Raw genomic sequence first — 576,716 nt, 5'->3', positions numbered from 1 at the left:
ACATGAGTTGGACATGGGTGGGGGCCTGCTGGCAGGTGCCCCACAGTGCTGGGGGTTAGGGGGTGGGAGACATGGGTGGGGGCCTGGTGGAGGGTGCCCCTGCACTGCTGGGGGTGGGGGTGGTGGGAGACATGGGCCGGGGCCTGGTGGAGGGTGACCCTGCACTGCTGGGGTGTGGGGGTGGTGGGAGACATGGGTGGGGGCCTGGTGGAGGCTGCCCCTGGTGGCTGGGGGGTGGGGTGCTGGGAGACATGGGTGGGGGCCTGGTGGAGGGTGCCCCTGCACTGCTGGGGGGTGCGGGTGGTGGGAGACATGGGTGGGGGCCTGGTGGAGGGTGCCCCTGCACTGCTGGGGGGTGGGGGTGGTGTGAGACATGGGTGGGGGCCTGGTGGAGGGTGCCCCTGCACTGCTGGGGGGTGCGGGTGGTGGGAGACATGGGTGGGGGCCTGGTGGAGGGTGCCCCTGCACTGCTGGGGGGTGGGGGTGGTGTGAGACATGGGTGGGGGCCTGGTGGAGGGTGCCCCTGCACTTCTGGGGGGTGGGGGTGGTGGGAGACATGGGTGGGGGCCTGGTGGAGGCTGCCCCTGGTGGCTGGGGGGTGGGGATGCTGGGAGACATGGGTGGGGGCCTGGTGGTGGGTGCCCCTGCACTGCTGGGGGGTGGTGGTGGTGGGAGACATGGGTGGGGGCCTGGTGGAGGGTGACCTGCACTGCTGGGGGGTGGGGGTGGTGGGATACATGAGTTGGACATGGGTGGTGGCCTGCTGGCAGGTGCCCCACAGTGCTGGGGGAGGGGGTTGGGAGACATGGGTGGGGGCCTGGTGGAGGGTGCCCCTGGTGGCTGGGGGGTGGGGGTGGTGGGAGACATGAGTTGGACATGGGTGGGGGCCTGCTGGCAGGTGCCCCACAGTGCTGCGGGTTGGGGGGGTGGGAAACATGGGTGAGGGCCTGGTGGAGGGTGACCCTGCACTGCTGGGGCGTGGGGGTGGTGGGAGACATGGGTGGGGGCCTGGTGGAGGGTGACCCTGCACTGCTGGGGGGTGGGGGTGGTGGGAGACATGGGTGGGGGCCTGGTGGAGGCTGCCCCTGGTGGCTGGGGGTGGGGATGCTGGGAGACATGGGTGGGGGCCTGGTGGAGGCTGCCCCTGGTGGCTGGGGGGTGGGGGTGCTGGGAGACATGGGTGGGGGCCTGGTGGTGGGTGCCCCTGCACTGCTGGGGGGTGGGGGTGGTGGGAGACATGGGTGGGGGCCTGGTGGAAGCTGCCCCTGGTGGCTGGGGGGTGATGGGAGACATGGGTGGGGGCCTGGTGGAGGCAGCCCCTGGTGGCTGGGGGGCGGGGGTGGTGGGAGACATGAGTTGGACATGGGTGGGGGCCTGCTGGCAGGTGCCCCACAGTGCTGGGGATTGGGGGGGTGGGAGACATGGGTGGGGGCCTGGTGGAGGGCGCCCCTGCACTGCTGGGGGTGGGGGTGGTGGGAGACATGGGTGGGTGCCTGGTGGAGGCTGCCCCTGGTGGCTGGGGGATGGGGGTCCTGGGAGACATGGGTGGGGGCCTGGTGGAGGGTGCCCCTGCACTGCTGGGGGGTGGTGGGAGACATGGGTGGGGGCCTGGTGGAGGCTGCCCCTGGTGGCTGGGGGGTGGGGGTGGTGGGAGACATGAGTTGGACATGGGTGGGGGCCTGCTGGCAGGTGCCCCACAGTGCTGGGGGTTGGGGGGGTGGGAGACATGGGTGGGGGCCTTGTGGAGGGTGACCCTGCACTGCTGGGGTGTGGGGGTGGTAGGAGACATGGGTGGGGGCCTGGTGGAGGGTGACCCTGCACTGCTGGGAGGTGGGGTTGGTGGGAGGCATGGGTGGGGGCCTGGTGGAGGCTGCCCCTGGTGGCTGGGGGTTGGGGGTGCTGGGAGACATGGGTGGGGGCCTGGTGGAGGCTGCCCCTGGTGGCTGGGGGGTGCGGGTGCTGGGAGACATGGGTGGGGGCCTGGTGGTGGGTGCCCCTGCACTGCTGGGGGGTGGGGGTGGTGGGAGACATGGGTGGGGGCCTGGTGGAGGCTGCCCCTGGTGGCTGGGGGGTGATGGGAGACATGGGTGGGGGCCTGGTGGAGGCAGCCCCTGGTGGCTGGGGGGCGGGGGTGGTGGGAGACATGAGTTGGACATGGGTGGGGGCCTGCTGGCAGGTGCCCCACAGTGCTGGGGATTGGGGGGGTGGGAGACATGGGTGAGGGCCTGGTGGAGGGCGCCCCTGCACTGCTGGGGGTGGGGGTGGTGGGAGACATGGGCGGGTGCCTGGTAGAGGCTGCCCCTGGTGGCTGGGGGATGGGGGTCCTGGGAGACATGGTGGAGGCTGCCCCTGGTGGAGGGTGCCCCTGCACTGCTGGGGGGTGGTGGGAGACATGGGTGGGGGCCTGGTGGAGGCTGCCCCTGGTGGCTGGGGGGTGGGGTTGGTGGGAGACATGAGTTGGACATCGGTTGGGGCCTGCTGGCAGGTGCCCCACAGTGCTGGGGTTGGGGGGGTGGGAGACATGGGTGGGGGCCTTGTGGAGGGTGACCCTGCACTGCTGGGGTGTGGGGGTGGTAGGAGACATGGGTGGGGGCCTGGTGGAGGGTGACCCTGCACTGCTGGGAGGTGGGGTTGGTGGGAGACATGGGTGGGGGCCTGGTGGAGGCTGCCCCTGGTGGCTGGGGGGTGGGGGTGCTGGGAGACATGGGTGGGGGCCTGGTGGAGGCTGCCCGTGGTGGCTGGGGGGTGGGGGTGCTGGGAGACATGGGTGGGGGCCTGGTGGTGGGTGCCCCTGCACTGCTGGGGTTGGGGGTGGTGGGAGACATGGGTGGGGGCCTGGTGGAGGTTGCCCCTGGTGGCTGGGGGGTGGTGGGAGACATGGGTGGGGGCCTGGTGGAGGCTGCCCCTGGTGGCTGGGGGGTGGGGGTGGTGGGAGACATGAGTTGGACATGGGTGGGGGCCTGCTGCAGGTGCCCCACAGTGCTGGGGGTTAGGGGGTGGGAGACATGGGTGGGGGCCTGGTGGAGGGTGCCCCTGCACTGCTGGAGGTGGGGGTGGTGGGAGACATGGGTGGGGGCCTGGTGGAGGGTGACCCTGCACTGCTGGGGTGTGGGGGTGGTGGGAGACATGGGTGGGGGCCTGGTGGAGGCTGCCCCTGGTGGCTGGGGGGTGGGGTGCTGGGAGACATGGGTGGGGGCCTGGTGGTGGGTGCCCCTGCACTGCTGGGGGGTGGGGGTGGTGGGAGACATGGGTGGGGGCCTGGTGGAGGCTGCCCCTGGTGGCTGGGGGGTGGTGGGAGACATGGGTGGGGGCCTGGTGGAGGCTGCCCCTGGTGGCTGGTGGGTGGGGGTGGTGGGAGACATGAGTTGGACAAGGGTGGGGGCCTGCTGGCAGGTGCCCCACAGTGCTGGGGGTTGGGGGGGGAGACATGGGTGGGGGCCTGGTGGAGGGTGACCCTGCACTGCTGGGGTGTGGGGGTGGTGGGAGACATGGGTGGGGGCCTGGTGGAGGGTGACCCTGCACTGCTGGGGGGTGGGGGTGGTGGGAGACATGGGTGGGGGCCTGTTGGAGGCTGCCCCTGGTGGCTGGGGGGTGGGGGTGCTGGGAGACATGGGTCGGGGCCTGGTGGAGGCTGCCCCTGGTGGCTGGGGGTGGGGGTGCTGGGAGACATGGGTGGGGGCCTGGTGGTGGGTGCCCCTGCACTGCTGGGGGGTGGGGGTGGTGGGAGACATGGGTGGGGGCCTGGTGGAGGCTGCCCCTGGTGGCTGGGGGGTGGTGGGAGACATGGGTGGGGGCCTGGTGGAGGCTGCCCCTGGTGGCTGGGGGGTGGGGGTGGTGGGAGACATGAGTTGGACATGGGTGGGGGCCTGGTGGCCGGTGCCCCACAGTGCTGGGTGTTGGGGTGTGGGAGACATGGGTGGGGGCCTGGTGGAGGGTGCCCCTGCACTGCTGGGGAGTGGAGTGGGAGACATGGGTGGGGGCCTGGTGGAGGCTGCCCCTGGTGGCTGGGGGGTGGGTGTGCTGGGAGACATGGGTGGGGGCCTGGTGGAGGCTGCCCCTGGTGGCTGGGGGGTGGGGGTGCTGGGAGACATGGGTGGGGGCCTGGTGGTGGGTGCCCCTGCACTGCTGGGGGTTGGGGGTGGTAGGAGACATGGGTGGGGGCCTGGTGGAGGCTGCCCCTGGTGGCTGGGGGGTGGTGGGAGACATGGGTGGGGGCCTGGTGGAGGCTGCCCCTGGTGGCTGGGGGGTGGGGGTGGTGGGAGACATGAGTTGGACATGTGTGGGGGCCTGCTGGCAGGTGCCCCACAGTGCTGGGGGTTAGGGGGTGGGAGACATGGGTGGGGGCCTGGTGGAGGGTGCCCCTGCACTGCTGGGGGTGGGGGTGGTGGGAGACATGGGTGGGGGCCTGGTGGAGGGTGACCCTGCACTGCTGGGGTGTGGGGGTGGTGGGAGACATGGGTGGGGGCCTGGTGGAGGCTGCCCCTGGTGGCTGGGGGGTGGGGTGCTGGGAGACATGGGTGGGGGCCTGGTGGTGGGTGCCCCTGCACTGCTGGGGGGTGGGGGTGGTGGGAGACATGGGTGGGGGCCTGGTGGAGGGTGCCCCTGCACTGCTGGGGGGTGGGGGTGGTGGGAGACATGGGTGGGGGCCTGGTGGAGGCTGCCCCTGGTGGCTGGGGGGTGGGGGTGGTGGGAGACATGAGTTGGACATGGGTGGGGGCCTGCTGGCAGGTGCCCCACAGTGCTGGGGGTTGGGGGGGGAGACATGGGTGGGGGCCTGGTGGAGGGTGACCCTGCACTGCTGGGGTGTGGGGGTGGTGGGAGACATGGGTGGGGGCCTGGTGGAGGGTGACCCTGCACTGCTGGGGGGTGGGGGTGGTGGGAGACATGGGTGGGGGCCTGTTGGAGGCTGCCCCTGGTGGCTGGGGGGTGGGGGTGCTGGGAGACATGGGTGGGGGCCTGGTGGAGGCTGCCCCTGGTGGCTGGGGGTGGGGGTGCTGGGAGACATGGGTGGGGGCCTGGTGGTGGGTGCCCCTGCACTGCTGGGGGGTAGGGGTGGTGGGAGACATGGGTGGGGGCCTGGTGGAGGCTGCCCCTGGTGGCTGGGGGGTGGTGGGAGACATGGGTGGGGGCCTGGTGGAGGCTGCCCCTGGTGGCTGGGGGGTGGGGGTGGTGGGAGACATGAGTTGGACATGGGTGGGGGCCTGGTGGCCGGTGCCCCACAGTGCTGGGTGTTGGGATGTGGGAGACATGGGTGGGGGCCTGGTGGAGGGTGCCCCTGCACTGCTGGGGGGTGGGGGTGGTGGGAGACATGGGTGGGTGCCTGGTGGAGGCTGCCCCTGGTGGCTGGGGGATGGGGGTCCTTCGAGACATGGGTGGGGGCCTGGTGGAGGGTGCCCCTGCACTGCTGGGGGGTGGGGGTGGTGGGAGACATGGGTGGGGGCCTGGTGGAGGCTGCCCCTGGTGGCTGGGGGGTGGGGGTGGTGGGAGACATGAGTTGGACATGGGTGGGGGCCTGCTGGCAGGTGCCCCACAGTGCTGGGGGGTGGGGGTGCAGGGGTACATGAGTTGGACATGAGTGGGGGCCTGCTGGCAGGTGCCCCACAGTGCTGGGGGGTGGGGGGGTGGGGAACATGAGTTGGACATGGGTGGGGGCCTGCTGGCAGGTGCCCCACAGTGCCGGGGGGTGGGGGTGGTGGGAGACATGGGTGGGGGCCTGGTGGAGGGTGACCCTGCACTGCTGGGGGGTGGGGGTGGTGGGAGACATGGGTGGGGGCCTGATGGAGGGTGACCCTGCACTGCTGGGGGGTGGGGGTGGTGGGAGACATGGGTGGGGGCCTGGTGGAGGCTGCCCCTGGTGGCTGGGGGATGGGGGTGCTGGGAGACATGGGTGGGGGCCTGGTGGAGGGTGCCCCTGCACTGCTGGGGGGTGGGGGTGGTGGGAGACATGGGTGGGGGCCTGGTGGAGGCTGCCCCTGGTGGCTGGGGGGTGGGGGTGGTGGGAGACATGAGTTGGACATGGGTGGGGGCCTGCTGGCAGGTGCCCCACAGTGCTGGGGGTGGGGGGGTGGGGAACATGAGTTGGCCATGGGTGGGGGCCTGGTGGAGGGTGCCCCTGCACTGCTGGGGGGTGGGGGTGGTGGGAGACATGGGTGGGGGCCTGGTGGAGGCTGTCCCTGGTGGCTGGGGGGTGGGGGTGGTGGGAGACATGAGTTGGACATGGGTGGGGGCCTGCTGGCAGGTGCCCCACAGTGCTGGGGGTGGGGGTGCAGGGGTACATGAGTTGGACATGAGTGGGGGCCTGCTGGCAGGTGCCCCACAGTGCTGGGGGGTGGGGGGGGTGGGGAACATGAGTTGGACATGGGTGGGGGCCTGCTGGCAGGTGCCCCACAGTGCTGGGGGTTGGGGGTGGTGGGAGACATGGGTGGGGGCCTGGTGGAGGGTGACCCTGCACTGCTGGGGGGTGGGGGTGGTGGGAGACATGGGTGGGGGCCTGGTGGAGGGTGACCCTGCACTGCTGGGGGGTGGGGGTGGTGGGAGACATGGGTGGGGCCTGGTGGAGGCTGCCCCTGGTGGCTGGGGGGTGGGGGTGCTGGGAGACATGGGTGGGGGCCTGGCGGTGGGTGCCCCTGCACTGCTGGGGGGTGGGGGGGTGGTGAACATGAGTTGGACATGGGTGGGGGCCTGGTGGAGGGTGCCCCTGCACTGCTGGGGGGTGGTGGGAGACATGGGTGGGGGCCTGGTGGAGGGTGCCCCTGGTGGCTGGGGGTGCAGGGGGACATGCGTTGGTGGGCAGTAGTGCAAGTTGACATGTGGGTTGGCTGGGGGGCATCGCCAGGTGGATGGGGTGCCTGCAGGACATGTGCAGGGTAGGCCCCTGTGGTGTGAGCCACCTGCAGGGGCCGTGGAGGGTGTAGAGGGAACACCTGGGAGGACCCACACGTGCAATTCACGTGTGGTGCTCCCCGCGCACCCTTGTAATACACGTACCCTGATGAGATCGCGTGTGGAACTTCCCGCGCACCCCTGTAATACACGTACCCTGATGGAATTGCGTGTGGAACTTCCCGCGCACCCCCGGAATACACGTACCCCGCTCAATCGCGTGTGTAACTTCCCGTGCACCCCCGAAATACACGTACCCCGCTCAATCGCGTGTGTAACTTCCCGCGCACCTCCGAAATACACATACCCCGCTCAATCGCGTGTGTAACTTCCCGCGCACCCCCGAAATACACGTACCCCGCTCAATCGCGTGTGTAACTTCCCACGCACCCCCGAAATACACGTACCCCGCTCAATCGCGTGTGTAACTTCCCGCGCACCCCCAAAATACACGTACCCCGCTCAATCGCGTGTGTAACTTCCCGCGCACCCCCGAAATACACGTGCCCCACTCAATCACATGTGTAACTTCCCGCGCACCCCCGAAATACACGTGCCCCGCTCGCACAGGCCCAATTGCTGTATGTTGCCACTTTTGTAATGCGCAGGGACTCTACCGCCTGCCTTCGTGTGGCGGACGTGTTTCGGCTTGTGCGTGTCTTTGGCTGTGCGTGGCTTTGCCCTATTCGATTCCATGAATACTTGTGGTTCGAGTGCGTGTGGGCGTTCCGTCTGCTTCCCTGCAGTACATCCCCAGTTACGCCCTTATTTTTGCGCGTTGTTCCCCATTCCGCGTGTTACGCCCCGTGTCCCGCCCACTTTCTGGTGTATGCGCCGAGGTTGTGCGCTTTCACTGTGCGCGTCACGCACGCCTTTCGGGATGTTGCAGTGACTTGTGCGCCATGCACGGGTTTGGCGCACATCCCGAGGTAAACACGCACAGGGACTTCCATGAATCGCACGCACACTGTTTTTTTGCGCTTGCGTCTGCTTGCGCCAAGATTTTCGGCGCACGTTTGTTCCATGAATCGGTCCCTTAATTGCGGAATTAAATCAGTTGTAAGGGTTGTAGTCTCAAAATTAGAATGTATTGTCTTAGAAGGCGTTACTACAACGGGTACTGGAGCCTCATGAAATGTGTTTGCCGCTTCTAAGGAGCCAAACTTTCGCAAAGTTAACACTTGCATCTTGAAATCTTCTCTTTGGGATCATATTAGCAACAAAATGTTGCCTGGATAGGAACCACAAATCATACAATGGTTATTGAAATTTGACAGACGTATCCACTCTACATCGTCGGAAATCAATGTCCTTAACTGGGGACTACATTTGAACGTGCAGAATAGGAACGAGCGATTAATTCTTTTTTGCCCCATCTTGCAAGCCAGCCTAGGATATTGGGCATTTCTAAGGGAAAGTTGCCGTCTTGTGTGTGACCCTTAGATGGTGCCTTTGAATGCTGCCCCAATGGATTTGAGTCAGAACTTTCACATCGCAAGTTGTGAGGAGAATTGTGTGGAACAGAATCGTTAGATCCATTGCCAGCAGACATACGTTTTTTAGTGTTAGACATTACTGCTGGAATTTGATTCAAAGAGGGACAAACATCTATTGAGGAGGCTTGTTCCCCCTGTTGTGAAGAGGAAGTGGGCAAATATGGCTCAAATGCTACATTATTGCATGGCAAGATCTTTTTTCCAGAACTGATATTTTTTGTACATGTGATTGGAAAAAGCTGTGATAGTTGAACTTTGGATTGTATTTGCTATAGCAATCAGGTTTTGACTCAAAGCGCCTCCAGAGCACTGCACATTAGATGCAGATGGTTCATTGATTAATGAACTAAGCGCTGTAGACTGTAAGATCGAAATTGCCTTGACATTCTCCGAAACTGGCTGAATATTAATTTTAAAAAAAGTAAAAATTGTCTGTCATTGAGAGTCATGTTTGCCCACATTGAGTAAAAATGTTGATTTTTCATTCATTTGTTCTAGGTCAATATTTAACTCAACATTAACAGAAGCAGGCAGCGTATTGGATAGAATTTGATTTTCACATGAGCTTAAATCATGCAAGTTTTTTTTTTTTTTTTTTTTGGTTGAGTTTTTTTTTAGAGGCAATTTTATTGCATTGAGCAAGTTTGTTGCGTTTTGTGCTTTAGCATGAGCTCGCCTCAGTTTCTGTGAAAAAAGCCTCAAGTCAGGTTCAGAAACCACAATTTCAGAGGAAATCACATATGGAATTTGTTCGGAAACATGTTTATCAAGCTCCTCCATGGCTTCAAGTAGCCGTTAGGGGCTGTCAAGTTCAGGCATAGAATCTGACATATTTTTTGGATCAGATAAAGAATACAAGTTAGTATCTTTTTTTTACAATGAGTGTCAGCATTTCTTTCAGCAATTAGAAATCTGCAAACATCATTGAGCTTCAATGCATTAAGTTTGACTGGGTCAATTAAAGACGAATCAGCAGCCGGCCTTTGAGAACCTTCCACCATCGATCCTATAGACACAACATGGGCATATGTTCCTAATGTCATGTTGTCGAGAGTTTGGGTGGAGATAGGAACAGTTTGTAAAGTAGGCGGAGCTTGCACTTTTGTTATTAGAGAATCTAATGTAAGTAGTTTCTCTGCTTGAAAATTCGCATGAGCCAACAAGTAACCTTCCACTTTGATAATTTTTGCTGATAACTCCCCCACTACATGCTTGATATAATCTAGATCCCCATGGGTCTTTTCATGACCTTTATCTAGTAAATTGAGTATCCGAGACATAACTGGGTACTCTGAAAAGAGGTCTGGATTGACTTGACCGCCAATTTGACTAGACTGTCCCTCACAAGGATTGCTTTACTCAAGGTTAGAAAACTTGTAGAATGGTGTTGCAATACTTGTACATTGCTATTCTTCTGAGTGGAACTATTGACATCTAGATTTAATTGTTGAGACCTTATACAACTGAACCTCATCAACATCTGAAGGAAGAAACATCTGAGTCGAAGCGTGTCCCAAAGAAAGTCGGCAGCACTTGCTCCATTCAGCCTGTACAGTCAGTGACAAAATAGATATATCAGAGATACAGTTACCATCTAAATGTCCACCTTGTGACTGAAATTGCTCTTTGATTGTTGGTACCATAAACATAGCAGGAAGAGTTTGAACCATAGGCGTATTAAGACCTATATTATCAGTGCAGATAGCCTCTTAATCCTCTTTGTATGGAATCTTAACTGGCAGCAAGTGTTGCAGGTTATCATTGGGTTCCACTGCCAAAGATTAGACGCTATAAGGCGCAGTGTCAGAATCCATAGCCCGCTCACCATGGATAGAGTAATCATGCTGCGTGGGGTGGATTGCATCAGCATCATCCCTCTCATATGAAGCGTGAAACTGAATTGGGGCTGTCATGTTTAAACTAACATTCAAGCGTCACTCACTGAGACACTTACCGCTACGGAGTCTTCCAACCATATTGCAGGAATATATCTTGATTGTAATTGTGCAATTATAGGTGTATAGAAGTTAGTCATAAAGCGAAAAATTGTGGATTACACGTTCCTATATCAGCTCAACAAAAGCACAATGTGTACGTCCACGGCACACTTACAAAGGGCACAATGCCCGCTGTGTCTACAGCGCAACAAAACACCAGGATCAAAGAATAAAGTTCGAACATAGCCCGATTGTATTAATCAAGTGAAACACTACACGGGACTTGAGCTGAGTTTATAATTCAGCACAAGTACTGGAGAGAGCATTAATCAGCTACCGTATTTGAGCGGTACTTCGACGGGCACTTTACTCAAATACTCACGTCAAACTCCTGAATAAAGAGCTGAATACGCACTTACTTGTCAATAGCAAGCAGTGTGAGACAGCGAGAGACAGCATGCAATAAAAGTGAACCAAATAACATAAGAGTTAGGTATAAGGAACCCACCTCCCCACCTCACCCCCGAACAGCCAAACAGTAAACAGACTTCCTACACACTTTGATGCGTGCCCCAAATGCGCGTAACCCCTACACTGAGTAGGGTTGCTGGGAGTGGGAGGGCGGGTCTAATGCCCGCACGGGATCTGAAAGGAGAAGAAAATAACAGCCGTAAAAATCATGCCCACATGAACAAAACTACGTGCACGTCAAGACACTCCCAACACCAACCCAACCCACTCCCAATGCACCTCGACCCATACAGCTCCACCATAGAGCACACGGCTCACACAGCCTGCGTCGTGGCTGCAAATCGTAAAAGTTCAAATGGCAATCACCTTGGATAATGAAGTCCACAAGTCCGGAGGCGTTTCGCCTCAATATCAGTGGCTGATCTTCCTCTCCTGCATATATCGTTCCAAATACGCAGCAGGGCAAAGTAAAAAGGCGACGAGCACCGTGTCCAGCCAAACAATAGACAGACTTCCTACGCACTTCAATGCGTGTGCCAAATGTGCGTAACCCCTACACTAAGTGGGGTTGCTGGCAGGGCTGTCAGAAGATGTGGTGAGGCCCGGGGCAAAACATTTGGTGAGGCCCCCTTACAGTTTTTTGCACTCGGCCAGCGGCGGCATATCCGCACACAGGAGACTTGAGAAATCTACCCTTCAGTTTGTGTGCAGGATCCCAAATATGGTTTATTACTACTTTCTCTACTGAAGAAAGGTTCATGCCAGACTAACTTTTTTATCATATGAATAAATATATATAAGATGGCATGAGCTCTCTACTGCGCCACCTCCAATTCTCTGAGGGTCAATCACTTTTCCAAGCAAAGATTTGAGGGCAGATCTCTTTCTTCGGCTGGGGCCTCCCTCTGGAAACAGCCTCCCTGCCTCGCTAAAAACGAGGAGCACCATCTCCGGTTCCGGAAGCACCTCAAGACCTGTTTATTTGCTTCTGCCTTCTTTCTTCCTCTCCCTTGCTGATCACCTGCCTGATCCATGCACTGGTCACCTGGTCAAGCTCTGAATTCGGGCCCAGGTCCCTGCCTGTACGTCCTATTGCAATCCCGCACTGCCTCTTGGCTCCCCTGCACTTGTGGTCTGTATCTGTAACCCTACAGTCCCCGAACTTGCTCGTATTGTCCACCCGTTGGCTACACTTATGAGTACTCACACTTGCCACCAGTTGGCTGCACTCTTGTTTCTACTTTGTTCCTGCACTTCTGCATCCTACCCCACCCTCGGCACTTCTCCCCTCCCCATTCCCTGCTCTTGTACGATCTGAATGACACAAGGCCTAGTAAGATCTGTGTTTTGTCCTACTCTTTTGTTTCTCCCTCCTTGCCTTGTCGCGCCTAGAAACACTTGCGTACAGGCACGTTATAAATGCCATATCATATAATTAAGGAGCACCCTGCCCCTGTTTGCGCATTAAAACACACATCATACACAGTGACAAATGATGTACAGTGGAGGCTGGTACATTTCTGAACTTAAGAGGCTTAAATGTTTGTTCCAATTAGTCAGGATCAACAGAGCACAGTGAGGGAGCCCAAACCAAAGGGTGGCTTGGGGGGGGGTTCTCACTCCCAAGAAAATGTTTGAAACATTGGGTTAAAAGTATGCATTTTATAGCACTTTCTTTGCAAAATTGGGTAGAAATCCACACAGTTTGCAATTGGTTTTGTATGGAAGCACATGGAAATTCCCAATAGTTGCAAATCACAAATTGTGCATAGGAACATTTTCCAATACATTTCATGCCGCCTTTCCACACGGGATATGCTAGTATAAACATATATTCATGCTGGTTGTTCTAATTATGTTGAAGCAGGCTGCATCAATATTTGCCATTATTACCATGTACGGATTCCCAACCAGTAAAAATGCCATGCCACAGAAAGTATATCCAGGCTGACTGTGTACCATAAGTGTTATTACTGGCTAGATTGGCCTACATTCAAAGTGGGCCAATTTAGCCAAGTAGTATGTTTGCTTTAACCTTGATGCATAGTCCTGTGCATCAAGGGTAAAGCAAAAAGAGCACTGGCAATGCTAACAGTTTGGGCATTTGTGTAGGCATGGCAAAGGCACTTCTGTATTGGTATTAGCTGGCCATTGATAGTGCCAGTGCAAAATGGTTTGAGTACCTGAGCAGCTAATAGCAGTGCCTCGTAAATGCCTAATACTTATACATAAGCCAAAACTGTTGGCTTTGCCAATGCTTATTTTTAAAAGAATTTCAGCGAAAGACATGCAGGGTGTTTTTAAATTGAGTGGCCAAAGGCAGACCTGATTAAGACATTTTTATTACACCAGTTACGTGTTTACAACTCCAATGAAGTCATGAACTCTTAGAAGACTCCTTTGAGGAAACACTTACAGGCACATTGAGGGCAAAGTTTGATGGCTAGCCATGTTTAAAGCTAGCCCAAAGAGTTCCAGTGAGGAGTTGTTTTGGGTGGGGAGGACAGGGACTGGGTGAGAATGCCATAGGGATAAGCATGGCCATGAGAAGTCATTTCACTGTTAGCACCTGCATTCATATCCATACACTTTTAGGTAATTGAAATCGTGATGTGGGGTTAGCACTTGCATGCTAGGGGAGTGATTAGAAGGGAAGTGGTGACATGAGACATCTCATTCTCACAGCAGTCCTTAAGTGTGATGTTTCAGAAATGAAGGCAAGAGGTAGCTGCTTGTAACATTGAAGCTTCACCAGAATAGTCTCATTCGAAAAGTGGAAAGATTTTAGGTGCCCCCACACAAGGAAGTTTGCCCCTTCCTCACAGCTACTGACGTTAGCACCTCTCCCAACATTTGAAGTATTAGTCCCCTTTCCCCCCTGACATTTTAGCCTAGGTGCACCTCTGATGCCATGAGCCCACCCCTTAATGAAGTGGCCCCCAGGGTGGCTACATTTAGGGGTGGTGCTGAACACACACTCACAAAAAACACTTTCACCCATGCATTCAACCGCCAGTTACACAACTTCATACATGCATGTATACATAAAACCAAACACAGCATTGACACAAACATCAACATGCACGCATGCATTCATACATACATACACATATACATACTAATTTAATTTAAATACACATACACACTTAATTTAAAATAAAAAAACACTTACCTTACCTCCATGCACCCTTAAAAAGCATCCACGCAGCCGACACGTAGACATGCTGCCTGACAAGAGAGAACTCCTCTCCCATCAGTCAGCGGGGTCACGCTGAGCAATGTGAACACACTGACTGACAATAGAGAACTCCTCTCCCATCAGGCAGCGTGGTCACGCTGAGCAACGTGGACACACTGACTGACAAGAGAGAACTCCTCTCCCATCAGTCAGCGTGGTCACGCTGAGCAACGTGAACACACTGATTGACAAGCGAGGAGTCCTCTCTAATCAAGATGAACACACTGACTGACAGGAGAACTCTCCTGTCAGTCAGCGTGGTCATGCTGAGCAACGTGAACACACTGACTGACAAGAGAGAACTCCTCTCCCATCAGTCAGTGTGGTCACACTGACAACATAACACACTGACTGACAAGAGAGAACTCCTCTCCTGTCAGTCAGCATGGTCATGCTGAGCAACGTGAACACTGACTGACGAGAGAGAACTCCTCTCCCATCAGTCAGCGTGGTCACACTGACAACATGAACACACTGACTGACAAGAGAAAACTCCTCTCCTGTCAGTCAGCGTGGTCATGCTGAGCAACTTGAACACACTGACTGACAAGAGAGAACTCCTCTCCTGTCAGTCAGCATGATCACGCTGACATGAACATACTGACTGACAGGAGAGGAGTCCTCTCCCATCAGTCAGTGTGGTCACACGGACAACATGAACACACTGACTGACAAGAGAGAACTCCTCTCCCATCAGTCAGCGTGGTCACACTGACAACATGAACATACTGACTGACAAGAGAGAACTCCTCTCCTGTCAGTCAGCATGATCACGCTGACATGAACATACTGACTGACAGGAGAGGAGTCCTCTCCCATCAGTCAGTGTGGTCACACTGACAACATGAACACACTGACTGACAAGAGAGAACTCCTCTCCCATCAGTCAGCGTGGTCACACTGACAACATGAACACACTGACTGACCAGAGAGAATTCCTCTCCTGTCAGTCAGTGTGGTCACGCTAAGCAACGTGAACACACTGACTGGCAGGAGAGGAGTCCTCTCTTGTCAGTCAGCGTGTCCACGTTTTCAGCTGAATGACGGGAGGCAGCAGAGCTCACTTCTGAGCCCTGCTGTCTCCCATTATTTTGCTGTTTGTTGCGGAGCCAAACGGCTTCACAAGAAACAGCAAAATCATTGCAGGAGCAGCACAGTCCCCCGTGTGAATAAAGGACACGGGAGACTGTGCTGCCTTCCACTTAGGAGAGGGGGCCGCGAGGCCCCCAGCAAGCGCGAGGCCCGGGGCAGTTTGCCCCCCCTGGACCCCCCTCGTGACGGCCCTGGTTGCTGGGAGTGGGAGGGCGGGTCTGATGCCCGCACAGGATCTTGCATAATGAAGTCCACAAGTCCGGAGTCGTTTCGCCTCAATAGCAGTGTCTGATCTTCCTCTCCTGCATACAAGGTTCCAAATACGCAGCAGGACAAGGTGAAAAGGCATCGAGCAGCGTGTCCAGCCGAACAGTAAACACACTTCCTACGCACTTCAATGCGCCGTTGTCATCAAAGATTGCACATCATAGCTTGCCCCATTCATCTCATTATTCATTAATACCTCCTTCTCCTGCGATATTGTGTCGGCCAATCTAAAATATGCTTGGGTCCTACCCATCCTCAAGAAGCCTATCCTAGATCCAAACATTCCTACTAACTACCGCCCTATCATGACTGTCCCATTCGTACTTAAAATACTGGACAGAGCAGCTTACTTACAGATCCAAAAGGATCTGGAATGTAACTACCTTCTCGGCCTGCGCCAACCTGGGTTCCGTCCACATCACAGCATGGAAACCACACTCCTAGATTTAAAAATCCGAATGGAAGAGATCAAAGACAATGGCAAACTTTCTCTCTTCCTCTTGCTCGACCTCTCCGCTGCCTTGGATTTGGTGGATCAGACAATTTATTTGCCAACAGCTCTCATCGGAAAGCCATTTCTCCCCTAAAGCAATTGCATGAATATCATTTTTTCTATGAAATATAACCCTGAGGGCTTTCTGCCCTTCTTCATCGGCCCTTACAGCCCCAGTCACCGGCAGAGTCCCTCAAGGATCTTGTGTCTCTCCCATTTTATACAATCTCTTCAGAAAAGCTCTCTTCGACCTCCTTGATGCATTGGGTATCTCCTACACCAACTATGCCGACGATACCCAAATACTCCCATCTATCTTAGGCACCTATTACACTGACTCTGACGCACTGACTGAAGTCTATCAAACTATTCAGGCCCAGATGGCCCTACATTCTTTATTCCTAAATGACAACAAGACCGAGCTGCTCCTTATCAGATCACAGCCACGACTAAACAAACTTGACGGAGCATACAAGTCTTTCATCATCTACGGTATTACCATCCCAGTCTCCAAAGAGGTCAAAACCTTGTGGGTCTACCTGGACACTTCTCTGTCTCTAACTAGACATGTAAATGGAGTTGTTTAGTTTGTGCCCTACACCACTAGACTTATTAACGCCTGCAGACCATTCCTTTCCACGGACAGCTGCGTCACAATTGCAATAGCCCTCATTGTCTCCAGATTAGAGTATAGTAACGCCCTCTTCACAGGATCTACTACGAGTAACATCAAGAAGTTATAGATCATACAAAACAATGCGCTAAGAGCAGCCTTGAATATTCCAAAAAAAAAACACATTTCACCTGCAAGATGAAATTCTCACTGGTTGCCCATTCGCGAGTGCATTCTGTTAACAACCCTCACCATAACTCACAAATGCCTTTCAAATACAGCACCAAGAAACTTGTCTAGAAAATGTACTAAATCGCAATCCATCAGACCTACCCGGGCCACCCACTCGCACCTCCTCACCACCCCAGATTCAGACTGCAAAGAGCAAGGTGTTGCAGCTTCCTGGTTGTGGCTGCAAAACATTGGAATGCCCTATCACTACCATTCGGATCGGAACCGTCGTTTTGGACCTTCTGCAAATGCCTCAAAACCTGGGTCTTCTCACAAGACTTATAACCTAATATTAGCCTGATTCACTCGATGGTGACTCAGAAAGTGTCTTAACACTGTAATTACCCTTCTCACTAATTGGATATCTGCACTATCTGTATCTGTTTCACACAAAGCTGCACTCTCTGTAACCAGCGCCTGGATGCCTTCGGATTTGGTGCGCTTAACAAATGACAAAATAAAGAAATAATGATAAGGTTAATAGCCGCCAATTATCACCGGACTGCAAGACAGCAGGGTGCTGAACTGAAGGGCCACTGATCAGCTATGAATCTTTCATTGTAAGCAAGTGGCTGACATGGAGGACCAGTGTTGAAAGGCAATGAGGTGATAACACTTCTGTTTTCCCCAATGGAAGTAACGGCTGAACGGGCTCCAGCAAATGCAGCTTGTAAGGCCAGTCCTGCAAAGGAATATACTGCTGACTGGACATATGAGGGCAGTTGCTGAGGGCCCCCTGAGGCTCGAGGCCCTTTTCATTTGAAATGATTGAAATACCCTGGCACCGTCCCTGCCCCTGCCAATCACCAGGGAAATACTTTTGCCAACCGTCAGAGGAGATAGAGCCTCGAATTGGTGGTGTAGAGTGGACAGAGGGAACAACGAAGGAAAAGTGAATATCCCCGCCTAGAGCATGCATGCACGGTGTCCCGATGAGTCCGTGTGCACCAGTGCAAGATGTGGGTGAAGTAATGTGAGCTGCATGGGGGAAGCTATCACGTTGATATGAGACGGACCCTTAGTATATTTGTAATTCAGTGGGCCCACCACCTCCGAATGGGTTAACTTAACTGAAGTAGTGAGAGATTAGTGTGTACCAGAACATGTTGAGTTCTAAGAAATACACGTATGTAAGTCAGTAGTGAGCATACCACTGGGAAAGCGGAACTGTTTGGATTGGACTTCTGTGGCTATCCCTTCACAAATACCCTTCTCAGTTTGTAGGGTGTGAGGAGTCAGATAGCTCAGCGAGTTACGAGTTTTCTGCTGAGAACTGTGTGTGGGACACAGGTTTGGTTCCCAGCAGAATGTATCCCGCCACGCTTCATACATTAAGAACTATTCAGTGTGTAATTAGTACAACCCGTTTTTAAGAGAACTAGAAAGGGGCATACAATTATTCTTATCAAGGTGCTGGGTGCACTCATGCTTTCCCACTTTTAGAAATCTGTGCAATGTTGCATTATCGACTGCGCTAAACAAATCTTTGCAATTTGTCACAATATGCTGGAAACTGTGTTGTAAAATGCACTTCCTCGACCCATAACATCCCCTCCCCCGAAACCAATACTGAGGGTGATGGGGCGCGCTTACTAAACTCGCCCTATGCCATGTGGCGCTGACATGACACAGTGTTCCCTGGCACCATTGTTTCTCGCCCACTTCCCGGGCAGCATCTTAGGGGTCGACGTGTGCAGTAACTGGGGACACGGCGAGACAGCGCTGTACTTGTAACGGGGGACATGCCCACAGAGGCCCGGCTCTGCGGTTTGTGTCATGCGAGGCCTCGCTTTGCACAGTCCAGGTTTAACAGCAGAGAGGAGCACACGCGCTAGGCTGTGCATGGGGGAGCATGATCCGGCCTCTGCACGGAGCAGGACAGAGGACTGGAAGAAAAACTAGATTTTACATGAGACATGCAGGCCCTGCTGTAGGTGTAGGTCTAAAGATTGATGGATGGACAATCTTTGAATTAATCATCACTCGTGGCAGTGGCAGCGGAGTTGGACTGGGACATAACTTTTGTCTCGGGCCTCAATGAAAACGTGCCCACAGTTTCAAATGATAAATCATTCCTTTTGTGACAGACTGAATAGTACCCACGGGAAGGTTTTTTGGTAAAATGTGATGCAAATTGCAAATTTTAAAGAATATTTATTTATCAACACTGGTCAAAACTACTATCCACATAGTGAAGTAACTCATCAAACTGGCCCACATTGGTATAAAAAAAAGTGGACCTCTTATGACCCCAAAAAAACACCCACGTTCGGATTTGAGAGCAGTGCCTAAACTAACCTCCTCCCCAGTAACTAAACTAACCTAAACTAACATCCTCCCTAGTAGCCTAACATGGCAGGGGTGCGGGGGGCGGGGGGCTGTACAGTATAAAGAAGAGGGGCACATCAGCTTCCAGCTTGGGCTGGTGGAAAAAGAAAAGCATAAGGGCACTCCCTGCAGCCTATCAGCGGTGGCTGCCAATGTTTTTCGCCCAGACCCACAGGCTTGGGGAGGGGTGGCCTAAGTATGCTGGAAAGGGGGAGCAAAGGAATGTGTAAACAAGAAGGTGCTGCCCATCGTCTGGGGATTGTAATAATGTATTCTACATGTTTTTGTCTGGTTTGCAGTGACAGTGTGAACTGTGTGATAATAATACTGCGGCCCTGTTATGCCACATATGGAGAAGTTGGTCTGGCCTCAGTTATTTAGACAAAGTGGGCTTCAACTAGATGGTAGGTAGCTCACTGGTTGGGAGGGGGGATGAGCGGTACCCGACTGCCCAGGTTAAGAGTAACGTGCACGTTTTCCCCCGTTCCGTAATGGCACAGACAAACTAAGCTCTGGAACTCAGTACTTTTGTCACTTGGGGACACTGAGATCCACTTGACGTCTCTTAAAAACTCATGTCTTGTAGTAGGCGGCTCCCTTCTTCTGGCTGGTTGCTTCTTGTTATGTCTTCTAGCGCCAAGATGCCTTTTGGTGGATGCACGCTTTACAAATGCTGATAACATAACACACTGAAAGGAAATCGCAGGGATGTTGCAGAGAGCAATCATTCCATGATTTTCATCCATCCATATCGTGTGTCTGTTTTGAGATTCCCTAAGTGGGACGGTGTCTGGCCAGACCTGGGTCTCTTGCTTGCCCTTCCTACGGGATAAAGCGGCCCCTCACTAATGCGGCCCAACTTTGCCAAGATATGTCTGTGGTTGCTTGCATTCTTGCACAGAGAGGATGCACCCAGCAGTTTGGACTTGACTGACCACATATGTGTTAGTTACAAGGATTTGTTTATGGCTTGTCCCCTTCAATAATGGCACAGACTGACTACAAACAATGCTTCGGAGCTCCTCGGAGAGAGACACACACACAAAGAGGTCATTCTCTGTCGACACCGTAACAGGACAGGGAGCCTGAGAGGCCAGGCGCTCCAGCGAATGGAACAGAGGAGAAGGTTTGTGAGGTCAGGGTCTGTGGCCACTATAGATGGGGGCGGGGGGATGGAGTGGGCAAAGAGGTCAGGCTATGCAGCTAGTGATACAGTGTAGATACACACACAGGCCAGGTGTGCAGCCACAGTGACAGGCGAGAGAGAAAGAAATGTCAGGCTCGGCAGCCAATGCCACAGGGAGAGGGAGACATGCAGGTTTATTCCTACGGTCAATGAAACAGAGCAGCCAGAAAGGCCAGGCTCTGCAGCAACAGTGACAGGGGAGAGAGAGAAAGGCCAGGCTCTGCAGCAACAGTGACAGGGGAGAGAGAGAAAGGCCAGGCTCTGCAGCAACATTGACAGGGGAGAGAGAGAAAGGTCAGGCTTAGTAGCCATTGTAACACGAGAGAGACAGGCCGGCCAGCTGCTCCCGCCAGTGTAACAGGGGAGATCGAGGGACATGTATGTTAGGCCCCGCAGCCACTTTAAAAGGACCGAGAAGCAGAGATGCCAGACTATAGTAAACAGGTTTTGCCAATTATAAAAGATCTCGCAAAGGTGCCCCTTTTAAACGGAATCATGATGCACTGGCAACATGTACCCTTCCTTCTGCAAACGAAAATTACTGTGTGTGATTTCTCGATTAAAACTGTAAGAGGCCAAATTATGAGCTAAGACCTTCAAACAAACATCATTAAACGAAGGGCTCGCTAAAGAAAAAACCTAGCGCCCTGGGGCCGTTCTTGAAATCAGTACTGCTTACCAATTGGTTCGTTGGATTTGCTCGGCACTTTAGGACCCTAATTCAATGTGTGACACATGTTAAGGGTTCAGGCTTACATCATATGGTTATTAAACTTACCCATCTAGTGCTCCACGGACAGCGATGATTGCAGGGAGTCATTGCCTGCGTGTAGCCCGTGCTTATATAACGGTGCAGTGGTACCTTGGCGGTAAACTCCGTCGACACGAGGTGTGTCAGGATTCCCAGATGTGCGCTGCAGAGCACTACTCTGATAGTGAACTGGGGCTGTGCCCGATGAGGCCCTCCTGGGAGATGATGCTCTGGGCCGAGCTGAAAGGAATTAGAGTGAAACGCCAAGATATGGCGCATGCTGTGTTCGCACAGAGGGCGAACTCGGCGACACTGTGCAATCCTGAGTGCGCTGCTGGCAACCACGGATATCGCTACATAAGATACAAGCTTAGATTGGGAAATTATTCCGGGCAACGGAGCTGAATAGAAGCATGGCACACATAGGGGAATACTGGCAAAACGTAACCTAAAAGAACAAGAAAGAGATCATTATTATTTAATAAAAGGCTTAACGGGCCTTGGCACCTTTAAATTGTGAAATTCATAAGTCAGGCAACACGTTGATCCCATGTGGGCAGTTTTTATGTATTTTACATTCTTAGGTCAAATGCTGTCAAATAGCTGCGCACCTAATGAAGCGCAACATCGCACAAAAATGAGGAGTGCCGGAGCTCCCGACAATGGAACAGTGGGTAATGGACATGGACACATGCGCTATGATTGAACGTCGGATATATAACGCCAGAGGCTGTCCAACCAAAGCCTCTAAAATATGAGGGAGATGGGAAGAGGGTGGGCCTTAATGGACACGGACAATGGTGATGATAACATGAATAGATATACAGAAGGTCAAGGGAAATGATCTTGGTTCTGGTGTTACTAATATTAATGCTAATTTATGATTGGAAATGCTGGTCCTCGAATGCTTTTCTTTTTTCTTTTTACTTTTTCGTTTTGTGGTTGTCTTGACAATGTTATGAAAAACAATAAAAAATGTTTTATCCAAAAAAAAGTGGGCTTTTTTGTAGGAGTGGCAAAAGGCACTTGTCAGGCACAGCTATAGTGGTATTAACTATCCATTGTTGGTAGCAGGTGTACATTGGTGTGAGTACCTAGTCATCTAGTAGCAGTGCCTGGCAAAAGCTTTAAAAGTATGCACAAGCCAACATGTTAGCTTTGCCAATACTTGTTTTAAACAGGACTTCAGTGGCTTTGCCAATGCTCGATTTTATCAGGACTTCAGTGAAGGACATGCAGAGTGCTTAACGCAGTCTGGGCAGACATTTGTATTTACGCCATTAACTCTTTGAGCAAACACTGACAGGCATTTCTAGTGCACATTTTGATGGTAAGTCTTGATTAAAGCAAGCTCAGAGTTCCCATGAGGAGGTGTTTTGGGTGGGGAGGGGCAGGAACTTTGTGGGATTGGCCATAGGGATTAACGGCGTCATGGGCAGGCAATGGGTGGGAAAATAACTAACAATACCTACAAGCTTTGCGTTCCTCCTCATATGCCATTTCCCCCTATCTGTACTCCAATGCACTTGGTTTATAGGTGTCACAAGTGACACCTAATAGCCCAAACTAGAAATGGTGTACTGTCTACTTGCATATGGTTTTTGGGGGACTGTGTCAGTGATGTATGTGAGAAACCAAACAGTGTCTCACCCACTAGTACACAGGGATCTGTCATCCAGGTGGGTAGGACACGGCCATCACTTTTGGATCCAGTTCCTGGGAGTGGCACCATTCCGGGAGGATCACCTGGGTGAGGAGTCTGCGGGGAGTGGGAATGGGACACCGAATGGTGAGGCGCAATATCCCCTTCCCTATAACACCTTTACCCCATCCCACCAAGTAGGATATCTAGGAACTCCAACACCCCTGCTCCCTTTTATAACATGAACACTTTCTCACGGACAGTATGCTATGAGAGAAAATGGGCTAACACCCGAGCCGTATATCTGACGTTTCCTAATCCAATGGTCGGGCGAGGTCAGGCAATTACTGACCATCACACACACCTGACTTCCATTAAACTTCCCCACAGGGATAAAAGGCAGAGCACGAGAGCACACTCTGAGCGAGGCGGAGCACATGAGGAAACAGCAGTTCCAAGATGGCAGTTTAACAAGAGCAGAAAGACGGCGAAACAAAAGGGGATTGACAGGAGGGAAGTTCCCTTGACTTTTTTCGACAAGGAGCCCTCGAGATTGGATAGCGTAGGGACAAGCGAAACAGGCTGAAGAATCCTGCATTGTGTGTTGGAAATACCTGGGCCCTCCCTGTAAAGACTGGAGGGGGTATCTGTACTCCTGCTCTCTATACTGCAGAGTCGAAGCACAGAGCACCTCAGCCAAGATTCTCTATTTGGTAACGTGGATGAGCAATCAAGGCTTAAGCTCTCAGGAGGTGATGCAGGCTGGTTCTTAAGTACAGTGTAGTCCCCCAAGCACCCCCAAAGGAATGTCCACACACTATGTTAGTGATAACACAGCTCTTTATATAATGTTTCAATTATATACACAATCAGAATAACACACTTTGTGCTCAGGCAATTCTAAAATGGTAAATATATACAGTCTCAATGTGGTACCACAATTACTCTTGATTCCATTAAAATGCACCAACTGCTGACAATTTCAAATGGCATACAAATCAAAATAGCAACAGGTATCAACCATAGACTTAGGAGGAAAACAAGTGATTAGACAATTGGCAGAATGATGTGTCCTGTTTATCGAGATACAGTTCTCTGTGAGTTTCCCCCCACCTGGACAACCTGTAAAATAAGATATAACAGAATCCCAGTCCATATATTGTCTATTTAGAGTCTTATCTCCTTCTACAAAGGTCCTACCACCCCAATGTACCTGGTTTAGCAGTGTTCGACGTCGGGTCGTCGACAGATCCTTCTTGCGTGACCCCCATTTACGGCAAGTGCCACGGATCGTCGAGATCCCACAAAGAAAAGGGTGAACAACGGTGGTGAGGCAGCAGCTCCGGTCCTGGCGGTACTCATCGACAATAGGTCGTGGACGTCCTGCGAAGATGAGGCATGCAGTGCACCTCAGTGATAGTAGTTTGTTGCTGTAAAGAGCCAATGAAGAACTTTGACCCAGCAAGGGCGTTGGGTTGTCAGCGTCTTTGTGGTCTTTGGGTGGCGGGAAACCCACCAGCGGATTCTCCTCGGTCGTTGGCAGCCTTGACTATCTCTGGCGGGACAAAGCAGTCGTCGGTGGTGAGCAAGGGAGTCCTTGATTCAAATATCTTAGGCAATGGAGAGTTGCAGCTCCGGTCGACGATGATCGTCGTCGACTGTGATGGACTTCAATATCCGGGCACTTCGTTTCGTGATTCCGTGGCGGTCCCCGTCTCCGGTCGGCAGCCTTTCGAGGACTGACTTCCAGGGAGCCTTGGCGAAGGTCAGCTGGTGCACGATGATCCCTCGCAGCTCGGGAAGAGGTCTCCTATCCAGGTCCTCTCTTGGATCAGTTTCTTGAAGGTACATCAGCTCTCAGATTGCGTTGAAGTGAAACATCGGTTCATCTTCTTCTTCCAGCTCGGCTTCGAGAGTAAGCATCAAGTATCAACTTCAGCTTCTGAATGATTTACATCAGTGAGAGGCCCCCAGATGTACTATTTGGTCTCTCATTCACTCTGCTGGGTCACACTCAGGCAACCAATCATTAAGAAGGGCATTCATGCAGTCAGGCAGCCAATCAGGCTCAGAGTGCATTCAGGCCATTCTTCTCCATCCAGACACTCACAACACAGGTGCCCTCATTACGAGATGGGCGCAAATGGATACCGGGCAGCGGTGAGGACACTGGTGCCGGTAATCCCTTTGCGCCCTATTCCGAGTTCCTTTAGCGGGTCCCTTCCTTAATGCCTGGTTATATCAGGCGTTAAGTACGGAACCCGTTAAGGGACTTTAGAGCTAATAACGGTACCGCAATTTGCAGTAGCGTTATTAGCGCCTTCCCATTGAGCCCTGTGGGGGCTCAAATGGGAATGGGGAATGGCTTTTTCAATGGGGACGTACCGGTCCCGCAAAGGTCGGAATAGACCGGTAAGTCCCCATTGAACGAGGGCGGACTCGGTACCGGTCTTGGAGGTAGTCATGGCGCTAATAGCACCATGACTACCTCCAACCTCGTAATGAGGCCCAGAATGTATATTGGGACAAGTACCCAGCCATTCAGCACTCCACACTGCATTCATACCACTTTCGGGCAGGGCTGTCTCAGTCTTTGTGTCACATACCACAAACCAGACACCCATAACATAAAAGGCATGTTGGTCACACACTCCATTCACCCAGGTCCCACCCCACGGGCATACACACAACATACAGTCATTGGGAAGGCTCCAGCCAATCTGGCCTGGACGTCTCCACACCACCATATATGGAACTTCCACCCAACAGCCAGTCAGGGGAAGCGACAGAGTCAGGGCATACCGAGTCTTCGGTAAAACAAGGTAACAGGCGATAGAAAGCATGAGGCCACACAGGCCATTTTGTCTTCTATCAGGAATCAACTTATTCCAATGGCAGGACCTGGGTATGCCAAAATGCAGGATACTCAGAGCACCTGTCAAATTCAACATGGAGCTGCCACCAGCCCATACCCTGCTCTGTGGGCCACACACAGGTGCCCAAAAACATACACTAAGGGTACAGGGTTGTACTCACACCCAATGGTGCCATAAGGGTATCCCAAGGGTCTGTACACCAAACCAAGAAGAGGAAGAGGAAGAGCTGCACTGCCAGGAGTCCCACATGGACTCCTGTGCAGAAAATAACAGAACACACATGATAAAGGCATAACCTTAAACAGGTAGAGGCCTGCTGGATTGGAAAATGCAGTTTTCTCCTTGGCATGGTCTGTCAGGGCTATCTGCCAGTAGCCTGAGGTTAGATCAAATGTACTGAGGTACTTGGCTGAACAAAGTCTATCCACCAGTTTATCTGTCCTTGGCAAAGGATGGGCATCAGTCTTAGTGACTGCATTTAGATTTCTATAGTCCACACAGAATCTCAACTCCTTGGATTCTACCTTTGGTACTAGAACAACTAGACTCAACCATGGACTTTTAGATGGCTCTATAACCCCGAGATCAAGCATCTTGTTGACCTCTCCTGTGATGTGGGATCTCACATGTTCTGACATTCTGTAACCTCTGCTTTTCACAGGTAAACAGTCACCAGTGAAAATATCATGCTGGCTCCAAGGGGTCAAGCATGGTGATAGTGGAAACAGAGAGGCAAACTGATTCAACAGAACTTTGCACTCCTCCTGTTGTTCAGAAGTCAGCTGAGAAGAGAGATTAACTCCTTCTATCTTTTCATCTAAAGGTTGGCCTCTGAGGAGGTCAGGTAGAGGTTCACTCTCCTCTTCTTCTTGAGCTGAAGCTATAAGCAAAGCTCCCACTTCTGGTCTCGAGACATAAGCCTTTAAACGGTTAGTGTGAAAGACTCTTGGAGCCTCCTTAGGTCTGTCTAAGTCCACCAAATAGTTCACCTCTCCAAGTTTGCCCACAACCTTGAAGGGTCCTATCCATTTGTCCTGCAAGGCCCTCTGTCTTGTTGGTACCTTAACTAATACAAGCTGGTCTTGAGTAAACTCAACCATGCTGGCCTTCTGGTCATGCCAATGTTTGACCAGAGCCGGACTTGCTTTCAAGTTATCACTTGCCTCTGCCATCATGTGTGACATTCTCCTCCGGAGACCTATCACATAGTCAGTCACTCTGACTGGCTTGGGGGAAGGAGCACTCTCCAATCCCTCCTTAATCAGGGCCAAGGGATCTCTGACTGGATGGCCATAGAGAGGTTCAAAGGGACTGTAACCAACTCCCTCCTGAGGGACTTCCCTATATGCAAAAAGAAGGCATGGCAGTAGAAGCTCCCTCCTTTTCTTAAGGGGTTCTTCTAAAGCACCAATCATGCTCTTCATAGTACGATTAAACCTCTCTACCAGTCCATTTGTCTGTGGGTGGTAGGCTGTAGAGAACCTGTAAGTGACACCACAGTTTTTCCACATGGCTTGCATGTCGTGGGACATAAAATTGGATCCCCTGTCGGATATCACTTCCTTAGGAAACCCTACTCTGGTAAAAATACTAAGTACAGCATTAGCCACAGCCTGAGCCGTAACAGTTCTCATAGGTATGGCTTCTGGGTATCTTGTAGCATGGTCTACTATAACCAGGATAAACCTGTTCCCTGAAGATGTGGGAGGGTCAAGGGGACCGACAATGTCAATGCCCACCCTCTCAAAAGGAACTCCCACCACTGGGAGAGGCACCAGGGGTGCCACATTCTTGGCTCCACTATTGCCGGCAAGTGTGACAGCTCCTACAGAATTTGTCAACTTCTGAACCCATTTTAGGCCAGTAGAAGTAGAGGGAGAGCCTTTCCTTAGTCTTCTTGAAACTCAAGTGACCAGCTGTTAGGGAAAATTCTCTTCTAAGGCTAATTTCCCTTACCTATAGAGTCCCCCAGCAGCTTTGCTGGATTTGAAGGGTTTATTTTTTTTCTCCTGCTAAGAGTGAGACTCTTTTCCCACTCTTAGACAGATGGCTGATGTGTGTTTTAGGCTATTTTATGTGCTTATGGTCTATGGGGTTTTTCTCACCCTCATGGGTATCATCTTTTTACATGTGTGTTACACAGCACCCTCGGTGCAGTGACACAGGGGTGTCTTAGAGACCCCCAAACATAGACTCCATACACTGGGACTGACTACTGTCACCCAAGGCATGTAAAGATACCATTGACTTCACTAGTCAATAGTTATAAACAAAACCAGTACAACCCATCTTACTATGGAAGTACTGGGAAGGGTTAATAGTTTTTCCCTGGTGTTCATTTTTGAGGGGCTACCGTCCAGTCCCTCTCTCCAAAGTTTCTGGCTGGTGGCAGTGGTTACTACCGTAAATATTCAACCACAAATATTTTCCTATGGGATTTTCCCATTGTTCGAGGCTACCACTTTTACTGACAGCCTCTTACATACCGCCGGTTTATTTTAATATTAACTTTACTCCGGTAGGTTTTCTATTGCCAGATCTTTGATAATATTTCTTTGTCGTGTCTTTCCCTGAAATCCTAACCCAAGTCGGGGATCCTTTGTTCGTCCTTTTGGCAGGCTTCTGCACAGAAGCCCTCCTTTCAGCGCCACTGATTCTGGGGTAGACAGGATGTGTGGGAGGGGGAATAGGCACCCTGGACAGGGTTACCTAGGCAACCCAAGTCACACTCTGCCCTGATAGGTCGGGGGGTTTCCCACCAGGATAGCCACTCCACTGTGTGACTGACAGCTAGGCTGTATGAATGGGGCTCTTTCTGCATAAAAGCAGGGTCCTGAGGACTGGAGGACAAGACGTCGCCACTGGAACTAAGAAGCCGAAGAGGAGAGAAGCCAAAGACATCTGCAATGTCTGAACCACCGGTGAAGCCCTGCTGCAGATCCTCACCACTTTTCTCCAATGACTCGAGAAGATCTTCACCTGCAAGAGTCTTCTTCCCTTGAGCTGGTGGGGCCAACCAGTTTGCCAATCACCTTCCAGGACCTGCCTTGGTCGAATCGCCAGTGCCAAGCACAAGGAGACCAGATAGCCAGGCACCCGTCCACCACGACCGCGATTTAAAGGAGCATAACTTTTATTCTGTTTTGGCAGCACTGCGGCTGGTTTCATCCCTGGGCAGTGCAGTAACTCGAACCTTCCTCCACGACGAGAGCCTCTCTTCCTCTGCTGGATCTCCCAAACTGCAGGAACTACCACCACCGCAGGAGCATCTTCCACTTTCAAGGGTCATTGTTCCGCCAGGCCTCCCGTTTCGTTGGGTATTGCTAAAGGTGTTTTAAATCCTTTACTTACCTTCTGGGTTGGCCGTCTAACATTGTCTTTTTACCTGCTGCACCCTCCTTTTCAGCCGTTAAACAAAGACTTGACTGCAGCTACTAGAATAGCTAGGCACTTTGCCTTGTACCACTGACTCTGGCACAGGCCTATTGACTCTTGATAATTCTGTTACAACTGCATTCTCTAGATTGCTTCTCATCAAGGAATGTGTTGGTGCATCTAAAAATCTTATAACACCTTTTCTTCCCTTTTCTATATTGTTGAAGTGCCATTTTGCTAGGTTTTCACCTAAGTATTGTTGATGCTAAAGTACTGCCTTGCCTAACTTGTTCACAATCCGATTGTGAAGTGTTGCTGGTGTGTTTAGGAAGCTAACCCTGTATACCTTGATCTTTTCTCCCTCTGAAGAAATTGCTAGAGTGCCATTTCTGTTTGGTTTACACTGTTCTGTTTTGCTCAGTTTTCACTCTTGCTCAAACGTGTCTATAATTTAATTGGGGAGTTGTGTATACTTTTCTTGACCAAAGTGGATTTATTGCATATACATGTAGTCCTAATCTTCTGTAGTGCTTGCTAAGGGAACTGCATAGGATTCTGGCTAACACCAGCCAAAGGTATCTCATGGGCTAACTGTAGGAACTGGGGTCTGTTGGCAAGCAGCACTACAATTCTTTTGCAGTCCCTAGGGATAGACTCAGTTGGTTCACTGTAGAAGAGGCCATCTTCCCAGCTTAACCTGTGCTTTCCAACTTCGTGCCCATCAAGTTGTTTAGCAGCTTGTTGTCGAAGACCTTCAAGAGTAGGACACTCTCTCTGTCCTTTGCTGAAGCCTGCCCTGTTGGGTCTACCTTCTGCCAGTAAAGACTGCAGCTCAGGATGGTCAACAGGGTCAAGATCTCCAACTAAGAGAGTGTCTTCTTCCAGACCTGATTCTTCAGAAACTGGCTCAACCACACAAGGTTGCACCTCACACTCTGCCTCAGCAGGTGGAGGAGTCACAGGTGTGATTGTGGATAATCTTGGGGATGTCCTTGTTGGTAGCACAGGGGTGCTGTCTGATTTTTTCCTTGAGCTCTTGGGTTTCCCCTTTGCCTCTGTTTTCCTGGAAATAGCAGTGAGCAACTCCTGTGGCGTGGGAGTGATAGTTTCCTCTATCATCTCCTCTGGAGAGCCTCTCAAGGTTATCTCCCTTGCAGACCTAGTGAGCTCCTGTCTCCTCTTACTGGGAGGCGTGGGGGTGCTTGACACAACTCCAAGAGTTTTCAGGTCAGTACCCAACAGGGTTCTCTCAGGTACTTCACTCTGCACACTAACAGGTATTTTGACAGTCATATCATTACACTAGATGAGAGCTGGTAACTGGGGAAGCATTTGCACAGGGCCTCCAGTTAACTTGGTGAGGCGTTTGGGTGCCTTAGCAACATCCTCCACCTTGAAAAATTATTCATCCACCACAGTTATGATGGCTCCAGTGTCTCTGATGGCAGGGGTATCCTGACCATTCACAAGAACACTATCTTTATAATACTCTTTAGTATTATCTGGGATAGAACACAAAACAAAAATCACTTTGAAAATGTAAGACTTCAATCTAAGTCAAATGAAACAATTTACATCAGCAGCATTATGACAATATAACAACTTTCATAACAAGAGGACAAATACCAAAACTCTAAGCACAACTCAAATTTACTCTCTCTTTTTTTTTTATCAACAATGAATGCCACTAAACTGTGCACCACTTAGATACTTATATATTTGTCCTAAACTTAAATTATGAGTTTGTCAAAGGTTTTTCAAAACACAATGTCTGATTGCCTTTCTTTTTCCTTCAGAATATTAATGAAATTCTAAATGCAGCAGGCACATAAATTGCATGTTAGTCTTATTCTGTCATGATTTCTGCCCCTCATGTCCCCAGCCCTCCAAGATGTCAGGCTAGAGCCAGGACACGATCACCTACATGGCCCTCAAGGGCCTCTCCATCCCTCCACAGACCCACTTGGAGTCAGACTTTTGGCGCTTGTGGCACCAGACTCACTCACTCCCATAGGATAACATTGGGGATTGGACTTGTAGTGCATTGATGGGGACCAAATGGATGCCCCCACATATTTTGGTTCCCAGAACTGCATGTGCAGTCTGGTCTTTTGGGTGTGGTTCAGCCCAGAGACACCTGGGATACCCAGAGACTATTTAAGCCACGCCCAGGCTGAGAAACATGCTTTGTGTTTTCTGCACCTGCAGTGTGACACTCACCGTGTTCGGATTGGTCTCCAGTAGGCCTGCATCTTTCTTCTGCGCTCAGCTCCTGCAAGAACAAGAACACCGTTAGGAACAGCCTTACCTTGCAGCGCTTCTGCCCATCATTCATCGCTTCTTCTGTTCTGCGGGCATCTTCGGCGGGGTCATTCCCATCCCGGCACGCCGCTTCCTAAGGAAAAGGGAAAAGAACAGAAAAAAGGCATTAGTAAGCATTAGGCAAATCTTTGCTTATTTTTAAAGACTACGAGCTTCAAACGCCTACCTGAATCCCAGCCGCTCTGGGGGAACTCTGTCTCCGGAACTTCTCATCCATCTGCAAGAGGGAAAAGACACTCCAGGTTAGCGTGGAAACAGCTATAGGAGCCGCATATCGCGCTTACTCAATGCATTTCTTCTTCATAACCGGCATCCACACTGAAAACGTTGCAGCACCTAAAAGACACAGAAAAAACCTCAGTTCAATACAAATACAAAAGGGTCGCATTGCGCATCGGGCTCTCACTCACCTTCAGCGCTACTCATCTCAGCAGCACGTCGCCATCCCCGGACGCCGGCCATCATCTAAGGAAGGAAAGGAACGAAGTTAGAGAACTGTTCAAAAGACTCATTATACTTACCTGTCGGACTCTTGCCAGTGAAGTAACTAGGCAGCAACGAGCCCGCATCAATCAACGTGCCCCTGCGCTGAAAGCAGGACGGAGAGCACACTTTCCAAGAAAACAAGGTGAGCTGTGGATCAAAGGGAAGGGTTGGACCCCGGGGAAGAAGGGGTTCAAGCGTACATGGACAATAGCGAGTTAAACTCTACCAATCCTGTGTTTCAGGCCCAGTCTCCAGTCGAGTAGACTCCAGGGAAGGGTTTGAGGTAGTAAGAGGTCAGAACAGGCTGAGTGACGTCCCCGTGGATGCAAGGTGAGCATTACATATTCTTAAACATCAGATGGATATTTTGGGATAATACTAAAACTGAAAGATTGATAAAATAATTATCTTTTTCTTGTTCACTATTCCATTTTTTCAGCACAAAAGGTGTTTATACAAATGTATCTTCCCTCCTGATGAACCACTAGTTGTAAAGTGGGGGAGGGCATCAATGCAAGTCTCAAGAATTTAAGAAATGCAATTAAGCTGTGAAGATAACAGTTACTGCTAAGTAAATGTATGTTTGGAGCGCCTGGCAACAGTGTTTGTATCCTTCATTTGAGTTATCTGGGATGAAATTATAGACACCTAAATTCTGTTGTTCCCACAAGCCCAGGGACACTAAAGAAACACTAGCTGAGACTCTCATGGGTTCATCAGCCAGTAGGTGAATGTTTCCACTTGCCATAGGTACTTCTTCCTCTTGGGAGAAGGCTAAGGAGGCAGTGTGGACCCCTGAAGGTTTACCCTTGCATCTGGGATCCCCTTTCACACGGTCAGTTGACCCACAAACATAACATTTCCCAAATGTCTTGATGAATGGGGGTTTGGGTCCAGATGGTGCACTAGCCTGATTTGGTTTACCTTGTGGTTTACCCTTATGTTGTTGTTTGTGGCCGTCTTTTGGATGGGAGGTATTAGAATTCTCCTTCATATCTTTCTTTGGCTGTTTTCCGTCATCCTTCTTCTGAGTAGACCCAGAATCCTTGTGAGTAGCCCTGTTGGAAAACCACAAGTCAGCAGCCTTAGCTAGTTTCTTTGGATCTATCTCCTTAGAATCAGCCAAGTGCTGTCTGAGCTCAGGAGAGCAGAGATCAAAAATAGACTCCAACATAACAAGATTTCGAAGGGATTGTGTCCTCTGACGTATTCCTTATCTTTGATGTTACCCATTCCAGCTTGCTGGCCTCGGAACATTTTTTCAGTAGAGGGCGCTGCGCATCGACATCCCTCGAGTCGGTGTCCCTCGACATCCTCCGTATCGGCGCCAACGTCATTGTGTGTATAAATAGACTTGCGCAGCGTCCGTCATTCAGTTCCGTTTTTCCGGGCTTTGTGGGCCTCGGAAACGTGACGCTCAGTTCCTTTCTTCAGGAGGAGTCTTCTTATTCGTCAAAGATATTTTCTTAATACGATGGCTTCTTCATCCGAACCATCAACTCCACGGTCCGGCTTCAAAAAATGTCATGACTGTGGGAAGAAAATGTCGTTAACGGATCCTCACAGAATCTGTTTGTGATGCCTGGGATCGGAGCATCATTGTTTGGAATGCGAGGACTGTATGTCCATGATGGCGAAAGCCTTGAAGGAGCATAAGGGGAAGTTAGAAAGAGGTAAGAGCTTTAAAACTTCTACTCCCTCGAAAGTTTCTTCGGCCGAGTCAAGACATTCGTCTCCTCGTCGACATAAGAAACATTCCCGTACAAGATCTCGAAGTGGTTCTCACCAATCTTCGAGATCAAAAGACTCTAAGAAGAGGCGTCGTAGATCTCCCTCTTCTTCTTCTTCCTCTACCTCCCCAGAAAGGGTCACCTGCCCCACGAAACACATCTCTCCATATAAGTGGGAGGAATTCCGTAAGAAAATGCTTAGCGTCTTCGAGAAAGCGGCCTCAACCCCCTCGGAGACGTCTAAAGGTGATATCCTGGGTGAAAGACCCGAAAAATCAAAAGGCCATGAGTCGTTGAACCCGGTGAGAGAAACCACTCGAGAGCGTCATGAACCTTCGAGTAAAGGCTGTAAGACCGCGTCATCGACGCCATTGTCGAAGGTTCCTTCGACTCACAAATCTGCGTCATCGACGCCTGTGTCGAAGGGTCCTTTGCATAAATCGGTTGCATTGACGTCGTCTCCGACGTCAATGTCGACTCCGATAAAAGACAGACCTACAACTGTCACTATGTCTCATACAATAGAGGTGTTGAAGACTTTGAGCATGACGTCGAGGATGTCATCGACAATCTCGATGACGCCGAGTAGGATTCCGATCCTCTCGAGTACATCGAGGTCTCTTCAAACTTTCTCTACGCCTTTTCCATGATTGTCGAAGCCTTTGACTTCCACGTCGACAACCTAGACGTTTTCTCAACCAGTGACAACCAATTTGGATCCTCTGCACTAGAAATGGGTTTTAAACCATATCCTAGGTCTGACTACTTTAGGGCCTTGTCCCCTGTATATGAGGAAGGGAGGATTCTGACCATGAGAGACCCTTTGGTTTACAAAGGACTACAATACCCATGCCAGAGGAATTAATCTCTGAAGAGAACAGGTTAAAAGACCTTCAAGACTCTCTTCATGAAGCAAGTGGTTTTGTCACGACCCGTGACCCAGAACCCCACTGGCATGGTCACATGCCAAGTAGGGTTAGTACTCGGGGTTCATTTGGGGCCCCAAGGGCCTTACATTATCACCAGGGACTCTCCTGGAGTCAGTTCTGGCGCCTTTGGTGCCAGGCTCATATTTGGAATGGGACTTGAGTGGACTACTTGTGTGGAAACCTGAAGCCAACATGGAGACACCCACACAGTCTAGTCCCTAAGAACCAGACTGTGCGGTGCAGTGTTTTAGGATGTGGTAGACCGGACTACTTTACCTGGACTACTTTACAGGGGTAGGCTATATAAACCACACCTAAGCTAAAGAACGTGCTTCGCGTTATTCTGCAGTCAGCAGCGTGACACTCATCGTGTTCAGAGACCAGCACCCGGCGTTCCTGGAATCGCAGACCTGCAGAGGAGACAAAAGAACATCATTAGCAGTCCCAGTTTACCTGCAGCTTTCCATCCTTTGATCCCGGCTGCTCGCGGTCTTCCATCCCGTTGGCAGCATCTTCAGGACAACCTGCATGCACCGGAACGAAGCACCTGGGGGGGAGAGAGAAAAAGGGACAACGTTAAACAGGTTACTCACGGCAATCACAGCAGTAACCATAACCACCTCACCTGGCTGGGCATATCTTGGCCGGTTCCGCTCCGGAAATCACTGCATGCCCAGAAAGACGGTCGCGACCTGAAAAGGAATAAAGAATACAGGTTAGCCCAAAAAGACATTAGCGCGCTGCACTTCGCGCTGGACCTACCTTTCTTCATATGCTCCGCGTCCATAAATCCCAGCAGGAGTCTGACCCAAGCAGCGCACCCAGCGAACCTCCGCACACCTTAGGGGGAAACAATCAGGGAAAGACATTAATAGCACGAAAGAAAAGCAAAGGCCTTCAGAGGCTGCTATAACCGAACTTACCTCCTTAAAGACACTTGAATGGGTTGGCACCAGTGAAGTTAACTCGGTCGCTTCAACCCGCAGAAAACTACCGCCCCTGCGCAGAAAGCAGGACGGAGAGCATGCCAGACATCATAACAAGGTGAGGAGGGGGCCATCAGGTCGAGTCCAAGGGGCTGGTGAGAGGAAACGAAATCTGTGCCTTAGTCCAGTACTCCTGTATTTTCAGGCCCACCTGCCATAGAAGACATCATCCCGAATTGAGCACACCCAGGGGGAATCCGGCAACCAGGGAATACGGGCGTCCCCGTGGATACCAGGTGAGCATAACAGGTTTAGATACTTCTCCAGAAGTTGAGTTTGCTTAACCAGACCCCGGAGAGCATAATGAGAACCCATATAGGATTCTGATGGCCAGAACAATTGAATTCATGGGGTGGTCTACACCTACACCTTCTTTTCAGCAGGATGACCTTACTGATATTTTAGATAAAGGTCCACAGGAGGATCCTGTTGTTCCTTTTCATACTGCTTTGCAAAGAAAAGATTCTGCAAATTGGAAACTCCTGATGTTATCCCTGCAGTAAATAAAAAACGTGTTGCTAAATACAGGGTACCTGCGTCAGATCCTGAATATCTGAGGAAGCATCCAACTCCAGAGAGTTTAGTTGTACAGGCAGCAACTTCATCTAACAGTAGGTCGGCATACCCTACTATTCCACAGGACAGGGATGATAAAAGATTTGATGCCATGTCAAAAAAAGTCTTTTCTGCATGTAGCATGGCGCTTAAATCTATCAACGCCACTTGCACGCTAGCAAGATTCAGCCACACACTTTGGGAGTGTGCTTCATCTGCGGCTGACTGTCTCCCAGAAGGAGAAGAAAGGGAAGCATTCTTAAACATCATCAGGGGTGGAAAGGATGCAATGTGCGCGTCCCTTCAAACAGGCATTGATTCTGCTGACAGCATCAGCAGGGCCATGGCGGCAAGTACCACAATCCGCAGATTTGCATGGTTGCGGAAGTCTGGTTTTGCTCCAGATGTACAAGCCAGACTCCTGAACATGCCCTTTGATGGCACTTGTTTATTTGGTAAGAAGGCTGATGACAGCCTGGAGAGATTACAAGCATCCAAGGCAGCAGCAAAATCTCTTGGGGCTGCAATCCGGCAGACTCCAAATCGTCCCTCAGGAGCCTCCTGGAGGGGTAGGTCCTTTCGTTTTTACTCCGCATTCGGAAAAGGCAGAGGACAGCCAACTCAAATGGGCCAGAAATGGTTCACCAGTGGTGGATGGGGAAAAGGTACAAAACCCGCAGCAGCAGGTACTGCTTTACCCTCAGCATATGCGTCTGCCGCCTCTAGACCCCTCTGAGGTCTTCCCTCACAAGACACCAGTAGGGAGCAGGTTAACTCAACATCTGGCAGAATGGCAGGCTATTAAGTCAGATGCTTGGGCATTGGAGACAGTTGCCTAAGGTTACTGCCTGCCTTTCCTACACACCCCTCAGAGTCATCCACCGGGGAACAACTCTTTGAAGTTTCCAGACCCACTCCTTATGCAGGAGATTGTAGACCTGCGAGAGAAGGGTGCCATAAAACCGGTACCTGTAGCGGAGAGGAACAAGGGTTGGTATTCTCCCTACTTCCTAGTACCAAAGAAGGACGGAGGACTGAGACACATCTTGGACTTGCAAGAATTGAACAAATTCCTCAGGAAAGATAAGTTCAAGATTGTAACCCTTTCTCAGATCCTTCAGGTCCTCCAGCTTCAGGACTGGTTGGTATCTCTAGACCCTCAGGATGCTTATTTCCATGTGCCAATCCATCTCAAGCACAGGAAATACCTGAGGTTCGCAATTGGCAACTCTCACTATCAATTTCGAGTTCTTCCATATGGGCTGACCTCCGCCCCGAGGGTCTTTACCAAGGTAATGTCAGTAGTGGCTGCAAGTCTAAGGAGGGAAGGGATCCACGTCTACCCCTACCTGGACGATTGGTTGATCAGAGCAGTATCTTCGGAACAAGCTCAGAGCAGTATCTTCGGAACAAGCTCAGATCCAGCTAGATTATGTCTGCCACTTCCTTCACAAGCTGGGCTTCTCCCTCAACTTAAAGAAGTCACAGATGATACCATCACAGAGACTCCAGTTCATTGGAGCAGTCCTGGACACATCCCTGGGGAAAGCCTTGCCACGATATTCTACAGATGGTCACCAAGTTTCAAAATGCCCAACGTCTACCAGCCTTCGACTTTTTGAGGTTGCTAGGCCTCATGGCATCCTGCATCTTCCTAGTGCCAGAGGCTCGCCTGAGAATGAGATCCCTCCAGTGGGCACTAAGAACCCAATGGTCACAATTCTCAGGAAAAATGTCAGATCTCCTTCAAGTCCCGGACAGAGTAGCTCCAGACCTTCAGTGGTGGGCCTGTCGGGAGAACATCTTGAAAGGAGAACAGTTTTGGCAACCATGGCCGGAGATAACCGTAGTCACGGACGCCTCACTCACGGGGTGGGGAGCCCATGCCAATGACTTGACCATTAGCGGTCGTTGGTCTCCATCGGAGTCCAGACTACACATCAACCTGTTGGAGTTGAGAGCAATCAGACTAGCGCTGAAAGCTTTTCTGCCATCAGTACAGGGAAAAAATGTCCTGACAACACAATGGCCATGCACTACCTCAACAAAAGAGGAGGCGTCGGGTCACTGCCACTGTGCAGAGAGGCAATGCAGCTCTGGTTTTGGGCAATTCAAGAAGGAATCTCTCTATCGGCAGTTCACCTAGCTGGAAAGAAGAACTTGATGGTGGACGCTCTGAGCAGGCAGAGCACAGTTTCCCACGAGTGGGAACTAGCGCAGGAAGTCCTTCAAGAGATCTTCACCCTTTGCGGAACCCCTCAGGTGGATCTGTTTGCCACCAGCATCAACAGGAAGTGCGATCAGTTTTGTTCAAGGGAATTTCCCCCGAGAGGAGCTCTAGGAAACGCGTTCGTAGTGGACTGGGAGTTTCCACTCCTGTACACGTTTCCTCCAGTCCCTGTCATTCCTTAAATGATCAGGAGGTTTAGAAGATTCTGGAAAGCCATGATCCTAATTGCCCCAGATTGGACAGGAGAATGTGGCACCCGGAGCTTCTGGACATGTCCATCTGCCCTCCGATTCGTCTTACGCAAAGAGACAACCTTCTCTCGCAGAAGGGAGGTCAGGTTCTCCATCCAGACATCAGAACCCTCAACCTTGGTTTCTGAAAGGTTGAGATACAAGGATTGGGATCTCCCGGATGACGTCATGGAGGTGTTGCTTTATACTTTATACTGCTGCCGTTGGAACACATTTTGCAGCTGGTGTAGAGAAAAGAATATTGAACCATTTTCATGCAATACATCAATGGTGTTATCGTTCTTGCTTTACTTGGCGAATTCAGGTCTTCAAATTGGTACAATCAAGGGCTATCTCGCAGCAATGTCAATCTTTAAGCGTACTGCTGAGGAGCCTTCATATTTCAAATTACCCTCGGTAATCCAATTTCTGAAATGTTTAACTAATGTTTATCCTCCAAAGCCTTTTCAAGTTCCATTGTGGGACCTAAATCTAGTCTTAACATTTCTAATGGGTACTCCTTTTGAACCACTCCATTCCTGTTCATTAAGATTTCTCACTCTTACAACAGTCTTTCTAGTGGCTCTAACATCTGCCAGAAGAGTGAGCGAATTACAAGCTCTATCTTGAAAACCTCCTCATACAATCTTTCATAAAGACAAGGTTGTTTTATAAGTGAAGCCTAATTTTCTCCCAAAGGTGGTCTCTGAATTCCACATTACTCAGAAAATAACTTTACCTTCGTTCTATCCTCCTCCCCACCCAGAGAAAGAGGAAGAAAGGTTACATAGGCTGGATCCAAGGCGTGCCTTGAGTTTTTATATCAGCAGACTTGCTAGGATAAGGCAAGCAGACCAACTGTTTGTAGGATATGTAGGACACAAATTAGGATTGCCAATCACGAAACAGACCATTTCAAGATAGATTATTTTAACCATTCTAGAATGCTACAAATTGGCAGGGAAAGAACCCCCTCAACATCTTAGGGCTCATTCAACCAGGGGTATCGCAGCCTCTTCATCTCTCCAAAGAGGGGTTCCAATTCGAGATATATGTGCAGCTGCCACATGGTCGTCCGCACATACATTTACAACATTTTACAGCCTGGAATCCTCCTCTAGCCAGGAGACAAGATTTGGGAACGCTGTGTTGCATTCTGTAAATTCTTAAAGGGAAATATTCCAATTTTACTCCCACCTCCTCTTTATACCACTGCTATGGGAGTCTATCAAAGATAAGGAATACGTCAGAGGACACAATCCCTTCGAAGAACAAGTTACTTTCTTACCTGTAACGTTCTTTCGATGGGGTGTTCCTCCGACGTATTCCTTATCGCCCCTCCCATCCATCCCGCAGTAAAACTTCCCTTGTAGTTGCAGTTTACGCTCCTTCAAGGTCAATAACCAATTCGTGCAAAACAAATTTAAGCTTCAAAACGGAACTGAGCAACGGATGCTGCGCGAGTCTATTTATACGCACAATGACGTTGGCGCCGATACGGAAGCTGTCGAGGGACACCGACTCGAGGGACGTCGGCGCGCGGCGCCCTCTACTGAAATTTTTTTTCAAGGCCAGCAAGCTGGAATGGGTAACATCAGAGATAAGGAATACGTCGGAGGAACATCCCATCGAAAGAACGTTACAAGGTAAGAAAGTAACTTGTTCTTCTCATTCCTTCATAAGGGTTTACTCTGTAACCCTTAATCCAACCATCTAAGTTTTTCAAATAGTCACATACCCAGGTAGCCCAAGCGGTACCATCATGCTTTTTGAGGGTCCTAAACCTCTTAAGGTACTGGGACGGGGTCTTCCCAAATATTGCAATTAAAGCTAGCTTCACACCCTCATAATCCATCATATCCACCTCCCCCACTCCATCACAACATCAGATGCAACAGAGTTTAGCCTAGAGAAGAGCCGGCGAAGCAATTGATTCCCTGTAAAACCTTGAATACCATGGTTATATTCAAACATTGCCAACCAATCCAAAATGTCAAGCTTAACCTCATACATACCCACAATTTCCTTAGGCATACGGGGTCTCTTAGGAGTGGAAGACCTAGAAGACTCTAGGAGAGAAGCATATTGTCTTTTCATTTCTAGTTCATGATTCAACTCCATTTCTCTGAGCTTAAGTTCTTGCTGTTTGTGTTTAGTTTGATCATTTAAACGTTTGAATTCCAGTTCAAGCCTCATTTTCTCTAGAGCAATGAATTCAGGACTGAGTGTAGGACCGGTGGGGGTCCCAGGGGACAAGGGTTGAGGTTGCTGAGCAGGCAAGGGAGCAGAGAGGCCTACATTGAGGGACACATCTGCCTCTTCCAACTCATCATTACAGACATATTATCCTCCTCAATACTTTCCACATTTGCCAGAGAGTCAGGTAGTTCAGACCCACTCTCCAGACTTTGGTTCTTTAACAACTTTTCAAACAAGCACCCACATGGCGCCGGACCACGCTGTATCTGGTACCTATCTTGCTTTAACAAAGTTCAATTGTATTTAAGTTCTCTTCCTTCACACAGTGTTGTCCCGCTTTCAACCGTGAGCATAACACCGTCCGGTCGGCTATCAGTTTTTCCAACTCAACGGCTGTGCTGAACTCGCTTGCGTTGCTTTGCTGTCGGAGTCAAGGACAATACCACAGTGTCAATTGCTTCTCCCCGCCTTCACTATCAATGCTGGAGGGCCCTGTGTACCGTTGAAACACGCTACACCATTCATCAGCTGCAATTCCTGGTTTTATGTTCCTTTTACTTGAGGCTTCTTGAAAGTCACAGTTCTGTGTGGAAAAGAGCCAGGACATTTCCCTCCTTGTCGTCCTCTCTGATCTCGCTGCCTTTCTCCTCGATTTGAACTGCCAATCCCAAATTGCTGCTTCCTCGGGCGTTTTGCCTTGCTCAGAGTGTGTTTTCGTGCTCCACCTTTTATCTACGTGGGGAAGTGTGATGGAAGTCAGGTGTGTGTAATTAGAAGACACAGCCTCACTCTGCCTGACCCTTGTGTTGGGACATGTCCGGAATACAGCTCTGATGTTAGTCCGTTGTCGCTCACGATTAACTAACTGTGAGAAAGTGTTTGTTTCGGAAAGGGGAGGGATTTAGGTTCCTAGGTATCCTACCTGGTCGGATGGGGAAAGGGTGTTATGAGGAAGGGAATACTGTGTCTCCCCCTTCGGTGTCACACTCCACGAAAACCCTTCATCCAGATGATCCTCCCGCACTGGTCCATCCCCAGGAACTGGATCCAGTAGCGATGGGTGTGCCCTGGCCACCGAGATTACACATCTGTGGGGACTAGCGGGTGAGACACCTTCAGGTTTCTCACAGTAAGGAGACATGGGAAAAAAGGAAATACAAACCAGAATGTTCGAAGGATATGTTCTTGAGTTGCAAAAGGGGATTCATGTGGCCTAGCCATTCTCTAGGGCCCAAAATGGAACAAACGGGCAGTTATCAGGCAATACTACCTTTTGAAGTGCCTTGGTGGTATGATAATGGTGAACAGGCTTCTCAGCACTATTCGATAGATTATTATGATTAATATTATTTTTAATTATTGTTATTAGGGAATTTATTGAGTGTGGACCTAGCTTCAAGAAGCAATGGAGAGCTTGACAATCATAGGGGGAGAACACAGCGCAGAGAGCAGAGGAAAAAGGAGTGGGGTGCTAACAGGGGTAGGTGAGGGTAGGCAATTGGCAGCATGGGGGAAGACAGTGAGGAGCATATCACAGTCTCAGGTAGGGTGGGGAATGCAAGATGTTTGGCCCTAGGTGTTAAGGAGGAGCCATTCCTTAAAGAGGAAGGTCTTGAGCTCTTTCACGAAGTGTAGAAGTGATGGAGAAAGTCTGATGTTGACAGGGAGGAGGATCCAGAGTCTTGGACCGTAGACAGAGAAGGCCTGTCTCCTGGTTCTTTCCTACCTGTACTGTCGTAATCCAAATCTGCACATGTCTTACTTCTGATGGATTACAAGCCTCTGGAGATGCTGTGTTTCTCAGTGAGGTAGCTTGGGGACTACAGGATGATAGCCTTGTAGATAATGCATCAGGATTTGAGGATGATACCGGCTTGCAGTGGGAGACAGTGCAGTACGGTGAGGGTCGGGAATGATTTGATTGAATTTGCGGAGTCCATTCATTATTATCACTGCAGCATGCAGGACCCATTTCAGGGGTCCCAGAGTAGTCGCCAAAAGGCCTTCCAAAAGGGCATTGCCACCATCCAAGTGGGAGAGTACACAGGCCTGTACAGCGGATCTGAAGTTGTTTTCTGTGATGAAGGGCTTGATTTTCTGCAGGAGAGAAAGTTGGTACCAGCCTGTTTGTGTCTTCCTTGCTATGTGATGTTTGAAGGTGAGGTTTATGTCAATGTTGAAACCAAGGCACTAGGCAGAAGGGGCCAGCTGGGGTGTTCTTGGTCAGCAGTAGGAATTCAGTCTCTGAGGGGTTGAGCTTCAGGTAAGCAGCTGTGAAAGGTAAGCACTGCACATCCAGGACTGGATCTATTTGAGGAAGGCCTTTAGCTTGTGGATGTCTTCGATGGAGGATATCTTGAGGTACATCCGCATGTCATCTGTTTATTGGTGAATATGAATGTTTTGTGGAGAAAGGAGGGTTCTGAGCGGTTCCATGTAAAGATTTAAGATCATGGGGGACATGATGGATCCTTGTGGGACTCCACAGGTGATGTTTAGAGTTGGTGATCTGGAAGAATCCATTTGTACAAACCTTTGGTGGTTCGCAATTTAGGATTTGAAACAGCTGGGGATGATCTCACTGATTCTCCATGCAGCGATGTAGATTGTCAATGAGTGTCTGGTGGTCTACTGTGTCAAATACTGCGAAGAGGTCAAGGAGAACTAGGAGGCAAGGATGGCCATCGTCAAGGATTTTAAGGGCATCATCGATCCTCTTGATGGTAGCCGTTTCTATGGTTTATCTGGGTCTGAAGCCAGATTGGTAGGACTGAAGGAGGTTATTATCTTCGATGTGTTGAACGAGCTGTGAGGCTAATGCTTTCTCAAGGATCTTACCTAGACAGAGAAGATGGGTAATAGTGCAGTTTGAGTCAGTTTGAGTCAGTTTGAGATGGAGCATTTGCAGTCATCCACCAGCGAGCGTGTTGAAGCATGTTGAACTGGAAGAAAGCTGCAATGTGAAGTAGACTTCACTTCTCTGTTCAACCCGAGACAATGATACACTTTAACTGGCATGGTGCGGCAGTGAACTTGCTTCAATGGGTATACTTCAGTTTAAAAGGTGATGAGTGTGACAGGCAGCTCGGAGGCTCCAGGTAGTGCAACTCCAGGTAGTCGAACAGGTAGGCTCCTTGTAGTTGAACATGTTTGAATCATGGCTTGAAGTGGTTCAACAGCAAAATGGCAAGAATCCTGGCTTTCATGGTTTTCAGGACCTCTGGGTCCCACTCCAAGTTCACATGGTCAGGATGCACCCATTTCAAGGGCTCCCAAACGTGGGGCAGGCTAGCATACACCTTCCAGGGGTTCTTCACCAGTGGGTCTGGCAGAGATGAAGGTCTTGTTTCAGCAGCAGGGACACCCTGATGGTTCCTAGGAATGGTTAAGGTACAGCTTGTGCCTTGGAACACCTGTCTTCACCTCATAACTGGAGGACTTTGGAAAGGACTGCTTTCTCAACATGGTCCAATAAAATCTTCTTCAAGGGTTGAAGTCCAGAAGATGACTCAAAGAAGAGGTTAGAATCTCGATCTTTTAAAGACAAATGCCCTCAGGTGATTGGTCTAAAGCTAGCCTTCTTTAGGGGTCCAATCCCTGTTCTTGGAACAAGTAGTGTTTGCCTTCTAGTTTCACACCTAAAGTGCTTTGTGCTAAAGGAAGAGGATGGGACAGGAAAGAACGATAGAGGTAGAGAGAAACAATATAGTGGAACCTTGCCATCTGGCCATGGTGTAGGATCCCTGGCTCTTTTGATTTTTATTAAATAATAAAATGATGATTCCATCTCTGAAACAGAAATTTGCTAATCAGATCTCCCTTTCATAAGCTTCAGGCCAAAAGCATATTTTTCACCTGTGCCCTGATGCTTCAGCAACTTTGTCTGCGGGACGTACTCTATCAGTGGCACAGATCATGGCTGATCCTTCTTGCCTGGCTAACTATCGCCCAATTTCCATTACTCCTTTTCTGGGCAAACCCCTGGAAAAGCTAGCCATCTCTCATCTTAAACTCCCCTCTGATTCTGTTGGCTGTCTCCACGACCATCGGTCTGGCTTTAGAGTTGCAAGAAGCATGGAAACTGCTCTGTTGAACATACGTGAAGATTTTCTCTCCAACCTTGACTCTAACATTCCCTCTGTCCTCATCCTACTAGATCTCTCTTCTGCCTTTGACACGGTGAACCATACCATCCTGCTCAATCGTCTCTGTGACAACCTGGGCCTCACATATCAGGCTCTGGCCTGGCTGACCTCTTTCCTATCTAATCGACCCTCCCAGGTCCAACTTGGGTCCTTCCTTTCCTCCATCTCCCTCTCTACCTGCGGTGTTCCCCAGGGGTCTAACCTCTCAGCCTGGCTCTTTAACCAATACCTGGCTACTCTAGCCCACCGTATTGCCATTTTCTGCTCAGATTTCCAGTGCTATGCTGACAACACTCAACTCATTTTCAGGCTTCCCTCAGCCACCTCTTCTCCTTCTCACATCTCCGACTGCCTATCTGCCATTCAGGATTGTTGTGCTGCCAACGATCTCTGCCTGAATGCCAGCAAGACAGAGATCCTCCTCATCGGCACACCTTCACCCACCTTTCCTCTCACTCTCTGGCCAGCCTCCCTTTGCCCTCCCCTATCCCCACCTGCGAGGCCAAGAACCTCGGGGTAATCTTTGACTCCAGGCTCTCCTTCTCTGCCCACATCTCTGATGTCTCAAACAAGACAAACTTCCTATTGCACCTCCTCAGAGGTATTCTGCCTTGTGTCTCCTTCCCCCAGACGCTCACTGTATCTCGAGCCCTGGTTAACTCAAGGTTGGACTATTGCAACAGCCACTTTCTGAATCTACATGCTTCTACTCTCTGCCCTTTGCAACTTATCCAGACCAGGACTGCAAGACTTGTCCTTGGCCTCATGCCCTGGGATCGTATCTCTCCAGCCCTGAAATCTCTTCACTGGCTCCCAGTGGATCCAAGGATTAAATTCAAGACCCTTTGCATTGTCAACAAGTCTTGCCTCTGTAAATACCCTCCCTCCCGAGCCCTGCACTCCTCCACCTCTTACTCCCTCGGGGTCAGTCGTTTTTCTAAGAAACAAGCTGGGGGTAGATCTGTCTTCGGTTGGGGCCTTCCTCTGGAACAGCCTCCCTGCCACTCTGAAATTTGAGGAGAACCATCTCCGGTTCCAGAAGCACCTCAAGACCTTCCTCTTTGCTTCTGCCTTCTCTCCTGCTCCCCCCTGTTGATCTTTTCTGCCTCTGCATCGTGCACCTGGTCTCCCGCTGTTTTAGGGGCCCAGGTACCTGCTCACCCTTCCACCCACCCACACTGACTACGGGCAATCTTTTGCATTGGGGTCTGTATCTGTAACCCAACAGCCCCCCTCCCTTTTCTTTTTCTGCATCAGACATACCCTGTCTGTTGCCTTATTCCTAGGACTTTCCACTTGCTGGCTGCACTACCACCGTTTGTTGCTTTTTGTTTTTTATTTATTTATTCATGTTTTTTTTTACTTATTTTTATTTTTTGCTTTTGCACTTTCCACCTCTCCCCCCCCTGCACTTACCCCTCTTCCTCTCCCATGCACTTGTGCATTCTAAATGTCACTGGGCCTAGTAAAATCGTTGTTTTTGTTCTCCCTTGTTCTCCCTTGCCTCGTCACGTTCTGAAACACTTGTGTACGAACGCGATACAAATAAAATATCATATCATACCATATCATATCCGCAAATAGAAGTCATTTCTAAACCTTAAGAAATTATTTTTCAACACCAGATTTTAACAGTGTTAGCAAGAAAACATTAACAACACCAATATCCTCTTGTTGCAGCAGAAACCATTACATAGCGATCAAACCTTCATTGTGAGGAATAGATGTATATAAACTGGTAAAATCACATGTGAACAATAACAAATTGGAGTCATTCAGAGTTAAAGAATGTACTGGTCTTAAAAAATCTCCTGTGTCTTTTAAGAAGGTCGGAGTGGCCATTATGAGAGGTTTTACAATCGTGTCAATGTAAATTGCCAGTGGTTCTAATATACTTTGTGTTGCTGTCACAATGGGCCTCCCTGGTGGATTAATAAGGGATTTGTGTATTTTTAGTAAGATGTTAAAAATTGCCGTTTGTGGCTACAGATGTGTGGGGAACATCTCAGTCTTTTTCCAGAGGAGTGCCTCATGCTCTGCTTTGTAGAGAACATTTTGATCAATGCCTGTACAGATGGAGTTGGATCAAACTCAAGCTTCATGTAGGTGTTTTCATGAGCAAGTTGCCTCTCACATTCTCCAATATAGTCACCCGTGTTAAGAATAACTAGAGCCCCACCTTTATCAACTGGTTTAAATGTTATGTCTGTATTAGTTGCTAGTTGCTTCAACACGCTTTTTTTGGTTCAGGCTTAAGTTACCTCGGGTTTTGGGTCTAAAGTTAATTATCTTTAAATCTTCAAGAACAGAGTGTACAAATACCTCCAATGCATTATTGGGCACAGATGGATGAACAAAGCTTTTTGGGTTTGAATTCTAGAAATTCTGGATCATTCTGGATGGCAATTCCTCACACCACCTGCATGCTTTTTGCATGCTCCTGAGGGGTTGAACGAATATCTATCTTCACCCCTTCTCTGAAAGGTTGTGCCGCTGCAGTTACTGCCTTCACTCAACTAATATCTGGTTGCGCAGCTGCCATTCAAAAAGAAGGATACAGATCATCTTTGCATTGGTATTTGTAGATGATTGAATATTTCTTAGAGATAAAAGACACTTCATTCTTTACGTTTATTCCCACGTTTGTAACGCAAACTTCTAAGTATTAATAATAAATATAATTTTAGATGTCTGTTTCCTTCAGTTACTCAATGAGAACATTCTCCCTTACTCTTCAGCTTAGAGCCCTTTGATAGGCTCAAAATAGTTTTAATTGAAAAGAGGACAATATGTGTTTCTTTGGATGCCAAGGCACTAATATACCATGTTTCTCTCCTTAGGGTTAACATAAAATCTCCTACCATTTTGGAAAATACTCCTCAAAAGTTCGTGGTCTGACAGTGAGAAACTGAGCAGGTGAAAGTGAGCTGCACCAGAATAAACATAAATAACTCAGTACAGAGGAGAAATGGAAAGAAACATGTTTTGTTGATTCAATCTATAGGCCCAGAGAGAGATGCTGGAGCAGCAAAACAGTGCAGAACACTTCTGTTGACCTAGGGCCAGGTTACAGGATCTTTGCACCAGTGCAAGTGTAATGTTGCACCATATTAGCACTAGGGTAACATTTTCCCTAGTGCAAAAAACCTTGGAGTTATACTAAAAAAGCATTTGCGCCATGACAGGTCCAGGTTTTTTATGCCATACAAACAGGGTCAAAAATTGCTGTAGTGCAAAAAAACCTGCACTTTCAATGCACTTTTGCACCACGGCAAAGTTACCCTAGTGCTAATATTAAACCTTTGGCCTAGTGCTAATACGGTGCAACTTTGCAAAGTTTCAGTGATCTGGCCCCTAGCGTGTTTGAGGAAGGGACTAGTGGATGACAGAACAGTGGTAGATTGGAGAAGGCCTACCAGCGAGGGGAATCTCTCAGTGTTCCTTAACCCTCCTTTACTCGGATGTCTTGGTAAAAGTAAGATTCAATTAAAAGGTGGCTCTTTCAGATAATATCTTTAAGATAAATGATCTAAAATGGTGGAGTTCATAAACATCAATTATGTCTAATCTTACATTCACACCATTGCATAAAACCCCAGGTATTTTAAAAAGATTAGATGTTTTCCCGCCACGACTGCATCAAACTGGCAATGTTGTAATGTATTCTTACACAATCCTAATCTCAGTTGTATAGCAAATAAGCCATTCATTGATCGTTCAAGGTAGAAAGAAAAAATATATATTTATTTTAAGGGAAAAGACGCTTTTTGTTGGAATCTACATCGGTGCAATATTTTTAGAAAGCACGTCCCTATCAGTTCATGGCAGAATAGGAACACAAAAAGGGTGATTGCAAATTTGGCGGTATAACCTGCCCTGCCAAATGGAATTGCCATTACCGCATGCGCTAAACGTTCAGTGGCATGAGTGGCCCCGGGATTTTAAGGCATGCGCACCCTTCAGCTGTTCCTCATTTGGAAGTCCCATAGGAACCGATGGCTAAATGCCATACGTGGTACTGCTTTAGCGTGGAAGAAAGATCCTTCACACAAAAGCAAATATGAATAAAGAGATTGGTAACGAAGCACGTAGGATGGTAGAGCTGTAAACCATGCCGTATTTTTACCGCCAGACTTGTAATCACCCCCCACAAGGGTCGTATTCTGAAGGGCATATGGAATATGGCACTAGAGTATGATGTACTGCAGAAACATTCACATGAACGCGATTGCATTTCATAGTGGGTGAAACATGCTTACCGTTGCTGGGGTGTATTGACTGCAACATGTGAATCATCCGAAAATAAGCAAGAACCACCAAATCAGTGACTAGCACCTTGTTGCAAAATACCTACAGTCGTAAAATATTTCACGGGTAATGCAACATTGGTGGTCACACTATTAGCAATCTGAAATATATCCACTAGATGGCAGCGTTACATTGCGTATCCAACTCACTTCGCAGTTGATTTCATGTTGCATTTATTCGATTACTAAAACGTCTTTTAGCAGGCTTGTGCTATGAGGTTATGTTTATGGTATTAACTCGACAGTTCATGTTTTCCTCAAATTGAAACATGAATGGACCTAGACGAGCTCAAAGCTCTCTTCCAATTATTGATCAGCGTACCGTTCACAAGATCGAATACTGTTCGGACAGACTAAAACCTTCATGCATTCTAGGTTGTTGAAATGAACGACACTAATTAATATAGCGCTTTGAAGTATGGGGAATTTAGTAGTGAGCACAGTACAACACAATTATAATATTTATTTTTTTATTTTATTTTATTTTTTATTAATGTGATACAGTTTTCTACATACGTAAAAAACTTTACCCATATCTACATAAAAATAATAAAAGAAAAAAAACACATAATTAGACATTCAGTATGTACAGATCATCAACTATAACGGAGATTAGAACAAACTATTACTTGTTGTGAGAATAAAAAAAGGCAAAAGGTAAAAAAAGGAAAGAAAAAGAAAAGAAAAAAGGGGAATAATGACCCCACACTTACAGCATCATTGACAGGTTCAAAAAGGGCTTTCAGTGACCAGTACTATATATACAACTACACAGGTTAATACCAGATGGTTATGAGAGGCTCACATATATATCACTCATTCTCATGATTACATGCTAAGAGGGGCGTCCGATTACATGACCAACCCTGATACACATAATCATACGAATAGAAGCCTCGCGCTACACCTGGAAAAGTGCCATGTGTAATTCTGGGTTAAGGGTGTTAATACATTGATGCCAGAACTCTATCTGCTCGATATAGTCCGGATTGTGTACAGAGTCCCCAAGATGTTTAACATGGCTTACTCTCATCACAGGGCAGATTGTTAGTACATGGCAAGCGGTTTCAAGCTCTGATGGCAGTGCACACATTGTACAACACCTTTCTGTTGCAGCAAGTCCCATCTCAGGGCCTCTGGTAGCTAAAGTGGGAAGATGATGGAGACGCAGCAGCAGAACAAAACTTATCGGGCCTCATTACACGGTAGGCGGTAAGGGTTTACCGGTACCAGTATTTTACTGGTACCGGTAAATCTTTACCGCCTTACTACGAGGTCCCTTTGCAGGTTGGGGAATTTAATGCCTGCTTTTTGCAGACGTTAAAAATCCAACCCGCAAAGGGACCAGGGTGCTAATTACGGTACCGCAATTTGCAGTACCGTAATTAGCACCTTCCCCATTTCCATTATGCCCTATGGGGCAAAAATGGGAATGGGGAAGGGCAATGGAGGAAGGAGGAATTACCGCCTTCCCAACCTTGGAATAGGGCGGTAATTCCCCTTTCCTCCAAGGCGGTACAGGTAAATTACCAGCTTGAACCATGGCGCTAAGAGCACCATGGTTTACCGCCTACCGTGTAATGAGGCCCATCAACTGGTCTGAAGGGCAGAGATTCAAGTATGGCTGGGCCTTCTTAAAAGTAAACAATACAAGGGAGATGTAAGTAAAACTTTTCAGACTTTCCAAATGTATAAAATTGCTCTGCCAGTCCCATAGGTCTAAACGCTTCTGCATACTGAGAAACAGGCGTTCATTTTCCCGTCCACACTCAGGTGGCCAGCTGATTTCTTCTAGCAATGTATTCATTTGGGCTTAATAAGAGGATCTAGGCCGTACGTAACCATAGGCACTAGGCACTGTAGATATAGTTGACGTGCTGCCCAGATCGAGAAACCACACCTGTCCCATGTAAATTTGTAAATTAGTGCTGTGAGTTGTGCAGCCTTAATTCTGCGGGTCTGAATACATGAGATATAATTTCCCCTATGTTCAAACTCGACACCAAGATATTTATATGAGTGGGTTAAGTTGATTTCAATTATACCCACCATCATACGCGGCCACGCCACCCTCCCTGCTGTGTATAATAGCAGGTTTGTTTTGTTATGGTTAATGGCGAGTTCATTGTCTTCAGCATAACGCCATAGCTGTTTAGCTGATCTTAGAATCCCACCGAAAGTGTGGTCTAGGATCACAAGGTCATCCGCATAAGCCAGTATCGTACAATGGCAAGAACCAACCTTGGGAGGGCAGTTGTTGATCCCCCGTAGGCATTCAGGTGCATTGGAAACAAAAAGATTATATTGAGTGGGGGCCGTGACGCAGCCCTGCTTTACACCTCTCCTCTGTAGGATAGGTCTGGTCACTGCGCCTTGGTTATGGAGTCTTAATTGCACCAATGTATTCATATGAAGGAGCTCAAGATAATAAAGAAGAGATTCGGGGCATGCCAGAGTCTTCAGTTTCCTCCACAAAAGGGAACGGTTAACCGAGTCAAAGGCAGCCCTGCAATCTACATATAAAGCGTATAGTGGGGGATTTGCAGGTGCTAGCGCCTTACTTCTCAGAGAATTCATAATAGACAAATTATGAGTAGTGGAGTTCCCAGTTCTAAACCCGCTTTGGAATTGGTCTAGTATCCCCGCGGCCTCCATCCAATTTTGAAGTTCCTTAAGAATTAATGCTGCAAACATCTTTCCGGTGGAGTCCAGCATAGATAGTAACCGGTAATTACCAGGTTCAGTTATATTACCTTTTTGGAACACTGGTATGAGGATCGCTGTCTGCCAGGTTGCTGGAATCTTTCCCTCGGCTAAGATTTTCTCGAATAGAATTTTGAGCAGGCCAGCCCAAAAAGGAGGGTTGTATTTCAAAACCACATTAGATAAACCATTGGGTCCGGGGGTCCGGGGGCCCGGGATGAATTCAACTGCTCTGACCAAACAGGCGTCTTTCCTGAGCTTCCGTTTCCTGTCTCTAATAGTCCGGTCATAGGAGGCATCCTTCGATCCTTTCACCAGCCTTGTCCGTGCTTTACAGGAAGCATGTTGGTCAGAGAGGGCGTCTATCCAGCTCTCAATTTGCTCAGGGGACACTAGATTAAAGCTGTTGGCCTGATTAATGCCCCACTCACCCGAGGCCTTAGTGGCCCTTAACACATTCGACACAGACCATGAGATACGATTAAATGTATGGTTAGCTACCAGATCACCCAGATTTGCACACCCCAACACCGGGGAGGAGATCCCCATACTCATGATTAGAGGGTCATGGTCACTCCATTCAATCTCCTTCACCCCCATGTCCATAACAACAGAAGCAATCTCAGCACTGGTGAAAATATAGTCAAGGGTGCTTCCCATCTTCCCATTTCTCCAGGTGTTCTTGCCGGGTCTATCGCCCATAGTACGGCCATTGATTATCTCCAAGTCCCAGCAGTTGAAGAAACCAGACCAATCATCACCCTCAGTGTCAGAAGCAGTGTGTCTCCAAAGGCTATGATTACTCAGATGCGGTTTGTTGCCCGTACCTCCCCCATCATTTATACGGCAATTGAGATCCCCGGCCACAATCACAAGATATTTCTCATTGCTTATTCTACATTTGCCCAGAAGCTCATACAGGATTTCATAGATGTATTCTCTATGTCTTGTCCCTGGGGGATTATAAGTGTTTATTAGAAGTATTCTTTCCAATGCTGCTTTTATCAAAAGAGATACTTCCACAGCACAGATAGAGGTATCATCCCCAGTCAGAATATTTGTGCTGGGGATCTCATTAGAGATCTCAATAATAAGTCCCCATATGAGCATCCGCGTACTACTTTCAACGCAGGGGTGTGATACAGTGTATAGCCATCAATAGCTATCGGGGACGTCAACCACGATTCTTGAAGCAAAAAGAAGGAATGTTTATAGAGGAGTGGGAGGGAGCCCTTGCTTGTTAAGAAATGCTGATGGCCATATGTATTCCAGCTCAATAAGGAGCAGTCTCATGGTTTTTGTAATACCATAGGTAGAGAGTCCGCAAGCCATTTCAGAGTATTCTGAATATCACACATCTGAACCTTCTCTGCTGATGGTTGGGCCGGCCTGCCGCCGTTGTTCTTAGAACAAAACCTATCAACTGGTCTGAAGGGCAGAGATTCAAGTACGGCTGTGCCTTCTTAAAAGTAAACAATACATGGGAGATGTAATTATATCTTTTCAGACTTTCCAAATGTATAAAATTGCTCTGCCAGTCCCATAGGTCTAAACGCTTCTGCATACTGAGAAACAGGCGTTCATTTTCCCGTGCCCACTCAGGTGGCCAGCTGATTTCTTTGAGCAATGTATTCATTTGGGCTTCTAGCACATGTTGTCTACCAGCCTGTATTTCCTCTTTAATAGCAATAAAGAGCCTCTTAACAGGCTTGTTGTTAAATTTGATGTAGAATTCCAATCGATTTCTTAGTACCGTGGCTTTGAGGGAGATGATTCCTAGCTCTAATCTAATTGCGGCCATAGGGATGCATTGGGGAAGGCCAAGAATCTTCCTCCAAAACTTACCCTCAACCAGCTGCAGCCACCCCAAATTCATGTTAATAAGAGGATCTAGGCCATACGTAACCATAGGCACTAGGCACTGTAGATACAGTTGACGTACTGCCCAGATCGAGAAACCACACCTGTCCCGTGTAAATTTGTAAATTAGTGCTGTGAGTTGTGCAGCCTTAATTCTGCGGGTCTGAATACATGAGATATAATTTCCCCTATGATCGAACTCAACACCAAGATATTTATATGAGTGGGTATAATTGATTTCAATTATACCCACCATCATACGAGGCCTCGCCACCCTCCCTGCTGTGTATAATAACAGGTTTGTTTTGCACCAATGTATTCATATGAAGGAGCTCAAGATAATAAAGAAGAGATTCGGGGCATGCCAGCTTCCTCAGTTTCCTCCACAAAAGGGAACGGTTAACCGAGTCAAAGGCAGCCCTGAAATCTACATATAAAGCGTATAGTGGGGGATTTGCAGGTGCTAGCGCCTTACTTCTCAGAGAATTCATAATAGCCAAATTATGAGTAGTGGAGTTCCCAGTTCTAAACCCGCTTTGGAATTGGTCTAGTATCCCCGCGGCCTCCACCCACTTTTGAAGTTCCTTAAGAATTAATGCCGCAAACATCTTTCCGGTGCAGTCCAGCATAGATAGTAACCGGTAATTACCAGGTTCAGTTCTATTACCTTTTTGGAACACTGGTATGAGGATCGCTGTCTGCCAGGTTGCTGGAATCTTTCCCTCGGCTAAGATTTGCTCGAATAGAATTTTGAGCAGGCCAGCCCAAAAAGGAGGGTTGTATTTCATCACCACATTAGATAAATCATTGGGTCCTGGGGCCCGGGATGAATTCAACTGCTCTGACCAAACAGGCGTCTTTCCTGAGCTTCCGTTTCCTGTCTCTAATAGTCCGGTCATAGGAGGCATCCTTCGATCCTTTCACCACCTTTGTCCGTGCTTTACAGGAAGCATGTTGGTCAGGGAAGGCGTCTATCCAGCTCTCAATTTGCTCAGGGGACATTAGATTAAAGCTGTTGGCCTGATTAATGCCCCACTCACCCGAGGCATTAGTGGCCCTTAACACATTCGACACAGACCAGGAGATACGATTAAGTGTATGGTTAGCTAGCAGATCACCCAGATTTGCATGCCCCAACACCGGGGAGGAAATCCCCATACTCATGATTAGAGGGTCATGGTCACTCCATTCAATCTCCTTCACCCCCATGTCCATAACAACAGAAGCAATCTCAGCACTGGTGAAAATATAGTCAAGGGTGCTTCCCATCTTCCCATTTCTCCAGGTCTTCTTGCCGGGTCTATCGCCCATAGTACGGCCATTGATTATCTCCAAGTCCCAGCAGTTGAAGAAACCAGACCAATCATCACCCTCAGTGTCAGAAGCAGTGTGTCTCCAAAGGCTATGATTACTCAGATGCAGGTTGTTGCCCGTACCTCCCCCATCATTTATACGGCAATTGAGATCCCCGGCCACAATCACAAGATATTTCTCATTGCTTATTCTCCATTTGCCCAGAAGCTCATGCAGGATTTCATGGATGTATTCTCTATGTCTTGCCCCTGGGGGATTATAAATGTTAATTAGAAGTATTCTTTCCCATGCTGCTTTTGTCAAAAGAGATACTTCCACAGCACAGATAGAGTTATCATCCCCAGTCAGAATATTTGTGCTGGGGATCTCATTAGAGATCCCAATGATAAGTCCCCATATGAGCATCCGCGTACTACTTTCAACGCAGGGGTGTGATACAGTGTATAGCATCAATAGCTATCAGGGACGTCAACCACGATTCTTGAAGCAAAAAGAAGGAATGTTTATAGAGGAGTGGGAGGGAGCCCTTGCTTGTTAAGAAGTGCTGATGGCCACGTGTATTCCAGCTCAATAAGGAGCAGTCTCATGGTTTTTGTAATACCATAGGTAGAGAGTCTGCAAGCCATTTCAGAGTATTCTGAATATCATACATCTTAACCTTCTATGCTGATGGTTGGGCCGGCCTGCCGCCCTTGTTCTTAGATGCTGTATGTCCCTCGCTCGGAAGGGAGGGGTCTTCTTTTTCCTTACTTGCATCAACCTTGATCCCAACCTGCATGAGGCTTTTCCTGTGTGTTCGTATCAGTTGTGCCGATGCCAAAACCCTACAATGGAGGGCAGAGACTTTAGGGTTACAGACCTTGAGTGGTTCCACAAAGGAAAAGTCTTCAGAGCATATGACACACAGTTGCGAGATGAGATGTAATTTAGTCAAAACCTCCGATCTTGTCAACCACCTTTCCCTTTTCTTCTGGTTCAGATTTTTAATAATGCATATTTTGCTTGCTTTGGGATCCTCCACGTTCTTAGCCAAAGGCAGATCTTGAAGATCCTCCTCCCCATGTTTCTCTTTCCTGTAAGGAGTGGAGAACATTGTGGAGTCACCAAGTGTACTAACCGAAAAATCGGTTTCTGCTTCATCTGTTTCTATATTTGCTGAGTCCTGAATAATATCTGGAGTAACCCAGCTAGTTAGGGTCCCCACCCCTTTTCTTGTACGCTTTCTTGTACGCTTCTTTGTTTTCCAGCCCTTCTTCTTTGCTTTTTTGGATTTAACTGCTTGGGCATTGGTGTTAGGAATGGGGGACGCAATCTCCACTACCGCATTTCTTGCAGCTTCCCTCTTCTGTAACCGGCTGTCATGATGCCTACCCCCGGGGACCCAGACCAAGTCCAGCAACCCCGGAAGCAGGCATCAGGTTACCCCAAGCAAACCCAACAACCCCCCGCTAGGGGCTATTTGGGTGCATTCCTGGCACCTATGGCGCCAGGCTCATATGGAGAGTCATTCCTGGCGCCATAGGCACCAGGCTCATAGATTAAAACTTACCTGATGCAGACCATGCTGCAAACTTACCTGATGCAGACCATGCTGCAAGAGCTCCAAGCCAAACGAGGCTTGGAAGGGACTATTTTACCTAGGGACTATGTTTTTACTCGGGTGGGGCTGGGGAGGAATACTTACCTGGGACTACTTTGGAGGCTATTTAAACCACGCCCGAAGAGCAGCACATGCTTCGCGTTATTCTGCATCCAGCAGCGTAACGCTCACCGTGCCTGCAAGTCTGCATCCAGTCTTCTGCCACGCCCGCCTCGAGTTTGGAGCTCCTAGAAAAAGGGAGAAAGAAGGAGAAAAGTTTAGAACAAGAGCAATACCTTTGATCCTTACCTGAATTCCCGATCCATCGCGCCATCGAGCTGGAAGAAAGAAGTTATTTTATACGCATCGCCTCGCCTGTTGCAGCGCCGCACTGAACTCACCGGCCTTCGCAGCATCTTCACATTTCACCGCATCCTCCTGCATGTTACCGCCGCACTCCGGCACCTAAGGAGAAGACAAGAACAGCAAGGTGAGCTAAGGGAATACACAGAGGAATACCCCCCATAGACTTACCTGATTTTACCACTGGGGGTACTATTCTTCTTCACGGGTCGGCGCAGCTTCCACTGCATCCTAGCTGAACCCCAGCCCCTAAGGGGAAACAAAAGGACAGCAAGGTGAAACAAGGGACTAACAAGGGGAACCCTCCTCACCACAAAAGGCTTACCTAATTTTACAGCCGGAGGCATTATTCCCCGAGACTTCTCTCTCAGCGCCTGAATAAGCGAGAAAGCAACAGGTTACATATAGACATTATTTTATGGAACTGTGTTGGATAATACAAATCCTTACCAGAACATTACCGGTTGCCACGAGGAACTCTTCAGTAGGGTCAAGCTGCAACCTGCAAGGAATCGGACAAGAGTGAAAGTCAGGCATTTGAACTCTTACGAACTACATACTTACGGCGTCTTGCCGGGAATATCAGAGTCAATATTGTACTGGAACTCACCAAATCCTTCGAGCCAGCGAAGCAACTGGTTATCTACGTGCCCCTGCACTCAATGCAGGATGGAGAGCTCATCTTTTCAAATCATCAGGTGAGACTATAAGAGGGAACATCCAAGGTGATCAGTGGGGAGAACAGCGGGGTGGGGGGATTTACGCTCAACTCCACGGGTGGTTAATTCCCTTTCTCCACTTGCAGAAGAATATTCCTACGGGCCAAGCGAAGGAAGCTAGGTGGGCCAGTCCAGTCCGTCATCTCGGCCCTACGCGTCACATTGGTGGAGACTGCAGCAGTCCAGTCCAGATCGACGCCTCTGTGGGAGCCAGGTGAGCGTAACACCGTTGTTGCTTTTTTGTCAGAGGTGGTATCAAGCAATCGGTGACAAGATCAACAGGGTTACCAATATCCATAGGTGCCACAGTTCCCTGGGTCCCAGTTGGGGATATCGATTTTCTGGGCTCCGGATCTGAGTCCCCCTTTGCAGTGGGCAGCCCCAGCTGAATGATAGAGTTGGTGTGTATCCTCCTACATAATTTAAACAAGATTTTTAGTGCAAATTGCACTGAAGCCATGGACGCGTGCAGCTCAATTATGGCTGTGTTGTTAAGGGGCTCTACTACCCCACTCCCTTCTCCCTCGGCATCCTCCAGATCCTCCATGTTGATATATAGATGTGGGGAAGCCGACAGGCGTCCCATGGTTGGTACCACAGGTGAAATCGGGGAGGGGTGGATGGGGTGAATTCCTGACAAGTTAGATGTAGAATTACTAGTTTGTTTAGGACTTGGAATCTCCGTTACAACTTGGGATTCCTTATGAGCAGCCTTCAAGACCTGCGCCTCCACTACCATTGTGTTTTTCTTGGCAGGCGAGGCTGGTCTATCATTGACTGCCATAGATTTTTGTACAGAGAGGCACAGGGCAAGGAGGGAGTTATTATCAATATCATTGTAGTTTGTGATCTCTAAAGTTCCACTGCTATTATGTAGAGGGGAGGAGGCTCCTTCTTCCGTTGTACTTTTATCTTCTGGTGTGGGTGCTATGGGGAGGATTTTAGAGAACATAGCAGGAATGGTCCCTTTATCCATCTCACTTCCCGCCACATGGTCTACCCTGTTCTTGGGAGACTTAGACGGCTGTTTTGCCGTTTTTTCCATATTCCCTTTGCGCAGGTTATATCCAGATTTCACAGCTTTAGCTTTGGTCATATTAATAACAAGCTTGTGATCCCTCTTGCCAGAGAACAGTTATCTGTGTTTGACCAGAGAAACACCTGCGAATAGCTGTTATACTTCCACCCGTATGAGGAGGGAGCACGGGGGGGCTGAGAGCAGATACCCCATGAAAAATGGAGCAACGTACCAACAGGATCAAAGAGGGTAATCAGCCCTCCGCAGTCTCCTGGCTCTAAATAAACAGAACAACGATGGGTTTACTTTTTCCTGCCGTTCCGCTGTTCTAATGTTCTCTACACGCTTACTTGGCGGCGGGGAGCAGGCCCTAGGGGCTGGACGTGGCCTTACCCTGAATTTCTCTTCAGGGGGCGCGATCCACGGCCCCCGCTCCGAGCACCACACTCCTTTCCTGTTGCCTGGAGCCCGACCCTACGGACTGCTGGACTAGCATAGGGTGAGGTGGGCTTTCATGTCAGCCTCGGGGCTTCTGTGTACTGCACTGCGCTGCACTGTCTCTCGTTCACGTGAATGCGAAAAGCGAAGAGAAAGGTTAGAGGAAAGAACCTGAACAACGTGGGACTGCGTGAGCATGGGGGAATCAAGCCGCACCTCTCTCGTCTCTCTCACAGAGTGCGCTTCCGAAACACTGAGTAATAATTATATTATGTGAAAACAGGCACTATTATAAAAAAAAAAAAAAAACCTGCTTTGTAAAAATGCATCCAATCTCAAATGGGACTCTTTCCAAGTTTGGCGGTGTGGGAATTAACTGGCGGTATTTCCGTGACCAGCACTTTCTTTGGCAGTAACGGAAATACCAGTATGTGCCACACTGCTGGACTTCAAGTTTGGCCTTAAAGTGGAGGATTTAGCTCCACAACATGCTAGACGGTAAATCTGCCACTCTAAGGCCTAATATTGGCAGACGCTCACAGTGAATTCTGCTGAAGTCCCCATGGAGTCCAATGGAGTGCAAAAATGAGGGTTTACATCACCGTTCCCCTATTTATAATCCCATGGAAAACCCACGGGACCACGTGGTGGTAATGTTAACCGAGTTTGGCAGTCATTTAGCAAATCTACTTCCAAATTACTACCAAACTCATAATGCTGCCCAATGTTTCCAGACAATGTGATTATGCAACATACATTACCCGATGTGGTAATTGCCTCATGCAGTAATTACAACCATTAAGTCTCAAGAAATCCCAACATTTACTGGAGGGTCTTCATGACTCTGAATCATGCCATTACCTCCTGTTACCACATGCACACCCCATGCAGTAACCGTACAAGAGTTTGGCTGTAAAAGCGGCAGACTCGTAATGAGACTCACAGTGGCAGGAAATCGTATGTGTCATGCATAAGTACTTCACCATCATAAAAGGAATATAAAAATCAGATGGTCGCGATTATCAATAATGGCTAAATCTGTGTGGATCTGGGTTACAAGCACAGCTCCCAGTGTCGCCCAGTTATGTGATCTGTTACCTCCAAACAAGTCAGTTATTTACCCATCAAAATTGTGAGTACTTTGAAGCTGGCTGAAGGCCAATGTTTAGGACCTCATCATGAGCATGGCTGTCATGGTAAAACAAGTGCTATTTCCAAACACTGGGCCTCATTCTGACTCTGCCACTCTGGGAAAAAAGTGCTGTTATTTCCAAATACCAGCACTTTTCCTGACCGGCAGCGTACAGGTTTACCGGTGGGGGTTTACTGGTATACCCCCAGTCAAGAGTTGCAGGTAAATGGGGCCCCACTGACAAAAAACAGCCGGTATTAATGGCACTGATATTACCGGTGCCGGTAATACCAGCAATCCCCTCCATGGAGTCCTCATCGAATGGGGAAGGATAGCGGTTGCCGCCACCTGAATATCCCAGTAATAACAGGATATCAGGTGCCGATAACGGTAGGTCCGTTTGCCGGTATCCTTGTAGATTTAAAGCCAAGATACCAGCAAACTTGGGATGACCCCCACTGCCTGCTTTACAATGTCACATGATACTGGGTTTTGCAGCTGCCATTTAATAAGAAGGATACAGATCGTCTTTGCATTGATATTTGTAGATGTTTGAATATTTCTTAGAGTTAAAAGACTCTTCATTTATTCCCAAGTTTGTAATGCAAAGTTCTAAGCATTAAAAATAAAGATCATTTTGGATCTCCATTTCCTTCAGTTACTCAATGAGAACATTCTCCCTTACTGTTCACTTTAGAGCCCTTTGATAGACTCAAAATAGTTCTAATCGAAAAGAGGACAATATTTTTTTCTTTGGATGCCAAGGCACTAATATACCATAATTCTCTCCGTAGAGTCAATATAAAATCTCCTACCATTTTGGAAAATACTCCTCAAAAGTTAGTGGTCTGACAGTGAGAAACTGAGCAGGTGAAAGTGAGCTGCACCGGAATAAACATAAATAACTCAGTACAGAGGAGAAATGTAAAGAAATATGTTTTGTTGATTCAATCTACAGGCCCAGAGGAGGATGCTGTAGCAGCGAAAAAGTGTAGAACACTTCTGTTGATCTAGGGCCAGATTACCAAATCTTTGCACCAGTGCAAGTGTAATGTTGCACCATATTAAAACTAGGATAAAGTTTTCCCTAGTGCAAAAAATATTGGCGTTATATTGGAAAACGTTTGCACCATGACAATTGCAACCTTTCATGCCATAAGCACTGGGTCAAACATTGCCGTAGTGCAAAAAACAGATACTTTCAATGCACTTTTGCACCAGGGCAAAGTTTTCCCTAGTGCTAATACTACACCTTTGGCCTAGTGCTAATACGGTGCAACTTTGCAAAGTTTCGGTACTCTGTACCATGATGTGTTTGAGGAAGGGAGGAGTTGATGATAGAACAATGGTAGATTGGAGAAGACCTCCCAGCGAGGGGAATCCCTCGGTGTTCCTTAACCCTCCCAACAGAACTTTACTCGGATGGCTTGGTAAAAGTAAGATTAAATTAAAAGGTGACACTTTCAGATAATGGGCCTCATCACAAGTTGTATGGAGCAGCAAAATGTGGCAGTAACACTATTAACGCTGCATTTACTGCTTCACTTAATCACGAGTTGGGCGGAAAATGGAGTTTTACCTCCAGCTTTTTGCGGGAGGTAAAAATCACCATTTCCCACCCTCTTTTGGCGCTATTAGTGCACCGCTAATTGCGCCGGCCCTAGTAGTGCCAAGAAACCCCTATTGGGTCCAAATTGTGGTTTATCTGCCACCCGCAACTCAGGATCTGGCGCAGGTTGTGCCGGACCGCATAGCGGTAATGCTGATTGCGTTGGGCGATATCCGGGCACAATTAGTGCCAGGATACCACCCAACTGATGATGAGGACCTCCGACACTGCAGTTCTTACCTGTGACTGGAATGAGACATTCTGCATATTCCACTCGCTTAAAGAACACCTGCTATGTGTCACATGACCGATACCTCGTTAATGGATATTCAGACACACCAGACCACCAATACCTGTTCTCTTCAGTGTGAAGGTATTCATTGTCTTCAGTTTGTCCACAATGGCATTATTTTTCTAATGCCTTTAATATTTGGCAAGCATTCCCTAAAGTGGCCTTACAGATTGGACAACTACAGCTTATCCAGCTCCCCAATTACCATGCACACAGTTGATGAAACATTGAAGGAAAGCAAACTACCTCTGCTCCTGGTAGCTAGCAAGTAGACCAAACTAAATCCCATACATCTCTCAGCTCAAATGGCACTACAACCAACATAAGTAAGGAGGGCACTTACAAAATATATTGTCGAGGTTACTACTAGCACCTGTTCCATAGAAGCCCTATACAAACTCCATTAACTGAATAAGGGGAACAATAATGTTGTCGAGTGCCTAGACATTTTTTTACTTCTTTTTTCAACCCCCTCCTTTTCAAACTTTGATCCATGTAAGGTGCTGCAAGACACTCTGGTTAGGGCCATTGCTAAACAAAAAAAGGTGGCACTATGCAGTTCCCAAGAGAGTCACTTGACTTCGAATCATGTGTGCTCTGAATCATGTGGACCCTTCCTATTATCACATGCTTACTACATGAGGTAAAGGTACATGAGAATGCTGGTATTACCATCACTCTTTGAATGGGGCCCTAACATTGCCTTATATAATGCCGCAATATTATGCCTCTGTTCTATGATGTGGCAAGGAGTGTGTGTATTCTGTATTTGCTCAGCAAATTGGTTCCTTCCTTCGTTTTGGACCCAAGTGTAACTTGCCATTGGCACCTGGTGTGTATATATAACTATGTTTCTGAGGCTTGTGGAATCTGCTTAGATCAAATGCTGTGCATAGGCCGACATCTAGTGGAAGCTGCGGAGTATTACAGTTTGTTTTACGAAACTCGAAAATGGGCGTCGACACAGGGCGCGCCAGTAATACTATCCCTAGTGTGACGTCCACTGTACCCATGATCCCTCCCGCGTGTAGGACCCTCAGATTGTTTTTTTCCACCATACTTGTCGGAAGCATCTCGCGGAGTTCCCTGGCTTTAGCCATAATTTGCTAAATAATATACATTTCCCCATTTTCTTCAATACCCACATTGAGTCATCAGAATCCGACGCTCGACGCCAGACCAGAGAAGAAAGCTGCCGTCGAACTACACAACAGACTTTGGGCCTCGGAAGGCCTCTGGCCTCGGCCCGGGCCTCGGAAAGCCTCTGGCCTCGGCCCTGTACAAGTAGGGAGAGTGGGGGTGGTACATACTCTTCACTCACATATATTTTCATATATATATATTCCTACACACTAACCCGCTGCCACAGGGTGCGTATGGAGGATACCCCTTTCCAATTTTGCCCAAATGCAACCGCAAGTACCCTTGGGTTGACAGACACGCCACCTGTAACCTCTGCCTGCCGAGGGACAACCCCGAGGCGAATTGCAGAGCCTGTAGCCGGTTCAAGGCTAAAACTTTAAAAGATCATTCGATCCAATGTTGGGCCCTCCACGCCAGGCAACGAGAGGCCATGGAAGCGGAGGGCGCCTTCAATGATGGCAGCGACGCGTACTATCGGACGGCGAGGGCAACGTGGCATCGAACGACAGCCAAGCACAAGTCCCCGACCTCGGAAGGTTGACCGGCAGGGCGGCTATGGGGAAAACACCCGACGACAGGAGCGCACGTCGAGTTCTCGGAAAGAGGCACACAGAGAACGGTCCACAGAATCGGTGTCCTCTGGGCATTCTCGATCAAGATCGCCGCATGACACCAGGCAACCATCCATTTTTTCCAAGAGTGCCTGTCATGATTTCTGCCCCTCATGTCCCCATCCCTCCAAGATGTCAGGCTGGATCCAGGCCACGATTACCTACATGGCCCTCAAGGACCTCTCCATCCCTCCAAAGACCCACTTGGAGTCAGACTTGGCGCTTGTGGCACCAGACTCACTCACTCCCATAGGAAAACATTGAGGATTGGACTTGTAGTGCATTGATGGACACAAGATGGATGCCCCCACATATTTCGGTTCCCAGTACTGCATGTGCAGTCTAGTCTTTTGGGTGGGGTTCAGCCCAGAGATACCTGGGATACCCAGAGACCATTTAAGCCACACCCAGGCTGAGAAACATGCTTTGTGTTTTCTGCACCTGCAGCGTGACACTCACCGTGTTCGGATCGGTCTCCAGTAGGTCTGCATCTTTCTTCTGCGCTCAGCTCCTGCAAGAACAAGAACACCGTTAGGAACAGCCTTACCTTGCGGCGCTTCTGCCCATCATTCATTGCTCCTCTGTTCTGCGGGCATCTTCGGCGGTGTCATTCCCATCCCGGCACGCCGCTTCCTAAGGAAAAGGGAAAAGAACAGAAAAAAGGCATTAGTAAGCATTCTGCAAATCTTCGCTTATTTTTAAATACTGTACAAGCTTCAAATGCTTAGCTGAATCCCAGCCGCTCTGGGGGAACTCTGTCTCCGGAACTTCTCATCCATCTGTAAGAGGGAAAAGACACTCCAGGTTAGCGTGGAAACATCTAGGGGCGCCGCATAGCGCGCTTACTCACCGCATTTGTTCTTCATAACCACATCCAAGCAGAAAACATTGCAGCACCTAAAAGACACAGGAAAAGAACTCACTTCAATAAAAATACAAAAGGGGTGCATCGCGCATTGTGCTCTCACTCACCTTCAGCGTTACTCATCTCAGCAGCATGCCGCCATCCCCGGACGCCAGCCATCATCTAAGGAAGGAAAGGAACGAAGTTAGATAACTGTTCAAAAGACTCATTATACTTGCCTGTCAGACTCTTGCCAGTGAAGTAACTAGGCAGAAACGAGCCGGCATCAATCAATGCGCCCCTGCGCTGAAAGCAGGACGGAGAGCACACTATCCAAGAAAACAAGGTGAGCTGTGGATCAAAGGGAAGGGTTGGACCCCGGGGAAGAAGGGGTTCAAGCACACAGAGACAATAGGGAGTTAAACTCTACCAATCCTGTGTTTCAGGCCCAGTCTCCAGTTGAATAGCCTCCAGGGAAGGGTTCGAGGTTGTAAGAGGTCAGAACAGGCTGAGTGACGTCCCCGTGGATACCAGGTGAGCGTTACAGTGCCCCACTTACTAAAGTAATGGCGGTTCGATCGTCCAAAGACGACCTCCATCCGCAGGCCGCACTCCAGGAGTCGGCGTCAGCAGACCGCTCGACGCCGACGCCTGTGTCCCGACGTACTCAATCTACGGAAAGGGACACTACTCCTGAAGCTTGGAAAAGGTGAAAACCCCAGGGAAACACTCTTCCACTCACGGGGAGGGGGGAAAACAGCAGAAGAAGCCTTCTCAACCTTCTTCTACACCACAGATACCTAAGGACAGCTCCAAGTCCTCTGTTAAACATTCTAAGACCCCTGCACATGCCCATAGGTCTAGTCAGGAGATTGCAGGGAAACACCCCCAAGAGAGGGTAATTCCCAGCTCAAAACAATGGTCCAGTGAGGACATAGACAGAGTTATGTCCAGAATGTCATCCCTAGCAGACTTATATGCCAAGAATCCAGAGCACTTCCTCTCGTATACCCCGGACGGGGCTACTCCCTCAGAGTCTAGGGACCCGCAACCCCCTGGTAAAAAATCTCGAGTTGAGGCACCAGCACAAGGTCGGTCTTCTGACCCTTTTTATGTACAGCCATACTCTCAGTATAATGAGGATCCACTACAGGATGAGGATCCAGAATTGGCAGCGTTGGATGACCAAACTGGGGCGGACTACTATGGGGATGACGAGTACGAAGACGAGGACGAAGATAACACAGATGTCTACAGAGTAGACTCCCCAGTAGACAAGGAACCTCCGGTTACCGACTCTCCAGTCGACAACCAACCTCTACTAAATGAGGTTTTATCCAAAGCGGCAGAACACTTCCGCATAGATACTCATGGAGCTCAAGAGGAAAGGGACTTCGCCGAGGAATTAGTGGGAGAAAAGAGACCCATTGCCCAGGCCATCCCTATTCTCAAATCTATACAAAGGAGGATTGATCCTTCCCTTCTAAATCCCAACCTCACCAGTGCATTGAACCCCAGGATCGAAAAGTTGTTCAGGACAGCCCAGTCAGACCCGCTGTAAACCGGACTCCCTGGTAGTCACTAATACTCAAAAGAGGGCGGGAACGCCCCTATCATCGTCTGAGGCTCCCCCCGACAAGGATAACAGAAAGATCTACGGGTTGGGAAGGAAGGTAGCCTCCACTTCCGCCTACCAGGCAAGGATTGCCAACTCCACCACTCTGCTGGCTAGTTACAACTGCCACCAGTGGGAACAAGTGGCTGCACTCATCGTCTCCGCACTGGAACCTTTAAAGAGCCAATTGGCACAGGTTGCAACAGAGGGGAGGGTTGTTTCTGGTTGCATCCTTAACGCAACCTTTGATGCCACGGATAACGCCCGCAGGCTAATAGCAGAGAGAACTGCTATTAAAAGGCATGCTAGGCAGTAGAGGACACTTTAAAAAATGCCAAAGATGAGTATGAGACTCTAAAGTCCCTGGGACAGTTGACCAACAAACCCCCTAATCAAAGAGGGAATGGCAATTTTCGTCGCCCACGCATCCAAAATTCTCAAAGGGGCTCCAACTATTCTCAGGGGCAGGGCACACCCTGGGGTAATAACCAGCAGTCTACCCAGAGTTACAACAGGGATAACAAAATGGGTTGTGGTAAGGGTAGAGGCAGCCTCAGCAGAGGCAGCACGCCTCCTGCAAAGCAGTGACGCCAAGATCAGGGTCCCTTCTGCAGTAGGGGGACACATTACCAACTTCACCCAAGCTTGGCAAGGGATCACATCAGACAGATGGGTTCTGTCCACAGTGTCCGCAGGATACTGCATAGAACTGCTCAAGCGTCCCTAAAACCACCCTCCGTGACAAACGGTACATTCCCTAGACCACCAGAAGATCCTCCTCAAGCAGATTGTCAATCTTCTAGAAAAGGACGCGATCAAACTCGTCCCAGGCAAACAGGTAAACAAGGGTATTTATTCAACTTACTTCCTTGTGCCATAGAGGGCGCTAGAGGGCCATCCAAGATGACCGCTTAAGTCTCAGCTCCTGTGTAGCCCCGCATCAATCCTGCCTGATCCTGCGGTTCCTGGCGTTGCTGTGTCCCAGAACCCCTGTCCCTGAAGTGCTGGCCTCCTTAACAACACTCTCCCAAAATTTGTAAGAAAATCGGCGCTCCCTGCCCGAAAATCGGCCCAAGCGGCCCGACTGCCGAACAGCACAGGGCCGGCCCACTCGACTCCACGCTCCTAGGGCCGGCCACTCTAACTACAAGACATCGAGCACCTTCTGTGCTGTCTACGGAGAGTGTGCCCAGAGTGAGGGAGAAAGATCTGCAGCGGTCCAAAGAACGCGCCCGGGCCGGTGACGAACCATTGGGTGATCCTGACTCCCCTCTCTCCCCCCCGTGAAGCGGAGACAGCAGTCGGTGGATTGGGCTGCTTCACCGACCCTTCTCCCCCCCCCGCGGCCTGCATCCGCCCCCATCGGCTCCGGCAGCCAGCTTCCCAGCCGTGGGCTGTGGAGCGCTGTCTCACCCCCTGCTCCCCCTCCCCCCGCGGAGGCAGTGAAGAACCAGAGGGAGCAGCAGCGACGCGAGGAGCTGGCATGAGGATGCGCCTCCAGCGGCCTCTTCATCTGAGCCCGGCCTCCTCCACCGAGCCCGTCCGGCGATCGGAGCCCGATCAGGAGAAGCATTAGGAGAGTGTACCCTGTGCGAATCGAGCACAGTTGGTGGCGTCCCAGGGCTGCCGGGAGGTAAGGAGCGGTGGAGAGACTGCGACTCTCCCCAGGAGCTGCCCCGAGGGGTGGGGACCCACTCCCCCAGCAAAGCTCACACACCAGCCCCGCCAGTCAAGGATTGTTGAGACATCCGCGTGCGCGGAGCACTTGAGGAACCCTTCGAAGCTGGGGCAACCTGCACCACCAGTGGCTGGGGGGGATCCAGCCACACCTTGTTGTGCAACCACCTTTCTGCGGGAGACCTCTCTTCCCTGTACTACTACACAGGTGTAAGGACATTAGACTATCCCTCCTCCTCCTCCTGCTTTAGATTTACCCGAAAGGCCCAATGTTACACATCCCGAACATCTATCAAAGGCGCACCATTACAGTCGGCTCCTCATTCTAAGAAGCCCATAGGGTGGGTAGCCCTCGTCACACATCAGTCCTGCAACGAAACTTACCATGGAATCTGCGCTATCTGAGGAGGGCTCCATATACGATGAGAACCGACCCCCCCCACCCTACTCCTGTACTGCCGCTAAATCTCCTATTACGGCGGGCTACGCTTAACCTAGCCCGAAGGTGGACCCAAGAGTAGTGAAAGGGCACAGCAAGACCTCCCGCATCCCAAATTTAAGCTGTTTCGATCCCACAGCCACGATGGGGAAAAACGATAAATCTCAGAGGAATCTGAACTTCGAAAGTGGCATGACCCCCAGGGCTCTGCCCCACCAGGAAGACCAAGCTTCTTTGTCTGTCCGCCCCCAGCAGGAAGCAGTCGCGGAGAACCCCTTTGAAATAAAAGAAATCCTTCTGGACCTGAAAGCAGGCATTGGCAGTTTGAGTAACAAAATGGAGTCCAAGGTCGATCTCCTACAACATCGCATGGATTCCCATGCCGAACGCATGAACGAGATGGAGCAAAGGGTGTCGGGTCTCGATGATAGTTCGACAACCCTAACCAACAGAGTCTCTCAGCTGGAAACACAGATGAAACTATCCACTGCCAAGTGTGAGGACTTAGAGGGTCGATCGAGGCGGAACAACTTGCGGATAGTCGGAGTGAGAGAACAGCAAACGCAGGAGAAAATGGAAGACTTTGTGGAATCTCTATGCACCAATCTATTTGGCCGTGAGGCCTTGTCCCACCTATTCATAACTGAGAGAGCCCACAGGATTCCTGCGACGAGACCAGCACCAGGCGCCCCTCCCAGGCCAATAATAGTGAGGTTGCTGAATTACAGAGATCGCGACTCCCTGCTCTGTCTCGCCAGGGAAAAGGGCGAGCTAAGCCACGACGGGGACATAATCCACCTCTATCCCGACTTTTCTCCAGCAGTACAGTTGCAAAGGAAAACATTTGCTAGTGTCAAACAGAGACTCCGTAACAACCAACTGCCGTATTCAATGCTCTATCCAGCACGCTTAAGAATCCAGCACGAGGGGAGGGTCCAGTTCTTCCAAACCCCAGATGAAGCAAATCTGTTCCTGGATCGCCCAGGTCTCCCAGATCAGAACCAGGCTCACCCCAGACCTCAAAGAGACAGGAACCCCAGGAATCCTCCTTAAAAGGCACTTCAAGCTACGGCCAAAATGTGGCACAGCAGCGCAAAGTAAACCAGTTCATTTACAGCAGTACGAGTCAGGGCATGGTCACTTGGGAGGCCCCAGGTGCCCCAGCACAGCTACTGTTCAGTTACTGTTTGCCTACGTTGAGTCGGTACATTCGAGGTGTGATCTAACGCCTCGGCATGGCGACTCCATGGGCCTTCTTGGTTATGTGTTGGGTAATTCAGAAACTCCCGGCGGGCCAGTTTGGGGTTGCCCGCCCAGGGGAGAGTTACGTCTCGGGCCTGTCGAGGTTAGCCCGTAGTTCGAGCCCCTCGAAGTTAAGGGGAAATTTAAGCGCCACCGGGTCACGACTGTCCTGCTCCTCGCCAGCTCCCTACCCGCTGCCGAACCCGTCACCGCACCGGGGCTCACAGCCCGTGAGCGAAGACCCCGGCGTAAGCTTAAATACAACCAGACCACCGCAACCCATGAAACCAGAAACACGGCTCGATATAAAATTTAAGTCGCCCCATTCAATGGTCTAACGTGGAATATAAGAGGCAGCAACATTCCGGCTAAATCTAGGAAAATTCTGCAATACCTAAGACGACACGAAGTGGACGTTGCATTGATTCAAGAGTCTCATTTTACTCAAGGGAAGGACCACCAGTGGGCCAAAAGCTGGGGCTGCCACAGATACTTTTCATCTTACTCCACATACTCGAGAGGAGTCGCCATCCTCATACACAGGCGGCTCAGTTTCCGGCTACTACACATGGCAAAAGACGATGAAGGCAGAGCACTATTGGTGAGCGGCATCATCGCAGGTCAGAAAGTGACCTTTGTTAATTCTTATGCTCCGAATATAGATGGCCCCGACAACTTTGGCTGGGTGTTAACACAGCTCTCTTCACTCAATCCGGCAACAATTGTCTGGGGCGGAGACATGAACACGGCGATGGATCCTGTAAGAGACAGATCGACGACCGCACAATATCCACCCTCCAAGGCCAGTCTCCAGATAAAAGAAATTTGTAGAGCGTTTGATTTACAAGACACGTGGAGAGTCTCCAATGGGGAACAGCGTGAATACACCTTTCATTCAACGGTCCACAATACAAGCTCCAGGATTGAATACTTCTTCACCTCAACAAATGCCTCCCTGTCATGCGGCCGTTGCTGCATCCACCCGAGAACACTCTCAGACCACTCACCAATCCTCCTTAAACTCAAACCAGCCAACCCCGCTCCGCCACTACAGTGTTGGCGCTTTAAACAGGGATCACTTCCGGACAAGGTCTTTGCATCCGAACTAAGAGAGGAGATCGACGTGTTCCTGGAGGCCAACCTGGGGTCGGTCCCCTCAGCAGGTACAATCCGGGAATCCTTAAAATGCTTCATCAGAGGAGTCTGCCTCGCCAAAGAAAATGGCATTCTCAAGCTTATTAGGAGCGAGCTTACAACCAGGGAAAAGAAATTGAAGCAAATCGAGATCCAGGATCCGAACAAAACCAACCCGCAGTCTGCAGTTGCTTTAAAAACGGAACTACAGAAATTGAACGCAGCAGCGGAGCGCAAGGTTAAGTTTCTATACCGCACAAGCCAAGTCCGTCAATATGGTGAGGGCCAGAAACCAGGTGCTCTACTGGCAAATCTAATCAGAGCCGACAACAAGCAGTCCCAAATTGAAAGGATCAGAACCAGGCAAGGAGAGGAAGTCCACACGGATGAAAAGATAGCAGAAGAATTTAGGCTTTTTTACCAAGATCTCTACAGTTCCAGGCTCCCGAAAGACTCGAACCTCCCTCTGAAATACTTAGAAGACACTGAACTCTATTGGGTCGAGCATCAGTTACGCGAACCTCTGAACGAACTGATTTCACAGGAAGAGATCAGAGCAGCTATAAAAACCCTACCATCTTCCAAGGCACCAGGCCCTGACGGCCTAACGGGTGAATTTTACAAAGCCTTTGCAGAAACCCTGGCTCCCCTGTTGGCAGCAGTATATGAGGAAGCGTTGGAGCGTGGGTCTCTTCCTCACTCCTCCCGCGAAGCCAATGTCATTCTATTACACAAATCAGGAAAACCACCGGAAGAATGCGCCTCATATCGCCCGATCTCTTTGCTTAACCTGGACAATAAAATTCTTGCCAAGATCCTAGCGAATAGATTGATGCCCCTGATGCCTGCCCTGGTGCTAGCTGACCAAGCAGGCTTTATACTAGGCCGCAATACGACCTTCGGCATTCGAAGAATGTTTGGAATCATTGAGGCTCTGGACCCAGCAGACCAAGCAATTGCAGTCCTGTTAGATGCAGAAAAGGCGTTTGATTCAGTGGAGTGGCCGTTTATGTTCCTGGTTCTCACCAGGATGGGGTTGGGGGCCCGCTTCATCAAGCTCGTCTCCCTCCTATACACCAATCCACAAGCTAATATTGTAGTGGGCACGGCAAAATCATCCTCAATAAACCTACAGCGTGGTACGAGACAAGGGTGCCCTCTTTTGGCACTAATATTCGCTCTGGTGATGGAGCCACTAGCCTCCAATCTGTGGGAACTCTGTCAACAGAGGGGTCTCATCATCGGCCCACACAAGCTCATAGTATCCTTATACGCCGATGACGTGGCCCTATATATACGTGACCCGGAGGTTAATCTGAACCCGGTCATGCGAGAAGTCATCAAATTTGGGGCGGCCTCCGGATTGAAAATCAATCATTCAAAATCAGTCGTCTTCCCACTGACCCGAGACACAAAACAGTTTGCCGATGACTTCGGACTCACGTGGAGAACCGCCGGGGTTCGATATCTGGGGATCCAGCGGTCACTAGACCATCAAGTAGTGTTCCGGGATAACTATGAAGAGGTGCTCAAGTCCCTGCACGACAAGGTTTCTCGCTGGAAGACGCTCCCACTGACACTTTGGGGCAGAACCTCCTTAGTCAAAATGGTAGTGTTACCAAAATTACTGTACCTCTTCAACAATATACCGCTGTTACTACCACAATCCTTCTTGAAAAGGCTGAAAAGCTTGGTCCTTGAGTTACTCTGGGCTGGCAAACCAGCTAGAGTGGCATATACAATTCTGACACTCCCCGTGTCCAGCGGGGACTGGCCCTCCCTGACTTTGAAAAATATTTCTGGGCAGCCCAAGCACAGTACCTCAGCCACTGGTATGCAACGCAAACAATCCGTCCTCATGTACAGGTGAAACGAGCCCTGGCGACTCCCAACTTCCTGACTGCAGTGGTTTTCGCCCAGCTCCCCATTCCCAATCGCACGATGAACGTGATGCTCACGACATACAAGGTCTGGAGGACTGTGGCAAAGAAGCTGGGGGTGCACACAAGGTACTCTCCCCTCTTGCCAGTCAAATTTATTCCTGGAATCCCTCTTACATCAGAGAAAGTGTTTCACCAGTGGGTTGATAAGCTGCACATACAATCCCTAGGGGATCTATTCACAGAAGAGGGTTTCATGACACCAGACCAAGCCAAACAGAAAGGGGGCAACACTGCGCTAGACGTGTTCCTCTACTTCCGAACTCGCTACACCCTGCAGACCCATCTGCCAGACTTCCCGCGTCAACCACCTACGTGGCAATTGCTGCACGATGTCATTCAAGCACAAGGAGACGGCAGGTTGGTGTCGCAAATATAAAAAACTCTAACCGCTGGAACACCCCCGTCAACACTGGGGCGAAAACCAGATGGGAAAAAGCGCTAAATACAAATATAACAGACGCAGATTGGAGCTACATATTGAATCAGACTCAGAAAATTGCACTTAATTCCCGGCTCAAACTTATTCTTTTCAATTTCCTCCACCAAACATACCACACAGCGGAAAAAAGCTATCAAACATCATCCCGACATCCAGGCAGAGTGCAAGAGATGCAGAACCATATCCGCGAGCTTTATACACTTGGCATGGGAATGCCATGAGGTAGCCCCCTTCTGGAACAGGGTGCTAGATACGTCAACGGCTATCCCTGCTGGGGATGACTAGACTGCTATCCGCTCCTTCGAGGAAACTGGCCGGAGTCCTACTAACACTGGCCCGCAGGAGAGTCGCCCTGTCATGGGGCCGCGGCCCCCTCCTTCCTACACTGCCTGGCGAAAGGACCTACTCTACTACCAAGATGTAGAGGCAGACTTCATTAAACTTCTCCCTCAGCACGTGCGCCTGCCTGACATCTGGGGCCCGCTGATAACTTTCCTGATAAATGAAGAAGAAACCTCCTCAACGGGCACTTCGGAGTCCGGCAACGCACCCTGATACAGTCTCAAGACAGGCCAATAACCCCTGGTACGAGGAATCAGTGGGGCGAACTGTTGCCCACCAGCATATCTGCCTTGTGGCGGCGGGGGGCGGGCAGAGAGCATGGGGAGGGGGATGGAAAGGGTCCAAGTTGACGGCGCAAGTTAATAATCCACCCTAATGTGGGTGTGTATTTGTTCGGTGTGTTAAATACCAAAAATAAAGGTTTTTTAAAAAAAACGTACTTCCTTGTGCCAAAAAAAGATCTAACAATGCGCCCAGTCTTAGACTTATGCCCTGCAAACAAGTATGTCAAGCCCCAAAAATGTTGCATGACATGTAATCCCCCTCCTAAAAAAAGGGGGATTACATGGCAACACTGGACATGAAAGATGCCTATTTTCATATTCCCATGTTCCCAGCACACATAAGATTCTTGCACTTCAAGGTGGACATCCAGCACTACCAGTTCAAGGTGCTGCTCTTCGGTATAGCCCCGGCACCAAGGGTATTCACCAAGGTTCTGACGGTGGTGGCGGCACACCTACGCAGGGAGGCAATCCCAGTGTACCCTTACCTGGACGACTGGCTCATCACAGGGGAGACCCCAGCAATTTGCAGTTCAAAAATTCAAAGAATGATCGACCTCCTCTCCGAATTGGGCTTCTCAACAAACGAGAAAAAATCAAGCCTGGTGCCAAGCACCTCCAAACAGTTCCTAGGAGCTGTACTAAGCACTCAAGATGGGTGGCCTTTCCATCAGAGGAAAGAATTCGGAACATACTACTGCAGGTTCCTCAATATCAGTCCGGTCGCCAGATAACAGTACACAAGCGATACATTTGTTAGGCATGATGGCGTCATGTATTTACCTGGAACCCACGCGCGCCTACGCATGCGTCCCATGCAAGAATGGTTGGCGAAACAGTGGTCTCAGGCAAGTGGTCAGTGGGACGATCTAGTGGTCATTTCGCCAACACTAGTACAAAGTCTTCACTGGTGGACAATAGAGAACCTGTCAAAGGGGAAAGCCTTTGACGATCCAGAGGTTCAAGCTGTAGTCACTACAGATGCATCCCTATCAGGGTGGGGAGCACACCTCCTTCACTACACAGCGCAGGGTCTCTGGTCTCACTCAGTGGCCAAAAATCATATCAATCTGCTAGAGCTTCTAGCAGTATTCAGAGTGCTTCAAGCGGTCGAGCCCCACCTGTTAAACCTGTCAGTGCAGATCCTAACGGACAGCATAACTGCGATGTTCTACCTAAACATGCAGGAAGAGACTCGTTTGCCAAATCTGACCAAGCTTGCCCAGAAAATTTGGATATGGGCACTCAGACGGAACATTTACCTGTCATCGCAACATGTTCCAGGGGATCTCAATTCTCTAGCAGACGCCTTGAGCAGAGATCCTCTCCCACAAGAACACGAGTGGTCGCTAAACAGAGAAGTCGTAGAAGACATCTTCTCACGGTGGGGTTTCCCCACTACAGACCTATTCGCCACAAGCGAAAACAAACAATGTCCAGGATTCGCATCCAGGTTCCCACAGCCACACTCCATGGGGAACGCCCTATGGATGGATTGGTCAGGGATGTTTTCCTACGCTTTTCCACCAACCCCCCTTATGAGGAAGGTGGTCAACAAGATGCATAGGGAATCGACGACGCTCATCCTAGTTGCTCCCATGTGGGCAAAGCAACTGTGGTTCCCACACCTACGCATACTAGCCATGTGTGAAATCATCAGACTCCCGTGCTGGCACAACCTACTGTCCCAGCACCAACAACAAACAGTACACCCACAACCCAACTCAATGAACCTGGCAGCATGGCCCCTGAGGTCATGGAGTTTGGACATCTCAATTTACCACAGCGATTTATGGATATCCTAAAGGAATCTAGGAAACCAAACACAAGGTACTGTTACTTTGATAAATGGAAAAGATTCGTTGTCTGGTGCCAGAATAAGCAATTCAACCCAGTTGATTGTACTCCTTCCAATATTGTCACCTACATGCTCCACCTGCTGGACGAAGGCCTTATATTCAACGCACTCAATGTTCATCTGGCAGCGATATCTGCCTACACCACTTCCCACAGCAAGATTTTGTGGTGGAAAGTACCAGTGGTGAAGGCCTTCATGGAAGGGGTAAAGAGACTCCACCCTCCAATCTCTAACCCACCACCGGGTTGGGACCTTAATATCGTGCTTGCTAAGCTCATGGGCCCACCATTTGAACCCATGCATAAAGCCAGTCTCAAACACCTGACCTATAAAACTGCCTTCTTACCATTACACCCATAAGAAGGGTCAGTGAAATTCAGGCTCTGTCAGTGCATGATCCTTTCTTTACTGTTCATAAGGATAAACTGGTTCTACGTACACACCCTAGGTTCTCGCCTAAGTTTATTTCAAAATTCCACGTGAACCAGTCCATTGAGCTCCCGGCTTTCTTCCAAGAACCCAAAAGCTCTGCTGAGGTGAAACTACACACTCTAGATGTGCGAAGAGCGGTCCTCTACTATGTAAACAAGACCAGACCGCTAAGAAAAACAGATCAACTGTTTGTCATCTCTAAGTGGATTGTAAATTGTATCCAACTGTGTTACTCCCTTTCTGAAAGAACTTTGCCTTTTACGCCTAGAGCCCACTCTACAAGAGGCATTGGGGCCACTGTAGCTTTCATTGCAAATGTACCCCTTGACACCATTTGCAAAGCAGCTACTTGTAGCTCTATTCACACTTTTACTCAGCACTACTGCCTTGACACTCATTCCAAGACAGATATCCAAGTGGGACAAGCGGTTCTAAGACCTCTGTTTACTCAGGACCCTTCTCACATCCCACCTCCTTCTTCTAATACTGCTGGCTAATCTATGCACAGCATGTGATCTAAGCAGATTCCACAAGCCTCAGAAGAGATACATTACTCACCATAATCGTATTCTGATGCTTGCATCTGCTTAGATTCACATGCGACCCACCCTTCCTTCCCTCTGAGAGTGTGGAATCAGAAAAACACAATATTAAGGCTTTTACACCATGCAAAAGGAAAATACACCGACACGGGCTTGAAAAGATTCCCAGAATCTTTATTACAAAACTGAACAGTTACAAAACAAAGTACACAAATAGCTATTTGGCCGTCAATACATCACAGAGACCACCAGTAGTTCAATGTGAGCAGTGAGCAGGATTTGCTAGCTGAACATCGGCATATTTATACATTTTCGTTGTAACGATGTCCAGCCTCTTTCAAGTTAATCATGTACTGGGTTAGGGTCACGCCAAGTTTGTTCCTAATTTACATATCTTGTGCATGCGGTTTACTTTTTAATACATTTACTAATAAACATTATTATTCTCTAAGTTTAACGTTACACTCTTTACACATTGCTTTAATACAGATCAAACAAATGTTTCGTATGTCGTATTTGGATAGCGTTATTGTTCTTGTATACTTGTAGGTTAACATCGCTGATTCAAGTAATCCCCTGATCCCGAGGTCAACAAAGGACAAGGTCTACGTGACCCTAACATGTAGCCTGAAGGCAGGTTGGACATTAACTCTCCTCCAGAGGTTGAAGAGGTTAAAGCAAGAACAAGTGCACAGGAGACGGTCATTTTAGGCCACAGGGTGACTTTGTACAATAAACTAAAATGGCGGCTCTAACCTAAAATGGAGGCTTGATTCACTTAAGGTCACGACCTTGTAATACGAATTTCCTCGCAGAACGACTGGGCATAGGCCAACATATACAATGAGGACGAAACAATATTATATCAGTTCTAACAAGAGAAGGCGTATGGATGCTTGTAGTCTTATCTTCCTTCTATCTGCTTGAATAATCTGTACTCACGCTACTCCTCATGCTACCTCTTGTCAGAAAAAATACAATCTGAGGGACCTACACGCGTGAGGGATCACGGGTACAGTGGATGTCACACTAGGGATAGTATTACTGGCACGCCCTGTGTCGACACCCATTTTCGAGTTTCGAAAAACAAACTGTAATACTCTGCAGCTTCCACTAGATGTCGGCCTATGCACAGCATGTGAATCTAAGCAGATACAAGCATCAGAAATACGATTACGGTGAGTAATGTATCTCTTACAAAGGATGTAAAACTTAAAACATCCTTGTTCACTTTTGAACACTTGCCCTAGGCAACTAGACTATATATACTGTGTTTACAAAGGATGGACAACCTAAAACATCCTTGCTTACTTTTGAACACAAGTGTAACTTGCCATAGGCACGTAGGCTATACATAGAGTGACTACTCACTGCCCTTACTCTGATTTATTGTAGTCAATTGTTGACGATTTACAGACCTTGATGAGTAGTTGGCACCAGGCGATATTCATCAGTGTCACCAGAATTTGTTGGTACATTTTGATTATTCTTTATACAATGTTTTAATTGTTTTCAAATGACATAACATATTTAAACACTAAAAAAAAGTCAAATGTGCGTCTCAGACAACAGTGTGCCGATTACTCCCAATCGCTCACAAACTCTGATGACCAATGAGATAAAACATTTTATAAAACACCTCGACGACTACGTGGTCTAACCGACATATGCAGCCTTTCTGACAGAGTATTCACACGTACATAGTGAGAGGGATGGAATCTGCATTGCTGCAGATGACATTTACATTGTGCAAGCTGGTCTATCTTTCATCCAAAAAGGTGGCAATCCTTGTTTACTGATAAGTTCATTTTCAAATCTACCAGTGTGTGTACATTTGGGAGAGGGAGAAATAGATTGTGTGTGTGTGTGTGTGTGTGTGAGAGAGATCTGATAGATCACAGACAGTGGTGTGCCCCTTTTGAGGCAGCCCTTAAAGCAGTGTCGTGTGAGGTCCCCCGGGTTCCCTGAGACTGCTTGCACCTCTCATTAGGTCAGTGGGGGTCAGGTTCTATATTTATGCAGAAGACACACAGATGATATTTCAAGTTGGTCAGGAAGCTGATCACTTTGGTGGTAGAGTGAAATTGTGTCTAGAATAGGTCAGCTGGTGGATGCATTAAAATAAACTCAAGTTCAACGGCCAAAAAACCAAGATATTGGGGGTCATTACGACCCTGGAGGTAGCCATGCCACTCTTTGTGGCATGGCTACCCCCATTCCGGGTACTGGGTCTGGGTTCCTGGAATGGAGAAATACACGGCCATTCCAACCTTGGAGGGCCCGGTATTTCCCCATTCCAGGAACCCAGACCCTGTACATCCCCATTCCCATTGAGCCCCTATAGGGGTCAAAGGGAATGGGGAGGATGCAAACAACGGGGCCGTTAATGACAGGCCCGCCATTTGCATCCTGGTCTGCTCATGGGACCCGCTAAGGACGCTTAGCGGGTCCCGTGAGTAGACCTCTAATGAGGTGGTAGGGGGTTAATGGGGCCGGCAGCTCTACCGGCCCCATTAACCCCCTACCCCCAGGGTCATAATGACCCCCATTGTTTTGCCCTGCACTGGTAGCCAGCCCAGGGGCTAGCAGCTACTTGAATCAGTAGGCTGTGGCATGGATGACTTATTTTGGGGCTCCTCTCTTATCGCTCCTGAAATTTAAGAACCTGGGGGTCTGGCTCGATTCATCCTTGTCTCTCGAGAGCCACATTTCGAATGGATTGTGTCCCCCCACATATTCCTCATCTTAGATATATTCTTACCTTCAGCTTGCTGCTTCGGAAAAATGTTTCTTCTTCTGTCCACCAGAGGGTGCTCCTCTCGAGGCCGCAGCATCGATGTCCCTCGGCGGCATCCGTCGAGCACCAACGTCATCCACTGTTTAAGAGCCTCGAGCATGCCCATTGCCTTCAGATCCGTCTTTCCGTTAGCTTAGCTTTGGATCGTTTCAAACGCTGCTTCAGTCTTTCTTAAAAGAAAAACAATGTTGTCTTCATCGAACCCTTCCACACCGAAGATGGGATTTAAAAAATGTCTAAAATGTGGAAAGAAAATGTCTTTGACTGATCCACACAAGAATTGTCTCTGGTGCCTCGGTTCCGACCATCGAATTGAAGACTGTGGTTCGTGCCAGTTGATGATCCATAAGGCCTTAAAAGAATGCAGAGGTAAACTGGGGATGGGGGAGGGTTCATCGAAGTCTACTTCGAATGGGAAAGACTCGGCCGAGTCTTCTAAAAAACATCATAAAAATATAGGTCAAGGAGTAGATCGGGAAAGTCTTCTTCGTCATCCAAAAAGACAAAGAAAAGACGACATCGATCTCCCTCTTCTTCCTCGACGTCTTCGGAGGAGGTGATAGCATGCCCTTTGAAGCATGTCTCACCGAGTAAATGGGAAGCCTTTCATGTTTCCATGCTTAAGATTTTTGAGAACGCGGCTCAGACCCCCTCAAAAAAAGTCTAAAGAAGACCATGCCCCTAATCACGAAAAACATGACAGAGGAAGGTCCAAAACAAGAAAATACGACAAAAAGTTGTTGAGGGTGTCATCTAGGGACTCTTCCCGATCACCTAATGAAAAAGACCTTCCGGTGCATGAATCGGAGGTAGAGGGAAACAAAATGGTGTCAAAACATCATACGCCATCGAAGTCGACATCGACACCATCGAAGACTTTAAAGGCTCTCGAGTACAAGGCGTCACAACTCATTCGAAGGACGTTATGTCGAGTACGCGATTGACAACTTCGAAGACTCCTTCGACAGTGTCGAAGGTTTCCACAATTCCCTCAACGATTACCTCGAGGTCATCGAAGGTTCCTTCGACAACATCGAAGGTTGTGGTAACGGCATCGACGCCATCGATGCTTTCATCGACGCCCAAGCCTTTAATAAGGGAAAAACCTACATTACCAGAAAAGGTTTTTCAACCTGAGAGTAGACATGATTTCTTTAGGACCATGTCATATATCTATGAGGGAGATTCATCAGCAGATGAAGAAATCACCTCTGCTGGTGTTAAATTTGGCACAAGACCTATTCCAGAGGAATTAAATGATCCTCAGTCAAAAATTCAGGATTTGCAAGAATGCCTGCAAAAAGCAAGTGGCCTGGACACCTCTCCAGAGTATGAATTTGATAAGGCAGACCCATCAGAGCATGCTGATGCGGGCTACAGGAAACTTATGAATAGAGTTACAGATTTCATGGGATGGGGTAGAAATTCACCAGTCTATCAGGATGTTGATATGACTGATATTCTATCAGAAACAGCTCAACAAGACCCCATCCTTCCATTTCACATTGCCTTGCAAAGAATGGTTAATTCTGCATGGGAACACCCTGAAGCCATCCCGGCAGTAAATAAAACGTTTGTGTCTAAATATAGGCCCTGCAATTCTGATCCAGAATACCTGAGCAAACACCCATCTCCAGAAAGTCTGGTTGTACAAGCAGCCACATCCACATGAAATGCTGCATACTCTACAATCCCTCCAGATAGGGACGATAAAAAGGTGGATGCATGGTCTAGGAAGATTTTTACATCAGGGAGTATGGCTTTGAAGTCTACTAATGTAACCTGTACTTTGGCAAGGTTCACATATACCCTGTGGGACTGCATGTCAGCTGCAGCTGAACACATCCCAGAAGGTGAAGAACGTGATGGCTTTCTAGCCATTGTAAGGGATGGAAAGAGGCTTTGGGAGAATGCCTTCAATCAGGTTTGGACACAGCTGACAGTATCAGTAGGTCCATGGCAACTAGCACGGTGCTACGTAGATTTGTGTGGCTAAGAAAGTCTGGTTTTGCACCAGATGTGCAATCCAGGCTTCTTAATATGCCTTTTGATGGCTCGAGGTTGTTAGGCAGCAAGGCAGATGAAAGTTTGGAGAAGCTGCAGACCTCCAAAGCGGCGGCGAAATCTCTCAGTGCCACTATAAAACAACCTCAACAACACCCCTACACAGGCTCATCTTCCTGGAGAGGTTGTCCCTTTCGTTATTATTCCTCAATTGGAAAAGGAAGAGGACAGGCCAATCAGAGAGGTCAATGAAAATTTCCTCGGGTCGAGGAAAAGGTGCTAGATCTGCCCCAGCAGCAGCATCTGTCCCTTCAGCCGCTGCTGCAGCTGCCTCAAAACCACTCTGAGGTTTTGACCAACAAGACCCCAGTGGGAGGCAGGATCTCACAGCATCTAGAGGAATGGTGGGGTATTACTTCAGATGCTTGGGCACTGGAAACAGTATCCCAAGGTTACTGCCTTCCTTTCCTAAAGAAACCTCAGAATCACCCTCCGGGATACGACTCAGTCAAACATCCGGATCCGCTCCTGTTGCAGGAAGTCCTAACCCTGCTACAGAAAGGTGCAATAGAACATGTACCTGTAGCGGAGAGGAACAAGGGTTGGTATTCCCCATATTTCCTCATCCCAAAGAAAGACAGAGGACTGAGACCCATCTTGGACTTGAGAAACTTGAACAAGTTCCTAAGGAAGGACAAGTTCAAGATGGTCACACTTTCTCGGATCCTTCAGGCTCTCCAAATCCAGGATTGGTTGGTATCATTGGACCCTCAGGATGCTTACTTTCATGTGCCAATCCATCTCAAGCACAGAAATTACCTGAGGTTTGCGATTGTCAATTCTCACTATCAATTTCGAGTTCTGCCATTCGGGTTAACCTCTGCCCAAAGAGTTTTCACCAAGTTGATGGCGGTAGTGGCAGCGAGTCTCAGGAGAGGGGGGATCCATGTCTACCCCTATCTGGACGATTGGATGATCAGGGCGCATTCTCCAGAACAAGCCCAGGATCATCTGTCCAGGACTTGTCACTTCCTTTACAGACTGGGTTTTTCTCTGAATTTAAAAAAGTCAAACATGATACCAGAACAGAAACTCCAGTTTATCGGAGCAGTTCTGGATACTTGCTTGGGCAAAGCCTCGCCTCCCGAAGAGAGAGTTTACCACATTCTGCAGATGGTAACAAAATTCCAAAATGCCCAGTATCTTTCGGCCTTCGGTTTTCTCAGGTTGCTCGGCCTGATGGCATCCTGCATTTTTCTAGTGCCAGTAGCCAGATTGAGAATGAGATCCCTTCAATGGGCTCTCAGGACTCAAAGGTCCCAATTCTCAGGGGAAAGGTCAGATCTGTTTCAGGTTCCAGCCAAAGTAGCACAGGATCTACAATGGTGGGCTTGCAGCAGACATCATATCCTCAGAGGAGAATCTTTTTGGCAACTATGGCCGGAGATAACGGTCATAACGGACGCCTTACTCACGGGGTGGGGAGCCCATACCAACGATCTGACAATCAGCGGTCGTTGGTCTCCATCGAAGTCCAAACTACACATCAACCTTTTGAAGTTGAGGGCAATCAGACTAGCGCTGAAGGCCTTCCTGCCCTCTGTATGGGGAAAGAATGTCCTGATAATGATGGACAACACAGTGGCCATGTACTAACTCAACAGGAGAGGAGGAGTGGGGTCACTACCACTGTGCAGAAAGGCGATGCAATTCTGGTTCTTGGCAATACAAGAAGGGATCTCTCTGTCGGCAATTCATCTAGCTGGAGAGAGAAACACAGCAGCGGACACTCTGAGCAGGCAGAGCACAGTCACCCACGAGTGGGAGATAGCTCAGGAAGTCATTCAAGAGATATTTGCCCTTTGGGGAACCCCTCAAGTGGATTTGTTCGCGACCGGAACCAACTGGAAGTACGAACTGTACTGCTCAAGGATATTTCCCCCGAGAGGCGCACTAGGGGACGCGTTTGTGGTGGACTGGGAGTTTCCACTCCTGTGTGCATTCCCTCCAGTTCCTGTGATCCCTCAAGTAATCAGGAGGTTGAGAAAGTTCAGGAAGACCATGATCCTAATTGCCCCGGATTGGGCCAGGAGAACATGGTATCCGGACTTTCTGGATATGTCCATCTGCCCTCCAATACGTCTTCCAAGAAGAGAGGATCTTCTCTCGCGAGAGGAAGGTCATATTCTAAATCCGGAGGTCAACAAACTCAACCTTCACGCGTGGCTTCTGAGAGGTTGAGATATAAGGATTGGGATCTTCCGGATGATGTGATGGAGATTTTGCTTTCGGCCGGAAGGCCAGCAACCAAATCTCTGTGTCGGTGTCGTTGGACCAAATTCAGTAACTGGTGCAGAGAAAAGAATGTGGACCCATTTCAATGTAATATTCCCACAGTTTTACCTTTTCTATTACATTTAATCTGGGGCTCCAGTTTGGTACGATAAAGGGATACTTAGCAGCGCTATCCATTTTCAAGCGCTCTTCAGTGGAAGAATCTTACTTCAAGATACCTTTAATAATTCAATTCTTAAAAGGTTTAAATAACTTATTTCCACCAATACCTTTTCAGGTTCCAGTGTGGGATTTGAACTTAGTTTTGAAATTTCTCACATGCATTCCATTTGAGCCTTTACACTCTTGTCCGCTAAGGCTCCTTACTAATTGTAGCATTGACATCAGCCCACAGGGTAAGTGAGTTACAGGCACTTTCTAGCGGTCGTCCTCACACCATCTTCTATAAGGACAAGGTAGTTCTTACAGTTGAACCATCTTTTTTGCTAAAAATTGTTTCGGATTTTCATCTGTCACAGAGAATAACTTTAGCTACTTTTTACCCTCCTCCTCATGCAAGCAAAGAAGAGAAGTGACTACAAAATACGTCAGTGTGATCAACTTTTTGTGGGGTACACTGGCTGCAAATTGGGACTTGCTGTAACTAAACAAACATTATCTAGATGGATAATTTTGGCTATAGATTGGCTGGGAAAGAACCACCGGATGGACTGAGAGCTCATTCAACCACGGGCATGGCAACTTCAACAGCACTAAAAAGGGATGTCCCTGTACAAGATATTTGTGCAGCAGCCACATGGTCATCCATGCATACCTTAATAAAACATTATGCGCTGGACTCGACTTCTTCTCAAGGAAGTCTGTTTGCTAAATCTGTACTCTATTCTGTACACGATTAGAAACATTTCTGTACTCCCACCTCCGAGACAAAACTGCTTTGGGAGTCTATCTAAGATGAGGAATATGTGGGAGGACACAATCCATTCGAAGGACAAGTTACTTACCAACTGTAACGTTGTGTTGATTGGATGTTCCTCCCACGTATTCCTCATCAACCCTCCCAACCAACCCCACAGTACAATTTACGTGAATTACACTCTAAATTCTTTTAAGGCTTGGGTCAAGAAAGGCACGCCATTAATTACAATCCATAGGCTACAATATACGAAAAAACAGAACTGAAGCCAACGGGCGCGCTCTAGGCTCTTATACAGTGGATGATGTTGGTGCTCGACGGATACCGCTGAGGGACATCAATGCCACGGCCTCGAGAGGAGCGGCCTCTGGTGGAGATAAGAAGAAAATAATTTCCGAAGCAACAAGCTGAAGGTAAGGATACATCTAAGATGAGGAATACATGGGAGGAACATCCAATCGAAAGAACGTTACAGTTGATAAGTAACTTGTTCTTCTCAAGTCTCCCGCCCTTGTTTTTTTCCAGTTTAGGACATTGAAACATCTTCTGGACTTTTTTGCTTTTGGTCACCAAATCCAGATTGTGAATTCTCTCAAATAGACTTGATTTCTGCAATGCTCTATATCTTGTCCTGCCTAAAAGGGAGTTGGACAGACTGTAAAGAATTCAGGATGCTGCAGCATGGGTCCTTGTAAAAGCAGGATGGAGAAAGCATATGTCCCCGGTTTTTGCGAGCACTACATTGGCTGCCTCATGCTCTGCATTGTAGAGAACTTTTTGATCAGTGCCTGTACAGATGGAGTTGGATCACAATCAAGCTTCATGTAGGTGTTTTCATGAGCGAGTTGCGTCTCACATACTCCATTATAGTCACCCGTGTTAAGAATCACTAGAGCCCCTCCTTTATCAACTGGTTTAAATGTGATGTCTGTATTAGTTGCTAGTTGCTTCCACACGCTTTTTTTGGTTCAGGCTTAAGTTACCTCTGGTTTTGGGTCTAAAGTTAATTCTCTTTAAATCTTCAAGAACAGAGTGTAAAAATACCTCCAATGCATTATTGGGCACAGATGGATGAACAAAGCTTTTGGGTTTGAATTCTAGAAATTCTGGATCATTCTGGATGGCAATTCCTCACACCACCTGCATGCTTTTTGCATGCAGCTGAGGGGTTGAACGAATATCTATCTTCACCCCTTCTCTGAAAGGTTGTGCCGCTGCAGTTACTGCCTTCACTCAACTAATAGCTGGTTGCGCAGCTGCCATTCAAAAAGAAGGACACGGATCATCTTTGCATTGGTATTTGTAGATGATTGAATATTTCTTAGAGATAAAAGACACTTCATTCTTTACGTTTATTCCCACGTTTGTAACGCAAACTTCTAAGTATTAATAATAAAGATCATTTTAGATCTCTGTTTCCATCAGTTACTCAATGAGAACATTCTCCCTTACTCTTCAGCTTAGAGCCCTTTGATAGGCTCAAAATAGTTTTAATGGAAAAGAGGACAATATTTGTTTCTTTGGATGCCAAGGCACTAATATACCATAATTCTCTCCTTAGGGTTAACATAAAATCTCCTACCCTTTTGGAAAATACTCCTCAAACGTTAGTGGTCTGACAGTGAGAAACTGAGCAGGTGAAAGTGAGCTGCACCAGAATAAACATAAATAACTCAGAGGAGAAATGGAAAGAAACATGTTTTGTTGATTCAATCTATAGGCCCAGAGAGAGATGCTGGAGCAGCAAAACAGTGCAAACACTTGTGATGACCTAGGGCCAGGTTACAGGATCTTTGCACCAGTGCAGGTGTTATGTTGCACCATATTAGCACTAGCGTAATGTTGTCCCTAGTGCAAAAAACATTGGAGTTATATTTAAAAAATATTTGCGCCATGACAGGTGCAGGTTTTTCATGCCATACGAACAGGGTCAAACATTGCTGTAGTGCAAAAAAACCGGCACTTTCAATGCACTTTTGCACCAGGGCAAAGTTACCCTAGTGCTAATATTAAACCTTTGGCCTAGTGCTAATACGGTGCAACTTTGCAAAGTTTCGGTGATCTGGCCCCTAGCGTGTTTGAGGAAGGGACTAGTGGATGACAGAACAGTGGTAGATTGGAGAAGGCCTACCAGCGAGGGGAATCTCTCAGTGTTCCTTAACCCTCCTTTACTCGGATGTCTTGGTAAAAGTAAGATTCAATTAAAAGGTGGCTCTTTCAGATAATATCTTTAAGATAAATGATCTAAATTGGTGGAGTTCATAAACATCAATTATGTCTAATCTAACATTCACACCATTCCATAAAACCCCAGGTATTTTAAAAGGATTAGATGTTTTCCCGCGACGACTGCATGAAACTGGTAATGTTGTGATTTATTCTGATGACCCGCTCTTGTACTGTGCCAAACTAAATAACGGTTTACAGCAGACATTACACAATCCTAATCTCAGTTGTATAGCAAATAAGCCATTGATCGTTCAAGCTAGAAAGAAAAAATATATATTTATTTTAAGGGAAAAGACGCTTTTTGTTGGATTCTACATCGGTGCAATATTTTTAGAAAGCACGTCCCTATCAGTTCATGGCAGTATAGGAACACAAAAAGGGTGATTGCAAATTTGGCGGTTTAACCTGCCCTGCCAAATGGAATTGCCATTACCGCATGCGCTAAACGTTCAGTGGCATGAATGGCCCCGGGATGTTCAGGCAGGCGCACCCTTCAGCTGTTCCTCATTTTGAAGTCCCATAGGAACCGATGGCAAAATGCCATGCGTGGTACTGCTTTAGCGTGGAAGAAAGATCCTTCACACAAAAGCAAATATGAATAAAGAGGTTGGTAACGAAACACGTAGGATGGTAGAGCTGTAAAACATGCCGTATTTTTACCGCCAGACTTGTAATCACCCCCTACAAGGGTCGTATTCTTAAGGGCATATGGAATATGGCACTAGAGTATGATGTACTGCAGAAACATTCACATGAACGCGATTGCATTTCATAGTGGGTGAAGCATGCTTACCGTTGCTGGGGTGTATTGACTGCAACATGTGAATCATCCGAAAATAAGCAAGAACCACCAAATCAGTGACTAGCACCTTGTTGCAAAATACCTGCAGTCGTAAAATATTTCACTGGCAATGCAACATTGGTGGTCACACTATTAGCAATCTGAAATATATCCACTAGATGGCAGCGTTACATTGCGAATCCAACTCACTTCTCCGTTGATTTCATGTTCTATTTATTCGATTACTAAAACGTCTTTTAGCAGGCTTGTAGTGGAGTAACTTTGCTGAAAATGTTGGCAGGGGACATGACATCTGCAGAAAGGGTGCCCGAGTCAAATGAATGGGGACAAAATGGTGTGCCATGAAAGTTGGGGGGACAAACACCCCTGTTCCCCCCTAGAATTACGCCCATGCAGGCATGTGGTATGAGGTCATGTTTATGTTATTCCTCTACACTGACAGGCCGATTCATGGAATAATTAGCGCGGCGCAAGTGGGCAAAAACGTGCGAATCGCAGTGGAATAGCGAAAATCGCAGTGCAATTGCGAAAATCGCACGAAAAGCAGCGCACGTCGATTCATGGAAGGCCGTGCGCGAGAAAACCAGCGTATGTGCGATAAAAAAGTGCGCGGCGCACGTTGGAGCACAGGCCATCTAACAGCGTGCGCCAGGTCACAGCAAAAATCGCACAGGCCACAGCGAAATTCGCACATAGCGCGGCGCACGCAACAAAAGTAGGCGGAACACGGGCGTAACACTCGGAATGGGGAACAACTTGCCAAAACGTGGGCGTCACGGGGGAAGTACAGGGCACAAGTGCGCGGAACGCCCACACGCTCGCCTACAACACGTATTCATGGAATAGAATAGGGCAAAAAAGCGCACGCTCAAACCAGCGCACAGGCACAAACACGACTGGCCACAAGAAAGCAGGCGGTAGCGTCTCTGCGGCTGTAAGAAATGTGCGCCAAAAGGTGCGCCAACAAATAGCACCTATATACTGCCATGATGAATGTCCCATACTGTGGCCCTCCAGGAAAAATGACGTGCAAAGGGGTACCCACAAACACGGACACCCGCTGACAAAAAATACGTGTGCGTGTATACCGGGGTGCGCGGGAAGTCTAACACGCGATTTCAGCAGGGTACGTGCATCACAGGGGTTCGCGTGAAGTTATTCACGCGATCGGGCCTGGGGGAGCGGGCTACGTGTATTTCAGGGGTTCGCGTGAAGTTACTCACACGATCGGGCCTGGGAGAGCGTGCTACGTGTATTTCAGGGGTTCGCGTGAAGTTTCACACGCGATCGGGTCTGGGGGAGCGGGCTACGTGTATTACAGGGGTTTGCGTGAAGTCCCTCACACGATCGGGCCTGGGGGAGCGTGCTACGTGTATTTCAGGGGTTCGCGTGAAGTTTCACACGCGATCGGGCCTGGGGGAGCGGGCTACGTGTATTACAGGGGTTCGCGTGAAGTTCCTCACGCGATCGGGCCTGGGGTAGCGGGCTACGTGTATTACAGGGGTTCGCGTGAAGTTCCTCACGCGATCGGGCCTGGGGGAGTGGGCTACGTGTATTCCAGGGGTGCGCGGGAAGTTCCACACGCGAATAGCCTGGGCGCGTGTATTTCAGGGGTGCGCGGGAAGTTCCACACGCGAATAGCCTGGGTGCGCGTGTATTTCAGGGGTGCGCGGGGAGTACCACACTTGAATAGCCTGGGTGCGTGTATTTCAGGGGTGCGCGGGAAGTTCCACACGCGAATAGCCTGGGCGCGTGTATTTCAGGGGTGCGCGGGAAGTTCCACACGCGAATAGCCTGGGCGCGTGTATTACAGGGGTGCGCGGGAAGTTCCACACGCGAATAGCCTGGGTGCGCGTGTATTTCAGGGGTGTGCGGGGAGTTCTACACGCGAATAGCCTGGGTGCGTGTATTTCAGGGGTGCGCGGGAAGTTCCACACGCGAATAGCCTGGGCGCGTGTATTTCAGGGGTGCGCGGGAAGTTCCACACGCGAATAGCCTGGGTGCGCGTGTATTTCAGGGGTGCGCGGGGAGTTCCACACGCGAATAGCCTGGGTGCGTGTATTTCAGGGGTGAGCGGGAAGTTCCACACGCGAATAGCCTGGGCGCGTGTATATCAGGGGTGCGCGGGAAGTTCCACACGCGAATAGCCTGGGCGCGTGTATTTCAGGGGTGCGCGGGAAGTTCCACATGTGATTTGACAGTGTGGGTCCTCCCAGGTGTACCCTGTACACCCTCCACGGCCCCTGCAGGCAGCCCACACCACAGGGGACTACCCTGCATCCCTGGTCATGTCCCGCAGGCAGCCCACCCAACATGGGCATGCCCCCCAGCAAAGGCACATGTCTCCTTGAACTAATGAACACCAACTCATGTCCCCTTGCACCCCCACCCCCCAGCACTGTGGGGCACCCGCCAGCAGGCCCCCACCCATGTCCAACTCATGTCTCCCACCACCCCCACACCCCAGCCACCAGGGGCACCCTCCACCAGGCCCCCACTCATGTCACCCACCACCCCCACCCCCCAGCCACCAGGGGCACCCTCCACCAGGCCCCCACTCATGTCTCCCACCACCCCCACACCCCAGCAGTGCAGGGTCACCGTCCACCAGGCCCCCACTCATGTCACCCACCACCCCCACACCCCAGCACTGTGGGGCACCTGCCAGCAGGCCCCCACCCATGTCCAACTCATGTCTCCCACCACCCCCACACCCCAGCGACCAGGGGCACCCTCCACCAGGCCCCCACTCATGTCTCCCACCACCCCCACACCCCAGCAGTGCAGGGGCAACCTCCACCAGGCCCCCACTCATGTCACCCACCACCCCCACACCCCAGCAGTGCAGGGTCACCCTCCACCAGGCCCCCACTCATGTCTCCCACCACCCCCACACCCCAGCAGTGCAGGGGCAGCCTCCACCAGGCCCCCACTCATGTCACCCACCACCCCCACCCCCCAGCCACCAGGGGCACCCTCCACCAGGCCCCCACTCATGTCTCCCACCACCCCCACACCCCAGCCACCAGGGGCACCCTCCACCAGGCCCCCACTCATGTCTCCCACCACCCCCACCCCCCAGCCACCAGGGGCACCCTCCACCAGGCCCCCATTCATGTCTCCCACCACCCCCACACCCCAGCAGTGCAGGGGCAGCCTCCACCAGGCCCCCACTCATGTCACCCACCACCCCCACACCCCAGCACTGTGGGGCACCTGCCAGCAGGCCCCCACCCATGTCCAACTCATGTCTCCCACCACCCCCACCCCCCAGCCACCAGGGGCACCCTCCACCAGGCCCCCACTCATGTCTCCCACCACCCCCACACCCCAGCAGTGCAGGGTCACCCTCCACCAGGCCCCCACTCATGTCTCCCACCACCCCCACACCCCAGCCACCAGGGGCACCCTCCACCAGGCCCCCACTCATGTCTCCCACCACCCCCACACCACAGCAGTGCAGGGTCACCCTCCACCAGGCCCCCACTCATGTCTCCCACCACCCCCACCCCCCAGCCACCAGGGGCACCCTCCACCAGGCCCCCACTCATGTCACCCACCACCCCCACACCCCAGCAGTGCAGGGTCACCCTCCACCAGGCCCCCACTCATGTCTCCCAGCACCCCCACACCCCAGCCACCAGGGGCACCCTCCACCAGGCCCCCACTCATGTCTCCCACCACCCCCACACCCCAGCAGTGCAGGGTCACCCTCCACCAGGCCCCCACTCATGTCTCCCACCACCCCCACACCCCAGCCACCAGGGGCACCCTCCACCAGGCCCCCACTCATGTCTCCCACCACCCCCACACCCCAGCAGTGCAGGGTCACCCTCCACCAGGCCCCCACTCATGTCTCCCACCACCCCCACACCCCAGCCACCAGGGGCACCCTCCACCAGGCCCCCACTCATGTCTCCCACCACCCCCACACCCCAGCAGTGCAGGGTCACCCTCCACCAGGCCCCCACTCATGTCTCCCACCACCCCCACACCCCAGCAGTGCAGGGGCAGCCTCCACCAGGCCCCCACTCATGTCACCCACCACCCCCACCCCCCAGCCACCAGGGGCACCCTCCACCAGGCCCCCACTCATGTCTCCCACCACCCCCACACCCCAGCCACCAAGGGCACCCTCCACCAGGCCCCCACTCATGTCTCCCACCACCCCCACACCCCAGCCACCAGGGGCAGCCTCCACCAGGCCCCCACTCATGTCTCCCACCACCCCCCAGCAGTGCAGGGTCACCCTCCACCAGGCCCCCACCCATGTCCCCCTGCCCCCAGGTCCTGACGATACACAATCATGGCAGTAATGGGCAGCATACCCAGCACAAACACCCAGGCAAGGAATGCATCCACCCACATAGTGAATGCAATTACATGACACAACCCCAATGGCAAGTATGTAAATGAACACATGTCCGTCACACACACATACACAATGGCTGCAAGTGAATGTCAAAACCCATATCATGACATGTATGAAACCAAAGACAAAATAAGACAAGTGGAAGTAAAAATAAAAAATGTATTAAAGATTAAAAATAAGTAAACAAATCAAACATACAACTATGTGGATAACAAAATAAATGGTCCATGTTGGAGAACAAAAGTAAAAATCAAAAAACGAAAAAGGAATAAAAAAACAAATGTTGACCAAAGCAATATCAAGTAGAAGCAAAAGAATGAAAAACCATTTCCACATGGTGAACACAATAATGAAAAAAAGAAAATTTCCCTTCAAAAAACAAACTAAATACAGGAATGTACCAGGGTCCATGAGCCCAACACCATAAAGGAAACCTACTACTACCTAATGAAAAAAATATATACAAAAAAGTGGCCATTGTCCGAGCGGTCCAAAATAATAAAAACAAATAAAGGAAACCTAACACTAACTAACTATATAACTATATACAAAGGCAGTGGGCAAGTCCTGCGGCTCACTTGTTGATGTTGCTGGCCAGGGCATCATCGAACTCCATGTCGATGTCCTGGAGGCGGGACTCTGTCCTGGCCCCGAGGTCTCGCAGGGATAACCCCATGTTCAGCTCAAACTCCCTGCGAGCTTCCTCGAGGCACTCAGCCCGCCTCAACGCCCGACGCATGGAGAACTCCGCCCTGACCATGGCGAGCCGCTCCTCTTCCGCCCGCTGCCGCTCCGCACCTATCTGCTGGACCAACTGCTCCCACACGGAAGACACCACCATCCCAGGGTTGCCCTGCCCTCCAACCAATGCCTGCCCCTCTGATCTTGATGGCCCCGAGCCATGATGCCTCCCACGTCGAGCCCGCTGCTGCCTCCGACGCCACTGCCTCTGCCAGCACGACGGCATCCAGGCTGATGGAAACCACCGACGCCGTCGTGCACGTGCCCTGCCTGATGATGCTGTCACATCTTCCATCTGCTGGGGTCCAGTTGCTGTGTTGTCCACCCCTGCTGGACCTCCGACTCCCAACTGTGGCAGGGATGGGATCCCCACCGAGCTGGCTGCATTGGTCGGGGCAGGTCCACAGGGGGCCCTGGTGGCATCTGGGCTGGAAGACGGCAAGGAGAACGACTGGCGGATAGCCTGCACAGAGGAGGAGAGGGCCGCCACATTGGCCAACACATGCAGGAAACCCCCGAACATGGCCGATCCCAATTGGGCCACGTCGGCACGGTGCACTTCGTGATGACGTGCGTGCTCCTCCCGGGAAGCACGCACGGCATCACGAATCACAGCCGTGCGCATCGCGACCCCAATCAGGACCTTCTCCGCACGGCCAGGGGTTCCCACGTCCGCAGGTGGAGGGGAGTCAGGTGACATGGACATCCCCTCTACCTGCGGACAGGCCTGGGACGGGGCATCCCTGCTGGTGCATGGTGGTGCACTCACAGGGTCAGAGACAGCGACATGCACAGGCCCCTCCACGGTGACCTGTGCTGCCTCCTGCCCCTGGCCCTGGACTGCACCACTTGCACAAGCAGGGATGCCCCCACCAGGCACCATGTGTGCCCCAGTGGCGGCCTCCTCCTCCTCTGTGCAAACCACCAACCTGGATGGCTCCTCACCTTCTCCCACCGTAGCAGGCCCCTGTGGGGGCTCACCCACCCCTTCCGCTGCAGCCGTGGGGGCATCCCCGCCGCCTTGCTCCACAGCGCCGTCTCCGCCCTCTTCTTCACTAGCCGCTGCGTAGAGGGAGACAAAGAACACAAGCATCAGGGCACTGTACAATGGTCCCCTAGACAGGAAGCAATAGCAGATGAGCACCACTGTCAAAGTACACTTCCATCATGTCCCTCCACAACACATGGGTCAGTCCAGGCAAAACACACACAGTAACAGGCATGGTGCATGCCATGGACATTTCCATGCATGTCCAATGGACTCTTGAAACATTCAATGATATGTAACTCACATGCATCATGGCTCATGCCTATCACATGCACACACTTCACCTCAGTCACATCCATCTGGCCCCAAACACACCAAACACAGCGGATACAAGGGTAATTTGCCTGCTTCACTGAATCTGTGCATTGTCACACACATGTGTCATGCATCCATGGCATGCACAAGTCACAGACACGCAGGTCAGGCACACAGACATGGCTACCATATATGTACCTGGCATCAGCACCCATCCCTCACCCCCACCCATGTCCAGGTACAGAGACTGGCATGCTCTCATGTTCAAAATCTGCATAGGGCTCCCCATGCGGCATTTCAACACATGCAACAACCATGTGGATCACACATCACTGGTCGCACATGCATTACCATGATGTCCCTGCACACATACATGCATACATGGCCTATGGCACACATACAGGCAAGTATCATAGAACCAGCACACCGCCACATGCCCTGTCTCACACAGTAATGCTTGGACACTTACCGCTCAACTCCAGACGGGCCTCCGTCTCAAGGATCTGGGCGTGGAGCGCTGGGCGTACGCGTTCGAGGACCCTCATCTGGATGGAACTCATGCGGCCCCGGCCCCCCTCCACGAGGCGCCGGGCCTTCACAAGGGTCCTGGACCTCAAGTCCTCCCAGCGCTTCTTGATCTTCAGGACGTCGCGGGTTGCCACCCCCTCCGCGTTGATGGCTACCACACAGTCGGCCCAGATCCTCTGCCGTCCTTCCTTGCTGGCGCGGGACGATCCAAAGAGGGCATCATACTGCCCCAGGACATGCTCCACCAGGACACCAACTTCGGTGACAGTGAAGCTGGTGCCCCTCTGCCCCTCTGGCCTGGGGTTGCCACTGGTGCCAGATGTGGAAGTGCCCGACATGGCAACCCCAGAGGCAGGTGTGGGTGGGCAACTGGGTCCTGGGGCTGGGCTGTGGAGCGATGTAATCCCAGTCGGGAGTCTTCAGTTCCAGCAGGGGTGGACACAGCAACTGGACCCCTGCAGATGGCTGATGTGCAGGCACCAAATGGCAGGGCACGGTGGCAGCAGGCAGGCAGGCAGCAGCAGATGGCACGTGGGAGGCTTCTCGGGGCACTGGGGGGCAGTAACTCGGCCTTCTGGGCAGGAGCGTGGTCTTCCGTGTGTTTTCGCGTGGCCAGCTTGATACGGAGTGATTTGGCACGTGAAAATCCTGCACGTCAGCGTGAAATCCGAGGAAAGGCCCTTAGCGCGTAAGCTCGTCAGCACGCATACGCGATTCTATTGGACCAGAGTCCCTCAGCGCGTAAGCGCGTCTGTGACGTGACCCGCACGGGTGTTCCCCACTCAGCACGTGATGACGGGGCACACGTGGAAATACTGCACGTCAGAGTGTCATCGCGTGTAATTGGACAAAAGTGCGCGTACACGCGATTGGCCTATGTACGTGTATTTAATGGGTGCGCGGGCACTTACACACGCAAGTACGTCAGCGAACCTGTATCCCGTGGTGCGTGTGAATTTCCACACGCTATTGGACTGGGAACTGGATTCCAGGGGTGCGCGGGTCACACGCTCGCCTAGAACACGCGCAAAGCATAAATTTGCGGACTTTAACAATAACAAGCTCAGACGCCAGGATGAACATACCGTTCTTAGCAGCAGTGGCAGTGGGCTACCAAAGGAGGAGGAGGAGGATAGTCAGGGCCAGAATATTCACACCCAGAACCAGCCTTTTCGGGATGCCTGATGACCAGGTGTATGGGAGGTACAGGTTTCCACCACACATTATACTGGACCTGGTGAGTGAGTGGGAGGATGACCTCACATCACCCACCCTGTGCTCCCAAGCACTCAGCCCCCTGGAGAAGGTCCTCAATGTACTGCACTTCTTAGCCACTGGATCATTTCAGCGGACAAGTGCCATAGTGGGTGGGGTGTCACAGGCCACCCAGTCATGCTGCCTACACCAGGTCTTGAACACCATCACTGCACGCCCATCAGTCCGCAGGCACATATACCTGCCCAGAACACCTGCAGAAAGGCATGCTGCCGCCCTGGATTTTTACGCTGTGGCACGATTCCCCAAAGTGCTAGGTGCCATCGACTGCACCCATGTGGCTCTACGTCCCCCCAGGGCATCTGAGCACATCTATAGGAACCGCAAGCACTGGCATTCCATCAACGTGCAGGTAGCATGTAATGCCAAGGGAATCATCACCTCAGTATATGCCAACTATCCCGGCTCCACCCACGACAGCTTCATTTACCGAATGTCCACCCTAAGCTGGGACCTAGAAGCTGGGCGGCATGGCGATACATGGCTGCTTGGTGAGTATGTATGCCACTGCACATGCATGCATGTTGGATACTGAGCAAGGTCACAACCCCACCAATGATACCAATCACCACCTCCACAGGGGACAGTGCCTACCCTCTCAGCCCACACATGATGACGCCAATTCGGAACCCCACCACGCCACCCCAGGTAAGATATAACACAGCCCACATTACAACCAGGGGCATAGTGGAGCGCACATTCGGAGTGCTAAAGTCACGCTTTCGCTCCCTTGACCGTTCTGGCGGGCAGCTGTTATACGCTCCCCCAGTAGTGTGCAGGATCATAGTGGCAGCATGTGTCCTGCACAATGTTGCAACACGCCGGGGCCTGGCCGTGGACATGGTGGTGCCCCCCCATCCCCAACCACATGCACAGCCGCTGCGCATGGGAGGGGAAAGGGCACGGGGGGAGGCAGCCCGTACACAGCTAGTGGCTAATTACTTCACATAGAAATCACACCCCTGTGGAGTGCACACTGCCCTGGCACATTCCATCTGACAATCAATGATGACTCAACCTGACACTGATCCTGAATGTCTGGAGAATGAACCGGGAATACCATGTCAGCCTGAGATTGTTCACCTGGAAGTGCCACAATGTGTGCATCCCTACCCACACAGACACCACCAATGCAGTTTAGTGAAGTTACACATTGAAGCAGCTAAAATGAATACCCACTTGCAAAATGCAACAAGAGGACAGTGCCATGTCAGCCAACCCAACCCCAGCACCGCCACACGACACACCGTGCCATGTCATGCTAATTGCAGGTAAACAAAGTAATCCCCACAACATGACATCAGTCTCACTATGTACAGTGGCACTATTAGAAACCTGCAACACCTGAAATGCTCACAGCAATGCCGGACCAACAACATACTTGAGCACGTACTACCATTAACATGACATCACAAATGTTACATATTAGTAGTCTCACCACCTGGAAATGCCTGCACTCCCACCACTACCAACTGTGCAGTGTTGTCGCCATGTAGAGTTGTAGGTGCACTGCTGCCAACATGGACCCCATCTCCAGACTAGAGGTCCTTGTGTGGACATGAGGAAGGGACCTGCACATTGGGAGGTAGACACAGAAGAAGAGTTACACATCAATGCAACATGCAGTGTACAACACAACAGCAATATGCACTAGGAATGTATACACAGTATTGACTACAGACTGCCCACACAGCTCATGGGAGTCCAACGTCACTGTGTAATTCACTGTCACTTGGGCACACCCTTTGCAAGCCCATGGAAACGGGAAGCAGGAGGGGTGTGTGTGACTCAAACCCAAGCATCTGAACAAAATACATTACAAGCCTGCATGTGCCCAGCCACAATGCAGCGTATGCCCACAGGAACCACGGAAGCCAACAGATCGTCCCAAAAAAATTGGGAATAAAAGAAATAAAAATAAGAAACAATCAAAAATGGCCATTGATGGGCCCGGGGGGGTTGGGGAGGCCACCCAGGAGGTCCGAGGACAGGATGCACACCAGAACCCAAATGCGTGGATCCTGGGAAGATAAAACACCTCCATGGGCTCATGGCCCACACGGCTACCCTATTGTGGGAGTATCACTGCTGTCGCTATTATCACCCTGTGCAGCTGCATCCGGAGGTGGTTGCACTATGGGAGGCAGCCCACGCAAGGCCCTAGTCTGCTCCTCCATGGCTGCAAGCATGCGGGTGTGGTAGGTCTGGTTCTGGAGGATGAGTGTGCGGAGGTCCCCATGCAACAACTCACGGGATGCCCGGACCTCCGCCCTCGTTGCCTGCATCTCAGCTGAGAGCGTACGGGTGAGACGCTCCAGCTGCTGTTCTGTCCTTTGGTGTGTTGAAGCCTCAAGCTCAACAAGAGTCGTCCTGAGGTGAAGGAGCTCCTGCCTCAGGGCTTCCCTGTGGCCCTTGGACTCAATGGAGATGGCCTCCTGCAGAGTCGCCAGTGCCGCCCGCCTGTCCCTGTTGGACCCCAACATGTCCTCCCTGTGTGACTGGCAGATGGAGTCGGTTGCCTGCTCTAGTCGCTCCATCAGCCTTTCTGGGGGGACAATGGAAGTGGCCACCCTATCCATGGCCTGAGCCATCATCTCGGATGATGCAGCCTGTTGGGTTGCCATACCGTAAATGGATTGCTCCCATGCGGTATTGCCGGGTGGCGTACGGCCACCACGTCGGCGGGCACCACACCTGTCTGGGGCAAGGCGAACTGCGCCTTGCTGTGCCGGCACTGCCTGAGGCTGCAGGACTGCATTCCCCCTCTGATCTGCTGGCCCAGGAACAGGATCAGATGTCGCGGAGTGTGACCCTGCATCCGTAACCACCGAAGGCGTAGCTGCCAACACTGACATCCCCATGGAGGGTTCTGACCCTGGTGCAGGTGGGTGAGACAGAACAGAATCCCTCCCTGGAACACTCACCTGCGACGGCACGTAGGTCTCATCCGAATCAACACCTCAGTACAGCTCGGGGGAGGTGCAGCCAGAGACACCCCTTGAGAGCACGACCTGCAGCACTTGTGGGTTCTCCCCCACCACCACACCACGTCCCTCACTGGTGGTTGGTCGGCCCTCGGACCCCTCCTGGGTCTGCACCATCTCCACAACCCCAGCAGTATCAGGTGCGTCTTCCCCTGCAAAGACATGAAAACAAAGAAATGGAAACAGGCATTAGCACCATGGCACACAATGAGGGCTGAGAAGCAAGAGAACCAGTACTTGATTGACACATGTCCCACATGACTAAAACCCTCCCATGCATGCACCCTCACTGCGTATGAAGTGCAGGCAAATGGCACACACTGATGACACCAAGATGGAAGATGAACACATTTTCTGCATGCTGCCTGGCAGTGGCATCACACATTGGCCTGTGATTGCCAGGTGAAACACACATGCCATCACACAGATGGCATGTACCATTGCTATTGAGTGAAGATGGAGAGGAGGGCAGCACCTATTCATTCAGTCCAGTTCCCGCATGTAATTGCTTTTCTAATTCTAACAGGTCAGATTTTTCACCTGGAGCTGCCAGTCTGAAATGGTCCAATTGCACAGGGACATGTGTGTACAAATGATATCCAGGTAACAAAGTCACTCCACTTTACCATACCCATGTCAGACATGTGACTAGTGGACAGCGACATGCCTAGTGAAAGTGGTGGAATGCAAACAAACTGACTGAATGAACAGTGAAAAATAAGCAAATATGTTGTGGCAAGGTGACACTTCAAGGGCAACTGGCGTGCAGTTGGGCTAGATGTCTACTGTTGGCAGAAGGGATACTGCTATGGCCAAATGCAGCTGCGCAGGAAGTATTGCATGAAGCACATGGCTGACCCATACGACTCAGGCGCACACACTCTCACCTGGCACACAAACAGAAGCCCTCACACACACACCATGCACATGGATGACACACACATGCATGTGCACTCACCGGACAATGCCTCGTAATCAGCCAGATCTCCCACGCCTTGGATCTGTTCCTCCGTGACGTAGGTCCCAGCGACTGACTCATGTGGAGTGAGTTCCATGTCTACTACTGGAGACCCACCTCCAGTCACTAGAGTTGCGGCATGACTTGAGGCCAGCTTACTCTTTGCCCTGCGCTTTAGGTCATTCCAGCGCTTATAGCAATCATTGGCTGTGCGCCTCACGATTCCAAGGGCACTTACGATGTCCGCAACGGTCTGCCAGTGTGCCTGGCGTTGTGCAGGTGTGGTCTTGGATCCTGCAACAATGACCATCTCGTTGTCATGTCCGGACACATACTCGACAAGTGCATTCAGTTCGTCATCCGTGAAGCTGGGCTTCCTGGACGGGCCGGACTGTGTAGCCGTGTCTGGGGCATCAGCCTGTGCCGGACGAGCACTCTTCCTCTTCCGCTTGGAAGGTGGTGGTGATCCTGAGTGTCCTGCGCCGCTCTGGACACTAGGGGCAGGAGCCCTGGTGGACTCTGTATCAGGAGTGTGGGATTGCACACTCAGCATGGGAGTTGGTGCAGGCATTGGCTCTAGTGTGATGGTGTCAGGGGGAATGTCAGCAGCATGGACTAGGACCGACACTGTCCTGGCTGGGTGTGTGAGGGCTGGGGTGGATGGAGCCGCAGCTGCCCCTGCAGCCTCTCCGCCCTGCCTCCTTGGTGCAGCAGATGACCTTGCTGCCCCAGATCCACGTGGCATGATGGCATCAACGTGCACCAGCGCACGTGTCGTAGCCCTGCTGACCTGGAAGTCAGCCATGGAGTCAGCCAGGTCTGGTGCCACAATGGGCTGGTCCAACAAGGGCTGAGCATGGATGGTGTCAGCCACATCAGCCTCAATGGGAGGGGGGAGGGGGGGATTATGGGTGCCCGTGACTGGTCCTCCACACATGGGGGGACAGGCTCACCCTGCAAGTTACGACCACGTCCCCTACCGGATCCACCACGGCCACCACTTGTGGCTCTTCCACCTTTGCCACCCTTACGGAATCCTCGCCTCCCAGCCATGGCACTGATGTTAATGTGCGTATGAGAGTGGATGTAGACTATTGTCCTGGGCAATTGGGGGTCAAAGGGGTTGGGTACCAGATGGTAATTGTACCCTAGTGCTCTAGCAAGGCTGAATGTAACCCCTGGGGAAATATGACGGGTCACGCAACGCACAGGAGGCCCAAAAAAGGGAGATGACGTGCACGCAACCCCTCCTAGACCACGTGTGCAGAAAGAAAAACCTGCACTACGCTGTGGCACCCAGAAACACAAGAATGAACGTATGCGTGTCACACGCAGCCTAGAATGACCTCTGAAGGGGTAGGCTACATACGGGGCAAGCACAGATGTTAGATACGTGCGTGACTCACCGTCTGCCTGGTAAACGAGCATGTAAAAGGAGCACGTTTGGTTGGCAACACCCAAGCCAAAAGAAGATTTGTACGCTGTCTGAGGAGACAGGACAACAGTAGAAGGGAACACTGTTTGAGGGAACAGGCCCAGGTAAACCAGTAAAAGCGAAAGAAGAGAAAAAGCTGTCAGAGGTAACAGGGAATACGAACTTGAAACGCCGTGAAGTAAATCGCGTGTGAAACGACAAGAAGTACAGAATTCACCCACTCGCTCTCCACGAAAAGCACGTACAAGGAAGTGGTGTTCTACGCGTACCTTTTATACAGGCCCACACGTCCAGCGTCACTTACACGGCGTGTACGCGCTAGGGCCATTTCCACCAATTACACGCTTTGTCACTTCTGCGTGTAGGGACATTTCCTCCAATTACACGCTTTGTCACTTCTGCGTGTAGGGCCATTTCCACCAATTACACGCTTTGTCACTTCTGCGTGTAGGGCCATTTCCACCAATCACACGCGATGAGACTCTGACGTGCAGTCTTTCCACGTGTGCTCTGTCATCACGTGCTGTGTGGGAAACACCCGTGCGGGTCACGTCACAGACGCGCTTACGCGCTGAGGGCCTTTGGTCCAATAGAATCGCGTATGCGTGCTGACGCGCTTACGCGCTAAGGGCCTTTCCTCGATTTTCACGCTGACGTGCAGGATTTTCACGTGCCAAATCACTCCGTACCAAGCTGGCCACGCCTAAGCACACGGAAGACCACGCTCCTGCCCAGAAGGCCGAACTACTGCCCCCCAGAGCCCCGAGCACGCTCCCACCTACCATCTGCTGCTGCCTGACTGCCTGCTTCCCACGTGCACTGCCATTTGCTGCCTGCACATCAGCCAGGGGTGCTGTTGCTGTGACCACCCCTGCTGGTACCGAAGACTCCCGACTGGAATTCCATCGCTCCACAGCCCAGCCCCAGGACCCAGTTGCCCACCCACTCCTGCCTCTGGGGTTGTCATGTCGGGGCAAACACCATCTGTGACCACTGACAACCCCCGGCCAGAGAGGCAGAGGGGCACCAGCTTCAGTGCCACCGAAGTTGGTCTCCTGGGGCAGTATGATGCCCTCTTCGGAAGTTCCCGCGCCGACAAGGAAGGACGGACTCGGATCTGGACTGACATCGTGACTGCCATCAACGCGGAGGGGGTGGCAGTCCGGGACTTACAACATGTCAGGAAGCGCTGGGAGGACTTCAGGTCCAGGACCCTGAACAAGGCCCGGCGCCTCTTGAAGGCAGCGGATGCCAAGGGGCGCCGGGGCCACTTGTCGGAAGAACAGATGGGGGTCCTGAAATGCATATCCCCAGCGCTCCACGTCCAGGTCCTGGAGAAGCAGACCCGTCTGGAGTCGAGCGGTGAGTGTACATGCATCCTGATTGTGAGCAGTGCGTGTGGTGATTATTCGGTATTGTGCAGGTTGCACATCTGTTTGTATGGGGTCGAGTATGGGTGGGGGTGTACATGGCCGTGGGGCTGACACATGCGAGGGCTGTAATGTGTGAGACATGGATGGTGCTTGTGTGTGTAGGCTTGCATGGCAAATGCAGTTGTGCGTGCACACATGTTTGTATGTATGTGTATGTAAGTAGACATGTCCGTGATGTCACGCATGTATGTTGTATTGGGCTGCATGTATGAGCACTGTGTACATGTGCATGTGTGTGTATTTGACAAGGGTGCAACAGTGATGCAACATGGATGCATGTGACTGCGGTATGTGTAAGCCTGATTGGCAGATGTGACATGGATGCCCGTCTGAACAGTGCGACACTTGGCAGAGGTGTACACATGCATGCAAGTGTGGTGGTGTGTGTACATGTGTGGTGCACTTCCTGTGTTGCATGTGATGTCTGGGTCACCTTTGGCTGCTCATGCTGTTGTATGTGTATGGATGGTGGTGGCAGTTGCGATATGGCTGTGGTATGGCTCATGTGTGCGAGTTGCAATGACATGTGTGTTGGGGATTGTGATGACATGTCTGAGGTTTGCCAATGCCACTCATGTGCAACTGTCATGTGTGTATGTGTCCATTGTACAGTGCCCTGATGCCTGTGTTTTGTTTCTCCCTGTCTGCAGCGTCAACTGATGAAGAGGGCGGAGAAGGTGCTGTGGAGCACAGCGGCGGGGATCCGACCGCCAGCCGGAGACGCAAGGCCCGGCTCCCCTCCCGTGTTGTCATCTCGTCGGGGAGTGAGGAGTCCGGTGCCGCGTCCCAGGCCGCAGCTGCCGGGGGGAGGTCCAAGAGGCGGAGGTTGGAGTTGGACTCCTCGGCAGCAGAAGGGGCAGCTGGGACCCCACAGGGCCCAACAGGGGAAGATGGCACGGAGTCATCCAGGTTGGTGGGGGGTCTGGTGGAGGAGGAGGCCGTGCAAGCACCAGAGACGGGGTCTGGAGGTGGGGATCCCACTGGTGCTAGTGGTGCAGTCCAGGACCAGGGACAGGAGGCAGCACAGGCCGCCGCGGAGGTGCCTGTGTGCAATCCTGTCCCCGATCCTGTCCCTGCATCATCTTGCACCAGCAGGGATGCCTACGTCCAGACCCGTTTCCAGGCAGGGGATGAGCTGACGTCAACTGGCCTTCCTCTGCCTGCGGACGTGGCTATCCAGGTCCGGGTTGAGCCTGTCCTGGCTGGTGTGGCGTTGCGTCAACGGGCCATGCGAGGTGACCTGCAGTCTTTTCATGGAGAGACTGCACGTCATCTCGAATGGCTCGTTGACCACGTCAGCCTGCTGGGACAGGTCACCCAGACCGGATTCCTCCGTCTGATGGGGCTTGTTCCGACCCCCTCCTCAACTGGACCCCCTACGCGCCAGTCGTCCTCTGTGCCATCTTCCCACCCATCAGTCACCTGGGTGCCCTGTGGAGCTGCCTCTGACAGTGCGGCCAGGCTGGTGGAGGAGGCATCCCTGCCACAGTCGGGAGTCGGACGTCCAGCAGGGGTGGCCACATCAACAACTGCACCCCAGCCGGCGGAGGATGTGCAGGCAGCAGGAGGCAGTGCACGGGCAGAGGCAGAGCAGCAGCAGCAACATGGTGGGAGCCATGAAGGCTCGGGGCCTTCGACATCGGAGGGGCAGGCATCGGCCGGACGGCAGGAGGACCCAGGACAGAGAGTGTCTTCCGTGTGGCAGCGGTTGGGCCACGCCATAGGTGCGGAGCGGCGGCGGGCGGAAGAGGCGCGGCTCACAATGGTCAGGGCGGAGAACTCCATGCGGAGGGCCCTGAGGCGGGCCGAGTGCCTCGAGGCAATCCGCAGGGGGTTGGAGGAGGACACGGCGTCGTCCCTGCGGACCCTCGGGGCCATGGAACTGGACCGCCTCCGGGACATCGAACAGGAGTTCGATGATGCCCTGGCCCGGAACACCACGGAGTGAGCCGCTGGACTTGCCCGCCGCCTTTGTATATAGTTCTTTAGTTTTAGGTTTCCTTTGTTTTTTCTTATGATTTGGAGTCGACGGACACTGCTCCACTTTTTGTATATAGTTGATATTTAGGTAGGTTTTTTAGGAGGTTTCCTTAGTTCAGTTGTGATGATGGACCCTTGTTATTTTTGTACATAGTTCTTTGTTGCATGGAGAGTTTTTACATTTCACTTTGGACAAAATTTTATGGATTTGATTTTCTACTTTTGTGTTTTTATGCGGACATGCAGCTTATTTTTTCACATTTACATTGTAGTTATTTTTCTTTCTTTACCATTCGTATTTTTGTCCAATACATTTTTTTATCCATTGTTCACTGTGTGGTTTCATCTCATTGGTTTCATGCATGTCATGTTGTGTGTCTTCCCATTCAATTTGAAAATCTGTGTGTGACGGACATGGGTTCATTTGCTTCATGAACATTGGGGGTGTAACATGTGTTTTCATTTCCATGTGGGTGAATGGGTTACTTGGTAGGGATTTTTGGCTGTGGAGGCTGACCATTACGCACATGATTGGGGATTGTGAGGACCTGGTGGGGGCTGCACATGGTGGCAGGGGGGTGGGGGTGGTGGGAGACATGAGTGGGGGCCTGGTGGAGGGTGCCCCTGGTGGCTGGGGTGTGGGGGTGGTGGGAGACATGAGTTGGACATGGGTGGGGGCCTGCTGGCAGGTGCCCCACAGTGCTGGGGTGTGGGGGTGGTGGGTGACATGAGTGGGGGCCTGGTGGAGGCTGCCCCTGCACTGCTGGGGTGTGGGGGTGGTGGGAGACATGAGTGGGGGCCTGGTGGACGGTGCCCCTGCACTGCTGGGGTGTGGGGGTGGTGGGAGACATGAGTGGGGGCCTGGTGGAGGGTGCCCCTGGTGGCTGGGGTGTGGGGGTGGTGGGAGACATGAGTGGGGGCCTGGTGGAGGGTGCCCCTGGTGGCTGGGGGGTGGGGGTGCAGGGGGACATGAGTGGGGGCCTGGTGGTGGTTGACCCTGCACTGCTGGGGGGTGGGAGACATGAGTGGGGGCCTGGTGGAGGGTGCCCCTGCACTGCTGGGGTGTGGGGGTGGTGGGAGACATGAGTGGGGGCCTGGTGGAGGGTGCCCTTGGTGGCTGGGGTGTGGGGGTGGTGGGAGACATGAGTGGGGGCCTGGTGGAGGGTGCCCCTGGTGGCTGGGGTGTGGGGGTGGTGGGAGACATGAGTGGGGGCCTGGTGGAGGGTGCCCCTGGTGGCTGGGGGGTGGGGGTGCAGGGGGACATGAGTGGGGGCCTGGTGGTGGTTGACCCTGCACTGCTGGGGGGTGGGGGTGGTGGGAGACATGAGTGGGGGCCTGGTGGAGGGTGACCCTGCACTGCTGGGGGGTGGGGGTGGTGGGAGACATGAGTGGGGGCCTGGTGGAGGGTGACCCTGCACTGCTGGGGGGTGGGGGTGGTGGGAGACATGAGTGGGGGCCTGGTGGAGGGTGACCCTGCACTGCTGGGGGGTGGGGGTGGTGGGAGACATGAGTGGGGGCCTGGTGGAGGGTGACCCTGCACTGCTGGGAGGTGGGGGTGCAGGGGGACATGAGTGGGGGCCTGGTGGAGGGTGACCCTGCACTGCTGGGGGGTGGGGGTGGTGGGAGACATGAGTGGGGGCCTGGTGGAGGCTGCCCCTGCACTGCTGGGGTGTGGGGGTGGTGGGAGACATGAGTGGGGGCCTGGTGGAGGGTGCCCCTGGTGGCTGGGGTGTGGGGGTGGTGGGACACATGAGTTGGACATGGGTGGGGGCCTGCTGGCAGGTGCCCCACAGTGCTGGGGTGTGGGGGTGGTGGGTGACATGAGTGGGGGCCTGGTGGAGGCTGCCCCTGCACTGCTGGGGTGTGGGGGTGGTGGGAGACATGAGTGGGGGCCTGGTGGAGGGTGCCCCTGCACTGCTGGGGTGTGGGGGTGGTGGGAGACATGAGTGGGGGCCTGGTGGAGGGTGCCCCTGGTGGCTGGGGTGTGGGGGTGGTGGGAGACATGAGTGGGGGCCTGGTGGAGGGTGCCCCTGGTGGCTGAGGTGTGGGGGTGGTGGGAGACATGAGTGGGGGCCTGGTGGAGGGTGCCCCTGGTGGCTGGGGGGTGGGGGTGCAGGGGGACATGAGTGGGGGCCTGGTGGTGGTTGACCCTGCACTGCTGGGGGGTGGGGGTGGTGGGAGACATGAGTGGGGGCCTGGTGGAGGGTGACCCTGCACTGCTGGGAGGTGGGGGTGCAGGGGGACATGAGTGGGGGCCTGGTGGAGGGTGCCCCTGGTGGCTGGGGGGTGGGGGTGCAGGGGGACATGAGTGGGGGCCTGGTGGTGGTTGACCCTGCACTGCTGGGGGGTGGGGGTGGTGGGAGACATGAGTGGGGGCCTGGTGGAGCGTGACCCTGCACTGCTGGGGGGTGGGGGTGGTGGGAGACATGAGTGGGGGCCTGGTGGAGGGTGACCCTGCACTGCTGGGGGGTGGGGGTGCAGGGGGACATGAGTGGGGGCCTGGTGGAGGGTGACCCTGCACTGCTGGGGGGTGGGGGTGGTGGGAGACATGAGTGGGGGCCTGGTGGAGGCTGCCCCTGCACTGCTGGGGTGTGGGGGTGGTGGGAGACATGAGTGGGGGCCTGGTGGAGGGTGCCCCTGGTGGCTGGGGTGTGGGGGTGGTGGGAGACATGAGTTGGACATGGGTGGGGGCCTGCTGGCAGGTGCCCCACAGTGCTGGGGTGTGGGGGTGGTGGGTGACATGAGTGGGGGCCTGGTGGAGGCTGACCCTGCACTGCTGGGGGGTGGGGGTGGTGGGAGACATGAGTGGGGGCCTGGTGGACGGTGCCCCTGCACTGCTGGGGTGTGGGGGTGGTGGGAGACATGAGTGGGGGCCTGGTGGAGGGTGCCCCTGGTGGCTGGGGTGTGGGGGTGGTGGGAGACATGAGTGGGGGCCTGGTGGAGGGTGCCCCTGCACTGCTGGGGGGTGGGGGTGCAGGGGGACATGAGTGGGGGCCTGGTGGAGGGTGACCCTGCACTGCTGGGGGGTGGGGGTGGTGGGAGACATGAGTGGGGGCCTGGTGGAGGGTGACCCTGCACTGCTGGGGGGTGGGGGTGCAGGGGGACATGAGTGGGGGCCTGGTGGAGGGTGACCCTGCACTGCTGGGGGGTGGGGGTGGTGGGAGACATGAGTGGGGGCCTGGTGGAGGGTGACCCTGCACTGCTGGGGGGTGGGGGTGGTGGGAGACATGAGTGGGGGCCTGGTGGAGGGTGACCCTGCACTGCTGGGGGTGCAGGGGGACATGAGCAGGTGTGCAGGGTAGTCCCCTGTTTTGTGGGCTGCCTGCTGGGGCCGTGGAGGGTGTACAGGGAACACCTGTGAGGACCCACCCAGCCTAATTGCGTGTGATAATTCCCGCACACCCCTGTAATACACGTACCTGGCCAAATCGCATGTGAGAATTCCCGCGCACCCCTGTAATACACGTACCCAGCCGAATCGCGTGTAGAACTTCCCGTGTACCCCTGTAATACACATACCCAGCCAAATCGCGTGTGATAATTCCCACGTACCCCTGTAATACACGTACCCTGGCCAATCGCGTGTAGAACTTCCCACGCACCCCTGTAATGCACGTACCAAGCCAAATCGCGTCTGATCATTACCAAGCACCCCTGTAATACACGTACCAAGCCAAATCGCGTTTGATCATTCCCGCGCACCCCTGTAATACACGTACCCAGCCGATTCGCGTGTAGAACTTCCCGTGTACCCCTGTAATACACGTACCCAGCCAAATCGCGTGTGATAATTCCCACGTACCCCTGTAATACACGTACCCTGGCTAATCGCGTGTATAACTTCATGCGTACCCCTGTAATACTCGTGCCTTGGCTAATCGCATGTAAGACTTCCCGCGTACCCCTGTAATACACGTTCCCTGGACAATCGCGTGTTGAACTTCCCGCGTACCCCTGTAATACACGTTCCCTGGACAATCGCGCGTTGAACTTCCCGCGTACCCCTGTAATACACGTTCCCTGGACTATCGCGTGTTGAACTTCCCGCGCACCCCTGAAATACACGTACCCTGGCAGCCTGGCTAATCGCGTGTATAACTTCACGCGTACCCCTGATATGCACGTTACCCGCTTTGCGTTCCTTGTTTGGCAGCCCTGTAAACTGGTCCAGGGTTAGCGCAGCCCTTTGCGATGATTTAGCGATTTTGATGGCTTTTCCTTGCGCGAGGGCGTTCTTGGGGGTGTTACTGGCGCTGCTGCAGGGTCGCTGCGATACTCTGCGCCACGGCTGGTTTGGGAGCCTGAAATCCATGAATACGCTGTGCGCGGAAATCGGTTTTAGCGCACGTGCCTGGCGCAGACAATCGCACGCGGACACTCTGCGCCAGCCGCTTGCGACACTTTTCTGCGAAATTCTATGAATTACCCTCTTAATGTTTTCCTCAAATTGAAACATGAAAGGACCCAGACGAGCTCAAAGCTCTCTTCCAATTATTGACCCTACCGTTCACAAGATCGAATCCTGTTCGGGCAGACTAAAACCTTCATGCATTCTCCTCCAGTCTCAAATGGGTCTCTTTCCAAATGTTGGCGGTGTGGGAAATAACTGGCGGTATTTCCGTTACCAGCACTTTCTTTGGCAGTAACGGAAATACCAGTTTGTGCCACACTGCTGAACTACAAATTTGGCCTTAAAGTGGAGGATTTACCTCCACAACATGCTGGAAGGTAAATCTGCCACTCTAAGGCCTAATATTGGCAGACGCTCACAGTGAATTTTGCTGAAGTCCCCATGGAGTCCAATGGAGTGCAAAAATGAGGATTTACATCACCGTTCCCCTATTTATAATCCCATGGAAAACCCACGGGACCAAGTGGTGGTAATGTTAACCGAGTTTGGCAGTAATTTGGAGAATCTACTGCCAAATTACTACCAAACTCATAATGCTGCACAGACAATGTGATTATGCAACATACATTACCTGATGTGGTAATTGCCTCATGCAGTAATTACAACCATTAAGTCTCAAGAAATCCCAACATTTACTGGAGGGTCTTCATGACTCTGAATCATGCCGTTACCTCCTGTTACCACATGCACACCCCATTCAGTAACTGTACAAGAGTTTGGCTGTAAAAGCGGCAGACTCGTAATGAGACTCACAGTGGCAGGAAATCGTGTCATGCGTAAGTACTTCACCATTATAAAAGGAATATACAAATCAGATGGTCGCGATTATCAATAATGGCTAAATCTGTGTGGATCTGGGTTACAAGCACAGCTCCCAGTGTCGCCCAGTTTTGTGATCTGTTACCTCCAAACAAGTCAGTTATTTACCCGTCAAAAGTGTGAGTACTTTGTAGCTGGCTGAATGCCAATGTTTAGGACCTCATCATGCGCATGGCTGTCATGGTAAAACAAGTGCTATTTCCAAACACTGGGCCTCATTCTGACTCTGCCACTCCGGGAAAAAAGGTGCTGTTATTTCCATATACCAGCACTTTTCCTGACCGGCAGCGTACAGGTTTACCGGTGGGGGTTTACTGGTATACCCCCAGTCAAGAGTTGCAGGTAAATGAGGGCCCCACTGACAAAAAACAGCCGGTATTAATGGCACTGATATTACCGGTGCCGGTAATACCAGCAATCCACTCCATCAAATGGGGAAGGATAGCGGTTGCCACCACCTGAATATCCCAGTAATAACAGAATATCAGGTGCCGATAATAGTAGGTCTGTTTGCTGGTATCCTCGCAGATTTAAAGCCAAGATACCAGCAAACCTGGGATGACCCCCACTGCCTGCTTTACAATGTCACATGATACTGGGTTTTGCAGCTGCCATTCAATAAGAAGGATACAGATCATCTTTGTATTGATATATGTAGATGTTTGAATATTTCTTAGAGCTAAAAGACTCTTCATTTATTCCCAAATTTGTAATGCAAAGTTCTAAGCATTAAAAATAAAGATCATGTTGGATCCCCATTTCCTTCAGTTACTCAATGAGAACATTCTCCCTTACTCTTCAGTTTAGAGCCCTTTGATAGACTCAAAATAGTTCTAATAGAAGACTCGTCGAGTGAGAGTACAATCACTCCAGAATGAAAGGTGGAACATAGATATCTCACTGTGTAGTCTACAACGGTCTTGAAGGGAAGAAGGGTGGGAGGGAGGCTAAGAGGGGAAGGGAATGTTTATTTACTTTTATTTGGTTACTTTGGTTATTGGAGGCCATGTTACGGCCCCGTTGACTGCATTGCTACAAAATGTAATAAAATAAATTTAAAAAAAAAAAAAAAAAAAAGAAAAGAGGACATTTTTTTTTTTTTGTTGGATGCCAAGGCACTAATATACCATGTTTCTTTCCTTAGAGTTAACATAAAATCTCCTACCATTTTGGAAAATACTCCTCAAAAGTTAGTGGTCTGACAGTGAGAAACTGACCAGGTGAAAGTGAGCTTCACCAGAATAAACATAAATAACTCAGTACAGAGGAGAAATGGAAAGAAATATGTTTTGTTGATTCAATCTATAGGCCCAGAGGAGGATGCTGTAGCAGCGAAAAAGTGTAGAACACTTCTGTTGATCTAGGGCCGGATTACCAAATCTTTGCACCAGTGCAAGTTTAATGTTGCACTATATTTACACTAGGATGAAGTTTTCCCTAGTGCAAAAAACATTGGAGTTATATTGGAAAACATTTGCACAATGACAAGGACAACCTTTCATGCCATAAGCACTGGGTCAGAGATTGCCCTAGTGCAAAAAACAGATACTTTCAATGCACTTCGGCACCAGGGCAAAGTTTTCCCTAGTGCTAATACTACACCTTTGGCCTAGTGCTAATACGGTGCAACTTTGCAAAGTTTCGGTAATCTGTCCCCTGGTGTGTTTGAGGAAGGGAGGAGTTGATGATAGAACCATGGTAGATTGGAGAAGACCTCCCAGTGAGGGGAATCCCTCAATGTTCCTTAACCCTCCCAACAGAACTTTACTCGGATGGCTTGGTAAAAGTAAGATTAAATTAAAAAGTGACTCTTTCAGATAAATGTGGCAGTAACGCTATTACCGCTGCATTAACTGCTCCACCCACCTAATCACAAATTGGGCGGAAAATGGGAGTTTTACCTCCAGGTTTTTGCGGGAGGTAAAACCATCATTTTCCACACCTTTTTGGCGCAATTAGCTTACCGCTAATTGCGCCGGCCCTAGTAGTGCCAAGAAACCTGGACCCAATGAAAATTGGGGTTTACCGGCGCAGGTTGCGCTGGACCGCATTGCGGTAACGCTAATTGCGTTAAGCGATATCCGGGCGCAATTAGTGCCAGAATACCGCCCAACTGATGATGAGGCCCTCTGATACTGCAGTTCTTACCTGTGACTGGAATGAGACATTCTGCGTATTCCACTCACTTAAAGAACACCTGCTATGTGTTACATGACCGATACCACATTAATGTATATTCAGACATACGAGACCACCAATACCTGTTGTCTTCAGTGTGAAGGTATTCATTGTCTTCAGTTTGTCCACAATGGCATTATTTTTCTAATGCCTTTAATATTTGGCAAGCATTCCCTAAAGTGGCCTTACAGATTGGACAACTACAGCTTATCCAGCTCCCCAATTACCATGCACACAGTTGATGAAACATTGAAGGAAAGCAAACTACCTCTGCTCCTGGTAGCAAGCAAGTAGACGAAACAAAATCCCATACATCTCTCAGCTCAAATGGCACTACAACCAACATAAGTAAGGAGGGCACTTACAAAATATATTGTTGAGGTTACTACTAGCACCTGTTCCATACAAGCCCTATACAAACTCCATTAACTGAACAAAATAATGTTGTAGTGTGTGTATTCTGTATTTGCTCAGCAAATTGGTTCCTTCCTTCGTTTTGGACCCAAGTGTACCTTGCCATTGGCACCTGGTGTGTCTATGTAACTGTGTTTATAAAGGAAGTAAAATCTAAAACATCCTTGTTCACTTCTGAACACTTGCCCTAGGCAACTGGACTATATATACTGTGTTTACAAAGGATGGACAACCTAAAACATCCTTGCTTACTTTTGAACAGAAGTGTAACTTGCCATAGGCACGTAGGCTATATATAGAGTGACACTCACTCGGATTTACTGCAGTCAATTGTTGACGATTTACAGACCTTGATGAGTAGTTGGCACCAGGCGATATTCATCACAGTGTCACCAGAATGTGTTGGTACGTTTTGATTATTCTTTATACAATGTTTTAATTGTTTTCTAATGACATAACATATTTAAACACTAAAAAAAAGTCAAATGTGCGTCTCAGACAACAGTGTATTGCCGATTACTCCCAATCGCTCACAAACTCTGATGACCCAAAGCCAATATTAGCTACATGAGATGAAACATTTTAAAAAAACACCTCGACGACTACATGGTCTAACCAACATATGCAGCTTTTCTGACAGAGTATTCACACGTACAGAGTGAGAGGGATGGAATCTGCATTGCTGCTGATGACATTCACATGGTGCAAGCTGGCCTATCTTTCATCCAAAAGGTATCCAGTGATTCTATCGAATACAACGCAAACGCATCGAATGCAAAAGCCTTGAGGTAACGTTTTTTTTTTATTATAATGGGTTTAAGGAGGACCCCCATTAAACAAATTAAGAAAAAAATGCATTTTTTCGATGCATTTTTTTCGAGGCTTTTGCATTCGATGCTTTTGCATTCGAGGCTATCACTATAAACCATCCAAAAAGGTGGAAATCCTTGTTTACTAATATGTTTATTTTTAAGTCTTCCAGTGTGTGTGTGTGTGTGTGTACATGTGGGAGAGAGAGAGAGAGAGAGAGAGAGTGTGTGTGTATGAGAGAGGGAGAGATCTGATAGATCACAGACAGTGGTGTGCCCCCTTTTGAGGCTGCCCCTAAAACAGTATCGTGTGAGGTCCCCCAGGGTCCCTGAGACAGCTTGCACCTATCATTAGGTCAGTGGGGGTCAGGTTCTATATTTATGCAGAAGACACACAGCTGATATTTCAAGTTGGTCAGGAGGCTGACCTCCTTGGTGGGAGAGTGAAATCGTGTCTAGAACAGGTCAGCTGATGGATGCTTTAAAATAGACTCAAGTTCAACGTCCAAAAAACCAAGATATTGGTTTTCCCTGCACTGGTAGCCAGCCCAGGGGCTAGCAGCCACTGGAATCAGGAGGCTGTGGCATGGATGACTTATGCTGGGGCCCCTCTCTTAACAGGTGCCCTATATCGCTCCCGAAATTTAAGAACCTGGGGGTCTGGCTCGATTCATCCTTGTCTCTGGAGAGCCACATTTCTCAAGTCTCCCGCCCTTGTTTTTTTCCAGCTTAGGACATTGAAACATCTTCTGGACTTTTTTGCTTTTGGTCACAATATCCAGATTGTGAAGTATCTCAAATAGACTTGATTTCTGCAATGCTCTATATCTTGTCCTGCCTAAAAGGGAGTTGGGCAGACTGTAAAGAATTCACGATGCTGCGGCATGGGTGCTTTTAAAGGCAGGATGGAGAGAGCATATGTCCCCGGTTTCTGTTTACACCTTGCTTAAGAACTGTTGTACGATACCATACCAGAGAGAGGGATAAGAGAGAGAGCGAGAGAGAGAGAGAGAGAGAGCGAGAGCGAGAAAAGGACGTTTGGAGAGAGAGGGAGAGCAGGGTGGGAATTAATGATACCGGGAGAGACTATGACTGTGCGTGTGTGCGCTCGAGGGAGAACGAGAGAGAGTAAGACTGACTATGTATGAGAGCGTTTGAGAGAGATAGCTTGAACGCTGTATCCGTGTGTGAGACAGAGTGAGGGCTGGGGGTGTGGGAAAGACAGTGCGTGTGTGTCAGTGGGTGAGTGAGAATTTGACAGCGAGAGACTGACTGTGTGAGGTTGTGGGGTGTGGGGGTTAAAGAGAGAGAAGGGTCGACTGAGCATGCGTGTGTGTACGTGGCACCACTGTTTAAACACAGTTACCTTTTGCTAAGAAATGTTGGTTTGGCTGAAGTCTTTTTTATTATCATCACACAACAATACAACACACAACAGAAGCACAGATTATCTGCACACCCAGAATCAGTCACCTCCACTCTAGGCTAATCCGTCTGAATTCGGACTCTTCCTAGTCACTTAGAAAAGGTCATGAATGATGTGGATGAAAGTTTAACCTTACAATGACTTCTGTTACAGCAGCACAGGCAGATGCTGCAGGGCCATTTGTGCCTGTTTTCTGTCTGTATAATAATAGTGCCCGCCTTTACTTATAGCTGCTATCAGCAGCAAACTGTTTACATATTAACTCGACTTACTGTATCTGTGCTCTGCTTGGAGTGCTGTGACTGGCATTAGGGCTCTTGTAAAGACCTATATTTAGGCCTAGATTTTAGAGGGCAAGGTCGGTGAAGGTCCCTGCTCTGCCCTGAGACGTCGGATGGAGAAATCCCTGCATTTTGAAAATTAACTAGTCAGACTTCTGAAAACACAAAAGCGAGTTACACGCCTGACCAATAGCTTTTCACAGTAGGTAGGGGTGAGGAATTGAAATCTAACAAATGTGTGATAAAATAATGTGGGTAATTTCATCTCAGAAAAAGTGACCCCTAGCCAGTGCCCCGTCCAAAGCTCCATGCTAAAAGCATAGTGTACACATGAGTCCTGCTGAATCAGTAGCCTGGTCTGTGGTGCCTGCTCTCTAGTGCCACAAGTTCAGAGGTCGCTGGTGCCCTATTGACAGCTGCAGTCTGTATAATAACAGTTCCATTAGCAGCTGTAGTGACAGCAAAAGCCAATACATATAAGCTATACCAGAGATAAGGGTATGGTGCCAGCATATTTCATAATGTATCCACCCACACCAACTTGATTTCACACATGCTAACCAGCCCATGTGAGCCCAGTTCAACTCTGGAAGGGTTATGTGTGTTCTCCTCAGACAGGTTGTCACTGATGCTGCTTACAAGACTGTAGCCTCATGCCAGAGTGACGCATACCAAAAGGGCCTTTTATTCTCTTGAAAAGGGAAGGGGTGGGGTTAGTGTAGAAAGTGTGAGCTCTTCACAGCTAGAGGAAGGTTCCACCACTTTGTTTCTCTCTGCCCCTATCTATCCTTCCTGTTCGCTTCACTTCCTGCAGCAGCACACACTTTGGGTCTTACGTCAGAGGCAAAGTCCACCTGTTCCAACAACAGAAATTGGACCCCTGAATCAGGCTAGCTTTAGTCCAGTGACCTGTGGGCTTTTGCCTTTAGAATAAGGGGTTACCCACCACCTCTCTGAAACATCTCTGGACTTCAGACTTTCAAGATGATCTTGTTGAACCCTGTTGGGAGAGCAGGCCTTTCCAAAGGCCTCCACTTGTGAGGTGAATGCAAGTGTTACAAGACAGGGGCATGCTCTGTCCCCTAACCATCCCTAGGTACCTTTGTGGGTGGGTGTGAACCTGCAGCAGGATCAACAGCTGCAACTCTAGCAGCCACACTGCTGCCCAAGACCTGACCATGCAGAAGGACCCCTGAAGGTGTGTGTCAGCCTCTCCCATGTTTGGGTCACTGAGAAAAGTACTCTTCTTATCCATGAGACCCTGGAGTGGGACTCACAGCTCCTGAAAGTTTTGACATTGAACCACTGCAAGCCGTGATTCGAGCGTGTTCATTCAAGTTTCAGACGACATATTCCAGAGCTGTGTTTGGCCCTCTACAACATTCAAAACCGAAGTTCTGCCCATTTGAACTAGGCTCAAACCGTACCTGAAAAACAGTACTGAAAAACAATCCTGCTGCACTTACATCACCAAAGATCGTATTTACCCTGGTGTTCTGACAAATGACATCCTTCGAACCTCTGCATCGTACCAGCTCGCTTGTGCATCCCATAATTGTCTATTACTAATCAGCTGAATGGTCTATTTCCTAATAACGTTTCTACTATCACAAATAGTGAAAATTTATATTCATCTGAAACTACTCCCAAATTCACTTTTCACAGCTGCACTGAAGAGGAGGTTTTTGGAGATGGTCACCAATATGAAATCCAGATCATGTCTGGGGGACTCCTGTCCCCATGATATACTGAAAGGCTCCTTGGATGTTGTGATCCCTTGGATTACTAAAATGATCAATCTATCTTTCGAATCAGGCACAGTACCTACCGTCCAAAAGGATGTGTGGGTCACTCCCCTGCTGAAAAAGGATACTTAGGATCCTGTAGCTCCTAAGCATTACAGGCCAATCACCAACGTGCCCTATCTATTGTGGACCGAGTAGCGTATCTACAGTTCCAGAAGTTCAGACACCTTTAAAATGAACCACTCCCCACCACTACTATTGCACTGATACCATGATGTCCTGTCTCCTTATGTCCTGTACTTGTCTATCTGTAATGCGTCCTGATGCCCGCAGTCTGTGGCGCTATAGAAACAAGTACATTAAATAAATAAAAATAGAGGAAAACAACCTATTGAACATCCACCAATCCGGTTTCAGATCCCAACATGGAACGGAAACTGTGTTACTGGATCTTAATTCTAACACTGTGGAAATCATTGAAAGAAGTCACCCAGCCCTTCTGTTATTGTTAGATCCTTTGGCAGCTTTTGACATCGGTGATCATAATCTTTTATATAACATGCTGTTAATGGTAGCCAACTGCTGTGAATCTGCTGCCAATTGGCTAGCCTCCTTTCTTGGTCCAAGGACCTCTAGAGTGGCTGTGCCTGATGCTCAGGCAAACTCCATCTCCTTAAAATGCAGCATGCCGCAGGGGTCTTGCCTATCTCCTCTATTGTTTAATATCTACATAAGACCTATTGATCTTCTTGATGATCTGGGTGTCCAATTTGCGAACTACGCAGATGACACCAAGATCTTATTTGAGTTGTCAGGGGATTACTCTAAGGATTCTGACACAGTAAATTTAGCTTACAACAAAATACAGATCTCGGTTGGCGCAAAACTCTCTTTCTCTTAACAATTCTCTTTATGGCCTCTGGTTCTCGCTTGAAAAGGTTTCATACCCAATACACACAGTTTAAAATTGCAGGATCTACTATTGACCCCAGAGACTGGCAAGGTCACATTAATCCCTTTTTGCCACCCAGGAATGTATCCTTTTAATCATAGTTTTTTTGGTTGCCATTGTTCTTTTTACAGGGTTGTGTTTTTGTAGTCTTTTCTATTTAGTTATTATTATTATACATGGTGTGTTTAATTAAAGAATGTATATTTTTCGTAGAACCTTGATTGGACATTATTTTGAACTGTTATACTTCACTGTTTTGATGGCTACTGAACCACATTTACACCACTTGGAGAGGATAGCCTTTCCTCTGCCAATGCTACCACAAAAGGTGAAGGAGGTATATCTCTTAACTTTGCCTGTTTTACCTTTATGACTCTGTTGGGTCTGGGTTTGTAGAGGTGTCAGGGTTGAATATGCGCTTTAGCTATGACTCATCCTTGTACTCCTGCAGGACAGAAGTCAATTGGTCTCAGTAGGCATTGTGGTGCCGTCACACCAGTCAAGCACTCACATCACGTGACAGGGGACCGGGAGCCATGGGAAGGAGAGGGGCGGGAAGTGGGAAGGGAAGTTCAGTTAGAAGTTGGAGGTTGAATAAAAAAGAGGTGTTTGAACATCCCTCCTGTCTCAGCCTCGTGTATGGGCTGAAGCCTGCATGAGGCCGTGTGGGAATTGGTAACAGTCCACGAAGGACTGTACAGGCATGAACGTGTTACGGTTTTTCAAAAACGCATTCAAGATGATACCTTTCTTTTTTCCAAAGTAGATTTTATGCATTTTTATTTAGGCAGAGTTCAATGGAACTTACGTTTGGTAAATAATTTGCAAGACAAATATTTTCTGAACTCTGCAAATCTGGCAAGTCCCGTTTTCCTCAACTCAATCAGGGGCAACTGAAGGACGTTAGCTCTGAGGAGACCCTTGTTTAGCAAGCTTTTATTTTCATTAACTTCCTTCTGCTCAGTGTTTACCACCTTAGCCATGCCCCTTCTGGGGAGGGTCCATATAAAGGCCCTCATTACGACCCAGGCGGTAAGTAATCGAAATTACCGCCATGTTGTAATGAGCGTTAACGCCATGGTCCGATGGCGATAAGAGCGCCATATTACGAGCCATCGCGCACGAGCATTACGCCATGGCGGTAACGTAAACTACGCCATGCCGTAAATAGCCCTTACCGGCCTCATTAACAGCGCAGGGTGACCTACCGCCACCCATCATTGCGCCGACCGTAGTCAGCGGTCACCGTAATTAGCGTGACCGCAATTAGGCGGAACCGGAAATAGCGTAATCGCGGCGGAACGGGAAACAGCACAGCGGCCATCTTAAAAAAACACAATCCATTGCCATCCTACCCAACCACACCACAACCAACCCTCAAACCCTGTCATTCCCATAACCCACCCATTTCCTCACCCAACCATGCCGAAAGTTGTGAAGAAGGCATGTGACAGGCAGCGGCAGGAGCGCTTCAGTCGTGAGGAACTGCAAATGCTTGCAGACACGCTCCAGGAGAAGGCCGATGTTGTCTTCTCCACTGAGATGACCCGGCCAGCCATAGGCCGCAAAAAGGAGGTGTGGGAACTTGTGGCACAACGTGTCAGTGCTGTTGGAACCACCCCACGCACCTCCAAACAGTGCCGCAAGAGGTGGGACGACCTGCGGATCAGGGTCCGGGGCATTATGTCTGCCAACCGTAACCTGGCCCTGGGAACTGGTGGGGGAGCACACTCCCCACTGAAGATGCAGCCACGGGAGGAGACATGTGCCTCTCTGATTGGCATTGAGTGCATCGAAGGTGTCGGCGAGATGGAGAGAGGGGCCCCGACATCTGGAGACACAGGTAGGTGCCTCATATCCAGCCTTGCAAGACACCCTGATACACTTGCACGTGACAATCACAATGTGGCAGACGCAACACATCAGCAGATGAGCCACACCCTGCGCACATGCAGCATGTACACTGTACAGTAGGCAGACACACACCTGCATGCAAAACCGAACCTAAAGGGAGGCAACCTGTATGTCACGGGCTACTAACTCCACCATCTATCCATTACACTCTTCACAATGCCTGCTCAATGTCCGCTGAACCATCAATAACAGTCACCCTCCTCTGCTCCACCACAGGCTCGCAATCGGACACTGGCAGGGACGACAGCACCAGCACCCCAGCCAAGAAGGCCAGGAAAGTGGGAGAAGGGAACCATGCATCCACCTCTGCTGGACCCAGGCCGAAACCACGCCAGGCTGAAGAGGCCAGGGCAGCAAAGTCCCCCGAGGAAGGGGTCGTGACAGCGCCTGCAGCCCAACAACACCCACTGTTGCCCACTGAGGGCAATGTGTCAGCAGGGAGCAGTACTGTTGGGGAGACTGCAGCCATCGCTGCCTGCTCCGATAGTGATGTGGAGGATGACACTGGACTTGACCACAACACGCAACTTCACTCACCACACCTATCCCCAATCAGCCATCATGGAGATGACACCCAGGGCCAATCGCCTGCTAATTCATGGCCAGCAACTCCAAGCCCAGTGGGAGTTGGGGAAGATAGGAGTAGTCCCATTGGTCCCCCATTGGCACCCTCCATTGGGCCAGATTTCCAGCTGTCGCTGGAGCAGATTGCCAACAGGCAGGAAGTACTGGGCACACTCCTCACGCAGCATGTTGCAGAATGTGGAAGTGCCAGTGCAGCCATGGAGAGGAGTGCTGATGGCATCAGGTCTGCCATCCAAACTGCCAGCAGGGACATATGCACCGAACTTGCTGCAGTGCGGCAGATGATGAGCCAGCTCATCCAGACAATTGTGGGCACATGCCGTACTGAGCAGCCCGGTACATCCTCAGCTGCAAGTTCAGCACAAGCCACTCCCGTCTGCAGGTCATCCAGGACCCTGAGGAGCACAGGCAGGGGGGCCCCAGGTTCCGGGAGAGGGGGCAGTCAATAGTGTGCAAAACTATACACACTTCACCACGGGCACTGTCACATGTTTGCAGGGTGTTCAGGAGGGAGGGGGAGGGGGGAATTGGGTGTGTTGGAGTGTTCAGGGGGGAGTTGGAGGGGGGAATTGGGTGTGTTGGAGTGTTCAGGGGGGAGGGGGAGGGGGGAATTGGGTGTGTTGGAGTGTTCAGAGGGGAGGGGAGGGGGGAATTGGGTGTGTTGGAGTGTTCAGGGGGGAGGGGGAGGGGGGAATTGGGTGTGTTGGAGTGTTCAGGGGGGAGGGGGAGGGGGGAATTGGGTGTGTTGGAGTGTTCAGGGGGAGGGGGAGGGGGGAATTGGGTGTGTTGGAGTGTATAGGGGGGAGGGGGAGGGGTTCTGTTATACCTATTCAGAAGAACAATACACTTTTTTATTTTCTCACAAACGAAATGTGTGGACATTGCTCATTGCGTATGTGTGCTTTATTGTTTTACAGTCCACAGTGTTGACATACCAGACACACACAGTGCCCCAAGTGCCATCCATATGTTACACACTCGCTGTGTGTGCTAGAAGTATCGGTCAATGACATTCTGACGCATTATATGCCCCTCCTGTGCATCGCTGCCTCCCTGAGGTGCTGCCCCATCATCATCATCCCCATCATCAGGTGGTTGTGGTTCTGCGTCAGGGGGCAGAGGCACGTTTCGTCTGATGCACATATTGTGTAGCATGACACATGCCATGACGATCTTTGCAACCTTCTCATGGCGGTACAGGAGTGCCCCGCCAGACCTGCTGAGGCAGCGGAAACGTGCCTTCAGTAGGCCAAAAGCCTGCTCTATCACCACACGGGTACGTGCATGGGCACGGTTGTAGTCCTCCTCATGCTGGTTCGATGGGTTCCGCACTGGTGTGAGGAGCCACCTCTTCAGGGGATAGCCCGCATCACCTGTAAAATGTGAGAAATGAATGTGTCAGGAACGAGATTGATTTGTGAACATGATGCACAACCATGCCTTGATTCCGACTGTTACTGTGCACCAATTAGAGTTGTGCTAATGGATTTACACTGTGCAACCAGTATGTGTTCATGGCTCTCATGTACTGTTTTGCATGGAAAAACACAATGCAGGGGGGACGATTGCCTTGTGAATGGCCATCCACTGTGTCTGTTCAGGCCGTCATTCATGTGACCTTGCACGTGTCCTGTGAGCTTGAAGCTCACATGATAGCAACATTGATGTCTGGCTCATTATGACCCCAGTGAGCATTACTGGTGTCAATGGGGACAGTTTGTGGGTCTTGTAGTGGTGCATTGATGTTCCTGTCTGTCATGTGTCTCCTTTGTGCGCAGTTGTGGGGGACAGGCCTTTCAGTAGTTGGTGCATGGTGACGTGCATGTTGGTGGTTTTCTTTAGGGTCAATGCGGTCACAATTTGCACAATGCACTTGCAGATGGTTGTGTCGTTTTTGGGATACACTTTCATTCACATGTTGGGATGATTAGGTCAGGCATAATGTGTACACTACTCTGTTGACGTCAGTGCTGCCACAGGGAATGATCTGGCTACTGCTAGTTGCACCCATGTGACGTATGCATCACCCCCCTGTATCTGCCAGATGAAATATGCATTGGTACGTCATTCAACACCCACTTTGCATTTCCATGCTCATGACATTAGACTCACCGAGTAGGTAGGATCTTGGGCCTGCATGTCGCTCCATGTAGCGTGGTATTGTGGAGTTCCGAAGGACCATTGAATCATGGGTTGATCCGGGGTATCTGGCAGAACAATGTGTGATGATCCTGTTGGAGTCACAGACCATTTGCACGTTGATTGAGTGGAAATGTTTACGGTTGCGGTACGGTACCTCCATGGCATGTGGGACCACCAATTCAACATGGGTGCAGTCAATGGCACCAATGCAACCAGGTATGCCGGCCAGTGCATGGAAACCCACTTTGGTGTTGGCAATCTCCTGGGCAGACCGTGGTAATGAGATGTGGTCATCTGTGTGCTTGAGGAGGGCATCGAGCACTTGCATCAGTGTACGCAAGAATAATGGTTGTGATATGCCATGCAAGTGCCCCACTGTGTGCTGGTAGGTGCCTGTGGCCAGGAAGTGGAGCACGGACACTACCTTCAGTAGGGGGGGTGTCAGTGGGTGTTTCAATCATGCTGACGATGTCGTTGTGTATCATGTCCACAATGGTGGTGATGGTGTCCCGGTCCAGTCAGTACAGGGTGTGGATCTGCTCAGCGGTGAGGTTGAATGGGCTGGCTCTGATGCGTGGGATTGGGGGCTGCCTGCGTGGTGGCACTGGCTGTGCTGGTGGGGCTTGCTGGGCCTGCCTTGCCCTCCTTCTCCTCCTGCGTCTCCTCTGTGCAGCCTGTTGTTGTTGTTGTTGTTGTTGTTGTTGTAGTTGCTGCTGAAGCACTCGCATTGCTATCAGGTCCTCCAGCCCCAACATTGCTAGTCCTATTGGTATCATTGTGGAGTGTGACTGGGTGTGGGAAGGGGTGGGGTGTGCTCTTTTTGTACTTCCTGACTCTGTATTGCCTTCACCTGTGCTGTTTCTGTGCACCTGTGGCAGCTGCATTCACTTTACATGGCCCTTTACGGTTGGTTCGCGATGGCGTAATTAGCACCATGGCGGTAAGGTACTTAACGGGCTGGGTGATGGCGTTAGGGGCATGTCCGCTTGGGTCGGCATTCGCGTACCTTTCCGCCATGGCGCTAAGTACGGTGTGGATGTTCGCGTGCGCGCGCCCTTGGCGCAGTCAGCGGCAGCGTTAGCTACGATGCCGCTAATGACATCGTAGTTTACGGTCACGGGTCGTAATCGGCCCTAGCGGAAGACGATGGCGGTAATCGTTTACCGCCATCGTTTTTCGCTTTGCGCCAGGGTCGTAATGAGGGCCAAAGTGTCACCACTTGCTGTTTTTTGTCTTTCCATAGACCCATTTTGACTACTCCCCTGTAAAGGTGCCCTACGAAGCAGACGCACCTGCTTCTGCTGTAAAATGCTGTTTGGAGTGAGTGAGTGGAGTGGATGCCTTTAGGGTGACTGAAAGGGCTTGTGCTGTCCTGTTACGAGCAAACGAATTATAGTAAGGCCGGCGGCATGAAAGGTGAAAGAACATCAGCCCAGTTGCTTAGCAACCTAAAATTCTTGTGTCTCAGACATCATGAAGAAAGGTAAGTTGTGTTGTGTGCCCAAAGGTTTGATGCTGCTTCATTAAGTATCTTCATGACTGCTTCGCCATAAATGGGACGCTCCAGGGGCCTCATTACGAGTATGGAGGTAGCCATGGTGCTACTAGCACCATGGCTACACCCATACCGCATACCGGGTCCGGGTTTTCGGTATGGGGACTTACCGGGTCATTCCAACCTTGGAGGACCCGGTAAGTCCCCATTCTGAAAACCATTCCCCATTCCCATTCGAGCCCCCATAGGTCTCAATGGGAATGGGGAAGGAGCTAATAAGTTATTAGCTCCCTGGTTCCTTAGCGGCTCCCGCTAAGGGCGGCTGGTAAAACCAACCGGTCTTAGTGGGACCCGCTAAGGGACCTTGGAATGCAGCGGTAGGGGGTTAACAGCACCAGCATCCTTACCGATGCCGTTAACCCCTTACCGCCAGCCTCGTAATGAGGCCCCAGGTCTCCTGATAGACATAAACGTAGGAAGAAATGTACTACCGTCCTTGTGCCTGTGTTCCTATAGGATAGGAATCGTTATTATGATGGAGACCACCTTGGACATGGCCTTGGCAAAGATACACCACGCCCCCCCCCGCTCATCCCATGGTCCTTATCCCAAGAAATAGGTCCAGGAGGAAGAGTTTGAGCCTAATCCGGGCGAACAAGGAGAGGATACTTTAGAGTATGGTAACAAGCACCCCTCTAGAGAAATGTTGGCTTACATTATGGACTGTGTGTGTCATAACCTAGACATCCAGGAAGAGGATCACTCTATGTCTATGGATGTTAAACTGGACTGGACTGCCAGACTAGGCTGGACTGCCAGACCTCCTACAGATACTTGACGTTTCTAACTAGGGGTAAAGGGAGCCAGATAAAAGATGGGTCCCTAGATTAGTTACTAAACTATATAAAAGCTTTTTTAAACAGATTATCTAGATCGAATACAAATTGACTCCTCCCCACCTTTGCTGGTTGTACTGTAGTTGCCTCAGAAGATGCAGCTCTGGCAGATTTTGAAGATAGGAAGGAAGAAACTGCTGTCCAGCAGACATATGCTTCCAGGAGTTGTGCTATGGCAGCTTTGCTTATGCCACCTAAGTTATGCAGAGGCTACTTAGTGTTATCCCAGCGACATGGAAGGCAGCTGAGGATGGTAGGGATTGTTCTGAAAGACTGGCTATGATGGACAAGTATGTCCAGTTGTTATCAGACATTGTCTTGTTGTCAGCTCACACAGTGGGTGCCTAGAGTCAATTTGGGCTGCATTTACTGAAGGTGGATGCAGCACAGAAGGCATCAATGTTAAGAGTACCTATTTTGGGACAGCGGTTGCTTGGGGCTAAACTGGGAGAAATGATAAAATGCAAGTTCAGGATGACAGTAAATTGTCTATTCTGTTCAATATTTTTCCTGGTACTGAAGACTTCTAGGACGCTCCGGCCTGTCCTGGTATAAAAAAAACAGAACTGTTGCATCCAACACACCACATTTTAGATAGAGTAGTTGCAATCGATTTGCAGATTTCAAAGATGCATACTTTCACGTCCCTATTTCTGCTGAACACTGACGGTTTCTCTGGTGCTCTTTGGGCAGTGACTGTCCATCCATAAATCAGTGATTGCTCCTTCAGCATCCCAGTTGGCAGCAGATGTGAGGACTGCGCGCTGCCTCTTGGTCCATAGGTGGGTGATCAATTACAAAGAAATCATTAATCGATCCTTCACAACAACTTGAGTTCATCAGAGTCTTTTACACTTTCAAGAACACGGTTTTCTTTCCTCCTTGTTGAGCTCAGAAGATGAGGGGTGGAGTGTCTGTGCTACTCTCCACTCCTTGCCTGACAGATTGTCAATAGATTCAGGTCCAAGGAGAATTTTCAACATGTGTATCAACATTGCCATGTGCCTAGGTCCACTTCAAGCTCTTGACTTGCCATCTTCTGCATGGGGAGCGTGAAACCATTGGCTGTGATAGGAGGTAGCGGCACAACCTTTCAATTGGTGGCTGAACGACGTCCACAGGATCATCCTACCCCTGAACCCGTTGGCCATGGCAAATTATGCCAGTCTACATGGGTGGGATTCTGCCCTGGCGCCCAAGACCCTGAGAGGTCGATGATCAGTGAGAGAGGCCTTCAACTCCTCCAATTGGAGAAAACTAGCACCAATAGGATATATTTGTCATGGCTTTGCTCCTTATCTTCTCCAACAGAGAGTTCATATTTGTACAGACAAACTAGTGGCAAAGTGCTACATACATTGCCAGTAGGGTATACTGTGGAAATCAGTGGTAAACATAGCCCAATCACTTTGCTCAAGGGCAGAAATCCACCTCAACTCCCAGTCTGCATCCCACTTCCCAGGGGAAGTCAGCCATTAGGCAGGTTTCCTGAGCAGGCGTTTCCCTCATCTCATGAGTTCTTACTGAATCTTCAAGAGTTTCTCCAGATCTGCAGCCATAGCGGGCAGTCTTGGAGGGGCATGATGGCCTCAGTGGCCAATTCATAGTTGCCCTGGTGCTGCTCCATCTTACCAAGTCTGAACTTTGAGGTTGGGATGCACCATTTATCTCCTGGCTGAACAGGTTGTTGTACTCATTTCCTCCCTTTCCCATAATGCCAAGATACAGAAGGAGGGGCCACAGGGTCTCTTGGTGATTCCCATGTGGAAGAGGATAATATGGTGTCTGCTTGTTCTTCGTCTTGCATCCCTTCCCCCGTGGGCCCTCCCAACAATTCCATCTCCACTGAGAGGGCTCAGCCTTCATCTGGGTACACTCCAAAGGTTGCAGCTGTCGGTTTGGAAAATTAATGGGAGGAATTGATTGCAAAGGGAATTTCTCATGAGATAGCGAGTCTCTTTCGGGGGGGGGGGGTCACTAAGCGATGTACCCTTAAGGTTTGTGACAGGAATTGGGCCTCTTTCTCCAAATGGTGCGAGATTTGTCAATTATTTCCTCTTTTTTGTGACCCTTCAAACATTATCTATTTCCTGCAGGATGGGTTTTCCTTGGGGTTGGCTGTGATCTCCTTGAGGGCTGAGCTTGCTATTCTAGTGTGATTAGGGAACCTTGGATTGGTTCAGTGGAAGCCGACGCCTCCAGGCGTTTTCATTCCTTATTGATGGACCATCCACTGGTTCACCCAAGCCTTCCTCCGAGGGATCCTTCTAAAAGTCCCCAATCAAACCTCTGACTAAGGTTCCCCTCAGATCCTCAGATTGTTTACATTAAACGTTGGGTTTCGCCTGCCCATTGGGAGATCTAGGAGTCTTGCCATTTTCTGACCCATATGATAAGTGATCAGATCCGGTGTTTGTCCTTAAGCTTCCTCCCTCTTTTCAACCCAAGGTTGACTCTGTGTTTCATGCTACTCAGAAACAGTTCTTTCCTTCCTTGAATACTGATGGTATCTTGCTTCACCACCTTGATGAAGGGGAGATCAATTAAAATATACCTTCAGAGGTCTGCTAGTTTTCGTTTCTCTGACTCTTTGTTAGTATCCTTTGGGCTGGGCCACAAATGAGAACCCCTCAGCTGCCACCAGAAAATGCTGGTAATTCCAGCACCATTCATTTTTCTGCACTAAAAGAAAGGTTTGCTGGTGGAGGTAGTGATCTACCAACAGGCCTGACCTGCTGGGAGTTCAGGCCCCGCTGAGCAAAAAAATGCTGAAATCACTGGCACCGGTTTTACCAGTGCTGGTAATTCTGACAATCCCAGAATGCCTCTCGGACTCCATGGAATTGCAAATTACCGGCATCTCTGCCGCCCGTAATATCCCATTAATACCGGGATATTGGCCAGCAGAAACAGTAAGCCAGTTTTGCTGGTATCCCGTCAGAATTACCAACGGGAAACCGGCTAAACTGTACTGAGGGACAATGTTTATCTTCCCAGTTACCTTCCCGCCGGCCTCCCTGGGCATTAGGTCTGAATTAACATTTAGCTTGCAATGTTCAGAAAGTGGTGATGGCAGACAGGGATTATATGGTCCCCTGCTGGAAAGGGCGAGGGCAAAATGGCTAACACTGATTAGAAAGATTTATGAAAATATACACTTCAGGTAAGCCCTAAAACAGAAGGGCTGAGTGAAGCTGTTGGGCTGTTTGGCGGCTTTGGCGCTTAGAGCGCCCTTTCTGGCCTGCCGGGGGCCCTGTGTCAGCGACGACAAAGCGACACTCCTTGGAGGGAGAGGGGTAGGGCATAAATACGAGAAGCAAATGTGGCCGAGTACTGTGGTGTGTAGGAGGAAGCACTCCAGAGAGGGGACACGGCACTCTCCAATCAGCAAATGCCTCAAAAAAGATCACGCCACAGAACCATCTCCAATCCCATCTGTGCCCTCACCAGGTTTCTAAAAAGGGGAGGGAGGGAAAAAGTAACTCCATTAAAAGCCCCACCTCCGAAGAAATAACTCGATGGGGGGTGAGTAAAAATTCCTCCTGCAGCATGGTGGTCGATCCCTCAGATCAGGTGGAGAAACAATATATGGCCACGGCCCCCATATCTCCCTGTAACAATACTGATCGTAGTACAAAGCCAATACCACTCACCGGTGACGATGGAGTAGAGGTGGGAATGGCAGAGGCGATGTCGCGGCTACTAATACAGGCTGCGCCCGCGGGAGACAAGGACCCAGCCCTGACTGTCTCGGTTCCTATACATACATACCCGCAAGTGGAGGATCTCGTTTCCCCACCGCCAGGGGCTCACCAGACACCGTGGCCCATGACTGTGGAGGGGGAGCCGGCGGGTCAAGGTGAGGATGGTCCGCCTGAGGTTGCACCGCCCACGCGACCGGGGCCCGCGGGGATGGGAATCGAGTCCCCTCTAAGAGACGGAAATTCCATTGACCCCATGCTGGAAGTGAGCCCGAGGCTGGGCGGAGAGGTGGGAGAGCCCTCCCTCTGGATTGACATCCCGGCCTCCCCAGCAAGTGTGAATGGCACAGCACCCCAAGCTCTCCTACCAACAGTGAATCTGTTGGGAAAGGAGGACCAGAGACCCCTCAAGCACTACCTTACAAGTAAAGTAGTGGCCAGTACATCTATAACGTCGGCCAGAAAAGCATCACGCTCCAAAGCCCCATACAAAAGAACGTGCAAAAAAATAAACAAACTAAGCATCTCCAATCCCTCCAACTCCATGAACACTCTAAAGGAGTATTTTGGCAGGAAAGGACGCCAAGATGGTTCCTTACTCCACGACATTTTGGATGCTGAATTGCTGGCAATTGTAGAAGACACAGCTTTACACCAGTCAGAGATAATTATACCCCCAATTCCGGTGGCCAGAAAGGAACCTACTCACCCACAAAAAAATCTTGAGGAGGTAGGAAACAAAAAGATTGTAGAAGTTGTCTCAGACAAGGGCCGAATAGAGCCACTCATTATATGGGAGGAAAAAGCTAAGTCTACCCAGTCCAGTGCATGTGAGCTAAGTGTACATTCGGTCCCCTTAGCAAAGTCCCCTCCGACCCTTCCAAGCACAGAGAAAGTGATGGTCTACCAGCCCGAGGAATAGTCGACAGAACCTAGAACACCATCACATGAACAAATAGATCCTCCCAAGGGAAAAGAAACAACACATGAGGAATGGGTGCTACAACCTAAAACTACAAATGACCATGGGGAACTCAACAAAGGAAAAGAGACGCCGAAGAGAGACAAAGGGAAAAGCGGTAGCAAAACTCCAACAGAACAACCTTTGGCGAACCAATCAACCCCTAGCCCTTTGCATCCTAATACTGTAGACAAGAAGAAACATGCCGACAAAACAACAACCACAAAAGAGCCAAGGGCGAGGTCGCCAACGTTTAACAGACGGATGAGGGAGGTCGCCAGTAAACAAACGCAAGACTCTCCTCAAAAGAAATTTGACGCGATGACCATTCTATCAACGGTCACAATTGCACTGTCCCCCTTTGGAAAGTTATACGAATCTCTCAATGATGCAATGAAAGACCAAAATACAATGATTGCTATGATGTACTCAAAAATACCCTTCTTAGAGGGCTTCGTGACTGCCAAGGAGAAACATCTAAATTCGGAGGCACAAGAAAGGTCAAGGCAGGGGAATCATAGCAAAGATGATGCAGGGAGAGAAGCAGAGTCACATGTTACAAGATCTTTGCACACTCAAATGGAGCCGTTTGTGGAAGTCACTCCAACCATCGCACCAAATGTAGCTAATGATGATTCGTCCCGTACTCCCATAGTACCGGCAAGACCTCACAAAGTTGATCTGCATTCTATTATCACCCCTGCACCCTTATCGCCACAGGAGGACAGCGACGGCAAAAACACCACAGAACACGGGTAAAAAAGAAGTCAATTAGAGCCAAAACTAACTGCAAATGTAAGCACAAAGACAATCTACTTCGGCAATCTTCACGTTCACGTCTGACCACATCTTCCCTGCATTTGACATTTTCGCGCAGAAAGCCCTACCTCAAAATGAGCCTACAAAAAAATCTGTACTGAAGCAAAGTCGCTTACCCAAGGAGGTCAAGGGCAACTCAGGGCTTGTGAAAGGACCTCTCGCAGCCAAAGCAACAGTTGGCAAAAAACCAACTGCCTCAATCTCTCACAGACCTATTCGAAAAAATCTCACCTTATCACCAAACCAGAGCGAGCTAGTAGAAGAAGATCAGCAAGACGACGAACAGTCATATGACTCAATAGATTTGATGAATTTAAGTTTATATACTGTTGAGGATTCTGACTCTGAAATTCCAGCAGCTCCGCAACAAAAAAAAAGACCAAAAGAGTTGTCATAAATCCTAGACAGACGCAAATGGCAAATAAGAAAGTGCTCTTCAAGGTTTCTAGTCCACCACCACAAGAACCCAGGCCACGTACCAAAAACATCATTAAAAAAATTGCTGAAAGAGTCCCGGAGTCTTTGCAGTTACAATGAAGAAAGCGAAGACATTCAGTGACAGGCCAGGACATACTATATTTCAATCCAATAACCAAGGAAATAATGGTAAAATAGGGGCACGAAAGGAAAAGGCGGAAAAAGTTGAAGTCTCCAAACATCACCCACCGGGGGAGACGAGCCTGCACCATCCCAATCTCCAATCAAAAACACATTACAGGTCAAGGGTCCACGACGTAAGAGAGACTTCCGAGTCACCTAATCGGCAAGAAAATGCTCGGAAAAGCAAACTCTCTCCCGGTGTGCAACCAATCCCGACGTGAACATTTAAGCTTCAAAGACGCCGTGAAGAAAGAGACAACTGGACCCTGAATTACAAAGCGTTATCAAATATTTTTGAGCAAATCAAGCCCTTCAAAGCAGCCTCGCTAAATATTATTGACACCCTGGAACCTAATCCCAATGGAAGGAAGGACAAAAATTACTTTGGAGCTCCAAGGACTAACTAAAACATCTAGGCTTAGAGATTACCCTCGTAATGAACGCAACACTGATTCAAGCAGATAAAACGATGGAAGAGAAAGCGACAAGAAATCCTGGAGGACTAATTAACGGAAGACCCACTAGAGCCTCACAAAATCACAACTCGCCTAGCAGGAGACTCTCCTACACTAGTTTAGCTCAGGCTCCCACAGAGAGAGTAACCAACTCTAGAGACCCGGGGAGGGAAAGAACAGCTAGAAACTTGCAGAGGAGCTACAATCTAACACAGCTGCGAAAACAGACAAAAGACAAATCACCTAATCCACCAGAAAGACATCACGGGAAAGAAGAGCAATGGTACATTTTATCCCCAAAGAATGTTCATCAAAAGAAAAAGATTGACCCATTTACTGACGCCAAACAAGAGTGGAGCCTTGAAGATAAAGCACCCCTTAATTCTAATGAAAACAGTGATTGGTTCAGGAAGCAAGTAAATCGGCTAAGAACAAAGTAGCCACTATATGAGGCCATCTCTGCCCCATCGGGACTTCACCAAGGACCAAACGATACATCCACACTGTCATTTGCTTCTTGGAACACGAGGAGATTTGCCCATTTGACTGTGAGATCAGACGTGCAACTGTCTGAGTTTGACGTACTTTGTCTACAGGAGACATGGCTTATCAGCAAGCCTTGCTTAGACGGCTTTGAGCTTGCACACTCCCCGGCCCAAAAACGCAGACCACGATCGGGTCTAATAACAGCGGTCAAGTCAGGAAGCTCCCTGTCCTTGACCAAGGTCTTGAACAGATTGAAATTCATTCTGGCATCAATAATTTCATGGTCAAACTTGGTCAAAAGCACAAATAAACAGACGCAAGAGAAGATCTTGGTCCTCAACATCTATTGGAACCCCCTAAGAATCTTGAATGAACAATTTATGATGGAAGTGGAACAGACAATCGACTCAGCCCTAATAGAAGACGACGTCAAACACCTAATGATCGCCGGTGATCTGAACATCGATCTACTTACTAATAAGAGAAATCCAAGTGATCCAGTCTCATGAAATCTAGAGACCTGTACAATCTGCACCTGACAAATAGCACAGAAGAAAACTTTACCCCAACATGGGAGAGAGAGGGCAAAGAGGCGGTTATTGACTATATCCATGTGTCCAGAAGCCTGTTAAAATACTTTGCGTCCTTTAAGGTGCGAAGAACTGAAAATAGCGATCATAACTTGCTACTATACCAGTGGCAGACAAGCCTAAAAGAAGAACGAAGAACGACGGTACCTCTGGACTCGGACATGCAGGGTATACGTATTTGTTTATCTGACACTGCAATTGACTTTCTCACGAAAGAATACTCTGAGCGCTCCAGCTCTAGTCACCTTGTCGAGAATATAACAGATTATTCCGCTGTTCTGGCAGTCCACAGAAAGCCGGCAAAAAAGATGTCAAACGGCCAGCAACGATAATCCACGCTTTCAACAAACAACTGGTGGAGAAGAGGAAGCTGGTCAGAAAATTAAAAAGAAGAGCAAATAAGTCAGCCTCGGAATTCGACATAGTAGAATTAGACAAAGCTACAAAAAACTACCAACAGTGGCTCAGAGTAAGCAAACACTAGAGAAACTAAGAGGATGCAGAACTGATGCTGCGTACGATCTGCAGCAAAAAAACAAAGGACTTTTGGTCTCTGATTAATGGGAGAACAAAGGGAGAAAACGATCTGTTAACCAACGCAGTGGGCGAACTGAGCTGGGTGAAACATTTCAAGCAACTCTACAAAGTGCCCCTGAAACTCGCAAAATGGAAAGTGCCAATGGATCAAAAGACAATTTTTAATAAAATCAAAAAACTCAACGGTTCGCGTGCGGCAGGATCAGATGGCATCACCAACTTCGACCTTAAACAAAAGGCCGAAACTTGGTCCAAGTTTGTGGGAGAAGTTTTCAAGAACTGTAACACAGCCTCAACCATTCCCCCTTTTTGGAAGAAGGCGATCGTAGTGCCCATCTTCAAGAAAGACAACCCGAGCAACTACCAGCCTATATCATTACTAGACTTGATAGGCAAACTTTTTGCGGCATTTATCTTGGAAAGCTTCAAAAGTTGGGTAGCCCATGGCAACATGACGGACCCGTTACAAACAGGTTTCGTGAAAAATTCAGGAACGACTGATAACATCTTAGCCCTAAGTACCCTGAAAGCCAAAGTAGTCGAAGGCCACCCCAAAATTAATATGGCCTTCATTGACTAAACAAAGGCATTCGACTGTGTCGACAGAACCCTGCTGTGGGAAAAATGGGAACACAACAACTGCCCACCGGAAATTTTAAATCCCATTAAGGATCTGTACACCGACACGTCAATGTGTGTACGTCTAAATCAACAAGGATTATTATCATCCTGGATAAAAATCGAACGAGGAGTAAAGCAGGGTTTCCCACTAGCACCAGCTCTTTATAACGCATACACCTCGGATTATAAAGAGCAAGAGGCAAAAGTACGATCCTTCCCCCCAAGAATAGGTAAAGAGCAAATATTGAGAATACTGTATGCAGATGACATTATCTTGATGGACTAAACGCCTATAAGCCTCCAAAGCCAATTGATGAACCTGGACTCTTATCTACAGGCAAACCAGCTCCAAATGAATCAAGAAAAAACTAAAATCATGATTCTGGGAAAAGGAGCGAGCAAAAAGGTGAAATTTACATGGAAGGTACGGGAAGAAACACTGGAAACGGTGGAGGACTTCAAATACCTCGGAATTACATTGAGTAAAAGCGTCAAAGAAAACCCGCTGTGTGAAACCATTTTGAAAAAGCTATGCCTGCTAATAACACAGACCAAAATACTGTTACGCTCATCTGACTCCCACGGAGGCGCAGGGCTGGTTTGGGGTGCTGTTGCCTCTTCTATGGTGAAGCGCAGGACTCGGAAGATGGACAGGACCGGGCCCTCAAATCTGGCTTGTCTGACTCGCAGAAATATCCTTCTGTGTGTGAAAAGGGAGTATTAACAATCTGCGGGATAATGTGTAAGCCTCCCACTCCCTTTTCACCCTCCACGAAACCCTTCTGCGATTCCCCGTGAAGTCTCACCTTAGGGTCTGAAAGGACGAGCTCTCCATCCTGCTTCTGATGCAGGGGCGCGTTGTAATCCAGTTACTTCACTGGATCATGGATTGTAGAGAGTTCAAGTTTGCTTGACCTTCCCGGTAAAGTACTGTGAGAATTCTGTTTATAAGTATGAGCCCGAAATAATAATTGTCCGTTGTCTCTATTTCAGGTGCAGAACAAAGATTCCGAGATGAGCAATGGAACCAACGAAGGAAACTCAGGTGAGTTGTTTGATGAGAGGTTCCTTTAGTGTCCTTGCATTAATGCACTAATGCTTGTGTCTTTTTTCCCCATAGGGGCCGGGGTTCGGAAATGCCAGAGATATGGCACCGACCCGAAGTGAAAGGTGCAGTTCCAGTAGATATCAGGTAAGTCTTTAATGAGCGTTCAGGTAATGTCTTAGCATTCGCTCACTAACGCTGATGTCTCTTTTTTCCCCTTAGGGGCCGGGGTCCGGAAATGCCAGGATGCGGCACCGACCCGAAATGAAGTGGGAATGACCCAACAGGTAAGTCTTATGATGGCAAATTAAGGTTTTCTTATTCTCTTCACTAGCTCACCTTTGTTCTTGTCTTTTTCTCCCTAGGCGCTGAAATGTGGCTGCGGATCCAGATGGTCGCTGATGAACATGGAGGCACCTAGTAAAGGTGAGTGGAATGCAACGCTGCAGCGATTGATGCAATGTACTTTTAAAATGAATGTCTTCCTTTTCAGGATCGTCGGCGAAATGTCTCCGGAATGTGGATTTAGCAGGTAAGGACTCTTCTTTCTCCTATTCTCTTCTCTTCTCCCTTTGCAGGTGTTCCAGGATGCTGGCGGGCGTGGCAGAAGTCAGGATGCAGGATCAGACATGGTGAGTGTCCAGCTGCTAGATGCAGAACAACGCGAAGCGTGAGTTGCTGCTTGGGCGTGGCTTAAATAGCCTTCAAAGTAGTTCCAGGTATGTATCCTTCCTCTCAGGTATTTATTCTTCCTCCGGCCACACCTGTGTGGTTAAGTAGTCCCCAAAGATAAAGTAGTCCCATTCAGGCCTCTAGATGGCCCGGATGTTGCAGCATGGTCTGCATCAGGTAAGTTTACACCAAGCACCTTTAAACACAAAGTCATCTTTTATGAGCCTGGCGCCTATGGCGCCAGGACTGTTATCCAATATGAGCCTGGCGCCAAAGGCGCCAGGACTGAGTCCAAAGGGCCCCTACTTGGGGCTGCTGAGACTTCCCTCGGGGACATGATGTCTGCCTCTGGGGTAGCTGGGCCTGGTCTGGCTCCTTGGAGGTAGGCATCATGACAGTACCCCCTCCCAAGGTTGTTTTCTACGGGGGTTTTGGCTTGTTTGGGAATTTTCGGTGGAATTTTTGTATTAATCGCGGCGTGTGTACATGGTCGCTTGGTTCCCAAGATCTCTCCTGAGGTCCATACCCCTTCCAATCAACTAGAAGAGTTTTGACTTTAACACCTTGGAATCCAATATGTCTTTAACTTCAAATTCTAATTTCCCCATCAATCTGAATTGGTTCTGGTGGTTTGATCAGTCTGGTTCTTGGTTGCACCGGTTTCAACAGTGAGGCGTGAAAAACGGGATGAATTTGCATGTTCGCTGGTAGATCGAGTTTAAAGGCCACCGGGTTGATTATAGCTTTGATGGGATAGGGTCCTATGTATCTGGGGTTGAAAGTCTGCGGTCCTTTGAGAGGTAAATGTCTAGTTGCTAGCCACACCTGGTCCCCTATTTGGTACGGAGGTGCTTCACTTCGATGTAAATCAGCATTTTCTTTGTACTTTCTCTTGGCTTGCTGAAGATGAGTCGTAGCTTCTTTGAAAGCTCGGGTTATCGTGGAATGCAAATGATCTACCGCAGGCATTTCCAGGTTTTGAGGAGGGTCCAGGTCTGAGGTTCGCGGATGATGACCATATAAGGTGTAAAAAGGGGTTTGTCCTGTTCCAGAATGTACAGAATTGTTATATGCATATTCTGCAATCCAAAGAATGTCTTTCCAATTGCATTCAGATTGGTGCAACATACACCGAAGATATTGTTCAAGGGTTTGGTTAGTTCTCTCGGTTTGGCCATTGGTTTGTGGATGGTGACTGGTGGATAGTCGTACATCAATTTGCGCCAGTTGACAACATTTCCTCCAAAAATGGGAAATAAACTGGCTTCCTCGATCTGAGACTAATATGGATGGAAAACCATGCATACGAACTATGTTCTCCAGAAATTCCTTGGCCAAGATGGAGGCTGAGGGTAACCATTTTAAAGGGATAAAATGGGCCATTTTGGAGAAGAGATCCACAATCACCAAGATAGTGTTGTATCCATAGCAAGGAGGCAGGTCGGTAATAAAGTCCATCGACAAGGTGTGCCAAGGTGCCGGTGGAATATCCAAAGGTTGTAGAAGACTGGCTGGTCTTTTCTTTTGACCTTTATTTTGGGCGCAAACTCCGCAAGACATCACAAAAGATTTTATGTCTTTTCTCCAGGATGGCCACCAGAATTGTCGTTTGATCTTTTCCTCAGTTTTAGCGATACCAGGATGTCCTTCCATTAATGTATCATGATAATGGGCAATAACGAGTTCTTGCAGTTCTTTGTTAGGCAGAAATAATCGCCCCTGGAAGTACGGTAAATCGTTATTAACGGAAAAGTGTGACCCCTTTTGGCTCCATTCTTGTAAGGCTGTGGAGTCTAATAGTTGTTTAACTCGAGTTTGAACGTCCTCAATAGTTTGTAAAGAGGTCAAACCCAAAATTCTCTGTTCAGGTATAATCGGTACAGGTTCTAAGCTAGAATTTGTTTCTTCCATCCCAATCCGGGATGAAGCGCCCGCTTTGCCATTCTTGCAACCAGAGCGATATGTGATTACAAAATCAAATTCCGCAAAGAATAAAGCCCATCGGAGTTGACGTGATGATTGGGCTTTGGCCGTCTTTAAATATTGCAAATTTCTGTGATCTGTAATCACCGTGATGGTGTGTCTTGCGCCGAGGAGGTAATGACGCCAAGCTTTGAAGGCGGACTTAATAGCTAGTAACTCCTTGTCGGTGATTGCGTAATTAATTTCAGGAGCCGAGAATTTTCTGGACCAAAAGGCTACAGGGTGTAGTTGGTTAGTTGTTGGATCCCTTTGAGACAGGACAGCTCCCATGGCTAAGCTGGATGCGTCGGTTTCAACAATGTAAGGGAGATCTGGGCGTGGATGCTTCAACACAAGTGCGGAGGTGAATTTAGTCTTTAGGTCTTGAAAGGCCTGTTCTGCCTCATGAGTCCATTCGAAGCGTTTATTCTTCCGTAAGAGAGCTGTGATGGGTTGGACCACTCGAGAAAATTCCGGGATGAATCTTCGATAAAAATTGGCAAAACCAAGCATGCTCTGAACCCCCTTCACAGAGCTAGGAGATGGCCATTTGAGGATGGCGTCCACCTTTCGCGAGTCCATTCGGACTCCTTTAGGTGTCAGGATGAATCCGAGAAACTCGACTTCTGTGGTATGAAAAACGCATTTTTCGAGTTTTGCAAACAGTTTGTGCTGGCGCAATTTTTCAAGAACTGCCCTGACATGTTTTCTGTGATCGGATTCCGAAGAGGAGTACACCAGGATGTCGTCGATATATACGATGACACAAACATCGATAAGTTCCCGAAGAACATCATTCATAAAGTATTGAAAGGCGGCAGGTGCGTTGCACAATCCGAAGGGCATCACCTGATATTCAAAGAGCCCATATTTGGTGCGGAATGCAGTATTCCATTCTTCGCCTTCTTTTATACGCACCAGGTGATAAGCTCCCCGGAGATCTAACTTGGTTTACATACAAGCATCTTTTACCTGGTCGAGAAGTTCAGGGATCAGAGGCAGAGGATAACGATTCTTAATCGTTATTTGATTTAGGGCGCGGTAGTCAATACATGTTCTAAGGTCGCCATCTTTTTTCGGCACGAAGAACAGAGCTGAGGAAACAGGAGACTTTGACGGGCGAATAAAACCATTGGCAATGTACTGATCTAAATACTGACGCAAATGAAGGTTCTCAGGTTCAGTAAGAGCATAAATCCTACTACAAGGCGGTTGAGCATTGGGTACCAGATCGATGTGACAATCGTACGACCGGTGGGGAGGTAACGTGTTGGCCTGTTCTTTTTGGAAAACGTCTTGGAATTCTTGGTACTCAGCCGGTAGTTGTATAGTGGCGGAAGTTACTGAGGCCAGGCCCATATTTGGATTTCTTGGATAACAAGTTTGTTCACAATCAGGAAAGGTTATTCTCTTTGCTCGCCAGTCTATTCGAGGATTATGTGTTTCTAACCAAGGAATTCCTAGAATGACTTGAAACTGTGGGGCTTTGATTACGTCAAACACAATAGCTTCCCGATGTCCATCCTGACCCACTAGTGTCACTTCTGTAGTGGAATGAGTTACTGGCCCTGAGGCTATTTCGGTTCCATCAACTGTAGTAATGACATCCTTGTTAGTTTTCGGACGGAGAGGGAGATTAATCCTGGAGGCCAATTCACGATCTACATAGTTTCCAATAGCTCCACTGTCGATGTATGCCTTTATAGCATGCAACCGCCGAGGCTGTTTCGGATCCACGAGGACCATTGGCATGATGAAATGCGAGGTCAAAGAGTTTGTTTTCAAGCTCGGCAAGCGGACCTCTACGCTTGTCGGGCTTGGTCGTTTCCCGAATGAGGTTCTGTTAAATTGTGTCAGTGGCTCCAACCACCTTCTTAGGTGGTTTTACCAGACAATCTCGTAGAAAGTGACCAGAAGCCCCGCAATAGAGACATGATTGCTTTTGCCGTCTTCTCTCCCGTTCCTTCTGCATTAACGGTCCTTTAACTCCACCGATTTGCATAGGTTCTGAAACGTCGGTACTCTTGGGGTTAGCGTGAGTTTTGATCAACACTCTGGTTTCAAACTTGGATCGATCTGCTTTTCTATTCTGAAGTCTGTGATCAAGTTGGACCACAAGGTCTATGTACTCCGCGCAGACTTGGGGTGGATTTACTATTTGGGCTAGCACGTCTTTAAGTTCTCCGCGCAGACCTCGATGAAATAATGTGATCCTTTTATTCTCTGGCCACCCAGTTTCCACAACCAACCTATTAAAGGTGGCGATGTAAGATAAGAGATAAGAGATCCTGGTTACCTTGTCGTAAGGATAGCAGTTCGTTGTCTAGGGCCTGTCCCTGAGAGTGTCGAGTGAATAATCTTTCCATGCTTGCCTGGAAGCCTTGAAAATCCTGGAGAATTGGGTCATCTTGATTTACCAAAGGAACTGACCAATCGGCAGCAAAATCCTGGAGAATTGGGTCATCTTGATTTACCAAAGGAACTGACCAATCGGCAGCACTGCCGCTGAGATAAGATAATACAAAAGCTACCTTGGTCTGGTCATTAGGGAAGGCCCCAGGTCTGCATAGGAAGTGTAAGCGACATTGGTTCATAAAAACGGCATATTTCTTGGGGTCCCCAGCAAAACGTTCAGGCGAGGCCAAAGGCATGTTTCCAGGTAGATTGATTTGTACCGGGTTATTCAAAATCATAGAAGTGGGATTACCCCCGGAACCAGGTAAAGGAGTTTGTCCTGCCTGACCCTGCAACAACCGTTTGGCCAGGTCATCAGTTCTTTCCTTAGATAGGATCAGTTCTCTTTTGAGAGCGTTAGTCTCCTGGCGGGCGGAGTGTACTTCTGCCCGTAATTCCCCCAAAAGCTGGGCCAGCTGGTCTGTCTCAGAAGTTTCCATAGCGCCCGGGTGGGAAATTGTAGGTAGGCTTCGTGTTCTGTTACGCTCACCTGACTCCCACTGAGGCGCAGGGCTGGTTTGGAGTGCTGTTGCCTCTTCTATGGTAAAGCGCAGGACTCAGAAGATGGACAGGACCGGGCCCTCAAATCTGGCTTGTCTGACTCGCAGAAATATCCTTCTGTGTGTGAAAAGGGAGTATTAACAATCTGCGGGATAATGTGTAAGCCTCCCACTCCCTTCTCACCCTCCACGAAACCCTTCTGCGATTCCCCGTGAAGTCTCACCTTAGGGTCTGAAAGGACGAGCTCTCCATCCTGCTTCTGATGCTGGGGCGCGTTGTAATCCAGTTACTTCACTGGATCATGGATTGTAGAGAGTTCAAGTTTGCTTGACCTTCCCGTTAAAGTACTGTGAGAATTCTGTTTATAAGTATGAGCCCAAAATAATAATTGTCCGTTGTCTCTATTTCAGGTGCAGAACAAAGATTCCGAGATGAGCAATGGAACCGACGAAGGAAACTCAGATGAGTTGTTTGATGAGAGGTTCCTTTAGTGTCCTTGCATTAATGCACTAATGCTTGTGTCTTTTTTCCCCATAGGGGCTGGGGTTCGGAAATGCCGGAGATATGGCACCGACCCGAAGTGAAAGGTGCAGTTCCAGTAGATATCAGGTAAGTCTTTAATGAGCGTTCAGGTAATGTCTTAGCATTCGCTCACTAACGCTGATGTCTCTTTTTTCCCCTTAGGGGCCGGGGTCCGGAAATGCCAGGATGCGGCACCGACCCGAAATGAAGTGGGAATGACCCAACAGGTAAGTCTTATGATGGCAAATTAAGGTTTTCTTATTCTATTCCCTAGCTCACCTTTGTTCTTGTCTTTGTCTCCCTAGGCGCTGAAATGTGGCTGCGGATCCAGATGGTCGCTGATGAACATGGAGGCGCCTAGTAAAGGTGAGTGGAATGCGGCGCTGCAGCGATCGATGCGATGTGCTTTTAAAATGAATGTCTTCCTTTTCAGGATCGTCGGCGAAATGTCTCCGGAATGCGGATTTAGCAGGTAAGGACTCTTCTTTCTCCTATTCTCTTCTCTTCTCCCTTTGCAGGTGTTCCAGGATGCTGGCGGGCGTGGCAGAAGTCAGGATGCAGGAGCAGACACAGTGAGCATCCAGCTGCTAGATGCCGAACAACGCGAAGCGTGAGTTGCTGCTTGGGCGTGGCTTAAATAGCCTTCAAAGTAGTTCCAGGAATGTATCCTTCCTCTCAGGTATGTATTCTTCCTCCGGCCACACCTGTGTGGTTAAGTAGTCCCCAAAGATAAAGTAGTCCCATTCAGGCCTCTAGATGGCCCGGATGTTGCAGCATGGTCTGCATCAGGTAAGTTTACACCAAGCACCTTTAAACACAAAGTCATCTTTATTGAGCCTGGCGCCTATGGTGCCAGGACTGTTGTCCAATATGAGCCTGGCACCAAAGGCGCCAGGACTGAGTCCAAAGGGCCCCTACTTGGGGCTGCTGAGACTTCCCTCGGGGACATGATGTCTGCCTCTGGGGTAGCTGGGCCTGGTCTGGCTCCTTGGAGGTAGGCATCATGACAAATACTCTCCAGGAAGTACGACCGATTTACAATCGCCCCATTGCTGACATTTTACAGGATGAAAGTCATCTCCACTTTAACGTATGGGGTGGAAGCCATGCCGTACATGACACCACTTTTTTGGCAAAAAGTGGAAGGCCGCTATTGGTGCAAAGTCCTTAATCTACCACAATCAACTCCTGTGGGAGTCATTAGGAAAGAATTTACTTTGCAGTCACTAAATTCCATCATAGCACGGAATGAATTGATGTTATACTGCAAAATGCTTTTACCTGACTCCTCGTTGATACTTAAGGCAGTGGAACAAGAAATGAGAGCTGTGACGTGCAAGATGCTCCAACAATGGAGTTAGAAAATCAACTCTCGCCTTGATTGGGCAGGCTGCTCTCGCGAGGACCTCATTCATACTCCAGGAAAAGTAAAGAAAATGAGTGATGGAGAAAGACTGCATACAAACTATTGACGAAGTACAACTAGTAAAATCAATGAAGAACTGCCCAAACAATCCAGTAAAAATCAATGAAACAAGAGCTTACCTATTGAAGTGTTCTTCCAAAAAGCTGTGTGAAAACTTTATGCGGGTTCGCCTAAATATCTTATATACAAACAAGATATTAGAGAGGCGAAAACAAGCCAACACCAGCCTCTGGCGATTTTGCTCCCAACCAGATGCAATTGAAACCTTGAAGCACCTACTTCTAACCTGTAGAGGTGTAGACGAAATTCGTTCTAGGCATCTGGGACATCTATTTGGCAAATTTGATTTCACGGACGATGAGGGGAAATGGAACAATTTGATGAGCGGAGAGAACATCAAATGGACCATCGCAGTTGTGGGTTTTTACGAAAATATTGGACTGTTGAATCGCCAGGACCAGGGCACAGTAAATAGTACAACTGGAGGAGTTGGTACTTTGAAGAACAAAAACTTCCACTCCGCCTAATTCCTCTCGACCACCTTCCCCCTCTTCTTATAGCAGAGGCTGGCTGGATCCGGACTTTTTACTTCTTCTTATTTCTAATATCCAGGAACAACCTTGTTAAAATTGTTTTTTTGTTAAAACATTTAAATGAAGTAATTTTAAAATAAAATGTAATAATAATAAACACTTTAGAAACAAGAGGCTGCCTGGGGCCAGCCTCCCTCAATTTTATCTAACTGGGATGAAGAAGATGTGGATTTGGAGTAATAAAGATTACCAGTAATTAATCAGGGAATTACTTAGCAACTGTGCTCCCTCAGCACCTTATTTAATATACAGTGATACCACCTCCATTCAGAAGCTTTTCAAAGATACAACTCGGGATTGTCTCGGGAGGATAGCACAGGGGCAACGTGCTCGCCTTTGTAGCAAGATGACACGGACCAACGCAGGTTCGATCCCCGGGTCCGCGCTTAGAAATCTCTGGGTATTAAGCGCATTATATATAACCAATCATATCATATATCAACATCCTCACTCCGTCTGCTTTACTGTGGCCTGACATAGCCCCTCTTTCACCACAACCCAAAAGACCTTGGCCACCTATATCACATCTTGCATACCCCAGAGAAGGGGTCTGTTGAAAACTCCATAAGGTGATCCCGGAGACCACTTCCGGAAATGGGGATTACCACACATAATCTAGGCATTGCCCAGCAACTGGACAGTCTTGTCACATTATTTCACATATAAGGATATTCGAAGGCCTCCGTCGAGGGTGACGTCATCGGGTATATAAGTAGCACGCGCGGTGCCCGTTGGCCTCAGTTCCGTTTTTCCGCAGTATACGTTGCTTCGGAGATTCGGCGCGCCTCAAGTTCTGTGAAGATAATAAATATAACAAATATGTCCTCATCGTCGATGCCGACCACGACCCCGAGATCGGGTTTCAAAAAGTGCAAGTCGTGCGGTTCAAAAATGTCGATCACGGACCTGCACCGAGAGTGTTTGTGGTGCCTCGGAGAAGGCCACGACATGGAGGCCTGTACGAAGTGTCAGGCGATGACGGGGAAGGCCTTACGAGAAAGGAGAGGAAAACTACAGGTAGGTCGCAAAACCGATCGCAAAGCCTCTAGCGTCGAGGTCCCGTGAGGAGAAATCTCCTCGACGCGAAAGGCATCAATCCAGGTCCCGAAGCGATTCCCATCGCTCGTCGTCTTCGACGAAAAAATCAAAGAAACGACGCCACAGGTCTCACTCCACCTCGTCGTCAGACGAGTCTCCGAAAAGGATGAAATGCCCCACGAAACATTTGTCTCCCCAAGAGTGGGAAGCATTCAGGGCCAAAATGATGGAGGTGTTTGAGAAAGTGAAGCCTCAGTCCGCGCCTTTTTCGGAAGCCAGCCGGGAGCGTCATTGCTCCGACACTCGCACGCCCTCGAGCCCGGGTGATCGAAAAAGGAAGGATAGAGAACCTTCCAGGACACCGAGCGAAAATTGCTCGAGTCGAGTCGACCGTTCGAGGTCATCGATGCCGTCGGAGATCCATCACACCGGAAAATCTTAGAAGAGCGCCTCGACGCCTTCGAAGCAAACCCCATCGACGACCACTATGTCGTCGACGCCGTCGACGCCCTTATCGACGTCGACAGCGAAGCCCTCGGCGCCAAAGGCTCCAGCCAAGCCAGGGCAGCTAGAAAAAGGGAAAGATAAGGTTACAAGACCTGTAATACCCTCAGAGCCCTGTAATACACCTCTTCCTCCTCCTCTCGCAGAGAAGGTTTTCAAGCCTCTCCCCAGGAAGGAGTTTTTCAAGTCCCTGACCTCCATTTTTGAGGAACAGGAGAGATCTGATGAGGGGAATGTACCTTTTGGGCTAGAATATGGCACCCCAAATGTCCCAGAATGCTTGATTTCAGAAGAAAGCAGAATGAGGGACTTGGTGGAATCATTACACAATGCAAGTCGCATTGACACATCGACTGAAATTGTTTTTATCAGACCAGAACCAGGAGATCATGCCAGTCCATCATACCATCAGTTAATGACAAAGGTAGTAGACTACTTAGGATGGGCTACACCATCAGCCCAATTCATCCAGGATGATTTGACAGATATATTGGACCATGGTACCACCGAAAACCCAGTACTACCCTTTCATGTAGCCCTGCAAAATAGGGTGGCCAAGAATTGGGAAACTCCGGATTCTATTCCTCTGGTTAATAAATCCCTCACCTCAAAATACCGCCCGGCCAGTAGCGAACCCGGCTATCTGACCAAACATCCAACTCTCGAGAGTCTGGTCATACAGGCAGCCACAGCTTCTAACAAACTTGCGTACCCTTCTACCCATCCAGACAGGGACGATAAGCGTGTAGATGGCTGGGCACGGAAGGTATTTTCAGCTGGGAGTATGGCTTTAAAATCTGCCAACTCCACATGTGCCTTGGCAAAATTTTTGTACACTCTGTGGGAGTGCATCGCAATGGCGGCGGAGCACATACCAGAAGGGGACTAAAGGGAAGGGTTCCTAGCCATCGTTAGAGATGGAAAGGAAGCCATGCAGGAATCCCTTCAATCTGGATTGGACACTGCGGATAGTGTAAGCAGGTCCATGGGCACTAGCACAGGAATGCGCAGATTTGCGTGGTTACGGAAGTCGGGTTTTGCACTGGGCGTACAGAACTGCCTTCTGAACATGCCTTTTGATGGGTCTCATCTTTTTGACAACAAAGCTGACGAGAGCCTTGAGAGGTTGCAGACCTCAAAAGCAGCTGCCAAATCTTTAGGAGCTGCTATTAGGCAACCTCAGCCTTTTCGTGCGCCAGGACAATCGTGGAGGGGACGATCCTATCGTTACTACTCCTCATATGGAAAGACGAGAGGAATAGCCAGTCAAGGGGCCAGAGAAAGGCCACTCGCAGTGGACGAGCAAAACATGCAAAGCCAGTTCCAGCTGCAGCCTCTTTGTCTTCAGCGGCAGCAACAACCACCACAAAACCACTTTGAGGACTTGCATCACAAAACACCTGTAGGAGGCAGGCTGTCACAGCATCTGCAAGAATGGCGAGCCATTACTTCAGATGTTTGGGCTCTAGAAATAATAGCCCAAGGCTACTGCCTTCCTTTTCTAATGCAACCTCAAAGCAATCCACCAGGGAGACACCCTTTGAAGCTTTCCGACCCGCTCCTACATCAGGAAGTTCTAACCCTGCTGGAGAAAGGTGCTATAGAACCAGTACCTGCAGCGGAGAAGAACAAGGGATGGTATTTTTTGATCCACAAAAAGGACAGAGGACTGAGACCCATCTTGGACTTAAGAAACTCAAGTTCCTCAGGAAGGACAAGTTCAAGATGGTTACCCTTTCTCAGATCCTTCAGGCCCTTCAACTTCAGGACTGGTTGGTGTTATTGGACCTCCAGGATGCTTATTTTCATGTGCTGATTCATCTCAGGCACAGAAAATACCTGAGGTTCGTAGTTGGCGACTCACACTATCAGTTTCGAGTCCTGCCATTCGGATTGACCTCCGCCCCGAGGGTCTTCACCAAGTTAATGGTAGTGGTGGCAGCGCACCTCAGGAGAGGGGGGATTCATGTCTACCCCTACCTGGACGATTGGTTGATCAGGGCACATTCTGCCGAGCAAGCACTGGATCATCTGAAAGTCACCTACCACTTCCTCCATAGACTGGGCTTCTCCCTAAATTTCAAGAAGTCGCAAATGACATCTTCCCAACAGCTTCAGTACACAGGAGCTGTATTAGACACATCCTTGGGAAAGAGCTTGCCTCCCAAGTCGAGGGCTCAAGACATTCTTCAGATGGTTTCCAAATTCCAAAATGCCCAAAATCTCCAGGCTTACGACTTCTTAAGGTTGCTCGGCCTCATGGCATCCTGCATCTTCCTGGTTTCAGAGGCACGCTTGAGGATGAGATCCCTTCAATGGGCTCTAAAGACTCAGTGGTCCCAATTCTTGGGTCAAATGACGGATCTTCTCCAGATTCCGAACAAAGTTCGACAAGATCTTCTATGGTTGACTTGTACAGAGAACATCCTAAAAGGAGAACCTTTTTGTCAACCTTGGCCAGAGATCACAGTAGTGACGGACGCCTCACTCAAGGGTGGGGAGCTCATGCTAATGATCTGACAATCAGCGGTCGTTGGTCTCCATCAGAGTCCAAACTACACATCAACCTTTTAGAGCTGAGGGCAATCAGACTGGCACTGAAGGCTTTCCTGCCATCTGTCAGGGGAAAGAATGTCCTGATAATGACGGACAACACAGTGGCCATGCATTATCTAAACAAAAGAAGAGGTGTGGGGACACTACCTCTGTGCAGAGAGGCGATAAAGCTTTGGTATTGGGCAATTCAGGAGGGAATCTCTTTAACGGCAATTCATCTAGCCGGGGAGGAGAATATGACGGCAGATGCTCTGAGCAGGAAGAGCACAGTGTTCCACGAATGGGAACTGGCTCAGGAAGTCATTCAAGAGATCTTCACCCTTTGGGGAACCCCTCAAGTAGACCTATTTGCAACCGGTATCAACCGAAAGTGCGAAAGGTATTGCTCAAGGGAATTTCCCCCGAGAGGAGCCCTGGGGGACGCATTCGTGGTGGAGTGGAATTTCCCACTATTGTATGCGTTCCCTCCGATTCCCTTCATTCCTCAGGTCATCAGAAGGCTGAGACGCTTCAGGAGCCGCATGATCCTAATTGCCCCAGATTGGGCCAGGAGAACGTGGTATCCGGACCTTCTAGACATGTCTATCTGTCCTCCAGTACGTCTTCCTCAGAGAGAGAACCTTCTCTCTCAAATGGAGGGTCAGGTTCTCCATCCAGAGGTCAAAACGCTCAACCTTCATGCTTGGTATCTGAAAGGCTGAGATACAGGGATTGGAACCTTCCAGATGATGTTATGGAGGTGTTGCTTTCGGCAAGAAGGCCAGCAACAAAGTCTCTATACCGTTGCCGTTGGAAAAGGTTTTGCAGCTGGTGCAGAGAAAAGAATGTCGATCCTTTTCTATGTTCTATTCCGGAAGTACTATCTTTTCTTCTGACCCTAGCACATAGAGGTCTGAATGTTGGAACAATAAAAGGTTACCTTGCGGCGCTTTCCATCTTCATGTGCTCGTCAGAAGAATGCTCCTACTTCAAAATTCCTTTGATAATACAATTTTTAAAAGGACTCACTAATGTGTTTCCGCCTCACCCATTTCAAGTACCGATTTGGGATCTCAATTTGGTCCTAAAATTCTTAATGTGTGCTCCTTCTGAGCCTATGCACACGTGTACATTAACATTACTAACATGGAAAACTGCCTTCTTAGTTGCTTTAACATCTGCAAGAAGAGTGAGCGAATTGCAGGCACTGTCTTCTGGGCCACCCTATACTGGGTTCCCTAAGGACAGAGTTGTGTTGAGGGTTAAACCATTATTTTTACCTAAAGTAGTATCTGATTTTCATTTAAGTCAGAAAATTGTTTTACCCGCATTTTATCCTCCACCCCATCCTACTGAGGAGGAGGAAAGATTACCCAGGTTGGATCCAAAGAGAGCTTTAAGCTTTTACATCTCTAGACTTTCCAGACTTAGAGTGGACAACCAGCTGTTTATAAGTTACACAGGAAGGAAACTGGGTCAATCTGTGACAAAACAGACAATTTCATGCTAGATTGTGATTTGCATATCAGAATGCTACAGATTAGCATAAAAAGACCCACCAGAAGGGTTAAGCGCTCATTCCACCAGAGGCATCGCCTCTTCGACAGCCCTTCAAAGAGGTGTTCCAATAAGGTCCATTTGTGAAGCAGCAACTTGGTCTTCACTACACACCTTTTCACAATTCTATAGTCTGGATGCTTCCCAGTCTAAGGAGCTGCGTTTTGGAAAAGCAGTGCTATATTCCGCCATCTAAGGGCATTGAAAAATCTAACCCCTCCTCCAGAGAAACTATACATACTGCTTTGGGAGTCTATCTAAGATGAGGAATACGTTGGAGGACACAATCCACTCGAAGAACAAATTACTTACCAACTGGTAATGTTCTTTCGATTGGATGTTCCTCCAACGTATTCCTCATCGCCCTCCCAGCCTACCCCTCTGTAGATTTTTCCAGGTTATTGCCAACTCAAATCTCGCAAGGCTGATACCTGTCTGCCGGCACAATCTACACAGTACAAAACCAAAGATAAAAAGGGGAAAAACAGAACTGAGGCCAATGGGCGCCGCGCGTGCTACTTATATACCCGATGACGTCACCCTCGATGGAGGCCTTCGAGGGACCATCGACTCGACATCGACGCACGGCGCCCTCTGCCGAAAAAATTTCCAAAGAGCAGCAAAGCTGGATGGAATACATCTAAGATGAGGAATATGTTGTAGGAACATCCAATCGAAAGAACGTTACCAGTTGGTAAGTAACTTGTTCTTTTGGCTGGCGGGGTCCAGCTACATAACTCAGTGATGCACAGCGAACATAGACAATCAAATATTTTCGTTTCCTTCATTGGTATGCCTTTTTTCATTATGAGCGTTAGATGGCAGTATTGCTTTTCTAAAGAACTTTGCTGTCATTCACCACTGATCCACTGGCATTTTTGTCTACCTCAGTTTCCAAACCTACAATATAACTAAGAATACTTAGGGCCTGATTCATAGAATTTCGGACTGTGCAAAGTGACTTTGCGCCACCAACAAAAACAATTTGCACTCTAAAAACACACGTTGAACTACTCCATGAATCACGGTGGAGCAGTGCAAAGTGTATTGTTGGCAGTGCAAAGTCACTTTGCAACGTGCTAAAAATTTCATAAATTAGGCCCTTAATGTGGTAAGACAACCTGTTTATTTTTTCGTAAAGCACTTTGTATACTGGCACAGCTTTAAATAGGCTAATTATTCATCACCTACAAAAGAAAAATCATTTAATTAGGCAGGTTCCAAAGAACCATAACGCCTTGTCCTCAAGATTATTCATTTATTTATTAGTATTTATAAAGCGCGCATCAGCCCTGAGGCATCGTGGCGCTGTTACAGAGAGGCTTGCTGGTTACACAGGGAACACCAACTTAGTTACAAGATTAACATTGTTAGAGGTCATGAACAAGTACTGAATATGCAAGATAAAGCAGTGTAAAAAGACATAACATACTTATAGGATGAGAAGAGGCGCACGGAGGGTAGCCAGGGGAGCAGAGGGGTTACTTGAATAGTGTCGTTTTTAGGGCTTTGCGGAAGGCTAAGAGAGATGTTTTAGCTCTTAATGCGTTTGGTAAGGCATTCTAGAGTTTGGGAGCTAGATAAGGAAATCTGATGCCTCCAGCGTTAGACCTTTTGATAGGAGGTATGCAGAGTTGGTTGGCGTGATGACTTCTTTTTGGGCGTGTGGAGGTGTCTCTGGAGATGGTGTAAGTAGGGAGGGGCAGAGAGACTGAGCCATTTGTGCGTGTGGGTAAGGAGTCGACCCTCTCTTTAACAGGGAGCCAGTGGGCGGTTCGTCTTGCCTGCGTGACAAGGTCTCTTTTGGGGATGCTGAGGGCTGCTTGAAGTGTGTTGTTTTGTACTATTTGTAGCATGTTAACATTTTTAGCTGAGGTGCCTGCAAGGATAGCATTACAGTAATCCAATTTTGCTCTGATAGTGGCTCGGGCGATGGAGAGGCAGTTTTGGCTGGTTAGAAAGGGTTTTATGGCATTAATGATTTTGGTGGTGTGGGCAGCGGCGGAGGTAATGTCGCTGACCAGACGAGTCATCGAGAGGGTGGAGTCTTGGAACACTCCTAAGGTCTTTTGCAGAGGAGGAGACGGGTATGATGGTGTTGTCAATGGTAAAGTTTTCATTTTCCTGTTGAGTTTGGGCAGTATTTCCTTGGGACTTATGAGGATGATCTCTGTTTTTTCCCCATTTAGGCATAGACCTTTTGCTGCCATCTAAGTTATGTAAAGATCTATGGTTTACACGTTTGTAGATATATCAGGTGAAGATCTGACCAGTTTTAACTGGTCATACCGTAAAATCCCACTAAACTGAAGAGTGCTCAGATCTCCTGTCTTATCTGCTAAGTAGCCACGCATCACGAGTGGCGCTCACGGTCAGTCTTGGTTTTCCAGCAAACAGGAGTTTCTTCTTGACTTCGTGTCTCAGAGGGCATTGTTGCCTGAAAGGCCAAGGTCGGTTAAATGTGTGGAAATGAATTTCTTTGCATGTGGGAGAAGGTATTTCACAGTGGAATATTCCATTTCAGAATACATTCTCTCTGGAGACTTTATTTCAGAATTAAGTTTGGGGGAGACTTTGTTACAGTCAGTTCTTTAAATTGTCCGGTCCTACCTGCCCCTCGGTACTTGTACTTCTTATTTTTGAGCATTTGAGTACCTACACTTCTCAATGACTGAAAGAGAGTACCAGTACTCAACTATGGTGCGCAGCGAAAATGAAAGATTTTCATTTCACTTTATTTCAACTTAAAGCACTAAGCTTCTGCACGTTTGGGAAAGCAGCGTCTTCTTCCTCCTCCTACTCCTCCTCCCTCCACACCCTCCCCCTGAAGTGCCCATACTGTCGCCATCAGGACCTCCCTGCAGAACAAAACCTGGGAGAAAAATGCATCTCCTGTGCTCTCAGCACGCCAGGCACGGAACACTGGCCAAGTGGGCTACACATGTTGCCATTGGTGTCCTTTGATGGAGCAAAGATTGATTTAGGAAGTCAGAGAAACTACATTTTAAAGATATTTCTTTGTTGTTAGCAGTATTCTAATATTTACATGTTTATGTAATTGGAATTGTGATGTAACGTTTTTCGACTGAAAACTTGCCCACAGCTCCAGTTACCTACCGAATGTCTTATTAGGCATAGCTCTCAACTCACACGCTTTTGGCGGGTGTCACCCGCCTTCTAAACAGCTGACTCACCTGCCAAGCCTCCTGCATGCCCATTCATTTCAATGGGCCTCTCACCCGCCAAAAATAAAATCGGGTGTTTTCACCCGCCTTTGTGACACAAATGGTTGAGAGCTATGTATTAGGCAAGGAAAACGATCTCTGATCGTGGGGTCCTACATGGTCCTGGCTCCCCTCACCTTTCCGCCCGAAACACCAGGCAAATGCACCATGGCAGTACTACAATAAGTATACTAAACAGGTGTGATTCCCTATGACCTGAAAAGTCAATAAATGTATTTCAGAAACTGCATATTGAGGACCAGAGATTGTGTGCTTATTAAACATATATCATTTTATTCTATTGTAATTTCATAAAACATGTAAATACATCACTTCTAAACATACAAATAGTGAAAAAACAGTTCATTTCCAACAATTATGTATTTTTGAAAAATGTGTTTGAGCAAAAAGCATTTTTATGTAAAACTCGCATACATATATATACTAACTCACAGTACAACCATTAGTTTTCTCAACCAAATCCAATTTAGTGAAAAAAATCTAAATCACATTTGCAGTAGTCAAGTTCCTAGAACTAAACTAATGGCTGTGTTGTGTGTTACTATATATATGTATGTGAGTGAGTTTTACATAAAAATGCTTTTTACACAAAATGTGTTTTTCAAAAAGACATAATTGTTGGAAATGAACTGTTTTTAAGCCGGCATTGCAGCTGCTGGAGGCAGATTTACACGCGCGTGACGCGTGGTTCACGGAAGTCAGCCCCAACTAGCCAAGCTGTTGTGGCTTAGCATCACGCACGCGATCCGCTAGAGGAAAGGACCTGCACAGCGTGCAGGGGAACTGGAGCGGGGAGTAGGAGGAAGGGCTTGGGTGACGGTTGTCAGTTACCTGTGGAGAAAATAAAGAAGCAGCATGGAAGATACCGCCTCTGCCTTTATTGTGTGAGTGCCACGTAATACACAACACAGGCTGCCCTGCTAAGCTCTATCCCCCGCCCCCTGCGCTGTCTTTCCATCCTGCTAACACTGACTCCAAAGATAATCTGTGTACGCTGCGTCCTGGGGCGGCACTGGCTTGTTAGAATGTCTCTTCCTGCAGTATTTTAACTCCCCACTGGTATGTAGCTGTCCCACGTTATCGTGCAAGCGGCACTGCCCCCTCATGTGCGCTTCCTGCCAGCCCGTTGCCGTTTTGACTGTAATGACTCTATGAGCAACTTCCTTCGCCGATTTGTTAACTTCAGACATTAGAAAAACGCTGCAGCTAGTATACCTCACCGTGATTGCACCACCGCGTGTACTACACTCCTCGAGGGGGTGACCCTCTTCCCTAAGCCTGTCTTTTGCTACAGGCCTGGTAACTGCATCTATCCGTCTCCAAACCCACTGAGCTGCACCTTGTCTTAGTCTTCTAGACTTGTCCCGGAAACTCCACTCTGCTGCTACCTCTCACCTCTGACTTCTCTCATTACATCAATGTCTTCCAGCCATGCAAGCATGGCACCAATGCAACCTGCAATCCATAGTAACTACTATCTGTAACTAGATCCCTACAATATCTCCCGCTCTGCGTTTGACTTTCTGCCCAAATGTACTCCTATGTAATCCCCTGTACCATATGGCGTTCCCAGTCTGTTCCCCCTAACCAAAGTTTGCCTTATGCTTACCTGTATTCATGACTATGTACACACACTGATTTGTCTCTTATGCTTGTTTGAACAGTGAAGTAGCACCCTACCATGAGGTGAGGCTTTCCAAATATACTCCCACTATCTACCATTACGCTGCGACCCACATGCTTTTTTTGCATGTCATGAACTTGTACGATGCACTTTCTATAACTAGCATCTAGATGCCTCTGGGCTTTCATGCGCTCATATAAAAGAATAAATAAATACAACTCACTTTCTAAAGCTTGGTTTACAGCTATGATATCTTCTAGTTTTATATGCAAAAAAGAAACTTTTTTTACACAACGCATAGCAACAAACTGAGAGTTTGTATGAACGGTTCTCAGATACACTGCTTTAGCAAAGTGTGTACTGTTTGGAACATCGTTTAATCTCACTGGGCATTCCCTGCAAACAGGGTGCGCCTAAATGGGACCTGTGCCGAAGGTTCCGCTCTGAACGGCCGACTATAGCGCTGCGCCGGAATTTCAGGCTCAATAGCCTGGTGAGTACCTGCACTTGGGGTTTTTTCCATTTAAAGCACTTGTTACGGCCGAGGGTTTATTTCATGACCCCGGCTCACGCAGGTTGGCGTGATCCTGTACAGATAATGGGCAGATGTGTCATTCCAAAGCAGTCTTGAGTGTCTTTCTCACTAGCTCCTTACTAGTTTTAAGATACCATTCCTGTGATGGCAAAACATAGCCAGACGTTATGGTAACCAATGACCTCTATGCACTACCCTAATGATGGTCCCAACCTAACATGGAGGCCAGGGATATCAAGTGACGCGCGATACACTGCAGCAACTCAGGAAGTACTACCAACTAGCGGGAGAATCCACCTGGACAGCCGATTGTTAAGGCAAGGGGGAAACACAGTTTCCGGTAACAAGTGAAAGGGCTTACAAGCATAAGCAATGGCAGACATTGCACAGTGGTTACTTGGAGTGCCACTAACTTCCAGAATTTGGTCAGGCAGGGCTTGGAATCTAACCTTTGGTCTTGTGGCTGGGCTTCCCATTTTGAAACATTCTACAAACTCCAGGTCACCTGTCCAGGTGGCCCTTATATAGACTGTCCAATATTTCTGATCTGAATGTACCTGTCTAGGTCAATATGTGCCACACTTAGATGAAATTGTGAACACCACCCTGCACCGCATCCGGATAGAACTGTGAATGTTAGCGTCTGCCGCACCGAGATGGAACTTGAATGTTAGCATATGCCACACTTAGAATTTAGAACATTAGCCTGCTAGGCCCAGAAGACCCTTGTGTATGGAAACAAGGCACAATCACCATACATTAAGTGATACGACAGACACGAGGTTTGATTTCCAAGTACTAGAGTTTATTGCAAAGCAAATATTCTCAGTCGTCCGACTGGGTCTAACGTCTTGCAGCGTGTGTCACCCAGACCTCGTGAGACACAAGAGAGCAAACGTTCTCAAACAGCATCATGGGTATAAAAAGACAACCATACAATCTCCTTGTGACACATCAAAGCCGCCCATAATGTATCTTCTTGAGCTAGGGTTTGGTGATTGACAATTATGACACCTTATAACACGTTTCTTACTCAATCTATAATACTCATTTTAGCAACAGTTGCAATTTGCAATAAGCTGACACAGTTCTTTGTTATGAAGAACACAAGGCACTTGTTCAGCGAGGATACTGTGTTCGTAGGAGAGACATTCCAAAGCGTGTTATTTACTGGTTTCTATTCGTGAACTAGGGGTCAGCTTCATCTAAGGAGAGCCCCAAAGGGGGACCGCTAGGAAAGTATAATTCATGCTTTAACGGCCTGTTTCTACAGCTTCAGCGGCCTGTTTCTACAGCTTCAGCGAGACCGGCCAGCACCTGGGCTGCTGATTAAATGCCTTGCTGCTCGCCTTCAAGGACTTGTGAGGGAGAGAAACAATGTATTTCTGTACAGATTGGCATTTCTGTCTGGGCCAGTCTCTAAACGTGTAAACCACGGCCTTGCTCTGTGCATGAGCTTATGGAAAAATATGTTTTGCAAAGCGTTGAACAGAAGGGAAAGGAAAGCAAATGGCAGATATTACAGCACAAAATGGACGCTCTATGGTTATGTTGACGATTCTCCATTGGCGATGTAGGGCTCATGATGCGATTGGCTATCAGCCAACATAATACACTTTCTATGCTTTGGTATGGTAGTTTGTAAACTTACAAACCCTCCTTTTGGCCTTAAGCCAAGAGCATCAGCCATACATCGCATCTTCATCTGACCACATATCTAGCTCTGAGCTATGCATGCTACTGTAATCATCATCAATATTAATTGACATGAACTCTTTCATTGTTTCTATTTCATTGTCTCTATTCATATCCAATTTGGCAGTTCTTTTTTCTAATACCATGTGTACACATTCATTTGTTATCTTGGAGCATAGGATTGGCAGGCAGTGTATTCAACAACATGTCATGAGGATTCCAAGTAATATTACTAGAATTGCAATTAGTTTCCATCCCCATGAGTGCAGTAACTCCCAAAACCATGAACTTATATTCAGCTCCCAACCGCCTGTTGGAGTATGGATGTCAGAACTCAGAATGTGCAGTTTCTTGATTGCCTCAAAAATCGTGGGGGAGGAGTCGCTTACAAATACGCAGCACGCTGACCCCACGATTTTGCAAACACCTCCACAGTCGGCCAAAATTATATCAAGAACCATTCTATTTTGAAGTGTCATTTATCTAACTGCCTTTTCTTCTAGGGTCATATTATACAATATGTCGGCCGTTCAATTTATCGTTTATGGCTTGCCCCCAGAATGGGATAAATGATTTTGCTATGTCTTCCGCAATTAATCCTGTGTCATCCTGCCGGGGCCTAGATCTATATAATTTCGCTATGTCCGACGTTCGGAAAAGTCGTACACCGGGAAAAAGGATTCCTAAGTAACATGTCCCACCCCAATTTCTAGGCAACCAGGGATACGCTTTTTCTCCACATATAAAATAAACGGGATCACCTACATATATTGGTTCTTTTTCTTTCTCAAGTATTGCAATATTCCGTGTCATGTGCCTACTGAATAGGAACCTGTCTTTCGTAAGCAAAACAGGACAGTGCGCGGGTTGTAATTAATGGTATAGGAGGGGGGCACAACGTCCTTGTTTCCTATTGGGTTCATGTGGAAAGTGATTACAGATGATTTATAGGTCACATAAAGTCTATCTACTGGTCTTACCACTGGCTTTATTACTCTTGCTCTGTTAAATATGGAACTACCTACAGGTTCCATTACCAGTCTTTCGAACTCATCTGTTTGTTCCATCTAGTTGATCCGTATCACTCTTATTCCACTTCCCATAAAATAGTGCACTTGGTGATGCGTAACATGCCGTATTAAGGGGTAATGGCTGGAGCAGACCCAGCAATTTGTTCTATTCAGGATAGAGTGAGTCATATTCATGATCAAAAGCAACGTGTTGTTGTCATACCCTCTTCTGTGTCTTTCTTCTAGTGGAGGGAGAGTATAAGAGAGTACATGGATTGAACTGTCTGTGGCAGGTGCATTGGTAGCAGGCAAAAGAGAACTTAATGGATGGACGCTCTCCAGGTACCATAATACTGGGATCAGTGTACTCAGAATGCAAAGCAGTGTTATAATCATTTGCATGAACTTCCTACAGCAAATTCTTCTAGACCTTTTTATAGTCTATATATCTATTACGTCATCAGCATTGGTGAAGGAGGAAACCGAAGTAAGTATAGGCATTGTCTGCAATTCTTCTTCTCAGCAAAGTTTGTCGTGAATAATTTCTTTAGAGCAGCCCTTATTTAATCAGCAAAGTGTCCAAAGAAATCAGCAATGTGTCCAGGCCAATTCTTGTTAGCCTGCTTTATAAAGAGAATAGCAAGCTTATTGTGGCTCTGTACAATGCTCCAAAACGTTGGAGCAAGCATCAGTTGTACCTGTACCATATGCGCCCCGCTTGATCGCACGGGGTGATCAACATAGGCCAGTCATTTCTTTCCAAAGACAGCACCGGGAAGCCGCGTTCCAGAGCTTTCACGCTGATGCAGATTGACGCAGCTTCCACGCTCCACTTCCCTAGGCCTCCGATTCCCAATTCATCCGTGTTGGGAATAGAGGCAAAACAAAACATGTAGATCAGATCACTTCCATTTTTGAGAGTGTAGGTTGTACCTCATTGCTCCAGGTACTGTGTGATCTATGGATAATGCAGATTCACTTTCAGAGGCAGGCTCAGTGTCTGCCTGTGATGCAATAAGTGGTGAAGCAGGCTTAATGTCAGCCCGCGATGATGCAGGTTCAGCTGGGCAAAGTTGGGGTACCTCTAGCCCTTTATCCTCTGTGGCCATCTTTTCAGGCTCTTTCTCAGGCTTAGACAGTATTTGTGGCAGAGAACTGGTGATGGTGTCTTTCGAGTCAAGGGCAGCTGTTTCCTTTCTTGTCATCTGGATCAGGCAGCTCTTTCAACGAGAACGGAATTCTTTTCGTGTGGGTGCATGAATCCATGCCTTTCGACCATCCACTCGGACTGCAGTCTGTGTTGACAGGAGGATCTGGTAGGGGCCCTTCCAACGAGTTGAAGATTTTCTTTCAATGTTTTTTACCAGAATCCACTCTCCTGGCTGCAGACAATGCCCCGTGCCGGTGTATCGGACAGGAAGAGCCTCCTGCACCTGCTGATGAATCAAATGTAGTTTCTGAGTTAACACGTTACAATAAGTGCTGAGCAAAGGATATTCAATTTCTCTCAAGCGCCTAGGCTGAGGGGCGCTACAAACATTCGCGGGTCTCCCCATTACGATTTCGTAAGGGGAGAGCCCAGTCCTTGCCTGCACAGACGTGCACATCCATAACAAAGCTAAGGGCAACACATCAGGCCACTTAAACTGACTCCCTGAACACATTTTGCTAATCTTATTCTTCAAGATGCCGTTTTGGCGCTCAATAAGACCGGCATTCATCGGGTGTCTGGCCAAATGGAATCGTTTATCAATCTGGAGGCCTGCACAGATTTGTAATATCACGGCGGCAACAGAATGCGGACCGTTATCTGACCATATTACACTTGGCATGCCAAATCTGGAAAAGTACTCCTTCAGCATCACTTTTGCTGTGCTCATTGCTGTGCAGTCTTTAAGCGGGTATGCTTCCACCCATTTACTGAATGCACAGACTACTACAAGGACGTACTTCAAATTCTGACATCTTTCCATCTCTATGAAATCAAAATGTACCACTTCAAATGGGGGTGCCAAAACTACCTACTGGGGTAGTTGTTCCTTTTCCAATGTTGTGTTGCAAACATGTCATACAATTCTGAACCAATCTTTCAGCATTTTTTCTAATGCGTGAATTCTGCCATACTGTGTTTAAATGCTGAATCATTTTCCTAGCACATATGTGTGTGGGACTGTGGGCCATAATGACCATCGCGGTCGCATAGGAGTTGGGCAGCATCCATTTTTTACATTCTTTGTCTTCCCAGCAACCCGCTACGTCTAATTCTGCTGGACCCTCAGCCCAAGCTTTTATTTCATCTGCATTTGCTTCTGTTTGCATCTCTTTAACTGTGGCAATCACATTTTCTATCATACAGGGTACTTCTGATTTCTCAATTAACATTTTCGTGTGTGGATCAGTGGCAGTTTGTTTCTCAATTTTGCCTGCAAATGCGTTCCCTTTTCCAACGTTACATGTTACTTTCTTATGCGCTTGGCATTTCATTATTGCTAATCGCTTAGGACGCATCAGTGCAGACAATAATCTTGATATCAAAGGACCATGTTGAATCTTCGCTCCATGTGATGTTAGAAAACCCCTCTCAGCCCAGAGTCGACCAAAATTGTGTACCACCCCAAATGCGTAATCACTGTCAGTATATATGTTTACAATCGGGTTTTCAGAAATTTCACATGCTCTGGTTAACGCTATTATTTCTGCAGCCTGTGTTGAATTGTATGGGATTCTTTTGCTCTCTACAATACTCTTTAGTGTCGTGATGGCATATGCAGCAGTTGATGTACCATCGGGTAATTTGAAACAAGAACCGTCGCAAAACAGTTCTCCATCTGGCTCTTTCTGTGGGGTATCTGTTAGATCAATTCTCCCTTTCGTTTCTTGTTCAGTAACCATTATACAATCATGGGGTGGTGATTCTCTTTCACCCGTTCTTTCATTGGGAGGGGGCATTAATTCTGCAGGATTCAAAGCGCAACATCTCAAAATTTGAATATGCAGTGCAAACAGGACAATTTCATATCTCATCAGTCTAGCTGATGTGAGGTGTTGCGTCTGCGTTCTATTTAAAAGAACGTCTACCGTGTGGGGCACCATTAAGGTTAAGGCATGACCCAAAACCATTCCCTCGGTACTGATGCCGCAGCAACAGCTCGCAAACTGCACGGCACAGTGCATACAACAGGATCCAGCGCGGAAGAAAAATAAACGCATGGTCTATTTCCCCCTCCTTGTTCCTGCGTCAAGACAGCCAAAGCACAGCCATTGTTCTCATGCACAAATAACTTAAAATCCTTTTCATAATTTGGTGTGCCCAAAACTGGAGTTGAGCATAACGCAATTTTGAGCCAATCAAATGCATCCTGACATTCCACATTCCATGGCAAAGGCAATGCAACATCCTTCTTTGTTAATGCCATCGGTTTCACGATCATGGCAAAGTTAGCGATCCACTGCCTACAATATGAAGCCATGCCTATTATAGCTCTGACTTCTTTCGGTTTCTTTGGCATAGGCATACCAGATATGCTCTCTATTCTTTCTAATGTCAGTCTCCTTCCCTCTTTCGAAAGCAGGTAGCCCAAATAGGCCACCTCCTTTCGACAATACTGGAACTTTTTCAATGAAGCTTTATGTCCATGTACTGCCAAATGTGTCAACAATTTAGCAGTACTCTTTTTGCAAATGTCTTCTGTGTCAGCAGCAATCAACAGGTCATCAATGTACTGCAATAGTACACAAACTGTTGGTAGCTCTAGCGTGTCTAGTTCTTTTAACGCTCTGCTATAAATACTTGGGCTCTCATTGTAACCTTGTGGAATTCGTGTGAATGTGAAAGAACGTCCTCCTAATGTAAAAGCAAATAAGTATCTGCTATCTGGATGTACCAGAATGCTGAAACATGCATTGTTCTGATCTATAACACTAAAATACGATGCAGATGCTGGTATCATAGTTAGAATGGTAGTGACATCTGGGACCAATGGGAATTGAGGATCAACTACTTTATTCAATCCTCGCAAATCAATTATGAAACAATATGGTATTTCATTCCCTCCTTTCTTGTAAACTGGAAGAATTGGACTATTGCAAGTACTACCAGTAATCTCTTCAATCAAGTTCCGTTTAATTAAATCAGAAACAATACACTTCAACGCTTTTTCGCCTTCCGCCGAAATTTTATACTGCGGAATACGTGGCAATGTAACTCCCTCCTTCAAAATTATTTTCACTGGCCCTATTTGCAAACAACCAACATCATTGTCATTCATTGCCCATATACAAATTGGCACACTACTTAATTCGGTTGGTAATGGTTTAGACAGAAATTGTGACACTTGTATTTTTTGTTGTGCTATTGTCAAATACACTCCATCAGGGGAACAATGAATTCATGCACTCAATTTTTTTTTACAAATTTAAACCCAATACATTTTCGCCGCTATTTTGTGTCAAAAGAAATGGGCAAGACTCAGTGAATGGACCTAGTGTTATAGGCACTGACAGTGATACTGGGCTAATTACTGGCGTACCTGCAAACCCTACTGAAACATTCTTTTGCCCTGACAGTGGTATTTCTGGACCCAAGTGATGGTCTATTGAGCACTTTTGCGCACCTGTGTCCACTAGAAAAGTATGCTCTCTATTCCCGACCTTCATTTCTACATAGGGCTTTTCTGGTCGACGGGAATAGACACTGGTTCCGACCCCTGTCTTGGGCTGTCCTAGTTGAACAATACATCATCAGATGTAAAGTCGCCAGAGTAGTATGAATTGGATTGAGTGTCAAAAACGTTTCCTTCTCCTGCACCATTCTGCTGTTGCTGAGTTTGTTTCTGATTTGGGCTGATTTGGGTTGTTATTTCCCTGGTGATTCTGATTTTGCGGCATTCTTGAGTTCCTATTTTGTCCTTGTGTTCCCGGGCGACCTCTATTCTTCCTTCTCGGGGCATTTCCATTTCTATTCTGCAAATGTGGGCACTGTGCTTGCCAATGGACCTCAGTGCATGTTGGAAAAATTCCCTCTTCCTTGTGCATTACCTTCGCCCCTGTTATTATTCGTTACCTGCTGCATTAATACTCTCGTTTTTAGATTCACTCTATCCCTCGTTTCTTTCTCTTTCTCTGTATTTACTCTATTCTCATAGTATTGTGCCATGTGTAATACCTCACTCTGTGATTTTCCTTGCCAAGCACTTTCAGATGTCATAATAAAATTTTGAATTTTCGGTAGCAACCCTCTCACATATTTGTCAACAAATAATCTCTTCCCGGATTCAGTGCTCAAATCTTGGCCACTAAAATCTGCAAATACTTCTTCAAATCTATTAAAATAGTCAGTTGCCAGTTCATCTTTACCTTGCACGCATGCCATTAATTTATCCCACACAATTATTCTTTCAGGAACTAGTATTAATTTCTGAACTATGCGCGCTGGTAATGCTAATAAAACCGGTGATGTTTTTTCGCCAGCTTTCCTGTCTGTATCCTCTTTAATCAGATGTTCCCTTGTCCCACCCAAAATATCAATATCATTCACATTTCTAATTTGTTTCCATATGTCTTGTCTATTAGGAGAATTACAGGAAATAATAGGTCAATATCACTCATTGTGAAAATGGACGATTTCAAATAGGACTCAATCTCTTTCTAAAACCCTGCTGGATTTTTTTCTCAAATATGGGATTGTTTGTTTTATATTATTCACCTCTTGTCTGGAAAAAGGGACATGCACAAACGTTGCTGTATAATGGGCTTCTATCACCTGTGCGTCAGTCGTTTCAGTGGCTGCAATCTCTACCTTTGGCACAAAGGTGGGAGGGACTTCTCTCATGGGCAATATCGAACTGGGCGTTTTTTCATTGGTTCGCTTATTAAGCACTATAGCTAAATCGAGGGAGAGGGCAGACTTTCCAGATTCAGGTGAAAACGCTCTCTTGTATATGGTCATTAATTCGGGGGCAACAATACTTCTTTTCAAAACATTAATCTTGTAAATACTCAACCATCACCTGCAATGCCTTCCTCAGCATCTCTACTGTATACTGATCAAACATATCATCCACCTCCATCGGAGAAATGTTAGCATCCGTAATCCATCTAATCGCCTCTCGCGTACATATTTTCATCTCTTCACTAACAGGTTTGGACAGCGGAAAAAATCGCCACTTGACATATGGGATAACCTGTTGTTTCCCTCTTTTCACCTCTACATGCAGTTAATCTAGCTCATTTTTAAACTCAAACAGTCTGTCTGCGTGCTCTTTTATCTCAGCCGCACTTTCCCTCATACGCGAAAAAGCATTTAGATCCCGCAACTTCTGCGGTGCTAACATACCAGTCAATTTCTTCCAGCTATCTATAAGATACTCCCCCATGCATTCCAACAATACCTGTTGTTCACCAAGCTTCCTGTAGTCATACATTGCACTCAGCGCGGATCCCTCGTAATTGCCATCAATATACATTTCTGCCCATTCTTTCAATTCTTCTCTTCTTTCCCTGCTAACCGTACTGTCAATCTGGCGCTTCCTCTTTGGGCATGCCCCTCCTCCCCAGAAATGCCTCCTTCTGCAGCTGCTAATTCCTGCTCTGTCGGTGGAGGGGGAAATGGTGTCACGTGCATAGGGGGAGATGGTGCAGTTGGAACAGGAATGCGGGGTGGCAACTGAGGTGGAGCAATGCATATTGGTGCAATTGTGTCAACATTACTTTGAGGGCGCTCTTTTCTCTGTTCGTTTAGAATTTTATTTATCAGTTTGTCTGATGCATGCAATTCTTGTTGGGGATATAATTTTTGTATGCCTAATTGGATACTCCTATCCTCTCTCCTGATATCCTCAGTCCATTTAAGCTCTTCTAGTTCTAGCGCTTTTTCTGTGTTTGATTTGTGTCTGTGTGCGTGTTTCTCCCTACTTCTTAAACGGAGATTAGCTTCCTTCCTCCAGTCTCTTATGACGTCAAATGTCGCGGGGCATGCTTTCTTGTGCAGCAGTACTGATTCTAAGTGCTCTATACGTGCCATCTCAAAAGTGCCATCTTTCGGCCACTGCAAGTCTTCTACATGCCTGGTCTGCCTATGCCAAATTTCATTAAACATTATCGCCCCTATCCCATATTTTACATACATTTCAAATGCGTGCAACCCTATGGGTGGCACAGCCTGGCCAGTTTCCAAAGATTGTCTACCGCAGTGGAAAAGTCCCACTAGACAATAAGAACATTTCCCAGGCATGTTGATCTTATTCGTACCTTACCCTGGGCATTTGATCTTGCAAGAGCAACTCTCAACCAATACCAGGGCTGTTAAGAATCGGGGCACGACTCACCTGATCAATCAATTCGTCCCTCGAGATGCAATTCGTCCGTATACAGACGCAACCAAGAATCATTGTGACTGCGTATCTGGCTTAATCTGCCTCGTTTCGGGACCCTCGCCTCGATGCTCTCTGGCCGCTGCTCGTCGATCAGGGATCGGCTGTGTACAGATCTGCAAAAGAGTCTCATCACCTTTACAGGGGTGCCCCGAACACCTTTCGATCCCGGCTCAACGGCTTCGTCCTCGATTCTTTTTCGCCACGATGGAGCAAAAGGGGGGGGGGTCCCTATTCGGGCGCCATTCTTTGCTAGGTCCTGAAGACACTCGCATATGGAAACAAGGCACAATCGCCATACATTAAGTGATACGACAGACAAGAGGTTCGATTTCCAAGTATTAGGGTTTATTGCAAAGCAAATATTCTCGGTTGTCCGACTGGGTGTAACATCTCGCAATGTGTGTCACCCAGACCTCGTGAGACGCAAGAGAGCGAACATTCTACAACAGCATCGTATATATAAAAAGACAATCGTACAATCTCCTTGTGACACATCAAAGCTGCCCATAATGTATCTTCTTGAGCTAGGGTTCGGTTATTGACAATTATGACAAATATGACACCGTATGACACCTTTTTTACTCAATCTAATACTCGTTTTAGCAACAGTTGCAATTTGCAATAAGCAGGCATAGTTCTTTGTTATGAAGAACACAAGGCACTTGTTCAGCGAGTATACTGTGTTCGTAGGAGAGACACATTTCAAAGCGTGTTATCTACTGGTTTCTATTCGTGAACTAGGGGTCAGCTTGATCTAAGGAGAGCCCCAAAAGGGGGCCGCTAGGAAAGTATAATTCATGCTTTAACGGCCTGTTTCTACAGCTTCAGCGAGACCAGCCGGCACCTGGGCTGCTGATTAAATGCCTCGCTGCTCGCCTTCAAGGACTTGTGAGGGAGAGAAACAATGCATTTCTGTACTGTTTGGCATTTCTGTCTGGGCCAGTCTCTCAACGTGTAAACCATGGCCTTGCTCTGTGCGTGAGATTATGGAAAAATACATTTTGCAAAGCGTTGAACAGAAGGGAAAGGAAAGCAAATGGCGGATATTACAGCACAAAATGGACGCTCTATGGTTATGTTGACGATTCTCTATTGGCGATGTAGGGCTCATGATGCATGATGCGATTGGCTTTCGGCCAACATTATATACTTTCTTTGGTAGGGTAGTTTCTAAACTTACAAGCCTGTGACAAATCTAGATAGGATTGTGAAGGTTAGCGCCTGCCACACTGAGATGGAACTTGAATGTTAGCATATGCCACACTCAGAATTTAGAACATTAGCTTGTGCGGCATCTAGATAGGATTGTGAAGGTTAGCGTCTGCCGCACCGAGATGGAGCTTGAATGTTAGCATATGCCACACTTAGAATTTAGAACATTGGCCTGCGCCATATCTAGATAGGATTGTGAATGTTAGCGTCTGCCACAACTGCATGGAGCTTGAGTGTTAGCATGTGCCACATCTAGATGGAACCTGAATGTTAGCATCTGCCACACTTAGACGGAATCCGAATGTTAGCATCTGCCACACCTAGATGGAACCTGAATGTTAGCATCTGCCACACTTTGTAATCCATTACAAAGCGCTATGTGTACAGTTTGGTTACTTTGCTACATTCCAATGTGGCGTTACAAGCAAGTCACAGCAACGGACTAGTGGCTACCACTGCGGAAGAGACGTTGCATACGGAGGAAGCCACGCCCACTACGGAAGGAGTCCACAGTATTAATGGATGGAAGACGCACATCACAGCACGTAGCTACTCTTCAGGAGTTTGCAAGACGCTCCGTGAGTTTCGCTTCAGGGTATTCCTATATTGAGCATTTCCTTCTGGCTTCTCCCTTTCTTTTCTAACTCAGATTTCTTTTCTTTGATCCTTAGAAAATAGCACTCGCCCTCGCACGGATTCCAGTTACAGGAACCGTTCGACGGTTCGGCCCATAGCTGTCTTGAGGTCTCCGTCCCTGAACCTGTTAATTGCTTTCCGGTCCTTCTTTGATGGGCAGAGTTTCTCCTTTCTATCTTAACGGCTCGGCTACTCCGTGCTAAGCTCAACCTCTCTGCGTACTTATCTCATTCAGAAAACTCACACAACCATCTCTCGCACAACAAGCTGCACGCACTTCACCACACCGCAACAACACATAAACCGCAACAACACAGAAGCCGCACCAACAGCACACACGGACTGACACCGACCCAATACTCGCACCGAAGCTCAGCACCCAGTGTATACCGAGTTGAAGCTGCCAACAGTACACCACTCCTCTCACTATCCTACTCCCTCTTCACCTTACTAACCCATCCCACCTTCTCGTTTACAGTTCCACCAGAGTGCCTGGAGACCAATAACGTTGGTGATGGTAAGCTATACAAGTACCTATAACATAACATATCAACTGGTTGTAGTGAGGGCCTCCCCCGCCATGGATTTCGGATGCTGGGTGCATCCCGTTGAAGCTGCAGCAGCATAGTGATAGGCTTCGCCAGCCAGTGGATTCGGCTGCACAGGCCTGGAGTGCCACCTGGGAGCCTGTCCGAAGCAGCACAGAGCTAAGAGCCAGGTGCAGGGTTTTCAGGAAGCCCGCCGGCAATGATTTCAGTGCAGCAAGTCTCCATTGCTGTGGGAACGAGTCTAGAGGAACAGACCTCTGGACACGTGTGTGCCTCAGGATCTTTTGGCAAACGCGCAGAATGGTTGGAGTAAAGGACCCATGAGATTTGGGAACGTTTGATTTTTCAGCATGGACATAACGATTGGCATCAGTTCTTCCTCCTCATCCCTGTACAACCGTTAAACTGGGAAACTCATCATCCGTCATTTCTGCCGCAATGTAAATGTCTGGAAAAAGGCACTGGACCATGGCTGGACAGGCTTATAGCGAATTCTGGAGATTTCCTGGTAGGCCTCTGCACCCTGGGCCTCTTCTGTATGGTATTTCCAAATGTTACCATAGGAAAAGGCTGGGCTTGCTAAAAGGGTGCAATTTGGGGCCACTTTGAACATTATTCCCAGGGCCTCTTATGGGTCCCAGTCCACGACTGCATTGGGCACGTGTTTGTGCCACCCACATAAGGTATTTGACCTAATATTTAGGTCCACCAGGGCACACACTTGATGTCTTGATCTCCTCTGACCTCCCCCTCTCCATCCCTCTGACCACTTCTCTCTCCTGGAGCGATCACTCCCTCCTCTCCTATCATCTCTCCCTCTCTTCCCCCAAAGCCAAGCCTACCCCAACACTGCCACCTACCTTCTCAGACATCCGGCCCATGAAGCGTGCATCAGTTGAGGCTGTTGCCGCCACTTTCTCTCCCCCCTCCACCTTTGGCTGTCTCACATCCTGACACAGCCCTGTCTCTGCTCTACTCTTCAATTTCTTATATGCTTGATGCTCTTGCCCCTTTCATGAGGATCCGTTTGAAGTACAAAGCCAAGTGCAATTCTTGGTATGACTCTGACCTAGTTACACTTAAACGTAAGTGTAGGGCAGCTGAAAGGAAATGGAGGACTTCCTGTTCATCCTCTGACAAACTGGCCTGTCGCCTGCTACAAAGGCAATTCTGACACTCTGTCCTCACCAAGAAGAGAGTCCACATTCAAGCTCGTGTCTCTGCGGCATCTAACAACTCAGCAGAACTCTTTAAAATTTGCAAGGAGCTGGCCAACCCTGCTGCAGTCTCTACCCCTCCTGTTGCCTCCCAAGCTCTTGCAATGCCCTTGCCTCTCACTTCATTTAAAAAATCCAGGACATCCCGTCCACCCACACCCCTCCCCTCCCCTCTCCATCTGTGCTTGCTGACCCTCCTTTAGTCACCCTCCCACCCTCCTTCTCGTCCTTTCCTCTTTTCTCCCCTGATGAGGTCGCTAAACAAGTCCGATCTATGAAAGCCTCGTCAAAACAGGTTCATCCCTGTTCCTCTAAAACCATCAAGGACCACATGACACCCTCGCTCGGCCCATGCTGATTTCTGCAACCACTCCTATGCCTCTGGATCCTTCCCCTCCCCTTTGAAGCCTTCCTTTGTGCATCCTCTTCTCAAGAAACCTGCAGCTGATCCTTCTTGTCCAGCTAACTATCGCCCAATTTCCATTACTCCCTTTCTTGGCAAACTCCTGGAAAAGTTGGCCATCTCTCAGCTTAACCTTCATTCCAATTCTGTTGGGTGTCTCCATGACCACCAGTCTGGCTTCAGAGCTGCCAGAAGCACGGAAACTGCTCTCCTGAACATCCGTGAAGATCTGCTCTCCAACCTTGACTCTAACATTCCCTCGGTCCTCATCCTCCTCGATCTCTCTTCTGCCTTCGACACAGTCAACCATACCATCCTGCTTAACCCTCTCCGTGAAAACCTGGGTATCACTGATCAGGCTCTGGCCTGGCTGACCTCTTTCCTCTCAGATCGACCCTCCCAGGTCCATCTTGGGTCCTTCCTTTCATCTATCTTCCTTTCTACCTGTGGTGTTCCCCAGGGGTCTAACCTCTCGCCCTGGCTTTTCAACCAATACCTGGCAACTCTCGACCACTGCATTGCCACTTTCTGCTCAAATTTCCAGTGCTGCGCTGACGACACTCAACTCATTTTCAGGCTGCCCTCTGCCACCTCCTCTCCCTCTCTCATCTCTGACTGCCTAATTGCCATTCAAGATTGGTGTGCTGCCAATGATCTTTGTCTGAATGCCAGCAAGACGAAGATCCTCCACATCGGCACACCTTCACCATCCTTTCCCCTCACTCTCTGGCCGGCCTCCCTTGGCCCTCCTCCTACCCCCACCTGCGAGGCTAAGAACCTCTGGGTCATCTTTGACTCCACCCTTTCCTCTCCGCCCACATCTCTGAGGTCTCTAAAAAAAAATCATATTTCCGACTGCACCTCCTCAGAGGTATTCTGCATTTCCTCTCCTTCCCCCAGAAGCTCATGGTATCCCAAGCTCTGGTTCTCTCTAGCTTGGACTGTTGTAACAGCCTCATTCTAAATCTACCTGCCTCTACTCTCCGCCCTCTGCAACTAATCCAGAACAGGACTGCGAGACTTGTCCTTGACCTCAAGCCCTGGGATCGTATCTCTCCAGCTCTGAAATCTCTCCATTGGCTCCCAGTGGATGCAAGGATTAAATTCAAAATCCTCTGCATTGTCCACAAAGCGTTCTGGAGCCTGGGTCCAAAATACCTTCAGCTATCCCTCCGTAAATACCTCCCCTCTCGAGCTCTTCACTCCTCTACCTCCAACTCCCTCAGGGTCAGTCATTTTTCAAATAAACGAGCTGGGGGTAGATCTCTGTCTTCGGCTGGGGCCTCCCTCTGGAACAGCCTCCCTGCCACTCAAAACTTGACGAGAACCATCTCCGGTTCCGGAAGCACCTCAAGACCTTCCTCTTTTCTTCTGCCTTCGCTCCCCCTCTCCCCTGCTGATCTGTTCTCTCTTGGCACTGTGCACATGGCACCCTCTGTACTTCGGGGCCTGGTACCTGCTCACCCTGCCACCCTCCTGCACTGCCTCCGGGCCACTCCTTGCACTGGGGTCTGTATCTGTACCCATACAGCCCCCCCTTTTTCTTCCTGCACTTATCAGACCTACCCTGTCTGCTGCCTTACACCTCGCACTTGCAAATTGCTGGCTGCACTACCACTGTTTGTTGCCTTTATTATTTATTTATTGTTATTTGTTTCTCTGCTTCACACTTTCCACTTCTCCCCCCTTCCATGCACGTTTCTCCTCCCCCATGCACTTGCGCATTCCCAATGTCACTGGGCCTAGTAAGATTGCTGTTTTGTTCTCCCCTGTTCCCCTCCCTTGCCTTGTTGCACTCTGAAACACTTGTGTACGAGCGCGATAGAAATAAAATATCAATCAATTTAATATGTTTGGTTTTGGAGGGTGAGTTATCTTTTTCTGTGCCACTGTAACTGATGAATATGACCACTTTGCCACCACAGTTTCTGGTGGTCACTCTGGACAGCCTGCAGTCAAATGGGAGTCTGGTAAAGAGGACTTCCAGGACTATGTGCTAGCCATCCATGGGCCATCTTATAGTGTGTAACGATGCAGAGGCCTACATATGCATGGTTTGGGCTTTGAAGGGAGACACATACTGAAGAGTCAACCAGATGCGATGCCATCTTGTACTGGAGCGGGGGAGGGGGAAGAAAAGCTGAATGCCTATGAGCTAATTTTGAGAAAAATAAACAACCACTCTGAGAAGAAAGTCATTGTGATACTTCAACGACATTATTTTGGGACTAGGCACGAGAACAAAGCAGAATCTGTGGTGGAATGTATATCTGCTCTAAGGAAGCTTGCCAGCAGATGCAATTTTGGTGCCACACAAAATGAGACTCGTGATCAGTTTATGCTCAAAGTGCAGGAGAATAAAATTAAAGAAGACATTTGGGGAAAAGGGGACCCCAGCCTGGAAGAATTCCTAGATATCGCAAAGGTTATGGCATGCATTGGGGAGATAGGGAAGAGGGGGTTGAAGGAACGAAGTACAACAAATGCGGTCACAACAATGCCGAAAAAGGGCGACATCTGGATAGTAAGAAATGTGCTGGTAATCCGACGAACTCTGTCAAGCCGCAGGAGAGTTCAGGGTTTGGTGAACGGAAGGGCGCAAAGAGCAGGCCTGGTCAAGGGGACAAAGTGAAGAAATCATTTCACTGTGGGAGCATGTTTTATTTCCCGAATTCGGGTACATGCTCAGACATTGATGCAGTGTGTCTTCGATGTGGAAAGAAGGGACATTAAGCTAGGTGTTGTGCACATTTTTCACATAAAGGTGTTAAAGAAATGACTGCCAAGCAGGAAGGTGATAGCGGTGATAAGATAGTATCTGTTGAGAAAGAAGGAGTACATTGGTCGAAGAGAACCTGGATATACGACCAGAAAGGAGGAAAAACCTCATGCCTCTGGGGTGGTTAACAGGGTGACTGTATGCATGTTGGTAGATTCAGTGCCAGATTACGCCATGATAGGTTATAAAATTTAGCATGACTGTTTCAAGGTCACACAACTTAAATCGCCCAATATTAAAGCAAGTGCTTATGGGCACGTTCAGATTGAGATCATTGGGTATTTTAAAGCTCTGTTACAATGCTTACATAAGACAACAGTGGGGAAAGCTTACGTGGCAAGAAAAGGAGGCAATCTGCTGGGATGGTCTGAACAATGTGAAATGGCCATAGTTATTGATTGCAAAGTCCCTGGACATATTTCCCTAGTTCAACAAAGTCACAATAAACCTGAGGAAGTGTTTAGTGATACCATTGAGTGATTGAAGGGTTTCTGTCAAAGGATTTATCTAAAAAAAAGGGATGGTCCCTGTAGCGGCTAAGAGCAGATGTGTGCCTATAGCTCTAAGGATGGGGGTGGTTGCAGAAATCAAGAGGGATTATTGAAGTTGATGAAACGTCAAGTGGATCTCTCAGGTGGAAGATGTCAGTAAGATCAATGGTAGTTTCAGACTTTGTGTAAATCTTCGTGGCCTTAATAAATGTGTGGTAGTTGACACGTTTCTATTGCCCAACATAGGGGAACTTGTGAGCATGGCAGCCGGGGCACTGTGTTCAGTTCTTTATATTTTGCCTCTTCGTACCATCAAGTAGTACTACACCCGGAGAGTATGGACTACACCACATTCATCACACATGAGGGAACATTCAGGTTCACACACATGCCATTTTGGTTAGTATCAGCAGCAGCTTTTCTTTTTCTTCGAGTGATGCATGTAGTATTAGGACAGATAAAAGGGGTATTATATTTTTAGGATGACATTCTAGTGACAGGTAAGACTGTTGAAGAGCATGATCGTCGGTTGGCTGAGGTACTCGAGGAACTGAGCAGGGTTAGGTTAACACTTCAAAAGAGTAAATGTCACTTCAGAAATGCAGAGAGTGATTATTTGGGACACATGCTAAGTGCTGCTAGGGTATCTTTGTTTGGTCCCAGGAATGTGACAAGGAATTTGAAGAGATAAAAAGGGGCTATTTTCAGAGGGTCCACTTTGAAAGCTTTTGATACAGAGTGTGACACTCATATTATGATGAATGCCAGTAATGCAGTTTTATTTCAAAATTAGAGTGGTTGTCACAGGGTTATTGCTTGTTTCCAGTGTTCTCAAGGGAGCAGAGACACAGTATTCTATCATTGACAAAGAGGCATTGTGTGTGATGTGGGCAATAACAAGTTTCAAGGCATTACTGTGGGGTAGGAAGTTCATATTGTTTATTAGTACCCGGCGAGGGATAATCAAAATGAAATAATCATTCTGATTGGCCCTTGCCGGGGCATTACCCGGCCGGGAATCTCTCGGATTCCACACCTTTGTCCCCGGCGGGGGCGTGGCAGCCCCTCAGCCAATGAGGAGGCTCCAATTTGGGATTCAGGTATATATTTTTTTTGTCCTGCCCACCCTCCCAACCCCACTTACCTTCAGCCTGCTTTGTCACCGGTGGGGGACAATGGCAGCCTCCAGCCGCATGGAGACCCGGAGCTGCTCCGAGCCTCCACATGGCTGGAGGCTTCCATCGTCCCCTGCTGGGGACCCAGGTACGTCCCCCCCCCTCCCTTCTGCCCTCCCAACCCCACCTACCTTCTTCTCTTTATTTTTTCGGGAACGGACGCGCAGGGAACAGAAGTGTTCCCAGCGCATCCGCTCCCAATGGCCTCCGTTTTCCCTTCTCCGGCAGCCATTTTCTCAGTCATTTTTATTTACTATTTTCTGTTGTCTGTCCAGGAATGCTGCAGCGTTTTGGGACAGAAAAACATGCTTTTAGTACCCCGGTCTCGCAGTGTCTTGCGGGCCGGGGTACTAATAGCAATATGCCCCTCGCAGCGGGAGCATTACCGAGTCAGGTAATGCCCCGGGGCCTTCATTAAATCTATGGGCCCCGGGGTATCTGACTCGGTAATGACTCCGCCGCTCAGGGCATATTGCTTAATTAATCATTAACCACTAGTCGGTATTTTTGGATCTAAAGGTCTGGATGGGGTGTCGCACAGAATTGTGAAGTGGGATACAGTGCTCCAACGGCACACATTTGTTGTTAAGGATATTCTGGGGAAAGAGAACATTTTGGCAGATTTTCTTTCCAGGTCACCAACTGATTCGCTGGCATTAGGGGAGGTTGGTTGAAGAAGATGGAGCAGTGTTGAGTAATGCAGTAGGAGGACCTGGTGATTTTTGCCATTTGCAATGGCGCTATACAAGAACAATTTTGGAAGGCTGCAGAGAAGGAGGATGTAGTACTGGCCAACGTGAACAGTTTTGTGTTGGAACACTGGGTGAGCTGGATAAGTGAGGATGGTTTGGGCCCCTTTCATAGGGTGAGAGATGAGTTGAGTGTGGAAGGTAATTGGATATTAAGGTCTGGGCGGATGATACCACCTTTTGGGCTGATGAAGAGACTGCTAGATTTGGGGCAAAAAGGTCACATGGGAACGACCAGGACCAAGGGGCGACTGAGAGCATACTGTTGGTGGCTGGAGTTAGAAGGTGAAGTGGAGGAGTATGTGCCGTTTTGTAAACAAGGTTTTGAAAAATTATGCTCAACCATTGAGGCCTCTGGAATTTCTGAAGTTGCTTGTGAGTTTGTGGCTATGGGCATTTTGGGTCCAATTGTAGGGAGGGCAGGAGTTAAGAAATAGGTTATAGTACTAGTTGATTTTTACTCCTAGTTAGTTTAAGTAGAGACTGTACAGGAGGCGGACTCGAGGGCAGGTGGTGATGATTTTGGATCGGATATTTCAGAGGGGAAGGATTTCCAGAAAAACTGCTCACTGAAAATGATGGCCAATTTACATCCAGGATAATGAGTTTTTTTGGGTATTGGTGTGACACAACACAAGATGGCAGTGTTTCATCCCGAAACCACAGGGGCCATGGAACTATTTAACCGTACGCTGATGCAGAGTATACACATGGCAGTCTATCAAGGGAAAGAATAGGAAGAACAAGTTCACAGAAGGGTGTATAAATACTGGTTTGCTCCACACACAATCACAGGTTTGGTACCTTTCTAGGTGTTATGGCGGAGGAAAATCGACACCACTGTATGTCTAGCGTGGTTTGGTAGAGGACGGTTTGTGGAGAGGGTAAGGAAAAATAATGACATGATGAAGAAGAGGTTTGACAGCAAAATAGGGGCTAGACTTACAAGAGTGACTGAAGGTGAGGCGGTGTTGGTGCGCAAATCAAGGTGTGTGCCCAAGGGACAGAGTAAGTTCAGAGGACCAAAGAGGGTCAAGCCAGTGTTGAGTGATGCAGTAGTTCTGGAGGATGGGAGTGTATGGAACAAAGGAAGGGTTGCTTTGAAGTAACATGAATATTGGTGTACCTTGGTTGTTGTTGAGGGGGAGATATGTTATAGTGTCAGCCTTTTCTCACTTAACTTGCTGCATATCGTGCTCTATAGACATGGATATGCGAATAGAAAATGAAAGATCAATGTGAGAAGCGCTAGGTACTATTAAGCACTAATGCAGAGTTACAGCAGCCAGGAAACCATGTGATAAAACCCTTTTTTAAGCAACCTGCGTGATATACAGGGGATAGCTACACTGCCACTGTAGTGACTTACCCAAATTCTTTCTATAGGTGTTGTTGTCATTCGTGTGGCCCTTGGTAAAATGCAGCCCAAAAGAAAAGCAACATCCTACACCAATAACAGTTGGAAAAACCTCAAAATAATTGATGTAAATATAAACTTAGATTTCTTCAGCCCCACCTGAAATTTAAAGAAAGATTAAATCAACAGGAAAGCAGAGACTCTCCTGCAAATAATACTAATAACACGTGCAGATTTTAATCACCCCAATAAGGGGATCCTTTCTATATTGCATATAAACAAATGCATTATACTTCAACTCGGACCTTTTACATTAACAACAAAGAAATCATGTAACTGCGCAGTGTATTTTTGCAGTGCAAAGTCATTTTTTTCTGCAAAAAGGACTTTGCGCTGACTTTGCACTGCAAAAATACACTTTGCACAGTTCCATGAATCGGGGTTTGTGTCGGCAGTGCAAAGTCACTTTTCAGCAGTGCAAACTCACATTGAACCGTGCAAAAAATTGCTTGAATCGGGCCCACAGCCTTTAGAACCATCACTAATCAGTCAATTCAAAACTGTTATGACTTGATGGTCGTGAAGATTATGGGGCCTCTGTCCACAAGTTCCACTCAGAAAGATACAAATAACTTCCTGAGAAATCCTTGAGGCCACAGGTTGTTTGAGTGCCGAAGAACGCCAGGAACCAGGAATACCGGTGACCCCTCGACCGCTGTAAAGCAAGCAATGGGTCAGTACAAAGGCAAACAATACACTGAATAGCGAGGTAACAAATATCAAGGGGCTTACCAAGGTTCTGGGGACAGGAAGAACAAAGATGAGAATTGAGGTGTTCCGTGTGGCTGCATAGTGTAGCAAGCGGCAGCGGGTAGGCGTAGATTGTTGTAGAAATAGACACTGCAAGACCTGTATGGAAAGGGTACTCCAAAAAGGTAACGGAAGAGGAAATCCGAAAACAGTCCGTTAAGAGTTCCAAGGTCAAAAGCCAGCCAAGTTCGTCGTAACCATGGGGTAACCCAAAGGAATCCAAAAATACAGTTCAAAGGTCCTGAAACAGCAGAGCAAAACAGTATCCAAGGGCTTGACAGAGGAATCCAAGAAGAACAGTCCGTAGTCCAGGTTCAAGATGAGGAGACTCGAAGACGCCGAACAGTGCCTGATTGGCTCCGGTTTTAAAGGGGCCTAGGAGTGTCACATGACCGATGATGTAGCACGTTTCCTTGTCACATGACCCAAGTTTTCAAAACGCTGCCGGGTCTTCCTGAGGGCGTGACGAAGCAAAGGAAAAAGCCGACGTCTCCCTCGACTGTCTCCAAGACGCCAGGGCAGCTGCCAACGTTGCAATGGGTGAATATGACCATAGCGCGTTAGATGCCCTTGTCTGCGCCACTGCCGTGCTGCTTGAGGGAGTGAGGACATGAGGTCAGAAGGGGAAGGCAAAACAGGACCTGAGATGGAGGGCTTAGTGACTGCACGTGTATTCGTGTGCGTAAGGTGACCAGTGGGTGGTGTAACAGAGCCCCCCCCAAAAGGCCCATGACCCCGTGGGCAAGCAGGGAAATCCCGATGAAACTGGGCCACTAAACGAGGGGCATGCACATCCCGGGCAGGAACCCAAGAGCGCTCTTCAGGACCGTAACCCAACCAATCCACGAGATACTGGAACTGCCCCCTGAAGAGACGAGAGCCCAAAATACCCCCAACCTCATAAACATCAGGGTCATCCAGTGACACGGGGGCAGGGCGAGAGACCAGGCGCGTAGGACCAGGGCATGGTTTCAGGAGGAAGTACGAAAAACTGGATGGACCTTCCAGGTCAAAGGAAGGGATAGGCGATAAGCCACAGGACTCAGGACACCAGACGCCCGAAAAGGACCAACAAACTTGGGAAGCAATTTGCGACAGCCAGGCAAATGTAGATAACGGGACGACAGCCAAACTCGGTCCCCCACACGGGAAACAGGAGCAGCAACCCATTTCTTATCGGCTGAAGCTTTCATGGCCAACTGAGCTTCCTGCAGATGGGCAAGAGTCTGGGCATGAACCATGGCCACGTCGCGAACACAAGATGAGGCAGCAGGAGCACAAGAGGATGCATAATCGGGAATGGGCAATGTACGGGGGTGTTGGCCATAAAGGGAGTCGATCGGAGAAAATCCAGTAGAAGAGTGCAAGGAGGAGTTATGGGCGAATTCAGCGAGATGTAGCAGGTGTACCCATGATTTCTGATGTTGTAGTGAAAGACAGCGTAAATATTGTTCCATGGCCTGATTTACCCTTTCTGTCTGGCCGTCGGTTTCCGGGTGGTAAGCAGAGGAAAATCGTGCATCAATACCCAATAATTTAGTGAGCGCACGCCAGAAATGGGACGTGAATTGTGAACCTCTGTCAGAAACCAAGACTGTAGGCAGCCCAAACAAACAAAAAATGGACTTGAAAAACAGATTTGCCAATGTAGGTGCAGAGGGTATACCAGAACAAGGAATAAAGCGAGCCATCTTTGTGTAGGCGTCTACTACAACCCATACTGTATCATAACCCTGTGAACGAGGGAGATCAGTCACAAAATCCATTGTAAGGGTATGCCAGGTTCTGGGGGGAATTGGCAAGGGTTGTAAAAGACCCAAAGGGCGGCCTCTACAGGACTTACACTGGGCACACACTGAGCAGGTGTTGACATAATTCTCGACGTCACGCCGCATCGAAGGCCACCAGCACCAGCGTTTAAGTAGATCCAGAGTACGCTGTTGTCCTGGGTGGCCATAGATGGCAGCATCATGAGACCATTCCATAGCTAGGTTTCGAGTGTCACTAGAGGGTAGGAACAACCTGTTGTGAACAAAAGGTAAACCATCATGATAAACGGGATCCCATTCTGCTAACTGTTGTGGATGTTGGGAAACCCATGTGCGTATGGCTGACAACAGAGGAGGCGAAGGAGTGCATAAGCATACTACATGCCCGTGGTCAAGCACCGTTCCTGGGAAGACCGGAAGTGACACTCCTCCAGGGGAGCGGGATAGAGCGTCTGCTTTACCATGAGACAGACCAGGAAGGTGTTTCACAACAAAGTCATAGGCTGCGAATAATAAGTGCCAACACACCTGACGACTGTTGACGCACTTGAGGGATGCGAGATCCTGCAAATTCCTATGATAGTGAAAACTGTGACTTGGTGTTTGGCCCCCATCAAATGGTGTCTCCATACCTGAAATGCGTCTTTAATCGCCAGGAGTTCTTTTTCGGTAACTGTATAATGGGACTCAGTAGATGTAAACTTGCGTGAATGATACGCTACAGGGTGTAAAGGACCAGAGGTTGGGCAAGTATGTGACAATACCGCTCCCAAAGCAAAGGATGATGCGTCTGCCTCGACAAAGAATGGCAACTCCGGATCCGGGTGTTGTAGGACCAGAGCTGAGGTAAATGCAGATTTCAAGGACTCGAAACAGGCTTGATGTTCGGGGGTCCAGATAAATGGGGCACGTGGACTGGTCAATTTAGTTAATGGTGCCACTATAGTAGAAAAACCAGGGATGAACCGCCTATAAAAATTGGCAAAGCCCAGGAAAGACTAAAGACTTCAAGTTTACCGGGACCGGCCATTCCAAAACGGCTCGTACTTTAGACTGATTCATAGTCAACCCACCTGGTGAAATGTGGAAACCCAGAAATTCTACTTCTTTGGTATGAAACTGGCACTTCTCAGGCTTGGCAAATAGCGCATTCTTGCGCAAACGGGATAGGACTTCTTGGACGTGAAGGATGTGTTTGTTTAAAGAGTAGGAAAAGATCAGAATGTCGTCCAAATAGACCACCACATAATTGTCCAGAATGTCCCCAAAGACCTCATTCATAAACCGCTGGAAGGTGGCAGGGGCGTTGCACAAACCGAAGGGCATTACTAGGTATTCAAATAAACCCTGTCGGGTGCAAAACGCCGTCTTCCACTCATCCCCTTTGCGTACACGTATCAAATTGTATGCTCCCCGAAGATCTAATTTGGTATAGATGGATGCGTGTGTTAGTCTATCCAAGAGTGGAGAGATGAGAGGTATGGGGTATCTATCTTTGATAGTGATGGCGTTCAAACATCTGTAGTCCACACAGGGGCGAAGATCCTCCTCTTTCTTTGGAACAAAGAAAATAGGGCATGCAGCAGGCGAGGAGGAGGGCCAAATGTGGCCTAAACGTAATGCCTCCTGCAAGTATTCTTTCAAGGCTTTATCCTCTACTGGTGATAAAGAATAGATTCGGCCCTTGGGGATCTGAGCGTCAGGGACCAGATCTATAGGGCAATCGTAGGGTCTGTGTGGAGGTAAACTCTCTGCGGTGCCCTTGTCGAAGACTGACAAAAACTTGTGATAAACTGGAGGTATGTTGGAAAAGACAGCACCAACTATATGCGAAGTAGAAGAGTGATGTTCATCAGTCTCGGATAGGGTCAGATGTGCTACTGCACCCAACGCTGCAGCAGGTGTATCGATTACCTCCTCTCTCTCGATAAGACAAAAATGTTGACAGACTTTGGATTCAAAACAGACCTGGCCAGTACCCCAATTGATTAGCGGATTATGTTTTTTTAACCAAGGGATGCCGAGAATGATACCAAACTGAGGGGTGGTTATGAGGTCAAAGGCAAGTGTTTCCCTATGTGTTTCCTGGATGACTACTTCCATGGGAGCAGTCTGTTGTCGAATAGGTCCAGAAGCAAGGGAAGTCCCGTCCACAGCCTGTACAGGCTCAGGAAACTCCTTGGTTACTAGTGGAAGGTTCAAGGCATAAGCCATTTATATGTCGATAAAGCAGCCAGTGGCCCCGGAATCAATGATAATCTGAACGGGGGGCATTGTGTCAGGAGTAGGCTTTAATAAGGCGTGGACTATGACTGGTCTAATAGTCCCAAATGCCGGAGGAGAAGAAGAGGGGGCTGTGGAGAACTCGTCCTGGCCCTCATATTCAGGGACGAGCAGTCGGAAAACCCGGATTCTTTTGCTTTGGGCGGCGTGGACAAGTCTTGACGTAATGTCCATTAATTCCACAATAAAAGCAAGCGTTATCGGTTCTCCGCCTTTCTCGTTCCGTCATAGTTATAGGACTACATATTCCACCTACTTGCATGGGTTCACTGGCTACATCAGGAGAGACTGACAACTGTGTACCTGAGAATCTGACTTCTGCCTTGCGCTCGGTGCGTCGAGCGTCTAACTGGAGTGTTAGATCAACCAGATCAGAGTACTGAGTCGGAAGCGACGGCACCACTGCCAAAGTGTCCTTAATGGAGCCACTTAGACCTATGTAAAACACTACAGCCTTCTTGTTTTCGGGCCAGGATGTTTCTGCCACTAACTGATTGAATCGTGTTATGTATTCTATAAGGGTGCTTTTCCCCTGAGTGAGATCTAGTAATTCCAAATCTCTGGATTGAGCTTTGCGTCTAGTGTCAAAAACCTTAGAAATTTCAGTCACTAGTAGGTCAAAGTCTTAAAGGGCTGGATGATTGTTTTCAAGTAATGAGTTGGCCCATGTGGCGGCAACGCCAGACAAATAGGAAAGCAAAAACGCAGCCTTGGCAGGTGCATCAGGGAACGCTGAAGGTCTACAAAGGAAATGTAGTTTACATTGATTCAAAAATGTATGGAATTTCCTGGGGTCTCCCTGGAATCTCTAAGGGGGTGCTAAAGGAAAAGGAGTGGGAGCAATTACTGGTGTGATGATGGAAGGGGTGGAAGGGGTGGCAGAAGGACCAGGAGTTGGAGGTGTGGGATCCCCAAATTCGGAATCAGAAGGTAGGGGATGGCGAGCACTCTGAAGGGAGTCAAGGCGGTGGTGTAATGCCGTGGTGGCTGCGGCCATATCGGCCCTCAAGGTAGTAACTGCTTGCAGTAGAGCGGCCACGGGGTCCCCAGCCGATGCCTCCATAATCTGAACGACCTGTCGGCTTCACAGTCTGTTATGACTTGATGGTCGTGAAGATTATGGGGCCTCTGTCCACAAGTTCCACTCAGAAAAATACAAATAACTTCCTGAGCAATCCTTGAGGCCACAGGTTGCTTGAGTGCCGAAGAACGCCAGGAACCAGGAACACCGGTGACTCCTCGACCGCTGTAAAGCAAGCAATGGGTCAGTACAATGGCACACAATACACTGAATAGCGAGGTAACAAATATCAAGGGGCTTACCAAGGGTCTGGGGACAGGAAGAACAAAGATGAGAATGGAGGTGTTCCGTGTGGCTTCAGAGTGTAGCAAGCGGCATCGGGTAGGCGTAGATTGTTGTAGAAATAGGCACTGCAAGACCTGTATGGAAAGGGTACTCCAAAAAGGTAACAGAAGAGAAAATCCGAAAACAGTCCATTAAGAGTCCCAAGGTCAAAAGCCAGCCAAGTTCGTCGTAACCAGGGGGTAATCCAAAGGAATCAAAAAATACAGTTCAAAGGTCCTGAAACAGCAGAGCAAAACAGTATCCAAGGGCTTGACAGAGGAATCCAAGAAGAACAGTCCGTAGTCCAGGTTCAAGATGAGGAGACAGGAAGACGCCGAACAGTGCCTGATTGGGTCAGCTGTGAAGCACTGAAGCGTTCCCTCTCCAGTTTTAAAGGGGCCTAGGAGTGTCACATGAGCCATCACGTGACCGATGATGTAGCACGTTTCCTTGTCACATGACCCAAGTTTTCAAAATGCTGTCGGGTCTTCCTGAGGGCGTGACGAAGCAAAGAAAAAAGCCGGCGTATCCGTCGACTGTCTCCAAGACGCCAGGGCAGCTGCCAACATTGCAATGGGTGAATATGACCATAGCGCGTTAGATGCCCTCGTGTGCGCCGCTGCCGTGCTGCTTGAGGGAGTGAGGACATGAGGTCAGAAGGGGAAGGCAAAATAGGACCTGAGATGGAGGGCTTAGTGACTGCACAGGTATTCGTGTGCGTAAGGTGACCAGTGGATGGTGTAACAAAAACATAACGTATTTTCCCACTTGACTTGAAACAAACCTATGGCATCTGCAGTCTGCTGAGGATAAAAAAACAATTTGGGGCCCCAAATAAGATAAATATTATTTTCGTGCTTGCTGGTGTCCTGCCACACATCCCAGTCACTGAATGCTTATTTTGTTGAACACTTTCTTTGCACCCGCTCTGCCGCGGGTGGCTCTGATGAGAGGGCTCCCTCTCATGCCCTCATGAGGTAGGGCAATGAGTAGGAGATGTTGCACTTATTTAAGGTTTCTTTTGAATGTGGACACCCGCTGACTGCAGATGGCTTTGGTAGGGTTTCTCGCAGGCTCTCATGAGGGAGGGCCTACAATCAGGTCTACCTGAGGGGGAGAAGAAGAACAAAGAATTCTAAACATCTGTACTTGGTTAGATACCCATTGCAGTGGTCAGCGATGAGCATCCTGGACTCTCCCTGTGGAGGAGCTGACAAACACATACGGTTTTGCTTTATTTTGAGTAACCAACCGTGGACCACAGATGATTTTGGCCTCCATTTTCTTCTTTTGTCACATTTTTGCTTCCTTGCTTTCTGGGTTCGTCTTCATTTAACATATCCCTGCAAACCGCAGGTGGAATTGGGTCACAAAAGGATTCCTCTGGCTGTTTATGGTCCAGTTTATTTCATCACTTTTGCTGCTGCCTAGGAGGTGCAGCATGAGCCTAGACCAGACCCCTTCTCTTCCTTCTAAGCACACATTGGGTCTCATTACAAGTCCGGCGGTAACCATGCTAGTAGAACTGGCAGGTTGCAGCCGGACTTGTACATTTTACCGGCGCTTGGCTTGCCGGTAACACTGGAAGATTCCAATCCCGCCGGTCCGGGAATTCAGGTGCCAGTAAAATGTTGTTTCCCATTCCCAGGACTCTATGGGAGGGGGGATCACGGAAGCACTGGCACCGTTATTGACGGTGCTTCTGTGACGGTCTGCCTACCATGGCCACTGTGCTCGGCAGGGTCAGTCCTGTCGGGCACATCGGCTCGGGCAAGCAGACTTTGACTTTGCCGATCCGCAAACCACGGTGGTGGTAAGGTTACCGGCACCGTGGTTTCCGGACCGGCAAAGTTGGAAGGAGGCCCATTGTCCTAACGGACACACCAGGGATAATTGACTCAGTCTTTGCTTTATTCATAGCATTTGGGAGATTCTCAACAAATTCTATTTCTCCAGCATTGGATCTTTCATAGATTTAGATGCTTAAATATTCCCCGTCGTCAGACTGGGAATCCACGTTGATAAAATTAATTATTAAAACATTTTTAATATACACACATTGCTACATAGCAATGCATCTACATGGCCCATTATGGCCTATGAGCCATTCTATTGTGTAGTCCCTCCACCTCACTTTGGTCCTTTATGGCCCCAACCAATGAGGTGGCAGGGCTTAAGCTCCACCCCGGCAGCCATCTTCAGATTTTTCACTGCAGTCTAACAGACATAAGAAATCCTCAAGTTCTCTGAGCTCTTCAATTCTTTTTCTACTTTTTGTGTGGAATATATTTTTCAAATATATTCTACTTTGTTCCCCTGCTAAGGGGTTTTGGTCTCAGATATTTCTTGGGACAAATATTTGTTGTTTTTGACCCAAAATCGTTGTGTAAACCTTCTCTTGAGAATGGCTTTATCTCAGGCTGTCAAGAAGCCTTCCCTCTTCAGGGACTGCACGAGGTGCAAGAAGAAGTTAGTTTACATGAAGGACCCCCATGAACATTGCATTTACTGCTTGTATCCACATGAAATTCAGAAATGCGATATTTGCAAGACGTTTTCCAACAAGACCCTTCAGGACAGGCACAGAAGACTTCTTTTACACCTGGAAGCCAGGGATCAATCTTCGGATGAAGAGTCTATCAGAACCGCTCCTGTCCCCTCCAGCATTCCATCTGAGAGGAAAACTTCGAAGAGAAGGTCCTCTTCAGTGGAAAGGAGTTCCTCTCCCATTGCCAAAAGCAAGAAGAAGCTGGAGTTAATACCCTTTCTGCCTCCACTGGACTCCTCTAGCCAGAAGAAGTCACATTTGTCAGCAAAATCTACCTCCAAAGGTAAGGAGGAGTTTGCAAAAAACCAGGGGGGGGGGAGTCGTCGACAGGGAAACCGTCCACGAGCGATGGGAAGGGTAAAGACCCGTAGTCGGCCAGACCATTGACGAAACCCTCATCGACGACGATTACACATAAGACATCCTCTATGGCAAAATCCTCGTCATCGTATTTATCATCCACGAAGCAGTCGTCGACAAAGGAAACACACCATTCGTCCACGAGGCACTTGTCCACGGAGCACTCGTCGACGAAGGTACCATCGGCGACTACATAAATTCCTGCATCTACGGAGGAATTGGAGCCTGAGGCGCCTTCCGCTCACGACAGGGTGACACCTGTCATTGAGGCCAGTTTCCTTGAGGCTGCTGAAGCTGCTGAACCAATGGTACCACAAGTTTCTCCTTTGGGGGACATGGCAGAGCTTCCTGATGTGATTCTCCAGGAGGAATTTTGAGATGCAGAAGTGGTGGAAGAATGACCTTGTCCTTCCCCTAAGCAACACAGTCCCCCCTTGGCAGCCGTCTAAGGAAGAGGCCGACTATCCTCATGACCCGATACTGATGTTGTCCATACAGAGGATCATGGATGAGTTTTACAGGCGTCGAAGGGAGAAGAGCAGGCCAGCTGATCCCTTAGAACCAGAAACCCCATCGGAGAGACACATCTCCAATTCCAGGCATGTCAAGAAGTTCACCTCACAGGAATAGATCTCAAAAGAGAGCATGATTAACTGAGCCTGCTCCAAGGTCTAGGAGCAGCACTCAGTGCTTCACCGACAAGGGTCCCATCACCACCATCATCACATAGACCTCGATCTCCTGATAGGGATCCAACAATGGTGCCGTCCTCCGTTTCAGTCTCAGATTGGCAGGAGGATCCTTTTAGAGAATTCTCTGATCCAGAAGAAGGCGAGATTACACGGGAGCCTGATGCAGCCACTGAGTGGGATGACTACATCGTCGAGAAGCCCAGGAAGAGAGATTCCCCAGGCGATGCTTCACCTCCGGATGATCTGGTTTCTTTCCACACCAGAATAGGCAAGGCTGCAGAATTGTTCAAAACTCAGGTTACATCAGAGGAAAAGAAATTGGTGCTTTATGAACACAGGGACAAACGCAGGAGAACGGTGACCACCATTCCTCTGCTTGACACCATCTCGGAGTCCGGATCCAAGATCCTGTCTACGCCCTTGTCTACTCCGGCTCTGATGTCCAAACAGGAGAAGAAATATAAAGCACCTGAGTCTGCACCGCTTTGTTTGAGAGGTCATACAAAACCGGACTCGGTTATCACAGTTGCAGCTAGGAAGAAGCTTGCCAATCCCGCTTTGCCGCTGTCGGCACCACCGGACAAGGACGGGCGGAAGCTAGAAGCCATGGGCAGGAAGGTATCAGCTTAGCCGTCGCTTACCATCAGAGCGGGTAATGCGCTGGCCATGACTGCGAGGTTTGATCGCGAACTTTGGTTCTGCATGTTCAAATTGACTAAGCAGTTAACACCGGAGCTCCAGGAAGAGGCTAGATCGATAATCGCCAATGGTGAAGCAATCCCGGATCATATGATCATCGCAGCGGTTGATTTGGCCGAATCAGGCTTCAGACAGATGGCACATGGCACAGTAGTCAGAAGACCGGCCTGGATGAAGGCTACTAATTTCAGGCCTGAAGTTCAAGCGCAGATACTGGACATGCCCTATGATGGACAAGATCTCTTCGGAAAGAAAATAGACGACCACCTGAAGGGAATCGAACCAGACAGGGACACAGCCCGAGCCATCAGTTCTTTAAAGGACAAGGATAAGGAGCGTCGATCTTTTCACCGCTTTAGAGGCTCATCTTCTAAGTACAGAGGGTACGGCCGCTCCTCTTATGGTCAGAAGGTGCAAGGTAGCACATACCAAGAGAACAAGTATCAATCCTCTAACAGATACGCCCATAGAGGCAGGCGTGGCTCCGCCTAAGGGAAGTCGCAAAGCAAACAAAACTGACTATCCAATTCTTTCCCCTCAACGTCACACCCCGGTGGGGGAAAGGGTAAGCCAGTTCTTCCAACGCTGGAAGTCAATTACATCGGACAAATGGGTGTTGCAGGTGATCTGAGAGGGTCAAACCTTAGAATTTCTAGACCAACCTCCTTCCCTGCCTCCAACTTCACGCAGGGTGCATATGTTAGGGCAGGTCATGTCCGAAGTGCAAAAACTGCTCCAGAAAGCAGCGGTAGAGCTGGTGCCATACCCCCAGAGGGGAAAGGGTTTCTACTCCCGCTTCTTCCTCATCAAAAAGAAAATCAGTCAATGGAGAGCCATCTGGGACCTGAGGGCACTCAACAAATATATCAAGCGCATAATATTCAAGATGATAGCATTACAAGGAGTGCTTCCTTGGTTAAACAAACACGACTTCTGGGCCACTTTAGATTTGTGGGGCGCATACTTCCATATACCGATCCATCCAGCTCACAGACAGTTCGTCAGGTACACGGTGGGAGAGCTTCATTTTCAGTTTCGAGTGCTCCTGTTCGGGCTGAAATCGGCACCAACAGTTTTCACGAAATGCTTGGCACAGTAGCTGCAAAACTCAGGAGGACAGGAATGGAAGTCTTCCCATACTTGGACGACTGGTTGATAAAAGCAGGTTCCGCCGCAAGGGCTTGCTCGGCAGTTTTAAGGACTATCAACTTCCTAAAAGAGTTAGGTTTCTCTGTAAACAACACAAAGTCCTGCCCGTCCCCAGCAAGACAGCTCTCTTCCTGGGAGCCGAGTTCGATACCAGCATTCCCAGGGTGAGGCCATCGGCAGAAAGGGTAGCAGCGATTCTACGCTCAACCTCGTGTTTCCTGGAGAGAGCGACAACATATGTACGCTCTTACAAATCCCTTCTGGGCATGAAGTCCTCGTGCATATTCCTCATACCAAATTGCAGGCTTCACATGAGACTGGTGCAGGAGGGCCTGGACCAGCAATGGAAACAAGCTCTCAGGTGTTGGGAGGACGTCGTCCAGATTCCAGCGACGTTGCACAAGGCTCTTCGATGGTGGAATGTTCCGCGGAATCTTCTACAAGGGATGCCGTTTCAAGCACTGACATCGACCCTTCTGCTGAGGATGGACGCGTCATTATCAGGCTGGGGCGCTCACCTTGCGGACCTCCAAACCAAGGGCACTTGGTCGGAACAAGTGTCCCAACTCCACATCAATGTGTTAAAGCTCAGGGCCATAACGTGGGCGCTGAAGGCTTTCCTGCCTGTGGTAGCTGGACAGGTACTTACAGTCCAGACAGACAACACAACCTCCATGCACTATACGAACAAGCAGGGAGGCACGAGGTCAGAGATCCTGTCAAAAGAAGTCCAACAGCTATGGGCATGGGCCTTGCACCATGGAGTGCAGATCAAAGGAGAGCATCTTCCGGGAGTGGACAATGTCCTAGCGGACAAACTAAGCAGAGATTACACGTTGTCTCACGAGTGGGAGCTTGACGAAAAGGAAACCCAATGGATTTTGGCCTTATGGGGCCTTCCGCAGATCAACCTTTTTGCCGCCAAGGACAAGAAGAAGTGCTGAAGGTTCGCCTCGAGGTACCCGGAGTATCAATCACTGGGAGACACTTTGTCATTGGCTTGGATGGGAAAGTTCCTCTATGCCTTTCCTCCATTCCCCTCATTGTGAGGGTACTAGCAGACGGAAGGAACAGAATTGTTCAATGATCCTAATTGCGCCGGATTGGACGTGACAAGTCTGGTACTCTACTCTGAAGCATCTGTACCGACGGCCCCCGATTCGCCTCAAGGCGCATCAATATCTGTTGATGCAACAGAACCGCAAGGTCCTCCACCATGACCCGAGGAGCCTATCTCTCAAGGCATGGTTCCTGTGCAGCGTAAAGTGATGAATCTTAAGCTACCAGCAGCATGTTGGAATATCATCAGGGCTGCAAGAGCCCCGTCGACACAAGTCACCTACACCAGGAAGTGGACTCGATTTTCCAAGTGGTACGAGAGATCGGCCATCGATCCTCTCACTGTTTCGGTTGACCACGTTCTACCCTACTGATTGTGCTTAGCTAAGACAGGGCTTTAATTGTCCTCCATCAAGGTCCATCTGTCAGCCATAGCGGCGTACACAACAACTCTGTAGATGCAATCCTTGCTCTCTTTGCCGGCGGTTAAAGTCTTTCTGAAAGGGCGGATGTGTACTTATCCTCCTAAGCCCACCCCAGTCCCGAACTGGAGCCTGAACACCATCTTGACAGCCCTCTTGGAACCCCCCTTCGAACCCATACACAGATGCGAAGTGAAGTTCTTGTCTTGGAAAACAGCATTTTTGATAGCCATCACATCAGCCAGAAGGATCAGTGAGTTACAAGCTTTGTCGTCTGGACCTCCATTTACTTTGTTCCAGAAGGACCGCGTCATCTTAAGACCACATCCTAAGTTCCTTCCCAAGGTACTGTCGGAGAGGACCCTCACTGAGCGCATTTTTTACCAACTTTTTTCCAGAGTCACGCTTCTGAAGCGGAAAGAGCATTACATTCTCTAGATGTTGCGAGAGATTTGAAGAGAACCAAGGAGTTCCGCTTCTCAAACTGACTGTTCATTGCTTTCTCTGGCCGTACCAAGGGACAGCATATCTCTAAACAAAGTCTGGCACACTGGGTGTCGTCCTGCATCACCCACTGCCATCAGATGAAAGGCGACCCTTTAACTAGACCGCCATCAGCGCACTCCACCAGAGGGAGGGCGGCCTCAACAGCATTCCACGCAGGGGTGGCCTTGAAGGACATATGCAGAGCCGCCACGTGGAGCACTCTGCACACGTTTGGGAAACACTACTGCCTGGCTGAAGATACCAACTAAGAAACTGCAGTTGGACAGGCAGTGCTCCGCCATCTCTTTGCATAAGATAGGACCAGCTTCCATTTCCCACCTTTCCCGAAGTATGTAACCGTTGTGTTGCTGCATGGTAAAGGTTTGATCAGAAATATGTTTTTCTGTATTTATGCATATATGTTTATGATGGTGGCATGTTTTAACTGCTTGGTATTCTATTCAAGCATCTGAATCTATGAACGATCCAATGCTGGAGAAGTCTTAGTTACTTACCTGTAACTGTATTTCGAGGGGATTGGGTCCTCTGACGTATTCCATATCTATGACAGTAATCACCACAGCTGTGCTGCTTCAGAAAATCTTTTGGCTCCTGCGTGGATGACGTCGATACGCTGTCCTCGAGGGCCTCTGTCGAGCCAACGTCACCGGATGTTATAAGTAGGACACACGACGCCCATAGCCTCAGTTCTGTTTTTTCTGCGAACATGTTTGCTTCGGAGATCTCAGCGTGCCTCGATTCTACTGAATCTTGTTCTTCGGTTCGCTCACTTTGAAGGCCTTGCAGGAGCGTAAGAAGAAGCTGTCGGTCGGTAAGGTGGCCAAGCCCCAGAAGTCGCGTTCCACTGGTCTTTCGACAGACGATTCGAGGGGCCACTCTCCGCATCGTTGTGAGTCCGGGGGTTCTCGGTCTGGGAGTAGGTCCCTCCATTCCTTTGCCTCGTCGAGGTACTCCAGGAAGCGCTGTCAGAGGTCGCCTTCCCCATCCTCTTCCGAGGGCTCCACCCGTCAGAGGGTTGCTTGTCCCAACAAGCATTCCACTTCTGAGGAATGGGATTCCTTCCGAAAGGAGATGATGGCGATTTTTCAATCGCAGGGCTCCGGTCCGGCCGCGCCGTCTGAGGAAGCCGGTCGTGGCCGTGCTAGAGACACCGCTCGCCTGCCTTTGGGCTCGAGCAGTCGTCGCGACCACCGGGCGCCTTCGAGGTCCCGGTCGGACAAGGATGGTCGCTCTAGGCATGCCCGTTCCAGGTCCCGGTACTCGATGCCATCGAGACCGCAAGACTCTGAAGTCTTCAAAGAAGACATCGACGCCGGTGGCGCTGAGGTTGTCAACGGACTCTCTCGAGGCCCCGCCTCTGAGGAAGCCATCGGTGCCCAGGCTGTCGAGAGACACGCTCGGGGCTCTGCCCTCGAAGCCTGTGTCAACGCCATTGAAGCTGTTGGCGCGGCGCTCGACGTCGATGCCTATTCCCTCTACGCCTTTCGAGGCAGCCCTGTCGGAGGTACCCCGTGGCACAGTGGCACCCCCCAGGAAGGCGATGGCCAGGGCTAAGCATGTCTTTGTGCCTTTTTCAGTGCCCTCTTTCCAGCCAATGAATTACATTTCTGAGGTGGAGGAGGGATCTGAGGAAGGTGAGGTTCCTGCATTGGTTCCTGATGACATTGTTTCTGGTCACAGTCAACTTGAGGACCTGCGTCAGTCGCTGCACGACGCCAGTGGTCTTGACACCTCTCCAGAGGTTGAGTTTGGTAGGCCGGAGCCTGGCACGCATGCTGAGTGCTCATATCGGCAGGATGACCTGACTGATATCTTGGACCAAGGTCCTCCAACTGACCCGGTGCTGCCATTCCATATGGCCTAACAGAGAAGGGTGGCTGCGGCTTGGTCTTCTCCAGAGAGTCTCCCGGCAGTGAGCAAGTCCTTGCCGAAGAAATATAGCCCAGCCTGTGGCGACCCCTGCTACTTGAACACGCACCCTACTTTGGATAGTTTGGTGGTGCAGGTGGCTACGGCCCCAGCAAATCAGGCATCTTACCTACCATCCCTCCTGATGGGGACGACAAGCATTTTGACGGCTGGGCGAAGAAGGTGTTTTCTTCTGGGTGTATGGCGCTTCAGGCTGCAAACTCTGTTTGTGCCTAGTCTCGTTTCACTCACACTCTGTGGAACTGTATTTCCTTAGCGGCTGATCGTATCCCCGAAGTGGAGGAACGGGATGGTTTCCTTGCTATCGTGCAGGATGGCAAGGACGCCATGTGTGAGGCCGTTCAGTCGGGTCTGGACATGGTTGATTGCGTCAGCCGGTCCATGGCGGCGAGCACCGTGATACACAGGTTTGCGTGGTTGCGGAAGTTAGTTTTGCTCCTGATGTGCAAGCCCAGCTCCTCAACATGCCCTTTGATGGTGTACATCTTTTTGGCAACAAGGCTGACGAGAGTCTTGAGAGGTTGCAGACCTCAAAAGCTGCAGCAAAGTCGTTAGGCGCTGCAGTCCGCCAACCTCTGCCTTTTCTTCCTAGGGGACAGCAATGGAGGGGAGGTTCCTTTCGATATTACTTATCCTTTAGTAGATCGAGAGGAGCTGCAAGTCAAAGGGGCAACCGTAGGAGTGCCAGAGGTGGAAAACTTGGTACTCGAGGTGCCAAGGCCACACGAGCAGTTGCCTCTTTGCCCTCAGGCACTGCCACAGCCGCTTCAGCTCAGTCATGAGGCCCATGCTTCGCCGGTTGGGGGAAGGCTGGCGCAGCATCTTGTAGAATGGCGTGCCATTACTTCAGATGTGTGGGCTCTGGAGATCATAGCCCACGGCTACTATCTTCCTTTCCAGCAGAGGCCTCATGACAATCCACCAGGGAATCTCTCTTTGAAGAGTCCGGATCCGCTCCTTGCGCAGGAAATTCAATCCCTGCTGGAGAAGGGCGCCATAGAACTGGTGCCTGTAGCGGAGAGGAACAAGGGATGGTATTCCCCATATTGTTTTTATTTCGAAGAAAGACAGGGGAATTGAGACCCATCATGGACTTGCACAGTTTGAACAAGCTCCCCAGGAAGGACAAGTTCAAGATGGTTACTCTTTCTCAAGTCCTCCAGGCCCTTCAACTTCAGGACTGGTTGGTGTCTCTAGACCTCAAGGACGCTTATTTTCATGTGCCGATTCATCCCAAGCACAAGAAGTACCTGAGGTTTGCGGTTGGCGACTCACATTTTCAGTTTTGGGTCCTGCCGTTCGGATTGACCTCCGCCCGAGGGTCTTCACCAAGGTGGTGGTGGCTGCGTACCTCAGGAAAGGGGGCATTCACGTCTACTCCTACATGGAGGATTGGTTGATCAGGGCACGCTCTCCCGAGCAAGCCCTGGATCATCTGTCCGTCACCTGCCACTCCCTTCACAAGCAGGGCTTCTCCCTCAACTTAAAGAAGTCCCATTTGACGCCAACTCAGCGGCTCCAGTATATCGGAGCAGTGCTCGACACTTCCCTGGGACAGTGTTGTCCTCCCCAGGTGAGGGCTCATCACATTCAGCAGATAGTGCACAAGTTTCAACATGCCCAGAGTCTCTCCGCGTTCGAGTTCTTGAGATTGCTCGGCCTCATGGCATCCTGCATTCTTCTGGTACCCGAGGCCAGGTTACGATTGAGATCTTTGCAATGGGCGCTCAAGCTCCAGTGGTCGCAGTCCTCCGGCAGGATGTCGGACCCCGTTCAGGTGCCGACCTCGGTCACCCAGGACCTTCTGTGGTGGGCCGTCGAAGGCAATCTGATGAAGGGGGCTCCATTTTGGCTACCCTGGTGATGGTCGTGACGGACCCGTCCTTCACGGGATGGGGAGCTCATGCCAACGAGCTGACAGTCAGTGGTCATTGGTCTCCGTCGGAGGCCAGACTTCATATCAGTCTGTTGGAGCTGAGGGCCGTCAGGCTAGCCCTGAAGTCTTTTCTGCCCACTGTGCGAGGAAATAATGTCCTGATTCTAACGGACAACACAGTGGCGATGCACCACCTCAACAAAAAGGGGGGGCAGGGTCACTTCCACTGTGCAGGGAGGCGATGCAGCTCTTGTTCTGGGCCATCCAGCAGGAAATTTTGATCTCGGCAGTTCATCCGGCCGGAGACGAAAACGAGACAGCGGACGCTCTGAGCAGGCAGAGCGCGATCTCTCACGAGTGGGAGTTGGCTCAGGAGATTCTCCTGGAGATCTTCGCCCTTTGGGGGACCCCTCAAGTGGATCTCTTCGCTTCCAGTGTCAACCGGAAGTGCGAAAGGTTCTGCTCGCGGGAATTTCCTCCAAAAGGAGCCTTGGGAGACGTTTTTGTGGTGGAGTGGTCCTTCCCACTGCTGTACGCATTTCCTCCAGTCCCCGTCATCCCGCAAGTACTGCGGAGGTTCGGTTCCCGGCTGATCCTCATTGCTCCGGCATGGGCCAGGAGGACTGGTACCCGGACCTTCTCGACTTGTCCATCTTCCCTCCACGTTGTCTTCCCTACCGAGACGATCTGCTCTCACTGGAGGGGGGTCATGTTCTCCATCCAGAGGTCAGATCCCTCAACCTTCACGCCTGGCTTCTGAAAGGTCGAGGTATAAGGATTGCCTTCTTGAAGACGTGATGGAGGTGTTACTTTCGGCCAGACGGCCGGCAACGAAGTCCCTGTACCGCTGCCGTTGGAGGAAGTTCTGCGACTGGTGCAGGGTTAAAAATGTCTATCCTTTTTCATGTGACATTCCTGTGGTTCTGTCTTTTTTTTGCTTTCTTTGGCCCACAGAGGCCTGCAAGTGGGTACCATTAAAGGTTACCTGGCGGCGCTGTCCATCTTTAAGCGCTCGTCTGAGGAGTGTTCTTATTTTAAAATTCCTTTAATTTCTCATTTTCTGAAAGGGCTCACTAATGTGTTCCCTCCGTCACCTTTCCAGGTGCCCGGTTGGGATTTGAACCTTGCTCTCAAGTTTTTAATGTGTGCTCCGTTTGAGCCTTTACATTCTTGTCTTTTGAGACTGTTAACCCTTAAAACTGTATTTTTAGTTGGGGTCACTTCCGCTCGCAGAGTGAGTGAGTTACAGGCACTTTCAGTTAAGCCACCCTTTACTGGGTCCATAAGGACAGGGTTGTCCTTGGAGTTCGTCCTTCCTTTCACCCGAAGGTGGTGTCGGATATTCATTTGAGCCAGAAAGTTGTTCTTCAGGCATTTTATCCTCCTCCGCATCCTGGTCAGGACGAGGAGAGGCTCCATAGGTTAGATCCTAGGAGAGCTTTGAGTTTCTACGTTTCTCGCATGTCCCGGGTCAGAGTGGACGATCAGCTCTTTATTGGTTACACTGGAAGGCGTTTGGGACAAGCTGTGACTAAGCAGACTTTGTCTAGATGGATTATCTTGGCAATTTCTGAATGTTACCGCCTGGTGGGTAAGGACACTCCTGTTGGCCTACGGGCCCATTCGACTAGGGGTATGGCCGCCTCCACTGCCCTGCCAGGGTTGTTCCTGTTCGTAACATCTGTGATGCAGCCACTTGGGCTTCGGTCCATACTTTTGTACGTCACTACTCCCTAGATTCTATCCATGGGCAGGATCTGGCCTTTGGCAAGGCGGTCTTTACTCTACACTTTAATTGGGCATTCTAAATTTGTATATTCTAAATTCTTTTCCCACCTCCTTACGTTGGTACTGCTTTGGGAGTCTGTCATAGATATGGAATACGGAGGACCCAATCCCCTCGAAGAACAAGTTACTCTCTTTCCTGGTAACGTTCTTTCGATGGGATGGTCCGACGACATATTCCATATCGCTCCCTCCCTGCCTGCCCCGCTACAGAATTTCTTATGCGATTGCAGCTTATGTTTCCGCAACGCTTTCTGTGGTCCTAATGGCACTAGATTGGTGCCACACGTTCTGGGAAAAAACTACAACTGAGGCTACGGGCGTCGTGTGTCCTACTTATAACATCCGGTGACATCGGCTCGACGGAGGCCCTCGAGAACAGCGTATCGACGTCATCGATGCAGACGCCGAAAGATTTTCCGAAGCAGCACAGCTGTGGTGATTATTGTCATAGATATGGAATACGTTGTCGGACCATCCCATCACAAGAACGTTACCAGGTAAGAGAGTAACTTGTTCTTCTCCAGCATTGGTATCTTTCATAGATGCACATGCGCCCGCCCGCCTCCTCATCATACTGTAGTCTCTACGGTTCAAAATCTGAAGATGGCTGCCGGGGGCTGGAGCTTAAACCCTGCCACCTCATTGGTTGGGGGCAATAAAGGACCAAAGTGGGGCGGAGGGACTACACAATAGAATGGCTCATAGGCCATAATGGGCTATGTACATGCATTGCTATATAGTAATGTGTGTATATTAAAGAAAAATTAATAATACATTTTATCACAGAGGATTCCCAGTCTGACAACGGGGAATATTCAAGCATGTGAACCTATGAAAGATACCAATGCTGGAGAAATACAGTTACAGGTAAGTAACTAAGACTCCCATTTCTTCTTGCATTGGCATCTAGTACTTGTTTTTCAGCTCAGAAAGTTCTCTTTCTGAGTTAAATGAAGTTTTTTAAATATTTTCTTCATGCTCTTTCACCTTAGATGAATTATTTTCCTCCTGCAGGGTGCAGGTGGCTCAGGGCTCTGTTTTCTCATTGAAATGGTGTCTTTATAGTCATTGCTTGGTTTTCGTCTTGGCGACAACATGCTATAGTCTTATTTTCCATACTCCTGTCAGCAGCAGGACATTTGCACTTTGATTATGGGCTATTGACCCCACTTCCTCCAAGAAGTTCTGATGGCATGAAGCATTATTCATACATTTGTTTATTTGACCCCCTCTCTGTGTCTGTGCATACTCCTGTAGGGCTGAGGCAGTAACTTTCTCTTAAGGGAGCTCGCTTACTAACTGGAGCGTTTCCCCCAATCGTGGGCATAAACAGCAGCTACTGTTTTCTTGTGGGAAAGACAGAACACATGGGTTCTCTTTTCTCTCCCTAGCCACATAGGATCACGCAGCACGAGAAACGTCGTGGCCCTCTTTTTTTCAAACACCAGTTCACTGCACAGCCGAGAAACGCACATACAGGGTTAGAAAGGGTTAACTTTTGGTGGTTCTCTCTTTGGTGAGGTGCTTGCCTTGTATCGTCCTTGCCCCAAAGCTGGAAGTTTTATTTCTTACTGTCCCCATATATAATCCTCCTCTCACTCACAGAAATACAGGAGCAGCCAATGCTCACCATTTAATCAGGCCTTGTCTGGAGGAGCTATCGCTGTTTTTTCTCAGGATTATACTGCTTGGGGTCTAATGAGAAATAGAGTGCTGTAAGTTTGTATGTTAATGGTTTGCTTCCCCCTTTATTTTAAAAAATATGAGCCCAGATCACAAGCTTCAGCTTTCTACATAAGCAATGAACTCCTCTACATGTTGTTTTCTTAATCTTTTCCTTTCCGTTTTCGTAGCACACACCTGTGGAGGTTAAGTGAGGGGAGGAGGTCACTTAACTCTTTCATTGCCCGAGCTGGCAGCACTGCAAAAAAAGCAGCCTTTAGTTCCTCTCACAATTAACAAAGCACCACTGCTTTAATTCACTGTGACTAATTTATAATTTATGGTCCTCTAAAAAGGGTTTAAACTGCAAAGTGAAAAACAGGAGCCCCAGTGTGGGCTTTTATCAAAGTCACACAAAGGCCTGGGCTTATACAGTAGCTACGCAACATTTCTCTCACCTCCTATCTACACCCAGGAAATTGTTTATCTTCCAGTTTCTTTTTCGCATGGCTCCCATTCAAGTGATGAAGGCACAGAGCTTGGAAGTCAGACTTACAGCCAGCAGTTTTACTTTCTAGCTGACAGGGTCCATCCGGCAGGCTATCAGTCAGCATCTCTCCATGCTTCTGCCTCCTCCTCTCTCCTTCCAAAACACTCCTATGGAAGAGGATGACAGAACCGGACTAGGGCTACAGCACAGGCCCTGGACAGGCCTCAGCGGCCCCAGAGGGGGCCCTGAGGGTTTACAATCCTCTCAGCTCTCTTTGCCTCTCAGGCTGATTGTTTTTTCCTTCCAACAATCCTGGCCAGTTCCACTTTTCCTTGTTGCTAGGGGTGAAGAGCTCTGCCAGGCATGGGTCAAGAGTTCAGGGCACAAATTCCAGTGTCCTGACAGTCCCTGTGCATTGTCTACCATTTTACAATTAAAGCTGAGTGGCATGTATATACAAGATTGTGGCTGTTTGTTTACATAATGTTTTCCACACAGATTAGGTGTTTTTCTAAATAGAAAAGTTCCCTCTCAATAGCTAGCACATCCTGGTAATGGAACATTTAACACTGTAAAACATGTCATGCTCACTTAAATAGACAAAGTGAATTACATTTGACCTTTCACAATATAAATAAAAGGTTGTCACCAACAATTAAGAAAAAACGTGTCTGAGTAGTATTTATGAATAGGATGAGAAAGTGCGACTATGTGCATTTTGTTATGGAGGGAATTAGTCGCCCTGGCAACAGAATGTAGTAATTTGAACCCTGGGTTACATATTTATTATGTGTTATAGTTTGTGTAGAGTGAGGTGCATATTTGTATACGGTACGTAGTTCTATCTTGTGTTTGTTTATTTTCAGGTGCTACTGGTTGGGCACGTGCAGGGCGACCTGCGCCGGCTCCTTGTGTTGTCTTTCGAGTATGGAGACATGTGTGTCCTGCTATATATGTAAGAGCTATGGAACATGGAAGGAGAGAATCTACTGTTTGAGTGCGGTTGTGAGGGAGGCTCTCAACCTCAAACCTCTTAATAAATCACTGTGACCACAAGATTTGCATCCTGGCTCAGACCTCATAAGACCATTATTTCAAAAAATGGCTTGAGGGGTGCAAACCCCCCAAACCGCTTTGTTTGGTTCAGGCTACTTCTCTGTGGTCAGCCGCTGCCACATATTAGGCGCATACATTTACGCCCCTCCAGTTTTAAAATTCATCAGCCACCATTGGTCAGCATATATCCGGAATCCAATTTAGCATGCTACCAGTGTTCCAGCTCTGTGGACGTCCAGACCTCAGTTTAGCATGGTAACTGTCCTGACATTGTATGTCCTGCCTGGAATGCAGTGGACCCTTCAATTCTTATCTGTGGATGTGGGTGAAATAAATATGACCACCACTGTGAACGTTGTATTGTTCTGCTCCTGTTATGATGGTGTAAGAGCAAGGAACATGCTAACATTGCTTAGAAGTACTCTGATCCACACGTGCAGACATTTTGTCCATGTAAAACTAATGAGGTAACCTTTTACTGTGTGTTCACTTGAATTAGTTATTGGCCCTACCAATGCAAACCAGTGATTAAATAATGCATTCTAAGCAATGCTATCTGATAGCTGAAAAAAGTAGACCGAAGCATAGTGAAAAAATAAGACTTCATATTTTTTCTATGAAATGTTATGCATTTTGTGTTTTATTAAACTTGGTGGCAATTATGTATGTTAACTTTTCAAGGTTTCCTTTTGCTTGAGTATCTTTTTATTTTATTTATTGGTAATTTGCAATGCGCCTTTACACAAGTGTTTTGAGGCTCAGCAAGGCTGGATAGGGAGTGTGGGGGGAACAGGTAGAGGAAAAGTAGCAATACTAATAGGCCATGCGACATTCAGATCGTGCAAGTACTGTAATGAGAAGTGCATGGGGGAGGGGAGGTGGTGAACTGCAGAAATTGGGTGGTTGGGCGAAGAATGCCAGAGGAGTGGGTGAGAAGAAGAATGCCAGGGGGGCCCGGTGGGTAGTGCCCGGGGAAGCAGAGAGTGAAGGGGATCCACAAATAAGTGCAAGTTAGGGGATTGGAGATGCTCCAGGGTATGAAATCCAGCCAGCAAGTGTAGGTGAGGGGGCCTGTGAGGGCAAGTGCAGGATGGGGCTGGTGGGGGCGGGGTCACGGTCACAGGAGAAGTGCAGAGGTAGGCTGGGCGGAGTGGGGGGGGTTTGGCTAGTGCCAAGTATGCCTTTTGAAGGAACCAGGTCACCAGTCTCAGGCAGAGGAGACATTAGCAGGGGAGGGACAAAGAAGAAGAAGAGAATAGGAAGGTGTTAAGGAACTTAAGGAGATCCGGCTCAAGTCTGAGAGGGGCAGGGAGGCCATTCCAGAGGAAGGAGCCTGCGGAGGAGAGAGATCTACCCACCAAATCTCTGCATGAAAAAGCGTCTGTTTTGCAGAGAGTTAGAGCTAGACGAGCAAAGGGCTCTAGTAGGGAGGTTTTTAGAGAGAGAGAGAGAAAGCAGAATATAGCAGGGTCCCAGGCTCTAGAAAGGCTTGTGAATGATGCAGAATTTTGATTTGCAGCAAGTGGGATCCAGTGGCCAGATTTAACGGCGGGACAGATTCAGTCACTGGGTTCGAGGCCAAAGATAAGTCTTGCAGTCCTATTCTGGATTAGTTGAAGAGGGCGACGGGAGGAATTAGGCAGATTGAGGTAGAGGTTGTTACAGTAGTCCAGCCTGGAGACCACCAGAGCTCTGGAGACATTGAGTTTCTGGGGGAGGGTGAGGAAGGGGAGAATGCTTCTCAGGAGGTGCAACTGAAAGTGGGCCTTCTTGGCCGGGTCCATGATATGAGGAGAGAAGGAGAGAGAGGAGTCGAACATTGCACCAAGGTTTTTTGCTTCACACAAGGGGTGAGGGGAGGGTGCCCAAGGAGGGTGCGCAAGAGTGTGGGAGGGATAGAGTGACCAGGAGTCCCCATAAGAAGGATCTCTATCTTACCAGCATTAAGGCAGAGATTGTTAGTAGTGCACCAAGCCTGACTAGCAGAAAGGCAGTCAGGAATGAGAGAGGGAGAAGAGGAGGTAAAGGACGGAGAGATCAGATGGGCTAGAGAGGCAAGGTAGAAATAGAAAAGCCAGGGCGAGAGGTTAGATCCCTCAGGGACACCACAGTGGAAAGTGCGATGGTGGAGATGAAAGAATAAAGGGCCCAATTGAACCTGAGAAGGTCAGTCAGAGAGGAAAGAGGTCAATCAGTTCAAGGCCAGGTCTGTGATGTCAAGGGTGTCACAAAGCCGCTTTATCAGGATGGCATTATTGACTGTGTCAAAGGCAGAGGGGAGGTCAGGAAGGATGCGAACAGAAAGAGATGGAATCGAGATTAGTGAGCAAGTCTTCAAGGGTGTTCAGGAGAGCAGTTTCCGTGCCTCTGACAGCTCTAAGGCCAGACTGGTGGTCATGGAGGCAACCAACAGATTTGGCGCGTTGGACAAGCTGGGAGATGGCCAGCTTCTCCAGGAGTTTGCCCAAGAAGGGGGTGGAGGAGATAGGGTGGTAATGTCCTGGACAGGAAGGATCCGCAGAAGGGTTTTTGAGGAAAGGATGCACAAGGGAGTGCTTGAGGAGTGAGGGGAAGGATCCAGTGACAGAGGAGTGATTACAGAAATCGGTCAAGGCGAGAGCAAGCGAGACAATGTTGTCCTTGATGGTTCTGGAGGAGCAGGGGAGCACATGTTTGGAAGAGACTTTCATAGACCGGACTTGTTTAGAACCCTAACCAGGTGTTATAGGAGAAAAAGAGGGGAGTAGAGGGGGAGTGAAGAGGGGCCAAGGGAAGCCTGAGAGAAGGGGAGGAAGAAGGATGTGGAGTAGAGGTGGGTGAGGAGAGGATGTCCTGTGTTTTGGAGATGAAGTGAGAGGCCAAAGAAGTGCAGAGTGCCTGAGAAGGCAGAGGAGAACTGGAGACTGCAGTAGGGGTGGCGAGATCCATGCAGATTTTGAAAAGTTCAGTCATGTTGTTAGTAGCCGTAGTGATGCAGGCTTGGATATACACCTTCTTCTTAGAGCAGGTTGTGTGTCTCTAGTGCCTCTGGAACAGGCAGCAGGCCAGTTTGTCAGAGGATTCGCTAAAGGCCTGCCACTTCTGCTCAGCGACGCTGCACTTACGTTTCAGGGCAGCCAGATCGGAATCATACCAGGAGTTGCATTTGGAGGCAGGTTTCATGCAGATCCCCATGGCAGGGGCAAGGATATCCAGAGAGTTGTTAATGGAGAGTTGAAGGTTAGAGAGGGCAAGTGGTGGCAAAAGGGGGCTGACATTCGTTTTATCGGTCAAACGAAGGAGGAGGCTGGCAGTGCGGGCAGAGGCTCAGCCGGAGGATCATGTAGGTACAAGCGAGTGGACGGGGAGAGCATGATCAGACCAGGCGAGAGGAGTAATGAGAGGATTGGAAATGGGGAGGTCAGAGGAAATTTGAGCATCCAGTCATAGTGCGTTGGACCAGAGGGAAGAATGGAGAGGGAAAGAGTCACAGAGGTTGCGTAAAGAACCTGAGGCCACATCAGGGGAGTCTAGATGAAAATTGAAGTCTCCAAAGAAGAGAAGTTTGGAGGGGAATGTAGGGAGGGAAGAGGTGAGGTCAGCCTATTCAGCGAGGAACTGGGAGACCTGTCCAAGGAGCCTGTAGATGGTGGCCAGAGATAGGCCAGGGGAGACACCAAGCCTGCAGACTTGCATTCGAAAGAGGAATAGGTCTGAGTGGTTATGATAATAGCAGGGACCCACTCTGGGAAGATACGGGCCACTCTGCCCCGGGCCGGTTAAGCCTGGATTAGGAGAAGATATTGGAGCCCTCAGGGACGAGAGGGTTAAAACTCGTAACAGAGCTGTCCGTGAATTATGTTTTGTGAGAGCAAGGACATATAATTTCAGGTCTTCAAGGAGGAGGCAGATGTCAGAGGAGTGTTTGACAGCAGAGCAAGATTTGAGGGTAGTTAAGTGGAGCAGGTTGCCACGTTTGAAGGTCTTCCGAGGAGGAGTACAGGAGTGTGGTGCAACCGTCAGAGATGGTAGAGGAGCCAGAGGAGTGGCACAAGGAGGGGAGGAGGAATTTGGTGAAAGACGGGAGACGCCTATCAAGAAGGAGGAGGTTGGGCTGAGAGCTGTGAGCCATTACAGTGCCATTCTGATAGACATTAATGAGGACCCTGGAGCAAAGGAAGGAGGCCAAGAGTACCTCCCAATGGGTGCCACCATTGATGGAGGAGGAAAAGAAAGGGAAAAGTACATAGGCTATGTAGGGAATCCAAAGGTCTGGAGAGGGAAGGACAAAGAGGATATCAGTGAGGGTCTGCTTGGAAGAAGCATTGGCATAGGTGTCAGTGATGGGCAGGCCGTGATTGGAGACCATGATATCTTTCTTGAACCTTTTCTTTCCGGTTTTTGACAGAGGGGTAGGATAGGTGATGGAGAGGCAGTTAGAGAAGATGGGGGAGGTTGAGAGGACCATTGAGGAGAATGCGAGAGAATGAGGGGGAAGCGAGGGGGGGACAGCAGAGCACAATGGACTAGCCCACAGCAAGGCAACAATCCGGCCAAGAGTGAGGGATGAGACATGGGTAACCACATATAACAGGAGTACGATCATTTGAGGAGGGAACTGGAACGAGAAGAAAGCGAGAGGTATGGGGGTCAGAAGATAAAAACAGCAGCATTAGTATGAACCCACCTCTTTGAATTCACATAGATGAGGAAAAGCATACTTTTTAACACAATCGGCAATTAGCAGATAGGCAGATTTGACTTTCCTATTGGTGAGGAAAAAAACATACTTTTTAACATAAAAACTGCAAAACCATAAAAAGCACAAAAGTATGCTAATGTAATGGTTGATGTGTAACCTTATTTACCTACGTTTATTGTGATTTTATGGCAGTCTTTGTTATCTAGAGTAACTCATTTGTTTTACTTTTGACATAGGCATGCAGAGTGTGATGTGCAGTGAGTAGCCCAGTGCAGGATGACTCCATGACTGGGTTGGCTAGATTTGCAGCACTGCCCAGAATGGAAGGCACACATAACAGGTGAGAGCTCATCCTACCCCTTCCCCAGGCCAATATGTGTCCGGCTGTGACTGCTGCATGGCCAAATGACAATGGAATGAAGACCTTTAGTATGTTTTATGTTTCAGCATGGAGCTGAAATATGGGGCCATACTATCTGTCGGAATTTAGGGGTAGCTAAGACCAAATAAAAAAAAAACTCCTTATATTACCAATACGCTTTCCCAGTGCCCTCTTACTGATGGAGTGCGGCCTAGCACCTATTGCTTCTACATTAGCCTGTAAACCACTACTGTTTTGGGTTAGACTTTGGGTGACCCCAGAGCTAGGGAAGTATCGGGATACCTTCAGAGATTTACTTGATCATCCTGGAGGCCGCTCCCTACATTGGGGTATTCAATTAGGAAACAGTTAAATAACGTGGGATTAGGAGACATGTGGCGGAACCCGCAGAACTCGACTAAATTCTCTAAAATCAAACTAAAATCGATTGCTAAATGCAATATCCAAGAAAATCGTATACATTCCTGCTTGTTTTTGAAGACCGGGCCGGATTATCTTACACTGAAAATTGACCAAGGTCCCGAGAGATATCTGGACATAACTACCCCAGCATATGCGCGATCTTTATTTCTGGAATTTAGGTGTGGTGTTCTTAAGGTCGCCTCTTTCTGAAATCTGCTCAGTGTGGTGTAGGTACCAAGACAGTTGCACACTTTTTACTGCCTTTCACAAGTTTTATTGGTCTGAGAAATTTGTATCTGGTTCAATTTTTTAAGAAAGCCTTTATTTACAATGTAGCAGAAGCTGTGATACTATGTACGTCCACAGAATCTTTTAATTCAATTTTTATAGTAGCAAAATGTGTTAATCGTGCGTGGCTTCATAGGCAATCTCTGGCCTGTAATTGAGTTATTTTTTATGGATGCTTAGTACTTTTCTAAATTGTATTGCTATTTTGTATTGGCCCTGTGTATAAAATTGTTTTTTATAATCGTATTGAATATTGATGTATATGAATTCTCTGTGCTGAAGACAAAAATGTTGAATAGAGTAATGCAACAACAGTATGTTTTAGATGTGTGCAAGCGTGTTTGTGTGGGACAGATTGCCACGTGACAAGGGTGTAGAAGCTTTTTCGATTTATATTAATGAACAAAAAATATCAGGGTAATTCCATCTCAGAAAGGTGATCTGCTAACCAGTTCGCTCTTGCATATGTTCCATGCCAAATGCATAATATACATCTGTGCCCTGTTGAATTAATATCCAGAACTGCAGTGCCTGCTCTTCAGTGACACAGAGCAGGTCCAGAGGACACAGGTGTCCATTTGACAGCTGCTGTGTCAGCCAAGTCAATTCAGCATAGAGGCTACATTAGAGTCTGCACCTCTGTTCCAAAACTACATAATCATGAGGAAATACTATTCTGATGGAAGTTTAAACTCTAAACATATCCTTATACATATGTTTAGCGTATGGTGGATAATAACTCACATAACTATAAGAAAGCACATCAGAGTTTGTGTTTTCTGATCTGAAAACCTGGCCCTACCACCTGCAAATCAGGAAATTTAATGTGTGAGCCTCTCTTGTTGATCCTATGTGAGGTCGGTTAAGACCTCTCCAGCAGGACAGCCTCCCTGCAGGATCTGTCTTGATAAACTTGAGTCAAAGGACAAACACATCACCTATCCCAAAAGGCCCAACTTCACACCAGTGTGCAGCATACCAATGAGGATATTTGAGATTTTTGACAAGGGAAGGAGTTGGAGTAAGTATAGACAGAGGGAGTTCAGCATAGTTGAAGGAAGATTCTGCCATGCTGTTTTACCTTTAATCTCTCATCCTTTGTGTCCCCTCTTCTTGCTTTAACACAAAGTGCTTTGGATATGATGTCAAAGGCCACTTATCTCAATGACAGGGTTTGGATCCTCTAATGCAGGCCTACTTTTAATCACCTACGGGCATTTGCCTATAAAAGAGGGAGTCTCCCACTCCTTTAATTCACTCTTGAACAAAAACCTGAGGAAGAATTCACTGGGCCTCTCTTGGGAGAGGTGCCTTTCCAAAGCCCTGCAAAAGAGGTGAGGACTGAGTGTCTAAGGCAGAGGCAAGATCTGCTCCATACCCATCACCAGGGAACACAGTGGGTGACCTGCTGCTGGAAAAGACCTGCCTCTCTGCCAACCACAATGGTACCCAGCACCCAAATGCGATTACCAAACACTGCAGTTGAATACCAGACTCGCCCATGTTAGAGGCATGGGAACAAATACTAATCTTATCCTAGAGTCCCTGAATTGGGACTCACAGCATCCTGAGCGCCATGGTGGTCGGGATGCATGTTTTTCACTGCCTCAAACTGATCAAAATGCCCTTAGACCCTGTTTGCCCCATTCAAATCACAGGACACTCAACTGAACCCTTCGAACCAGCATGCTTGCAACATTGAACCAGTTTGACACTGCATTGTGACCACTTAGAACATGTCACCAGTGAATCTCAAATCAACTGCTCATCGCCAGACTTGGAGTCAAACTGCTGGAGTGTCACTCACCAACCCTAACTATCAGTTTCACAGTTTCAGAATGTGTAATGATGGGCTGGAAGACCCCAGATTATACAGAAGGTGTGGAGCCAGTAAAACTCAGACTCAATGACGGAAATAGTCAAAGTGAAGGGCAAACCCGCTTTATTAACAATCCAACATAAAGCAGGGACATCATTCAAGCAGTAGAGTCGCAGGTCTTAAAGGTTATCATGCAAAACAAGAGATTTATAAACCTGACTTTCTGTTTACTGGCCCTATATTAAAATCTTGGTTACAAAAACTTACGGGGTGAGGGGATTGGTTAGGAGAATTGGCTATATACATATTATATACAGGTTAGTCTTCTATGGGATATTGCGTTTCTGATGGCTCCCCCTGAGACCGCCCCTCTAAATTGATAATAGTGAATATGTCATCTCTAAAATTCATAATTGGTTGGCACGTTAACATAGATGAAATCAATAATTCCCTGACTACGGGCACGTGCCAAGTGATTCTCGGGGGGAATGTCCTGGGGAAAGGAGCCATTTAGCATAAACAGGCTTCTGGAGTCTACAAAGCTTGTCCACTTAGCGAATTGCTGTATATCTGATTTACAATAAGGGCCCAAACAATGCAGGTTCAAGTCACCTGCCAAAATGACAGAGTCCGACTGCCCATCAAGCATTATAATATCGATAGCTTTGTTCACAGATTCCAGAAACCTGTCATCAGAGATACCCACAGGGTTCCAATAAAGATTAATAGCGGCACATGAAAAATTTAGACCAACAATTCTAGTCATCTGCAAAAAAGGATGCGGAGAAAACCAGGATTCAACCTTTAGGGCGGAAGATTGCTTGACGGCCGTTAAAAGGCCGGAGGTAGGACGCCCAATAGGACCCTTAGCTGCAGGTATCAGGACAACATCATGGTTATCCCATTATGGAATACTGGTAAACCAGGATTCTTGTAAAAGAATAACATCGTGATCTAACAAATGCAAGGCCTGATTGTTCAAAAGATGCCTATATACTGTGCGGCTCAACATTGAGGGCCCTGATTGGTTGGCATTCTCCTGACCAACCTTGGGCAACTGACAGGTCATCAACACATGAACCAGAATGGAAGAGAGGACCACAAACTGCTTTCCTTTCAGTAAAAAAAAGGATACTATCCATTCTCCAGCATGGGGTCTGGCATGGATTCACATGCTCATGAATATTCCCCGTCCTCAGGCTGGGAATCCTCGGTAAAGAAAAAACCAGTATCAGTTTAGTTTCTGATCTGACTTTCGTAGTAATAACCAATCACTGGTCTCTGCGTCATACTGACCACAGCCAATGACTGCCCTCTACCTAAGCCCCACCTCTGGCAGCCATCTTCAGATTTTTACCGCACGTTCATGTGTTGGGATCCTCGTGCTATTGCTCTCGAGCGTTGGTGCTTTTTTTTCACATTTTTTCTCAAAAACTTCGTTTTTTCGGTCAAAAGAGCCTCAAGCTCCACCGACTCTCTATCCGATCAACGGGGACCCGTGTCGGATTCGTCTGCGCCCCTCAAGGGTGAAGATTTTGTCGAGCTACGGTTTTGGAGGACTCCAGAAGCTTCTCAGGCCCGGTCATGGCCCAGGAGAAGGGAAGCTCGACGCCCGGAAAGCTGTTCAGGGTCTGCCCTGGATGCCAGCTGCAGAACGTCTTCAAGGAGGACGAACACTCTTTTTGTCTCTACTGCCTACATGAGGACAAGACGCACGTGGAGAAGGACTGTGCGTTTTGCGGCAACATGTCGGAGCGGACCATGAAGGACCGCCATCAACGTCTCGCCAACTGGCTAGAAGGGAAGAGCCCGTCCGGCGAGAAGAAGAAGAAGAAATCTGAGCGGTCTTCTAAGACCTTTGAGGACGCCCCGGCGACGGGGGTCCAACATAAGGCCAAACACCGCGAGTCCGCTGGCACCGGGAGCGCCGAACGGTCGGGCTCTACGGGCGCCAGGCAGGGCGCCCCCTCCCCGGCACCATCAACCACGAACCAACGCTCTGGGTCGGGTAAGAGGAAGGCCGAGCACCCGGCGAAGCTCCTGGAGAGGCCCCGGTCGAGCTCGAAGGCGAAGGGGGAGCCAGGCGGTGTCCCCCCCTCAAGGATAAGGCGGTGAGCGCACCTAAGGTGGTGAAGGCCTTAATCCATCCGGCCAAGCCCTCTATCGAAACTGTCGCGGCAGCCCTGGCTCAGCCTGTGCAGGCTACACCAGTGGTGGCGACCTCGGGGCTCAGAGTCTCCCTGCCACCTCGGAGGGAGTCCTCTTTTGTGCCCATCGATAGGACCCCCGTGAAATCCCCCGAGGGGAAGAGAAAGGGGGGGCAGGGCGTCGGCGTAGATTCGGCTTCAACCTCGGAGGAGGAACTGGTCGAGGTCTTAAGCCACGGCCTCGGCGTGGAAGAAGACCGGCCCGTCGGATTCCCCTCTGCCAGCACCGCAAGACAACTCGGCGGCCATTTTGTTGGCTATACAGTCCTTATGCTCAGAGATAAGGACGAGACTACCGTTGCCGACGGAGGAACCTCTCCCGTCGGGGGACCCAGAACCGGGACCTTCTGGTGTTCCCCCTACTAAGAAAAGAAGGATCCACCCTCCACCTCCTTTTCAGCCGTCGCGCCCCGTCCAGCCCTCCTCCCCGTCCCCCCGAGGGGATGATACGGGGACTGACACGGCAGCGACGGGTACGGACGACGAGGTATACGACGAGGATGTACCGTCGTCGCCTCCCACCAGGGCTTCTCCGCCCGACGAGATTGGATCGTTCCACTCCATGATCACCAGGGCATCCGAGCTTTTTCAACTCTGCCCTGAGGAGAAGAAGAAGGAAGGTTTCCTTTATCAGCGGCGCGAGGCCAAGAGGAAGACGGTCCTCTCAGTGCCTCTATTGGACGACATTTGGGATGAGGGCCTCACCCTCCTCAAGAACCCTTCCACGACGCCAGCTAGAAGAGACCGGTACGAGAAGAAGTACCGGGTCCCGGACACGGCCCCCCTGTGCCTCCGGGCGCAGCCTACCCCGGACTCCGTCGTCTCCGCGGCGGCCAGGAAGAAAGCGGGGGGGGTGCGGCCTCCACATCGACTTCCCCACCGGACGGTGAGGGAAAGAAATTGGACGCTATGGGACGCAGAGTCATCTCGTCGGCAGCGACGACGATTAAAGCGGCCAACGCCTTGGCTATCGTGGCCCGCTACGACAGGGAGCTCTGGTACAAACTGGCTCCCCTGCTGGACTTCCTGCCGGACGACAAGAGGACAGAGGCCCTGGAGATCCTGCAGGAAGGTGAGGTGGCTTCGGACCACGCCATTACCGTTGCGACGGACATCGCCGACACTGGGTTCCGCCAGTTGGGCAACGGCGTTTGCCTTAGGCGGCGTGGATGGCTCAAGGCTATGGACTTCCGTCAAGACGTTCAGACCAGAGTCCTGGACATGCCCTTCGATGGGAACAACCTGTTTGGTAAAACAGTGGACGATTCCCTTCAGGCCATTAAAGCGGACACTGAGACGGCCCGGGCCCTGGGAGTTCTGCAACAACGACGGACACCCTTTCGGAGCAGCGGAGGCAAGGGCGCCTCCAAAGGTTCCGGCGGCGGTTTCTCCACCTACCGTCAAGCGGCCCGCTCGTCGTCTCAGGAGGCCTACAGAGGACGAGGCAAGTCTGGCGGACCCCGCCGTCATCGCCAAGGAGGTCAAGGCGGCAAAGCCTCGTCGAAGCAGGATTGAACCGGCCGTGGGGTCGGGCCCCCACCGAAGCACCCCGGTGGGAAGCCAGCTGGCGAGCTTCGTCAGCGTGTGGGAGTCCATCTCCACCGACCGTTGGGTGCTGGACGCCTTGGCCCGGGGCCACGCGCTCGAGTTCCAGAGAAGGTGCCCGCGCGTCCCCCCCGTGGCCAGGAAAGAACTTCACGTCCCTCAACTTCTCCTGGAGGTAAAAGCGATGCTCAGGAAGGGCGCCATCAAACGCGTCCCAAAGAGGCTTCGGGGCTCTGGAGTCTACTCGAGATACTTCCTCGTGAAGAAGAAGACGGGGGGATGGCGCCCCATCCTGGACCTGCGACGTCTGAACAAGTTCATCAAGGCGCAGAAGTTCCGGATGGTCACCCTCCAGCACGTCCTGGGTCAGCTGGAGGAAGGAGACTTCCTGTCGTCGTTGGATTTGGAGGATGCCTACTTCCATATTCCCATCCTAAAGGGGCACCGAAAATTCCTCAGGTTTGTGGTCCAAGGGCGTCATTACCAGTTCAAAGCCCTCCCCTTCGGACTACGGTCGGCACCCAGGGTATTCACCAAGTGCCTCGCACCGGTGGCGGCGCAGCTGCGCCGCGAGGGGGTCCACGTCTACCCCTACCTGGACGACTGGCTCATCCGAGCCAAGACGAGGGAGCTCGCCGTGGTTCACACGGCAAGGACCGTCCAACTTCTCACGGACCTGGGATTCTCCGTGAACTACGCCAAATCCCACCTGGTACCCGCGCAAGACGCTCTGTTTCTGGGAGCGAGGCTCAACACAGTGTCCCTTCTGGCCTCCCCATCGGAGGAGAGGACCAGGACCATCCTGGGCAAGGTGCAGCGAATGTTGGTGGCCGACGCGGCCAAGGTGAGGTCCATCAAGTCCCTCCTCGGAATGATGTCTTCCTGCATCTACCTCATTCCCATGTGCAGGCTCCGGATGCGCCCGTTACAGGAGTTCCTGGACGCACGCTGGATCCAAACGACGGGCAGCTTCGAGGAAAGGATCACACTCGACGAGAGTTTCCGACGAGCGATCCGGTGGTGGGGCACCCGCGCGCATCTGACGGCGGGCTTGGACTTCCAGACCCCAGCCCACCAGGAGACAGTGACCACGGATGCCTCCCTGGAAGGGTGGGGAGCGCACACCGAAAATCTGCACGCAAGAGGCCTTTGGCTCCCGACGGAGAAATCCCTGCATATCAACGTCCTGGAGCTCCGTGCAGTGTTTTGGGCGCTCAGGTCCTTCCTTCCGTCCCTCAAGGGCAAGGTGGTGAGGATCTTCACCGACAACACCACCACCATGTTTTACATTAGGAAACAGGGCGGAACCAGGTCCCCAGCACTGTCCAAGGAGGCGCAGGACCTGTGGCATTGGGCCATCGCCCAAAGGATATTTCTGGTGCCGTTTCATCTGGCAGGGATAAAAAACACCATCGCCGACTCACTCAGCAGGGAGCTGCGCTCGTGCCACGAGTGGGAGCTACGGCAGGATCTAGTGGATCGCCTCTTCCGACGGTGGGGCACACCCCAGATCGACCTGTTCGCGACGGCGACGAACTACAAGTGCCGGAGGTTCGCCAGCAGGTTTCCCCAGGCGAGGAGCACGGGCGATGCTTTCTCGTTCCCCTGGGAGGGCCTGTTCCTCTACGCGTTCCCTCCTTTGCCACTGCTAATCCGGCTCGTCAACCAGCTCAAGAGGTCACGGTGCAGGATGATCCTCGTCGCACCTGCGTGGCCGAGGCAGATATGGTTCCCGGACCTTCTGGACTTGTCGGCGTCCCCGCCAATCAAGCTGCCGGTGGACGCAGATCTACTCTCCAGAGAAGGAGGCGCCATCATCCACCATGACCCGAAATCGCTGAACCTGCAGGCCTGGCTCCTGCAGCGCTAGAGTTTGGAGGATACGACATACCGGCCACTGCAGAGAGGTTCTTGCAAAGGCCAGGGCGTCCTCGACTCTTAAATGCTACGGACACAAATGGAAGAGGTTCTCTGTCTGGTGCCACGCACAGAAGATTAACCCTCTACGGATTACGGCCCCCCAAGTACTGCCGTACCTGCTGACGCTGGCCAAAGCTGGACTGGCACACGCGTCCATCAAGATTCATCTTGCTGCGATTTCCCGATACACCAGAACCACGGGGCGGACGTCCTTGTGGTCTCATCGTCTGGTGAAAGAGTTCATGAAGGGACTGTTCAGATCGTTCCCGCCGGTGAAGGCTCCGGCCCCGGCGTGGGAGCTCAACGTGGTGCTGACCAAGCTCATGGGACCTCCGTTCGAGCCTCTGCACTCAGCTCCGTTGAAATTTCTGTCGTGGAAAACAGCGTTTCTTGTGGCCATCACCTCCGCACGACGAGTGGGAGAGATCCAGGCCCTTTCCTGCAAGGCCCCGTACTTGACTTTTCACGACACGAGGGTAGTGCTCAGGACGCACCCCTCCTTCATGCCCAAGGTATCGTCGGACTTCCATCTCAACGAACCCTTGGTGTTGCCTGTGTTCTTCCCGTCGCCTTCGTCGCCGGCTGAGAGGACTTTGCACTCGCTGGATGTGGCTAGAGCGCTGAAGTTCTACGTGGACCGCACGAAGTGTTTTCGGAAGACGTCACAACTCTTTGTGAACTTTGGACCTGTCAATCAGGGGAAGGCTCTCTCGAAGGCTTCCATTTCCAGATGGCTCTCCGGCTGTATCATGTACTGTCACCGGTTGGCAAACCGACCGCTGCCTGGCCGTCCGAGAGCCCATTCCACCAGAGCGATCGCAGGTACCACGGCGTTCCTATCTGGTGTGCCCCTGCTGGACATATGCAGGGCTGCTACGTGGAGGTCGACGCACACCTTCACGAAATTCTACTGCGTCGACCGGGATTCCAGGGAGGAGTCCAGGGTCGGCCAAGCAGTGCTGCGCAACCTGTTCGCCTGAGGTGAGCCTGGTGAGGAGGTAAGATGCTTAATGTTGAGTTTGATGTGATGCTTAATATTGAGCCTTTGCCACCTCCCGTGGTTGTGCATGTGTGTACTGCTATGTATTCTTTATTCATGAGCATGTGAATCCATGCCAGACCCCATGCTGGAGAAGGAACAAGTTACTTACCTGTAACTGTTGTTCTCCAGCATGGGTCTGGCATGGATTCACATGCGAACCCTCCCGCCTACCCCTCTGCGGCTCTTCACTTGGTCATACTGCCACTTCACGTGCTTCCAAATCTGAAGATGGCTGCCAGAGGTGGGGCTTAGGTAGAGGGCAGTCATTGGCTGTGGTCAGTATGACGCAGAGACCAGTGATTGGTTATTACTACGAAAGTCAGATCAGAAACGAAACTGATACTGTTTTTTTCTTTACCGAGGATTCCCAGCCTGACGACGGGGAATATTCATGAGCATGTGAATCCATGCCAGACCCATGCTGGAGAACAACAGTTACAGGTAAGTAACTTGTTCCTTATTCCTAGGTCATGAGCCAGAGCGACTACTTTGTAGTTAACCTTGTAAGGCGCCTCATGTCTTGGAATATGCGTAAGGAGTAAGGCAGGTGTCCTATCTGTGTCCGAGGCTAATGAATAGACATTAGCTTCCAGCTATGAGTCGCATGTGATGAGGCTGGGTTTTAAATGATTTCACCCTGCATTCATTGGGAATGTTTGCTAATATAAATGTGAGTGTCATTACTTAGTCTACCACTAGGGACTTGCTTGGGCCACTCTCTATGAAGTGTTGTGCTTATAATTATCCTGCACCTGGCTTTCAAAGGCTGGTTGTTCTTTAATGAATCTTAGAAAAATATGGCTTATGGCTTGGGAATTATCTTATCTGCACTGGTCTTTATTTCAGTGAATTCAACAGTTTGATTTTTCGTGAAGTCTCAAAGCCTTTCAATCACTCAAATGCAAACTGCAGCTTACATTTTGGAAAAGATGGCTGCCTATTACTGTCGCTTTTCTATGTTAGTGATCTATATACGTGTGTAATTAATGTTGTATCGTTTGTTAATATTCTTCCTGTCTAAATGGATGCAATCGATATTCTTTGTCTATAAATGCATATTTGACCTAGGGCCTCATTACACGGACGGCGGTGGATCAAGGTGCTATTAGCACCTTGGTCCATGCCGGTAAAATACCGGCACTGCCTTGGAGGAAAGGGGAATTACCGCCCTATTCCAAGGTTGGTGGGGCGGTAATTCCCCCTTCCCCCTTCCCCCATTGCCCTTCCCCATTCCCATTTTTGCCCCATAGGGCATAATGGGAATAGGGAAGGTGCTAATTACGGCACCGCAAATTGCGGTACCGTAATTAGCTCCCTGGTCCCTTTGCGGGTTGGTTTTTAAAGCCTGCAAAAAGCAGGGGTTAAAGTCTCCAACCCGCAAAGGGACCTCGTAGTAAGGCGGTAAGGGTTAACGGTCACCGGTACCATTAACGGTGACCGTTAACCCTTACCGCCGTCCGTGTAATGAGGCCCCTAGTGTTCTTGTTTCTTTATGTTGAGTGTATATTTGCTTTGGGCCTATTGCATGCACATGTGTTATTTCACTGTGAGTTTGCTTATTCTCACCAATTTTAGTTAGATTAGGTCAATTTCCTGTTGTGGCCTGCAGCTCACTAAATCTCCCTTTAGGAAAGTCTAACTATCCCTCAGGTTGATTACCTATATATCCCTAGACAGCGCTGACGTACCGCCTATATAGGAAAGGGGATAGAAGAATGGCTGACCCTGATCTAGCTCACTACTTTCCCAATATTGCAGGGATTAAAACCCAAACACTTGGGGGAGTATAATGTGCTTTAATTACTCCCTCTTTAGTGAATTAAAATTGCAGATATTTCTGCGTGTATTAAAAATATAGTGATTTTATATACCCGGGCTCACAATCGATATGAGTGTCCTGGGGTTTAAGGGAATCGGCCTGAACACAATATCGGTCTACCGGTTTCAGCAGACTATGCTCTAGTCTGGCCGCTTTCTTCGGGACCAGAGGGCAGCCTCAAGTCGCACTCTCTAAAAACAGAAGGGCAAAAAGTCTTCTCCTATATGTGGATCGGAAGCTGTATCTTCTTTTATTTCGAGGCCACAGCGCCAATATTGGTGATTTTACTAGGTATATGGGGTTTGTTCCTCCGGATTCTCCCAAGGATCAAGTGGGCCCTTGTAGTCTAAAGGCTTTCACCAGGCTAATTTGTAAAAAGCACTCCCTGTAATGGGAATGGGGGGGGTGGAGGGAGAGACCTGGCTTTGGCAAGACAGCTGTGTCGGCGCCAAGAGTTGAACGTGCACAGATGATTGGCCGGAGACAAGATGAACCTGCGTTCAATAGTATTATGTTCATAAGAGGAAATCGCAGTATTTTTATTTTTTTTAACTTTTATTTACGCTTGACAGTCAGAGTACATAATCATGACAAGGTTACATCAGTAGATCACGACTTCACCATTGATACATAAGATAACAAATGCATACCCCTGGCACAGCATTGTTGGGAAGTAATCTGCATGCACTTGCCCCCTACCTGTTAGGCCATCAGTGTTACTCAATGTCAGGTTCACAATGGAAATCACGAGGATCGTTGGGCCAAATACATTCGGAATTCACCCATATTCTTTGGGTCTTGATGTACTCGGTAACGTTCCTATATAGATTTCCTCGCAGTTCTCGGCCCACATTAGGTCTGTCAACCAATCCCTGCTCTGCAGCTGGGCTTTGTCCTACCACTTCGGCAACGTACACTGTTTGGCTATACAAACTATATTAAGGAAAGCTCTTTGCCATCTCACCGGCATGTCTAGCCACAGCCCAAATAACACACCCATTAACAGGTAAGTGACCTGCGTTTCCTATTTTGCATCTTGGGAATCCGTTGTCTGCGGTTGGGTATATTTTACTAATCTGATCAGGAGTGTAATACAGTCTATTGAGAATCTTGATTCGCATCAGTTTGAAACCTGGAATTTAGCTATACTGTTTTGGTGAGCGTGCACATTCTAATCCATTGCTCATCTGAAAGCTCTGTACCCATATCTTCGGCCCACTCAGGTATTACCTTGGAGTGCAGCATATCCACCTTACTCTTGATCATTCTGTACAGTGTGGCCAACAGCCTACGTCCACCATTTGAGTTGGAGATGTACATGAGAAGTTCATTTTTAGGGGGCTCAAGAGGGTTACCTCCCACCATGTAGTAACTACAATCTCTGCTGCTTTACCCATGTGTTCATGTATCATTTTTGTAGTGTAAAAAATGTCCCTAAAGGGAACAAGTCCCCCAAAGCCGTGAATCCCATTGCCCCCAGTGTACACTAAGTGACCCATCCCTGGTAAGGGAGAGGCAAGGGAACTTTCACAGTGGCAACCACCTATAGAATGGGTGCGCCACCCCCACTTTCGTAAAGATAGCTCGCCTTGCTGTGACTTTAATGGGTACTGGGTCATAGGGGCAGTCATCTTTACATGCTGTGACTAATATCAATGTTCTGGTGTCTGTCGTGCTTGCTGCCAACCTTTCGAATCTAACATGTGGTGGGGCACCTTCACTACCATACTACTGAGAGGCAAATTGTGCCTGAGCCGCCCGAACAAGTCTATTTCGTGGTGTGGTGCCGCACACCCTCCTCTATCATAGGGCAGCATAATTTCTGTCGATTTTTTCTGACCCGTGCCTGCATGCCACTAGAATTGGGACAGGGTCCCATGCATCCTGTCGAAGTATGCTTTGCCCGGCCAGAGAGGGACTTTGGCAAAGGTATATGATAATTTGGGAAGTAGTATCATTTTAACCAGGGCCAATCTACCTGCCAGCGAGATGGGCGCAAGCTTTCACTTATATTTCCCCCAACATATTGTTTCTGGTTACTTTAGTTATCTTGAAGTAGTGAGCTCTTCTCCCTTGATACAGTGACACCCAGGTACTTGCTCCGATCAGGTGCCCATTTTAGGGGGATGTCCCCATTCCGTTTCCATGTGCTGTCCGTTTGCGGGAAGATTTCGGATTTGGTGTAGTTCATTATATGTTAATGTTCTTATAGCAGGCTCAGTGCTCTGCTGCTCTGACGGGGTGGTGATTATATGTTCATATTGTTATAGTGGGCTCAGGGCTCTGCTGCTATATGACAGGGCTGTGATTATATGCTACGGTCCTTATAGCAGGCTCTGTGCTATGTTGTTATATGACAGGGCTTTGATGATATGTTAATGTTCTTATAGCAGGCTCACGGCCTTGCCGCTATATGACTGGGCTGTGATTATACGTTCATGTTCTTATAGCAACCTCAGGGCTCTGCTGCTATATGACAGGGCTGTGATTATATGTTAATGTTCTTATAGCCGGGTCAGGGCTCTGCTGCTGTATGACAGAGCTGTGATTAGAAGTTAATGTTCTTATAACGGGCTCAGTGCTCTGCCACTATTTGACGGGCTGTGATAATATGTTAATGTTCTTATAGCGGGGTCAGGGCTCTGCTGCTTTATGACAGGGCTGTGATTATACATTAATGTTCGTATTGCGGGCTCAGTGCTCTGCCGCTATATGACAGGGATGTGATTATACGTTAATGTTCTTATAGCAGGGTCAGGGCTCTGCTGCTATATGACGGGAATGTGATTATATGTTAATGTTTTTATTGCAGGCTCAGTACTCTGCCGCTATATGACAGGGCTGTGATTATAAGTTAATGTTTTTATATCCGGTTCAGGGCTCTGCTACTATATGACAGGGCAGTGATTATATTTTAATGTTCTTATAGCTTGAGCTGGGCTCTGCTGCAATATGGCCCTGAGTTGTGAAGGAATTAGATTAAGTTATGGCCCGAGTATGGAATGGATCTAAGTATGGTGACACATTGAGGGTGTGAAGGATCTGAAGGTGAAGGGGCTCTTAAGTATAGCTGAGCCCTTAATAAAAACGTGCCCATACATGTGGTGGGGCCTTGAGTATGGAGTGGCTCTGTTCATGTAAGGGGTCCATCTATGGCGGGACCCTAAAGATGTGTAGGATCTGAAGATCACAAGCCTCTTGCGTATGTTTGGGCCCTGAATATAGCAGAGTCATGAATATAGACTGCCCAGATGTATTGTGAGGCCTTGAGTACAGAAGGATCTTGATAGTGGTGGCGTCCTGAGTATGCAAGGGACCTAAGAGTTGAGTGCTCCCCGGATCTGAAGATGGCAAGGCTCTTGGGTGTGTTAGGGCCATGATTGTACCAGTACCCCGATTAAGGCCAGGGCACTGGTGAGGCATTGAAAATGTAGGGGCCCTGAGTTAGAAAGGGACCTAAGTTGGGTGGGACCCTGAGAATGTTAAGTAGCTGAAGATGCCAGGGCTCTTGAGTATGTCGGGACCATGGTTATAGAAGAACCTTTAATATAGATGGGCCCGTGCATATGATGTGGCAGTGAGTATGGAGTGACCCTGCCTATGGAAGGGGCATAAGTGTGGTTGAACCCTGAGGATGTCGGAGATCTGAAGATGGCAGTGCAGTTTATTATGTTAGGTCCCTGAGTATCGCAGATCCCTGAATTTAGACAGACCTTACTCATGGCAGGGTCTTGAGTGTGGAGGGATCTTCATTATGGTGGGGCCCTGATTATAGAAGGGGCCTAAGAATGGTGGGACCCTGAGGATGTCAGGTAACTGAACCTGCTGCGAATCTTGATTCCCTTTATATAGAAGGGTCGTTCTTATGGAGAGGCATTGAGTTGGTAGGGATCTTGATTATGGTTGGGCCCTGGGTAGGGAAGTGGCCTAGGAATGGCAGGACCCTGAGGATGGCAGGTGCCTGAAGATGGCAGGGCTCATGAATATGTCAGGGCCTTGAGTACAGCAGAGCCCTGAATACAGATGGACCCTATGCATAGTAGAGCCTTGAGTATGGAGGGTTCCTGCTTATGGTTGAAACCTGAGTATGGAAGTGGTCTAAGTATGGGGGGGGCTGAGAATGTCCACCATCTGAGGATGGCAGGACTCTTGATCATGTTAGAACTCTGAGTATAGCAGAGCCCTGAATACAGATTGACCCTATGCAGGGTAGAGCCTAGAGTATGGAGGGTTCCTGATTATGTGTTTCCCTTTCACAGTTCAGCCATCCCAGGAGGACTCCAACAGCTGGAAAACGCAGCTGACGGAGTGCTCAGTGTTTCACTGGGCTGGCTCCTCCATAATGGGTGAGGGGGCCACTGGCCTTTAGTGCAATAGGGCAATGCCAGTACCAAAAATGCAAAATGCTAGTTTAGGCCAGTCAATATGGGCCACTTTTATGGGCCAATGTGGGCCAGTTTGATGAGTTGCTTCACTATGCAGCTAGTAGTTTTGACCATTGCTACTGAACAAATGTTCTTTAAATACCACAATTTGCTTGCATTTTAACAGAAAACACCCCCTTGGGTACTATTCAAACAGATTGTGCCGAAAGGAACGAATGTTCATTTGCAACTGCAGGCCACTTTTTCATAGGTGCCTCAGACAGTTTTATGGTCCAGTCTGACCATGTGAGCCACCCCTGCCCATATACTCTAATATAAAAAAAATCTTTTATTTTTAACATTTCATGCTGGGCTCTCGCACCCCCCACCTCCTGTGATGCGGCCGTGCCCCCCTGGGGGGGGGGGCACAGTTTGAAGACCCCTGATTTACAGTATTATGATGAAGATACATGAGTATGTGTGGTTTGTAGTTTGTAGTGCTGCATGTTAAGTTGAACCAATGCTTATAAAATAGTTCCTAATATTTGAGACAGTATGCAGGCATGCTGCGCCGCATATGTAAGGCCGAATGGGATGGTACCAAATCACCCACTGATCTCCTGTGGAGCCCCATCTGGCAACATTCTTACTGCTAAGAGTTGAGAGATTACAAAAATTCCCCTTATGAAATATATATTTTCAATTGAGTGGGTGTTAGGTAGATTTTTCATTTTTATGCCAAAACTCCTTCACCTGTGAGCCCACTAGCACTGTTTGATCATGTTCCTGAGTGAGTGGGAACCTTTTTCCCTACTCACCCATTCTTTTACTTTATCCATAGGAGTCACGATTGTGTCTTTTTATACTTTACTCTTTGAGTCATACTTTCCTCCAACTTTTGAGCATCTGTAATTTACTTTTGCAGCATGCAGCAATTTCTGTGGAGTGTTTCTGGGGATATCCTATCCAAGATGATGCCATTGTGTGAACTCTGTGTGAGGAACCTGCACAAATCCAGACATTATCCATTTCAACTTGGCTTGGAGCAGGCGACTCACCCCGTGTCAGTGTGCGAAGGAACGTGGTGCTGTGAGGAACCGAATTTCGCATTGCGATCCGAGCCGGAAAACCATATGCTCGCCCTCTTCTTCTGGTGGTGCGGCACAGGGAACAAAGGACCCGCTCCTCGGGCACTGTGTGAAGAATGCGGCAGACCCAGGCAGGAAGAATGGGACTGCACTGCTTCCCCCTGCACTGTGGAGACCAGACGCCTTCCTTTCCCGGGATCTCTGCAGAGTAGACGAATGCGGAAGACCCAGGCAGGAAGAACAACACTGCGCTGCTTCCCACTGCATCGTGGAGACCAGAAACCTTCCTTTCCCAGAATCTCTGCAGAGTAGACCCGCTCAGAGGAGAGAAGGTGAAGCCTGAGGAGAGCTCAGCCTGCGCCTGCTGCTCATAATCTAAGCGGGGCCATCTTGGGGCCAGCCACAGTACAAGGGGGGGTCCTGGGAGTCCCTCTGCTGGACATGAGTCCCAGTTACGAGAGCCTTACCCAGATTCATTAGCTTGCTATCTTTCACAGAGGAGAAATGTTCCAAAAATATTTATTTTATTTATTTTATGTGTTATAGTTCACAAAGAACTTTTCACATATAAAGTCAACAACACATTTAAACATCACGAAAGGAAAGAACAGAAAAAGAGCATAACAAGTTCAAGCATAATTAAAAATATATTAGAAAAACGCTTTAACGTCGACATCAGAACACAGCACATTTCAATTTGATCTCACATTACATGCCTGAATAAAACCAAATAAGACCTAATAGCAGCTTATCAAGCTATCAATTCAATTAAGTAGTTAAAACTAGATGATGAACATCCTCTTGATTGATCTCTGATGATGTCATTTCACAATCATAACCCCATACAAGATTATAAAGTGTATAACAGCCAATGGCTATTTAAAGGATTTATCAGTAAAAATACGTTGCCACGCCCAACCTGGGTGTGCCTCTTGCTTACTATTCTTAGACAGGCACAGTGTCATAAATCACCCAAGTATCTGATGAAAAAGGATACAGGTAACCATAAAGGATACAATTGGTAGGGCTTTTCCGGATCTTTGATGATTCACATTGCTTGACAGTAGTGAAGTCAAAAATAGACCTTCCAAATGATACAACTCTCTGACTTATAAAACGGGCAGAGAGAGGGATCGCTGGAAAGGGCGTGGGAACATCATTGGAAGTCAGCCTAGGATACAATAAAGTATAATGATGAAATGTCCAAACTTAAACTCTCACTAATATCACAGCAGTAGCACCTAGTACAACACTATCCTGTATACTTAGAACTGGAGGCTCTGCCAACAAGTCTCTGAAGAAACCCAGGAATTGAAACAACGACAAAAGGAGGGAAGGTTAGTAAGGGAAACTTATCCCAAACGGCACGAGGCTCACGCTAGATACCGCGTTGGTGCACCACTGGATAGCGACCAAAGTACTGTGCACAATCACCTTCAAATAAACAGTTGTCGGCAATACTTTCTTTCCCATGTAGAACAGAAATAAGGAATTGAAGTCCACCTGTTATCCCATCACAGGTGCCAGGGATTAAATCCAAAGCGAAGCACAAATTGCGTGTGGAATTGTACGTTTAAAGAGTTCAGAAAACCGCGTGCAGTTTTACACGCGACCAATTTCCCCGCAGCCAGGACAGCCGCGCTTGAAGAGTTCAGGACACAGCGCATGATTTTACACGTGACAAACTTACATGCAGCCAGGAAAGTAGCACGTGAAGATAGCAGGAACCCGCGTGTTATTACATGCGACTGAAATACACGCACACTGGGCGGCCAGAAAATCAGTCCGTTGGTCTTCTAGTGAACGGCTGCCGAAAGTAGCGTGTAGAAAAATACACGTGAACAGGAAAAACTGCCGTAACTTCTTGAATGCAGCTCCAGGAGTTTGCGTGTGGAAGTAACACGCAGGAGTAAAGCCAAAGATGTAACTGAAGACATACGAGGAGGCAGATCAAGGTTTCAGTTACCAACCGCTATGTTGATTCAATCAGAAGCAGCGAGCGACGTCCCCACGCTGCTTATGAACGTAATGCAGTAACACACGTGACTAACCCTAATCACGTGAAATCAACAACGTGAATAATGCAAACGTTGTTTTCCAGGCAAGATATCAAACAACCTCCAGTTAGAATAGAAAGGCTTAGCAGTTCTATGGGCATAACCCGTTCTGTGTGAAGACAGTGTTCCAGGTCCAGAGGTAATATGTCTGCCAGGCATGACACACAGCTCCACCCTACTGATGCGGTCCAACCAGACTGAAACACATGTCTGGTGTTGCTGTTGGTACTCTTGTTCAGAGGAGAATTTCCTAGCATTTCGGTGCTGGTCTGCCCCAGGGCAGGACAAAGACTGATATGTTTTGGATATTTCTCCTCTGTGAAAGATGGTGAGTTAAAGACTCTGGGTAAGGCTCTCGTAACAGGGACTAATCCCTGGCAGAGGGACTCCCAGGACCCCCTTGTTTTTTTACAGTGCCCCTTCAGCCTGCCTCAGAGTGGAGGAGAAGCTTCGCTAACAAAGCTGAGCAGCAAAAGGAAGTGGCGGCCTTTTGAGCTCTTCTTAGAGCTCCTGTTAGGAAGATAGTTTTCGCCATTCATGGATGCTGCCCAGAGACCAGTGAAGTGCTGGATGGACTCATCTGCAAATACACATCTGGGGGCTTGATTCCTGGGGCGGATTGTTGGCGTGTTGCAGTGTAGTGAACGAGTTGCTCGAGGTGGCAGCCCTGATAAAATGGCACCACAGTGGTGAACAAAATGCATCCTGTGACAAAAGGAAGTTGACCTAAAGGGAGACGCTTTTATCCCGTGGGAGGTATTTACCGGAGTGAAAAGAATTGAAGCTTTGCCGCTTCGGCACTTTAGTTTCAATGGTAGATGGAGTTATGCTTCCTCCTTTATTGGTGATGATGTTTTTTCCCTCGTCCAGCATGGAAGACAACAACCAGCTGGATTTTCATCTGGATTTTCACAACAGCGTTTCCGCTGTGCTTTGCAGACTGGCTGGCTACAGGCACAGTGAAGTGGCTGCAATAACGGAGGGCTCCTGATGGTGCACACCACTTTGGAAAGCCTGGAAGGCACTGCTACCCCAAGCATCTAATAAGGGTAGACTCTCGATAGACCAATCTACCCTCCCTGCTTTCGGTGACTTGGGACGTCTCGTGCATCTGACATGTCCGCAACTTTCTTGCTGCTAGGCTGCCTTGTGCGTTCGTTGTGCAGTTCCTTCATCTCTTTCTCTCCGTCTCTCCATCTCTCTGTCCTCTCTCTCCATGGTGCTCTCCATCTCTCCTATTTAATCAAACTGCTACTCTATCACCTATCCTACCTCTCTCAAAGCCTGGAAGGAAAAAGTTCAAAAAAAGATCTCCTGGTCTCCAATCCAGGCCTCCCCATCGCTGACACCTATGTCAACACTTCTTCTAGGCAGACTGTCACAGGCATCCTCTTTGTCGCTCCCTCTCGGGATCTATGAACTCCCCAAATGGTTTCTGTCCTCTCCCCTTTCTCTTTGTCGCCCATTAATGGTGCCAACAGATGGGAAGTACTCTTGGCATGCTTCTCATCCTCTGGGTGCATCTGGGTGCATCATTAATGTCTATTGATGTCTATTAATGCCATGAATGTCTATTGAAACAGCCTCTTAATCTACCTGCCTCTACTCTCCACCCTTTACAACTTATCCAGGACAGGACTGCGAGACTTGTCCTTGGCCCCAAGCCCTGGGATCATACCTCTCCAGCTCTGAAATCTCTCCATTGGCTCCCAGTGGATGCAAGGATTAAATTCAAGACCCTCTGCATTGTCCACAAGGCTTTCTGGGGCCTGGGTCCAACATACCTTCAGCTATCCCTCCGCAAATACCTCCCATCTCAAGCTCTCTGCTCCTCTACCTCTAACTCATTCAGGGTCAGCCGTTTCTCAAAGAAACAAGCTGGGGGTAGATCTGTCTACGGTTGGGGCCTCCCTCTGGAACAGCCTCCCTGCCACTCTAAAACTTGAGGAACTATCTCTGGTTCCGGAAGCACCTCAAGCCCTCCCTCTTTGCTTCTGCCTTCGCCTCCCCTCTCCCCTGCTGATTCTGTTCTCCCTCAGCACCGTGCACCTGGCCACCCTCTATCCCCCAGGCCCAGGTACCTGCTCAACCTGCCACCCTCACGAAGTGCCTCCAGGCCGCCCCTTGCACTGGTATCTATATCGGTACCCATACAGGCCCCCCCCATTTTCTTCCTGCACTTTTCAGATCTACCCAGCCTGCTGCCTTAAACCCAGCACGTGCCACTTGCTGGCTGCACTACAATTGTTGGATGCCTTTATTAATTTATTATTATTTATCTGTTTTTCTCCTTGTTCCGCATGCACTTCTCCCCCTTCCCTCTCTCATGCACTTGCGCATTCTCAATGTCACTGGGCCTAGTAAGATCGTAGTTTTTGTTCTCACCTGTTCCCCTTCGCCTTGTCGCGCTCTGAAACACCCGTGTATGAGCGCGTTAGAAATAAATATCAAAATCAATATCAGAATGGCACGGTCAGAATCTATATGATCACTGCGCCGCCTGTAACGGCGGCAACGAAAATGTCATCACCAATTATGGCGCGGCACCGTGATCAAATAGATCACTTTACCCACATCCCCCAACCCACATTACCCTACCCGAGCTCCCCCACTTACCTTTACGGCGGCACACCTTCTGTTTCTGCTGCTGACTCCCTGATGTTCCTTAAGTGGGTCAGATCTGACGCTGCAGGGCGCTTTTTTTAACTTTCTTGTCCCCCGCTTACCACAATGGTAAGTGGGGGACACCCCTGCATCCCGTTACTGCCCCCAAAGAGAGCGTGGGACACCCCTGTAACCCCTGCTCTGCTTGGGCACAGTAATCGGAGTCGGTAAATGGAAATGCACCAAAGTCGCCGTAACTGCATAGTCACAGTTACAAGGTCAGCATTTTGGTGCATTTCTGCACTGTCATGGCCCAGGGCTCACAGTCCAGTCTCCTCCTCCTTGATAGGCAACTTCCGTCTCTCATCAACTTCCTCCCTTCTCCTGCCACTCCTTTGTTTGCCTCCCCTCTTGCCCCTTCTGGACTTCTTACGGCCGTACCACATCCCTGTACCCCTCCTCGGAAGACCTTCAAAGGTGGCAACCAGCTTCACTTAGCTACCCCCACTCCCGCTCTGCTTTTAAACACTCCTCTCATATCTGTCTCCTTCTTGAAGACTTGACCTCGATGTTCTCGCTCTCACTGAGACATGGTTCACTGCCAGCTCTGTCACTGCTTTTGACACACTCCTCCCTAAGAGCTAAAAGATCCTCTCTAAACCCAGGCCTAACTGCTGGTCTGGAGGTGGAGTGACTTTGATCTTCCGTGAATGGGTCCCTGCTACTATCAGTCCCTCTCAGACCTACTCTTCCTTCGAATGCCTTATCTGCAGGCCTGCTCTATCTCCAACCCTCTTGTTGACTCTCACCACCATCTACAGGACCCCTGTCCCGGTCTCCCTCTTCCTCTCGGGTGGTCTGACATCACTTCTTCTCTTCTTGACTCCTCCTCCTCAGAGACTTCAATATTCACCTTGACTCTCCTGACTCGACCATTGACTCTTCCGCAGCCTCTGTGACTTTCTTTCCCTCACTAATCATCCCTCTGGTCTGACGCCCTCAGCTGGACATAGCTTGGATGCTCTCACCTCAGCAGGCATCCCCATCTCCAACCCTCTCATTACACCTCTCTCCTGGTCTGACCATGCTCTCCTGTCCTCTTACCTAGATCTCTTAAGTCCCCCGGCTAATGCTTTGCCTGCACTTTCAGTTTCCTTCTCTGTCATTCGACTGATGAAGCGAGTGTTAGTTGCTGCTTTTGCCACCACTTTCATTCCCCATCCCACTCCAGCTATGGACTCCCACACTGACTCTGTCCTAACTAATCTTCACCTCACTATCACCAACATCCTAGACATCCTTGCCCCTGTCATGAGGATCCACATGAAGCCTCCCTCCAATTGCAACACCTGCTATGACTATGACCTACCCGCTCTGAAACGCAAGTGAAGAGGTGCTGAGTGGAGGTGGCAGGCATCGGGCACACCCTCTGACAGACTAGCCTGCCGCCTGCTCCAAAATCAATATAGACTCTCCATCTGCTTGTAGAATGGGGCTCATATACAAGCCCACATCTCTGCGGCCACTAACATCACAGGCAAACTGTTTAAAATCTGCAAGGAACTCCTAAATAATGCAGTCTCCACTTCCCCCCTGCCATCCCTGGCCCTATGTACTTCTCTGGCCTCCCACTTCTTAACCAAAAATCAGGACATGCTTTCCTCACTCTCCTCTACTACACTCCGTCCTTCCTCCCCAGCTCTCAGGACTCCCTTGGCCCCCTTTCCCCCTTGCCTCCAACTCTCCTCTTTCTCGCCCATAGCACCAGATGAGGGCTCTAGACAAGTCCTCTCTATGAAAGTCTCCTTCAAACAGGTGCTCCCCTGCTCCTACAGAACTATCAAGGACAACATTGCCTCCCTTGTGCCAGCCGTGGCCAATTTCTGTAATCACTTGTTAGCCACTGGCTCCTTCCCGCTACCCCTCAAGCACTCCCTTGTGCATCCTCTCCTAAAAAAGCCCTCTGCCGACACCTACTGCCTGGCTAACTACTGCCCTATCTCCATTACCCCCTTCCTGGGAAAACTACTGGAGAAGCTGGTCATCTCCCAACTGATCCAATACACTGAATCTGTTGGTTGTCTCCACGACCACCAGTCTGGCTTCAGAGCAGCCAGAGGCATGGAAACTGCTTTACCGAACACCTGTGAAGACTTGCTCTCAAATCTCAATCCCAACTTTCATCCGTTCTCATCCTTCTGGATCTTTCCTCTGCCTTTAACACCGTCAATCATGCCACCCTGACCACCAGATCTGTGACACCCTTGGCATCATGGGCCTGGAACTGGACTGGTTGACCTCTTTGCTCTCTGACCGACCTTCCCAGGTTCAACTTGGTCCTTTTCTCTCCACTATCCTACTCTCCACTTGTGGCATCACTCAAGGCTCTATCGTCTTGCTGTGGCTCTTCAACATCTACCTTGCTTCTCTGGCCCACCTGATCTCCTCCTTCTCTCCTCACTTCCAATGTAATGCAGATGACACACAGCTCTCCTTCAAGCTTCCTTCTACTTTCTCCTCTTCCTCCTCTCTCATCCCTAACTGATTGACTGCTATTCAGTCATGGTGTGCTGTCAATGATCTCTGCCTTAATGCCAGTGCGGTTGAGATCCTTCTCATTGGAACACCAGCTCCCTCCTTCCCTCCTTCTCTATGGGTCCCCTCCCTTCACCATCTTGTGAGGCAAAAAACATTGGTATCAACTTTGGATCCTCTCTCTCATTCTCTCCTCACATCTCAGAGCTTGCCAAGAAGGCCCACTATCAGCTGCACCTCCCCAGAGACATTCTCCCTTTCCTTACCTTCCCCCTCTCTCCCTCACACTTCCTGTTACTGCACTTGCACAAATCGAATGTCACAAGGCCTAGAAGGAGCATTATTGCTATATTTATCCCTTGCCCCCCCCATTTTTGTCTTGCGACGCCTCAAAACACCATTTGTTGTATAGACGCCTTAAAAATATGAATACTTAAAATAAATAAAAAAATCCACTGCGCTTACCTTTTTATTTTTTTTTATTTTTTTTATTTTGGTTGGCTCAACAAGTTAACTTTTTAAAACAAGTTGATATTTTGATTATTCAGACTCTCTTAGATAGACACAAGCATGTGCCATATTTAACATTCAGAGGGTTACATCAGGAGTCAGGATCTTCTCTAAAAACTGTATTGTTGCTATCCTGATTGTTATTTTGCGAGTAGAAAATATCTCGTGCCAAATATCATCAGTTGTTTTTCGGAGGTGTGTGCCCAACATTAATTTGGACAAGACAGCATAGCATTCAACTATGAGATATTTCAAGGTTTCTTTAATGTTTTTATTTTCACAGAACTGGCAATGTCCTATATTAGAGACAGTTAGGCTTCTTCTAGCCAATACCTCATGAGTAGGACATAGGTTTAGCCGCAGTCTTAGGATTTTAGATTGATGTGATGGGCATTTAACAAGGTAATCTGCCATAGTATGGAATTTTTTGTGGCCAAATAGGTCTCTGTCAAAGTCTGCCAATAATGGGCACTTTTCTTGAGTAAGGTGCCAATCGTAGTACTATAGCTTAAACTTGGCTTTCATTGGATTTTTCAACAATAGTTCTACTGTGATGTTTGCTTCTTCAAGTGCAGTCAGTATACCATTTTTCCATTTTGTCGGAAAGGGATGGGTGGATACCAGCAGGTATCTAACTAAGATAGTTAGTATATTGCCTGTTGTTAATCCCAACAAACAATTTCTCAACAAACAATACATATTCCAAAATAACTTGGACATAGACTGACAGCAGACCAAGTTCAAAGCGTAATAAGGTAGTGGGGTGCATTTTGGTAAAGTTAGGACGTTGTTCCAAAAACGTGTTTCCAATTTGTCCCAGTAAAGGTTTTTTATGTGGGTTCAGGGCTTCAGCCCCATAGGTGATGACAGGAACCACTTTTTGTTGGAAGAAGGTCATGATGTGAGCGCAAGTAAATTTGCCATATTTATATAGCAATATTTTAGCTTGAGATATTAATGTATTCATTTTTGCTTCCTAGGTGAGGTTGTGTAATCTGTCATCACAGTAGTTACTAGACCTTTGGCCCAAGTATTCATATTCAGGAACTACCAAAAGAATCTGGTTTTTATACGGCAGGTAAATTTGTTCGAAGGCTTTTAGTGTGGGTTTCCGAGTTCAATGATTTGTGTTTTCACCAGATTTATAGACAGATTATTTTTCTCGGCATAGTGCTCCAGTTTATTCAATAGGGCCTGCAGCCCAATGGGAGTGTGAGAAAGCAACACCAGATCAGCAGCATAGAGTAACCATGCTATGATCTGATCATCCAGTTTTTGGGGCGTCGTTTATTACATTTATCAAATCAACTCCAAGATCTAAAATGAACAGGTTAAAGAGAGTAGAGGCTAGTGTGCAGCCTTGTTTGAGGCCCCGTTTGGTCACTTCCGAACGTTTGGTCAATTCTGGATGTTTCTTAAGAATAGAATTTGAGAGACCATCTGGGCCTGGGGCTCTTGAAACACTTGCTTTCTTAATAAAGAAGAGAACATATTCTCTATCAAACTCAAAGCAAAAGGCTGTGTGGAAGTCTATGATTCTAATGTTCCTTTACTTTTAGGTAGAGCGTACAGTTGGGAGAAATGATCAACCCACTTCTATTTACTTAATCGGTTTGTTTGAGATGACAATTGGGAATAGGAGATAGCAGTGTTGATGGCTTTCCAAACAAGAGCAGTGTTTTTCCCTTGGATATTTATCATCAAAGCTTTGCTATCCCTTTGGAACATACTAGCTTTAAACCCTCAAACCCAGTTTTTATATTTGGACTTAATTGAACGCATAGCGGCCTCTCTCAGCTCTGGAGATAGTAATTTGGCTTTCCTTTTCTGCTTACGAAATATCATCTTCTTAGTTCTAATAATCTGATTGAATGCATGCGTGGGTGGTCCTCTGCTACCTTGATTTCTTTGTGACTGAGAGTTACCAAACAATTGCTAATTATCAGGATATTCAGTATCGTTATTAATTCCCAATTTTATGGAGTCCTGAAATTCAGCATGTATATAACGGCTGAATGCTGTCCATCTTAATTTGTTCTGTTGATTATTAACTTCATAGGAGCCCAAAACAAAAGTTTGGGAATTAGGCACAACATGTCTATGTACCAGCAACTCAAAATTCAACATGAAATGGTCCCTATTTATGGAGGGAACGATTGCAAAGTTTAAGACATTTTGAAAAAGAGCTCTGTCCACATATACATAGTCTATCGTGGCATTCTGCAATCCTTTCCTCCACGTTTTATTAGGTGGGATATCATTTTACAGTGCACCGTTCAACACGACCAGATTCCATGACTCAACAACATTTTTCCACATCACTACTCGTTCAGAGGACTTGGATGGTTCATTTGCAAAGAGATGTATATTCAAATCACCTGCGATGATAATATGGGCTATATTAGATAAGATGACAATATTTCCCATCGGAGAGCTGAGATCACGAAAAAAAGATGCATTTGTTATACCCATGGGGTTCCAAATATAAGTTTACAACTGCGTACTTGATGGACTACATACATACTATTGTAAATTGCATGAAGGGATTTGGCGATGGCATTGATTCTGAGGTGATATTTGAAGAGATATTTGTCACAGTTAGTAACACAGACATTTGGCTTCCTTTTCACCTCGTTTAGCTGGTTGCAGATGTAACTGGTGATCGTCCTAAGATGGGACCGAGGTCAGCCAAGTTTCCTGTAATAAAATCAAATCAAAATTTCCCAGTTACGCTTTGTGGATTATTAAGTAAGTGTTTATAACCACGAGTATTCCAGCTGAGAATTGTTATTTTTTGTTGCTCTGGGACAAAATCTAGTTATACTTTTTCAGAACAGCTGCATTTCAACACATTGTGATCATTTTGTGATCTTTCAGCTCGAGACAACGTGCATGAGTCTTCTGCAGTGTGACTTCTGTCATTTTGCAACATTTGATGACTTAAAGAACTTTAAACAAAATTTGGTGTTAGCAAAAACCCAAGGTCAAATAATGAGGTCTTTGCCAACCAAATTGTGTTTAGAATAACACGAGATTTTGTCCAGATTCGAGCAACACTCAGATCTTTTCTATCTTGGAATTCAATTAGATCAATATCACAGGAGGCAATATCCTCTAGAGCGGGACTGTCAGAGAATAGAGTCTGAATGCTTCTTCTATTCATGACATATGTTGGAAAAGTATCCACACAACAGCTAATTCAAATGGAGTCCATTCAATTTGCCTTCTTCGCTGTGGTCGTGCCAGATTTAAAATTGGATTTAAGACCTTGGGAGGAAGTTAGATCTGTGATGTGAGTATGTTTATCTTCAGGAGTCTGTTGGTTCGAGGCCTTGGGATTAGGCTTTGACAACGAAGAATCGCCAAGTTTACCAGAATTCCCTCGGATGGCGGAGAGCATGCAGTTCTTAAGACTAATTTTATCAGATGTGAGCTGTGTTAGAGTTTTCCTAATATCAGCAAGAACATCAGCATCTTGTTCTCCTGAGGGAAGTGGTCCAGATAAAACAGCTAAATAGTCATTGTTTGATGACAACCTTGCTCCCAAGCTGATGGAACCTTTCAAAGTTTTGGGGGAAGTGGTAAATGTATCAGGCTTATTGGCAAAGCACGAAACAGAAGGAGCCACCATGGATTGAGTCTGATCAGTGGTTTGTAATTGAATCATGGTCAGCTCCGACCTAAATTGACACATGTATGAGTCAATAGCTTTTCTGATTTCTTGTCTTTCTACAACAACTTCTTGCAGTCAATTATGATCTTGTTGCCTTGGATTAGACAGCGGTTGTTGTAATAATATAGAACGCGAGGGCACAGCCTCAGTCTCACATTGGAGTTCTTCGGCAGCTTTGATTAGCTCATCTAATGGGGAATGTATTATATTTATCACTGTGGAAGTATCTGAGCTTTGTTGCTTTTTTTGTTGAGCTATAATCGAGTATTTTTTAGTAACTGCATGAGATGCCAAGGTAAGACTTTTTTTGTTTTGGTAAATTCGTAATGAATTGTTTAGTTGCTGAGTTGGAGACAGCTGCGTTTGATTTGATATTTTTGGTTTTCTTTCCTGTTGACTTGACCAGTCGAGAAGAGACCTGGCCATTTGCAGAGCCTTCTCTGTTAGAAAATATTGTGTAAGCACTTTTATTGGAAGGCTCAGTGCAGTCTAGGTGCCACAATTTTAGATGCTTTGTCAATAATAGGCAGAACATATAAGGTTTCTTCTCGAATAATGCCACTCACATAGGGCACTTTTGGTAGAAGTACTTCATGAGGTGGCATTAGGGTGGGAGTCGCGTCTAGTAAGAGAGGCAACCATACATTCAGACGAGATTCCAACCTTTGAGGTCTGAACAGCCACAGAGGTAACCCCCACTGATTTCAACTGTTGCTTTTGAACCAGAGTATGCACCACAGAATTTTGCCAAGCACATATTTGTGCGAACTGTTCTGTGTGGTAGTTTAATTTAGAATCAAGTGTTTCAAACAGTTTTGCAAGGGACATTAGAGCTGTATTCATGACCTCCAACGTTATTAAGGTCATTTTATTGGTAGGTGATTTTATTGTGAAAGAGGACATTTAAACTGGAGGGGGTCTTCGCGGGGTAGGGGCAATGAAAGATACAGCTAAAGCAGAATCGCTTCGCCTTGACTGAGGGAACAAATCCAGGGAGTTGATACGGTCTGGTTTCATCTCTGGCCGAGAAGCAGGAGTTGAAAGAATGCAAATCAATAATCGCTTCTTCAAAAACATCATTTGTTACAGACTGTTTATCCAGTGTGGCTATATTTCCTGTGAGAGCGTCCTGTAGGACCAGGCTATCAGAAAGAAAATACTTTGAGCCTCAATGTTCGAAGCTTGTGATATGTCATTAATGGCATTTACATCACAGGGGGAACTCACCAAAGAGGGAGACAAAGTGACAATTGTGGGATTAGATGTTGTAACAGCAGTTTCAGGACAGAATCCTTAATGGACATTGTAAACAGAGTCTGGCAACCTTCGCCAGTTGCTGCTTTGTTAATGGATGATTTTCCAAAGCCAAAATCACGAATATCAGAGGTAGAGGTAACCGCATTTTTCCGTTTTGTAATTGTCAGTTTTTGCTCTTTGGACTCGTACAACAGGAGCCTTACACAAATTAGAAGCACCTCCGATTTTACTTATGTCTTCTATGGAATGTTGATTTTTGGAGACTAATCGAGTATGTGTGGGTGATGGCATATCCGACCGTAGAGAATAGAGCCCTTTTCATCTTTGGATCAAACAGCAAACAGTAATACAATAGTGGCACAGATGCAAAGTAAAATGAGCTGAGATCTGAAAGGGGGTGGCGCCCCTTGCTAAACGCTGCGGCGATGCTCTCAAACAATGTGACTTGAGTCTTTAGAATCACATATGAACACAGTTGGCAGCATATGTCAAGTGCATAACAAACCTCAAGCCCTGAGAGGCAGTTGCATCCGCAATGATGCAATACTTCACCAATGCTTCCCTCGATTTGGGATAATACCAGGGTACTAAGGTCAAAGGCTCACAGCCCACAGTTCCCGGTAACCATAATAATGATAATGACTCGGAGGCCTCCAAATCACTTGGCCATTCGCAGGTTTGTGTACATAATCCTCAACTCTGAGATTTGATTTACTGGGTACTCGGGTCAAAGGCTCAAGGCCCGCAGTCCCCGGTATCTGCGATGTAAATTTGTCTGACGTAACCAAAACACGTGGCCAAATGATGTCTAAAACACAAAGTCTTCGGCAGTCGCTGCGCTGTGAAGTAAGATGGACGCAGAACCGGGTATGTTGTAGACAGGATAAGAGACGTATGCAAACAAATGGGCAGCCGCCAAAGTCAATATGGTAGATGTAGATGTTACAAAGTACACAGGATGGCACAGAAGCTGAAGCCCGCAATCCTTTTTGTTCAAGAATGGCAATAAGGGAATGAGTAGCAAATAGACCCCTCAAGCCAAGTCAACCGATATGGGAAGCGTGAGGGCTATCGTCAATTATGATACTTATAGAGATCTTACCTCAGACATTTTGGGTCAGCACCAGTGCCTCAGCAAAACAGCAAAAAAAGCAGAGAAGTAGCGCGCCTTTGAACACTGCAACGGCGGACTTTTGTTGCAAAAATAGCCCTGCTTCCTGAGTGGGCGTGGTCATTTCCCGCACGTTGATTTAAAGAAACCAAATTCCTTCCTCTGATGTGCCGTGATACTTTCAGTAAACACGGCGGTCACAGCGAGTATCTGACGGTAACTGAAGGTGTCAGGAGCTAGGTGGGAGGCGGAGACAGACCAAACAAAGTCAACAAAGTCACATGCAGCAAAAACAGCAGAGTGCCACCCACATCCCTACCCCCTAGCATTCCCTGGAGTACAGCAACCATCCCACCCCTGCATGGGCCCCCGGGGGGGGCATGCTCCCTGTGCCCCGCGATCCAACAGTTCCGAGTTCGCGTCATCTTTCTCTCCTCTTTTTCATCTAAGGCCTGATATCTGTAGTCCAATTAAGTCAGACCCATCTCTCTCCCCTGTTTCCGGTTTGACTATCTATGGGGACGGGTACACATGGATCTCCCTCCCATTCAGACGACTCTACTTCCCTGCACTTAACTCCAGTCTGGCCTACTCCCCAGTCCTTTTTAGTTTGTTTTCATTACATGGAGTGTGGGTGTTGTTCATTAGTTTTTATTGAAGAGTTGAAGAGCCACATTTTTAGAGGCTTTCAGAATTTTAGATGGTCCTTCATGGTTCGTATTTCTCTGGGTAGGGATTTGCAAAGTTTTACGGCTAAGCAGGAGAATTCTGACCCACCGTGTTTGTTCCTCATCTATGGTTTGGGTTCTAGGCAGATGTTGTCACTGTATCTGCGTATTCTACTCTGCTGATAGATGGTGATTTTCTGTTGTATGAACTCCGCTCCTAGGCTGTGGATAGCTCTGTTTGGTATGCACATTGTTTTGAAGGTGATTTGTTTTTTGACTGGGAGCCAAAATAGCATCTTTAGCACTGGAGTGATGTGGTCCCTTCGTGAGTGTTTGGGGAGAAGTCTTGACAGCTGCATTCTATATACGTTGAAGTTTCTTGAGTAAATAATCCGGAATTCTGAGGTATAAGCTGTTAGTGTAGACTATCCTGGCATGATGAGGGATATGATGGCCAGTGTTTTGTGCGTGAAGGAGAGGAATGGTAGAATCTTTTTGATTATGTGTAGATGGAAGAAGCATTTTTTGATTATCGTTTTTCCTTGCGGTTCTAGGGTTAGCTCATTGTCCTTGAGGATTCCAAGGTTTGTGACAATTTTGGATGGTGTGGGTGCTGTTCCCAGGTCTGTGGGCCATGGGATGTACTGGTTGCTTCCTTGCTTGTGTAATGTAATCATGATTTCGGTCTTGCCAGGGTGGATTTTGAGGTTGCTAGTGTTCATCCATTGGTAGAGTGCTTTGAGACAGTCTATTAGCATTGCGTTCTCCGCCTGTTCAACGACGATTTTGTAGATGATTTGGGTGTCATCTGCCTAGTTGTAGCATGTGAAGCCATGTCTTTTGATGAGGTTGATTACTTGTGCCATATAGATGTTGAAGAGGAACTGCGATAGTGAGGTTCCTTATATTACTCCAAAGGCGGTGTCCGTCGGGTCAGATGTGGATGGTTTTATCCACACTGTTTCTGTTCTTTCAGACAAGAAAGATTGAATCCAGAGCAGTGCCATGTCAATGATCCCTATTTCTTCTAGTCTGATGATGATGTTATGGCTGGCTGTGTCGAATGCTGCAGAAAGGTTGAGTAGTATCCGTGCAGAGTTTGTGTGGAAGTCTGCATTGGTCCTTACTTGTCCCATGTAGAGAATAGTGCATGGTGTATGGTCTGGTTGATTGGTCTACTTTGTATGATCTGATGTATGTCAGTGATTTTATTCTTCAATTGATCTGCGAGATCATTGCATAATTTTTGTGAAGGTACCAGTGTGTTATTGCATCCAGAGGGATTGCTCATCGTGTTTGCGATGCCGAATAATTCTTTGAGTGTTGTTGGCTTTTGTGATCCGATCGTCATAGTATTTCTTTTTGGCTTTAAAAGTTTCATTTTTGTATATTCAGATTTGTTTTTGATAAATTATTCTTTTGGCTTGGTCATAGGTTTTGCCTCCATTATTGTTTTTGTTCCAGTTTCCGGTTTGTGGTGGGGTATAAACCATTTTGCCACTGCTTTCATTCATGATGGGAGGTTTCTGTGATGAATAAGTTGTCAATTCTACTGCCATAGAGTAGATCGTAGATCTCTGTAGCGTGTTTGGACATCAATCTTGCGTTGATTAGATTGCGGTATATATATTTTTTTCTTTAGGCTGTCCTGTTTTGTTTGGGCTTTCATCTTTGTGTGGTCTTGTTGGCGAGTTTCCTCACTATTCTCAGGATGTAGGATGTGTTCTGTTGGGTCTGTTTCATCATTTAGTAAGTTGACTAGGTTTTGTATTGGGTTCATGACTACATCTGACTCTTCTTCTGTATCTTGTTGCTTTTGTTGTAGGTCTCCTTCAGTTTTTGTGCTGTATGGAATTAAGGTGGTGTTTCCCATCTTTCTCCTACTGCATTTTTCTGCCCCTTTCCTGTACGGTCCTGGAATCCTGCCTGTGTGTCTAGCATTTCTGGTGGTCGTATGCTGCTCTGAAGAGTGGTCGGGCAGGAGGTACGGTGTTTCATATGATTTTTGTCTTGTATTAGATTTTGTTATATTTTCTGTCATGCTTATCTGTGTGTGCTCCATTGCTGTCTTGGTATTTGGTGCCGTGGTCGCCTGGTGTGGTTCCATTTTGTTTATCCTTTCTCCTAGTTTTCTCTCACATCGTCCTGTTCTGTGGCGTGGGATATTCTGTTCTCTAAGTATTCTAGTGTTTTGGAGTTTGTGTTATTGTGTTTGGGTCACATGGGCCCTTGCCCAACTCCGACATATTTCTGAGTTTTTGTTAGGCTGTGGTCTTTTTTATTTGTTTAGCTTTAGGGTCCCCTTTTAGTCAGAGTTTTCTTGGTGGTTTCTTTTATTGGTGGGGAAGGGAGGGGCGGGGGGTGTCTGCGACTCAGTCGGGGTCCAATGGCTTGCAGATTGGGTTGAGGGAGGTATCCCAATTGGGCAGGGCTGAAAGGTGGTTCCTGAGTGCGGTGTTTGGTGGCCTTACCCTTTGGCCTGTCTGTGAAGACTACATCTCAGATTATTGGTCCGCTGGCAGTTTATGGCTACCTTTCTACTTTCCGGCTAGCTACCCCCTAGAAACCCCCAGATTCAAAGCACAGTGGAGGCGGTGGGGCACCTAAAATTGGGGCTCCTTACTAATGGAAGACCTAGTTCTGGAGCCCTTTGACTCAGTGCACAGCTGTAATGATAGAGAAAGGCTGGAACCGAACCCAGCAGTGGTGGAGGAGCACCCATATCTGGAACACAGTGCTAGAGGGGAGACACCTACAATGGGAGAAACAGTGATTGGGCCGGACACCCAGAAGTTGAACAGAGCAGCCAAGGGAAGAACACCTAGATTTGAAATACAGTAGCAGTATGGAGAGCCTTAGAACTAGCAGCTAGAGCTTGAGGGGGAAAAAGCACCTACATTTGCGTGCATAGAAACACTTGTGTAGGCGCATTATAAATGCCATATCATATAATATCATACAGCAACAGGTAAAAATACACCTAGATTTGTGACACCTGACAAGTGGAATAAACACCTAAAATATGAGATGCAGCACAGGTAAAAAACACCTACAATTGAGACACCTGGCGAATGGTAAAACAAACGCCAACATTTGAGATACAGCAGCAGGTTAAAAAACACCTCGATTTGAGACACCTGGCAAGTTGGAAAAACGCCTAAATTGGAGACACATCAGTAAATGCAAAACACCTAGATTTTAGATACCTGGCAAGTTGGAAAATATGCCTAAATTGGAGACACAACACTAAATGCAAAACACCTAGATTTGAGATACCTGAACAGAGGGAAAACGCCTAAATTGGAGAAACAGTAAATGCAAAAACACCTAGTTTTGAGTTACCTTGATGGAGAGGGGGGAAAGCTAAATTCGAGACACAACAGTAAAATAAAAACACCCAAACATTGGTGCACAGCAATGATAGGAAAACTAGCTGGCTAACATTGGTGAGTTATGTACGTGTAAAGCATGGTAGGGCTAGTCAAAATCGGAGGGATTGAGAAGAGGGAATGAGTGAAAGTAGAGGCAAGCCCAGAGGAAGAAATGAAAGAGTAAGCAGAGGGGTGTAATATGGAGAGAAAAGAGACATTTTGGGGGATGACAAGATGGTGAAAAAAGGATGGTGACGAGGAAGGTAGAAAGAATAGGTATCAGAGAAAGAAGGGAAAAGATAGATCAGAGTGAACAATGGAGGAACTGGGGTATGAAGGAGGGTGCGCAGAGGTTTCTAATACACAAAGATGTAGTAACAAATGCATTAAAAAATACAAGATAATGTGAGGGAGGCTGTGGCTGCCCTACACCAACTCACATCCTTAGTTACGAACGTGTTTATGATGTGTATGGTTTTCAACCCAACACCCCAGCCCTTCACCCTTACATGATGAAACAACCTAGGCCATGAGCCTTCTGAAGCATACCTCTGACTCACTCCTACCATGACGTAAGCAACATTCTCAAATATCCCGCATTTGGATGTCTTCTTGGCCTCATTTTAACCAACCAAATGCCTCTTATTGACATACATGAAATCACCTTTCACTGTACCCGGATACAGATGTACATGTGTGCTCTCCAAACTTTCATGCAAATATGGTTGTGTCCACTGGGAAGCTTGCCCCACTCTCTCCACTTCCTCTTACCAGTTAGGGGGGATTGACTTCAAAACTATCTTAAACAGGCTTTGCAATAAAAAAAGTTTGAAGACCAGTGCTCTAGGTAGTGGTGCCTTCCACTATGACACCAAGGACTGGTAAGTCTGACTCTTCCTTTGCAAGAATCTTAACTTTGTAGTACTTACCTTAAAAAAGGAGTTGTGCCCCATCACTGAAGACTGAAGACAGTCAGGATCTGGGGAGTGGGCATGATGCAAGGTGTTCTTTCAATTTTGCACTTCTTAATTGGGGAGCGCTGACAAATCCTTCCTTTCCTCCTTTCTGTCCATACAGGAAAGGTGCAGATTGCTATTTGGGATGGGAATGATGTGGCCCCACCACAGGCAGAGAATGTACAAGTGATAAAGTGCTCTTTTCTATGGAGCATTGAACACCTTTTTCATTAAGGCACGTATATACATCCTGCAATTCACTCTCCTCTCAGCCTCAGTTCCTGCTTTGGCATTCTTCACTGCCGCTTTATTTGAGACAGTGACAGAGATTTTAGATGTGCTTGTGTCAGGTCGGCGGGTTGTAGTGCTAGGTGGAGACTCTCAGCTTAAGCTGTTGGCAATCATTCTACTTGCAGGACTATGTGCATTTCTGCTTATGTGCTTATGTTGGTCTTGTTCATTCAGCTTATTCCTGAAATACTCTACCAAGTTTATTACAAAGGGGTTTTTACATACCGTGAATTGCATACTGTCATTCTAGAAGTATTTTACACTGTGGTGTACTTACCAGAAGCATTTCATTGGCTATCTATTTCTGTTTAATGCTAATGTATAGAGCTTACCTTTCAAATGGATTGTCTCCTTCCACGTATTCCTCATCTTAGCTATCTTGTCTCCCAGCTTTGCTGCTTCGGAATTTTTTTTTCACCAGAGGGCGCTGTGTTTGAGGCCACAGAGTCGTAATCCCTCGAGGGCCACCGTCAAGCGTCGACGTCATCCGGTGTATTATGGTCTCGAGCCGCGCACGTTACCTCAGTTCCGTTTTTGCGAGCACTGCTTCGTGTCACAGAACGGCGCATCAGGTTTTTTCTCGACAATATCCTCGTCATCTACTACAACCACACCCAAGACGGTTTTAAAAAAATGTCTGAAGTGTGGTCGGAAAATGTCAATTACCGACCCCAATCGGAATTGCCTTTGGTATCTCAGCCCCGACCATCGGGTTGACGAATGTGGTTCCTGTCGGGCCATGTCCAGTAAGGCTCTTAGGGAATGGAAAGGTAAGCTGGCGGTGGGGGAGGAATCTTATAGGTCTTCGAAAAGACAAAAAGATTCAGGAAAATCTCGACATGGGTCGAGGAAGTCGAGGTACAAGTGTCGCTTGAGGAAATCCTCCTCGACTTCGTCAAAGAAGTCAAAAAAACGACGTCACAGGTCTTCCTCCTCGTCTGAGAGAAAGGTGATTTATCCTTCCAGGCACGATTCCCCTGAAAAATGGGAGGCCTTTAGGGCTTTGATGCTTAAAATCTTTGAGAAAGTTGCCCATGCCCCCCTCGAAAAAGCCACATGGAGATCATGCCCCTGCCCACTCCAAAAGTGACAAAGGGAGATCAAAAACCAGGCACGCTAGATCCGACAAACAGTCGAGGGTGTTATCAGGGGAAAGTTCTCCGACACCTCATCTAAAGGCAAAACCACTGGTGCATAAATCGGGGGTAACAGAGTCGACGTCAAAGTCGAAATCAGACTCGACACTGTCCACAACGTTAACGTTGAAGCCGCCAATGAAAATGGCGTTAATACCTTCGACAGTGTCGAAGCCTACTTTGACGACATCGAAGCCTCCTTCGAAGACGTCAATGTCAACGTCCATAGCATCGACACCTTCGACGCCTTTATCTCAGCATTCCTTAATACAGATGGCAAAGTCGACGCCATTGTCCAAGCCTAAGTCAGTGCCACTCCCTTTACCAGAAAAGGTTTTCCAGCCTTGACCCAGGCAGGAATGTTTCAGATCTACGACATTTATTTTTGAAGAACAATACTCTGAAGAGGATGCAACTTCAGCTGGAGTTAGATTTGGAGCCAGGGAGGTTCCTGAAGAGTTAGTAGACCCGAATACCAAGATGACAGATCTTTGATTGTCTTCCAAATGCCAGTGGCCTAGACACTTCCCCTGAAGTGGAATTTGGGAAACCAGACCCTGCAGATCATGTAGATCCTGGATATAGGAACCTCATGGGAAGGGTCATTGATTTCATGGGTTGGCAAGCAGCTTCCCCAAGTTTCGACCAGGATGATATGACTGATATCCTGACTGAGGGACCTCAAAAAGATCTTGTCCTCACTTTCCATAAGGCACTGCAAAAAAGGGTGATGGCATATTGGGATACCACTGATTCGGGTTGAGCAGTAATTGAAACATTTGTGGCAAAATGCAGACCATCTTCATCAGATCCTGAATATCTATCTAAACATCCCTCTCCTGAAAGTTTAGTGCTACAAGCTGCAACCTCCACTAAGCAGTCTGCTTACCCTTCAATACCACCGGCTAGGGATGATAAAAAATGTGATGCTTGGGCTCGTAAAGTCTTTTCTTCGGGCAGCATGGCCCTTAAATTGACTAATGTAACTTGCACTTTGGCAAGATTTACATACACCCTGTGGGTCTGTATGACATCAGCAGCTGATCACATCCCAGAAGGTGAGGACCGGGATGGTTTCCTGGCGATAGTGAAAGATGGGAAAGAGGCTATGGAGGAATGCCTCCAGTCAGGACTGGACCCTCCTGATAGTGTAAGCAGGTCCATGGCATCTAGCACGGTCCTACGCAGATTTGCATGGCTGAGAAAATCTGGCTTTGCACCTGATGTGCAGTCCAGATTACTCAATATGCCCTTTGACGGCTTGAGGTTGTTTGACAGAAAGGAGGACGAGAGCTTGGAGGAGCTGCAGACCTCGAAAGCGACAGCGAAATCACTCTGCGCCGCTATAAGACAGCCTCAACAACACTCCTACGCAGGGTCATCTTCCTGGAGGAGTTTTCTCTTTTGTTTCTACTCCTCTTTTGGAAGAGGGAGGGGGCAGCCCAGTCAAAGAGGCCAACACAGAAAACCCTTTCATGGTGGAAAGGGGAGAGGTGCTAGATCAGCCCCACCAGCGGCTACTACCTCCTCAGCCACTGCTGCAAAGCCACTTTGAGGTCCTCACCCACAAGACCCCGATGGGAGGCTGAATCACTCAGTATCTGAACGAATGGCAGGGCATTATGTCAGATGCCTGGACGCTTGAGATAGTGACCCATGGTTACTGCCTTCCTTTTCATCAAAGACCTTAAGATCATCCACCGGGAGCCAACTCTACAAAAATTCCAGACCCGCTCCTTGTGCAGGAGATTTCAACCCTGCTAGAGAAAGGTGCAATAGAACATGTACCTGTAGCGGAAAGGAAAAAGGGTTGGTACTCCCCTTATTGAGACCCATCTTGGACTTAAGAAATGTGAACAAATTCCTCAGGAAGGACAAGTTCAATATGGTGACCCTTTCTCAGATCCTTCAGGCTCTTCAGCTTCAGGACTGGCTAGTTTCATTAGACTTTCAGGATGCTAACTTTGAAGGTTTTCACTATCAGTTTCGGGTTCTGCCTTTTGGGCTGACCTCCGCCCGAGGGTTTTCACCAAGCTGATGGTTGTAGTGGCAGCGAGTCTCAGGAGAAGGGGGATTGACGTCTACCCTTACCTGGACGATTGGCTAATCGGGGCAAGTTCACCCAAACAAATCCAGGAACATCTGGCCATGACCTGTCACTTCTTACACAGACTGGGCTTCTCCCTCAATTACAAGAAGTCACAAATGATTCCAAGCCAAAGACTCCAATTAATCGGAGCAGTCCTGGATACTTCCTCAGGAAAAGCCTCGCCTCCCGAGGAGAGCGCTCACCACATTCTGCAGATGGTAACAAAGTTTCAAAATGCCCAACATCTGCCGGCATTTGATTTTCTAAGGTTGGTAGGCCTCATGGCATCCTGCATTTTTCTGGTGCCAGAGGCCAGATTGAGGATGAGATCCCTGCAATGGGCCCTCATGACACAATGGTCCCAATTTTCGGGGGAGATGTCAGATCGTCTGCGAGTCCCGGTCAAAGTGGCTCAAGATCTTCTATGGTGGATTTGCAAGGAAAATATCCTCAAGGGAGAACCTTTTTGGGGCAACCATGGCCAGAGATAACAGTAGTGACGGACGCCTCACTCACGGGGTGGGACCCCACACCAACGATCTGACAATCAGCGGTCGTTGGTCTCCATCGGAGTCCAAACTACACATCAACCTTTTGGAGCCTTTTGGAGCTGAGGGCAATCAGACTAGCCCTCTGTACAGGGAAAGAATGTCCTGATAATGACGGACAACACAGTGGCCATGTACTACCTCAACAAGAGAGGAGGCGTAGGATCACTACCACTTAGCAGAGAGGCAATGCAGCTCTGGTTCTGGGCAATGCAAGAAGGAATCTCTCTATCGGCAGTTCACCTAGCCGGAGAGCAGAACATGGTGGCGGACGCTCTGAGCAGGCAGATTCTCACGAGTGGGAACCAGCTCGGGAAGTCCTTCATGAGATCTTCGCCCTTTGGGGAACCCCCCAAGTGGATCTGTTTGCGACCAGTGTCAACAGGAAGTGCGAACTGTACTGCTCAAGGGAATTTCTTCCAAGAGGAACTCTACGGGACGAGTTCATGGTGGACTGGGTATTTTCATACGCTCCTATATGCGTTTCCTCCAGTCCCTGCAATTCCTCATTTAATCAGGAGGGGCAATTGATCCTAATTGCCCCGTATTGGGCCATGAGGACGTGGTACCTGAGAAGCTGGGATATAGGGATTGGGACCTCCCAGATGACGTAATGGAGATCTTGCTTTTGACCAGACGGCCAGCAACAAAATCCTTGTATCGGTGTCGTTGGAACAAGTTCAGTAACTGGTGCAGGGATAAGAATGTGGATCCATTTTTATGTAATACTCCTACAGTACTTTCTTTCCTCTTACACTTAGCCAATTTGGGGCTCCAACTTGGTACTATAAAAGGATATTTGGCGGCGCTATCTATCTTTAAGCGCTCCTCGGAAGAGGTGTCCTATTTTAAAATGCCCTTGGTCATTCAATTCTTGAAAGGGCTGACAAATGTGTACCGTCCGACACCTTTTCAGGTGCCTATCTGGGATTTGAATTTTGTCTTAAAATGTCTTGTGTGCCCCTTTCGAACCCTTACATTCTTGCCCATTAAGAATTCTCCCTCTAAAAACAATTTTGTTAGTGGCTATAACATCAGCCCGCAGGGTGAGTGAGTTGCAGGTGCTTTCTTGTAAGCCTCTCTGCACCATTTTCCATAGGGACAAAGTTATTCTAAAAGTCAAACCATCCTTCTCTCCTAAGATAGTCTCTGATTTACATCTGTAACAGAAAATCACTTTACCTTCTTTTTACCCTCCTCCACATGCCAGTAAGGAAGAAGAAAGATTGCACAGACTGGACCTAAAAAGGGCTCTGTTTCTATATTTCTGGACTGGCAAATTTTCAACAATGTGACCAACTATTTGTTGGGTATACTGGACACAAATTGGGACTTGGAGTGTCTAAGCAAACTCTATCTAGATGGATAATTCTAGCAATCTCTGAGTGCTACAAATTGCCTAGGAAAGAACCTCCAGAGGGGTTAAGGGTTCATTCACCCAGGGACATGGCAACTTCCACGGCTCTTCAGAGGTGTGTCCCGGTGCAGGATATTTGTGCTGCAGCCACCTGGTCGTCAATGCACACTTTTGTGAAGCATTTCTGCTTGGACTCTACATCATATCAAGGAGGACTCTTTTTAAAAGCTGTCCTTCATTCAATCCATGATTGAAATTTTTGCTACTTACTGCTTCTAAGATGAGGAATACGTAGGAGGACACAATCCATTCGAAGAACAAATTACTTACCAACTGTAACGTTCTTTCGATTAAATGTTCCTCCCACGTATTCCTCATCGACCCTCCCAACCTACTCCTCCGTACAGTTTACGCCAGTTTCATTCGAACTTCCTTAAGAGCCTAAGGACTTAAAAGCCTGATCAACTGATGCAACCGTGAATACCATAAAAACAGAACTGAGGTAACGGGTGCGGCTCCAGCCCTTTATACAGCGGATGACGTCAACGCTCAACGGCGGCCCTCGAGGGACTAGGACTCTGCGACCTCGAACACAGCGCCCTCTGCTGAAAAATGTTTTCCGAAGCATTAAAGCTGTGAGACAAGATATCTAAGATGAGGAATACGTGGGAGGAACATCTGTATGAAAGAACGTTACAGTTGGTAAGTAACTTGTTCTTCTGAAGAATTCTCTTTGCCCATGTGTATATATAAAATAAGCCATTGTTTTATTTATATAACTCCCAGAGTCTATGCATGTTTCTTTGGACCATTTGTATGCTACAAGTCTTTGTAACTTCCTACAGCCCTCTCTCCCTCCTGAGATAAGCCTGGTTGCCCAGCCATAACTACAAAGCATTTGGGTAGTTCAGGCCCAAATCTATGAATTGGAGTCCTGTACACTAAAAGGGGAGTCTTCTACAGTCCTACCAAAGGTGGACTTTAGTAAAACTCCCTAACAGTGGGAAACTTTGACTGCAATCAATAGTTGTTATAGACGGCCTGTGGCAAAACAAACCTGCGCCAAATAGGAAATCATGCACAATATGCCTTTTTATCGGATAAAAAGTGCGCTTAAGTACACATGTTCCTACTGAGCTAGAGCAATGATGCCGTTCTGTGTGAGAATATCTTAGCGAGGGGGGCAGTCAGCTGTGATATGAATCACACATTGTAAATGGGAATGAACGTGGTACTTAAAAGTAGATTCTTCCTTGAAAAGATTAGCAGTAATTCAGTTAGTGTCCTTGTGATGCTGGAAAGGCCCTTTGGAGGGATACAGCCTCCTAGTCCTTGTCCTCCCACTTCCCTGTGTGTGTTTTCTGTATGTTTTCTGCCATGAGGGTTCAGTCTGGTCCGCTGGCAGTGCCGCTCTTAATTTTTTCTTTCTGTGAGCCAGACCCATGTGCTACCCTTAAGGCAACCTTTGGTCGGGGTACAACCTTGCGCCCCTTTTGTGTGTTTTTGGGCACCTGTGTGTTGCCCACAGAGCAGGGTATGGGCTGGTGGCAGCTACATGCTGACATGACAGTGGCTCTGAATATCCCCCATTTTTTGCCCTCAACTAGTCCCTGGTCCAGCTCAGTGGTCCTTGCCCCAATGTGAGTTACCAAGCAGGTACCAAGGACTGGAGGTTCTGTGTGGACTTCGGAGAAGTCAATGCAGTCACTAAGACTGATGCACACCCATTGTCCATCGCCGATAGCAAATAGCCCTGACTGACCAGGCCATGAACAGCTTTCTCACCACCTAATGGGCTTTACCAATTTAGGGTTAGGGCAATTGGGTTGAAGAATGCCCCTGCCACCTTCCAAAGGTTAGTCAGTCATGCCCTCAGTGGACTACAGGCCTTCTGTGTGGTGGCCTACCTGGATGACTTTGCTGTCTACAGTTCCATCTCGGGAGAGCATTTGACACACTTGGATAAGGTACTGCAGGCCATGAAAAGAACATCAGGGCAACTAAGTGCCAGATAGCCCAGGGGAAGGCCACTTACCTTGGTCATGAAGTAGGAGGTGGTCAAATCCAGCCTCTCCCCAGCAAGGTACAATCTGTACAAGACTAGGAGACCCCCACTACTCACACCCAGGTGAGAGCTGTTTTGGGCCTCACTGGGTACCACAGAAAGTTCATGGCAGGCTATGGCACCATAGCTGCCCCTCTGACAATACTGACATCACCCAAGCAACCTAAGAAGGTTCATTGGAGTGAAGACTGTCAGAGGGCCTTTGATGGCTTGATGGAATGTCTGTGCAGGGCACGTGTGTTGTGGTCTCCTGATGACAGCAAACCCTTTATTGTGCAAACTCATGCCAGTGACACAGTATTTGGAGCTGTCTTGTCCCAGTTGGACAACAAAGGGTGAGAACATCCCATAATTTTCATTAGTAGGCAACTGAAACTAAGAAAACGTAGGTGAGCCACTGAGGAAAAGGAATGCGTTAGCATAATCTGGGCACTTAAGCCTTTTAGACCTTACCTTACTGGGTCTGCCTTCAAGGTCCAAACTGACCATACGCCCATTAAAGGGGCTTTTGCAAGTGAAGGATGGAACCCCAAACTGCTCAGGTGGCCCCTTAGTCTGCAAGGGTTAGTATTCACCATTGAGCATAGACTAGGGAAAAGTCATGATAATGCAGTTGTCCTTTGATGAAGGTATGGTGACCATCTCATGGGAGATCAGTCACCCTAACCTCAGTCTGGGTGCGGCGAATGTGCTGCCAGAAATGCCTTTTGATGGGGCAGGGCCTCCTAATCCTTGCCCTACCACTTTCTTGTGTGTGATTTCTGTATGTTTTCTGCCATGAGGGTCCAATCTGGACCCTTGGCAGTGCAGCGCTTCAGTTTTATCGTTTTGGTGAACAACACCCATGTGCTACCCGTATGGCAATCTTGGGTGGGGTACAAACGTGTGCCCCTTGCGTGTGTTTTGGGGCCCCTGTGTATTGCCCACAGAGCAGGGTATGGGCTGGTCACAGCTACATGCTGACTTGATAGTGGCTCTGAGTATCCTCCATTTTGGGATACCCAGGCCCTGCCATTGGAATCAATGGATTTCTGAACCAAGGCAAGATGGCCACTGTAGCCTCTTATTTTCTATTGTCTTTACCCCTTGTTTCCCAAAGTTCTGGGAAGCCCTGACTCTTCCCCCTGAATGGCTGTTGGGTGGAAGGACCATATATGGCTCTGGGGCTACCTCCTGTATGGAGCCTTCCCTGGGGCGGTGTGTTGTGGGTACACCCTTGGGGTGGTACCTGTATCAATGGAGTATGAAGTCAACTCACATTCTGTGTTGTGGGTGTCTGGTTTGGTTGTGTGACACACTGCCTGGGCCAGCCCTGACTGAAACCGGAGTGAACGCAGTGTAGTGCGCTTAAAGGCTGGGTGTTGCCTCCAATCCACATTCTGTGTTATGGGTGTATCGTTTTGGGCGAATGGCCTGAATGCCTGCGAGCCTGTTTGGTTGCCTGGCTTCATGAATGCACTTGTGTGTAATTGGCTGACTGAACCTGGCTCAGCCTGAGTGAATGATATGATGTGGCATTTATAACACGCCTGTACACAAGTGTTTCTAGGCGCGACAAGACAAGGAGGGGGAAATAAAGGAATGACAAAACAACTATCTTACTAGGCCTTGTGTCATTCAGATCGTGCAAATGCAGTGATTGGGAGACGTGCCAGGGGGGAGAGGAAGGGAGAAGTGCAGATAACCCAATAAGTGCAGCCAGTGGGAGGCTCAAAGTGCAGAGAGAAGGGAATGTAGGGTTGTCGATAAAGACCCTTAAGCTGGGGAGCCTGGAGGCAGTGCAAGGGCAACTGGACATGCAGGAGTCTGGGCCCGAGTTCAGAGGGTAACTAGGCGACCAATGCGCGAAGCAGTCAGGTACATCAGCAGGGGAGAGGAAGGGAGAAAGTGGAAGGGAAAAGGAAGATCTTGAGTTGCTTCCGAACCAGAGGTGGTTCTGCTCAAGTTTGAGAGAGGCAAGGAGGCTGTTCCAGAGGGAGACCCCAGCCAAGGAGAGAGACCTTCCCCCAACTCTCTGCTTGGAGAAGCGTCTGACCCTCAGAGAATTGGAGGTGAATGAGCGGAGAGCTCAAGAAGGAAGATGTTTTGGAAGAGAAAGTTGGAGGAAGAGCAGACTCAAGCCCTAGTAAGCCTTGTTGATGATGCAGAGGGTCTTGAACTTGATCCTTGTAGCCACAAGGAGCCTGTGAAGAGATTTCAGAGACTGAGAGATATGATCCCTGGGCTTGAGGCCAAGGACAAGTATCGCAGTCCTATTCTGGGTATGTAAAGGTTGAAGAGTAGAGGCAGGCAGATTTAGAAAGAGGCTGTTGCACTAGTCCAGTCTAGAGAGGACCAGCGCTCTGGAGACAGTGACTTATTTTACTTTACTTTACTTTATAACATTTATAAAGTGCAGCCATGGACCCGAGGGTGTGAGGACGCTACAAGACCAGATCAACACGAAAAACAGATAAAAAGTTGGTGATCAGAGAATCAGTTTCGGGGGGGAAGTGAGAAAAGGAAGAATACCTCTGAGGAGGTTCAGCTGGTAGTTTGACTTCTTAGAGATGTCAGAGATGTGAGGAGAGAAGGAGAGGGTGGAGTTGAAGATGACACCAAGGTTTTAGCTTCACAGCAAGGAGCAGGAACAGGGTCCAGAGTGGGCGACCAGAGAGAGAGAGAGATATGGAGGGAGTGGGTGTCCCAATGAGGAGAATCTCAGTCTCACTGGCATTAAGGAAGAGATCATTGGCGGCACACCATTCCTGAATAGCGGCCAGATAGTCTGGTATGTGAGAAGGAGCAGAGGTGGCAGAGGGGAGTCTAAAAGAGAGCTCGAGGTCATCCCCATAACATTGAAAATTGGAGCAGAATGTAGCGATGCGGTGGGCAAAAGAAGCCAGGTAGTGGTTGAAAAGCCAGGGAGAGAGGTTAGACTTCTGGGGAACACCACAAGTAGAGGGAGCGATAGAAGAGAGGAAGGACTTAGTTGGACCTGTGAGGGTTGGTCGGTGAGAAAGGTGGTCGGCCAGGGCCTGATCAGTGATGCTAAGGTTGTCACAGAGGCGATTGAGCAGGATGGCATGGTTGACCATGTCAAAAGCAGAGGATAGATTTAGGAGAATGAGGACAGAAGGGAGATTAGAATCAAGATTGGAGAGCAAGTCTTCACAGGTGTTCAGGAGAGCAGTTTCTGTGCTTCTGCCAGCTCTGAAGCCAAACTGGAGGTCATGGAGACAACCAACAGATTCAGTATGTAGATTATGCTGGCAGATGGTCAGCTTTTCCATTAGTTTGCCCAGGAAAGGAGTGATGGAGAACAGGTGTTATCTAGCCGCAGCGGCATCGGCAGCGGGCTTCTTTAGAAAGGGGTGCACAAGGGAGTGCTTAAGGGGGGAGGATGGGAAACTAATGTGGGGCCCCTCTAGGGGCCCCTCACTCACCAATTTGTTCTGGAACTGAAGTTCTGAAGCTGAGATCCACTGAAGCTTACATCCTGGGTCCAGATAGAGGAACAAATCTGTAGCTGCAACTCTTCCAGGAATCCGAAGACTACTGAGCTGACCCAGGTACGGAATCAAGAGAGGACCATGAGAGGCCATCTCTTCCCGTATCTACAAGCGACCTTCGTGCAACTGCTGCTCTTCTACCGAAGTACCCTGGAAGCCAGTGGTGTGTGACTGCCATCCAGGGAAGGGGTCTTTGTGGGTCCAGAAGAGGAGTGCCTGAACATCCTGAATCCAAGAAGTCCATCTGTGTCACCCAGGGTCTGGAGGAGTGTTCATGACAACTGGAAGCCAAGTTGTTGCGTAATGCGCAGGAGCGGAGTACACCGGCATAGTGTTGCCCAACACCCGGAGCTGCGAAAGTTCAAAATCTTGGAAGAATCCTTCAAGCAACATCCTTGCCACCACAGCAGACTACTTTTCTCCACCAGAGAAGGTTCTGGGTCATTGCGTTGCTGGTAAATTTTCCATCACCAAAATCTGAAGAAGATGTCCCGAGGGTCCAGACTTGGTGGAGATCTGCAGTGCAATTCAGTGGTTCGGTCCAGTTCCCCAGAAGCCAGCCAGACATCCGTGCCACAGTGGCAGCACCGAAGAATCAGAAATCAGTAGACTGCAAAATCCTGAAACCCAACACCTACTTCTGCCACTGCACCCGTCGCCACTGAAGACCATCCAAGGCCCCAAGGGTCCTATCTTCTTCAGTCAAGCCTTGTTGAGGTCCATAGCATGTTTTACCTTCGTGGGACATCCACAGCCATAGTAACGATGCACCAACGGAGACCACATCGAAGACCGCTGAAAGTGCTGCCTTTCTGAGACTGCGTGGTTTCCTTCTTGTTCTCGACAGTGACATCCCAGCAACTCCTTCTTCCAGGCTGGGATTGGGGGGGTTCATCGTTCCTAGGTCCCGTTGAGGGAAACCAATAAATTGCTCCACTTTGTCTGCCAAGGCACCAAAGGTACTGTGACGAGGAAAAGCATCTTCCAGCCTCAGGATTCATCCTGGGATACCAGATGTGCTGTAGATCCCGTTCTCCTGTGGCTTCTCAGGTACTTTGGGGTGGTGGAACCTCTAGAAAACAAGCAGACTATTAGACATATTTGGACTGTGCGTAATATACAGGATAAAGTACTTTCTTAATCTTTCCCTTACAGGTTTCTCAGGTCGGGGATCCTCACACAGTATTACTTATTTGAGTGTAAACAAAGTGTACTGCCTATATTTGAATCTAATCTGCCATTATCCAGTATTGTATGATTCCAACTGTCAGCAATTAGTTCATTTTAAAGTGAATGTAAAGTATGTTGTGGTTATATTTGCCATTATTAGAATAGTATTGCATTAGCACAAAGTGTGTTATTTCTATGAATATATGTATTTGAACCTGAATTATGTCAAACTTGATAGTAGTAAAAGGACTGTGTTAACAAACATAGTGTGTGGACATTCCTTAGTGGGGGCTTGGGGACTCACTGTACCTAAGAATCAGCCTGCATCACCTCCTCAGAGTCTCAGCCTTGGTTGCTCCTCCATTGCTATTATTGAGAGCCTTGGCTGGGGTGCCTTTGTGCCTCTACCCCAACCATATAGTGGGCAGAAGTACAGATACCCCCATCCTGTCGTTATAGTATCACTGTGTGCTAAGCAATGGAATATGATATGATATGATAGGTTATTTAATACCCAGATGTTTCTAAGCGCAGACCCAGGGATCGAACCTGTGGTGCTCCGTGTCGTGGGATCGAACCTGTGGTGCTCCGTGTCGTTTTGCTTCCAAGGCGAGCACATTGCCCCTGTACTATCCTCCTGAGACAATAAAGCAGGCAATATAGAATAGCAGGCAGTGGCTATGAAGAAAGCAACACGTCCTAATGTGTATTGCTGTGTATCACTGTGTGCACAGCAATGGAATAGCAGTTAGTGGCTATGTAGAAAGCAAAACTTCCTAATGCTTATTGCCATGTATCATTGTGCGCTAAGCAATTGAATCACTGTCGGTGGCTATGAAAAACACAAAACTTGCTAATGTAAATTACTATGTAATTTGAGGTACAACAATGTGCTAAGAAATGGAATAGCTGGCAGCTGCTATGAAGAAAGCAAAGCAAAACTTCCTGGTTTATGCAAGGTACCACTGTGTTTCTAAGCAATAGAGTAGCTGGCAGTGGTAAATATGAAAGCAACACTTCCTAAAGCTTACAGTGAGGTACCACTGTGTGCTTAGCAATTGAATAACTATTAATGGTTATGAAGAAATCAAAATGTCCTAACGTGTATTGCAATGTATTACTGTGTACTAAGCAATGGAATAGATGGCAGTGATTATCAAGAAAGCAAAACTTCCTAAAGTTTACTGCAATGTACCACTGTGTGCTAAGCAATGGAATAGCTGGCAGTGGCAATGTAGAAAGCAAAACTTACTAAAGTTTACTGCGGGGCTCACAGTACGGAGACAGCCATGCTGGATTTGCAAACCCACATGTTGAGCATTACGGACAAGGGCAAAACGGGTCTACTTGTGCTACTTGATCTGAGTGCAGCCTTCAACCTGTTAGATCATAAACAGATCCAATGGGATTTGGAAAACGTGGCCAACTGCTCCCCTGAAGCTACCAGATGGGTTGTCTCTTTTATCTTGGGCAGGAAGTCTAAGATCCACTGGGAGGAAACATTCTCTAGTGAAATACTCATTGACTGTGTTGCTCCACAAGGCTCCTGTCAATCCCCGCTTTTGTTCAACCTCTACCTGAGGTGTCTCTGCATAGTGCTAGATAACATGGGAGCCTATTTCACAAACTATGCAGATGACACCCAGTTGGTGGTGGAACTAAGCGGGTGTTATACCAACGACAGTGCCAAGGTGGAAGCCATATATAACATTATCGAAGCCTGGATGGTGAGGAACTGGATGTGTCTGAATGGGAGGAAGACAGAGATGATTATCTTTGGCTCAATTCAAGCTCGAGCTAAACTTTGCTCAGAATTTAAGTCTTTCACCATTAAAGACTCCTCCATCACTGTAAGTGAGAAAGTAAAAACACTTGGCTTATTTTTAGAAGCCTCAATGGGTGCCGAAGATCAGGTCACTTACTTACACAAAAATTGTCAGTACTATCTCCGTCTCCTCAAGTCCATCCGACTCTACCCAAGCGAGGAGAATTGTGCCATAATTTCTAGAGCAACAATCCTTTCTCAGTTGGACTATGTTTGTTTATTTATTTATTTATATAGCGTGCCTAACCCAGAGGTATTTGGTGCATTTACATGGTTACATATAAGCGAGGAACAGAGATACAGGGGAGACAGATACAAGCGATTATTCACATTACTTTGTTATGATTAACGCAAAAACACTATATATTTACAGGATTACATTACAGATATTTACAAGTATGGTATGGTAATGCAGAATTAAACATCATGAGAGAGGAGCCATGTTTATTTTTTTCTCTAAAACTGTAGAAGGACAGTACTGATATTAAGGCTATGGGCAAGGAGTTCCACACTTGGGCAGCCAGTACAGGGAATCGGCTATCCCCTGTTTTCTTGAGCTTATATCTAGGAACCCTGAGGCAATGAGAGTGTAAGGTTCTGGTAGGTCGTTCCAATGTGTTTTTAGAGAATTTGTCTGCTAAGTATTTGGGGGCTGAGTTGGCGAGGCATTTGTGTGTGATATTTAATGATTTTAAGTTAATTCTATCCTTCATTGATAATTATTTAGTATTCCATCTGACAGCTGAGATGTGCTGCGTTCTGGGAATGTTTAACGCAGTTCTTACTGCATTATTTAGCAATATTTGCAGTTTGTTGACGTTGGGCCTCATTATGAGTCCGACGGTAGCAATGCCGGTAAAACCGGCCCGGCTGCCGCCAGTGTAATTATTCTTTTTTTGGCACCCGGGAATGGGCAATTACCGGGGCATTGCGGACCCATTAATTGCCCATTCCCGGGCGCCAGAAAATATTACTCCCCATTCCCATTTCAGTCCCATTGGACTCAGTGAGAATGGGGAGGTCGGATGCACTCGCACCACTCGTGAATGGAGCCGGTGTATCTGTCGAGGTCTGCTTGCGGGTGCCGGTCCGCCCGCCACGTCTGACTTGGCGGGCGAAAAGGCACCCGCGAGCAGAACTCGTTGTTTGCCGGTCCGGTAACAACGGTACCGGCAAGCATACCGGTACCGTTGTTGCTGGACCGGCAAACTAATAATGAGGCCCATTGTGATTACTCGACCATAGGTATAAGGCGTTACAAGAGTCTATTTTAGACAGAATGAATGCCCTTACCAGGGTAGTACAGCTTGATGTCGCGAGGAATGGTTTTCACGCATTGATTAGCTTGCAAGTGTATGCCGCGGCAGAAGCTGTGGCATTGACTTGTCTTTTCCGGTTTAAGGCTGAGTCAAGATAAAAGCCCAAGGTTTTCACCGCCTTAGATACTTTAATATTGTTAACGTCAATATTGAATGATTTGAATTGGTTACTTAGTTGATTTAGTCTTGCTGTAGAGCCAATGAGAAGGAGCTCTGTCTTTTCATCATTAAGACAGAGGCCATGAATTGCCATGCATGCTTGGATAATGAGGTAGATTTTGTTAAGCAAGGTTGAGTCAGTATCGTTTTCACCAGTGATGGGGATGAGAATCTGGGTGGCATCAGCATAGTTGGTGTAAGTGACTCCCAGATTGTCAAGCTCGTCAAAGAGGCTTGGTAAAAATATTGTACATCATAGGAGACATACAAGACCCCTGCGGTACTCCGCAGGTGATAGGTGCAAGCTCAGCTGATGCAGTTGGTGAGAAGACCCTCGTGGTTCGATTATCCAAGAAGGATTGTATCCAGGCAGTGGCTTCCGCGGAAAAGTGGGCAACTGACTCTAAGTGATTGCATAAAACTTTGTGATCAACTAAATCAAATGCGGCTGAGCGATCCAAGAGTCGAAGGAGGGCAAGCTTTCATTTGTCGTTTATCTCGTCCATTTGGTTTTTCAAGTCTATTAAAGCTGATTCTGTTCCGTGTTTAGGTTTAAAACCTGACTGTCGCAGGCCAAGGAGATTGTTGGATTCAAGGTAAGCCTGTATGTGTAAATAGGTTGCCCTTTCTAGTTTTTTCAAAAGAAATGGAACAGTCGTTATTGGTCTGTAGTTAGTTGGGATGTTGGGGTCGAGGTTTGGTTTTTGTAATAGTGGGAGGACTCATGAATCTTTTAAATTAGTTGGGACATTACAAAGGAAGAGTTTATTAATGTTGCGATGAATGGCGCTAGTTCCCTAGCTGCCTCTTTAATTATTGCTGCCGTGCAGGTGTCCCCTTGTCATCTGGACGGTTAGAGAGAGGCGATTATGTCCTCAACTTCATGAATATAGACTGGGGTGAATTTAAAGCGGTTACCTGGTTTTGTCAGAGCCGTCTGCGGCTCCTGCAAGGGGATGTCCCTAGAGAGACTGTGTTTTTAATGTTCGATTTTCTTTTGTTTTATTAGCAGCTTGAATTTTTGTACACCAAGACTTGTCCTTAGTAAACGCTTCAGTTGGAGGAGTGGGGGACTCTAGTTCTCTTAAAATGATGAAGAGTTCTCTAGTGTTTGAATTGGCTTTGTTAATTCTATCGTTATAAGTATATATTTTGGTTGGAAGGATCTCAGATTTGTATCTAGTGGAGATTTTACAGCGTTTTTCCTTATTCTCCACTGTGGGGTTATTTTTATAAAAAGATTCTGCACTTCTTTTTTCGTTGCTTAGTACTTTAAGATTGGGGGTGAACCAGGAGTTTAGGTGTGCTCGAGGCTTACCTTTGCACAATTTTAAGGGTGCTGTTTTGTCGATGGCTTGTTTGATCGTGTGGTTTTAGAGTTCTACTAGAACTGAGGGCTCTGAACTAGTAGATGTGAGATTGGTAATAGGTTGGCGTAACGGTAACACATTCTCCACTGTTGTATTGCACTTGTTTCTAGTAAATGCCGGAGGAGCCATTGGGATCGCTGGATTAGGTTGTAGACTGTCTTGTAGGGTGAAGGAGATAAGGTGGTGATCAGTCCAGGCACAGGGTTCATTGGATATAATTTTGGTATTGCAATTAAGGTCGGTTAGCCAGTCTAATGTTCTTCCTTTGGTATGTATTGGAGAGTTGATATAGTGGGTGAAGCCTAGTTCGGTGATAGTATTAGCGAGTGCTGAAGCATTTATCAAAGCACCTTTGAAATGTGGAATGTCTATATCAGGTGAGATGGCAGATAGCACATAGTTTTCTGAAACGTTAGGTTGTTGGTAGGAATTTTTGTTTGGTTCTCTTCTTTGGTAAAATTAGGGTATCGGGTCTGTCACTGTCATTAGTTAGCGGTTGATAAGCAAGTTTCAATCTAGATCTGAGTCTATTGTTTGTGAGGTTCGTGGAACAAGGTTGGTTAGGTGTAGGCCTAGTGGCGTATAATTGGATCCATTGAGCTGGTCATAATGGGCAGGTGTGGCAAGTGAGTAATTTGCCATTAGAGGTGAGAATGTCAGCAACTGGTTGAAGGGGTGGTAAGAATTTAGTCAGTATTATGCGATCTGACTGTGGTTCTGGAGTGGTCATAGTAAGAGAGAACCGATGTTTGTACGGCATGACCATTGTTGTATTAGCTGTGACCAAGGTTCTGTGTGTTTGGAAGTTAGCCATAGTGGCTGTAGTATGAGGGGGTAGTGTAAGTACGAAGAGAGAGCTGATCAATGGCAGTATGCATGCAATATTAGTAGTGAGGAGGTACATGACTTGGTAATCAGGTCAGATAAATATATAAGGTGGAAATTCTGTTGGAAAGTAAGGAAAGGCAGAGCATCCGATCATAAAAGGAGGCTGGTAGGTTCAGTATATTGATGTATGGACAGTAGTGTGAAGCAGGTTGTGGGTTAGTACACAACAAAGGTTAAGTGTAATAATGTAACTACGAGTGAACGGTCACAGTACAATACGCGGACTGGGCTGGGTGTCTCCGTAGACATTGGTACAGGTCTGGCTAACAGCATTAGGTGAAGCCAGTATTCAGCAGTTAGACATAAGGTAGTATGCTATGCAATCAGGTACTGACATAGACAAGGCATAGTGCAGACTGGTGCTTGGCGATCTCAATGGCAATGATGTTGCCAGCAAATGGTAAGGTATATGTACGACAATGTAGGCTTTGATTTGTGGGGTAACTGCTATGCTGAGTAAGCAACACGCTAGATCTAGTAAACACCGTGTGTAATTACAGAGCAAATAGGACGCATCGTTAACTGGTAAGTGGCAACGATAAGAATCAACTCTAACATAATGCATTCAACGTTAGCAATGACTGCCAAAATGGCAATGGTCAGAATCGACTCTAACTTATTACATTCAATATTTGCAGTAACTGGCAGATGGCAAAGGTAGAATCCGAGTCTAGCATGGTGCATTAGGGAAGTTGTATCACTCAGAGGATCGGGTTATTGAAAAGGTGGTTCACAGTGGCAAATGTTTGTAGGCTAACCGCATGAGTCGCTGGGCATGTAGCATTCGGTTAGCGTCAGTCACAGTCATGAATGTTCCACACAAGAGTATTCTGCGTGTGTGAGAGAGTCCTCTTAGCTCAACGTAATGTTTGATGAGGTTAGGTGCCTGATGAACTGTTCGCACTGATAACATTTTAAAAGTAAAAAGGGCAGAGGTACACGTCACCTGGCCCTAACGGGCCGGACAGGCACAGACAGGCCCTTATTATGCGGCCCTTGTGTTTTGCAGCCGGCTTCCGCCTGTCGGTGAAGCTGATAGGCAGATAACGTAGTAGAAGACCAATCAAAGTTTGGGATTCAAATAACAGGACGGCCCCTAACGTGTCGCTGCAAGCGAGGCGACCATTACTCACGTTGCCTAGCAACCAAAGGAAATGCTGTGGAGCAGGAAAAAACGGCTATGTGGCACCGAAATATAGTGCTGCAGGCAGTTGGAGTGCTGCTGTGATGCCTAGGTAAAGATGTTCTGATTTTAAAGTAACATTCAGCAATATTTTCAAGAGGCCAAGCGCATCTTGCAATCTCACCGGATGGTAGAGTGAGCGGCTGGTGGCTCGCTTCTCCAAAAGCGAGGTGAGGATCCTGGAGGGAGAGCGCTCCTGCCCTCTCGCTTCGGTGTAGAATGGGAAGAGTGAGACCAGGGCACAGACCGGCCCTTATTATGGGAATGCACTGATGTTGGGTACTAGCAAGGGATGCCTAACTAATTGTCAGATTATTCGAAACAATGCAGTGAGAATAATTAGGAGAATTAGGAGAAGAACAAGGAGAGAGCATATCACCAAAGATAGGACAGACCTCCACTGGCTCGCTGTTGAAGACAGGATAACCTTCAAAAGCATGACCTTAGTACACAGATGTTTGTTTGGGCAAGCCCCAGCTTACCTCAAAGAAAGGATCACCCAATATATACCATCAAGATTCCTAAGATCAGAGGCTATGGGTCAGATGAAGTACCCAACCTTTAAACGGTCCAACGGCCTGGGCCGAGCGTTTCTGGTTAGAGTACCCCAAAACTGGAAAAGACTCCCAATCAAACTAAGGCTTGAAAGGAACTAAAAAAGCTTCAGGAAAATACTGAAAACACACCTTAGTTGAGCTGATCTTCCGTCCTGTTTTATATGTATGTGCCTTGTCTCTTTGTTGAGCCCTGATGCCTGCGGGTTTTGACGCGGTACAAACCTATAAATAAACAAATAAATGCATATGTGTGCTAAACAAATGGAATAGCCGGCAGTGGCTGTGAAGAAAGCAAAACATCCTGATGTTGATTGCTATGTACCACTGTGTGCTAAGCAATTGAATAGCTGTCAGTGGCTATGAAGAAATCAACACTTTGTAATGTGTATTGCTATGTACCACTGTGTGTTTAGCAATGGAATTGCTGGCAGTGGTTAAGAAGAAAGCTAAACTTCGTAAGGTTTACTGCTACTTATCACTGTGTGCAATGCAACGGAATAACAGACAGTGGATGTGTAGAAAGGACAACTTCCTAAAGTGTACTGCTACGTTTCACTGTGTGCTAAGAAATAGAATAGCAGGCAGTGGCTATGTAGAAAGCAAAACTTCTTAGTGTTTACTGCGAGGTACCACTCTGCGCTAAGCAATGGAATTCACAATTTTGTACTATAAACATATTATTTAATATTTACATACAACCATTAATGGATACTATACGCCATCATGGCCTGACATGTTTTAACTACACCGATAACGCTCTGATCCTGACCTTGACCTTGATTAGGCAGAGAAACTCAACTCTCACAATGTAATGAATGCTTAGTAGCTATCAAGGACTGGATGGATACAAACTAGCTGAAAATTAACTCTGATAAGACAGAAATCATGGTTGTTAGTCAGAACCCAAGTGCTCAGATAATTGGTTTCTGGACCGAGAGTTTTGGCAAATGTCCCAACCCCAAGTCAGGAACCTGGGTGTCACCCTCTATGATACCTTATCTCTAAACAGTCATCAGTTCACTGACCACATCCTGCCTTGAAAATCGGGCCTATACTGTCTTTTAAAAAAAATCTTATGTACACAGTAGGTAATTGTCATGAACTTTCTGATCAACTCTCATCTAGATTTTAACAGCAGCATATTCTTGGGCCTACCTGAGCTTTTATTACAGCGCTTTTAAAGATTCTAAGTGATCCGATCGCGGATAATTTTGCCGTGGCAGGAAAGTTGACATGAGAAAGGTGCAAACTACCAGAAGTTTGCACCTTTCTCATGTGAACACACTTACATACTACAGGGGCTGCAGGGGTTTCCCCCGCTCACTATACTGTGAAGTATAGTGAGCGGGGGTTGCGGGGGAATCCCTTGCAGCCCCCGTTTATTATTTTTTTTTTTACAGGTGTGCTGCGTGGGTGTCTCCCGCAACACCCAGCTCACTATACCACATAGTATAGTGAGCGTGGTTTTGGGGGCGACACCCACGCAGCTCCCGCAGTCTTTTGTACTTACTTGCAATGCTACTACCAAAGGTTTGAACTTTTGGTTTTCGAACCTTTGGTGGTAGCATTTTTCGGTCATATTGTACGGTCGGATCTTTTTTATTCGGCCCAATCGTACAATACCCTTACAAAGGATTCAGAACACTGCTGCTAGAACTTTGCTGACACTGAGGAAACAAGATCACATCACCTGAGAACTTTACACTGGCTCCCGTTGAAGAAATGTATCATCTTCAAGGGCATGTGCATTGTTTTTAAAAGCCTTTAGCGGCCCACTTGTCCTTTTTCTAATAAATTCATACTCGTATTTCTAAACGACTGTTAAGAAAACACTTGTCAAGGGAGATAAGGATTCCCTCCTACAGGAAGGAGAGGAAAGGCCAGCGATCTTTAATAGTACAAGCAGCAAACATCTGGAACTCTCTTTTATCCTTTAGGAAAAATTTAAAACATTTATTTTTAACCTGTACTAATTTCAGTGGATTAACAACAAACTGTATACTGCATTTCGAAGGGATTGTGTCCTCCAATGTATTCCTTATCTTTGATGTTATCCATTCCAGCTTTTTTCAGTAGAGGTCGCTGCGCGTCGACGTCCCTCGAGTCGGTGTACCTCGACAGCCTCCATATCGGCGCTGGCGTCATCAAGAGTATAAATAGACTCGTGCAGCGTCCATTGCTCAGTTCCGTTATTCCGCACTTCATAGGCCTCGGAAACATAATGCTCGGTTCCTTTCTTCAGAAAAACCTTCTTATTCTTCAAAGATTATTACCATTACATGATGGCTTCTTCATCTGAACCATCGACTCCACGGTCCGGTTTAAAGAAATGTTGTGACTGTGGGAAGAAAATGTCTTTAACGGATCCTCACAGGATCTGTTTGTGGTGCCTGGGATCGGAGCATCACTGTTCGAAATGTGAGGACTGTATGTCCATGACGATGAAAGCCTTGGAGGAGCGTAAGGTGAAGTTAGAAAGAGGTAAGGGCTTTAAAACTTCTACTCCCTCTAAAGTTTCTTCGGCTGAGTCGAGACATTCGTCTCGTCGACAAAAGAAACATTCCCGTTCAAGATCTCGAAGCAGTTTTCATGAGTCTTCGAGATCAAAACACTCTAAGAAGAGGCGTCGTAGATCTCCCTCTTCTTCTTCCTCTACTTGCCCAGAAAGGGTCACCTGCTCCGCGAAACACAGCTCTCCGGCTAAGTGGGAGGAATTCCGTAAAAGAATGCTTGGCGTCTTTGAGAAAGAGGCTTTGACCCCCTCGGAGACGTCTAAAGGTGATACCCTGGGTGAAAGACCCAAAAAATCAATATGCCGTGAGTCGTTGAACCCGGCGAGAGAAAGTACTCGAGAGCGTCATGAACCCTCGAGTAAAAGCAATAAGACCGCATCATCGATGCCTTTGTCGAAGGGCCCTTCGACACATAAATCGGTTTCATCAACGCCGTCTTCGGCGCCACTGTCGACCCTGATGAAAGACAAACCTACAACTGCCACTACGTCAGAGGCCGTAGAGGTGTCGAAAGCCCCGACCATGACGTCGAGGATGCCATCGACAATCTTGACGATGCCGAGTAGGATTCCGATCCTCTCGAGTGCATCGAGGTCTTTTCAAACTATTTCCACGCCTTTTTCAGGATTGTTGAAGCCTATGACATCCACGTCGACAACCTCCACGTTTTCTCAGGCAGTGACAATGAATTTGGCTCCTTCTTCTCTGGAAATGGGTTTTAAACCATCTCCTAGGTCTGACTACTTTAGAGCCTTGTCCTCTATATATGAGGAAGGGGAGGACTCCGACAATGAGAGACCCTTTGGTCTGCAAAGGACTACAATACCCATGTCAGAGGAGTTAATCTCTGAGGAGAACAGGTTAAAAGACCTTCAAGATTCTTTACATGAGGCAAGTGGTTTAGATACTTCTCCAGAAGTAGAGTTTGCTAAACCAGACCCTGGAGAGCATGCTGAGACTCCTTATAGGATTCTGATGGCCAGAATAATTGAATTCATGGGGTGGACTACACCTACACCTTCTTTTCAGCAGGATGACCTTACTGATATTTTAGATAAAGGCCCACAGGAGGATCCTGTTGTTCCTTTTCATACTGCTCTGCAAAATATCTGCTAATTGGGAAACTCCTGAAGTTATCCCTGCAGTAAATAAAAAACTTTCTGCTAAATACAGAGTATCAGCTTCAGATCCTGAATATCTGAGCAAGCATCCAACTCCAGAGAGTTTAGTTTTACAGGCAGCGACTTCATCTAACAGTAAGTCGGCATACCCTACTATTCCACAGGAGAGAGATGATAAAAGATTTGATGCCATGTCAAAAAAAGTCTTTTCGGCGTGTAGCATGGCGCTTAAGTCTATCAACGCCACTTGCACGCTAGCAAGATTCAGCCACACACATTGGGAGTGTGCTTCATCTGCGGCTGACTGTCTTCCAGAAGGAGAAGAACGGGATGCATTCTTAAACATCATCAGGGATGGAAAGGATGCAATGTGCGAGTCCCTCCAAACAGGCATTGATTCTGCTGACAGCATCAGCAGGGCCCTGGCGGCAAGTACCATAATCCGTAGATTTGCGTGGTTGCGGAAGTCTGGTTTTGCTCCAGATGTACAAGCCAGACTTCTGAACATGCCCTTTGACGGCACTTCTCTATTTGGAAAGAAGGCTGATGACAGCCTGGAGAGATTACAAACATCCAAGGCAGCAGCGAAATCCCTTGTGGCTGCAATCCGGCAGACTCCAAATCGCCTCTCAGGAGCTTCCTGGAGGGGTAGGTCCTTTCACTTTTATTCTCCATTCGGAAAAGGCAGAGGACAGCCAGCTCAAAGGGGACAGAAACTATTCACCCGTGGTGGACGGGTCAGAGGTACAAAAGCTACAGCAGCAGGTGCTACTTTACCCTCGGCATTAGTGTCAACCGCTTCTCAACCCCTCTGAGGTCTCCCCCACAAGACACCAGTAGGGGGCAGGTTAACTCAACATCTGGCAGAATTGCAGGCTATTACGTCAGATGTTGGGCATTGGAGAAAGTTGCCCAAGGTTACTGCCTGCCCTTCCTACACACTCCTCAGTCATCCACCGGAGAACAAATCTTTGAATCTTCCAGACCCGCTCCTTATACAGGAGATTTTAGACCTGCTAGAGAAGGGTGCCAGAGAACCGGTACCTGTAGCGGAGAGGAACCAGGGTTGGTATTCCCCCTACTTCCTAGTACCAAAGAAGGACAGAGGACTGAGACCCATCTTGGACTTGCGAGAATTGAACAAATTCCTCAGGAAAGACAAGTTCAAGATGGTAACCCTTTCTCAGATCCTTCAGGCCCTCCAGCTTCAGGACTGGTTGGTATCTCTAGACCTTCAGGATGCTTATTTCCATGTGCCAATCCATCTCAAACACAGGAAATACCTGAGGTTCACAATTGGCAACTCTCACTATCAATTTCGAGTTCTGCCATTTGGGTTGACCTCCGCCGAGGGTCTTTAACAAGCTAATGTCGGTGGTGGGTGCAAGTCTAAGGAGGAAAGGGATCCACATCTACCCCTACCTGCACGACTGGTTGATCAGAGTAGTATCTCCGGAACAAGCTCAGATCCATCTAGATTACGTCTGCCACATCCTTCACAGGCTGGGCTTCTCCCTCAACTTAAAGAAGTCACAGATGATACCATCACAGAGACTCCAGTTCATTGGAGCAGTCCTGGACACTTCCCTGGGAAAAGCTTTGCCACCAGAGGTGAGGGCAACAGATTCTACAGATGGTCACCAAGTTTCAAAATGCCCAAAGTCTACCAGCCTTCGACTTATTGAGGTTGCTAGGCCTCATGGCATCCTGCATCTTCCTAGTTCCAGAGGCTCGCGTGAGAATGAGATCTCTCCAGTGGGCACTAAGAACCCAGTGGTCGCAATTCTCAGGAAGAATGTCAGATCTCCTACAAGTCCCGGACAGAGTAGCTCAGGACCTTCAGTGGTGAGCCTGTCGGGAGAACATCTTGAAAGGAGAACAGTTTTGGCAACCATGGCCGGAGATAACAGTAGTCACAGATGCCTCACTCACGGGGTGGGGAGCCCATGCCAACAACTTAACCATCAGCGGTCGTTGGTCACCATCGGAGTCCAGACTACACATCAACCTGTTGGAGCTGAGAGCAATCAGACTAGCGCTGAAAGGATTTCTGCCATCAGTACAGGGAAAGAATGTCCTGATAATGACGGACACCCAGTGGCCATGCACTACCTCAACAAAAGAGGAGGCGTAGGGTCACTACCACTGTGCAGAGAGGCAATGCAGCTCTGGTGTTGGGCAATTCAAGAAGGAATCTCTCTATCGGCAGTTCACCTAGCCGGAGAGAATAACTTGACGGCGGACGCTTTGACCAGGCAGAGCACAGTCTCCCACGAGTGGGAGCTAGCTCAGGAAGTCCTTCAAGAGATCTTCACTCTTTGGGGAACCCCTCAAGTGGATCTGTTCGCCACCAGCATCATCAGAAAGTGTGATCAGTTTTGTTCGAGGGAATTTCCCCCGAGAAGAGCCCTAGGGGGTGCGTTCGTAGTGGACTGGGAGTTTCCACTTCTGTACACGTTTCCTCCAGTCCCCGTCATTCCTCAAATGATCAGGAGGTTGAGAAGAGTCCAGAAAGCCATGATCCTAATTGCCCCGGATTGGGCCAGGAGAACGTGGTTCCTGGACCTTCTAGACCTGTCCATCCGTCCTCTGATTCGTCTTCTGCAAAGAAGGATCTTATCTCGCAGAAGGGAGGTCAGGTTCTCCATCCAGACATCAGAATCCCCAACCTTCACGCTTGGTTCCTGAAAGGTTGAGATACAAGGATTGGGATCTACCGGATGACGTCATGGAGGTCTTGCTTTCAGCTAGAAGGCCAGCAACAAAGACTTTATACCGCTGCCGTTGGAACAAATTTTGCAGCTGGTGTAGAGAAAAGAATATTGAACCCTTTTCATGTAATACACCGATGGTGTTATCTTTCTTGCTTTACTTAGCAAATTCAGGTCTCCAAATTGCAACGATCAAGGGCTACCTCGCAGTGCTGTCTATCTTTAAGTGTACTGCTGAGTAACCTTCATATTTCAAACTACCTGTATTAATCCAATTTCTGAAAGGATTAACAAATGTCTATCCACCTTTGTGGGACCTCAATCTAGTCTTAAAGTTTCTGATGAGTACTCCTTTTGAACCACTTAATTCTTGTTCACTAAAGTTTCTCACTCTTAAAACAGTGTTTCTAGTGGCCTTAACTTCTGCTAGAAGAGTGAGCGAATTACAAGCTCTATCTTGCAAACCTCCTCATACAATCTTTCATAAAGACAAGGTTGTCTTACAAGTTAAGCCCAATTTTCTCCCAAAGGTGGTCTCTGAATTCCATATCACTCAGAAAATAACCTTACCTCCGTTCTATCCTCCTCCCCATCCAGGGAAAGAGGAAGAGAGATTACACAGACTGGATCCAAGGCGTGCCTTGATTTTTTATTTTAGCAGGATAAGGCAAGCAGACCAATTGTTTGTAGGATATGCAGGGCACAAATTAGGATTGCCAATCACAAAACAGACCATTTCAAGATGGATCATTTTAACCATTTTAGAATGCTACAAATTGGCAGGAAAAGAACCCCCTCAACATCTTGGGGCTCATTCAACCAGGGGTATCGCAGCCTCTTCGGCTCTCCAAAGAGGGGTCCCAATTAAAGATATATGTGCGGCTGCCACAAATGTCGTCCGCACATACTTTTACCAAATTTTACAGCCTAGATTCCTCCTCTATCCAGGAGACCAGATTTGGGAAAGCTGTGTTGCATTCTGTATATCTTTAAAGGGAAATATTTCATCTTTACTCCCACCTCCTCTTTATACTACTGCTATGGGAGTCTATCAAAGATAAGGAATACGTCGGAGGACACAATCCCTTTGAAGAACAAGTTACTTACCAAACTGGTAACGTTCTTTCGATGGGATGTTCGATGGGATTTTCCTCCGACGTATTCCTTATCGCCCCTCCCATCCATCCCCGCAGTAAAACTTCCCTTGTAGTTGCAGCTTACGCTCCTTCAAGGTCACTAACCAATTAATGCAAAGCAAATCTGAACTTCAAAACGGAACTGAGCAACCTACGCTGCGTGAGTCTATTTATACTCATGATGACGTCGGCACCGATACGGAGGCTGTCGAGGGACGTCAACGCGCAGTTCCCTCTACTGAAAAAAAATTCTGAGGCCAGCAAGCTAGAATGGATAACATCAAAGATAAGGAAAACGTTGGAGGAACATCCCGTCGAAAGAACGTTACCAGTTTGGTAAGTAACTTGTTCATCCATGCTACAGCGCTGAGATGCCCTCTGGTGAAAGATGCTCTTAATAGGGGTTCTCTGTGATAGCAACCTACGACTACAACATTTCATCACTACCACTGCCTCTGCTGCTCGTATTAACCTCCTCAACATTCAGAAAATTCATCCTTTTCTTATTAACCATGCTGCAAAAACTCTAATCTTCATTTTTGTGCACAGCCAGCTTTACTACTACTCAAGCCTACTACTTGGCCTTCCCATCTACTCTTTCCTCTATCTAGACAAAGTCCTCATCATTGCTAGCCGCATCTCTCCAACTTACCAAGATCCTCCCCCCACGTCTACCTGCTGACAACATGCTGGTTGACTCTCCATGCACATCCGCTCTCTTTTCACGTTAATTCTCCTGGTTTACAAAGCTATCGATAGTCTTATTCCACTGTACCTGTCCGATTGTGTCTCAGTTTACTCACCTACTGGTTCCCTCGATCCTCCTCTGCACTCAACCTTACCGTCCAATATCCCCTGTGTCTTCACTTGCTTCTGCTCTTTCTCCCTACCTGCCCCTAATCACTGGAACCCACTGCCCATAGCAATCAAGGCCAACCCATCCCTGGATCTCTTCAAAGCTCGGTTTGAGCTTCACTTACCAGCTAAAGAGGAGCTCCTCTCACCTCTCGCCTATCCTCTGTACATAACCCCAATACTACCTGCAGTGATGTTTAATCATGTCATTTTGCATATTTCAATAGTACTCCTCTTAGATTAAAGCCTTTGCCCCCTTAGGTTAACATTACCTTTTGTAAGTCACTTGTTTTTTTATATATATATGTTTTTCTGTTCATCCTTGGTATATGTCCTACTTTGTTACACCCTCATAAACTGGCTCACGACCTTGTTCCTTTAATAAAATACAAATACAAATGAGATACGTATGGAATGGGCTGGACTCTGTGAGGGGCTTATTACATAGCTGGTTTTGGCAATGTTTGCAAGGTTTAAGCCGTACTTAAGTCGCTAAGTGGGAACTTTTACGCTGCATTAAGGAGAGCAAATGGGAAGTAGGTTGACAATCTCATGCAATATTGTGAATATGGGGGCCAAGAGTCCTTCATATGATGCACCAAACAGTGCAGGGCAGAGGTGGAAGCTTAACATGGCATCCCTATATTATAAAACAGGCACAGCTTTTCATTCTGGCAGCATTACAGTATGTGTATAAGAAAGCAGTGTGATTATTTAGTGAGGATGTGGAATCACACCCGCAAACAGCATACACATCTATCCAGGATGCAGCACCCTGGAAGCATTTGCATTCTCATAGACTCCAATCTTGACCACCGCCAGGCATCTTCCTGTGTGTCTTATGTACTGAAGCTGATTTCTGGCCCTCTCGCTTACAATAGATTGTGTCCTGATCTTTGAACCACTAGGTAAGGCGGCACACATAGGTATCTAGTCAAGGGAGGCAGTGGAGGCACACCTACCCAGGGAGAGAGACAACAGAGGCATTGGAGTGCCGAAATGTGAAGGGACACCTACCCAGGGAGAGAGTCAAGGGAGGCAGTGGAAGCACACCTACCCAGGGAGAGTGTCAAGAGAGGCAGTGGTCGCACAACTACCCAGGGAGAGAGTCATGGGAAGCAGTGGAAAGTCAAAATGTGGAGGCACACCTACCCAGGGAGAGAGTCAAGGGAGGCAGTGGAAGCACACCTACCCAGGGAGAGTGTCAAGAGAGGCAGTGGTCGCACAACTACCCAGGGAGAGAGTCAAGGGAGGCAGTGGAAGCACACCTACCCAGGGAGAGTGTCAAGAGAGGCAGTGGTCGCACAACTACCCAGGGAGAGAGTCATGGGAAGCAGTGGAAAGTCAAAATGTGGAGGCACACCTACCCAGGGAGAGTGTCAAGAGAGGCATTCAAGGCACACCTACACAGGGAGGGAGAGAGAGACACGTGAGGCAGTTGGGTGCTGAAATGTGGGTGCACACCTACCCAGGAAGAGTAATGAAATGTGAAGAAACACCTATCCATGTTGAGAGTTAAGGGAGGCTGTGGAGTGTCGAAATGTAGAGGCCCAACTACTTATGTAGAGAGTCAAGGGAGGTAGTGACACCTACCCAGAGAAAGAGACACGTGAGGCAGAGAAGTGCTTATATGTCGAGGCACATCTACCTAGGGGAGATTCAAGGGAGGCAGTGGGGTGCTGGAATGTGGAGGCACACCTACCCAGGTAGACAGTCAAGGGAGGCAGAGAAGGCACACCTACTCAAGGAGAGAGACAAGCGAGGCAGTTGTGTGCCGACATGTGGGGGCACACCTACCCAGGGAGAGTGTCAAGAGAGGCAGTGGTCGCACAACTACCCAGGGAGAGAGTCATGGGAAGCAGTGGAAAGTCAAAATGTGGAGGCACACCTACCCAGGGAGAGTGTCAAGAGAGACATTCAAGGCACACCTACACAGGGAGGGAGGGAGAGAGAGACACGCGAGGCTGTTGGGTGCTGATATGTGGGTGCACACCTACCCAGGAAGAGTAACGAAATGTGAAGAAACACCTATCCATGGTGAGAGTTAAGGGAGGCTGTGGAGTGGCGAAATGTGGCGGCACACCTCTCCAGGAGGAGAACCAACCTAGGCAGTGGAGTGCTGGAATGCAGTGGCACACCTACCAAGGGAGAGAGTCAAGGGAGGCACACCTACCCAGGGGAGAGACAACAAAGGAGTGGAGTGCCAAAATGTGAAGGCACATCTACCTGATGAGAGCGTCAAGAAAGGCAGTGGAGGCATACCTACCCAGAGAGAGAAAGAGAGGGAAAGAGAGACAGAGACAGAGACAGAGAGAAGTGAGTTAGAGAAATGCTTATATGTCGAAGCACACCTACCTAGGAGAGAATCAATGGAGGCAGTGGAGTGCTGGAATGTGAAGCCCCATCTACTGAGTGAGAGAGTCAAGGGAGGCAGAGAAGTGCTTATATGTCGAGGGACACCTACCTAGGAGAGAGTCAAGGGAGGCAGAGGAGTTCCAAAATGTGGAGGCAGACCTACCCAGGGAGAGTGTCAAAAGAGGCAGTAGAGGCACCCCTACCCAGGGAGAGAGTTTTGGGAGGCAGTGGAGTGCTGGAATGTGGAGGCACACCTACCCATGAAAAGAGTCAAGGGAGGCAGTGTAGTGTTAAAATGTGGAGCCATACCTACCGAGTACGAGAGTCAAGGGAGGCAGTGGTGTTCTGAAATTTGGAGGCACACCTACCCAGGACGAGAGTCAAGGGAGGCAGAGGAGTTGCGAAATGTGGAAGCACACCTACCCAGGGAGAGTGTCAAGAGAGGCAGTGAAGGCACACCTACCCATGGAGAGAGACAAGCGAGGCAGTTGGGTGCTGAAATGTGGAGGAACAGCTACCCAGGGAGAGAGTTATGGGAGACTGTGGAATGCCAAAATGTGGAGTAACACCTACCTAGGGAGAATGTCGAGAGAGGTATTGGAGGAACACCTACCCAGGGAGAGAAACAAGTGAGGCAGTTGGGTGCCTAAATGTGGATGCACACCTACCCAGGCAGAAAGTCAAGCGAGGTAGTGGATGTCTGAAATGTGGAGGCACACCTATCCATGGTGAGAGTTAAGGGAGGCTGTGGAGTGGCGAAATATGGAGGCACACCTATCCAGGAGGAGAACCAACCTAGGCAGTGGAGTGCTGGAATGCAGTTGCATACCTACCAAGGGAGAGAGTCAAGGGAGGCACACCTACCCAGGGGAGAGACAACCAAGACAGTGGAGTGCCAAAATGTGGAGGCTAATCTAACCGATGAGAGCGTCAAGAAATGCAGTGGAGGCATACCTACCCAGAGAGAGAGAGAGAGAGAGAGAGACACACAAGTGAGGCAGAGAAATGCTTATATGTCGAGGCACACCTACCTAGGAGAGAATCAAGAGAGGCAGTGGAGTGCTGGAATGTAAAGGCCCATCTACCGAGTGAGAGAGTCAATGGAGGCAGAGAAGTGCTTATATGGTGAGGCACACCTACCTAGGAGAGAGTCAAGGGAAGCAGAGGAGTTCCAAAATGTGGAGGCAGACCTACCATGGGAGAGTGTCAAAAGAGGAAGTAGAGGCACCCTTACCCAGGGTGAGAGTTATGGGAGGCAGTGGAGTGCTGGAATGTGGAGGCACACATACCCATAAAGAGAGTCAAGGGAGCCAGTGTAGTGTTAAAATGTGGAGCCATGCCTACAGAGTATGAGAGTCAAGGGAGGCAGTGGAGTTCTGAAATTTGGAGGCACACCTACCCAGGGAGAGTGTCAAGAGAGGCAGTGAAGGCACACCTACCCATGGAGAGAGACAAGCGAGGCAGTTGGGTGCTGAAATGTGGAGGCACACCTATCCATGGTGAGAGTTAAGGGAGGCTGTGGAGTGGCTTAATGTGGAGGCACACCTATCCGGGAGAAGAGTCATCATAGGCAGTGGAGTGCTGGAATGCAGTGACACACCTACCCAGGGAGAGAGTCAAGGGAGGCAATGGAGTCACTCTTACCCTGAGAGATAAGTAAGGCAGAGAACCTAGGAGATATTCAAGGGAGGCAGTGGAGCGATGGAATGTGGAGGCACACTTCCTAGAAGAGAGTCAAGGGAGCCAGTTGAGTTTTGGAATGTGGAGGCACATCTTCCTAGGGTGAGAATCAAGGGAGGAGAGGAGTTCTGAAATGTGGAAGCACACCTACACAGGGAGAGTGTCAAGAGAGGCAGTGAAGGGACACCTACCCAAGGAGAGAGACAAGCAAGGCTGTTGGGTGCTGAAATGTGGAGGCACAACTACCCAGGCAGAGTCGAGGGTGACTGTGGAGTGCTGAAATGTGGAGGCATACCTCTCCACGGTGAGTGTAAAGAGAGGTAGTGAAGGCACACCTACCCAGGGAGAGAATCATGGGAGGCACTGGAATGCCAAAATGTTGAGGCACACCTACCCAGGTAGAGTTAATGGGAGACTGTGGATTGCCAAAAGGTGTAGGCCCACCTACCCAGGGAGCGTGTCAAGAGAGGCATTAGAGTCACATCTACCCAGGGAGAGAGAGAAGTGACGCAATTGGGTGATGAAATGTGGATGCACACCTACCAAGGTAGAAAGTCAAGAGAGGTAGTGGAGTGCTGAAATGTGGAGGCACACCTATCCATGGCAAGAGTTAAGGGAGGCGGTGGAGTGGCGAAATGTGGAGGCACATCTATCGAGGAGGAGAGTTAACCTAGGCAGTGGAGTGCTGGAATGCGTTGGCTGCCTACCCAGGGAAAGAGTCGAGGGAGGAGTGGAGTCACACCTAACCATGGATCGGGCGACAAGGGAGGTAGTGGAGCGCCTAAAGGTGCAGGCATACCTACCCAGAGAGAGAGTCAAGGGAGGCAGTGGTGGCACACCTACCCACAGAGAGACATGTGAGTCAGGGGGGTGCTTATATGTTGAGGCATAGCTACCTAGGAGAGAGTCGAGGGACACAGTGGAATGTTGAAATACTGGGATGTGGAGGCACACCTTCCCACGAAGAGAGTGTAGGGAGGCAGAGGAGTTCCAAAATGTGGAGGCACACCTGCAAGAGAGGCAGTGGAGGCACACCTACCCAAGAAGCGAGACCAGCGAGGCAGTTGGTCACTGAAATGTGGTGGCGCAGCTACCCAAGCAGAGTCAAGGGATACAGTGGAGTGCCAAAATGGAGAGGCACACCTACCCAGGGAGAATGTCAAGAAAGGCAGTGGAGGCACACATACCTAGGAAGTAGGCCAAGGGAGGCAGTGGGGTACCGAAATATGGAGGCACACCCACCCAAGGAGAGTGTGAAGAAAGCCAGTGACGGCACACCTACCGAGGGCGCTGAAATGTGGATGCACCCCTACCCAGGCAGAAATCCAATGAGGCTCTAGAGTGCCAAAATGTGGAGACACACCCACCCAGGAGAAAGTCAGGGGAGGCAGTGGGGTGCTGGAAGGATGCAGACGTACCCATTGAGAGAGCAATCCTAGACAGTGGAGTGCTGGAAGGCAGTGGCACCTATCCACGGAGAGAGTCAAGGGAGGCAGAGAAGTGCTGTTAATTCGAGGCACACCTACCTAGGAGAAAGTCAGGGGATGGAGAGGAGATGTGGAATGTGCTGGCACACTTACCCAGGGAGAGTGGCAAGAGAGGCAGTCAAGGCATATCTACCCAGGGAGAGAGACAAGTGAAGCAGTTGGGTACTGAAATGTAGAGGTACACCCACCAAGGCAGAGAGTCAAGGAGGCAGCGGAGTGCCGAAAAATGTGAAGCCAGACACACACAGGAACAGTTAAGGGAGGCTGTGGAGCACTGAAATGTGGGGGCACACCTACCCAGGGAGAGAGACGTGTGAGGCAGATGGGTGCTGAAATGTGGATGCACACCTGCCATGGGAGAGAGTCAGAGTGGGAGAGCACTGGAATGTGTAGACACACCTAGCCTGGGAGAAAGTCAAGGGAGCCCATGTTGTTTTGAAATGTGGAGGAACACCTATCCAGGAGAAGTCAACCTAGGCAATGGAGTGCTTGAATGTGGTGACATACCTACCCAGGAGAAAGTCAAGGGAGGCAGAGGAATACTGGAACATGGAGGCACATCTACCTAGGGAGAATGTCAAGGGGCGCAGTGGAGTGCTGAAATGTGGATGCACACCTACCCAGGACAAGAGAGTCACAAAGGGCACAGGAGTGCTGGAATGTGGAGGCAAACCTACAAAGGATGAGAGTCAAGAGAGGCAAAGGCGTGTTGGAATGTGTAGGCACACCTACCCAGTGATAGTCAATAGCGACAGAGGTGTTCTGGAATGTGGAGGCACACCTACCCATAGAGAGAGTCAAGGGAGGCATATGAGTGTTTGGATTGTGGAGGAGCACCTACCCAGGGAGAGAGAGAGTCAAGGAAAGCAGACGAGTGCTGGAAGGTGGAGGCACACCTACCGAGGAGAGAGTCAACAGAGGCAGTGGAGTGTTGGAATGTGGAGGCATGGAGGGTTTTACTGCAGCAGAGTACATCTCAGTCACAAAACAAAATAAGTCAGGGCAACAACAAAAATAAGAACACTTTTTCTGGCATCACAGAATACTTTCATTTGAATTAACACTCTTGTATTATTTGTTAGAGGTTTTGAGGCATGCACAGGTGCCCTTGGACAGGAAATAGAAATGTTTTAAAAAGATGATTGTAAAATATTCTGTTTATGTTACAGGTTGGGGTACAATTTAGGACTTTGTGTTTCCTATCACTTTCTGAATCAAATATGAAAACAATATATATATTTTTAAATCCATTTGGCTTTTGTCATGATGGGCATAGGTGAACTACTGTCAGTTATACTGGCGTTACCCAAATATTTGAGAATTTGATTAAATGCACTATCTTTTTTTTTCCTTAGGGAATGCCGCAGTCTGCCTTTGCTGTGCAGAACTTGCTCAAAGGTGACCATTTACTTATCCACACACCTGACGCGTGTGTGTATGAAAGGGATTGGTGCTCAGGAGATCAGAGCGAAGATTAATAGAAGCAGAAATGAGACTATATATAATTTAAAGAACTACCAGCTTCTATCATTTGCGGATGTTGCAGCTCTTTCCGAGGATGACGCCACAGTAGGAAAAGTGATGGAATTCCTGGAGAAGATAGGACATGTGGTTGTAAGGAGACCCCTACCACCTCACAATGCCCAAAGCTTTGGAAACACGCGGTAAGAGTTTAAAACCTTCTACAGTTTGACTTCTGTGGCATGGTAAAGGAACAGATTCAGCATAAAGAATGAAATGATAATTCATACTTTCTCCACTAGGAATGGTATCAGAGCGCTTTTCAAGAAAATATATAACAAACAGCGCTTGAAGAAGCAGAAAGAAATATACAAATCAGTTTAAAAGACCTTGTCAAGTACGTCACAGAATTTGACCTTAAATAGGCAACCGATTTTGCCATTTACTTTCCTACGTCCTATAATGCACATCTTGGACATAAAAAGTACATTGAAATATGTCTATCTTCCAAAGATGAAGGTGCCTGCCTGTTAGTGTTTCTCCAGCAAATGCATCTGTACTGTTGGAGGTACACGTACATGGTTTGCTGTAAGCTCTGAAACTTGTTGAATAACTGTTATTACAGGTAATTTTGAAATCATGTGCAAGTTATGTACACGTCAGCTTAAATTGGCGTCTGCAGGAATGACGGCTCCCCCTCCTATCACTACCAATAAAGAATATTGCTTTCACGCCCCAGCTGTGAGGCGTGCATGGCCCGCCAGCCCGAGCCATTGATTGATTATTTTATTTCTATCGCGCTCGTACACGAGGGCGGCCTTCTCTAACCAGGCGACCGCCTGGATCCAGTCCTTCCTAGCCAACTGAACCACTCGGGTCTTCACCCCGGGGGCCTCAGCACTCCCTGTCCCCATCACATGTGGCGCCCCTCAAGGCTCGTGCGTCTCGCCGTCCCTATACAATATCTTCACTAAGCTATTGTTTGGCCGCCTAGATAACCTGGGTGTCGCATACACAAACTATGCTGACAATACCCAGGTTCTCATCACCCTATCAGGGTGCTACGATGAGGACTCCACCAGAATCAACAATCTATATTTGGAGATCCAAGCCTGGATGGCAGAGCACGGTCTATGCCTCACCGACGAGAAAACTGAGCTCCTTCTTGTCGGCTCCCAACCACAGCTAAACAAACTAGACCCCCGTTATGCGTCCATCAACATAGACGGTAACCTAATTACAGTAGCCAAAGAAATTAAAACCCTTGGGGTTTATCTAGACTCTACTCTCTCGCTCAAAAGACAGGTAAATGCCACAGCCTCTTCCACAGCTTACACAGATAAGCTTATCAACGCCTGCAAACCTTTCCTATCTCCCTTCAGTTGCATTACTCTAGCCAGAGCGCTAGTACTCTCAAAAATTGACTACTGCAATACACTCTTTCTCGGCACGTCAGAACGCAACCTGAACAAACTACAGGTGCTTCGAAATAATGCCCTCAGAGCCGCCCTCAGTATCCCACAACACGCCCACATCTCCAGCATCAGGCAAAATGCTCACTGGCTCCCTGTCCGAGACAGAATCACTCTCAGATCCCTCGTCATTGTCCATAAATGCCGCTCCAATGATGCACCCAAATACCTGGCAGACAAGTTCCACAATCACACATCAACTAGACCAACCAGAACGCCATACTCACACTGCCTTTCCGTTCCCAAATTCTCCCTAAAAAAGCAGGTGGCACCAGCTTCCCGGTCCTAGCTGCCAAACTATGGAACGCTATGCCACTAAACCCTAGAACAGAACCCTCCTTTTGGACTTTTAGAGCCAAAACTAAAACATGGCTTTCCAACAAAAACTCTGCTTAATGTACTTCTTCTCCGCATGTCCTTATCGACCATCTTGTAACCTGGTCTACCACACTTATTGTTGTTATTTCACAGTCTGGTCTTGTATATTTTTGCCATGTTGTAACTGTATCTAAGTCTCCGGTGCCCGGTTACCCCAGGGTTCGGCGCACGGTACAAATAAAGAAACTAAAGTAAACTAAACTTCCCAAACAGTAGTTACTCTATTCGAATAAATACATATAATACCGATCTTATTATCTGCAGGTCGGTAAGGATTTAATTGTAATGCCAACACAGCAGTGTCCTGGTGAATAAGTTTAACATCGAATCTGCACGTATTCTTCACCAGTACCGCTATACCCCCGGAAGGCCGTCCCTTCAATCCTTTAGACGCTGGATATGAATAACATCCATAGCCTGCTACATCAAATAGTTCAGTGTACATAGTTTTCTGTAGTAGGATAATTTCGGGAGGATCAGTTACCTCATTCCACTTTGCCTTTTCTGGGCGGAAAATCATTAATTTGTGCTGTTGATGTGGTACTGTTCAGAGACGCTGCTAAAGCAAGAATTTGTTTTATAGTTTCTTCATTGAGATTGGATAGAGGCCCAGATAGTTTTGTCTCATTATTCACACCCTCCTTTTTAAGAGGTGTTACAAGGAAGGTCTCAGCATCTCTTTCATTCTGGAATAAGAATGGTGCTAGGCCAATCACCGAGAAGTTCTCTCTCTGATCCCAAACCATTGTAGCAATTATCGTAGAATGAAAACCACAAATCATACAGTGATTATAGTTAGTGGCCAACCGAATCCACTCTATATCATCAGAACGTAGTGTTCTTAGGGGAGGGATTGCCTGAAAGGCTTTTAGCATAAATGTTCTGTTAAGACTAGTTCTGCCATTGATCGCTACATCACTCTCCCATCCCGTTATAAAATCGGTTTCCCTGGCACTAGATTCTCTAATAACATTGGATTCCCCATTTCAAATTCATTTTTGTTCGCTTTGGTACACTCTGCATTTAGAGTTTTTTCATTTTGCAGCTCTAAGATCGACTTTTCATCAGGGATACCACAGAGAGGGATATCTTTCCTTAGGCGAGAGGATTGAGCATCAACTAACTGGAGTTCCTCGTCCTCTTCCTCATTGTTTACAAGCTGTTCCTCCCTTGTAACTTTAGCACATGCCGCAATTTCAACCATCTTCACTTCTTTCGTCTGCATTTCCTGTGACCCATGAACAACCCCCTTGGTAGGATTGTTGCTAATATTAGTGTTAGTTCTCTTATTTGTGATTTTATAGAATTGTGAAAGTGCAGTTTGTGCCCCTGGAGGACCTATTCCAGTGGGTGCTGTACGCCCGTTTTCCTTAGGTTGGCAACTTCTCACCTCAGACCCAATAACCTCAGCCTTAGAGTCTGATGTAGTCAAATGTTTCGACATTCTGGCATCAGATTCAGATGTTCTTTTGATTCATCATCAAGTTTCTGAAGATCAAAGCCGTTATCATCATTCTGGATATTAAGGGCTTTATTCGACGGATCTCCAGTTCCAACAATTATGTTTTTATTCTTTTTTTTTTAGTGCAATAACCATCTTTTTATTACGAGCATTTCTTTTTTGTGCTCTGGCAATTACTCTTTTTTTCTCTACGGGTTAATACCACACTCTCTTTTTCCGTCTGCTCATCCAAAATTGGAATGTCCATCACTGCTCCCAGTTCTTTCATGTCACCTTCAGAAAGGTCAATCAAATCTAGCAAAGCTGACTGGCTAGCTCCAACGTCCTCAGTGGGGATAGGAATATGATTTAGTGAACTAGGAGTTCTCAAGATTTCACATTGCCAATTAGTAACGGCAATTTTTATATTCACAATATCAGCTTTTATTTGCTAAATTATAGATACCATACCCTCCTCACCACCCCAAAACCGAGGTGGAGACTTTGAAGCTAATATTTTTTTATCAGCTACTGGTAGGGCTGCCATTTCTGCAAATGATTTCATTTCAGCATCAACCATTCTAACATCTGCTGGAGTTTGCGTGCTCTTATTAACCAACTTAGCATTTTCTTTGAGGTCACCCACTAAAGTAGATACAGCTTGACATGTGAATAGCATACCCTCCACTTTGTTAACTTTACAAAGCAGCTCTGTCATAGTAGTTTTTACATTCCCCAACTCAAGGTGCGTCAACTCATGGCCCTTGTCAAGAAGATCAAAAATTCTAGGTCGCACCGGGAAGTTCATACCAAACTTATCCATATCACTGGCGCGATGGTCAGCCTCTTCGGCATTGTTTCCATGCTCATGGTGCCTCTCTCCGGGAAGCAGCCCTGTGGTCAAATCAAACATGTCTATTTGTTCCCTAGAATTAGTAAGGGATTTACACTGACCCAGAGGCATGTTGCCATACGGAAGGTGGTGATTCTCTTGTGCCTGTTCCCTATGCCATTCTTTTTTACGGAACTCAGCATCATTCAGATCACATGCAAAGGTATATGCGCCCTGTTTATGTGGTGGTGGAAGACACAACATATGTACATCCTCTCTTCCACATGAGCGTTTTGACACAGGGGTTGAAGGTCCTAGGGCAGGCAGGCAACCAATAACAGCAATCCTTGCCGACTCATCCTCCAAGCCACTCGTAAACTCCAGTACTCCAACAATCCAAACACCAACTTGAGCAGCGTGGCACACAGTCAAACAGTAAAAGTGCACTTCCGGTGCGCTTTCACTTACCTTGCTGGGATTCTCATCCCATACAGCATGGCAATGCCAAAACTCTCCAACTCATCTGAGGGAAAGAAACTAGAGACATTAATAACAACAAAAAGACTGTACAACAGTAGTACCTACTTCATCAAGCAAATCGGAGTCCCAGCAGGCCTGGACCCGAACACTGGGCAATGGGCAACGCACCAGTGAAGCAACTAGGTCGCAGAATGCCCACACCTCCAACGCGCCCTGCACAGTCATGCAGGATGGAGAGCACACCATACCTAATATTAAGGTGAGGAGAGAGACTAGACTTAAGGGAGGAATTTGAGGCTGACGGAGGTGGGAATCAACCCAAGAGAGACGTTAGCCTTATATCCAGTTCTCCTGTATTGCAGGCACGTTCCACGCTCAACACATATGAAGGGAGAGGGTTCGGGAGTGCTAATCTTCCAGCCAGGGTTGAGTGGCATCCCCATGGATATCAGGTGAGCGTAACAGAACGCGAAGCCGCATATAACTATCCACCTGGACGTCATGGAAACTACATGCCAAAGTACATTCAGTGAGGCAAGAAACCAACGGCCTTCGGAGAGAAGTGATAGTTACTAAAGAGCGTACTGAGGAATTGAGTAGACAATTACTCCAATCACAGGCAGGACAGGCCCCCTTACCTGGAAACATTCCGCCAGTGACAACACCAGCCAGTCCCGTACAAATAACTCTTCCTGGAACAATTCATTTAGCTCCACCCGAACGGTTTGCGGGGCGTCCAAAGAAGTACGCAATGTTCAGGAACCAATGTAGTCTTCATTTCCTTTGTAGACCCGGGGCTATTCCTAACGACCAGTCATGGGTTGCCTTTGTTTTATCATACCTGAGTGGCAGTGCTGCAGATTGGTCTGTGCCATTAGTAAGTCAGGATGATCCACTGCTACGTGACTTTAGAGGTTTTCAGCAGGAAATAGAGAAACTGTTTGCTCGACATACCCTACGACAAGCATTGGATAATTAACGTTTGTCCCTCCGTCAAGGAAACCAAGATTTGTTATCATATATAGCGACCTTTAATATGTTAGTTGTTGAAACGGGATGGCCTGAAAATAAAAGGACCACACTATTCCACCGGGGTCTACGGGGAGAATTAAAGGACGTCCTTGCACAAGTGGTTAATCCACCAAGAATCTGTGCAGAGTTCATCAATCTTGTTGTTCAGTTAGATCATAGGCTACAGGACCAAAAAGTCGATTGGATGAGATTGGACACTCGTGCCATGTATGTCCGGTCAAAGGACAATGTCTGACGTTCAACAGAGAACACGGTAGAACTCATGCAAATCGGAGGGGTCCCTTAACTAAGGCTCAAAGAGACAAAAGGAGGCAACAGCTATTATGTCTATACTGCGGAAAGTCAGGCCTTTTCCTCAAAGAATGTCCAATAAAGCCTCAGAGAAGAACTGTTGGAGCTACAGAAAAGGAAGATGACAACAAGGAGACGGAAAACTACCAAGCCCGGCAAGCGTAGAGGTCCGTTTGTCGAGCGAGGAGAATGAGCCACAGACCTCACACTTTGCATTACCTGTGATTTTGATCCATCACCAGTAACCATCACGGATGCATGCCATAGAAGCATACATAGACAGTGGGGCAGTTGGGAACTACATAGACCAAGATCTGGCAGCAGAGATGGGGCTTCCTCTATGCAAAAAGCCGACTACTGAAAAGGTCATCACTGTTGATGGTACTGAAATATAGCTTCTGGTCCAGTAAACCAATGTACAGCAGTATTAACCCTTCTGTGCCAGAATGGACACCGTGAATCTATTGCTTTCGGCCTCATCAAGGCTCCTCCGCTCCGGTTGATTTTAGGGATGCCATGTTAGTAGCTCACAATCCTCAAATAGACTGGCGTGCAAAGAAGTTGGCCTTTTCCGACGACTGTGCTCTCACTTGCTACCACAAAGAAAAGCAGGAAAAAGATTCACAGACATCTGTTCGGGGAACAGCACCAGTAGTACTGGGGGGTTACAGCTACTCTACCAAGCGAATACCAAGATTTTCAAGATGTTTTTCAGAAAGAAAAGGCCAATACCCTGCCACCACATAGGCCTTATGATTGTCAGATCGATCTCATACCCGGTGCACAAGTCCCTCTTGGTCGAATCTTTGCACTCACATAACCAGAAAACCTCAATTTGAAATCTTATCTAGATCAGTACCTGGCTAATGGGTTTATTCGCCCGTCTAAATTACCGGCAGCCAGTCCCTTATTCTTCGTACCAAAGAAGGAAGGGGACTTGAGAACTTGCATCGACTATCGCGCACTGAACCAAATCACCGTAAAAAAACGCTATTCACTGCCTCTAATTCCAGAACTGCTAGATCAAGTTAAGGATGCCCAGATCTACACTAAATTGGACCTTAGGGGAGCATACCATCTTGTTCGTGTTAAGGAAGGAGACAAATGGAAAACTGCCTTTTTTTACCAAGTATGGACTGTATGAATATCAGGTAATGCCCTTTGGACTTTGCAATGCTCCCGCTGCATTCCAGTATTTTATGAATGACTTACGGGAACTAATCGACGTGTGCGCTTTGGTTTATATTGATGACATCTTAGTATACTCGTCTTCAAAACAAGATCATGTCAAACATGTGCGTTCAGTTCTGGCAAAACTCTGTCATCAACTGTATGCTAAACTTGAAAAATGTTCATTTCATGTTACCGAAGTTGAATTCCTCGGTTTTATCCTCACTCCAAAAGGGATCAGGATGGATATGCACAAAGTAGATGCCATTCTTAATTGGCCGTCGCTAAATTCGTTCCAGGGAATCTAGAGCATGCTGGGCTTTGCAAACTTTTATTGCTGATTCATCCCAGGCTTTTCTCAGATAGTGCAACCGATCACGTCATTGTTACGAAAAAACAGTAAGAATTTCCAATGGACAAAAGAAGCAGAAAGGGCTTTTCTAGATCTCAAGAAAGGATTTACTTCCGCCCCAATTCTTCGACACCCTCGCCCAGATCTCCCTTATGCGGTGGAAACGGACGCCTCTAGTATGGCAATGGGAGAAGTTCTTTCACAAAGTGATCCCGATACCGGCCAGCTGCATCCTGTGGCCTTCTGGTCATGCAAATTCACGCCTCTAGAACTCAATTATGCTATCAAGGACAAAGAACTTCTAGCTATCAAATCAGCGTTCAGGGCTTGGCGACATTATCTCCTAGGTGCCAGACATACCATCACTGTGATTATTGATCATCGAAATCTTCAATACTTAAAAACTGCAAAGGCTCAATCTTCACGTCAGTTGCGATGGGCACTTTTCTTTGCAGAAAATGACTACGTGATCACATATCGACCGGGAGTCCTAAACAGAAAAGATGACGCTTTATCCCGCATGAGTATTGATGAGAAAGTATACACAACCCCAGATCCAGTAGCTATCAACACCGAATTACAAACTAGTAGGCCTGACAACAACATTAACCAAAAGTGAACTCCATAACAAAATCCAAGTCGTAATGAATCCTGAGACCTTACAAAAATGGAGTACACTCACATAATTAAGGATCTACTACCATATTTCAAAGATCGGTTATATCTGCCAAGCAAAGAATTACAAGAGCAAGTCATCTCCGGTTTTCATGACACTTTGATGGAAGGTCATCCAGGAATTGCCAAAACCTTAGCCAAAGTAAAAAGAAACTATTGGTGGCCAACATGGCGCAAAGACCTTATTCACTTTATCCTTTCCTGTGGTGTGTGCGCACAAAATAAATCTCAAAAGCAAAAACCAGCTGGTCTCCTACAACCCTTGGTAATTCCAACCGCACCTTGGCATACACTTTCTCTCAATTTTTATCATGGATTTACCTCACAGTCAAGGATTCAACAACATCCTAGTGGTTGTAGATTTATTTTCTAAGATGGCACACTTAATTCCATTTAAAGGTCTTCCAAATGCATCTAGCCTGGCAAAGGTGTTTCTGGAATATATAGTACGAATACACAGTTTTCCTTCTGTCCTGATTTCAGATCGAGGTAGTCAATAGCTTCTGGAAGAAGTGCTGTTCAATGTCCCAAATCGATATTCGATTATCCACCAGCCATCTTCCCCAAACGGATGACCAAACGGAAAGGACAAACCAGACACTTGAACAATACCTATGTTGTATGTTACAGCAAGTTGAAGAAGGTTGGAAGGATTTACTATGGATAGCAGAATATGCCTATAATAATTCCCTGCATACCATCACGGGACAAACTCCTTTCTATACCCTATATGGTAGGCATCCACGCGCCTCTGAATTAGATGCTCCCAGGGCTCTGGAGATGCCAGCAGTGAAAACCTTACATACAACCATTACTCAAGCCTTCAAAGAGGCAACTGGACATTTACTTCAAGCTAAAGAAAGCCAAAAGAAATTCTTTAATCAACATCGCAGAAAGGCTGCTGATTACCGAGTTAGAGACGAAGTCTAGTTAGCGTCAAAACATGTGCCAATAAAAGGAACCCAGACCTTTCGTCCACGATATCTAGGACCTTTCACCATTGAGTCTATAATAAACCCAGTAGCTGTTAAACTAACCCTGCCACCAAACTTGAAGATCCATCCTGTATTCCATGTATCACTCCTAAAACCTGTGCAACCTGGAACTCGAGTTACAACACCACCAAAACCAGTACTGATAGACGGAGAACCGGAGTTTGAAGTTAAAGATACCCTGGATTCAAAATACACTAGATCTAAACTATATTATTTAGTAGATTGGAAAGGATACGGTCCTCAGGACAGAACATGGGAACCAAGTGAGAACATCCATGCACCAGGCCTGGTAAAACGTTTCCATCAAAATCATCCAACTAAACCAGGGCCAGGCAGAAGAACTATTGTGAGAGGGGCCTTGGGTGGAGGAGGGGAGTGCTGTCATGATTCATGCCCCTGGTCATCATGGCCAAACCAGCCTCTCGGCTGGGCCAGGTTACAGTCTTCCATGGTGGCCTCTCTTGGAGCCAGTCCTGGCGCGTTTGGCGCCAGGCTCATACTGTTATGTGAAGGACAACATTTGGATTGGGACTTCAGTTAACATGGAGGCACTCGTATAGCTCAGTTCCACAGAACTGAGCTATGCGTCTAGTGTTTCGGGTGTGGCCGGGCCTGGGACTACTTTACCTGGAACTACTTTACTTGGGCTATATAAGCCACACCCAAACAGCAGCACATGCTTCGCGTTATTCTGCAGTTAGCAGCGTTACGCTCACCGTGCCCAGTTCTGATCTCCAGTGTTTCTTGCATCCTGCCACGTGCTGAATCCTATATCTGGAAGAAGAAGAACACCATTATTCAGCACTTACCTGTAACTAGCAGCCTGGCTTTGGTCTTGAATCTTCCATCTTCAAACTACTACCACCAGCTGCTCACCTGAATACACGCGATCCGTGGATTCTTCATCACAACGCCGCATCCATCTTCAGAACTCTGCAGCAACCTGAAAGAGACAAGAGAGACATTATTAGTGAGCACTCGCTCACGGCCATGCAAGGACAACGAAAACCACTTACCAGGTGCAGTCTCTCCTTCATTTCAGAACATCACAGCGGGCCGGAACATCATAACGACCTGCAAAGGTAGAGGCACAATTTAGCAAAAAGAAAAGGCAAGAAGGCGCTGCGCATTCACTTACCTTGCTGGGATTCTCATCCTATACAGCACGGCAATGCCAAACCTCTCCAACTCATCTGAGGGAAAGAAATTAGAGACATTAATAACAACCAAAAGACTGTACAACAGTAGTACCTACCTCATCAAGCAAATCGGAGTCACAGCAGACCTGGATCCGAACACGGGGCAACGCCAGTGAAGCAACTAGGTCGCAGAACGCCCACACCTCCAACGCACCCCTGCACAGATGCAGGACGGAGAGCACACCATACCTAATATTAAGGTGAGGAGAGAGACTAGACTTAAGGGAGGAAGTTGAGGCTGAGGGAGGTGGGAATCAATCCAAGAGAGATGTTAGCCTTATATCCAGATCTCCTTATTGCAGATGCTTTCCACGTTGAACACATTATCAAGGGAAAGGGTTTGAGAGTGCTAATCTTCCAGCCAGGGCTGAGTGGCGTCCCCCGTGGATATCAGGTGAGCGTAACACATACACTCCAACAACTACGACTAGTGTCACACAAAACAATATAATACTAAAAAGATTTAATGCATAATGCCTAGAACAAATAACATTAATTTTAACCTTATTCTTACATTACAGTGAGGTTTGCACACTGGTCAAACATCCTTGCTAAGAGAGAGAGAGAGAGAGAGACCGACCAACCACTCACTCTTTCCCACCAGGGCTGACTGGGTTCTGGACCTTCAAAATTTGAAAAAAAGATAATAAATAAAAGAACAATAGAAAATGAAAAAATCAGGCGTGTGTCACTGCACACCACCCTGGCATGGATCTTTTACCTAAAATGATTCTTCTTTGGCTCTGTCCTTACTCTGTTGATTGAGCTTCGCCTTGTCTCAGTGCTCTTCGCACCCAATATCTTAACTCCTTCGGACGGACGGCAAGAGGCGTACAGAGCACCAGCTCATATAGACCTTGGAACCTGGGCTTGTTCCATCGACGCATATTGTTTTTTCTTTTACGTAGATCAGCTCCCCAGGTAATAATGGTCCAGTTGTGGCAGATATGTTTGCAGTTGCTGTCCCTTCCGGTGTGTCCTATCCTTCGCTCCTGGGTGGCGCAATCTGTCGAGAGATATATTTCATAGCACGTGTTCGTGCTGTTAGATATTCCCTAAATTCCTCTCCTTATTCTGTTGCTGCTTGATGTGCATCTGACGCTTTCCTCACAGGGGATATGGGAGTCTGCATGTACCTGAAGTGAATATTTCATGTGGTGTCAAATGGTGGTCCCTACTAGGATGTGCGCAGAGACTGAAGAGGACCAAGGGCAAACAGTGCACCAAGTTTTTCTTCAACATGGAACACAATTTTGACAGTTTACTCTTCAAAAGCCCATTGATCCTGTCCACAACACCATTAGCCTGAAGGTAATAAATTGAACACATTCAATGTTTTATGCCCAATGGCACTGCAACATGCTGAAATAGCACATTAAAGAAATGTGTGACATTATCTGATCTCAATACTTCACACACGCCCCACATGGAAACACCTCTCTGGCCAGGAACCGTGCTGCACATTCTGCATCTGTGTGTTCACATGGTCCTGCCTCCACCCACCTGGAAAAGGGGCAAACCAGGGCAATAAGGTACCTATATCCACTGCACCTTTCCCCCATATCTGCATAATTTATATATGCAGGTCACGTAACGGCCCCATAGGGCGAGGTAAAGTACCTTTTTAATGTCCGTAATTTCATCCATGTGCTGAAACTTTGGCATGTCAGACAATGTATTGCTTTTTTTAAAATGCTCTCCTGGAGGTCTGGCGCAAACCAGTCCTCCTGAATATCTGCCACAATATGTTGTTTGGAGCTGTTTGAGGGGAAATGGAGTTGCTCAAATGCCACAGAGAGGAATTCCTGGGCATCACCACCTTCCCAGAACTATCCTGCCTCCACAATAAATCAGTGGGAGACTGTTTGCATCCCCTGCGCAACCATAGCTCCTTTTCCTCCTCAGGTGCTTTTACTTGGAACTCTATAATCTGTGATATAGGCAATGCTGTGTATGGAACTGTGGTCTCGCTTTCTACAGAGGTGGTCACTATACACTCTGTTAACATTGTATCTGGGAAATAGGCTGCCAACTTGGCTTCCTGGTCTGCAGCCGCGTTGCCCTTTGAGATTTAATCCGTGGCATTAGTATGGGCAGCACATTTGACGACTGCCACAGCAGAGGTCCATGATAAGGCTACAATCAGTTCTTCCAACATCCTTTCATGCTGCACTGGAGAGCCATCTGCCCTCTCAAGCCCTCTCCTCATCCACCGAGACAGACCTGCATGCACTGTGGTCATGAGTGCACACTGCCCTTGAGAGGCTATCAATGCCTCAATGAGAGCGACAAGTTCCGCTGCCTGAGCTGAATCATGCACAAGTAATCTTTTTGTGATCAGAACTTCATGCCCCCCCCTTTACCGCGCACCACTGCCGCCCCTGTATGCCTCTGTCCCATCTCCTGGTCAATTGTTGATGGCCCATCAACATATAGTATCTCCCCTTCTGTCATTGTACTGTCTCTAGCTTTGGAATTACCTTCCTCACCCTTGTATGTAGCACAGTCATGCATTTCCAGGTTATCATCAGTGGATGCCTCTCAAAAATGTGCTGGGATTCACCGTCCTACACCTTACTACATGAATATGAGGTTTGGATATTATAATCTCATATGCAGAGGATCCTTGAGTTGTCTCGGTCAATTTAGATCTTTCCCAAATGCCGAATAGTGAATGTTCCACAAACAAGGTAACAGAGCAGTCCATGACAATCATGGAACTTTTTTCTATCGCAAATGCAGCTGCTGCGACTGCTAACTGTCATGCATGACTGAGTTGAGCGTCCCACTATAATAGGCTAATCGCTTGTGGCCAATTGTGCTCTTTTGGGTCAATACTGCTGTCATGAGCCGTCCATCAGAGTGGGAAAATAAATAAAACTCCTCTGTATAATCCGGAGTTGCTAAAACAGGGGCCGTGCAAATAGCTTCTTTCAAGTCCTCAAATTGTCTATTAATTTCTTCAGTCCATTCCAATTTACAATGTTTTGTCTTCTGTCCTTCTCTGAGACTTTGTAACAGCGGCCTTGTATAGGCTGTGTAGTCTAGGATCCATGCCCTACAATAATTACATAAGCCAAAAAATTGCTGCATATCCTTGACATTACTGGGCCTCGGGGTGGTGCGTACTGCCGCCGCCCTATCTTTTAAAACCTTTTTCCTGTTTGCAGAAATAAGTTGCCCCAGGTATAGTACCTCCTGTTGGCAGTATTGTAGCTTCTTTTTATCTGCCTTGTATCCTTTGTGAGCCAGCAATTGCAATAATGTAATAGAATCCCTCCTGCACTGATGTTCATTTTCACTACATACCAGCAGATCAACCACATACTGCATGATTGTGCTGGGCACTTGAATGTTTCCCAAGTCGGCATGCAGTATTCTATTGAAAATACTTGGACTTTCACAGTACCCTTGAGGCAATCTTGTGTTCTCAAAGCGCAGTTGACCATGTGTAAACGCAGTGAGATACCATGAATCAGGGTGAAGTGGGATTGAGAAGAACCCATTCTTCAGATCCACCACTGTGAAGTATGTCGCTGTCTTGGGAATGCTACATAGGATTGTTGGTGGATTTGGAACTACCAGAAACTCCTTCTGCACCATTCGGGGTCTCGAGAGGATTGCTCATGGGCAACGTGCTCGCCTTGGAAGCAAAACGACACAGAGCACCACAGGTTCGATCCCCGGATCCGCGCTTGGAAACCTCTGGGTATTAAGCGCGTAATAAATAACCTATGATATTTTATTTTTATCGCACTCATACACAGGTGTTTCAGAGCGTGATAATGATCATATATCATCATTAAGAGGACATAGATCCTGGATCATCCTCCAATTGAGCCCCTCCTCAATCCCTCCCTTCAGGAGCTGCATCGTTCGAGCAGCAGCAAAGGACAGGAGTCCTCCAGACACAGCAGCGCGTGATCAGCCATAGCATCAAAGGCATCACGACGAGCAGCTGCTTACACTCACCGCGCAAGCCCTGATCAGCTGGGACTGATCAGCTGTAAGGCCACGGCGTCAGCGGCCTGATCCCAAAATGGCAGACCGCAGATGTGGCACCATAACAAGGTCAGCCTACGGTTGCTAAGCAACCCAAGTATTTGTTCCCCCACAAGCCCCAGGCGGAAGCCGGCCCTCCACAGAGAAGGCCCGACCGGATAAGGCCTGTTTCTGTACCTGTTTGAGCCGTATGAGCCTTGGGACAGAAACGCTGCTCCCCAACGCTTCGCCCCTGCAGGAACACCAACGCTGCTACCAGCTCGGGCAATGCTGCACCCTGGCCCTCGTGAGTCCACTCCCTCAATTGACCGGATAGACTCGATCGCACTACCTCAGCGCTTATCTGCCTGCATTGTAATAACGTAAGAACTCTTGTCACCGTTCATACATCACAGCATGCATATACTCATATAAGTAAACTAGGCTGTAGAATTCTAGGCCGGATTGCCTACTGACATCCTGTTTATCTGAACCTGCCTATTCTTACATAACCCTTACCTAACTCGAATCTGCCTACTGTTATGAACATAGCAAATTTAACACAGCTAAAATGCATATTTGAATATACTTGTGTCCTCAAATTTAGGCTTGACCATGTATCTCAGCCACATTGCTGCATTTTGAACCTAGCTACTCACCTTTTTGCATCTTAGCATTACTGCTTCATATTGAACTTAGTGGTTTGACCATGTATTTCAACCAAACTATGGCATTTTGAACCTAGCTGTTCACCTTTTTGCATTTTTAGCATTACTGCTTCATATTGAACTTAGTGGTTTGACCATGTATTTCAACCAAACTGTGGAATTTTGAACCTAGCTGTTCACCTTTTTGCATTTTAGCATTACTGCTTCATATTGAACTCAGCGGTCCAACCATGTATTTCAGCCAAATTGTGGAATTTTGAACCTAGCCGTTCACCTCCTGCATTCTAACTAAAATACCACACCCACTGTAGCTCACCTAGGTACTGCGCCCTATCCACTCGGCCTAAACTAAGCACTACTCAATGTAGGCTGACCTCACCACTTAGCATGTGTCTACTCACCACTAACTTGGTTGTCTACTTCCTGATCAGCCTCAATCTTGCATCACCAACCAAGATGGCTCCATATTTACCCAACTTGCTAGCCTTATCCAGGTCTTCCATCCAAGCACCTCACCCAGACCAAAATAACCCTCAGGCACTGCTTCTATCCAACTACCCACGCACTACTATAGAAAGGAACCTAGGACTCCGAGCCAGATTAGCAAAAATCCATGAGCCTCCCACCTGTTCACTGCCCTTCACACAAAACCCTAGAACGTCACCTCTCTGACCTAATCCCTCTACACAAACTATTAACCCTCCTCAAAACTTCCACCCTACACCCATCCATAACTCCTTCATCCCGAGCACTCCTGAACCTTCACAGGACAAGCGCCATTCTACCACTTCAAAAAATTCAGTCACTACTCCAAAAAACCTAGTCTGCCCTAAAATTAAGGGGGCCTTAATCAATGCAAGATCACTAGTAGCTCATGCTATAGAAATTGCAGACTTAATCATCACTGAAGACCTTGACTTCCTGGCCATCACTGAGACCTGGTTACACCCAGCAGCGGGTCCCATGCTCATGCTGGCAGTCCCAGATAATTACTCTATCCTAAGACAAGACCGCCCCAATTCCAGAGGAGGTGGTTTCGCCATCATTCACAAGCGCAGCCTCGCAATGAGATTTAGCTACCTCTACTGATGCCCTCTCTTGTGAAACACTAGCAGTTAAACTACCACTCGCTAACACCCAATCTCTTAACATCTACCTTATCTACCGCCCACCAGGCCCCATTGGCACCTTTGAGGAAGACCTTAACTCTATACTATCCAACAGCCTTAAAAGTTCCACCCAGGTTCTCACATTAGGGGACTTCAACCTGGGTTATAATGACCCGAATGATCATATCGCCAGCTCCATAGCTAACACTCTTACTGAACTAGGCTTTGTGCAAAGATGCTTGACACCTACGCACGTAAAAGGCAGAACACTCGACTGGGTGGCTGACTACAACTGCCTAGTGAACATCATAAATACCTCACCCTTAGCCTGGACTGACCACCACCTGGTATCATTCATGCTCTCCACCGACAGACCCACACCTACACCCATTTCTAAGGCCCCACCCACTCTCACCAGAAACAAGAAGAACTTGACAGTAGAAAGACTTATCCCTAACCTACTTCCCTTACTTAACACACTTCCTGACATTTGGATCCCGAGTCCTTGGTCGAAGAATACAATAAGGTCATGGCCACATCACTGGACCGCATCGCCCCCCTTAAACTCAGATCTAGCAAACCAAAAATGCACCTCAACAAATGGTACACAGCTTTCCTTAAATATCTAAGGCAGCAAAAAAGAAATTGTGAGGCCATTTGGAAAAAATCCCCCTCAATTTCCAACAAAACCAAATTCTCCAAATTAGCTGCGCTCTACAAAAAAGAAATCTACTTAGCCAAACGAGCTTCCTTTGACTCTCGTATATCCCAAGCAAAATCCAACACGAAAGAACTTTTTTCCATCCTTAAAGAAATAGAAACCCCCATAGCACCCCTTGACAAGTGCATCAAAGATAAAAACTGGTGCTCAGAAATACAAAGTGCCCTAGCGAATAAGATCGTAACTCTTCAAAGTAAAATCTCTAGCAAAAGAGATACGCTTAATGACACTTTCAATTCAAAATCTCCAGATAACCCCTTGCCCACAGACTCCACCCGCTTCCAGTTCTCTAAAGTCAACATACTGGCAGTTGAAAAAATTATCCTGTCCCTGAAACCATCTAACTGCCAGGGAGACCTATGCCCTGCACAGCTCATTAAAGATGCTGCCCGTGATCTCTCACCTTTTATCACAAAATTGATAAATGCCTCCTTCGCTTCTGGATCCATCCCAACTAACCTAAAACAATCCTGGGTACTCGCACTATTGAAAAAACCTACACTCGACCCAGCCATACCCACAAACTACCGCCCTATAACAACTGTTCCCTTCTTACTAAAAATTCTGGACAAGGTTGCCTAAGTACAAATACAGAAGTACTTGGAAGAACACAACCTCCTAGGATCTAGACAATATGGATTCTATCCCCAACATGGGACCGAAACTGCTCTCATTGACCTGAAAGCTCAGATTGATCTGCTCAGAGACAACGGTCAAGCAGCTCTACTACTCCTCCTCGACCTATCTGCAGCTTTTGATTTGGTCGATCACTTCATCCTATGCTCACACCTCCACACCTCAGCCCACTTTTCCACTGAAGCCATCACCTGGATTACATCCTTCCTTAACGGTAGGACCATGAGGGTCTTTTCTCCCACAGCGACAGCTGATCCTATACCCATCACCTGCGGTGTTCCTCAGGGCTCCTGTGTCTCCCCCACACTATACAACATATTTACCAAGCCCCTTTTCGATGATTTGGATCATCTTGGTATCACCTACACTAACTATGCAGATGATACTCAGATCCTCCTTCCGCATTCAGGAGATTATGGAAAGGATTTGGCCTTGCTAAATAGGGTGTACATCATCATCCAGGCATGGATGGCCATTCATGGACTATGCCTGAATGATGATAAAACTAAGCTCATCATTTTAGGTACCACATTCAGCATAAAGAAACTTGGCCCTGCCTACAATTCCTTCATGATTGACGGGGAACAACATCAAAGTCGGACAGGAGGTCAAAACACTGGGCTTCTACCTGGACTCTACTTTTTCCCTCAAAAGACAAGTGAGTTCTCTTGCATCTGCCACAGCCTATATGTGTAAATTAATCCGGGCAGCCAGACCCTTCCTGTCGAACTCCAGCTGCTTGACACTTGCCAGAGCCCTTATACTGTCTCGCCTTGACTATTGCAATGCCATGTATTTGGGGTCCACCAAGGCCACCACCAACAAATTGCAAACCCTCCAGAACAACGCTCTCAGAGCAGCACTGGGCATCTCCAGAAGAGAGCATATTACAGGACTTAGCCAACAGAACAATTGGCTCTCCACTAGAGACACAATTCTCTTAAAAACGGCATCTCTCACCCACAAGTCCCTTAACAATGCTGCCCCAATCTACCTCATCAATAGATTCCACAAACAATCCCCCTTAAGACCGGTCAGAACTATATACAAAGACTGTCTATCTGTTCCCCACTACAAACGGGCCACCATAGGGGGTAACAGTTTCCCGGTAAGAGCTGCCAAGCTTTGAACTCGCTGCCTCCTAACTTTAGAGCAGACCTACGCTATCAGAACTTCCGATCCAAGGTTGTCTCCTGGCTGAAATTAGGGTCCCACTAAGATAATTAAATGCCTAGCGCTACCCGCACACATTGTAACCACATGTGCCTTCCTGCTCACTTGTATATTACGGTCCTATAATATGACTGCTGATTTGTATATAACGTTATGTTCCTATTTTAGTTTCATGTATTTTCTCTGTGTACTGTAACCAAGCTTTGAAATCTTATATGCTGCGTCCTGATACCCTCGGGTACACTTGCGCATTATAGATAATAAAAACAAACAAACAAACAATCACCCTCTGTTGCTTTCTTCACTGAGCATATGGCTGTATTACACAGGGACGTGGATGGCACAATGATCCCTTGCTCTAATAGAGCCTGAATAGTGCTTTTATCCCTTCCTCTGCTTCCCTTGACAACAGGTACTGCCGCACCCTTGGGTGTACTGCTCCTGACTTCAATGTAATCTGTACTGGGGTCACATCTCTCAGTAACCCAACATAGTATGATTAACAGTCCATAATTGTGCTGGCACATATTGCATGTCCTCCTCAGCAAATAAAGACAGGGTTTCCACTGCCATCAGGTGGCACTATACCTTCCTATACTGTACCATGGTGCAGTTTTCCAAAATGATCTCCCCATTTTGCTCACTGTCCTCAAATAACTCCTCATCAGTCATTTCCTTAATTGCACTGTCGGGTCTACACATACTACTGTGCTGCACTCACAACCGGCGTGGTCTGTACCAATCAGAACTATTTTGTCTGACACTAGTAGTCCTTGCAAATCTAATGGCAATATTGTCCCTGCCACCACCTCGGGTGGCACCATGGGTCGGAAAATAAAATCTGTGGGCAGTCTCCAACATTTTGTCGCAATTTGAGGCACTGCTTTTGCTAATACCTTGATACCATTAGACAAACATGTCCGGGACCACAGGAACCCCACGGACTACTGATTCCCTTGCAATTGCATTGATTATTACCATTGCTTGAGCCACACACATTCCTGGAATGGAACACACTACCCCTTGATCTGTGAATGATATAGTTAAATTTAGTTTACTGAGCAGATCCCTATCCAATAAGTTAACAGGGGAACTCTCTGAATATAACAAGGGGGCTCGTACTACCTTCCTTTCCACTTTTATATCCAGCTCCTCAGTGTATGGAACTGTAGAAAAAGCCCCAGAGAATCCCTGCATGTCAAGAGGTTTATCTGATAATGAAAAGTTTCCCTCCATAATGCATGATTTAGTTGCACTTGAATCTACCATAAATATGAATTGCTTGTTTCCTATTTCCACTTCCACCAAGGGCTCCTCTTCAGGGTGTGTGGTTGTCAAAAAGAATGGACACGCAAGAGCTCTCTGTGGGCTGTCCTAATCAGAATATGCATTTGTCCCGGGGAATGAAAAAGGCCGGCTGCACCCCGCCATTGTAACTCCTTGGAATGGGGTGCCTGTTCACACTGCCATCCTGTTAAACTGTGTTCCCTCACCCTGCTGCAGTGGTTGCCCTTGCCTGTCAGCCCCATATGGGAACTGATTTTGACCCCCTCACCCAAATTGCTGTTGTCCCATTCCTTGAGGCACTTGGAATACCTGCCCTAGAGGTGATGGCCCATAATTAAATCCCATCCCAGGCCTGTTCCTGAATTCTCTTGCAAAATGACCCCATCTCACGCAATACCAGCACTGTGATGTTCGCAATCCTCCTCCCCGGGGCCCTATCCCCCCAAAGCCTCCTGCTCTTGCTCCTCGAAATCCTCCTCTTCCCCTTTGTGCTCCTTTATACTTCCACTCTGGGTTGGGGTACTGTCCCCCACCCCATCGTCCCTGTCCTCCTTCGCGCCATAGTGCCACAATTGTGGCATTCACAATGTGTTGAGTGTTTCCTGTAATTTCCCCCTGAGCCGGTGCCGTCATTGGTGCTTGGATGACAACTTTATTTTGTTTCTTTTCCACTAATTTTGCCCGTCCGTTTGCCACTTCTGGGCTGTCTCCCTGTCCCGCTCCTTGGTTCTCTTACAATGGATGACTATTATACTTTGTATCTCCGCCCACCCTTTAGCTTCAACTCCCACAATATTATCTAGTGCCTTCTGGACCTCTTTTGGTTTTCCCCTCTTTACAATAAAATAGAAAAAAGATACTGAATGATCCCATTGCCCTTCTGTAACTTAAGAATAAGCCTAATTGGGTCCTCATCATCGCCTATCATGCACTGCATTAAAGAATGTAAATCAGGGGTATCTGGGGACATCTTTCGTAGGGCATCCCATACCATTGCCCTTACTTCATTGAAGGCTGCTCCGTCATGTTCATTATCTGCAAGATTTACCCCATGGTACCCAGCCCTTGTCCATATGTCCCCAGCCTGTTCCCCAACTATGGCGACCAGTAAACTCTTAAGGTCACCTAGTGCTAAGGCTACCCTTGCTGTTTGTTTTTCAAATTCATAGATCCATTTACTGGATCCGGCTGTAAGCTGGGGAGAGCTTTAATCAAATTATTTTTGTCCATTTTAGGCCATAGCACTACTGCTTTATCCCTACTCATTTATGTATAGGAGGCATCTGCATGTCTATTTTGTTTTCCACCCCTTTTTTAGTATTCTTCTGATCTTGTACTACCACCATTAAATATGATCTATTTCTTGGTCTATCCCTCCTCACTGCCTCTTGTGGCGGGGACGGTTTTCTCGCCGCCTCCTCTCCTTGATCTCTTTCTTGCCTTGCATCTTCATTATTTCTGCCAACTTCCGAATTATTTTCCCTTGTTGGTTTGACTTCTTGTCCCAGGACCTTCCATACCCTTTCCCCATCATCTTTTTTGACACAAACATATCTTATTGCCCCAGTGTTGAATCTAACCAAAAAATCACCTGACTTCCAATCCCCTATTTTTTGCACTGGTGCCCTTATTTCTGGTGATACTTCTTCAGGTTCTTGTAACCTGACCAACCTTTCCGCTCTTAACTCGTTATTTATATCTGCTTGTGAACCCCCTGGGTACACTGATGCTACGGGAATGACAGCGCTTGTGGATCGGTTATATAGAGGTGGAGGTGTAAAAGCTCTTGAGTCCCCCCACACCCGCCAGTTGCTAATCCTGATAATCCTGTTGTTCACACTCTCTCTACCACTGACAGCTTAGAGACTGGATTTGTGTACCCTACTGCAGGTTTAGGCATTACATGGTATATCCCCTTACATTGGATCTCTTTTTCATCTTCCATATCCTCGAATAATCGCCAGAGATTTAGAATATCTTTTTTGCCGCTTGTCTGACAATTTTGCAGAAGCAACAGGTTTTATCATGGGGCTTAAAACGAATACAACAGTTTATGATTTCACACATCAGCAGAGTATTCAACCTAAATCTCCAAAAATATTACGAAAAGTATGAGACAGAAACCTTAATAAATACATAGGAAGAGAGCCCACTCCCTCCCACGATGCACATATTATTTATATTTCGAGATCTTTTGGTGGTTATCTAGCCAATCAAAAACCTAGAGGTTTTTCTTGACCTTATCACCTGCCAGGGTCAATAGACTTGTGGCACTTGTTCATAAGGTGGGTATGCACAGTGGCAGAGTGCTGTGGGCGAGTGCGGTCGACGCTGTTCTGACCCCATACTGCTGGTGATTTATAAAGTGCTTGCCCTAGTTGGCTTATTTGCCTTACCTATATAGCATATCTTTCTGCACTGCTACGAGGGACAAGACTGCTGTGGAAACATTCATTCATTTCACTGGATGAAGCAACAAGTCACGCCTCCTGGAACCGGAAGCTCATTTAATCTCCAGGCCTCACGCTGTCAGCGTGCGTGCAGTGGCAAAGTGCTGTAGGTGAGTGCTGTCTACTCTGTCTTTGCTGGATTGCCTGGGAGGCCTGGACCAGGAAAAGTAAGTTTGTGCTGTGTGCGCCAGAATATTCCCACAAGAGCGTGTATTAAGATCCATGTGTACCATTCGTCTGCCTGTTGATACACTAATGGCTGCCCTGCCTACTCAAACTGTAACATGAAGCTTAAACTTGACCGGAGACAAGGTCTATTGAGTGACACCGTATTGAGGGGGGAAGCGTGTCGTAGCCCGACACTTACCAGGAAAGTGTATGAGGAGGCACCAAAAATTAAAAGGGGGAAGGAAGACCAGTGGCCTAATGGGGGCTGCCATCATAATTCCCTATCAAGAATCTCAGGATTCTTCTCTGGTGTGGGTAATGCCTCCACGCAAATACATAAACCTACTGTGGTACCACACCCTCCAACCTCCCCCCCCGAAATGAGGGGACTATGTTCTCTGTGACCAATGCCTGTATAAAGAAAACTCTCATGCCTCTGCCGCGTAATGACGTTGAAAGTTGTGCCTTACTATCCTGCTCCATGCAGTCTCTGGATAATGATGGCTCGTTACTTAACCCATGTAGGTTCTTGCAAGGCAACACACAAGGCAATGTCCACTCTGCCAGGGCTGACAATCTAACTTGTCCAGCCGCCCAAATCCTGTTGCCCTGGCTCAGGAAATGGAAGCAGTTGGAGCAATTAACTAAAACTGAGAACACTGGACAAAGGATCAACCAGGGCACCTTTGTTGGAGTCGAACAGTTTACTCCTCACTTCAATGAGCTAACTTCTAAGCTGGATGCCCTGCTGGCCTTATGCTCAGTAATTGACTCAGATCAATGCGATTTAAAATTAAGGATGGCGATGCTACTGGAAGTAAACGTGGCACACAGGACATTTAGCTCAACTAATACTCAGACGTCCATGTGCACGATTGCTGTATCAAATGCCCTCTTCGAATGGATTGTATCCTCCTACTATTCCCCGTCTTTGAAATACGTTTTGCCAGCTTCGCTGCTTCGGAAACATTTTCTTGGCAGAGGGCGCTGTGCACGACATCGTGGCGTCGATGTCCCTCGAGGGCCGACGTAGAGTGTCGATGCCACCAGTAGTATAAGTAACTTGTGCCGTGCCTGTTTGGCTTCATTTCTGTTTTTCCGATAGCTTCACTTCGAGTTAACGGCACTCTTCATTTTTTCTTCTGAAAATATGTCTTCTTCGACCACGTTTTAAGAAATGTCACGACTGCGGGGCGAAAATGTCGATAACTGATCCTCACCATAACTGCCTTTGGTATTTGGTTTCAATCACGGAAACCGAAGACTGCGGGTCCTGTCAGTCTATGACTGAAAAAGATCTACGTGAACTCAAAGGTAGATTAGCAGCGGGGAGGAAGTCTGGAGGGTCCAAGGGCTCTACTCGACAAAAACATTCGAGGAGCTCCCGATCGAGTAGTCGATCGAGACAATCCTCATCGTGTTCTTCCAAGAAGGCTAAAAAGAGACGCCAAGGGTCTCCCTCTTCATCATCGAGTACCTCTCCTGAGGTTATACGATGTCCAGTTAGGTTGTATTATCCCAGTAAATGGAATGCCTTTAGGCAAGAAATGATGCAGATCTTTGAAAATACAGCCTCAACGCCCTCAAAAGAGTCTCGCCAGAGCCAGACCCCGGTCGCTCTGTTGGACAACGAAGGAAGGTCAGAAACTACTTCGAGCAAGAAGAGCAGTAAACTGGAGGCTTGACACATTTGACCCGACAAAAATGTGTTGAAGACATCGACGCATGAGTTGACACCACCTCCGATACCGGTGAAGAAACAAAAAACGTCATAGTCTTCGACAATTTTGTCAACACCATTTGCGTCGACTACGAAATCGAGAGATTTCTCGAAGATGCCGTTGTCGGTGTCTTCGATTCCATCGAAGCCTTTAACGGTACAAGAAAAAATATTCAAACCTGAACCGAAGAAAGACTTTTTAAGTCAATGTCCTCCATTTATGAGGTATCCCTACACATTATCCCCACCAAAAATATTGCCGTACATATGGTTGTTTGTCTCGCCATAGGCAATATTTTTGGGGGGGATAATTTGTGGGAGCGGGGGTCTAAGGGGTGTCCCCCGCTCATTTTAAAATAATTCTGTGGTTGCAGGGTTGTCCCCCGCAGGGTCCATGGCTCAATGTTGCCACAATATTTGTGCGGGGATATTAACACATGGAACCATTTATGAGGAGGATAGCGCTTCACATGAGGATGTTTCTCCATTAGGAGTGGCAGTAGAGAAGTGCCTGAAGAGCTAATTGATCCTGAGTCTAAGTTGAAAGATCTCTGTGACTCCCTCCACTCTGCCAGCGGTCTTTTTTTTTTTAATAGTATATTTTATTGTTTTTGACAACAAACATAATCAACAAGAACACAACGAAATAGAATCAAATCAAATCATATGCATTCGAAAGAGTGAATCAATAATAAATCATATTTGAGGTCTGACAAATTCCGTCTGCAGCTGCCTCCCTGCATTCAAAAGTGTGTACCCTTGGAATGTCAAGGATTAGCAGGAGTCGCGTTCCTCCCATTTCCCCCAGATCTTGAAGGCTTTAGCAGGGCAGCCCCTTGCTTTGTAGATTCTGTGTTCCAGCATTGCGCATGTGTCTATGTCATCTGCCCACTGTTCCATTGTTGGGGGATCCGGAGCGCCCCATTTCCGTGCGATGTTTCGCTTCATTAGTCCTGCGGCTGTTGCGAGGAGCAGTCCTTCCCATTTGTTCGCAACGCTTTCGTCTGGTTTACCCAGTAACAGTATTTTCGGGTCTAGTGTTATGTTGCGGCCTAATATACCAGACAGTTCCCTGCAGCATTCCCCCCAGAAGGCCTGAATACGAGGGCATTCCCACAGGATATGTATAAATGTTTCGGTATCTCTCCCACATCGAAGGCAATACGGGTTTGGGGCACGGTTCCATTTGTGTATCATAGTTCTAGGATAGTGTATTCTGTGAAGGATTTTCAATTGCACCAGACGGAGCCTGGAGGAGATGACGATTTCCCTGGGGTGCATTAGAATCTGGATCCAGTCTTCCCGATCTATAATACCCACATCCTCTTCCCATTTAGATTTAAGGTGAGGGAGTTCCAGTGTGGCAAAGGAGGACATGGCGTTGTATAATATAGAGGTGCACTTGGCAGGAATGTATTCCGGGAATATGTTGCGCTCTATGGGCGTATAGTCAGGAATGGGAGAGTCTGGTTGGATATGTATTCGTAGGGCGTGAGCTAGTTGGGTGTAGTGATAGTGTTCGGTTATTGGGAGCTGGAATTGTAGTTGCAGTGTTTCGAACGAAATAAACTCCCCTCCCGCCAGGACGTCCCCAATTTTATTGACACCGGCGTCCGCCCATTTGGACCAAGGTTTAAGTTTCCCAAGTTCCGTCAGGTTACCATTGTGCCATAAGGGTTGTGCAGTGGTGATCTTGTCTTTCCAGCCACAAAGGCGTGTGCCCGTTTCTGGACCGTAGTAACATGTGCTGCCATCGTTTGCGGAGGGGGTCTGCGGAGGGGCTGATAGAGCAGGTGTAGTGGATCTATATCGTGCATGGTTGCTATTTCGGCCCTTATGTGTGGTAGCTCTCGGTCCCCATGTAGTAAGTCATTGACCACCGCTAGCTGGGAGGCCCAGTAGTATACCCGAAGGCGGGGCACGCTGATTCCTCCTTCCCAGATCGATCTCTGAAGCGTGGTCAGTGCGATGCAGAGTTGACCCCCCCATATGAGTTCTCTAAGGAGATTATCAATGCAGTTGAATTCAGGATCTTGGATCTCAAGCGGGGCATTTTGTAGTATGTAGAGAAATCTGGGAAGTGTAATCATCTTGAACAGGGCAGCTCTTCCCATGAGTGTCAGGGGAAGAAGTTTCCAATGGCGGACATCATCCCTAAAACGGTCCATGATTGGTTGGAGGTTGTGGGTAGTATAGCGTGTCAGGTCCTCGGACACCCAGATATCGAAATCCGTTCGGTTCCACTTTATATGGGCATTCCTGGGGAATGGCCTGTGTGCCACCCTTCACGGGAAAAAGGATAGACTTGCTCCAGTTGATTGTCAGCCCACTAAATTCACCAAAACGGATGAGCATCTGCGTTACTATGGGGGAGGATCGTGTCGGGTCGGACAGATAGACCAAAAGGTCGTCCGCGTACAAGGACGCCCTATCCTCGTGGCCCTCCGGCCACCTGAATCCCACCCAGTCCCCGCTCTGACGGAGCCATAAGGCAAGTGTCTCTATTGCAAAAGCGAAAAGAAGGGGGGACAGGGGGCATCCCTGTCGTGTGCCCCTACCAAGGGGAAAGGGCTCAGAAGGCCACCCGTTTACTTTCACTTCTGCTAGTGGTTCTGTATAGAGAAGTTGTACCCATCCTAGAAAGTTGTTACCAAAGCCCATTCTCCGCATAGTTTCCCAGAGGCTGTCCCAGCGAACCGAGTCGAATGCCTTCTCAAAATCTATGGCTAGTAACGCAAGTGGCTTGTCTATAGATGGGGCCCTTTCTAATAATAGGTGGAGACGTCGTATGTTCATGCGTGTCGATTTATGCGGCATAAACCCACATTGGTCCGGATGGATCAAGGAGGTGATGACCGATTGTAGTCGGTTGGCCAGGAGTTTGGCAAGGACTTTGGATTCAGTATTAATCAGTGAGATGGGCCTATAGGAGGCACATTGTTCAGGTGGTTTACCCGACTTAGGAATTACAACAATCGTGGCTTTGCGCAAGTCCGGCGGGAGAGCGCTCTGGTCTCGAGCCCCGTGGAACATTTTATGGAGGTACGGTGCTAATTTTTCCCCGCCCAGTTTTTTTCCAGAGTTCAACCGGGAAACCATTGGGGCCCAGAGTTTTCCCAGACTGTAATTGGGCTATAGCTTCTGCTATCTCTGCTTCGGTAAATTCTGCCTCCAGCTGTGTTTTTTGTTGTTCCGACAGCTGGGGCAGAGTGATATCGTCTAGCAGGGAGGGTTCCAGTGGGGATACTGGGGTGCTATATAGAGTTGCATAGAAGTTCGCAAAAGCCTTTGCTATTTCCCGGTCTGAGTGGCATTCACCGTCTTGCGGGGTTATAATTTCTCTGACATGGCGTTGACCCTCGTCCCTCCTCTCAAGCCAGGCCAGCATTTTCACGGTTTTGTCCCCTTGTTCATAGACTCTTGCTCTGGACTCCCGATGGGCGTGTTTAGCGTTATCTAGTTCGATGTTCTGAAGCCTCTCTCTGGCGCCCTTAAAGGATCTGAGGGTCTCAGAGCTCGGGTCAAGAACGTATTTGGCTCCCAGTCACTCATTTCGGCTTCTGCCTTCTTTAGCTCCCGCAGCCGTTCCTTTTTTTTGTTTGCCGTCCAGGAGATTATCTCCCCCCTCAGCACTCCTTTGTACGCTTCCCAAATCGTAACAGGATTATCTACCGCATTGACATTGTTTTCAAAGTATTCATTAGTTGCTTCCGTGAGTTTGTCGACAAGCTCGGGGAAGCCTAGATAATAGTTATTCAATCTCCATGTCTTAGGGGGAGCCACTCCCCGCAAGCACAACACCATCATCAGGGGTGAGTGGTCTGAGATACCGCGGGAAAAAAGATCTGCAGTAGTCGCCCTGTGTATGTCGGTACTTGGGAGGGTCTGGACAAGGAGCCATGCGCCCCGGAGTGGAACGAGTAAGCCTCGGTGTCGGGGTTGAGGTGTCGCCACACATCTCGGAGGCCCAGGGCTTACGCGAATTTAGCTAGATTAGTGGAGATATTCGGATTGCGATCCCTGATGTGAGTGCAGTCTTTACTGTTACACATGACATCATTAAAGTCGCCCCCCAGTGCTCACATATCGGGTTGGTGTTTTGCCATGAGGATGACAAGGTCTTTTAATAGTTCTTCCCCCAACCCCGGCGGAGAGTACACTGACGCAATGGCTAGAGTTTCTTCACCTAGCTTTCCGATGGCCACCAAGTAGCGACCCCTGGGGTCTCGCTCGACTGTCTGTACCATGTATGGAAGGCGTTTGTGTAGCAGTATGAGTGTCCCTCTGGATCCCATAGAGTATCCCGCATGTAGTGCCACTCGGTAGTTGGTTCTCCGAAAGAGGGTGCAGTTGGTTCCGGCTAAATGTGTTTCGTTGAGTAGGGCAATGTCTGGGGAGTGTCTGTTCAGGTATTGCATCACAAGGCGTCTCTTGATTCCGGAGCCTAGCCCATTCACGTTCCATGTGATCAGTTTGAGAGATTTGGGTCGCTCGGGAGGTAGTGGGTGGGTCAATGTGGGTGCCATATGTAAGTTATAGAGTCTGATTCACAGGTTTTATGGAGTAGTTTTATGGGGGCATTATGTAGGGGTTGGTCCTGGAGGGGGTTTGCTGCCATCTGGGGGTGGCATCTGACGGCATGTACTGATTCGTGTGATTCATTAACCTCCCGAATGCATAGTAACTTTAAGGTAACACAAAAACAACATAAACTATCCCTTTCCCCCACCCTATACTCCACCCCAACACGAAGTACCTGTCGCCCAACTTACAAATACAGGTCTACAAGAAGTGGTGATAATTATCATGGGGGGTCCGTGCTTACCGGGGTCGCCAGCTATTCTGTAAGCACATATCTCCTCCTCGTTGTCAGGTCAGTTTTAATGGCGCCCTATTGGTTCTTGATTTTTTTCGAGTGTCGTTTGTTTAAGCCAGTTCAAGTTACTCATCAATCGTTGTCTTGATTCGGTGGTGCTTCTACTATCCTTTGTGGGGTCTCAGTCTGTTTCTGCCAGTGTCTTGTCTCCGATACGGTCTCCAGTCGCCTTCCAGGTTTGTTTCGGCCCAGTTCCATGCGTCCTTGGGATCTGAAAAGTGCACGGTTGCACCATTGTGGTAGATCTTCAACCGAGCGGGGAACATAAGCCTGTATTTGACATTGAGGGCTTGCAGGCGCTTTTTAAGCGGATCGAAAGACAGTCTCGCCTTCTGTACCTCCCTGGTGAAATCCGGGAAAAAGGCAATGCCAGCGGTCTTGATACATCCCCAGAGTTGGAGTTTGGTAAACCTGACCCATCAGACCATGCTGATTCAGGTTATAGAAATCTGATGAACAGGGTCACTGAGTACATGGGCTGGAGTAGGGCTACACCAACTTTCGAACAGGATGCCATGATGGACATCCTGGACCAAGGTCCCCAAAAACACCCTATCTTGCCTTTTCACAAGGCCCTTCTAAGGAGGCTGGTAGCTAACTGGGAAGCCCCAGAGTCTGGTCCTCCTGTCAACAGGAGTTTCCCTAGGAAATATAGACCATCATCCAATGATCCGGACTATCTCAGCAAACACCCTACGCCTGAGAGTCTGGTAGTCCAGGCTGCTACTCACACCAGGCAGTCTGCCTACCCCTCTATCCCCCCAGATAGAGATGATAAAAAAGTGGGCGCATGGGCATGCAAGGTATTTACCTTGGGCAGTATGGCCTTAAAGTCCACTAAAGTCATATGTACCCTTGCCAGGCTTTCCCATACCATGTGTGACTGTGTTAGTATGGCGGCTGAACATATTCCAGAAGGCGATGAAAGGGATGGCTTTCTGAATCTAGTTAAGGATGGCAAGGAGGCAATGGGAGAATGTCTCCTATGAGGACTGGATACTGCTGACAGCATTAGCATATCCATGGCTGCAAGCACTGTACTACGCAGATTTGCATTGTTGAGAAAGTCGGGGTTTGCACCGGACGTGCAGGCCAGACTACTCAACATGCCCTTTGACGGCTCGAGGTTGTTCAGCAGCAAGGCATATGAGAGTCTAGAGAAGCTGCAGACCTCCAAAGTGGCGGCTAGGTCCCTCCCAATTGACCTTAGACGACGTCCACTACCCTATGCCAGATTTAGACACAACGCTCTCAACTGGCTCTGCACCAACGACCTATAACCTTTTCTTCCCCTCACTGCCACTCTACCCACACCCTAAACATAGACAATGTTTAGCCTTCATCCTTGATTTGCACCTTTTGATCTGCTATATCTTGTAATATATACTGTATTATATGTTGTACTCACATGTATGTACCTGCCTGAGACTGGCACTGTAACTAAGCTTAGAGAATTCTTGTACTGTTGCGCCCAGCTACCTAAGGGTTTGGCGTGCATTATCAAATCAATAAACAAACAAACCTCAACAACCGTATTCATGCTCATCTTCCTGTAGAGGTCGTCCTTTTCAATACTATTCCTCAGTTGGTAGAGGAAGAGGACAGGCCGTGCAAAGGGGGCAAAGAAGATTCCCTCGCGGTGGACGAAGCAAGGGTGCAAAAGCAGCCTCAGCAGCTGCATCTTTACCCTCAGCCGCGGCTGCAGCTGCCTCTAAGCCACTCTGAGGCCTTGACCCACAAGACCTCGGTGGGAGGCAGAATCCCTCAGCATCTGAACAAATGGCGGGGCGGTACTTCAGATGCTTGGGCACTGGAAACAGTATCCCAAGGTTACTGCCTTCCTTTTCTAAAAAGGCCTCGGGATCATCCACCGGGAACCAGCTCTGTCAAAATTCTAGATCCGCTCCTTGTGCATGAAATCCTAACCCTGCTAGAGAAAGGTGCAATTGAACGTGTACCTGTAGCGGAGAGGAACAAGGTTTGGTACTCCCCCTATTTTCTCATTCCCAAGAAGGATGGAGGACTGAGACCCATCCTGGACTTCTGAAACTTGAACAAGTTCCTCAGGAAGGATAAGTTCAAGATGGTCACCCTTTCTCAGATCCTCCAGGCTCTCCAACTCCAAGACTGGTTGGTATCATTGGACCTTCAGGATGCTTACTTTCATGTGCCAATCCATCTAAAGCACAGAAGGTACCTGAGGTTCGCGGTTGGCAGTTCTCATTATCAGTTGCGAGTTCTGCCATTTGGGATGACCTCCGCCCCAAGGGTTTTCACCAAACTGACAGCGGTAGTGGCAGCAAGCCTCAGGAGAGGGAGGATTCACGTCTACCTCTACCTGGACGATTGGCTGATCAGGGCACGTTCTCCCGAACAGGCTCTGGAACATCTCAGCATCACCTGCCACTCCATACACAGGCTGGGCTTCTCCCTCAATTACAAGAAGTCCCATATAATACCATTCCAGAGAATCCATTTCATCAGAGCAGTGTTGTGGGAAAGCCTGTCCCCCGCCCCTCCGAAGTGAGAGCTCAACACATTCAGCAGATTGTAGCAAAATTCCAGAATGCCCAAAATCTTCTGGCAGTCCATTTGTTGAGGTTGCTCAGCCTCATGGCATCCTGCATTTTTCTGGTGCCAGAGGCCAGAATGAGAATGAGATCCATTCAGTGGGCCCTCAGGACCCAGTGGTCCCAATTTTCGGGGAACATGTTGGATCTTCTGCAAGTTCTGAGCAGAGTTACTCAGGACCTGATGTGGTGGACTTGCGAAGACAACGTTCTCAAGGGACAATCTTCTTGGCAACCATGGCCGGAAATAATTGTAGTGACGGACACCTCACACACGGGGTGGGGAGCCCACACCAACGGACTGGTAATTAGCGGTCGTTGGTCTCCATCGGAGTCCAAACTACACATCAACCTTTTGGAGCTGAGGGCAATCGGATTAGCAGTGAAGGCCTTCCTGCCTTCTGTACGGATAAAGAATGTCCTGATAATGATGGACTATACAGTGGCCATGTACTACCTCAACAAGTGAGGAGGTGTAGGGTCACTACCACTGTGTGGAGAGGCAATGCAGCTCTGGGTTTTGGCAATTCAAGAAGGAATCTATTGTCAGTTCACCTAGCTGGAGAGAAGAACACAGAGGCGGATGCTCTGAGCAGGCAAAGCACAGTCTCCCACGAGTGGGAACTAGCTCAGGAATTCCTTCAAGAGATCTTCACCCTTTGGGGAACCCCTCAAGTGGATCTGTTCACGACTGAGGTCAATCGGAAGTGCGAACAGTATTGCTCAAGGGAATAAACTCTGAGTTCGTAGTGGACTGGGAATTTTCACTCCTGTACGCGTTTCCTTTAGTCCCTGTGATTCCTCACCTAATCAGGAGGTTGAGAAAGTTCAGGAAAACCCTGATCCTAATTGCTCCGGATTGGGCCAGGAGGACCTGGTACCCCGGACCTTCTGGACATGTCCATCTGCCCTCCAATACGTCTTCCACAAAGAGAGGATCTTCTCTCGCAAGAGGAAGGTTGAGTTCTCCATCCAGAGGTCAAGACACTTTGCCTGCACGCATGGTTTCTGAGAGGTATTTTGGACCTCCCGTATGACGTAATGAATATTTTGCTTTTGACCAGAAGGCCAGCAACAAAATCCTTGTACCGGTGTCGTTGGAATAAATTCAGTAACTGGTGCAAGGATAAGAATGTGGGTCCATTCTTATGTGGCACACCTATGGTGCTTTCTTCTTTACTACATCTAGGCAATCTGGGGCTCCAGATTGGTACAATTAAGGGATACCTGGTGGCGCTTTCCATTTTTAAGCGCTCTTCTGTAAAGGTTTCTTATTTCAAATACTGTTAATTGTACAGTTTCTGAAGGGACTCACTAATGTGTACCCTTTAGTACCATTTCATGTCCCGGCTTGGGATTTAAACCTTGTGTTAAAGTTTCTAACATGTATACCCTTCGAGCCCTTACATACATGTCCATTGAGGCTATTAACACTGAAAAGTGCTCTTCATTTAGCACTAACATCAGCCCGCAGGGTAAGTGAGTTGCAGGCTTTTTCATGCAAACCTCCTTATACTACCTTTCATAAGGATAAAGTAGTCCTGTGAGTTAAACCATCTTTCTTGCCGAAAGTAGTTTCTGATTTTCATTTGTCACAAAAAATAACACTCCCAACTTTCTACCCTCCTCCTCATTTGGGAAAAGAGGAAGAGAGATTGCATAGACTTTACCCAAAAAGGACTCTAGTTTTTACATTATGGGAATGGCGAAATTTCGCCTTGATGACCAACTTTTTGTAGGTTATACAGGTCCTAAATTAGGACTAGCAGTGACTAAACAAACTATTTCCCGCTGGATTACACTTGCTTTTGGAGAGTGTTACAGATTTGCTTGAAAAGACCCACCGGAAAGGCTTCGAGCCCATTCCACGAGGGCTATTGCTACTTCTCCAGCATTGGATCTTTCAAAGATTCAGATGCTTGAATATTCCCCGTCGTCAGACTGGGAATCCTGGGTGATTTCAAAAATTATTCAAATTTTAAAATACATACATTATTTCCATAGAAATATGACTGTATATTGCCCATTATGTACTATGGGCCATTCACTTGTGTTGCCCCTCCACCTCACTTTGGTCCTTTATGACCCTAACCATTGAAGTGGCAGGGTTTAAGCTCTGCCCCAGTCCGTCATCTTCAGATTTTTCACCGTAGTCCCAGACAGAGCTAATCCTTCAGCAGCTCTCTGAGCTTTTCGTAATCTTTCTCCTGTTAGATATATTGTTTTTACCTAAAATATATCTTTTTGAAATCTCCTGTTCAAGCTCTTGCTGCTCTGTGTTTTTGGGCTCAGAAAACACAATTTTTCCCCTGAAATTCGTCGAGTGAAATCCTCTTCATAACATGGCTGAACTTCCAACTGCCAAAAAGGTGCATGAAGAAGCTAGTCTACATGAAGGATCCTCATGAGCAATGAATCTAATGCCTGTATCCTCATGTTATAAATAAATGTGACATTTGCAGGACTTTCTCCAACAAGACCCTGCAAATAGACACAGAAGACTTCTTCTCCATTTAGAAGCCAAAGGTCTATCTTCTGACGAAGAATCTGCCAAAACAGCTCCTGTCCATTCTTCTAAACCATCTGAGAGACAAACGTCTAAGAGAAGGGCCTCTGCAGTGGAAAGGAGTGTCTCCCCTCTCACAAAAGTAAGAGGAAGGTGAAAATACCCCCTTTGGGCTCTAAGGTTTCACAAAAAATGGCATCCTGAAGAAAAAACAACCTTCAAAGGTAAGGAGGCATTTAAAAAAAAACAGGGGGGCGGGGGAGGGGGGGGGAATTGTCCACAGATAAGCCGTCTACGAGCGGCCATAGTGATAGAGGCCCATCGACGACCAAGCCATCGACAAAACCCTTATCGTCCATGGCAACGACACTTCAAACCTCGTCATCCGACCAAATCCTCGTCGAAATCAGCCTCCACGAAACATTTGTCGACAAAGGAGTCCTATCACTCGTCCAGGGTTCTCTCGTCCACAAAGATCCCGTTGACGGAAAAACACATTCAACCGTTGACGAAGTCATTGTCCATTAAACCACCGTCGACAAAGTCTTCATCGTCCACGAAACTACCGTTGACAAAGCATACATCGGCGCCGTCGACGACAAAGTCAATTCCTTCGTCCATGGAGAAACCAAAGCCCAAAACAGCCGCCGCAGACGCCACTGTTACACCAACCAATGAAAAAATGGTACCTCGTATATCAGTGACTCATGAACCAATAGGAGCACAACTTTCTCCTTTAGCAGCCAACTGTGGAGGAGCCTGCCGATCCATATGATCCAGCTCTCATTGACTCGATGCGAAGGATCATTGAAGAATTCAACAGACGTCAAGTAGAAAAGAATAAGTCATCCATGCCGAAAGAGGTAACACCTCCACCGAGGAGCATCTCGCCTAAGCATAGCACACCTAGAGAGTCTCCTTCCAGGAGCAGGCCACATAAAAGGGCACATTCACCTGAGCCGCCTCGCAGATCCAGGAGCAGGACGCACAGTGCTTCACCGACAAGGGTCCCATCTTTAAGATCATCGCCTAGGCCAAGATCACCTGTTCGAGACCCTACAATTGTACCTTCAACCGCATCCATCTCATACTGGCAAGAAGATCATTTCCGAGATTTTTCTGGCCCCGAGGAAGGGGAGATTACTCATGAACCTGACACTCATAGCAAATGGTATGATTACATAGTTTAAAAACCTAGAAAAAAAGACTCTCCAGGAGATTTTTCACCACTAGATGATTTGGTATCCTTTCATACCATTATCGGTAATGCTTGCAGTCTTATTCAAGTTACAAGTCACATCTGAAGAGAAAAAGTCAGTGCTTTATGAGCACAGGGACAAACGCAGGACAGTCACGACTATACCTCTTCTTGATACCATCTGGGAATCTGGGTCAAAGATATTGGCTACGCCTTTATCTGCTCTCGCTCTGGTTTCAAAACCGGAAAAGAGATACAAAGCTCCTGACACCGTGGCACTTTGTCTAGGGGGACATACTAAACCAGATTCTGTCATCACGATGGCAGCCAGAAAAAAGTTGCCCAATCCTTCATCGCCCTTATCAGCACCTCCTGACAAGGAAGGCCGTAAGTTAGAGGCCATGGGCAGGAAGGTATCCTCGGCAGCCTCTCTCACCATCAGAGCGATCAATTCACTAGCCATGACCGCGCGTTTTGACCGCAAGCTATGGTTGCGTATTTCTAAACTAACCAGGCATTTACCAGCGGATCTCCAGGAAGAAGCCAGAACAATCGTAGCAGACGGGGAACCTACCTCAGATCATATGATTGACGCAGCAGTGGACGTGGTGGAATCAGGTTTCAGGCAAATGGCTCACGGTACTGTTCTAAGGAGACAAGTCTGGATGAAAGCTACAAACTTCTGACTGGAAGTGCAAGCCCAAATATTGGACATGACCTTCGATGGTCAAGACTTATTTGGTAAGAAGATCGATGACCACCTCAAAGGAATAAAGACAGACACGGACACTGCTGAAGCCATCAGTTCCCTTAAAGACCAGGACAAAGACCATAGATCTTTTCGTCCCTTTCGAGGTTCATCATCCAAATTCAGAGGCTACAATCGTTCCACTTATGGCCAGAAAATGCAAGGAAACACCTTCCAGGACAACAGATACCTCTAAACCTTTGGCAGGTACTCACAGAGGGGAAGGCCTGGTTATACCCAGGGCAAGACCCAGGGCAAACAAAATTGACAGATCATGTCTTTCCCCTCAATGTCAGACCCTGGTGGGGAGAAGAGTAAACCGATTTCTCCATCGTTGTCAGTCAATAACATTGGACAAGTGGGTGTTGCAAGTGAGCCGCAAGGGTCACACCACAGAATTTCTAGATCAACCTCCATTCTTTGCTCCCACTCGTCGCAAGGTGCATCTTTTAAGACATGTTATGTCCGAAATTCGAAAACTGTTCCTAAAAGCAGCTATTGAATCAGTCCAAGAACAACAGAAGGAAAGAGGTTTCAACTCCCGTTTCTTCCTGATCAAAAAGAAAAACGGTCAGTGGAGACCAATACTGGATCTAAGAGCACTCAACAAGTTCATCAAACGCATCAAATTCAAGATGATATCCCTGCAAAGTGTCTTACCTTGGCTAAACCAACACGACTTCCTGGCCACTCTGGATTTGGAAGACGTCTAGTTCCACATGCCCATTCATCCTGCTCACAGACAATTCCTCAGGTTCGCAATAGGGGAGTTACACTTCCAATTCCATGTTCTCCCGTTCAGCTAAAGTCAGCACCAAGAGTTTTTACCAAGTGTCTTGCTCTGGTAGTGGCAAAGCTCAGAAGGACGGGAACAGAAGTCTTCCCATATTTGGACGGGCAAGCTCATACAAACTCACACTCTTGGCAGTTTCAAGAACAATAAACCTCTTAAATGGGTTAGGTTTTTCAATCTTCAATCAACGAAACAAAATCCTGCCCTGTGCCAAGCAAGACAGTTCTCTTCCTGGGTGCAGACCTCGACACCTGCATCCCCAGGGTAAGAACCTCAGCGGACAGAGTAACAGCTATTCGAGGGGATTGGGTCCTCTGGCGTATTCCATATCTATGACAGGTAATGTCCACAGCTGTGCTGCTTCGGAAAATTTTCTGCGTCGATGACGTTGATGCGCCATCCCCGAGGACCTCCTCCGACGGCCGACGTCACCCGATGTGATAAGTAGGACGCACGACGCCCGTAGCCTCAGTTCCGTTTTTTTCAACAAACGTGTTTGCTTCGTGAATCTCGGTACGCCTCAACTCTTTGGAGTTTGTTGTATTCTTCTCGGTTCTTTGAACCCGTTCAGTTTTTGTGAAAACCTGTTCGTGACGATGTCTACCTCGTCTCCAACCCAGCGTCCGGGCTTCAAGAAATGCGGGGACTGTGGGTCCAAGATGTCGGTAACGGATTCACACGACGCCTGCCTCTGGTGCCTCGGGGAGGCCCACAACACGGACGACTGTGTCGACTGCCAGTCGCTCACGGCCAAGGCCTTGCGGGAGCGCAAGAAGAAGTTGTCAGTAGGTAGGGTGTCTAAACCCAGGAAGTCGAGGTCTGCGGGGCTTCCGACAGATGATTCGAGAGGCGACTCTGCGCGTCATCGTCGGAGGTCCAGTGGGTCTCCTTCCAGGAGTCTCTCGCCACTCCTCTGCCTCTTCGAGGCATTCCCGGAAGCGTTGGCATCGGTTGCCTTCCCTGTCCTCTTCCGAGGACTCCGCCCGTCGGCGGGTCGTTGATCCCACCATGCAAGCGACACCGGAGGAATGGGCTTCCTTCGGGAAGAAGATGTTGGTGGTTCTTGAATCGCAGGGCACCGGTCTGCCAGTGGCCTCCGAGTGGGGTCGGTCGTGATCGGTCGAGAGACACCGCTCGCACGCCTTTGGGCTCGGGTGGTCGGCACGGTTCGCGGGAGAGGTCCCGATTGGACAAGGGTAACCGTTCTCACCATGCCCGTTCCAGGTCCCGGTCCTCGATGCGCTCGAGACCGCGTGATCCTGTGCCGTCTTCGAGGAAAACGTTGACGCCTGTGGCGCCGAGGTCGTCGACGACCTCTCTCGAGGCTCCGCTTTCGAGGGGGTAGCTGACACTGTCGGCGCCTAGGTCGTCGAAGGACACGCTCGGAGCCCTGGCTTCGAGGCCTGTGTTGACGCCGCCAGTGCTGGCGGCGCTGCGGCTGACATCGACGCCGATTCGCTCGACGTCGACGCAGATTCTCTCGACACCGGCGCCGACTCGTTCGGCGCCCTCGACGCCTTTCGAGGCAGTGGTGTCGGAGGGGCCCCATGGCACGGGGTAGCCCCTAGAAAGGCTCTGGTTAAGGTCAGGCATAGCTTTGGTCCCCAGGTGTCTTCCTCTCACCGCCTGGAGAATATTTCAGAGGGTGATGAGGGCTCTGATGAGGGCTTGGTTCCGGTTTCGGTGCCAGATGAGCTTCTCTCGGGCCATAGCCAATTTGATCACCTGAGGCAGTCACTGCATGATGCCAGTGGACTGGACACCTCTCCGGAGGTGGAGTTTTGTAGGCCTGAGCCTGGCACTCATGCCGATTCTTCTTACGGGCGCCTGATGTCTCGGGTCACCGAGTACTTGGGATGATCAGCTCCCCCAGGGGAGTTTGTTCAGGATGATCTCATGGACATCCTCGATCTTGGTCCCCCCACTGACCCGGTACTGCCGTTTCATATGGCTCTTCAGAGAAGGGTGGCGGCAGCTTGGACTGCCCTGGAGAGTCTCCCGGCAGTGGGCAAGTCTTTGTCGTGAAAATACCGTCCAGCCAGTAGCGACCCCTGCTACTTGTCAAGGCACCCCACTCCGGAGAGTTTGGTGGTGCAGGCGGCTACGGCCCCGGCAAAGCAGGCGTCGTATCCTACCATCCCTCCGGATAGGGACAACAAACGTTTTGATGGCTGGGCGAAGAAAGTGTTTTCTTCAGGGGGTATGGAGCTTCAGACGGCCAGCTCCGTATGTGCCTTGTCTCGTTTCACACACACTCTGTGGAACTGTGTTGCATTAGCGGCTGAACATATTCCCGAAGGCGACGAACGGGATGGTTTCCTTGCTATGGTTCAGGATGGCAAGGATGCCATGTGTGAGGCCGTTCAGTCGGGTTTGGACATGGCAGATTGTGTCAGCCGGTCCATGGCGCCAAGCACCGTAATACGCAGGTTTGTGTGGTTGCGGAAGTCAGGGTTCGCTCCTGATGTGCAGTCCCGGCTCCTCAACATGCCCTTTGACAGTGAACATCTTTTTGGCAGCAAGGCTGACGAGAGCCTTGAGAGGTTGCAGAACTCCAAAGCTGCAGCAAAGACGTTGGGCGCTGCAGTTCGACAACCTCCGCCTTTTCGTTCTAGGGGACAAGAATGGAGGGGAGGTTCCTTTCTCTATTACTCGTCCTTCAGTAAAGCGAGAGGAGCTGTCAGTCAAAGATGCCACCATAAGAGTGCCAGAGGTGGAAAACAGGGTACTCGAGGTGCCAAGCCCGCTCGGGCAGTTGCCTCTTTGCCCTCAGGCAACGCCGCAGCCGCTACCACTCAGTCATGAGGCCAGGTCCCATGCTTTGCCGGTTGGGGGAAGGCTGGCGCATTATCTTGTAGAGTGGCGTGCCATTACTTCAGATGGGTGGGTTCTGGAGATCATAACCCACGGCTACTGTCTTCCCTTTCGGCAGAGGCCTTGCGACAATCCACCGGGGAATCTCTCTTTGAAGAGTCTGGATCCGCTCCTTGCGCAGGAAATTCAAGCCCTGCTAGAGAAAGGCGCCATAGAACTGGTGCCTGTAGCGGAGAGGAACAAGGGATGGAATTCCCCTTATTTTTTGATTTCGAAGAAAGACGGGAAATTGAGACCCATCATGGACTTGCGCGGTTTGAACAAACTCTACAGGAAGGACAAGTTCTAGATGGTTACTCTCTCTCAAGTCCTCCAGGCCCTTCAACTTCAGGACTGGTTGGTGTCTCTCAACCTCAAGGAGGCTTACTTCCATGTGCTGATCCATTCCAAGCACAAGAAGTACCTGAGGTTCGCGGTTGGCGACTCGCACTTTGTTTCGGGTCCTGCCGTTCGGATTGACCTCCGCCCGAGGGTTTTCACCAAGCTCGTGGTGGTGGCAGCGCATCTCAGGAAAGGGGGGATTCACGTCTACCCCTACCTGGACGACTGGTTGATCAGGGGGAGCTCTCCCGAGCAAGTCCTGGATCATCTGTCCGTCACCTGCCACTCCCTTCACAGGCTGGGCTTCTCCCTCAATTTAAAGATGTCCCATTTGACGCCAACACAGCGGCTCCAGTATATCGGAGCAGTGTTCGACACATCCCTGGGGCTGGGTTTTCCTCCCCAGGTGAGGGCTCTTCACATTCAGCAGATGGTGCACAAGTTTCAACTTGCCCAGACTCTCGCAGCTTCTGAGTTCTTGAGACTGCTCGGCCTCATGGCATCCTGCATTCTTCTGGTGCCAGAGGCCAGGTTGCGGATGAGATCTTTGCATTGGGTACTCAAGCTCCAGTGGTCTCAGTCCTCTGGCAGGATGTCGGACCCTGTTCAGGTGCCGCCCTCGGTCGCCCAGGACCTTCTGTGGTGGGCCGTCGAAGGCAATCTGATGAATGGGGCCCCATTTTGGCTGCCCTGGACAGAGGTGACGATCGTGACGGACGCAGCCCTTACGGGATGGGGAGCTCATGCCAACGAGTTGACAGTCAGCGGTCGTTGGTCTCCGTCAGAGTCCATACTCCATATCAATCTGTTGGAGCTGAGGGCCGTCAGGCTAGCCCTGAAGGCTTTTCTGCCGACTGTGCGAGGAAAGAGTGTCCTGATTCTAACGGACAACACGGTGGCCATGCACTACCTCAACAAAAAGGGGGGGCAGGGTCACTTCCTCTGTGCAGGGAGGCAATGCAGCTCGAGTTCTGGGCCATCCAGCAGGAAGTTTCGATCTCGGCTGTTCATCTGGCCTGAGACGACAACGAGACGGCGGACGCGCTGAGCAGGCAGAGCACGATCTCTCACGAGTGGGAGCTGGCTCAGGAGATTCTCCTGGAGATCTTCGCCCTTTGGGGGACCCCTCAAGTGGATCTCTTCGCCTCCAGTGTCAACCGGAAGTGCGAAAGGTTCTGCTTGCGGGAATTTCCTCCAAAAGGAGCCTTAGGATACGCGTTTGTGGTGGAGTGGTCATTCCCACTGCTGTGTGCGTTTCCTCCAGTCCCCGTCATCCCGCAAGTACTGCGGAGGTTACGGAGGTTCGGTTCCCGGGTAATCCTCATTGCTCCGGCGTGGGCCCGGAGGACGTGGTACCCGGACCTTCTCGACTTCTCTGCCCTCCACGTCGTCTTCCCTACCGAGACGATCTGCTCTCACGGGAGGGGGGTCAGGTTCTCCATCCAGAGGTCAGATCCCTCAACCTTCACGCTTGGCTTCTGAAAGGTTGAGGTATAAGGATTGGGACCTCCCTGAAGACGTGTTAGAGGTATTGCTCTCGGCCAGGCGGCCGGCAACAAAGTCTCTGTACCGTTGCCGTTGGCGTAAAATCTGCGACTGGTGCAGAGTTAAGAATGTGGATCCTTTTGAGTGTGACATTCCCATGGTTCTGTCTTTTTTGCTTTCCTTGGCCCACAGGGGCTTGCATGTGGGGACCATTAAAGGTTACCTGGCGGCGCAGTCCATATTTAAGCGCTCGTCTGAAGAATGTTCCTATTTTAAGATTCCTTTAATTTCTCAGTTTTTGAAAGGGCTCACTAATGTGTTCCCTCCGTCACCTTTTCTAGTGCCCGGTTGGGATTTGAACCTTGTTCTTAAGTTTCTTATGGGTACTCCGTTTGAGCCTTTGCATTCTTACCCTTTGAGACTGTTAACTCTGAAAACTGTGTTTTTGGTTGCGGTTACTTCCGCTCGCAGAGTGAGTGAGTTACAGGCACTTTCAGTCAAGCCACCCTTCACTGTGCTTCATAAGGACAGGGTTGTCCTTCGAGTTCGTCCTTCCTTTCTTCCGAAGGTGGTTTCGGAATTTCATTTGGGCCAGAAGGTTGTACTTCATCCTGGTAAGGAAGAGGAGAGGCTCCATAGGCTTGATCCTAGGAGAGCGTTGAGCTTTTATATTTCGCGCATGTCCCGGGTCAGAGTGGACAATCAACTTTTCATTGGTTACGCTGGAAAGCGTTTGGGACAAGCTGTGACGAAACAGACTTTCTTGTTGGAATATTTTAGCTATCTCCGAGTGTTACCGCTTGGCGGATAAGGACGCTCCGGCTGGCTTGCGGGCCCATTCTACCAGGAGAGTGGCTGCGTCTACTGCCCTGCAGAGGGGTGTTCCTATTCGTCACATCTGTGATGCAGCCACCTCGGCTTCGGTACATACTTTTGTACGTCACTACTCCCTCGATTCGATCCGAGGGCAGGATATGGCATTTGGCAAGGCAGTCCTTTATTCCGCAATTTGATTGGGCATGCTAAATTTGTGTTCCAAATTCTTTTCTCACCTTGCTTGGTACTGCTTTGGGAGTCTGTCATAGATATGGAATACGTCGGAGGACCCAATCCCCTCGAAGAACAAGTTACTCTCTTACCTGGTAACGTTCTTTCGATGGGATGGTCCGACGACGTATTCCATGTCGCTCCCTCCCTACCTTCCCCGCTGCAGAATTTCTTATGCGATTACAGCTTGCGTTCCGCAAGGCCTTGTGTGTCTGACTGGCAGAAAACTGGTGTCACACGTTCTGGGGAAAAAACTACAACTGAGGCATCCTACTTATCACATCGGGTGACGTCGGAGGAGGTCCTCTGGGACGGTGCATCGAGGTCATCGACGCAGGACGCAGACGCCAAAAACTTTCCGAAGCAGCACAGCTTTGGACATTACCTGTCATAGATATGGAATACGTCGTCGGACCATCCCATCGAAATAACGTTACCAGGTAAGAGAGTAACTTGTTCTTCTCCACTTGACCTCATGGTTCCTGAACAGAGCGGAAACCACGGTACGCTCTTTCAAATCTCTCCTGGGAATGATGTCCTCATGTATATCCTCATGTATATTCCTCATATATATTCTTCATACCAAATTGCAGGCTTCCCATGAGACCAATCCAGGAGGCCCTGGACCACCAATGGAAACAAGCACCCGGTTCATGGGAGGATACCGTCCAACTACCGCAGACATTACCCAAGGCACTTCGTTGGTGGAATACACCTCAAAACCTGTTACAGGGAATGCCCTTTCAGGCATCAACATCTACCCTTCTCCTCAGGACAGATGCATCTCTGTTGGGCTGGGAGGCTCACCTAGAGAACCTCTAAACCAAGGGCACATGGTCTGCTCAGGAATCTCAACTGCACATCAATGTCTTAGAGCAATACAGTGAGCGCTGAAAGCCTTTCTCCCGGTTTTAGCTGGCCAGGTGGTGACCATCCAGACAGACAATACGACCTCCATGCATTAGACGAACAAACAAAGAGGCACCAAGTCAGAGATCTTATCACAAGAAGCTCAACTGCTATGGGCATGGGCATTGCACCACGGAGTCCAAATCAAAGCGGAATATCTTCCGGGAGTGGACAAAGTTCTAGCGGACAAACTAATCAGAGCGTTCACGACATCTCATGAGTGGGAACTAGACAAGAAAGAAGTCCAACGAATATTTTCCGAATGGTGTCATCCGCAGATCGACCTGTTCGCCACCATAGCCAACAAGAAATGCTACGAATTCACCTCGAGGTACCCAGAACATCGGTCAATAGGAGATGCGTTCTCGGTGGATTGGACAGTGAAATTCCTTTATGCCTTTCCACCCATCCCTCTCATAGCGAGAGTGCTACGCAGACTGAAGGAACGGAATTGTTCAATGATCGTGATAGCGCCGGATTGGGCACGGCAGATCTGGTACTCAACCCTACAACACCTCTCCCGTTGGCCCCTGATTCGCCTCAAAGCTCATCGGGATCTTTTGATGCAACAGAACTGCAAGGTCCTCCACCACGACCCAGCAAGCCTATCTCTCAAGGCCTGGTTCCTGAGCAGCGAAAGCTAATGAATCTGGATCTCCCTGCAGATTACTGGGACATTATCAAGGCATCTAGGGCACTGTCTACTCGGATAACCTAATCCCAGAAATGGACTCGTTTCTCCAAGTGGTGTAAAACATCTGCAGTGAACCCTCTTACAGCATCGGTCGAGCAAGTGCTACCTTACTTACTGTACTTGGCCAAAGCAGGTTTATTTATATCCTCGATTAAGGTTCATCTATCTGCCATAGCGGCATATACAAGAAACCCAGTCTTTGCTCACTCTACCAGCTGTTAAGATTTTCCTAAAAGGGCTAATGCGTACTATCCCACCTACACCAACATCGGTACCATCCTGGAGCCTAAACACTGTACTGACAGCTCTAATGGAACCACCTTACGAGCCTATTCATAGATGTGACATGAAATTCTTATCTTGGAAAACAGCTTTCTTGATAGCCGTCACATCCGCCAGGAGGATCAGTGAGTTACAAGCTTTATCATCGGAACCTCCTTTCACCTTGTTCCACAAAGACTCAGTAATTCTGAGAACCCATCCGAAATTCCTCCCCAAAGTTTTGTCGGAGATGACTCTCACGGAACGCATTGTCCTACCAACTTTCTTCCAGAATCACACATCTGATGCAGAAAGATCTTTGCATTCATTGGATGTGGCAAAGGTTCTAAAGTTTTACTTACAGAGAACTAAGGAGTTTCGCTCCTCCAACCGATTGTTCATTGCTGTCTCTGGACGCACCAAAGGTCAACACATTTCAAAGCAAACTTTGGCACGTTGGGTCTCTCTATGTATCACCCACTGTCATCCATCTAAAGGCGACCTACTCACCAGACCACCTTCAGCGCACTCCACCAGAGGGAGGGCAGCTTCAGTGGCTTTCAATGCAGGGGTAGCATTGAAGGACATTTGCAGAGCCGCTACCTGGAGCACTCTGCACACGTTCGCCAAGCATTACTGCCTGACAGAAGATACCAACAAGGAATCTGCAGTTGGCCAGGCAGTACTCCACCACCTCTTTGCGTAAGGTAGGATCAGCCTTCCTCCCGCCTTTCCCTGGATTTGTAACCTTGGTGTTGCTCTATGGCAAAGGCTCGCAGAAGTTTGTTCTTCATATCTAGGTTATATGATGCGGGCATGTTTTAACTGCTTGGTATTCTATTCAAGCATCTAAATCTATGAAAGATCCAAAGCTGGAGAAGTCTTAGTTACTTACCTGTAACTGTATTTCTCCAGTATTGGTATCTTTCATAGATTCACATGCGCCCACCCGCCTCCCCTAGATGCTGCTCCTGCGATCAGCTTCCATCTTACTGTAGTCTATACGGTTCAAAATCTGAAGACGGCTGACTGGGGCAGAGCTTAATCCCTGCCACCTCATTGGTTAGGGTCAGAAAGGACCAAAGTGAGGTGGAAGGAGTACACAAGTGAATGGCCCATAGTACATAATGGGCAATCTACAGTTTTATTTCTATGGAAATTACGTATATATTTTAACATTTTAATAATTTTATAAAATCACTGAAGATTCCTAGTCTGACGACGGGGAATATTCAAGCATCTGAATCTATGAAAGATACCAATGCTGGAGAATATGCAGTTACAGGTAAGTAACTAAGACTTCCGCGGCTCTTCAAAGGGGTGTCCCGGTGATTGACATTTGCTCAGCTGCTACTTGGGCGTCAATGCATACCTTTGTTAAGCACTACTGCTCAGACTTCTCATCTCACGAAGGCCTTTTTGATAAGGCAGTCCTTCATTCCATTCATGATAAAAGTAAGTAGTACTCCCTCCACCAAATTGCCACTGCTTTGGGAGACTATCAAAGATGAGGAATACGTGGGAGGACACAATCCATTAAAAGAACAAGTGACTTACCAACTGTAACGTTCTTTCGACTGGATGTTCCTCCCACATATTCCTCATCGCCCCTCCCAGCCTACCCCACCGTACAATTTACATGAATTACACTTTGTGTTTTCGGAGAGCTTGCTGTCTGGGGTACGCTGAATAGTTCCTCGAATAATTAAAAACAAAAAAAGAGAACTGAAGCCAACGGGCACAACACAAGCTACTTATACTACTGGTGACGTCGACATGCTACGACAGCCCTCGAGGGACATCGATGCCACATCGTGCACAGTGCCCTCTGCCAAGAACATTTTTCCGAAGCAGCGAAGCTGGCGAATGGTATATCAAAGATGAGGAATACGTGGGAGGAGCATCCAGTCGAAAGAACGTTACAGTTGGTAAGTAACTTGTTCTTTGGGGCTAAGATAACTACGATATCTGGTCGAAACATGTGTTGTGACCCCGGGGAAAGGGGTGTGCCAGTAACTACGATTTCTGACTCTCCAGATGTGTCTGAGGCGACCTGGAATTCCCAGGACTCTGTCACTATTGCTGTAGGGAATGAGGAGGACTCCCTAGAAGCAGTGTGTGCAGAGATGTCAGTGATGGAGAAATAACCTCCCCCGGTACCCAAGCCCACTATTCCTGAGAGGTCACTTGTAGGGGCCGGGGTACAAACCAGAGAAAATAGAAGAGGACCCAAAAAGTGGGGCCCTCCCGTCCCCTGCACACTGTTTACTGATGCCACATAGGGCCTTCAAATATATGGATATAGATATATAACAGCAGTTTGTTAGTTGAGCATATAACAATTTATTTGGCAAAGAGGAAAACAAAATTTGCCAAAAGGCACATTCTGTTGTACAAAGTAATTCGTGACGTTTAACATATTAAAACAAATTGCGAAGAAGCAATAAATGATGGAGAGGTGATGCTGTCCAATTGTGGAGTGGCCGACGCGTTTCGAGGGTAACCTCTTCTTCATAAGGGCCCAATTGAACTGTTGACAACATTTCAAGGAGACAAAAAGTAAAATCTTTTATTTTATTTCCATAACAGTCAAGGACTGACTGACAAGCTGTACATAACTCGGGATGCTAGCGAGATGGTGAAGAGCAGAATACTGGAGATCTAGTATGGTGAAAAGAGTGAACTAACAGATCAAAGAGAAACACTCTATACTAATAGCTAAACACATAACAAAGGAGATGTATTGTGTGAGATCCACCTACATGGTGGGATCTAGAAAATGGCGTGATGAAGAGTCAGACAGATCGAGATAAGCCAAAAGCGGTAGTGGGTTCTAAATAGCAAGGACCACCCTTGAATAGTGAAAAAGCTGAGTCAATATGGGGAGCGTGTTTAAGAAAAAACCATACCCCTCCTGTGGACGGAGAAAGAATAACTCCAAAAGAGCGCTACTGAATAAAATAAATAATACTTAAAATAAACCGGAATTGGTTTTAAAGAATGCACTCACTCGAGTTGCGGGACGAGTAGCCAAGGCAAAAGGGGCATCCGTGTGGTCAACAAGTATTCGAAACAATTATACGATGCAGGGCATCTGCAAAGAGACACGTACTGCTGGCACCTAAGTGGGGACATATACATTTCTGTTATACTGGAGAAAAATAAACCTGGGGTCTCCCAACCGGGCAAAGGGACCCAAGTAGCGGTAGCTTACCTGTACAGTGCGGGGAACACTGTTAGTGGAAACTGAAACCGGCAGGCAGTGGCTCCGCGCGGTCGTAACCTAGGTAACGAGCTGTGCTGGGGACACGCCGTCAGACGTAGAAAGGAAACTAAATAATAAACATAGAAAAGGGCATAGAAGCCGGTGAGTGAGGAATATGGAGGCCATCATGCAATGGCGCATAGTGCAAGCGTACTCATAGGGACTGACCAGAGATCAGGATAAATAAGAAAAGTAGAGTTAATATGTTCCATAATGAAACATAAGAATTCTGGTGTTCACCATCGCAACGCATTTTATAATTTTGGTTCTAATGGAACAGAAATTTGTGAATAGTACAATAATCGTTACAGTCATGATAGATAACACAAATGGTACATGCAGTTTACTCTTAATAGTCCAAAACAAATCATGTAGAGTCATGAGGCTACTCATTATATAGTGAGACAAGTATAATTCAATGGCAAGGGGATAAAAGATTGCGATGTAGCCTATTACTCATACAAGGTTCGAACGAATGGAGAGATGGTTCAATTGGTCATTCGTGAACAGGTGCAAACATTTAAGTGAATATAGGCAAGTCAAACATAGGAAAATACAGTTCCCTTGAAGAAAACATCAAAGTCACAACACTTGTAATGACAAAGAAAAAAAATTTTTTTTAAGGTCCGGGATACTGACACTTGTGTATAGTAGTTGGCGATGTAACATGTGAGTTTCACAATTCACTATAGAAAGCAACTCAAAGAGAATTCATCATTCAGACCCTTAGGTTGCAAAGTGTCAAGTGTGTGGATCCAGTACTTCTCTCGCTGTGACAACAGGGATTGGTAATTGCCACCTCTGTGTGGACGTTTGACAATTTCTATGACTTGAAATTTAATTTGTGCAATCGTATGTTGGAATTCGATGAAGTGCCTTGCCACTGGGGATCTGAGATTCTTACATCTGATGGTGGATTTGTGTTCTGACCATCTTTCTTTGACGGGTCTTGTGGTTTGTCCTATGTATAATTTACCACAGGGACATTTCAATGAGTAGATGACACCTGCGGAGAGGCAGGTGGAAAAGTCTCTGATTTTGAATTTCTTCCCAGTTTGTGGGTGAGATATCGTTTCACCTTTTATAACATTGTTACAGTTCGTACAGTTCAAGCAGGGAAAGGTACCCTTCTTTATGGTACTCAGTACAAGTTGTTTGTCTTTAGGAGGTCTTTCCGCTCTCACTAGTTTATCTTTGAGATTATGTCCACGTTTAAAGGCCATCATTGGTGCTTTGGGAAATAATTTCAGGAGAGAGGGATCATTGTGTAGTATGGTCCAATTTTTACGCAGAGTTTTGCTGATTTGGAAACTCTGTCGTGAGTACTTTGAAATGTAGAGTAGCGGTGTGGACTTATCCTTGACTTTAGGGATGCGTAGTTGTTCCTTCGTGAAGGTCTCTGATCTGTTGCGGGCTTCTCCTGTGATAGTATCTGGATACCCCCTAGATCCAAATCGTTCAACTAGAAATGAACATTCTGAGTCAAGGCCTGCTGGGTCTGAGATAATTCTCTTCAATCTTAACATTTGACTGAATGGTAGGCTTTTGAGCATGGGTTTAGGATGGAAACTGCTGAAATGTAAAAGATTATTCACGTCTGTTGGTTTATGGTACACCGTGGTGTCGATGTGACCCTCTTTGATCTGTAAGCTCACATCCAAAAAATGTAATGAAGGGTCCCCTACTTCCATTGTGAATTTGATTGTGTTGTTCACTGAATTCAGATGTTCCAAAAAAAGATCCAATTCATCTCGTGTACCACACCAGATACCGAAGATATCATCTATATAACGTTTCCAGGTCAAGATTTTAAATGACCAAAATGGGTGATCCAACACGTTTTCTTTTTCAAATTTATACATGTAGGTGTTAGCATAAACCGGAGCCATGGCCGACCCCATTGAAGTACCTGATGATTGTACATAGTATTGGCCCTGAAATCTAAAGTAACTGTTGTGAAGAATTATTTCCAGTAATTCCACAATAAATTCTTTGTTCCCTCTTATATGTTCATGATTCAACAGGAGCCAGAGTACAAACCGCCAGACAACCCACCTGCGCTACTTGTCCCGAAACACAGGTGATTGCCACTAGTGATGTCCTCAAGAAAGCACCTACTAAAGCGTGTAATGTCACTAGAGTGCAGGCTGATGGTTCCAGGCGTACAGTGACATTAAAAGGCCCACTGGAACTGTCGCTAAGTGTGTACCTACTTCCTGCAATGCCCAGGTGGGCACCGCTCTCGGTCTTGAAACAGAAAGAGGCAGGAATAGACTGTTGGTATTTTTGGACAGTTGCTCTGGGCAATTGCCCTCTACTGCGTCTGGTTTGTGTGACCAGAACACGCGTAAGGCCACTACTGAGCGACACCTGTACGTAAATGTAGGGGGTTCGCCCGCATACTAGTGGAAGCTACAGGGGCGTTACATCTATGAGTGACACGCAGCTTCTAGGGGGGTGGGGGGGGGGGAGTCCTTTTGCTATGTGGACTGTGTAGTGCAATTTCTGGTAGTAGGGTGATGCGCCCTATAAGTCCTGAATCTTCAGCGCAATAAATCCTGACCACGGAACAAAGCCCGTTCTGAATAGATCAACCCTTCTCCGACTCTGGGCATCTACTACATGGTTATCTACAATTTACTCTTCTGACATTGTCCAACTTGAACTGCCCAAATGGGTAGCCCCACCAATTGGGTTCTGAAACGCTTTGCCACGCCGTCCATTATTTCACTATTGTGTGCAAATGCTGATATTTTCTTCTCCTTAGGCTTGAAACTAAGTATGAGCTATATACCTCCACTAGGTGCTTTGACACATTTAGGGAGGGTTCACACTTGGTGGGGAAAGATACCCATAATGATGACAGGTTCTCAGACAAATAAACAAATATGGTGGTGCTACCTCTACCCATGTGGCCCCTGTGCAGACCTCCCCCGGTTTTGAAGCCATACATTGGTGATGGCCCCAGGAAATGTTTGCCCTTGAGGGACTCCAGGCAGGGAAGTATTGAGCCTTAGAGATTGCAAGTTGTAACACTAAGGGGTTTAGCCACTTACTGGCTGCGGAGGGGACCTGTAAGGATTTGGCTGATGTCTTCCTGTTGCAGCAGACTTTGTTAGACTGTACCTTAATGGTGGATGGTTTCCTATACCATTCCTTTGCAAATAAAGTCCCTAGGGGATGCCCTTTTGAGGGTCTTGTTATTGGAGTGAGCCATAAAATCTGCTCCCGCAGTGTGCTCCCTGTGACAGTTTGGGATAATGTTTTGGCAGTCGAGCTTTGGTCCGATTCTATCAGAAAGAAGTGGAAGATGCTGCTTATAAATACCTACTCCCCTTCGGGCCTGGGTAACATGGGGGGTATGTTTGACTTGCTAGAAGAGGCTCTAGCTGTGAGCAGTGGGTCCTCTGCAGATCATGTTCTCTTGTTTGGAAGACACCTTAATGCCAAGTGCATAGATTAATTACCATGTGCCCCTTCATGAAATGTGGTCAAACAATGTAGAATGTTGCAAGGCAAAAGCAATGGAAAGGGTAAGAAGTGGATTAAGTTCCTGAGAATTTGGGACTTGGCAATGTTAAATTGTCGGACTAGGGGTGATACTGCAGGAAACTACACGTGGGCTGGGAATAATAGCCAGTCGATGCCGGATTATTATTTCGGGAATAATGTCTCATGGCTGCCGTTGAATTTAGGGTGATTGCTCATGATAGCAGTCACCACGATATCTTGGCCCTTACCCTTAACCCCCAGTCTTCGGCCACTAAACTACGGGGTGGCACTGGGATGTTGCCAAATCATGGGGGTAGCTGCATATGTTGAACCACTAGACAAATACATAAAGTGGGCAAGTACATTGCAGACCACCCAAGTGCGGCCACTAAGGGTTTTTAGTCCTAATGATATAGAAGCATGGATTAAGGAGATAGCAGAGAAAACTGGTTTATGCGCCGGGGGCCCACTCACCACCTGTGCAAAGCCGGTCAACAAATATGACAGTGCTATTAGAGATGCCAAACAATTAATGCACAGCAAACGTAGGGCAGTACGATGTATTAAGTTCCCAGATAAGGAGATGACCCGAAGAGTGAAACAGATTAAAAGGGACTATAAGTGCTGGCTTAAGTGTTGGAAACACTCTCTACAAAACAAACATTGGCAAAGTATGCTTATGGTGCTACATAGTGGTAACTCCAAGAATATATAGGTGGCACTGTCAAAGGCTAGGGCAGATTTTAGAGCAAAGATACTTAATCCCATACCGGAACATTGATGGATTGGTTATCTAAAGTAGAGAGGAGGTACCCCTGTTGGTGCATCACCAACCAATTTTATGTTGACGGGTTGGCCATTGGAAATTGGGGAGAACGATATTGAAAGTATAATACGAAAACTTAAGAATTCGAGGGCCCATGGAGCAAATGGCCTTGCTAATGTTGTTTTAAAGCAAACCCCTGGTAAGTGGGCTGGAAACCTTAAGATTCTATATGATAAAGTGTGCAGAGAGCAGTTGATCTCAGCCTCTTGGCAGCAGTCTGTATTGGTGCCGGTCTACAAGAAAGGGGATTGGTACAAGCAGGATAATTACAGGCTGCTGGCACTCTTGGATGTCTCTGAGAAAATCTCCATATTTGTACTCGGGCCTTGCAGAGTTGGGTGGAAAGTACACAGCTACTGCACTTCCAACAGGGTTCCGCCTTGGATGTAATACCGTACATAACCGGAGGATTATGGACGTGTTGTTTCGAGAAGCTTCTGACCCTTGGGGGGTCCACGTTATATGTTACTAAAGTGAACCGTCGGGCAGCCTTTGACGGTGTGAACCGAGGGAAGTTGTGGGCCAAAATGGAAAAATGGGGGTGTCCTGCATGGTTTTTGAATGTTCTTAAGGGACTAAGGGACTGCACCTTAACACCCAATCTAGAGTCCGCTTGGATGATCAGGGTGCCATGACTCAATTGGTGCAGGACTTTGGGGGAGTTAAACAGGGCTGCACTCTGGCGCCTTTCATGTACAATCTATATGTGCCAGACCTACCCAATTGCTTTAATCCAGGGGCTGGATGTTTCTCTAGAATTGGTAGTTGCCCTATCCCATACATGTATATGCAGATGATTTGGTCAGGTTTAACCGCACATGCACAAGTGCCCGAGCTATGTTTAATAGCCTAGTTAGTTATGCAAATGAGAATGAACTAACTATTAACATGTGGAAGACGAAAGTAATGATAATCTTGTCCGAGAGGATTAAGAGTTTTGTTACCAGCCTAGTGATCCTCGAATATGTGGACTCGTAACCTTACCTTGGTCTGGAGATGAGTGCCAATAGGGCCTAAATGGAAATTAAAGAGGCTAAGGTTATAAAGGCTCAGCACTTGACCCTACTAGTAGAAGCATTTGCCAATAAAACTGCTGGTTATTCATTAGAAGTAACATTCGCCCTTTACACAATACTGCCCAATGGTGCTATATGGGTTGGAGGCTCTAAGTATGGGCGACTTCAAGTGGCTGGACCTCCTAGAGGGATACCTTTGGAAGGGCATATTAAAACAGAGCCCTTCGACTCCCAGAGTATCTCTGATTGAAATTAGGGCTGGTCTCTTTGAAGGGAGAACTGATGGTGAGACAAGGCTTATTGCACATAAAAGGTAATTTGCACCCTCTCTGTCAATTATTGGCCATATTAAGGGACACAGATAGACCTTGCTGTAGGCAAAGCCAAGCAGAACATGGTAAATTGATGTCCAGGTTGTATGAGGAGATTGGCTGGTACACTGATTTAAACGTGGCACTGGAGTCCATATCCATATATCAAACAAATTGTTTAAAAATAAACTGATGAATTGGGATTGGATTAATAAATATTCCCACTTGAATACCCTACGTAGTTATAAGTAAGAAGCTGATGTTGCACATACCTATCTTCAAACACAAAGATACTTGAGACAATGTCCAAGCCTGTAATTATTATTGAGACACCGGATGAACCAACTGCCTCTGCAAATATTTCTTGGCCCAGGGCTTAAGATACCGGAGGTAGACAGGATATGCTGAATATGTATGGTATCTGGGGTCTTGGAAACTCCTAAGCATGTTTTTACTGAGTGCAAACTACTTGACACAGTGTATATGACAATAACGGGCAGTTTTGTTTATAGCTACGAGGCGATAAAACAAGATGATTTCTGGAACTACTGTATTAATTCGGAAAGCGTCAAGATAGCCTTGTATCGCCTGTGGTGTTATATTACAAATATATTACCCAATGCAAATGCAGAAAGGATTGTTGAAGAATCCCAGCCGCCGTGCACAATGTTGGTTAAACTGAGTGTCATGATGCCTACCCCCGGGGACCCAGACCAAGTCCTGCAACCCCGGAAGCAGGCATCAAGTTATCCCAAGCAAGCCCAACAACCCCTGCTAGGGGCTATTTGGGTGCAGTCCTGGCGCCTATGGCGCCAGGCTCATATGGAGAGTCAGTCCTCGCGCCATAGGCACCAGGCTCATAGATTAAAACTTACCTGATGCAGACCATGCTGCAAACTTACCTGATGCAGACCATGCTGCAAGAGCTCCAAGCCAAAAGAGGCTTGGAAGGGACTACTTTACTTGGGAACAATTTTTTTACTCGGGTGGGGCTGGGGAGGAATACTTACCTGGGACTACTTTGGAGGCTATTTAAACCACGCCTGAAGAGCAGCACACGCTTCGCGTTATTCTGCATCCAGCAGCGTAACGCTCACTGTGCCTGCAAGTCTGCATCCAGTCTTCTGCCACGCCCACCTCGAGTTTGGAGCTCCTAGAAAAAAGGAGAAAGGAGAAAAGGTTAGAACAAGGGCAATACCTTTCATCCTTACCTGAATTCCCGATCCATCGCGTCTTCCAGCTAGAAGAAAGAAGCTATTTTATGCGCGTCGCCTCGCCTGCTGCAGCGCAGCACTGAACTCACCGGCCTTCGCAGCATCTTCATATTCCACCGCATCCTCCTGCATGTTCCCGCCGCACTCCGACACCTAAGGAGAAGACAAGAACAGCAAGGTGAGCCAAGGGAATACACAGAGGAATATTACTTACCCCCCCCTAGACTTACCTGATTTTACCACCGGGGTTACTATTCCTCTTCACGGGTCGGCGCAGCTTCCACTGCATCTTCGCCGAACCCCGGCCCCTAAGGGGAAAACAAAAGGACAGCAAGGTGCAACAAAGGGACTAACAAGGGGAACCCTCCTCACCACAATAGACTTACCTGATTTTACCGCTGGAGGCATTATTCCCCGAGACGACTTACTTTCTCTCAGCGCCTGAATAAGGGAGAAAGCAACAGGTTACATGTTGACATTATTTTATCGAACTGTGTTGGATAATACAAATCCATACCAGAATATTACCGGTTGCCACGAGGAACTCTCACTAGGGTCAAGCTGCAACCTGCAAGGAATCGGACAAGAGTGAAAGTCAGGCATTTGAACTCTTACGAACTACATTCTTATGGCGTCTTGCCGGGAATCTCAGAGTCAATATTGTTCTGGAACTCACCAATTCCTTCGAGCCAGTGAAGCAACTGGTTATCTACGCGCCCCTGCGCTCAATGCAGGATAGAGAGCTCATCTTTTCAAACCATCAGGTGAGACTATAAGAGGGGACATCAAAGGTGATCAGTGGGGAGAACAGGGGGTTGGGGGGATTTACGCTCAACTCCACGGGTGGTTAATTCCCTTTCTCCATTTGCAGAAGAATATTCCTACGGGCCAAGCAAACAAAGTTAGGTGGGCCAGTCCAGTCCGTCATCTCGGCCCTACGCGTCACATTGGTGGAGACCGCAGCTGTCCAGTTCAGATCGACCCCTCTGTGGGAGCCAGGTGAGTTAACTTACATAGGTGTTCAGCAACCAAACAGTTACCCGTAAACTTTTAACTACAGTGCTACAAAATGTATTTCTATATTGAGTGTATACTGCTTGGCTGCTTGAAACATTTAATAATATTTATAGACTGTTGACTCAAATTGACTTTTATTGTCTTTTAATTTGTAAGACACTTTAATTTACTTATCTAATTTTACCAAATGTTACCACATTTTAAAGACGCTAATCTGGTAGCCAAGTAGTATGGTACTTGTACTGGTTTTTTACGGCTCTGTGCGATGTTGATCTGTGATGAAATATGGAACCTGTTATGTAACTAAACTGTATTCGCACTCACAATTGTGATTGTAACTTTGGTGTAAATGTTTTCTTCTTTTATAATTGATCTGTTTTGAACTGTATACAAATAATAATTAAATTAAATAAGGTGGGAAGGTGCTTCAGTGTTGCTGGATCAGGAAGATGGAGAAATACATTCCTTAAAGTGTATGAAAATGCACAGATCAGACTTTAACTTGCTTCAAGATGGAGGACTGGGTTCTAACTCAGCTCGAGATGGTAGATTCATTCAATAGTTATGCATTCTAGAACTCAGAATTAAGGATTGGAATGCAGAGGTTTTCCAACTTCCTTTCATCAAATAATCTGCAGAAGACAGGCTGTGTTTTGGAGGTCTCTCCTATGGGAGGCCTTTTTGTGAAGAACAACCTCTGAATAAACTCTAGCATGCACAGGAGATCAAGAAAAGAATTCCCAGGAAAAAGATTGGTTTCTGTGACATTGTGCTAATTTTTTCAGTTTAGGCAACTTTAAGTTTTGTTGTGTATAAATGCTGTAAGTACGAGATAAAGCAAGATTCATTGTAATGCCATTTTGCCCATGCCTACTTTGAGCATGTCTACTTTGAGAAGTTTGAACAGCTAAAGAAAGTGACAGTGTAAAGTTGAAGCTCGAGAGCTGTCTGTGAGTCGCAAGGCGCAGTAGGATTAAGCGCTTTACTAGAGAAGTCACTGTGAATTCGGACTGGCAATAGAGAGCTTTGGTTTGCGCTGCATAAAATATCCGCGGCTCGGAGTGATTGGCGCAGTGAATTTTTTCCTGAAAGTGGCACGTTCCAATAGGGGCTCAGTCCGCCATTTTGGATACAGCACTGGAAGCTGAGGGTGTCGCGCTGCAGGGCTTCCCTTCGGTCAGCCGCCTTCGTAGTCAGGCCAGTCATCGAAGAAAGGTGCAATTTGCTGTTGTGACTGTTTGCCAAGTTCAGGGGTGCACTGTAAGTGAGAGCTCTGCATTTTAATTTCAATTCTGTTCTGCAACAAGAGGCATACCAAAATAAGAATTTGTGACACACTCCCAAAACCAACAAATGTAAATATGTGTATTAACGTTTAATAGGAATTTGATTACAACAACATTGTTACTTGTGTGGGCAAAAGAAAGGAAATCTTACAGAGCAGAAAGGAACTAAGACAATTCAGAAAACTGAAAATAAGATTTTCTCAAGACAGACTACATTCCTCGAGGCATTAGGGTGAGGACCGAAAGGTAATTGCAAAGTGACATGTGAGAGTAGTTTTGGGAAATAGGAATATGTTGGAGCTTTCAGTGATGCATACTGTTATGTTGAAGTATAATGCCAATGTTTGAATCCTGCACAGGTACCAGTTGTTCAGAAGAGTCCAGTGTAAATTTGTTGTTGTTTCTCCAATTCCCCCTTTCCCTTTGGACTAATCAGTTCTTATCTGTAAACTAACAGGCTGGGAGTTGCAGGGGACATTGGGCTTCAGCAGCTTCGATGGATGGTTTGAAATTGGGACCTAAGAGCCCACCCCTGCAGGAAGTGTACTGGCCTGCCTAGGGCCAGGAACTGGTCTAAACAAGTCCAAAACACCATTGAGGTTGCTAGCTTGGGATCACAATAACCCCAGGAGGACGCAACCATGATTTTAAGTCCTGCTTCATGGTTTACATGAAGAACAGAAGTCTCTAAAACAAAATAGCCAAGTGTAGGACTTAAAACAAAACATTAGCTCCAATGGTGATCATAAAAGCAAACTGCGCTACTGATGTGGTAAATCTGTGTGCACCCCGGGTGTAGCCAAAACGAAATATTAACTTACCCCCTAAAAACAATGTAGGGTAATAAAATAAACATAGGGTTTGAAAATGGGACTGGGCCACCCAATACCATATACCTTAATTAAGGCAAAAAGGGATCAAATAGCACCACACCAACATACATTAGAAAGCCATACGAATAAACAGGGAAAAGGCAAAGAGTACAGATCCCATAAGATGGGACTGCAGAACCCCCAAAAATTAAATTCTGCCCTAACACTTCAATAGCTTAGTAAAGACTTTGGGGGATATTGCTACAAGGCAGATCAGGTGATGTCATTCTGCATGTCCTTGGGCATAGCTCTAATGACTTGCTGGATGTTAATGAATGAGTTTATAAGAGGAAATATGTCTAATTATGCTTTAATCACTATGTACTTAATGCATACAGGATATGACACTCATTTTGGTGTCCATCCTAAGATTAAAATGTTTATAAAATTGAAGCACTGTAAAGTTGAGTTCCAAGGATTAATGCAAGGGTAGAGTGGCTGCTACGTGAGCCACTTTGTTGGGTCAATGTTTCCTCTTCCGTGCAGATCTTTAGTCTGATCTCAGGGTAAGAATGGATGTACACATGCTCATTTCTCAATTGCAGAGACATCCTGAGAGAGATTATAGATTTATATTTTCCATTAATTAAATACCTTTTGGTTTTTCCTAGGGAATGCCACAGTTTGCCTTTGCTGTGCAGAACTTGCTCCAAGGTGACCATTTACTTATCCACACACCTAACGCGCGTGTGCATGAAAGGGATGGGTGCAGAGGAGATCAGAGCGAAGATTAATAGAAGCAGAAATGAGACCATCTTCAATTTGAAGAACTATCAGCTTTTGCAGTTTGTTGATGTTGCAGCTCTTTCCAGGGATGAAGCCACGTTGGGAAAAGTGATGGACTTCCTGGAGGAGATAGGACATGTGGTTGTAAGGAGACCGCTAGTGCTTCCTGCTGCTGAAAAGTTTGTAATGAAGCGGTAAGCTCACAGTCCTTTCTGTAGACTGATCCTTTCTTTAATACGTTGCTGAATGACAGACAAAGGCAAATTAATTTTAGTGATGGAATTCACAAATAAGAGTCCACATAGACTTGGCTATTATTCAAAAATCCTACATCTACTGCCCATCCATTTAACAATCCGGCAACTTAGCCCATCCAAATTTCACTCATTCAATAATCCGGCAATTAAAGCCATCCAACTTTCACCCATTCAATAATCCAGCAACTAAGCCCATCCAACTATCTCCCATTCAGCAATCCGGCAACTACCACCCATCCAACTTTGACCCATTCAACAATTCAGCAACTAAACCTATCCAACTTTCACCCATTCAACAATCCAGCAACTACCGCCCATCCAACTTTCACCCATTCAACAATCGAGCAACTAAGCCCATCAAACTTTCACCCCTTCAACAATCCAGCAACTAAACCCATCCAACTTTCACCGGTTCAACAATCCAGCAACTAAGCCCACCCAACTTTCACCCATTCAACAATTCAGCAACTAAGCCCATCCAAATTTCACCCATTCAACAATCCAGCAACTAAACCCATCCAACTTTCACCCATTCAACAATCCAGCAACTAAAGGCCATTCAACAATCCAGCAAGTAAGCCCATCCAACTTTCACCCATTCAACAATCCAGCAACTAAGCCCATCCAACGTTCACCCATTCAACAATCCATCAGCTAAGCCTATCCACCTTTCACCCATTCCACAATCCAGCAACTAAGCCCATCCAACTTTCACCCATTCAACAATCCAGAAACTAAGCCCATCTGTAACGCTCACCTGATTCTCGCAGAGGCGCCGGTCTTGACTGGGCAACTACCGTATCTTCAAAGGTGATGTGTAGCACCCGGTTGGCTCTTTGGGCTGGACCTCTGTGCACTGTATGCCTGACTTCAAGAGTGAGATGTCTGCAGATAGAAAATATGGGATTAATGAACTGGGGTTATTGGGGAGTCCCTATCTCTTCCTTTTTTGCTCTCCTGTAGACCCCCAAAGGTTAACGCTCTCACCTTAGGTAAGTGAATGCCAAGCTCTCCATCTGCCTCGGGGCAGGGTGCTGTAACCAGTTTCTTCACTGGGTAGGTAGCGCAGGCCTCTTGACTTCAGAGGACTGCTGTCCGTCGTTTACTGCACGAACGGTAAGTTTCGAGTAATTCTATTGTCTTTAAAGTCTTTAGTAATGATGTCTCTTGTTTTGCAGGGTTCCGGCGATGGCGGATGACGGGCTGAAGTGAGTTGAAGATGGAGTCCGTGTGATGAATAGAAGCGCCTGGAAGCACGTAAGTAAGCGCTTGTTGCCTGCTTCACGATGCGCGCTAACTGTCTTTTATTTTGCAGGTACGAGTTCGGAGCGGCTGCAGGGTGCCGGAATACCCACTGGGTTAGATGTGGAAAGGAGTAATGGCACGTGAGTATTAAAGTTCCCCAATGTCTTTAAACGCACCTTGTTTTGTCTTTCAGATGCGGGATGCAGCGCCGAAGGCCTCCGGAGCGTGCGAAGAGTTGGTAAGCTTTTGTCTTTCAGATGCCGGAATGCTAACCTGTTCTTTCTTGTCTTTATAGGTGTTGCTGAAGACTGGATTCAGGATGGTAAGCCTTTTTTCCTTAGGCCCAGGATCCGATGCAGAAGACACGATGAGCGTTCTGCTGCAGAGGATGCAGAATAACGCAAAGCAAGATTCATCCACCGGGTGTGGTTTAAATAGCCTCCTGTAGTGCTTAGGTGTCTCCTTCCACAGCCACGCCTAGGTAAGAAAAGAGTTCCTGCCTTCCAGAAGAGTTCCAGTGTTCTGAATCTAGGGAGTGGCTCCTGCCCCACCCAACAGGAAAAGTAGTTCCAAACAGAAGAGGATCCGAGGCTCAACTGGCAGGCAAGTAAGCAGCATGGTCTGCTGCAGGTAAGTCCACCCATGCATTATGAGCCCGGCGCTTCCAGCGCTGGGACTGGGCATATTTATGAGCCTGGTGCCACTGGCGCCAGGACTGGGTCCAAAAGGTCCCAATTGGGACTGGTTGGCACTCGGAACCTGGGTTATGGATCTGCTTCCAAGGGAGTTGGGAAAACCCTGACCTTTTGGAAGCAGAGATCATGACAGTACCCCCCCTCAAGGCCCCTCCCAAACCGGGCTTCTCCGGGGGTTTTGGCTTGTCAGGAAATGTTCGGTGAAATCTTTTGATTAGGCGAGGAGCGTGGACATATTCAGCAGGTTCCCAGGATCTCTCTTGGGGGCCGTAGCCTTTCCAGTCAATTAGGTAAAATAGTTTAGATTTGGAGATCTTGGAGTCCAGAATGCTTTTGACTTCAAACTCGAGTTCTCCATCAACTAGGATGGGTTTTGGAGATTTAGTTAGTCGGGTTTGAGGTTGCACGGGTTTTAATAGAGAGACGTGGAAGACCGGATGTATCTTCATGTGCGGGGGCAAGTCCAACTTGACCGCTACTGGGTTTACTATGGTAGTGATGGAATAGGGACCAAGGTATCTTGGGTTGAATGTGCGTGGCCCTTTTAGAGGTAGATATTTGGTGGATAACCAGACTTGGTCCCCTACTTGATATTGAGGGGCTTCCTTCCGATGTTGATCTGCTCCTTTCTTGTATTGTTCTTTAGCCCTTTGAAGGTGAGAAACAGCTTCCTTAAAGGCTTGGGTGATTGTAGAATGCAGGTAGTCTACTGCTGGTGTTTCAAGATCTTGGAGGGGATCCAACTCTGAGGTTCGAGGGTGACTGCCGTACAAAAGAAAAAACGGGGTTTTCCCAGTTCCCGAATGGACAGAGTTATTGTAGGCATATTCGGCTATCCAAAGGATGTCTTTCCAAGTTTTTTCAGTTTGTTGCAGCATGCAGCGTAAATACTGTTCCAGAGTTTGATTTGTCCTCTCGGTTTGTCCGTCGGTCTGAGGGTGGTGACTGGTCGATAGTCTCACATCAATTTGAGCCGACCGACAGCAACTTCGCCAAAAATGAGAAATAAATTGACTACCTCGATCCGAAATTAGAACCGAAGGAAAACCGTGTAGTCGGACGATGTTTTCGAGAAATTCTCGGGCCAGAGTTGCTGCTGTTGGCAAGCCTTTGAGCGGAATGAAATGCGCCATCTTGGAGAATAAGTCCACGATTACTAGAATCGTATTGTATCCGGAGCATGGAGGTAGATCGGTGATGAAGTCCATAGAAAGCGTATGCCAAGGGCGAGGTGGGATGTCAATAGGGCGTAAGAGGCCTGCTGGTCTTTCCTTTTGACTCTTGTTTTGGGCGCATACTCCACAGGACAGTATAAAGTCTCTGATATCTTTTTTCCAAGACGGCCACCAGAAGTAGCGCTTGATCTTTTCTGAGGTCTTGGCCATACCGGGATGACCTTCCATTAAAGAATCGTGATAACAAGAGATTACTTTTTTCTGTAAATCTGTGCTGGGTAGGTATAATCGTTCTTGGAAATACAATAAGTTGTCCTTTACTGCAAAGTCCTTTCCCTGCAGATGCCAATTCTGTATGTCTGCTGGAGTTACAAGTTGCCTGGCTTTATCCTTAACTTCTTCTATGGATTCTGTGGCGATTACACCCAGAATTCTTTGTTCGGGAATGATTGGTACAGGTTTAGGGTTGATCAAGTGTTCTTCCACTCCCATCCGAGAAAGGGCATCAGCTTTATCGTTCTTTGTACCAGGTCGATAGGTAATTATGAAGTCAAACTCGGCAAAGAATAATGCCCAACGGAGTTGTCTAGAGGATTGGGCTTTTGCGGTTTTCAAATATTGCAGGTTTCGGTGATCCGTAATCACAGTAACGGTGTGTCGGGCCCCCAGCAGATAATGCCGCCAAGCCTTAAAGGCAGACTTGATAGCCAGAAGTTCCTTGTCAGTAATCGTGTAATTGATTTCAGGAGGCGAGACTTTGCGGGACCAAAATGCCACGGGATGCAACTGATTGGTTACCGGGTCCTTTTGTGATAGAACTGCCCCCATGGCAAGGCTTGAAGCATCAGTTTCCACGATGTAGGGGAGTTCGGGGCGAGGGTGTTTTAAGATTGGTGCAGAGATAAATTTAGTCTTCAAATCCTGGAAAGCTTGTTCCGCCTCGGTAGACCATTCAAAACGTTTGTTTTTCTTTAACAAGGCAGTGATGGGCTGGACTATTCGAGAGAATTCGGGGATAAACCTGCGGTAAAAGTTAGCGAAGCCTAACATGCTTTGCACACCTTTTACGGAGGATGGTGATGGCCATTTGAGAACTGCATCGACCTTCTTTGAATCCATACGTACTCCGCTGTCATGATCTCTGCTTCCAAAAGGTCAGGGTTTTCCCAACTCCCTTGGAAGCAGATCCATAACCCAGGTTCCGAGTGCCAACCAGTCCCAATTGGGACCTTTTGGACCCAGTCCTGGCGCCAGTGGCACCAGGCTCATAAATATGCCCAGTCCCAGCGCTGGAAGCGCCGGGCTCATAATGCTTGGGTGGACTTACCTGCAGCAGACCATGCTGCTTACTTGCCTGCCAGTTGAGCCTCGGATCCTCTTCTGTTTGGAACTACTTTTCCTGTTGGATGGGGCAGGAGCCACTCCCTAGATTCAGAACACTGGAACTCTTCTGGAAGGCAGGAACTCTTTTCTTACCTAGGCGTGGCTGTGGAAGGAGACACCTAAGCACTACAGGAGGCTATTTAAACCACACCCGGTGGATGAATCTTGCTTTGCGTTATTCTGCATCCTCTGCAGCAGAACGCTCATCGTGTCTTCTGCATCGGATCCTGGGCCTAAGGAAAAAAGGCTTACCATCCTGAATCCAGTCTTCAGCAACACCTATAAAGACAAGAAAGAACAGGTTAGCATTCCGGCATCTGAAAGACAAAGGCTTACCTACTCTTCGTGCGCTCCGGAGGTCTTCACACTGCATTCCGGCATCTGAAAGACAAAAGCTTACCAACTCTTCGCACGCTCCGGAGGCCTTCGGCGCTGCATCCCGCATCTGAAAGACAAAACAAGGTGCGTTTAAAGACATCGGGGAACTTTAATACTCACGTGCCATTACTCCTTTCCACATCTAACCCAGTGGGTATTCCGGCACCCTGCAGCCGCTCCGAACTCGTACCTGCAAAATAAAAGACAGTTAGCGCGCATCGTGAAGCAGGCAACAAGCGCTTACTTACGTGCTTCCAGGTGCTTCTATTCATCACACGGACTCCATCTTCAACTCACTTCAGCCCGTCATCCGCCATCGCCGGAACCCTGCAAAACAAGAGACATCATTACTAAAGACTTTAAAGACAATAGAATTACTCGAAACTTACCGTTCGTGCAGTAAACGACGGACAGCAGTCCTCTGAAGTCAAGAGGCCTGCGCTACCTACCCAGTGAAGAAACTGGTTACAGCACCCTGCCCCGAGGCAGATGGAGAGCTCGGCATTCACTTACCTAAGGTGAGAGCGTTAACCTTTGGGGGTCTACAGGAGAGCAAAAAAGGAAGAGATAGGGACACCCCAATAACCCCAGTTCATTAATCCCATATTTTCTATCTGCAGACATCTCACTCTTGAAGTCAGGCATACAGTGCACAGAGGTCCAGCCCAAAGAGCCAACCGGGTGCTACACATCACCTTTGAAGATACGGTAGTTGCCCAGTCAAGACCGGCGCCTCTGCGAGAATCAGGTGAGCGTTACAGAACGCAAAGCCTACCGCAAAACTCTCGCCCAGACGCTATGGAAACCTCGGATACTGACCACCTAGCCCGGGTACTTGGGGAACTAAGGGCAGAAGTGCATGCAGCTCGTCAGGAAACGAATGCTCTAAGAAGGGAACTAATTATTTCCAAGGAGAGAATAGACGGTCTTGCTAGACAGTTGCTACAGTCACAAGCCGGACGAACCCCGTTACCCGCATCAGGGGCAAATCTTCCTTCAACATCCTCTATGAATCCAGTGCAGATCAACCTACCTGGGAATGTACCTCTGGCTCCGCCCGAACGATTTTCTGGTGACCCAAAGAGGTTTGCAGTATTTATCAATCAGTGCCGGTTGCACTTCTTATGCCGGCCAGCAGCCTTTCCAACTGATCAAGCTAAAGTAGCTTTTGTACTTTCGTACCTTAGTGGCAATGCGGCAGACTGGTCGATCCCTCTAGTTAATCAAGATGATCCGGTTCTCCATGATTTTCAAGCCTTTCAGCTTAGTATGGAAAAACTGTTCGCAAGACATTCACAGGGGCAGGCTTTGGACAATGAGCTTCTTTCGTTGCGACAGGGTAATCAAGACCTTTTGGCTTATATTGCATCTTTCAATAGACTAATAGTGGAAACTCAATGGCCTGAGGACAAAAGGATTACGCTGTTTTATAGAGGTCTAAGTGGAGAGCTCAAAGACGTTTTAGCCCAAGTAGTGAATCCCCCACAAGACTGTTCAGATTATATAGACTTGGTCGTTCAAATAGATCATAGACTGCAGAACAGGAAGGCCGACCGTTCCAAGTTTGATGCTCGAGTATTTTCCAAGTCGCCAGCTCCTTCCAAAGGAGTAGACTCTGGGGAACCCATGCAAATAGGGGGTCTGAAAGGTCCTCTAACACAAAAGGAGCGGGAAAGGAGAAAACAGTTGCAATTATGCCTATATTGCGGAAACTCAGGGCACTTTCTTCGAGACTGTCCGGTGAAACCTGCCAAGAAGGCAGTAGGAGCTGCAGTTACCAAAGTTACAAACTCTGAGCAGGGAAACGACCTCGCCCGACAAGAATAGAGGTCCTCTTGCCGAGCGTGAAAACCAGTTCCGTGACCTCGCATTTCGTGATACCTATGGTCCTCATTAGCCCTGATAATCCGGATCGATTACATGCAATTGAAGCTTACGTCGACAGCGGTGCCATCGGCAATTATGTGGATCATGAAATGGTTTTGAGGATGAATCTAACTCTTTGTCCCAAGGCTGTAAAGGACGTCATTACTACAGTGGATGGTACGGAGATAGCCTCCGGGCCAGTAACGCATAATACTCAAGAGGTGACGCTAGTAAGTCAAGATGGACACCATGAGAAGATCGTGTTCGATGTGATCAAGGCCCCTCAGTTTCAGATTATTCTAGGAATACCTTGGTTAGAGAAACACAATCCTCTGATCAATTGGCGAGCAAGAACGGTCCAGTTTCCAGAATGTGTCTCTACTTGTCACCCTCCACCTGGTGTTGCACTGGCAGCAATTTCTTCAGAGACTCCCCAGTTACCTCCCGAATACCTAGAATACCAAGATGTTTTCCGGAAGGATCAGGCTAACTCTCTACCTCCTCATAGGTCTTATGACTGCCAGATAGACCTGATACCTGGATCTACTCCTCCTTGTAGTAGAATTTATGCCCTCACCGAGCCTGAGAACCTTCACCTTCGACAATACCTGGATCAATACCTGGCGAATGGGTTTATTCGTCCTTCCAAGTCCCCTGCTTCTTCAGCTTTGTTCTTCGTTCCAAAAAAGGAAGGAGACCTTAGAACTTGTATCGATTATCGCTCCCTGAACCAGATCACCGTTAAGAATAGATATCCGTTACCTTTGATCCCTGAACTCCTGGATCAAGTCAGAAAAGCATGCATATATACAAAGCTGGATCTTAGAGGAGCTTACCACTTGGTACGAGTAAAAGAGGGCGATGAATGGAAGACGGCCTTCCGCACCAAGTATGGGCTATTTGAATATCAGGTCATGCCCTTCGGACTTTGCAATGCCCCGGCCGCCTTTCAATATTTTATGAATGATGTCCTCAGAGAGCTCATAGATGTGTGTGTTGTTGTTTACATTGACGACATCCTCGTTTATTCTTCATCGGAATCTGAACATCGGAAACACGTGAAAATGGTCCTCGAAAGATTGCGTCAACACAAACTTTTCGCTAAGTTGGAAAAATGTGTTTTCAACGTGACTGAAGTTGAATTCTTGGGATTCATATTATCACCTGGCAGAACCTTCACCCATTCAACAATCCAGTAACTAAGCCCCTCCAACGTTCACCCATTCAACAATCCAGCAGCTAAGCCTATCTAACTTTCACCCATTTAACAATCCAGCAACTAAGCCCATCCAACTTTCACCCATTCAACAATCCAGCAACTAATCCCATCAAACGTTCACCCATTCAACAATCCAGCACCTAAGCCCATCCAACTTTCACCCATTCAGCAATCCAGCAACTAAGCCCATCCAACTTTCACCCCTTCAACAATCCAGCAGCTCCTCCCATCCAACTTTCACCCATTCAACAATCCGGCAACTATGCCCATCCAAAGTTCACCCCTTCAACAATTCCACAACTCCCACTCATCCAACTGTTACCAATTAAACAATCCAGCAACTAAGCACATCCAACTTTCACCCATTCAACAATCCAGCAACTATGCCATCCAACTTTCACCCCCTCAACAATTCCATAACTCCCACCCATCCAACTTTCTTCCATTCAACAATCCTGCAACTACTGCCCATTCAACTGTCACCTATTCAAGAAACCTATAGTACCACCCTCCCAACTATCATCTACTTAGCAATCCTGAATATGCTGTCCATCACACTATCATCTACTCGGCAATCCTGAATATGCTGTCCATCACACTATCACCTACTCAGCAATCCTGAATATGCTGTCCATCACACTATCACCTACTCAGCAATCCTGAATATGCTGTCCATCACACTATCACCTACTAAGCAATCCTGAATATGCTGTCCATCACAATATCCCCTACTCAGCAATCCTGAATATGCTGTCCATCACAATATCCCCTACCGTGAATATGCTGTCCATCACACCATCACCTACCCATCAATCCTGCATAAACCACCCCAAACCACCCATTCAATTGACATGTATTCCAAAATCCTGCATCTACCTCCTATCCCATATCCTAACCTATCAGGAAGTTAGAAAATACAAACACGGTAGTAGAGTGATTCCACTGCGCAATGTTTTTCATTCTTCACCAGCAAAGCAGGTTCACTTGCAAGATCTTCTGATTCTTTTACAAGTGCTAATCTAGCGTCCATGCACCTGCCTTCTCACCTTACCACCCTTTTGTACCACCTTCATTCCCTAACTTCCCACGTACAAGCAAGAATACAACTGCCACTCACGTAAGGTTATTCACCTGACATTTTCTGTCTATCCCACAACAAACATGGCCATCAACCTCGATCACCCTCTCCTCGTGCCACCATAGACCAGCCTCTACCCTCAAAGTATTCCCTTTCACCTCTGTTACCGCTGCCGGTGGCGGTATTGCACCAAAATAACATAAATAAAATGCTGAATGCGCATTTTCTGCACATTCATCATGAAAGAAAATGGGGGTCCCCGGCTCACTTAGTTAGGCATTATGGGCTTAGGGGGCTGCAGGGGTGTCCCCTCACGTACATTAAATGCAAAGCGGGGGCAAAACAACAGAATTCGAAAAGCTTGAGGTTTAAAATGCGAGGAGGTCGGCTTTGAATATGGAGCTTTTCGGAATTTGTTACTTTAACATACATCCCCGGTGGCAACCCTTTCAGAGACATCTAGGCTTTCAAACTCCAGACCACCAAAGAAAAACATTATCCAACTCTGTCGACTCTCATTTGGTCAGCCAATAGTTTAAATGTCATCCTTTCCCTCATTTTCTCAAATTAATTTGTTACTCCTCAACAGACTGTTAGTCTTGTTTATACTGGATCTACTCACACCATATAACTTGAATAAGCAGGGCTGGGTTCTTAACGAATGGACTGGTAGATGGTGTGGGCACTGTGGTCTGTGACATAACTGTCATAAACATGGCCGGGTTCTTACCAAGGGGGTTGGCAGATGGTGTGGTCACTGTAGTGAAGTGGGAGAATGGAACAATAGGCTCCCACCAATCCCCTCTCGCGCTTGGCCTAGAGGATCACGGCCTAGGCACCCGCCACGAGATGAGTTTGCCCATCTACCAGACGACCAAATACCTTGGTACAGGAACTTACGGATGTGCCCACCTACCTGCCCTACCTGCCCAGCAGCTCGCCCTACCCAGGCCGACACCTGCAACATGGATCAACTCGACTAAACCAACACATCGTTAGAGATGCCATGACGACCTAGCCAACGGTCACACCTGCACGACCATGCACACTGGACACTCCTACACCAATCTACACGAAGAATATACTCAACGCTATGACGTAGGTGACAAACACATCCACGGACGTGCATCTTTATTATTTTTCACATAGGCTTTTAAGATGCAGAAACGCAAGACGCACGATGAACTTATCTAAATGGCTTGCTCACGCTTCACATAAACCCTATAACCTAAAGCACCTGTGCACTCAACGGCTCCATTTATGCACCTGATTCAAGTAGACCGCAAGCAAGAGCTTCCATGAACATTAAAATGAACAAGAGTCCGGTTGCTGATCCTGCAGAATGAGCTCGGCGAAAAGCAGACAGCCAAGCCACAATGTTGCAATCTCGCACGTCGCACACCAACGTCAAGGTCGCACCTGCAAATTAAACAAGGCACACAGTGGGAAAAACACTATTAATTGTGCAGAATTCGGCCTCAAACACGGTCCCGCCTCACGTGACCAAGCCAAACCTGAAAGGATGCCAAGGCTAAGAGAACGGGGGCACCTGGATCCCTCGTTACAAGACACAGGCAGATACAAATAAAAGACTCAATGGACATCTGCGACAGTGGGAGTAGTCGGCCTTCCAGCCTATGAATAAATCCTCGCATTGTCTACACGTACCCATAGTGAAACATTGTTGCAAATGACAGGTACACCGCGAGCTGGGAACAGCGATGGTCCCAGGCTGGGAGGCTCGCGAGCGCACCAATCAGAACATGGGGCTCTTATCACTGACGCCATTAACATTGACCAATCCTCAGGGGTTTTCATGTAACAATTCTCATGTATCTAATTGCAGGGACAACCCAGGTATACCACCTGACTGACCCTCAGCCACTAATACCCTTCTCTATATGTATGCTATACTAACCCTACCACTCAAGTAACCAATCCAGAGTGGAGATAGGTTTTTGCTAACTTTTCGAAGTGACGCAAGTAGCGCGTCATACCAAGGTAAAAAGGGCCTGCGAGCCCCACGATTGTGTGTGTGTCAGGACGGACGCGTACGATCCTCGACCCATCCCTGCCGTTTGTATAATAAACAGCAGAACCACCTTGCTTCTTGCGTGCGCCTCATACTCATTTTTGTGATACACGGGAGGAGTTGGGGCCTCCCTGCCCGGAGGTCCGCGGACGGCCCAGCCGACCCCGGCAGAATTTCCCCCCGACAAGTTGGAGGCACTGCTGAGATCTGTTTAAGGTCTGCTTTTATTTATTTTTTCCGAGTGCTCCCGCTGCGAGGAGGCCCGGCGGCGCGGCCCCCTCTGCCGCTGCCCCCTTCTGAGGACTACAGGACCATCGCGGAACTGCGAGAAGACCGGACAGCGCAATCCGGATATTGGCCTTCGGGAGCCAGTTGAGAAGTATCCCGCCCGCGGTTGGCGAGTGTCCAGACGTAGTCCAGACGAGGGGAGGTGGCGAGCCGCTTGGAGGGGTGCACGCAGTCGAGCGGCCCCGCATCAAGAGAACTTGGTGAGTATGCCACACCCAACAAGCAATGTGAAATTGTGAGGGAGGGGGGAGGAATTAAATAAGGGAGGAGGGAGGTGTTGCACAGGTGCGCGGCGAAGGTTTGACAATTTAGTGTTGGCTATGAAATGAATGGTAGCCGAACGAGCGCGAGAGCAGTCGTCTACGCTACGCGAAAGAGGGGGGCGGAGCACGAAAACATCACGTGCGGCCGCTCATAGACACTGATTGGCCTAGGTCGCGACTACGTGTACGGGTGTGGGTGTGTGCGGTTTCCTACGATTTGGTGATTATTGATCAATGAGTAGATGAGATCCCTACTGATCGAGCAAGAAACTCGATAGGTAGATGACGTTTCCCTGTAGGCGGTAGCTAGTTGGTTGCCCAATACGGAAGATAATTGGCTAGTTAAGCCCTCCTGTCGAGGGGCGTATCACACTCGAGGCGACGCAGCGTGCGCAGTCCGATTATATATTGTTGATTACCTTGTTCCAGGCGTGACAGGAAGACAGCTGTGGGGTTAACGGGGGTAGAGTGTAAGTGTATTAAGAACTGACTAATAGTTTGAAGAGATCGGTGACGTCACCAGTAGGGCTTTCATAGGATATCCCGAGCACAAGGCATCTCCCTTTCGGAGGGTGGTGGGGAAGAGAGTTGTGGTAAGGGAGTGGAAACGGAGATAAACGGTAACGAGTAGATCGGGGAAAAGGCGAAAAAGGGGGGGGGCGTGGCTGCGCACGGAGAACGCCGACCACGGCAAGTATAGAAGAGGGATGAGGAGCCAATGAAAATAGGACGACTGTATAAGAACGTCACAAGGGGTACGCAGCCGTAGGGGGCTACGTGCGCCTCGGCCGCAGGGGGCCGTAAGGGTGTTCTGTAAGGGAAGACAAGAAAGAAAAGAATATGCAAATGTAAATACTATATTTTAATAATTTTCCTTAGCGGACTATCGCAAGCCCCCAAACTCACGGGGCCAGGTAAAGGTAAAAGGTTGTGTATTGTAGGTGTTAGTAAAATAACAGCTACCAAACAGGGGAAGGATAGCAAGTGGAGCGCTGCTATGTCACACGGAGCAGGATCGGGAGGGTGGGGGAACACCCTCACTACCCCACTACAGCACATATGCAAAACACTGTCACCCCATCTGGAGAAATTGATCAAGTATAGCATTGAATGGACACAGGGGACGGACAACAAAATGACAACACCATGGCCACCTAATGGTAGCTTCAATCCATATACCCAACACTCACTATTAAACCATCTGCATAATACATACAAGGGGAAGAAATTGACAAACCATGTGGAGATGTTTAACTTATGGCGGATGTTCCAGGGGTCCCGACCAGGACCAAATGGAATGTTCACTATGGGGGAAACACCAGAAGAAAAAGAGATTAAGGAGGAAGGAGAGAATGGGGAGAAGGAGAGTGAAGGCCCAAAGAACACGGGGAACGGACAAGAGGGAGGAGAAAAGAATAACAACCCAAAAGAAAATGAACTAAAAAAAGGAACAGAGCGACGATATAACCCTAGCAAAGGTAGTGAAAACAGAGGGAGGGGGGTTGTACCCTTTAAGAGAACTAGGTGAAATAGGAAGAGAACAATTAAGGGCGGCTGAGGGATACTCGAACCCGACATACAGCCCGCCACCATATGCAGTGACAGGTGTCCACAAGGGAGGGGAGCGGACTAGTACGACGAGATCAGCCTATAGGAAGATGCCAGAGGGGGAGGGGAGGACTGGAGAAGAGAAAACTGAGGAAATAGGACATGACAAGTGGGTAGCTGCACAGATACTATTAAAATTACTAGGTACCCTAACAGGAGAAGAGAGGGAGGTAGTGAGGAAGATGGACGAGGATAATACCAGGGAGAGTGAAATAAGGGGAGAAGAGCTGATAAGACGAAAGGAAGAGATTTTGGAGGAACGGCTAGCAGAGCTAAGGGACGAGCAGAATGAACTAATAAAACAGCTCAAGAGGGAGGAAAGAGAGAGAGCGAGGGAAAGGAAAGAAGGTAAGAATGAGTTGGAAAGAATAAGGGAACGAAATGAGGAGCAAAGGAGAGAAGCCGAAAGGGTAAAAGCAGCAGCAGAAAGGGTATCAAGAGCAGTGCTACGAGAGAGGAAAAAGGAAGAAGAAGAGAAAGAAAAAGAAATGGCAATGTGGAAGAAGAGATTACTATCAGAAACGACCAGGAAATACGAAGAAGGGAGGGTGATAGAGAGTATATTAGAAAGAGAGAGGGTGAGAAGGGAAAGGAAGGAAGAGGATGAAAGGATATTGGGAAAGATGAGTAGTGAAGTAATGGAGGAATTAAAAAGGAAAAGGGAGGAAATTGGTAGAGAGATGGAGGAGAGAAATGAAGGGGAAAGAGAAGATAGGAGAGGAGAGATTGAAGAAAGGAGGTATGTATATAGAGATAAAGAAGTAGCAACAACATCAGCACAAAGGGGAGAGGGTGATAAAGGAGAAAGAGGAGACACAGACCTAATAGACCTAAACACAGTAACGATCAAGGGGAGAAAGACAGAGTGGGGGCAGCCACATACAGATGACTTTTGTAGTGAGGAAGAAGAAGGAATGGAGAAGGAAGGAAGAAACAGTGACAGGGAAAGCCTAGATAAACTATACATCACTCTGACCAATACAGACTCACCATGGATATGTATGAGAAAGGATGAACTGGAGAAAAGTGAGGAGGAAGAGCGAGGAATAGCGAAAAGACAGATACATGAAGCCACACCCTCACCATCCTACCCTCAGTCAACCACCCCACGCTCACTACGTACAACTAAACTCGCGCCTTTCACAAACGAAATGACACCTTATGTAGGTAGGCATAGAGACCTCCCTAGACGTAGGCAGGAAAGACGAATCCACACGCCCACATTAAATACAGGAGATGATGAAAAAAGGGGAAAAGATGGAGAAGAAAGAGTTACGAGCAGGGGAACTACGGACGGAATTGACGATATAAGAGAGAGGGAGGAAGAGGAGGGGTGTGGGGACTCAATTTTATGGAACCCAAGGGAGATAACGAGACACAACTTAATGCCACTTCTGGAGAGGGGAGGGGTGAGACCACAATACGTCCCTTGGAAGCATGTAGACAAAGAAAATATAAAGTGCAGGCTCCCATCATTAAGTGGAGGTGCAGGTAAATGGATATATGAAATGGAAAAACACACCGCAGGACAGAAACTGGCAGTGGGGGATGTAAAGGGCCTTCTAATATCCATATTAGGGGATGCAGTGGATGCCATTTGGAAAAGAGCGGGATTCACTGGGGTAACAATAACCAACACATCACACGATGGGGCACCATTCGCAAACTGCAGACATGCATTATGGCAGGCACTAAGGGTACAGTACCCAGACACATCAGACATAGGAGCAATTACCTCACGCAAGATGCATGAGAACGAAGATCCTGTTGATTATATCCAGGAAATTCAAGAGAAGTGGCGCATGGAAACTAGAGAACAATGGGACAAAACACCAGCAATATTCTATCATATACTGGTACAAGGGCTCCCAGAAGGAGTTCAGAAACAACTGAAGAAAGTGGTGGGAATGGAAGCAAAAGCATGGCCAGAAATACAACTGACAATAGTACATCATTGTAGGACATGGCAAGGTAAAATGAAACAAAAGGAAGAGGACAGGAAAGCGGAAGAGGCTAAACTTGTACAGAAAAAACTTACTAAATACACAATGGAAGGGGCACTAATAACTACACCTGCAACAATGACCCAAAGCCCCACACAAGTAGTGGCTGCACAAGACCCCTCCCAAATACAACCCTCCCAGACTATAACACAACAGATGACACCACTCCAACCATACACGACCAACTTGGGAGGAGGATACTCAATGCCAGGAGCTGGGTATTATAATTACAATAGGGGAAGAGGAGGAATAATGAGAGGGAGAGGATACGGATACAACACACAACAACAGGTGGGAGGACTTAGAAATTACTACCCCACCGGTCAACCAGTATACCAGGACAACACAGGAAGCTTTCCATGGCAGAGTAGGGAACCACCAGTGTGTTGGATTTGTGGATTGGTAGGACACATGTCACGCACTTGTAGAGTAAGACCAGGAACATCATCATGGAGCGAGCAGGGACAACTAAGGCCCACACAGGAACAGCAGGGGATACAGCAACAGCAGACGTTGCAACAGGGAAATGACCAACAACAACTAGTAACACAACAACAGCCACAGGCATTCTCACTGCCACAACAACAGGTAACGACAATACAACAACCCCAAGCACAACAGACACAACTGGGTAGGGTGACAGTACTAGGACACAACCCTTACACAGGAAACGGTCAATCGTTGTACCCTCAATAGGACAGCCCACAGACGGCCTTGGTGTGTCCCATCCTGTCAGTAACGCCTAATAGTGCGGAGGAACCACGCATAGAGGTAACGATAGGTGACAAAAAGTTATCATTCCTTGTTGATACCGGGGCGACCCGGTCTTGCATAAGGGAAGGTAAGTTTAAGATGTCAGGCGAAGCCATGAACACCCAAGGATTCTCTGGGGCTAGGGGGTTGGTTCCCTTTACTGATAACGTCCCCTTATCAATAGGGGATTATGACATGTCAGTGCCACTTTTATATTATAGGGCCTCACCAGTAAATATACTGGGGAGAGACATCATGAACAGGTTGAATATGACGATTTCCTTTACGGAAAACGGAATAATTTGCTCTACTCCAGGGATTAACATGCTCACAGCACGACAAATCATGCAAGCATACTGCGGACAGACAGCGATTAGGGCTGAGCCAATTGATGGTGAACTATTCCAGTACGGGACAGACATGGCATTTGCCTGGATGCCAGGGATAGAAGGAAAGATCTGGAGGAGGCCAACAGCCTATTTGTTCAGACCAGAAACACCAGCCAATGAACCAGAAGGAAAGGTGATTTCAGTGGACATAGAGAGCATTATAGCAACAGCTGATTACATTGCAGTGCATGCCCAAGATAGCGAAGGAAGAGCATGGAGAGCAGTAATAGCACTAGCAGAGGGATGTAGGCTCACCCAGGTGTCAGACGAGGAGCTCTTTTCAGAAGAAAAGGAGGAAGGTGAAATGGTGTTTATGATGAGTGTGGAGATATGGCTAAGAGTGGCGTATAAACAAGTGGCACAAAAAATTGCAATGGCACTTGAGGCACCCGCATCCACCCCAGTTCCCTTCTTTGAGGAGGATATGGCAAGGGTACCCACGTCACTATGGACTACTAGCCCCTATGACGTGGGTTGTATAAAAAGTATAGGAGGTGTAAGGATAAAATTGAAAAAAGGTGCAATACTCCCCAGGGTAAAACAGTACCCACTATCAGAAGAGGCAGATGAGGGCATATATGAAACCATAACGGCCCTCATAAATAATGGCATACTGGTACCATCAGAATCACCATGTAACACAGCTGTATACCCAGTGCGCAAGGCTAAAGGGGGGTCTTGGCGCTTCATACAGGACCTCAGGCCCTTGAACAACATAGTGGAAGCAGAGTACCCCATAGCAGCAAACCCGGCCACAATATTGTGTGGCATTCCAGCAGAAGCATCACGATTTACAGTGATCGACCTTAAAAATGCTTTTTTCTCAATACCATTGCACCCAGACTCACAAGATTTGACAAGCTTCACGTACAGAAACACAAAGTGGAAACACACTAGATTGCCACAAGGATACTGCGAGTCACCCTCAATATTCAACAGAGTAATACAGATGGATTTGGGTAACATTGAAGTAGAAAGCACAGTGTTGCAGTATGTAGACGACATAATTTGCAGCACAAACGAAAAAGGATGCAGAGAGGACTCATTAAAGATGCTGACAATATTGGCTGAAAAAGGTTACAAGGTAGACATGGAAAAATTACAGTACTGTCAGGAACAGGTACTTTACATTGGTCAGCTCATATCCCAACATGGAAGAAAGATTGCACCACAAAGAGCACAGGCCATTTCAAAAACGCCATTGCCACAAACAGTGAGGGAACTGCAGCAGTTCCTAGGTCTGTGCAACTACTGTAGAGCATGGGTATTTGATTACAGTTCATACATAGGACCCCTGCTTTAGGGGTTAAAAGAAGCTAACAAAGTGGAGAAACAGTTGGGGTGGACAATGGAAATGAAAGAGGCTTTTGATCAACTGAAAGATGCGATATCAACTGCTCCAGTACTGGCCACCCCAGATTATGAGAGACAATTTTTCATATTTTCACATTGCGACTCAGCAGTAATGAAAGCAGTGTTGGCTCAAAAAACAAGCATGGGCTACAAACCAGTAGCGTTTTACAGCGGCCACTTAGATCCTGTAATGTTGGGTCATTTCCCTTGCGAACAAGGTCTCGCCGCTGCTGCTTTTGCGATAGAAAAAGCGTCAGCAATCACCATGGGGTGCCCAACCACACTATTTGTGGAACATGCACTATTTGCAATATTGAATAAACCCAAGTCCACCCTAACCACGCAGAGGGCATCAGGTTATGAGATCATCTTATCTAGAGCTGAACTATCAATTGTTAGATGTAGCACGGTCAACCCTGCAAGGTTTTTAGCAGAAGTAATTGAAGAAGGAGATTATGCACACGATTGTACGCAAACCACTGAAATGTACTCATGTGCTAGAAAAGTTGAAGAAAACGCACTAGAGGGAGGTGAGCTCCTGTTCATTGATGGGTCATCAACAATTGACCAAAAAGATGGGATAAGGAGGACTGGGGCAGCAGTGGTGAAAATGATGGAGGTACCGGTGTGTGTGGCAATGAAATGTGTGCAATTACCACAGCATTACTCTGCTCAAGCGGCAGAGCTAATTGCTCTGATCTTGGCGTTGAAGGAAAGCTTTAATAAACGAGTGACCATATATTCTGACAGCGCATATGTTACGTCCACTGTCCACTCAGGGCTGTCAAAATGGAGAAGAAGAGGGTTTAGAAGAGCTGATGGCACTCCAGTGCAACATGCTCTTTTATTGGCAGAACTAATTGAAGTAATAAACAACCCCCAGGAATTAGCCTTGGTCAAGTGTACTGCACACACCAATGGAGAAGATCATGTCTCAAGAGGGAATGCAGCAGCAGACGCACATGCGAAGTATGCTGCATACTTTGGTGAGATATGGAACCCCCCAGAGTCAGACAAGGGGAGAGGGAGGGGAATGGCTAAGGAGATGTTGATAAGAGAAGGGTACACCCAGCTCCCAGCCACACAGATAATGGAGCTACAAGCGGCTGCACCAATGGCAGAAGAAGAAATATGGGTAAAAAGAGGATGCACAATGTCACCAACTGACGCACTATGGCGCCAGGGTAACACTGGAAAAATTGTAATACCACTGGCACTATTGAATACCGCCCTGAGCCAACTACACCACCCAGCCCATACAGGCAAGGAAGTAATTGCAGCACGAATTAGGGAAGACTGGTTTTGCCCCGAGTTAAATTCTCATGTGTCAAATTTTATAAGTAACTGTCTCACATGTCAACAGTTTACGGCCGGTCACACTCTGAAGGTGATAAAAGGTACTATACCCCGGCCAGAGGGACCCTTCCGACATCTCCATATTGACTATGTTGATATGATCAACGTATGTCAAGGAAACAGGTATATGATTGTAGTAGTATGCCCATTTTCGAGGTGGATTGAAGCAGGGCCATGTTCACACCCAGATGCATTCAGAGCAGCTAAATTCCTAGTGAGGGAGGTCTTCCCCAGGTGGGGGGTGTGCGAGGTACTGCGGTCAGATAATGGCCCACATTTCGCAAACGAAATGTTCCAGCACATCACGTCCTTATTGAGCATCAAGCATAAATTTGCATGTGCATACCACCCACAGGCCAACGGTATATGCGAACGCCTGAACGGCCTACTAAAAGAGGCAATTGCAAAAATACAGCAAACAACGAAAAAGAGTTGGTTGTATTGCCTTCCGCTAGCCCTATTTAAGCTAAGGAATAGACCAGGTTCCGACCACCACCTCACCCCTCACGAGGTGGTTACCGGACGCCAAATGCGCCTTCCTCTGACACCAACATCAAGAGCATTCACCGATCACGATAGTACTGCCACTGTTTTTGGTGATGAAATGTACCAATATGTGGCTTCTTTGATTACTAGTGTAGTGTTTGTGTCTCAACAGCTCGAGCGCACACGGGGCGGGTCTAACAGTGATCAACAAGAAGAGGCGGATAAAGAATTGGAAAAGGAAAGACTGTGTAAAATTGCTAAAGGTGACCACGTGCTACTCCGCAATTTCAACAGGAAGTGGAACAGCCCACGTTTCACTGGCCCCCATCTGGTAGAGGAGATATCAACGAGAGCAGTAAAGCTACAGGACAAACGTGCCTGGAATCACCTATATGACGTGAAGATCTACAAACTCCAGGCCCGCCCCAGCGCCACCGACAGGGCCATCGGAAGAACGACAACAGCGTCACCAACGGAGGAAGAGACTTCTGCCATTACTGACGGCTTAAGTGTCCCCATACCCTGTCAACCCCCACCCCCATATCCCCCAGAGACAACTAATGGACCCACCCACCCCATGGTCACACGATCAAAGAGTAAAGAGACTTCCGCCAGCTAAGCCCCAAACCCTCTGCCCAGTGGCCCTCTACCCACTACAGTAACGACCAAACTGAAGGACATTGTTTTGCACATATACACATGTAAACACTTGAATGTTCTTTTTTCTTTTCTCTCGCACATGCAGGTACTGCGTATTATTGTACTGTTAAGAAAGTAAGCTAACTAACAAATTCACTGCCCAGGAGTAGATGGTACCCTCAGACGATAACTACCCAGAAGAATTGTCGCACCAATTTGTATATGAAGTAAGAAGGCCAACGTACCTGAACAAAAGAAGGGTACGTGTTTACTACACAGCATTCCTCTTGGCCATAGAATATTCAATGCCCCACCTCCACCCATACTTGCCTGCCCTAAGAGATAGATCACTTAGAGTGGCGTGGGAACAGTTCTTCGCCTGGGCACTGAATGACTATCTGATAGGGAGGGCTTAAATAACAACCACTAACCTTAATAACAAACACATTAAGAATTTTCAGGCGGGCAACTTTAACGTCGCAAGAATAAGCTGCCCGACTGCAGCAAGGTAAGAGCAAAATACCGGTGAAATTAGCCTTTGTAATAAAATTGATAGGGAGTTTGATGATCACCGGGTTCTTGGCTGCCTCTGTATGGCAGTACAGCTATGCTATGAATATTGTTGCTGTACCCAGAAGCTAATATACCCCCATCCCCAGCTGCAACAGGTGTTACGTCAGGTGGTATTAGTATAATCCCACACAAAGATAATAGAGTTAAACGCAGCACATACTCAGATAATAAAGGTATTGGCAACTACATACAAGATTCAGCGCACATCTCAAACAACATGTGGTATCAACACATGACCCACATAGGTAAGCAGAAAACAGAAGACAGCTGCTACGTTTGCTCATTAATTCCATATGCCATGAGCGCTTCTCGAACATTTGTTGCCACAGAAATAGATGACAAAACAGCACGATGCATAATATACCTGGCACTGTTCCAAACGAAAGGAAGATTTCAAGGGACAGTGGTGCAACTGGTATGGAAAACACGAGACACATATCCATATGAAAACAACTTCCTCAAGACTTATTTAAGTTACCACAAGAAAAGTTTACATACTGAAGCCTTCAGATACATGACAAGTGGTCCTGAAAAAGGAGAAACAAAGAAGGTAACACTACAGTACCTACCATGTGATTGGTATGCCACCGAAGTTCCTGGTAAAACAGGATGTTGGGAGAGGCCACTGGTGACGATAACAGGGAAGGTGTACTTGGACAACAAATGGGAGATAGGAGTGGTTGGCAGCAACATGATAACAAAAGAAACTATTTCAACTATCGATGGACACAACCACAGATGTTGGACGACTTGGATCAAGTACGTACCCATGCTCACGTGGATAGAGAAGGATGAAGACCCAATAATAATACTGCCGCTAACTGCGCCTAAGGTATGCTACCAACATAAAGGAGAGGTGGACGTAGGATATAACACCAATTGTGCGAGCGTAATGGAGCTACCTGAGGGGGGAGCAGGAACAGCAGTGATAATGGACCATTACTGGGCCTGCGGAGAAAAGGCATACCACACGCTGCCCCCCCTGTGGAATGGTATATGCACAATAGTGCACGTTAATGTACCATCACTAGTGGTACCCCAGAAACACGTGAATATGGCCAACTTCCCCAAAATGGATGAAGGGAACGAGAGGAAGAAGAGATCTGTACAACCTCAGAAGGGGCCAGAGAACAAAGCCAACAGCAATAATACTGTCCTGAATAGAAAGAAAAGACAAGGAGAACCTCTGACAGGAAATTACCTATGGGGTAGATCAGAAACAGCACTCACCTCAATTCCGCCAGAACACAGACTATTTAGCAGAGCAGCAATGTTCTTCTCCTCAATAATACATCCGGGATTACAGGCTTACGCAAATGCAAAATGGCTCCAGATAACTAGATGGGAACTAATGATGACCATCAATTCTACAGTGAATGGATTCAACGCAATAAAAGAGGAACTGCGCGCAGTGAGGATGGTGGCACTTCAGAACAGATATGTACTGGACCTCCTCACAGCAATGGAAGGAGGAGTTTGCGCAAAGATAGGACAATCGTGCTGTACATTCACCCCTGCCAATGATGCTGACAACGGTACACTGACAGAGGCAGTTTCACAATTGGCCCAGATGCATTCCAAAATGATGGATGAAAGTAAAGGTGTAAAAAAGGATGAGAGCTGGTTTTCAATATTATGGTCATGGATGCCATCCTGGCTGTCAGACGGACTGAAAATTATAGTTGGATGTACCATTTTGGCTGGAGCTACACTGATCATAATAAGATTTTGGAAAGCCCGGAAGGCACGCACCACAGACGAACTGATTGAAATGGCCGGTATGCACCCCTTGATGCCAGCAGATGATGGCCAAAACACAGGCATGATAATACAAGAGAGAGAGAGAAGTTGCGCAATCAGATCACCACCAACCACCTGGACCCACCATCTGTGAAGCTCGAAAACCCAAGAAACCCAAGGAGCTACATAGGGAAATGGGTATACTGCACTCCTGGAGGAACCTGTGAATACATGTATTGGTCATTTGAGGACCATGTTAACCACTATGGACATTTGGGAGGAATAACTAAAATATGGAGAGTGAGAGGAGATAAAGAAAAGGATATGTTTGTGGTCGACAAGTCGACCAGAGGGGGGACTGAAGTGGGAGAATGGAACAATAGGCTCCCACCAATCCCCTCTCGCGCTTGGCCTAGAGGATCACGGCCTAGGCACCCGCCACGAGATGAGTTTACCCATCTACCAGACGACCAAATACCTTGGTACAGGAACTTACGGATGTGCCCACCTACCTGCCCTACCTGCCCAGCAGCTCGCCCTACCCAGGCCGACACCTGCAACATGGATCAACTCGACTAAACCAACACATCGTTAGAGATGCCATGACGACCTAGCCAACGGTCACACCTGCACAACCATGCACACTGGACACTCCTACACCAATCTACACGAAGAATATACTCAACGCTATGAAGTAGGTGACGAACACATCCACGGACGTGCATCTTTATTATTTTTCACATAGGCTTTTAAGATGCAGAAACGCAAGACGCACGATGAACTTATCTAAATGGCTTGCTCACGCTTCACATAAACCCTATAACCTAAAGCACCTGTGCACTCAACGGCTCCATTTATGCACCTGATTCAAGTAGACCACAAGCAAGAGCTTCCATGAACATTAAAATGAACAAGAGTCCGGTTGCTGATCCTGCAGAATGAGCTCGGCGAAAAGCAGACAGCCAAGCCACAATGTTGCAATCTCGCACGTCGCACACCAACGTCAAGGTCGCACCTGCAAATTAAACAAGGCACACAGTGGGAAAAACACTATTAATTGTGCAGAATTCGGCCTCAAACACGGTCCCGCCTCACGTGACCAAGCCAAACCTGAAAGGATGCCAAGCCTAAGAGAACGGGGGCACCTGGATCCCTCGTTACAAGACACAGGCAGATACAAATAAAAGACTCAATGGACATCTGCGACAGTGGGAGTAGTCGGCCTACCAGCCTATGAATAAATCCTCGCATTGTCTACACGTACCCATAGTGAAACATTGTTGCAAATGACAGGTACACCGCGAACTGGGAACGGCGATGGTCCCAGGCTGGGAGGCTCGCGAGCGCACCAATCAGAACATGGGGCTCTTATCACTGACGCCATTAACATTGACCAATCCTCAGGGGTCTTCATGTAACAATTCTCATGTATCTAATTGCAGGGACAACCCAGGTATACCACCTGGCTGACCCTCAGCCACTAATACCCTTCTCTATATGTATGCTATACTAACCCTACCACTCAAGTAACCAATCCAGAGTGGAGATAGGTTTTTGCTAACTTTTCGAAGTGACGCAAGTAGCGCGTCATACCAAGGTAAAAAGGGCCTGCGAGCCCCACGATTGTGTGTGTGTCAGGACGGACGCGTACGGTCCTCGACCCATCCCTGCCGTTTGTATAATAAACAGCAGAACCACCTTGCTTCTTGCGTGCGCCTCATACTCATTTTTGTGATACACGGGAGGAGTTGGGGCCTCCCTGCCCGGAGGTCCGCAGACGGCCCAGCCGACCCCGGCAGAATTTCCCCCCGACAGTAATCTGTGACAGGCCCCACATAACTGGCATACGCATGTCTGGGTTCATCCCAAGGTGATTGGCAGATGGTGTGGAAACTGGTTTGTGACATGCCCCACATAATTGGAATAAGCATGGCAGCAATCATATAAAATGGATTGGCAGGTGGTGTGGGAAATATTGACTGTGGCAGACCTCACATAAATTGAATAAGCATGGCTAAGCTTGGCGGATGGTGTTGACACTGTGCTCTGTGTCAGGCCACACACAACTGGAATAAGCATGGCTGGACTCTTACCGAAAGGATTGGCATATGTTGTGCATACTGTGGTTACAGTTGGTGCCATATTTCTGGGATAAGCAAGGCAGAAATCTTACTGAAGGGGTTGGCAGATGGTGTGGACACTGTGGTCGGTGCCAGGCCCCAATAACTGGAATAAGCATGGCACCATTCGTATAAAAGGGATTGGCGGGTGGTGCGGGCAATATTGGCTGTGGCAGACGCCATGCAACTGGTATAAGCATGGCTGTGCTCATCCCAAGGGGATTTCCATATGTTGTGGGCACTGTGCTCTGTGTATGATGCCATATTTCCGGGATTCGCATGGCATCACTCTTACAGTGGGGAATGGCAGGTGAACACTACAGGCTGTATCAGGCCCCACAAAACTTGAATTAGCATGGCAGGATTGCTACTGAATGCCTTGGCGGAGGGGGTGGACACTGTGTTCTGAAGAGGAACCCACATAACTGGAATACGCATTGCTGGGCTGTTACCAAAGGCATTGGCAGGCGGTGTGGGTACTGCTGCCAGTCAGTCACCATACATATGGAATACACCTGGCACGAGCACTTAACATCAATATTGGTAATCAATGCTGAAACTGCTCTTAGCAATTGTGCTAATAGTCATTAAATGTTTTTCTCATTTTGTCCTATATGTCCTCTGATTTTGGTTTTTGCACATTAAAAGTTCCCTGGATGTTTTTGAGGAACAGGAAGGAAGCCAAGATCACCCAGAACACCATACTAAGAAGAGCAAATGTAGGTAAGTTCATTGGAGCTGGTGGTGTTCTGTGTCCTGTAATGAAATGAAATGATATTTTATTTATATCGTGCTCGTATACAAGTGTTTCAGAGCGCGACCAGGCAAAGGGAGGGGAACAAGGGTGAACAAAAGAAATTCAGCGATCTTGCTATGCGCAGTGACATTAAGAAAGCGCAAGTGCATGGAAAAGGGAAAAAGGGGAAAGTGCATGGAAGGGGGAGAAGTGGAAAGTGCGGAACAGAGGATAGAACAGAATAAATAATAAATACAATAAATAAAGGCGATAAACCGTGGAACTGCAACCAGCAAGTGGCAGGTGATAGATTAGTCAGATAGGGTATATTTGATAAGTGCAGAAGAACAGTGGGAGGGGGACTGTATGGGTACAGATACAGAAACCCAGTGCAAGGGGTGGCCTTGAGGAAGTGCACAAGGGTGGCAGGGTGAGCAGGTATCTGGGCTGAATGACAGAGGGTGATCAGGTGCACAATGCCAAGAGAGAAAACAGATCAACAGGGGACAAGGGGGGCAAAGGCACAGGCAAAGAGGAAGGTCTCGAGGGGCTTCTGGAACCGGAAATGGTTCGCCTCAAGTTTAAGGTGGCTGGGAGGCTGTTCCAAAGGGAGGCCTCAGCAGAGGACAGAGATCTACCCCAGCTTGTTTCTTTGCAAAACGACTGACCCTGAGGGAGTTGGGGGTAGAGGAGCGAAGGGCTTGTGAGGGGAGGTATTTACAGAGGGATAGTTGAAGCTATTTTGGACCCAAGCCCCAGAAAGCCTTGTCGACAATGCAGAGGGTTTTAAATTTAATCCTTGCATCCACTGGGTGCCAATGAAGGGATTTCAGAGCTGGAAAGATATGATCCCAGGGCTTGAGGCCAAGGACAAGTCTCGCAGTCCTGTTCTGGATTAGTTGTAAAGGGCAGAGAGTGGAGGCAGGTAGATTTACAAAGAGGCTGTTACAGGAATACAGCCTAGAGAGAACCAGAGCTTGGGAGACAGTGAGCTTTTGACGGAAGGAGAGGAAAGGCAGAGTACCTCTAAGGAGGTGCAATGAGAAGTTTGACTTTTTGGAGACGCCAGAGATGTGTGCGGAGAAGGAAAGTGTAGAGTCAAAGATAACCCAGAGGTTCTTAGCCTCGCAGGTGGGGGTAGGAGGAGGGCCAAGTGAGGCCGGCCAGAGAGAGAGGGGAAAGGATGGAGAAGGTGTACCAATGAGGACGATCTCAGTCTTGTTGGCATTTAGACAAAGATCGTTGGCGGCACGCCAATTTTGAATGGCGATTTTTAATGGCTATACAGCCTGTGTATGTGTATGCTATGGATCTTTATTCTGTATTTGTTGTTTGCAGTCGCATCCATCTTTTGCGGACAACCGGTGGGAGGAATAGCATGCAAGAAGTTACAGTGGACACAAAGCCTTATAGACTGTGTTCATGTTTTTCTGGATTTGTGGCCCATCCGCGGAAAGAAACTCTGCAGACTGCACTCCCATCAGCAGGTAACAACCCCCCTACACCACATCAAACAATGCAATCTTCATTCATTTGGAAGTAGGAAATATTGCCACATTCCTGCATTATCTGAATCTCAAGTGGGTGACAACCATTGCCCTTAAACACTATTAGATGTGCAAATTGCTATTGTCACAGTTAAAAGATCTAGATTATTTTAAGAGCATAAAGCGCTTTCATCCGTTCCTACTCACAGGGCCTCGCGTTGCTGGTAGTGGTGAGGAGGTTCGTGCATGTGTTCAGCGCTGCTCCTTCAGTCTCGATGGATTGGGGATTGGAAAACATGCTTCAGTAGACGCCACCTATCAAAGGTATGGCTTGTCATACATCCATTCATTCACTCATTCATTTTCAGCGCAATGAGCTTTGTCCTGCCGTACTGTCAGGTATGATTTTTAAAAAACAAAATGCTAATGCAGCGCAAGCTGACGTACCGGTGTGTCCAGCCCTGGGTCACACCTACAAAATCCAAATTAATCACTGGTGGGCGCCGGGGCTCCCAAAAAGAAGTGGGGCCCATCGGCCGGTGCCTACTTGGCATAATGGGTAATCCGGCACTGGCATACTGTACAAATTAGTACTTTAAAGCCAAGGCAGTGGAATAAGATCAGGTGGGGCCGCTTTTGTGTGTATGTGGACCTCAGCCATCAGGAGGGTTTTTGGGGTTTGTATTTGCATTCCCTTACAGGGCTTCATAGTGTGGGGAAAGTGGCTGCTGGCGCCATATATTTGATGGCTGTGGTGTCTGTGCTAGCTGCACAGGTGGTGCTGAATGTGTGCCCAACTGGTTATTGGGTAATTAATAGTCAGGCTTCAAAGTATTTAAGGTTAAAGGCATTCAAGCACAGCAAGCGGAAGTCGTCGTCGAGCCAGAGGTGTATAACCCCGGTAGTGGCACTCTCCGTTTAATGTGGTACCCATGCTCGTCTCCATTTGTTTTAAAATGCCCCTTTCCTTGTTGTCAACATTCATTTTTATTTATTTTTTCTTGTGTTTTAGTCAAAACAACAGTTGACTTTTCATAAAAGTAAACAAAAGAAAAATACAATTAATTTATCATACATCCAGCAAAAACAAAAATAGATTAAAACGTAGTTACTCATATAGATGAATATAAAAATAAAGAAGAGGAAAAGAGAAAACATAACCATAAACATGAGCAAAGCAAAATACAAAATCACTAATATCACAAAAATGTTTTCACTAAAAAGTTCTAAGTTCCTCCTCTTCAATTAAACCGACAATTCTCGGATAAATTATCTGACCATAAAACATTTTTAAGTAGTTTATAACTCCTATCACATATGCAGTCTCACCAGATTCAAACCCTTCAACAATTTAACAATTTCAGTTTTCAATAGAGTTTAATTTTCAGAAAATCCCCATTCCCAAAACAGTCTGTGGTCGACCACCAATCTTGGCAGACAAATCTAGACAAATATTGGAATTGCATTCTCAGTGTTCCTGTGCAATTCACAAAGAGATGTTTCAAACATTGCGAACAGGCATCTTCACATAAGTCACACTTATCATTGGGGAATTCATCTCTTCGTCTCATGTGGCATATATCACGGGTGTGCAAAAAATTCAAACAAAATCTTAAGAAATCGGACCTTACCCTAGGGTCGGGGGATTTCTTCAAATACATTGGAAGAAAGGATCTGGGTTTATCAGTAGCAGTTAAGGATGAAGAAACTTTAGAGGATCCCATAGCTGCTATGGTCCTTATCCAATGCCACCTTTTTAAACATTCCTTGACTTTCATCAGATTCTCAATCGGAGTCTCTTACGTACAGTTAGCCTCCAACAAAATTTGTGTACAGAGCATCTTCAGGGCTGTTAAGTACTGATTCGAACAGTCCTGAAGAGCAATAGAGACATCCTCATATAATCACAATGGGGTGTGGGGGACCAGAATCAGTCTATAAAGAGAAATCCACCTCCACTCCATCCATGCTCGAGCAACTGCAGGCCCAATTCGTACATTACACATGCGATAGGTACAGACCTGGGCAGACAGAAAACACACTTCCATATCCTGCCCTCTGATCTGTTCCAGTCTAATAGATGGGACAAAGGATTGGTATCAAAACCAAACAGCGCAGGGATGACTTTACCCACAAAATACCTGATAACAGGCAGGTAAGAGAACTTGCAGAACTTATTTAGAATTTTTTTCATGTGAGAGCTGAACTGCATGATCTTGCCCTCACGAATATCTGTCGCATGGGCTTTCGTTGGGAAAGATCTAACCATTGTTCCCAAATAGATTACTTCTTTTACTATCGGAATGCTCTGATCGTCCATGCGCCACCTCAAAAGCTTGATGCCCTTCAAAGGATGTTTAAATATCAGAATCTTTGACTTAAGGTGGTTAACCTTCAGGTCACTGAGTACTGCATATTTTTGAAGTGCCGCAAGCATTCGCTGTAGGCCTATGTGTGTGTAGTACAAAAGGACAATCTCATCGGTGTAAGACATCCAATTTATTTTAGTTCTTCCAATCTTTGGACTCGCCAAAGCTGATTCCTCCAGCCACTGTGCCAAGTCAGACATATATAAAAATAAAAAAGGGGGCGATAATACACCACTGTCATAATCCTCTATGTGTTCTAATAGGACTCGATAGTTTGCCAGATCTATCTAATCTAATTTACAGTTCTGAGTCCCTGTGGAGTTGGATGACAATAGCAAGCAGATTTTCTTGTATTCTCAAGCCCTCAGCTTTTCCCAGCGATGCCCCCTGTTGATCCGCGTCAAAGGCTTTTGACAGGTCTATCCTTACCCCATATAGGGGAGGCCCGGCTTAGAAAAGGACCCACAACTCATGAAACTCAAAATTAAACAATTCAGGGTGGTTGAAAGACCTCAACAGAAACCTATCTAATGTTTGGATTGGATGCCCTTTATTTTGGACCATCTTTCCAATTCTTTTAAAACCAGACCTGAAAATATTTTCCACGTCCAGAAGGGATATAGGACGATAATTTGAGGGAAGCATACAGTTCCCTTTTTTATAGATGGGGAATTATTATTGCTCTTCTCCATGAATCTGGTATTTTTCTAGTGGTTATTATTTCTCTAAATAGGGCTACTAGCAAGCGGGACCAGAGCACCGGATCAGATTTTAAAATCTGATTACTCAATCCATTTGGTCCTGCCACTCTTGACACTGAAGATTTTTTTTTTATTAGTGTTTTGATGACATCCTGGTCATTTCTAATTCCCAGAGTACCACACTAGGGGGAGAAAACATTTCTTGTTTTGCAACTCCATATAAATTGGAAAAGTGGCTTATCCAAGTTACCTCCTGAATTACCCCGTCTTGTAGCGTGTTGCTCAAGGCATCCATCCAGTTTATTAGGGACCAATAATTGCGAGAATTTTTCAGACAGATGGCTTTTAACATTTGCTCCCCATCTATCTGAAGATGCTGGTATTTGTTCGACCTAGACCAATTCCTGTAATTATTTCTTATACATTTGGCCTTATTCGCACGCACCAACGTGTCGCCAATAGTTTTTTTCAGCAATCTCAACGACTTTCTCATTTTCCTTTTTTTGACCCATGTCTTATCATCGAAATGATGAGTATGTTTTATTACAGGGTGTGAGGTCACCCTAGTAGGAGGATTAAGATCCCATAGGAGCCTCACAAAATTCCTTGGGTTGCCTAGGGATTTTAAATCATGATCACTCAGGGCATTCATTTTAAACACCCCTTATTCTAAAATCAAGGAGTCCGTAAACATTTACAACACCCTGATGCTTGAAAATGTCTTACCTGCACAAGACAACCAGAAATCTCTGCATATTGCCCTACTTGTCTTCACATCACAGAATTGTTATACCTTCTGAATAAAATGTGCATGTGTGCATGCATTACACTGTTTTAGGCTTATGTGGTGCAGCAGTGAAGCCATTTACTGTGGAGAATAGCCAGAATGAGGGGCTTTGGAATGCTTTTGGCCCCTTCCCAGTGAGTTGTGACTTGTCAGGGAAAGGGCTGTTAGCACTCTCCAATTCACACTTGTCTGCCCAGCCCGATAATAAAAGATAAGACATCAAAGAAACAGACTTGGGGAAAGAACTGGGGACTGTGGAGCCCAGCTATGGCTTTTACATTAGCTCCACTTTGTTACTTCAAAGCCCTCGTTAGCGCCAACCTGCATTATGCAACAAAAAAAACAAGCCTTTTGTTATGATTTGAGGGTGGCAGACATCCATGTTTTACACATCAAAACATCACTATTTTCCTCGTTTTTGGGGACGTGTATGCATACCACACGTCAGTGCTACCACCGTGTGTATAAGCCTACCTAATTTTTAGAAAACAAGCTGTACACATTTCAAAACATTTTCAAAAGAATATGTTTGCATTTATTAAAGAGTAATCTATTGTAAATCCTGGGAAAGGATTTCAATTTGAAACAAATAACAATTGTGGTAAAAATATGCACTTTTTCTTAAACGTATCTCTACGGTATGAGTAAATAATCGTTTGAAAATAGTTGAAAAAGGTGTACTCAATACAGTGAACGTGAAAAGAGATTTTTATGGCAGGCTGCATTGTGGCTTCTTTGCAAAATCAGAGTTTGAAGAAAAAGAAGGAAAGGAGAGGAGGGGCTGTGGGGGGATAGAAAATCCAGGTTACACAAGCAACAAGTGGCGGTTCAGGTCATAGGGTGCGTGGGGTTAAAGGGAAAAGCAGTGCTACGAAGAAAGATATGTGTGAGGAACCTGAGAAGTGTGGGGGGCGCACTAAGCTGAGAGATCTGAAGACAAGAAAGCCTTTAGTGGTGGCTGGCTGACAAGGGATACAGATGACGGAACCCCGAGAGGCAATAGGATCCAGGGCTAGGCAGACGAATGATGCCCAGGAGCCATGTATCCTGATTGGCTCTGTGGAGTCCAGAGTTCTAATGTTTAATATTCCCCACTGGCTTAGCATTTCATTTGTTCACTTTCAGATATCAGCAAGAGCTTGGAAAGAAAAGAAAAACACCTCTAAGATGCATCACTATATTGGATGTGGCAAAAGCAGATGTAATGAGCACTCTTAGCAGCGACGACTCAGCTGTAACCATGGAGCGAGCATGCACTGTCGTGCAGTACCTGCAAGCTCTGCTCGTGCTTAAACATGTCCAGCAGAGGGCAGTAGTGATGAGACTGAAGGTAGGTAGCGTCTGTCATGATCGCCTGGCTCTTCCCTACACAGCTTCCAACCTTTCACTCTGTGGAATATGTATGGGCTTCTGCATTGTCTCCTTCTGTCACTATTACTGCTCTTTAGTCCTGTGTGAGGCCCTGGTGTACAGAACTGCATGGTTCTTGCTTTCTAGTAGACATTTCTCACAATGCAAGCAAAAACCCACCCATTATAAGATTACCTGCATTAGAGAAGAATCACTTCACAAAGCAATGAGTACTGGTCACAATGTGAAACTGTATGTGCATATGGGTACCAGCACTAAGGATACATTTCATGGCAAAATAGCCTAATATTGTGCAGGTTTGCAGTATGGTGTGTGGTGGTTATTTCAGCAGAGGGTGGAGTGTGACGGCTTGAATGGGTTTGTAACCCAGTACGAGGGCCATAAGAATGCCAGAATTGGAACACAGCATATTCTTTACAAGTGTTCAAGCACCATTTCCTTAATCTTGTGGTGGGAAAGCTTTGCCCACCTGTATATCATACACCGACTCAAGAAGCTTAATTTGCTAAAATGGAGAGACAGACAGAATGCCACTGCACAGAGAAGCTGCAGAATGTTTGTTAGTGTATGGGGAGGCTTCCCGGCCTGACCATTCACTCAAGTATGTAAAGACGTTATGCGATCATTTCTGAGGTGAGCCACTGCAACCACTCAGAGGTTTGTGGAGGAAAGGCGGAAGGGAATGGCTGCAACTGATCATGTGTGTTTCTCACCACAAATGCCACGAAGCACCAGCATCTTGTAGAATCTGGACGAAGGTCACCATCTTAATGGCTTCTGTCAGCCCACTCTATTAAGTGGGATTGCTTGGTACTAAGCAATTAGTGTATTACCTCAAGAAAGAGTCTTTGGAGAGGGGGTCTTCACCTAAAGTGAGGTGCCTGTCCCCAGGGGAGGGGTGACGTGCGGGGACTGGGGCTTAAGCAGTGTCACAATCACTAGGGCCACATTTCTGTGAGGAACTATTTTTGGCGGCCTTTTAAACCCCTCCGATTTTTATTAGACCTTCAGTGAAGTGTGTGGGCCCTAAGTTGTTGACTACTTGCTATGTTAAAATAACGTACAGACAGACATTAAAGACATCAAGGTGAAATAGTAAAATGCCCTCTTAGATAGGGCGAGGGATTAAGTGAGGCTGGATGAGTTCAGTAGTCCAGCCCCCGGGTGGCTCGTAAAGTTTTATACGGACCACAGGATGCTTTTGAGGTTCAGAGGCCAATATCCATGTAGATGAAACAAAGGAGTTGGAGAATCATTTCCAATTGGTATCCCTGCGTGCTCTTTGGGATATCCTGTTAGGAGGGGTCGACCGGTTTCGAATGACGTCCTTATTTGTCTTCTTCTTCAGGACCAGATGGTTGACTCTGTATTGCATGAGATCAGCATTTAGGTGGATGTGGGAATGTATCACCCCATCTACCTAGAGAGAAAACCCAAAGACTGGTTTGGTATATATTCTAGAGTAAAGTATTTCTTCTTATCTACATATTAGCATTCTCAGGATAATTCTCATAAGTTATTACTTCTTGTCAATTGACATTATAAGATGGAATCAGTTTCCCACACCTATTCAAACTGCAGAGTCACTTCTATAGCTCGTTATCACCCTTGTGTGTGAATTACCTCATACCACAGGCCCGGTGGTGAAGGTCTGGGTGTTTTTCAGATGGCTGTCCAGTGATTCACAGGTTGCTGAAGTCTGGAAACTAACCCGTTTGGGTCAGGGCACTCCTGGCAGAATAAAGTACAACAGGTGCCTGTTAAAAAACTACCAGGGTTGCTGTCGTTGGATTATATATTAGTTGGGTTACGTGTCTATTAGCACTGCCGGGACATCCCCCATAGTGTGCCGGTCATACTCGTGCCAGCGGTGTGCGCAGGGGTGCTATGGGTGCTTGCTTTTTGCAGGATTATTATTTTCTAGTCTTATGGAATGCATCCGAGCCGGTTCTGGTGGTAGGGCCAGCTCTTCCCAGCTATTCTCAAGCGAGCGGCATATCAGCTCAGATAATGTACATTTTGCGTGTGAGCTATTTTCAGGAACAACGCCTGTCATTCCATCTCGCAGCTGCTGTTATGGCGTGTCCATCCATGCCTGGTGCCAACCCATTAACAGTGATGTTGCGAGTGCCCCATGTCTAGACACGCTCAAACAAATTCCTTGTCATTTTCACAATTTCTATGAGGGCCCCCCGCTCATGAAACACCTTGCGTGGTCACTGCGCATGCATGAATACTAACTTTAAGGAAGGCATGGTTATCAGACAGACGACAGACACAAGGAGTACAATTCAAGGGTGTTTATTGAACAGTATATGGGTGAGAAAAACACCTAATCGAAACCTAAATCTAAGATGGGAGGAAGCTACGGCCATCGTAGTAAAGAAAACGCTGTCCTAGCGGTGTTGTGTCAAAACAAAAATGGCCTATACTAAAAATACCTATTGCCAAATCCTTAATCTATATAACAAAAGGGTGTGGAACAATGATAGTATAACAAAAGAGTGTAGCGCAAACTGAAATGTCCAAAAGGGTTTCGGTAGTTCAGGACTGCTGAACTAGTGCACTACCTTCCCCACGTTAGATCACGGACAAGGCGAAATAGTGGCTTGACTGTGAGCACCCCATGAGTCTACAGGCATCAGGAAACAGTTTCTTCAGAAAAGGCAGGATCCCTCAAATCAATGTCTTTTGCTTGGCGTCACAAGACTTCTCCCAAGCACGCACCATGCAGGATTCCCCTCTTCCCCGGCTTTCTCGTGACACCCCTTTGTTGGGTTCCCCTTCGTCTTTACACCACTGTTCAGTCACTTTATCAAAATGCGGGATTCACTTTCCCTTGCTTTCACTCTGTGTCCCTCCTTCAGGTTCACTGTAGCCTTCAAAATCACAGTTAAGTTAACTATACCAGCTCCACTAGCTTATAAAACTCAGGAGATCTTAATGTCTTTTTAAACAAATATTTGATTCACTTTCAACGATTCACTCGGGTCCCCCTCTAACGGGCTCAGACCTTCCTCTGTACGCAGTTCTGGCTTCCCTCGACCGGCGTGAGCCGTCAACCCGCTAGCATCACACTTGTTACTTTGCAATTTTTCACACTTTCACTTCAAAGTACTTTCCAGTACAATACAGAGACTTCCGATAGGCGATTGCGTTTTGCCAGGTCACTGTGTTATATTGTAGCAAGTGCGTTTACTTTCAACAATAAGGCTTCTCTTTCTGACGGCTGCCGTCCTCAGCGCAACCCACAATACTTGATACAGTTCAAAGCTTTATAGCGGCCTCCTCCCCCGAGGCCTTCTGGTATCTGCAGTTCTCAGTTAGCATCACAGGGCTAACAATTCCATAGGTTTGCTTTATACTTCGTTTCACCTTCTGTCAAAGACCTTTGACTGTACGAGGAGGGGCTTGTACCCTTGACTTTACCCTTGTTTCACTATTCCTTCATTCTTGCTACAATGTGCTTTCGCTCGCGGTTTCTCTGCAACTCAACAAGCACTTCAAATGTTATTGTCCTTTTCATTTATCAACACAAGCCAGTCTCCCATGTCACTCACCGGCAGCAGCTGATACATTTTATCAAGACCTTCCGTCTGGTCAAGGCTTTTGGCCCAGCGCGGCTTGCCTTCTTTCAAGTCCTCACACATGAAGGAGGTACAGCCATGACCTTCTGTATTAGCAGGCAGATGCCCCTTTGGGATTCTGCAGCGACCTTCACCCTGCAGCTGGTAGGACCACAGCCTTTCATTGGCCTCCTGGTCCCGTCTGCTCTGCTTCCATGGTCGCATCACCTTCCCAGGATTTCCTGCCCTTCTGTTCTGCTGGTCTTGCTCACTTCGGTTGCCCTTCTCACCTTGCTCTCTTGGTGCTCTCATGTTCTGCCTTTTATCCCAGTGGTGAAATGTGACAGGATTCAGGTGCGAGTCATTAAGGTTGAGTGCCTGGCTCTGCCTGACCATGATGTTGGGACATGGCAAACGTACTGGCTGTGTGTGAGTCTGTCTTTCCCTGAAGCGTTTTGTCCGTGCAGCAGAGTGTGTGTAGGAAAGTGGGGGGGTGAAGTTCCTAGATAGTACATGGAATGAGGGTGTTCTACAGGGAAATGGGAGCATGGATCCCGTGTCTCCTCTGGGTGCCCCACACCCACTTCCCAGGGACCCCCCATCCAGGTGATCCTCCTGCACTGGTCCACCCATAGGAACTGGATCCAAAGCCGATGGCCGTGTCCTGGCCACCTGGATGACAGTTCACAAGGGACTGAGCAGTGAGACACCTTTTGGTTTCTCACACAACCCATCCCCCTATCTCTTCCAGATACCAAATCCATTACCTTGCTCTGAGTCCTGGCTCTTTCTTCAGCTGTGGAGAGTTTGGAGGGGACCTGTGTAAAGAGGGCGATTGCCTGTTAGCAGGAAGGAAAAGCTATAACACAGGAAAACAACCTGCCAGGTCCACATTGCAAAGGACATAAAGACAACTTGAGCAATCTTCCCACTGACATCAGGTTTTTGAAGAATTCCAAGTTAAAGAGGCTTTGCAGTTGGCACTGTTGACAGAACTAAGGCGGCAGAAGCACTGCCATGAAAGCCTCTGCTACCTTTGGAGAGATGAAAATATGACTGACGCTACTGTCTTCCCTGTAAGTATTGTCTCTACCGCTACCAGAAGGAGGGGAAGGGACAAAAGAAGCCACCTCTGACATAGGGCTGTTAGGGAGAATTCTCATAAATGTGCTAATGCCTCTTACCTTTTGAGACCTCCAGCAACTTTGCTGGATTTCCAGGATTTTTCACCTGGAAAGAGTGTGAGCCTTTTTTCCCACTCTTTCATGTATTTTGATGTGTGTTTTACTTTTGTGTTTTTGCATATGGAGTTTTAGACAACTCCATTGGCATTATCTTTTCTCCAGCATGGGGTCTGGCATGGATTCACATGCTCATGAATATTCCCCGTTGTCAGGCTGGGAATCCTCGGTAAAGAAAAAACCAGTATCAGTTTCGTTTCTGATCTGACTTTCGTAGTAATAACCAATCATGGTCTCTGCGTCATACTGACCACAGCCAATGACTGCCCTCTACCTAAGCCCCACCTCTGGCAGCCATCTTCAGATTTTTACCGCACGTTCATGTGTTGGGATCCTCGTGCTATTGCTCTCGAGCGTTGGTGCTTTTTTTTCACGTTTTTTCTCAAAAACTTCGTTTTTTCGGTCAAAAGAGCCTCAAGCTCCACCGACTCTCTATCCGATCAACGGGGACCCGTGTCGGATTCGTCTGCGCCCCTCAAGGGTGAAGATTTCGTCGGGCTATGCTTTTGGAGGACTCCAGAAGCTTCTCAGGCCCGGTCATGGCCCAGGAGAAGGGAAGCTCGACGCCCGGAAAGCTGTTCAGGGTCTGCCCTGGATGCCAGCTGCAGAACGTCTTCAAGGAGGACGAACACTCTTTTTGTCTCTACTGCCTACATGAGGACAAGACGCACGTGGAGAAGGACTGTGCGTTTTGCGGCAACATGTCGGAGCGGACCATGAAGGACCGCCATCAACGTCTCGCCAACTGGCTAGAAGGGAAGAGCCCGTCCGGCGAGAAGAAGAAGAAGAAATCTGAGCGGTCTTCTAAGACGGGGGTCCAACATAAGGCCAAGCACCGCGAGTCCGCTGGCACCGGGAGCGCCGAACGGTCGGGCTCTACGGGCGCCAGGCAGGGCGCACCCTCCCCGGCACCATCAACCACGAGCCAACGCTCTGGGTCGGGTAAGAGGAAGGCCGAGCACCCGGCGAAGCTCCTGGAGAGGCCCCGGTCGAGCTCGAAGGCGGAGGGGGAGCGAGGCAGTGTCCCCCCCTCAAGGATAAGGCGGTGAGCGCACCTAAGGTGGTGAAGGCCTTAATCCATCCGGCCAAGCCCTCTATCGAAACTGTCGCGGCGGCCCTGGCTCAGCCTGTGCAGGCTACACCAGTGGTGGTGACCTCGGGGCTCAGAGTCTCCCTGCCACCTCGGAGGGATTCCTCTTTTGTGCCCATTGATAGGACCCCCGTGAAATCCCCCGAGGGGAAGAGAAAGGGGGGGCAGGGCGTCGTCGTAGATTCGGCTTCAACCTCGGAGGAGGAACTGGTCGAGGTCTTAAGCCACGGCCTCGGCGTGGAAGAAGACCGGCCCGTCGGGATGGATCCCGACGCAGGTGACGACGACATCGTCGAGGGTACCTACGGGGCCCCTGATCGCCCGTCGGATTCCCCTCTGCCAGCACCGCAAGACAACTCGGCGGCCATTTTGTTGGCTATACAGTCCTTATGCTCAGAGATAAGGACGAGACTACCGTTGCCGACGGAGGAACCTCTCCCGTCGGGGGACCCAGAACCGGGACCTTCTGGTGTTCCCCCTACTAAGAAAAGAAGGATCCACCCTCCACCTCCTTTTCAGCCGTCGCGCCCCGTCCAGCCCTCCTCCCCGTCCACCCGAGGGGATGATACGGGGACTGACACGGCAGTGACGGGTACGGACGACGAGGTATACGACGAGGATGTACCGTCGTCGCCTCCCACCAGGGCTTCTCCGCCCGACGAGATTGGATCGTTCCACTCCATGATCACCAGGGCATCCGAGCTTTTTCAACTCTGCCCTGAGGAGAAGAAGAAGGAAGGTTTCCTTTATCAGCGGCGCGAGGCCAAGAGGAAGACGGTCCTCTCAGTGCCTCTATTGGACGACATTTGGGATGAGGGCCTCACCCTCCTCAAGAACCCTTCCACGACGCCAGCTAGAAGAGACCGGTACGAGAAGAAGTACCGGGTCCTGGACACGGCCCCCCTGTGCCTCCGGGCGCAGCCTACCCCGGACTCCGTCGTCTCCGCGGCGGCCAGGAAGAAAGCGGGGGGGGGGGGCGGCCTCCACATCGACTTCCCCACCGGACGGTGAGGGAAAGAAATTGGACGCTATGGGACGCAGAGTCATCTCGTCGGCAGCGACGACGATTAAAGTGGCCAACGCCTTGGCTATCATGGCCCGCTACGACAGGGAGCTCTGGTACAAACTGGCTCCCCTGCTGGACTTCCTGCCGGACGACAAGAGGACAGAGGCCCTGGAGATCCTGCAGGAAGGTGAGGTGGCTTCGGACCACGCCATTACCATTGCGACGGACATCGCCGACACTGGGTTCCGCCAGTTGGGCAACGGCGTTTGCCTTAGGCGGCGTGGATGGCTCAAGGCTACGGACTTCCGTCAAGACGTTCAGACCAGAGTCCTGGACATGCCCTTCGATGGGAACAACCTGTTTGGTAAAACAGTGGACGATTCCCTTCAGGCCATTAAAGCGGACACTGAGACGGCCCGGGCCCTGGGAGTTCTGCAACAACGACGGACGCCCTTTCGGAGCAGCGGAGGCAAGGGCGCCTCCAAAGGTTCCGGCGGCGGTTTCTCCACCTACCGTCAAGCGGCCCGCTCGTCGTCTCAGGAGGCCTATAGAGGACGAGGCAAGTCTGGCGGACCCCGCCGTCGTCGCCAAGGAGGTCAAGGCGGCAAAGCCTCGTCGAAGCAGGATTGAACCGGCCGTGGGGTCGGGCCCCCACCGAAGCACCCCGGTGAGAGGCCGGCTGGCGAGCTTCGTCAGCGTGTGGGAGTCCATCTCCACCGACCGTTGGGTGCAGGACGCCTTGGCCCGGGGCCACGCGCTCGAGTTCCAGAGAAGGTGCCCGCGCGTCCCCCCCGTGGCCAGGAAAGAACTTCACGTCCCTCAACTTCTCCTGGAGGTAAAAGCGATGCTCAGGAAGGGCGCCATCGAACTCGTCCCAAAGAGGCTTCGGGGCTCCAGAGTCTACTCGAGATACTTCCTCGTGAAGAAGAAGACGGGGGGGGTGGCGCCCCATCCTGGACCTGCGACGTCTGAACAAGTTCATCAAGGCGCAGAAGTTCCGGATGGTCACCCTCCAGCACGTCCTGGGTCAGCTGGAGGAAGGAGACTTCCTGTCGTCGTTGGATTTGGAGGATGCCTACTTCCATATTCCCATCCTAAAAGGGTGCCGAAAATTCCTCAGGTTTGTGGTCCAAGGGCGTCATTACCAGTTCAAAGCCCTCCCCTTCGGACTACGGTCGGCACCCAGGGTATTCACCAAGTGCCTCGCACCGGTGGCGGCGCAGCTGCGCCGCGATGGGGTCCACGTCTACCCCTACCTGGACGACTGGCTCATCCGAGCCAAGACGAGGGAGCTCGCCGTGGTTCACACGGCAAGGACCGTCCAACTTCTCACGGACCTGGGATTCTCCGTGAACTACGCCAAATCCCACATGGTACCAGCGCAAGACGCTCTGTTTCTGGGAGCGAGGCTCAACACAGTGTCCCTTCTGGCCTCCCCGTCGGAGGAGAGGACCAGGACCATCCTGGGCAAGGTGCAGCGAATGTTGGTGGCCGACGCGGCCAAGGTGAGGTCCATCAAGTCCCTCCTCGGAATGATGTCTTCCTGCATCTACCTCATTCCCATGTGCAGGCTCCGGATGCGCCCGTTACAGGAGTTCCTGGACGCGCGCTGGATCCAAACGACGGGCAGCTTCGAGGAAAGGATCACACTCGACGAGAGTTTCCGACGAGCGATCCGGTGGTGGGGCACCCGCTCGCATCTGACGGCGGGCTTGGACTTCCAGACCCCAGCCCACCAGGATACAGTGACCACGGATGCCTCCCTGTAAGGGTGGGGAGCGCACACCGAAAATCTGCACGCAAGAGGCCTTTGGCTCCCGACGGAGAAATCCCTACATATCAACGTCCTGGAGCTCCGTGCAGTGCTTTGGGTCCTCAGGTCCTTCCTTCCGTCCCTCAAGGGCAAGGTGGTGAGGATCTTCACCGACAACACCACCACCATGTTTTACATCAGGAAACAGGGCGGAACCAGGTCCCCAGCACTGTCCAAGGAGGCGCAGGACCTGTGGCATTGGGCCATCGCCCAAAGGATATTTCTGGTGCCGTTTCATCTGGCAGGGATAAAAAACACCATCGCCGACTCACTTAGCAGGGAGCTGCGCTCGTGCCACGAGTGGGAGCTACGGCAGGATCTAGTGGATCGCCTCTTCCGACGGTGGGGCACACCCCAGATCGACCTGTTCGCGACGGCGACGAACTCCAAGTGCCGGAGGTTCGCCAGCAGGTTTCCCCAGGTCGAGGAGCATGGGCGATGCTTTCTCGTTCCCCTGGGAGGGCCTGTTCCTCTACGCGTACCCTCCTTTGCCACTGCTAATCCGGCTCGTCAACCAGCTCAAGAGGTCACGGTGCAGGATGATCCTCGTCGCACCTGCGTGGCCGAGGCAGATATGGTTCCCGGACCTTCTGGACTTGTCGGCGTCCCCGCCAATCAAGCTGCCGGTGGACGCGGATCTACTCTCCAGAGAAGGAGGCGCCATCCTCCACCACGACCCGAAATCGCTGAACCTGCAGGCCTGGCTCCTGCAGCGCTAGAGTTTGGAGGATACGACATACCGGCCGACTGCAGAGAGGTTCTTGCAAAGGCCAGGGCGTCCTCGACTCTTAAATGCTACGGACACAAATGGAAGAGGTTCTCTGTCTGGTGCCTCGCACAGAAGATTAACCCTCTACGGATTACGGCCCCCCAAGTACTGCCGTACCTGCTGACGCTGGCCAAAGCTGGACTGGCACACTCGTCCATTAAGATTCATCTTGCTGCGATTTCCCGATACACCAGAACCACGGGGCGGACGTCCTTGTGGTCTCATCGTCTGGTGAAAGAGTTCATGAAGGGACTGTTCAGATCGTTCCCGCCGGTGAAGGCTCCGGCCCCGGCGTGGGAGCTCAACGTGGTGCTGACCAAGCTCATGGGACCTCCGTTCGAGCCTCTGCACTCAGCTCCGTTGAAATTTCTGTCGTGGAAAACAGCGTTTCTTGTGGCCATCACCCCCGCACGATGAGTGGGAGAGATCCAGGCCCTTTCCTGCAAGGTCCCGTACTTGACTTTTCACGACACGAGGGTAGTGCTCAGGACGCACCCCTCCTTCATGCCCAAGGTACCGTCGGACTTCCATCTCAACGAACCCTTGGTGTTGCCTGTGTTCTTCCCGTCGCCTTCGTCGCCGGCTGAGAGGACTTTGCACTCGCTGGATGTGGCTAGAGCGCTGAAGTTCTATGTGGACCGCACAAAGTGTTTTCGGAAGACGTCACAACTCTTTGTGAACTTTGGACCTGTCAATCAGGGGAAGGCTCTCTCGAAGGCTTCCATTTCCAGATGGCTCTCCGGCTGTATCATGTACTGTCACCGGTTGGCAAACCGACTGCTGCCTGGCCGTCCGAGAGCCCATTCCACCAGAGCGATCGCAGCTACCACGGCGTTCCTATCTGGTGTGCCCCTGCTGGACATATGCAGGGCTGCTACGTGGAGGTCGACGCACACCTTCACGAAATTCTACTGCGTCGACCGGGATTCCAGGGAGGAGTCCAGGGTCGGCCAAGCAGTGCTGCGCAACCTGTTCGCCTGAGGTGAGCCTGGTGAGGAGGTAAGATGCTTAATGTTGAGTTTGATGTGATGCTTAATATTGAGCCTTTGCCACCTCCCGTGGTTGTGCATGCGTGTACTGCTATGTATTCTTTATTCATGAGCATGTGAATCCATGCCAGACCCCATGCTGGAGAAGGAACAAGTTACTTACCTGTAACTGTTGTTCTCCAGCATGGGTCTGGCATGGATTCACATGCGAACCCTCCCGCCTACCCCTCTGCGGCTCTTCACTTGGTCATACTGCCACTTCACGTGCTTCCAAATCTGAAGATGGCTGCCAGAGGTGGGGCTTAGGTAGAGGGCAGTCATTGGCTGTGGTCAGTATGACGCAGAGACCAGTGATTGGTTATTACTACGAAAGTCAGATCAGAAACGAAACTGATACTGGTTTTTTCTTTACCGAGGATTCCCAGCCTGACGACGGGGAATATTCATGAGCATGTGAATCCATGCCAGACCCATGCTGGAGAACAACAGTTACAGGTAAGTAACTTGTTCCTTTCTTGTGTATCACACAGCACCCTCAGTGCAGTGGCGCAGGGATGTCTTTTTAGACTTCCCAAAGTTTAAATACCTTCTCTGGGACTGACTACTCTCACCCAGTGAATGTAAAGTTAAATTGACTTTACTAGTCTCTTTAAATTCACAGACCCAGCACACACTATCTTCCTATAGAGTGCTGGAGGGGTTGCCTAGCATCCCCTGGGTCTAAATACTCATGCAGCAGTCAAATGCTACCCTTTCCTCTTGAAATTACTGCTGGCAGTGGTTTTAGAACAAACCACTATGATTTTTCCCAACCACGAACACAGGCAGCAAAAAATCAGGTCAACCATATTTTTTAATATGGCGCCCAAGACCCCTCTGTAAAAATAGACTACGGTCATCTTTTTTGCCGTTTCTTTTAGGAAAGGTCCTTCTACTGTTTGTCTCTGCGCGCCAAACCAGGTTTGGTCCCTTTTATTTGAGGGCCTTTGGCTGGGGTGGACAGGATGTGAGGGAGGTTGCCGAAACTCCCTGTGCTTAGTCTCCTAGGAGACCTGAATGCACTCTGGCGTGATTGGCTGGCTGACTGTCCAGCAAGGACAGCCACCTTGCTGGGTGAGTGACAGCTAGGCTGGAATGAATGGGAGAAACTGTTTAAGAGCAGGTCTCTGGGACTTGGAAGGCAGAGTCGACCACTGGAATGAAAAAACCGAAGACGAGCTGAAGGAAGAAGACTGCTGCAACTCCTGGACCGTTGGTTTGCCCGGTGAAGCCCTGCTGCAGGTCCAAATTGCATGAAACTCCCACGACAGAGAAGCCCCTTCAAGGACCACTTCTTCCCTTGAGCTGGTGGGAACAACCAACTCACAAGCCACCTGGACACAGTCTCCATACTGGTCGAATTTTCATCAGACTGCTGTTGAAACTGGATAGCCAGTGAGAAGGATACAAGTTTGTGGACTTTAAGGCACTTTAAAATCGACGTTTAGCCAAGCTTGTGGCTTCTTCTCTGGGCAGTGCGGGACCCTCCCGACGTCTTCCTTATTGTCCCCACGACTTAAGCTCAGGAACAACGAGATCTGCCAGAACTGCCAGGAACAACTGCCTCAGCTACAGCTTTCCTTCATCCATAAGGTACTGTGCAAATGTGGTTGAGAAATCCTCTCTGCCGCTGTGAAAGTTTGTGAAACTTTCCCAACTTTGTAGTCTTGTTCGCTGCTAATCCGACATATAACTCTTTTCCTTGCAAACTACTTCCAATAACATTGGCAAAGACTTAACCGTTTACTACCAGAACTGTGCTATCCTATCCAAGACACTGAACCATTGACTTTGGCCCAGGCCTATTGAATTGAATTGCCTCTTGTAGTGAACTGAAACTATTTGCCCTGCTTATGAAAGTAACTGTGTTTTGATTCTTATAACCTTTGTCTACCCCTTTTGAAAGTTACTGAAGTGCCATTTTGCTCCCACTTCAGGGAAGCCTAACTTGTTCAGAAACGTATTGGTTGTGTACGGTAGTGTATTATAGTGTTATATTGAGCTGCTTATTACTAGTGGCATGTTTTCTAACTAAATGTGTAAAGAAATGTATATTACTTTACCAAGAAACCTTGAGTAAGTGTTTGTTTGAACAACTGTGATTGCAAGTCCTTTGTGTAACATCTTGTACTGCTCACATCCCTGTTGAGATAAGTATGGCTACTCAGCCACTGCTACCACATAACTGTGTAGTACAGGCTTGCACCAAAGGTGAGATTGTGCTTACACCTGTAGTCTTAATTGTGTGTAGTGTTCCCAAAGGGTACTGCAGGTAATTCTGCCTAACACTGGTGGCAGTTGGTGAGGATAAAGTATAGTTATTACATTGAGAGTGCTGTTCTTACCTTTGTTCAAACAAAAGGTTAAAAACACAACTAGAAAAGCAATTGTTTTATCATGCCTGATATGGATAGCTACAGACAGGAGATCCTAGTCATTTTAACAGTTGATCAACTAAGAGAAATTTGTAAAACTAGGAATCTCACTGTTAAAGGCAAAAATAATGAATTGATAGAAAAGTTGTTGGAGTGTCAAAGTAAAAGAAGTAGGTCTGCTGTACCTACATCTGATGAAAATGTGGAAAATGATGATGAGGATGATAATGTTTCAGAGTCTAACTCAAATGCTCTTAGGCCTCAACCTTTTGCCACAGGGACCCTACCAGGTCCAGTACTGGGTCCAGAGTTTGTCTCGCTGGAGAAGATGAGACTTGCGAGAATTTAAGAGGATCCAAGCCCAAACTGAAAGTAAACATCAAGAACTTAAACTAAGGGAAATGGAATTACAACATGCTCTTGAAATGAAGAAATTGTCTCCTGAGAATGGTTCTCTCCCAGAGTCTTCTAGGTCTTCCAGTCCTAAGAGGCCACACATGCCCAAAGTTGCAGTAAGTATGTATGATGTTAAGCTTGATATTTTGGATTGTTTGGCTACTTTTGAATATAACCATGGTATTCAGGAAATTACAGGGAATAGGCTGATTCCTTGGCTTTTGTCTAGGCTACCCCCAGTTGCATCTGATGTTGTAATGGAGATGGGAGAAGTAGACAGGATGGAGTATGAAAGTGTGAAACTAGCTTTCATAGCTAGGTTTGGGAAAACTCCTTCCCAGTATCTTAAGAGGTTTAGAACCCTCAAAAAGCATGATGGTACCCCCTGGGCTACCTGGGTGTGTGAATGTTTGAAAAACATAGATGGTGGTGTTAAGGGTTACAGAGTTAACACTTATAAAGGTATGAGAAATCTGTTTCTGTTGGAGTCTATCTATGATGCCTGCTCTCCTGAGCTGAGACAGCACTTGGCTGATTCTGAGGAAATTGATCCAAAGAAGTTAGCAAGGGCTGCTGACTTGTGGGTTGCTAACAGGGCTACTCACAAGGATTCTGGGGTAACTCGGAAGAAGGATGAGGGGAAGCAGCACAAGAAAGATAACAAAAAGAATTCCAATACCTCCAATCCAAAAGAGGGCCACAAACATAAGAAGGGGAAGCCCCCTGGGAAACCGAATCAGGCTAGTGAAACTTCTGGTGCTAAACCAGAGGGAGGTCAGACCAAACACCCATTCATAAAGACATTTGAAAAATGTTATGCTTGTGGGTCAACTGACTATGTGAAAGGGGATCACAGATGTAAGGTGTAAACCTTCAGGGATCCACACTGTCTCCTTAGCCTTCTCCCCAGAGGAAGAAGTACAAATGGCAAGTGGAAACTTTCACCTACTGGCTAAGGAACCCATGAAAGTCTCAGCCAGTGTTTCTTTAGTGTCCCTGAGTTTGTGGGAAAAACAGAACTTCGATATCTACAATTCCATCCCATACAATAATAAAGATTATTACAAAGACAGTGTTCTTGTGAATGGTCAGGCTACCCCTGCCATCAGAGACACTGGGGCCAGCATTACTGTAGTGGATGAATCTTTTCTCAAGGTAGAGGATGTTGCTAAGGCACCCATATACCTCACTAAGCTTGCTGGAGGCCCTGTCCAAATGCTTTCACAGTTACCAGCTCTCATTCAGTGCAATGACATGACTGTCAAGATACCTGTAAGTGTGCAGAGCGAAGGACCTGGGAGAGTACTGTTGAGGAATGACTTAAAAACTCTTGGAGTTGTATCAAGCACCCCCAGATCTTCCAGCAAAAGGAAACGGGAGCAGACAAGGAAGGCCAGAGAAAGTACCCTAAGAGGCTCTCTAGGGGGAAATTATAGAGGAAACTATAACCCTCAGTCCACAGGACTTACTGACTGCAATTTCTAAGAAAAAGGAGGAAAAGGGGAAACCTAAACCTCAAGGAAGAAGCCAGCCAGCACTCCTGTGCTACCTACAAGGACATCCCAGAGAGGACTGTCCAAAGTCACAACTGTGACTCCACCAGCTGAGGCTCAGTGCGAGGAACAACCTGGTATGGTTGAATCAGCTTCTGAGGAATCAGAGCTGGAAGAAGACCTTGCCCCTGTTGGAGATCTGGATCCTGGAAGGGCAAGGGCCAGGGAAGCATAGGTTGGACTGGGAAGATGTCCTCTTCTACAGTGAACCTACCGAGTCTATTCCAGGGGTCTACAGAAGACTTGTAGTGCCTCTGGAAAGCAGACAACAGTTCCTACAGTTAGCCCCCGAGATTCCTTTGGCTGGTCACTTGAGTTTCAAGAAGACTACGGTAAGGCTTTCTCTGTATTTCTACTGGCCTAAGTTGGGGTCTGATGTATATACATTCTGTGGGAGCTGTCACACTTGTCAGACATCTGGCAAGAGTGGAGCCAAGAATGTGGCACCCCCGGTTCCTCTCCCAGTGGTGGGAGTTCATTTTGAGAGGGTAGGAATCTACATTGTTGGTCCCTTAGACCCTCCAACCTCTTTAGGGAGTAGGTTTATCCTGGTTGTACTAGACCATGCTACTAGGTATCCTGCAGCAATACCTATGAGGACTGGTACAGCTCAAGCTGTTGCTAAGGCCTTACTTGGTATTTTTACCATGGTAGGTTTTCCTAAGGAAGTCATCTCTGACAGGGGATCCAATTATATGAACCACTACATGCAGGCCATGTGGAAGAACTGTGGAGTGACTTACAAGTTCTCAACTGCCTACCATCCACAGACAAATGGATTGGTAGAGAGGTTTAACGAAACAATGAAGAGCATGATAAGTGCTTTAGAAGAACCCCTTAGAAGAAAGTGGGACCTTCTACTGCCATGCCTTCTATTTGCTTATAGAGAAGTCCCCCAGGAGGGAGTTGGACTTAGTCCCTTTGAGCTTCTCCATGACCATCCAGTTAGATGTCCCTTAGCCCTAAATAAGGAGGGGTTGGAGAGTGCTCCTTCCCCCAAGCCAGTGAGAGTCACCGACTATGTGATAGGTCTCCGGAGGAGAATCTCACACATGATGGCAGAAGCATCAGATAACTTAAAGGCAGGTCAGGCACTGGTGAAGCATTGGCATGACCAGAAGGCCAACATGGTTGAGTTTTAGTTATGGTACCTACAAGGCAGAGGGCCTTACAGGACAAGTGGATAAGACCCTTCAAGGTTGTGGGAAAACTTGGAGAGGTCAACTATCTGGTGGACTTAGGCAATCCTAAGGAGACTCCCAGAGTCTTTCTCACCAACCGTCTAAAAGCTTATGTCTCAAGACCAGAAGTAGGAGCTTTGCTTCTAGCTTCAGCTCAAGAGGAGGTGGAGAGTGAACCTCTACCTGACCTTCTCAGAGGACAGCCTTTAGATGAGAAGATAAGAGTCAATCTCTCTCCTACTCTCACACTGGAACAACAGGAGGAGTGCACGTTTCTGTTAAATCAGTTTGCCTCCCTGTTTTCACTATCACCAGGCTTGACCCCTTGGGGCCAGCATGATATTGTCACTGGTGACTGTTTACCTGTTAAAAGCAGAGGTTACAGGATGCCAGATCATGTAAGGACCCGAATAAAGGAAGATGTCAACAAGATGCTTGATCTCAGGGTAATAGTCTTCTTCCAGTCCATGGTCTAGGCCAGTTGTACTAGTGCCAAAGGCAGGATCCAGGGAGTCGAGATTCTGTGTGGACTATAGAGCTCTTAATGCAATCACAAAGACTGATGGCCATCTTTTAGCAAGGACAGATGAACTGGTGGACCAACTAGGTTCAGCCAAGTACCTCAGTATATTTGATCTCACTTCAGGCTATTGGCAAATAGCACTGACAGACCATGCCAAGGGAAAAACTACATTCTCAACCCCAGCAGGCCTCAACCAGTTTAAGGTAATGCCTTTTGGACTAAAGAATGCACCTGCAACATTCCAAAGGATGGTTAATCAAGTTCTGCATGGGATGGAGGACTTCTGCATGGCATCCTTGGATGACATTGCAGTGTTCAGCCCTTCTTGGAAAGAACATGTTGACCACTTACGATATGTTTTGCAGGCTCATCTGATCATGAAGGTAAGTAAATGTCAAATTGGTCAGAGTAAAGTGGTCTACCTTGGACATGAGGTCGGAGGAGGTGAAATCGGCCCATTGCCTAGCAAAGTACACACTGTACAAAACTGGGCCACCCCTACTACTCAAACCCAAGTGAGAGCCTTCCTAGGCCTCACTGGTTAATATAGCAACTTCATAGCGAACTATGGGACCATAGCTTCTCCCTTGAATGTGATCTCCTCATAAACTTTCCCAAAAAAGGTCAGGTGGAATGAGGAGTGCACTCAACATTTGATGGACTTAAGAAAACCCTTTGTCAAGCTCCAGTTTTAAGAGCTCCTGACTACAACCAAACCTTCATTGTGCAAACAAATGCTTCCAATACAGGTATAGGTGCAGTTCTGAGTAGCTGGATGAGAAAGGTAGGGAGCACCCCATTTGCTTCATCAGCAGGAAGCTGAAGGAACCTGAAAGGAGGTGGACAACCATTTAAAGAGAATGTTTTGCTATTATGTGGTCACTGAAGAAGTTTAGACCATACTTGTATAAATCTACTTTTGTGATTCAGACTGACCACCAACCCTTGAGATGGTTGATGCAAATGAAAGGGTAAACCCCTAAACTACTGAGATGGTCAATCAGCCTGCAAGTGGTTAATTTTACCATTGAACACAGGTCTGCAAGTAACCACCAAAATGCTGATGGTCTCTCCAGGATGTTTGACCAACTGGAGTAAGGAGATTCATCCAGGAGTGGATTAAATCCTACTGTCCCTTAGTCTGGGGTGTGGGAGGGGCGAGTGTGACAGAGAATTCTCATAAATGTGCTAATTTCCCATTTTCTTTTAGACCCCCAGCAACTTTGCTGGATTTCTAGGATTTTTATTTTCAACTGTAAAGAGTGTGAGCCTTTTTTCCCACTCTTTAATGTATTTTGATGTGTGGTTTACTTTTGTGTTCTTTGGATATGGAGTTTTTGACAACTCCATAGGCATCATCTTTTTCTTGTGTGTCACACAGCACCCTCAGTGCAGTGGCACAGGGATGACTTTTAGACTTCCCAAGGTTTAATTACCTTCTCTGGGACTGACTACTCTCACCGAGTGAATCTAAAGTTAAATTGACTTTACTAGTCTCTTTAAATTCACAGACCCAGTACACACTATCTTCCTATAGAGTGCTGGAGGGGTTGCCTAGCATCCCCTCGGTCTAAATACTCACGTAGCAGTCAAATGCTACCCTTTCCTCTTGAAATTACTGCTGGCAGTGGTTTTAGAACAAACTACTATGATTTTTCCCAACCACGAACACAGGCAGCTAAAAATCGGGTCAGCCATGTTTTTCAATATGGCGCCCAATACCCCTCTGTAAAAACAGATTCTAGTCAGCTTTTTTTGCTGTTTCTTTTAGGAAATGTCCTAAAAGTGTTTGTCTGCGCGCCAAACCAGGTTTGGTCCCTTTGTTCGATGGCCTTTGGCGGGCGTCAGTGCTGAAGCCCTCCTCTGGCACCTGTGTGTGGGGGGTGGACAGGATGGTGAGGGAGGTGCCTGAAACTCTGTGCTTAGTCTCCTAGGAGACCTGAATGCACTCTGGCGTGATTGACTGGCTGACTGTCCGGCAAGGACAGCCACCCTGCTGGATGAGGGACAGCTAGGCCCGAATGAATGGGAGAAAACTGTTTAAAAGCAGATCTCTGGGACTTGGAAGGCAGAGTCGACCACTGGAACGAAAGAACCCAAGACGAGCTGAAGGAAGACGACTGCTGCAATTCCTGGACCGTTGGTTTGCCCGGTGAAGCCCTGTTGCAGGTCCGAATTTCCTGAAACTCCCTCGACAGAGAAGCCCCTTCAAGGACCACTTCTTCCCTTGAGCTGGTGGGAACAACCAATTCACAAGCCACCTGGACACCGTCTCCATACTGGTTGAATTTTCATCAGACTGCTGTTGAAAACCGGATATCCAGTGACAAGGATACCAGTTTGTGGACTTTAAGGCACTCACAGCTTAAAACCGACATTTAGCCAAGCTTGTGGCTTCTTCTCAGTGCAAGAACCTCCCAACGTCCTCCTTCTTGTCCCCATGACTGAAGCTTAAGAACAGAGTGATCTGCAGGAACTGCCAGGAACAACTGCCTCAGCTACAGCTTTTCTTCATTCATAAGGTACTGTGCAAATGCGGTTGAGAAATCCTCTCTGCCGGAGTGAAAGTTTGTGAAACTTTCCTAACTTTGGAGACCTGTTCGCTCCTAATCCGACATATAACTCTTTTCCTTGGAAACTACTTCCAAGAACATTGGCAAAGACTTAACCGTTTACTACCAGAACAGTGCTATCCTATCCAAGACACTGAACCATTGACTTTGGCCCAGGCCTCTTGTAGTGAACTGAAACTATTTGCCCTGCCTATGAAAAGAAACTGTGTTTTGATTCTTATAACCTTTGTCTTTCTACCCCTTTTGAAAGTTACTGAAGTGCCATTTTGCTCCCACTTCAGGGGAGCCTAACTTGTTCAGAAACTTATTGGTTGTGTATTATAGTGTGATATTGAGCTTCCTATTACTAGTGGAATGTTTGCTAACTAAATGTGTAAAAGAAAATGTATATTACTTTACCAAGAAACCTTGAGTAAGTGTTTGTTTGAACTACTGTGATTGCAAGTCCTTTGTGTAACATCTTGTACTGCTCACATCCCTCGAGATAAGTCGGGCTGCTCAGCCACTGCTACCACATAACTGTGTAGTACAGGCTTGTACTAAAGGTGAGATTGTGCTTACACCTGTTGTCTTAATTGTGTGTAGTGTTCCCAAAGGGTACTGCATTTAATTCTGCCTAACAAGGGCGACCCCCTTACACAGAGCCACTGTCAGGTCCAATCTGGAATCTTCCTGCAGAAGTGATGCTGGCCCACCAGACCCCCTAAGTCTGCCTGCCTAACAGTCTCTCAAAAGATAAAACTACCAAACTGGCAAACCCAAGGGGAAAGGGGAATTGGAGAACAAAACAAAGGCAGATCTTCACTGGCTTGCATTGTTGCCCTCTGGTACTCTGGTAGAGGATGTAGTGGATTTCAGATCTCGCCTCAGTGTCTGTGAAATCTAAAGAAAACAAATACATATAGATTTTATGTACAACTGATTCATATTTCTGCCACTGGTTTTATTTATTGTTACTATCTATCTCTAAATACCTGTAGCCTATGCGTAGATGCTGATAGGCGTTTACTTTTATGAAGTAGATGAACTAAATATTCTGTAGTTCTTTCATGTTCTTAAAATATCTGTAATTCTCAATTGTTAAACTTCTCAACTGGATTTTCTTCTTTAGTCTAAACAAGGAATTCTTCTTTTGCTAAGAATCTCTTCATAAAATTCTTTTTCTTCAAAAATGTCTCTGAGATTTAGATTTATCAAAAACTGAAGTTTGAAGACTTAAACTAATTTTTCTAAACTTCAAAAAGTCTCTTATAAAGTCTATTCAATCTCTGTTCAATCTCAGCTAAAGAATTTCAAATCCGTACATTTTTTATGCTTACCGCGATTAAAAAATGAACTGTGACTATTTAAATGCTTTCTCTTGACTTGCGTTGTCTTGAGATGAACCGCGCAAATAACCGGAGCTTACTTCAGAGATGAACCGCGCATCGAACCAGAGCTTTCTTCAAAGATGAACCGCGTATCGAACCGGAGCTTTCTTCAAAGATGAATCGCGCATCGAACCGGAGCTTTCTTCAAAGATGAACCGCGCATCGAAACGGAGCTACCTTCTGAGATGAATTACGACTGCGCATACAACCGACACTTCCTTTCAGAAAAGGACGAGCCGCGCAACCACTTCCGTGAAGGCAACGAGACGCACGCACGCTCCAAAACGTAAAAACGTAAAGGTTCTTTACTCTAGCCTCACTCAGAAGAACAGTGAAACTAAAAATACGCTCGCGCACGTATCTTTTAGATAAACCGCGAGTATGTTAGTAGGTTACCATCACGCATATGATAACTAATAAACACAAAAATAACTCGAACTTTTAGATAACGGATAATTAAAACCGATTCAATTCTGAACATTTAAATACAGTCGCTTATATTAATAAATCTGTTTAAAAATTCAAACGAGCTGAAAATTCACTCAAATTCATATAACTTTGAAGAGTGAACAACTTAACTTGCTTCATCTGTTTCTTCTCAGCAACTAGTAAGTCTTGAATAAAAGTCAATTCATCTGTAGAATGAATTCTTCTTTGCTTGCTTCTTGAATTCAGGAAAAAACTATGAATTCTTTTTACTATATTTTCTCAGAGCTCAAAGACTGCGACCTGCCACTAAGGCAGCTAAAATGAAAGGCAGTTTAGAACTTCGACCAACATTCCAAACTACCTCATGTTCACTTCCTTCCAATCACTGCTGTAGGAAGGACCCTCCATCTTGCTTTGGGGAAACAAGTGATTCCTGAATTTGGCATTAAGGAATTTTTGTACAAATTATATTTTCTAACCAAACATAACCCAAACATCACTCTTCTAAGGTTGAATCTCAAGTACTGTGTTTCATTCTAAAATGATGACTTCCTGATTAACTGTTCATTTAATTGAAGTATGTGCTAATGAAGCCTTTAAAAAGTACCTTGGTATTCTAACTGTGTGTCTTTTGAAGTTATGTACCTTTGAAATCCTGGAAATGTACCATGGAATCCTGACAGCCACCCCTTACATAGGGTAATGAGCTCTTTCCCACACCAAATCCCAGGGACTTAGTGGTGGCCTTTGAGGTGTTACATTTCTCTAGTGAACACTTAAGCCCACTCCAAGGGCAGGGCAATCAGGTTATCCTGGACATATGGTGTACAACCAGAAATCAGTCTTAGGAAATATTTCTTTTTTGGCAACTTTCTCTCCATAGTTTCTATGGACCCCAATATTTTTGCTTTGTTATTTTAACCTATTTTGACATGTTGAGGGGAAGTAAAGCCTGCAGCAGCGGCGTCATTAGGGTTGGTGTCACCCGGTGCGGTAACTCATGGTGTCACCCACCCCCCGGGGGGGTTAGCACATTGGATGTCACAAATGCCTTCCCCTAGTGACGCCACTGTCCTTCAAATCACTTTGCAGTACCTTTCTTCTGTTCTTATTCTGTCCATCACTATGTTGACACTTATGCCCTTTTTAACCATGCTGAACATATCTTGGCATTGCATGTGTATCCCTTTTAGGTGTCACCAGTAAATGAATGACTATGAACCGGTCCCCATGAGGGTTCCTTTATCATGCCATTGTAATTATTCTCGCCGCCATGACCATGTGTATACTTTCTGTAAAGGGTATGTTGAAACTTTCCAGAGGCCCATTATTCTGTGGATGGTAGACATTAGTTTCATCTCCTACCCTAACAGAATCGAAGTTACTTTCCATCACTTTGAATTCGAATCGCACCCATTGCCTGTGACAATCACTGCAAGGAGCCCTTCTATTAAAAAAACACACCATTCATAAACTCAATCCCATCATGGTTGTCACTGAAGCATGGTGCAAAACCAAGAGGTACTTAATTATCTTTAAGAAGTATGCCAATATGACCACCCAGATTCATCACATGACTGTTTCTACTTAAGATTGGTCAGCCATGCCATCCCTCCCATATTCCACTAAACACATTTTGAGCAAATGCCACAATGGTTTTCATCCCAAAAAATGTCAAATTGGCATTGAGCTATTTATAAGACCCACCCTGCAAACTCCTCCATGGGAAACATATTGAGCCTTAAAACATAATTAAAACAGACATTGATGAAGCCAACCGTTTTGGCTATTGTGTTGGCATGGGCTAGGCATTTGCCAACCATTGCTTAATGACAGTACCTGGCCTGATGAAAACACCCGAACCTATACATGGGCACAGGATAGCAGCGCCTGACAAAAAACATACCTAATTCCTATGCACAAGCAAAAACTGCTGTCCTTGTCCATGCTTGTTTTTAACAGGACCTGCAAGACATATATAAATCAAGTGGCTGAAGGCACACTTTGTTGAGGCATTTCTATTATTCCAGTAGCGAATTTGCAACTGCACTTAAGCCATTAACTGTCAGCAGACTGCTGAAAATTAACATTGGCAGGCCAAAATTTGAATTGCCTCTGTGATAAAGCTAGCTCATAGAGATCTAAGAAGGAAGCGTTTAGGGTGTGGAGGGGCAATTAGTGGACGGCAGTGACCAAACGGATTTGAACAGACATGGACAGCTAATAGCTGTCTCCCTTCTCATGTGTCTTTTCCCTCTCGCTATTGCAGATTTTGGCGAATAGGTGGCATTTAAGTACTACCTTATAGCCAGTGGCATTACTAGGGTATCTAGATTTAGCTATAAGTTATTTGATTTCAGTATGCTGTATGGAATATTAGAGGGTTTACCCATCTTTTGGATGTTAATGATTCGCATCACCTGTCGTTGTATGACATAATAATACTACAGGAAACTTGGCTCTCTGATTATCCAATTTGGCCTAATTATGAGATTGCATGGATACCTGCAATAAAACAGGCAAGAGGGCGACCTATGTTCTAGCTGTTTCTTACCACCAAAAAGATATAAAAGCAAATTTGACTCCGTGGGCATCTCCTCATCCTTTTTTACAGATAGTCAAATAACATTTATGTGAATTGGATAATGGGAGAGCCCCCCCCCCAACTAGCAATACTGAATATATATTGGAATCCCGGTATGTTGAATAATGATGCATGTCACTGAATTGCTGGACTTGATTGCATGTGACCTGGAGAGCTATACTCTTCTGGTTGTCGATGATTTAACTATATCATTTTTTGAGCAAAGGGGTGATAAAGTAGTCCCCAAAAGTAAAAGATGGCAAAGCTTGATGAAAGATTGCAATTTGAAAATGCTGAATGGAAGCTGTAAGGCTGACGTACCACCAAAACCAACATGGCAAAGGGATAAATCCATTGCCATATTGGATTATGCATTTATATCAAAATCAACTATGCCTTGTGTGAGTAACTTTAAAGTTGTCTTCACACGCCTTAGTGATCACAATATCCTGCAGATAGAGCTGGCAATAGCTACTGCTGCCCCTGGATAGTAGTATAGGCACGAGGTTGCATTTACACAGGGACAAAACAGAATTAGAAGTACCCGGTTTATGCTTGACTTTTTATTAGATAAGCTCAGTAGTGACGAAAATAGATTGGGGATTGAAGATCATCCTGATCATACCCATCAACTGATGTTAATTGCTACAACTAAAAATAAATCCAACACAAACATAAATATGCTTTTGATCAGAGTATACAAAAGGCCAAAACAAAGTTAAAAAAAGGATTTTGGACAATTAAAATTGTGCAAGGACACAAAACAAATAGCTGTAAACCTGCGCACAAAGTATAGGAACTTTGTCCTAAAATATAAAGTTTTGAAGAACCAGGCTGATAATGAAAATATGTTAGCTGCACTGGCGACAAGATCCAGTAGCTCGATCTGTAGATTGTTGAATAGTGATCCAAACAAAAACAATTCGACCTTGATGTTTAATTCAGTATCTGAAGAGGAATGGGTTTCATATTATACATCTACTTATGCTGACAATGGCTACACACCTGACATCTTGTCTCTGAAGGATGAGCAGAGTTTTCCTAAGTTTGATCATGTGAATATAAAACTGCTCATTCAAAAATTGAGTGATTACGTCGAGAGCCCCAGGCCCTGATGGGCTATCTAATGCAGAATTAAAGGCAAACCCTGAAGTATGGTCCAACATTCTATATATAATGTTTAAAAGGATTAAAATAACAGGACAGATTCCAAATTCATGGAGACGTTCAATCCTTGTACCTGTGTACACGAAGGGCGATAGGAAGTCACCAGCAAATTATCGCCCACTAGCCCTTTTGGACATTCCGGGTAAGCTTTACGCGAGGATCATTTTAAACGATCTAAATAAATGGCGTGTAGCTGCTAAATTAACTGATCCACATCAATCTGGGTTTGTTGCTGGCCTTGCTACCTCAATAAATCTCATCATCCTGTCTGCCCAGAAAAAACAAGCTCAAGTTGCCAATTATCCCATCTATTTAGCGTTTATTGATTTTAGAGTTGCGTTTGCCTCGATATCTCAAAAAGAACAGTGGGAAAAATGGTCTGAAGCAGGGTGCTCGAGTTATATTTTACATACCTTACAACAGTTCTACTCGGACACGTCGATTCAGAATAATAAATTGACACAACAGGGACTCGTATCACAGCCAATTTCCACCAATCGTGGCCTAAAGCAAGGCTGCATATCTGCAGCCACTCTATTTAATTTTTGATATTAAAGACATGAGCTCCCTCTTTCACAATTGCCATGCCTTCCCCCTAAATTGGGTATATACCCGCTTACACATCTGTTTTACACAGTTGACCTTGTCATCATCTATCGTACTCCGATTGGCCTTCAAAGGCAACTTCAAAATCTAACCAGATATGCAGAAGCGAACATGCTATCAATTAACGTAAGCAAATCAAACATCATGAAATGGCATTGCCACAATAACAAATTTAAACATGCTTTTAAGTGGACGGCTAGCGGGTGCAATATTGAGATAACTCATGAGTACAAGTACCTGGGTCAAGTAGTTAGTGACACAAAAAATGAAACCCCTTATTATGATATACAGCAAAAAATGCAGACTCCGGTCTCACAAGCGAAACTGCTCTAAGCAAAGTATGGGAAATATGCTTACATCCCAGTGATCAAATTCTACAAAGTCAAGGTGGTGCCAGTGATAACATACAGAGCTCATACTAAGCTTCCTGATTGCCAGCCCGATTGGAATCTCCTTGAGGGTTATTTTTGGAAAGCTGCATTGCCTATTCGAGATCTTTTCCAATACAGGTGGTGAGATTCAAATTAGGACTACTGTCCTTACGGGCAATAGTAAATTGGAACGCCCTGTTGCTTTATGCTAAATGCAAATCTAAAGATCGCTACCAGACATCTTTGCTGACAGCTATTGATTCTGGGATGGAAGACAATAAACCCTTGGCTTCTTGGCATAATGTTTGCTGTGAGATAATGAAATCAGCCCATACAAATTTAGAGTTGTTAGTATTTAATCCTGTGAAAGCAAAACTGAAATGTTGTCATAATGACTGGATTCATACTGCAGAGGAGTGTTCTAAGTATAAGGTATTTAACACTGGAAATTTTGCTGCTAAAATATTGAATAATATCCCTCTTTATTTGATGAAATTCCCGGATCGGATGTTCAGATCAGACATTACGAGACTTAGATTTGGCCTGTGGCCAACTAGATCCTCGTTAGCATTGCAATCTCGAACACCTATAGATGCTTTTTATAGATTTTGTAATACAACAGACAATAGAGGAACACTTAAATATCCATTAGTTGAATGGGAAAGGTTGAAGGATTTCAGATATGATTATTTTTATAAATATCTTTGTGACCTTCGGACATTATCACAAAATGATATGTTGGCAATACCATTTAGTGCACATAAATTATCTTTGAACTTGGCAACAGTAAGATACTTGAAGAAACTGGAATTGTAGATATTTTAGAAAGCAAATGAAATTATGTTATGAAGTAAATGCAAATGAGTGTTTTATGTTATGTGCTGTAATGGTCATTGTTTTGTAAGTAGTTGCCTCTTTGGAATGCAAATGTTTAATTTGAAAAGGTTGTATTACAACAAAAAAATGTTTTAAAAAATAATAAGTTATAGCTAAAACTAGAAATCTAACAGATATAGGAAACTGTATATGGCAGTGCAGTATACATGGCCAATGACACCTTTTCCAAAGGGCCCTGAAGGAAGGAAAAAAACAGAAGACGGAAGAAGGGACGAAGGAAGAAATGGTAGGAGGAATGGAGGGAGTGAGGAAGACAGGGAGGTAAGAAGGAAGAAAATACATTGGGCCTCATTACGGGTCTGGCTCTAACTAACCCTGCTGGTGCTACCAGTGGGTTGCCGCCTGACGCGTAATATTTTACCAGCGCCTGACTTCCCGTTGCCACCAGGAGATTACAACTCTGGCGGCCCGGGGAGGCAGACTTGGATTTTGCCGATCCGGAAACAAGGGTGCCAGTGAGGTTACCAACACCCTTGTTTTTCGGACCGACAAACTCCTAATGAGGCCCATTGAGTGCTCTGTAGTGCTCAGAGATACATGCAGTATTTGGGAACTTTCGCATAGGGCAGCATTAATAAACATTTCACAACACTGGCCCTGGCCTGCACTTCTGCCATTACCTGGTTGCTTTCAGCTCTGAGATGCATATATTGACTGAACATTGCTTTACACATGCGCCTAACTTTACACATACAAATGACAATACAGTCCTTAGCATACAGGAATTCCACATCCTAGCCCAGAAACGAGTGTAGGGTGTACATTCACACAGAAACCATATAACCCGTAAGCAACACAATCACTCCACGTGCTCCTGATTCTGTGTGGTGTGGTGTCGAGCAGAAAAGTCACACAAAGAGCAAAACAAATTAAGAGGTTCTCTCTTTAAAACATGTCAGTGTGAATATGTATGCCAACCTTTGCAGTATGCAATTAACATGCATGCTGGTCAGATAGAACAGTGAGTTGAGTGCTCACTTCTGACATCTGTGCGCAGCCTACTGTGTCAGATTCGGAATCTGGCACGGTCAACTCAGCCGTTCATCCTTCAGAGGAAGGTGAATTGAGTACCACTCTGATGAGGTTATAACAGCATGTGCATGGTTTAGACAGTTAGCCCTAGATAGAATGCAGACAGCTCAATGGGTCTGTGCTCCTGCAGCTCTCCGAGTGATTACTTTCTCCAACGTTTGTGAACATGCCCTGTAATATGATGGTGTAATTAAGATGTCTATTATCTAATAGTAGGCACCTTTCCATCCAAGAACTGAGACAAGAAATGAAGTTTCCTTTAAAGCCCAAACAAACTAGGTCTCTACATAGAGTGCACTGGCAGGCACAAAGGCCTGTTTAAATGCTGGATTTAAAAGCGAAAAAACAGAGCACTGATCACTGCGATGAAGGCTGCACATTTGAGCAATACAAACGTGTTTTACATGCGTTTGTATTGCTCAAAGGTGCATTCTCGGCGCCCCCTGTATCACCCCCTGGAGGGGTGTCTACTGGTGCCATTCGCACACCCCACACCCTCCTAGTGACGCCACTGGCCTGCTGCTTGACTTGCCCTACCTTTAGGTCATTCATTATGGGACAACTGATCAGTCCTTGAGCTGTCAGTACTGGGAAACTGTTTCCCTTTTTCTCTGTTCCCTTTTGTAACTTTTGCATACAGCATTTTACAGTGCAATGGGGATACCTTTGTATCACCCTAGCCTTTCATACTTGGGATTTTTGGTTACTGTTATATGTGCCTAAAGACAATCAGGTAGCAGCAATTATATTTTTTACAATTTATGTGTTGTTCCTAGTGTGCACATTTGCGTTTACCGCGTATGGCTACTAAACGTGGTTAGTGCCCTAAAATGATCATGCCATGAGATTATTGCTTGTTCTTTGGCCATATTGTTGTTTGACCTTCTTCCTCCCTTTCCAGGCCAGGAAATCCCATATGAGGTCATGCACTTGCCCGGGAAAGCTGCTGCTTTTGTTGGATAGTGCTGCCTTTGTGTGTGTGTGTTGGCCAGGAAGTGGGTGGGACTGTCTGGTTCCACTCCACATCTGAGGTGTCAAGAGATTCTGGGTGTGTGGAGCATGAATTAAACCAATAGTTGTTCCTGATTGGACAACTACTGGCTGTTTTAATGGTGCATTGTTGGGCTTGGACATGCTTCCAGGCTGAATGTTGGATAAGAGCACTCCTGCTGCCATTTCTTCAACTCTGCATTGGAGCCAGGAATAGCTTGTAGAAGAACAGCCTCAGGACTCTGAATAGCCCAATAACAGTCCTGGAAGGGCCCGGCATCCCTTCCTGCGTCTGACCCTGTGAAGCCCTGTTGGACTACCTGATCTGTAAAGACCCTGAGCAGTGCTTCAACTTCTGGACTAGTGAGACCACCCAGTCTCGACGTGTTCTCAAGTATCCAGCTGTTCTGAGCCTTTCGGAAGTGTCCCTGGACCACCTGGTGGACGGTTCAGCTCTCCAGTGGGCTACCTCACTAGAAGGTCACAGTTTCACGTTTGCACTTGGAACTTTGGTGATCGCTATCATGTGCTACAAGTCACCATCCTGCCAAATTCCGGCATCAAAGCCTCAAGGAATCCTGTCCTGGAAGGACGCCTGCTGTCGTATGTGTGTGTCTATAGTGGCTGTTGCTGGAATCCACCTTTGCTTGTCCTGTGAACTGTCCTGAAGAGGACTGCATGAGTGAACTTTGCACTCTGCTCCTGGAACAGAGCAAAAGAATCCTTGCACCCACAGATGCTGGGCGCCTCTCACCAGAACCTCGAGTGGCCCCCAGTCGACCCATCAAGTCATCTCCTCTGGGAGAATCAGATTCGGGGATAAGGAAACCCCCCCCTCCCCCCCGACCTTCATGGGATAACATTGAGAACAAGTATCTTTGTATCCTGCCATTCCATTCCACTGCCTTTTGGTCATCGAACCTGGGTGGTACCATCTGAAAGATAAGAACACAATTTACTTACATAGTAACTTAGTCACATCTCTTCTTTTAAACAATCACCAATAGAAGTAATTTACTTGCTACAGATACATTCTGAGGAGCAGCATTGTGGCTCCTGTTACCTTTTGACACAAGACCCCATTTTTAGGGACTGGACTGCTGAAGTTGGACAAAATCACGTGTGACTCAGTTCCATTTTTACTGCATCTCTTTACTTACCTTCTGGGCCAATTTAAGTCATTTAATGCTTTTTAAGAACCTATGGTGAATGTATATATGTTTATTATTGAGTATTGTGCTTGTTTCATTTTTTAGTATATGTTTAAGGCCTAAAATAAAAATGTGATTTTGTATACATTCTTGTCTAAATTGAATTGTTCTGTGCTTCACTGTGTGGACTAATTTTGGACCCTTGACCCCACTCACACTTGCCTGAGAATAGTCTTGACCACTCTCCACGTTTACCTGGGCTAGCCTCTCAGATTTCCCCTGTTCGCTATAACTAGGGTGGCCTCCTAAAATCTGTCCATCAGGCCATCTTAACAATAGGCATCCATGAAGGCCTGCAGTCTATTCCAATGTCTATGTACATGGCGATGCAATCCGTTGCATCAGGTCTGGCTTGTAATTTCTGTTTTCCCACCTTCTTGCTGTCATTGACAATTCCCATGAATGGCAGCTTTGAAGGAAAATGTACCACAGCCTCTCCGCCAACTCCGAATGTGTGTGATAGCAAGCCAGTGTTGTGTAGTTATTGTCCATGTGCAATGCCAACATGCCAGATTCGAACCCTTGCACAGGAATCCATTCTATTGGATTGCAGACCAGGAGGGAGACACGGCCACCATGCAGGTGCAGTCCAAATGGATGCCATGTAGATGCATGTGACTACTAACGTTTTGAAAATATCTACATTCCTGGTGTAGCCAAAACATTAGTAGAGCTGCCACCAGCCTACTCCCCAACACAGTACGTGCGACATAATCACACTGGGACCAAAATGAGATGGTTAAAAGATACCCCCGCCCCGAAGTGGCTACGATACGCAGATTACGTTATTCACTTTAGAGTTTTTCAACTACAGATCGCATGGTCTCTGAGGCGAAATCCATTTCAAAGGTCCCGTCAGTGGTGCCTGCGTGAAGAGGTCTTGGCTGTTAGGCAGAAACCTGTGCAGTTCCCTCTGGGACAACTGCAAAAGATTTAGGACAACAGGTGTTTGGCAGTAAACCCACTTGCTAGCAGTCTGTACCACACAGATTCACTTGGTAGCTGTGGCTGAGCAGTCAGACTTCCCTCAAGAAGAGTTAAGCAGTATACAGAGTATTCACAATAGGTCAAGAGGACACAGTAGAACAAGTAAACACTGACCAGGGCTTGGTGTAAAAGAGATATAATTATTTATTTAAAACCACATCTCGAAAAACACACAGGCACTAATAGTAAGCAATTCAAAAACACGGTCACTAAAAGATATACACTCCCTTAAAAGAATATTAGACAAGTCTTAAGTAAAGCCCCACTTATTTTCAGACAGCGGTGAACGCTTAACGTAGATGGCACTCTAATAGTCGTTTTAAAAAGGGAGAGAAAAGCAGAGAACAAGTTGAAACAGATCCCAACACTTTTACCAGAACATAACAAGAGAGGAAGGCAAAGTAAAACCGTGAAGTTAGATTTCAAGAGGCTGGATCCACTTGCGGAGGATCCAAACGAAATGTGTCCACGGTCACACGTTTGCAGTGCACAAAAGTCTTGTAAAGGTTCAAAAAGGAGTTGGACCAAAGAAAGGGACCAGTTAGAGGGTCAAGGCGGCCAGCCCAGTCCAGAAGGTTAAGGGGTTTATTATTACCTTGTAGCAATCTTTAGAAAGGGAGGCCTGGCGGACACAGTACCTTAAAGTGGTGAGAAGGCTCCAGCGGGGGCAGTTGTTCTTGGCAGCAGATGCAAGTTGGTGCTTCGTCCGGGGGAAGAGAGGATCTCGTCAGGGAGGAAGACAGGAGTCCGTTGCACTGGCAGGGAAGAAACCAGCCGCGGAGTTTCTCAGGTACAAGAAGCGGTCCGGTGATTCGCGGTTCAGTTGTGAGTGGCTATCCGGCTGCCGGGGTGCTTGGCACGGGCAGTTCGACCACAAACCGGGCTGGGGTGCGAAGAAAGAAAGGTAAACTGGTTGTGCCCACCAGTCAGGGGAAGAAGCCTCTCCAGCTTGGAGATCTTCTCTGTCTTCGGCAAGTGGTGAGTCGGTTCTGCAGGCCTCCGCCGGTGGTGTTGTCGTGGTAGGTCAGCTCAGCTTCTCCCTCGTCGGATTCTCAGGTCCTGTGGCGACTTCTGAAGTTCCAGTCCCCAAAGCCCTGCTTTTATGCAGAAAACCTCCATTCACTCAGCCTAGCTGTCACTCAAACATGCTAAGTGGTGAGCTGGCCGGCTCACCACTTGGGCCAATCACACAAGAGTGCGACTTGAGTTACCAAGGTAACTCCGTCCAGGGTGCCTAAACCCCCTCCCACACCCTCTGTGGTACCCAGACAGAGTGGCACCACTTTTGGAGGCTTCTGTGGAGAAGCCCGCCAAAAAGTGGAACAAAGGGCTCGACTTGGGTTGGAGTCACAGAAGAGAACACAAACGCCATTTTAGAATTGAGTCTTGGCAAAAATTACCAAGCGGAGAATTAATATTAATTAAATAAACCAGCGGTATGTTCGATGCTATGAGAATTAAATAATTAAAGTTGGTGGCCTCGAACAATGGGAAGATCCCATAGGAAAATATTCGCGGTCAAATATAAAAAGTAGTTTCCACTGCCACCAGCCAAAACTCGGTCAGGGGGGACGCAGACGTGCCCCCTCGACTAACAGGCCCCGGGGCAATCGAATTGCCCCGACCAGTATGTCCACAATATGATGGTTTGTACTGGTTTCTGTTAATAATTTGGGACTAGTAAAGCCAATGATGACTTTACATGCCCTGGGAGACAGTAGTCAGTCCCAGGGTATGGAGTCTATGGTGGGGTGTCACTATGACACCCCTGTGTTACGGCATGGGGGGTGCTGTGTAACACATATCGGGAAAACACATGAGACCCTATGGAGTAAAGGACCCCATAGCCCATAAAACACATTACCAGTCATAGGAATACCATAAATCATGTCCAAGAGTTGGAGAAAAAGAGTCTCGCTCTTGGCAGGAGGAAAAAACAAACTCCAGAAATCCAGCAAAGCTGCTGGGGGACTCACTAGGTTAGGAAATTCAGCCTAAAGAGAGAATTTTCCCTAACATTGGCCACTTCCAAAAGATTTCAAAATCTACTAAAGGATTTGCATGCTAGTCTAGCCTCACTTCAGGAGAGCAGCATCTATAAATCTCTACAGGGGCTAGTTGGAACATTGATTTTACTCTCCATCAATAGCTATGGGAGAGGGGCCTTCATTTTGATAGTTAGCAATATTCAAATTACTTGTAAAGAAAACAGCTGATATAGAGGGGCGATTTGTGTTTCTCAAAGGCACTCTAGGCAATCAAGACGCCACACTGGTTTATGTTTAAAGGCCAGTGGAAGAAAACAGGGATTTTTTATAAAAGGAGTATGCATGTTTTGCAGAGCCACGCTAGTGGCGGTAAGGAGACAACAATATGTGTATGTCACAGAGCGCGGACAGGTAGCTGGCTGGTTGTGGTATTGGGCTTATAGCGCGAAAACCCTAGCAGAGTGCTCTGGACATATGTGGATGTGGGTTGAGCAGTATATTCCAAATAATTAGATTTGATATGCTATTCCTGCCCTTGTTTTGAGAAACACCAGGCTAGATATGTGGCATAGCATCAGATATACCCGTACCACGCTGTTGGACTATAACCCCTCTCTCAATACTCATAACATCACCTCAAATCTGCAGGCAATGCTCTTGATGGCGATCCTTGAATATTCAGATATATTGGAAGGGATCTGTGAAGCAGAGCGTGATTCTGGGAATCTACCTTGAATGAAGTGGTGCAAATAAATACATGTTGGGATGTTCTCAATGTATGTGTCTTCATGCAAAGCAATCTACCCTCTGGCTAGTAACTTTTTTTTAAAACTTTATTTTATTTGTGCTTGGCAGAGAAAAGGGAAGAATAAAAAGGATAATCCAGGATAGTGGCTCAGGCAAGAGAGAATAAAACGTGCCTCGGTAGTACAGAGCAGAAGATAACAGTGTTAGAGTACAGTCAGTAGGTGCAAGTGCAAAATGGACGGCATTTCACCATACATGTAACATAATCATTCCGGCCCCGCCACACCACCAATCCACCCTATAGACACTGAGGTGCACCACCATCAGGAGCCGGCTGATCCTTCTGCAAGTTACCAAGGTAGGAACGAATTTCGCACCAAATGTCTCTGAGCCTGGATGTACCCGGCATAGTGGAGTCCAGAAACACGTTTCTGGGGTTGCTGTTGGTACTCTTGTTCAGAGGAGAATTGCCTAGCATTTCGGTGCTGGACTGCTCTGGGCAGGACAAAGACTGATATGTTTGGGTTATTTCTCCTCTGTGAAAGATAGTGAGCTAAAGATTCTGGGTAAGGCTCTAGTAACCAGGACTAATGTCTGGCAGAGGGACTCCCAGGACCCCCCTTGTTATTTGCATACTTTAAGTAACTGAGTTTCACCCTAAGTAACTAGGGGAATCCAGACATTGTCCCCTTGTTCACTATTCTTAGAGAGGCACAGCTCCGCCCTACTGATGAGGTCTAACCAGACAAAACAAGTGTCTGGAGTTGCTGTTGGTACTCTTGTTCAGAGGAGAATTGCCTAGCATTTCGGTGCTGGACTGCCCCAGGGCAGGACAAAGACTGATATGCTTTGGATATTTCTCCTCTGTGAAAGATAGTGAGCTAAAGATTCTGGGTAAGGCTCTCATAACCAGGACTAATGTCTGGCAGAGGGACTCCCAGGACCCCCGTGTTATTTGTAGAGTAGAGGCACAGAGCACCCAAGCCAAGTTTCTCTATATGGTAGCTTATGGACGAGCAACCAAGGCTTAATCTCTCAGGAGGTGATGCATGCGGGTTCTTAAGTACAATGAGTCACCAGGCCCCCACAAAGGAATGTCCACACTCTGTTATGTGCTAACAGAGTTTTTTTATATAAAAATAAGTTTCAGAGCTATATACACAATTAATACCACACTTTGTACTCCGGTAATTCTAATATCACAAAAATATACTGCTGACAGTTTTAAGATAGCATACACATCATGCAGTAAGGTGCATCAACATAGATCATAGGAAGGTAGGCAAGCTAGGTTAAACAATGGCAGAATCGTTTCTTTCGCTACTAAGACACAATTCTGAGTGAGGATCCCCACACCCGGGCAACCTGTAATAAAAGTATTAATTGGCATTACACACCCAAAAGAATGCATACGATGTACAAAGCTACTAAGAACAAGTGCTGGAGAGAGTGTGGGGCGGAGGGCAGCTGGAGACTCATCTGGTGGTACTGCCCGATAATCTACCAGTTCTGGGTGGACGTGAAATCCCACATGCAATTAATGTTGAAAGGGGCGCAAGATGTGGGAGATGTCGTCTGGTTATGCGGCCTGTGGAACCCACGGGACAAAACTCTGACAACAACACAGAAAAGGAAATTCATGGGGCTTCTAATAGCGGCATGGCTCGCCATTGCCCAAAAATGGAAGCAGAAAATGCCACCCACAAGCATTGAATGGCTACAAAGGGTATGGTCGTACATAGTGATGGAGCGCATTACCTATAACATTCAAGGAGACCGCCAGAAATTCAGCTCAGACTGCGGAATGACCATGGAATACCTTTAGAGTGACTACATGCATCAATGGTGCCCTCATAAAATTAGAATATTAGATATGTTCTCATAGCAGCAAAGGCGCTCATATGCTATAAAGGGAATGAGAACAGAGACCTTCTGGTGGGGGGGTTAATGGAAGAGGGGATGGGAAGGGGTAGGGGGCTGGTGTTGACTTGTTTAAAATGCAATAAAAATATGTTTAAAAAGAAAGGGGGACAAGACAGGGATGTCCCTTCTCACCACTATTATATGCACTCGCAATAGAACCATTGGCACAACAGATCAGGGAACAGCACACCCATAGAAGAATACACATAGGACGCCCACCCCAGGATATATCCTTACATGCTGATGACACACTACTGTTTATAAGGAACCCAGAGACACACTTGGTATCGATGCTGGCAGAAGTAGCCACATTTTCCATCAACTCTGGCTACAAAATTAATGCTACCAAATCTGAATTGTTCCCATTGACGGACAACACTGTAAGGTCTACTGACCTCATGGGTCTCAAGTGGGCCCCAACAAATCTCAGATATCTGCTGGTGCAGGTATCACACAACCGACAGACACTATATAAACTGAATCATAAAGAATATATTAAGTCGCTAGCCGTGAATCTTGAACTGTGGGGGACATCCCCGATGCTACTGTACAGCAGAGTATCCCTCTTAAAAATGGTAGTGGTACCTAAGCTCCTGTATTATTTTACAAATATACTGGTATGGTCGGGCAAAATGTTCTTTGGAAAACTCTGATCCATAGCAGTGCATTTTGTGTGGGTGGAGGGGCGCCACGTATGAATCGAGAGAAACTGACAGTGTCATACAAAAGGGGTGCGTATGAACTCAAGAATGAGGCTTATTCAATTTAAAGTTTTGAATCAATTGCATTCTCCAGCATGGGGTCTGGCATGGATTCACATACTCATGAATATTCCCCGTCGTCAGGCCCGGAATCCTCGGTATAGAAAAAAATCAGTATCAGTTTCTGATCTGTCTTTCTTAGTAGTAACCAATCACTGGTCTCTGGGTCATACTGCCCCCAGCCAATGACTGCCCTCTCCCTAAGCCCGCCCCTGCCAGCAATCCTCAGATTTTTACCGCACGTTCAAGTGTTGGGAGTCCTCGTGCTGTAGCTCTCAAGCTTTTGCTGTGTTTTCGCATTTTTTCAGGAGTTTTTTTCTCATTTTTCGGTTATATAGAGCCTCAAGCTCCACCGTTTCTACATCCGATCAACGGGGATCCGTTTTGGAGTTTTCTACGCCCCTCACAAGTGAAGATTTCGTCGAGTTATGCTTTTGGAGGATTCCAGAAGTTCCGAGGTCTACCCTGGACATGGCCCAGGAGAAAGGAAGCTCGACGCCCGGGAAGCTGTTCAGGACCTGCCCTGGATGCCAGCTTCAGAATGTGTTCAAGGAGGACGAGCATTCGGTATGCCTCTATTGTCTCCATGAGGACAAGACGCACATGGAGAAGGACTGTGCGTTTTGTGGGAACATGTCGGAGCGGACCATGAAGGATCGCCACCTCTGTCTCGCCAACTGGCTGGAAGGGAAGAGCCCGTCGGGCGAGAAGAAGAAAAAGAAGTCCGAGCGGTCTTCTAAGTCCTGTGAGGGCGCCCCGGCGATGGGGGCCCAACAAAAGGCTAAGCACCGCGAGTCCGCGGGCACCGGGAGCGCCGAACGGTCGGGCTCCTTGGCTGCCAGTCAGGGAGCATCCTCCCCAGCGCCATCAACCATGAGCCAACGCTCTGGCTCGGGTAAGAGGAAGTCTGAGAACCCGGCGAAGCTTCTGGAGAGGCTCCGGTCGATCTCGAAGATTCCGGCAGAGGGGGAGCGATGCTCAGACCCTCCCCCCAAGGTGAAGGCCTCTGGCGTACAGAAGGTGACGATGGCTTTAATTCACCCTGCTAAGACCTCGATTGAGGATGTGCAGCGGCCCTGGCTCAGCCTGTGGAGGCTACACAAGTGGAGGCGACCTCAGGACCCAGAGTCTCCCTGCCACCGCGGAGGGAGTCGTCTTTTAGGTCCATTGAGAAGACCCCCACGAAGTCCTCATTGGAAAAGGTGGGGGAGGGGCTGGTGGCCATCGTGGATACGGACACGACCTCTGAAGAAGAGCTCATTGAAGTTGTGGAAGAGGCCCAACCCATCGGGAGGGATCCCGACGAGGGCGACGACGAGAGCGACGGTGTCGCCGACGAGGCTCCTCAAGAGCCCTCGCGCCCGTCATTTCCGGTGCCACAGGACACTTCGGCGGCCATTTTGTCAGCGATTCAGTCCTTATGCTCGGAGATAAGGACAAGGTTGACCCTCCCCCCGACGGAGGTACCTGAGCCAGACCCGACGGGGAACCGGAGCCAGGACCTTCGTAAAGTCCACCGCATAAGAGGAGGAGGAAGCATCCCACGCCACCTCTTCCACCTCTACAGCCTGCCCTGCCTTCCCCCCGGTCTACTACCCACGGGGATGATACAGGCACGGACACGGCTACGACAGGTACAGATGACGACGGAGGCGACGACGGGACGTGTCCCCCGTCGCCCCCTGCTCGGGCGTCCCCGCCCAACGAGATTGGATTCTTTCATGCCATGATTTCCAAGGCATCCGAGCTCTTCCAGCTCTGGCCAGAAGAGAAGAAGAAAGAAGGGTTCCTTTATCAACGGCGCAAGGCTAAAAGGAAGACGGCCCTCGCCGTACCGCTTCTTGATGACATCTGGGATGAGGGGCTCGCTCTCCTCAAGAACCCTGCCACGGCGCCGGCAAAGAGGGACCGGTACGAGAAGAAGTACCGGGTCCCCGACGCTGCCCCCTTGTGCCTTCGGGCACAACCTACCCCGGATTCGGTTGTCTCGGCGGCGGCAAAGAAGAAAGCTGGGGGGGCATCGGCCTCGACATCAACTTCCCCGCCGGACGGCGAGGGCAGGAAGCTGGACACAATGGGACGACGGATCATCTCATCCGCAGCGACGACTATCAAGGCGTCCAACGCCCTGGCTATCGTAGCCCGCTACGACAGGGAGTTGTGGTTCAAAATGGCCCCTCTGTTGGACTTCCTTCCGAACGCCAAAAGGGCTGAGGCCCTTGAAATCATGCAGGAAGGTGAGATTGCTTCAGACCACGCCATCACAGTGGCAATGGACATCGTCGACACCGGTTTACGTCAGTTGGGCAACAGCGTTTGCTTGAGACGACGAGGATGGCTCAAGGCCACGGATTTCCGCCAGGACGTACAAAACAAGGTTTTGGACATGCCCTTCGATGGGAACAACCTGTTCAGGAAGGCGGTTGATGAGTCCCTTCAGGCCATCAAGACTGACACAGAGACTGCCCGGGCACTGGGAGTGCTCCAACAACGACGGCCGTCCTTTCGGAGCTCCGGAGGCAGACAAGGTGCCTCCAAGGGATCCGGCAGTGGCTCCTCCACGTACCGCCAAGATCTTCGCCCCAGGAAGCCTACAGGGGACGCGGCAAGTCAGGTGGTGCCCGTCGTCGTCGACAGGGAGGTCAAGGAGGCAAGGCGGCTTCCAAACAAGATTGAACCGACCGTGGGGTTGGGCCCCCGCCGAAGCACCCCGGTGGGAGGCCGGCTGGCGAGGTTCGTCAGCGTGTGGGAGTCCATCTCCACCGACCGTTGGGTGCTGGACGCCCTGGCCCAAGGGCACGCCCTCGAGTTTCAGAAGAAGTGCCCTCGCGTTCCACCCGTGGCCAGGAAGGAAAATCATGTCCCTCAACTACTGTTGGAAGTAAGGGCAATGCTCAAGAAGGGTGCCATCGAGCTCGTCCCAAAGAAGCTTCGGGGCTCCGGAGTTTACTCAAGGTACTTCCTCGTAAAAAAGAAGACAGGAGGATGGCGCCCCATCCTGGACCTGCGGCGACTGAACAAGTACATCAAGGCACAGAAGTTCCGTATGGTCACCCTCCAACACGTGCTGGGACAGCTGGAGGAGGGCGATTTCCTGTCGTCGTTGGACTTGGAGGATGCGTACTTCCACATCCCCATTCTAAAGAGACACCGAAAGTTCCTCAGGTTCGTGGTCCAAGGGCGACAGTACCAGTTCAAGGCCCTCCCGTTCGGATTGAAGTCGGCACCCATGGGGTTCACCAAGTGCCTCGCACCGGTGGCAACTGTTAGGCAGAAACCTGTGCAGTTCCCTCTGGGACCACTGCAAAAGATTTAAGACTACAGGTGTTGGCAGTAAACCCACTTGGTAGCAGTCTGTACCACACAGATTCACTGTTGTAGCTGTGGCTGAGCAGTCAGACTTCCCTCAAGAAGAGTTAGGCAGTATATAGAGGATACAGAATAGGTACAGAGGCACAGTAGTACAAGCAAACACTGACCAGAGCTAGGTGTAAAAGTATATACTTATTTATTTTAAAGGCACACTCATAAATTACACTAGCACAGAAAAAGGTAAGTAAGTCAAAACACAGTCACTATTACTTATATGTACATCCCTATTCATTTGTTGGACAAGTCTAAGTTAACACCACTTATTTCCAAACAGAGGTGAGCGCTTAACGTCAGATGGCACTCCAACAAGTTAGTGAAAAAGGAAGGGAAAAGGCAGAAGTAATGAAAGCAGCAAGGTAAAACACTTTTCACATAAGGTTAGAAAGGCAGTCAATTGTGGGACAAGGAGAATTGGTTCGAGGCCCGCTTTAGAGAGAGCCAGACGAAAATATGCCCAAGATCACACAATGTCACAAGTCTTTGCAGGTGAGTAGAAAAGGTTTTACTGAGTTTAGAAAAGTTTAGTTAGGGTGTCCCAGGCTTACCCAGATTCGAGAGCCGAGGGCTAAATCTACCCCGTACAATCGGTGGCAAGGGAAGCCGGGCGGAACACAGTAGCTTTAAAAGTGGAAAGGATCCTCCAGCGGTGGTAGTTGTTCCGGGTAGTGGGTGCAAGTCGCGGCGTCGTCCAGAGGAAGAGGTGATCTCGACGTGGAGGAAAGCTGAAGGTCGTTGCACTACAAGGGATGAGACCAGCCGTGGAGTTTTCCGGTTACAAAGGATTTTACCCCTCTTTCGCGGTTGAGGTAAAAAGTGGTATCCCGGTTGCTGGGGTGCTTGGCACAGGCAAGGCGGCCACAAGATGCTTCGGGACGGCGAAAAGAAGGCAGAAACTGGTTGTCCCCACCAGTTAAGGGAAGAAGACTCTCCGGCGGGAGATCTCCTCTGTCGTCGGGAAAAGTGGTGAGACGGCTCCGCAGGGCTCCACCGGTGGTGTCATCTTGGCAGGTCGGCTCGGCTTCTCCCTCTTCGGCTTCTTAGGTCCTGTGGCGACTTCTGAAGAACCAGTCCCAAAAACCCTGCTTTTATGCAGCAAACCCCCATTCATACAGCCTAGCTGTCACTCAAACATGCTAAGTGGTGAGCGGGGTGGCTCACCACTTGGGCCAATCACACCAGAGTGCGACATGAGTTGGCAAGGAAACTCAGTCCAGGGTGCCTAAACCCCCTCCCACACCCCCTGTGGTACCCAGACAGAATGGCACCACTTTGGAGGGCTTCTGTGCAGAAGCCCGCCAAAAGTGGAACAAAGGCTCGACTCGGGTTCAGGGTTACTGAAGTGAACCTAGATGCCATTTTGGCGGCGAGTTCTGGCAAAAAAATCCCAACCGGTGAATTTATATTAAATAAATAAACCGGCGGTATCTTTAACATTGCACCAAAAAGTGGTGCATTAAAAACAATGGGAAATCCCATTGGGAAATATTCCGGTGGAATATTTCCTTGGTATCCACTGCCACCAGCCAGAACTCGGCGAGGGGGGACGGGTCAGTACCCCCTCGACAACAGACCCAGGGGCAATCTAATTGCCCCTACCAGTACTTCCACAGTAAGATGGTTTGTACTGGTTAAGTTCCTAAGTTAAGACTTGTAAAGTCAATGGTGACTTTACAGACCCAGGGAGACAGTAGTCAGTCCCAGGGTGTGGAGTCTGTTTGGGGGTCTCTATGACACCCCTGTGTTACTGCACTGAGGGTGCTGTGTAACACACATTCAAAAACCAATGATAGCCTATGGGGAAAAAATACCCCCTAGCCCATAAGCACATAGCAAGTCACAGAAACACTCTCAAGTCATGTCCAAGAGTGAGGGTAAAAGAGTCTCACTCTTGGCAGGAGAAAAAAATAAACCCCAAAAATCCAGCAAAGCTGCTGGGGGACTCACTAGGTTAGGAAATTCAGCCTAAACAGAGAATTCTCCCTAACAGCAGCGCGGCTGCGCCTACAGGGGATCCATGTCTACCCCTACCTGGACGACTGGCTCATCTGGGCAAGGACAAGGGAGCTCGCCGTGGAGCACACTGCGAAGACCATCCAGCTGCTCACGGACCTGGGATTCTCCATCAACTTTCCATAATCCCACCTGGTTCCGTCGCAAGTCGCCCTGTTTCTGGGAGCCAAGCTCGACACATTGGCGCGGCTGGCCTCGCCGTCGGAGGAAAGGACCAGGACCATTCTGGGCAAGGTGCAGCGTCTGCTGGCCACGGACATGGCCAGGGTAAGATCTATCAAGTCCCTCCTCGGGATGATGTCCTCCTGCATTTATCTGGTGCGCCTTTGCAGGCTTCGGATGCGCCCCTTACAAGAGTTCCTCAACGCCCGCTGGGTCCAGTCGACGGGCAGCTTCGAGGACAGGATCCCTCTCAACGAGACGTTCGTCAGACGATCCGGTGGTGGGGTACCCGCTCCTATCTGTCGGCGGGCACAGACTTTCAGACCCCAGCTCACCAGGTGATGGTGACGACGGACTCCTCCCTGGAAGGTTGGAGAGCGCACTCCGGAGATCTTCACGCGAGAGGCCTTAACATCTTGGAGCCCCGCGCAGTGTTCTGGGCCCTCAGGTCCTTTCTTCCGTTCCCTCAAGGGCAAGGTGGTGAGGATCTTCACCGACAACACCACCACAATGTTCTACATCCGGAAGCAGGGCGGGACCAGGTCCCCGGCCCTATCCAAGGAAGCCCAGGATCTGTGGCATTGGGCCGTCACCCAACGGATGTTTCTGGTGCCTCTTCATATGGCAGGAATAAAAAACACGATCGCCGACTCACTTAGCAGGGAACTGCGCTCGTGCCACGAGTGGGAACTACGCCAGGATCATGTGGATCGACTCTTCCGACGATAGGGCGAACCCCAAATCGATCTCTTAGTGACGGCGACGAATTCCAAGTGCCGGAGGTTCGCCAGCAGGTTCCCCCAGCCGAGGAGCATGGCCGATGCTTTCTCGTTCCCCTGGGATGGCCTATATCTTTATGCGTTCCCTCCGCTGCCGTTGCTGCTCCGGCTCATCAACCAGCTCAAGAGGTCCCGGTGCAGGATGATCCTCGTCGCACCGGCGTGGCCGAGACAGATCTGGTTCCCGGACCTTCTGGACTTGTCAACGTCCACACCAGTCAAGCTGCCGACGGACGCAGACCTTCTCTCTAGAGAAGGAGGCGCCATTCTTCACCACAACCCGGAGTCGCTGAGCTTGCAGGCCTGGCTCCTGCAGCACTAGAGTTTGGAGGGTACGACATCCCGGCGGACTGCAGAGAGGTTCTTGCAAAGGCCAGGGCGTCCTCAACTCTCAAGTGCTACGGACATAAATGGAAGAGGTTCTCTGTCTGGTGCCGTGCATAGAAGATTAACCCTCTGCGGATTACAGCCCCTCAAGTACTGCCGTACCTACTGTCGCTGGCCAAAGCTGGACTGGCTCACGCCTCCATCAAAATACATCTGGCTGCAATCTCCCGATGTACCAGGACTACGGGGACGGGTGTCCTTGTGGTCTCATTGCTTGGTGAAAGAGTTCATGAAGGGACTATTCCGATCATTCCCGCCGGTGAAGGCTCCTGCCCCGTCGTGGGAGCTTAATGTGGTGCTGACCAGGCTCATGGGGGCCCCATACGAGCCTATGCATTCAGCGCCTTTGAAGTTCCTGTCATGGAAGACAGCTTTCCTCGTGGCCATCACCTCCGCACGACGAGTGGGAGAGATCCAGGCCCTATCTTGCAAGCCTCCATACTTGACCTTTCATGACACGAGGATGGTGCTGAGGACGCACCCCTCCTTTATGCCCAAGGTGCTGTCGGACTTCCACCACAACGAGCCCTTGGTGTTGCCAGTTTTCTTCCCGTCGCCGGCTGACAGGACTTTGCACTCGCTGGATGTAGCTAGAGCGCTGAAGTTCTACGTGGACCGCACAAAGAGTTTTTGGAAGACGTCACAGCTTTTTGCATAATGGTCCCTCGTAGCTCAGGGAGAGGTCTCCTACCCAGGTCCTCCCTCGGATCAGTCCTCGGCAGACTTGACAGCTTTTAGATTTCATCGAAGAAAATGCAGCAGCAACTCTTCTTCCAGCTGGACTTCAAGGATGAGCTTCAAGTATCAACATCGGCTTCTGAGCAATTTGGTAAGTGGGAGGTCCCCAGATATACACATCAATCCCTCATTCACTCGGACTGAGCCAGGCACAGTCAGCCATTCACAAGAAGGGCATTCATGAAGGCAGGCAGCCAAGCAGGCTCACAGGCATTCAGGCCATTTACTTCCATCCATACACACATAACAAGGAATGTGGATTGGGGCAAGCATCTAGCCTTTCAGCAACCCATAATGCATTCATGTCAGTTTCAGTCAGGGCTGTCGCATTCATTGCGTCACACACACACACACACACACACACACACAGAAACGAGACACCCATAACATAGACTGCATATTGGTCACACACTCTATTCATACAGGTCCCACCCCAAGGGTGTACCCACAACATACAGTCACTGGGAAGGCTCCAACCAGTCTGTCCTGGACATCCCCACAATACCATATAGGGACAGAGTTAGGGCTTCCCAGAACTTTGGAAAACAAGATGACATGTCATATAAACCAAGAGGCCACAGGGGGCATCTTGCCTTCTATCAGGAATCCACTGATTCCTATGCCAGGACGTGGGTATCCCAAAATGGAGGATACTCAGAGTTCCTGTCACATCACCATGAAGCTGCCACAAGCCCATACCCTGCTCTGTGGGCAACACACAGGTACCCAAAATCATGCACTAGGGGTACAAGGTTGTACCTCCACCCATGGTGCCATAAGGGTATCCCAAGGGTCTCTATTCACCACAACCAAGAAGAGGAAGATCTGCACTGCCAGGGGTCCCACTGGACTCCTGTGCAGAAAATAACACAGAACACACATGATAAGGGAGTACAGGACAAGGACATGGAGGCCCTGTCCCTCCAATGCATTTCTAGCATAACATGTAGTATAAACTATTAAGTAATTTATACTGCATAAGTTTGAACTTGGAGTTAAGAGACATAGATTTAGTCAGTGAGCACATTCTACCCAATTGCATATCCGTGATTTCAACATTCAGCTCATCTGCCCATTTAACTCTGGCGGGTGGCACCTGTTCCTCAGCCTTGTCCATGATCATCCTGTTGTAGAGAAGGAGCCAAGTACCCCCACCTCAAGCATCTCACCCATATTGCCTATTTGTTGGGAGCCAGAGTGTGAAGTACGTGCAGTACCAGTGAAAATACCAATACCACGAAGAATCCCGGAAGCAAGGTTCCCATTGAGAAAGCCATACCTGTATAAAAGACAGTATGATAGCCACTTGAATGAGATCCCAGAAGAAGAGTCAGAAATTATCAAAAGAGCAGATTGGTGAAGTCACACAAAGTGCGACTGACGCACCCAGAAGAGATGCAGAGACAAGAAAATGAAGATATTTTATAAGCATTGAAGATAAGTAAACATTTTGGGATCGAAATGAAGAGGCTTATGCTGCAGAAACAATAAAAATATCAAGTTATTTTACACGTGTACAGATGCAACGAAATGCAAACAGACAAAGTATTATTAAGGCTAGCTGTGTAGTGAATAGATTGTGGCAAGCGCCTATATATATATATATATATATATATATATATATATATATATATATATATATATATAGGACTCGGTGAACTATGGACGATTCCACTACGCATTATAGCAGAGCTGGACCAGAAAAGGAAGGCCTTTTCCAGTGTGTCGCAGTTAAGAAAGCAATTGAATTACAGGAGTGATTCTCAGATGGGCGAGGCTGGACCAGCCACAAGAAGTCAAGGCCATGTCGGGCTGGGATGAGCAGACATTAGTTACAATTGTGTGAAAGAACAAAACTCCTGGTCAGAAGATGTGAACGAAAACAAGGAAGACGACAGAGGTTCATTAAATAATTGTATTGAGGTGTGAAAATGGACAAACCACACCTACGTAAGGAGACAGAGTGTGTCTCCACTCCCTCGTATTCTCCAGGACAAGGAACATTTCCAAGGCCAAGTTCAAAGGCTTAATTTACGTGCAGAAGTGATGATAGATGATATGCTAATTGGTGGGAAGCGATGGTCAAAACCAACCCACCAGCACCTGGAGACCAGCCTGCGTGCTGCTGGCATAGGTGGAAAAGTACTGACAGATGTAAGGGTGCCAACCAATTATAGGGGGCCGCATAGGTAAGGGCCATATAGCTTGTGTAACCAATGGAACGTTGTGTATTTATTGACGTTCATAGTGACCTGTTTGAAGGGAGGGCTTAGTTGGCCCACCTGACGTTAAAGAGCCTATCAATTTCTGAGACTAGTATGATTGAACGTATACCTAGATGTCCCTTTAGACCCAATCACATTTGCCACTAGGTTTTTGTAGTTTGCCACGTAGGATGATGTTAGCAAATACATAGGTTGATGTTGGCAATGACGAGTTTTTGAAAAAGTAATGTTTTTCATGAACTTCTTTGAGATCATGCTGTGAGACGTCCATTGATGTCCGTTGTACTCCCAGTTTTAGATAATTGACATTAAAACAGTCAAACTTTGCCTACTTTCTGAGTTAGTTTGATTATTGATGTTTGAGTATCTTCTGCATCCCCATTCATCTCAAAGTATTGCTACCTCATCTTAAAGGGCTGGGTCGGCTGTCTCAGTTCATTGTACAACGTTGCTAAAACACTGCGGCATCCCTCCGAATTACATATATATGCCAGAAACACATTTTATACTGGTTCCTCTGGGTGAGTGTCGCACCATCTGGCTACTTCTGCACACATCCTATAAAACTGCAAGGTGTCAATTGTGGTGCTTGTTCCCCTGCTTCCATGTCTGCATTGTGATTAACTTTCCCTCCGGGAACAGGTCTACCACCTCCCGATACCCCAATACTTCCCATCCACCCATAATTGTGGTGTCCCAGGTGGGTTCCATGCCTGGAAACCTTGCCAGTGGCAGCCATTTGTAGTAAGGGCAGGGGGCCCCTGTGCGTATAATATAACTCACCATGCGCACAATGTAGTTTGTACTGGATCGAAGGGGCAATCGTAGGTATACTACCCCTCCAACAGCAGGGTTCTAATATCAGACTTGCCGGCTGCCTTACGCTCCAAACGAGCATGCAGGGGCACTCCGTACCAATATGTCGAGAATTGTGCTTTGGCTGCAAGCCAGTATATTTCCAGATTGGGCGCATTAAAGCCCCCCTTCTCATACGGGAGGGCCATATTGATCCATTACTTGCAGACTGCCCCTGCATGCCACAGGAACTGTGTAAGTACACCATGAAGTCTGGTGAAATATTCCTTACCCGGCCATAGGGGCACATTTGCAAACAGATATAATAATTTGAGTAGGTGTATCATTTTAACCAATGCTAGTTTGCCTGCCATTGAGAGCGGGGCAGATTGCCAGTGGGAGACCCTGTCTGCCACATTCGTTTCATGTACTGTTGTTTCGGCTTAGCAAAGATGTTTTATCCCTAGTTGCCTGGATCTCCAAGTTGCGAATCCAGTTTGGTGACCACTTTAGTGGATACACCCCAGTGGGTTTATTGTCTTTTCTGCAAGGTGGAATATTTCTGATTTTGTGTAGTTAATTTTGAAGCCAGAGAAGAACCCAAACTCTGTAATATCCCGTATTGTTGGGTCAAGGTTTACACTGGGCTATCTTATGTACAGTAGAACATCATCAGCGTAGAGCAAAATAATGTCCGGAGGGCCTCTATTCCAATGCCGCTCATGGACCATGTCCGCCATTGGCTCAATTACTAGTGCAAATACGAGAGGAAATAGGGGACAGTTCTGGTGCATGCCCCTCTCCAGCCGTAGTACCTTTGAGAGTTGTGATTTCACCAACAGTCTGGCCATTGGTTTTGTGTATAGGAGCTTGATTAACTTAATAATATTCTTACCTAGGCCACATTTCTCTAGGGTGATAAACATGTGTTCCCAGGAGAACATGTCGAAATCCTTTTGCACGTCCAGGGCAACAGCTACTGCTGCAGTGTCAGGTTTGATGTGTGCCATAATAATGAACAGGCGGCGAATATTCAAAGCTGTGGATCTGCCTGGTATGAATCCAGCCTGATCATTGTGCACTAAGTGCGGCATAAGGGGAAGGATTCTGTTTGCAATGATTTTGGAAAAGATTTTCGTGTCCACATTAATTAGCAACATAGGTGTGAATGGCCCACATTCGTTGGCCAGCATGCCACGGTTTAGAATAATTGTTATGGTTGCTTCCCGTAGTGTGTCGGGCAGGACCGAACACCTCAGTGCCACTTGCCTCACTTTCAATAAGTGGAGAGCCAGTATTGAACCGTAAGCCATATAGAATTCGGCCGTTAGGCTGTCTGTTCCTGGGGCCTTGCCCCTTCTGAGCTCGCTTATTACCTTATCGATTTCCTCTACTGTGACCAGGACGTTGATTTTTTTTCCCTGGCACTCCCGGATAGTCTGGACAGTGGTATCCCTTCCAATATTGATTCAATGACTCACGCCCCATGCTGCGGGGCTGCCTTGTACAATGTTGCATAGAATTGCTCAAATACATCTAGGATCTCTTGGTCCAAGTGTTTGCTTACTCCCTGTTCAGTCACAATCTCCTCCACATATGGGGGGTCCCTCTCTGCCCGTACCAGTCTGGCTAGCATGCTGCCGGGCCATTTTCCCTTCCCATAGCTCTGCACTGATGTTGGTCTTGTAAAGTATTTAACTTCCATATGTGCAAGTTTCTTAAACTGTTCTAATACAGAGTGTATGTCGGACACGATTGTAGGGTCTGCACGGGCTGTGTAGGTGTTTTGTTGTGTTTGAGTCAGAGCTCACAGTTGGCCAACTCCCGCCTGATCGTTTTTAGGAGCCCAAATTCTTTAGCGATCGCCATCCACCCATGTAGGCCTTAAACTACTGGCTGTCTCGTCGTTCTCGTTGCTGCCCTGAGAGAGGGGTGTATTTGCTTCGATATAGGCAACAGCCTCCATGGTCATCATAAAGAATAGTATCTTCCCCTGATGTTGGAATCCCAGCCGTGCCAGGTATAGCATTGCATATTGCACCGAAGTGTCCCTCAAATGTTTCTTTACACCTGTGAATGTTTTGCGTTCCTGCTGGACTGCTGTAAAGAAGTCCGGGTAAATGTGAATGGTAGCCGAGTCATAAAGAAAGGGGCTCCTTACCCTGGCCAGCCGGAGGATGAGGTCCTGGTCACGATAGTTCAGCAGAAGGATCAACACTGGCCTAGGCAGAGCCCCAGGCTTTGGTCTAACCACTGGTGATCTATGGGCACGCTGGTATCTAGTCTTTGCATCGAATGCCTTACCATAGAAGAAAAAGCATTGAATGCATTTGTTTCAATGGTAAAGGGTTTATTTTAATTATAATGGGTTTTATGAGGTTACAAAAAGGGGGTATGGGGTGTAACCCCCCATAAAAAAAAGAAAAAAAAATGCATGTAATGCTTTTTTTTCAATGCTTTTTTCCTATGATAAGGCATTTGATGCTTTGCCATATGATGCATTGACTATAAACCGGGCACGTTCCACCACAAATGATATTGAAAAGAGTGGATTCCCCAGGATTTCATTTAGGATAGTTTCAAACTTGGCCCCCACGGGACCCCTACCAAAACCCTCTGGTAATGTCATGATCTCTGCTTCCAAAAGGTCAGGGTTTTCCCAACTCCCTTGGAAGCAGATCCATAACCCAGGTTCTGAGTGCCAACCAGTCCCAATTGGGACCTTTTGGACCCAGTCCTGGCGCCAGTGGCACCAGGCTCATAAATATGCCCAGTCCCAGTGCTGGAAGCGCCGGGCTCATAATGCTTGGGTGGACTTACCTGCAGCAGACCATGCTGCTTACTTGCCTGCCAGTTGAGCCTCTGATCCTCTTCTGTTTGGAACTACTTTTCCTGTTGGGTGGGGCAGGAGCCACTCCCTAGGTTCAGAACACTGGAACTCTTCTGGAAAGCAGGAACTCTTTTCTTACCTAGGCGTGGCTGTGGAAGGAGACACCTAAGCACTACAGGAGGCTATTTAAACGACACCCGATGGATGAATCTTGCTTTGCGTTATTCTGCATCCTCTGCAGCAGAACGCTCATCGTGTCTTCTGCATCTGATCCTGGGCCTAAGGAAAAAGGCTTACCATCCTGAATCCAGTCTTCAGCAACACCTATAAAGACAAGAAAGAACAGGTTATCATTACGATCTTCAGTAACAGCTCTTTACTTACCTGTGCCATCGGCTGTCACCAACGCCTCGCACTGCATTCTGAAAGACAAAGGCTTACCTACTCTTCGTGCGCTCCGGAGGTCTTCGCACTGCATTCCGGCATCTGAAAGACAAAAGCTTACCAACTCTTCGCACGCTCCGGAGGCCTTTGGCGCTGCATCCCGCATCTGAAAGACAAAACAAGGTGCGTTTAAAGACATTGGGGAACTTTAATACTCAGGTGCCATTACTCCTTTCCACATCTAACCCAGTGGGTATTCCGGCACCCTGCAGCCGCTCCGAACTTGTACCTGCAAAATAAAAAGACAGTTAGAGCGCATCGTGAAGCAGGCAACAAGCGCTTACTTACGTGCTTCCAGGCGCTTCTATTCATCACACGGGCTCCATCTTCAACTCACTTCAGCCCGTCATCCGCCATCGCCGGAACCTTGCAAAACAAGAGACATCATTACTAAAGACTTTAAAGACATTAGAATTACTCGAAACTTACCGTTCGTGCAGTAAACGACGGACAGCAGTCCTCTGAAGTCAAGAGGCCTGCTCCCCTTATCCAGTGAAGAAACTGGTTACAGCACCCTGCCCCGAGGCAGATGGAGAGCACGGCGTTCACTTACCTAAGACATCTTACCCTTCGAGTCAAACATACAGTGCACAGAGGTCCAGCCCAAAGAGCCAGCCGTGTGTTACATGTCACCTTTGAAGATACAGTATACGCCCAGTCAAGACCGGCGCCTCTACGGGAATCTGGTGTGCGTTACAGAACGCAAAGCCTACCACAAAACTCCCGTCCAGGCGCAATGGAAACCTCGGATACCGACCAACTAGCCCAGTTACTTGGGGAACTAAGGGCAGAAGTGCATGCAGCCCGTCAGGAAACGAACGCTCTAAGAAGGGAACTGATTATTTCCAAGGAGTGAACAGATGATCTCGCTAGACAATTGCTACAGTCACAAGCCGGACAGACCCCGTTACCCGCATCTGGGGGAAATCTTCCTTCTAAATCCTCTATGAATCCAATGCAGATCAACCTACCTGGGAATGTACCTCTGGCTCCGCCCGAACGATTTTCTGGTGACCCAAAGAGGTTTGCAGTATTTATCAATCAGTGCAGGTTGCATTTCTTATGCCGGCCAGCAGCCTTTCCAACTGATCAAGCTAAAGTAGCTTTCGTGCTTTCGTACCTTAGTGGCAATGCGGCAGACTGGTCGATCCCTCTAGGAAATCAAGATGATCCGGTCCTCCATGATTTTCAAGCTTTTCAGCTCAGTATGGAAAAACTGTTCGCAAGACATTCACAGGGGCAGGCCTTGGACAATGAGCTTCTTTCGTTGCGACAAGGTAATCAAGACCTTTTGGCTTATATTGCGTCTTTCAACAGACTGATAGTGGAAACTCAATGGCCTGAGGACAAAAGGATTACGCTGTTTTATAGAGGTCTACGTGGAGAGCTCAAAGATGTGTTAGCCCAAGTAGTGAATCCCCCACAAGATTGTTCGGACTATATAGACTTAGTCGTTCAAATAGATCACAGACTGCAGAACAGGAAGGCCGATCGTTCCAAGTTTGATGCTCGAGTATTTTCCAAACCGCCAACTCCTTCCAAAGGAGTAGACTCCGGGGAACCCATGCAAATAGGGGGTCTGAAAGGTCCTCTAACACAAAAAGAGCGGGAAAGGAGAAAACAGTTGCAATTATGCCTCTATTGCGGAAACTCAGGGCACTTTCTCCGAGACTGTCCGGTGAAACCTGCTAAGAAGGCAGTAGGAGCTGCAGTTACCAAAGTTACAAACTCTGAGCAGGGAAACGACCTCGCCCGACAAGAATAGAGGTCCTCTTGCCGAGCGTGAAAACCAGTTCCGTGACCTCGCATTTCGTGATACCTATGGTCCTCATTAGCCCTGATAATCCGGATCGATTACATGCAATTGAAGCTTACGTCGACAGCGGTGCCATCGGCAATTATGTGGATCATGAAATGGTTTTGAGGATGAATCTAACTCTTTGTCCCAAGGCTGTAAAGGACGTCATTACTACGGTGGATGGAACGGAGATAGCCTCCGGGCCAGTAACGCATACCACTCAAGAAGTGACGCTAATAAGTCAAGATGGACACCATGAGAAGATCGTGTTCGATGTGATCAAGGCCCCTCAGTTTCAGATTATTCTAGGAATACCTTGGTTAGAGAAACACAATCCTCTGATCGATTTGCGAGCAAGAACGGTCCAGTTTCCAGAATGTGTCTCTACTTGTCACCCTCCACCTGGTGTTGCACTGGCAGCAATTTCTTCAGAGACTCCCCAGTTACCTCCCGAATACCTAGAATACCAAGATGTTTTCCGGAAGGATCAGGCTAACTCTCTACCTCCTCATAGGTCTTATGACTGCCAGATAGACCTGATACCTGGATCTACTCCTCCTTGTAGTAGAATTTATGCCCTCACCGAGCCTGAGAACCTTCACCTTCGACAATACCTGGATCAATACCTGGCAAATGGGTTTATTCGTCCTTCCAAGTCCCCTGCTTCTTCAGCTTTGTTCTTCGTTCCAAAAAAGGAAGGAGACCTTAGAACTTGTATAGATTATCGCTCCCTGAACCAGATCACCGTTAAGAATAGATATCCGTTACCTTTGATCCCTGAACTCCTGGACCAAGTCAGAAAAGCATGCATATATACAAAGCTGGATCTTAGGGGAGCTTACCACTTGGTACGAGTAAAAGAGGGCGATGAATGGAAGACGGCCTTCTGCACCAAGTATGGGCTATTTGAATATCAGGTCATGCCCTTCGGACTTTGCAATGCCCCGGCCGCCTTTCAATATTTTATGAACGATGTCCTCAGAGAGCTCATAGATGTGTGTGTTGTTGTTTACATTGACGACATCCTCGTTTATTCTTCATCGGAATCTGAACATCGGAAACACGTGAAAATGGTCCTCGAAAGATTGCGTCAACACAAACTTTTCGATAAGTTGGAAAAATGTGTTTTCAACGTGACTGAAGTTGAATTCTTGGGATTCATATTATCACCTGGCGGAGTGCGTATGGATTCAAAGAAGGTCGATGCAGTTCTCAAATGGCCATCACCATCCTCCGTAAAAGGTGTGCAAAGCATGTTAGGCTTCGCTAACTTTTACCGCAGGTTTATCCCCGAATTCTCTCGAATAGTCCAGCCCATCACTGCCTTGTTAAAGAAAAACAAACGTTTTGAATGGTCTACCGAGGCAGAACAATTTATCTCTGCACCAATCTTAAAACACCCTCGCCCCGAACTCCCCTACATCGTGGAAACTGATGCTTCAAGCCTTGCCATGGGGGCAGTTCTATCACAAAAGGACCCGGTAACCAATCAGTTGCATCCCGTGGCATTTTGGTCCCGCAAATTCTCGCCTCCTGAAATCAATTACACGATTACTGACAAGGAACTTCTGGCTATCAAGTCTGCCTTTAAGGCTTGGCGGCATTATCTGCTGGGGGCCCGACACACCGTTACTGTGATTACGGATCACCGAAACCTGCAATATTTGAAAACCGCAAAAGCCCAATCCTCTAGACAACTCCGTTGGGCATTATTCTTTGCCGAGTTTGACTTCATAATTACCTATCGACCTGGTACAAAAAACGGTAAAGCTGATGCCCTTTCTCGGATGGGAGTGGAAGAACACTTGATCAACCCTAAACCTGTACCAATCATTCCCGAACAAAGAATTCTGGGTGTAATCGCCACACAATCCATAGAGGAAGTTAAGGATAAAGCCAGGCAACTTGTAACTCCAGCAGACATACAGAATTGGCATCTGCAAGGAAAGGACTTTGCAGTAAAGGACAACTTATTGTATTTCCAAGAACGATTATACCTACCCAGCACAGATTTACAGAAAGAAGTAATCTCTTGTTATCACGATTCTTTAATGGAAGGACATCCCGGTATAGCCAAGACCTCAGAAAAGATCAAGCGCTACTTCTGGTGGCCGCCTTGGAAAAAAGATATCAGAGATTTTATAATGTCCTGTGGAGTATGCGCCCAAAACAAGAGTCAAAAGGAAAGACCAGCAGGCCTCTTACGCCCTATTTACATCCCACCTCGCCCTTGGCATACGCTTTCTATGGACTGCATCACCGATCTACCTCCATGCTCCGGATACAATACGATTCTAGTAATCGTGGACTTAATCTCCAAGATGGCGCATTTCATTCCGCTCAAAGGCTTGCCAACAGCAACAACTCTGGCCCGAGAATTTCTCGAAAACATCATCCGACTGCACGGTTTTCCTTCGGTTCTAATTTCGGATCGAGGTAGTCAATTTATTTCTCATTTTTGGCGAAGTTGCTGTCGGTCGGCTCAAATTGATGTGAGACTATCGACCAGTCACCACCCTCAGACCGACGGACAAACCGAGAGGACCAATCAAACTCTGGAACAGTATTTACGCTGCATGCTGCAACAAACTGAAAAAACTTGGAAAGACATCCTTTGGATAGCCGAATATGCCTACAATAACTCTGTCCATTCGGGAACTGGGAAAACCCCGTTTTTTCTTTTATACGGCAGTCACCCTCGAACCTCGGAGTTGGATCCCCTCCAAGATCTTGAAACACCAGCAGTAGACTACCTGCATTCTACAATCACCCAAGCCTTTAAGGAAGCTGTTTCTCACCTTCAAAGGGCTAAAGAACAATACAAGAAAGGAGCAGATCAACATCGGAAGGAAGCCCCTCAATATCAAGTAGGGGATCAAGTCTGGTTATCCACCAAATATCTACCTCTAAAAGGGCCACGCACATTCAACCCAAGATACCTTGGTCCCTATTCCATCACTACCATAGTAAACCCAGTAGCGGTCAAGTTGGACTTGCCCCCGCACATGAAGATACATCCGGTCTTCCACGTCTCTCTATTAAAACCCGTGCAACCTCAAACCCGACTAACTAAATCTCCAAAACCCATCCTAGTTGATGGAGAACTCGAGTTTGAAGTCAAAAGCATTCTGGACTCCAAGATCTCCAAATCTAAACTATTTTACCTAATTGACTGGAAAGGCTACGGCCCCCAAGAGAGATCCTGGGAACCTGCTGAATATGTCCACGCTCCTCGCCTAATCAAAAGTTTTCACCGAACATTTCCTGACAAGCCAAAACCCCCGGAGAAGCCCGGTTTGGGAGGGGCCTTGAGGGGGGGTACTGTCATGATCTCTGCTTCCAAAAGGTCAGGGTTTTCCCAACTCCCTTGGAAGCAGATCCATAACCCAGGTTCCGAGTGCCAACCAGTCCCAATTGGGACCTTTTGGACCCCGTCCTGGCGCCAGTGGCACCAGGCTCATAAATATGCCCAGTCCCAGCGCTGGAAGCGCCGGGCTCATAATGCTTGGGTGGACTTACCTGCAGCAGACCATGCTGCTTACTTGCCTGCCAGTTGAGCCTCTGATCCTCTTCTGTTTGGAACTACTTTTCCTGTTGGGTGGGGCAGGAGCCACTCCCTAGGTTCAGAACACTGGGACTCTTCTGGAAAGCAGGACTTCTTTTCTTACCTAGGCGTGGCTGTGGAAGGAGACACCTAAGCACTACAGGAGGCTATTTAAACCACACCCGATGGATGAATCTTGCTTTGCGTTATTCTGCATCCTCTGCAGCAGAACGCTCATCGTGTCTTCTGCATCTGATCCTGGGCCTAAGGAAAAAGGCTTACCATCCTGAATCCAGTTTTCAGCAACACCTATAAAGACAAGAAAGAACAGGTTAGCATTACGGTCTTCAGTGACAGCTCTTTACTTACCTGGGCCATCGGCTGTCACCAACGCCTCGCGCTGCATTCTGAAAGACAAAGGCTTACCTACTCTTCGTGCGCTCCGGAGGTCTTCGCACTGCATTCCGGCATCTGAAAGACAAAAGCTTACCAACTCTTCGCACGCTCCGGAGGCCTTTGGCGCTGCATCCCGCATCTGAAAGACAAAACAAGGTGCGTTTAAAGACATTGGGGAACTTTAATACTCACGTGCCATTACTCCTTTCCACATCTAACCCAGTGGGTATTCCGGCACCCTGCAGCCGCTCCGAACTTGTACCTGCAAAATAAAAAGACAGTTAGAGCGCATCGTGAAGCAGGCAACAAGCGCTTACTTACGTGCTTCCAGGCGCTTCTATTCATCACACGGGCTCTTCAACTCACTTCAGCCCGTCATCCGCCATCGCCGGAACCTTGCAAAACAAGAGACATCATTACTAAAGACTTTAAAGACATTAGAATTACTTGAAACTTACCGTTCGTGCAGTAAACGACGGACAGCAGTCCTCTGAAGTCAAGAGGCCTGCTCCCCTTATCCAGTGAAGAAACTGGTTACAGCACCCTGCCCCGAGGCAGATGGAGAGCACGGCGTTCACTTACCTAAGACATCTTACCCTTCGAGTCAAACATACAGTGCACAGAGGTCCAGCCCAAAGAGCCAGCCGTGTGTTACACGTCACCTTTGAAGATACGGTATACGCCCAGTCAAGACCGGCGCCTCTACGGGAATCAGGTAAGCGTTACAGGTAAGCCCACTATGCAGATGTATTTACGCCGTAAGCGGGATTTGAGGTCCTCGGATCTCTGCAGAGCACGCTTAAGATCTTTGGATATGAAGGTTACATGGGTTTTCAGTTCCACAATGTGGTCTTCTGCCATCCCAATTTGAGTCTCTGCTTCCGTCACTCTGGCACTTTATCGCTCTATTTTGGCGCTAAGGGTTGTGACCTTGACACGTCGTCAAGCTTGCCACTCATAGTTGCGACGCCCCATCTGCATACTGTACATTATTTGGCGCAGGTCAGGCATGTCTGGGGCCCCTGCCTCAGCGTTGTCGCCCGAGGGTTTGTTGGTGTCTGCAGTAGATTTGGCAACCTGCCCTGTGAAGGGGTCTAATATTGCCTTGCTTTTTCTGTGCCCCACTCACCTTCGTCATGGTCACAGTGGGGGACCTCCTTTACTCCCAGTCCTAGCCCCACTTTCTCACTCGGGCATGCCCAGCCACCTCCAGTCCCTCAGATGGTGGGCTGGTATTGGGGAGGCATCCAGCACGGCGGGCCCTTATGTGGAGCAGAGCTCCCAGAACATGGGCCACATCCAGGTCGTTGCATCTGGGAAGGTAAATGAGGGGGGTTGCAGAGTCTTTCACACTTTCAGTGGTGTTGTATTATATCCTTCCCTTTGCCCTGTCCTTAGTGCCTGACAATGGTTCTGTGGGGGCGGGGGTAGGAGGGTTATGGCCAGGCTTTGTCCCCTCTTCACGCAACCAACAAAATGGCCCCTCTCCCTTAGGCGAGTCAGCTATTATAGAGGTGCTGGTCTTCCACACCGGCTGACTGCCTCGTCGGACTCATTGTGGTAATCCGACCAGGTGTCCGTGGGGTGTGTTATGGTCTCCATTCATCGCTCGCTGCAGGAATGCTTTCTTTTTTTTTTTTTTAGGAGGGTGTAACTTGGACTGTCACCTGCTGGCTTTGCCCCCTGACTTGTGGCCCTCGGTCATCTTTGGGCAGCAGCGTGGCCCTGACATTGGGCAGGACACCACCCTGGGCACTGGTGCCTTTGCCCAGCAGCTTGTTGAGCCCCTCATTGCTGCAGATGGCGAGCTGCCGGTGTCTGGGGGTGATGCAGGTCTTCCTGCTGTCCCGGGTGGCATTGCCGGCCAGCTCGAGGATCTCAGAAGGCAGGTACGCGTGCACAGCAGCCAGATAGACTGGCGATCCAGCTCACACCTGCTCAATGCAGCTCCCCCTCTGCAGCAACCGCTGCACACAGCCCACTGGGAGCTGCAAGCCTGCAATTGGCGAGCGAGTCTTGGCTCTAGTATGGGGTTTGACAGTCGCTTCCATGCAGTGCCGAGGATCCAGACTCACACAGGCGGTTTTTCCAGCTCGGCGGGGGATGGGTTGCAGCAGGCATGGTAGTTCCCGTTGTTCACCCCCTCACCGTTGTGCTCCATGCTGCCATCCCCAACAGCGGCGCGCTCTGCTGGTTCAGCTCTGCGCGCTTCTGTCGGGGGGGTAGCGCACAGGCCGGGTCCAGTCCGGCCGCTGTATCCAATGTTGTGGTGGGGCTCTCGGTCCCCAAGTCAGCCAGGGTGTGCCGCAGCCCTCCAGGCACCTTCCGGGATACACTGCACCCGATGTGTGTCCCGCTTTCGAGTCTGTGGCTCCGTTAGCAGTCGTGTGTGTCACAGAGCTCAGAGAAGAGCAGCCATTTTGCAGGCTGCTGAACAGTGCCCCCCGACCTGGCTAGAAGTATCTAAGGTGAAAACTGGAATTAAATGATGTGGTATCAGACAGTTTCTCTCCCGACCACACAGTGGCGGCATGGAACTTCATTATCAGGTCGTCTCCTGGTACAGTGGTTCCAAACGCACCTTCCAATGCTCCGCTCACTTGCTGCTCCCCCACTGGCATGCTCTTGCACCCATTGCTAAATATCATCTTGTGGATGTACCCTGACACATCCTCGTAATCCCAGTTCATGCTGGGAAACATCTGCATCTTTAACTTGTACCCCTCATCGTATTCGCTCCAAGTGCCCCCCCCCCCCCAATACTCCTCATGGGCCTTGTGGATGCACTGCTCATATGTGATGAGCGCAGCAGCGTCACCTGGGAATTTTTCCACCATGATGGAGGTGTACATCCTAAAGGCATATTGTCAGTTCATGATGATCCTTTCCTTTCTCACTCTCTTCCTGCTATCCCTCCTGTCGTCCTCCTTCTTGACCTCTTCAACTATGTCTAACCCCACCTACTCCGGCACTAGTAATGTAAAAATGTCGATGAACACTGTGCTCCATATTTTTTCTTTAACTTCCAAGGGTACGTGCCACACTAGGCCCGGTGCCCCTGTGGCCATGGGTGTGCACCCTCGGCCCCTCCTAGCCCCCACTGCTGAAGCGAGTGTATCTACAGGCCTGTCCGCCCCTCTTATTGAGCCCCCATGCTTCCCTCCGTCTGCTCATCCAATGCGTCCTGGTCTGCCGCCGCTGTTAAGGCCCCTAGTGGCTTCTTAGCCTCGGCATTCGCATGCTGCTTCTGCCTCTGCAAATCCTTCTTGCCATTAGATTCTGCCGCCTTCCACAATGCCTTCCTGGCTCTTCGCGGTCTCTTGGCTGCTCGTGGGTTGGTCTCCTCCTCCGTGCTTTTCCTTTTTAGTGCTGCGTCCATTCTGTCTAGTGCTACAGAGTATTACCCCATTGTCTCGCTCTCCTTCCCCTGGGGCTCTAGCTACCCACTCTCGAGTGTCTCGGATATAGTCTTCGCCCTCCACATTTTCTAGCACAACAATTCCTTCCTGCTCCTTCTCTCCCTGTGCTGTTGCCTGTGCTATAAACCAGTCCACGCCTTTGTCTCTTGCTGCTGCTCTCATTCTTCTCACAAGGTCTGCCATCTCCTCTTTCCCTGTGAGGAATTCGACTATCCCCACACGGAGTGTGCGCTTGCCTGGACTTTGTCTCAATTGCTGATGGCAGCGCATACTGATGACAGTTAATGGAGGCAAGTCTGTGAAAGGGGCTTGTTCGCAGAACAGACACCAGGAAGACAGGGCTAACACCTCTTTGATATGCAATGTGTCAACTTGGAGCTAGTTCCAACCCCTCTGTATAAAGGACAGTGAATGGCTTGTCTGGGTCCACAAATCCTGCAAGTAACAGCCCAAGTAACTCCCTTTCAGAGCGAGAAGGATGTGATGTAACGCAGACAGGAAGTCTGCTCTCGTCACAAACTTCAAGGGATACCTGCGCTTTGATCAAAAGTCACAGAGGGCTCAATTAACCAGAGAGACATTTTGATCTACAACAGACAGGAAGATGGGTGGGACTTAGGAGTACATGGTGTCGCCCCATATCTTTCCTGTTGCAAAGCACTCTGGTCCTGACCTCACGCATAACAGAAGCTGGGGACCCTGTATTAATTCCTTAAGGTAGGCCTACCCTGCACCAATCACTGTGGCCCAATTGGCTTTAAAAGAGGGCTGAGCCCCTCACTTAGCAGATCATCCGATGACTTTGGAAGGTGTAAGGAGAAATAATTTGGGCCATGGCTGAAGGTACAATCTGCCTTACATCTTCCAGTGAAGGAAGGGCAGGTTTTCCAAGAGTGAAGCAAGATCCCTCCCCTAAACATCTCCCAGGCAACATAGGGAGATACCGGACTCAGAGGACCCGTCCAGCAGCTCCAGAACAGGTACCCAGCCAGCATACAGCGTCCCCCGCTAGGTTCTGCCAGCAAACTTCCTGTGTGAGAAAGTGCCAGAGAGTCCCTGAGCAAAGGACAAGGCTGTTGCCTGCAAACACTTTGTTGCAGATTTCTTTCACTCCTGAAGAAGGGGAGTTTCCCCGAAACGCGTAGAGTTGGAAATCACATCGCAACATAAGAACATTGTGGTTGCTCTTTGTTTCATTTTGTTTTTTACGATGGCCATATGTGAAAATCATTTATATTTATGCAAATTTTAAGGTTTAATTAACAAACATTGATCTTTTCAACTTTTGTTCATGTATCTAATATTCAATTACATATCTTTTGAAAATGTAAGCATTGTATTGACTGATTTTTTTCAGCTTTAATGGTGTGCAGCGGACGGGAGTGTCTTTAAATTTAGACACTTTGTTTAGACCTTTATAGATTGTCAGTTAGACAAACACAGCTCAAACTGTTATGTAAAGGGGTCAGGCATGTTTCTATTGTGAGTCTGACATAGTTCTACTCACTCCTGCATTAGTTACAATGAGGGGCCCTACCTTTAACTCTTGAATGCTGGGTAGGAATCCTTGGGAGAAATGAATGAACCTAAAGTAATGTTCAGACCATTTGAATAAACCCATTGCATCTTCTGCAACCAAAGGAAATGCTAGTACTGGATTTCAAAAGAACAAAATGCACTCTACACTAACTAATGACATAATATGGGAAAGTCAACCCTGCCAAAGACCTTGCACCAATGCATTAACACAGTCCCATGTATAATGCATTTGATCTTTATACATTGACTATTAGTCAGCAGATCAGCCTTATAGCTCTAGTATAACATATTTATCTATTTATAATGAGCCAAAGGGTGCACAGACGGTGCACTCGGGACAGGCAAGAGCCTTGGCGTCATGGGCGTTCAAGAAAGTGGGCCGGCTTATGTCTGCCGGCAAAAGATTGGTACTGTTGTGGGGAGACACAGCCAATCTAGAGTCAAGCAGCAGACATCGATGAGGTATAGCGGCAGATGCAGCATTGAGATGTCTGGGTGGCCATCTTTCACTGACCCCTGTCTCGTGGTGTGCAATGGATGCTGGGTGCACACTGGAGATCAGCGAGATGTTTTTAAAAGTAAATCAGTAAAGCAGGCATCTTACACAGAGTGGCGTGGATGGATGCAAGTACGCGTTCAGCGCAGCGAAGGAACTTGAACAGCTGATTCTAGCTGGGAAAAGGAGAAGCCCACTGTCTAACCTCAGAGCGGCGAAAAATGCAGCAGACAGGAGGGGCAGTGCTCCGGCAGTGTGGGGGTGCTCCTGCTCCTCTGGGGGCTAACGCTCCAAGTGTTTAAAAGTCTAAAGTCTAAAAGTAACGTATTAGTTTTACTCCCCATAAATAGATGTGGCCTACACTAAATGTGTCCGACTTCCCTAGAATTACTGTTAGGTATTTTGAAAAATGTGTTATGCTTTGGTCTGTGTACCTTCAAGCATAGTGGTGTGTGTATGTGTTGATGACTCTATGAGCAGTACTTACCCCAAGACTTAACTTGGCCTACTTGTATTTATAATAAACCTTTATTTTTTATAATACTTCTGGTTGTAAGTGTTTCTATTTGAATCATTGGTGTACTACAGGTTCAAAGTACTTTCCTACAGCCCTCTTTCGCTCCAAAGATAAGTCTGACTGCTCAGTCTACGCTACCATGTACTCAGGTGGTACAGCCTTATACTAAGAGTGGAGTTTTGTACTGTCTAAGTTAAATGATTTTGCTACTTTACAAACAGTCCTAACACACTGCAAGCCTTTTCATATATGCTTGTTTTAATGATCAATTTTTGACAATGAGCAGCAATTAAGGAAATCGCACAAGAGAGCAAATCACAGCCCTGACGATTATTATAAATTGTCCGGACTGTCAGCCGGAGACTCATAAATTGTCCGGACTGTCGGCCGGAGACTCAGCCCTCGAGGCCACACATCTTTGCAGTGAGTACCCAGCCCTGTTCTTTTGCTGGCCCTAACTGTCTGACCACTACTCACCTGACTCTTCACCCGAGTCTTAATCTGTGTTACAACATTACTGCTACGGCACACATGGTTCCCTTCACCTCCAGCAGTCAACTACGCTTGAGGTACGCAAGCACCAACATCCACTTCCTCAACCAGCTGGAGCCTGTGCATGTGCCTTTGAACTAAGACGGGTAACATTTTTCACAAATTCTGTCTTGCTGCCGCTGACTGCACACTGTACTACTTGCTCATCCTCCAGACGCTACCTCCCACCACCATTGGCTCCTTCCATTCATACCTGAACACACTACTTATACCGCTGAGACTCCTTCCTGGGCCTATACCTATATGCCTGTATCGTGCCCTTCAGCCGTACCTGTTGTGCTTTAGTTTTAACCTTCACCCACCCTGGCTACCCACCCTGGCTATATCTGTTGTGCATGAATATCAATTCCTGCCCGTTCTGGGATATATTGCCTGTGCGTTAATATCGAATTGAGACAATTTTTGGGTACATCCGCTTTGCGTTAATATTGAATTTAGCCCATTTTGGTTACATCTGCTGTATGTTAATATTGAATTTAACCCACTCTGGTTACATCTGCTGTGCGTTAATATTGATTTTTGCCCACTCTAGGCTATACCTTTTTGTGCCGTACCACTGCTCCTGCCTACCTTCGGATGCACCATTTGTGATACATCAGCTCCCTGCCACCCACCTGCTCTGCTCTACCCTAAAGCTGAGCCGTTCTATTCAATTTGTACTCAGCCATCTACGAGCTATTCCAAGATAATTGCATCTTGCCCACTTTGGCCTGTGTTCAGTTTGTCTTGTATCCTACTAATGCCCAATGGTGTGAAAAAAGTATCTTTGCCCCTTCTGTGCCATGTACACCCCTACTCACTTATGTACCCTACTACCCCACCCGGCCACCCCAAATGTCTCTCACCTATCTCGCACTGTACTCCATCATTGCAACAGTGCTCACACTAGTCTCACTCCTGCACATATACTCAGATAAACTGACTACACCCCACACGCATCCCTCCCTACTCGCTCCCCACAAGCCTGCCAGACTAACCAACATTGCAACCATGAACAACCCCTCCGCCCCCAAACTCCCCTACTTACGTAAAAATCAGAAGTTTAAGGCTTAGAGCATGCACTGAGCCTTTGATTATCCTGAGCCTCCCCAACAGGTTGGTAAGGAGAAATCTTAAACTAGGCCTTCGTACCAAGCTCACTCACTCACTCAGCTCCCCGCAACTCCACAGCCATTCACACCTCCAGCAAGCAAGCAGCACAATCACTTCACAAGGGGCCCCTCACGCTACCTACCACACCCTCCCACCCCCCTCTTCCAAACCCACCAGCCCCACCACACCTCCAGTCCCACCTACCCTGCACTCCCCCAGCCCCTTCCCCACTTCTCCCACCCACTTAAGAACAGATCTCCTCCTGCCTTTAAATGCACCCTCATCAACGCCCGATCTCTCCTAGCCCATGCCCTCTAGATTAATGACCTCATCGCCTTTCTTGACCTAGACCGATTGGCCATTACAGAAACCTGGCTCCACAAAGCTTCCGGGCCAGCCATCTCGCTCACCCTCCCACAAGGCTACTCCGTCCTCCGTCACGACAGACAGCTCACTAAAGGCGGAGGTGTTGCTCTCATATCTAAGGATGAGCTCCCTATCAGATTCTGCAGTCACACCTGGGAAGGCAACGCTGATCTTCTCTCAGCCAAACTATCCCTATCCGCAAACTGCACTATTAACATACAGCTCGTATGCAGGCCTCCTGGCACTGCCCCGACTTTCAGGGACATCTCCTCCGTGTTCTTAGCAAAAATCTAAAAAGCTCCACTTAAACCATCCTACTCGGTGACCTCAAAATCGGCCTCACCGACCCCAAGGACAAAGCAGCTTCAACCCTTGCCAAGGAACTCAATGACCTTGGATTCACACAAAAAAGTTTCTCATTTAACTCACTCCAAAGGCTGCACCCTTGATTGGGTGGCTGATCTCAACTGCTCTACCACCATAACCTCTAACTTAGCCTACCCCTGGACGGACCATACTTGCATCCAATTTTCTGTCCCCACACAGCTCACCACTAAACTACTCTCCTATGCCCCCCCCCTGCTATGGTCAGAAGCTCCCATAAACTCACTGCAGACAACCTTCGCCCCTTCCTGGATGTAAAGGAATTGAAACCCCCATTCACCACTGACCTCTACGCCCACACCCTCACTAAAGCCATTGACACCATAGCCCCAATTGAAGCAAAAAAAGTAAAAAAATCCATGCACACAAACTCATGGTTCACAGCTGACCTACAAGCGCTCCGCACCAGCAAGCGCACTGCTTTATCCAATTGCCAATCCACCCCTGTGAGTCCACCAATCAAGACTTCAAAAGAATATCAGCACTATATAAAAAAGCTATATTCCATGCTAAGTCTAACGCCTTTAACCTACGTACCTCTAAAGCCAACTCCAAATCCAAGGAACTATTCCCCATCTTTAAAGATCTTATCACTCCACCCGCCACTCCCGATGAAATTACAAAAGATGCTGCTTGGTGCTCTAGCATACAGGCAGCTCTACTAAACAAAATTACTCTACTGCAAGAATACATTCAAACACAACGCAATGCCCTACCCAAGTCCGACTGCCATGCCATGGCTAGCATTTTTCTGCACAAGATGCCCACCCATCTTCTCATTTAGAGACGTTTCAGAAACAGAAGTATTAGATCTCCTCAAACACCTTAAACCATGCACGTGTAAAGGAGACATCTGCCCACCCAAAATCATCAGAGACTGCGCTAACTCCCTGGCTCCCCTCATCACAGCTTTCATTAATACCTCATTTACCACAGGTGCTGTCCCGTCCAGCCTAAAAGAGGCCTCGGGCCGCCCCCTTCTTAAAAAGCCCTCCCTAGATCCATCATCCCCTAATAACTACCGCCCTATCACCACCGTCCCATTCCTTCTTAAAATCCTAGATAAAGCTGCCCACAATCAGATCCAACATTTCCTTGAATCCAACGCCATTCTAGGCAAAAGGCAATCCGGATTCCGCAAAGGCCATGACACTGAAACTGCCCTCCTAGACTTGAAAAACCATATAACCGAGATAATGGATCAAGACGAACCAGCCCTCCTATTGCTACTGGACCAGTCAGCCTCATTCAGCCTTGTGAATCACAACATTCTTATCTCACACCTCACCAATGCAGCACACTTTTCTAAACACACCTCCTCTTGGATAACCTCCTTCTAGAAGGCAGAGTAATGAAGGTCTTGTCATATCTGGCAAATGCAGATCCCACCACCATCCACTGCGGTGTTCCACATGGTTCGTGCACTGCACCTACCCTTTATAACCTATTTAGCAAGCTACTTTTTGACAAACTGGACTCCCTCAGCATAGCCTACACCAACTGTGCCGACAATACACAAGTTCTCCTCCCACTCACTGGTTCGTACGACCAAGACTCTGCAGCCCTTCTCCAAACATACTCCACCATCCAAGCCTGGATGGCTGCCAATGGACTATGCCTTAATGGAGATAAAACTGAGATCATTCTCATAGGTCTCAAAGAAATACTGGCTAAACTTAACCACAACTAGTTCGACTTCATCATCGACAATACTACCATCCTGTCTCCTCATCAGTGAAAACCCTTGGGATCCATCAAGATTCCACCCTGTCTATGACCCGACAGATCAATGCAATAGCCTCCGCCTCCGCTCACACCACTAAACTAGTAAACGCCATCAAACAATTCCTTTCCAACCAAAACTGCCTCTCCATCGCCAGTGCCACCATTGGCGCCAAACTAGATTACTGCAACGCCCTTCTTGCAGACACCTCAGTGAAAAACCTAAACAGGCTCCAAACTGTCTAGAATAACGTACTAAGAGCAGCACTCAACATCCCCAAAAGAGACCACATCACACTGTCCAGACAGGCTGCCCACTGGCTGCTGGTTAAGGAAAGAAACTCTTACATTAACACACAAGTGCCTTAACCTCTCGCCCCCCCCACCTGTCTGAAACCATCAACAGAGACACTTCCTCCTGACCTAAAATATCTCACTACTCCAACCAACTGTGCATACCGACCATTGAAAGGGCCAAAGCAGGAGGGATTGGCTTTCCTCATTTAGCACCTAAACTCTGGAAGGATCTGCGTGATTTGTTCATGGTGGAAAAATCTGCGACGGAAATGTTCGCATGGGAAATGTATGCACCACAAATGTTCGTACATTTTCCATGCGAACATTTCCATTACAAAACCGTACATACATAAACCCCCACCCACACCACACCCACAACACACCCCCAACATACCCCCACCGCCCTACTTACCTTTCCTTCCTTCGCGTTGTGTCCCTGCTGCACCAGTTCCCTTTCACTTCCGTGAACGGGAATCGGCGCTGCAGGGTCCTTTTTTTAAATGTATTTATTTTGGCAGTTGCAGGGGTTTCCCCCGCAACCCCTGCTCACTATACTGTGTAGTATAGTGAGCGGGGTGTTGCGAGGGACACCCCCACAGCCCCTGTTTTTTTTCTTCTTCTTTCGGGTGTGCTGTAAATTCTATTCGGACATTTTGTCCTGACCCCTCTGGAATGCCTTGCCCAACGCCCTCAGAGCTGACCTCACAGTTTCCCGCAAAGGCCTTAAAACCACGCCTGTGTATTGCCTGTAACTAAGTATGTATTGCCCAACACACTGGGCCTCATTACGAGGAGGGCAAGGGGTTAACGGCGCCGGAAAAGGTGCCGGAGCCGTTAACCCCTTACCGCCCCATCACAAGGTTTGCTCGCGGGACCCGCTAAGGACGCCTGGTTTTACCAGGCGTCCTTAGCGGGTCCCGCGAGCAGCTCAGGATGCTAACAACGGGCCCGTCATTAACGCGCCGTTGTTAGTATCATCCCCTTTCCCATTGAGTCCTATGGGGGCTGAAATGGGAATGGGGATGTGCCGGGTCCGGGTTCCCTAAATGGGGAAATACTGGGCCCTCCAAGGTTGGAATGGCCCGGTACTTCCCCATTCAGGGAACCCAGACCCGGTACCCGGAATGGAGGTAGCCATGCCGCAAAAAGCGGCATGGTTACCTCTTTCCTCGTAATGAGGCCCACTGTCATATATTCTAGTATGCTTGTCTCTGTAAACAATGATGTCTCTGTAACCAGCTATGCACACCTGTAACAGCGTCACAATGCCTCAGGGCTGCTGTGCGCTATACAAATGCTAATAAATAAATAAAATTAAAATAAATAGATTACTTTCAGTAATACAAGGGTAGTAGACCCTGTCAATTATGCAGTGACACTCCGCAAAGGAATCCCATAATCAACCAATCAACCCTGTTACCAGGATAATTTTATGAATAGTGGAGCACAGATTCAAGGAGCAGTAAACCTTTAACTATTTTGAGGATAACAGTTATTCTAGGTGAGTAAGACCTTTCTGGTGCATATGTTAATGTTAAATGTTAAAGGTATTTGTACCGCGCACCGTCACCAATTGAGTTGGGCCCCAGGCGCTCTGGCGGATCTGTAAATGAGAAGGCGGGATGGGTTAGTAGGTGAAGAGTGAGTAGGATAGTGAGAGGAGTGGTGTTCTGTTGGCAGCTTCATCTCGTTATACATCGTGCGCTGAGCTTTGTTGTGAGTATCGGATCAGTGTCAGTGCTCGTGTGCTGTTGGTGCCACTTATGTGTTGTTGCGGTGTGGTGAAGTCTGTGCGGCTTGTTGTGCGAGAGATGGTTGTGCAGATACAATTACAGTTGATTTTCAGTTCAGTGGAACACAGTCTAAAATAAGCAAGAACTCTTTACACTAATTTAGGATTGCACCAAGCAAACCAAGGTCAGCTACACCTACAGAACACTTTTAAAGAATCGCAGACAGCTATTCTGGCCAGGTAAAACCTAAGGATGTAATATACTATTACAATTGCTTTTCAGATCAGTGGACCACAGACTGAGGTAAGCAATAACTATTTAACTTATTTTAGAATGGCACACAGCTAACTCAAGGTAAGTAAAACCTATATACTTTTTAAAAGGAGCCATCGGCAACTTAAAGCTAAGTATAACGTAAGCCAGACTTAATATGGACAGGCTAACAGCAAGTCTGGGGAAGCAAGACCCAATTGGGGCACTCATATATTTATATCCTAACAGGAATAGTAAAGTGAAGCCAACACTATTACCTTTAGGGAAGAGGCACAACCAATTCACAGGTGAGTACATTTCAGAATGGCACAACACACATTCAAGGTAAGTAAGAACTTTTGTAACTGCTCACTCTCAGAATTATTTACCGATCAACTCTTTCACAAGTAAGTACTTTTAAACACTTGTTATACTTTTCAAGACAGAATCTTTTACTCATCCAGTCCTTCCCTAGTTTATTGCATGAGTTCACTCGGAGCCAGAAGAGGGATCCTAGTGGTCTAGTAGCCAGCTGTAGGTAGGGTGAGATATAGTTCTGTTGCAGTCAAACGTCAGAGTTCCTGTGGAAGACTGTTAAAACAAGTGAGTAGTTGACTCTAAAGTTAGTTAGGACTTCTGAGAAGATACCCTAGGAGGATTCCAGCAGTGGGCCTGGGAGAACTGGAGGGTGAACTGAATGAGAGGGCTCCCAATCACAAGAAACACCCCAAAGCTTTATAGAAATCACAAAGGCTTAAGGTAAGTAAATACCCCAGCCAACACACTACCTTAGGACAGAAGAAGAATTGTAGCTAGAAGACGTCAGGATTTGCAGCCAAAAACCCAGTCGTTGAATTCCTTTATCATGAAGACTGAAGACAAGACACTGGAAGGACTTTTGCAGCAGGGATCACGGGGAAGGCGCTAGGCAAGAGGTTTTTCACATGGTTTACTCAGCACAGAAGAAGAGGTTGCAGTGAGGCAGATTTCAGGATCAGCATAAAAAAAACTCAATCACTGAATTCCCTGTCATGAAGCCTGAAGACAGGACACTGGAAGGGCTTCTGCACCAGGCATCAATGGAAAAGGCTCCAGGCACGGGTTTCTTCAAAGCTAGATGCAGCTGTGTGGTTTTGGCGCCCTTTTCAGGAGCCAGAAGAAGACTGATTATCGCTGATTGTATTCTCATCACTAATCTGGTCGAGCACTCTGGTGAGGGAACTTCAAAGACTGGAACCATGTCTCTGGGAATCCAGCAGGATGCCACCAAAGTTTCAGCTCGATTTGGAATTTGGAAAAACATGCACCGCACAATGGCTTGAGGTCCCAGAGTATTGGGGTATTGCAGCCCCTCAAAATTGCTGCATGACGTGGGATGGCTAAAAATTAAATTCTTCTTGATTCCAGTGGATCTCACCATGCCCTGGGTGGGGGCATTCTTTCCGGGATCCTCAAGTCGATTGGAAGGAAGGGTAACAGCAGGCTCTGGTTACACAGCAGGCTCTCCCGTCACTGGAAATTGCTATGGCCGTCGTTTCTTCATCTTCCTCTTTGGTTTCAGCTCCAGTGGTCGACTACTTCTTCAGCTTCCAGGATCAGACTTTTATGCAGGAATCTAGCCAATCAAACAGACTTGCACCATTCAAACATGGGGAGTTGGCAGTCCTTTCAGGACAGCCAGCCTCCCAGTTTGAACTGGATTCTCACAGTCATGCTGGAAGACAAAGGGCTGCAGAGTTTTGGACTCCTCCCTCGCTTCCTGCCTTCACAGACACTCTGGAGCCGGGGCGTGCTTGACTGAGGTCTCCCGCCGAAGATAGAAATCACACAAAGGACTGGGGTTGACACAGGTCAGCAATATTTATTATTGCTGTGAACATCTTTACTAACACTGTGACAAGGAAGCTTCAGCAGCAAAACGTCTAAAGGGCCTATTGAGTTTGGTAGAAGAATATTAGAAATCTACATTTGCCCCAACAAGTCTCGGTGGTGGCACAGAGCTGGTGTTTCAATGATTTTACTAACATTTCGTTGTAGGAGACTGACGCTACAGAGCCCAGAGCCGGTGTTTTATATCCTTTAATAAGGTTTTGAAATGGGAGCCTCTGTGATGCTAGAGCGTCCAGAGCTGCTGTTTCAATTCCTTTCATAAGGTTTGGTTGTGAAAGACACAGTGATGCCGCAAAGCCCATAACCAGTGTTTCATGGCCTTTCATAAAGTTTGGTTGTAGGCAAAACTGTGATGCTATAGTGCCCACAGCTGGTGTTTCATGGCCTTTCATAAGGTTTGGATGTAGAAGCCTCTGTAATGTCACAAAGCCCAGAATCAGTGTTTCATGGGCTTTCATAAAGTTTGGTTGTAGGCGACACTGTGATGCTACAAAGCCCAGAGCTGTTGTTTCATTCCCTTTCATACAGTTTGGATGTAGAAGTGTCGGTGATGCTACAGAGCCCAGAGCTGGTGTTTCATGGCCTTTTCAATAAAGTTTGGATGTAGGAACCTCTCTGATGCTACAGCGTCCAGAGCTGGTGTTTCATGGCCTTTCATAAAGTTTGGATGTAGGAGACTCTGTGATGCTACAGCGCCCAGAACCGGTGTTTCATGTTCTTTCATAACGTTTGGTTGTAGGAGACACTGTGATGCCACAAAGCCCAGAGCCGGTGTTTCATGGCTGTTTATAAAGTTTGGTTTAGCCACTGTTACATGGCATTGTATGAAGTTTGGCCTTGAGGGATTTGTGAAGCCCCAGAACACATTGCTGGTGCTTCATGGACTTTTAGAAAGGGTGGTTGTAGGCAACTTCATCCGGCACAATATAAGATGCTTCTGAATTTTTCTCTCCCTTTCAAAATTCCATACATTCTGCATTTAGTCTTTCAAACTATTCTCAAAATCATCTTTCTTTGGGACCCTTCTATCCTGGAAGGATAATAATATAAATGTTTTGAAAATTACACAGTCAAATATTTCAGCGACCAGGAAAATAGGCCTTTTCTAAGCATGCTTTATCTCTTTAGGTCACTGAATGGGTGAACAGGAAACATAAAATCATTAAATGGGATGGAAGTGAGAGGATGTTCGCCCTCGTTCAACACACAATGTCAGATAACCAACCCATTCTCATTGCGCTGGATGGTGAAGAAGAGAAGGTACTGTATAGTTAATGATCATGTTTTGTAACTATATTTAAAATGTATGGTCTTTTATCAAGGTATCCATGTACCCTCCATTGCTTAAAGCGGTACGAGTGCATGCGCAGGAAGGTGGCATTGTCTTTTCTATCGCTTTTCCTGGCAACCTCTAAAAAGGAGGTCCCCTTGTGTGTAGCGTGACTGGCATTCAGTGTAGCATCCATGTTCACGTCTTGTTTCCTCTTCCTTAGATGTGCGACCTGTATTTTAGAAAGGTGCGTCCAGTCCTGTTGTGTGCTGGAGATAACAGAGAAACACTCCATGACACCTCATTTTTCATCTCCACATTGGGAAAGCCGATTCACAATCCATCCAATGACATTGCTTACCTCCATAAGAAGTAAGTGGGATATCTACAGATACATTGATTTGTGGAACTCATTGGTAGGGTAACATAACATCTCGTGCTAAGTCTAACAAGGGTACAGACGTGCCACAGCCTTATGCTTATAACCCTTGCAATGCCAGTGACATTTCATGCTCTATTATTGTTGAAATGAGAAATAACTGGACACATGCAGTCGAAAGAAGGTCAACATTTGCATCAGGAAGCGGCTGCTGTGTTGCTGTGATGATATGCCACGATAGGAACCCGGAGGGTGGGAGTGTTCTCTTTAAAACCCTAATTAGCTTGGGAGTCTACTGCTTCTCGTTCTAAGAATGGTCATCTCATCTCTGCATTCTGCACATCCACTATATCCGTTTGTGCATCTGACCTTGGAGCTTTCTTCGAACTACTGTCTGGGCAGCTTCCAAGCTTCTAAAACAAATGTGTTTTTATGAATCCAGCATTTTCACCTGAGGCCTTGCTAACTCCTAGGCCTGCTGCAGCTTCTTTGCCAGGAAAGTGGTTGTACTTCTGCGCTTTTTGCTTCAAGTTTGTGAACTGTATCTGTCTCTTGTTCATGCTACATTCACCTTATGCATCTGCCATACGTTGGTTTCCCTGCCCATGTATGCTGCATCTATCCTGCCTATACTTCCATTTGTTCTACCAGTGTAGTGAGACCCTCTCTTGGTATCCAGGAATCCATCCTGCCTTCTATGCTATATACAGCACACTACTTGTGCTTTCTACTATATAACTGTAACCCTTACTAGTGTCGCACAACCTAACTAATTCTTTATGGCAGAGGTGTGTACATGGACTATCTAAAATAGTGTTTCTTGTATCCTGGCTTAGTTTGTCTCGTCTCTCACGCCTAGATTCATGGGTCGGTAGGGCTGCCTCCGCGGGTATCGCTTCTCACCTTTACGGTACTCGTGAGGAGCAGGGGCATGAGTGGGTACTTGCATAGAGTACGGACAGTAGGAGATACCTGCATATTCATTTGCCCATGCCATTTCTCGATCGTTATCATGCACACTTTATTATAGAAAGCTTTGAGCCGTAAACAAATCTCTAAAAAGCTATATATGCCCAGTTTCTCATGTGCCAGTGAGTGTTGTGTTGCTACACTTACAAACAGCTCTACATTGCCCGTGGCAGCTTTTATATGGAATCCTGTAGCCTTTGAGTGCCATGGTGTTGGCCATAATGTGGAGAAACGCGAGCACACAGCGCCTACTGGTAATTCACTTCAACCTAAAGCCTTTCTGGGATGGGGGCTACAGGTGGGTGGGCTAACAAAGTTGAGTTCTTCTTTCACACATATAGGAGTGAGATTAAGGGAAACTAAATGTATTTCCTGCATTATAAAGTGACTAGTTCATTTTCGTATTCCAGACACAACATCTGGAGGAATGTAACTTTTAATGCGTGAATAGTTGCATGATATGCAGGGATGTCTGATGCATAACATCATGTCATCTTTTCAATTAGGTACGGCATACATTCAGCCAGTGGTCTAGAAACACGGGCAGCTTTGAAAAAGGAAGTCAATGATACAGGCACTAGACAGGAGAAAGTGCTTATTAAGAGATACTTGGCGCACACAAATGGGAATGGTGCACGGCAGAAGTGCTTTGTGGAAGAGAGGACATTTTGTCGAGCTGCTCAAGTGCTTAATCAAATCTTCAAGCGGTACGTATAAAGGTATGGTTTGTCCAGTTAGAATCAGTGATTGCTTACCGCCACCAATGAACGCTCTACTAATCTCATTTTGTTTTTTCACTTCCTACAAGACTTGTACGGTTTCCTGTGGGGAGTGGGGAGTGCTGTTCATAGTACCACTACCAATAAATCTGTCATGATTCATACCTCTTAACCTATTAGGATCCATTTGACTCAGGGCCTTTAAACGATGTTGCAAATGTGAGACACTCTAGTTCCTTGTATTTCCTCTCACAGAAAACCTAAAGAAAGACACAATCAGGCAAGCAGTACAGTACGCTTGATAGTAAGGCAATACTAGAGTCTGATTGATAGTAAGGCAATACTAGATGTTTTCCCAGATCCTGGATATGGTGGTCAGAGCATGGTGCCATTGGCAGGGCAGGGGCACCTAGGAATCCGATAGCGGAGGTCATGCATTTAAGACCAATCTCGCAGGAGCAGAGTGGGGCCTGCAACAGTACTGCATAACATGAAATTACTTTTAGTAAAGAATGTCGGCACAGCTCTATGCCTTAATAGACGTTAAACAAGTTGATACATTCTTTATGCAAATTGAAAGGGAATGTAAAACATTGGAAGTATTATGGAGTATGAGTTTAGGGTCTCCTAATTGTTAGCTTAGGTTTGACTATGGGATAAACAGTGTGCATACGGCTCACCAGGTCTTATTTTAGTTGGTGCGTGGTGAAGGGGTGTCCTGGGTGGGGGCTGGACCAATGTTTACCCAACAGCGGTTTACGATTCCTTAACCACTAAACTGGGATGGTTCTATGTCATTTCATCGATGGGTGAAATTTCGATGGATATTTTTCTGAGTATCTTTTACTGAAAAAACTAATTGAAATGTTGTATTTTTTATTTTTGGGGGTTCCCTTCCTAAGCCCCCAACCCCTATTGTTTTTATCTATTCCCGATCAACCCCACCCCTTGTATATACTGTTCCACCCTGCCACCCTATATATTTCGCTGAGTTTTTTCAATAAAATGTACTCAGAAAAAAAGACATAGAAATGTCACCCATTGATGAAAGAACGCTTTACCGCTCGGATGATGTTCATAATTCAGATTGGAATCGCTGTACACAGTCCTGATGCTGAGTAGTTTCCATGGGGAGAATAGGACTGAGGGGTTGAGCACCTCAGGCACCTTCTGCAAAGCTTCATTGAGTGGAATAAATGTCAAATGTTCGCTGACTTTGCAGTCTGTGTTCTTCAGCTGCTTCTGAGTGGAAATTTCAGTGACAAAGACCTGGTGACATCTGGGAACAGTTGGGGGTGGACATTCAGGGTGAAAAGGCAACTGGTGAGACATGGAATTCAAGCTACTAACAATGCAGTACTATGCAGACAGATCTGATGGGAGCGCAACACTGGTGAATAGGTGAAGAAGGTGAAGGTGGACGACAACAGTAGTTCAGAGGAAAAGCCCTTTTGGGTTGGAGGCACCCTGGTGGAACGGAGGGGCTGTTTCATCATTAAATGTCTTAGACCGCTGCTGGCGTGAGCAAGTATTGTTGCTATTGCTGGCATCCCTGCTAGTATTGGGTCCAGCAAGGCCTTCAGATGGTGCAGGAGTAAAGGCTTTCTGCAGAGCTGCCTTCTTAATCTTACCCTGGCAGCCAAGCATTTGGTTTCTGGAGATCATAGACAGAGCTTCACTGTCAGGTTTATTGGAGGGTAGCAGTGTCTTCTTATGACCCTACACTTGTATGGGGCTTAGGGTGGCATTTATAAAACGCATTTCTGCTGCCATCAAATCGGTGGAGTCCACCACATTCAAGCTGTACAGTCCAGCTCCCAGGGAAACTCTCCAGGTGTGTGCTTAGCATTAAATGCACTTGTTTTTTTCTGGCCATATCCTGTGTGGCTTTAAGGATCTTCCTTGCACTGGCAATGCCTTAACCATATATGGACATATGCTTATTTTCACATAGGAACAATGTCTGGCGGCAGGTTCCAGCACTGGGTTTTACTTAGGAGTAACTGGTAATCCCACCATTGACCCTGTGTGATATACACAAGGTGTATTATAATAACTAGTCCTTAGATCTATGTTTTTGATCGATCTCTGGGAGGATGTAGAACTACTGATGATTCTGCCCTTCCAAACTGTCTCTAAGTGACCAATATACATTTCATGTTGTGGGTGTCTGGTGTCTGTGTGTGTGACACAAAGAATGAGACAGCCCTGCCCGAAACTGACATAAATGCAGTGTGGTGTGCTGATTGGCTGGGTGCTTGCCCCAAGGGGTGAGAATGGTGCCAGACATCATTCAGGCATGGGATGCTGACCTGTTCCTGGCTTGATACAGACATACTGCTTCCTTTCCTCATTGGCTCTGGGAGAAGACGTTGGGCTCCTGCCAGCCTCAGAGACATGAGGGGTGCTGGCCTGCTCATGGCATGATACAGACATACTGCTTCCTTTCCTCGTTGGCTCTGGGAGAAGAAGCTGGCATTCCCGAGTTCTCGAAGATATAGTGTACTCACCTGTCTCTGGAAGGACACATTTTGGTTGCCTTTCCTCATTTGTCTTGTAAGGGTGGGCTTGTTGGAGTAGGGGTGGCATCCTGACATTCCTAAGCTCTCTCAGACACATGGTGCGGACATGTTCTTGGAGCATACATAAACACTGCTGATGTGTCTCTTTCTTCAATGACTCATGCTTTGCCTCTTTTAGATACACACGTACCCTGCTGCATCTCTCTCCTCATTGGCTCATTTATTGCCTCTTCTGGTACACGCATACCCTACTGTGTGTCTCTCATTTGCTTATTTATTGCCTCTACTGGAAACACACATACTCCTGCTGTGTCACTCCCGTCATTGTCTCATGTATTGCCTCTTCAGGATATACACATACTCCTTTTGCGTCCACCTTCTCATTGACTCATGTATTGCCTCTTCCGGATAGAAACATACTCCTGCTGTATCACTCTCCTCATTGTCTCATGTAATACCTCTTCTGGATACACACATCTTCTGCATCTCCTCATTGGTTCATGTATTGCATTTTATGGATGCACACATACTCCTTCTGCGTCTCTCTTCTCATTGGCTCATGTATTGTCTCTTCTCGATACACACATGCTGTCGCTGCATCTCTTTCCTCATTGGCTAGGGTATTGCCTCTTCTGGATATACACATACCCTGCTGCTTCTCGCTCCTAATTAGCTCAGGTATTGCCTCCACTGGATACACACATACTCCTGCAGTGTGTCTCTCCTCATTGGCTCATGTATTGCCTCTTCTGCTTCTGTTTTGTCTCTCTCCTCATTGGCTCATGTATTGCCTCTCCCGAATACACTCATACCCTGCTACATCTCTCTCCTCATTGGCTCATGTATTGCCTCTTCTCGATACACACATACTTCTGCTTCATCTCTCTCCTCACTGGCTCATGTATTACCTCTGCTGGATACACACTGCTACGTTTCTCTCCTCATTGGCTCATGTATTGCCTCTACTAGATTAACACATAATCCTGCTGTGTCTCTCTCCTTATTGGCTCATGTATTGCCTCTTCTGAATATACATATGCCCTACTGCATCAAAGCATCTCTCTCCTCATTGGTTCAGGTATTGCCTCTTCTGGATACACACATACTCCTGCTGCATGTCTCTCCTCATTGGCTCATGTATTGCCTCTTCTGGGTACACACATACCCTGCTGTGTCTCTCTCCTCTTTGGCTCATGTATTGTCTGTTCTGGATAAACACATACTCCTGCTGCATCTTTCTCCTCATTTGCTCACGTATTACCTCTTCTGAATATACACATACCCTGCTGCATCGAGGCATTTCTTTCCTCATTTGCTCATTTATTGCCTCTTCTGTATACACACATACCCTGCTGCTTCTCTCTCCTCATTGGCTCATGTATTGCCTGTTCTGGATAAACACATACTCCTGCTGCATCTTTCTCCTCATTTGCACATGTATTGCCTCTTCTGGATACACACATACCCTGCTGCTTCTCTCTCCTCATTGGCTCAGGTATTGCCTCTTCTGGGTACACCCATACCCTGCTGTGTCTCTCTCCTCATTGGCTCATATATTGCCTGTTCTGGATAAACACATACTCCTGCTGCATCTTTCTCCTCATTTGCACATGTATTGCCTCTTCTGGATACACACATACCCTGCTGCTTCTCTCTCCTCATTGGCTCAGGTATTGCCTCTTCTGGGTACACACATACCCTGCTTTGTCTCTCTCCTCATTGGCTCATGTAATGCCTCTTCTGGATGCACACATACTCCTGCTCCGTCTCTCTCATCATTGGCTCATGTATTTCCTTTTCTCGATACACATATGCTGTTGCTGCGTCTCTTTCCTCATTGGCTCAGGTATTGTCTCATCTGAATACACACATGCTTCTGCTGTCTCTCTCTAATTGGCTCAAGTGTTGCCTCTTCTGGATACACACATACTCCTGCTGCGTCTCTCTCCTCATTGGCTCATGTATTGCTTCTTCTGCTTCTGCTTTGTCTCTCTCCTCATTGGCTCATGTATTGAATCTTCTGAATACACTCCTACCCTGCTGCGTCTCTCTCCTCATTGGCTCATGTATTGCTTCTTCTGCTTCTGCTTTGTCTCTCGAGTCATTGGCTCAGGTATTGCCTCTTCTGGATACACACATACTCCTGCTGCATGTCTCCCCTCATTCGCTCATATATTGCCTCTTCTGGGTACACACATACCCTGCTGTGTCTCTCTCCTCATTGGCTCATGTATTGCCTGTTCTGGATAAACACATACTCCTGCTGCATCTTTATCCTCATTTGCTCACGTATTACCTCTTCTGAATATACACATGCCCTGCTGCATCGAGGCATGTCTTTCCTCATTTGCTCATTTATTGCCTCTTCTGTATACACACATACCCTGCTGCTTCACTCTCCTCATTGGCTCAGGTATTGCCCCTTCTGGGTACACACATACCCTGCTTTGTCTCTCCTCATTGGCTCATGCAATGCCTCTTCTGGGTGCACACATACTCCTGCTCCGTCTCTCTCATCATTGACTCATGTATTTCCTCTTCTCGATACACATATGCTGTTGCTGCGTCTCTTTCCTCATTGGCTCAGGTATTGTCTCTTCTGAATACACACATGCTCCTGCTGTGTCTCTCTCATTGGCTCAAGTGTTGCCTCTTCTGGATACACACATACTCCTGCTGCATGTCTCCCCTCATTCGCTCATATATTGCCTCTTCTGGGTACACACATACCCTGCTGTGTCTCTCTCCTCATTGGCTCATGTATTGCCTGTTCTGGATAAACACATACTCCTGCTGCATCTTTATCCTCATTTGCTCACGTATTACCTCTTCTGAATATACACATGCCCTGCTGCATCGAGGCATGTCTTTCCTCATTTGCTCATTTATTGCCTCTTCTGTATACACACATACCCTGCTGCTTCACTCTCCTCATTGGCTCAGGTATTGCCCCTTCTGGGTACACACATACCCTGCTTTGTCTCTCCTCATTGGCTCATGCAATGCCTCTTCTGGGTGCACACATACTCCTGCTCCGTCTCTCTCATCATTGACTCATGTATTTCCTCTTCTCGATACACATATGCTGTTGCTGCGTCTCTTTCCTCATTGGCTCAGGTATTGTCTCTTCTGAATACACACATGCTCCTGCTGTGTCTCTCTCATTGGCTCAAGTGTTGCCTCTTCTGGATACACACATACTCCTGCTGCGTCTCTCTCCTCATTGGCTCATGTATTGCTTCCTCTGCTTCTGCTTTGTCTCTCTCCTCCTTGGCTCATGTATTGAATCTTCTGAATACACTCATACCCTGCTACTTCTCTCTCCTCATTGGCTTATGTATTGCCTCTTCTGGATACACACATACTTCTGCTTCATCTCTCTCCTCACTGGCTCATGTATTACCTCTGCTGGATACACACTGCTACGTCTCTCTCCTCATTGGCTCATGTATTGCCTCTACTAGATACACACATACTCCTGCTGCGTCTCTCTCCTCATTGGCTCATGTATTGCCTCTTCTGCTTCTGCTTTGTCTCTCTCCTCATTGGCTCATGTATTGCCTCTTCTGGATACACTCATACCCTGCTGTGTGTCTCTCCTTATTGGCTCATGTGTTGTCTCTTCTGGATACATACATGCTCCTGCTGTGTCTCTCCCCTCATTGGCTCAGGTATTGCCCTTTCTGGATACACTCATACCCTGCTGTGTCTCTCTCTCCTCATTGGCTCATTTATTGCCTCTTCTGGATACACACATACTCCTGCTGCGTCTCGCTCCTCATTGGCTCATGTAATGCCTCTTCTGGATACGCACATACTCCTGCTGCATCTCTCTCCCCATTGGCTCATGTATTTCCTCTTCTCGATACACACATACTCCTACTGCATCTCTTCCTCATTGCTCATGTACTGCCTCGCCTGCATACCCACATACTCCTGCTGCATTTCTTTCCTCATTTGCTCATGTATTGCCTCATCTGGATACACACATACCCTGCTGCTTCTCTCTCCTCATTGGCTCAGGTATTGCCTCTTCCGGGTACACACATACCCTGCTGTGTCTCTCTCCTCATTGGCTCGTGAATTACCTCTTCTGGATACACACATACTCCTGCTGCATCTCTCTCCTCATTGGCTCATGTATTGCCTCTTCTGCTTTGTCTCTCTCCTCATTGGCTCATGTATTGCCTCTTCTGAATACACACATGCCCTGCTGCATTGCTGCATCTCTCTCCTCATTGGCTCAGGTATTGACCCTTCGGGATACACACATACTCCTGATGTGTCTCTCTCCTCATTGGTGTATATATTGCCTCTACTGGATACACATATACTCCTGCCACATCTCTCTCCTCATTGGCTCATGTAATGCCTCTTCTGGATACATACATACTCCTGCCGCGTATCTCTCCTCATTGGCTCGTGTATTACTTGTTCTGCATAAACACATACTCCTGCTGCGTCTCTCTCCTCATTGGCTCATGTGTTGCCTGTTCTGCATACACACATACTCCTGCTTCATCTCTCTCCTCATTGGTGCATGTGTTAGCTCTTCTGGATACACACATGCTGTTGCTGCATCTCTCTCCTCATTGACTGATGTATTGCCTCTACTGGATACACACATACGCTGCTGCATCTCTCTCCTCATTGGCTCATGTATTGCCTCTTCTGGATACACCCATACCCTGCTGTGTCTCTCTCCTTATTGGCTCATGTGTTCTCTCTTCTGGATACATGCATGCTCCTGCTGCGTCTCTCTCCTCTTTGGCTCATGTATTTCCTCTTCTCGATAAACACATTCTGTTGCTGCGTCTCTTTCCTCATTGGCTCAGGTATTGTCTCTTCTGGATACACACATACTCATGCTGTGTCTCTCTCATTGGCTCATGTGTTGCCTCTTCTAGATACACACATACTTCTACTGCATCTCTCTTCTCATTGGCTCATGTATTGCCTCTTCTGGATAAACACATACTGCTGCTTCATCTCTCTCCTCATTGGCTCATGTATTGCCTCTACTGGATACACACACACCCTGCTGCTTCTCTCTCCTCATTGGCTCAGGTATTGCCTCTTCTGGATACACACATACCCTGCTGTGTCTCTCTCCTCATTGTCTCATGTATAGCCTCTTCTGGATACACACATACTGCTGCTTCATCTCTTTTCATTGGCTCATGTATTGCCTCTTCCGCTTCTGCTTGGTCTCTCTCCTCATTGACTCATGTATTGCCTCTTCTGAATACGCACATGCCCTGCTACATCGCTGCATCTCTCTCTTCATTGGCTCAGGAATTGCCTCTTCTGGATACACACATACTCCTGATGTGTCTCTCTCCTCATTGGCGGATGTATTGCCTCTACTGGATACACACATACTCCTGCCACATCTCTCTCCTCATTGGCTCATGTAATGCCTCTTCTGGATACATACATACTCCTGCCGCGGATCTCTCCTCATTGGCTCATGTATTGCCTGTTCGGTTTCCTCATTGATTTATATATTGTTTCTCCTAGATACACACAACGCTGCTACATTCCTCATTGGCCCATGCATTGCCTCTTCTGAATATGCATATACTGCTACTGCATCTCTTCCTTATTGGCTCATGAATTGCTTCGTCTGAATGAAAACATCTATAAATGATGTCATTTTCTTGTAGGTCTCAAGGAGGAATTGCTACTTCAACTGTTCAGAGTAAAAAGTCATTGAAAGAACAAATGTTTATGCAGTTGCTTCTGAAGTTCCCAATTGGACTGTACACTAAAAGACCAACAAAAAACATGTGCAGTGATCTAGCTGAAGCAACAGATCTTGGAAGTTACATGTATGACCGATGGAAGGCGGCGCAGGAGAAACTGCGGGCTGAAGACATTATAGGTATGTATATACTCAGCTTCAATGACCCATCTGCAGAGCCTTAAACAAGGCTGCTTCTGCCTGGACCTTTGATAGCTTGGAGACAGTCTCTGCACAGTGTTTCTGCTGTGACATTGAATAGCCCAGAGACAGTCTATGCACACAAGGACTCTGCTGTAACCTCTAATAGCCTGGCCACCATTTATGCACACACTGCTTCTGCAGTGACCTCTCATAGCCTGGAGATAGTCTGCACAGACTACTGCTGTTATAACCTTTGATAGCCTGGGGAAAGTTTCTGCACACACTGGTTCTGCCATAACCTCTTATACCCTGGACACAGACTCTGCACACACTGCTTCTGCTGTGATCTCTCATAGCCTTAAATCGGAGCATGTACAGACTGCTTCCATAGTGACCTCTCATTACATTACATTCAGACCGTTGCTATATGCATATGCACTGCTTCTACAGTTCAGCTGTGACCTTGTGATGCTGGAAATGCATTGGAATGACAGGGCCTCCATGTCCTTGTCCTATACTCCTTTTATCATGTGGGTTATTAGTTTTTTTGCACAGGAGTCAAGGGTCTCCCCCCAGAGCACGACAAGAAGTGGTGTGCGGCATGCAAACTCCTTCGGCCCAAGACCCTTAAGGAGCACCGTGTAAAGCGACGGGGGTACTTCGGATGACCAAACGTCCAACGCAGATGTTATAGACCTTGAGGAAGACACTTCTAGGTCCGCCACGCCCGTCCACGCCCGTCCCTGACCCTTGCAGGCTTGACTCTGGTCTTGCTACAGGGACTACACCCGGCGACAGGGGCGTACAAGCGCATTGCGCTAAGCACACAACCCCTATGGCAATTTCGACGCCTTCGTTGAAAAAGGCAAAATCGCCAACGGGGCCGCCTAAAAGTTTGCCGGTTCCCTCGGATAGTTCAGATCCAAAGCCTTCCCCGCATCAGCAGCACAGTATTGTGACTTGGCAATCAAAACAAACCAAGGGTGCTACTCCAAAACCTACACGCATCGAAGTTCGGGAGCCCGACCTTTGACGATTTCCAAGGCCTCAGCAGGCCCGAAAACTACAGCTAGGCCTCTACCCGGAAAACCGACCGCTAGGCCTCCTGGTGCCGCGGATGATATTTCTACTAGTATTTCCACTATTTCTAATAAGATTTCGGCAGATTTGGTCCTCGATTCCGATGAAAGTTACGTAGATAGTCAAGAGCCTCTCTCCGACACCCTGAGAGGTTCCCTGCGACGCCACAGTGTGGAGAACGTTGTTTCTTCTTGCGTAGGCCCGTTTGGGTCCTCTAAATGGACTACTGAAAAATTTGAGGGTTATATGGATCGGCTGGAGCAGATTATCGGTTCTTCTGATCATCCTCCCCCGAAAAGGGCTCGGGTAGACCCTAACCCCCACATTCAAGAAGTTCAGTCTCATGTTTTCCAACAAGAAGACGTGGTCTATATGGACACATATAGAGACATCTATAATGAAGAAGAAGAAGCTTTTTTTCTCAAACTATGAGGAAGATCAACAGGATACGACAGACAACTGGGAGGAAACCCAGCAGGAAGGTCAAGACCCTTGGACACAGCAAGATCAGGACACTGATATTTTGTGCCTAGACTCTCCTCCGTCCACCCCAGCTCGCCAGGCCTCCCCTGTGGATGACCAAATGGCTTTCAACTCCATGTTGAAAAAAGCAGCTGAATACTTCAAAATTGCCACTCAAGAGGCAGCACCTGAGCAGGATTTCGTGGAGGATATTATCAAGGAAAAACCTCCGGCGAGTCAATCCATCCCCCTCCTTAACTCTGTTAAGAGACGGGTAGCTCCCTCATTGGTCACACCTGCTCAGACACGGGCAGTGAACCAGAGAGTCGGCCTTCTCCCTCCGACCCTCTGTATATCAAAGGACACGCCATCCCGGACTCACTCGTAGTGGCTACCACTCGAAAGAGGGCAGGGGTACCCCTTGCCACGGGAGAATCACCACCGGACAAGGAGTCAAAAAGGTTGTATGCCCTGGGCAAACGTGGCACTTCAGCAGCTGCATACACCATTCGGGTTGCTAATAATACTACGCTATTAGCAAGCTATGCTGATGCCCAATTGAACTTGCTCCAAGAAGGCCTCCAGGAGGTTCCTGAACCCGCCAGGACAAAGCTTCTCGCCATGGTTAACCAGAATGTGGTGAAGAACACCCTGGACACTGCAGAAACAGCAGACAGGTCTCTGGCACAAGGGACTGAAAAGACACGCATGGCTGCATACATCGGGAATTAGACCTGAGACTCAGGCCTCCCTCATTAATAAACCCATTGAGAAGACTAACCTCTTCGGGAAAGCAGTGGATGAAGCATTGGAGGCAGCCAAGAAGGGGCATGAGACTATAAGGTCCTTGCCCCAAACTACACAGAAACCCTCCTCACAGAGGGGTATTAATTCTCGGCGGTCCTTTCGAGGGCAAGCTTGTGCTGGTCAAAACAACTACGGCACGGGTAACTTCAACACAAATCAAACATCTGGAAGCCCTACTTACTACCCCTCAAGAGGTCAGAAACGTGGCAAAGGTAGAGGCAGAGGCCCCAATCCCAGAGGAGCCACAGCCTCTAGTCAGAAATTACCACCAAGTCCAGGTCCCCTCCCATGTCTCCCCGGTCGGGGGATGATTAACATCTTTCCTCAAGGCATGGGAGGGGATAACTTCCGACCAGTGGGTCTTAAAGACGGTCGCCCACGGTTATTGCGTGGAATTCTCCAGACCTCCACAGTTCACATATGGAAGCACAGCTGGGAAAGGACGCCATAGAAGCCGTCCCTATTCTTCAGGTAAACGAGGGTATTTATTCAGTGTACTTCCTTGTACCCAAAAAGGATCTCACCATGCGTCCTGTTCTAGATCTGCGCCCAGCGAACAAGTTTATAAAACCCCAGAAGTTTTGCATGGTAACACTGCAGGAGGTGATCCCATTGCTGAAACAGGGGGACTTCATGGCAACATTGGACATGAAAGATGCATACATTCATATTTCAATGTTGCCAGCGCACAGAAAATACCTAAGGTTCATGATCCAGGACAAACACTACCAATTCAAGGTACTCCCCTTCGGCATTGCCTCGGCACCAAGGGTGTTTACCAAAGTCCTGGCAGTGGCAGCAGCACACCTGCGCAGACTATCAGTCCCAGTTTACCCTTACCTCGACGACTAGCTCATTACGGGGGACTCGTTCGACGCTTGTTTTTCAAACACCCAAAAACATTAGATCTCCTCTTCAGCCTGGGTTTTTCAATAAACGAAAAGAAATCCAGCTTAGTCCCCAGCCAAGTAAAACAATTTCTGGGAGTGTTAATTCAGGCGGAAGATGGTCTTGTCTTCCCCTCCAGCGAGAGGGTTCAGAACATGCTCTCTCAGATTCCTCAATGTGTAGCCAGTCGGGAGGTGACGGTACGCAAGGCCATGCGTTTGCTAGGGATGATGGCGTCATGTATATACTTGGTTCCCCACGAGCGGCTGCGCATGCGTCCCATGCAAGAGTGGCTCAACAGCTGTGGTGTCAGGCCAGCGGACAATGGGAAGATCTGTTAGTTGTCTCGCCAGCCCTCGTTCTCTCTCTGCAGTGGTGGTCAAGAGCAAACTTCTTGAAGGGGAAGACCTTCACCACCCCTGCAGTGGAAGCCACTCTCACGACAGACGCATCTCTCACGGGGTTGGGGCCTCACCTGCTTCAGCAGACAGCACACGGAGAGTGGTCCCCTCAAGTAGCGTCCAACCATATACACTTACTGGAGCTATTAGCGGTGTTCAAAGCATTGAAAGCCTTTCAGGTGCAACTGCAAGGGAAGACAGTGCTGATCCTAACCGACAGCACTACAGCAATGTATTACATGAACAAACAGGGGGCACTCACTCTCCAGGACTATCCAAGCTGTCCCAAAACATTTGGATATGGGCTCTCAAACACAAGATCTTTTTGTTGTCCCAACATGTTCCAGGGGAACTCAATCTTCTGGCAGACGTACTCGGCAGAGATTTTCGTCTGCCAGAAGAATACGAATGGCGACTGCACGAAGACATTGTGTCCAACGTCTTCGCAGAATGGGGTTTCCCAGAGATTGACCTGTTCGCTACTCAGGAGAACGCCCAATGCCAAGACTACGCCTACAGGTACCCCCAGAACCGATCCAAGGGGAACTGTTTCTGGATAACTTGATCGGGGAAATTTGTCTACGCTTCCCCCCCCCCCGACTACCCTTCTCAACAAGATAGTGCACAAGATGCACCAAGAACCAGTTACCATGATACTGGTGGCCCCCATGTGGGCCCGCCAACCCTGGTTTGCTCACCTGATGGAAATGTCCCTCTCCCCGCAAGTCAAGCTGCCCTGCCCATACAACATGTTTTCCCAGGACAGTGGGGACACCCTACACCCATGCCCACAAACTCTGAATTTAGCAGCCTGGCTCCTGAGATCATAGAGTTTGGACACCTGCAACTCCCTCGGAGATGCATGGACATACTCAGGGAAGCTAGGAAACCTAATACACGTTATTGCTATGCCAGCAAATGGAAACAATTTGTCATCTGGTGCAATTCCAAGGGCGTCAATCCCATCGATTGCTCACCCTCACATATGGTGTTGTATCTAACCCACCTGTTGGACTCTGGGTTAGTCTTCAATTCCCTAAAGGTTCATCTGGCTGCTCTGTCAGCCTACACCACATCACAACAAAAGGTATTGTGGTGGAAAATACCAGTGATTAAAGCCTTTATGGAAGGAGTTAAGAGGATGTATCCTCCCATCTCTCACCCAGCCCCTCGATGGGATCTGAATGTGGTTTTGACCAAGCTCATGGGAGCTCCCTTTGAGCCTATGCATAAAGCAAGTCTGAAAGACCTGACTTGTAAAACAGCCTTCCTAGTGGCTATCACTTATATCAGAAGGGTTAGTGAACAACAGGCTCTTTCTGTTTCAGACCCCTTTGTTACAGTCCACAAAGATAAGGTAGTCCTGCGCACACATCCCAGGTTTGCGCCTAAATTCATCTCGAAGTTCCATGTGAACCAGTCAATCGAACTACCCACTTCTGCCGTTGTAATCAACCTATAATTTGTAGGTATGGTAGGGTCCAGAGATTGTTTTTTTAGGAGTGGTAGGACCCAGGACTCCTTTAAATTGCTAGGTACAATGCCAGATGAGAATGATGAATTAATTAATTTGGAAATAAAGGCAGCCAAATCTCTGGCAGCTTCTTTAATATATCTGAGCTGGGCAGCTGTCTCCCTGGCACCTTGAAGGTTTAAGGGAGGCAATCATGTTTTCTACCTCACAGATAGAGACTTGGGAACATTTGAAATTTTGAGGAGGTTTAGAAGTACAGGTTGGTGTTCTGGCTTACGTATCTAAATTCGATAGGGTCGCTCTTTCGTCTGTGATTTTGTTTTGGAGGAGGGCAATTTTATTAGTTAAGGCATTCTGAATGTTAGTACACCAGAGTTTATCCTTTGCACAAGTGTCAGTGGGAGGAACAGGGGTTTCTAATTCTCTTAAAATAACAAAGAGTTCCTTGTCTCTTGAGCTAGCTTTGTTAATCCTATCATTGTAGGTTACCTGTTTGGTACGAATAATTTATTTTTTGTATTTGGCAGAGAGATTCAAGAGGTTAGTTTTATTCTCCTCGGTAGGTAGGTGTCTCCATAGGACTTCCGCTTTCCTTTTTTCAGTTCTCACGGCTTTTAATTGAGGAGTGAACCAGGAGTTCAGGTGAGCTCTAGGTTTACCTTTCCGCATTTTAAGCGGGCGATACTGTCTAAGGCTTTAGAGATTGTACAGTTGTAGACATCTACTAATGTGTCTGGGTCAGTAGTATCCGGCAATGAGTTGAGGGTGGGAATAACTAGTGGTAGGATCTTGTCCACAGTAATATTCCTTGTATTCCTCGTGAGGAGTGGGAAATGGAGTGGGACCCTAGTAGGTCTTTACAGACCTCTCTTAGCATGCAGTCTCTATGGGCACTGCATTTGCTGGGGCATTTCACAGCCAGAAAGTCCATGGTGACACCGCACACCCATGCATGCCGAAAACAACTTACCTTAGTACAGATGTCCTCATGGACATACCATTGTTCACTTGTCTCTCTCAGTAAAGATGTCTCCACAGTCACACATGTCCCAGAATGCATTATGTCTCACTTACTAGTACAGCTGTGGAAACCCCAAAGGTCTTTTCCCCCTTTCTGCCGAGCTGAGTGGAAAGCTCTGGGAAGAATGCCAAAAGAGGAGAACACCATTAGGTGAGACAGGCTGTTCCCCCGTCCTCTAGTCTAATGTCCTTGCCCGATGTCCCCTGAGATTTTGTAGGATGCTGTTGTTTTACCTCAACCATCCCTACCAGACCTCTTCACAATAATCTACCCGACCTCTACCCTCTGAAATTAACATCCACTTGAAGGAAGTGAAGACGATCAAGGAAAGGGAGAAAAACAAGAAAATACTCTTTTTAGCAAAATATACGTTCCCTTGTCTCTCTGACGCCACTATTTTTCTTCCTACTCGGTAATACTATAACACCCACCATCCCAGTCATTCTTCCCCCCGTCCCGCTGACTATTATTTACCAAACTCCAAGTCTCCTTTTATAAAACATTACAGTTTTCACAATACTCCCTATTCATTCCATGACCCAGATACAAAACCCTGAGACAAATCTAAAAGAAATACCTCTGGCTTTTTCCTGCAAGCCTGTCCTGATAATGAGATCAGGCAGAGTCGGGCATCACACCTTGACAACACACACCTGACCTCCATTTCTCTTCCCCATAGGGATAAAAGGCGGAGCACGGAAGCCAACGATGAGCAAAGCAAAACACATGAGGAAGAAGCAGTTCCGAGATGGCAGTTTAATATGAGGAGAAAGGCAGCAAGATCAGAAAGGGTTGCAAAGAGGGAATTGCTCTTCGCCTTTTTGGAGGAAAACTGCTACTTTCATGAGCCCTCAAGAATAAGAAACATAAGACCGGGAATGAAAGCTGAAGAAAGGTGCATTGTGTGCAGAAGGTACCCGAGGTTCTCCCGCATCGATAGCCGAGCCGGGGAGGAGCCATTGCCGCTGTGGTACTGTCCTTGGCTCCTACAGCAAAGCAGCGCCAGTAAAGTCCACACAGCTGGTGGGTTGGGGAGACTGATAGCAGACCGGTCTGTGTCAGAACCAAGGTTGCAAGTGGCAACATTGTATGAAGAAATCTGCAAAGAACAGAATGTGAGGCGTATGTGATGAGCGATGCTAATATAATTGAATATCCAAGGAGTGACTGAACTTTTGAAACCAAGATAGATACCATGTACAGAGTGGTCCGGCACCACATCAGTGCTCATTCAAAGTTCTCTGTTATGTATCCAACTGAGAGTGTAAAATTGTGAACTGTGAAATGGAAGTGGTCGTACAACGGGTCAAGCTAAACCCTGCGCACATTCGAAAGTCTTCAATAGCTAATAGGAACTGTAATTGGTCCGAGCCTGGCTGAGGGAGACTAATTGTTGACAAGGGATCTGCGCACCTGAGAAAAGATATTCTATAAGCATTGGAGAAGAGGATCTGAGCCCGGAAGAGGGATATCCAAACTAAAGATTGCGGTGTAAAAAGGATCTGGGTCTGGCTGAAGGGGGTCCAGGTTGAAGAGTGACTTACCTGACTTGAGTATTTTGTAAAGGAACTTTTCATTTGTTTAGGCATATCAGGCTCTCTGAATCAAGAGACTTTGATAGCTTAAGAGACTTGGGCACAGAATACCCTGATGTTGGCAATGGAGCTGTGTCCTTGTGCCGAAAATGCGTGAGAGTGTGCAATGCTCGAGTGATCCACCTTGCCCCGTGCTGAAAACCTGGGGAAGGGAGGTCCACGGCCTGAACATCCTGACTTATCATTTTGTGAACATTTCTTTCTTTTTCATGAACATTACTCTGAAACTATTTGCATTTAGCTGTAAGGATTGGCAATAGGTTTTTTAGTATAGGGCCTTTTATTTTGACAAGGCACCACTAGGACTGTGTTATTATTTGATGGTTGTAGCTTGCTCCCATCTTTATATTTAGGATTAGATAGGTGTTCATCACCCCCTTGTTGAGGTTCAATAAACACCCTTGAACTGTGGTCACTTGTGTCTGTCTTACTTTGATGCCATTCTCGTATTAAGGATTTTATTAAACCTAATACATTTCTTGTTATGTGAGTTTAATCACAGTTTTATTTTGCACTCAAACAATTATTTATTTAACATAGAAGCACAATTGTTTAAAAACACATCATAATTCCATAAAATTCATACTCTTGAATCATTCACACATTTGTCCTCAGCCATACACCATACATCAGCCCATTCATACACAATATCAATGAGTACAAAGTAAAAACACATGAGAAACATCACAATTCATTCACAATCCAATTATTGTACAAACATTATTATATTTTGTAAAAAACAACAACAAACAGAATGACCACAGTGATTCTTGATGTAAAGCAGCTCAATTGGTTCTCAACAACAGCTTCTTCAAATTTAAGGAAGACTTCTTCCTGCAAAGCAAGGGTACGGCCATGGGTTGCACCTTTGCTCCCAACTTGGCTATAGTTTTTATGGCCTTAATCGAGGAAGAGAAAATCCTACATATTTCCAATCCATACAAAGAAAAAATCATGATATATCGGCGATACATCGACGATATATTTATGATTTGGGAAGGATCGTTGCAGTCACTGCTGTCTTTTGTAGAATGGCTAAATCAAGTAGATATGGACATTCACTTTACATTCGAATATTCCACCTCGAGAATTGCCTTTCTAGATTTGTCCATCTTTTCCGAAGGGGGGTTTCTCCATACGGAATTACACAGAAAGGCAACAGAAAGAAATACTACTCTAAAATATGAAAGCCAACACCCGGCTAGTCTCTTGCGGAACCTACCGTATGGTATGTTTTTGCGGCTTCGTCGTAACTGTACAGACATTAATAACTTTACTAAACATGCTTTGATCTTAGAGAAAAGACTTTTGGAACGGGGATATCCAAGAAGTCTTATAAAGCAATCCAGAAAAAGAGCTCGTTTTACAAACCGTGAGGCATTATTGCAACCCAAAACCCAAGTCAAGAAAAAAGAGGAACTAGTTTGTGTATCAACTTTTTGCCAACACAGTGAAATCATTAAAGGCATTATATTAAAAAACTGGCGCATCTTAAATGTATCTGGCACTACACTGCAAAAACCTCTTTTTGCATTCAAAAAGAGTAAGAATCTAAAACAACAAATTACTCGGGCCAGCAGAAGTCATTTGAAATCAGCTAATGTTCGGGATTTCAATCAAAATCCAGTTATCGGCCATTTTCCATGCACCACTTGTGTAGCGTGCAAATTTTCTAAAAAGACTACTTATTTTTTCATGGCAAATATAAATTGGGATCTTCGTACTTTTACTACATGTAAAAGTAAAAATGTAATTTATGCAATTATCTGTCCTTGTAAAAAAATGTACATAGGAAAAACCGCTCGGGAAGTAAGCACCCGTATCAATGAACACCGCTCAAAGATAAAAACACGGAACTTAAATGCTCCGATGGTCATCCACTATGTGGAAATGGGCCACAAAGCAGACCAGATGGAATGGTTTTGTGTCGAAAAGGTATTTGGTCAAAATTCGACACAGCTTGCTAAAAATCTAGCTTATAAAGAGCAATTATGGATTTTCAATTTAAAAACATTGACAGAGGGGCTTAATACTATAGAACCCTGGCATTCAGGTAGTTAACATGCCCATATTCTGGGCTCCCATCATGTAGATTGGTGTTATACTATCACCATACATGATTGTTTAAGCATTTAAGATCTGTGTTTAAAAGACATCTGGTTAAAACTCCCTGAATCTTTGGTAATGGTTCTTTGCCTATAGCTAGTACATCTAGCTTTATGGGTAAGCCGAGGTTCATTACTAATCCTCCCCAGTTTTCTCTTCCAAATACTATAGCAGCTTCGTTCAGACATGTTCTACAATGTTCACCCCTTGATTTTTCCCTGAAGTATAAGGATCCATTTAGATCCAAATTTCTCTTTTTCGTCCCCCCTCCTGTTCCGCGCTCTCCCGCCAATTTTGATATTGCAGTGTAGCTCGCGCAGGCGTTAAGTGTCACGCTCCCCCTTTTTTACCGATGATGGGTGAAGAGCACACATCGAGTGCTAACGTGTTCTTTTTGACACGTTCCAGAATGTGCGTAAGGACGCCACAAAAAGATACGGCGTAACGCGCAATATGATCACGTGAGGAGTCCAAGCCGGACATTTAAATGCTCCAATAGCGCTGCCTTTCAGATGCGAATCTCCGGTCTGTATTGAAGGTCGGGGAAAGTTTGTGTGCATGACTTGATCCGGGGACAGGTCCAGCACGTCGTCGGCTGTCGGCTCCAGGTAAGCTGGACCCATATTTATGCTCGAATACGGGGATTTGCTGCTATTTATTTAGCCAACCCAACTGCGTATTCAACCGCTGGGCTCACCATATTTATGCTCGAATACGGGGATTTGCTGCTATTTATTTAGCCAACCCAACTGCCTATTCAACCGCTGGGCTCACTGGTGGATTTAGTATTTAATATCATATATCCTTTAGGGTTTCCGTTAGTAGGAAATAATTACTTGACCCGAATTTATGACTCTTAAATTAGGTCAGGGGTCCTTCTTTTGTAAAATTCTTTTGTAAAATCGGTAGAGAGTATAATTATATAATTATATAATTATAGAACTATTCACTAGCTCTTTTTCCGTTCTTCTTCTTTTATCTTTGGCCTATGGTATTATGCCACATTTAGGTTCCACTCTCCTGGTAATTGCAGCAGTTCTTTTGAATAAACATCCTGTTAGGTGCACCACCAGCACCACCAATAGGTCTACTGTGACCCGACCTGTTGGGGTAAGAATTATACTGATTCTGGATATGCTTGACATTTTGGCTAGCTTACAGATTTGGGTCTTGCAACCTCATATGTAGGTTCTGGCCCACTACTCTTTGCCAGTGGGCTTTCCTGATTCTTCTAATATACTTTAACCCTTTAGATTGAAGTATTAAGTATATTCTTCTACAAAAGCGGGATCCTCTATCTGAAGGCTGAAAAATCTTAATGACAGCGGTAATACACCACGGATTGACTTCTGTTGGAGTTTTCAAGGTCAGTAGTTGTGGTTGTCTCAGAATTAGATGGACTTTCCAGCATGGGATGCCACTCTTTGCATGCAGTAATTGATGTATCACATTTGGTGGGTTTCGAGTCCTGATCTAGTCCTGCCTTGCCTGGGGACACTGATTTCGGTTGGTAGCACTCCTTACATGACGCCCTCTGTTTACCCCGGATGTATATATACATTCGGGACCATAAGCAGGATAGGAGTAGATTTCTCTACTTTAAACTTGAGCACGGTGTATTCACACATTTGCGCTTCTTTACATTTATTTTGTCACTGTCTATACATTCTTTTAGGGAAATTTATGTCTTTTATATTTGTTTTATTTTTAGAAAATATATTACTATCTCCTGATGAAGACGTAACACAAAAAACGTTAAAACGTCGAAACCGGTAGAGAAAGTGTGGATAAGGCTATTTGTGAAGATCTTCCATTCTTTGCCTATCCGAACTGCTGACTAGAAAGAGGCACCGCCTCGCAACATTTCCCAGAATGCACCCTGCCTCACTCTTATTATATACACCCAATGTGGGTGTGTGTAAGAATGCAAACTTTCCATCACTAGACAGAGTTACCACCTCACGAAATTTCCTAGAATGCACTCTGCCTCACTCTCAGTATAGATACCCAATTGTGAACTAACTCTAAAGTCATTCTCTACACAGTGCTTTTAGCCCTTGCCCCTAAAACCACAGAGCCACCCAGCTAGTGGGTAAGGCATGTGTGTTTGAATTAGGCCTATGACTGGGATGGTTGCATAGGAGCTGACTCAAATAGGAAAAACAGGAGGAAGGGGCAGTACAAATGCTGGCTGACGCCTCCTGCCTTTACACCATGCCACAGAGACTCATTCATGGTAGGCGATATATTGGAGCAACAATGAATGCACACAACCCCTTCATGTACAAAACACAATCTGGCTTCAGACAAGGGTGCAGCATAGGAATGGGAGTGGTCATGGCAATGGCTGGTCGATCATGGGGGTTCAGGGGCTGTGATTCTGTTGGACCGTTGGGCAAGGTCGATCATTCCTTCCTCCTCTCTCGCCTTATTGAGTATGGGATCGGAGATAAGGCTCTTGCCTGGCTTGCCTCCATTCTGACCGATAGAACGCAGTTGGTGGCTCTACCTCCTTTTGAATCTACCCTAAAACTTGTCAGCTGTGGTGTGCTGCCGGGATCTTTGCTGAGTCCATTGTTGTTCAATTTGTATCCGAGACCTTTAGCTGAGCTAATTAGATCATTTGTTATTCGGCTTTAATCGGGTGAGCTAAGTTGGGGGCTCTCGGAATAGTCAGACTCTTTTACTGCAACCTTTCTTTCTCAGTGTTGGCCCCCCTCTTTGGGTACTTGTCCTATATCTGTACTACTATATCTGTCCTAAAGGCCATAAACCTGGGGGTGTGCCTGGATATGTCGCTGTCCCTTGATGTACAAATCTCACAAGTCTCTAGTGCGCGTTTCTTTCACTTGCTCTTGCTAAGGACATTTCTGGACTATGTCGCCTTTCCACATAGACTTCAATTGGTAAATGCATTTATATCCAGCAGACTGGACTTCTGCAATGCAAACTACATGGGTCTTCCAAAGTCATCTATTTGAAGACTTCATAGGATCCAAAATGTGGCTGCAGGAATTCTGATGAAATTGGGTCTTGGTGACCATACTTCCCCGGCTTTGCAGTCTCTACACTGGTTTCCAGTGGACAAGCGGATAAAATTCAAGGCACTCTGTATGACTCACAGAGCTGTCCACAACATGGCCCCTGGATTTTTAGGCAGCAAATTGCAGCAGTATACTTGCTCCAGCGTGCTTCGCTCCACCTCGACAAATCTCTTGGTTACCCCCAAATTCAGACTGGAAAGGTGGGGCGGGTGCTCTATCTCGGTCCAGGTGGAAAAACTTTGGAGCATAGATGACCGTCTTGATTTTAGACGCAAGTTGACGACCTTACTGCTTCCTCCCTGGCAAGGGTTGCTTTAAGGGAGTGATATATGTAGTCCAACTGCCCTCTTGGTTGGGTTCTCCCTTGTTCAGCGCTGTGATGCCTGTTAATGTGGATGTTTGCGCTTTATAAGTCTTAATACCATACAAAGCATACTGCAAAACCAAAGAAATCCACACTGAAATCTTGTGCAACTAAGGTTGGCCTAATGTGACCATCATTCGGCAGTCCAGAGCCCTTCTCTCCTTCTTTTCTGATGCCTTGCTTTTGTGTGGCTGTTGCAGCTCTGCTTAACCATACCCACAAATTCTAATGAGAACATGTCATGATACAAAAGAATAAATCCAATATTGTTATGTTTTGTCACATTTCTGTTATCATGAAAACCAGTGGTGGTGGCTCCTGACAGTAATGGCACATTTCCTTTCAAAGTGAGTGGCTCGTCTGACATTTGTACAGAAGGTGAAACTTGTATGAATACATTTGCCAAGAAACATATTACACTAAAGTTTTCTCAGTCAATAGGAAAATATAGGCTTTGCATTTTAAATCTATCACTGCAATAATTATATTGACATAAATACGGTTGTTTTAATGAAAAATATTTTTTCCCAGGAAACTATAAAAGAATTTGCCCGGCTGAAGAACAAATCCGTTCCTATATTAAGAGAAAAGGATGGGATGGTGAAAATAAGATTCTTCACTACGTGCTGCGAAAATGGAAGGCGAGAGTGGGATGTCCAGGAAGTGACAGTGAGAGGGACAGGAAGTTAAGGGCAGCTATTCTTCAGCAGAATTGGAAAGGGCTGGCTGTGCTCGATCAGAGTCTAAAAGGCAGAGCAGTAGTAACAACACAACCATTTAAAAAGGGGGATACAATTTGTGACTACCATGGCTTACTCATCAGTGAACAGGCTGGAGAGGAGAAACAGCGCGCCTTGACAGAAGGCAACTGCTTCCTTTATTTTTTCATCGGCAAAGATCAAAAACGAAAATGTATTGATGGCACGGAAGAAAGGTGCCTCTGCCACCCTGGCATTAGAAACTATGGAAGGCTGATAAACCACTCAAGGAGAGCCTCAAATGTGACCCCCAAAGTTCTGTCCATATGCAACGCAGAGGGACTGAGAGAAGATGTAATTGTGTTTAGGGCTGCAAGAGATATTGAAGTAAATGAAGAACTCCTTCTTAATTATGGAGTCCGCCGTAATTCCTTTAATGAGGGCAACCATCTGCCCTGGCTTGATTCCTAAAACCACTTAAGTGAGTCATTGGCATCACTTGAGGGTAGCGAGCAGTAGCACTCGCTACCCTATGTTGCTGCTTCTAACCCTTGTGGATTGCTTCATCTCGATACTGAACTCCTAAATGTAAGAATGCCTAAATGTAAGAATGCCTTTTGCCTGTTGTCAATCACCGTTGATGAAATCATGCAATTTACAGTTTTAATAAAGATGGTTTAAAAAAAACATATGTTGACCCGTCATCCTGGTCAAAGATTATGTGATGCGACTTCCTGTGGTAGCATAGAGTGACATGTTATGTCTCTTCTGCTACACCCAATGCTTGCACAGTGGCAATAAGCAACATCAACGTAATCGAATACACTGTCGGTACGCAATGCATCTATCCCTAACTAAGTCAAATCACGATCACAAGGGTGACCTGCCCTAAAATATATTACATACGTTATTTGCTGTAATCGTATTTCTGATGATTGCATCTGCCTAGATACACATGCTGTGCATATAGACCGACATCTAGTGGTAATCGCAAAGTATTGCGTCTTTCTTTCGAAGATCGAAAAGGGACGTTGACATGGGCGTGACTGGAACACTATCTCGAACGTGACGAGTAGTGTACCCAAAATCCTTCACCATTCGAGGTCCCAGCAGATTGTTTTTGTTCACCTTTCTGGTCAGTAGCTTAATACGGAGCTTGTCTATCGAGTATATATTGCTATTAAACCGTCTTAGTGCATTAATCGCCAGGCATCTTAAACGGCTGTTTCGACGAATGCTCGACGTTCTCTCAACGGCTGCTCCTGTTTCACCGTTTCTACACCTCCAGCAACTCGACAGCTGTTTCGTCTCGGCCTTCTCCCTCAGGAACAGCCTCACAATAGGGAGAGTGGGGACACGTTTCTACGGACTATTTTCTTGGGAATGCCTTTTCTTTGCTCTTCCTCTTCTTTTTCCTTCTGTTTGGCTGCCTTTTCACTCCAATATGCAGAGAAAACCTTTTATGTTTTGCCCGTCGTGTAACAGCAAATTCCCTTGGAAGGACACTAATGAAGAGTGCAATCGGTGCCTCCGTTTTGACCAAGACGTGCAACCTTGCAAGGCCTGTATACTCTTTCGCCCCCAAACCCTGAAACACAGGTGCACCAAGCGGGGGGCGGCCTATGCCATGCAGGGCGAGAGTCACTCTTCCATCTGTGCCGTCGCCTCAGATGAGGAGTCTTATTGGCTTGGCAGCCGCAGCTCCGACTCAGAAGCCGTAGATGCACCTGTGTAGTCTGCTGATTCCTACATGTCCGTCCAAGGCTCTGATAAACCATGCCACCGGCAGTGCGATGGGGAGTCTACACCCGGGCGACAAGGACACACACCATACTCCTAAACCTAAGCACACAACCCCCAAGTCTCACTCAAAGGACTCATCGAGGAAGCCATCAATGCCCATAGGCCTGTCAAAAACTTTGATGATGCCTACTGAACCTCGTGGTTCAGAGCCACTGCGCACCTGCCATTGTGGCCTGTACAAGGCCTTAAGACTTTAACCTTACCAGGCGCCTCTCATAAATATTCAGCCCTCGGTGTGGTAGCATCGAAAGACATGCCAAAACGGGCTCCCCTTTCCAAAACATTCCAAAGCTTCAGGGGAAGCTTTCTAAGGTCCATTCTCAGAGTTCTGGCCTTAAGAAGGTCTCCTCTTTGCCTGAGGGGTATTCTTCAGCCTCTCTCCTCGGTCTCAGGGCCTGCGGTAGAATCCTGTTCCAGCTGCTCCATCCTTTCCTCCCCCAGATGAATCCTCTTCCTCTGTGTTGTAAGGAAGGCATGGTATCAAAGTAAGACAGACACAAGTGACCACAGTTCAAGGGTGTTTATTGAACCTTATCAAGGGTGTGTTGAACGCCTATCCAATCCTAAATCTAAGATGGGAGCAAGCTACGACCATCAAAAAATAATAATGCCTCGTGTCTCAACAAATTGCCTAATGGGACACATATCTATCTTAACTCCCCCCTGGTAAGCAATTGTAATCCTCCCCATCCTGCTACTGTTGTTGGTTATCACAAGCGATTCATCATAACCCCTAGAACTTCCAAGGCCGCCTGAACTATTGCGAACAGCATGCTCCTGCACCCGTTTGAAATATCTCCCTGATTGGCCTCAAGCTCTCCCTCCTCCCACCGAGATCAACTCCACAGCCCAGAACCACCACTCTACCTTCACTGAAGGAATAGAGGATCCCCACATCTTCAGATAAAGCCAGCCTGCCTACGCGCACAGTATGCCCAGTACTCAGGTATCACTACTCACGGGACCAATGGCTACTTCACTGCAAGCGCTCCTCCTTTATCTAAACAATCGTATTATCCAACCTGCCTAGGGAACCTATACGCCGGCTGCTTGTTAATACTGGCTGTTAGACATTATCTATCCCTCACCCCATTCTAAAACCTGCTGCACTTGCTGACTGTATCTACGCTTTTCCCCTGCTTCGTCTCGGTCGTTTCTACTCTGCCCATTGTCTCCTGCCTGCTTTAAGATTCCCCAAGGACTCTATTGTTGTTACCACTTCGCCAACATTGTATAGTGCATATGGCGTCAAATTGGAATTGTACAACCGCCTATCTGTCTAATTACCACTGTGTTTATACCAGTCTTGATCTCTATCAAATACACTATATATTCCATTATTGCATCAATGATAATGTTACAATTCTTCATTAGCTACTACATAACCACATCACATCAACAATACATATCGTGTTTCCTCACTATCATCTCGCAGTGCCGTATGTAACAAACAGCACTTGATCAGTTGTATGCTCAGCAAGTACCACCTGCCTCCTGTGGCACTGTTCCAACAATATTTCAAAATTATATTTCACACTACCATTAAAGCCCATGCTACAAACAGTTATTTGACTCCTACATGCGGTGCAATCCAATGCAACCATTAAATTGTCTAACTTGTATAGGCAGCATCCTCCCCGATTGCCATTAGCGATCCTCATACTTTTCTGCGGATATTACTCAGTTCTACTTCTCACAATACTGTGTGCAAGATACTATATGAGCCATAGTTCCTGTCTCTATAACTTGCAAGCTAACACTCCTAAATGCTGGATACCTCACCAACCCCTCTCCATTAACCTAACGACCATGATCCTCTCAGAGGACAGTAACGTGGTTAATCCAAGACACTGCTCGACAGGCATATACATTCAGCAGGGCACAGACCTGGCTCGCATCTGGTGCTCTAGACATCACCCACTCCTCTGCCCTACTCCCTTTCTCCCCAAAGCAGCCGCCTTCTCTCTCATAGATATCCACCCCCCTATCATTTCACATACCTTCTCCAAGCTCATAGGAGCTACCACCATACACGACCAACCCCATCAATATAGCGTATCACACTAGCCCCTCCTCAAACATTACACCGGCTATCCCATGCCTAGGAGCATCACGCCGGAAACACCTCAACGCAAAAACTCTTGCCCATACCCCTCTCCACTACCAGATCCATACTGGGAACTACAAGGAAGCTAAGACTCTCTGCACGTATCCACCAGCCTCCTCCACCTAATTGGAATCAGAGCAGATGACTACCCGTCTCCTTAACCTATTCTAACTATAACATACCCCAGAGGCAGAAGCCACAGATCTATAAGCAGACCACTGCTGCAGCTCTACAATGGCGTAACCACCAGAATTCCCAGTCTAAGTCACAACCACTCGACATAGTCCACACCAGGATGCTCCCCATACAAACGCCACCCACCACTCCACCCAGTTTGCTCCTCAAAAGCACTTTACTAAATGTGCGTTCCTTAGGTGCACATGCCATCGACACTCATGACCTCATTCTGGAGCAACAGTTAGATTTCATAGTAGTGACTGAAACCTGGCTCATCCAGCATCCGGACCCTTTACTGACTCTAGCCATCCCACCCGATTACACCATTCTGAGGACCGACCGATCAGATGCCACAGTTGGAGGAGTAGCTATTATCGCTAAAACCTCACTGCAGTTTAGATTGTGTAAAATAGATTCAGTAGACGGATATGAACTCCTCGCTCTTAAACTCTCCACTGACCCTAAAACAACCATCAACTTCCTCATCGTTTACAGAGCACCCAACTCCACCAACCATCCTGATATAGTCATCCCCCTACTTATCACTCTCCTCCTCAAGCCCAACACCAAATTCATCCTTCTAGGAGACATACCTCGGATTCAATGAATCCCGAGACCACAAAGCCACAGGTTTCCACATAGCACTACAAGAAATGCAGTTTACACAAATTGTAAATGCCCCCACCCACACCAAAGGTAGAATCCTAGATTGAATTCTAACCTTAAATATCAAGCTATCCCTGAAAAGTATTTCTGAAATCACTTGGACAGATCACCATTTGGTTTGCTTCTTTATTTATACCGAAATCCCAAGAGACACCCTCGCCATCAATTTTCTCTATCATTGTGAGAAACACTTGCAAGCTCAAACTAGAAAACATGGCCCCTGTTCTGACCAAAGCATTCGAGACACAGCCTTTAATTAACACCAAATAGTGGGGGTTGTTTCCTAATGAGTATTTGCGCTTAGGTTTCGGGTGACCCCACACGTTTCTGAGATATACAATAACTTATGAGGTACTCACTTGTTAGTTTTTAAACATTGGTTAAACATTTTATTTTGTTATGTTTCATTCGTATTATTCACATAAGTTAGTTCACTTAGTGCTTGTTGTATTTTTTGTTTTGCACATATCAGTACACAGTTAATTATACTTTGTGTATTCTTTTGTGACATCAATAGTGACTTTTCTGGTGACTGGTGTGCTATATCTGTGTTTATTTACAGAAAAAACACACTTGTGCCAACATTTCTCTGCGCATGCGCCTGTTTTGCCCTTTCTTTGGCTTTATCAAGGCACATTATTTTACTGTGTGTCAATCTCATGTTTACACCTTACACTTGTGTGCATACATTTAGTTTAGGTGACACACGTCAACAAAAAAGATTATTATCAAATGTCAAGGATCTGTAACAGATTATGGAACACGGCACACTCCAGCTAGGGAATCTTTCCACTGACAATGAATGCAGCGCACACTAAAAATGCTTTTTATCTTTATTGATTCTCGGGTTCTACTTTGAGAAGGCACCCAACCCGTCTCACACCCACCTTGACAAATACCCTGTGTTTCAATGGACCATGAACCAGGACGATGTGTAACAATTAAATATTTATACATTTTTATAATTCAAAGAAAATCAAGCAAATCAAAATTTAGGACAGCAGTCACCACAGTGTGGCAGTATCCAATGCAACAATCCTACAACACAATTAATTCAAATCCCTAACATCATCTACATAAACCTTTAATGGAAAACAGAAGCAAAATTACTTTTCTTCAAAATGACAGATGGCACACAGGTTATGCACTCCCCCAAACACCTACTAAGGAATTTATTTGTGGACAGAAAGTAGTGGCAAGGAGTCAGTATAAAGAGGGAAAAATCATTTTTTAAATTCAAGCCACCACCCCAGGATGGGAGGCCAGAAACAAATTGAAAACCTTCAAAAGGAGCAAAAGGGCATGTCCAAATTTTATTGGTTACTTGTATATCAGTTTACAATTGCAGTGGGAAATCTAGGACAGAAATGTGTGTGGCTGTACTTAAGAGACAAGGAAGCTTATAGACTACTGAACAGGGCACCAAAGCAACGTGACAAAGGTAAGAAAATCGGTTTTCGGAGGAAAACAATGTAGAATAAAACACATGCGACAGAATTGTAATTTCTTATTTTATACCGGCTTTAAAATGACAAGCAGCTAAGAAAAGGGGCTTAGCTGTCAAAATCGGAAATCGGTTTTTGGGATGGGAAACAAAGGCACAGAACAGATAGGATTCTAAGGGGAAGGGATGACACTTCATAGGATGACAGTGTCGGTTTTTCTATGGGGAAAAAGGCCATTCAGAATTTAGAGAAAGGCACAATACATGGGCAAATTCGGTTTTAGTTGCACAATGACAGGTTCTACTGAGGCTATATTTTAATGACTATATTTATTAAAGAAAGGCACTTGACACGAGGTGGTTGAGTTTGAATTGCAACCAGCTCACTGTGGATCTCTTTATATTTCAAAATGGTACTAAGGATTTACACAGATAACAGAAAGAATTATAAAAGGAATACGCTAACAAAAATGGACTAACACAGATTCTTCTAAGGAAAGGTGAATAGATGATACTGGCAATTTTTGTATGGGATTTTAATAGGATTTGAATAGGATGCAAGGGTAAAAGAGTGGGATATGCAGTTTTTGGGTACTGGGTGATATGATACAAGATAAGCTTGAGTTTTGGTCACTTGGACAGCCAGCAAGGTCTCTGGACAGCGGGGCAAAGGTTCTGCTCGCTGGGACACTGTGGTCAAGAGATCTGGTCACTGGGACAGCTGGGCTCTCCTGGAGGGGATCAGCTGGGCAAGTTCTGGATACTCGGGACAGCGGGATGGGTCAGCTGCCTTTCCTCTTTTCTCCCTGGATTATTGGGTATGGTTGGATCTGGAAGGGTGGTTCTGCCTGGATCTGGATGGTCCTGCCTGGATGGGATCAGCTTCCTTTGGATCTGGTTTTTTAATCTTTGAATCTCCGTGCGTCTCCCTGTCTCCTGCTTATATAGCCAGAGTGACATCATAGAATTTTACAATCTGGGTGGAAATACTCTGGAATTGCCCATCTGCCGGGATAGGCCAAACTTCTGGTGTCAGGGGAAGTGACCTCATTTTATGTGTGTGCATTTCATGACTCCCTTTGTCTCACAAGCCTTTTTTTTTACAAAAAGTAGTTATGGAACAAAACTTCATATTTACACTAGTCTTAAAAAGCAGATATGCAGATCCCATATTTTACAAGGAATTGGCCAGTTCCAACGCCAATTCTGTGTGATGTTGCATTGCCCTTTGGCGCAATTTTGAGGTGAAACATAATATCAAAAATTCTGCAAATGACTACACATGCATACTAGTATTTGGCATATTTTCCCCAAGTTTAATGTCTGTGCCATTTATGCTTCACCCAGAAATGTATTTTTCCTGCCATTCCAGTTTCCCAGGCGCTAACAAGATGCACATGGTGTCATTGTGCTTATTAGAAATCACATGGAAACTGTCATAATATCACATTGCTGCTTATTCAGATTTCAGGGAAAAATGTCTTAAATGTCCCTTATTGTCAATGGGGTGTATTTGTCACAGATGTGGGCGGTGCCACAAACCCCCACAGCAACTGTCTCTCACTGGGCCAGTCTGAACAAAGGGTTTCCATGACACCCTTTGAAGCCATACAGTTGTTGCTGGGGATGAGTGTAAAAGGAAATCACACCTCTTAGTGAAATGCTAGTTCCCCTTGGGTCCATTGTTCCTTTTGGTAGAGATGCAGGCCAGTCTGACGAGGCTGAAAACTCCCACACTGCCCATGGGGGCTGGTTCTCTTGTGGAGGTCATTCTTTTCCCATGGAAGGCAGGGTCCGTTTGAAGTAAGTGCCTGGCCAAACCTGTTCTGCTGATTTCAAAGTTTTTTTTTCTTTCAACAGAAACCAAGTCTTTTTGGGAATAAATATGTACATTTTAGATTGCTATTTCACTGCATAACCCCCACATATACAATACTGTTTCTGTGCGAGCAACACTGTCATTTGTCCGTTCACTTTTAAACAGCATTTCCCTGATTTTCAAAAGAGTATATTCACACGTGTGTTTATTTCAGTTCATTTTCAGTTTACCAATTCGGTTTTTGAAGCACACAGTTTCTGGTTAATTAACCTTCTGGAGTGCTTTTACAGATAAGGTCAGAGTCTGGACACAGAGAGATATACTACCAAGCATTTCTTTGAAATTGACATGAGAAAAAGAAACACTGCGTAATTTCTTTCATTTACAGCAGTTTGTGCGCAATGGTTTATGGAAAAAAGAAAACACAGCTGCATTTAAGTGGAAAACCAAATTCTTTGCCTTTCAAGTTATTTCCCAGTACATGAAATAACTTGAATAATAATTTCTGGAAATGTATTGCGTCACATCTTGGTACTCAGCAAAAGTAAAGCATGCTAGGGTGGGTTTCCATGACGGGCACAATTTTGCGATATTTGAAAAGGAAATCAAGAGCAAATTGCATAGCCGTCTTGGATGTCATGTGTGCAGCTTTAGTATTCAGAAAACAGAACAGCAAATGTAGTGCCGTCTGTAAAGACTGGAGGGGGGTGTCTGTACTTCTGCTCTCTATATGGTAGAGGAGAGGCACAGAGGACCCCAGCCAAGATTCTCTATAGGGTAGCAATGGACGAGCAATCAAGGCCTAGCTTCTCAGGAGGTGATGCATGCTGGTTCTTATGTACAGTGTAGTCCCCAAACCCCCACAAAAGAATGTCCACACACTGTATTACTGAAAACACAGTCTTTATATAATTAATATTCAAAGGTATGTACACTATCACAATAATTCACTTTGTACTCAGAAGTCAACAATGGCAAATGTATACAATTCTAAAGTGGTACTACCAATATTACCAGACCTCTTTAAAGTGCATCAACTATACTGTTAAAATGTCACACAGATCCATAAAAAGGAAACCAGCAATAGAGAGAGGAGGGAAAGCAAGATGGTTGAAACAGTAGGCAGAATACTGGCCTCTACCGGTAAGGACAGTTCTGTGTGGAGATCCCCCCACCTGGGCAACCTGTAAAATTAAGATATAGCACAAGCCCAGTCCATATATTGCTCAATAGTCTTATTATCTCCTATGTTTTTACCACCCCTTCCCCCAAATTTACCTGGCGGAGTAGAGTTCTTCGAAGAAGCGTCGATGGATCCTTCTTGGGTGACCCCCTTTCAAGCAGGAGTCATGGATCGTCGAGAGGCGTCGAAGAAAGTGAACTTGGCGTTGACGGCTTCGATGAGAAGTTTGACGGTGCCGAGACCACGGCGTTGATGCAGGCGGTGCTCGTCTGCGACGTCCTGCAAGGATGAGGTGTGCGGGGAACCTTGGCGTTTGATAGTTCTGGACTGCAAAGAGTTTCAGAAGAACTGTGGCCAGCAAGGGCGGCGAGTCGTCGAAGTCATTGTGGCCTTCAGGTGGCAGGAAACCCACCCGCGTATTCTCCTCTGCGCGTCGGTGGCCTTGACTCTCCGGCAGGATAAAGCGGTCGTCGGTGTAGACAAGGGAGTCCTTCGATTCAAATGTTCTTAGGCAAAGGAGCGGGCGGCTCCGGCCATCTCGGCACGGCGTCAAGCGGTCCCCCCTTCTGGGGCAAAACAACTTCGACGGGTATCAAGTAATATTATCCCCACCAAAAATATCACCGTACATATGGTCGTCGGGAATGGCCATAGGCGATATTTTTGGTGGGGATAATTTATGGGGGGGTTGCGGTGGTGTCCCCCGCTCCCTTTTAAAATATATGGGGGTTGCGGGGGTGTCCCCCGCAGGTTCTATGGGGTAATATCGCCACAAAAATATGGGGACATTTTTGTATGGCGATATTTTGGCAGTGATATTATCACATGGAACCCTTTGACAGGCCTCCAGCAGTTACACAAACCTGCAAACCCTGGTCGACGGCAATGGACTTCGACAGTGGCGAAGTCCGGGTGCTTCACTTCGATCTCCTCGGCGGTCCCATCTCCGGTCGGCAGCCTTTTGAGGGTCTGCCCCCCAGGGAGCTTCGGCGAAGGTCAGCGGTGCTCGATGGTCCCTCGGAGCATGGGAAGAGGGCGCCTTACCAGGTCCTCTCTCGGATCAGTCTTCGACGAATTCGGCAGCTTTCAGATCAGGTTGAAGCAAATGCAACAGCAAGTATTCTTCTTCCAGCTGGGCGTCGAGGATCAGCAGTTCCAGTTACTCTTCAAGTGTAGACACAACTTCTGAACAATTTCCAGTGGTTAGAGGTCCCCAGATATACTATTCTGTCTCTCATCCACACTGCTGGGTTATGCTCAGCAGCCAATCATACAGAAGGGCATTCATGCAGTCAGTCAGCCAATCAGGCACACAGTTCATTCAGGCCATCCTCCGCCCTCTCAGACACTCACAACAAGGAATGTGGATTGGGACAAGTACCCAGCCATTCAACACTGCACACTGCATTCAGGCCAGTTTCGGGCAGGGCTGTCTCAGTCTTTGTCTCTCATACCAGAATCCAGACAGCCACAACAAGAAGTGCATATTGGTCACACACTCCATTCACCCAGGTCCCACCCACAGGGTGTACCCACAACATACAGTCACTGGGAAGGCTCCAGCCAGTCTGGACTGGACTTCACAACAACACCATATATGGAACTTCCACCCAACAGCTAGTCAGGGGGAAGGGACAGAGTCAGGGCTTCCCTGGACTTTGGGAAAACAAGGGACCATGTTGTTTTCCATCAGGAATCGACTGATTCCAATGGCTGGGCCCGGGTATCCCAAAATGGAGGATACTCAGAGCACCTGTCAATTTCAGCATGGAGCTGCCACCAGCCCATACCCTGCTCTGTGGGCCACCCACAGGTGCCCAAAAACATACACTAGGGGCACAGGGTTGTACCCCCACCGATGGGTGCCATAAGGGTATACCAAACCAAAAACAGGAAGAGCTGCACTGCCAGGGGTCCCACATGGAATCCTGGGCAGAAAACAAAACAGAACACAAGTGAAAAAGGACTACAGGACAAGGACAGGGAGGCCCTGTCCCTCCAATGGATTTCCAGCATCACACCGTCTTGCATGCAGGTAATTTTCAGATGATTTCAAATGGAGGTAAAACAATGCAGAACACTTCTTTTGGTGGCATTCTTGTGTTTAGTGCACGTGACATATGTGCGCCATGGAAAGAAAAGCGCAGCAGTTTTTCCGCATTATTTCCCTGTGGTTTTTGTTTTAAGGAGATTTCTGCAAGGGCCTTAAATGTACCCCACAGATCTATAGCAGTATGCAAAGCTGGATGACCAACAATGGTATGTGTCTTAGTGCGGCTAAAACCGAGCTACTTATTTTTGTCTCAGCTCAGGCACGCTCGAAACTTGATGATACATTTTTTAGCTTTATTATCCAGAATCATCAAGTTAGCACTGTTTTGAAGGATGATACCCTCGGTTTCGTACTTGAGGCCTCGCTTAACTCAGATGCTCAAATCCAACACACCACGACCAAGGCTCAATATTATCTGAGAATACTTAGGTTAGTTAAACCCTTTGTCTCAGAAGCAAACTGCAACACCATAGTTTGTGCATGATTATGCCACCTATAGACTATTGTAGTGCTCTATTGGCTGGTGCAGGAAAGAGTTGTATTCAAAAACTCCAAATCCTACAAATTGATGCTGTGCGCATTAGAAAAAATACTTCTAGGAGAGTACACATTTCAGGGCATCTTAAAAACCTGCACTGGTTTTCGGTAAAGGCCAGGATTCGTTTTAAAGTATGCACTGTTGTGTACAAATGCCTCTACACCAGTGTACTTGAAAGACTATAAATGTCGCTTGTCCCAAGAAAGAAACACAATCTAGTGACTCTGCTCGTCTGGTTAACCCTAAGACAAATGAGTGAAGGGTCTGGGAAGGTCTTTCAAGGTGCAGCCAGCACGTCTATGGAATTATTTCCCAAACAACCTTTATGTAGATAAGAATCCCATATCTTTTAGGAACGTTTGAAAACAGTCCTCTTTGAATAAACAACTGCTGATTCTTCTGGTCGAACCATTCCTTCCCATTCCATCCCTATAAAATAAACTTAACACAACACTCTACAGAAATACCTCAGCGAAACTTGACCTGGATAGGGAAGGCAGTAACAGAAAATGTTGTGTTGCATATGTGCAATGAGGGACAGCCTAATAGCAGAATTGGGTGACTTTACTGCCGGCCACCCAGAGGCCATTTCTTATAACTTGCAAACAGGAAAACAGACACTTAAAAAAGAAATAAACCTTTCCTATCTCACACTTATAACACAACTCTCAATATGGGAATGCCTCAACGCAAGTTGGCCTGGAACCGGAAGGCAGTAACAGAAAATGCCACATTAAATTGTTTAAAGGTAGTCCATGTATCCGCCGCAGAAAAATAACAGGCTGATTTGTCCCGGCTATGGTATTTGTACATTAGTGGGACTCCCACAAAATCAGCATGAACACTTATGGGGCGCAACTTGAATGAGGGTATTAATGGCAAACAAGGGGTACTCCCACGAAATCAGTGTGATCAGTGATGGAGTGCAACCTGAATGAGGGTATTAATGGGGAAGGAGTGTGACTCCATTGAAGTTAATGTGATCAGTGATAAGTAAGGATTGGAACTCTATTAAAGTGTACAAAACAGATTATAGGGTATGAGAGTGACTCCATTGAAGTCAATGGAGAAGGACAATAAATATACTGAATTGTATGAGACCATTAATGGGGTAGGAGAGTGACTGGAGTCTGGCGAACTGCGACCAGCGCAAGGTATGAATGACAGTGGGGCAAAATCTAAAATAATGTTCCTATTGTTCTGTGATTACACTGTGCTAAGTGCAGAGTGGACACCACGTCAGAGGCAAGCACTGTCACAGTGAGAAATCACTCTATCTCTTGACTTTACTAGGAAACCACACTTTAAACCCAGGATGCACTGGTGAAAGGTTGCCAACAAATGACTTTGTCTGCATCTGTTGTACCAAAGATTCAATGCACGATTTGACTCTTGCACTTACTAGCGCAGGGTAAGAATCAATAGGGGGTAAAAACTAGGATTATTTTCCTATTGTTCTGTGATTACACCTTGCCAAGTGCAGACTGGCACCAATGTCAGAGGCAGGCAGTGTGTACCCTAACTCAGAGCAATTGCTGCTGCCCCTCCACCTCAGATCTATAAGTTCACAAGCGCCATTTTTCTCCCCTGATTCACTGTTCTGGTAGGCTCTGGACAAGCAAGTGGCAAAGCAATGAGAAATCACAGTATGGGCCTCATTATGACTCTGGCGTTAAGGGTTTAACGGCGCTGTAAAAGGTGTCTGCGCCGTTAAACCCTTAACACCTCATTACGAGTTCCCTTTGCGGGACCCGACCTTAACGCCTAGGGTGCCGCAAAGGGACCTTAGTGCTAAGTACGGTGCCGCAATTTGCGGCACCGTACTTAGCACCTTCCCCATTCCCATTGAGCCCTATGGGGCAAAAATGGGAATGGGGAAGGGCCCATGGTGAATGGGGAATTACCGCCCCACCAACTTTGGAATGGGGCGGTAATTCCGCCATTCACCATGGCGGATCCCGGCATGGACCATGGTGCTATTAGCACCATGGTTTAGCGCCGGGGTCGTAATGAGGGCCTATCTCTTGACCTTCCTAGGAAACCATACTTTGTACTGTAAGGAAGGCATGACATCAGAAGCAACACAAACACAAGTGACCACACCTGAAGGGTTTCCACTGAACTTTCAACAAGGGTGTAATGAACGCCTATCTAAACCTAAATCTTAGATGGGAGCAAGCTATGACCATCGGAAAATAATAATGCAGTCCTAGTGGTGTCTAGTCAAAATAAAATGGCCAATACTAAACAACCTATTGCAAATCCGTACTGGTAATTTACAAATAGTGTGGGATAATGTTCAAGAAAAATAAAGATGTGTTCACAAAGAATGAGTCAGGATGTTCAGACCATGGATCTCCCTTCCCCACGTTTTCAGCACAGGACAAGGCGGTTGGCTCTAGCATAGCACACTCTTTCCTCAGAGGGCCTGATGTGTCAAACAAACAAAAAAGTTCCTTCACAAATATTCAGACGAAAAAAGTTACTTTACAAGTATTCAAAGTATGGTGATTCACACTTCACCTTGGATCCCCTCTGGTTATTACAATCTTCTTTCAGGGTGAATCACGGTTCACCCCGGATCCCCCTCTGTCGAGCTCTGATCCCCTTTGGCGATTAGTCTCCCTCAACCAGGCTCGGATCAATCTAAACTTCACTTTCACTATCGAAGACTTTCCAATGTGCACAGCATTTGGCTTTACCCATTGCAGGACCACTTCGACTTTATACTTCACAATATCGGCATTCCTCTGTCGGGTTCACACTTGCCTTTTACATTCATAGTTCATAACCTTTGCACCCTCAGGTGAATATCTAGCAGAGACTTTCGATGACGATCCACATGGTACCACACCACTCTGTTCAATATTTGTTTCAAAAGTTCACTCACTCATTAGATATTTGGCAATTACACTCATCACATGGATCTTACGCTTTGTTCTTTACAGATTTCTTCGTACAGTATTGCCGCTTGCAACCTTGGGTCTAATAGAGTCTGGTCTGCTATCAGTCTCCCCTGACTCACTGGCTGTGCTGACTTTACTGGAGTGGCTTTGTTGCAGGAGCCAAGGACAGTACAATGGCAGCAATCTCTCTTCCCCACCTCGGCTATCGATGCAGGAGAGCACTGTGTACCTTTGACACACAATGCACCTTTCTTCAGCATTAGTTCCTGGCCTTGGGACTCTCGATGAAAAGGCCAAGAGCAATTTGCTTCTTGCAACCCTTTCCAGTCTCGCCTTCTTTCTCCTCGCATTAAACTGCCATTTTGGAACTGCTGCGTCCTCTGGTGTTTTGCCTCTCTCAGAGTGCGCTTTCATGCTCTGCCTTTTATCCATGTGGGGAAATGTGATGGAAGTCAGGTGTGTGTAATTGTCAGTAATTGCCTGACTCTGCCTGTCCCTTGTGTTGGGACATCTCGGGTATACGGCTCAGGTGTTAGTCTGTTTTCTCTGTCTAGTTGGGCTGTCTATGAAAATGTGTTTGTGTCGGAAAAGGGGGTGAGGGGGTTGGAATCCCTAGGTATCCTACCTGATAGGATGGGGAAAAGGTGTTATTAGAAAGGGGATACTGCGTCTCAACCTTCGGTGTCCCACTTCCACTCCCAGAGGACCCCTCATCCAGCTGATCCTCCTGCAATGGTCCACCCCAGGAACTGCATCCAAAAGCGCTGGCCGTGTCCTGTCCACCTGGATGACAGATCCCCAGAGACTAGTGGAGGAGACACCGTGAGAAACTGGGCTCAGTCTTGCACCTAACTAACACCCTTATCTACGACCTAACCCAGTCAACTGCAATTGCACCTTTACCCTACATATGTTCTCACCTGGAAATTGTCTGCATACCTTCTGTATTCTATTGTGAATTTGCCCCTGGTTGGCACACACTTGTAATTTTACTCCTGCACTTGCTTGCAACACTGTTATATCCTGTACTTGCTTGGAACATTGTTAATATCAAGCCGCTCTGTAATTAATCCTCCTCCAGTATACCTGTAAATACCTAATGTATACTTGAAGGCTTACGCCACAATTGCCAAGTATGTTATTCTGTAACTCCACCTTGTATGTTCTCTGTAACCATGTAATAAGAAATGCGCCCAGATGCTTCTGGGCCAGGTGCGCAATGCAAATAAATAAACTAAACCAAAATAAACTAAACCGTCAGGTTTCTCACAGTATCCAGAATGCACTAGTGCAAGTTTGCCAACAAATTTGTCAGCAGCTTTTGTTCCAAAGATGCAATGTACAATTTGACTCTTGCACTTAAACAGATCCCCTTGATTGTTCTTTTGTCTCAGCTCTATTCTATTCTATTCTATACATTTTGTATATAGCGCCAGCACACCCGCAGGCCTCAGGGCGCTTACAAAACATACAACAAAATCAGGATGTAGGGATACAGAGCCAGCTCAACAGAACTCACTTCATTTTACAAGGAAGGATTGCAGAGAGGGTTTGCTCACCTTGGATGCAAACATGTATGCTGCAGGGCATAACGTATTTCTCATCCCTTTAAAATGTACACTGCAAAAGGATTTGACATTTCTGCCAAGAGCGACGTGCCGATGCCTTCAGGGTGACCAAGGAAAGGCTTCACTCATTCTTGAAAATCCCTGCCTTGCTTTATCTATACAACTGACATTTTGGAAAAGGTTTCCTCCCAAACAAAAAAGTCCAGTTTGAACCTCTGATTATTAATCACTGTTTAAAAGAAAGGAGTACAAAAATACAAGAAATTAAACCACTCAAATTTGGCAGCTTACCTTTTACATTTGAGGATTCTCTGCATCTCCCTCTGGTAGCCATTATTGATAATGAGGAAAAACCTGGCCATTGGGTTATTTCCATTTTGCAGCGATATAGTGGAGATGCAGTAAGACAATGGGCCTCATTACAAGGCTGGCAGTATTCATTTTTTTCCGGCGCCCAGAAAATGGCAATTACCGGGTCATTACAACCTTGCTGGACCCGGTAATTGCCCTTTTCTGGGTGCCAGAATTTTTTTTCCCCATTCCCATTTGAGCCCCATAGGGCTCAATGGGGAGGGTGGTAGTACCGGTACCATTGATGACGGTACCAGTGGTACCGTCATTTCTCCAGCATTGGATCTTTCATAGATTCAGATGCTTGAATATTCCCCGTCGTCAGACTAGGACTCCTCGGTGATAAAAATAATTATATGTTTTTTTTAATACACACACATTGCTAATAGCAATGCATGTACACAGCCCATTATGGCCTATGAGCCATTCTTTTGTGTAGTCCCTCCACCTCACTTTGGTCCTTTATGACCCCAACCAATGAGGTGGCAGGGCTTAAACTCTGCCCCAGGCAGCCTTCTTCAGATTTTTCACCGCAGTCTAATTTACACAGGGAATCCTCAAGCTCTCTGAGACTTTTTTCGAATATGTTTCTATTTTCACAGTAAGTTTATATTTCTATATACTCTACCACATTCCCCTGGCTAGGGGCTATCGCTACTAGTTTTTGGGATTTCCAAAAACTATATTTGGACCCAGAATTCGTCGAGTGAACTTTCTCTTCAGATGGCTGAACTTCAACCAGCTAAGAAGCCTTCCCTATTCTGGGATTGGACGAGGTGCAGGAGAAAGGTGGCATACATGAAAGAACCCCATGATCACTGTATATACTGTCTGTACCCTCATGACATCAAGACATGTCACATTTGCAAGTCCTTTTCAACTAAGACCCTACAAGACCGGCATAGAAGACTTCTGCATCTGGAAGCCAAGGAACTTTCTTCAGATGAGGAATCTGCAAAGACAGCTCCTGTTCACTCCAGCAAATCATCTGAGAAGCAAACCTCTAAATGAAGGGCTTCTTCAGTGGAAAGGGGTTCCTCTCCCATTCCCAAGAGTAAAAGAAAGCTGGAAATTATACCTTTCCTACCTCCCCTGGACTCTAAAAGCCATAAAATGAAGCATTCTATGGCAAAACCTACCTGCAGTGGTAAGGAGGAGTTTGCAAAAAACAGGGGGGGGGAGCAGGCATCCACAGAGAAACCGTATACGAGCTGCGGTAAAGATAGACGCCCGTCGTCCACCAAGCTGTCGACGAGACCCTCATCAACGACCACCACGCAGCAAACCGCTTCGTCCATAACTAAGTCCTCATCGGCGAGTTTAACATTTTTTCATCCATGAAGCACTCGTCCACGAGACATTCGTCCATGAAGCACTCGACGGATAAAGTACCGTCCATGAATTCTTCGACCACGCAATTGTCAATGGATAAAGTCAAGCTACCATCCACGAAATCTTCGTCCACGGACCCGCCATCGTCGAGACAGCTGTCGACGAAATGTTTGACTAGGCCCCGTCGACGGCACCGCAAGCTCATTTACCGACAGAGGATTTAGGGCCCAAAAAGCCCCTCGCTGATGCCACTGTTACGCCATCCAATGAAGACAGTCTTCCTGAGTCTATAGAAGCGCCACCTCAGTTTGTAGACGCTCTCGAACCTGAAGGAACACAATTATCTCCCTTGGGAGACATGCCAGAGCTACCTGACGTTATCCTGCAGGAGGAGTTTTCAGACACTGAGTTTGTTGAAGAACAGCATTGTCTTACACCTAAGGAACTCAGTCCTCCTTGGCAACCTACTACATAGGTGCCTGTTGATACTTATGATCCTGTGCTCATGTTATCAATGCAAAGGATCATTGAGGAGTTCAACAGACGTCAAAATGAAAAAAACAAGTCAGCTGTACTGAGGGAACCAAACCCCCCCGGAGAGGGATTTTTCACCTCAATAAAGCACGCCAAGACATTCGCCTTCCAGGTGTAGGCCACAGAAAAGGGTGCGTTCACTGGAACTACTGTGCAGATCTAGGAGCAGGACACTCAGTGCTTCACCGACAAGGGTCCCTTCTCCAGCATCGTCACATAGAACATGATCTCCAGTTAGAGATCCAACGATTGTACGATCCTCTGTTTTGGTCTCAGACTGGCAGGAAAATCCTTTCAGGGAATTTTCTGAACCAGAAGAAGACGAGATCACGCAGGAGCCTGATACTAGCAAATGTGATGATTACATTGTCGAAAAGCCCAGAAGGAAAGATTCTCTGGGTGGCTTTTCACCACCAGATGATCTAGTCTCCTTTCATACTATCATCAGCAAAGCCACAGAATTGTTTCAGTTACAGGTCACATCGGAGGAGAAGAAGTCGGTGCTTTATGAACACAGGGTCAAACGTAGGAGAACTGTTACTACCATTCCTCTCCTCAACACCATTTGGGAGCCCAGATCCAAGATACTAGCCACACCCCTATCCACTCCGGCTCTAGTTTCCAGGGCTGAGGAAAAAAACAAGGCCCCTGAGTCTGCACCTCTTTGTCTACGAGGTCATACAAAACCGGACTCGGTCATCACAGTGGCGTCTAGGTAAAAGTTGGCAAATACAGCATCACCTCTATCAGCCCCACCGGACAAGGACGGTCGCATACTAGAGGCGATGGGCAGGAAACTATCTGCATCAGCATCGCTTACCATCAGAGCGGGCAACACGCTGGCCATGACAGCGAGGTTTGAACGCAAACTTTGGCTCTGCATGTCCAAGCTGACCAAACGGCTACCTGTAGAACTCCAGGAGGAATCCAGGTCGATTATCGCCGATGGGGAAGCAACTTCTGATCACATGATTGACGCAGCAGTCAATGTGGCGGAGTCAGGTTTCTGCAGATGGCCCACAGCACAGTGCTGAGAAGGCAGGCCTGGATGAAGGCTACAAATTTCAGACCTGAGGTCCAAGCTCATATATTAGACATGCCCTTCGATGGTCAAGAACTCTTCGGGAAAAAGATCGATGACCACCTGAAAGACAGACACGGACACAGCATGTGCCATCAGCTCTTTGAAAGATAAAGACAAAGATCACCGCTCTTTTCATCCTTTTCGAGGTTCATCCTCGAAGTACAGAGGTTTTAACCGTCTTTCCTATGGTCAGAAGTCGCAAGGTGGTTCATACCAGGACACCAAGTACCAGTCTTACAATAAATACAGCCAGAGAGGGAGGCGGGGCTCGCTCAAAGGAAGTCACAGAGCAAAAAAAACTGACAGTCCAGCTCCTCCCACTCAAAGTCACACCCCGGTGGGGGGAAGGGTGAGCCAGTTCTACCAATGCTGGCAGTCAATAACATCAGACAAATGGGTGTTGCAAGTGGTCCGCGAGGGACACACCATGGAATTTCTAGACCAGCCTCCTTCCTTGCCCCCAACTCCGTGCAAGGTTCATATGTTAAAACAAGTCATAGCCGAAATCCAGAAGTTGCTGCACAAAGCAGCAATATAGCCAGTACCTTACTCTCTAAGGGGAAGGGGTTTCTGCTCCCGCTTCTTCCTTGTCAAAAAGAAGAATGGTCAACGGCGACCCATCTTGGACCTGTGAGCTCTAAACAAATATATCAAGTGCATCAAATTCAAGGTGATAACTTTGCAAGGAGTGCTCCTTTGGTTAAACAGGCATGATTTATTGGCCACTTTAGATTTGGAGGACGCATACTTCCACCAACCAATCCACCCAGCACACAGAAAATTCCTAAGGTTCACTGCGGACAATCTTCATTTTCAATTTCGAGTGCTCCCGTTCGGTCTGAGATCGGCACCAAGAGTTTTTACGAAATGCCTGGCACCAGTGTCTGCAAAACTCAGGAGGACAGGGACAGAAGTCTTCCCATATCTGGACGACTGGTTGATAGAGCAAGTTCCGCCTTAAGCGCACGCTGGGCAGTCTCAAAGACAACAAATCTCTTAAGAGGGCTAGGTTTCACCATAAACAATGCAAAATCCTACCCAGTTCCCAGCAAGACAGTCTCTTTCCTGGGAGCCGAGCTCGACACCAACATTCCCAAGGTGAGACCGTCAGCAGGAAGAGCAACAGCAATCCTCTGCTTGACCTCGTGGTTCTTAGGAAGAGAAACAACATTGGTGCCCTCTTACAAATCCCTCCTGGGCATGATGTCCTCATGTATATTCCTCATACCAAATTGCAGGGTTTGCATGAGGCTTGTCCAGGAGGCATTGGACCACCAATGGAAACAAGCTCTCAGCTCTTGGGAGGACATCATCCAGATTCCAACAACGCCGCACAAAGTTCTTCGATGGTGGAATGCTCCGCAGAACCTTTCACAAGGGATGCCGTTTCAGGCACCAAAGTCGACCCTTCTCTTTCGGGCTGGGGCGCTCATCTTGCAGACCTACAAACCAAGAGCTCCTGGTCAACCCAGGAGTCCCAACTCCACATCAATGTGTTGGAACTCAGGGCCATATGGTGGGCACTGAAAGCTTTCCTTCCGGTAGTGGCAGGACAGGTACTCACTGTACAGACAGACAACACAACCTCCATGAACTACACAAACAAGCAAGGAGGCACGAGGTTGGAGATCTTACCTCAAGAAGCTCAACTACTATGGGCATGCGCATTGCACCACTGAGTCCAAATCAAGGCGGAACACCTTCCGGGGGTGGACAATGTCCTAGCGGACAAACTAAGCAGCGACTACACATCCTCCCACAAGTTGGAGCTGGACGAGAAGGAAGCCCAATGGATCTTCGCCTTATGAGGCCATCCACAGCTCAATCTTTTTGCCAACAGGGCCAACAAGAAATGCAAAATGTTCGCCTCCAGATACCCAGGGAGCCAGTTAGTAGGAGACGCGTTCTCGGTGGAATGGACGAGGAAATTCCTATATGCATTTTTCCCCTTTCCCCTCATTCCCAGGATACTATGCAGACTGAAAGAACAGAGGTGTGCTATGATCCCAAATGCACTGGACTGGGCACGGCATGTCTGGTACTCGACCCTACAGCACCTGTCCCGATGGCCCCCGATTCGCCTCAAAGTGCATCAGTATCTATTGACGCAACAGAACCACAAGGTCCTCCATCACGATCCAGCGAGCCTGTCTCTCAAGGCCTGGTTCCTGAGCAGCGTAAGCTGATGAATCTCAATCTGCCTACGGAGTGCTGGGACATAATCAGAGACTCAAGGGCTCCTTCTACACGCATCACTTACACTAGGAAATTGACTCATTTTTCCAAGTGTTGTGAGACATATGCTATTGATCCTCCCATCGCCTCGGTTGAGCAAGTACTTCCTTACTTATTGCACTTAGCCAAAGCAGGTCTTTCACTGTCTTCGATCAAGGTCCACCTATCAGCCATTGCAGCATACACAATGGCCCCGGAGACGCAGTCCTTACTCTCCCTTCTGGCCGTTAAGGTCTTCCTGAAAGGACGTTTGCGTACGTACCCGCCTACGCCCACACCAGTTCCAACCTGGAGCTTGAACACAGTGCTAACAGCCCTCATGGAGACTCCTTACGAGCCCATTCACAGATGCGACATAAAATTTTTGTAATGGAAAACGGCTTGATAGCCATTACCTAGGCCAGGAGGATCGGTGAGTTACAAGCCTTATCATCTGAACCTCCCTTCACCTTGTTCCATATGGAACGTGTCATTTTGAGACCTGTTCCTCCCGAAAGTAGTATCGGAAATGATGCTCACAGAACGCATTGTTTTACCAACTTTCTTCCAGAATCATTCTTCGGAAGCAGAACGAACATTGCATTATCTGGACATAGCAAGAGTTTTAAAGTTTTATTTTGCAAAGGACTAGAGAGTTCCGTTCTTCAAATAGACTATTCATTGCCTTCTCTGGCCACACTAAGGCCCAGCATATTTCCAAACAAGGTCTGGCGCGCTGGGTCTCTTCTTGCATCACCCACAGCCATCTAGCAAAAAGCGACCCCCTTCCCAAACCGCCCTCAGCGCACTCCATCAGAGGGAGAGCGGCGTCAACAGCGTGCCACGCAGGGGTGGCCTCAAAGGACATATGCAGAGCCGCCATGTGGAGCACTCTGCACACGTTTGCTAAACACTATTGCATGGCTGAAGATACCAACAAAGAAACTGCAGTTGGACAGGCAGTGCTCCACCACCTCTTTGCATAAGGTAGGACCAGCCTCCTTTTCCCACCTTTCCCCGAGTATCTAACCATTGTGTAGCTGCATGGTAAAGGTTTGATCAGAAAAATGTTTTTTTTCTGTAGTTCTGCACATATGTATATTGATGGTGGCATGTTTTCTTTCTAACTGCTTGGTATTCTATTCAATCATCTGAATCTACGAAAGATCCAATGCTGGAGAAGTCTTAGTTACTTACCTGTAACTGTATTTCTCCAGCATTGGTATCTTTCATAGATTCACATGCGCCCACCCGCCTCCCCTAAGAGGCTGCTCCTACGCTCAGCACCCATCATACTGTAATTCCTACAGTTCAAAATCTGAAGATGGCTGCCTGGGGCGGAGCTTAAGCCCTGCCACGTCATTGGTTGGGGTCATAAAGGACCAAAGTGAGGTGGATGGACTACACAATAGAATGGCTCATAGGCCATAATGGGCTATCTACATGCATTTCTTTTAGCAATGTGTGTATATTAAAAACAAATGTAATGATTATTTTTATCACCGAGGATTCCCAGTCTGACGACAGGGAATATTCAAACATGTGAATCTATGAAAGATACCAATGCTGGAGAAATAAAGTTACAGGTAAGTAACTAAGACGTTCTGCTCGCGGGTGCCGGTACGGCCACCAGGTCAGACCTGGTGGCTGCAAAGGCATCCGCGAGCAGAACTCGTAGTAGTTATTTATTTATTCAGATTTGTAGAGCACACTTCAGCCCGGGGGCATCGTATGGCTGTACGGTAGCAACGGTGCCGACTGCGCTACCGGCACCGTTGTTGCCTTATTACCATACTTATAATGAGGCCCAATATATGTGGGCGTGGTGCAAAGTGGTGTTGGCGTTCAGAGGAGTGGATCCTTTGCTGTGCTTTGGTCTTCAACATTCATTAGTTGTGTGTGCTGTCTCTTTAACCTGCCTATCCAGCATCCAGAGCGTTTAAAAGGACACCCCCCCCGTGAAGTGGAGCAAAGTCGTATTGGCGTTGTTGCCGTGGGTTGGTGGGGGCTCAAAGCCTCCACTTGGACTTTACCCAGGTGACTTTCTTGTGCCTCGGTCCTGCAAAAATCATCCATCTGTACAGCCTGCTTCCAGTGGCCGCAATAAGCTAGTAGACCATAGCGTTAAATGCAGGAAGAAGCTTTAACATCTTTTCACCTCAAAACAACTCTGCTCCTCTATTGCTGTAAGAAGTGTACCGCGCTTTTCAGGTTAGTCGCTGGTCAACCGCCCATAGGTAAAAGTGGGCGCACTAAGGAGTAAGGCTTAAGATCTGCTGCTCTAGGCTCAGTGTGGGATAAACTTCAGTTCCCAGTGTTTTTCAGGCAGCCTGACATCGCATTGCATCACATCTGGGAGTCTGTTGTCAGTCTTTAAGTTCTCTCCCATTAAGACACAGAGACTGCGGGCCGAGGCCTTTGATCTGTGTCTCTGCAGGAGGCATCACTTGGATACAGGGTTCAATTAGGGGTGGCCTGTATAAGGCCTGAAAAGTTACAACAAAAACACTTGGGTCTTACTCCAGATCTCGTTTGCAGAGACTGTGGTGCCTTTGATCTGCATGAGGGGTACCACATAAGAAAAGTGATCCGTGGCTCTGAGCCACCCCAATATTACTCAGATATCGAGAAAAAGGAGAGCAAAAGGGAGCGCTACTTCTACTAAGTCAAAGAATTGGGACATACATGCATAGACTGTGGTGCAGAGACTGCAGGCAGAGGCCTTTGATCTGCATGAGGAATTCAGAAAATAAGTCTCCGATATGTCCTGAGAAGTCAATCAAGTGTGGAGGGTGGGGAAGTGACAGCAGTAGTATGCCTGAAGATGTCAATTAGCGTACTGCAAAATCCTCCAACTATAAAGGATGGGGTGACTAAGCTGCAGGAAGATTATCAGATGGAACAACTTGCTGAAACACAGAGTTAACCTGGGGAAATCCAGTGAGCAACACTGCCATCTAAGAAAAAGCATAAAACTTGCTGAGACTGGGCCTCCCATATTTTGTACACAGTCTGCAAAGCAGGTCAAACAAGACCATGTGGCACTGAGGGTGGGTAAACGGTGGGCCAAAAAATGGAATGGGAGAGAGTCAGTGGACTCCAGCTGCTCAGGGGGGCTTGGCATTGATTACATCATTCTTCTCCAGGAACCTCAGTGGTGCCAGTACAAGCTATAAAGATCTGGAGCGGATGGCCTCAGTAATCACCCGGTACTGCCAGGGCTGATGGTGGGGCAAGCTATTTGTGAAAATGGAAAAGACAAAGGGTTATCCCACCTTCTGATTATGGAGAAGGTGGATTCCCTTATTATAAATGACCTAAGTTTCATTGAATACAAAGACTCAATACTCAGTGATACGAAGCAACTGACCACACAGGATATAAATGTAAAGAAGGATGACCTTAAAGTTGTGGAGATTATGGTGGAAATTCATGGGGGGGGTGAGGATCACCTGGATCCCCCTTTAGGATTGGAAACAAAACCTGCCCAAAAATGTCATATGGGCAACAGTGTAATCCAACAAACCTGCAACACCTCCTTTTTGGGTTCACCAACTGACTTGACTAAAATCATTGATAAGGAGTTGTCCCAGGGTTCAGGAGGAGAAAGGCCGAACATTCCATCGCCCCAAGCACGATTACAATTGGAGGATACAGATGGCTCAGATGTACATCTTACTCTGAGAGAAGTGGACGAAAGAATCTTACTGACTCACCAGACAGTTTTGTCCTTGAATGTCATCCTTTGCTCGTTTGTGACACTAAATGATAACATCTGGGCAGAAGTAAAAGCACACACTCTGATGCTATCGGACATTAACTACAAAGTAGAAGAACAGGGGGATGGTGGGGCACCTTGCACAAGCTGAGTAGGTAAAAGAAGGTTTGAGATTAACAAACGAAGTAACAAAGGGTGGGGGCATAAGGATGGAAGAGAGTATTTTTGATCAGAGTGTTATGATTATTGAAGATTAACCCACAGTAAATTCAGCAGTGAAAGGGGCAGGAACTACGGGACCGATGACAAACGGGGACTTGCTTGTCTTTGAAGATCTAGGAAGGGGAGCAAGTTTTCGACAAGAATCTGAAGTCCATTTGGGGGGAGGTGAGGGGAGGAAAGCAGGGGTGGACTGGGAACTGAAAGAGGCCCTGGAAATAATTACAGAGCACCAAAACAGGCCCTGGAAATAATGTACAAAGTGGCCCCATATGACACATTTTCAGCAAACCCAATGCTTTTCCTATGAGAAAATTTGGAAATACCACATAAATGAGGCCCAGGGTGCAGAGGCCCACTGGGAAATATCCAGAGTTCCCTATAGGCCAGTCCACCCCTGGAGGAAAGCCACAACCAATCTTGCTAAAATTAAGCAGCAGTGAAAAACAAAAAACAAAAAAGCACAGAGAAAAAGAAATTCTTCATCTAGAGCTTTTATGAGGAACCTGTATATGGCAGATATGTGGGGCAAAGGGAACAAATTGCAAAACATTTCCTGTGGGAAAGCAAAATTGAAGCTGGTTACAATTGAAGAAACAGAGGATGTTACAAGGACAAGCAATAATACGCAGCGTCTGAGCACTAGTCAATAAATGGATAAGATGTGTGGAGGAATGTTGGGTGAAGGGGTTCAGAAGGTGGCAAGTGGGAGGGAAAAGGAGGATTGTATGGAAAAGGGTCTGTCGATTGGAGTCCCCATGATGAATGAGGCATGTGGGGGAAGGGAAGAGGCAGGAATGGCTACCTGTAAAGGGAAAAAAGGGAATGTGGTAAAAGGGAATATTGACCCACAGTTAAATGGAAAGGTGCAAACTGGTGATGCGGCCACACAGCTCGACCACAGGGTTCTGGAGGTTACAGGAGCAGCTGACTATGCCATTTAAAAATGATTGCTGTGCCGGCAAATATGTTTGGGAAGAATGGTTTGGGGAACAGTGAAGTCTAGACAAATGAAACACAGGCAGATAGCCTGCCCGTATGTCATGGGAAGACTGGGATGATGAATGGAGTGGAGGCTCGAGAGATGGGGTGATCGAGAAAGTGTGGTGTGAAGAGGGAGAGTGAGAATGTGGGAGCCTAAGTCTTAAGTTAGGAGGAATGTAAGCGACCTTGGTGGGTAGGGGAGCCCACACAGGGGGATTGGGATATCTGGGTTGGAAATGACACCTGAAAGGGAAAACTATATGTGCCAAAAAAATCTGTGGAACACAACAAGAACAGGGATTTAAGGCTGATTGGGTTACAGCAGATGAGGCCGTATGGTAGGGAGTTTGACGGGACCTCGGAGGGCCCTCGTCAGAGGAAACCGGACGGTTTGCCAAGGCAGGAAACAAAATGCATCTTGAAGGGAGCAAGAAATATGGATGGGGGAAATAGAGATACTAGGGTGGAACGACGGATATCCCCAGAAAGGGGGGGGGATTCTGAGATAAAGGGTTGTAGGAAAGGGGCTTATTAATTTGGCATTTACATGTAGTTTTAGTGTGCATTTTTAGTGTGGGCTTTATACAGGAATTCAGAAATGCAAAAATACAAACATATGCAAGGCATGTGTTGCCAATGCAACTGGCACACAGTTGGCAAATGCACAGAGTTCAGAAATGCAGAGCATGCTTTGAAATTGTTTCATTTCAGGATGATATTTCATTTGACTGAATTTGCACCAAACTTAATAACTAAAATACATTAACATACTAACTCAATCCAATCCCCATTAACAAACTGAATGAATCCCATGTCCTTAACATTGAGGGAAAATAGTCTATATGCAAATAACATGAATTCAGATTTGAAATGCATGAGGCTCTGTTTCAATAGAAAATAAACATGCAAGCCAGATTAATGCAGAGTGGTGAAAACATGAAATTCCTCTCTGCCGAAAAGAACTATTATGGAGTCAGGAAGCGAAAGCATGTAACATTTGTTGTTCAGCAGGACAGTTATTTTCAATGGGGAAAAACACTGAGCGGATCGGGTGATGTAGGTTGATCTGGATAAATGGTATTTTCTTTGAGTGGCGTAAAGGGGTAATAAAAGGACATGAGTGGGTATAGCTGGGCAGACATCTTTGAATGCTGAGCTGAAACTAAGCTGAGACGAGCTGGCAGGCAGGAATCCTGGGACACTGTAATGAGAGTTACTTGTTCTTTGCAGGGCAGAGTCCAGTGCTGGCAGACTTCCTGGCGTCGCGGCAGTCCTTATCTGTGTACGAACTGACTGAGGGGGATTCTCCAGATCCAGTCAAGCCAAGAATATCGCTGCCTTTACGTAATATAGGTCAAAATTGAGGGGGTTGGAGTCCATGTTGAGCAGTTAGACAGGGAAACAGGTCATTTTATGTGTAGCATTGTCAATGTTAAAAGTGCATGTGCTTTAGAATTTACATGAATGTTTTTGAGAGATAGTTCTTTTGTCTCACAAATGTAAAAAACACCCCTACGAATTACCACAAGATATACTACCACCATAAAATACCACAAAGTTTGGTGTAATCCCAGAATATACCACATATTTGGTGCGTTGAAAAACAGTCACTGGGTGTGGCATTGCATAATAAGCATAGCCATACTGTGCACTTATTAAGTGAATTAGTACTGTGAAGTGGTGCAGCGCTGTGTGCATTTGACTCACACAATAGTGTCACCATGTCCCAAATTGAGACTGAGTTTTCTGATCTGGCAAACTATCTTGAGGCAAAGCTTTTTGCCGATGCAGTTTGATCTTTAGAAAATGCAACAATATGGAAGGACAGGGTATACACACAGGTAGAGAAAGAGGCAGTTGAAAATATATTTGAGGAAGGGAGCATTGTGCAGGTATGCCTCATGAGGCTGTTCAGAGCACCAGACCGCAAGGAGAAAAATGGCGTCATCAGAATGTGTGCAAAGTTATATTTTTTGTTACACATCTTTAAAAATGCAGGAACATGACACTGAGATGATTAGCAATGTGCAGTGTAGCTTGGATGATGCGTGTGGTCAAGTGCAGCTACTTAAAGCAATATTATTACAGGCCACAGAATTGCAATCTAAATGCAGCAATATAGCTACTCAATTGGCTCAGAATTAATGCACTTCAAAGGGATTTTACATGCAATAAGGTGGGACCAAGTGCTGCCAATTCGAAAATACAAACCCTTAGAGACTATACCATGGAAAAAGACAAGGAATGTCTTGCTGTGGAACAGGAGATAGTTAAATTGATGGAAGAGAATGACAAGAATGACAGGGAATTTAATCAATGTCAGGCACAAGTAAGTGAGTTGCAAGCAGTAATTAATATACTCCTACGTCCCGTCCCCTTTCCGCCATACTTATGGACATTCCTCCGTCCTGTGGGACGGGACCGGAGCACTTTGTAAAAGCATTAAAAAGTGTACCAGAGTTTTCTCTGGGGGTCTCCGTAAGGGGCCTGTGAATACCAGAGTACACTCCGAGGCCCCTCCTGGGGGGCTGCTTGTAGACCTAGTTCTACTGAGTCGTGGGGTACCGGAACTCTCTCTGAGGCCTCTTTATCGGCTTCCCTCAAAAGTACCGGGGTGCGCCCCAAGGCCTCGGCTGGGCTTGGTGATACTGAACGTATGTTCGAGGCCCACTGTGCAAAGGCTGCTACTGGACCTGGGTCCAAGGTCCCTTGTACAGAGGCTAAGGAAACCAACATTTCTGAGAGGCCTGAGAAGGCCTTATCAGTGAAAGCTGTTTCTCACCATTCCTGCTCTTGTGGCGTCACCAGAACTGTTGAGGGGGCAAGGAGTGAGTGTTCGAATCGAAGTTCCTCCTTTACCGGCAGTGCCGAGGTCCTTCCTGTGAAGGCTGGTTTGGCTATTGGTATGTTGCAGAAACATTCCAGGCCGCATAGTACCAGCTTGGCCGAGGTTCCTTGCGTAAAGGCTAAAATGAAGACCCCTGATCCACCGGCGGGGACCCCTGCCTCACTTCCACACGTGCCGCAGTTCCCCTCAGGTGACGGCAAAATGGCGGCTGTTCCCACCCAACTACGGCAGCCATTTTGGGCGTTTCTCCTACAACTGCGCCATCGGCCTCAGGTGTGGGGAGCGGTTCTGTAGGTGAACATAAGGTTCCTTTTGCGCACCCATTCCATCCAGTTTACGACTGGAATGCACGGATGCCCCTTCCGCACAACATCTCGCCGCCTGTGGGTTCGGCACCCTTGATTTATGTGGACACCTCAGGGGTTGGGCTGGCTTGGCAACCCTCCCCTCTGCGTCCGTGGAGAGGCCTTCTCTGGCAGCTCCAAAGCTTTCTCCGGAGGACGATTTTTTCGGCAAGTTTCAGGTACTCATGCGTACTGACCCCATGAGGGAGTATTTCAAGGATCTTTTTAAGGAGATATGCCCGCCTGCGCCTCCGGCTCCACCCGCGCCTCCGGTGGTTCCACCGGCGCCACCCTTGCCTACGGTGCCCTCCCCAAACCCTTCCGCCCTTGCCTCTGTTGTCCCCTGTGGACAAGGTGGTGCCTGACGTGGTTCAGCAGGACCCTGACCTGTCGGATGATGCGCAGGGTGATCAGGACAGAGAAGGCCAGCCCCGCTCTATTAGAGCTTTTTAAGACCGGGTACTGGACATGATGTGCCTATTTTATGTTTCGGTGCCTAAGGCACCCACTCCGCAGGGGGGGGTGTTTTTGGGGGCGCTCACCTTGTCTCCTTGGGAGCGTACCGGCCTGTTCTTGCAGAAGGACGTTTTGGCCGAGCTCCGTAGAGTCTGGCAAAAACCACACTCTGGACTTTTCGTAAATAAGAAAATTGACGCGCGCTAAAGGCTGCATTCTTCAGAAGAGGTGGCTCTAGCATCTTGTCCGCCCCCCTCCACCGCGGTGGTGGCTGTGGCCAATTTACAGTTCAGGCCTGCGGCATCCTCGTCTACGACGGCTACGCAGGTCCTGGGGAAAGAGGACAAGCTTCTCAACTCCCTTGGGAGGAAGATCTTTGCTAACTCGGCCCTGCAGCTACGGCAGGCGAATACAGAACTGGTGTTAACGGGGGCGAACATGAAGATGTGGAAAGGTCTGTCGGAGTTCGAGGAGTTCATTCCGGTCAAAAAGTTGGAAGACTTTAAGGTGGGATTATCAGACGCCAGGGTCTTGGCCCAGAATCTGCTGGCGGCCGCGGCTCACCACATTGACACTTCAACTCGGGGCCTTATGCTTGGGGTTGATACCTCTTGGCAGGCATGGTTGCACACCACCAAGTTCTCAAAGGAGGTGCAGGACAAGGTGTTGGATCTTCCGTTTGATGGTAAGGAGCTTTTTCATTCCTCTACGGATGTAGAGCTCACCAAAACGAAGGACAGCGCCCAGACGGCCAAGTCCTTGTCTGTCCTGGTTAAAACCCCTTTTAGGACCCAAAGACCGTTGTCGCAACGTCGGCCCTCCTCTGGTTTCAGGGGGTTTCTAGACTGGAAATCCCATAGAGGGGATACCCCTTCGGGAAATTCCCGCCGGAGGCAGCAACGGACTCCCACTCCTCAGCCTCCTCCTCGGGTTCAGGTGGTACCACCGAATAACCCACCAAATGAGGGTTCTCTGAGCTCGCACGAGACCCCGGTGGGAGGATGCATTGCGTCGCATTGGGAGGCGTGGCAAACCATCACCGAGGACCAGTGGGTCTTGTCAGTCGCTCGGGTGGGCTTCCACTTACCCTTACCCCCTACCCCACCCTTCAACCTGCCTTTCGAGCAGTCGGGGTCGTCCTCCCTAAAAGCCGAGGTTCAGAAACTGCTGGACCTCAGAGCTGTGGCACCCGTTCCCCTAGGGCAGTGAGGGGAGGGCTTCTACTCCCGTCTGTTTACGGTGCCCAAACCCACTTAGGTTGTCCTGCGCACCACCCTAGACCTTTCCCAGTTCAATCTTTTCCTACCCCAAGAGAAATTCAAGATGATCACGCCTGGCTAGATACGGTCCTCTTTGCAGATGGGTTATTGGCTCAGCATGGTGGACCTTCAGGATGCGTACATGCATATTCTGATCTGGAATCCACACCAGAGATAGCTTTGTTTCTCTGTGGGAGATGAACACTTCCAGTTTCGAGTGCTTCCTTTTGGCCTCAGCTCAGCGCCGCGTGTCTTTACGAAGATGATGTCGGTGATTGCGGCCTATCTTCGTCTGCAGGGTATCCATGTGTATCCATATTTGGACGACTGGCTTTTACGCAGTCCTTGCCCGTTGAAAGCCGCGTGCAATCTTCAGTCTCTCCTCCAGCTCCTGTTCCATCTCGGGCTGTCGGTGAACTGGCTGAAATTTTCCATGACAGTCTCTCAGGGCTTGATCTTCCTGGGTTTTCGCTGGAACACGATTGAATGCAGAGTTTACCTGACCGGGGACAGAATGGCGGATCTGTTGACCACGTGTCAGATGTTTGCCCAGTCGGAGAGCATGTTGGCCTGGTGGTTCCAGGGGCTTCTGGGCCTCATGGCCTTGTGTGTTCTGGCTCTACCTCCCACTCGTCTCAAGATGAGTCGGACTCAAGTGGCTCTATGGAGTTCTTGGCGTCAGGCTGTGGATCCAGACTCCAAGTTGATATTGATTCCCGCTTTCATGAGAACGGACCTGGAGTGTTGGTCGTCTCTCAGCAATCTGTAGGTGGCTGAGGGTTTTCAGGACCCAGCCCCGATGGTAACGATCACGATGGATTCTTCCCTTCTGGGGTGGGGTGCGACGTTGGATCTTCTTCAGGTCTCGGACCTTTGGTCGCCCCAGGACAAGCTCCTTCACATAAGTCATCTGGAGCTTCTGGCGATTTTCCCAGCGCTCGAGGCGTTCAGACCGATCATTGCCAACAAGGTGGTCCGTATCCGCATGGACAATGTGATGTCAATTTATTACATCAACAAGCAAGGGGGCACCAAGTCTCCCCTCTCGTGGACCTGTCCGTCCAGATTTGGGAGTGGGCGGTTCGTCATGGTGTCTGGCTGGTAGCAGTACACATTCCAGGCCAGCTGAATGTCACGGCAGATGCCCTCAGTCGGTGGAAGATGGTCAGCTACGAGTGGGAGCTGAAGGCGGAGATCCTCTCATGGTTTTTCCTGCATTGGGGCACTCCGGAGGTGGACCTCTTCGCAACAGCGGCAAACAAGAAACTTCCTCTGTATGCCTCCAGAAATGGTCTGGGAGCTTGCTCGCTGGGGGATGCGCTTGAGATTCCTTGGCACAACATGAGGCCCTATGCTTTCCCGCCTCTGCCTCTAATTCATCAGACGATTTGCAAGCTGAAGAACACGGTGAACTGCTCTCTTCTGCTCATAGCCCCGTGGTGGCCGGCCAGGCTCTGGTTCTCAATACTTCAACACCTGTCGGTGTGTCCACCGATCAGACTGCCGGTGACTCCCCTGTCTGCAGATAAAATGCGCATTATTGCCCGGAAACCCTCGACTATTTCTCAGTATAGAAGCAAATGACTCAGGTTCTGTCATTGGTGCTTAGACAAACAACTGGACCCCAGGGTGGCTACGATTGACACTTTACTGTCCTTCGTGTCCCACCTAGCAGAGTCAGGCATTCACGTTCTGTCATGGAGAACTTTATCTTTCGGCGGTATCCGCCTACCTATCTACGGATCAATGATCTTACACGCTGTCTAATCCAGTGGTTAAGACACATTTTCCGATTTGATGCGCCTTTATCCCCCGGTTCGCAAACCGCACCCGGCGTGGGATCTGAATGTGGTCCTTACAGTGTTATGCCATAAACCTTTCGAACCAATGGCCACGGTGGACCTCAAGCACCTGTCGTGGAAGGTGTCCTTTTTGATTGCCGTTACCTCAGCAAGGCGTTTGAGTGAGCTCCAGGCTTTGTCGGTGGAGCATGCCTTCTTGGTTTTTCACAAGGATAAGGTGGTCCTACGGACAAACCCTTCTTTCCTGCTGAAGGTGGTCTCTGATTTCTATCTAAATAAGTCAATCTCCCTGCCGGTCTTCTTTCCGAACCCTGCTTCAGAAGCGGAAAGGATTCTGCATTGTTTGGATGTTAGAAGGGCTCTTAAATTCTATCTGAACAGAACATCCGAATTTAGGAGTTACTCTCAACTGTTGGTAACCTTTGGTAATCCACAAGGTAAGCAGGCCTCTAAGGCGACTATCTCCAGATTGATTGCTGCCTGTATTACGGAGTCTTACACTGTCCAAGGACTGCAGCCTCCTAAAGGCATTCATGCACACCTGGTGCAGGGCAAGGCAGCTGCAGTTGCCGTTCAGAAATATGTCCCCTGGGAGACCATCGCTAAGGTGTCTACTTGGTCCTCCCCGTTGGCTTTTTGTAAACACTATTGTCTAGACCTGAGCTCCAGATCTGATGCTCAGTTTGGCCAGGCTGTGCTGATGAACCTTTTTCAGTAAGGGGTTTCCATTCACCCGTAGTTCCTGTGTCCTGTGAGAAGTGCTTGGGAATCTCCCATAAGTATGGAGGAAAGGGGATGGGACGTAGGAGTATAACCAGGTTACTCACCGTAGTGACCACCTTACTCCTAGTCCATAGTCTCCTTTCCTCCATACGCCCGCCCGCCGTCCCCTCTAATAAGGTTCCTCTGTTATTGCTTAAAGGTCTCTGACCTGGCGATAGAAAAGGACTGATAGGCGATGTGCAGGGCAGAGCCGAGATGGGCAGGGTTACGGCCGCATGCTGTACCCCGCGTAGAGATGCTTTTACAAAGTGCTTCGGTGCCGTCCCACAGGACGGAGGAATGTCCTTAAGTATGGTTAAAATTAGGGATGAAAATTCTGATCTCTGTCAGGAGGCAGAACGACTTCATGGACAGCGCAAGGATTTAGAACAGCAGATATTTAGTCTAACATATCAGGAAAGACTACAAGGTACTACATTCAATGGAATTGAAATTAATCACAGCTCTGTCCAAGGGAACAATGTACCAACAGCTGTTCCTGTGGTTAGACCTAGTTATAGCCCAGTTGTGGCATATGTATCACCAGCCAATGACTATAATCATTCCTGCCCACAAGAGAACAGAATTGAGCAACAAAGTGCCACACCTCAAAATGCACCATGTAGTCCTATCAAGATCATGAAGTCTATCAAAACTTTGATAAAATCTTTCAAAAAGGGAGGCGATTGTTGCATGGAAGACCATTTAGAAACAGTTCATGATATATTTAAAGCCCTCCAGATACCTAGGGGGCAACATAGACAGTTACTTCACCTAACACTTGATTCCGCAGCTGCTAGTGTCATCCGGGCTCTCAATGAACAGGATGATTTGTCATGGGCGGACTTTGAGAAAAGAGGTTGGACATCAATTTTCACCTCATCAGTCGATACAATATGCCAAGAAAGCAGATATATCCCCTTGCCAGTTCCTCCAAGATTTAAAAAGAGCATTTTCACGCTTTGATGTGGCATTTAACCTTAACTCTGTAGAATTTAAGACTGCATACTTTTATGGGCTCCAAAAAGAAATTGTATCCTAGTTACTTTGTGAATTTGACAGGAACAAATCACTAGAATGGATAATATAACATGGGACCAAGCTATATGAAGTGATCTTTGGTCAGAGAGAGGGCCTGAGAATAAAGAGGCGAACACCAACATCTAAAGAACCCAAACCAGCCATTGTGGAGGTGAAATCTGTAAAACTGCTCCTTGAAGCAGCCCAAACCCAGGCAAGAAACAACATGACATCTAACTAAAGAGGCATGCCTCACCAGAGGACACCAACCCAAACTACTATGTTCCAATCTGTTGATCCAAGCAATAAAGAGTCTTACATTAGCCCTAGATATCTGGACAATGCCCCTCGAGTGGGATTTCGCCCCGATATGTCAGGCCTAAATAACAGTCAAAATCAAATATACAATGGCCCATAACCAGACTGTGGGGAAACAGAGTAAGTTTGACCCTAATACAATGGTGTATGGCCAACAAGAAAGACCAAGATATGTGGATAGGTTCATTGGAAATGGAAACCAACCTAGGGGACAATTCCCACATAATGAAAGACAAAATATGAACAATGTCCCTCGCCAATATAACCAATCGCCACCACACGTCAACCATGGTCAAAGGATGGTCACTCTGCATTCTCCACCTCCTATGTCACATGAATTCAGAGGTAACACAAATAGAAATCAATCTCCTGAGAGGTACCAGTATAGGTATAATCGGGGTGAATTTCACCAGTACCGGCCCAGGCCACAAAGAAAGGAATCCAGAGACATGGACACGTTTCAATTGTTAGAGGCCCAAGTCAAATTGTTGTCTGAACAAATAGGAAAGCTATGTGCAGTTCAAAAGCAACAGCCAAGTGACGGTGCAGAATGTGATAGGAATGATCTTGTACGTTCTGACAATAAGTGACTATTTAATGGCCCCTCTACTGATGAAAACACAGAAGCCCATGAATCACCTTTGAATAACGGTTCTGAATTGCCTACTGACTCAAAAATAAGATCACAAACGAATGAAAGTGAGACAGGGAATTTCAACCCACACACAAAGGGAGTGTGGTATGATATGATATGATATGATAGGTTATTTATAACGCACTTAATACCCAGAGGTTTCTAAGCACGGACTGGGGATCGAACCTGTGCTGCTCCGTGTTGTCTTGCTTTCAAGGCGAACACGTTGCCCCTAAGCTGTCCTCCCAGGACAAATTGCAATTTAGTGTTGAATCAGACTACTGAAGTGTGTGAAAATGCACAACAAAAATGGGAAAATGAACAAGAAAAACCTAAAGAACAGAGAAACAGATTTAAAAAGAGCATCCAATGTGAAAATAAAATACAAGGCGAAGAGGTAGGATCAATAGTTTGAATATCCTCCCTTGATAATCAGAATAATTTTGAGCTCCATGCAGAGAAAACAGTAGCTCAAAAGGAGGGTGCAAATCAATCACATAAGGAGTATTTTGAACCACAAATATTCCAAGAGACTGAAAGGACAGGCACCATGCAAAACACAGACAAGTGTCATGCTGTCATATGACACTTGTTAAGATATTCAGTCCAAAAGTTGCACTGTGAACACTGGTAGTCCCAAGTCAGAGGGGCAGTCAGTGGCTACACTCCAAATGGGTTCTGAGTCCAGGAAAGTAGACAAAGAAATTCAAAAAGAAGTGGGCAGAAAGGAGGAAAAAAGGTCATTTCCCATGCCCATGTGTCTAGCAAGGAGTAAAAAGGAGCTAAGGGAAGTGAGTCCTGAAATTTGCAAAAATTCACACTTTTTATGTGTGCTAGAAGAGGTTGAAGACAGGTACTATGCTCCTATCACTGTTTAAGAAAAATGTAATGCATTTATACGGGTGCCCAATCCACGATAATGTCAAAAGAACTAGTGAAAAGTATCAGTGAAGGGAGATCCCCACAAAATTACAGGTGAGACAAAACGAAGGCCCTGTACACAACTTCAATGGTGAAGAAATACCTATCAAAGGTGTCACTGAGGTTGACATAAAGATAGGAAAGTATAGGATGAAACAGTAAGTATTGATTACATCCATCAATGAAATACCCTTTCTAATAGGGACGAATTTCCTGAAGAGGTTGTTTCCCCTCATTGATGGGGTAAATGGGGTATTGTGGTCCCTAGCCACTGAGGCCTAAGAAAATAATAACAGAAAACAACAGTGTAAAAGAATGTCACACCGTTGCTAAATCAGAAAGTGCAGTGGAAGTATATCTTCAGAATGGCTGTGTGCCTAGCGTCACTGTCATTCACATGGGTCAGGGTGAAGTGTAAGGAGAAAAAGCAAAGCAGTCTTTAGCAGTCTAAATGAAGAAATATGCAAGCCAAATGTCACTCCAGACATAAATACAGAAAAGCACATTTCAACCCTTTCAGAAATACACATGGGAGATGTGCAGCCTTGGATTCCTATCCATGTAAATGGGCATCCTGAAATGATAGAAGCCACGTTAGCACTCGAACATGAAAGAAGTTTAATTAATGAAAAGGTGCTCTGGCAAATAATTGACAGGAAGGAGATCCCAAGATTCAGAATCAACACATTTTCGGCCTAAATGTTCCAGAATCAGGGCAAAGAATTGTAGGAAGATGCATGTTATAAATTACAATTGGTCCGAAGAGTATTTATCACAATGGGCCTCATTACGAGGCTGGCGGTAGCCGTGCCTGTAATACTGGCACAGCTTCCGCCGGTATTCATTTTTTTCCGGGTCATTACGGCCTTGTCAGACCCGGTATTTGCCCATTCCTGGGCACTGGAAAAAATTCTTCCCCATTCCCATTTGAGCCCCATAAGGGTTCTATGGGAAAGGGGAAGCCGGATGCACAGGCACCGTAATCAACGGTGCCTGTGCATCCGACATGCTGTGCTCGCGGGTGCCTTTCATTCCGCCAGGACAGACCTGGCGGAATGAAAGGCACCCGTGAGCACAACTTAGAGTTTGCCAGTCCGGATACAACGGTACCGGCAAGATAACCGGTACTGTTATATCCGGACCGGCAAGCTCGTAATGCGGCCTAATGTGTGGATCGTGAGCGGGACACAAAATAAATTTTACTTGGGGAAATGATATAATGCACAGAATGTGTATGGTATTGGACTCTGTAAATCAAAAGGTTTGGTCCAGGTTAGGTGTGCCCGAACCTGAATTTGAAGATAAAAGTCAAGCTTACCTTTATGCACAAATGGCACCATATGCAGATGACCTGCAGGTGAAAAAGGAGGTAATCATTCCCCCCTATCACCAGACAAGTTATAATAGCGCTAAAGTACAGAAAGGTACAAAAGATAAAGTATTCTGATGCATTTAAAAAAAAATGTATTTATTTAACATTTGTAGCGTGCACCAAACCCATAGGTATATGGGCGCTGGAGAGCAGGTAATACACATTACAGGGGTTACAACAGGCAACGATAGAAAACATAGGTTTGGCAGAAATCATATTGAGCATATTTACAGACAAGATATTTACAGATACATTGTTCCCGTTGGTACATAATCAGTAATATTTACATCTGCAATCTTATTCACATAGGTAATTTACAAATGAGGTAGAGCAGATGTATTTACAGAAGCATATTGTATAAGGATGATACTGTTAGCAATGAGGCACAGAAATCTATCATTGGAGGTGAAGACCTAAGCTTTAAGTTTTCAATGGAATGAAGTGTGGGAAGGGACGGATCTAATGTCTAGACGTAGGGCGTTCCAGCCTTTGGCTGCCACAACTGGGAAACTACATCCCCCAGCCTTTGTTCTTTCGGATTTCGGAACAGAGAGAAGGAATGCTGAAACGGAGCGTGTAGGCTTGGTGGTTTGGGTTGGAGTTAGCAGGTTGGTATGATATTTAGGAGTTATGTTAGTGAGGCATTTGTGGGTGATTGCCATTGTTTTGAATTTGATCCGGTCCTGAACCGGTAGCAATCGCACCTTGCATCTGATTTCAGAGATATGTTATCTTCTTAGTAAGTTTAGTGCTGCCCATAAGGCCTTGTTTTGCATGACCTGTAGTTTTTTTTAATGCTGCTCGTCGCGGTGCCAGCCAGGAGGATATTACAATAGTCGAGTTTCAACAGAATGAGGGCTCTTGCTAAGGATAGGCAGCTGTCTGCTGATAATTAGGATCTGCAGGCGTTAATGAGTTTGGCAGTGTAGGCTGCTAATGAGATTATGGAGTTAACTTGTCTGGAGAAGGTAAAGGAGGAGTACACTCCCAGCGTGTTAACTTCTTTAGAGACGGTAATGGTATTTCCATCTATTCTGAAGTGTTTGCATTTAGGGTCAAGATTTTTTTAGGTGTGTTTGGGTGCCGACCAGGAGTAACTCTGTTTTGTCATTGTTTAGACAAAGTTCATGTTGGGCCATCCAGGATTGGAATATCTGGTAAATGTCGTTAAGGATGGTACAGTCTGTGTTGTAGTCTCCTGTTAGGTGGATTAGAATGTGTGTATCGTCCGCATAGTTTGTATAGGACACTCCACGTTCATCAAGGTGGTCAAATAGCAGCTTGGTGAATATGTTGTAAAGCGTTGGTGACACGCAAGATCCTTGAGGAACCCCGCAGGGAACGGAGGAAGGGGTGGCGTTAGCTAGTTTGGAAAAAACTCTCATAGTACGCTCAGAGAGGAATGATTTTATCCAGGCAATGGCATTGGGTGAGAAGTGTGCAGCGCTGTCCAGGTGGTGGCATAGTATTTTGTGAATAACTAAGTCAAATGCCACAGAGAGGTCTAGGAGAAGTAGTATGGCTAAATTTCTGTTGTCAATTATGGTGTCCATTTGGTTTTTTAGGTCAAGGAATGCCGTTTCTATACGGTGTCTGGGTCGGCCCAGCAGATTGTTATTTTCCAGGTGTTCCTGAATCTGGAAGGAGGCGGCGCGGTCAAGGATTTTCAAGAGGAAGGGAACCGTTTTGATGGGATGGTAATTAGTAGGGATGCTGGGGTCAAGGGATGTTTTTTTTAGAAGCGCGAGGACCCATGTTCTTTCAGATTCTTAGGCACTGTACATTGTGAGAAGGAGTTATTTATGAGAGAGGTGATGAATGGGGTGAGTTCTGTAACACAGTCTTTTATGATTGGGGCAGGGCATATGATGCCTTGACAGTTTGACAGTTTTAAACTGGAGATGATTTTGATGACATTGGTGGTGGAGATTCACCTGAATTCGAAGGGAGGGATGGTAAAGGCTCTTTTGTGATTGGTGGGTCAGTGTTTATGGCTGGCAATGTTAACTTGTCTTTTTTGTTTGCGGTTTTGTTTTGGAGCATAGCTGTTTTGTCCAGGAGTGCATGCTGTATCTTAGCACACCAGGTTTCGTCGTTCTGACAGGTGTCGGGTGGGCTGGTGGGAGACTCAAGGTCCCTCAGTATGGTGAATAGTTCCTTACTGCCAGATTTAGCATTTGCTTTGCGCTCCTTGTATGTGGCATTTTTAGCTAGCATTATGGCTTGTTTGTATTTTTTAGCGGAGGAGATGAATAGATCCCTGTTGGTTTTTGATGGTGAGGGTTTCCAAATTGATTCAGCGGCACGTTTATTCGATCAGAGATTCTTGGGGTCAGGTGTGAACAAGGAGTTCAGGTGAGCTGTCTGTTTTGGTTTGCGGTGTTTGAGTGGGACAATTTTGTCGACGGCTTGGAGGATAGTGGTGGTGTAGAGATCTACCATGGCTGATGGGTTGGCATGGGATTAGGTACCTTCAGGGATGGGGCCTAATAGAGGGAGCAGGTTTGTGCGTTTCATGTTACGCATGTTTCTTGCAAGGGTAGTTGGGGTTAAGTGTGGAACAGTTTTGTGTTGGGTTTGTCTGGGGATAGTGAATGTGATGATGTTATGGTCTGACCAGGGGCAAGGGGAATTAGCTGTAATGCTGGTTGATACATTTAGGTTGGCAAGCCAGTCTAAGGTTCAGCCTTTGTCATGGGTAGCTTGGTGAATGGGATGAGTAAGTCCAAGAGCGGCCATTGTGTTTTGAATGGTCATGGCATTGGGGTCTAGGCTGTCATAAAGGCCAAGATTGAAGTCGCCTAAAATGATGATTCGAGTGGATGGTATTTTTTTTTTTTGAAAGGAGTAGAGTTATATCCTTGTCAAAAGTTTGTAGTTGGCCAAATGGTCTGTATATAATGTGCATGGTGGTGGTTGCGGTATTGGAGTAGATAGCTTGATTGAGAGAAGTTCCCCAGAGGGGAAAGCTTGGTCAGGTGATTCGCTGATGGAAAGGTCAGATTTAGCAATCAGGGCAACTCCACCTCCTTTGGTGGCGGTTCTATCTTTTCTAGAAATTGTGAATCCTTCCGCTATGGCTAATGAAAGTGCAGGGCCTGCTGCAGGGTGCAGCCAGGTTACTGTGACCGCTAGGAGGTCAAGATGGTTTGTAGTTATGAGGTCAATTATGCCAAGGGTATGTGCTAGGAGTGATCTAGCATTGATGAGACTGCCCTGGATGGTAGTTTCACTGATAGTGGTAGTCTGAATGTTTTTTGGGGTGTTGTGTGATGGGGAGAGAGTGGTATGGCTCAATGCATCATTCTGCTCAGTGGGATTGCTAAGCGTTGGAGTGATGTTGGTAAGTCTGGGTATCAATCAAGTTAGGCTTGGATGCCGTTGTAGGTTGATGGTCCCATCTGCTGAGTTTGGGCTGCACATTTGCTTGGGCAGGGCCAGTGAGTAAACAGTCATGATTAGTAGGTTTAGACAACAGGTGTGATTTTGGAGGGCTTGGCGGAGCATAAAGTAGAGTATGGGTTATGGGCAGTTGGTTATATTCAGTAGGGAAGGGTAACCCAATGGAGTCTGTGGCTAGGCATATTCAGTTTGGGGCTAGGCATAATGAAATCAGGGCAAGTTACAATCAATTCAGGGTTAGTCACAATCAATTTAGGGCTAGGCATAGCGAATTCAGGGCTAGTTATAATGAGTTCAGGGTTAGTCACAATCAATTCAGGGCTAGGCATAATGAGTTCAGCGCTAGTCACAATCAATTCAGGGCTAGTCACAATCATTTCAGGGCTAGTCACAATCAATTCAGGGCTAGGCATAATACGCTCAGGGCTAGGCATAATGGGTTCAGGGCTAGTCACAATCAATTCAGGGCTAGGCATAATTAGTTCAGGGCTAGGCATAATTAGTTCAGGGCTAGGCATAATCAATTCAGAGCTAAGCACAATGAATTCAGAGCTAGTCACAATCAATTCAGGGCTAGGTACAATGAATTCAGGGCTAGGCATAATGAATTAAGTGCTAGGTACAATCAATTAAGGGCTAGGCATAATTAATTCAGGGCTAGGCATAATGAGTTCAGGGCTAGGGACAATCAATTCATGGCTAGGCACAATCAATTCAGAGCTAAGCACAATCAATTCAAGGCTAGGCAGAATCAATGCAGGGCTATGCACAATGAGTTCAGGGCTAGGTACATCAAATCAGGGATAGTCACAATCAATTCAAAGCTAGGCAGAATCAGTTCAGGGCTAGGCATAATGGGTTCAGGGCTAGTCACAATCAATTCAGGGCTAGGCATAATTAGTTCAGGGCTAGGCATAATTAGTTCAGGGCTAGGCATAATCAATTCAGAGCTAAGCACAATGAATTCAGAGCTAGTCACAATCAAGTCAAGGCTAGGTACAATGAATTCAGGGCTAGGCATAATGAATTCAGTGCTACTCACAATCAATTAACGGCTAGGCATAATTAATTCAGGGCTAGGCATAATGAGTTCAGGGCTAGGCATAATGAGTTCAGGGCTAGGCATAATGAATTCAGGACTGGGCACAATCAATTCAGAGCTAGTCACAATCAATATATGGATAGGTACAATGAATTCAGGGCTTGGCATAATGAATTCAGGGCTAGGCATAATGAGTTCAGGGCTAGGGCCAATCAATGCAGGGCTAGGCACAATCAATTCAAGGCTAGGCAGAATCAATTTAGGGCTATGCATAATGAGTTCAGGGCTAGGCATAATGAGTTCAGGACTAGGGACAATCAATTCAGGGCTAGGCACAATCAATTCAGAGTTAGGCACAATCCATTCAGAGCTAGTCACAATCAATTTAGGGCTAGGTACAATGAATTCAGGGCTAGGCATAATGAATTCAGGGCTATTCACAATCAATTAACGACTAGGTGTAATGAATTCAGGGCTAGGCATAATGGGTCAGGGCTAGATACAATACATTCAGGGCTAGGCATAATTAATTCAGGGATAGGCATAATGAATTCACAGCTAGGCATAATGAATTCAGGGCTAGGCAGAATCAATTCAGGGCTAGTCACAATCAATTCAAAGCTAGGCAGAATCAGTTAAGAGCTACCCACAATCAATGTAGGGCTAGGCATAATGAATTCAGGGCTAGGCATAATGAATTCAGGGCTAGGCACAATCAATTCAAGGCTGAACAGAATCAATTCAGGGCTAGGCATAATGAGTTCAGGGCTAAGCGCACTCAAATCAGGGCTAGTCACAATCAATACAAGGCTAGGCAGAATCAATTCAGGGCGAGGCACAATGCATTCAGGGCTAGGCAGAATCAATTCAGGGCTAGTCACAATCAATTTACAAGTAGGCATAATAAATTCAGGACTAGGCACAATCAATTCAGGGCTAGGCACAGTTAATTTAGGGCTAAGCATAATGAGTTCAGGGCTAGGCACAATCAATTCAGGGTTAGGCATAATGAGTTCAGGGCTAGGCACAGTCAATTTAGGGCTAGGCATAATGAGTTCAGGGCTAGGAAGAATGAAATCAGGACTAGGCACAGTCAGGGCTAGGCATAATTAGTTCAGGGCTATGCAATATGAATTCAGTGGTAGGCATAATGAGTTCAGTGCTAGGCGTAATGAGTTCAGGGCTAGATGCATTAAGGTCATGTATAGGCATAATCAGTCCATGGGAGGAATCTTCGAAATGCATAGGGAAGGGTGTAGGCGAGTCAGTGGGTTGGGACACTATAATGTTTTTTCAGCTGAATAATACCTTGGAATCAGGCATAGTGGTAGGTCCTTTGTCGGAATCAGAGGAGCTGGGGCAGGAAGATGTTTCCCTAAGCGCAACGTACATTGTATTGAGGGTACAGTGACTTGAACTGTTGCATACATTCATCGCAGTGAGCAAAGTGTTAGATAATTCTCAAGGCAGAGAGGTGTTGACCTGAGCGGCAGCGTCGCCCTCCATTGTCGGGAGAAGCCATTGAGGTTGATGTTTGCTGAGGCATCCATGAGCTCTGTGGTGCGTTCAGAGATAGAGACGGCTTGCTGGGAGGTTGTGGGGGCATGAAGGTGCAGGCAATGTCGCTGTACCCCCATTCAAGGGGCGGCTCACTCGCAGACTTAAGAGTAGCAGGAGCGCTCGCGAGGAGGTGAGCATTGCCTGATGACTGCGAGAGCAGCTCCAAGTGAATGAGAGCGGCGGTTACAAAGGAATGCACAGTGATATTGCGTTGGAGGGGAGCTGTGCGTCGGTAGGTTCCGTGGATTACATCGGACTTAGTGTTTGCTGTTTCTTTTTTTGGCTAACTTGTTTGTGGGCATATCTTTGCATCGGCTGAGGGCAGCAAAGGATAAATGTGCCTTATTTGCAAATGGGAATTCATTTTCCTGCTGTGGGCTAGGAACTGGTGAGGCGGATCGTGCGCAGAGGGATTTAGACTCCTCAGCTGGTATTGAAGATGGTTGCGGCATGTATATATTTACATGGCGCGGATGATGTGTTGCACGTGGGTGAATGTTTCGGAAACGGTGATGGGCCATGTCTGTAGTGCAGAATGAGGTCAGCATTCTGCAGCAACCTGTGGCTCCACCATCTCGACTGCAGGGATACAATTTAAGTGGTGAAGGCCTGGTAGTTCTCAGGCACAAGCGCGCAGTGCGCTGGCCCAATGTGGTAGTTGGGGTAGGTTCTATTGTATTGCATTTGTAAGTCCTTACCTAAAATGAGCTATTGGCCAATGCTTTGTGTATGATTAGTTGTGCTTGTACTATGTTGTGCAGTTGGTCCAGGCCTTCATTGGCCTGACAGGGCCAGTCAGGAAGCAGCGTTGTGAGTGGGCCTTTGGAGGGGGCCAGCTTGGCCTGTCGGCTTGTCTCCATTGGTCCACTTCTTGGTTGCGAGGACCAATCAAACAGGATGATGAAGGCAGGGAGCTTAGGAGGCAGAGGTGTGCGCGCCAGAGTAAGCCTAAATGAATCCATGAGGCAGCAAGGGCTAGAATGCAAATATACACCACTGATAGAGATTGGGGATGGACCTATTCAAATTCTGGTGGACAATAAAGGGCACCAGGACATTCATTTAGAAGAGAATTCAGCAATAGGAATGGCAATACAGAAGTCTTACTACACTGCAAATTGGGAACATCCCTGAAAGCTATGTGAATGCACAGGGTGAGTTACCAGAATTCTTGGATTCTAAGCCTAAAGGAATCTTTAATGTTCAGTCTGTGTATCCTTATAAATCGAGTGAAATAGTGTGCTGTCATCAAGATGATTGCATTCTATGCGAATTAGATGAATCTGGAAGTGAAAAACAGCATATTCAAATGGAAGTCAATATTCCAAAATATTTAAGTGTGCTGACTCTCCAAAGAGAGATAGCCACACGGTAAGTGGAAAGTACAGGGGTGCTTCCTTTGGAGGATTTCCCAGAGTTCTCTAAAATAGTAGAATAGCAAATTCAGGCTGCAGATGCTTTCCCAAATGAAGAAGAAAAAGACCAATTAAGAAAAATATTTATGGAATTCAAACAGGTTTTTGCCAAAGATGCATATGATTGTGGTTTAACAGATTTGCATGTTGCCACGTTACCAGAAGGACATGGTAAGGAGCCAGTGTTTGTGCAACAATATAGGTTACCTCTGGCATGTTTTGAATCACTAACTTAGATAATCAAAATTAAATCTAGGGGAATTATTAGGTCCGTTCATAGCACATGGAATACCCCTATATTGGGTGTGTTAAAACTGAATGGCCAATGTCACTTCTGTGCAGATCTATAAGAACTAAACAATTATTGATCAGGGTCTCGCACAGGTTCACAGGTCAAAGGTGTTCACCACATTAGACCTTACAGATGGATACTGGTATGCATCACTGGCTGTAGATATTCAAAACGTGTTTGCATTTTCTTTTGACAAATTACAATATGCGTGGTCCCGGACACCTTTTGGGTATGTCAACAGTGAGAGTGAGCTTGGGATATTCCTGAGCAAGGCATGCCCGGATGCAGCTGAAAGGGGGACAATAGTTTACATGGATAATGTGTTAATCAATAATGAAAACCTGAAAAGCCACTTCAATGAGATTGGACATGTGCTTAGCCAGCTACATAAGGCTGTGGTAAAAGTATATTTACAGAAAGCACAATGGTGTAATAAGAAAGTGAACTTCCTAGGTCATGACGAGACCGAGGATGGGTTAAACCCGCAAAAGAAAAAAGTGGAGGCAGTTCATAAACTAAAAGATCCCACTAATCTGAAAGGTTTAAAGAGTTTGTTAAGGATGACAGGTTACAATAGAAAATGTATTGAGAATTATGCAGAAATTACATAACCTTTAACGATATTACTGATGCAGGGTGTACCCTGGAAAAGGGAAAAAGAATAAAATGAGGCTAAAAGAAGGTTTGATACTACCTAATCAAAGCCCAAAAAGAAGATCTTATTCTAGGCCTATTTTATAACTATTTGTTAGATGCCGCACAACATCCTCTGACTGAAGAGGACTGTAAAGGGAAAGAAGAGTTGAGAGTATTACTGAAAAACAAAAAGAGAATTAGATTACAGGACGGACTGATGATTAGAAAATCTGTGACAGGCCAAATACAATGTGTAGTGCCCTTGTCATTTCGGGGATTGATAATACATCATGCCCACAATGCCATAACTGCAGGACACAGAAGTTAAAAAAATTGTTAGAAATGTTAGAATATTATGCTTATTGGCCACCCATGTCCCAAGGTGTTGAACTCTACACCAGAGGATGTTTAGTATGTCCACCGTTTCAACCTGCATCACCTCCTAATAGAGCGCCGTTAATGAAAAGGGGTTTGACCCTCACATGGTCTGATTTGCAAATCGACTATGTCGGGCCTGTAAAAAGATCAGCAAGAGGAAACAGGAATATGCTGATAGTAACTTGTTTAATGTCCAAATTGGTAGAGAGCATTCCAGCCCCAGATTGCATTGCGCAAACAGCAGCCACATTTCTTGTAAATCATATTTTTTGAAGATTTGGTTTACCTCAAAGAATAGAGTCAGACCTTGGAAGTCATTTTACTAGTGCATTAATGACAAAGATATGGCAAATTGTGGGTGTGAAAAGAAAACTGCACATTTCTTATCAACCCTTTTTTTTTATTTTTTTTTTTTATTTTACAACACTTACTTTACAAAACAAATGAGCAGGTCCTTGTAAATGCGCCCACAATTGATATGATATGATAGTTTATATATTTAGTGCCTATACACAATGTGTTTCAAAGCGCTTCAAGGAAAGGGAGGGAACAAGGGAAAATACAACAATATTCTTACAGGCCATGAACAGTAAGGATGTGAAATTAACTATCGTACTCGACCTGACGACATTTCAGATAGTGCAAGAGCTAAGATGTAGATAAGGAAGGGAGGGGGAGAGTGGGAAGGAAATGGAAACAGACAGGCGACTACCGTACTAGGCCTGACAACATTTCTGGTAGAGCCAGAGAAAAGCAAAAGGTGAGGGAGAGGGGTGCAGAAAAGGAATATAAAATAGGAGATCAGGTGTTTAAATTTAATTTTGGGAAGGGGAAACACAAAAACTCCAAGGGCCTTATTTGCAGAAGTGTTTTATAATTGGCAAAATCCCAATTATGCCCTAAATTCCTTGCAGCGTGGCAAGGGCCATATAAAATGACAGATAAGGTTTCACCTATGGTCTACAGAATTGCTAAAAAGGAGGGTGAATTGACAGTGGAACATTTTGTCCATGTTAATCAAATCAAACCTTTCCACCAGACACATGCAGTGAAGAGGCTTGAGCAAGTTGAAGCTAATAGAAAGTAAAAATAAAATATATGTATAATATGTGGGGTTGCCCTGGCAAATGAGCAAGTGTAAATAGTGCTGGTGCACAAAAGCACAAGGGGGGTTGTATCCAGAAATAATATCTAGTAGTGGGGTAAGTGTGTGTTTATTGAAAGAATGTCTTGGTTGTGTGGCATGTGTTTTTATAATGTGTATTGGTGTACATAATCAAATTTAATTTCAGATGCTCCTGTGTAAAAGGAAATGATGACCAGAGATGAGGACTGGCTGTTCTTTCCACATTGCAGAATGAAAAGGGACATTTTTGGCTACTCTTCATAATAGTGATCCTAAATGTTTCATGTACCATGGTTGTGACAGCACAATTTCAGATAGTGCCGGGACTGCAGTAGAAGAAGAACCAGGTTTTTTCTTGGGGAATAGAATGTTGTTATATCAGAACATGTACATAAGACTAAATCCTGACTTAATCATTGAGAAATTCTTTAATGAATCAAAAATAAAGGTGGAACAGGTAACAGAATGGGTGCAACCCTGTAAAGTAGAAGCTCGGAGGGCAACCAAGGAAAATAATGTTACAGTTGGAATAAACATTTGTGAGTTCATTTGGTATAAAGAAAAGGAGAGAGAAGTGAATGGTTGGTTTATTAGTGACATCATTTGCGATAGCTATAATCGGCACTGTGGTGGGCACGACAATATCCACAACCAATGCCATATCTGTGGGAACCTTAAGTAGTCAGGCACAGGAGTTAACTCATGAGTTAAAAGAACTGCAACACATGTTAGATGCAATGAAGGGGGGACAAAAAGAAGCAATTCGTTATGTGAATGAAACTATTTTGGTGCTAATGGGCAGGCTAAAATAGTAGAGCATAGTACCAATGTAATTGTTAAACATGATAAACTGCTGCATAATATTTTAAATATAGTAACTCCAATTGAAAGGATGATGGTGAAATACTTGCGGGAATTCAAAATTCGGTATCTTAGTTGATTCAAGGTCATATACTTCTGTATTTTGTGTCATCTGATATCATCCATCAAATGATGGCACAGATCACACAAAGAGAGGTGAAAATGATACAAGAAAAAAATTGCATTTGAGATGGGAAGTGCAATGCCATTATACGTAAATATGGAGAGAATGGAAATAGGTGTCCTGTTATGCATCCTGTTCATTGTCCCAGAGTTGATTTATCACACTAAGTTGGTACATAATGTAGGTTTTTAGCAAGGTAATAAATATGTGAAAATTAGGACCTGTGTGGCAGGCAAATGAGCGGAACTCCCATGAAATCAGTGTGAGCAAAGTGTTCTGTGATGACACCTTACCAAGTGCAGACTGGCACCCCTGGTCACAGGCGAGAGATGTCCCCCCTAATTCAGAGCGATTGCCGCTGTGCCCCCTCCACCTGACATTTAGAAAGTCATGAGCGCTATCTTTCTCCCCTAATTTGCACGAGAGGGAGCAGGCCCTCACCGTTCCAGCAGACTCTGGACAAGAAAGTGCCAAAGCCATGAGAAATCACTGTATCGCTTGACTTTCCCAGGTAACCACACTTTGAACCCAGGATGCCCCAGGGAAAGGATTCAATGTACCATTCGACTCTTGCAATTAAACAGATCTCCTTGGTGGTTCTCAAGCATCAACTCATCGGAACTCACTTCATCCTACAAGGAAGAAGCGCAGGGAGGGTTTTCTCACCTCCGATGCAACCCATGTAATGGGGAAGGAGTGGGGCAGTATTGAAGTCAATGGGACCAGTTGGGAGGGGGGCTGGGAGGGGGTACTTGGATGGAGGCATGAATGGCAAATGAGCAGGACTCCATTGAAGTCTGTGTGGGCCTGGTTGGAACTTGAATGAGGGTGTTCATGGCAAACAAGGGGAACTCCCAGGAAATCAGTGTGACCGATAATGGGGTGCCATTTGAATGAGGGCACTAATGGGGAAGGGAAGGGGCACTGTTGAAGTCAATGGGACCAGTTGGGGCAGAAAGGGCGCTTGAATGGGGGCATGAATGGTAATCGAGCAGGACTTCATCAAAGTCTGTCTGACTGATGATGGGGATGCGGCTTGAATGATGGTATTAATGAGGAAGGAGTGGTGCTCCATTGAAGTGAAAGGGACCCGTCGTGGGGGGCCGGGTGATTGGGGGGGGGGTGGAACTTGAATGAGGGCATTCATGGCAAACAAGGGGAACTCCCAGGAAATCAGTGTGACCGATAATGGGGTGCCATTTGAATGAGGGCATTAATGGGGAAGGGACGGGGCACTGTTGAAGTCAATGGGACCAGTTGGGGCAGAAGGGGCACTTGAATAGGGGCATGAATGGTAATCGAAAAGGACTCCATCGAAGTCTGTCTGACTGATGATGGGGGTGCGGCTTGAATGAGGGTATTAATGAGGAAAGAGTGGTGCTCCATTGAAGTGAAAGGGACCCGTCGTGGGGGGCCGTGTGGGGGAGGAGGGTGGAACTTGAATGAGGGCATTCATGGCAAACAAGGGGAACTCCCAGGAAATCAGTGTGACCGATAATGGGGTGCCACTTGAATGAGGGCATTAATGGGGAAGGGACGGGGCACTGTTGAAGTCAATGGGACCAGTTGGGGCAGAAGGGGCGCTTCAATGGGGGCATGAATGGCAATCGAGCAGGACTCCATCGAAGTCTGTCTGACTGATGATGGGGGTGCGGCTTGAATGAGGGTATTAATGAGGAAGGAGTGGTGCTCCATTGAAGTGAAAGGGACCCATGGTGGGGGGCTGGCTGGGCGGTGGTGCTTTGAATGAGGGCATTCATGGCAAATGAGCGGAACTCCCACGAAATCAGTGTGAGCAATGTGTTCTGTGATTACACCTTGCCAAGTGCAGACTGGCCCCCTGGTCAGAGGCGAGAGATGTCCCCCCTAATTCAGAGCGATTGCTGCTTCGCCCCTCCACCTGACATTTATAAAGTCATGTAATCACCGTATCGCTTGACTTTCCCAGGAAACCACACTCTGAACCCAGGATGCCATGGGGAAAGGATTCAATGCAGAATTCGACTGTCGCAATTAAACGGATCTCCTTGGTGGTTCTTATGCATCAGCTCAACGGAACTCACTTCATCTTACAAGGAAGGAGCAAAGAGAGGGTTTGCTCACCTCAGATGCAAACATGAATTCTGCAGGGCAAAAAGTATTTCAAATCCCTTTTAAATGTACACTCTGATGAAAGGGTTTGACACTTCTGTCCAGAGGGACGTGCCAAAGCCTTCAGAGTGACCAAGGAAAGTCTTCCCGTAGCTGAAAAACGCTGCCTGGCTATATCTATACAACATACTTTTTTTTCTTACAACTGACCAGGGAGCCAATGTTGAAGTCAATGAGACCAGTGGTGGCCGGCACTTGAATGGGGGTATGAATGGCAAACGAGCGGGACTCCATTGAAGTCTGTGTGACCGATGATGGGGGGAGTGGTGTATTGATTCGAACTTGAATGAGGGCATTAATGGAGAAGGAGTGGAGCTCCATTGAAGTGAAAGGGACCCATAGTGGGGGGTGGAACTTGAATGAGGGCATGCATAGCAAATGAGCAGAACTCGCACGAAATCAATGTGTCCAATAATGGGGTACCAATTGAATGAGGGGATTAATGGGGAAGGAGCGGGGCACTGTTGAAGTCAGTGGGACTGGGAGGGGACTTGAATGGGGGCCTGAATGGCAAACGCCCGGGACACCATTGAAGTCTGTGTAAATCTGTGTAAGCAGGGTAAGAATCACAATGGGGCAAACATAGGATTATTTCTGGTGTTTCTGTGATTGCACCTTGCCAAGTGCATTCTGCCCCCCAGGTCACAGCCGAGCACTGTCCCCCCTAATTCAGAGCGATTGCTGCGGCCCCCCTCCCCCACCTCACATTCATAAAGTCATGAGCGCAATCTTTCTCCCCTAATTTGCACGAGAGCGAGCAGGCCCTCACTGTTCCGGCGGGCTCTGGACAAGAAAGTGCCAAAGCAATGAGAAATCACTGTATCTCTTGACTTTCCCAGGAAACCACGCTTTGAACCCAGGACACCCCGTTGAATCGTTGCCAACAAATGACTGTGTCTGCATCTGTTGTCCCAAAGATTCAATGTACAATTTGACTATTTCACTTAAACGGATCTCCTTGGCGGTTCTTATGTACCAGCCCAATGGAACTCACTCCATCCTACAAGGAAGGAGCACAGAGAGGGGTGCATGAGGCGAGTCCCATGGGAATGAGCGATTCCCTATGTAATTATAGGCAGCCATCGGGTAGGAATGAGGGAGACTGTAGGTAAGTGGATGAGGCTAATCATGTAGGAATGAGTGCAACTCTATGAAGCGAGTCCCATGGGAATGAGCGAGCCTCTATTCAATTAGAGGCAGCCATCAAGTAGAAAAATAGCGGTTCTGCGTGTAAGTGTATGAGGCCAGTCATGTAGGAATGAGTGAGTCTCTATGTAATTATACGCAGCATCAGGTAGAAATGAGGAGGACTGCGGGTAAGTGTATGAGGCTAATCATATAGGAATGAGTGTGACTCCAGGAGGCGAGTCCCATGGGAATGAGTGATTCTCTATGTAATTATAGGCAGCCATCAGGTAGAAATGAGGAGGACTGCGGGTAAGTGTATGAGGCTAATCATATAGGAATGAGTGTGACTCCAGGAGGCGAGTCCCATGGGAATGAGTGAGTCACTATGTAATTAGAAATGACATCAAGTCAATGAAAATAGAGACTGTGTTTCAAGGGTGATGAATGTTTGATTTGTGTCGCTTCCCACTGAAGCCTACAGAGAGTATGGCCTTGACGCGGTGGGTGTAATTGTCTGACTTGGCTCTGCAATGAATTTCACAAATTCAGGGCAAAATTCACCGACCAAGCCTGTTTCACCCCTGGAGCAAAATTGCCCTTTTTAGGCTTTTTCCAACACAACATTCTGCTCTTTCACAATTTATTTGGGCGGTGCAGCAAGATATTTCAGGTGGTTTGCCTCCAGAAATTTCGTTTTTTCCACGAAATTCTGTTTTCAGTGGCCAAAAATGTGACATTTCAGGAAAAGAAACAAACTTCCGAAACACAAAAGTGGGCTAAAATTAATTGCACAGCATCTAAAAGAACTCTGTGCAGGCGAAGCAAAACTTGGATAGCATACTGAAAACGAATCCATGCATGCCAACATTTTGGAGCAGCTAGAAGTGAGATTTTCTCCTAGAAAGGGAGAGCATTTAATTTTCCTTTTAGGCCTGAGTGCTTGCTCCAGCAGTAGCAGGCTTGAGTGCCTCTTGCAGCAGCAGGAGGCCTGTGCGTAGCTGCCTCTGCCCATAGGGCTCTAGCAAATCAATTCCGCTTCCCCAGGTCCTGCTTCTAGGGTTCTTGACCTGCCCATGCCCCTGCCAGGGCTCACCTGCTGCCATCGCCATGCCAACGGAACACCTCAGGCTGGGCAGGCATTGTGACATCACAGCTTCCCCCTCCCCCGCCGGGCCCAGGGCCTAGAGCGGGCTGCTCCCAAGTAACACATCTGAGCCCAGCTCCTGCTGAGCTCCTGAGTTTGACCAGGGCCCAGGGCTGCTTTGGATTGTTATTGGAAAGGGATTTCCTTCATGGTGCCTCCTGCAAAAGATCACTCGCTCTGCCATACAAAGCAACATATGTCACGTCATTTGGGAGATGCTGCTCACATGGCTAGCTCTACTAAAATCCTCCTTAGTATGTTTACGAACCATCAAAGATGACCCATAGGAACATGCCAGATATGTTCGAGAAGCAAAGTGGATGACCCTAAAGAAACTGCTTTTGACCACCTGACAATAGGGTTGTCCCAATATGTCTAATAGGCGCCCACTCTAGAACTGGACCATCCATGCGGGGGTCTAGTTTTGCAAACCGAGGCCGAGGAGTGGACTGGGAAGCAAAAGAGGCCTTGGAATTTGAGTTCAAAGTGGCCCACACAATATAAACGATCCTAAGAGGCCCATGGTGCAGAGGCCCACCGGGAAATATTCCATCTTTCTAGTAGGTCAGTCGAACACTGACTACAATGTACAATCGCACTGCAACCCAAACACCCTCCTCAAGAAGCACCTGAATGTGATTTTCCACTGAACCAAGAAAAGGGGTTCACACGGCTTTTGCAAAAGAATGTTCAGGCCAGCCAGACATTGGATTGTATGAATTCACCAGTACAACACCCTAAAGATGTTCCTGCATGGGCCAAGCGATACTGCCACCATTAGCTGTACAAAAACGCCATCTGCTTGAGTCATCGCAGCATTTTGCAACACTGGTCTTTGTGTCCACTGCAGATGAGGCCGGTCTTGTAGGAATGAGTGTGATTCAATGGGGTTCATGAGGTGAGTCTCAGGGGAATGGGCAAGTCTTTATGTAATTATATGCAGCTATCGGATAAGAATGTGGGAGTCTGTAGGGAAGTGTATGAGACTCCTCATGTAGGAAGCAGTGCGATTCTATCAGGCAAGTCCCATGGGAATGAGTGGGTCCCAGTGTAATTATATATAATTTTTAATGATAAATAGGCTTCATCATCTTTGTTTTGGGAAACGCTTTTATACCAGCAAATGTTGACCTAAAGATGACCATCAAAGTACATTTTTTAAAAGGCAAGCAACATTCCTTTTCTCAAACCATTAAGAGCAGATATTATTGGTAGCATTTTTTAAATTAAAACAACCATTATAAATGCTAGATTTGAAGAGCTTACCTGCAGACGAAGCGCAATGGGAACATGATGCATTTTTCAATTAACAACAAATAACCTAGTCTCATGCACCTAAAAAGAAAGAAACAAAGGGTGTAGCATGCTGTTAGGTTGTCACACGCGCGTTAACAAAAGCATCTAGCACCTAATAACTCTTTTCGTATTGCTTCTTTGCGAGCACAATTCTTAGAAGCAAGTGAGCTGTAGTGCAGGGAGTTAATGTGATGAAACCAGGGTCACACAGTGTGGCATGCACCAAATAACTGTTTTCATATTGTTTCTATGTGCCCACAATTCCTACAGGCATGTGAGCTGAATGGCAAATCAGTGGAACTCCCTCAAAATCAGCGTGACGGGTAATGGGGTGCCACTTGAATGAGGGCCTTAATGGGGAAGGGACCAGTGGGGGGGAGAAGGGACGCTTGAATGGGGGCATGAATGGCAATCGAGCGGGACTCCATTGAAGTCTGTCTGACTGATGATGGGGGTGCGGCTTGAATGAGGGCATTAATGAGGAAGGAGTGGTGCTCCATTGAAGTGAAAGGGACCCATGGTGGGGGGCTGGCTGGGCGGCGGTGCTTCAAATGAGGGCACTCATGGCAAATGAGCGGAACTCCCACAAAATCAGTGTGAGCAAAGTGTTCTGTGATGACACCTTACCAAGTGCAGACTGGCACCCCTGGTCACAGGCGAGAGATGTCCCCCCTAATTCAGAGCGATTGCCGCTACGCCCCCTCCACCTGACATTTAGAAAGTCATGAGCGCTATCTTTCTCCCCTAATTTCCACGAGAGGGAGCAGGCCCTCACCGTTCCAGCAGACTCTGGACAAGAAAGTGCCAAAGCCATGAGAAATCACTGTATCGCTTGACTTTCCCAGATAACCACACTTTGAACCCAGGATGCCCCAGGGAAAGGATTCAATGTACAATTCGACTCTTGCAATTAAACGGATCTCCTTGGTCGTTCTCAAGCATCAACTCATCGGAACTCACTTCATCCTACAAGGAAGGAGCGCAGGGAGGGTTTTCTCACCTCCGATGCAACCCATGTAATGGGGAAGGAGTGGGGCAGTGTTGAAGTCAATGGGACCAGTTGGGGGGGCCAGGGGGGACTTGGATGGAGGCATGAATGGCAAATGAGCAGGACTCCATTGAAGTCTGTGTGACTAGAGGACATGTATTCTGCACGGCAAAAAGTAGTTCTCATCCATTTTAAATGTACACTGGGAAAGGATTGGACACTTCTTTCCTGAGAGATGTGCCAAAGCCTTCAGGGTGACCAAGGAAAGGCTTCCCTTTGCTGAAAAATCGCTGCCTGGCTATATCTAGACTACTGACTTTTTCGAAAAGGTTTCCTGCCAAACAAAAAAGTCCCTGTTTAAACTTGAGTATGAAAAAAGCAGTAGAAAAATTCCACAAACACAAAAAAAACACACACACACAAAATTAGCAGCTTACCTTTTACTTTCCACGATTCTAAGCCTGCATCTCCCTCTGGTGGCCATTCCTGATAAGGAGGAAAGTCCCTTGCACGCCACCTGCTGGCGATCTGGTATAACCTGCAGATGGAAATCCTGGCTGTTGGTAGCAGAATTGGCTGACTTTACTGCAGGCCACCTAGAGGCCATTTCTTATAACCTGCAGATGGCGAATCCAGCTGTTAAAAAAAAAAAATTAAAAAATGAATTTTAAAGCTCTCCTATCTCACACTCGTATTACACAGCACAACACAACACCTCGGATCAAGATGAAAAACAAAAACAAAAAAAAGTTCAAGCTCTCCCATCTCACACTCGTATCACACAACACAACACAACGCCTCGGATCAAGATGACATGGACAGAAAAAGCTGTAACCGAATATGCTGCATTAAATTGTTTGAGGGCAGTCCATTTATCTGTCACGGTATGATAAAGGGCTGATTTGCCCCAGCTACAGCATTCCACCACTAGTCGGACTACCGCAAAATCAATATGACCAATAATGGGGTGCAACTGGAATGAGGGCATTAATGGGAAAGGAGTGGCGCTCCATTGAAGTGAAAGGGACCCGTGGTGGGGGGCCCTGTGGGCCTGTGGGGGGTGGGTGGAACTTGAATGAGGGCATTCATGGCAAACAAGGGGAACTCCCAGGAAATCAGTGTGACCGATAATGGGGTGCCTTTTGAATGAGGGCACTAATGGGGAAGGGACGGGGCACTGTTGAAGTCAATGGGACCAGTTGGGGCAGAAGGGGCGCTTGAATGGGGGCATGAATGGTAATCGAGCAGGACTCCATCGAAGTCTGTCTGACTGATGATGGGGGTGCGGCTTGAATGATGGTATTAGTGAGGAAGGAGTGGTGCTCCATTGAAGTGAAAGGGACCCATCGTGGGGGGGTGGGTGCTTGGGGGGGTGGAACTTGAATGAGGGCATTCATGGCAAACAAGGGGAACTCCCTGGAAATCAGTGTGACCGATAATGGGTTGCCATTTGAATGAGGGCATTAATGGGGAAGGGAAGGGGCACTGTTGAAGTCAATGGGACCAGTTGGGGCAGAAGGGGCGCTTGAATAGGGGCATGAATGGTAATCTAACAGGACTCCATCGAAGTCTGTCTGACTGATGATGGGGGTGCGGCTCGAATGAGGGTATTAATGAGGAAGGAGTGGTGCTCCATTGAAGTGAAAGGGACCCGTCGTGGGGGGGCGTGTGGGGGGAGAGGGGTGGAACTTGAATGAGGGCATTCATGGCAAACAAGGGGAACTCCCAGGAAATCAGTGTGACCGATAATGGGGTGCCACTTGAATGAGGGCATTAATGGGGAAGGGACGGGGCACTGTTGAAGTCAATGGGACCAGTTGGGGCAGAAGGGGCGCTTGAATGGGGGCATGAATGGCAATCGAGCAGGACTCCATCAAAGTCTGTCTGACTGATGATGGGGGTGCGGCTTGAATGAGGGTATTAATGAGGAAGGAGTGGTGCTCCATTGAAGTGAAAGGGACCCATGGTGGGGGGCTGGCAGGGCGGTGGTGCTTCGAATGAGGGCATTCATGGCAAATGAGAAAATTCCCACGAAATCAGTGTGAGCAATGTGTTCTGTGATTACACCTTGGCAAGTGCAGACTGGCCCCTTGGTCAGAGGCGAGAGATGTCCCCCCTAATTCAGAGCGATTGCTGCTACGCCCCCTCCACCTGACATTTATAAAGTAATGAAATCACTGTATCGCTTGACTTTCCCAGGAAACCACACTCTGAACCCAGGATGCCATGGGGAAAGGATTCAATGCAGAATTCGACTCTTGCAATTAAACAGATCTCCTTGGTGGTTCTTATGCATCAGCTCAACGGAACTCACTTCATCTTACAAGGAAGGAGCGAAGAGAGGGTTTGCTCACCTCAGATGCAAACATGAATTCTGCAGGGCAAAAAGTATTTCAAATCCCTTTTAAATGTACACTCTGATGAAAAGGTTTGACACTTCTGTCCAGAGGGACGTGCCAAAGCCTTCAGAGTGACCAAGGAAAGTCTTCCCTTTGCTGAAAAACGCTGCCTGGCTATATCTATACAACATACTTTTTTTTCTTACACCTGACCAGGGAGCCAATGTTGAAGTCAATGAGACCAGTGGTGGCCAGCACTTGAATGGGGGCATGAATGGCAAACGAGGGGGACTCCATTGAAGTCTGTGTGACCGATGATGGGGGGAGTGGTGTATTGATTCGAACTTGAATGAGGGCATTAATGGGGAAGGAGTGGAGCTCCATTGAAGTGAAAGGGACCCATGGTGGGGGGCTGGCTGGGTGGCGGTGCTTCGAATGAGGGCACTTATGGCAAATGAGCGGAACTCCCACGAAATCAGTGTGAGCAAAGTGTTCTGTGATGACACCTTACCAAGTGCAGACTGGCACCCCTGGTCACAGGCGAGAGATGTCCCCTCCTAATTCAGAGCGATTGCCGCTACGCCCCATCCACATGACATTTAGAAAGTCATGAGGGCTATCTTTCTCCCCTAATTTGCACGAGAGGGAGCAGGCCCTCACCGTTCCAGCAGACTCTGGACAAGAAAGTGCCAAAGCCATGAGAAATCACTGTATCGCTTGACTTTCCCAGGTAACCACACTTTGAACCCAGGATGCCCCAGGGAAAGGATTCAATGTACAGTTCGACTCTTGCAATTAAACGGATCTCCTTGGTGGTTCTTAAGCATCAACTCATCGGAACTCACTTCATCCTACAAGGAAGGAGCGCAGGGAGGGTTTTCTCACCTCCGATGCAACCCATGTAATGGGGAAGGAGTGGGGCAGTGTTGAAGTCAATGGGACCAGTTGGGGGGGAGGGGGGACTTGGATGGAGGCATGAATGGCAAATGAGCAGGACTCCATTGAAGTCTGTGTGACTAGAGGACATGTATTCTGCAGGGCAAAAAGTAGTTCTCATCCATTTTAAATGTACACTGGGAAAGGATTGGACACTTCTTTCCTGAGAGATGTGCCAAAGCCTTCAGGGTGACCAAGTAAAGGCTTCCCTTTGCTGAAAAATCGCTGCCTGGCTATATCTAGACTACTGACTTTTTCGAAAAGGTTTCCTGCCAAACAAAAAAGTCCCTGTTTAAACTTGATTATGAAAAAAGCAGTAGAAAAATTCCACAAACACAACAAAACACACACACACAAAATTAGCAGCTTACTTTTACTTTCCATGATTCTAAGCCTGCATCTCCCTCTGGTGGCCATTCCTGATAAGGAGGAAAGTCCCTTGCACGCCACCTGCTGGCGATCTGGTATAACCTGCAGATGGAAATCCTGGCTGTTGGTAGCAGAATTGGCTGACTTTACTGCAGGCCACCTAGAGGCCATTTCTTATAACCTGCAGATGGCGAATCCAGCTGTTAAAAAAGAAAAAAAAATGAGTTTTAAAGCTCTCCTATCTCACACTCGTATTACACAGCACAACACAACACCTCGGATCAAGATGAAAAAAAAAAATGAAAAAAAGTTCAAGCTCTCCCATCTCACACTCGTATCACACAACACAACACAACGCCTCGGATCAAGATGACATGGACAGAGAAAGCTGTAACCGAATATGCTGCATTAAATTGTTTGAGGGCAGTCCATTTATCCGTCACGGGATGATAAAGGGCTGATTTGCCCCAGCTACAGCATTCCACCACTAGTCGGACTACCGCAAAATCAATATGACCAATAATGTTGTGCCACTGGAATGAGGGCATTCATGGGAAAGGAGTGGAGCTCCATTGAAGTGAAAGGGACCCGTGGTGGGGGGCCCTGTGGGCCTGTGGGGGGGGTGGAACTTGAATGAGGGCACTAATGGGGAAGGGACAGGGCACTGTTGAAGTCAATGGGACCAGTTGGGACAGAAGGGGCGCTTTAATGGGGGCATGAATGGTAATCGAGCAGGACTCCATCGAAGTCTGTCTGACTGATGATGGGGGTGCGGCTTGAATGATGGTATTAGTGAGGAAGGAGTGGTGCTCCATTGAAGTGAAAGGGACCCGTCGAGGAGGGCCGGGTGGTTGGGGGGGTGGAACTTGAATAAGGGCATTCATGGCAAACAAGGGGAACACCCAGGAAATCAGTGTGACCGATAATGGGGTGCCATTTGAATGAGGGCATTAATGGGGAAGGGACGGGGCACTGTTGAAGTCAATGGGACCAGTTGGGGCAGAAGGGGCGCTTGAATAGGGGCATGAATGGTAATCGAACAGGACTCCATCGAAGTCTGTCTGACTGATGATGGGGGTGCGGCTTGAATGAGGGTATTAATGAGGAAGGAGTGGTGCTCCATTGAAGTGAAAGGGACCCGTCGTGGGGGGCCGTGTGGGGGAACGGGGTGGAACTTGAATGAGGGCATTCATGGCAAACAAGGGGAACTCCCAGGAAATAAGTGTGACCGATAATGGGGTGCCACTTGAATGAGGGCATTAATGGGGAAGGGACGGGGCACTGTTGAAGTCAATGGGACCAGTTGGGGCAGAAGAGGCGCTTGAATGGGGGCATGAATGGCAATTGAGTATGATTCCATCGAAGTCTGTCTGACTGATGATGGGGGTGCGGCTTGAATGAGGGTATTAATGAGGAAGGAGTGGTGCTCCATTGAAGTGAAAGGGACCCATGGTGGGGGGCTGGCTGGGCGGTGGTGCTTCGAATGAGGGCATTCAAGGCAAATGAGTGGAATCCCTTTTAAATGTACACTCTGATGAAAGGGTTTGACACTTCTGTCCAGAGGGACGTGCCAAAACCTTCAGAGTGATCAAGGAAAGTCTTCCCTTTGCTGAAAAACGCTGCCTGGCTATATCTATACAACATACTTTTTTTTCTTACAACTGACCAGGGGGCCAATGTTGAAGTCAATGAGACCAGTGGTGGCCGGCACTTGAATGGGGGCATGAATGGCAAACGAGCGGGACTCCATTGAAGTCTGTGTGACCGATGATGGGGGGAGTGGTGTATTGGTTCGAACTTGAATGAGGGCATTAATGGGGAAGGAGTGGAGCTCCATTGAAGTGAAAGGGACCCATAGTGGGGGGTGGAACTTGAATGAGGGCATGCATAGCAAATGAGCAGAACTCGCACGAAATCAATGTGTCCAATAATGGGGTACCAATTGAATGAGGGGATTAATGGGGAAGGAGCGGGGCACTGTTGAAGTCAGTGGGACTGGGAGGGGACTTGAATGGGGGCCTGAATGGCAAACGCCCGGGACACCATTGAAGTCTGTGTAAGTCTGTGTAAGCAGGGTAAGAATCACAATGGGGCAAAACTAGGATTATTTCTGGTTGTTCTGTGACTGCACCTTGCCAAGTGCAATCTGCCCCCCAGGTCACAGCCGAGCGCTGTCCCCCCTAATTCAGAGCGATTGCTGCGGCCCCCTTCCCCCCACCTCACATTCATAAAGTCATGAGCGCAATCTTTCTCCCCTAATTTGCACGAGAGCAAGCAGGCCCTCACTGTTCCGGCGGGCTCTGGACAAGAAAGTGCCAAAGCAATGGGAAATCACTGTATCTCTTGACTTTCCCAGGAAACCACGCTTTGAACCCAGGACACCCCGTTGAATCGTTGCCAACAAATGACTGTGTCTGCATCTGTTGTCCCAAAGATTCAATGTACCATTTGACTATTTCACTTAAACGGATCTCCTTGGCGGTTCTTATGTACCAGCTCAATGGAACTCACTCCATCCTACAAGGAAGGAGCACAGAGAGGGGTGCATGAGGCGAGTCCCATGGGAATGAGCGATTCCCTATGTAATTATAGGCAGCCATCGGGTAGGAATGAGGGAGACTGTAGGTAAGTGGATGAGGCTAATCATGTAGGAATGAGTGCAACTCTATGAAGCGAGTCCCATGGGAATGAGCGAGCCTCTATTCAATTAGAGGCAGCCATCAAGTAGAAAAATAGCGGTTCTGCGTGTAAGTGTATGAGGCCAGTCATGTAGGAATGAGTGAGTCTCTATGTAATTATACGCAGCATCAGGTAGAAATGAGGAGGACTGCGGGTAAGTGTATGAGGCTAATCATATAGGAATGAGTGTGACTCCAGGAGGCGAGTCCCATGGGAATGAGTGAGTCTCTATGTAATTAGAAATGACATCAAGTCAATGAAAATAGAGACTGTGTTTCAAGGGTGATGAATGTTTGATTTGTGTCGCTTCCCACTGAAGCCTACAGAGAGTATGGCCTTGACGCGGTGGGTGTAATTGTCTGACTTGGCTCTGCAAAGAATTTCACAAATTCAGGGCAAAATTCACCGACCAAGACTGTTTCACCCCTGGAGCAAAATTGCCCTTTTTAAGCTTTTTCCAACACAACATTCTGCTCTTTCACAATTTATTTGGGCGGTGCAGCAAGATATTTAGAGTGCCGCTGGCAGCAGCAGGAGGCCTGTGCGGAGCTGCCTCTGCCCATAGGGCTCTAGCAAATCAATTCCACTTCCCCAGGTCCTGCCTCTAGGGTTCTTGACCTTCCCATGCCCCTGCCAGGGCTCACCTGCTGCCATCGCCATGCCAACGGAACACCTCAGGCTGGGCAGGCATTGTGACATCACAGCTTCCCCCTCCCCCGCCGTGCCCAGGGCCTAGAGCGGGCTGCTGCCAAGTCACACATCTGAGCCCAGCTCCTGCTGAGCTCCTGAGTTTGACCAGGGCCCAGGGCTGCTTTGGATTGTTATTGGAAAGGGATTTCCTTCATGGTGCCTCCTGCAAAAAATCACTCGCTCTGCCATGCAAAGCAACATATGTCGTGTCATTTGGGAGATGCTGCTCACATGGCTAGCTCTACTAAAATCCTCCTTAGTATGTTTACGAACCATCAAAGATGACCCATAGGAACATGCCAGATATGTTCGAGAAGCAAAGTGGATGACCCTAAAAAAACTGCTTTTGACCACCAGACAATAGGGTTGTCCCAATATGTCTAAGAGGCGCCCACTCTAGAACTGGACCATCCATGCGGGGGTCTAGTTTTGCAAACCGAGGCCGAGGAGTGGACTGGGAAGCAAAAGAGGCCTTGGAATTTGAGTTCAAAGTGGCCCATACAATATAAACGATCCTAAGAGGCCCATGGTGCAGAGGCCCACCGGGAAATATTCCATCTTTCTAGTAGGTCAGTCGAACCCTGACTACAATGTACAATCCCACTGCAACCCAAACACCCTCCTCAAGAAGCACCTGAATGTGATTTTCCACTGAACCAAGAAAAGGGGTTCACACGGCTTTTGCAACAGAATGTTCAGGCCAGCCAGACATTGGATTGTATGAATTCACCAGGACAACACCCTAAAGATGTTCCTGCATGGGCCAAGCGATACTGCCACCATTAGCTGTACAAAAACGCCATCTGCTTGAGTCATCGCAGCATTTTGCAACACTGGTCTTTGTGTCCACTGCAGATGAGGCCGGTCTTGTAGGAATGAGTGTGATTCAATGGGGTTCATGAGGTGAGTCTCAGGGGAATGGGCAAGTCTTTATGTAATTATATGCAGCTATCGGATAAGAATGAGGGAGTCTGTAGGGTAGTGTATGATACTCCTCATTTAGGAAGCAGTGCGATTCTATCAGGCAAGTCCCATGGGAATGAGTGGGTCCCAGTGTAATTATATATCATTTTTAATGATACATAGGCTTCATCATCTTTGTTTTGGGAAACGCTTTTATACCAGCAAATGTTGACCTCAAGATGACCATCAAAGTACATTTTTTAGAAGGCAAGCAACATTCCTTTTCTCAAACCATTAAGAGCAGATATTATCGGTAGCATTTTTTAAATTAAAACAAACATTATAAATGCTAGATTTGAAGAGCTTACCTGCAGACGAAGCGCAATGGGAACATGATGCATTTTCCAATTAACAACGAATAACCTAGTCTCCTGCACCTAAAAAGAAAGAAAGAAAGGGTGTAGCATGCTGTTAGGTTGTCACACGCGCGTTAACAAAAGCATCTAGCACCTAATAACTCTTTTCGTATTGCTTCTTTGCGACCACAATTCTTAGAAGCAAGTGAGCTGTAGCGCAGGGAGTTAATGTGATGAAACCAGGGTCACACAGTGTGGCATGCACCAAATAATTGTTTTCATATTGTTTCTATGTGCCCACAATTCCTACAGGCATGTGAGCTGAATGGCAAATGAGCGGAACTCCCACAAAATTAGTGTGACGGGTAATGGGGTGCCACTTGAATGAGGGCCTTAATGGGGAAGGGACGGGGCACTGTTGAAGTCAATGGGACCAGTGGGGGGGGGAAGGGGCGCTTGAATGGGGGCATGAATGGCAATCGAGCGGGACTCCATTGAAGTCTGTCTGACTGATGATGGGGGTGCGGCTTGAATGAGGGCATTAATGAGGAAGGAGTGGTGCTCCATTGAAGTGAAAGGGACCCATGGTGGGGGGCTGGCTGGGCGGCGGTGCTTCGAATGAGGGCACTCATGGCAAATGAGCGGAACTCCCACGAAATCAGTGTGAGCAAAGTGTTCTGTGATGACACCTTACCAAGTGCAGACTGGCACCCCTGGTCACAGGCGAGAGATGTCCCCTCCTAATTCAGAGCGATTGCCGCTACGCCCCCTCCACCTGACATTTAGAAAGTCACGAGCGCTATCTTTCTCCCCTAATTTGCACGAGAGGGAGCAGGCCCTCACCGTTCCGGCAGACTCTGGACAATAAAGTGCCAAAGCCATGAGAAATCACTGTATCGCTTGACTTTCCCAGGTAACCACACTTTGAACCCAGGATGCCCCAGGGAAAGGATTCAATGTACAATTCGACTCTTGCAATTAAACGGATCTCCTTGGTGGTTCTCAAGCATCAACTCATCGGAACTCACTTCATCCCACAAGGAAGGAGCGCAGGGAGGGTTTTCTCACCTACGATGCAACCCATGTAATGGGGAAGGAGTGGGGCAGTGTTGAAGTCAATGGGACCAGTTGGGGGGGTGAGGGGACTTGGATGGAGGCATGAATGGCAAATGAGCAGGACTCCATTGAAGTCTGTGTGACTAGAGGACATGTATTCTGCAGGGCAAAAAGTAGTTCTCATCCATTTTAAATGTACACTGGGAAAGGATTGGACACTTCTTTCCTGAGAGATGTGCCAAAGCCTTCAGGGTGACCAAGGAAAGGCTTCCCTTTGCTGAAAAATCGCTGCCTGGCTATATCTAGACTACTGACTTTTTCGAAAAGGTTTCCTGCCAAACAAAAAAGTCCCTGTTTAAACTTGATTATGAAAAAAGCAGTAGAAAAATTCCACAAACACAAAAAAACGCACACACACAAAATTAGCATCTTACCTTTTACTTTCCACGATTCTAAGCCTGCATCTCCCTCTGGTGGCCATTCCTGATAAGGAGGAAAGTCCCTTGCACGCCACCTGCTGGCGATCTGGTATAACCTGCAGATGGAAATCCTGGCTGTTGGTAGCAGAATATGCTGACTTTACTGCAGGCCACCTAGAGGCCATTTCTTATAACCTGCAGATGGCGAATCCAGCTGTTAAAAAAAATAAAAAAAAAAAATGAATTTTAAAGCTCTCCTATCTCACACTCGTATTACACAGCACAACACAACACCTCGGATCAAGATGAAAAAAAAAATGAAAAAAAGTTCAAGCTCTCCCATCTCACACTCGTATCACACAACACAACACAACGCCTTGGATCAAGATGACATGGACAGAGAAAGCTGTAACCGAATATGCTGCATTAAATTGATTGAGGGCAGTCCATTTATCCCTCACGGGATGATAAAGGGCTGATTTGCCCCAGCTACAGCATTCCACCACTAGTCGAACTACCGCAAAATCAATATGACCAATAATGGGGTGCCACTGGAATGAGGGCATTAATGGAAAAGGAGTGTAGCTCCATTGAAGTGAAAGGGACCCGTGGTGGGGGGCCCTGTGGGCCTGTGGGGGGGGGGGTGGAACTTGAATGAGGACATTCATGGCAAACAAGGGGAACTCCCAGGAAATCAGTGTGACCGATAATGGGGTGCCATTTGACTGAGGGCACTAATGGGGAAGGGACGGGGCACTGTTGAAGTCAATGGGACCAGTTGGGACAGAAGGGGCGCTTGAATGGGGGCATGAATGGTAATCGAGCAGGACTCCATCGAAGTCTGTCTGAATGATGATGGGGGTGCGGCTTGAATGATGGTTTTAATGAGGAAGGAGTGGTGCTCCATTAAAGTGAAAGGGACCCGTCGTGGGGGGCTGGATGGGCGTTGGTGCTTCGAATGAGGGCATTCATGGTAAATGAGTGGGACTCCCACGAAATCAGTGTGAGCAATGTGTTCTGTGATTACACCTTGCCAAGTGCAGACTGGCCCCCTGGTCAGAGGCGAGAGATGTCCCCCCTAATTCAGAGCGATTGCTGCCACGCCCCCTCCACCTGTGATTTATAAAGTCATGAAATCACTGTATCGCTTGACTTTCCCAGGAAACCACACTCTGAACCCAGGATGCCATGGGATAAAGGATTCAATGCAGAATTCGACTCTTGCAATTAAACGGATCTCCTTGGTGGTTCTTATGCATCAGCTCAACGGAACTCACTTCATCTTACAAGGAAGGAGCGAAGAGAGGGTTTGCTCACCTCAGATGCAAACATGAATTCTGCAGGGCAAAAAGTATTTCAAATCCCTTTTAAATGTACACTCTGATGAAAGGGTTTGACACTTCTGTCCAGAGGGACGTGCCAAAGCCTTCAGAGTGACCAAGGAAAGTCTTCGCTTTGCTGAAAAATGCTGCCTGGCTATATCTATACAACATACTTTTTTTTCTTACAACTGACCAGGGGACCAATGTTGAAGTCAATGAGACCAGTGGTGGCCGGCATTTGAATGGGGGCATGAATGGCAAACGAGCGGGACTCCATTGAAGTCTGTGTGATCGATGATGGGGGGAGTGGTGTATTGATTCGAACTTGAATGAGGGCATTAATGGGGAAGGAGTGGAGCTCCATTGAAGTGAAAGGGACCCTTAGTGGGGGGTGGAACTTGAATGAGGGCATGCATAGCAAATCAGCAGAACTCGCAACAAATCAATGTGTCCAATAATGGGGTACCAATTGAATGAGGGGATTAATGGGGAAGGAGCGGGGGACTGTTGAAATCATTGGGACTGGGAGGGGACTTGAATGGGGGCCTGAATGGCAAACGCCCGGGACACCATTGAAGTCTGTGCAAGTCTGTGTAAGCAGGGTAAGAATCAGAATGGGGCAAAACTAGGATTATTTCTGGTTGTTCTGTGATTGCACTTTGCCAAGTGCATTCTGCCCCCCAGGTCACAGCCGAGCGCTGTCCCCCCTAATTCAGAGCAATTGCTGCGGCCCCCCTCCCCCCACCTCACATTCATAAAGTCATGAGCGCAATCTTTCTCCCCTAATTTGCACGAGAGCGAGCAGGCCCTCACTGTTCCGGCGGGCTCTGGACAAGAAAGTGCCAAAGCAATGAGAAATCACTGTATCTCTTGACTTTCCCAGGAAACCACGCTTTGAACCCAGGACACCCCGTTGAATCGTTGCCAACAAATGACTGTGTCTGCATCTGTTGTCCCAAAGATTCAATGTACAATTTGACTATTTCACTTAAACGGATCTCCTTGGCGGTTCTTATGTACCAGCCCAATGGAACTCACTCCATCCTACAAGGAAGGAGCACAGAGAGGGGTGCATGGGAGGGGCGAGTCCCATGGGAATGAGCGATTCCCTATGTAATTAAAGGCAGCCATCGGGTAGGAATGAGGGAGACTGTAGGTAAGTGGATGAGGCTAATCATGTAGGAATGAGTGCAACTCTATGAAGCGAGTCCCATGGGAATGAGCGAGCCTCTATTCAATTAGAGGCAGCCATCAAGTAGAAAAATAGTGGTTCTGCGTGTAAGTGTATGAGGCCAGTCATGTAGGAATGAGTGAGTCTCTATGTAATTATACGTAGCATCAGGTAGAAATGAGGAGGACTGCGGGTAAGTGTATGAGGCTAATCATATAGGAATGAGTGTGACTCCAGGAGGCGAGTCCCATGGGAATGAGTGAGTCACTATGTAATTAGAAATGAGATCAAGTCAATGAAAATAGAGACTGTGTTTCAAGGGTGATGAATGTTTGATTTGTGTCGCTTCCCAATGAAGCCTACAGAGAGAATGGCCTTGACGCGGTGGGTGTAATTGTCTGACTTGGCTCTGCAAAGAATTTCACAAATTCAGGGCAAAATTCACCGACCAAGCCTGTTTCACCCCTGGAGAAAAATTGCCCTTTTTAAGCTTTTTCCAACACAACATTCTGCTCTTTCACAATTCATTTGGGCGGTGCAGCAAGATATTTCAGGTGGTTTGCCTCCAGAAATTTCGTTTTTTCCACGAAATTCTGTTTTCAGTGGCCAAAAATGTGACATTTCACGAAAAGAAACAAACTTCCGAAACACAAAAGTGGGCTAAAATGTATTGCAGAGCATCTAAAAGAACTCTTTGCAGGCGAAGCAGAACTTGGATAGCATACTGAAAACGAATCCATGCATGCCAACATTTTGGAGCAGCTAGAAGTAAGATTTTCTCCTAGAAAGGGAGAGCATTTAATCTTCCCTTTAGGCCTGAGTGCTTGCTCCAGCAATAGCAGGCTTGAGTGCCGCTGGCAGCAGCAGGAGGCCTGTGCGGAGCTGCCTCTGCCCATAGGGCTCTAGCAAATCAGTTCCGCTTCCCCAGGTCCTGCTTCTAGGGTTCTTGACCTTCCCATGCCCCTGCCAGGGCTCACCTGCTGCCATCGCCATGCCAACGGAACACCTCAGGCTGGGCAGGCATTGTGACATCACAGCTTCCCCCTCCCCCGCCGTGCCCAGGGCCTAGAGCGGGCTGCTCCCAAGTCACACATCTGAGCCCAGCTCCTGCTGAGCTCCTGAGCTTGACCAGGGCCCAGGGCTGCTTTGGATTGTTATTGGAAAGGGATTTCCTTCATGGTGCCTCCTGCAAAAGATCACTCGCTCTGCCATACAAAGCAACATATGTCGCGTCATTTGGGAGATGCTGCTCACATGGCTAGCTCTACTAAAATCCTCCTTAGTATGTTTAGGAACCATCAAAGATGACCCATAGGAACATGCCAGATATGTTCGAGAAGCAAAGTGGATGACCCTAAAAAAACTGCTTTTGACCACCAGAAAATAGGGTTGTCCCAATATGTCTAAGAGGCGCCCACTCTAGAACTGGACCATCCATGCGGGCGTCTAGTTTTGCAAACCGAGGCCGAGGAGTGGACTGGGAAGCAAAAGAGGCCTTGGAATTTGAGTTAAAAGTGGCCCATACAATATAAACGATCCTAAGAGGCCCATGGTGCAGAGGCCCACCGGGAAATATTCCATCTTTCTAGTAGGTCAGTCGAACACTGACTACAATGTACAATCCCACTGCAACCCAAACACCCTCCTCAAGAAGCACCTGCATGTGATTTTCCACTGAACCAAGAAAAGGGGTTCACACGGCTTTTGCAACAGAATGTTCAGGCCAGCCAGACATTGGATTGTATGAATTCACCAGGACAACACCCTAAAGATGTTCCTGCATGGGCCAAGCGATACTGCCACCATTAGCTGTACAAAAACGCCATCTGCTTGAGTCATCGCAGCATTTTGCAACACTGGTCTTTGTGTCCACTGCAGATGAGGCCGGTCTTGTAGGAATGAGTCTGATTCAATGGGGTTCATGAGGTGAGTCTCAGGGGAATGGGCAAGTCTTTATGTAATTATATGCAGCTATCGGATAAGAATGAGGGAGTCTGTAGGGTAGTGTATGATACTCCTCATTTAGGAAGGAGTGCGATTCTATCAGGCAAGTCCCATGGGAATGAGTGGGTCCCAGTGTAATTATATATCATTTTTAATGATACATAGGCTTCATCATCTTTGTTTTGGGAAACGCTTTTATACCAGCAAATGTTGACCTCAAGATGACCATCAAAGTACATTTTTTAGAAGGCAAGCAACATTCCTTTTCTCAAACCATTAAGAGCAGATATTATCGGTAGCATTTTTTAAATTAAAACAACCATTATAAATGCTAGATTTGAAGAGCTTACCTGCAGACGAAGCGCAATGGGAACATGATGCATTTTCCAATTAACAACGAATAACCTAGTCTCCTGCACCTAAAAAGAAAGAAAGAAAGGGTGTAGCATGCTGTTAGGTTGTCACACGCGCGTTAACAAAAGCATCTAGCACCTAATAACTCTTTTCGTATTGCTTCTTTGCGACCACAATTCTTAGAAGCAAGTGAGCTGTAGCACAGGGAGTTAATGTGATGAAACCAGGGTCACACAGTGTGGCATGCACCAAATAACTGTTTTCATATTGTTTCTATGTGCCCACAATTCCTACAGGCATGTGAGCTGAATGGCAAATGAGCGGAACTCCCACAAAATTAGCGTGACGGGTAATGGGGTGCCACTTGAATGAGGGCCTTAATGGGGAAGGGACGGGGCACTGTTGAAGTCAATGGGACCAGTGGGGGGAGAAGGGGCGCTTGAATGGGGGCATGAATGGCAATCGAGCGGGACTCCATTGAAGTCTGTCTGACTGATGATGGGGGTGCGGCTTGAATGAGGGCATTAATGAGGAAGGAGTGGTGCTCCATTGAAGTGAAAGGGACCCATGGTGGGGGGCTGGCTGGGCGGCGTGCTTCGAATGAGGGCACTCATGGCAAATGAGCGGAACTCCCACGAAATCAGTGTGAGCAAAGTGTTCTGTGATGACACCTTACCAAGTGCAGGCTGGCACCCCTGGTCACAGGCGAGAGATGTCCCCCCTAATTCAGAGCGATTGCCGCTACGCCCCCTCCACTTGACATTTAGAAAGTCATGAGCGCTATCTTTCTCCCCTAATTTCCACGAGAGGGAGCAGGCCCTCACCGTTCCAGCAGACTCTGGTCAAGAAAGTGCCAAAGCCATGAGAAATCACTGTATCGCTTGACTTTCCCAGGTAACCACACTTTGAACCCAGGATGCCCCAGGGAAAGGATTCAATGTACAATTCGACTCTTGCAATTAAACGGATCTCCTTGGTCGTTCTCAAGCATCAACTCATCGGAACTCACTTCATCCTACAAGGAAGGAGCGCAGGGAGGGTTTTCTCACCTCCGATGCAACCCATGTAATGGGGAAGGAGTGGGGCAGTGTTGAAGTCAATGGGACCAGTTGGGGGGGGCAGGGGGGACTTGGATGGAGGCATGAATGGCAAATGAGCAGGACTCCATTGAAGTCTGTGTGACTAGAGGACATGTATTCTGCAGGGAAAAAAGTAGTTCTCATCCATTTTAAATGTACACTGGGAAAGGATTGGACACTTCTTTCCTGAGAGATGTGCCAAAGCCTTCAGGGTGACCAAGGAAAGGCTTCCCTTTGCTGAAAAATCGCTGCCTGGCTATATCTAGACTACTGACTTTTTCGAAAAGGTTTCCTGCCAAACAAAAAAGTCCCTGTTTAAACTTGATTACGAAAAAAGCAGTAGAAAAATTCCACATACACAAAAAAACACACACACACAAAATTAGCAGCTTACCTTTTACTTTCCACGATTCTAAGCCTGCATCTCCCTCTGGTGGCCATTCCTGATAAGGAGGAAAGTCCCTTGCACGCCACCTGCTGGCGATCTGGTATAACCTGCAGATGGAAATCCTGGCTGTTGGTAGCAGAATTGGCTGACTTTACTGCAGGCCACCTAGAGGCCATTTCTTATAACCTGCAGATGGCGAATCCAGCTGTTAAAATTTTTTTTAAAAAAAATGAATTTTAAAGCTCTCCTATCTCACACTCGTATTACACAGCACAACACAACACCTCGGATCAAGATGAAAAAAAAAATGAAAAGAAGTTCAAGCTCTCCCATCTCACACTCGTATCACACAACACAACACAACGCCTTGGATCAAGATGACATGGACAGAGAAAGCTGTAACCGAATATGCTGCATTAAATTGATTGAGGGCAGTCCATTTATCCGTCACGGGATGATAAAGGGCTGATTTGCCCCAGCTACAGCATTCCACCACTAGTCGAACTACCGCAAAATCAATATGACCAATAATGGGGTGCCACTGGAATGAGGGCATTAATGGGAAAGGACTGGAGCTCCATTGAAGTGAAAGGGACCCGTGGTGGGGGGCCCTGTGGGCCTGTGGGGGGGGGGTGGAACTTGAATGAGGACATTCATGGCAAACAAGGGGAACTCCCAGGAAATCAGTGTGACCGATAATGGGGTGCCATTTGACTGAGGGCACTAATGGGGAAGGGACGGGGCACTGTTGAAGTCAATGGGACCAGTTGGGGCAGAAGGGGCACTTGAATGGGGGCATGAATGGTATTCGAGCAGGACTCCATCGAAGTCTGTCTGACTGATGATAGGGGTGCGGCTTGAATGATGGTATTAATGAGGAAGGAGTGGTGCTCCATTGAAGTGAAAGGGACCCGTCGTGGGGGGCCGGGTGGTTGGGGGGGGTGGGACTTGAATGAGGGCATTCATGGCAAACAAGGGGAACTCCCAGGAAATCAGTGTGACCGATAATGGGGTGCCATTTGAATGAGGGCATTAATTTGGAAGGGACGGGGCACTGTTGAAGTCAGTGGGACCAGTTGGGGCAGAAGGGGCGCTTGAATAGGGGCATGAATGGTAATCGAACAGGACTCCATCGAAGTCTGTCTGACTGATGATGGGGGTGCGGCTTGAATGAGGGTATTAATGAGGAAGGAGTGGTGCTCCATTGAAGTGAAAGGGACCCGTAGTGGGGGGCCGTGAAGTGAAAGGGACCCGTAGTGGGGGGCCGTGTGGGAGGAGGGGGGTGGAACTTGAATGAGGGCATTCATGGCAAACAAGGGGAACTCCCAGGAAATCAGTGTGACCGATAATGGGGGGTGCCACTTGAATGAGGGCATTAATGGGGAAGGTACGGGGCACTGTTGAAGTCAATGGGACCAGTGGGGGGGAGAAAGGGGCGCTTGAATGGGGGCATGAATGGCAATCGAGCGGGACTCCATTGAAGTCTGTCTGACTGATGATGGGGGTGCGGCTTCAATGAGGGCATTAATGAGGAAGGAGTGGTGCTCCATTGAAGTGAAAGGGACCCATGGTGGGGGGCTGGCTGGGCGGCGGTGCTTCGAATGAGGGTACCAATGGCAAATGAGCGGAACTCCCACAAAATCAGTGTGAGCAAAGTGTTCTGTGATGATACCTTACCAAGTGCAGACTGGCACCCCTGGTCACAGGCGAGAGATGTCCCCTCCTAATTCAGAGCGGTTGCCGCTACGCCCCCTCCACCTGACATTTAGAAAGTCATGAGCGCTATCTTTCTCCCCTAATTTGCACGAGAGGGAGCAGGCCCTCACCGTTCCAGCAGACTCTGGACAAGAAAGTGCCAAAGCCATGAGAAATCACTGTATCGCTTGACTTTCCCAGGTAACCACACTTTGAACCCAGGATGCCCCAGGGAAAGGATTCAATGTAAATTCGACTCTTGCAATTAAACGGATCTCCTTGGTGGTTCTCATGCATCAACTCATCGGAACTCACTTCATCCTACAAGGAAGGAGCGCAGGGAGGGTTTTCTCACCTCCGATGCAACCCATGTAATGGGGAAGGAGTGGGGCAGTGTTGAAGTCAATGGGACCAGTTGGGGGGCAAGGGGGGACTTGGATGGAGGCATGAATGGCAAATGAGCAGGACTCCATTAACGTCTGTGTGACTAGAGGACATGTATTCTGCAGGGCAAAAAGTAGTTCTCATCCATTTTAAATGTACACTGGGAAAGGATTGGACACTTCTTTCCTGAGAGATGTGCCAAAGCCTTCAGGGTGACAAAGGAAAGGCTTCCCTTTGCTGAAAAATCGCTGCCTGGCTATATCTAGACTACTGACTTTTTCGAAAAGGTTTCCTGCCAAACAAAAAAGTCCCTGTTTAAACTTGATTATGAAAAAAGCAGTAGAAAAATTCCACAAACACAAAAAAAAACACAGACACAAAATTAGCAGCTTACCTTTTACTTTCCACGATTCTAAGCCTGCATCTCCCTCTGGTGGCCATTCCTGATAAGGAGTAAAGTCCCTTGCACGCCACCTGCTGGCGATCTGGTATAACCTGCAGATGGAAATCCTGGCTGTTGGTAGCAGAATTGGCTGACTTTACTGCAGGCCACCTAGAGGCCATTTCTTATAACCTGCAGATGGCGAATCCAGCTGTTAAAAAAAAAAAAATAAAAATGAATTTTAAAGCTCTCCTATCTCACACTCGTATTACACAGCACAACACAACACAACGCCTCGGATCAAGATGACAAGGACAGAGAAAGCTGTAACCGAATATGCTGCATTAAATTGTTCGAGGGCAGTCCATTTATCCGTCACGGGATGACAAAGGGCTGATTTGCCCCAGCTACAGCATTCCACCACTAGTCGGACTACCGCAAAATCAATATGACCAATAATGGGGTGCCATTGGAATGAGGGCATTAATGGGAAAGGAGTGGAGCTCCATTGAAGTGAAAGGGACCCGTGGTGGGGTGCCCTGTGGGCCTGTGGGGGGGGGGTGGAACTTGAATGAGGGCATTCATGGCAAACAAGGGGAACTCCCAGGAAATCAGTGTGACCGATAATGGGGTGCCTTTTGAATGAGGGCACTAATGGGGAAGGGACGGGGCACTGTTGAAGTCAATGGGACCAGTTGGGGCAGAAGGGGCACTTGAATGGGGGCATGAATGGTAATCGAGCAGGACTCCATCGAAGTCTGTCTGACTGATGATGGGGGTGCGGCTTGAATGATGGTATTAATGAGGAAGGAGTGGTGCTCCATTGAAGTGAAAGGGACCCGTTGTGGGGGGGCGGGTGGTTGGGGGGGTGAAACTTGAATGAGGGCATTCATGGCAAACAAGGGGAACTCCCAGGAAATCAGTGTGACCGATAATGGGGTGCCTTTTGAATGAGGGCACTAATGGGGAAGAGACGGGGCACTGTTGAAGTCAATGGGACCAGTTGGGGCAGAAGGGGCACTTGAATGGGGGCATGAATGGTAATCAAGCAGGACTCCATCGAAGTCTGTCTGACTAATGATGGGGGTGCGGCTTGAATGATGGTATTAATGAGGAAGGAGTGGGGCTCCATTGAAGTGAAAGGGACCCGTCGTGGGGGGGCGGGTGGTTGGGGGGGTGGAACTTGAATGAGGGCATTCATGGCAAACAAGGGGAACTCCCAGGAAATCAGTGTGACCGATAATGGGGTGCCATTTGAATGAGGGCATTAATGGGGAAGGGACGGGCCACTGTTGAAGTCAATGGGACCAGTTGGGGCAGAAGGGGCGCTTGAATAGGGGCATGAATGGTAATCGAACAGGACTCCATCAAAGTCTGTCTGACTGATGATGGGGGTGCGGCTTGAATGAGGGTATTAATGAGGAAGGAGTGGTGCTCCATTGAAGTGAAAGGGACCCGTCGTGGGGGGCCGTGTGGGGGGAGGGGGGTGGAACTTGAATGAGGGCATTCATGGCAAACAAGGGGAACTCCCAGGAAGTCTGTGTGACCGATAATGGGGTGCCACTTGAATGAGGGCATTAATCGGGAAGGGACGGGGCACTGTTGAAGTCAATGGGACCAGTTGGGGCAGAAGGGGCGCTTGAATGGGGGCATGAATGGCAATCGAGCAGGACTCCATCAAAGTCTGTCTGACTGATGATGGGGGTGTGGCTTGAATGAGGGTATTAATGAGGAAGGAGTGGTGCTCCATTGAAGTGAAAGGGACCCATGGTGGGGGGCTGGCTGGGCGGTGGTGCTTCGAATGAGGGCATTCATGGCAAATGAGAAAACTCCCACGAAATCAGTGTGAGCAATGTGTTCTGTGATTACACCTTGCCAAGTGCAGACTGGCCCCCTGGTCAGAGGCGAGAGATGTCCCCCCTAATTCAGAGCGATTGCTTCTACGCCCCCTCCACCTGACATTTATAAAGTCATGAAATCACCGTATCGCTTGACTTTCCCAGGAAACCACACTCTGAACCCAGGATGCCATCGGGAAAGGATTCAATGCAGAATTCGACTCTTGCAATTAAACGGATCTCCTTGGTGGTTCTTATGCATCAGCTCAACGGAACTCACTTCATTTTACAAGGAAGGAGCGAAGAGAGGGTTTGCTCACCTCAGATGCAAACATGAATTCTGCAGGGCAAAAAGTATTTCAAATCCCTTTTGAATGTCCACTCTGATGAAAGGGTTTGACACTTCTGTCCAGAAGGACGTACCAAAGCCTTCAGAGTGACCAAGGAAAGTCTTCCCTTTGCTGAAAAACGCTGCATCTATACAACATACTTTTTTTTCTTACAACTGACCAGGGAGCCAATGTTGAAGTCAATGAGACCAGTGGTAGCCGGCACTTGAATGGGGGCATTAATGGGGAAGGAGTGGAGCTCCATTGAAGTGAAAGGGACCCATAGTGGGGGGTGGAACTTGAATGAGGGCATGCATAGCAAATGAGCAGAACTCGCACGAAATCAATGTGTCCAATAATGGGGTACCAATTGAATGAGGGGATTAATGGGGAAGGAGCGGGGCACTGTTGAAGTCAGTGGGACTGGGAGGGGACTTGAATGGGGGCCTGAATGGCAAACGCCCGGGACACCATTGAAGTCTGTGTAAATCTGTGTAAGCAGGGTAAGAATCACAATGGGGCAAACATAGGATTATTTCTGGTGTTTCTGTGATTGCACCTTGCCAAGTGTATTCTGCCCCCCAGGTCACAGCCGAGCACTGTCCCCCCTAATTCAGAGCGATTGCTGCGGTCCCCCTCCCCCACCTCACATTCATAAAGTCATGAGCGCAATCTTTCTCCCCTAATTTGCACGAGAGCGAGCAGGCCCTCACTGTTCCGGCGGGCTCTGGACAAGAAAGTGCCAAAGCAATGAGAAATCACTGTATCTCTTGACTTTCCCAGGAAACCACGCTTTGAACCCAGGACACCCCGTTGAATCGTTGCCAACAAATGACTGTGTCTGCATCTGTTGTCCCAAAGATTCAATGTACAATTTGACTATTTCACTTAAACGGATCTCCTTGGCGGTTCTTATGTACCAGCCCAATGGAACTCACTCCATCCTACAAGGAAGGAGCACAGAGAGGGGTGCATGAGGCGAGTCCCATGGGAATGAGCGATTCCCTATGTAATTATAGGCAGCCATCGGGTAGGAATGAGGGAGACTGTAGGTAAGTGGATGAGGCTAATCATGTAGGAATGAGTGCAACTCTATGAAGCGAGTCCCATGGGAATGAGCGAGCCTCTATTCAATTAGAGGCAGCCATCAAGTAGAAAAATAGCGGTTCTGCGTGTAAGTGTATGAGGCCAGTCATGTAGGAATGAGTGAGTCTCTATGTAATTATACGCAGCATCAGGTAGAAATGAGGAGGACTGCGGGTAAGTGTATGAGGCTAATCATATAGGAATGAGTGTGACTCCAGGAGGCGAGTCCCATGGGAATGAGCGAGTCTCTATGTAATTAGAAATGACATCAAGTCAATGAAAATAGAGACTGTGTTTCAAGCCTGATGAATGTTTGATTTGTGTCGCTTCCCACTGAAGCCTACAGAGAGTATGGCTTTGACGCAGTGGGTGTAATTGTCTTACTTGGCTCTGCAAAGAATTTCACAAATTCAGGGCAAAATTCACCGACCAAGCCTGTTTCACCCCTGGAGCAAAATTGCCCTTTTTAGGCTTTTTCCAACACAACATTCTGCTCTTTCACAATTTATTTGGGCGGTGCAGCAAGATATTTCAGGTGGTTTGCCTCCAGAAATTTCGTTTTTTCCACGAAATTCTGTTCTCAGTGGCCAAAAATGTGACATTTCAGGAAAAGAAACAAACTTCCGAAAAACACAAAAGTGGGCTAAAATTAATTGCAGAGCATCTAAAAGAACTCTGTGCAGGCGAAGCAGAACTTGGATAGCATACTGAAAACCATCCATGCATGCCAACATTTTGGAGCAGCTAGAAGTAAGATTTTCTCCTAGAAAGGGAGAGCATTTAATCTTCCTTTTAGGCCTGAGTGCTTGCTCCAGCAATAGCAGGCTTGAGTGCCTCTGGCAGCAGCAGGAGGCCTGTGAGGAGCTGCCTCTGCCCATAGGGCTCTAGCAAATCAGTTCCGCTTCCCCAGGTCCTGCCTCTAGGGTTCTTGACCTTCCCATGCCCCTGCCAGGGCTCATCTGCTGCCATCGCCATGCCAACGGAACACCTCAGGCTGGGCAGGCATTGTGACATCACAGCTTCCCCCTCCCCCGCCGGGCCCAGGGCCGAGAGCGGGCTGCTCCCAAGTCACACATCTGAGCCCAGCTCCTGCTGAGCTCCTGAGCTTGACCAGGGCCCAGGGCTGCTTTGGATTGTTATTGGAAAGGGATTTCCTTCATGGTGCCTCCTGCAAAAGATCACTCGCTCTGCCATACAAAGCAACATATGTCACGTCATTTGGGAGATGCTGCTCACATGGCTAGCTCTACTAAAATCCTCCTTAGTATGTTTACGAACCATCAAAGATGACCCATAGGAACATGCCAGATATGTGCGAAAAGCAAAGTGGATGACCCTAAAAAAACTGCTTTTGACCACCTGACAATAGGGTTGTCCCAATATGTCTAAGAGGCGCCCACTCTAGAACTGGACCATCCATGCGGGGGTCTAGTTTTGCAAACTGAGGCCGAGGAGTGGACTGGGAAGCAAAAGAGGCCTTGGAATTTGAGTTCAAAGTGGCCCATACAATATAAACGATCCTAAGAGGCCCATGGTGCAGAGGCCCACCGGGAAATATTCCATCTTTCTAGTAGGTCAGTCGAACACTGACTACAATGTACAATCCCACTGCAACCCAAACACCCTCCTCAAGAAGCACCTGAATGTGATTTTCCACTGAACCAAGAAAAGGGGTTCACACGGCTTTTGGAACAGAATGTTCAGGCCAGCCAGACATTGGATTGTATGAATTCACCAGGACAACACCCTAAAGATGTTCCTGTCATGATCACTGCTTCCAAGGAGCCAGGATCAGCCCAACGTCCTTGGAAGCAGGCCCCTAACCCTGATCCTAGGCACCAGCCGGTCCCCACAGGGACCTTTTGGACCTTGTCCTGGCGCCGGTGGCACCAGGCTCATCAGAAGCCTCGGTCCCGGCACTGGAAGCGCCGGGCTCATCATGGGTGTGAAGATGTTTGGGTGGACTTACCTGCGGCAGACCATGCTGCTGACTTGCCAGACTCCTAAAAGTCCTCTGTGAACTGGGACTACTTTTCTTACCTGGGTGGGGCAGCACAAATCCACTGGAACTCTTCTGGAAGCAGGAACTCTTTTCTGACCTAGGCGGGGCCGTGGAAGGAGACGCCTCATCACTCCAAGGCTATTTAAACCACACCCGATTGATGAAACGTGCTTCGCGTTATTCTGCATCTGCAGCAGAACGCTCACCGAGTCTGCTCCAGCTTTTCTTCTTTGGATCCTGAACCTGCAAGAATTATACTCACCATTCCGGTATCCGAGCAACATCAGCACCTGCAAAAGATAAGAAACCACAGGTTAGCAGAATGAACTTTCACACGCAGTGTTTGCTTACCTGATCCATCGGCAGCTGCCGTGCCTCACGTTGCTCCTTCACCTGCAAAGACAAACAGCATTATTTTACTTACCGGCACGCCGTGCATTCCGGATTCTTCACGCTACATCTGCACAAAGACAAACAGCATTATTTTACTTACCGGGACGCCGTGCATTCCGGATTCTTCACGCTGCATCTGCACCAAGATAAACAGCATTGTTCTACTTACTGGCACGCAGTGCATTCCGGATTCTTCACGCCGCATCTTCACCTGCAAAGACAATAGCAGTGTCACTCTTACCGGCACGTGGCGTATTCCGGATTTCTTCATTCTGCATCGTCTCCTGCAAAGACAAAGAAAGAGACAGTAAGAGCGCTGCCATACTTACGCAACTCCAGGCGCTTCAGTGCCACGCATAAAAGACTATAAAGACTAAAGGTGTCCAGAAACTTACCGGTCGTGCAGTCAACGACGGTACCCATCCTCTGAAGTCAAGAGGCCCACGTTTCACCAGTGAAGGAACTGGCAACGGCACCCTGCACTAGACGCAGATGGAGAGCCCAGCATTCACCTATCTAAGGTGAGCACGTTGACCTGGGAGGGGGGTTCAACAGACAAGCTGGGAGGAGAGAGATAGGGACATTCAGCAACCCAGACCTTTAATCCCCATATTATTTCACCTGCAGAAACCTCACCCTTCGAGTTCAACACACAGTGCGGAGAGGGTCGACCCCAGAAGCCAACCGAATCCTGCACATCACGTTTCGTGTTACAGACACCTTCCTGCCAAGACCCGCGCCTCCGTGGGAATCAGGTGAGCGTTACAGAACGCGAAGCCAACCACTAAACTCCTACCCAGGCGCAATGGAAACTTCAGATACTGATCAACTAGCCCAGTTGCTTGGGGAATTAAGAGCTGAAGTACATGCAGCTCGCCAGGAAACAAGCTCTCTAAGAAGAGAACTGATAATTTCTAAGGAGCGAACAGAGGACCTTGCTAGGCAGTTGTTACAAACGCAGGCAGGACAGACACCTTTGCCCGTTCCAGGAGGAAGTTACCCTTCTGCCTCAGCTTCAAATCCAGTGCAAATCAATCTGCCCGGTAATGTGCCCTTGGCTCCGCCCGAACGCTTTGCTGGTGATCCAAAGAAATTTGCAGTGTTCATCAACCAGTGCCGCCTGCACTTCTTATGTCGACCAGCTGCATTCCCAACTGACCAGGCCAAGGTGGCTTTCGTGCTTTCTTATCTCAGTGGCAGCGCTGCAGATTGGTCGATCCCTTTAGTCACCCAGGATGATCCGGTTTTACACGATTTTCAAGCCTTCCAGGCCAGCATGGAGAAACTGTTCGCAAGACATGCACAAGGGCAGGCCTTGGACAATGAACTTCTCTCATTACGACAGGGTAACCAAGACCTCTTGACTTATATAGCCTCTTTCAATAGACTCATAGTGGAAACACAATGGCCCGAGGACAAGAGAATAACGCTTTTCTACAGAGGTCTGCGTGGAGAGCTCAAGGATGTGCTAGCGCAGGTTGTGAATCCTCCACAAGAATGTTCAGACTATATTGATTTAGTTGTCCAACTAGACCATAGACTACAGAACAGGAAGGCAGATCGCTCCAGATTTGATACCCGAGTGTTTTCCAAACCACAGACCTCGAATAAGGGAGCTGACACTGCGGAACCCATGCAAATAGGGGGCATGAGAGGACCTTTAACCCAGAAAGAGCGGGAAAGAAGAAGGCAGCTGCAATTATGCCTCTATTGCGGTAATTCAGGACACTTTCTTCGGGACTGTCCCGTGAAACCAGCTAAGAAGACTGTAGGAGCCGCGGATACCTGTACCACAAATTCTGAGCAGGGAAACGACCTCGCCCGACAAGAGTAGAGGTCCTCTTGCCGAGCGTTAAGATCTGTCCCGTGACCTCGCATTTCGTGATACCCATGGTCCTCATTAGTCCTGAACGTCCGGATCGTTTGCACGCAATTGAAGCTTACATTGACAGCGGAGCAATCGGTAACTATGTGGACCGTGAAATGGTGTCAAGGATGAATCTACCCCTTGTCCCTAAGGCAGTAAAAGACGTCATTACTACTGTGGATGGCACGGAGATAGCCTCCGGACCAGTAACGCATGCCACCCAAGAAGTGACGCTGTTAAGTCATAATGGACACCGGGAGAGAATAGTGTTCGATGTAATCAAGGCCCCTCAGTTCCAGATCATTCTGGGAATCCCTTGGTTGGAGAAGCACAATCCTCAGATTGATTGGCGAGCAAAGACGGTTCAGTTTCCAGAGTGTTCTACCACTTGTTATCCTCGACCTGATGTTTCACTGGCGGCGATCTCTTCTGAGGAGATTCTCAAATTACCTCCCGAATACCAGGAGTTCCAAGACGTCTTCCAGAAGGATCAAGCTAACACCCTACCCCCTCATAGGTCTTACGACTGTCAAATAGATCTGATACCTGGAACAACTCCTCCTTGCAGCAGGATCTATGCCCTCACCGAGCCAGAGAACCTTCACCTCAGACAGTACCTGGACCAATACCTAGCTAACGGGTTTATCCGTCCTTCCAAATCTCCAGCTTCATCGGCTTTGTTCTTCGTTCCGAAAAAGGAAGGAGACCTTAGAACTTGCATAGATTACCGCTCCCTGAATCAGATCACTGTTAAAAACAGATACCCGTTACCTTTGATCCCTGAACTCCTAGAGCAAGTCAAAGATGCCCGTATATACACAAAGCTGGATCTCAGAGGAGCCTACCACTTGGTAAGAATAAAAGAGGGCGATGAATGGAAAACAGCCTTTCGCACCAAGTACGGGCTATTCGAATATCAAGTGATGCCCTTTGGACTGTGTAATGCTCCTGCTGCTTTCCAATATTTTATGAACGATGTCCTCAGGGAACTCATTGACGTGTGTGTAGTTGTCTACATTGACGACATCCTCGTCTATTCATCATCGGAAGAAGAACATCAGAGACATGTTAAAAAGGTTCTAGAGAGATTGCGTCAACATAGTCTTTTTGCTAAGCTTGAGAAATGCGTCTTCAACGCAACAGAAGTTGAGTTCCTGGGATTCATATTATCACCTAACGGAGTCCATATGGATTCAAAGAAGGTTGATGCAATTATCAAGTGGCCATCACCAACCTCTGTAAAAGGAGTTCAAAGCATGTTAGGATTCGCTAACTTTTACCGCAGATTCATTCCTGAATTTTCCCGGATAGTCCAGCCCATCACCGCTCTGTTGAAAAAGAACAAACGTTTTGAGTGGTCTTCTGAAGCGGAACAAGCTTTTCAAGACTTAAAAGCTAAATTCATTTCTGCACCTGTTTTAAAACATCCTCGCCCAGAACTACCTTACATCATGGAAACAGATGCTTCTAGTCTTGCTATGGGAGCAGTGTTATCACAAAGAGATTCGGTCACAAACCAACTACATCCGGTTGCTTTTTGGTCCCGCAAGTTTTCGCCTCCTGAGATCAACTATTCAATTACAGACAAGGAACTTTTGGCCATCAGATCGGCCTTTAAAGCCTGGCGGCATTATCTTTTAGGAGCCAGACACACCGTCACCGTAATGACTGACCACCGCAATTTACAATACCTAAAGACAGCCAAAGCTCAGTCTTCTAGACAACTTCGTTGGGCTCTGTTTCTAGCAGAATTTGACTTTATAATTACTTACCGACCAGGCAGTAAGAACGGAAAAGCGGATGCCCTCTCCCGGATGGGAGTAGATGAACATTTGATCAATCCAGATCCAATACCCATAATCCCAGAACAAAGGATTTTGGGTTTGGTCAGCACTCAATCTTTTGAAGACATCAAGACCACGGTGAAATCGCTCCTAACTCCAACCGATTTGCAGGACTGGCAATTAAAGGGAAAAGATTTCTCGGTAGATCAAGACCTACCATATTTCCGAGGACGATTGCACTTGCCCTATGAGAAACTACAAAAACAAGTAATCTCCGGTTATCATGATTCTCTAATGGAGGGGCACCCTGGCATTACCAAAACCATGGAAAAGATCAAAAGACATTTCTGGTGGCCATCGTGGAAAAGGGATATTAGAGACTTTGTAATCTCCTGCGGTGTGTGTGCCCAGAATAAAAGTCAAAAGCAAAGACCAGCCGGCCTATTACAGCCACTTGACATCCCTCCCTGTCCATGGCATACCCTGTCCATGGATTTTATCACGGACTTACCTCCATGCTTGGGATATACTACCATCTTAGTAGTCGTGGATCTATTCTCGAAAATGGCTCACTTCATACCCTTGAGGCCTTCAGCCTCAGTATTGGCCCGGGAATTCTTGGCAAACATTGTTCGCTTACACGGTTTTCCTTCGGTTTTAGTCTCCGATAGGGGAAGTCAATTCATCTCCCACTTCTGGCGCAGTTGCTGTCGTCTAGCCCAAGTTGATGTAAGACTTTCGACCAGTCACCATCCCCAAACTGACGGACAAACCGAAAGGACAAACCAGACACTAGAACAATATCTACGCTGCATGCTCCAACAAACAGAAAACCCCTGGAAGGACATTCTTTGGATCGCTGAATACGCGTACAACAATTCGACTCATTCTGGAACTGGGAAGACTCCCTTTTTCTTGTTATATGGACACCATCCTAGAACCTCCCACCTGGATCCTCCCCAAGAAATTGAAGCACCTGCTGTGGATCACTTGCATTCGGAGATCACCTGTGCTTTTAAGGAAGCCACTGCCCATCTGAAAAGAGCTAAAGCTCAATTCAAAAAGGCAGCCGATCGGCACCGTAAAGAGGCCCCTCACTACGCTGTAGGAGATCAAGTCTGGTTATCCACTAAGCACCTGCCTTTAAAAGGACCCCGCACTTTCATCCCGAGATACCTTGGGCCCTACCTCATATCTGCCATAATTAATCCGGTGGCTGCCAAATTGGAATTACCTACGCATATGAAAATACACCCAGTATTCCATGTCTCCTTATTAAAACCAGTACAACCAGAAACCCGATTGACCGAACTCCCGGAACCCGTTTTGGTAGACGGAGAACTCGAATTTGAAGTGAAGAACATCCTTGACTCCAAGATTTCCAGGTCTAAATTATACTATCTAGTTGATTGGAAAGGATACGGTCCCCAGGAAAGGTCTTGGGAACCCTCAGAACACGTCCACGCACCTCGTCTGGTCAAGAAATTCCATCTGAATCACCCCGACAAGCCAAAGCCCCCGGAGAAGACACACTTAGGAGGGGCCTTGAGGGGGGATACTGTCATGATCACTGCTTCCAAGGAGCCAGGATCAGCCCAACGTCCTTGGAAGCAGGCCCCTAACCCTGATCCTAGGCACCAGCCTGTCCCCACAGGGACCTTTTGGACCTTGTCCTGGCGCCGGTGGCACCAGGCTCATCAGAAGCCTCGGTCCCGGCACTGGAAGCGCCGGGCTCATCATGGGTGTGAAGATGTTTGGGTGGACTTACCTGCGGCAGACCATGCTGCTGACTTGCCAGACTCCTAAAAGTCCTCTGTGAACTGGGACTACTTTTCTTACCTGGGTGGGGCAGCACAAATCCACTGGAACTCTTCTGGAAGCAGGAACTCTTTTCTGACCTAGGCGGGGCCGTGGAAGGAGACGCCTCATCACTCCAAGGCTATTTAAACCACACCCGATTGATGAAACGTGCTTCGCGTTATTCTGCATCTGCAGCAGAACGCTCACCGAGTCTGCTCCAGCTTTTCTTCTTTGGATCCTGAACCTGCAAGAATTATACTCACCATTCCGGTATCCGAGCAACATCAGCACCTGCAAAAGATAAGAAACCACAGGTTAGCAGAATGAACTTTCACACGCAGTGTTTGCTTACCTGATCCATCGGCAGCTGCCGTGCCTCACGTTGCTCCTTCGCCTGCAAAGACAAACAGCATTATTTTACTTACCGGCACGCCGTGCATTCCGGATTCTTCACGCTACATCTGCACAAAGACAAACAGCATTATTTTACTTACCGGGACGCCGTGCATTCCGGATTCTTCACGCTGCATCTGCACCAAGATAAACAGCATTGTTCTACTTACTGGCACGCAGTGCATTCCGGATTCTTCACGCCGCATCTTCACCTGCAAAGACAATAGCAGTGTCACTCTTACCGGCACGTGGCGTATTCCGGATTTCTTCATTCTGCATCGTCTCCTGCAAAGACAAAGAAAGAGACAGTAAGAGCGCTGCCATACTTACGCAACTCCAGGCGCTTCAGTGCCACGCATAAAAGACTATAAAGACTAAAGGTGTCCAGAAACTTACCGGTCGTGCAGTCAACGACGGTACCCATCCTCTGAAGTCAAGAGGCCCACGTTTCACCAGTGAAGGAACTGGCAACGGCACCCTGCACTAGACGCAGATGGAGAGCCCAGCATTCACCTATCTAAGGTGAGCACGTTGACCTGGGAGGGGGGTTCAACAGACAAGCTGGGAGGAGAGAGATAGGGACATTCAGCAACCCAGACCTTTAATCCCCATATTATTTCACCTGCAGAAACCTCACCCTTCGAGTTCAACACACAGTGCGGAGAGGGTCGACCCCAGAAGCCAACCGAATCCTGCACATCACGTTTCGTGTTACAGACACCTTCCTGCCAAGACCCGCGCCTCCGTGGGAATCAGGTGAGCGTTACAGTTCCTGCATGGGCCAAGCGATACTGCCACCATTAGCTGTACAAAAATGCCATCTGCTTGAGTCATCGCAGCATTTTGCAACACTGGTCTTTGTGTCCACTGCAGATGAGGCCGGTCTTGTAGGAATGAGTGTGATTCAATGGGGTTCATGAGGTGAGTCTCAGGGGAATGGGCAAGTCTTTATGTAATTATATGCAGCTATCGGATAAGAATGAGGGAGTCTGTAGGGAAGTGTATGAGACTCCTCATGTAGGAAGCAGTGCGATTCTATCAGGCAAGTCCCATGGGAATGAGTGGGTCCCAGTGTAATTATATATCATTTTTAATGATAGATAGGCTTCATCATCTTTGTTTTGGGAAACGCTTTTATACCAGCAAATGTTGACCTCAAGATGACCATCAAAGTACATTTTTTAGAAGGCAAGCAACATTCCTTTTCTCAAACCATTAAGAGCAGATATTATCGGTAGCATTTTTTAAATTAAAACAACCATTATAAATGCTAGATCTGAAGAGCTTACCTGCAGACGAAGCGCAATGGGAACATGATGCATTTTCCAATTAAAAACAAATAACCTAGTCTCCTGCACCTAAAAAGAAAGAAACAAAGGGTGTAGCATGCTGTTAGGTTGTCACACGCGTGTTAACAAAAGCATCTAGCACCTAATAACTCTTTTCGTATTGCTTCTTTGCGACCACAATTCTTAGAAGCAAGTGAGCTGTAGTGCAGGGAGTTAATGTGATGAAACCAGGGTCACACAGTGTGGCATGCACCAAATAACTGTTTTCATATTGTTTCTATGTGCCCACAATTCCTACAGGCATGTGAGCTGAATGGCAAATGAGCGGAACTCCCACAAAATCAGCGTGACGGGTAATGGGGTGCCACTTGAATGAGGGCCTTACTGGGGAAGGGACGGGGCACTGTTGAAGTCAATGGGACCAGTGGGGGGGAGAAGGGCCGCTTGAATGGGGGCATGAATGGCAATCGAGCGGGACTCCATTGAAGTCTGTCTGACTGATGATGGGGGTGCGGCTTGAATGAGGGCATTAATGAGGAAGGAGTGGTGCTCCATTGAAGTGAAAGGGACCCACGGTGGGAGGCTGGCTGGGTGGTGGTGCTTCGAATGAGGGCACTCATGGCAAATGAGCGGAACTCCCACGAAATCAGTGTGAGCAAAGTGTTCTGTGATGACACCTTACCAAGTGCAGACTGGCACCCCTGGTCACAGGCGAGAGATGTCCCCCCTAATTCAGAGCGATTGCCGCTACGCCCCCTCCACTTGACATTTAGAAAGTCATGAGCGCTATCTTTCCCCCCTAATTTGCACAAGAGGGAGCAGGCCCTCACCGTTCCAGCAGACTCTGGTCAAGAAAGTGCCAAAGCCATGAGAAATCACTGTATCGCTTGACTTTCCCAGGTAACCACACTTTGAACCCAGGATGCCCCAGGGAAAGGATTCAATGTACAATTCGACTCTTGCAATTAAACGGATCTCCTTGGTGGTTCTCAAGCATCAACTCATCGGAACTCACTTCATCCTACAAGGAAGGAGCGCAGGGAGGGTTTTCTCACCTCCGATGCAACCCATGTAATGGGGAAGGAGTGGGGCAGTGTTGAAGTCAATGGGACCAGTTGGGGGGGCGGGGGGCGACTTGGATGGAGGCATGAATGGCAAATGAGCATGACTCCATTGAAGTCTGTGTGACTAGAGGACATGTATTCTGCAGGGCAAAAAGTATTTCTCATCCATTTTAAATGTACACTGGGAAAGGATTGGACACTTCTTTCCTGAGAGATGTGCCAAAGACTTCAGGGTGACCAAGGAAAGGCTTCCCTTTGCTGAAAAATCGCTGCCTGGCTATATCTAGACTACTGACTTTTTCAAAAAGGTTTCCTCCCAAACAAAAAAGTCCCTGTTTAAACTTGATTATGAAAAAAGCAGTAGAAAAATTCCGCAAACACAAAAAACACACACACACACAAAATTAGCAAGAAGCTTACCTTTTACTTTCCACGATTCTAAGCCTGCATCTCCCTCTGGTGGCCATTCCTGATAAGGAGGAAAGTCCCTTGCACGCCACCTGCTGGCGATCTGGTATAACCTGCAGATGGAAATCCTGGATTTTGGTAGCAGAATTGGCTGACTTTACTGCAGGCCACCTAGAGGCCGTTTCTTATAACCTGCAGATGGTGAATCCAGCTGTTAAAAAAAGAATTAAAAAAAAAAAAAAGAATTTTAAAGCTCTCCTATCTCACACTCGTATTACACAGCACAACACAACACCTCGGATCAAGATGAAAAACAAAAACAAAAAAAAGTTCAAGCTCTCCCATCTCACACTCATATCACACAACACAACACAACACAACACAACACAACACAAGGCCTCGGATCAAGATGACATGGACAGAGAAAGCTGTAACCGGATATGCTGCATTAAATTGTTTGAGGGCAGTCCATTTATCCGTCACGGGATGATAAAGGGCTGATTTGCCACAGCTACAGCATTCCACCACTAGTCGGACTACCGCAAAATCAATATGACCAATAATGGGGTGCCACTGGAATGAGGGCATTAATGGGAAAGGAGTGGAGCTCCATTGAAGTGAAAGGGACCCGTGGTGGGGGGCCCTGTGGGCCTGTGGGGGGGGGTGGAACTTGAATGAGGGCATTCATGGTAAACAAGGGGAACTCCCAGGAAATCAGTGTGACCGATAATGGGGTGCTATTTGAATGAGGGCATTAATGGGGAAGGGACGGGGCACTGTTGAAGTCAATGGGACCAGTTGGGACAGAAGGGGCGCTTGAATAGGGGCATGAATGGTAATCGAACAGGACTCCATCGAAGTCTGTCTGACTGATGATGGGGGTGCGGCTTGAATGAGGGTATTAATGAGGAAGGAGTGGTGCTCCATTGAAGTGAAAGGGACCCGTCGTGGGGGGCCGTGTGGGGGGAGGGGGGTGGAACTTGAATGAGGGCATTCATGGCAAACAAAGGGAACTCCCAGGAAATCAATGTGACCGATAATGGGGTGCCACTTGAATGAGGGCATTAATGGGGAAGGGACGGGGCACTGTTGAAGTCAATGGGACCAGTTGGGGCAGAAGGGGCGCTTGAATGGGGGCATGAATGGCAATTGAGCAGGACTCCCACGAAATCAGTGTGAGCAATGTGTTCTGTGATTACACCTTGCCAAGTGCAGACTGGCCCCCTGGTCAGAGGCGAGAGATGTCCCCCCTAATTTAGAGCGATTGCCGCTACGCCACCCCACCTGACATTTATAAAGCCATGATTGCTATCTTTCTCCCCTAATTTGCAGGAGAGGGAGAGGGCCCTCACCGTTCCAGCAGACTCTGGACAAGAAAGGGCCAAAGCCATGAGAAATCACTGTATCACTTGACTTTCCCAGGAAACCACACTTTGAACCCAGGATGCCATGGGGAAAGGATTCAATGCAGAATTCTACTCTTGCAATTAAACGGATCTCCTTGGTGGTTCTTATGCATCAGCTCAACGGAACTTACTACATCTTACAAGGAAGGAGCGAAGAGAGGGTTTGCTCACCTCAGATGCAAACATGAATTCTGCAGGGCAAAAAGTATTTCAAATCCCTTTTAAATGTACACTCTGAAAGGGTTTGACACTTCTGTCCAGAGAGACGTGCAAAAAAGCCTTAAGAGTGACCAAGGAAAGTCTTCCCTTTGCTGAAAAACACTGCCTGGCTAGATCTATACAACATACTTTTTTTTCTTACAACTGACCAGGGGGCCAATATTGAAGTCAATGAGACCAGTGGTGGCCGGCACTTGAATGGGGGCATGAATGGCAAACGAGCGGGACTCCATTGAAGTCTGTGTGACCGATGATGGGGGGGGTGATTCAAACTTGAATGAGGGCATTCATGGGGAAGGAGTGGAGCTCCATTGAAGGTAAAGGGACCCATAGTGGGGGGTGGAACTTGAATGAGGGCATGCATAGCAAATGAGCAGAACTCGCACGAAATCAATGTGTCCAATAATGGGGTACCAATTGAATGAGGGGATTAATGGGGAAGGAGCGGGGCACTGTTGAAGTCAGTGGGATTGGGAGGGGACTTGAATGGGGGCCTGAATGGCAAATGCCCGGGACTCCATTGAAGTCTGTGTAAGTCTGTGTAAGCAGGGTAAGAATCACAATGGGGCAAAACTGGGATTATTTCTGGTTGTTCTGTGATTGCACCTTGCCAAGTGCATTCTGCCCCCCAGGTCACAGCCGAGCGCTGTCCCCCCTAATTCAGAGCGATTGCTGCGGCCCCCTTGCCCCCACCTCACATTCATAAAGTCATGAGCGCAATCTTTCTCCCCTAATTTGCACGAGAGCGAGCAGGCCCTCACTGTTCCGGCAGGCTCTGGACAAGAAAGTGCCAAAGCCATGAGCAATCACAGTATCTCTTGATTTTCCTAGGAATCCACACTTTAAAACCAGGATGCCCTGGTGAAAGGTTGGCAAAAAATTACTTTGTTCACTTCTGTTGTATCAAATATGCAATGTTCGATTTGACTTGCACTTACCAGCAACGAGAAGTATCACAATGGGGTAAAAACAAGGATTATTTTCCTATTGTTCTGAGATTACACCTTGCCGAGTGCAGGCTGACCCCCGTGTCAGAGCAATTGGTGTCACCCCCCTCATCACATTTATAAAGTCATGAGCGCCATATTTCAACCCTAGTTTGCACCAGATGGAGCAGGCATTCACCGTTCCGGCAGGCTTGGTTCAAGCAAGTGCCAAAGCCCTGAGAAATCACAGTATCTCTTTACTTTCTTAGGAAACCACACATTGAACCCACGATGCCCTGGTGAAAGGTTGCCAACAAATAACTTTATATGCAGCTGTTGTACCGAAGATGCAATGTATGATTTGACTCTTGCACTTACCAGCTGAGGGTAAGAATCAATATGCGGTAAAAACTAGGGTTATTTCCCTATTGTTCTGTGATTACACCTTGCCAAGTGCGGACTGACTCCCATGTCAGAGGTGAGCAGTATCTACCCAAACTCAGAGCGATTGCTGCTGTCCCCCCACCTCACATCTATAAGGTCATGAGAGCCATCTTTCTCCCCTAATTTGCACGAGAGGGAGCAGGCATTCACCGTTCTGGCAGAAACAGGACACTTTCTTAGGAAACCACACTTTGAACCCAGAATGTCCCGGTGAAAGGTTGCCAAATAATTACTTTGTCTGCATCTGTTGTACCAAAGATGCAATGTACGATTTGACTCTTGAATTAATCAGTGCAGGTTGAGAAACACAATGGGGTAAAAATTGCATCATTTTCCTATTGCTTTGTGATTACACCATGCCAAGTGCAGACTGACCCCCATGTCAGAGGTGAGCGGTGCCCATCCAAACGCAGAGCGATTGCTGCTGTCCCCCCACCTCACATCTATAAGGTCATGCGCGCCAATTTTCTCCCCTAATTTGCACGAGAGGGAGCAGGCTTTCACAGTTTCAGCGGGCTCTGGACAAGCACGTGCCAAAGCCTTGAGAAATCACTGTATCGCTTGACTTTCCTAGGAAAGTTGCTGCTGTACTGTGGCTGCATGTGTCTCCTGCAGGGTTACTGCCCAGTGTGGCACACTGCCTGTTGCTCTGGGCAGTTTCTTGGGCTGGGGGCTGGTTCCTTTGAGTGCAGTGGATGAACTTGCACCCCTGTCCTGCATTCCATCTTCCTCATCGGTGCCTGGGGGATGGAAGAGATGCAGGTCATCAGTGATGGTGTCACATGGCTATGATGTATTGCGCTGCGATATGTTCATAAATTCATGCATAAAATTATTTCTGGGGTGTGGCATTTGGTGTTCTGAGGGGGCATGTGGGCAATTAATGCATGGATGGTGGCATGGCATTGGTATGATGTCTGTGTGGTGAGTTCCATGGGCACGGTTGGGTCATGTTGCACTTGTGTTGGCATTGGGATTGGCACTCAGCATGCGTGTGTTGCAGGGTGTGCCACACATTCTTGATTGGATATGTTGATGTGGGCCTGGTACATGCATTGCCTTGCCTAGTCTCACTTCCACATCACTTGTGCCACATCATGGTTTAGACTACATGAATGTGTTGGGTCACTCACCTTCTTCTGTGGATGATGCGGCGCCCACCTCCTGGTCTCCAAATCCCTCGATGGATTCAGGATCAATGAAGGTACTGGCGGTCTCCTCCCATGCCGTCAACTTCACTGGGGAGTGTGGGCCCCTGCCTGTCACCATTGCGGCCCTCCTGTTCTCTGCCAGGATCTTCCTCACCCTGAGGCGGAGGTCATCCCACTGCTTCCTACAGTCACGCACACTCCTTGGGGTGGTTCCCACTGCCGACACCTTCTGTGCGACCTCCAGCCAGACTTCTTTTTTTTTGGTTTGGGCCGCATGCTTCATGTCAGTGCTCCTAATCGTGTCCGCATGCTGGGCCAGGGTGTCAGCAAGCATGCTTAGTTCAGCGTCTGAAAAACGCTGTTTTCTCTTCCTTTGGGTCGCCTTCTTGGTAGCCTTGGACATCCTGCTTCTATTCTGCCACAGAACAACACGAAATAACTGGTGGTTGTGGAGGGTGGCAATGGATTGTGTTTTTAAAGATGGCCACCGGCCTATTTCCCGTTCCTGCGCGATGACGTAATTTCCGGGTCCATTTGGGGTTGTTATGAGGCGGTAACGCTATGGGCGGGCCCCGCACGCTGTTAGCGGGTTTATACGAGCACAGACCCACTCATTCCGGCATGCTGGTAATGAACCCGCTTTTACCGGGCAACTCGTAATGAGGCCCTTTGTCTACATCTGTTGTACCAAAGATGCAATGTACGATTTGACTCTTGCACTTACCAGTGCATGGTAAGAATCAAAATGGGGTAAAAACTAGGATTATTTTCCTATTGTTCTGTGATTACATCATGCCGCGTGCAGACTGGCACCAATGTCAGAGGTGAGCACTGTCTCCTTTAACTCAGAAAAAATACTGCTGCCCTCACATCACATTTATAAAGTCACGCGCGCCATCTTTCTCCCATAATTTGCACAAGACGGAGCAGGCATTCACTGTTCCGGCAGAAACGGGACAAGCAACTGCTAAAGCTATAAGAAATCACAGTATCTCTTGACTTTCTTAGGAAACCACACTTTGAACCCAGAATGTCCTGGTAAAAGGTTGCCAAATAATTACTTTGTCTGCATCTGTTGTACCAAAGATGCAATGTACGATTTGACTCTTGAATTTATCAGCGCAGGTTAAGAATCACAGTGGGGTAACAATTGAATCATTTTTCTATTGCTTTGTGATTACACCTGACAAGTGCAGACTGACCCCCATGTCAGATGTGAGCCGTGTCCACCCAAACTCAGAGTGATTGCTGCTGTCCCCCACCTCACATCAATAAGGTCATGAGCACCAACTTTTCCCCCTAATTTGCACGAGAGGGAGCAGGCTTTCACCGTTCCAGCATGCTCTGGACAAGCAAGTGCCAAAGCCATGAGAAATCAGTTTCGCTTGACTTTCCTAGGAAACCACTTTGAACCGAGGATGCCCTGTTGAAAGGTTGCGTACAAAACTTTGTCTGCATCTCTTGTACCAAAAATGCAATGTACAATTTGACTCTTGCACATACCAGTGCAGGGTAAGAATCACAATGGGGTAAAAACTAGGATTATTTTCCTATTGGTCTGTGATTACACCTTACCGAGTGCATACTGGCCACCACTTCAGAGGAAAGCGCTGGCCCCCATTACTCAGAGCGATTGCCGCTGCACCCCTCCTCAAATTTATAAAGCCACGAGCACCATCTTTCTCCCCTAATGTACAAGAGAGGGAGCATGCCCTCACAGTTCAGGCAGGCTCTGGACAAGTAAATGCCAAAGCCATGAGAAATCACTGTTTCGCTTAACTTTCCTAGGAAACCACTTTCAACCGAGGATGCCCTGTTGAAAGCTTGCCTACAAAATACTTTGATTGCATCTGTTGTACCAAAAATGCAATGTATAATTTGACTCTTGCACATACCAGTGCAGGGTAAGAATTACAATGGGGTAAAAACTAGGATTATTTTCCTATTAGTCTGTGATTACACCTTACCAAATGCACACTGGTCACCATTTCACAGGCAAGCGCTGTCCCCCATTACTCAGAGCGATTGCTGCTGCACCCCGCCTCAAATTTATAAAGCCACAAGCACTATCTTTCTCCCCTAATTTACACGAGAGAGAGCAGGCCTTCACAGTTCCGGCACGCTCTGGACAAGCAAATGCCAAAGCAATGAGAAATCATAGTATCTCTTGACTTTCCTTGGAATCCACACTTTAAATCAAGATGCCTAGGTGAAAGGTTGCCAAAAAATTACTTTTTCCACTTCTGTTGTATCAAAAATGCAATGTTAGATTTGACTTGCACTTACCAGCAACAAGAAGTATCACAATGGGGTAAAAACAAGGATTAGTTTCCTATTGTTCTGAGATTACACTTTGCCGAGTGCAGACTGACCCCCATGTCAGAAGCAAGCGTTGTCCCCACTAAGTCAGAGCAATTGGTGTCACCCCCCACCTCACATTTATAAAGTCATGAGCGCCATATTTCAACCCTAATTTGCACCAGAGGGAGCAGGCATTCACTGTTCCGGTGGGGTTGGTTCAAGCAAGTGCCAAAGCAATGAGAAATCACAGTATCTCTTGACTTTCTTAGGAAACCACACATTGAACCCAGGATGCCCTGGTGAAAGGTTGCCAACAAATAACTTTGCATGCAGCTGTTAAACGAAGATGCAATGTATGATTTGACTCTTGCACTTACCAGCTGAGGGTAAGAATCAATATGCGGTAAAAACAAGGGTTATTTCCCTATTGTTCTGTGATTACACCTTGCCAAGTGCAGACTGACTCCCATGTCAGAGGTTAGAGGTATCCACCCAAACTCAGAGCGATTGCTGCTCTCCGCCCACCACACCTCACATCTAAGGTCATGAGAGCCATCTTTCTCCCCTAATTTGCACGAGAGCGCAGGGTAAGCATCACAATAAGGCAAAAACTAGGATTATTTTACTATTGTTCTATGATTACACCTTACCAAGTGCACACTGGCCACAACTTCACAGGCAAGCGCTGTCCCCCATTACTCAGAGCAATTACAGCTGCACCCCTCCTCAAATGTATAAAGCCACAAGCACCATCTTTCTCCCCTAATTTGCATGAGAGGGAGCAGGCCCTCACAGTTCCGGCAGGCTCTGGACAAGCAAATGTATGCATTGTAATAACCATATGTTGTAACTAAGCTCTAAATATTCTTGTAACAGCTGCGCCCTGCTACCTGAGGGTTTGGTGCGCATTATCAAATAAACAAACAAACAAACAAGCAAATGAAAAAGCCATGAGGAATCACTTTATCTCTTGACTTTCCCAGGAATCCACACTTTAAAACCAGGATGCCCTGGTGAAAGGTTGCCAACAAATTACTTTGTCCACTTCTGTTGTATCAAAGATGCAATGTACGATTTTACTTGCACTTACCATCAACGAGAAGAAGTGCACACTGGCCACCACTTCAGAGGCAAGCGCTGTCCCCTATTTCTCAGAGCGATTGCAGCTGCAACCCTCCTCAAAGTTATAAAGCCACAAAACCATCTTTCTCCCCTAATTTGCATGAGAGGGAGCAGGCCCTCACAGTTCTGGCAGTCTCTGGACAAGCAAATGCCAAAAGCCATGAGCAATCACAGTATCTCTTGACTATCCTAGGAATCCACACTTAAAAACCAGGATGCCCTGGTGAAAGGTTGCACCAAATTACTTTGTCCACTTCTGTTGTATCAAATATGCAATGTTCGATTTGACTTGCACTTACCAGCAACGAGAAGAATCACAATGGGGTAAAAACAAGGATTATTTTCCAACTGTTCTGAGATTACACCTTGCCGAGTGCAGGCTGACCTGCATGTCAGAGCAATTGGTGTCACCCCCCTCCTCACATTTATAAAGTCATGTGCGCCATATTTCAACCCTAATTTGCACCAGAGGGAGCAGGCATTCACCGTTCCAGTGGGCTTGGTTCAAGCAAGTGCCAAAGCCCTGAGAAATAACAGTATCTCTTGACTTTCTTAGGAAACCACACGTTGAACCCAGGATGCCATGTTGAAAGGTTGCCAACAAATAACTTTGTATGCAGCTGTTGTACCGAAGATGCAATGTATGATTTGACTCTTGCACTTACCAACTGAGGGTAAGAATCAATATGCGGTAAAAACTAGGGTTACTTCCCTATTGTTCTGTGATTACACCTTGTCAAGTGCAGACTGACCCCCATGTCAGAGGTGAGCGGTGTCCACCCAAACGCAAAGCGATTGCTGATGTCCCCCCACCTCGCATCTATAAGGTTATGAGAGCCATCTTTCTCCCCTAATTTGCATGAGTGGGAGCAGGCATTCACCGTTCTGGCAGAAACAGGACAAGCAACTGCTAAAGCTGTAGGAAATCACAGTATCTCTTGACTTTCTTAGGAAACCACACGTTGAACCCAGAATGCCCCGGTGCAAGGTTGCCAAATACTTACTTTGTCTGCATCTGTTATACCAAAGATGCAATGTACGATTTGACTCTTGAATTTAGCAGCGCAGGTTAAGAATCACAGTGGGTAACAATTGGATCATTTTTCTATTGCTTTGTGATTACACCTTGCCAAGTGCAGACTGACTCCCATGTCAGAGGTGAGCGGTGTCCCCCCCCTACTCAGATTGACTGCTTATGTCCCCCCACCTCACATCTATAAGGTCATGAGCGCCAATTTTCTCCCCTAATTTGCACGAGAGGGAGCAGGCTTTCACCGTTCCAGTGGGCTGTGGACAAGCACGTGCCAAAGCCATGAGAAATATCTGTATCGCTTCACTTTCCCAGGAATCCACTTTGAACCCAGGATGCCCTGTTGAAAGGTTGCCTACAATATACTTTGTCTGCATCTGTTGTACCAAAGATACAATGTACGATTTGACTCTTGCACTTACCAGTGCAGGGTAAGAATCGCAATGGGTAAAAACTAGGATTATTTCCCTATTGTTCTGTGATTATATCATGCCATGTGCAGACTGGCACCGATGTCAGAGACGAGCACTGTCTCCTCTAACTCAGAGAAAATACTGCTGTCCTCACATCACATTTATAAAGTCACGCGTGCCACCTTTCTCCTCTAATTTGTACGAGAGGGAGCAGGCATTCACCGTTCCGGCACAAACATGACAAGCAACTGCTAAAGTATGAGAAATTACAGTATCTCTTGACTTTCTTAGGAAACCACACTTTGAACCCAGAATTTCCCAGTGAAAGGTTACCAAATAATTACTTTGTCTGCATCTGTTGTAATAAAAGATCCAATGTACGATTTGATTCTTCCATTTACCAGCACAGGTTAAGAATCACAGTGGGGTAACAATTGGATCATTTTCCTATTGATCTATGATTACACCTTGCCATGTGCAGACTGGCACCCATGTCAGAGGTGAGTGCTGTCCTCCCTAACTCAGAGCAATTGATCCTGCACTCCCAACCTCACCTTTTATGAAGTCAAAAGCAACATCGTTCTCCCCTAATTTGCACGAGTGGTACAGGCATTCATCGCTACGATGAACTCGGTAAAGCATGTGCCAAAGCCATGAGAAATCACAGTATCTCTTGACTTTCCTGGGAAACCACAATTTGAATTCAGAATGCCCTGGTGAAAGGTTGCCAACAAATTACTTTATCTGCATCTGCTGTACAAAAGAAGCAATGTATGAATGGATTCTTTTACTTACCAGCGCAGGGTAAGCATCACAATGAGGCAAACACTAGGATTATTTTCCTATTGTTCTGTGGTTACACCTTAACAACTGCACACTGGCCACCACTCCAGAGGCAAGCGCTGTCCCCTATTACTCAGAGCAATTGCAGCTGCACCCCTCCTCAAATTTATAAAGCCACGAGCACCATCTTTCTCCCCTAATTTGCACGAGAGGGAGCAGGCCCTCACAGTTCCGGCAGGCTCTGGACAAGAAAATGTATGCTTAGTAATAACCATCTGTTATCACTAAGCTCTAAATATTCTTGTAACTGCTGTGCCCTGCTACCGGAGGGTTTGGTGTGCATTATCAAATAAACAAACAAACAAACAAACAAACAAATGAAAAAGCCATGAGCAATCAAAGTATCTCTTGACTTTCCTAGGAAGCCACACTTTGAACCCAGGATGCCTTGGTTAAAGGTTGCCAACAAATAACTTTGTATGCAGCTGTTGTACCGAAGATGCAATGCATGATTTGTCACTTGCACTTACCAGCTGAGGGTAAGAATCAATATGCTGTAAAAACTAGGGTTATTTCCCTTTTTGTCTGTGATTACACCTTGCCAAGTGCAGACTGACTCCCATTTCAGAGGTAGCAGTATCCACCCAAACTTAGAGCGATTGCTGCTGTCCCCCCACCTCACATCTATAAGGTCATGAGCTCCATCTTTCTCCCCTAATTTGCACGAGAGGGAGCAGGCATTCACCGTTCTGGCAGAAATAGGACAATAACAGTTCCTCTTGACTTTATTAGGAAACCACACTTTGAACCCAGAATGTCCCGGTGAAAGGTTGCCAAATAATTACTTTGTCTGCATCTGTTGTACCAAAGATGCAATGTACGATTTGACTCTTGAATTTAAGACCGCAGGTTAAGAATCACAGTGGGGTAACAATTGGATCATTTTCCTATTGATCTATGATTACACCTTGCCATGTGCAGACTGGCACCCATGTCAGAGGTGAGTGCTGTCCTCCCTAACTCAGAGCGAATGATCCTGCACTCCCAACCTCACCTTTTATGAAGTCACGAGCAACATCTTTCTCCCCTAATTTGGTCGAGTGGTACAGGCATTCACCGCTACGATGATCTCGGTAAAGCATGTGCCAAAGCCATGAGAAATCACAGTATCGCTTGACTTTCCTAGGAAACCAATTTCAGAGGTGAGCACTGTCTCTTCAACTCAGAGAAAATACTGCTGCCCTCACATCACATTTATAAAGTCATGCACGTCATCTTTCTCTCCTAATTTGCACGAGAGGGAGCAGGCATTTACTGTTCTGGCAGAAACAGCACAAGCAACTGCTAAAGATATAAGAGATCACAGTATCTCTTGACTTTCTTAGGAAACCACTTTGAATCCAGGATGCCCTGTTGAAAGCCTACAAAATACTTTGTCTGCATCTGTTGTACCAAAGATGCAATGTACGATTTGACTCTTGTACTTACCAGTGCAGGGTAAGCATCACAATGGGGTAAAAACCAGGATTGTTTTCCTATTGTTCTGTGATTACATCATGCCACGTGCAGACTGGCACCGATGTCAGAGGCGAGCACTGTCTCCTCAAACTCAGAGAAAATACTGCTGCCCTCACATCACATTTAAAAAGTCACGCGTGCCATCTTTCTCTCCTAATTTGAAAGGGAGCAGGCATTCACCGTTCTGGCAGAAACGGGACAAGCAACCGTTAAAGCTGTCAGGTCGTCCCCAGCACTGGCATTAGCGAGCCCACATTGTTATGTTGCAGTCCTTCTCTTGAAGGAAGGGAAATTAAGTTGGGCTTGGGGGGGCGAGGGACGTTCCGGCAGTTACTGCCGTGTTAAAATAAAGGCAGATTAGGTGCAGCCCCGGCTCCCGTGTGATTATTGCTGAAGGCGTTTCGGGGCCTGCGCAAAACCCTACATCTAGCGACGAGGGGTGCTCGACACCCGCTCATGCCACACCGAGGACCGCAGTAGAGTGGCTTGGGGTGTCGGCACTCCTCACCCCAGCACATAAGGCGAGGCGGCAACAGAGCCCCGAGGCACGCGTGCTGAAGCGCACACAAGGCCATTTGAAGCGGCCCTGCCCCCACACAACAGCCCTGCCGACAACGGGCTTCACGTTGCATCTAGGAGGCCCTAACACGCACGCACGCTCTGCGCAGGAAGCAGACGCTGTTTCCATTACCCCCACGCCACAAACAGGGAAGGCAGGGGAAGACAGGTGGGCCTGGAGGCCACGTCTGACAAACCCCGGACAGGGAGATATATTGAAGCCAGGAATTGGCATTTGAAAGCACCAGAAGAATAAATATCTGGCTCCCTCACAGGTTCCATGTCCATTCCATCCAGTCCAGGAGCGTACTCATCTGCAGCAACAGGTATGGAACCGGATGAAGCACAACATACGCCAGGGACAGGCAGCTCGTCCCAGAACATGCCTATGCCTGGCCCATTTGATCTGAGAGACACATCCAATCTAGGACACAGGTGGGTCATATGGCTACGTGACTTTAAATTTTACGCAGGGGCAATAGGCCTCACGGATGATGCAAGACTTAAAAACATGCTATCATGGCCGTTTGCCCAGCTGTCAGAGCCATTGCCGGTGAACAACTAAATGTACTCACAATGACATACGGGGAACTTCTTGGCAAACTATCAGAATACTTTACACCCCACACCAACACAGACTACGAGCGTGACATATTCCATACCACGAGGCAAGAAAAAGGGGAATTGATGGACAATTTAGTGATGCGCCTTCGCATCAAGTTAAAATATAGCAAATTCCACAAATACTCAAACGAAGAGGGGCTGAGATCGCAGGTAATTGCTGGGTGCATACAAAACCTTTCAGAAAACAACTGCTCCAAAAGCAAAGGTCGCTGGAGGAAATACTCGCATTAGCCAGAATGGAGGCAGCTGTAGAATCACAGTTGGACAGCCTGGGAAAAGTCACCATACAGCAGCCGACACCAAGCATGGACATGATTAATAAGCTATATTGCACCCCACACAACGCGGAAAACGCGTGGATGCCACCTGCTATCGCTGTGGATACGAATATCCCCACACTGGTGAATGCCCCGCAGTAGGACAACAATGTGCCGAATGGGGCAAAATGGACCACTATAGAGGGGTCTGCAAGAATGCGCCAGGACCCGCACCCAGCAGACAGAGATATCAGGAAAGACGGAGGAGTTCACGCCTCAGCCCACCAGCCAACAGGGGAGAAGGTGAACAGGAGGGACCGAGAAGGGAAGCCAGAGCCCGAAGGAGCACATACTCACGTGAGGACATGGGCCATTAGAAGGCTCCAGAAGGTCCCAGAGAAGGAGATTTGTCAGATACATTGAGATGCAATCCCCATCCAGCAGTGCATGTCAGTCATCAGAAGAAGACCAGAGGAAGGATACGTGTGGGCTCTCAACAACACAACAGCCACCCAGTACAGCCCAGCCTCCCAGTACAGGTCAACAACACACCACTAGAATTCCTCATTGACACGCTGGCGACAGTCAACATCATAAGCGAACAAGCATACTACTCCCTCATCAGTCCACACAAGATCCGCAAGGCCACCATAGACATCTATCCCTACGGAGCTACGACCCCGCTACCCTGTAAAGGCACAATCTCAGCATGGTGTGTACACAAATCTCACGCGGCAAAGAGCCAGCTACACATTTTGAAGACGGAAGCCAACAGCGGCTGCATACTAAGCTTTAAGACAGCGGTAGAAATGGGACTGGTCCACATACTTTACCAATTTATGGGCCAAAAATACTTCACCCAGCCTGACGCCATAGAACAAGCTTTTCCAAATCTCTTCAAAGGCCTAGGGAAGCAGAAAAATAGGAAGGTACAACTCCACATTAACCCAGAAATCCCTCCAGTCGCCCAGCACTACCGCGGCATACCCATCAACATACAACAACAAGTAGAAGAAGAGCTAGACAAGCTCATCAAGCTCAATGTCATCGAACCTGTCTCGGGACCAACACCTTGGGTATCACCCATAGTCCCGGTCCCCAATAAATCTCCAGATGAGTCAATATGCCTGTGCGTAGACACGAGAAGGGCAAACGTAGCAATTGAGAGGGAAAGGCATCAAGCGCCCAGGATCACAGACATGATCCACCTTCTCCACGGAGCACAAGTTTTCTCCAAGCTGGACCTAACCAAAAAGTACCATCAAATCGAGATAGCCCCTGAATCAAGGTATATAACAACTTTTGTAACCCATCTAGGACTTTTTCAGTATAAGAGACTCCGTTTCGGCATTTCATCTGCCACCAAGATCTTTCAAGAGGAAATCCATCGAGTGATCAGAAACGTGCCCAAATGCTTAAATTACAAGGATGACGTCCTACTCTTCGGAAAAACCAAGTAGGAACACGACACTGATCTACACAGGATGTGTGCGGCGCTAGAAGCAGCTGGAATGACACTCAACAAAGCCAAATGTGATTTCGGAAAAGGAACCCTACGCTTCTTCGGACACAACTTCTCCAACAAAGGCATGCGGCCTGACCCAGACAAGGTAGCTGCCCTCAACTCGGCTTCACCAACCACAACCGCAACGGAACTGCTACCATTCCTCGGTTTGGCCAGCTACTGCTCGAGGTATTTAAAGGACTATGCCACGGTCAGCAACCCACTACACCTACTAACGCGAAAGGATTAACCGTACGTCTGGTCTGACGACTGCCAAAAAGCGTTAGAAGCAATTCGCAATGCCATCGCGAAAGCAAAAGACATGGCCTACTTTGATGCCAAGAGGGACACAGAGGTAATAGTTGACGCCAGCCCGGTCGGGCTAGGAGCCATCCTCACACAAAGGGACCCTGGGACATCCACAAACCTTTACATAGTAGCATACGCCAGAGAAGCCTCACCCCTACAGAACAAGCATACTCCCAAGCTGAAAAGGAAAGCTGGCGGTGGTATGGGTGTGTGAGTACTTTCATTTATTCCTGTATGGCAAAGGGTTCACAATCACGACAGACCATCAAGCCCTGCTCACAATATACGGAGACCCCAAGGCGAGAATGCCCCTGCGGATAGCCAGGTGGGGTTTACGTCTGCAAGAGTACAAATTTGTCATCAAACACCGCCCAGGCAAAGAGGACAACCCGGCAGACTATCTGTCCCGTCACCCGACACGTCCAGCGAGTACCCAGCCATCCATTGCAGATGTGTACATCAATTACGTGGTACATCACCTACAACCCCTGCCAGTGGGGTGGGCAGACATCATCACACAGTCAGAACAAGACCCAACTCTCTGGATCGTCCGACACTGCATACAGACAGAAAGGAGAGCACACATGAAACAGCAGGCCATACAGGCACTGAAGGCAGTGCAAGAGGACATCAAATGGATACACCACGTCCGAGATGAACTCTCCATTGTAGATGAGCACGTAGTATTAAAGGGTTGCAAGGTGCTCCTCCTGGAACCCCTGCGAGAAAAAACAATACACATGACGCATGAAAGCCACCGAGGGGTAGTCGCCACAAAGCGGCTACTAAGACAGAAGGTATGGTTCCTGAGGCTCGACGCCATGGTGGAAGAAATAGTGGGGAAATGCCCGACGTGTGAACAAATAGCACCACCACCACACCCGAACCCGCTCCGGATGTCACCCTTACCAGCAGAAGTATGGGAGGAACTAGCGGTAGACTTCTTTGGGCCGCTACGAGATGGAACCTACATGCTAGTGCTAATAGACGAACACTCGCGATTCCCGGAGGTGCAAATCGTGGAGAGCACAGCCGCATCAAGCGTCATCCCGGCCCTGGACCGAATGTTGTCCACCTATGGAATCCCAAGACTGATAAAATCAGACAACGTGGCGCCATTCATGAGTTAGGACTTCGAGAACTTCTCCAGATACATGGGCTTTCAACACAGAAAAATAACACCCCAGTGGCCACAGGCAAATGTCATTGTTGAGAGATTCATGGCCAACATTAAAAGGTCACTACAAATAGCCACCATCCTCAACAAGCCTTTCAAACAGGCTCTCTACCAATTTCTGAGGGATTACAGGCACACCCCCCATAGCACGACTGGAATATGCCCGGCCCGCCTGATGTTTAGAAGATCAATCAGAACGCGACTACCAGAAGACCCCAACCCAGGAGCCGCAACACCACTAGAAGAGGAGGCCAAAGGAAAAGATGACGACAGGAAGGCCAAAATGAAAGCTACGGCCGATCAGAAGAGTCAAGCTCGGGAGTCAGCGGTGGAATTATGAGACCAAGTGTGGATGCGCCAACCGAAACAACAGATAGAGGATGTCACATTCGCAAGGGAACCACTGACCGTGACACAAAAGAAAGGAACAATGATCACGGCACAGAGAGATCACCAATCATCAGTAACTCGCAACGTCTCACACTTCAAGCAAATGATGACTCGCCCCGAAGACACATGGGACAGGGACACACCCCGTGTGGAGGAAAGACAAGGAGACAAACCCTACTTGGGAGACAGCAAGGCCTCAGAGGGTGAAGACAGCCAGGCAAACCACCTTGAGACCTGGGCGACTCCTCGCAGCACAAGGAGACCACAGAGGAGTCGCATAAAACCTCACAGACTTATTTCAGAGATGTAGTGAGGAGAGGTGAGGACTTGGTACCTTAAAAAGGGGGGAGACGTCAGGTCACCTCCCGCACTGGCATTAGCCAGCCCACGTCGTTATGTGGGCGGACCGCCGTTGCGGTCCTTCTCGTGAAGGAAGGGAAATGACGTTGGGGTTAGGGAGGGGTGAGGGAAGTTCCGGCAGTTACTGCCGAGTTAAAGGAAAGGCAGGTTACGTTCAGCCCCGGGTCCCGTGAGATTATTGCTGAAGGCGGTTCGGGGCCCGCGCAAAACCCTACAAAAGCTATGAAAAATCACAGTACCTCTTGACTTTCTTAGGAAACGACACTTTGAACCCATAATGTCGCGGTGAAAGGTTGCCAAATAATTACTTTGTCTGCATCTGTTGTACTCAAGATCCAATGTACGATTTGACTCTTGCATTTACCAGCACAGGTTAAGAATCACAGTGATGTCACAATTGCATCATTTCCCTATTGTTCTGTGATTACACCTTGTCAAGTGCAGACTGACTCCCATGTCAGAGGGGAGCGGTATCCACCCAAACTCAGAGCGATTGCTGCTGTTCCCCACCTCGCATCTATAAGGTCATGAGAGCCATCTTTCTCCCCTAATTTGCATGAGTGGGAGGAGGCATTCACCGTTCTGGCAGAAACAGGACAAGCAACTGCTAAAGCTGTAAAAAATCACAGTATCTCTTGACTTTCTTACGAAACCACACTTTGAACCCAGAATGTCCCAGTGCAAGTTTGCCAAATACTTACTTTGTCTGCATCTGTTGTACCAAAGATGCAATGTACAATTTGACTCTTGAATTTATCAGCGTAGGTTAAGAATCACAGTGGAGTAACAATTGGATAATTTTTCTATTGCTTTGTGATTACACCTTGCCAAGTGCAGACTGACCCCCATGTCAGAGGTGAAGGGTGTCCACCCAAATGCAGAGCAATTGCTGCTGTCCCCCCACCTCACATCTATAAGGTCATGAGCACCAACTTTCTCCCTAAATTGCAAGAGAGGGTGCAGGCTTTCACCGTTCCAGTGGGCTCTGGACAAGCACGTGCCAAAGCCATGAGAAATATCTGTATCGCTTCACTTTCCTAGGAATCCACTTTGAATCCAGGATGCCCTGTTAAAAGGTTGCCTACACAATACTTTGTCTGCATCTGTTGTACCAAAGATACAATGTACGATTTGACTCTTGCACTTACCAGTGCAGGGTAAGAATCGCAATGGGTGAAAACTAGGATTATTTTCCTATTGTTCTGTGATTACATCATGCCATGTGGAGACTGGCACCGATTTCAGAGGTGAGCACTGTCTCCTCTAACTCAGAGAAAATACTGCTGTCCTCACATCACATTTCTAAAGTCACGCGTGCCACCTTTCTCCTCTAATTTGTACGAGAGGGAGCAGGCATTCACCGTTCCGGCAGAAACGTGACAAGCAACTGCTAAAGTATGAGAAATTACAGTATCTCTTGACTTTCTTAGGAAACCACACTTTGAACCCAGAATTTCCCAGTGAAAGGTTGCCGAATAATTACTTTGTCTGCATCTGTTGTAATAAAAGATCCAATGTACCATTTGATTTTTGCATTTACCAGCACAGGTTAAGAATCACAGTGGGGTCACAATTGGATCATTTTCCTATTGCTCTGTGATTACACCTTGCCATGTGCAGACTGGCACCCATGTCAGAGGTGAGTGCTGTCCTCCCTAACTCAGAGCGGATGATCCTGCACTCCCAACCTCACCTTTTATGAAGTCACAAGCAACATCTTTCTCCCCTAATTTGCTCGAGACGTACCAGGCATTCACCGTTACGACGATCTCAGTAAAGCAAGTACCAAAGCCATGAGAAATCACAGTATCTCTTGACTTTCCTAGGAAAGCACACTTTGAATCCAGAATGACCTGCTGAAAGGTTGCCAACAAATTACTTTATCCGCATTTGTTGTACAAAATATGCAATGTATGAATGGATTCTTTTACTTACTAGCGCAGGGTAAGCATCACAATGAGGCAAAAACTAGGATTATTTTCCGATTGTTCTGTGATTCTACCTAACCAAGTGCACACTGGCCTCCACTGCAGAGGCCATTACTAAGAGCGATTGCAGCTGCAACCCTACTCTAATGTATAAAGCCACGAGCACCATCTTTTTCCCCTAATTTGCCCGAGAGGGAGCAGGCCCTCATAGTTCCGGCAGGCTCTGGTCAAACAAATGCCAAATCCATAATCAATCACCGTATCTCTTGACTTTCCTAGGAATCCACACTATAAAACCAGGATGCCCTGGTGAAAGGTTGCCAACAAATTACTTTGTCCACTTCTGTTGTATCAAAGATGCAATGTACGATTTGACTTGCACTTACCCGCAACAAGGAGAATCACAATGGGGTAAAAACAAGGATTATTTTCCTATCGTTCTGAGACTACACCTTGCCAAGTGCAGACTGAGCCCCATGTCAGAGGCAAGCGCTGTCCTCACTAAGTCAGAGCAATTGGTGTCACCCCCCACCTCACATTTATAAAGTCATGAGCGCCATATTCGAACCCTAATTTGCACAAGAGGGAGCAGGCATTCACCGTTCCAGCGGGCTCTGGACAAGCAAGTGCCAAAGCTATGAGAAATCACAATATCTCTTGACTTTCTTAGGAAACCACACCTTGAACCAGGAATGTCCCAGTGAAAGGTTGCCAAATAAATACTTTGTCCGCATCTGTTGTACCAAAGATGCATGGATCGATTTGATTCTTGAATTTATTAGCGCAGGTTAAGAATTACAGTGGGTAACAATTGGATCATTTTCCTATTGCTTTGCGATTACACCTTGTCAAGTGCAGACTGACCGCCATGTCAGAGGTGAGCGGTGTCCCCCCATACTCAGATTGACTGCTTATGTCCCCCCACCTCACATCTATACGGTCATGAGCACCAACTTTCTCCCCTAATTTCCACGAGAGGGAGCAGGTTTTCACCGTTCCAGCGGGCTCTGGACAAGCAAGTGCCAAAGCCATGAGAAATCACAGTATCTCTTGACTTTCCTAGGAAACCACACTTTGAATCCAGAATGCCCTGGTGAAAGGTTGCCAACAAATTACTTTATCTGCATCTGTATGAATGGATTCTTTTACTTACCAGTCCAGGGTAAGAATCACAATGAGGCAAAAACTAGGATTATTTTCCTATTGTTCTGTAATTACACCTTACCAAGTGCACACTGGCCACCACTTCAGAGGCAAATACTGTCCCCTATTACTCAGAGCGATTGCAGCCGCATCCCTCCTCAAATTTATAAAGCCACGAGCACCATCTTTTTCCTATAATTTTCACGAGAGCGCGCATGCCCTCCCAGTTCCGGCAGGCTCTGGACAAGCAGATGCCAAAACCGTGAGAAATCACAGTATCTCTTGACTTTCCTTGGAATCCACACTTTAAAACCAGGATGCCCTGGTGAAAGGTTGCCAACAAATTACTTTGTCCTCTTATGTTGTATCAAAGTTGCACTTACCAGCAACGAGAAGAATCACAATGGGGTAAAAACAAGGATTATTTTCCTATCGTTCTGAGATTACACCTTGCCAAGTGCAGACTGACCGCATGTCAGAGGCAAGCGCTGTCCTCACTAAGTCAGAGCAATTGGTGTCACCCCCCACCTCAAATTTATAAAGTCATGAGCGCCATATTCCAACCCTAATTTGCACCAGACATGACACAAGCTGGTTAGCCAATCGGTGTCCTGTCGGCAAATCGAACAGGGAAGTGTGTCCACGCAGCGGACATAGATATCACTCATTTTTTTGCCTTACGTTTTGGCCATTTTAAAAAAAACTACTGGACGGATTTACACCAAATTAACAAAAGCACGCATTCGGGTCTAAGCCGCCGCTCCTGCCGCAAATTTGGTGGAAATCCGTCCTGCGGTTTGAGCTGTAGGCGTGCGCAAAATTTTTTCCCATTATGTCTATGGGAAAAAAATACATTTTGGGACCCCCCCTATAACTTTGCCCCCCCTGAACCAGAGCTCACTAAAATTTGCAAAAAGAATTCAGTGGGCCATATACTTTTATTGCAAAGTTTGGTGAGGATTCGTCCAGGAGGAGCAAAGTTATAAGCCGCCCAAAAAGCTCTTCCTATGGGATTAGCAACTTAACCATAACTACACAGCCAATACCATGGTTGTGTGATACACATGTAGGATGAAGCCTTCTGCGGGGGGTTTGTTATGTTTGAGTGAGACTGAGATGACTGCTTCCCTTAATGATGGGGGGAGTGTCCCAGCAACGATGGCCTCCTCCCATAGTGCAAGCAGTTTAGGGCAAGTTCTGGTAAATACGTTTTGTAGAGATCGATAGGGAGGCTCTCTGGGCCCGGGGCCTTCCTAGCTGCAAGGTCTTTGATCGCTTGCCCCATCTCTTCAATGGTCAAATGGGATTCTATTACAGCACAAGACTCGGGAGAAAGCCTGGGGAGTGGGACCGAGTCAATATATGGGGTGAGATCACTATCCGAAACAGTGTCAGCTTTGGTATACAATGTTGAGTAAAATTCTGTGAACACCTTGTTAATTGCATTTTCCCCCACACATGTCTCCTCCCCCATCCGCAGACACTGGTAATTGGTTGCATATTGTTTTTGGATTCAACTAGTTTAGCTAGAGACCTGCTAGCTTTGTCCCCTTCTCTATATTTCCTGGCTCTGGCAGGAGCAGTGAAGTACAGGATTTCACAATCTGCTAGTCTGTGGAATTTGTTTAGTTGGGCATGAAGTAGGGCAAGTGTTGTCTCCTTCTGTGACAGGGCATATGTGTTCTCTAATGTCCGTAGATGGGTCTCAGACCAGTGTAGTTCTAGGTGTATGACTTAGGGAGCGTGTGTTAGGGATAATATATGGCATCTCAACCAGACCTTGAAAGATTCCCATACCACTGATAGGGACCTCACTGATCCCTCATTACGGTTGAAGAATTCCAGTATCTCCACTCTCAGTGGGTCAAGTAATGTGGTGTCGTGTAGTAGAGCTGAGGGCATCATCCACAGCCAGGGGCTAGGATCCTGCCGATTCAGTTCTATCTCAAGTAGTACTGGGGAGTGGTTTGAGATGTGAGAGGGAAGATGGAGAAGTCTGTTGTGAATGGGACATAGTCTGGGGAGTATAGCCAATAGTCTATGCGTGAATGAGAATCATGAACCGAAGAGTAGAAGGTATATTCCTCTACTTGGGGGCGTAAGTCCCTCCAGGCGTTAATGAGGGGTAGGTGATTCATGTGCTGAAGGACAGTATGCACTGCCCTGGTATGAAATCGAGGGGTCCTAGAGGTTCTGTTCATCAACAGGTTAAGTATAGTGTGGAAGTCTCCACCCCACAGTACCCTCGTATTGTCCAAGGGGGATATTGGCTCAACTATTTTGAAGTAAAGGTCAGGGTTGTCGATGTTTAGGCCATATGTATTGATAAGGACAGTAGAATGTCCCCTCAGATTCCCACAGATAATAACAGGCCTACCCAGTGGACCAACAGTTGAATTGGTCATCTGGAAGCCAATGGCATGATGGATTAGAATAATAACCCCCCTCAATTGTGACGAGTAGTCCGTACCAAGTCTTTGAGCTCCCCAGCAACAGGCAAATGAGTCAACCACCTTGGCTAGGGAATGGGTCTCTTGTAGCATTAGGATCTCTATGTTGTGCCTTTTGACATAGGATAATATTTGCTGTGCCTTGGTGGGGTTGCTCAGTCCACAAACGTTCCAAGTGAGAAGTTTAATCGGGTGAGCAGATCTAGCCCTTACACCTTGCAAATCCCATCATTCTCAGTAGATCCATGCAAGTACTGAAAAAGTGTAGTTTCCCAAGACGACTGTCGTTTTTTAAATTATTTTCCATCACCCAACTCCCTCCTCCAAACCCCCACGCCCACCATCCCCCAAACTTGACAGTGTATACTTTTCCTTGAGTAACCCATTCTTAAGCAGTGGGAGGCAATGTGCGCACCCAACCAAGAACATCTGAATAATGAAATGTCAGGATCTACACCACTGAGTAAGATCGAACCTATAGGACCTTTCGAAAATATGTCTTAACAGGTTGTAACTTTGTGGACGTGAAGGATGATCAAATGAACGCTGTCAATGTCAATCATTGCACAGTGGAATCAGGATATTCTGTGTGTTGGAAGCATTGGCCTACTCCAGGGTTTCAAAGAAGTGGGCTCTACCTGCATGTTGCATTCTAAGCTTGGCCAGGAACATCATGGCATATGGAATCTTTCTCTCCTGGAAGGCTCGCTTAATTTGGTCGAAATTGCACCTGGCAGCCTGGACCACAGTTGAGAAGTCCGGATATATGTGGATTCTGGCCAAGTCATATTGTAGGGTGTCCTTTTCGTGGGCCAGCTTGAGGATCTGGTTTCAGTGCCGGTAGTTGAGTATCCGGGCTATAATTGTACGCAGAGGGGCTCCAGGCTTGGGCGGCGGGGCCAAGGATCTGTGTGCTCTTTCCACTAGGTACTGGGCCGAGAATTGTGCATCCGGGAATATAGATTGCAAGGCATCCTCCATAAAGGTTCCTATGGGAACGTTGAGGGTCTTCTCTGCCATGCCCACTACCCTAATGTTGTTGCAGCGAGATAGCAACTCCAAGTCTTCGCACTTTACCCAAACCACCTTCAGGTCTTTTTTGATATTCTCAATGCCTCTACCATGCGTAGTGACAGGGTTTTTGAGTCCCCCCCCCGATGTTCAGCTGTGGTGATCCGGCTGCTTTCTTTCTAGAGATCTGTCCTCCACGAGGATATAATGGTGCCAATGTCATCCAGTTTATTGTTTAACAAACAAATGGTAGGACAGCGGCAGTGCTTAATTTGTAAAAAAGAATAAGTGCAAGGGCCCAAAAAATCTGTGTGGGCTGCCTGGTCCCGTTCAGTGCTATACCTAGATTGTCACACCACTAGCCCATCAGGGCCCAGTTTCTATGGCAGGGTGGACTTAAGATGACAGGATGTTACACAATATTTTACTGACCTCCATCATAGCACCCACAGACATATGTCTGACTTGCCTTCAACAATGCAGAGCAGAAGATGGGGGTAGAGTGACATCCTTTGCAGTTGAAGTCAGGGTGAGATGAAATTATTTGCCTGGGATCACACACTTATGCTGAACAGCGAAGCAGGGATTTTAACCCACTCTGCAGTTTGGGAACAGAACAGCCACCTCCTTCCACGCTTTTCATGGAACAAATATTTAAGTTTTGGGTGTCAACAAGACCCCCAATAATACTGTCCTATAGAGTTTACTTGCAAAATACACAAATTGCATAAAAGCTTCATGACAACATGTAAATCCTTATAGCAGCATGTTGGGCCAAAATAATATCAGTGTACCTTTATTTTCCACATCCTGAATGGAAAACTACAAGTCAAAATATCTATTTACCCACTTTATTTTCATCACTTTAAGACGCACAATAAAATAAGGTGTGTCATAAACTCACTTAGGTTTGGATATTCATCACAAACCTCCATCGTGTTGTATGGTTTTAAGAACATTCATCTAAGAACATCAAAGCAAACTTTTTAGCATATCAAGCTGTTCGCCGTTAATTGTAATTCATGGGTGGGACATTTTGAAAGCAAGCGTGCTTTATTGTGTTGCTAGCTTTAACTGTCACAGATTTGCAAGGTGACTCCTAAGTGTCCCACCGCATCACCCATGATCATCAGCAGCTAAGTGTCACACTGCATCCCAGCAGCAGCAGAATCTAGGTGTCCTGATGCATCACCCATGATCAGCAACAGCCAGCTATAGGCGCCCATTCATCCACGATTAGCACCAGCATGTTCTAGGTATTTCAACACATCAACTGCCGGTAGCAATAACAGGCTCTAGGTTCTTCAACCCATCCAAGATCCTAGAGGCTCAATTCTGACAACCACATCACTACCAACTATCATCAGATGTAGGTTGTATCTGCCACATTGACCAACTATCATAAGATATCAACGTCATGGGGGTAGAATACAAGTAGATTAGAGACAAACTAGTACTAGGCACATGATGGATTAGGCTGAGCAATGATTGGGGGCACACGATAGTGGGGGGCAACCTCCACCACCAAAGGAAAGGGGAGGGACGGTGCAGGGTTGAGCTATCATGAAGGGCACAGGGTAAGCTGATAAGCCATTCCAGGGTCACAGAAGGGGCAGCAAATCTCCAAAGCTGGGTGGTGAATTGTGTGAGAGGGACTTAAATGCCAACAGGGCTTCCATCTGCTACAATACAGGCACTTTGTGTAATAAAGGGAGTGGGTTTTAGAGAAATGCGGATTCAGGTCACAACGTGCCATAGTTCAGGAATTTTCCTTTTACAAATTGAAACCAGCCCGCCTCCAACTGGCGGTTTATTGTATTCTGACTGCAGTTTCAAAACGTATGCTGTTAAAAACGAGAGCACGGAAGAAACCGCACGTACGCGCATGTGCACGAGAATTGCAAGTGAACTCTATCAGGTGGATGTGGAATTTAGTTGTAAAAGCTATAGAAAGATCACAATGAATGGGCTCCATATTCGTCTTTGGAGAGAAACGTGACACTTTCACAAAAGCCGGTCTACCCGCCTCGGGGAGACGGGCACTGGGCGGGACTGGGTAGGATGTATGGTGGGTGCAACCTAGATGTGATAGAGAGTGAATGCACTCGAGTAGGATGGGGGAATGAGTGGACCTGGGTGGGATGGAGAGAGGACCCAGGAAGGATTGGAGGCTAAGTAAAATGAGAGACTGAGGGGAACTAGGTAGGATGAAGGGCGGCTGAGTGGAAATGAGTAGGATGGGAGGCTGACAGGACCTAGGTAGGATGGGAGACTGAATGCATTTGGGTAGGATGGGAGAAAGAGTGTACATGGGTGGGATGGAGACTGAGTGGAATGAGTGGGATGGGGTGCTGAGAGGACCTAAGTAGGATGGGAGGCTGACTAGGAGACCTTGGTATGATGGAGGCTGAGTGGACCTGAGTGGGATGAGGGCCGGAGAGGAACTAGGTAGAATGGTAAGATGAGGGATTCTTGGTGCAGAATCGTTGACTGCCTGATCCTTGGTAAAATCGGAGGCTGTGTTCACCTGGGTGTCCTTGCAGGCTGAGTGGTCCACAGTGGGATGGGAAGGTACCAGGGTAGACAACGAAGACTGAGAGCACATCTCTGAGTAGGGTGGGGTGGGAAGCAAAGTCATACTCCATAGGATCGAAGGCTGAGTTCACCTGGGTAGGATGGGAGCCTGTGTGCTCTTTGGAAAGGATGGGCGGCTGAGTGCCCTTCAGAAAGGATGGAAGTCTGAGTCCACCTCGGTAGGCTGAGTGCACCTGGGTAGGATGGGGGGGGTCTGAGTGCACATTGGTATGGGAACCTGACCGCACCTGGGTATGTTGGCAGGCAGAGTGCACCTGGGTAGCAGGAGAGCTTGGGTGCACCTGGGTAGGGTAAGCCTGGCTGCACCTGAGTATGATGTGATGGGAGGCACATTTAGAGAGCTAGTTGCTTGAATCGGTAGCTACCTGTCTGTCATTCGTATTTCAAACCTCAGCAGTTATCGGATAGCCACGAGCATGTAAACCGTTACAATCTGTTATGGGTGGGCCAGAGGGGGGCACATTCTGGCAGCACCGTCGGCGAAGCTGAGGCACGTTGTGCCCCGCGGCATCCACTGCAGCAAGTCTGCCTCGGGTAGCATCTGTGACCCCACCCAGCACAGCCCCCGTGCGCTTCAGTTTTGCGCAGTGTAGTTCAAGGCCTTGGACCGGTATGGCATGCCTGCAAGGAGATTTTCTTTTTTAAATACAGATGGTGGCACGCACAGCACACTGTATGCCAACATGGGTGGGAAGCACACCCCCTCTCAATCCCCCAGCTACCTAGTTCAAATGGGGCGGGTGCGCCCATTGAAGTCAACAGAGGGGATGCTTTCTTGGCGGATCATGGTTTGCAGGGGGCGTGATCTCATTTAAGGGACAGAAGACAATCATGTTTTCAATGGTAATGACGTTCTGCTGGCCTGGAGACCCCATTATGTCAATGGGGGTGGACGCTGTGCAAGGTGACAAAGGTTTGATGGGAGGGTGATCCCATTGGTGCTAGTGGAGGCTAACCCTTTGGTGGATGGAGGTTGTATGCCCAATATATCCCATGGGATACATTTGTCTTACGTTCGAGGGTGGGTGTCGGGTGACTGCAGTCCGCGCTCTCTTCCAAGTGAGGGTGAGAGTAGGCACTTGTCAGCGTCTGAACTTCTGTGTTTTTACAGAACCCCAGAAAGCAGAAAAACAAATACACAAAATAATGAAGTAAAATAGCTGGGCTTTATGTCAGGTGAAAAGATAATATTTGCCCTAGTGCTAATGCGCAAAGATACTAGTACTAGGGCAAACTTTTTAATTTTGCAAAAGTACATTGAAAGAATGTTTTTGCACTATTGCAATACAACCGTGCAAAATGGCACACGCACCAGTCCAAAGTTGTTTTAATATGCCCCTGGTTGCTTCTGCCTTCCGGCAAAACAGCGAAGGTCATACATCGGTACCTTTCTGCGTTCCGGGTGTGCAGCACTTGACTTCAATTACCTGGAGTAGGTGGGGACTGAGTCTCCTGTGGGGCCTCGGCAGAGGGACACAAATGAAAAATAATCAGTGCCCCCGGCTGAGGGAAGAAACTAGGCCACACCACACATGCTGGGCTGGCTTAGGCAGGCAGGCAGGCTCTCTCCTCTCACATTACACAACGCCACGCCTTAACAGTAACTCGTGAAGTGAAGGTGGCGCTGCGCTGCCTGTGCCCACAACACCAACGTGACCCACCCCCACACGTCACCATGTCATTTCATTGTCTCAGAAGAACAGCCAATGAAAACTGTACATTCTGTGTCACTATCCAGAATTCATCAAATACTACACAGTAACAACAGAATGTCAGTTTTCATTGGCTGTTTCCTGTTTCATTGCTGTAGTCCCAGGCCCAGCCAGCCATGGCTTGCAACTGCAAGCAGAGCACGAGGTAGAGATCACAAATCACAATGATTTATTATCGAACTCAAACAAACAAAACAAATACACGTGCGCCAGCCCGCTGCATCAATTCGTTTCCGGTGCCCAAAAAAGAGTTCCAGTGTTTCCCACCAGCAAACACCAGCACAAATTAAGAACTGGACAGCCCCTAATGCTTAGTGTTTACTGCAGCAAACCCAGCTTGCATTGCTGCCATGTAGGGATCCATGATAGTATTAGTGCCCATCGTTGCGCTCAGGAGGTCTGGGGGGGTCTTGATAGCAGGCTGAGTCCTCATCTGGCCATGTCATGTTGGTAAACACGTCCATGGGGCCCTTTTTCTGAACTTTTTGGCCTATGCGTGTCATATTTCAGTGATAGGGGATTCAGATGTAGCTCTCTGGCATATGAGAGGAATGTACACTTTATAATTCTGGTGTTTGACTCAGCCCCGTGTGTCTGTAGCCTGTAGCAGCAGTTCCAAGCTTGCAGGCCCGGAGCATGCAGCGAGCCTCCCGTGCCATCTATTATTGGGCTGCAGGGCAAGGAATGGAGCCCACATACCTTCTCTGCGTTCTCTCCAGTAGGCAGATGTCAGTGTGTCCTGCTGATCGCCTGCCGGAGGAGGGAGAAAGGCAGGGTCAGGTGCCTTATACCCAGGCAGTTCCTACAACCCAGGGGCTTCTCCGGAGAGTTGCGTTCCTGTTGTGGGGCAGTCTGCAGCAGTCCTGTGATAGTTGAGTCTCATCACGGGATGCAGTACCGCTGCATCCTGGTGTCCGTTACTTCCCACAAGTGTGAATCGTCTCAAACGGCCGCTGTGCAGGAAGCCCTACAGAGCAGAATTCACTGTGCTCCGGGGGACTATGCTTGTCCAGAGTTGGGAAAATGAAAGAAATGTTCTGATGTCCGTCAGTGTCAGAATTTCCACTTTGTGGGTCCTCTAGTCACAGGATCGGGTCATCAGGATCTTGGGTAGAGCAGAGCTCGGCGGTTAAGCTGCCATTCTAGTTGGCGCGCAACAGCGCCCCTAGCAGCACCTGAATCTGAGGACAGAAGGCAAGCCTAACATTGTCCACAAATAATGCCATAAGAAAGGAAAGGAGGATATTACCATTCCTGATTTCACAAGGCAATTCACAATAGCATAACGTACAGGAAGGGACAATAGATGAAAGGGACCAATGCATTTGTATGTCTCAATGAATCAATAAGACAGCAGGGGTTATAATGTGAATATACACCATTGGTGGAAGTCGGGGATGGTCCCCTTCGAATTCTGGTGAATAACAAAGGATGTCAAGATGCTCACTTGGAAGAAGGGGCACCATTAGGGATGGAAATGCAAGAATCACACTACACTGCAAATTTAAACAACCCAATCATTGGGAATATTCCTGAAAGTTATTTCACCTCACAGGGGGAACTGCCTGAGTCTTTAGATTCTAAGCCAACATGTATTTTAAACATTCAGTCAGTAGACCCTTATGAACATAGGGATGTGTTTTGTTGTCGTGAGGATGATGCATCCTATTTCAGGTGAATGAACATGAGGAGGAAAAACAGAAAATTGAAGTAGGGGCTTAAATGCCAAGATACTTGAGGGCGGCGTCTCACCAAAGGAATACTGCCACGCATAATCAACTACTGAGATTCCAACGTTAGAGGATTTCCCAGAATTATCTTGGATGCTAGGAGAACAAATTCAAGCTGATGATGCTTGTACCAATGAACAGGAGAAAGATAAGTTGATGAAAATATTCATGGGATTCACAGAGGTATTTTCCAAAGACGCCAATGATTATGGCACACTGATTTGAATGTTGCTACACTGCAAGAAGGATATGCTAGGGAGCCTGTATTTGTGCGACAAATCATTAGACCCATTCACACTTCTTCAAATACGGCCATACTAGGTGTTCTGAAGCCAAATGATCAATGGCATTTCGGTACAGACTTGAAAGAACTAAATAAGAGGGTACCGGTGTCAAGGTGGCCCTTCCAATTATTGATTAAGGCCTTGTGCAGATACAAGGGCAAATATATTTATCATTTTGGATCTTATAGCAGGGTATTGGTGTGTGCCCCTAGCCAAAGATATACAAAATCTAATTGACTTTTTATTTAATCGATTACAAAATGCTTGGAATTATACTCCATTTAGGTATATCAATAGTGAAAGTGAGTTTGAGATATTTCTGAACAAAGCACTTGCAAATGGAGCTGAGAGAGCAACT

The 576,716-nt window shown here is 47.7% G+C and overlaps 2 protein-coding genes across 5 annotated transcripts; one reads left to right on the top strand and one right to left on the bottom strand.

The window, feature by feature from the left end:
• The first annotated feature begins 152,175 nt into the window (after positions 1–152,175).
• Positions 152,176–458,994, top strand: LOC138528629 (uncharacterized). Of its 3 annotated transcripts, none has more exons than XM_069640438.1 (13): positions 152,293–152,396; positions 201,678–201,781; positions 271,721–272,029; positions 330,249–330,557; positions 355,911–355,985; positions 357,337–357,485; positions 357,695–357,809; positions 362,468–362,672; positions 433,758–433,889; positions 434,123–434,271; positions 435,754–435,954; positions 444,155–444,372; positions 458,149–458,992. In XM_069640438.1, the coding sequence occupies exons 2-13, from the start codon at positions 201,726–201,728 to the stop codon at positions 458,784–458,786; spliced, it is 2,556 nt and encodes an 851-aa protein (XP_069496539.1). In that variant the 5' UTR covers positions 152,293–152,396; positions 201,678–201,725; the 3' UTR covers positions 458,787–458,992. The 3 variants fall into 3 exon arrangements, with proteins under 3 accessions (XP_069496540.1, XP_069496539.1, XP_069496541.1); XM_069640440.1 differs by lacking the exon at positions 458,149–458,992 and adding an exon at positions 451,188–451,400; XM_069640439.1 differs by lacking the exon at positions 330,249–330,557 and having other exon boundaries at positions 152,176–152,396; positions 458,149–458,994.
• Positions 318,671–321,629, bottom strand: LOC138528628 (uncharacterized). 2 transcript variants are annotated; one of them, XM_069640437.1, is made up of 3 exons: positions 319,553–321,629; positions 319,349–319,459; positions 318,671–318,868 (listed from the first exon to the last, which is right to left on the bottom strand). In XM_069640437.1, the coding sequence occupies exon 1, from the start codon at positions 321,502–321,504 to the stop codon at positions 320,290–320,292; it is 1,215 nt and encodes a 404-aa protein (XP_069496538.1). In that variant the 5' UTR covers positions 321,505–321,629; the 3' UTR covers positions 318,671–318,868; positions 319,349–319,459; positions 319,553–320,289. The 2 variants fall into 2 exon arrangements, with proteins under 2 accessions (XP_069496538.1, XP_069496537.1); XM_069640436.1 differs by having other exon boundaries at positions 319,349–321,629.
• Positions 458,995–576,716: the final 117,722 nt, after the last annotated feature.

The sequence above is a fragment of the Ambystoma mexicanum genome, chromosome 7q (genome assembly GCF_040938575.1).
Source record: "Ambystoma mexicanum isolate Mex_15411 chromosome 7q, UKY_AmexF1_1, whole genome shotgun sequence".
Taxonomy (NCBI): Eukaryota; Metazoa; Chordata; class Amphibia; order Caudata; family Ambystomatidae; genus Ambystoma; species Ambystoma mexicanum.
Note: the sequence above shows the minus strand (reverse complement) of the source record. Positions and strands in the feature narration are given on the sequence as shown.

Bases quoted from the DNA above. Each gene is read 5' to 3' on its own strand.
- LOC138528628 (XM_069640436.1), bottom strand. From the start codon at position 321,504: ATGGGGTCGGCCATGGCTCCGGTTTATGCTAACACCTACATGTATAAA.
- LOC138528629 (XM_069640438.1), top strand. From the start codon at position 201,726: ATGACTGGGTTGGCTAGATTTGCAGCACTGCCCAGAATGGAAGGCACA. The intron at 272,030-330,248 runs GTAAGAGTTTAA...GGTTTTTCCTAG, and splicing joins CAAAGCTTTGGAAACACGCG to GGAATGCCACAGTTTGCCTT. The intron at 330,558-355,910 runs GTAAGCTCACAG...GCACATTAAAAG, and splicing joins GAAAAGTTTGTAATGAAGCG to TTCCCTGGATGTTTTTGAGG.